The sequence below is a fragment of the Nycticebus coucang genome, chromosome 1 (assembly GCF_027406575.1).
Source record: "Nycticebus coucang isolate mNycCou1 chromosome 1, mNycCou1.pri, whole genome shotgun sequence".
NCBI classification, from domain to species: Eukaryota; Metazoa; Chordata; class Mammalia; order Primates; family Lorisidae; genus Nycticebus; species Nycticebus coucang.
The window spans coordinates 153574309-154151024 of record NC_069780.1 but is presented as its reverse complement, the minus strand read 5'-3'; the positions used below and the strand labels follow the sequence as shown (position 1 = coordinate 154151024).

At 38.5% G+C, this 576716-nt stretch overlaps 1 protein-coding gene and 1 pseudogene across 2 annotated transcripts; both read right to left on the bottom strand.

Moving 5' to 3' along the window:
* Window positions 1–94549: 94549 nt before the first annotated feature.
* ARL15 (ADP ribosylation factor like GTPase 15) lies at window positions 94550–572863 on the bottom strand. Of its 2 annotated transcripts, XM_053590638.1 has the most exons (6): window positions 572719–572849; window positions 542105–542161; window positions 396044–396188; window positions 381455–381514; window positions 324265–324473; window positions 94550–97265 (listed from the first exon to the last, which is right to left on the bottom strand). In XM_053590638.1, exons 1-6 carry the CDS (start codon window positions 572764–572766, stop codon window positions 97113–97115), a joined length of 672 nt encoding a protein of 223 aa, XP_053446613.1. In that variant the 5' UTR covers window positions 572767–572849; the 3' UTR covers window positions 94550–97112. The 2 variants fall into 2 exon arrangements, with proteins under 2 accessions (XP_053446613.1, XP_053446624.1); XM_053590649.1 differs by lacking the exon at window positions 542105–542161 and having other exon boundaries at window positions 572719–572863.
* On the bottom strand, window positions 353001–353458 carry LOC128585612 (40S ribosomal protein S18-like; annotated as a pseudogene).
* Window positions 572864–576716: the final 3853 nt, after the last annotated feature.

The window sequence follows — 576716 nt, the reverse complement described above, 5'->3', positions numbered from 1 at the left end:
AGTGGATTATCATACTTTAAATAGATCATCTAAGAGAGAACACAGGAATTCAATAGAGAAGTGATGGACATCCCTGAAAACAAGGAAGGAGAAGGAAACAAGGCAACCTGTTCAGCAGGGAAAGGCTGGGAGTCTGAAGTGGCTCCCTAAGGTAGGGTTAGGTCAGTGAGAAACCCCCAGGGGTCCACATTTTCTCAGCAGACTATCATCCTAGCCACAGGAGGGCCTCTTGACCCTTGGAGACTAATACAGGGAGCTGCCTGGAGACCACACGGAGTGCTGGGTCCCACAAACCTGTGAGTTCTAAGCAGCTGCAATGCAGTGCCATTTGAGAACACAGCTTCTACTGGACCGTATCCTGCTCTGCCAGCAAGACTGAGGTAAGAGCCATGAGCAGTGATCTCACCGATCCTCTCAGCTGAGGAGTGGCCATGCATTTCCACATACCCAAGGACAAACTCCACTACCCACAACCACCACCACTGCAGCTGCTATGGGGCCAAGGCACAAGTGAAGTCCATAACCCTGACCCCAGCTACCTGCCAATGGCTTCTCCCAGAGAGAGCAACCTTGCCCTCCCTCGTAGCACAGTGCAGTGAAGCTATTGCTGCTCCTACTTGAGTATTCTACCAGTAACCTGGAGATCATTCCACCCTTGGCTACCACAACCAGTGTCTGGATGTACCACGAGGGGGGCATGAAGCCAGATCCCTCCCTCCCCCCAGTACCCAAGCACATCTTCCAGGACCCTGAGAATCATTTAACGCTTTTCCCAGGTCTGAGGTTGGGCCTGCTCAATCTATTATAACCACAGCTGCCACCCACCAGTGTAGACTAGATCTCAGAAGGTTGTCCCATCACCCATGCCAGGCTTACTGCCTAGAGGCTCAAGAACCTGCTTATCTGCCCAACCCCCACTGCCATTCCTGGTACCCAAGCAAGCCACGTTCAAGCCCAAGAATCAGCCTGTTGGACCCTCTATCACTAGTGCCAGGGTACATTGCCCTGGGCCCAAGAATAGGCACAGCCAGGCCAGCACTGCCACCACTGGAGCCCCAGTACAGGCCCACCTCGCATCCCAGTCCTCAGCAAAACTTCACCACAGCCTCCGTTAACAAAGCACCTAAGCCACTGAGGAAATTATAGACACCGTTGATGATATTTACAGCCAAAGAAATCATATAGAGCCTACACTATTACACATACTCTTTGCTTGTATTGCACAAGCAAAGGCAATTTCATAAAATCCTGGAAAAAGAATTTAAAACATTGATACTAAAGGAGCCCAATGAGATGCAAGAGAATTTCTGAAAAACAATACAAAATGGGATATTAATGAGAAATGTATCAAAGAGATAGATATAGCAAAAAAGAAACAAATTCTGGAACCAAATAATTCATTGAATGAAAAAGAAAAAAATATATATATATATCCAAAAGCTACAGCAATAGACTAGATCAATCACAAAAAAGAATCTCAGAATTTGAAGACAAGTCTTTTGAATAACCGAAACAGAAAAAAATAAAGAAAACAGAATAAAAAAGAATTGGTAACCCTTTCATGATACCTAGGACACCATAAAGTGACCAAATATTTGAATTTTTTTGTTTGTTTTTGAGACAGAATCTCACTATGTCACCCTCGGTAGAGTGCCGTGATGTCACAGCTCACAGCAACCTCAAACTCTTGGGCTTAAGCAATACTCTTGCCTCAGCCTCCCAAGAAGCTGGGACTACAGGCACCAGTCATAATGCCTGACTTGTTTATTACAATTGTTTAGCTGGCCTGGGCCGGGTTGAACCCACCACCCTTGGTGTATGTGGCTGGCGCTGTAACTACTGTGCTACATGCACTGAGCCCAAATATTTGAATTTTTCTTTCTTTTTTTTTGTTAGAAATATGCCTAGGACTTTTTTTTTTTTTGCAGTTTTTGACTGGGGCCTGGTTTGAACCTGCCACCTCCAGTATATGGGGCCGGCGCCCTACTCCTTTGAGCCATAGTCACTGCCCAAATATTTGAATTTTTGAGGTCCCAGAAGGCAAGGAGAAAAATGAAAAGATTAGAAAGCCTATTTGAACCCACAGCCAATATCGTATTGAATGGAGTTAAATTGGAATCATTTCTACTTAGATCAGGAACGAGGCAAAGTTGCCCATTGTCTCCATTGCTCTTTAACATTGTAATGGAAGTTTTAGCCATTGCAATTAGGGAAGAAAAGGTGATCAAGGGTATCTACATAGGGTCAGAAGAGACCAAACTTTCACTCTTCGCAAATGATATGATTGTATATCTGGAAAACACCAGGGATTCTACTATAAAACTTTTAGAAGTGATCAAGAAATACAGCAATGTCTCAGGCTACAAAATCAACACCCATAAATCTGTAGCCTTTATATATACCAACAATAACCAAGCTGAAAAAACAATCAAGGACTCTATTCCTTTCACAGTAGTGCCAAAGAAGATGAAATATTTGGGAATGTACCTAACAAAGGATGTGAAAGATCTCTACAAAGAGAACTCTGAAACTTTAAGAAAAGAAATAGCTGAAGATGTTAACAAAGGGAAAAACATACCATGCTCATGGCTGGGAAGAATCAACATTATTAAAATGTCCATACTACCCAAAGCAATATATAATTTTAATGCAATTCCTATTAAAGCTCCATTGTCATATTTTAAAGATCTTGAAAAAAATCATACTTTGTTTTATATGGAATCAGAAAAAACCTCAAATAGCCAAGACATTATTCAGCCATAAAAACAAAGCAGGAGGAATCACACTACCAGACCTGAGACCGTACTATAAATCGATAGTGATCAAAACAGCATGGTACTGGCACAAAACAGAGAAGTAGATGTCTGGAACAGAATAGAGAACCAAGAGATGAATCCAGCTACTTACCGTTATTTGATCTTTGAAAAGCCAATTAAAAACATTCAGTGGGGAAAAGATTCCCTATTTAACAAATGGTGCTGGGTGAACTGGCTGGCAACCTGTAGAAGATTGAAACTGGACCCACACCTTTCACCATTAACTAAGATAGTCTCTCACTGGATAAAAGATTTAAACTTAAGACATGAAACTATAAAAATACTTGAAGAAAGGGCAGGGAAAACTCTTGAAGGAATTGGCCAGGGTGAATATTTTATGAGGAGGACTCCCCAGGCAATTGAAGCAGTATCAAAAATACACTACTGGGACCTGATCAAACTAAAAAGCTTCTGCACAGCCAAGGACATAGTAAGAAAAGCAAGCAGACAACCCTCAGAATGGGAGAAAATATTTGTAGGTTATACCTCCGATAAAGGTCTAATAACCAGAATCCACAGAGAACTCAAACATATTAGCAAGAAAAGAACACATGACCCCATCTCAGGGTGGGCCAGGGACTTGAAGAGAAACTTCTCCAAAGAAGACAGAATCTACACACATATGAAAGTGTAGATTAAGATATACAAAGAAGAGCACAATCTACAAACATATGAAAGAAAGCTCATCATCCTTAATCATCAGAGAAATGCAAATCAAAACTACTTTGAGATATCACCTAACCCCAGTAAGAGTAGCCCACATAACAAAATCCTAAAACCGGAGATGTTGGGGTGGATGTGGAGAAAAGAGCACACTTCTACACTGCTGGTGGGAATGCACACTAATACGTTCCTTCTGGAAGGATGTTTGGAGAATACTTAGAGACCTAAAAAATAGACCTGCCATTCGATCCTATAACTCCTTTACTAGGTTTATACCCAGAAGACCAAAAATCACAATATAACAAAGACATCTGTATCAGAATGTTTATTGCAGCCCAATTCATAATTGCTAAGTCATGGAAGAAACCCAAGTGCCCATCGACCCACGAATGGACTAGCAAATTGTGGTACATGTATACCATGGAATATTATGCAGCCTTAAAGAAAGATGGAGACTTTACCTCTTTCATGTTTACATGGATGGAGCTGGAACATATTCTTCTTAGCAAAGTATCTCAGGAATGGAAGAAAAAGTATCCAATGTACTCAGCTCTACTATGAAGCTAAATTATAGCTTTCACATGAAGGCTATAACCCAACTATAGCACAAGACTATGGGGAAAGGGCCAAGGAAGGGGAAGGGAGGGGGGAGGTGATGTGGAGGGAGGGTAATGGGTGGGGCCACACCTACGGTGCATCTTAGAATGGGTAGAGGCGAAACTTACCAAATGCAGAATACAAATGCCTACATACAGTAACTAAGAAAATGCCATGAAGGCTACGTTGAACAGTTTGATGAGAATATTTCAGATTGTATATGAAACCAGCACATTGTACCCCTTGATTGCACCAACGTACAGAGCTATGATTTAACAATAAAAATAAAAAAAAAACAAAGAAAGCCTATTTGACAAAATAATAGATGAAAACATCCCAAATCTTGCAAAAGATTTAGACATCCAGATACAGAAGGCTCAAGGATCCCCAAGTAGATACAATTCAAAAAGGTCTTTTTTAATGGCACACTGTAGTCAATCTGTGTAAAGTAAAAGACAAAGGGAAAATTCTAAAAACATCAATAGAAAAGGATCTAGTCACCTATAAAAGAACCTCCATCAGAATAACAGCAGAAAACTTACAGGCCAGTAGAGAATGGGATGGTATATTCAAAGTGCTGAAAGAAAAAGCTACTGGTACAGGATACTATAGGCTTGGTGGTTCATGCCTGTAATCCTAGCACTCTGGGAGGCCAAAGTGGGTGGATCTCTGGAGCTCAGGAATTTGAGACCACCCTGAGCAAGAGTGTGACCCCATCTCTACTAAAAACAGAAAAATTAGCTGGGTGTCCCAGCTACTCGAGAGGTTGAGGCAACATCACATGAATCCAGGAGTCTGAGGTTGCTGTAAGCTAGGTTGATGCCATGGCATTCTACCCCAGGCAAACTCTCAACAAATTAGGCATAGAAGGAACATACCTCAACATCACGAAGGCTATTTATGACATATACACAGTTACCAATGGATGAAGAAAAACTGAAAGTCTTTCCCTTAACAACTGAGAAAGACAAGGATGCCCACTTTCACTGCTCTTATTCAACACAGTACTGGATATCCTAGTCAAAGTGATCAGATCAAGAGAAAGAAATAAAAGGAAGTCAAAATGTCTTTATTTGCTAATGATCTGATATTTAATAAAACCTAAAGTCTACACCAAAACACTCTTAGATCTTACAAATTAGTAAAGTTACAGCATACCACCACTACTAAAATTTAGTAGTTTCTATACACCAATTATGAAGTGGCTCACAAAGAAATCAAGAGGGCAATCCAATTTACAATAGCCACAATAAAGTAAAATACCCAGTAATAATTTAGCCAAGGAGGTTAAAAACTTCTACAAGAAAAACTATAAAACACTTATGAAAGAAACTGAAGAAATAAATGGAAAGACATTACACACTCACAGAGTGGAAGAATAAATATAATTTAAATGACCATACTGCCCAAGGCAATATGAATCTACAGATTCAATCCAATCCCTAACAAATACCATTCAATTCCTATAAAATACCAATGTCAAAAAAATAAAATACCAATGTCATTTTCCACAGAAAAATCCTAAAATTTGTATGAAACCAAAAAAAAAAAAAAAATATATATATATATATATTTAAAAAAGCCAGTATACCCAAAGCAATTTTAGCAAAAAGAACAAAGCTAGAGAGGTATCATACTATCTGACTTCAAAAAAACATTACAAGGCTGTAGTAACTAAAACAGCATGGTCTTGGTATAAAAACCAACACATAGCCCAATGAAACAGAATAGAGAATCCAGAATAAATCCATGTATTTACAGCCAATTGATTTTCACAAAGTCAGATACATTGGGGAAAGGACACTTTCTTTAGCAAATAGTGCTGGAAAAAACTGGATTCCCTTATACAAAAGAATGAATCTGGACTTCTATCTCTCACTATATACAAAAATCAAATTGAAGGTGGCTTGAAGACTTAAATGAAGACTCCAAACTATAAAACTACTAGAAGAGAACAGAGAAAAACACTCCAGGACGTTGGTCTAAGCAAAGATTTTATGGCTATGATCTCAAAAGCAACTAAAATATAGACAAACAGATATAAATTCATGGAAGTAAAACTGAAATGTAATGGTACAATTTTTATTTGTGTGTTTATATTTTTTGAGATGAAGTCTCGCTCTGTTGCCCCAGGATAAAGTGCCATGGTGTCAACCTACCTCAAATTCCTGGGCTTAAGCCATCCATCCACCTGAGCCTCCCAAGTAGCAGGGACTACAGGCACTCAAAAATCACCAGTCATCAGGGAAATGCAAATCAAAACAATGAGGTATCATCTTATTTTAGTTACGTTTTAAAGAGGACAAAAAATACAGATGCTGTGAGGATCTCTTACATAATATTGGTATATAAAAGAATGTGAATTAGTACAGCCACTATGGAAAACAGTATGGAGATTTCTCAAAAAACTAAAAATAGGGTGGCACCCATACCTCTCTGGGTAGGGCACCAGTCACATACACCAAGGCAGGCAGGCCCTGCTAAACAACTGCAACAACAACAACAAAATAGCCAGGTGTTCTGGTGGTCGCCTGTAGTCCCACCTACTTGGGAGGCTGAGGCAAGAGAATTGCTTAAGCCCAAGAGTTAGAGGTTGCTGTGAGCTGTGACACCACAGCACTCTACTAAGGGTGACAAAATGAGATTCTGTCTAAAAGAAAAAACTAAAAATAGAACTATCATATGATCCAGCCATCATACTACAGGGTATTTATCCGAAGAAAAATAAATCAATGTATCCAACATATCTGTCCTCGCGTGTTAATTATGACAATATTCACAACAGCAAAGATATGGAATCAACCTAAGCATCATCAACACACAAATGGATAATGATAAATGTTTAAAAAGATAAAATGTTGGGCGGCGCCTGTGGCTCAGTCGGTAGGGCGCCGGCCCCATATACCAAGGGTGGCGGGTTCAAACCCGGCCCCGGCTGAACTGCAACCAAAAAAATAGCGGGGCGTTGTGGCGGGCGCCTGTAGTCCCAGCTACTCGGGAGGCTGAGGCAAGAGAATCGCTTAAGCCCAGGAGTTGGAGGTTGCTGTGAGCTGTGTGAGGCCACGGCACTCTACCGAGGGCCATAAAGTGAGACTCTGTCTCTACAAAATAAATAAATAAAAAGATAAAATGTTAAAATTCATAAAATATGAATATGCACAATGGACTACTATTTGTCCTTAAAAAAGAATGAAATCATATCATTTACAGCATCATGGATGGGACTGGATGCCATCATGTTAAGTGAAATAAGCCACACAGAAAGATAAATTTTGCATGTTCTCATATGTGTGGGCTAAAAAAGATTTCATAGAGGTAAAGAGTAGACTAACAGGTAAGAGAGGCTGGGAAAGAGACTAGTTTGAAGTACAAAGCACCGATAGAAGGTATAAGTTCTGATGTTTGTGAAAGAGTAGGGTGTCCATAGTTAGCACCTATGTATTGTATACTTCAGAGTAGCTAGAAGAGAGAACCTGAAGTGCTCCCAACACAGAGAAACAAAAAGTACTCAAGGTGATGGATACCCCACATACCCTGACTTGATCATTACACATTCTATTCATGCAACAAAATATCACGTGTTCCATATATATGTAAAATATTATGTATCAGTAAAAAATGATATGGACTTATAGTTTGCCAATCTAGCCCATATTCTTTATTCCATGAGGTATTATTCATCCTCATTTACAAATAAACAAATATCCAAAGGTCACTACTAAGTGACTCAGCATTTCCTGATACCACGTCTACTCCCGCCATGCTACAGCAGGTGCCCAGTGAAGAATAGGGCGGAAAGAGGATAGACTTGAGAGCCTTGACCACCTGCTAACCATATGTCTTTGTACAGGCTGCTTAATTTGGCTGTCCTGTTCTTACTTTCCTGTTTTGAAATAGAACATTATCCAACTGAGAGTACCATTGTGAGGAATTAATGAGACGTCAAGTGTAAAGTACCTACAATCATGCCTAGCACGTGGCAAATGCTCAATAAATGGCAGTAAATATTTAGGATCCAGAGTTTTTTGGAACCTGATTTAATTTCAAGTGATGGAAACTCATATTAATCTGGTTAAACCAAAGAAGGAATTGTATCAATTTGCATCATTAAGTCCATCTAGCTTTAGGAGGAGCTACAGCCAGGGACACAAGTAACCTTTCAAGACAGAGTTCTTCTTCATCTCCTGGCTTCATCCTCAGGCTGACTTTGTGGAGACAAAGACATCAAGCTTCAGGCTCGCATTCCACCAGCTTAGCAGCCCAGGTGGAAAAGCAAATCTCTCTTTCCAGACAGGGCCAACAAAAGCGGGAAGGCTCCCCTTGGCCCAGCTAAAATCCTATGTCGAATCGCTATGGCCAGGGGCCTGAAATTACAGTAACTGGTCAGGCAGACCTGAATCATGTGCCCTATTTGTGTGTGTAGGATAGATCAGCTTTCTCACTCCACCCTCCCACCAACCCCAAACCAACCTGTCTACAGACATTTACCCTCTTTCCAGGGTGTGATGATCTTTTTAAGCTAAATGGTGAGGCAAAGAAATTTGGCAATCCCATTCTGCATTTACTGATCACCTTCTCTGTGGGAGGTACTTGTCTATTTCTCTCTTTCCTCATTCTGTGTGTAAATGTACATGAACCCTCAGACACATGGGGAGCCAGCCAGATGCCAAGGCTAATGAGAATCTCATATAATCAATTGTTTATACATTTCATAACAACGGTAATCCCTTCCTCATGGCTTCAAGTAGTTGTTGAAGCCTGGAGGAGACAACCTTTGTAAGAAATGTGGATAAAATTATGTGTCATGGTAATTTTACTTATTGAATATTTTCTTGGTTGTAAGTTTAGCAAAGAGAACAAGAAAACACAAAGGAATGTTTCGGGAAGCCCCTGCAATGTTAGGCAGTTACTAATGGGAAGAGGCCAGTGGTGGGTTTGTATTTATGTGCAAATGGCCAACCCTGGAGAATGGAGGCCTGGTCCAGCTGAGGGTCAGCCCCCCTTGGGGAGCCAACATGGGTGTAAATCAGATGCCTGGCATTATTCATTCTTCAGGCCATTTTGTTGGATATTTGGATTTAATTTGTGGTTGTCTTTTCCTTTTCCAAAAGCAGAGTTTAGAACACAGGAAATCTAAGGCTCCAGGATATGCTGCTGAGTTGTGGCCTCCCATGGGCCTGTTTCCCATCTTTCAGTATTTTCATGGGTGATTCTCATTATATTCCAGTCATGTTACACATGTGTGTCTCTCTCGCCTCAGGAAGGGCCAGACGTACTTGCTTATTAGCACTAATGAAAACAGTTTCTTTGGAGATTTCCATGGTCAAAAAACTATAATAGAGAACTATAGTATACTGAGCAAGGGCACAGGTTTTGAATTCCAATCTGGCTTCGAATCTTACCTTCTTCTACATTTTCTTTTATTCCCAGATCCTACTAAGTAACCAGTTCATGTTTATTGGTTATACGTATATTCCCCAGTTAGACTCTGAGCTCCAGGAAGGCAGTCATCATTGTATAGTTTTATTTGTAGATATGTGCCAAGCTGGGAAGACAGGTATGTCAGAACCCAGGCCATGGAAGCCACTGGGCAAAGGAGGGGGTCCCAAAGAGATCATGACTTTAGAAGCCTGGGGAAAATCCCTGTGTTCTTAGGGCTTAAATCTACATCAAAAGGATTTCTAAATCCCCCAAAGGGGAGTTCACATTTGGCAGTGTCCACTTCAGAGACAGGGACAGCTCACTGGAAGACTCAATTATCTGGCCCCTATAAAAAATGGTTGCATCAGACATCCATGCCCTAGTCACCATTTAGAGAATTCAGCTGTTTCCTGTCACTCTGAGGAGTCTCTCCACACTTGACAAACCTCTGATCAGAATTGGCCCTCTTCTGTTTTGGGGGGGGGGGGTTGCTGTAAGTAACAAAAAACTGAAACTAGCTTAAATAAAGGGTATTATTTTCTCAAAAAAGGAACAGTCTGAAGTATGGAAGGCACAGAGTTGGTAAAATCAGAGGGTCAGCATCATCAGGGACCAGATTCTTTTCTTGACTCTGCCCTTCTGCCCTTAGTGTGTTGGCTTTGGTCCTCTAGTTCGTCTCTATGGTCAGAAGATGGTGGCAACAACATTGACCATAACATCCACAAACACAAAAATGTGAAGTCTATAGTGAGACCCTTCCTTTATAAACAAGAAAACTTTCCCAGGCCTCTTCCTACCCCTCTCAAAAACCTTCCCTTCATATCTTATTGGTCATAATTGTTTTCATATTCTAAGTCAATTATTGGCAAGGGGAGTGCAATCACCATGATTAATCGACTCGAAATTACCAAGACTAAAGTGCCTTTTGGATCTGAGGATGGGTCTGGCTTTCCTAAAGCACAGAGTTACATGGTTACATGTAAATATATCAGAATTCTATTAACAACCAAAAAAACCCACAAAACAAAACTCCGGGGAAATGGCTGTTGCATATTATTCATGTAACCAAAAGTATCTCCCACATCATGAACACTTCCTGTAAGGAAGAAGAATAGGTAGAGACTGGGGTGGTGAACCTGCAGCCTTCTGATTTCAAAATGGTTCTTTTTTAAGCACCAAAAGAGGCAAAGTTTCATCTTTCTCTGCTTATCCCTTTTAATGAAAGGATTTGTTATGTAAAAGTCAGCCAAAAAGCCACACACCAGAGAAGCCACAAGTTTCCTAAGGCAGCAGGTTCCCCACCCTTTGGCTCTTATTTGTCTCATTCCTTTAAAAATATTCTTGTTTATGAAAAATTTATATTTCTCTTTAGGTACAAATTCACAGCTCCAAGAAGGAAGAGGTGACCTATTCAACTTCAAGGTGATGATGACTCATCAGAGCTGCTTTCACGTGGTAAAGATGAGAGATGCCTGGCATGCCCAAGGGCTGTGTGGGGTGAACAGGAGAAACAGAAAAAAACCTTTCTTAGTAAAAGGTCTGGCAAATGCTCTTAAGGCTCTTGATGCGCCAGGCACTGTGCCAAGCAAGATACCAAGGAGATAGGGCATGGTCTCTGCCCCTAGGCATCCAGTCAGCCAGGATTCCTAGATCCAACCAATCCAGGAGTCCAAGACTATCCAGACAGTGTGGGTTTCTTGTTGCCGAATCTGTGAATACCGCTAGTCCGTCACCAGCGGAGAGACAGAGACAGAAGATAATCTCTCAGCTGGCCCCTTGGTTGGGTGCATCTTGCTTCAGACCCTAGGTCTGTGGTTCTTATCAGCAGACAAAGCCAGCAGCCTCTGCCCTGTTCTATAGCTGTATACTGGGTTCAAATCTCTACTCTCCAGCAAAGCACTGGCAGTATTTCTTTGGAATAAGATCTATAGAAGAGAGCCTTAAAGGCAGGCAAGAAATAGCCGGGAAAGAGGCTGAGGGGAGTGGGCAGGGTTGCAGGAGGGAAAGAACAACGCTGTATATGAGAAAGCGCAGGATTGGAGAGGGGCATACAATAAAAGGGCTTGCATTGATCTCCCTTGTAAGGCCATGGTAACACATAAAGAATTAGTTCAGACAGATTCAAGACCTCAAACCTTATAAGAAGCAAAGTGCTGACACCCTTTGAGCGCTTATTTAGTAAACATCTCAGGCTTTGTGGCTACATTAGATTAAGCATACAGGTAGAATTTTGTTATTGTCACTATGTTCAAGGTAATTTGAATAAACTGGAACTACTAAAGGGAAATATAAAGTGAATTTCTGGGAAACTGACTCCATCTATTATTAAAGTAATTTACTGCTACCCATATGGGTGCCGATATTTACCCATGCAATGATAATTAACAGCATTGTCCAAAGAAATTTACCTCTACAGATGTAAACAATGGAAATGTACTGATGCTTCTAGTCAATCACAAACCACTATTCAGGCTAGAGTGCAGAGGAATGATGACAGGTGATCCTTCTGCCTCTACCTTCTGAGTAGCTGGCACTGCAGACATGTACTACCACACCTGGCTAGTTTTAAAATTTTTTGTAGACTGGTCTTGAATTCCTGGCCTCAAATGGTCCTCCTGTCTTGGCCTCCCAAAGTGCTATTATTACAGATGTTAGCCACTGCATTTGGCCCCATATTCTTTTCTGATAAGGAAAATGAACAAAGATTCTATCATAAAAACCAGTTATCATAGATCACAGGAACTGCTACTGTCCTTCGTCCTTTCCAGTGTGCTGAAGCGCTTATGCAATCAGAATGAAGTTATCACCGACCATACAAATGTGCTTTAACTGGGGCTCTATGAAATGAGACTTCAAGCAAGAGAAAGTTCAAAGACTGAAGGTGCCCACTTCTGTGCCAACAAAATTTCACAGGCAAATTTAGAAATCAGAGGGTGAAAATTTGGAATGAAACACCTGACAACAATTTCATTTAAGGTGAAGACAAAATTAATAAAGCCCTTGATATATTCCAGCTTTCCCGGGTATACAACCTGAAAAACTACCAAGAATAGTAGAGAATCTCTTCTCGCAGATGATTTTGAAGCTTGATGATAACAATGATGGTTTTAGGGTCTCTGAATTTTCCAAGCTTCTGAACAAAGCAAGTCTGTCCAGATCCTCTAGGCCTAGGATGGTTAACATGAAAATTATATAACATGTGAGTATATTATAGCAATATGCTTCAAGAGTAGAAGGTTGGCTGTGAGGCAATGATACTAAGGTGCAGGAATGTAGGATGTGTGACATGAAAAACAGTCTGAGCTCCTCGTGCACTGCTGTGTCCTTACGTTCTAGGACTGGGCCTAGTACATAGTAGGTGCTTAATAAGTATCTGTTGAAGACTGAGTGAATGCTGAATGTTGACTAGTTGGCTGCCCAGCCACCCCTGCATCTGTCTCTCTCGCAATGCACTTCTCTCCAACCTTCCTTTCACCCAGGACCATGTGGTTACCTCACCTTTTCCATGTCCATCCTTCCTATTGACTTTTGTCTAGCTAATTTATGGGGTTGCTCAGCAAATGTTTTGACTCCAACTAGGGAAACAAGCTCTTAGTGCCATCATTGTCACCTAGCCCAGACTCTTAAAACAAGCTTGGTGTTGAAGAAAATGTCAACTAAAAGGGTTTGGTCTGCCCCTTTGGCAGATTAAACAGAGCTCACAAAACACCCAATACATCTGGATATTGAATCTGAACTTTCTCATTACCTTTCCAGAGAAACCCCTCCTGAGCCCCTCTCAGAGCCACTTCAACCTGCAGTGGCTCTAGACCTCTGTAGTGGGAAATGAAAAGACACTTCAAGCAGTAACTCTGTCCTAGAACTTCAAGACAAAAAAAAACAACAACAACAACAACAAAAAACAGACTCAATTTCCTTCCCTGAAATAAGAACGGGAAGGTTTACGATTAGTGGTATTCCATCCACAGTGTGTTCTTTTGCCTATTGTCTTCGCTGGGGTTCTCCAGAGAAACAGAACCAATGGAATGTATACATGTAAGAGGGATTTATTATGGAAATTGGTTTTCAACCTTTTTTATCTCACGGCACACTTGAACCTATGGTTAAACTTCCATGGAACACTTAAATTATGTTGATCAAAAAAACAGTAGAAAAAGAATATAATTACTGTGCTTTTAACTGCTTTCAAAAATAATTTAATTAATGATCTTTACAAATGCAGCTTACCTAAGATCCTCACACAGGACACTGGTTGAAAATTACGGGTTCACGAGATTATGGAGGCTGAGAAGTCCCTTGATATGCCATCTGTGAGCTGGAAAACCAGGGAAGCTGATGATGTAATTGGTCTGAGTCCAAAGGCTTAAGAACCAGGGAAGCTGGTGGTATAATTCAGTCTGAGTCCAAAGGCTGGAGAACCAGGGAAGCTGGTGGTATACTTCAGTCTGAGTCCAAAGGCTGGAGAACCAGGGAAGCTGGTGGTATACTTCAGTCTGAGTCCAAAGGCTGGAGAACCAGGGAAGCTGGTGGTATACTTCAGTCTGAGTCCAAAGGCTGGAGAACCAGGGAAGCTGGTGGCATACTTCAGTCTGAGTCCAAAGGCTAGAGAACCAGGGAAGCTGGTGGTATAATTCAGTCTGAGGCCAAAGGCTGAAGAACTAGGGAAGCTGGTGGTGTAACTCACAGTCTGAGGCCAAAGGACTAGAGACCCTACGGAGCCACTGGTGTAAGTCCCAGAGTCTAAAGACCCAGTAACCTGGAGTTCTGGCATCCGAGGGCAGACGAAGATGGATGCCCCACCTCCAGCAGCCAGAGAGGATTCACCTTTCCTCCATCTTTTTGTTCCAACCGGGCCCTCCATGGATTGGTGGTGCTGCCCACATTGAGCAAGAGCAGATCTTTTTTACTCAGTCCACGGATTCAAATGCCAATCTCTTCTAGAAAAATCCTCACAGAGATACCCAGAAATAACGCTTTATTGGCTATTTAGGTATCCCTTAATCCAGTCAGGCTGACACCTTAAGTTAACCATCAAATCTGTAGAAACAAGGTCTCTTTACATGAACAGTTGCCAGTATTTAAAGAACGGAGATGTCCCAGAGCAGCAGCAGCTGGAGGCAAGTCGTAACTGCAGCTGGGGCTGATTCACAAGCTCCCCCCACCCATGTGCTCTTCCCGTGATCCTCACTACTCCCTATTTTCTCCTACTTTGAGAGTCTTTAACAATGCTGTGATGAATTGGAGCAGCAGGCCTGCCTGACTTTTACTGTTCTGCCTGATTCTGGTAGGAGATTGGGATCTCTGAATTCAGTGACTAAGATCTTTTTAGCCGCTGACTTTGAGGTATTTTAACAAGTCACAGCTGAGCACTTGCATAAGGCATTCCCTCTATCAGTGATACTCAAAATTTAAAGTGCCTACGCATGCTCTGAGGATACTGTTAAGATGCAGATTCTAATCCAGTAGGTCTGGGCTGGGCTTGAGGCACCATAGTTCCATCGAGCTTCCAGGTGATGCTGGTGTGCAGACCACAGTTATAGCGAGGTCCCCTACTTTCCTACAAATTCTCTTTCCATAGACTAGTAGAAATTAGAACCAGGCAGGGAGTGTTTTTAAAATATACCAAACCCAGTGGGGCATAACCAGAGATTCTGACTATTTGGTTTGGGGTGGGTCCAGGCATTGATTTTTTTTAACATCTCAGATTATTCTAATGCTACCTCCAGGATTGAGAACAAGGGCTACACTAAACGGCATTAAGTGGCAATATCAAACTTCAGCTTCTACCCTGAATCCTTAGCTCTAATGTGAAGACATTAAATTTGGGGGGGCTTTCAAAGGAAAGATAGCAGTGGTTACTGGGAGGGTTAGTGTGTGCAGAACGGCCCCTCTGTACCTCAGTTGAACCCCATTGTCCCACTCCTCTAAACTTAATGCTGCCACCGCTCAGATTTCTAGGCCAGTTCTCTTTATGACCTCATTTGCTGCCCTAGGCTTTGAGCCTCCAGGAATCAAACCTGGTTTTATCTCTCATGCCCTTGCTTATTGGCCTGAATTTCCAGGCTCTGAAATGAAAACCTAACTCAGGTCTGGCGCACCTTCTCAGGTTTATTCCCTTCCCCTCCCTGTTGCTGTGAGGCTGCTTGTTCTGACCAAGTGAAATCAGCTGTGGAAAGCAAGTACCACTTCCCTGCTCTTGATTGGGACTCGCTGCACCTGCTCCCAGCCTGGGCCCGTCTGTTCCTGCTTCTCTGCTCTTGTTAACCCATTTGTCTTCAGTGTATTAAGAGGAAGGTACACACAGGACTATTCCTGCTGGCCATGTCCCTCCTATACGTACATAGACCTTTCTTCTTGATCTCCTTTTAACACTTGGCAACTATCTTTTAGTTTTAGACCATTCAGAAGGATATTTTGCTGAAAAACATGGTGAAAACCATTCACTCTATACCTGACATCATAGATAACTATTCACCTTACTTCCTCCAGGATAAATGGGGCTTTTCCCAGAAACTTCCAAGAATTTATGACCTTGAACCTGAAGATAGGTAGCTGAGGAATGGTATCTTAAGAGTCTGCAAGAAAAGGATACCCTACTCCCTGGACTACCTTGGGCTCAGAGCCCAGCCTTTAAACTTCCCTAATCCCTCAGGCCTTTAGAAGCTGAGAAGCAGCCAGAGGCTTCCTGGTTGTCCTCTTTGGAAATGGGTTGGGCTCTCCCCAGCCCCACCCTCAGAAAAACACAACCCACAACCGAAACGAACTGCTTCTTAGTGCCCAAAAAGAAACAGGCTCACGGCTTTCCAGGGCTCTCAGAACTACTGCTTCTTTTCCCAAATGGGGGAGGGGGGAAGGGCAAGATGATATGGCTCAGGCGCAGAGCTTGTTCTCATCAGCTAAAAGTTTTATAATATTTCTCTTCTCTTGTTTTGTCCAAAATCTTCCGTCTCCCAGCCAGGATGTTAGAATGCATAAGTCTATATATATGCTGAAGAAGGTTTAAAGAGAATGAATGAATAAAGTAAATACATGTGGTCAAATAGATGATCACAATTTACAAGCATGCCTCTGCAGAAAAACTGATAAATGTTTACTAAGCATCCCCACAAGCTACGATTGGACACAGGAGATAAACTGGTGAATAAGATGACATGGCCCTTGCTCTCTCCCAATTTACAGTTTAGGTACAACTCATTTGCACTCTTTAGTTTACCTAGAGCCTCTGAAGGCAGCATTGTGTGCAGTGAAGCTGACCAATGCACTTCGACTCACAGGTCAGTGTCAATCAAGGGAGAGCACCAGGCTGACAGTTTCATTGACTACAGGACTACCTTTGGGTTCCTTGATCTAGAGTGATGCCCGAATGGGTAGATAAGTGGGGGCAGGGCTTGTCCCGATACCCATTTCTATCCAATATAGTTAAAACAGCATTAGACTAGGAATTGTGAGATCTGTCCTCTAAGTCTAGCTTCAAACATTCCTGGTTAAGGCCGGGTGCGGTAGCTCCTGCCTGTAATCCTAGCACTCTTGGAGGCTGAGATGGGTGGATTGCTTGAGTTCAGGAGTTTGAGACCAGCCTGAGCAAGAGCAAGAACCCCATCTCTAAAAATAGACAAATGTTGTGGCAGCTGCCTGTAGTCCTAGCTACTTGGGAGTCGGAGGCAAGTGAATTCCTTGAGCCTAGGAGTTTGAGGTTGCTGTGAGCTGTGATGTCTCACAGCAACCTCAAGGTTTTTTTGATACAGAATCTCACTTTGTCACCTTGGTAGAGTGACAAAGAAAATTCCTGGTCACATGTCCTTGGGTGATCAGTTTTGGGGAAGTACCATAATATTAAATATAGACTCGCATTTTGGAGCAAGATGGTGGCCGAGTAACAGCTTCCTTACATCTGGGCACCGTGAGTCTGGGGAGATAGGACTCCAGGCATCTCTGGCTGGTGGGATCTGCCTATAATCATCCTTGTGAGGATACAGGGAGTCAGCGAGAGACTTCTGGACCCCAAGAGGAGGACTAAAACAGTGGAAAACTGGCAAGTGGTCGCGTGTGCTCAATGGGTCTAAACCCGCCAGCAACTGTAAGTACAGTAGCAGCGAGACTGCAAACTGGAAAGGCCTTACCTGTGAACTGTTTTGGTGTCTTTGGACTTGGCACTCAGTTGAACTGCCTTGGGGAGAGCCTGAGCAGGAGTGTAGAGAACTTTGGCCGTTGTCTAGGGCCCCAGTCTGAGCTGCTGAGCCAGACGGAGCTAATAGTGTTTGGCTGTGGGCCATAGGGAGCCATTGTGAGTGATCCGGCAAGCTCCGCCCTCAGGGTCGCAGAGCAAGAATAGGTCGGGTGCTGGTAACCCAGCGACTGAGTAGCCTAAGGGCAGGGTCTGAGCCGCCTTACAGCCCTAACCCTCAGGGGCAGAGTGAGACCGGTTTTGGCACACTGGGTAAGTGGATAGCCGCTTCAGCAGTGATTCCAGCGACAAGCACTTTCCTGGGAAAGCTTCTACTCAGCGAGTTTACAAGTTCAAAGTGCCTTTTAAGAGGGCTGAAGAGAGATTTAGGGTGTCTACCTGCTGGGGTTGGAGAAATCTGCAGCCTCCAGTCATATCAGCACTGTGATTAACACTCATACCCCAGAAGACCACGTGTTGCCCAGACAATATTCAACAACATATACATACTGCTTTGTTTTTGGTTTTTTTTTTCTGTTGTTTTGGATTGGTTGTTTTTCTGTTTATTTTGATGTTGTTTTGTTTTTTAATTTCAACCTTTTCCATACAGATTTTTTCTTTCTCAATTTTTCTAGTGTAATTATAATTTCCCATTGCTGCCTTTTTCATTAATTAGAACTTCATTTCTGCTAGTGTTTCTACTGCTATTATTTGGTTTTTCACCCAATTTTATCCCGTAAAGTTTTATGTTTGCTTGTTTTGGTTTGATTTATAGCATTTTTGTCTTTCCTCTCTACTTGGTGGAGGTGGGGTACTGTGTCTGATCAGGTTAGCAAAGAGCTGCTGACCTCAAGGGAACCACCCAACTGGGCACCCCCAGAAGGTGGGATTTTTTAAGATTGTGTTAAAGTACCCTACTGTACACCTATATTGCTCTGTCTCCCTTTTTCTGTGCCTCTCTTCTTTTTGTCAATATTCCTTTTCCCCACCCCCTCTCCTTTCTCTATTTTTTTTTCTTTTCGCTCATTCCTCCTTTCTTCCATCCCTTTCTTGCTCTTCAACATTCTCATCCTTCTGGTCCTGTACCAAAAGGACTCATCGAAACCTTAGTCCACAGGCACGAGAACTTAAAGAGCAAGAGGCAGTGAAAGGAAAATTAGGGGAAGGAAACAGATAAAAGAAATCACTCATGAGGAAGAATCAGCAGAAAACTCCAGGTAACATGAAGAACCAGTCCAGAACAACCCTGCCAAGGGACCATGAGGTAGCTACTTCAGAGGATTCCACCTATAAAGAAATGTTAGGAATGACAGAAAGGGAATTTAGAATACACATGTTGAAAACAATGAAAGAAATGATGGAAATAATGAAGAAAACTGCTAATAAAGTGGAAAATAACCAAAAGGAAATCCAAAAACAGAATCAAATAAGAGATGAATGATATGAAGAATATAGAAAGGATATAGCAGAGCTGAAGGAACTGAGACAGTCAATTAGGGAACTTAAAGATGCAATGGAAAGTATCAGCAACAGGTTAGACCATGCAGAAGAAAGAATTTCAGAGGTAGAAGACAAAGTTCTTGAGATAACTCAGATGGTTAAAGATTCAGAAAAGAAGAGAGAGAAAGCAGAACGTTCACTGTCAGAATTATGGGACTTTATGAAGCGTTCCAACATACGAGTTATAGGAATCCCAGAAGGGGAAGAAGAATGCCCCAGGGGAATGGAAGCCATACTAGAGAATATTATAAAAGAAAATTTCCCAAATATCACCAAAGATTCTGACACACTGCTTTCAGAGGGATATCGGACCCCAGGTCACCTCAACTCTAACCGAGCTTCTCCAAGACACATTGTGATGAACCTGTCCAAAGTCAAGACAAAAGAAAAGATTCTGCAAGCTGCCAGGAGTAAAGCGCCAGTTGATCTACAGGGGCAAATCCACCAAAGTGACCGCAGACTTCTCTAATGAAACTTTCCAAGCAAGAAGAAAATGCTCATCTACCTTTAATCTACTTAAACAGAACAATTTCCAGCCCAGAATTCTGTACCCTGCTAAGCTAAGCTTTAAAATTATGGAGAAATCAAATCATTTACGGATATACAAACATTGAGGAAATTCGCCACAACAAGACCAGCTCTACAGAAAATACTTCAACCTGTTCTACACACTGACCACCACAATGGATCAGCAGCAAAGTAAGAACTCAGATGTTAAAGGACAGAACCTAACCTCCACACTGATGCAAAAGACAAAACTAAGCAATGGAGTCTCACAAAATAAGATGAATAGAATACTACCACACTTATCAATTATCTCAATAAATGTTAATGGCTTGAATTCCCCACTGAAGAGACATAGATTGGTTGACTGGATTAAAAAACACAAGCCATCCATTTGCTGTCTACAGGAAACACACCTGGCTTCAAAAGACAAATTAAAACTCTGAGTCAAGGGTTGGAAGACAATTTTTCAGGCAAATGGAATTCAGAAGAAAAGAGGAGTTGCAATCTTATTTTCAGATTCATGTGGATTTAAAGCAACTAAAGTCAAAAAAGACAAAGATGGTCACTTTATATTGGTCAAGGGAAAACTACAACAAGAAGACATTTCAATTCTAAAAATCTATGCACCCAATTTAAATGCTCCCAGATTCTTGAAACAGACCTTACTCAGTCTGAGCGATATGATATCTGATAATACCATAATAACAGAGGACTTTAACACTCCTCTTACAGAGCTGGACAGATCCTCTAAACAGAAATTAAACAAAGGTATAAGAGATTTAAATGAGACCCTAGAACAACTGTGCTTGATAGACGCATATAGAACACTCCATTCCAAAGATAAAGAATATACATTCTTCTCATCACTCCTTGGAACATTCTCCAAAATTGATCATATCCTGGGACACAAAACAAATATCAACAGAATCAAAATTTTACCTTGTATCTTCTCAGACCATAAGGCACTAAAGGTGGAACTCAACTTTAACAAAAATGCTCGAACCCACCCAAAGGCATGGAAATTAAACAATCTTCTGTTGAATAACAGATGGGTGCAGGAAGAAATAAAACAGGAAATCATCAACTTCCTTGAGCATAACAACAATGAAGGCACAAGCTACCAAAACCTGTGGGATACTGCAAAAGCAGTTTTGAGAGGAAAATTTATCGCTTTAGATGCCTACATTTGAAAAACAGAAAGAGAGCGCATCAACAATCTCACAAGCCATCTTATGGAATTGGAAAAAGAAGAACAATCTAAGCCTAAACTCAGTAGAAGAAAAGAAATATCCAAAATCAAATCAGAGATCAATGAAATTGAAAACAAAAGAATCATTCAGAAAATTAATGAATCAAGGAGTTGGTTTTTTGAAAAAATAAATAAAACAGATAAACCATTGGCCAGACTAACGAGAAATAGAAAAGTAAAATCTCTAGTAACCTCAATCAGAAATGATAAAGGGGAAATAACAACTGATCCCACAGAGATACAAGAGATCATCTCTGAATACTACCAGAAACTCTATGCCTAGAAATTTGACAATGTGAAGGAAATGGATCAATATTTGGAATCACACCCTCTCCTAGACTTAGCCAGGAAGAAATGGAGCTCCTGAACAGACCAATTTCAAGCACTGAGATCAAAGAAACAATAAAAAATCTTCCAACCAAAAAATGCCCTGGTCCAGATGGCTTCACACCAGAATTCTATCAACCCTTCAAGGAAGAGCTTATTACTGTACTGCAGAAATTATTCCAGAAAATTGAGGAAGAAGGAATCTTCCCCAACACATTCTATGAAGCAAACATCACCCTGATACCAAAACCAGGAAAGGACCCAACCAAATAGGAGAATTTTAGACCAATCTCACTCATGAATATAGACGCAAAAATTCTCAACAAAATCCTAGCCAATAGATTACAGCTTATCATCAAAAAAGTCATTCATCATGATCAAGTAGGCTTCATCCCAGGGACGCAAGGCTGGTTTAACATACGCAAGTCCATAAACGTTATCCACCATATTAACAGAGGCAAAAATAAAGATCATATGATCCTCTCAATAGATGCAGAAAAAGCATTTGATAAAATCCGGCATCCTTTTCTAATTAGAACACTGAAGAGTACAGGCATAGGTGGCACATTTCTAAAACTGATTGAAGCTATCGATGAGAAAGCCACAGCTAATATCTTACTGAATGGACTAAAACTGAAAGCATTTCCTCTTAGAACTGGAACTAGACAAGGTTGTCCTCTGTCACCATTACTATTCAACATAGTGCTGGAAGTTCTAGTCAATACAATTAGGCAGGACAAGGAAATAAAGGGAATCCAAATGGGAGCAGAGGAGGTCAAACTCTCCCTCTTTGCTGACGACATGATCTTATACTTAGAGGACCCCAAAGACTCACTCACAAGACTCCTAGAAGTCATCAAAAAATACAGTAATGTTTCAGGATATAAAATCAATGTCCACAAGTCAGTAGCCTTTGTATACAACAATAATAGTCAAGATGAGAAGCTAATTAAGGACACACCTACCTTCACCATAGTTTCAAAGAAAATGATACCTAGGAATATACTTAACGAAGGAGGTGAAGGACCTAAATAAAGAAAATTATGAAATCCTCAGAAAGGAAATAGCAGAGGACATTAACAAATGGAAAAACATACCATGCTCATGGATGGGAAGATTCAACATTGTTAAAATGTCTATACTTCCCAAAGCAATCTACCTATTCGATGCCATTCCTATCAAAATACCAACATCGTACTTTCAAGATTTGGAAAAAATGATTCTGCGTTTTGTATGGAACGGGAAAAAACCCCGTATAGCTAAGGCAGTTCTTAGTAATAAAAATAAAGCTGGGAGCATCCGCATACCAGATTTTAGTCTGTACTACAAAGCCATAGTGCTCAAGACAGCATGGTACTGGCACAAAAATAGAGACATAGACATTTGGAATCGAATTGAAAACCAAGAAATGAAACTAACATCTTGCAACCACCTAATCTTCGATAAACCAAACAAGAACATACCTTGGGGGAAAGACTCCCTATTCAATAAATGGTATTGGGAGAACTGGATATCCTCATGTAAAAGACTGAAACTGGACCCACACCTTTCCCCACTCACAAAAATTGATTCAAGATGGATAAAGGACTTAAATTTAAGGCATGAAACAATAAAAATCCTCAAAGAAAACATAGGAAAAACACTGGAAGATATTGGCCTGGGGAAAGAATTCATGAAGAAGACTGCCATGGCAATTGCAACAACAAAAATAAACAAATGGGACTTCATTAAACTGAAAAGCTTCTGTACAGCTAAGGAGACAACAACCAAAGCAAAGGGACAACCTACACAATGGGAAAGGATATTTGCATATTTTCAATCAGACAAAAGCTTGATAACTAGGATCTATAGAGAACTCAAATTAATCCATATGAAAAAGGCCAACAATCCCATATATCACTGGGCAAGAGACATGAATAGAACCTTCTCTAAAGATGACAGACGAATGGCTAACAAACATGTGAAAAAATGTTCATCATCTCTATATATTAGAGAAATGCAAATCAAAACAACCCTGAGATATCATCTAACCCCAGTGAGAATGGCCCACATCACAAAATCTCAAAACTGCAGATGCTGGCATGGATGTGGAGAGAAGGGAACACTTTTACACTGCTGGTGGGACTGCAAACTAGTACAACCTTTTTGGAAGGAAGTATGGAGAAACCTCAAAGCACTCAAGCTAGACCTCCCATTTGATCCTGCAATCCCATTACTGGGCATCTACCCAGAAGGAAAAAAATCCTTTTATCATAAGGACACTTGTACTAGACTGTTTATTGCAGCTCAATTTACAATCGCCAAAATGTGGAAACAGCCTAAATGCCCACCAACCCAGGAATGGATTAACAAGCTGTGGTATATGTATACCATAGAATACTATTCAGCTATAGAAAAAGATGGAGACTTTACATCCTTCGTATTAACCTGGATGGAAGTGGAAGACATTATTCTTAGTAAAGCATCATAAGAACGGAGAAGCATGAATCCTATGTACTCAATTTTGATATGAGGACAATTAATGACAATTAAGGTTATGGGGAGGAGGAAAAGCAGAAAGAGGGACGGGGGGCTTTGGTGCGTGTTACACTTTATGGGGGCAAGACATGATTGCAAGAGGGACTTTGCCTAACAATTGCAATCAGTGTAACCTGGCTTATTGTACCCTCAATGAATCCCCAACAATAAAAACAAAAAAAAAGGAAAGAAAAAAATTATAGACTTGCTTCCCTATTTTAGTAGAGCACATCCTGACAAAGGGTAGGGGCAAAATTTTTTAAGTCTTGGCATCTTTCAAAATATCATCAATCTCTTTGTTCCCAAGAACAAAGAAGTCAATCATAGCATAAAAGATGGGCAGGAAGAATTCAAAATGGTGAAGCAAAGACTTAAATCTATCTCATTGTTGTAAATGTATAACTGGATACAAATGTCAACAATAATTCTTAACAACTCTTAAAACTTTAAAATGAAACATGGATATCATAACAAGGAGAGGGATCAGGAAATGACAAAGAAAAAAATCAAAGGAAACAAAAACTGGAAAGAGAATAATACAGTGAAAATAATGCAAAAGTTATGCCACCTTCACATTATAAGGAACTGCTTCACTTTCGCCTAGTTTTTTTTTTTTTTTTCTTGTTTGTTTTTATTTCGGAATATTTCAGGAGTACATACATTTTGGTTACATAATTTGCTTTTTTACAGTTTGAGTCAAAGTTATAAGTGTGCCCATCATCCAGATAGTGTGCATTATACCCTTTAGGTGTGAATTTATCCATCCCATCCTCCCCCACGCTGGCTTGATTTCTGTGGAGTTTTATTTGCATAGGTCCACTTACCTGTATGTGTTGATTTCCAGTTTAGTATTGAGTACATGTGGTGTTTGCTTTTTTTTTTATTTTTATTTTTTATTAAATCATAGCTGTGTACATTAATGCGATCATGGGGCACCATACACTGGTTTTATAGACCATTTGACACATTTTCATCACACTGGTTAACATAGCCTTCCTGGCATTTTCTTAGTTATTGTGTTAAGACATTTATATTCTACATTTACTAAGTTTCACATGTACCCTTGTAAGATGCACCACAGATGTAATCCCACCAATCACCCTCCCTCTGCCCACCTCCCCCCTCCCTCCCCTCCCTTTCCCCCTGCCCCCTATCACCTAGTTTTGAACATCATGTCTGGCACAATTTCATACCATTCTTATCCCATTTAGAGACTGTATGTGGCCTGCTTTTGCTTTCTGAAAGGTCTTAGGATATGCTCTTGATCCCTGTGTTATGAAATTTCACCCTGCTTGCTTTAGTGTAGGGTTTTGTTTTGTTTTTGTATTTATTATATAGCCCTCTAATCTGGAGACAGATGTCTTACAGTTCTGGGAACATTTCTTATGTCTTTGGATATTTCATCCCTATTTTCAACATTCTCCATTTCTGGAACTTTTATTAATTATACATTAAATTTCCTCAATTAATTTTCTTTACATTTTTTCCCCTCTAATCCATCTCCTCTTTTGAGGCTACTTTCTGAAAGTTTTCATTAACTTTATATTGACTTTTTAATTTCAGTTTTTAAAAATTTCCTTTTTTTTTTGAGACAGAGTCTCATTGTGTGTAGAGTGTTGTAACATCATAGCTCACAGCAACCTCAAACTTCTGGGCTCAAGAGAATCCTCTTGTCTCAGTTAGCCTCTCAAATAGCTAGGACTACAGGCATCTGCCATTATGCCCAGCTTTTTTTTTTGAGACAGAGTCTCACTTCGTTGCCCTCGGAAGAGTGCCGTCACATCACAGCTCACAGCAACCTCCAACTCCTGGGCTTAGGCGATTCTCTTGCTTCAGCCTCCCGAGTAGCTGGGACTACAAGCACCTGCCACAATGCCCTGCTATTTTTTTTGTTAATGTTTGGCCAGAGCTGGGTTTGAACCCACCATCCTCGGTATATGGGGCTGGCACCCTACTCACTGAGCCACATGCCCGCCCATTCATTTTATTTATTTATTTATTTATTTATTTATTTATTTATTTTGTAGCGCAAGGGTCTCCCTCTTGCTCAGACTGGTCTCAAACTCCTGAGATAGACACAATGTTTTCTTTTATCTCTGTGCAAATTAATCATAGTACTTAAAATTTATATGTTAGTTTTCTTCTGCTTCCTGGAGTTTTTGTTTCCTCTGAGTTCCTTCTTTGCCATTCCCCGTCCCCTGTCATATTTGTGTTTCATTTTAAGAGTTTACGAATTATTAAGAATTATTGTTGATATTTATATCCATATACAGATATATATCCATATACATATATTTACAACAACTATATAAATGCAACTCTTTGTTTTGCCATTTTCAATTCTCCCTGTTAGTTTTTTTATCTTAACTTTTTTTTTTTTTTTTGAGATAGAGTCTCACTATGTCACCCTTGTTAGAGTACCATGGCATCACAGCTCACAGCAACCTCAAATTCTGGTGCTTAAGCGATTCACTTGTCTCAGTCTCCCAAGTAGCTGGGACTACAGGTGCCCATCAAAATGCCCGGATTTTTTTTTGTTGCAGTTGTCATTGTTGTTTAGCTGGCCCAGACTGAGTTAGAACCCACCAACCTCTGTATATGTGGCTGGCACCATAACCACTGTGCTACGGACACCGAGCCTTTTTTATCTTAATTTTAATTTATCCTTTAGTCAGCCAGAGAACTTCCTTAAATAATTTTTTCAAGGTGTAATACATAGGAAGTATTTTCAAATCTTTTTCTAGATATGTATTTCTGTTACCCTAACAGATAAAAACAATGACTATAGTATTCCTGATTTATAAATCTTCCATCCAAAATTTCATATACACAGCACCTTTATTTTTTTGGCATTTATAATTGTGGAAACAAATTGAAATTGGATTTGATTGTGTTCATTTATAGTTATACAGTTATATTTTTCTAGCTAGATGCATGCAGATTTACTTATCCTTATAATTAAAGTTTTGCTAAAATATCTTTGAAATGATTTTTGGCTAAACCCAGGGGCCTTTTATATCTGTAAATTCAACATTTTTTTCCCTTCCTTTAGAAGTTTTCTTTTTCACAATTTGGATTATCACTTCTGTTTTTTTTTTTTTGAGAGTCTCACTCAGTCACCCTGGGGTTGAGTGTCATAGTGTTATTGCTCACAGCAACCTCAAACTCTTGGGCTCAAGTGATCATCTGGCCCCAGCCTCCCCATTAGCTGGGACTACAGGTGCCTGCCTTTTCAGAAGATAGAGAAAAGGAGTGGGAGGTCTAAATATATATATGGGGGAGTTATTGGATTTTAGAGATGGGTGGGTCTTGCTCTTGTTTAGGCTGGTCTTGAACTCATGAGCTCAAGTGATCTGCCTCCCTCGGCCTCCCAGAGTGCTAGAAGTACAGGCATGAGCCATCATACCTGGCCCTATCACTTCTGTTCTAACTACTGTAGTTTCTACACTTAATTTTAGCCAAAGGATTGAAAAGCAATTAGCTGATTACTTTCTTTTTCAAGAAATCTGTGGTTCTTACTTGACTCTCTCTATTCTTTGAATAATACTTGCTTTTTTTTTTTTTTTGAGACAGAATCTCACTTTGTCACCCTCTGTAGAGTGCTGTGATGTCACAGCTCACAGAAACCTCTGACTCTTGGGCTTAAGCCATTCTCTTTCCTCAGCCTCCCAAGTAGCTGGGACTACAGGTGCCTGCCACAATGCCCAGCTATTTTTTTGGTTGTGGTTGTCATTGTTGTTTGGCAGGCCCAGGCTGGATTCAAACCCACCAGCTCCTGTGTATGTGGTTGGCATCCTAGCCGCTGAGCTACAGGCGCCAAGCCTAAATAATACTTTCTTATCTACCATCTATCCCCTCATTATATATATTTATACCTCCTACCCCTTTTCTCTATCTTCTGAAAAAAATTTCTGGGCTTATACTCCAAATTTCTGGTTTTAATTCTACCCTATCAGTTCTGTTTTTTATGCCTCTGTGCAGATTTTAATTGTGCTATTAGAAGTATTGTTTCCTTGCAGTTCTATTTTATCCCTCCCAGCTCCTTTTCTTGTCAACATTTTCATTTTATGTTGTATAATGTGATTTGGTTGTTGTATCATCAGCTCCTTACTTCAGAAAGTTCCCATATATGGCTTTAAAAAAAATTTTTTATGGGTATATAATAGTTGTTTATCCTTATAGGGTACATGTGAAGTTTTGATATAAGCATACAATGTCAGTTATTCAGGGTAATTGGGGTATCCACCACCTCAGGCACTTATCATATCTTTCTACTGGGGGCATTCCAATTCTATTCTTTTATAGTACACCATAACTTTTTGTTGATTATAGTCAGTTTGTCATGCTATCAAATATTGTTCATTGTATCTAAATATCTAACTGTATTTTTGCACCCGTTAACTATCCCTGCTTTATCACTCTCCCCCTGCTACCTTTTCCAGCCTCTGGTAACCATCATTCTACTGTCTGTCTCCATGACATCAACTAGTTTTGATATTTAGCTCCCACATATGAGTAAGAATATGTAAGATGTGTCTTTCTGTGCTTGGCTCATTTTATTTAACATTATCTCCATTTCCATCCACGTTATTGAAACTGGCAGGATTTCATTCTTTTTTGTAGCTATGTAATATTCCATTATATATGCATATGCATATTGCCACAATTTCTTTATTCATTCATTCATCGATGGACACTTAGGTTGGTTCCATATGTTCATTACTGTGAAGAGTGCTGAAATAAGCATGCGAGTGCAGATATCTTTTTGATATACTGATTTCCTCTCCTTTGGATATATACCAAGCAGTATATGAGCTTGATGGGTCATACAGTAGTTCTATTTTTGATCTGTGGAGGAACCTCCATACTGTTCTCCAAAGTGGTTGCCTAATTTACATTCCCATCAACAGTGTATGAGGGTTCCCCTTTCTCCATATCCTCACCAGAATTTGTTACTGCTTTTTTGATAAAAATCATTTTAATTAGGATGAGACGATATCTCATTTTAGTTTTGCTTTGCTCTTCTATGTTCAATAATGATGTTGAGCATTTTTTCATGTACCTGTTGGCCATTTATATGTATTCTCTTGAGTAATGTCTATTCAGATCCTTTGCCCATTTTCTAATTAGACTGTTTTTTTTTCTATTGAGTTGTTAGAACTTCTTATATATCCTAGTTATTAATCTCTTGTCAGATGGGTAATATTTTCTCTCATTTTCTGGGTTACTTCTGATTGTTTCCTTTGCTGTGCAGAAGCCGTTTAACTCGGTGTGATCTCATTTGTCCAATTTTGCTATGCTCTAATGGTATTACTCAAGAAGTCCTTGCCCAGACCAATGTCCTAAAGCAATTCCCCCAAATTTTCCTTAGTAGTTTCATAGTTTCAGGTCTTATATTTAAGTTTTTAATCCTTTTTGATTTGATTTTTGATAGCAGCAGTGATGGCCAAGTGAGAGATAAGGGTCTGTGGATATCCAGTTCATTCTTCTGAATATGGACACCCAGTTTTCCAAGCACCATTTATTGAAGAGACTATCCTTTCTCCACTGTGTGTTCTTAGCATCTCTGTTGATAAGTTTGCTATAGATGTGTGGATTTATTTCTGAGCTCTTTATTCTGTTCCATTGGTTTATGTGCCAGTATACCATCCTGCTTTGGTTACTACACTTCTGGTGTATAATTTGAACTCAGGTAATATGATTCCTCCATTTTTGTTTCTTTTGCTCAGGATGGCTTTGCTATTCTAGGTCTTTTTTGGTTCCATATAAATTTTAGGATTATTTTTTCTATTTCTGTGAAGAATGTCATTGGTATTTTGATAGGGATTCCACTGAATCTATAGATTGCTTTAGGCATTATGGACATTTTAACAATACTGATTATTTTACTCCATGGGCACAAGATATCTTTCCATTTTACTTTGTGTCCTCTTCAATTCCTTCATCCGTGTTTTATCTCTCATTATAGTGATCTTTTACTTCTTTAAGTTTATTCTGAGGTAGTTTTATTTGTTGCTATAATAAATGGGATTACTTTCTTGGTTTCTTTTTCACATTGTTGGCATACAAAAATGTTACTTTTGTATGTTGATTTTATATCCTACTTATTCTGCTGAATTTATCAGTTCTGATAGTCTTTTTTGTGAAGTTTTGAGGTTTCTCTAGATATAAGATCATATCATTTGCAAACAAAGATAATTTAACTTCTTCCTTTCCAATTTGGATGCCCTTTATTTCCTTCTCTTGTCTAATAGCTCTAGTTAGCTTCCAGTACTATGCTGAATAACAGTCGTGAGAGTAGGCATCCTGGTCTGGTTCCATACCTTAGAGGAAAGGCTTCCGGTGTTTCCCCATTCAATATGATACTGGCTACTAGTCTACCGTATATGGCTTTTATCATGATGAGGTGAATTCCTCATACACTCAGGTTTTTATGAGTTTTTATCATGAAGCAATGTTGAATTTTATTGAATGCCTTTTCAACATAAATTGAAATGATCTTTTTTTTTTTTTTTGCTTTGTTCTACTGATATGATTTGTTGCATTGATTCATTTGAACCATCTTTGCAACCATGGGAAGAATCCCACTTGATCATGATGAATAAATCTTCCTAACATGTTTTAGGGAATCAAAAAGCAGCCTGGAGCCTGAATTAAATTCATGAAGCAGCTGGGCCACAAAGGCTGTGGTCCTTGGGCAATTCCTACAGTTATGCTGGCTCAGAGCCAGTGGACTTCAGATGCACATAATCCAGAGATAGCAGCAGTGGTGGCCAAGCCAGTGCTTGTATCACTAACTTGGACTTATGTATTGTTAAGGATGCAAAAAATTATATAAAAATTAATTCTCATGTTAAATCACTTCTATTTTATTATGTAGTTCCTCTAAGTCAGTGGTTCTCAAACTTCCTAATGCTGCAACCCTTTAATACAGTTCCTGTGGGTCATGACCCACAAGTTGAGAACCACTGCTCTAAGTCATTAGTTTTATAGATACCAAAATTATCATCTTCTGGGGAATGAGTGAGGTTGAAATCTAGAACTGATTCTGAGAGATACCAATTCAGCAGGTGATGCTGATACAGAAGGTGTCCAGAACTCAAGGAGGTCTATGGTCCAACGAGTGCAGGTTCCATCTCCTTAGGTCTAAGATATGGATGTCTACAGTACATAGCACAATTCCTCTTCACTTATAGGCATACATTACTTCCGCTCTGCTGGAAACAGGTGTCAATTCTTTCCCTACTTTCAAGGCCTTGATCTCTTGACATGCCAAACCAATTAAATACAGTTTAAAACTTTGGTTTTCTGCAAGCATGCTAGCAGAGCTTTTTGCCTCTACCTGTCTATGGTGCTTTCTGTGAGGAAGCTAAATAAGCAATGCTCTACCACTATCATTCTCTAGTAGAGCCCTACTTGAATAATCAGTGTTGAGACAAAGAAGGGCACTCATATCTATTAAAGGAACAGGGGGTTTCAACGCTAAGCATGATACCTACACTTTGTGTCTCTGAACAAAGTGGAAAGGGAAGATGGAGAATAGTGCACAAGTCCTTCTTCCCCTCTCAGTTGAGCTGCCTTCTGTTACAAGAGTAAGCACAACTGGTTGTGGGTATTTTGCTGAACTATTTTCCCCTTCAATTTTGACCCATCAGATACAATAAAAATTCTGCTGAGCTTCCAGCAGACTTCTGCTTGTTTGATAAGAAGAATCTGATTTTGTACATTTTCATGTTCGAGTTTTCACAAATACTTCCATTAAGTTGGAAGCTAAGAGTCAGCATCAGTGGCTACTAGATAGCACATTCATAGGAGTCAAAATTTATCATGAACAATCCAAAATAGAATGTAGAATGCTCTGGAAAGGGGGAAAAAGTTGAAGGTAGGAAAATGAACTTATTTTAACCTAGTTGTTCTTACAATTATGCTCCAATACACATGTGGTTTCAGATCATTCCTTTCACTTGTCTCTTTTCTTTTCATTTTGTATATTAAAATGGAGCTTTCCCTTATTTCTATTCCTCCCTTTCCAACCATACTGTCCTGGGTAGAAATTTCATGCTCTACTTTGTCTAGTCCTAGAATCTTGGAGTCTCTGGAGGGCCCTATGTTGTCCCGGGGAAGCTTACATTAACCTGCTTTAGCAGCAAGAGTCTTTCTCAGGTAGATGCAAATACTGCTGCTTTCTATTCATTTCCTTTCTACCCACACAATTTTCCAATTACCTCCTCTGGCTCCTCATACAGCTGTCATCACTTAGGTATATATTTTGTGCTGATGTTACTTATGTTACTGCGTCTATCCATTATATTTGTCCTTTTCCATAGTTATACTGGGCACTCCTTTGACCATAAGAACCCAGTCCTTTATTTCCTTTGTAACTTCTCCCACACATGGAGGCCCCTCAAACTGAGATGATTACATGTTTCCTTTGCACACACCCACACCCACCCAACTGTGACAGTTTTTTTTTCCTCTCTGTAGTTTCTTTCAGTTTCTTAATTATTTCTCATTTCCCTCCCCCATTAACTTCAATTTTATAGGATTTGGATAAAGACTTGGTACTGAAAGTTGGAAAACTTCTGTTCTTCTCCTCTTGTATGTACTACCCTCTAACTTTATATAAGTCATTCGACATCAGTGAGCTGTGGACTCTACTATATCTGTGCAAGGGGAAGAATTATAAATTTAAAGGCTTCCCATAGGGTTCCTGATTGCTACTGCTAGTAGTGAGCTTCAATTTCAAAGCTCCTTATCAGTGATTTTTTTGTTGATGTTTGTTTTTGTTCAACGTTCCCATGCCCTTGGATCATGTGAGTATATATTAACTGAGATGTTGTCCTACCTTGATAACAGGTGAGCACAGCTCTTTAAATAAGAAGCCTCTGATCTGACACAAGTCACAAGAAAACATTTTTTACAGGGTATTTAACAGCTCTAGAACCCAGCAATACTTCTTCTAAGCACAATAGTTCAAAGGGTAAAATTGGAAAGGTTCTCCCAAATGATACAGGCAAAGCCCTTCTGTATGGGAAGGAGGGCTACAACTCAGAGTTCAAGCTCCCACTTACATTTCCTGACCAGAACCAAACCTTTCCAAATTCTCAAATTGGTGATAGTACAGCACCCCCAGTGCAATCATACAATACCTTCTTCGGCTGCCATTTCATTCCAAAATAGTGTGTACTTAGCCTTTATCCTAGAGTTGCTAGGTGGTGTTAAATTCCTTCCAGTAATAACATTGGCTTTTCCAATGTCTGATTCCAAATGAATCATATATGGTCTTGTTTCTGAAACTGATATCCATTGATGTTAGGCCTGGGATTTATATAATAGCTAAGATATTTATGAACAGCATCCCAGAATAATCTTCTGTCAAGCCACAGTGTCCTCTCCAATGAAGTTTGAGAGCAATTCTAGGTCTCTATTGCTGGCCAGAGAATCATTCAGTTTCTAGACATTCAAATCTAAGTATTAATTCAGAGCCTGGTGCAAAGTAGGTGTACAATAAATATTTGAGGTATAAAGGCATACATAAGCCCTATGAGGAATCTTGATGAAAAATTATTATTTTCTAATTTTGATTTGAATTAGATATGGAAAGACTGGTTCTCTCCTCCACGTAGCAAGTGATAAAAATGGCAAATTCTCTCATTTTCAAGTGTGACTTGGGCTGGGATACAAAGATGGTTACAATTTTCCAAGCAGTCTTGTTAACTTGGTTCTCCCCTTACAGTTTCGTTTGGTGCCAGCTCCAATTGGCAGTTCCTAAAAGTTTCCAGCAATAGCATCTCCTGGTGGTGGTAATTACTATTGGCTGCCCTGGGAATGGCAGCTACTCCTATAAAATCTTCACTGTCTTTTATGTCCCTGAAGATGCTCCATGCAACTTTTTCAGCACCATTCCTACAGAGCAGTCCAGAGCTGGAGCACTGCTATTTGAGCAACTTCCATTACTGCCAAGTCCTCTGCTGATTTGCTGCTCAACGTGTGGCCCATGGATGAGAAGCATTGGAATCACTTGGGAGCTTGTTAGAAATGCAGATCTTGGACTGCACCACAGACCTACTGAAACAGAATCTGCATTTTAACAAGATCTCAGGTGTTTCCTACGCAAACTGGAGTTTAAGAAACATTTCCCCACTATAATTCTGATTCAATGGGTCTAGGGTGGAGCCCTAGAAAATTCTGCATTTTTGAACAAGGCTCCAATGATATTGATGCAGCTGGTCCAGGGACCACCCTGTAAGTAGCAAAGCTTTAGATACTTTAGGGAAGAGAATGTAAACTACCCACTCACCACCATCATTGCCATCACTGCTCTCAAAGGCAAGGCACAGATAGATAATTGGTGTTCCCTTAGGCTATGGACACTGTTCTTCAGTCTCAGCTATATACCAGAATCACCCGGGTGGTTTCTGGCAATACTAATACTTTGGCTCATCCCCTGAGGGTCTAGTTTGAATGCCTGGGAAGGGACCTAGGCACTGGAATTATTCAGCACTCCCTTAAGTGATTCTAATGCATGAAGAACTACCAGGCTAGAAGTACCAGGCTAGAATGAGCTCTTAATTAGAAATGGCACTCTCTGTCTCTTTTCTTCCACCAAATTCTCTTATCTCTCTGGAAGGTCCAATCTCTTGTGTCTGGAAGATTTTAGTTAAATTCTTAATTCTCTTTCAATTGCCAATCATCCTCCCCATGACCACAAGAACATTGTGTAAATCAAATTCTAGAAGATCCTTAGTAGTATTCTAAGAAAACTCTAATAGTGACTTGAAGGTGCACTTGTAAATGATTTCCTTTCATAAACTTTATCATGAAACTAATTCTGAAAAGTGCCATTCTTTAAAAAACTCCAAGAGGGAGCCCTGGTCCTTAAGAAACCTTGTCAAGATCTTATCACTTCACAAGTTGGGAGGACCCTCCTAGGAGAAAAATATAGTAGAACCTCTATAAGTTGACCACCTCTATAATAGCCTACCTCCTTAAGTTGACCTAACTTTCATTGACTGGACATGCATCACATATACATATCATTACAGTAGACCTAGTTCCCTATGTTGACCACTGCTGACCAGTTTATTACATTCCCTTCTGTAGTCAACTTACAGAGGTTCTCCTGTATTAAGATTTAACTTTCTGGGCGGCGCCTGTGGCTCAAGGAGTAGGGCGCCGGTCCCATATGCCGGAGGTGGCGGGTTCAAACCCAGCCCCGGCCAAAAACCACAAATAAAAAAAAAAAAAAAAAAGATTTAACTTTCTTATATTTTTCTGAGGGTCTTCATCAATCTTCATGCAGGTTATCAATTTTTTCCCCACATCACTTGCTATCTTTTATGTCTTGATGATCTTCTCAGTGAATTCCCTCAGGAGTTCCCTGGCTCCTCTCTTCATTCCGGAGCACAAGGCAGGTGTTAGATGCAGCGGTTCTCAACCTGTGGGTCGTGATCCACAGGAACTGTATTAAAGGGTTGCAGCATTAGGAAGGTTGAGAACCACTGAGTTAGAGGGTATGGATTAATTACTTCTCTTCTTTTCTGCTCCAAGCCCGGAAGCAAATGACACAAAGACTGGGGTTCTGAACTAGGGCCAAGAATGTCTGCTCTATTGCTGATGAAGCGAGACTAGAGAACACAACGAGGTGGAGGCCCCAGTAGGCTCCCAGGACTTCTCACGCAGCCCTGCTGACATTTCTCAACTTAATTGCAGGCCCTGCCTCTGCCAGGTCCAAGTCTAGTTGTAGGAAACTTCCAGAGATAGAGAAAGCCATCATGAGGAAGCTTGTATGAGGTTGAACTGCTCGTGTCCAATTCTCCATCCTAAACTCACCAGAGAAGTGGGATGAAAAGAGAGGAGGTCATTTTCCCAACACACACACAGGTGGCTGCAAAATATCCCACTGTAGTGCCAAGATTAGAACTCTGGAGTGAGACTCCCCCTCAAAGGGCCGCCATCTTGCACAGAGCTTATCATAAGGCAGATGGCTTGCCTGCAAATCCTGATTTGGTCCCTGGAGAAACAGTAATGAAACAACCAGCCAATCAGGCTCTCCCTGCTCAGAGGTCTTTTCAGACACAGACCCTCTGAGGTCGCCCGAGGGCACCATCTCTTGCCTGTCCCGGGTGACTGAGGTTTCACTAGACATGATGGACTTAGGGAGGGTTCTATTTCCAATAGAAATGTGGAGTATTTTAAAAGAAATATATTTCCCTGACACTTAGTCACACTCGGCCGGCGGCATTATGTGTGGGCCAAGGAGACCTCGAAGCTGCTGTAACTGAAAGAAACGTTGCTCAGTGCCAAGCAGTTTTCCAGTAAAATGGTTTAAAAAGGAAGAGGGGGGAGAATGGGGAGGGGAATACAATGATGACCAGGGGGACAGGCTTTCAAGAAGTCACTGTTAAAGACTACTGAGCCTAATTCCAGAGAAAGAAGGCATGTCAGAGGCGCCCTGCCTTACTGACTGGAAATGTGGCTGGGGTGAGGAGGGGTAGAGGGAGACTGGTGCCCATAGAGGGGGGGAAGGGAGGGCTTGGGGTTCACAGCAGATACATGGCTGACATTTAGCCAAGACCCAGCTAATTGCTCATGATTGTTTTCTCTTTTCACATTTACTCATCTAAGCTGGGGATGTCTCCCACGCACTGCAGATATAATTAGAGTTGGGTTTCTGTCTTTCTCAGACTGGGGCTTCTCTTTGGACAATCAGTAAAAGCATAGAAATCTTTGATTTTAAAAATATTCAGCTGATTTCCTAAAAGCATCGTCAAAGTCAATAGGTTTGTAATTTTCAAGAATGCATTTTCTAAAAATGAAAACTAAAAAGAAAGTGGAAAGTCAGTACCGTGAATGGTGCCGAAAAATGGAGGCTCAGTAACTAGTTGGTATAATTAATTACAGAAAGTATTGCTGGTTTCATTACCAAGTAGATCAGGAGCCCCCTTTAAGCTAAGGGGGCTTAATGCAGTTATAAGCTGGCAGGGAAGTGAGGGGAGTCAGACCTGCCTCATCCATGGCCATTAAACAAGCCCTGTGTGGGATTACGTGTTTGTTTTCTTTTCTTTTATCCCTCTGAGCATAAAAACTTAAATTGTAAGCAGGGAGTTTTCACAGAACAAAACTTTTGCATCATATGTTTAAAAGCTGTGGCAAAATCATCTTTCAGCAGAAGTTGTATACCCTTGGATGGGCCATGACCTAGTATGTGTTCTTCAGTAGAGGTATGGTTCTCAGGGAGATTTACCATATGGTGCATCCAGTCTGCTGACTCATTTTGGACTGGGCACGGGGACTAGGACCAGGGTACAGAACATGCAGATGGCCTTGAGGAAGGGTGCTCACTGCTGAGATGCCACACCTGCCCATCAACATAGTACAGGCCACTTGAACCTATTATACCGTCACCTCTAAAACCTTCTGGACACTCAGCAATTCACCTCATGGTTTAGTTGTCCAATACTTAATCTCCTTTTTCTTAAAGTATATTTTACAAACTTTGCATTAGTCTTTCTTGTATTTATAATAATTTTCCCAAATATGTTTGAGAGGAGATTGAAGGAATTTTGAACTATGTGGATCTCACAGACAAACTGAGTTGGCTTCATCTATGTACTCATGAAACTTAGAACCAGAAGGTTGAAAAGAGCCTAAATGTCAACAAACACAATACCCTGTTTGCAGATTCACTACAGATATGAAAAACCCATGCAGGCATGCAACTCATTCTTGAATAGGCCTGAAATTACTCGACTTCACTGAGAATCATTCAAAGCACTGCTGCAATATTTTAAAAAGTCTTTTGGTTAACTAGCAATACTCGAGAAAAATGGAATTTTCCATGAACAGAGAAAAAAATATTCAAGTTTATATCAGAGCAGAAATCAGCTTTTCTAGTCTATGAATAACATTTGAGCTTAAATCCAGTAAATGTACCATTCAAGTTCTAGTTTATAAACTTTGATAAATCTGAAACACACACACACACACACACACACACACATCTTACCACACATCCCACTGAATTGTCTTCAGGCTTAGGCTGGTATGTAATGTACATGTTTCCCTATTCCCATTTGTTTTTGCTTATATATGTAATGATATCCTTAGGTCTGTACCTAAGCTGTATCCACTGCTGGGGTTCTGGTGACCAGCTAGGGCAGAGTCCCTAAACCCATTAGCACAAGGACTGTGGGTACTTCTGAGTGGGTGAAGGGAAAGGGATCAGGAGGAACTTGCCTTAGTCAGAAAATCTTGGTTGTAGAAAGGCAGGAATGTTGGGCCACTACATTTATTTTATGGCCTGCCCTCACTGGAGCCTATCACAATTTGGGGAAAATCGGCTGATAGTAAACACCAAACGAGATTTATGTGCTGGGCACTTGTTGTTTTATCGCTGGGAAAGTCCCCTCATTTTAGTAGGACTGCAGTGGGGCTGCCAACCACAGTTTCTCATCCCCTGGCCACAATGATGGTCCAGTGACAGGCATCTGAGCAGCCACAATAGGCTCTTCCCTAAGATATTCCTAACCAGAGCTCTCTGAATTCTGTGGTTGTGAGGCACTGAGGCCATAGGCCCAGGGCTGTTAATAGTGTCCAAGCCTCATGGGGACAAGTTTAACGGAATAAAGTTAACACACAGAAATGCCAACGCCTGTAGCTCAAGCAGCTAAGGTGCCAGCCACATACACCAGAGCTGGTAGGTTCGAATGCAGCCCAGGCCTGCCAAACAACGAGAACTACAACCAACAAAAACCTACTTGCCTTGAACCGTTGTAAAACTTGTGCATTGGGTACATCTAGAACATATAATTTATTATACAAACCAGGACACTTCTGAGAATTAAAACAAGTGCTATTAAAATTTTATCAGGGGCGGTGCCTGTGGCTCAAGGAGTAGGGCGCCGGTCCCATATGCCAGAGGTGGCGGGTTCAAACCCAGCCCCGACCAAAAAAAAAAAAAAAAAAATTTTATCAGAATAGGCTCAGCACCCATAGCTCAGTGAGTAGGGCACCAGCCACATACACCGAGGCTGGCAGGTTCAAGCCCGGCCCGGGTCTGCTAAACGATAATGACAACTGTAACCAAAAAATAGCCGGGCATTGTGGTGGGCGCCTATAGTCCCAGCTACTTGGGAGGCTGAGGCGAGAGAATTGCTTAAGTCCAAGAGTTTGAGGTTGCTGTGAGCTGTGATGCCATGGCACTCTACTGAGGGCGACATAGTGAAACTCTGTCTCAAAAAAAAAAAAAAAATTATCAGAATAATAGGCATAAGCTGGAAATGTATAGCCACCTTAGTGAAGTATCTAAGCTGGTTTGTATTGTGGTTGTGCCCAACATAGCCGCAACAGAGACCACAATACCTGGTGGGGGCCCCAGCTGGAATGGGCCATTCATAAACACTCAAGAAAACCTTTGGTGGCATTTGTGCAAAGTTTGAGGTCCTCTGCTATTCTGCTGTTGTTAGCCTGACTCTATTTGTGCCTCTGGCCGACCAGACCCGGGGATACTCAGGTTTTAAACAGTAAAAAAGGAAACTCTGGCTAACTTTCATTTGGAACACAGACAGCCTGCTCAGCATACGGACCATGTCCTTCTCTGAGAAAGTGTCTCTCATGCCCAGGATGAGCCCCCAGCAGCCACATTTGCAGGAAGTGCATTGGCCATTTGTCCATAGTTGATTAGGCCACTGTAGGCCCTGATTCAGGTTGGACCAATCAGGTTCTTCCTCCCAATAATTAGAACTAATTAATAGCCAGTTAATCTTCATGTGGCTGGGAAGATAACATGTTGATCCAGGAGCCTCGGGGCAGCCAGCTCTGGAATGTGACCAGAGAACCAGAGAAAGCTGCTCTGCAGAGGGAGAGAAAAGGAGAAGCAGATGTTCTGAGAACAGCAGAAACAAGAGGCAGAGTTTGTTCCTGGGTTGCTGACAAGCCTCCTAGGCCTTAGTTCCTCAGGTTGGGCAGTGTTCCTGCTCTTGGACTCCATGACACACCCCTTATCCTTTTACCAGCCCCCATGCTTTGCTTAAGCTAGCTCAAAGTGATTTCTATTTCTTTCCTCCAACAGTATCTGAACTAATACCAGGAAATATCTTTTTGATGATTCTAGAGCTCATATATTCTCTAAACATTTGCCTCTCTGTATCTTACCTTCAAGTCCAAATATTGATTGCTCCTTCTCTAATTAAAATAGCGATACATTAAAGGAAAATACCAACAACAAAAAAAAAAAATGAGGAAACATAGTCCCTGTACTTTGAAGTCACATGGGATCCAGGATTCCACATGAACTTAATTAGGACGAGAGACAAACAGATAAACATTGAGGGGTGCCTCCTTCTCATACAATATTTCATAACATGGTAACAGCATGTAAAATCGAGATATCAGGAAGAATTTGACTACCTTGCTCACTCAATTTTTCCTAAGGTAGATAAGTGCTGAAACACAAAGATTCATAAAATTCTAGCTGAAACCTATACAGAGCCGATCCTAGGAAAAATTGGGAAATAAATGGAATTTGTTAATGTTTCCCCAACTCTGCTTTCTGAGTTTTTCTCCCATTCAGGTTCCAGATTTCCCTCTCCCTGTCTCCCAGAAGAAAACCTTCTGATAAATTATAGTACCATGAAGGTTTAGTGACAATTTGCTTCTCCTATTGGGTCTATTTGCATTTTTTAAAAGTCTAGAAAGGACAATTCGAAACTAAAGAAATGATTCTCTAATGTTAGCTTTTTTGCTACAACGCAAATTGGTATAGGAGCTATTTGGGGGGATGTCTAGTTGTTCTGAAAACTTTATATTTACATATAAAGCCAGCAGTGACCTTGATAAATAAGGTGAAGATAAAATAGAGTGACAAAATCAGAATACTTTTTTTTTTTTTAACCTTTTACTTTCTTTGTGGAGGCCCAAATTCCACATCAGGAGTTGGAAATGGAACAAGAATGACTGGAAGGCAAACCATCGGCCAGAGTGAACAAGAACCTTCAGTGCCTGTGTGCGTGTGTTTCAGAATTGCTAAAGGAGTGTTTGAGTTGAGACTGGGGGAAGCAGAAGAGACACCTTATAAAGGTATAAGCTCCTAGACTAGAAAACAATATTGGGCCAGGTGGCTCATACCTGTGATCCCAGCACTCCGGGAGGCCCAGGTGGGAGGACTGCCTGAACTCAGGAGTTCGAGACGAGCTTGAGCAAGAGTGAGACCCTATCTCTACAAATAGCCAGGTGTTGTGGGGGGCACCTATAGTCCCAGCTACTTGGGAGGCTGAGGCAAGATGATCACTTGTGCCCCAAGAGTTTGAGGATGCTGTGAGCTGTGACACCACAGCACTTTACCAAGGGCAACCAGAGCTAGTCAGGGAAAAGGAACCTGTCCCCCAATGGCCCTGCACGTCTCAACTCCTCTGCTATTCTATGAAAGAGATGGGCCTCTTTTGCAAAAGAGCAGAGCTCTTCAGCCTGGGTAGGCAACCAGCAAACTGCTGTCCCTCTTCCTCTGCTGGGCTGTCTAGCAGGAGTGACCAGCTACACTTAACAAGTAGGGAGGAGAGCCTGAGATATCTGCCTGCCTTTAACACAAGTGTGAGGATGGGCGCCCCGATCATTCCCAGGAGAACAACACTGACCAGAAGCAGTGAAAGCTTGCCCTGCATGGAAGGAAGTGCTAGAGATTCCAGAAAGGCCTATGGGGGTACAGGGTGATTGCACTGAATGCAACATTGACCTGTTGATACCAAGGACCCAGGGTAGCATCAGAACTTGGTAATGAAAAGTCCATGTTTTACTTTCACTCGGAGCTGGGGCAAGCCCTCCTGTTTCTTCCTTGCTCAGTGGGATTGATGTTACATTTTACAACATAATGGCAATGGGGGTTTTGTGTAAAAAGGATGTAAGAATATCAAAAGTGAAACCATGTCAATAAAGAAACATTTAATGCTTTAAAATGTACAATTTTAAAAGTTAAAAAAAAAATCTACAGGTGGGTGCCTATGGCCTGAAGTCTGTGCTCAATAATTCCCCACACTATGTAAAATTGTGCAGCTGCGATGGACAACAGCATAGAGGTTCCTCAAAATATTAAAAATAAAATTATCACATGATAATTTGGGGTATATATCCCACCTCTGGGTATATATCCCAAAGAATTGAAAGCAAGATCTCAAAGAGATGTTTGCATACCCATGTTCATTGAAGCATTATTCACAGCAGCTAAGAGGTAGAAGCTGCCTAAATCTGAATGAACAAAATGTGATACATACACCCAATAAATTATTTAGCCTTAAAAAGAGAGGGAACTTGTGTCACATATTCTAACACAGATGAAACCTAAGGACATTTTACAAAGTGAAATATACCATTCACAGAGAGACGAATACTACCTGACTCCATTTAGACGAGGTGTCTGAAATTCACAGAAATAGGAAGTAGAATGGTGGTTGTAGGGGCTGAGGGTTGCCGTTTTGCAAGGTAAGAAAATTCTAGACAGCCAATGTGCATAGGTGTGAATATAGTTGAACTATAGAAGTATGCATTTAAAAATAGCCAAGACGGTAATTTTATGTTATGCATATTTACCACAGTTAAAAAAACCCCAAACCCAGACACGCGACCTGTGAGGAGCAAGGAGAATTTCCTTTTTCAGCAGGGGAAGGGAGCCAGAGCAGTACCACCCGGAAGTAGTCTCCCCCCAAGCAGAGAGTGGAGAGGGTGAGCAGGTGCCTACCTGCTGTGGGAAAATTGACACATTTATCAAAATCAGGGCTGACTCTGGGTCGGTTTCTGTTTCAGGAGCAGCCCCCCAAAGGCGCCCCATTCTGGGACCTCTTCCTTCATTTGCTGGACCGTAAACAGAGATGGGAGGCTCCCTGTTCTGGGAAAAAGCTAATCAAATGCTCCAACTACTCCTCATCCACAACCCGAGAGAGGTACCAGGAAATACAGTTTTGGCTGAGAGGAGGATGGCCGTGAATAAGGCAGGCTGTCACGGGAACCCTCTCCCCTGCCTCCCGGCTCGTTCCAGGCCTCTCCCTGCCGGAGTAGGTATTAGTGGGCTGGAGTCAGATCCAGGCTCAGGGAACGCAGGCGTCCAGCCTTCCGCCTCTGCACTTTGTGAAAGAAACTGTCTTCTCCCCCTATTTTGTTATTTAGTGTTTGGGAAAAGGCCCAAAGTTAGTTAGCAGTTGAGAATCACCGCAAAGGTGGGTTGTGGCATTAAGAGAACAGTTAGGAAGCTTATAAATCCAAACCCCCACAAATAGTTTTCTGGGGTGTTCCCAAGTGTCACTCTTTGCTGGGATGGGAGGGAGGAATCAGCCTGTGGAGAGATACACTTCTCCCTCACTGGGAAGCCGTGTTGCTGGGACCCTGTTTTCAGTTTTTGTTAATGAACCATTTCAGAACAACTGAAGTCACTGGAGTCACTAATAATTACATAAATTTTCTTTTCTTTTTTCACTTGTTAAGTCTCCATCCACAAGGCCCCATTTTTAGCAACACTCTGAATCTTGCCAACTTCCTGGGGCTGATTTGGTCTTTACACTTCTAGGAATTTCCAAGGACGTGAGGAGTTTGGGCTGCCAAGATGGATGTGAATGTGTGTGACCCACAAGGAGCTTCTAATGTCTGAAGATTGGGAAGGTCAAGGGTCAATCTTTCCTAAGCTCCAAAGAGCAGAGTGGGCCCTCACAGGTCCTTTCCCCTGAGTTATTCTCTCACCTCTTGAAAACCAGATCCCCATTTCACCTCTACCACAAGGTGATTTGGTGCCAGTATTGTTTTTACTCACTCTGACCAGTCCCCAAGGCCACGTCAACACAACATCCAGAAAGGCCAGCATTTGGAACTCCAAACCCCCCCCTAGAGATGGCAACAGGACTCTGCGATGATGTGGTTTATGGAGTCTCATTTTTTAAAATCCAGCATACTTACAATGAATGATGCTGTGGAAAAATAATTGGATTTACCCCAACTGCTTTGCTATTTATTGTCTTGGATGGCACTAAGGTTATACCGGAACACAGCCATAAGGAGAAAAGGCTTTGGAACAACTAAAACACATTTTCTCCCCAGAGTGAATCTGTAGTTAACCCTTTGTACAATGTAAGCCGTATGACTCTTGCATAGTGTTTTCAAAATATCAAGACAAGATTAACAAACCAAAGTGATTTTATGCTCTGAATTGAGGCTACACTCATTGTTTTCTAGCACCTGCCATTTCTTCAATAAACAGGATCTCTGTTTATTTTTTATTTTTATTTTTTTTTGGTTTGCAGTTCAGCCGGGGCTGGGTTTTGAACCCTCCACCCTCGGTATATGGGGCCGGCACCCCACCGACTGAGCCACAGGTGCCACACAATTTTTTATTTTTATTTTCTTTTAAGACAAAGTCTTACTTTGTCACTGAGGCTAGAGTGCCATGGTGTTAGCCTCGCTCACAGCAACCTTAAACTCCTGCAGTCAAGCAAGCAATTCCCCTGCCTCTGCCTCCTGAATAGCTGGGACTACTGGTACCCATCACAACCCTGGCTAATTTACACCAGTGTCTCTGATAGCCAAATCCTAGTCTTGTTCTACTTCTGGTCTTTTAAGACTCGGGCCTTTTTTTCTCTCCCATGGGTAAGAGTCCATCATGCAGAGATGTGTATAGTTTTCCTTTTGACCTCAATTATGCAGAAAGCCAGCCCAAGGAGGCAGGCTAAGCCTTGTTTCACTGGGTGACTGTGTTCTAGGACCTCAATATTTTTTAGCTCCTAAACTGTCATCTCAAATCCCAGCTTGCAGGTAAAGCTAATCAAACTACTCAAGGATCAAGACAGCTGACTGCAGCAGGACAAAATCTGGCACCCATTTCACAGGCAAGATTCTGCAATTAGAACTTTTTTTTTTTTTTTTGTAGTTTTTGGCCAGGGCTGGGTTTGAACCCACCACCTCCAGCATATGGGGCTGGCGCCCTACTCCTCTGAGCCACAGTCGCCACCCCAGAACTTCTATTCCAGCTGACCATGGGTCGACACCTGGCAGAACTCTTTTAAGGCTCTCTTGAGAAGTTTGCAAAGCTCCCAAATCCCGTGGATCATGGCTCAGTCAATGATATAAGATGATGCGAAGATGTTCTTCCTGCCATGAATCCATCTGTCATAAAATAAGATGGGAAACTGGGCCAAGTATTTGCTCAGTTTTGCACAGTAATGTTTAAGGATGCAACAAGAAATCTGCTCTCAGATCTCTGGGAACATTCAAATCAAAGCCTGCAGAGATCAAAAGTCCTTGAAAAAGCCATCTGGGACCTGTTGTGTGTTGACAAGCTTGCTCTTGGAGCTCACACACACTTGCAAGATGACAAGCAGATACCACAGACTTCTGGGAAAATTCAGTACCATGCCATGGCCCGACAAAAAGCCACAGGGTTTTTAAGGTCACCACCAAGGAAATACCTGCACCCATCCCCCAAATGCACAATCGAGGCTTTCAGAGGAAATAGAGCTGACACATCCTTGATGACTGTCTAGTGATAATGTTGGTTAACAAAGGAAAAAATAAGCAACAATAATAAAAATAGCTACAATTTGTTAAATGATGGCATGTATGATTTTGCTGAGCTCTTAGTATGCACCAGGCAATGTATCTCCATCATAATTCTACGAAGCATGCATTAATATCTCTATCTTACAAATAGTAAAATTTATATTGAGAGAAGTAACTGAGACAAGTTCCAAGACATAAAGCTTTTAAGAGGTGTAGCAACTCCACTAAAGAAACGTCATTCTTTATCTTTGAAAGCCAGGCCCATTGCATGTTTCTCATGTTGTTTTCAGTAGTAGTGGGAAACTTCTGATCACCCATTACATCTCAGCTAAATGTTCCTCATCTGTGTGAAGACCATCCTGCCTTCTCTGAACATGTCATTTTCTCAATATCCTAAGACATTTTAGACAAAACTTCGGGAATGCATTCACCTTATTTTAGTTATTATTATTTGCATAATTTGTCTTCTTATTGAAGACTGGGAATTTCTTGGGGGCAAGATCTATGTCCCTGTGACCTGTGACCCTAGGACTGACATAGTGCTTGGCACATTTAACCCTCAACAAACTCTTGCTGAAAGGATGGACAGACAGAAGGCCCAGGTCCCTCAGTAGTATCAATTTTTCAACAGTGGCAGAAGTATTAAATTGAATCATATGAAAATGCCATTTTTGCCAAGTCAAGAAAAGTCAACCCTGGACACTTTCGTACATGTCAACCTAATAAAGCTACTTTAGTAGGTGTGACTATTCAGAAATGCGGTTGGTTTTCAAACAGATGTATTAAAATTCACACATCTAAATGAATGCTTTAATAACCTGTTGTCACACTTCATTGAAAATCTCATTTATTTTTATAGTTCTGAAATATTTAGTCCTATATATTCATTCAAAACCAGCTGGCCTTTAGAAGTCCTTTCATTACACAAGGCCTTTGTCACAAGATGTTTGGCATCTTGGAAGGACAGTATCCCGTTACACTTAAGAATGACTATCAAGGCCGGGCGTGGTGGCTCACGCCTGTAGTCCCAGCGCTGTGGGAGGCCGAGGCGGGTGTATTGCCTGAGCTCAGAGGTTCAAGACCTGTATGTAACAGCAGTGAGCCAGAGTAAGACCCCGTCTCTACTAACATCAAAACTAGCCAGACGTTGTGGTGGGCTTCTGTAATCCCCGCTACTGGGGAGGCAAGGGGACAAAGCATCGCCAGAGAAAGAACATCTAAAAAAAAAGAAGAAAATGAACCAAAAAAAAAAAAAAAGTACTTCAAATGAAGAATGAACAAGCAAGCTGAAATTAAAAAAAAAAAAAAGAATGACTTTCAAGCTGTTTTAACTCAGGTGAGTTACTTGAGTTCTCTATTCTTTCGTGATCTACAAGAGCAGGATCGTAATAGTGTCAGTCTCATAGAGTTGTCAGGGATTAAATGAGGTAATACACAAAGAATATCCTAGGAGTTCAATGGGAGTTACTGTTGTCATTAATGCTGAACAAATTGGGCTGTATGTTTGTTGGAAAAACAATGGATTGCATGAGTAGTGAGTAATAGAGACAAAATAAATGACTAAACTGATCACAACACAGACTGTATTTCCACCTACACATTTTCCTGATAGAATATGTAAACCAGAAAAGTTTCCTGTAGAGAAAAAAGAGCATTAATAGTGAATGAATTTTGCAGTTTTCCATGTCTCTATTCCGTGTCTTTCCTTGCCATTTATTTCTCTGTGTCGTGTCCCAGCACTTAGATTTCTGCTGGTGTCCTCTACAATTCGATGAACCCTATTGTACAAATCCAAGGCCAGCTGTGGTATTTGAAAATAATCAAACTGGCGTCATCAGTCCCTTTCTTCCTTTCTTTCTCCCCAAAGTCCCTTTCTTTCAAACAGTTTTGAAATTCCATTACTAAATTTCCTCTTGCCTTTTAAATATATTACACATTGTGTTATGTATTTGTGGTTGAGATAATCACATGGATCCATTTGTTTTAAATTAAATCAGTTTAAGCTACAGAACTCTCCAAGTGTCCTGGTAAAGGGCTGCTCTGCATACAATATGAGCAGAGCCTAGAGCCAAATAATTAGGAACTAATTTGTCAGAATATAACCTGCTTGCAACTTTTGAACACTATCTGTAAATTCCTACGTAGAGATAAAGTTGAGATTCCTAGAAGTTCAATACAGTCAGTAGCAAAGAGTATGTTAAAGTTAACGGGCCACTTCCAAATTATAACCAGATATAGAACCCTTTCTTTGTTTTCCATGTTGGGTACTATCTAACATTGTTCCTTAACCAACTGCATGTTTGGGGACAATTAAATAAAGAAATTAGGTCCAACATATCTTTGATTGCAAGTCATAAAATGAAGGAAAAGGAAACATAGGGCAGGCAAGTAATTATCAGGGGTGAAGTAGCAACATAGCCTGAAGCACCTTACCCCACTTTATTCAAATCTATGTGGGAAAATACCATATTTATACATACATATGTATTGACACATGTTATATCAATTGAAATAGCTTACCATAATGCAGAGAGTTGTTCAAAGCCAATATTTGAAGTTGAATTTTAAAACATATACTTCACATAGAATTTTGAGCTAAAGGATGGGTGGCAGGTATACAATTAGTATTATATTACCGAGTTAAAACAATATATGTTTTAAATATTCTATAAGTTAATTAAAAAAACAAATGAAAAGTAAATGTATTAACTCAAATGTGTGAAATGATTGCTGTTCATTTGGCTGAGCTCACCTGCCAAGGAAACAGGACATGTGAAGGGGGAAGTGCCGCCTATGCCAGTACCTTCACATGGTAGTTAGCACGCCCACTGCCCTTAATTCCATAAAAGTAAAAGAAATGCAAAATTATCCATGACACCACAAAGTTTTCTCTCGGACATTTTCAAGACTTTAAGTATTTTGTTTTATTCTGCAAAAGAAGTCCCGATGAAAGCCACAAGTAGTTTCTAAGAAGGATGTGAGTTTAAGAAAATATCTCTCTGTTCTCATGGGACTGGCTTCAGAGGGAAACACATTTGTTGGCCACATTTTGCTCTGTTTGGGGCCCTCAGCTTCATCTGAAGCTTTCCCTCTCTGTCCACACTCCCCATTATCATTTCCATCCACTGAAGTCAGCAAAAGCTCTGTAATGACAATAGATTCTAAGTCAGAGGGAGGAGAAAGAAATGTATAGTTTGTCTGGTAATAATTGCTTTAATAATGGTAAGGAGGAAAGGTGGGTGTTAGTGGTTCTGGGGTGAATCATTAGCTTGAGGTCTCTGAGCATTCAGCTAATAATTTCCTTGAACTTGGACTGCTCTGAATCAGGGCAGCCTGTGCCTATGTTTGGATCAGAACTGAAACCCTGAAGACAGACTGTAAATATTAAAAATCAAAACTTTTGCATAACAAAAGAAAATACCATTAAAGTAGTAAAAAGACAAATGTTAAACCGGTAAAAAAGAATTGCAACAGACAAAGGTGTTCAATATCCTTAATATATAAAAGTTTCTAAAAAAGAAAAAATTCAATCACATTATATATAAATAGGCTAGAGACAGGAATAGATAACTTGTAAACAAAGTTTTGGCCCTTTACCATGTGAAACTCACTCACAATGAAATAAGTGCAAATTAAAATGATGTGGAGTTACTATTTCTCAATAAACATAGGAGTACTAAAATGGCAAAAAAATAAATAAAAGTTGGACAAGGTAGACTTTATTGGTGGAACTGAGTACCATGATTCTCTTTTACAAATGCAAAATGGCCCAATGTCTATAAGAAAGGAATTTGGCAAATCTTGCAAAATTCCACAAATTTTTATTCTTTGATTCATCAATCTTACTTCTGGGAATTTATACCCTCAATATACAGGCAAAAAGTAGAAAAAGACATATTACTAGGGTAATTCAGTGCAATATGTTTTAATAACAATATGTAATAACATATATATGAATGTTGATTAATATAGTGTAGTATAAAATGGAAAGGCTCTTTCAAAAAAATTATGGAGGAGGAAACACTGCCTAACTCATTCTAGGAGACTAGGATTGTCTTGATACAAAAAACAGATGAAGACTTTACAAGAACACTACAGACCATTATCTCTAATTAATGTAAACACAAAAACCCTCAATAAATGCCAGCAAATCAAACTCAGCAACACATAAAAAGAATTATATACCATGACCAAGTGGGAGTTATTCTAGTACGGCTTAACATCTGAAAATTAATTAATGTAAATACATCATATCAATAGAATAAAAAACAAAAACCATATCATTATCTCAAAAGACACAGAAAAGCATTTGACAAAATCCTACACTCTTTTGAGTTAAAAAGATTCAACACACAAGAAATAGAAGGGAACTTCCTCAACCTGGTAAAGATTATCCATGAAAAAACCCCTATAGCATTATACTTAATAGCAAAAAGACTGAAAGGTTTCTCCTGAGATTAGGAACAAGACAGGATGTTGGTTCTTATCACTTATTCTCAAGATTATATTGGAGATTCTAATCAGAGACATTAGGAAAAAAAAAAAGAAGAAAGAAAAGACATAGAAGATGTCTAGATTAGAAAGAAAGAAGTAAAATTACCTGTACTCACAGAAAGCATACTCTTATACATGGAATAGCCTAAGAAATACAGTATATATTAAAAAAAAAAAACTATTAGAAGTAATAAATACATGAATATAAGACCAGTATACAAAAATGGAAGAATAAAACATTTTAAAGGAGGGAGGGAACAAAGTGGAGTGTACAGGCATAGAAGCTGGATTTATACGGTTACCTTGCAGTGTAGATTAAACTTTGCAGTTCTCAAAATTTAATTAAAAAGACAACCACCTGGATATATGTCATTATACATTCATTCAAATCCATAAAATGAATAACACCAAGAGTGAACCCTGTTGTGAACTATGGGTGATAATGATATGTCAATGTAGGTTCATCAGTTGTAACAAATCCCACTCAGGGGATATTGACCACAGGAGAGTCCATGCATGTGTAGGAATGGGAATGTGTGAGAAATCTCTATACCTTCCTATGAATTTTGCTGTGAACTTAAAACTGCTCTAAAAAATAAAATCTACTGAAAAAAGACAACACCTAAAAATTAAACATAAAACAAATGGCCCTAGTATGCACCAAACTGTTGGCATAACTATACAAAAAACACCTATTTCAATGACATTAATAGGCAATAATTTCAGTGTACATTCTGAATAGAATGTACTTAAGGAAAAAAATGCATTGAAAAAAATTTTTAATTATTAAACTTTTTAATAATTTAATATTGGTAATAGTATAGGTTTTGTGATTTTGAGACAGTTATGTGTATATTATGGAATCAAACAAAAGAGTAATTGGATTGTGTCATCAAGAACCAGGCCTTGCCAATGGGATAAAGGAGAAATAGTGATGGTTTGATAGGGGTAAGTCGTGGAGTTTTGAATTTGAAGTCTGAGTTATAAATTTATAATGTATTTATATTTATGAAATAAAATCATTTCTAATCTTTGTCCTTTGGAAAGGCCTAGAAGTAATGATTAGTGTAGTAATAATGAGCTCTCCCAGTGCTCAGGTTATGGTCCCTAAACATTATTTTCAACTTAAAAGGGCCAATTCTGGATCTGCAACAAGAATTATTAAAAGCAAGTCTTCAACATTTTGTTTTACCAAAAAGCAATAAACTTACCAAAGATTACTGGGGTTGCTGTAGATTAAATTGTATTCCCCCAAAATACATGTTCAAGTTCTAAAACTTGGCACCCGTGAATGTGACTTTACTTAAAAATAGGGCCTTTGGGGCAGCGCCTGTGGCTCAACGGAGTAGGGCGCCAGCCCCATATGCCAGAGGTGGTGGGTTCAAACCCAGCCCCAGCCAAAAACTGCAAAAAAAATAGGGCCTTTGAAGATTTCATCAAGTTAAAATGAAGTAATTCTGATTAAGGTTGCCCCAAGTCCAGTGACTATTGTCTGTATGAGAAGAGGGAATTTGGACACAGAGAGAGAAAGAGAGACCATGTGATGACATTGGAGTGATGAGCCCATAAAGTGAGGAACACCAAGGATTGCCTGCAACAGCTAGAAGCCAGGAGAGAGGCAGGAACAGATTTTCTCTCAGAGCCTCCACAAGAAACCAGCTCTACCAACATCTTGATCTCAGACTTTCAGCCTCCAGAACTGTGAGCCAATACATTTCTCTTGTTTTAAGCCACCCAGTTTGTGGTAATTTGCTACAGCATTCCTAAAGCTAATACAGGAATAATGTAAAAAAGATCATAAGCTGACTTGAAGAGGCTGTCACTGACTAAATATAGGACAATTTGTATATCAATAATAATAATAATAATATTTCCAATAAAGTAAAGCAAACATGTTTAAATCCACAAAAATCATATTGGAATTGAAAAAAATTTAAAAACCTAATTGGATAACTTTGAAGGATACTAGAAAACTAAGTATTTTGGTAAAATATGAGGGAAAGAAGGAAACATTTATTTTATCCTCCACTATAAACGCTATCACTGGTTAACCAAGACATAGGTGAGGAGAATTTTTTCTTTATTGAATTATTCCAGCTATTATGTTATAGAATATCACCGTTCTGAAGCCCCTAATGAATCAGTCAGTGGATCCAGGCCACAGTCATCAATGGTGGCTGTGGAAAGGAGAAACAACCATGTGTCTTCTAGTGGAAATATACAGCACTGTGATGTGCCATGGGGGTGGGGGTGGGGGTATCAAATCTAATCTGATCGAGTCTCTAGATCCAACCACCAATTTTCAGAAAACTCAAGGGACAAATGAAGTTATTAAAAAAAAAAATACTATGGGGATGCAATCAGCCAAAGGTACTACACAATCTTACAAGATAAATGATTTGATTTCTTCAATTAATTGTATAAAAACCACCAAAGCACAAAAGGGAGCCCCTTAATTAAAAGAGACTTCAGAGACACCAACCAATTGTAATGTATGGCACCTACCTTGAATCTCGATTCTAATTTAAATAAATAAATAAATAAAATGTAATTTTATGAGATACTTGGAGTAATTGACTGGATATAAAGGAATTGTTGGTAATTTTTCAGTTGTGATAATCTATTTTTTTAAAAAGAAAATCCTTGTCTTTTAGAGAAAGGTGTCAAATATTTACAGATCAAAAGATATGAAGTCTGGGATTTGCTCTAAAACAATTTATCGGGGTGGGAGGAAATGGTAGCATAGATAAAATTACATTGGTCAGGTCCTATTTTTATAATTGTTGAAGATTAATATATAGGTATTTATTAAACTTTTCTTTCTACTTTTAAATATTTTAAACATTTTCCACACTAAAAAGTTAGGGAGGAAAAACATTGACTGAAAAAGCTACAGCCTCTCATCACTAAAAACTTACAATTCAAAATGTCAGCAAGAATGGAGCTGAAAAGGCCCAGCAGAGAGAGAAACCCTAATTACTTGGTGTGGCTGTTAGCCCCCTATGTGCCAACTGTGAGAGTCCTGCCCTAACTCACAGGGCCGCGGTGGAGAGTGAGTAAAGGTTGAAAGGCTATCACAAACACAAAGTGCAAAGGGTTTCACAATAGTCGTTGGAAGGCAGTTCTTTTTATCTCTTTGCTGAGTTCAGGCTCAGGGCCACATCAGTCCTTTGGCCTCATGTATTTATTGCCATTGCCCTGGGCCTTTAGACACAAAGATAGATCCAGACCCCTGACTGCCAGTCCCTTGGTCTGATATTTAGACCACCCACCCACTTCCCATGGCAACTTCCATTTCAGGAAAATATTTATGGGAAGGCACCTGTTACCAGACTGGAAAAACAATCCAGCATTTGAACTGAAATTATTTTCTCCCATCCTAGTTTAAACCCACTACTCCATGTGTGGAGGGAATAATATGTTGAGGTTGCTTCCATGGGAGAGGAGCCACGAATCCTACAAAATAACGACATTTCATCACAGAGGCCTTTGCTCTGTAGCATAGACGCATTATTACCAGGAATAAACACCTATGGAGTTAGACATTGTGGCTGCCAAAGCAATAATTATGAATAACATGTTCATAGCACATGCAAATCAATGCACTCCTTATGACTGATATCATCTGCAGGTTTTCTGGCAGCAGTTTTAATTAAGAATAGTCTAATTAGCAATAATCACAATTAAATTTGGGATCCCTATGCCCTCTCCACAGGATTTCTCAGTCTACACAAGCCTGTAAAGTAGCTTCACATTAAGTATGATTATGACCATTTCACAGATAATGAAACAGGTTTGTAATCTGCTCAACATCCAGCAAGTTATTCAAGAATATTCAGACGGTTGTTCTTGATCTGCCAACCCACACGAGGATTTTATTCTCGTACAGCATTTATGATCTGAAATTTCAAAATTTATTGAAATGCAAACTTTTGAATAATAAATCTGTGCTAATTCTCCCCCAAATGGTAAAAGATTTGTTCCTACTTGGAGTCTCCAAGAAACAATTTCAAGTTTTCCTGTAGGACTCTGGTCTTCAGCTTATAAAATGTATCTTTTTGTTCCTGAGTTGTAGCTTGATGGTTGTATTCTGGTAAACACAGGTTCACATCAAATAATAAATGTTTTTTATTTTATTTTATTTATTTTTTCTGAGACAGAGTATAGCTTACAGCAACTTTAAATTCTTGGGTTCAAGCCATCCTCTTGCCAGAGTCTCCCAAGTAGCAGGGACTATAGGCATGTGCTACCTTGCATGCCTAGTTTTTGTTTCTGTTTTTTTTCTATTTTTAGTAGAGACGAGGTCTTGTTCTTGTTGGGTCTAGTCTGGAACTCCTGAGCTCAAGAGATCAACCCACTTGGGCCTCCCAGAGTGCTAGGATTACAGGCATGAGCCACCATACCCAGCTGTAAATGTTTCTTTAATCATATACAAAAATTTAACTAGATATGGATCACAGACCTAAATGTTAAAACCAACACTATAAACTTTCTATGAGAAAATACAGTAGAAAAATCCTTGTGAACTTGGGTTAGAAAAAGTTTTCTTAAATAAGTCACTAAAAACTTGGTCAGAGAAGAAAATATCGGTAAATAGGACTTAATCAGAATTTAACATTTCTGCTCTTTAGGAGATATTGTTAAGAATATGAAAAGATGGCTGGTCCAAGAGCAGTAGTGTTTACAACTAATTGATCACAACCAATTACAGATTCCTTTGTTCTTTCTACATTCCCACTGCTTCACTTGACTAGCCTAAAAAGAAAAATGAAAAGATGAGTCACAGACTGGGAAAAATATTTGTAAACCACTATTGCCAGAGGACATCTGGAATACATATTTATATATCTTTTGACTTAATAATGAATAAAACCAAACAAGCCTGTTAAAAAGAGGGCAGAAATCAGCTTGGTGCAGATAGCTCAGCGAGTAGGGCACCGGCTACATGCACCGAGGCTGGTGGGTTAGAACCTGGCCCTGACCTGCTAAACAATGACAACTGCAACCAAAAAATAGCCAGGTGTTGTGGCAGGCGCCTATAGTCCCAGCTACTCGGGAGGTTGAGGCAAAAGAATTGCTTAAGCCCAAGAATTTGAGGTTGCTGTGAGCTGTGACAGCACTGCACTCTACTGAGGGTGACATAATGAGACTCTGTCTCAAAAAAACAAAACAAAAAAAGAAAGTGGGCAAAAATCATAAACAGAAACTTTGCAAATGAAGATATACTAATGGCCAACAAACTCATGAAATAATGCTCAATGTCTCTAATTGTTTGGGAAATGCAAATCAAGACCACAATGACATATCACCTAACTCCAATGAAAATGGCTCTTATTTAAAAGTCCCAAAACAGATGCTGGTGTAGGTGCAGAGAGAAAGGAACTATTACATGCTGTTGGTGGAACTGCAAACTCCATGGAAAACTGTATGGCAATACCTCAAAGAACTCAAAGTAGACTTACAATTTGATTTGGCAATCCTACCAAATTTTATAAAAAGGTCATTTTTATAAAAAGGACACCTACACTCGAATATTTATAGCAGCACAATTCACAATTGCAAAAATATGGAAACAACCCAAGTGCCCACCAATACATAAATAGAGTAATCAAATGTGGTATACGCATACTATGGAGTATGACTTAGCCATAAAAATGGAATCTGGTATCTTTTGGGACAACCTGGATGGAACTAGAAACCATTCTTTTTTTTTTTTTTGTGGTTTTTGGCCAGGGCTAGGTTTGAACCCGCCACTTCCGGCACATGGGACTGGTGCCCTACTCCTTGAGCCACAGGCGCCGCCCTAGACCATTCTTTTAAGTGAAACATCATAAGAATAGAGAAACAAACATATGTACTCAATACCAAGTTGGAAGTGGGCCAGGTGTGGTGGCTCATGCCTGTAATCCTTGCACTCTGGGAGGCTGAAGTGGGTGGATCACCTGAGTTTGAGAGTTCAAAACCAGCCTGAGCAAAAGCAAGACCATGTGTCTTTTAAAAACAAACAAACAAACAAAAAAACTTGAAACTAATTGATCAACACTTAAGTGCACATATGGAAGTAAATCTTAATGAAAATCAAGCAGGGGGGAGGGAGGAGGAGGGATGGATAAATTCACAACTATTGAGTACAGTGCACACTATCTGGGTGAAGGGCACACTTACAACTTTGACCCAAACTGTACAAAAAATAAAGTATGTAAACAAAACTTGTATAACCCTAATATCCTGAAATTTTTTTAAAAATGAGAAAAACCTGATGTTTAAAAAAAATAGGTAAAATTTTTAAACAGTTCACTAAAAAGGTCATATCATGGCAAATGATACTTAACATTTGTCAGAGAGAAATGCACATTTAAACCTTATGGGACACCACTACACATGTATAGTGTAAAATTTTAATAAAATTTTAATAAATTTAAAATTTTTTTATTTTATTTTTAAAATAAAATTTTTATTTTATTTTTAAAATAAAATTTTTATTTTATTTTTAAAATAAAATTTTTATTTTATTTTTAAAATAAAATTTTTATTTTATTTTTAAAATAAAATTTTTATTTTATTTTTAAAATAAAATTTTTATTTTAAAAATAAAATTTTTATTTTCTTTTATTTTATTTTTAATAAAATTAAAAGATTGATAATCCCAAGTTCTCATGAAGATGGAGAGCACCTAGAAATTTTGTACTTTGTTGGTGGGAATGTAAAAATGATATAACTACTTTGGAAAAACAATTAAGCTATTTCTTATAAAACATACCCTTACCATATAATCCAGAAATCTTATACCAAAGTATTGATGAAGAGAAATGAACACATGTCCACATACAGGTACGTGTGTGAATCTTGACATGAGTCCTGTGCGTGGATGTTGATATTAGCCTTATTTATAATTATCCCAAACTGAAAATACCCAAATGCTCCTCAACTGGTGAATGGGTAAGCAAACTGTGGTGCATCCCTACAATGGAAACAAATCACTGATGCATACAAATATATAGATGAATATTATAATCTTTACATTAAGTGAAAGAAGCCAGAAACCAAGGGCTACATACGGTTTAGTTTCATTCAATGACATTGTAGAAAAGGCAAAACTATAGGGACAGAAATCAGATTAGTGGTTGCCCAAAGCTAGGGGTATGGGAAGGAGATTGACGGGAAAGAGGCATAGGAAGCCCTCCTCAGGTGAAGACAGTGTTCCAGATCTTGATTGTAGCTGTGTGCATTTAACAAACTCAGTAAATTGAACACTTTAAAAAGGAGCTCGTTAATGTACGCAAATTATGCTACAATAAACTTGAACCTCCGAAAAGTGTTTATTGAACACCAAGTGCACTGGTAATACTGAAAAGCCAGAAAATTAAAGAAACAATCCTTTGCTTTGAAGGATTTATAGTTTAGGTGGAAGAACAAAAATAATACTTAAAAAATAATGCCTATGTCCTATTTCCAATTTGTTCTGCATGCAAGGAACTTGGGAGTAGCCATGCCATCTCAACAAGCAAAAAGCTGAATGGACTGAAAAATCAACAACTCTTCTTGGGGAAAATGTGTGGACACAGGATAGACCACTTCCCCCAAGACTGGAGAGAGAGTGGAGGGAGCCACAGCTAAACAAAGCCTGGAACAAGTGCAAGGGTAGAAAAGCCTGAACTGAAATCAACAAACTGCTAGAGGCTTAGTGAGGACAAAGTCAAAAGCTCCAAGGAGACCTAGTCACGGAAGGGCTTCCACAGTATTGTGAGGTTTATCTCTAGGTTCTCACAGTAAATATCAGAGGATAATTCCCTTGTGATTCCAGCAGACGGAGGGGGCAAAAGAATCATTTTGAAATATGTCATAGCACTCTGTTCTCAGCAAGGCCTGTCTTCGGGAGAAACTATTTAAGTAGAACCTAATCTGCTGGGCTATAATGAGAGACAACTGGGGAAGGGAAATACCTAACACCAGCCCACTCTAGTCACGGTGTTCCAACTAAAGGGTATGGAAAATACTAAGAGACGCTTGTGAATTTCACAGTCCAAAGGCATGGGCTAAATAATACTGAGGTCAGGCGCAGTGTCTCATGCCTGTAATCCTAGTATCTTGGGAGGCCAGAGTAAGAGGATCACCTGAGGCCAGGAGTTTAAGACCAGCCTGGGCAACATAGCAAGACTGTCTATACAGATAACAAAAATAATAGCTGGGTGTGGTGATCCTGTAATCCCAGTTACTTAGGAGGCCAAGGCAGGAGGATCACTTGAACCCAGAAGTTTAAGGTTGCAGTGAACTCTGGTCATGCTACTACAATTCAGCATGGGTGATAGTTAAGTACCTATCTCTTAAAAAAATAATAATAATAAAAATATTTTTAAAAGACTGAGACCTAATCATATGCATCCCTACCCCCTGAATACCTTACCACTACATTACAATAGTTCCCTTCCTTCCTTTCTTCCCTCCCTCCCTCTCTCCCTCCCTCCCTTCCTTTTTTCTTTCTTTCTTTCTTTCTCTCTCTCTATCTCTCTCTCTCTCTCTCTCTCTCTCTCTCTTTCTTTCTCACTCTGTCCACTCTGGCTAGAATGCCATGGCTTCATCATAGGTCTCAGCAACCTCAAACTCCGGGCCTCAAGTGATCCTTTTGCCTTAGCCTCTTGAGTAGCTGGGACTACAGGCACACCATCACACCTGGCTAGTTTTTCTATTTTTAGTAGAGATGGGTCCTCGCTCTGGTCTTGAACTCCTGAGCTCAAGCAATCCACCCACCTCAGCCTCCCAGAGTGTTAGGATTATAGGCATGAGCCACTGCACCCAGCCTATAGCTGTTCTTTTTAACCAGTATATGATTTCCTGCTATCAAGAAAAAATTATAAGGCATATAAAGAGGCAAAACACAATTTGAAAAGACAGAGCAAACATCAGAAACAGACTGGTCAGGCATGTTGGAATTATCAGACCAGAAGTTTAAAACAACTATGAATAATATGTAAAGGGCTTTAGTGGATAAACCAGACAGTATGCAAGAACAGGCGAGCAATGTAAGTAGAGAGATGGAAATCCTAAGAGAGAACTGAAAAGAAATGCTAGAGATCAAAAACCTTACAGCAGGAATGAAGAATGTCTTTGATGAACTTATTAGTAGACTGGTCACAGCTGAGGAAGGAATCTCTGATCTTGAGAATATCTTAATAGTAACTTCCAAAAATGAAAAGCAAAGAGAAGGGCTGGGTATGGTGGCTCATGCCTGTAATCCTAGCACTCTAGGAGGCTGATGGAGGTGGATTGCTTGAGCTTTAGGAATTTGAGAGCAGCCTGAGCAAGAGTGAGAGTCTGTCACTTAAAACAAATAAACAAACAAACAAAAAAATAGCTGAGCATTGTGGCAGGTGCCTGCAGTCCCAGCTAAGGGGTCACTTGTGCCCAAAAGTTTGGAGGTTGCTGTGAGCTATGATGCCATGGCACAGTATGGAGGGCAACAAAGTGAGAGAAAGAAAAGAAGGGAAAGAAAGAAAGAAAGAAAGGAAGGCAGGAAGGAAGGAAAGGAAGGAAAGGAAGGAAAGAAAGGAAGGAAGGACAGGAAAGAGAAAAGACTATCCAAGGACCATAGGCCCATTAAAACAAGATGTATACAGGTAATAGGACTACCAGAAAGAGAAAGCAAGAGAAGGAATATTTGAAATAAGAATGACTAAGAATTCCTCCAAATTAATGTCAAATACCAAACAACAGATCCAGGAGTCTCAGAGAATACCAAACAGGATAAAAAGCAAAACAAAACAAAACAACAACAACAACAAAAAGCAAACCCAAAACAAAAAATAAAATTACATCTAGGTGTATTAGTTTCAACTATAGAAAATCAAAATAAAGAAAAAATCCTGAAAGAAGTAAGACAGGACAGGTGCCTGTAATCCTAGCACTCTGGGAGGCTGAGGCAGGCAGATTGCTTGAGCTCAGGAGTTTGAGACCAGACTGAGCCAAAATTAGACATCCTCTAAAAGATAGCCAGGTGTTGTGGCAGGTACCTGTAGTCCTAGCTACTGGGGAGGCTAAGGTGAGAAAATCACCTAAGCCCAAGAGTTTGAAGTTGCTGTAAGCTATGACAACGCAGCACTCTACTGAGGGCAACGAAGTAAGACTGTCTCAAAAATTAAATAAATAAATAAATTCAGAGGAAAGAAACCTTATGTATAAACCAACAAAGATACGAATTGTATGTGATTTCACCTCAGAAACCATGCATGCAAGAAGAAAATGAAGTGAAATATTTGAACTGTTGAGAGGGAAAAAAAAAAACTCCATCAACCTAGAATTCTGTACCCTCTAAAATTATTCTTCAAAAATGAAAGGAAAATGAATATTTCATAAAAATTAAGGAAATTGGGTGGCACCTGTGGCTCAAAGGAGTAGGGCGCTGGCCCCACATGCTGGAGGTGGTGGGTTCAAGCCCAGCCCCAGCCAAAAACTGCAAAAAAAAAAAAAAAGAAAAAGAAAAAAAATTAAGGAAATTTGTTACCAGTGAACGTGTCTTACAAGAAACATTAAAAGTTCTTTAGAGAGAAGGAAAGTGATACAGGTCAGAACATTGTCTGTATTCAACTACATGCTTATGTATATTTCTTACATACTACATATATATGCTTATGTATGCTTATATAGAAGTGAAACAAGGGATGCAAGGCTGGTTTAACATACGCAAGTCCATAAACGTTATCCACCATATTAACAGAGGCAAAAATAAAGATCACATGATCCTCTCAATAGATGCAGAAAAAGCATTTGATAAAATCCAGCATCCTTTTCTAATTAGAACACTGAAGAGTATAGGCATAGGTGGCACATTTCTAAAACTGATTGAAGCCATCTATGACAAACCCACAGCCAATATTTTACTGAATGGAATAAAACTGAAAGCTTTTCCTCTTAGAACTGGAACCAGACAAGGTTGTCCTCTGTCACCTTTACTATTCAACATAGTGCTGGAAGTTCTAGCCAATACAATTAGGCAAGACAAGGAAATAAAGGGAATCCAAATGGGAGCAGAGGAGGTCAAACTCTCCCTCTTTGCTGACGACATGATCTTATACTTAGAGAAACCCAAAGACTCAACCACAAGACTCCTAGAAGTCATCAAAAAATACAGTAATGTTTCAGGATATAAAATCAATGCACAAGTCAGTAGCCTTTGTATACACCAATAACAGTCAAGATGAGAAGCTAATTAAGGACACAACTCCCTTCACCATAGTTTCAAAGAAAATGAAATACCTAGGAATATACCTAACGAAGGAGGTGAAGGACCTCTATAAAGAAAACTATGAAATCCTCAGAAAGGAAATAGCAGAGGATATTAACAAATGGAAGAACATACCATGCTCATGGATGGGAAGAATCAACATTGTTAAAATGTCTATACTTCCCAAAGCAATCTATCTATTCAATGCCATTCCTATCAAAGTACCTACATCGTACTTTCAAGATTTGGAAAAAACGATTCTGCGTTTTGTATGGAACCGGAAAAAACCCCGTATAGCTAAGGCAGTTCTTAGTAACAAAAATAAAGCTTGGGGCATCAGCATACCAGATTTTAGTCTGTACTACAAAGCCATAGTGCTCAAGACAGCATGGTACTGGCACAAAAACAGAGACATAGACACTTGGAATCGAATTGAACACCAAGAAATGAAACTAACATCTTACAACCACCTAATCTTCGATAAACCAAACAAGAACTTACCTTGGGGGAAAGACTCCCTATTCAATAAATGGTGTTGGGAGAACTGGATGTCTACATGTAAAAGACTGAAACTGGACCCACACCTTTCCCCACTCACAAAAATTGATTCAAGATGGATAAAGGACTTAAATTTAAGGCATGAAACAATAAAAATCCTCAAAGAAAGCATAGGAAAAACACTGGAAGATATTGGCCTGGGGGAAGACTTCATGAAGAAGACTGCCACGGCAATTGCAACAACAACAAAAATAAACAAATGGGACTTCATTAAACTGAAAAGCTTCTGTACAGCTAAGGACACAATAACCAAAGCAAAGAGACAACCCACACAATGGGAAAGGATATTTGCATATTTTCAATCAGACAAAAGCTTGATAACCAGGATCTATAGAGAACTCAAATTAATCCACATGAAAAAAGCCAACAATCCCTTATATCAATGGGTAAGAGACATGAATAGAACTTTCTCTAAAGACGACAGACGAATGGCTAACAAACACATGAAAAAATGTTCATCATCTCTATATATTAGAGAAATGCAAATCAAAACATCCCTGAGATATCATCTAACCCCAGTGAGAATGGCCCACATCACAAAATCTCAAAACTGCAGATGCTGGCGTGGATGTGGAGAGAAGGGAACACTTTTACACTGCTGGTGGGACTGCAAACTAGTACAACCTTTCTGGAAGGAAGTATGGAGAAACCTCAAAGCACTCAAGCTAGACCTCCCATTTGATCCTGCAATCCCATTACTGGGCATCTACCTAGAAGGAAAAAAAATCCTTTTATCATAAGGACACTTGTACTAGACTGTTTATTGCAGCTGAATTTACAATCGCCAAAATGTGGAAACAGCCTAAATGCCCACCAACCCAGGAATGGATTAACAAGCTGTGGTATATGTATACCATGGAATACTATTCAGCCATTAAAAAAAATGGAGACTTTACATCCTTCGTATTAACCTGGATGGAAGTGGAAGACATTATTCTTAGTAAAGCATCACAAGAATGGAGAAGCATGAATCCTATGTACTCAATCTTGATATGAGGACTATTAATGACAATTAAGGTTATGGTGGGGGGAAGCAGAAAGAGGGATGGAGGGAGGGGGGTGGGGCCTTGTTGTGTGTCACACTTTATGGGGGCAAGATATGATTGCAAGAGGGACTTTACCTAACAATTGCAATCAGTGTAACTGGCTTATTGTACCCTCAATGAATCCCCAACAATAAAAAAAAAAAAAAGACCAAGAGTTGGAGGTTGCTGTGAGCTGTGATGGCACAGCACTCTACTGAGGGCAACAAAGTGAGACTCTACGAAAAAGAAAAAAAAAAAGAAGTGAAACAAATGACAGTGATGATATATGGAAAAGGCAGGAAATATTAGGATTATTTTGCTCTTATAAGGTATTTATACTACCTGTAAAGTGGAACCGTGTTATTCGAAAGTGGACTTGGATTAGTTGTATATTGGGAATTCTAGGGCAACCACTGAAAAAAATTTAAAAATGAGGGATAACTAGCATGCTAAGAAAGGGGGAAAATGAAATCACATAAAATGCTCAATTAAAACAACAAAAGGCAGAAAAAAGAGTGGAAAAACAAAAATAGGAAAAAAGAACAAGTACAGTAAATGGAAAGCAGTAACAAAGGTAACATGTGTTATTACCAGCTATTTTAATAATCACTTTGAATGTCAATAGTCTACATTTAAAAATCAAAAGACAGAGATTGTCAGAGAAAATTAAAAAATAAGACAATTATGTCATCTACAGTTATATATTGTCTATAAGAAATCCACTTTTAAAATAATGATACCAAGCTTAAAAATAAATGGATGGACACAAGATTGGAGAAGCAAGAATCTAATGTACTCAATTCTAATATGAAGGCAGTAGGTGATCTAATACAAGGTAGGAGGGTAGGGGAATGGGGGAGTGGGGAGAAGGGAGTAGGGGGGTCACAGTGTATGGCACACCTCTTGGGGGCGGAATACAATTATAGGAGGGACTTTAACAAATGCAATCGATGTAACCTAATTCTTTGTATGCTCAATGAATCCCAAACAATAAAAAAAAAAAATGAATGGAGAGGGCGCTATCTATGGCTCAGTCGGTAGGGCGCCGGCCCCATATACCGAGGGTGGCGGGTTCAAACCCAGCCCCGGCCAAACTGCAACCAAAAAATAGCCGGGCGTTGTGGCAGGCGCCTGTAGTCCCAGCTACTCGGGAGGCTGAGGCAAGAGAATCACTTAAGCCCAGGAGTTGGAGGTTGCTGTGAGCTGTGTGAGGCCATGGCACTCTACCGAGGGCCATAAAGTGAGACTCTGTCTCTACAAAAAAAAAAAAAAAAAAAAATGAATGGAGAGAAATATACCATGCTAACATTAATCAAAAGAAAGCAGGAATGGCTATACTAATTTCAGACAGAGCAGACTTCAAAGCAAGGGAAGTTATCAGGGATAAAGTAGGGGTCATAATAAAGGGATTAATTTTCTAAGAAGACATAATCCTTAAACTGTATATGACTAACAATGAAGGTCAAACTATATGAGCCCCAAACTGATAGCATTTCATGGAGAAATTGATGAATAAACTATTATGGTTGGGTATTTCAACACCCCTCTATCAGAAATGGATAGATCAAGCAGGCAGAAAATCAGTAAAGACATCCTTGAACTCAACAACACCATCAATCAGTTGGATCTACTTGACATCTACAGACTACTTTATCCAACAACAGCAGAATACATAATATTTTCAAGTTCTCCTGGAAAATCATCAAGATAGACCATATTTGGGGCCATAAAACACATGTTAACAAATTAAATAAAACTGAAAATCATACAATGTTGGCTCTCAGATCCCCATAAAGTAGAAATCAATAATAGAAAGATAACTAAAATATCCCCAAATCTGTGGAAATTAAACATACGTCTAAAAAACACACAGGTCAAAAAAGAAATCTCAAGAGAAAGTTTAAAATAGTTTAAACTTAATAAAAATGAAAACACAATTTATCAATATTTATGGAATAAGAGAAGTTTCTAGCATTGAATTCATATATTTAAAAAAAGAAAGATTTAAAATTAGAGCAAACTAAATCCAAAATAAACAGAAGGAAATAATAGAGTGAAAATCAATGAAAGTGAAAATGAGAACTCAATACAGACTATAAATAAGACCAAAGCTGATTCATTAAAAAGACTGATAAAATTTATAAGCCTTTAGCCATCTAGCCAGGTCAGCAAAGGAAGGAAGGAAGAAAGAAAGGAAGGGAGGAAGGAAATAAATTACTAACATTAGAAATAAGAGATCACTACAGAGTCTATGGACATTAAAAGGATAATAAAGGAATACTAAGAATAATCATATGTCCGCAAATTTAATACCTAGATGAAATGAACCAATTTCTTGGAAGACACAATTTTGCCAAAGCTCACAGAAGAACAAATATACAATGTGAATAGGATGTCTATTAAAAAAATTGAATCAATAATTTGATAACCTTCAAAACTGAAAGCATCAGGCCCAGATGGATTCATTGGTAAATTTATCAAACTTCTAAGGATAAACTTACACCAGTTCTTTATGATCTCTTTCAGAGAATAGAAACAGAGGAAATACATCCTAACTTATTCTATGAGGTCAAATTACCTTAATACCAAAACAGGATAAAGAAATTACTAGAAAAGAAAACTACAGAGCAGTATCTCTCCTGAAGATAGATGCACAAATTCTCAGTGAAATGCTAGCAAATCAAATCCCACTGTGCATAAAAAGAATTATACAGCTTGAGCAAGTAGTATTTGTCACACATATAAAAAGTTTGTTCAACATTTTAAAATGGAATAATACAATCCATCACAAAAATAGGCTAAAAAAGAAAAACCACATGCTCATAGCAATAGATGTAGAAAAAGCATTTGAGACCAGGTGCGGTGGCTCACGCCTGTAATCTTAGCACTCTGGGAGGCCAAAGTGGGTGGATTGCCTGAGCTCACAGGTTTGAGACCAGCCTGAGCCAGAATAAGACCTCGTCTCTAAAAATACCCAGGTATTGTGGTGGGCACCTGTTGTCCCAGCTACTTGGGAGGCTAAGGCAAAAGAATCACTTAAACCCAAGAGTTTGAGGTTGGCTATGAGCAGTGACACCATGACACTCTACCAAGGGCAAAAAAAATGAGACTCTCTCTCTCTCTCAAAAAAAAAAAACAACCATTCGATAAAATCCAATACCATTATGATTAAAATAAACTCTCAGTAAAATAGGAATAAAAGGTAACTTTCTCAACTTAATAAAGAACATCTATAAAAACTTACAGCTAGCACTATACTTAATGGTGAGAAACTAAAGATATGGAATGCCCCCTCTCACTACATCTTTTCAATATTGTACTGGACACACTAGCTAATGCAGTAAAACAAGAAAAGGAAATAAAATATATACAGTTTGAAAAGGAAGAAATAAACTTGTCTCTGTTCACAGATTACATGATAATCAATTTGGAAAAATCAACAAAACTATTCCTATAAATGACTATAGTAAGGTTGCAGGAAACAGGTTTAATATACAAAACTTAGTTGCTTTCCTATATACCAGCTATGAATAGTGGAATTTGAAGTTAAAAACACACAATATTATATTTATCTTTAGCTCACACAAAAATTAACTATTTAGATATATATCTAGCAAAATATGGATAAGACCTACATAAGGAAAACTACAAAGCTCTGGAAAATTAAATCATTGTCATGTGTGAGCATTCAATCATGTTCAATATTGTCAAGATATCTGTTCTTCTCAACTTGACCTATAGATACAATACAATACAGTCAAAATCCCAGCAAGTCATTTTGTGGATACTTACAAACTAATTCTAAAGTTTAGATGAAGAAGTAAAAGATTCAGGATAGCCAACACAACACTGAAGGAGAAAAATTAAGTTGGAGGGACTACCTGATTTCAACACTTAGTATAAAGCTACAGTCCTCAAGATAGTGTTGTATTGGTAAAAGATAGACAAATAGATCAGGACAGCCCAAAATAGATTCATATAAATATAGTAAACTGGTGTTTGACAAAATATCGAAGATGATACAATGGAGCAAAGGTAGTATTTTCAATAAATAGTGTTGGAACAACTGGAATATATATATACATACATAAAATCTAGTCATAGGCCTTCTCTTGTCACAAAAATTAACTTAAAATGGATTACAGACCTAAATGTAAGAAATAAAACTATAAAACTCCTAGAAGATAATGTGGGGAAAAGCCTAGATGATGTTGAGCATGGCAACAACTTTTTAGGTACAACACCAAAGACATGACTCATGAAAGAAATAATTGATAAGCTGGACAATATGAAAATTTTAAACTTCTCATCTCTAAAAGATACCATCAACAGAATAAGACAAGCTAGAGACGGAAGAAAATATTTACAAAAGATACATCTGGAAAAGGTTTGCCATCCAAAATATACAAAGAACTCTTCAAATTCAACAATAATTAGAAGGTGAACCAAAGACTTTGACAGACTTTGCACCAAAGAAGATATACAGCTAGTGAATAAACATGAAAACCTGCTCTTTGTCACATGCAATCAGGCAAAGCAACATAAAACAACAATGAGATACTGCAACATGTCTGTTAGAATGGCGAAATGTGTAACACTGACAATACCAAAAGCTGGTGGGCATGTGGAACAACAGAACTCTCATTACTGGTGGGAATACAAAACTGTATAGCCAGTTTGGAAGACAGTTCAGTGGTTTCCCACAAAACTAAACATACTCTTAACATATGATTTAGCAATTGTGTGCCTTGGTATCTACCCAAAGGGTTTAAAAACATATGTTCACAAAAAATAAAAAAATAAAAAACCAGTACACAGGGATGTTTATAGCAGCTTTATTCATAGTTGTCAAAACTTGTCAGCAACCAAGATGTCCTTCTGTAGGTGAATGGATAAATAGACTGTGGTACATCCAGACAATGGAATAGAATATTATTTAACACCAAAAAGAAATGAGCTATCAAGCTTTAAAAATATATGGAGGAAACCTAAATGTTTATCAGTATGTGAAAGGGGCCAATCTGAAAAGGCTACACACTGTATGATTCCAACTATATGACCTTCTGGAAAAGACAAACTACAGTGATAGCAAAAACAGGAGTGCTTACAAGGGTGTGGGGGCAGGGAAGATAAATAGAGCACAAAATATTTCTAGGGCAGTGCAACAACTCTGTAGGATACTATAATGATGGACACACCCATTATATATTTATCGAAACTTACAGAATGTGCAACCCTAAGCAAAACCTGGTGTAAACTGTGGGTGATGATGGTGTGTTAATGTGGGTTCATCAGTTGTAACAGCTGTACCACTCTGGAGGGGGATGTTGACAATGGAGAAGATTATTCATGTGTGGAGACGGGGGTATATGGGAAACCTTATTCTTGTGTCTTCCTCTCTGAATTTTGAGTGAATCTAAAAGGGCTCTAAAGAATTAAGTCTTAAAAAAAAAAAAAAAGCACACTGTAACCTGGCTTATTGTACCCTCAATGAATCCCCAACCAAAAAAAAAAGCATACTACCAAGTCACATAGGAGTAGTGATAAATAAGTGTCAGAGTAGTGTATTAGGGTATTCATCTGCTATAATAAATGACCACAAACTTGGTGGCTTAAAACTACAGAAATGTATTCTCTCACAGTTCTAGAGGACAGAAGTTCAATGTCAGATTCACTGGGCCAAAATCAAGGTATTGGTAGAGCCACGTTCCCTCAGGAGGCTCCAGGGAGTATCTGTTTTTTGTCTCTTTCATGTTTTGATAGCTCCTGGTATTCCTTTTGGTGGCCACATAACTCCAATCTCTGCTTCTGTCTTTGTATCATTTTCTCTTCTGTTTGTGTAATCTCTCTGCCTCTTTCCTATGAACATGCTTCATGGATTTAGGACCCACTTGGATAATCCAGGATAATTTCCCTATGGCAAAATCCTTAACCTACTCACGTGTGCAAAGATAGCTCTTCCTTGTATGGTAACATTTATAGGTTCTTAGGAGTAGGAATAGATATCTTTCAATGGCCATTATTTGGCCTACCACAAGTAAAGATGAGAGTACTGTGTGCTGGGATGCATAAGGAATGTTTTTTGAAAAAGTAAACACTGTTGAGGAAGGGACTGAATTTTGGTGGGAGTGGTATTGACAGGGATTTTAGGAGAGAAAAAGTAATACCTTTTCCTCCTCCATACCCCTATAACTAAAGACAGAATAACAAGAGAAAAGCATAACAAATGTATTTAACAAGGTTTTATGTGACACAGGAACCTTCGGAAATTAAGACCCAGAGAAAATTGTATTTTTTATGCTTAGGTTCAATGAAGAATGAACAGTTATATAGAAATGTGACTGGATAAAAAGTGAGTGTGATCTAACGTTAATAACCTAAGGAAAACATAGCAAGGCCTATTAGTTCAGATACTTCTTGGCCTCGCTGGGTAGCACTCCACCTGGCACCTGAGGGTCTCACAACTTACTTTTAGGAAAGATAGGTCAGACAATTCCTTTATGACCATCTCCCACACAGCAAGGTGATGGCAAGTTAGAGAGTGACCTTTCATTTCTGCTATTTTCTTAATATCCAGGTGCTATGTTTTGGGATTGTATGTTCTGAGGTCCAACACAATCCATTAGGTAATACCTTGATTCAGCTTGACTGGATGAACCTGGATGGAGTTCAAAGGTGGAAGGGGAAAGAAAGATAAATGTCAGTGAATTCTGGTTTTAACCCAAGTTCATTGTCAGTTCAATGTCAGTGAATCTGACATTGAACTTGGGTTAAAACCAGAATTTGGAAGGCCTGGATGAAGAGTTTGAGCCTGATAGACAAAGAATTGCCACTGAAGGACTGAAGCAGTGAAGTCATGTGTAGAAGAAATGCTTTAGGAAAATTAAACTGGCAATAATTTATAAGCTAAATTACAAGAGAAGAAAGCGAGAGTCAGAAACCAGTTCAGGAATCCATTGATCCTAGAGTTGTAAGGTGAGGAAATTTGGAATCAGAATGGTTGCTATGGGAGTGGAAATCAAGAAACGGGGTAAGGAATGGGGCCAACTCCATAGATGTGTGAACTCTGAAGGGCCCTGCTATTTAATTCTCTGTTATCTCTGTCCTGAAATTCTTTTTTTTTAAATTTATTTATTATTAAATCATAGCTGTGTACATTAATGCAATCATGGGGCACCATACACTGGTTTTATACACCATTTGACATATTTTCATCACACTGGTTAACATAGCCTTCCTGGCATTTACTTAGTTACTATGTTAAGACATTTATATTCTACATTTACTAAGTTTCACATGTACCCTTGTAAGATGCACCGTAGGTGTGATCTCCAATCACCCTCCCTCCTCCCAGCATCCCCCTCCCCTCCCTCTCCCCCATATTCTTAGGTTATAACTGGGTTAAAGCTTTCATATGAAAGCCATAAATTAGTTTCATAGTAGGGCTGAGTACATTGGATACTTTTTCTTCCATTCTTGAGATACTTTACTAAGAAGAATATGATCCAGCTCCATCGATGTAAACATGAAAGAGGTAAAGTCTCCATCTTTCTTTAAGGCTGCATAATGTTCCATGGTTTACGTATGCCACAATTTATTAATCCATTTGTGGATTGATGGGCACTTGGGTTTCTTCCATGACTTAGCAATTATGAATTGGGCTGCAATAAACATTCTGGTACAAATATCTTTGTTATAATGTGATTTTTGGTCTTCTGGGTATATACCTAGTAGAGGAATTATAGGATTGAATGGCAGGTCTATTTTTAGATCTCTAAGTGTTCTCCAAACCTCTTTCCAAAAGGAATGTATTAATTTGCATTCCCACTAGCAGTGTAGAAGTGTTCCATCTTCTCCACATCCACGCCAACATCTCTGGTCTTGGGATTTTGTGATGTGGGCTAATCTTAACTGGAGTTAGATGATATCTCAAAGTACTTTTGATTTGCATTTCTCTGATGATTAAGGATGATGAGCATTTTTTCATATGTCTGTAGGCCATGTGCCTGTCATCTTCAGAGAAGTTTCTCTTCAAGTCCCTTACCCACCCTGAGATGGGGTCACTTGTTCTTTTCTTGCTAATACGTTTGAGTTCTCTGTGGATTCTAGTTATTAAACCTTTGTCAGAGACATAACCTGCAAATATCTTCTCCCATTCTGAGGGCTGTCTTCTTGCTTTACTTATTATGTTCCTGGCTGTGTGGAAGTTTTTTAGTTCGATCAGGTCCCAGTAGTGTATTTTTGAAGCTGCTTCAATTGCCCAGGGGGTCCTCCTCATAAAATATTCGCCCAGACCAATTTCTTCAAGAGTTTTCCCTGCACTTTCTCCTAGTATTTTTATAGTTTCATGTCTTAAGCTTAAATCTTTAATCCAGTGAGAGTCTATCTTAGTTAATGGTAAAAGGTGAGGGTCCAGTTTCAGTCTTCTACAGGTCACCAGCCAGTTCACCCAGCACCATTGTTAAATAGGGAATCTTTTCCCCACTGAATGTTTTTAATTGGCTTGTCAAAGATAAAATAACGATAAGTAGCTGGGTTAATCTCTTGGCTCTCTATTCTGTTCCATACATCTACCTCTCTATTTTTGTGCCAGTACCATGCTGTTTTGATCACTATCAATTTATAGTATAGTCTGAGGTCTGGTAGCGTGATTCCTCCAGCTTTGTTTTTATTTCTGAGTAATGTCTTGGCTATTTGAGATTTTTTCTGATTCCATATAAAACAAAGGATTATTTTTTCATGATCTTTAAAGTATGACAGTGGAGCTTTCATAGGGATTGCATTAAAATTGTATATTGCTTTGGGTAGTATGGACATTTTAACAATGTTGATTCTTCCCAGCCATGAGCATGGTATATTTTTCCATTTGTTAACATTTTCAGTTATTTCTTTTCTTAGTTTCATAGTTCTCTTTATAGAGATCTTTCACGTCCTTTGTTAGATAGACTCCCAAATATTTCATCTTCTTTGGCACTACTATGAATGGAATAGAGTCCTTAACTGTTTTTTCAGCTTGACTATTGTTGGTATATATAAAGGCTACCAATTTATGAATGTTGATTTTGCAGCCTGAGACATTGCTGTATTCCTTGATCACTTCTAAGAGTTTTGTAGAGAATCCCTGGTGTTTTCCAGATATACAATCATATCATCTGCGAAGATTGAAAGTTTGATCTCTTCTGACCCTATATGGATACCCTTGATCGCCTTTTCTTTCCTAATTGCGATGGCTAAAACTTCCATTACAATGTTAAAGAGCAGTGGAGACAATGGGCAGCTTTGTCTGGTTCCTGATCTGAATGGAAATGATTTCAATTTAACTCCATTCAATACGATATTGGCTGCCGGTTTGCTGTAGATGGCCTCTATCAGTTTAAGAAATGTCCCTTCTATACCAATTTTCTTAAGTGATCTGATCAAGAAGGGATGCTGGATATTATCAAAAGCTTTTTTCTGCATCAATTGAGAGAATCATATGGTCTTTGTTTTTTAATTTGTTTATGTACTGAATTATACTTATAGATTTATGTATATTGAACCAGCCTTGAGATCCTGGGATAAAACTGACTTGTTCATGATGTATAATTTGTTTGATGTGTTGCTCGATTCTGTTTGTTAGGATCTTGTTGAATATTTTTGCATCTATATTCATTAGTGACATTGGTCTATAATTTTCTTTTCTTGATGGGTCTTTTCTTGGTTTGGGGATCAGGGTGATGTTTGCTTCATAGAATGTGTTGGGTAGTCTTCTTTCTTTTTCTATATTTTGGAACAGGTTGAGTAATATAGGTACTAGTTCTTTTTTAAAGGTTTGGTAGAATTCTGATGTGAAGCTATCTGGTCCTGGGCTTTTCATTTTAGGGAGATTTTGTCTGGTTGATGCTATTTCAGAACTTGATGTTGGCCTCTTCAACATTTCCACTTGATTCTGGCTAAATCTTGGAAGGTGACATACTTCCAAGTATTGGTCAATTTCCTTCAGATTTTCATATTTCTGAGAATAAAGTTTCTTGTAATACTTATTAAGGAGTCTGTTGTTATTTTGTCTTTGTCATTTCTGATTGATGAAATTAGAAATTTTACTCTTTTTTTCCTGGTTAGGTTAGCCAAAGGTTTATCTATTTTATTGACCTTTTAAAAAAAAACCAACTTTTTGATTTATTGAATTCTGCTCTAATATTGGTTATTTCTTTTGTTCTACTGGGTTTGGGGTTGGAATGTTCTTCCTTTTCCAGTTGCTTGAGATGTCCCATTAAGTTGTTAACGTCCTCTCTTTCCATTCTCTTGAGGAAGGCTTGCAGTGCTATAAATTTCCCTCTGAAGACTGCCTTTGCAGTATCCCAGAGGTTCTGATAATTCATTTCTTCATTGTCGTTTTGTTCCAAAAATTTGGCAATTCCCTTGTTAATCTCATCTATGACCCAGCTATCATTCAGCATAAGGTTATTTAACTTCCATGTTTTTGTATGAGTATGCATATTCCTGTTGTTACTGAGTTCAACGTTTATTCCATGGTGGTCCGAGAAGATGCAAGAAATAATTTCTATTCCTTTAAATTTACTGAGGTTAGACTTGTGACCTAAGATGTGATCAATTTTGGAGTATGTTCCGTGGACTGATGAGAAGTATGTGTATTCAGTTTTGTTGGGATGAAATGTTCTGTAGATGCCTGTTAAATCCAAATGTTGGATGGTTAGGTTTAAATCTAAAATTTCTTTGCTCAGCTTCTTCTTGGAGGATCTATCCAACACTGCCAAAGCAGTGTTAAAATCTCTGACTATTATGGAGCTAGAGGAAACCAAGTTGCTCATGTCTGTTAGAGTTTCTCTTATAGATTGAGGCTCATTTTGGCTGGGTGCATAAATATTTATAATTGAAATCTCATCATATTGAGTATTACCCTTAATAAATATGAAGTGACCATTCTTATTCTTCCTTACTTTCGTTGGTTTAAAGCCTATTGTTTCTGCAAATAGAATTGCAACACCTGCTTTTTTCTGATTTTCACTTACCTGAAATATGGATAACCATCCTTTCACCCTGAGTCTATATTTATCCTTTAAGGTGAGATGAGATTCTTGTATGCAGCAGATATCTGGCCTGAGTTTTTGTATCCAGTCAGCCAACCTGTGCCTGTTTAGAGGACAGTTTAAGCCATTCACATTGAGGGAGAATATTGATAAGCCTGGTAAAATTTTGGGTATCGAGTTTTTTGAAAGTCCAGAGGACATTTTTAATCCTTTTGCCACTGTGGAAGTTGGAGTTTGATCAAAAGTTTCTGAGTGAGTTTACTTTTGTGGTAGAGGAGTGGGCTGGTCATTATGGAGGATAGGTCTGAGAATATCCTGAAGAGCTGGTTTGGTTATGGCAAATTTCTTCCACATGTGAATGTCATTAAATTATTTAGTTTCTCCATCATAAATGAAACTCAGTTTAGCTGAATACAGGATCCTGGGTTGAAAGTTATTTTGTTTTAGGAGATTAAAAGTCGATGACCACCCTCTTCTGGCTTGAAAGGTTTCAGCAGAGAGATCTGCAGTCATTCTAATATTCTTCCCTTTGTAGGTAATGGATTTCTTACGTCTGGCTGCTTTCAGAATTTTCTCCTTCATATTAACTTTACTGAAGTTAATTATGATGTGCCTGGGGGATGTCTTATTCAGGTTGAGTCATGCTCGGGTTCTGAAACTGTCTGAATTTCAGAATCTCTTGGCTCATCTGGAAAATTCTCTTTCATAATTTCATGGAGAAGAGCCTCTGTGCCTTTCGAGGCCACTTCATCGCTTTCAGGGATTCCAATGAGGTGGATATTAGCCTTCTTCAAATTATCCCAGAGCTCTCTGAGAGAATGATCCATTTTTGCTCTCCCTTTCTCTTCCTCTTTGAGAGTTTTGGAGCATTCAAAAGCTTTGTCTTCAATGTCAGAAATCCTTTCTTCTGCTTGCTCCACTCTGTTACTGAGGGATTCTATTATATTTTTCAGATCTTTGAGGGCTGCAAATTCTTGCTTCAATATGTCAAAATCTTTAGTGGTTTTGTCTTTAAATTCATTGAATTTTTGAGTCAATTTTTGAATTGCTCCTCGAATTTCTAATTCTAACTTTTGTTCCATTCTATTAATTTCATTTGCAATCCAAATTCTGAATTCAATTTCTGTCATCTCGGCCATCTATTTATTAATGGGATCTTCAGTTACACCTGCCATATCTTTCCTTGGGGGGGGGGATGATCTATTCTGGTTATTCATGTTACCAGAGTTTTTCTGCTGATTCCACCCCATGATTATTTTACACGGTTTGACTAGAAGAGTGGATAAAGAAAAGTTGGGTTCGGGGCTCCAGGAATAGTGATTAACCAGCCCTTTGTCCAAAAGCTGGGACTGGTGTCTGTACCTTTTCCCCTGGAGCTTTGTCAAGGATCTGTACAGTGCTACGGCCTGAGAAACTGGGGACCTGCTTGGTGTGGTGGGGCTAAGTGGCTCTGTCTTGTTTTCAGCTGATCTTTGTCCGACCCTAGTGAATCAGTTACTCTGGGTTGAAGTCTCAGCTGTAGAGAAATACCACAATTAAGTCACCCCACCCCCCATAGGCAACAATTGGAAAAGGAAAATCAAACCTTCCTACAACCACACACCCAGGGTACCACTTGGATAATCCATGGGCAATTGGCATCCTAGCTCACAGCAACCTCCAACTCTTGGGCTCAGGAGATCCTCTTGCTTCAGTCTCCCAAGTAGCTGGGACTACAAGGGCTTGTCATAAAGCCCGGCTAATTTTTTAGAGGTGCGGTCTCACTTTTGCTTAGGCTAAACTCAAACTCCTGAATTCAAGCAATCCACCTGCCTCAGCCTCCCAGAGTGCTGAGATTACAGGCATGAGCCACAGCACTCAGCTAAATGAAATGTTCTCATATTTGCCTTTTAAAATGGCTTTGTACAATAGAAAAATGAATAGTACTATTTTAAATTTAAATTTTTCTTTACTTAGAATGATAGAAATAGCAAATAAAAAGCACTATGACTAGTTGAGAGAGAGCACGTGGGAGGACAAAGCTGTATATTTTAGTACCTTTAACAGGACTGCCTTTTGGACAAAAGGCACTGCATTTTCATTTTTATTTATTGTTTTTGAGACAGTCTCACTATTTCACCCTTGGTAGAGTGCCATGGTGTCACAGCTCATAGCAACCTCAAACTCTTGGGCTTAAGTGATTCTCTTGCCTCAGCCTCCCAAGTAGCTGGGACTACAGGCGCCCTCTACAACGCCAGCTATTTTGTTGTTATTGTCGTTGTCATTGTTGTTTAGCAGGCCCAGGCCAGGTTCAAACCCACCAGCCCCGGTGCCCGTGGCAGGTGCCCTAACCACTGAGCAAGCTATGGGTCAGGTACCATATTTTCAATTTGCCCTGGACTCTATAAATTACATAGCCAGCCCTGGGCAGAAGAGCCAACAGGACTTTATGACTTACTGTAAGAAGCAATTTAGCAGTCAGGCAGTATGTCCTATGCTTCCCAGACCATAGCAACATCACACCTGGCAACAGCATAACAGGAGCCTCAGTTGGGAGTGAATAAGCTCACTTTTACTGTTCATTCTTCTTCTTTTTTTTTTTTTTTTTAATTGTGGAAAAATACACATAAGATGAACTTTACCATCGTAACTGTTTTTATGTGTTCATCTCAGTTAAGTATATTCATATTATTGTTCACGAATATCTAAAAACTTTTCATCTTGCAGAACTGAAACTCTGTGCCCATTAAATCCCCTTCCCTCACCCCTGGCATCCCCCATTTTACTTTCTGTGTCTATGAGTCTGACTACACTAGATAATTATGTAAGTGGAATCATATAGCATTTGTCTTTTTGTGACTGGCTTATCTCATAATGTCATCAAGTTTCATCTACATAGCAGGTGATAGGATTTCTTCCTTTTTAAGGCTGAATAATATTCTACTGTGTGTTTATACTACATTTTGTTCATTTACCCATATGTCAGTGGACATTTGGGTTGCTTCCACCTAAGTAATTTTACTTTTAATTATAATCAAAATTTGCTTCAATTGCTTTTGATCTTCCATAAGGGATTGAAGGTGATTTATAGAAATACCAATTAAAAAGTGACAAGCAATGGACTCGGAACAAATGAAAAATGTGGGTAACAAAATAGTAAAGCTAAAAAAGGTTAGCAAAACACTAAGTACCCACGAAGTAGCTAGGTTGTCCTGGAACTACTAATTCTTAACCAAGACTTCCCTAACTTTTTCATGGCATGGCACATATAGAAAATGATAATATTTGCATGGCATATAGGGGTAAACTAATGAGCTGCTCTCCACTTACGGGTGCTGGCCCCAGGCTTCACCCTCATACATGAAGAACTGAAAGAACCAGAATCTCAGGTCCAAAGATGATCTACTCCCATGGTGCCATGGCTGTCATATGCTATATGGGAAGCTCTTCCAGTTTATCCCTTAGAGGGGCCTGCTTGGATACAAGTTGCATATTTTAATTGTCTAGAAATGACCCAAACTGTCATTTCTATCTCCTGCAAAGAACTGGTGGAAACACTCAGTCTTTAGAATTAGAAATATTGTGGTTGTTTCTATTTCTGTCACTTCCTAGTTATGTGACTGAGCAAGTTAATTAATCTGTCTGAGCCTCAGTTTTTTTGTCTACTAATAAGCCTAAAACTATCTGCCTTATAGGATTGCAGATAGTTAACTAGAGATAAATGCTTCTCAGCACCTAACATATGCCAGACACACAGTTGGCACCCCAAAATGCTCAGTATTAAGAGTAGTAAAAGTACCAAACTAGGTACTTTTCCACATACTAAGCCAGATCAATAGGAACTTTCAAAAAACTCCTATTACTTTCATTCATTCATTGATTCATTCATATAACAAATATTTATTGAGTGCTTATTTTGTGCTGAGTCCTATTAGGTGTGGGAGATATACCTGGTAAGCCAAGTGTAGTAGAGAGCTTCTAATCAGGATATTTGTGTTCTCGCCCAGGCTGCATGACAGTATCTATGTGACTTCCAGTATGAATCACTTCTATTTCTGGGGCCACATTGTACAAGTCAGCTCTTACAAGTAAAGCTGTAAAAAAATAGCCCTAATATCTCAGGGACTTAGAAAAATATTTATTTCTTGCTTATATTACATAAAGGATGGTTATTGACTATTATTCTGCTTCACTTCAAAATCTATACTGAAGGCCAGGTGCAGTGGCTCACGTCTGCAATCCTAGCATTCTGGGAGGCCAAGGCAGGTGGATTGCTTGAGCTTAGGAGTTCAAGACCAGCCTGGGCAAGAGTGAGACCCCATCTCCACTAAAAATAGAAAAACTTGCAGGTTGTGGTGGTGGGTGCCTATAGTCCCAGCTACTCAGGAGGCTGAGACAGGACAATTGCTTGAACCCAGAGTTTGAGGTTGCTGTGAGCTAGGCTGACTCTGCATCACTCTAGCCTGGGCAATAGAGTGAAACTGTATCAGAAAAGCAACCAAAAACCAAAACAAAACAAAAATTAAAAATTAAGAAATAATAAATTATAACACAATTTTAATCATCACTTTAGAAAAATATTACTTGTCAAAGAAAAACCAACTTTTAATAAGGTATAACATTATTTTTAACAATCCTCTATAACAATGTGCTTAGAAATACAAGTTTTCATTTATCATCCATCTTAGAAAAGGGCTGGGGGAAAATAACCCTCCTCAAACAAGGTAGCCACCAGCCTTCCCAAATTGTGTATTGCGGGCCTCATGTCAGCTTCCAGATATAACTTCTAATTGTCTAAGCTCCTGTGGGCTGACTGATAACTAGTCTCATGTACTTTGCTCTGAACTAGAAGGAAAAAAAGATTTCCACTTTGCTGTTACAAATGGCTATTAATATGGAGGGCTTGTGGCCAGTACCTGGAGGTTCAGTAACTTGCCTAATACCAAATAATGGAGCTTATTTTAAGCCAAAGTTACTGTGATGTCAAAGTCTTGACCCTACCCCTTCTCACTAAAAACAAAACCTCGAAAATTCTTTGATTACCTCTATCTGCCAGGAAATTGGAAGGCTAAAGAGCTCTTTCTCTTCTTTAGATTTCAGTTATCACTGTTTTCCTCCTTGGAAGAGGAGAATCACTGTACTCTGAACTGTCTCTATGCGGGATGGGAGAGGATGAAATATGTCTGCTGTAAGGGACATGGTGGCTTGTTTTGTGTGCTTAGGATGAAATTTGATTAAACAGGTAAAATATAACCATTTCATACCTACATATATAAATATGTACACACACACACAAACAATAAAACCCAGCATCCCCCTTTAAGAGAACAGCATTCCTTAAATTTCTCTTGAAGCTTCCCTTGACATTAGCTTTATTCTGACTTCTCAGGGGCTGGCTACATGCCAGGGGGTAGAAATAAGAGCCCCAGACCTCAGTCCTGAACCCTGAAGTGTGCTGAGGCTTCCATGGTCTCCTTGAGGTGGAAATGGACTGAGAACTCTACAGAAGAAAATAGCTTTTCCTTCTGGCTAATGGCTGAGAAGAGTCACCCTCTCACATCAAAGGTACCCGTGTTCTTCCACCTACAGTGGGGCTGTGACCATGTGTCTGCTAAACGTCACTAACTCAGCAGCCCAGCCAGCCACATCTGGAAAAGTTAAGTGAACTGCAGAGTTGACACGTGTCGTGGAATGTTTTCAGCAAAGCATAGCACAACAAGCTAACACAGCTCCTCTCCCTATTTGTATCAAACCTAGCAAGTTACATGGAAGTTAAAGCTTCAAGGTTTAGGTAAGTTATTGAGAAGGATTTCTATGTACTACAGCCAATAGCAGTTCCTTGAAAAGTAAGATGAGACTGGCCCAGAAGGGTTAATGAGATCTGTAAAAAGAGTTCCCAGGAAGGGGTCCATGAAGAACCAGTGTGTGCACCCTGAGAAGATGTGTATATTAATTCCCACAAGCCCCTTGAGGCATTATTTATTGTTTGTTTCTGTAGCTTTGACAGTCTTGAGTATGGTGCCACATGGAAGACACTGCAACTACAAATGTGTCTGGCTCTAATTCCGCATCTGATGTGACAGTCTGGTACATGGACAGCAGGAGCAGACAGATAATCACGTGATAGCTCTATTGCTTCTCTTCCTGCAGCTCCTCAGATAAGGAAAAGATTTTCTTTTATTGCAAAGCCTCTCTCAAATATCATCCTTACCATTTATCCATAGATGTTTGCTATTAGAATACTGACTTAAAAAAAAAAAATGTTTCCTCCAGGAAGCCCCCAAATTCTCAGCACTCTCTTCCTGAAAAGGCCCATAGGGAATTTGAGGAAAGAAAAGGAGGCCGGGCATGGTGGCTCACGCCTATAATCCTAGCACTCTGGGAGGCTGAGGTGGGTGGATTGCCCTGAGCTCATAGGTTCGAGACCAGCCTGAGCAAGAGGGAGACCTCGTCTCTAAAAATAGCCGCGTGCAGTGGTGGGCACATGTAGTCCCAGCTACTGTGGAGGCTGAGGCAAGAGAATCGCTTGAGCCCAAGAGTTTGAGTTTGCTGTGAGCTGTGGATATCATGGCACTCTACCAGAGCAACAAAGTGAGACTCTGTCCCAAAAAAATAAAGAAAAGAAAAGAAAGTAAGTGGCTGGGTGGCGCCTGTGGCTCAGTCGGTAGGGCGCTGGCCCCATGTACCGAGGGTGGCGGGTTCAAGCCCGGCCCCGGCCAAACTGCAACCAAAAAAATAGCTGGGCATTGTGGCGGGCGCCTGTAGTCCCAGCTGCTCGGGAGGTTGAGGCAAGAGAATCGCGTAAGCCCAGGAGTTGGAGGTTGCTGTGAGCTGTGTGAGGCCACGGCACCCTACCGAGGGCCGTAAAGTGAGACTCTGTCTCTACAAAAAAAAAAGAAAAAGAAAGTATGTGGCTGGGGAAAGGGTGGGAGCAAAGGCCAAAGAAATTGCTTTGCTGTTGCCTGCCCCCGGCTGCACAGTGCGTTTAGCTTAGGACAGGCCCCTTCAGATCCTTGCCCAGCCTCTGACGTCCCCACTCTCTTTCCTGCTGCTCTGTGTTTCTCGTCAGGAAAGAAGCATTTGAAAAGCCTTTGCCTTGGTCCTTTTCACCCTCCACTGGAAATTGCTGAGGCAGGGAACAATTTTTTGAGGTGAAAGCTCAACTTAGGGATTGGCTGTTAATTCAAAAAAGCCTGGCAAGGCAAGACCTTCCCTTTTTCACACATGGAATGAAGAAGATTCTTTTTTAGGTGAGCTCAATTTGATCAACTTTCTTTTTCTAGAGAACTGTGGGTAAACATAGCTACCTAATGAGAAGATGACTGAACAAAGGCTTAATGGGGCTCATGTGAGTGTTGAGGGGCAGAACTAGAATTCAAATCTAGGGCTGGGCATGGTGGCTCACACCTGTAATCGTAGCACTCTGAGAGGCTGAGGTAGTGGATTGCTTGAGGTCAGGGGTTTGAGACCAGTCTGAGCAAGAGCGAGAACCCATCTCTGTTAAAAATAGAAAAAACTAGCCGGGTGTGGTGATGTACACCTGTAGTCCCAGCTCCACGGGAGGCTGAGGCAAGAGGATCACTTGAGCCCAAGAGTTTGAGGTTGCTGTGAGCTATGATGCCCCAGCAGTCTACCTAGGGCAACAGAGTGACACTCTGTTTCGGGGAAAAAAAAAAAAAGAATTTGAATCTACATCTCCTGACCTCATTCACAAATAGTTTTGCATCATTCTGTGTGCCCAACAGGCTGCATGTGTTTCCCTAGGGCCACATTGTGGACATCTGAGCAGTTTCCCTTTACATGCCTTTGTTGAAGAGCGTGATTTTATTTGAAGAAAAGTTTTCCCAGTGAGAAAAGGGTGGTCTTGTCTATACCATACGATCTCCAATGTTAGGAAGATTCTACCAAGATAAGAGCTATAAGTTACTCTCAGGTAGGTCTGGGTGCACTAACATCCTTACTAGAGATGAGGGCTGGTCCTTTTTATCCAAAAGGATTTGGGTCATCGGCTCATACATAAGCTCCTGCCCCTCTGTGTGACTGAAGAAGTTCTGATTTGTCCTTTTGCTGTTTCTGATGGACACTGTTGAGATTTTAATATTTATTCTCTACAAGAATATCAGAGCCATTCTGAGTATGGGGTCTGGTGAGACAGCCTGGGCTCACAGCTGGGTCTACCACTTACTATGTAACCTTGGGCAGTGTACAAAGCAAAACGAAAAACCAAAATGTAATAATTAAAACAAATTCATGTCAGGCGGCGCCTGTGGCTCAGTCGGTAAGGCGCCGGCCCCATATACCAAGGGTGGCGGGTTCAAACCCGGCCCCGGCTGAACTGCAACCAAAAAATAGCCGGGCGTTGTGGTGGGCGCCTGTAGTCCCAGCTACTCGGGAGGCTGAGGCAAGAGAATCGCTTGAGCCCAGGAGTTGAAGGTTGCTGTGAGCTGTGTGAGGCCACGGCACTCTACCGAGGGCCATAAAGTGAGACTCTGTCTCTACAAAAAAAGACAAAAAAACAAATTCATGTCACATAGGGCTGAAGACTAAATGAGCTAATACAGGGTGTCCATAAAGTTTGTGTGAAATTTAAAATAGTAATATACTTAAAGCACCTCATAAATGCTCAATAAGTGTTTGCTATTATTATTGCTGTTGCTGTCATTGTTATTTGGGGGCCCATGCAGAGGTTCTAGGTAATGTCAGGCATGGTGTTCTGAGCAGAACAAACAGCTCAGACTCATAATTCACACGCTCTAAATTCTTGGCTTAGACCGGTAAGTTGCTGCTGTCTTAGGTAGTTGTGTTTCGGAGAGAACTGTACCCACACTAGCAGAGACCTTGTGGACTCAGTGGACAGGTAACTCACCTCTGGGAAGAAGGAAGCTGGCAAGCTACCCCAGACTGGTGGTGGAGCTACCAGTGGGAGCCAGAAGCACATTCTCGAACCATCAGGCAAGTACGGTCTTTGGATCTGTTGTAGTTGGCTCAGCTAAAACCCACACTTCCAATTTTCACACTATCTGTAAACGTTTAATTTGAATGGCTTTTCTATTTAATATCAAACAAGTGAGAAAAAAATCTCAGCAACTCATCGGTGCCGTGCCAGACTCTCATGGGGATATGGCAGCAACTGGAACTCTGCGGAACAGAGATCTCAGTAGGATTTCTCAAATGGCTAAAGGGAGAGCAATCCATCAGCCTACTGAAATCTCACATGCCATTTGGTTTAAATATTAAAGTTCCTTTGAGGTTAAGTATTAGAACCAGAAGGAAGGCAGGATTACAGTCTGTTAGCCTGGGCTCCACATGTACCAATTGCCATAAATATACCTCTTTTCAGCAAGAGGGGTCACTGCCAGCCCCAAATCTTCCCAATCAGAACTGGACTCTCACGTTCCCACCAGCCTGTGCTCGAGGCTGAGCAACTCTAGACAGAGAAGCAGAAATACAGTGTGAGGCACAGGTGGGGGGCACATGTCATTTTAAATTTTCTAGTTGCCACATTTTTAAAATATAAAAAGAAATGAGTGAAAAAAAATTTTTTTTTCCTTTTTAGGCAGAATCTCACTCTGTCACCCTGGGTAGAATATCCTGGCATCATAGCTCACAACAAGCTCAAACTCCTGGGCTCAAGCAATCCTCTTGCTTCAGCCTCCCGAGTAGCTGGGACTACAGGTGCTCGCTTCGATGCCTGGCTATTTTGTAGAGAAAGGATCTCACTCTTGCTCAGGCTGGTCTCAAACTCCTGAGCTCAGCCAGTTCATCAGCCTTAGCCTCCCAGAATGCTAGGATTACATGTATGAGCCACCACATCCAGCCTGAAATGAACTTTAGTAATATATGTCCAAAATGTCACCATTTCAGCATATTGTCAATATAAAAATAGTAAGATATTTTACATTATTTTTTGTGTTATATCTTTACAGTTTGGTGTGTATTTTATACTTCTAGCACCCCCAGCTGGGACTAGCTACCTTTCAAATGTTCCATAGCTACTGTGTTGGACAGGGCAGGTTTAGGTTAATTTCATACATTGTGCCTCAGCAGGGTAGTGGTGACAACACCCAGTAGAGTCTGAGGAAGGGTCTTAAAAGATTAAGAAGACTTGGGAGGACCCTGTGAAACAGAATCTGTCACCACAGTTCCTTTCGAAGTGCATTTGTTTGTAATAACTTTTATAAACATCATCGCTCTGTCCCCTTTGTTTCACAGTTCTGGGACCCAATTTATCTCTGACAGCCGAAAGTATTTTTTCAACTGCAAATCATGTTAATTGGGCAGTAGATAGATAGGAATGCAGAGTAAACCCTCTAATACCTTTCATGCTTTTGATGGCTTTTCCAGCCCCATACTGTAGGTACTGTATGGAAGCAGGAGGGCAGCAGCCCCCTCTTCCTGCTGAGGATGGCAAGTCCCTCCCTCTCGCCTCGCAAGGAGGTGGCGGGGTCACGAATGCATTCCAAAGTGAATGCATTTCAAAGTTGTGACCCCCTTTTTCTTCACTTTTATTTGCCACTCAGATAACTTGGATTATTTAGCCAGAGTAAATGCAAAAAGGTAAGTCATCGGGAGTCTTCTGAGATGACAAATGGTTGGGAGGTTTTGCAGTGCTTGGTGGCAGCTGGCATTCACTGCTTCTCGGGGGAGTCACTGTGCCAGTTGCTTTTCCTTCCATATCACTGCCAGCCTTTAAGCTCTTGTGTCACTGAGAGCCTAGCTAAGTCAAAGGGACGATGAGATGTCTATCTTCCTTTTTTAAAGTGGAAGAAAGGGGACTATGAGGAGGACGGAAGGCCAAGCTAGGGAATACCCACCTAATCTCAGGCAGACCAATCTTAGGAACAAATATCTATATAGGTTAAGATCTAGAAATTGATTTCCATAACACTATCCTGGAAGCTCTTCCTAAAACCCAAGGGTAGGTGTGATAGAGTTTGATACGCGAGTACCTGCTGGCTTAGAGCACACATTCTCACAGGAGTCTTGAACCGTTTTCTTTCAGGGCCCTCAGCACGGCCCTGTTCCTCTTCCCCAGCTCCAGATCCTTCTACCTTCAGAAAGCCCCTTGACAGGGCGACACAGCAGCTGGGCACTCAGAGCCCTAAGACTGCAGAGGACCTGTGGGCTTCATTTCCAGGGCAGGGCCTAGACCCAGCCTCGGGGGAAACACAGCTGTCAGGGGTTGAGTTTAATAGCACCTGGAGAAAACAAGCTTCCTCCTTCCTAATTCACCTTTTGTCTTCGTCCACCCTCTTCTGCCCTCTGCTGCCCACAAACACTAAAAAGTAGGCTAGGTCAGAATCACCTGGGAGCCTGTTAGAAGCGCTTTCCTGGGCTCCCACCAGCAGACCGCACTCTCAGAAGCCCTGCTGCCTGTCTGCTGGGGTCTTGCGTCCTCCATGCCAAAGGTGTGATGTCATAATTAGTGTGTTGTTTTTTTCTGTGTATTCAAAGGGTAGTTATCATGATTTCAGGGTTGTGTTCCATTTATGGAACTGTACTTGTGCATCTTTCTGCTCCCCAGTAGACAACAAAATCATCAACAGGCCTATGTTTTTTGATTTCCAAAGACCACCCCAGAGGGCAGCCAGCCTTTGTCCTGCATGAGCTGGGCGAGGGGCCTGCTCATTGCATCACCCCTGGTGGGAAGCATCAAAACAATGCTGTACCCTCATGGCCTCCCCCTAGGAGTTTCTTATGCTCTGTACTACGTGACCCTGCTATCCTGGTGTGCTGTCCCTTAATGGGACTAAGGAAGGGTGCCCTGTCTGGAGTTGGCATCTATAGGATGGCAGTGACTTATGAGTGACCAGCCCACAGGAGTGCCGCACAGAGTCTGCATGTGCCACAGTGAGAGGGCACTGGCTGCGTGGAGGGGGCAGAGTGAAGCACCAGCAGCGGCACTGTGAGGGAGAACACCAGTTGAGTGACCGTGTGACAGGTGACTTACCCTGCAATCACTACAGCTATATGACCGTGAGAGCTAACATTTGCTAAGCATGTGTGGCACATGAGGTGCTGCGTTTATCGGCAGCATTCCATTTAACCCAGACAATGACTTTATGCGTATGTAATTTGAGTTGTTAATATTCCCATTTTACAGATGAGGAAACTGAGCCTTGAAAAGTTTAACAATTTGCCCAAGGTCAACAAGTCGTAGGGTGAGACTCTGTCTCAAAAAAAAAAAAAAAAAAAGATGAGAGGTGTAGCAGGAAAATATTTGTAACGGGGAACAACTATAAAATGACTACGGGCAAACTGAGGAACGTGAAAACCAGCCTCCTGGCTTCTGTTACCTGCCGTCCTCCAGAGCCCCCTGGTGCTGAACAATGAAGACAGGACTGGCTTTCTACAGAGATGACTATGTGACTTTAGGGTGCCTGCCCAACACTCAGGTAATTTTTATCTATTTTTAATAGAAATGGGGTCTCGCTTTTTTTTTTCTTTTTGAGAGAGAGTCTCACGCTGTGCCATGGCATTATAGCTCATAGTAACAGCAAAATCTTGGGCTCAAGCGATTCTCTTGCCTCAGCCTCCTGAGTAGCTGGGACTGTGGGCCCCTGCCGCAATGCCTGGCTATGTTTTAGAGACAGGGTCTCGCTTTTGCTTAGGCTGGTCTCAAACCTGTGAGCTCAGTCAATCCCCCTGCCTTGGCCTTCCAGAGTTTTCGGATTATAGGTGTGAGCCATGCACCCGGCAATATATCTATTATCTTACTTAACACATTTGCTTGTCTGCCTGTTGCCTAAGACCATCCTAGACTTCCCTCTGCCAACCCACCCTCATCCCAGATTCCTTTTCCTAAACAACTACTTGGATTATGCTGCTCTTCTTTAAAACATTCCTGCTTTAAAACATGGCTCCCTGTTGCCTGTATTTCATCCCGGTTTCTTACCCTGGTATTCAAGGCCCTCCGCAATCTGACTTCAACCTACCTTCCTTGCCCTTGGTTTTCATTCTTTCCGTCTAGACAAGAGGTGAACACACATGATCTTTCCCTCCTTTGTGCCTCTCCTGTGTCCTTCCTTTCATGCTCACTTTCCACATTGGATCCACTCTGCAGAAAGGTATTAACATATGTTGCCTGTGCACCCTGTGTTCAATAATATGAAACGGAGAGGAGGGAGGGTTTGAGTCAAACAATTTAGTGCACAGAATTAAATACTGTTTACTTCTTCCACTTCCCAAGAAAATGATGGCCCAAGCTGGTTTTGTTTAAAGAGTAGCTAAAATGCAAGTTATCACAAAAGCAAATTAAAAAAATTTAATTTCTCATCATTAAATCAGGATAGATTAAAATAACTCAACAGCCCAAGTTCACAAGGTAATAGAGAAATAGGAACCAGCATCTAATCACTTGCAGGAATTATGAATTATTGAATGTTAGGAGGGCAATTTGAGAGTGTTTTAAAAACTGTAAAAGTATTTACAACTTTTTATCCTGTAATTCTACTTGTATTTATTCTGTGGATATCATCTTAGAAAAGTGCACAAATATGCTTGTACAAGACATTTAAACAATTCCAAATACTTAGCAGTCATCAAGCAGTTAAATAATGGGATTTGTAAGTGCTAGACAGGATTAAAAATCACGTTTTAGAAAAAAATTCAACAACATGGAAAAATACTATTAGTTAATAAAAAGTATGTTCCAAAATGATATGCATGATAAGACCCCAATTTTGTAAGAGTATATAGAAAAAAATTGAAATGATTTGCATCATAAAGTTAACATGAATTTTTTCTAGGGTTACAGTTGTTTTCTATTTTCTCCGTTGTATTTTCCATAATGAATGTGAATCATTTTTGTAATCATTGAACATTTTATAATCATTGATGATAAAGCTCACCTTTACGCAATCCCAGCCCCATGAAAGAAAATGTATGACTTGAAACCCTTGTGTTTAACCTGATGTTTTGGCCAGTCAGTAGTATTTGTGACATTTTCTTTATAGTGCTGTAGATTTTAAAAGGCAACAGAGGACAAAAGCATTTCTGTGACCTATGAGCTAATGATGACACAGAAAACACTGGAAAGAACTAGTGACGTCTGAAGAAATAAATATACTTAAATGGCAAATATTTACTCCTGAGCACTATTTATCAGATTCAATTTTTAATTGGTTTTACCTATCTGTAGTACATACATCTCAATGCCTTAGATGTAATATACATTCAATCAGTGTTTGTTGAATGAATAAATTGATGAGTGGGCAGTTGAGTGATAACAGACAGAGGTTTTGGAGGTCACTAGAGGGAGCTGTGTTTACCTGATCTGGAAAAGCTCCATGACCACGTGAGGTTTGGGTTAGCCTGTATGTAGTTTCATTTGTTGTTCAAACTTCACCATTTGTACCTTCCAACCTACGTCAGCTCTTGTGGAGATTTATATCTAAGAAGTCCAAGGGGAAAATTGCTTCAAAATACATTACAGAAATCATAATTGTCCCCATTTATTGAAAGTTTCCTTGTGCCAGGAAACTTTATATGCATAGTGTTACTCTATCTGCATGATAACCCTTTGAAGGAGGTGTATTTGCTCCACTACGGATGAGAAACTGGAACACAGACATCTAAATGATTTGTCCAGTGTCACATGACCAGCAAGGAGTAGAGTCAAGCCAATTTTGGTTGACTCTAAACACTGCAGGATTAGTCACGAGGCTATAGAATTTCTCCTTGGAATCGGGACACAAATTTTCAGTGGTGATTAACCTGCCAGACTGACACTCATTTTTAAATTTTCTCTTATTTTCTTTTTCTTGGTATTGCCTACACTTGGTCTTAGTAACAATATTTTCCCGGTACTGTTTTAATGTTAGCTATTCTCGTGAAGGTGTAGTGCTAACCCATGGTAGCTTGTATTTGCACCTCTGTATTAATAAAGTTACTGGCTTTTTGGATATCATCTTCCTTCATAAAGTGCCTGTTCAAGTACTTTTCTAATTTTTCCTTTAAGTTGAGATTTTTTTTTCTTACTGATTTATAGGAGTTCTGCAAATATTTTGGCAACAGGCTTGGTTTTGCATTGCAACTTACCTTCTATTCTGTGGTTTGTCTTTTAACTCTCTTCACTTTCTCTTTTCCTTCTTTCTCTCTTTTTAGTACTTGTTGGGAAAAACATCAATTACATCTCTCATGAACTTCCATAACCACCATTTGTCTTATCTCCCACAGCCAATCTTGTTTCATCTAACCCCAACACACTTCTGTTCCTTTTTCTACCTAATACATCATTTTGAAGAATATCTTGAGCATTTATAATATTTCATTCATAAATATTTCTGCATGTGCCACTGATAGATGAGGGCTTATTAAAAAAAATATAAAACCATAATTTTATCACACCTAAAAGATCTTAGTAATCAATTGTTCCTTGATTCAATTGTATTGAATATTTCTATGTGCCAGAAAATATTCAATAAGTGTTTAATTTTTTCCAATTGTCTCAAATTTTATTTTACATGTTAGTAGTTTGAAACAAAATTCAAGTAAGGCCCATAGTCTGCAACTATTTGATAGAGCTCTTAAGACTCTTTTGATTTGTAGATTGGGTGTGATGGCTCATACTCTGGAAGGCCAAGATGGGTGCATTGCTTGAGCTCAGGAGTTCAAGACCAGCCCAAGCAAGCAGGAGACCCCATCTCTACTAAAAATAGAAAAAAAAGCCGTGCGTGTTGGTGCACACATATAGTTTCAGCTACCTGGGAGGCTGAGGCAAGAGGATCGCTTGAGACCAAGAGTATGAGGTTGCTGCAAGCTATGATGATGCCAGGGCACTCTAGCCTGAGCAACAGGGTGAGACTCTGTCTCAAAAAAAAAAAAAGAAAGAAAGAAAGAAAAGAAAAGAAAGACTCTAGTAATTTATAGATTTCCTCCATTTTTTTCCTTCTTGCCATTTAAGAAACTAACTCATTTGTTAGTCAAATTTTCAATAATCTATATTTTGTGTGCAATTTAACATACTCCTATATTTCTGTATTTTGTGCAAATTGTTAGATTCAGACGGTTGATGAAACTCAAGTTTAATTTTTGGCACGAATACTCCCATAGATGGTATTGGTATTTTCTCTGGTAGTGTGTAACAATGTCCGGCTGCTTCCCTTATTGACATTGATGATTATTACCCTGGTTTGTTATTTCATTAGAGGCAGACAGCCAATTATAACCGCACATTTTAATTAATCTCTAGTATTTTTTGACTTCACTGGATCCTACAGTTTTACCTAAAACTTTGGTCAGGAGGCTGACCTGGAAGGATTGCTTGAGTTCAAAGCCAGCCTGGGTAACATAGGGAGACACAGTCTTTAAAAAATAAATGAATGAATAAAAATATGGGTGAATTGAAATTAACAAACTGAATGGAAACAGAGAGGCTTCTGCTTCACTTAATTTTCCTACTTGAATATCCAGACCAGTAAACTGGAAAGGGGTATGTCATGGTTCTTCAAGGGGCACATCGAGGGAATAAAAAGAGACTTTAGATGTTTAAAGAAATGTAAACTGTGTTGGCATAGATTTTGCAAAAGTGTTCTAATTCCAAAATGTGTTAACTCCTGCTAAAGGAATAACTTTGTCCAAGTGGCATCTTGGAATAACTGGGTTTAAAGAAGTCTCTCCAAGTTCTTAATTCTCAACGAAAGGAAAAGAAAGCAGCCTCATGAAACCCAGTTAACTACCTAACTAGGTTACCTTATTTTTTTTTTTTTTTACCCAGATAACCACTGCTACCTAACAGAGTAAAAAAAATCCAGCAAGTGGGCGGCGCCTGTGGCTCAAGGAGTAGGGCGCTGGTCCCATATGCTGGAGGTGGCGGGTTCTAACCCAGCCCCGGCCAAAAAAAAAAAAAAAAAAAAAAAAAATCCAGCAGGTTATATATTAGCTTAGAGATTCTTGTCTCTGTCTGGGTCTGTGAGTTGTGACATGTTTTTTTTTTTGCAGTTTTTGGCTGAGTTTGAACCCACCATCTTCAGCATATGGGGCCAGCGCCCTACTCCTCTGAGCCACAGGCGCTGCCCTGTGACATGTTTTTATGCAGCAGCCTTTTTCTTTTTGTTTTGAGACAGTCTCACTCAGTCGCCTGCCCTTAGTAGAGTGCTGTCGCATCATAGCTTGTAGCAACTTCAAACTCTTGGGCTCAAGAAATCCTCTCACCTCAGCCTCCTGAGTAGCTGGGACTATAGGCCCCCACCACAATACCGGGCTAGTTTTAGAGATGGGGTCTCGCTCTTGCTCAGGCTGTTCTCCAACTTCTGAGCTCAGGCAATCCACCTGCCTCGGCCTCCCACGGTGCTGGGATTAGGTGTGAGCCACCTCACCTGGCTATGCAGCAGGTAGAATAAAACACAGGAAACTGCAACTAAATGAGAATTTTCCTCTTGGAAACATTCAGCATTTCAAATATTGGTCATTTGTGTGATCAGGACAGAAGGATGACAAGGCTGTTCTAGAGGAGGTAAAGCCCTTTGAATAAAGGGAGAATGAACAGTTTGTAACTGAGTTTGGTTTTGCACTTTGGAAGCACTTCTGTGTGCCAGACACATGTTTTGTCATTGTAGCAGCAAAAGAGCAGAATACAAGGTACTAGCTTTACAGAGCTCTGTTTAGAAAGATGCTAGAAAAGAAAAAGGCGAAGCCTTTTCTATATATGTGGGTAGGTGGTTAATTTCTAGTTTCATTAATATTCTCAAAAGAAACTAAACAGCATTTAAAAACAATTCTAAATTAGAGGGGCTGAAAACTAGGGTTGGAACAAGAACAAATATTTAAAACTCTAGAGACTCAAATTGTAATTTTGGCATAGCAAAAGGCCCCCTCCCAAAGTTCTCTAAGGTCATAAAAATAATCCAGCTTAACTAGTGTTATAGGAATTAGAGTCCTATGAAGGCAGGACTAAAGATGTCCCGTTTACTACTATGTCCCCAACATCTCACACAATGTCTGGTACATGGTAGGTGTTCAACAAAAATGTGGTAGGAATGAAATCCTAAAATTAAAACCAAAATTCTAGTTGCGAAGTAAAACCGTTAAGCTGAATCTCGACAAGCTGTCATTTCAAAAATCCTGTTAGAGCTGCTTAATAAAAGTGTTGGGTTGATACATCCCATGTCTAGAAAGTTGTAAAACAACTGGACAAGGTCCAGAGCCAAACCTGACTTGCTCCAGATGACAGGGAGTGACAGCCAGACTTACTGTTTGCATTCCTGTCTCTGCCTTTCAGTGAGCAGTTTCCGTTCTAACAAAATCTTCTCCTTTTTAATTTACTCTGGTATTTATATGTCTAATGATTTAATATCATATCACACCAGTCTGGCCTTTGGGGTACCCTGGACTTGCATTTTTCCAATTTACCTTTACATATATCACACACAAACTGACCAGAAATCATTCCTCTCAACACGAGCCTCTCAGGTAAGAATCGTCATTTCCTCCCTCTCCAGAAACAGCCTTCTCCACATACTCCATTTAAAACCAGCTCCCCGACCCCTATGTCTTCTGTAAGCTTGTCCAGACACCGGGTACACCATCGGGCCAGGTCTTCCAGTCATTCCACTGCTTGCAAAGCAATCATTTATTTATAGGCGTTTGGTGTTTTGTCTGACATCTGTTTGATGCTGGGGCTCCAGCCTTTGTCTCAATGAATCACTTGTCAGTGAAAGTTGTGGCAGTGCAGGCTGGATTTCACACTTTGAGGAAGGGTTTGCCTGTGGTGGAAGTGATCTTAGGCTTTTTGAAAAGACCAGCTCTCTCTCCACCTCACCACATCCTACTAGGAAGCAGGACAATAAGGGGCTGGGGAACCTGGTGCTTATTCAAGGTTTATTTGGATCTGCCCCCAGGGCTTGAGCCCGGCTTTCCTCTCTGGAGACCACATTGCCAACTCATCTCCATAGCTGGAATGTTGCTGCTAGGAAGAACCTGGCTGAAATATTTGTGAGAAATATTTTGAAAGCAAATGAATAGGAGATTTGGGGGGGGGGAGGGCGAAGAGGGGAAGGGGGAATTCACCTATATTTGGTAGTGTGCAGATGATTTTTTTTTTTTTTTTTTGAGTGCAATTTGATGGCCATACCCATGTTGGTCTGTGTCTACCTAGAGCAGAGGGGATCAGGATCTGTACTGGGTTATAAACCTGGCTGAAGCGCCTTTCTTTATTCTGCAAGCAGGGTACTAGTGACTTTACAAGGTCAGTAAAGTTGCTTTGAGAGGCACAAGACCCACACTATTTTCTTGTAAAAAGTGATTATTCATAAGTGTATCCTGTGGAAACTCCTGCCTGTGATCTGAGGACTTGAGGAGCAGAGCAGGGAAGGGGAGAGGAGGGGCAGGTTAAGCCTAAGAAACTGTAGGTGGCAAGAAAATAGAGTATGGTTGGTGGAAGTAGAGAGGGAAGGCAAGATGGAGATAAAGAGAAAATCTGATAGAAAAATCACGGACTTTTTACTTCACTCTGTTTTGTAAGGAAAGGAAGATGCTAGACAAGGTGGATGTCTGGGAGATTCTTCTTTGTAACTTTTAAGCTCCTTGCCTTGGCTTCATAGAAAGTCACATTATAAAGAGGTTGTTGCAAACAGATGAAACCCCAGAAAGGTAAGCCAGCATTTCCAGATCAGACCAGACAGTGGGTGGAAGAAAAGTTTTTCATTTAAGGTTTTAATTCGAAGAGAATTGGAAAGGGGTGGGGAAATTGATATTCCATCTGAGGCTTCTGAGTCTTACATGGGATCTCTTCATGTTCCTCAATTAGTGAAAGGGAGGTGGGGTTAGGGTGCCAGAACTTGGGCTCATCCGTCACTTCATGCATCTGAGCTGGAAAACATTTAACCCTGAGATGCAAATCATTTAATCATGCTGACTCAGAGTTGACCAAAAGTTGTGAGCTCTTGAGAGCCAGGAATTCCCAACATGATGTGGTAATGCATTTCACAGTATAAACTTCAGATCTCCAGGACCCAGGCTGGGGAAAAGGGAAGGTAGGGACTCTGTATTCCAAAGTTTCTGCCTAACAAAGACAGACCTTCCACTCCAAACACATTGAAAATGAGGGATCCCAGGGGGCAACTCCTACTTCCAGCCCCACCACCCCATACATACCTTTTCCTTTCTGTTTGCACCATTAGGTCAGGAGGTTAATGAAAAGGCACTCTAAAGTTGTAATGAGGACAAAGCCAGGGATGAATATTAGATTTCCATTCAAGTCTGAATATGCAATTTGGACATTAAGAAAACCCCAGGTGCTTCAACATTTCACAGTTCTGTCCACATTTGTTTAGATGGGTCTGAGATTCTTAGGAAGTTGGTAACTGCTAATTGTCTACATTAGAAATGAGGCTAGGAAAGCAGGCTGGATCTAGCTTAGCAGTGGCTGAGTTGCAAGCCTCTGTGTGTCAAATACTGTCAGATAACATTGCAATTGGGACCAAAAATTATGGATCCTGGAATTACGTTGCTTTTTTTCCCTTTTTCCATCCATCTTTTTTCTTTTTCATTTTCTCTTTTGTACATGGAGTACTCTCAACCTTAAAGGTGGACCTGTACACGCATACTATTTCCTCTTGAGTCATTTAAAAATACCTACTTATTTCCTAAGAGCATCAATCCATTGAAGAAAAATGGATTTTTTTTCTTCCGGGCCACTCAAGTTGTTTTTATGGCAAATATTATAAAATGATGCTTTGAAGGATGACATGATAATATCTTGAATCTGTTCACACACTCTGAAGGAACAATGCCAAGGAAAGTAAATAGCTGCTGAAGACAAACCAATTGGAAAAGATGCTTTTCTTTTCTTCAGTGTTTTCACAATGGCTTCAAAAGAAATGCGAATTAATCATCTGTTTTCACCCAAGAGCAGCACAACTTATTTTGGAGACTTAAACAGGCAATACAATGAAAACAGAAATCTGAGACTCCCAAATGCTGAAGCTGAAAGGATTCAGTCTGGAAACATCAATTCTACTCAGTGTTTATTTTCATTGAAGATAGTGGAAATCATTTATCAATCATGGACAATACGAGTTCTTCTTGTCTGGCAATGTCCACATGATTCTGTTAACCTCTAAATGTAGATACAGTATTTTTTAATAGAAAGACAGGGCAATATGGCAGTTAATTAGCAACCAATACTGTAAACTATGGTAGATACAAAGTTTTATCATATAAATTAATTGCCATTATAAAAAGGCAACTGCTTTAGCTAAGAAGGTACAAAAACTGGTAACGCCCATAAATATAACAAGAAGCTAAGTGAAGAAATACATAGCAGACTGTTTTTCCTATATAATATTTGAATATGCAAACTAAGACACCTGTGGCACTTTATACAAAAGTAGGAAGATGCCACACATACCCGCCCACCCACCTACCCACCCCCACCCATCCAGCCTCCACCCCTCCCCCACGTGGATTTCCAAAACATGACAAATTCTAGGGTTACAGGACAGGATGGCGCACGGAAGCAGCAAGACGGCGAGCTCCGACCTGCTAGACAAAGAAGGAGCCTTCTTGACAGTTGTAAAGCATTAGGCGTCAGACAGAAACTTGTCAAAAACAGCTGTTGTTGGGTACTGATTGATAATGTTTTTATTCTGATGGCTGAGACGCTGCAGACAGTCATGGGTCTGAGGAGAAGCCCATCAGTGGTGCACACATGAACACACACACACAGGCAACGGGAAGTCATTTAACAGATGGCTTAGGAGCACTCAGCCGCAGTATCTTAAAATGACAACATTCTACAGTTAATGAATTTGCAGGGAAAGCAAGGCCTGATCATCATAGATTTTTTTCATAGAAGATGAGCACAACAGGCCAAAATAAAAACAGGAATTGTGTAACTGGTCACTGGAATTGTGCTGTTCATGGATTATACATTGTTAGACATATTCAAGGATGTTGTAGACAAAATTTATATGAATTACTGTGGATCTTTCCTGATCCATGACCTTAGAAAAAAGCTTAAAAGAGGTGTTCGATGTTTCAAAGGTAATGACTGCATTAAAATTCACTTAAAAGCTGTATCTGAAAGATGGTAAGGGTATGAAGTATCTCTTCTGGAGAATTACAAGTTATTATATCACCCTGCAATACAGTGTGAGTCTGTGGCATTTGGGTATTAGTCCATGCTACTTAAAAATTAAATTACAAACACGTTTTTATCACTCAGGGGGTAGGGAGCAGTTTTCTATTATTTGGCCACTTAGTATTTTAAGTGGTCAAAGTCCACAAAGTGTGACGAAGAATATTTCGTCTATGAACCTCAGAATCCATAGATTTTTCTTGTTTTAGAAAAGATCAAAGGCGATAAGCCTTAGTAAAACTGTACATTTAGCTCCAAGTAATTTTATCATTTAAATTAAATGAAAACAAAATTAGTTCCAAAGACTGAATCTGAGGCCTAAAATTATTTGTTGCGGCCCCAGTGCATTTTTTAAGGGCACATTTAAACCCCTGAAAATAGAGGTTTATAATAGAAATACTGATAGACCTTTAACTACTTGAGGAAGGCATTAACAGACTCCATTGAACTATATTAGCACTTGATGAACAAATATACACATGATTCTGTCTTTGATAGCTCTGTTAAATCCATGCTAGGTTAAACTCTTAACCAGTATAAACTAGGCCTCTTTTAACTTTTTAAACTTTTTATTACTATTTTAAAAATTATGTTTTCTAATTAAACACTTCCAATTTTTTAGAAAAACATACCTATATTACACTGCAGCTTGACTTTATACAGGCTAATCTTTCCATTAAAAAATATTTGAGGACTTGATCAAATGTAATCAGTGATGCATGTGTGGGTGCCTAAATTTCCTCTTACCCCTATCAAAAACTAAAACAATGTCTTGAGAGGGGAGTGGGACTTCAGATGTAGTCGAGGAAACATGCATCGTATCTTTCACCCTCCAAAGCCAGTTTTGCTATGGCAGGATATTCCTTTCTGATAAGGTGATTAAGTGAAGTTTTTGGTGCTCATTTTTCTCTCATAGTCTATAAAATCAATATATATAAAAGACAGACAAAACAAAATAAAACAAAAATAAGATAAAATAAAACCCCCAAGAGATCTTGAAAATGATATACCTATTATGTGGAGTCCCAGTCACACAATAATACTCCACTCCAAACCCAGGGAAGATTAGTCAAGGTCTTGTGAGTTTTTCTAAGTCCGTCATAAGGGACTTGATTTCCGTGAGCCATGAATTCCATCCGTTTTAGCACAGGGTATAGAAGAGACGCTTAGAACAACAGAAGGGAGAGACATGCGGTGAAGATAATTAGTGGTAAACAGAGAATAAATTCTCTCTCAGTAGTGTGTACTTGACGTTAATGCCGATGATAATTCACCTGATTTACAGAATATTCACTTTCATAGAGAGATGAGAGTCTGAAATAACTAGAGAAAAATAGATAATTAAGCCATAATAGTCTTAATAACAAAATAAAATTAAGATGAGAAACTAACATGATACGTTCAAGGCCTTTTGGGAGCCCATTTTCTTTGCCAGAATTCACATTCGTATAGCTTCGTGGTCTTTTTCTTCTAACAAATTTATCAGCCGAGAGAAGCTGTCTTTCAGTGCTTCCACATCATCCAGTGAGCAGGGATGCAGAATCCAGCGTTTTCCACGTGCAAGAGGTTCAAGTTCAAAATATTTTTTGATCTTAAGGGAGAAAAAAATAAGAAAACATTATTAATTATATTAGAACCTTTCTCATACCAATCTTTTGAATGACGAAGTAGGGGGATTTCAAGGAAATTTATATGCATTGTGATGCGTGGGGCTTTCTAAAATCCTGTCTACACCTGTTCTAAAGTGGTTATGTGTTGTGACCTAAGAGTGTTGTCTTTAGGGGTGAATGACCTGCTGATAAGCCACCTACATGCTTAACAGCATGGTAGGTTTGACGAAGTCAGAGAAAGAATTGTATGCATATGGCACTGGGCAAAATACACATCAAGAAACCAAAAACTATCATGGCTTAATACCAGGGTGGCGGGTTTAAACCTGGCTCTGGCCAAATTGCAATAAAAAAAAGTCAGGCATTGTGGCGGGCACCTGTGGTCCCAGCTACTAGGGAGGCTGAGGTATTTTCAGCATTAAGCACATAACACAATGAAACATCTAATTTAAATACTATTTTTCTTTCTTTCCCTTAAACATCTACATTTATTTCTGAGACGTGGGGATAGAAACTGAGTGTGTCTGTATCACATGCTGTGTACAAACTTACATACATTTACATATGTATATAAAGCCTCCCGATTTGTTCCTCAGTCCTCAATTTTCTAGGAGGGATAAATCAAGAGGTATGTAGGGTAGCACATTTGCTATCTTAAAAACCTGTTCAACTAATAACCAACCAGTCACAAGTCACTCTTATTGTATCAGTTAGGATATAATAGCTAGTATTACCAACACCTAGCTATGAACAAATACCAAATTACTATGACTTCCAGAAGTATTGATGAGCTTTTCTCAAAAGGTATGAAAAAGTAAAAAGTTACACACAAACTACATCATACAAGAAGAGAATGTTATGTTTATTGCCTGGCAAGATTTTTTTTTTTTTTTTTTTTTGTAGAGACAGAGTCTCACTTTATGGCCCTTGGTAGAGTGCCGTGGCCTCACACAGCTCACAGCAACCTCCAACTCCTGGGCTTAAGCGATTCTCTTGCCTCAGCCTCCCGAGTAGCTGGGACCACAGGCACCCGCCACAACGCCCGGCTATTTTTTGGTTTGCAGTTTGGCTGGGGCCGGGTTTGAACCCGTCACCCTCGGTATATGGGGCCGGCGCCCTACCGACTGAGCCACAGGCGCTGCCCGCCTGGCAAGATTTTACATAATGTAAAATAAAATATAGTTAGTAGCAACATCAAAAGAAGCATTGTTCAAAGACATATCTTGGTCAACCGACTTCATTAAATCTCACGTGTCCTGAAAAATTCCAGGGCTTCCCTTAGTCAACACTACTCAGAAAAAAAAAGTGTCTCAATTTTACATGCCATTCCCAAATGTGGGTTCATTTTGCCTGTATCACTGTAAGCACCAAACTATTGTTAGCAGCAAAGAGACATCATCAAAACTGGTAGTAAGATGTTTGTGTATTTTTTCGTATGAGCAAGAAGACATTAAAAAACATATATTTATGTACAAGAAATACTAAGTCCTGCTAATTTAGAAATCAGAAATATGCTAACATTTTATAGTTCAAGTGTGTTCCAAAAGTCCCTCTATAAATGTCAGCAAATTCATAATAAATACTAATTTTTTTAAAATCCCAGTGAGAGGCCAGCCTTTCAGGTTCATGCCTGAAATTCTAGCACTCTGGGAGGCCAAGAAGGGAAGATCCCTTGACTTCAGGAGTTCAAAGACCAGCCTGAGCAAGACCTGGACTCCATCTCTAATAAAAATAGAAAAACAAACAAACAAACAAACAAAAGAAAAACTGAACTTAGTCAGGCACTGTGGTGGGAGCCTATAGTCCTAGCTACCCAGAAGTTTAAGGTGCTGTGAGCTAGGCTGAGGCCATGGAACTCTAGCCTGGGCAACAGAGTGAGACTCTGTCTCAAAACAAATAACAAATAAACAAAAATCCCTGTGAGAATTGAAGGACCTTCATTAATTCTGATTCTGACCAGTAATGAAAATCTCACTTACAGATCAGAAAATGGGTACACACTTCAGAAAATGATCTTGCCCAAGGTAGTTTACAAATCACGTTGTTAAAAGGATCTTGCTTATTGAAAACACAAATTCCCTTCTTTTAATTTCTTTTCTTTAGGGCACAGAAAACGAGAGGGTCTGGAATGCTATGAAATGATGAACACCAGTGATCAACTCTGCCCCATGGAGGAAGGACCTGCCAGTCACAGGGGCCCTTTGGCCAGCAGGGGAGAGAAGAGGAGACGGGAGAGACAGGCAGAGAATTAGAGAAATGGGCTGCTCCAAAGAGCTAGAAATCAGAGATGTCAGTCTCCTTGCTTCTGTCACAAAGTGTGGCTTGAGATTACATCCCTGAGCACGAAAACTGGGACTGCCATGCTTACAACGAAATCTGCTTTTCGCTCAGTAACGCATCCCATCAAATAAAGCACGTCACATGCAAAATCTGGCACAGGAAAGAAGTTGTATCCTTGCCCTTCTTTATAAACCTCAATCCAAAAGGATAGTATTTTAAGTATCACTAATAACTGAGAATAGGATTGGTCACAAGAAATTTGATATTATTAAAATAAAGAAAAACACCAAGACAGTGAATGCATCTCACTAACAATACTTCTTCCAAGTGGTTCATTTAAAAATCACACAGAATTGACCCTGGTAGCATATTTACACCTAATTTGAGAACAGTGTTTGATTTAAATAATCACAAGATTGATTAACAATCTGTGATAGATTGCAGTACTGACCAGACACCAAACACTGAGGTTTAGCTACCCATTGGGTTGGTTTCTAGGCAACGGAAAATATAGTCTATCATGTAGGCACACTTGGGAGATGATAAAGATATCTGAGGGCAGATATGCTTCAGAAGTTGTTCCTGCTGAGCAGTGAACCTGAGAAGGAAATGGAAGCCGCAGTAACAGGGTGGTCACCAGATAAAGGAGCCTGGTGGTGTTAAGCTGACAAATATGGCTGGGTAACTTGAGATTTTCAGATCTGTAACCTAAATGGGTATCTAAACCCTGCCACAATCACCCCACTGGTATCTCGAAGATTCTATAGGACTCTATAACACCAATTTCAAAATAAGTTTTGCCATTTTGCTAATATTCAAGCACAGTGAGTGACGGCTTGCTACTGAACACAGCTTTTCATTACTGAGAGTTTCATGTTTCTAAAAAATGACCACTGCAGTGCAGAGAGAGGAAGATGAAGACCAGGTTCTCATTCTGATTTTTTTAGGACAAGTTTTCTTATATTAACCTGAACTTCAAAACTTTACTTCCCCTGCATTATTACAGTAACAATCACAATCACACTTGACCTGTCTGCTATTGCTTTTTTGTCCTTGTATACAATGATGTATAATTTTAAAGAATGGTGTTTTAAGTTGGGCCAATGTAAGTCAAACGCTGATACTGTTTTTAAGGTTATGTTTTACTGCTTATGATCCAAAGGTCTATTTTTTTCTGATGGACATAAATATTTTAAAGGTAATATTCTTATTAAGATAAAAATGTTTTAAATGACTTAAGGGAAAACGAACCCAAGTCTTTTGGCTACTTTATACAGGTTGCATAAATACCACGGTGAAATGGAAACTTTTAGAATAAGGAACTGAGGATTGTTCCACACTGGCTTTTGGAGACCACACTTTGGGGAATGACATCAGAATACAGCTGCCCGGCAACCTGTGGTCATTTGTCTATTTTCAGGATAGCCCCAGAGAGTGGGCATTTGTTAGTAGCCAAGTGTCCACCCTAGAGATAGGAAAACAAAGCTACCACCAGCAGCTAACCTATTTTAGCTCTGTCACCAGAGCCCTTCTCCGCTCCCACCACTGCCGGGCAGTGTGCAGCACTGCATTCCAGCGTTCACACATCGCGTTTACTGTAAAGCCCTAATACAACAGAGTTGAGGGCACCACCTCGTTGCTGCTGTTGCAGCCGTTAAACCTGTGAGACCTTACTTAGCACCGGAGACCATCACTGTGCAGGAGATGTCCTTTAATGTCTCCTTGCGTAGTGAAGTCATCCAACAGTCCTTCCCTTATTCCAGGATCTCTGATAGGATAATAATGGTAATAATGATGTTCATTGATTTCCCTGTCTTGCCCTCACTTTGGATATAAAATTTTTACTTTTAATTCTTGCCAACCTGGTGTGACTAAATTTCTAGCTGCCATAGTTTGTAATCTGCAACAATAAGGTCTTTCCTTTTTAAAACTTATAAACCTCATTTTATTTAAAATGATAAGCCGCTTGTTTTTCCCATATTTGTTACTAAACCATGAAAGTTGTGCGTACCCAGTGTGACCAGGCTTTCCTGTATGCACTCTAGGGAGCAGGGGAAGAGAACAGTCCAGAAAGGGTTTACTTGGTGTTTTGATGTAAAATAGAATTAGGTTCTAGGCTCAGATATTTATAAACAGAGCTTTGACCCACATGAATGTGTGGTGAAACATTAAGAGAGAGAGTCAGGGTGTGTGGCAGTTCTTTAGAGGGTGGGACTTGGATCACAGACTGTACCACCCCTAGTTCTCATGCACTTAATGCCACTATCATGGACCAGTCACTGCTAAAACTGAAAATGCCTGCCCCTTCCCATGTCGACACATCCCCTGGCGTTCCTGCCCATGCTACAGGCGGGTACCTCTTGCCCCTGTCCGGGGCCATTTGCTTATTTTCTTCTCCACATTCACCAGTGGGGATGGAAGCTGGATATCTGCTTTGCCCACATCCCCAGCTCCCGTCTATGCACAGCTGCTATGTTTCCTCTGTGAAAATCTAGCACATTCTAAGTGACCCCTCTTAGGGTTGGGGTGTGGGTGGTGGGCTTTGATGGGGTTGAGACCAGTCTAGGAGCTTTGGAAATTTTTGTCTTGAAAGTTGGCTTTCAAATGCCATAAAGGCTACGTTGAACAGTTTGATGAGAATATTTCAGATTGTATATGAAACCAGCACATTGTACCCCTTGATTGCACTAATGTACACAGCTATGATTTAACAATGAAAAAAAAAAAAAAAGAAAGTTGGCTTTCCACAACTTCATTCACTCAATCTCCACTTGAGTGAGGTTGTGGTGAGTGGGTGGGCAGCACGGTGTGCCCGAAGGAAGCCCCTGTGCAGACGTAGACATTCCAGTGTTGACGGTTCCATGGATGAGAGCAATACTGTAAACCAAAACCGAAACCGAAACAGCAGCAGCCCAGCAAGAGTGCTGTCCTCACCATGTGTGTTATAAGAGTACAGGTTTCTTCCCACCCCGGGTTTCTAGTGACTATAAAAGAGTGTTTAATACTGTACAGTTTATGAAGGCATTTTTTTACTTATTTATATAACACCTGGACTGTACTTTGGCTAGAAGCAAGAAAAACAATTGATTCAAATAAAGAGGCATATGATTATTAAGAATAATTTTTCAATCATGGAACTTAATTTGAATAAAAAGTATCTTCAGAGATGGCTATTAAAGAAAATTTTGGAAATACTGGTATATCCTTTTTCCATCTCTAGAAGAGTAATAAGGTCTCATGAAGGAGTCTAGGCTACACCTTCAGCTCCTACAAACAGCTAACGCAGGCTGGGTGGACATCTCAACCAAATACAGAAAGCCAGGACAGAGAACTGCTGAGAACTGTGGGATTTGACAACTAGAAGGGGAAGCTGGAAGGTGGCCCATGAGAACAGGAGGTGTTAACTTACCTCGGACCCTGAGGAGTCATTATTGCTTTCTTGCAAGTTTAAATGCACAAAGTGTCCATTGCATAGCTTGTATGTAGAAAAACATATGAAAAATGGTATTTCAGACAGGTTCATATTGGTTTTAAACTCTTTGGTAGAAATGTGGTCCAGGCTCCAATTAATAGCATGCCAAGAGCCTGAATGGGCTATGAAATTTTGTATGATCTTTTCTATAACTATTACAAAGACAGCGGGACTAAAAAAAGAAGTTCTATTCAAATTGGCATAAAGATAAAAAATAAAATAAAAAAGACAGCAGGACTTGCCTCATCTACATCCCAGATCCTTCCTTTAATACCATGGCACAGGCATATATTGTGTTAACATGTCATGTTGGTGGGAAACATTTATAGTAAAAAGCTTCTAAGTGGTACAGCAGGCCCCAGCAATAGTCGGTTGTGTGCATTGTCTTTCCACCTCTAGGTATGGGGATGTCAACGGAAACTGGCCATGGTGTGGAATGTTTACACCATAGAAGTCTGCCAGTATGATGAACTAGGATTTTTTTTCTTTCCAGAGTTTGCTGTTAAACACCCCCACACCACTGAGAGTATACATTTGGTATGTGTGTTTGCAAAGGAGCCCTCCAGCTTTGCTGCTTTAACCGCAGGAGCAGGCTTAGCTTGGTAACCTTCACCAAAGTCAGAGAAAACTTTGCCCAGGCCATGGCTCCAGAACAGGGTCTGGAGAGACAGTGGCAGGGCATGATTAGGGTTCTTCTGAGTGCATTCTTGATAGCTTGTTCAAAGTGAGGGTAGTCTAGAGAGCAGCACAAGCTGTTTACCCTTTTCATTGTACTGCTTGGAGAATTTTGAATTCCTTAAAAAGTATTAAATATGTCATTAAATGAAGAAATAAGTAATATAAATAAAACGAATTTGCCACAGCCCACAAGGTAGTGTAATACAGAATGGATACTAGTTACTTTTTACTGAGTACTAATAAGGACCAGAAGATGACAACTTGATCTTAACCAATATGACAGTATTACTTTGCAAGTGCATATTTATAATGGATGATTGATTTCAAGAGGACTATGTATAATATAAAAGTATACTTCTCGTAAGATGCTTCTTTCTTAAGGATACCAAAGTTCAGTACAGCCCACTGGCCCTTGGAATAACCAAAAACCAGATGGGTGACAACAGCCTGTGACTGAGCCTGGCCTTTGTTATAAGTCTTCTTCCCCCATCAGTGACTCCTGATGTTTATAAAATGTTATAGGTTGTGACAATAATGATATAGAAACTCAGCATTCCATTGCACAGGAGAACTTAACATGTCCCAGCACAGCCAAATAAAATGATCCCATTTGCTTTGGTGGTAGGACCTAAGATCTGAAAACAATTCTATGTTTGTTTAATCTGCCAACCTAGAAGTACAGAGAAACTTATATATTTGTTCTTCTTGGAATGACTGGAGGGCTTGTTTTATTCTCCTATTCAAAAAATCTTATCTGGCAACCCCTGTGAGAGGCACAGTTATGTCTGGCTCCTGTCTTCAGGGATTGAGGAAAGATGCCCAGGATTCCCGTATCTGTACCCTTCTCCACTCCAGTTACTCTATCTGCCCTCTGCAGCCTGAGATGACTCCTGCCTCCCAGTCAAGGTTTCCATCCATAGATGGAAAGGATCAGCCTATGCATAGTTTCTGAAGAGATGGGAATTCCTCTTATCACCTGGAAGGGAAGCCGTAATGATACAGAAGAAACTTTTAAAATTAGATGGGATCTTAGTCACAGTAGTCAATGTTGATTGTCTCCCCATCACTCAGGCACCATAAATTCTCTGTAAATAAAGTTTGACAGCGTGCTCATTCACTTATATATCATCTATGGCTGCTTTCATGTTATAATGGCAAAGTTGAGTAACTGCCATAGAGACAGTGTCCCACAAGCCTAGATAGTTACATAACTCTCAAAAAAAAAAAAAAATTGCCAACCCCTGCCCTAAAGCATTCTACAGTTTTCTGCTTTGTCCAGCAGGGAGGCACAAGAAGTGCCTAGGTGGGGTGTGGGGCATCAGGATTTCTGAGCCTTGGTTTGACCACATTGCTAGGCCTCCTTGTTCCTGCTTTGGGTCACATGTTAGTGGGACAGAGAATTTGGCATTTCCAAATTGGCCAGGCTCTCATTATAATTCCAGATACTTTGAAGTAAATTTCTAGCAGGCAGAAGAGTCATCTCTCAGTAAAGTTGTATTTTATTTCCTCTCTGGGTTTCTGATGGTAAAGTGGCTTCCTAAAGACCACAAGAACCAGACAGGGCACGGGACGTTTTCCTATCAACTCCCTAAATGTCATGCTCCATTAGGCACTTGGTCTGTGACCTGTCATTGTGAGGTTTTAGTGTCCTTAAGGGTGGCTTTTTGAGCACAGCAATACTAGTTATTGCTACTTTGCAGTTTTAAAAAACAATATATAATTTATTAAATTTACAGGGTTTAAAGCCTACTTTTTTCTGAAGCTTTTGTACTCAACTTAAAATTTTAGTATTCCATTTATATAGATTTAAAATTTTAATCATTGCATTTAGGATGTGATAATCAATTTTCCTTTTAAGCATGTAGCATGTCTAAAAAAAATGCTCAAGTAATTGAGAATTCTTAAAAATTTCCATTAAGTTTATAAGTTCAACAACTGTTAAGTTCTAGTACATTCTAAATTCTCATACCTTTCCAGATAAGACACGAAGTCTGATATTCTACCAGGTTAACCTATCTATCACATGCACTTAAATGAAAGCATTAACACTTGGGGTTTGAATATTTTATTACTTTTATATTTTATTGTTAAACTTTCCAGGATTAAAAAAATTTTTCATTAAGAAAACATTTTTTGGGTGGTGCCTGTAGCTTAGTGGGTAGGGCACCAACCATACACTGAGGCTGGCAGGTTCGAGCCCTGCCAGGGCCAGCTAAAACAATGATGACAACTACAACAACAACAAAAATAGCCAGGCATTGTGGTGGGCACCTGTAGTCTCAGCTATTTGGAAGGCTGAGGCAAGAGAATCGCTTGAGCCTGAGAGTTTGAAGTTGCTGTGAGCTGTGACGTCACAGCTCTCTACCCAGGACGACAGCTTGAGACTGTCTCAAAAAATAAAATAAAATAAAAAATAAATAAAATAAAACATTTTTCCATCCCAAATGAAAGGAGTATAATTCCATGCTTGTGGTTTTCATGTCATTGAATTTGGGATGGTGTTCAATCAAAAGTTTTGGAGATACTCATTGAGAAGTTAGGCCCTTTAAAAAAACAGTTGCTATAACAAGAAATTTAAGTCTTTGGCTTTCAAAAGGTGGTTTGCTCACTGTTAGTACCTATACTCACTGTCTGCTCACAGAAGTGGGGCAGCACCCTGGGGCAGCACCCATGGCTCAGTGGGTAGGGTGCCGGCCACATGCACTGAGGCTGGTGGGTTGGAACCCAGCCCAGGCCAGCTAAAACAACAATAACAACTGCAACAACAACCACCAAGAAAATAGCCGGCTGTTGTGGTGGGCACCTGTAGTCCCAGCTACTTCGAAGGCTGAGGCAAGAGAATCGCTTAAGTCCAAGTGTTTGAGGTTGCTGTGAGCTGTGACGCCATGGCACTCTATCCAGGGTGACAGCTTGAGACTCTGTCTCAAAAAAAAAAAAAAGAAGTGGACACTCTCTCCTAAGATTGTAGATACTTTTCTCCATTACTTGCTTGGAATTTATATTTCTTCAGCACATACCTTAATATCTTTCTTTCTGTCTCCACAGAAACATTTCATTTTCTTTTACTGTAATTTGCATACTGCAAAAGTCACAATTTTAAAGTATATTCATTTGTTTTTAGTATATTCACAAGGTTGTGCAACCATCATCACTATCTATTTAACTCTACAATATTTACATCATCCTAAAAGAAACTCCTTAACAGTGGTGGTCACTCCCCAGTTCCTCTTTCCTCTAGCCTTTGGCAACCTCTACTCTCTTTCTGTGTGGATTTGTCTATCCTGGACATCTCATATGGATGAAATTATATAATACGTGGGCTTTGGTGTGTGGCTTCTTTCTCTTAGTACAATATTTTCAAAGTTCATCCATATCGTACGTACTATGTAGCACTACCCAACTCCTTTTATGGCAGAGAAATATTCCGTTGTATGGATATATCCCATTTTGTTTTTCCATTCATCAGTTGATGAATATTGGGTTGGTCCCACTTTTTGGCTATTTTGAATAATGCTTCTGTGAACATTTCATGCACCAGTTTTTGTGTGAACATATTTTCATTTCTCTTGGGTATACACCTAAGAGTAGAATTTTTTGGTCACATGTTAACTGTATGCTGTCAAATGCCTGTTCTGCATTGAGATGACCATGTTTTTTGTCCTATATGGTCATCTCAGTGAAGAGATGGTATTATTTATTTATTTATTTTGGAGACAGTCTTATAATGTCACCCTCGGTAGAGTGCCCTGGTGTCATAGCTCATAGCAACCTCAAACTCTTGGCCTTAAGCAATTCTCTTGCCTCAGCCTCCCAAGTAGCTGCAACTAAGGGCTTTTTTTTTGTTGTTGCATTTGTCTTTGTTGTTTAGCAGGCCTGGGCCGGGCTCGAACCCACCAGCCTCGGTGTATGTAGTGGTGCCCTAATCACTGAGCTACAGTCTCTGAGCTGGGTTTTTTTTTTTTTTGAGACAGAATCTAATTTTGTCGCCCTTGGTAGTTTGCCATGGTGTCATAGCTCTCAGCAACCTCAAACTTTTGGGCTCAAGTGGCTGGGACTACAGGCACCCACCATAAATGCCTGGCAATTTTTAGAGAAAAGGTCTTGCTCTGGCTCAGGTTGATCTCAAACCCGTCAGCTCAGGCAATCCACCCACCTCAGCCTTCCAAATGCTAGGATTACAGGTGAGCCTCCGTACCTGCCTATTAACATGGTATATTATTGACTAATTTTTGAATGCTGAAACAACTTGTATCACTGGGATAAAGTATATTTGATTATCATATGTATATCCTTTTTTATACATTGTTGGATTCATCTGCTATTACAGTTGATTTTTGAACAAGGGGATTCGTCAAAAATCCATGTATAACTTTTAACTCCCCCCAAACCTAACTACTAATAGCCTACTGTTGACCACAAGCCTTACTGATAACATAGTCATTAAAAGATATTTTTATGTTATATATATTATATACTATATTCTTACAATAAGGTAAATTAGAGAAAACATTATTGAGATCATAAAGAAGAGAAAATATATTTATTATTCATCAAGTGGAAGTGGATCACCATAACATTCTTTACCCTCATCATTTTCACATTGAATAGAGTGAGAAGGAAAAGCAGAGAGGGCTTGGGTCCTACTGTCTCAGGGGTAGCAGAGGCATATAAGTGGACCCTTGTAGTTCAAATCCATCTTGTTCAAGGGATGTATTTGTTAAGAATTTCTGCATCTGGGCGGCACCTATAGCCCAGTGGGTAAGGTGCTGGCCATATACAGCCAGGCTGGTGGGTTCGAACAAGGCCTGGCCAACTTAACAACACTAACAACTGCAACAACAACAACAACAACAAAAAAAATAGCTGGGCGCTGTGGCGGGCACCTGTAGTCCCAGCTACTTGGGAGGCTAAGGCAAGAGAATTACTTAAGCCCAAGAGGTTGCTGTGAGCTGTAACACCACAGCACTCTACCAAGGGCAACACAGTGAGACTCTGTCATAAAAAAAAAAAGAATTTTAGCATCTATATTCATAATAAATACTGGTCTATCATTTTATTTTTTATAATGTGTTTGTTTTGATATCATAGTAATCCTGGCTTCATGGAATGAGGTGGGAAGTGTTCCTTCCTTTTCTATTTTTTGGAAAAGATTGAGAAGGATTGTATAAATTCTATTTTTTTTTTGTTTTGATTTAATTAAATCATAACTGTGTATAATGATTTATGGGGTTCAGTGTACTGATTTAATATACAATGTGAAATGCTTACATTGGACTGATTAACACATTTATCACAATTTACTCTTAATGGTTTTGAAATGTACCATTGCATCATAGACATTAGGTGAGGTCCCCCCGAATACCCTCCCTCCTCCTGCCTGCTCCCTCCTTTCCGCTCTCTCCTCTTCTCTTCTAGTTTCTGGACTATATTTTTGTTTTACCATTCATATGAATGTGTAAGTGATTATATATTGATTTCATAGTAATATTGAGTACATCGGATACTTTTTCTTCCATTCTTGAGATACTTTACTAAGAAGAATATGTTCTAGCTCCATCCAGGTAAACATAAAAGATGTGATGTCTCTATCTTTTTTTATGGCTGCATAGTATTCCATGGTGTACACATACCACAATTTATTAATCCATTCATGGGTAAATTCTTTAAATATCTGGCAGAATTCAGCAGTAAAGTGAGGATCCTAGGCTTTTCTTATGGGAAATATTTTGATTTCTAATTAAATATCTTTACTTGTTATGGTCTCTAGAATTCCTATTTCTCCTTGAGTCCATTTCAGAAATTTGTGTCCTGCTATATATGTCTTGTATATTTCATCTAATTTGTTGGCATACAATTTTTATAATATTCCCTTTTCATTTCTGTGAAGTTGGTGGTAATGTCTCCTCTTTTATTCCTCATTTTAGTAGTTTGAGTCATCCTTTTTCACTTTGTCAGTTGAGTAAAGATTTGTCAATTTTGTTGATCTTTTCAAAAAACTTGGTTTTACTGATTTTCCCTACTTTTTCCCTAATATTGTTTTCATTTGTTTAGAGTCTAATCTTTATTACATGCCTCCTTCTGCTTGCTTTGGGTTTAGTCTGTTCTTTTTTCTAGTTTCGTAAAGTTGAACAAACATCTAAATTTAGTGACATTTAATAGCCTTCTATTGGATCCTACATACACATACACACATACACATACAAAATTCTGTTTCAATATCTTCAGCTTTGTTGTTGATTTCAGTAGGGTAAGTATTTTTCTTATTTTTCTTTATATTTTTCTTATTTTTCAGGGCTATAGTCTTAGAAATGTAAAAATAAAATCTAGTCAGATTTTTACATAGCTCACATTTTGTTTCTATAGTCACAAGAGCTAATGACATATTCCAAGTTTTAACAAAGAAAATTTTAAACCATCTGTTTTCCATCAGAGAACAGGAGTAATAATTTTAAAAATCAGAGACAGAAGAGTCCTCCTTACTTCTTTCCTTCTTATATCTACTTAACCAATTCTGTATTTTGGGGTCTATTAATTGTAACACCCACTTATAGTACCAAATTATGAGTACCTAAAGAGGCCCTGTGGTTGAAGAAACAGAATGCTCAACTCAAAGTGGTCTAAAAAGATAAAGATTTATTTATACATATACTGAAATATCCTCTACTAGTGTGGATGCATTGGCTTCAGAGGGTCATCAGAGCTGAGGTTCAGTTTCTAGGTAATTTCTGTAGGATGTGAATGCTAAAGGAGATATCTCTGGATGCTGCTGGCGACTAAATACTACACAGAATGAAGCTAAGAAATAAAGTCTGAGGATAAAGCTGATATGTGAAGGAAGAAAGAGCCAAGAAAATTGCAGAAAAACAAGTGTGATCGAATCACAGACCCCTGAATCAAACTGTGCCAAGGGCCTGTAATCTACAAGCTTTTTAGTCCTATGAGCCATTATGTTCTCCTTAAAATAGGCATTATAATTACTATATACATATTTTTTGAGACAGAGGCTCACTCTGTTGTCCTAGGTAGAGTGCTGTGGCGTCAGAGCTCACAGCAACCTCAAACTCTTGACCTTAAGCTGTCTGCCTTCCTCAACCTCCTGAGGAGTTGGGAGGACAGGTGCCTACCATTACGCCCGGCTGGTTTTTCTATTTTTAGTAGAGACGGGAACTCACTCTTGCTTAGGCTGGTCTGGAACTCCTGAGCTCAAGCAATCCACCCACCTTGGCCTCCCAGAGTGCTAGGATTACAGGCACGAGCCACCCCACCTAGCCTATAATTATTGTACAAATTAATGGGTTAGGATATCAAGGCCCAAAGAAAATGTAGTTATCTCCACATGTCTGTAGTGAACCCCATTTTCAATTACAGTATAACACAGATTTCAATAATCATTCTCTAAAGTTTTCATGTGTATGAGTCCTCAGTTCCATGAGGGCACAGAAAATGAAAAAAAATTTTTTGTATTCTCTAAGATACTCAGTATAATGCTAGACACAAAGAGGATACTACATTTCATCCACGTTAAAATTTTAGTAAAACAAGGAAATTGAATATTGGAGAGAGAAGTTACTAATCTTTCCAACTAATCAGGCCAAGCATAAAGGAGGTGGAATTTCATGAACAGTTTCAAAACCATAGATCTAAATTGGTTCAAATTCTATTACACATATGCCTACGGGCAGCTGCAATGAATTGTTTTGCAAACAGAAAAGTAAACAACCTATCATGGAAAAGAGAACCACTCCAGAAATCTCAAGACCTACAAAGGACACTCATGTTTTGAGCTATTTCTTTAATCTGCGTCCAAACAAAGCATCTAATTCTTATCTCAGCAAATGGAAAGCACTGACACAGGCAAAAGAAGAAGCATCAATACACTTGTCTCTGCATGCAGGTGCAAGCATTAGACTTCTCAGTAACATCTATAACATAGTCATTAATTACGGAGGCAGCCAGGCTTATTCTCTTCTCTTCTTTCCTTTCTATCTAGAATCATTTCCATTCCACACCTTCAAAAGAGCATTTATTTTTGGTACCAAGTTATTTTAGGGTATTATGCTGAATTCTGTATCATCCATGTTTGGTATAATAGTGATCTACCTATATTTCAAGAAAGCAGTTATTGTAAGCAGAAAGAAATCTATCAATGAAGAAATTCTTCCTGGCAATGGAATATGGCTGTTTAAAGAGTCCTACCTATATGTACGAGGGCTAGTCAAGTATGTACCAGACAGGAAAGGAAGTTAATGAGTGAAAGCCCCAAACACATATCAGAGGCAACCAATTAGCTTGTCTGAAACACAGGCTTGTAAAGCTATAAGTAACTTATAAAATGGTCTGCTACACACAAATAAAATGTTGTTTAAATGACTTGCTTAACTAGATGCATTCACCATGAAATTGATTCTTTTGGTTTTTTTTTTTTTTTAAACTTAATACCCATTAACTATGCATATTGAAATGGCTAGATGGGTGGGAGGGTAGGTTTTATAAAGTGTAGGCTGAAGATATGAGTTCCATATTTTATGAGGTTAAAGAGTATTTGAAAAAGAAAAATAACACATCAATTGCCAACAATTGTGTTGCCTCAGTAAATGAAATGGTTTAACACAATTAGATTATTTCTCCTTTGCCTTGCTAAAAGCTTAAACTGGGAATGGTAGATGTGCTCCCAGGACATTCCAGTACTGAAAATTTATGCCTTGGAGTCACAGAAAGCACTGTTTTCTCATTACAGCCTTTGATTCTGCAAAATAGCATGAGAAGAAGAAGCCCCTGAGCCTGGTATTTGTCAAATCCAACATTTGCTTCAGAATGAACAACAAATTTCATCCCCCAAAGACTTACTTTCCAAAACAATTGAGGTAATTTGATGTTAGGTGACATATGAATGACAATTCCTGATCCTATTTCATATTTTGAATTTTCTTAAAAACTAATGTGTATTTTTGGCGGCGCCTGTGGCTCAGTCGGTAAGGCGCCGGCCCCATATGCCGAGGGTGGCGGGTTCAAACCCGGCCCTGGCCAAAACTGCAACCAAAAAATAGCCGGGGGTTGTGGCGGGCGCCTGTGGTCCCAGCTACTCGGGAGGCTGAGGCAGGAGAATCGCTTAAGCCCAGGAGTTGGAGGTTGCTGTGAGCTGTGTGAGGCCACGGCACTCTACCGAGGGCCATAAAGTGAGACTCTGTCTCTTTAAAAAAAACAAACAAACAAAAAAAAAAACTAATGTGTATTTTTAAATGAATTTTGGCCATGCCTCATATTCAGCTTTTTCTGTTGTATAAGCTCCATTTCACAAATATACTTCAATCAACTGCTACCTGATCAGACAACCAGAAGAACAAACATGCTTCAATTTTGTTGAGTCTAACTCTTCTCCTGCTTATCCAATACTAATACTGCTCAAGTACATCATTAAAAAAAATCACTATTAATTGGCCAACTCATGGGATTTTCTGACTCACCAAAATATTAGGGAGAAAATATAGTTACACTCAATAGTTAAAGATTCTTAAAGACACAAAAATATTTTGAAAACAGTTGGCTTTTGTAATGGAAGGTAAATCCCCTATCTCAATCTTCCAGCAACAGCAGGAGTAACAAATCAAAATATTAATATATGGAACCCGAATAAACATGTTTAATATTGGCCTTGTGGTACTATGGCAGCACTCTGTCCTAACAACGACAACATTTAGCTGTTGGAGTGGATTCAAATTCTTGGGCCATAAACAGGAGACAGAGAAATATGGCAAGCCATGCATTGCTCAGCCGCCAATGGAGGGTGCCAGTGGCCCTGTCCAGATGCTGAGATATTCAAGGGATGTTCCTGTCAGCAGTTTATCTTCTGGCTATAGCAAGAGCCACCATGGAAACCCTGGGAGGAAAAGAAAAACAGGGAGGAGGAGGAGGAGAAGTGTGAAGGGGTAGGGGTGAGGGCCAGAGGCAGAAAAAGCTGACAGCTGCCACAATGACATATCTGAGCAAGGGGAACAGGTAAGAAACTGTCATTATTAGTCATGGGGAGAATATTTCTTTCCCTGCGGCATACTAATTGCCAGGAGCCCAATATCTTGGCAACTGAGAAATATGAGCTTAGAAAGAGGCTTGCGGGCAGTCTAAAGAAAAGCTAAGTGGTAATCCGTCCTGAGGAATTTTAGCCAAAAAAACCCACATAGAACTAGTTGAACTCAGTCTAAAGCCTGTGAAAGACAAGTCTGGAGAACATTATAGTCAGACACAAAGAGAACACCAGAAATGAAGGTTCAAAAAGCCATTGACTGGATTTACCACAGTGTTGTTAGTGTGGCCTGGGGTCCTGGTTGTCATCCCCTGACAACTAGGGGAGGAGAGAGGCCAATGTGCCTCCCAGGGGACAGTCAATCATGTTTGGAGATTGTTTTAGTTGTCACAACGAGGTGGGGGCGAGGGAGCAGGGTGGGTGGTTGCTGGCATCTGGTGGGTAGAGGCCGGGAAGGAGCTGCCAAACATCCTGCAATGGCAGGGCAGCTTCCCCTCTGCCCCTGCAATGAACTCTGCATGCCAACAATGCCAAGGTGGAAGAAAATCCCCCCTGAGCAGATGATCTCTTAAGGTAAAAATCAAAGAACAAAAAAGCCCTGTTCATGATTTATCAAACATATCAGGTTCCCTGCCTGGTGTTAGGAGGAGATCTAGACTCAGGACTGGACAAGTGCACCAGGAGCTGTAAGGGAGCACCAAAGACCGATGGTCCTACTCTCTGTCTTTCCTTCTTGTTCAAGGTGAATAGTCAACAGGTCTGGGTGGGGCCAAGTCAGTACATCAAACTGGCCTGAAACAAGGGTACCAAGGAAAACCTACCTTTTGCTCAAGTCTACCCTGACTCAAGCAGGTGGGGAACCTGTAGCCTCAAGACCATGTCGGTCCTCCAGACTGCATCCAAACTCAAAAGGATTTGTTCTGTAAAATTTGGATTTAGTCAGAAGGCCACCTGTACCCCTAAGGCCATAAGTTTCCCACTCTTGGACAGTCACTGCTTTGGGCTCTGGGGATACAAGGGTGAACCTAACAAGTCCCAGCCCTTATGGAACTTACATGGGAGTGGAAGAGACTGACATACATCAAGTGAGTGAGTAAGTGAAATGAGGAAAAGAAGGTACTACAGCAATATTAACATCTGTCCCGTAACAGATCTAAGACAGAGACTGAAGGTATGAGTTGAGTAAAAATAAAGCACTCACAGACAGGGATGAATCTTCCATTAGTTTCGAAATGATACCACAGACAGTTACAGTAAGAGCTCTGTTGATAAACCTCCACTTGATCATCTAGGATCAACTAGCTTTTCGTTGTCCTGGGACGAGACAATGACTGAGGCTGCCTGCACAAGGAATGCTCGTGACCTGTAGATACAACACACCAAGCGAGGGTATCTACTTGGTGGATGTGCACCACTGGTGGACTGCTTCGTAATGTGTCTGCTCCTTTCTGCTTCATGACTCTCATTATGGCAATTAAATGTGACAACAGATAAAATGTGAACTTGAACACAGAATGTCTATATGTACGAATAACTGAAGGGAGTATGTCAAAGAACTCAGTAAACAGACTGCTGTTGAACTAGAGTCAGACAAGACAACTACAAAGAACTGAGAAGGAAAGGTGCAGAATGCTTTAAGGTTTGTACATTTTAGAAGCAAAAAATCATAGGTAATGATTTTGTTTGATGAAAAAACATAACAGGCAAGTCTGATTAGTTGTCAAAAATTCAGAGAAAAAGGCCTTGGTCCATGATTAAAAGATCAGTACCTTTTGTAACTTTTAAGTTAAAGTAAATTATTTTGGGTATACATGTATTTTTTTAAGGACTTCTTACTTTAACCAATTTTTGATTAATTATTCAACTACCTAGGTAGATCCAGGCCAGATAACTGGGCTTCTAACTGTACATGCACTGCTCTAAATTTCCAATCACACTTTTCACCAAGTCTGAATCAAAAGCCTTCTCAGAGGGGAAGTCATTAACACCCTCTTCAGTCTGAAGTTTAAAGTGTTATATAAAAACATGTCCACTGTTAGAATCAATACTAGCGTCTGTCACCTCAAATCCTTTTGTGAGGGAGAGTAGACTATAAATAAAATTAAAATACTCAAACCCATGTTCTCATACACACACCCACACTCCTGCAGTTCCTATAGAAATATTCACTCGTGAAAGCATATGATTATACCTGGATATGGTGTTACTAAATATAATACCTTTCAAAATAGTAAATATATTCTCTTGAGTGCATTTATAAAATTTTTATTTTTATTTTTTGTAAAATATTTATTAAATAAGACTTAGTCCCATATTCTAGACCCAGAAACAGAATTATAAAGTATACCCACCAAGAAAACTTCCTTGAGATTTTCTTAGCCATGGCCCTGGATTATTATCTTTCACACTTACAGTTCTTTTGGGAGCAGGCAATCTCAGTGCTTTGCAGAATAGGCCTGTTGGACCCTAAAATTATGTTTCTTTCTACCCTTATCACATTGGTTTTTTCATTTGTCAAGTGACAATTCTAGGGTAGTGCTTGAAAATAAAAATCATATAACACCAATGCCTGACAAATGATAGCTGGTTCCAACTATCTATTTTAAACTAGAAGGTAAACAATCAGCAACAGAATAATATAAAATGATGCATGTAAATGGCATTACCTCAGTGTGTCTACAGGTTTATTTTTAGTGACTAAATCATCTGATACCTTGTCCTCATCACATTTGGCATAAGGGGACTGAGATTTTAGAGTCCTTTAGGTAGGGTTTATAAATTTTAGGTACCTAGTCATGACACATCTCATCTGTCACACATAAAAAAGAAAAGATACGGTTCTAGAGAACTCAGGATTTAGAAATTCTTAACTATTTGACTCCAGCTTCTTATCCATACACACAATACATATAACCTGTACATACCTTAGCAAGTTAAATGCCACACACGGTTTTTATAAAACATATGGGAATGCTGAAATATCTCGTAGCTGCTGAAATACTTGAATTCTGACTTCTTATGTGAAGTCACAGACATCAAGTATATAGGAGCCTGGTTACAGGTTGAATTGCTTTCAAGCACCATTAGAAGGGGCAACTTGATTTGATAAACCTGTAAAGGTTGATAGGACCCCCAGGTTGAAGGCATGGATCAGTAACAAAAACACTGGGCTCTGGCCAGTTCTGAGATGACCACTGACTCTGTAGATCACCAACACATGGGATGGGATAGCTCCTATGTAACCCAGGAAAAAGGAGGAAACAGAAGAGAGAATGATGGGGTGGAAGTGAACTGAACTAGCTGTTCTCTCTCTCTCTCTCTCGCTCTTCTCACTCTCACAAAGTAGGTTATTAAGCCAAGGACTTATTTAAAGCACTGAAAGACATAATTTATTAAATAACACTTGCTACTCATGGAAGAATTGAAAACAGTTTCCTAAATGAGCAAATTACTCTATCCTTACAGGCAAGGCTCAGTTTAGAATGGCTTACATAACTATCTTAATGATTTTTTTTGAAATATTATAAAATAGGCAGTTATAGTTCAGGTTTAAGAAATTCATTTGTGCTGCATCACAGGTGTTTAAAAATACTCCTATGTCTGCACAAAGCATAAAAAGCTCTCTGGAAAATCATGAACCCCTTGTACACCCAATATTCTGCCCCCCCCCCATCCTTTCCATCTGTCAGCTGGGTTTCATTTTAAGAATTTCACACTGAATATAAAGTGCTATTTTGACCATGTGGCTCCAGAAATGTGAATTTATAGTCTATTCAGCTTGTACTCAAATGATTGACAGAGAGGGGATTAACCAACTGGATGCGCTGAAGCCACTGCCTCTTCCTTCAGGTTACTTTTAAGTCTCCAGGAGAGGACGGCCATCCTCATAATGTTTCACTGTGACTAGCAAGAACTATAGTCTCCTCGCAGGGGACTTATTTTTCACTTAACTGCTAAATGGCCACTATACCTTAGAATTCTTTTCCCTATATTCCTATACCTCTTACATTCCATCTATTTTCCCATCTGTAAAGTGGGATTATTGAAAGTTGCTTTCTTAGACGTCCCTTGCAATGATGTTCATTTGCTGACACACCTATGATATAATTATTAGTCTTCAAGTTTAAGAATAAAAATTGGCTGGGCATGGTAGCTCATGCTTAGGGGATTATTGAAGGCAGGAGTTCAAGACCAGCCTAAGCAATACGGTCAGATGCCAAATCTCTACCAAAAATAAAAAAAATTAGCTGCGCTTGGTGGCGTGTACCTGTAGTCCCAGCTACTCAGGAGACTGAGGCAGGAGGATTGCTTGAGCTCAAGAGTTTGAGGTTGGAGTGAACTAGGATGACGCTACTGCACTAAGTATGCAGTGTCTCTAAGTAAATAAAAATAAAAATTTTAGAGTGTGTGTGTGCATATACATGTGTATTCATTTGGTTTTCTTGGGTGGGAGCAGATTGAAAAGGTAACTGAAAATTCTTTAATATATCTTTAATGTTGGCACTAGTAATGCCCCAAAACTCAAACCTGGAAGAGACTCTTTGCACATAGTAAAGAAATCGTTTGAAAGTTCTGGGCATCTAGAACTAATGTTTCAAATACCATTGTGATTTAAGATTTTTACGTAAAGCAGTTCTAGTTTTTTAATAGTTATCTATCTTGTTTCAATTTTAGGCGTCTCACAACCTCAAGTATTACCATAGGCGTGAAAATGACATTATAACTAAATACAGGAGACTTCTTTATCTATAATTTGCCTTTTTGTGGTTTCATTTTCCCTAGTACAGTACAAAAAGATATTTTGAGAAAGCGAGAGAACGAGAGATCACATTCACGTAACTTTTAATACGGTATGTTGTTATAATTGTTGTATTATTAGTTATTGATGCTAATCTTACTATGTTTAATTTATACATGAAATTTTATTAAAACATAGTATATACAGCTGGTCTTCTGCATCTGTGGGTTCCTCATCCATATATTCAACCAACTAGGAGTTGAAAATATTTGAAAAAAAAAATTGGGTCTGTACTGAACATGTATAGACTTTTTTCTTGTCATTTCCCCCTAAACAATATAGAATAACTATTTACATAGCATTTGCCCTGTATTAGATATTCTAAGTCATCTAGAGATGATTTAAAGTATATGGCAGGCTATGTATAGGTTATATGCAAATCCTACAAGGCTTTATACTGGGCACTTGAGCATCCTTAGATTTGGGTATCTCAAGGAGGTTGTGGAACAGAGCCCACATGGATATGGAGAGATGACCATAAGGGATTGGTACTATCTGTAGTCTCAGGTAACCACTGGGGATCTTGGAAAGTATCCCCCATGAATAAACAGGAACTACTCACATTCATATTTTCTAATTTTTTTTTTTTTGTAATGTTACAAGCATGTTCTTCCGGGGATTCTATACACTAATTAAATACATACTAAGTAAAACTATAAATCAGATTACTTTCTTGTTTGACAAAATTCAATGAAAAGATATTCAAATATTGACTTTTGAGAAGGGTGTGTAGGATGTATTTAGATTTGACAGCATGATACTGGAGTCAGTCTCAAAATTAATGAGCATATCTCAACATGTATAGTATTACACACACACACAAATGTTGACATCAGAGGAAAAATGACATCATCAGAAAAACACATGTTTATCACATGCTGCAAGTTTAATCCTGTTCGGGAAATGTTCTGTTTGTAGGTGGGGTCTTCAGCTTCTAAGTTATTCTGGAGAATAATAACAATGTTTTCCCTCCCTTCCTTCAAGACAAAACAAATAAACAAGTACACTATAGAAAAACAATTATAATTAAGGGAAAATTTCTTCTACTTGCCAGCAAAAATAAATGTGGCTCTATTAAAAGAATCACCAGTATCATACATTTAAGTTTTAGGCTCATTACACGAGCAGTTGAGAGAGTAATGTGAGCATAGAGAAAGGTATGGAAGAACCCACATCAAACTAAAAACTGTGGGTGGGAACATTGGAAGCAAAAAGGGGGATAGAGATGATAAAACTTTTTCTTTCCATATCTCTGAATTACTCGGCTTGAAACAATAAGTGCCTATAGTTTTTGTATTTTAAAAACTAATGAAGTAAAAACAAACATATGAGCACATCAAATAGCAGAAAGGGAATTTAAGAAAATAAAAATACACTGTATGCAGAGACATATTCAGGAAGGTAAGGTGGATTACAGAGAAGCTCAGTAAATGTTAGTGTGAACGGGCAGCGCCTGTGGCTCAAAGGAGTAGGGCACCGGCCCCATATACCGGAGGTGGCGGGTTCAAACCCAGCCCTGGTCAAAACCTCCCCCCAAAAAGCTAGTATGAACTTGAAGGAAATAATAGATGACAAAATAAAAATCCTCCTCATGTGATAATATCTATTCATGAGACAAAAATATAGTAGCTTTTTACCATCATAGTTAGAGATTTTTATCTTACTTAAGAATTTTAAGGATTTAAATTTTAAGCCAATAATAATTTACTTAAATTGTAAGTCTGTGCACTTCTGGAGGGTGAGTGACCTAGGTAGGAAGGTCAAGAACAGCTCAGGATTCTCAGCCTTCACAAATGCGTATCTGACATCTGCTCACTAGGCTGCAAAGTTTATATACGGATTTTTCATGATCAGTGGTATTAGCACTTCAGGCCCTGGACAGAAAACAAACCTGCTACTTTCTGCTCTTTATCAGACCTGCTTCTGCAAGAAGTAATCTTTAGAGAATATTGTTTAAAGGCCCAGGCCATCCATCTTCCTCTATGGGATGTCTAGTGCTACCCTTGAACAAAGTTCAAGGATACCCTGCTGAAGGCTATAAAATCACTCTGCTCCATGGCATTTTAATATTAGTATCTCTACTTTATTTAATGTCACAAGAAAAAGCCACAGGAAATTCATAACTACATTTTCTGTAAAAATGTTGCCATTACTCATTAGATTACTCATTAGACTGCTCAATGTATCTCATAGAAAAAGTCTTGTTTTTTTTTTTTTTGAGACAGAGTCCCACTTTATCACCCTTAGTAGAGTGCTGTGGCCTTATCGCTCATAGCAACCTCAGTCTTGGGCTCAAGCGATCCTCTTGCCTCAGGATCTTTTTTCATTTTTAGTAGCGATGGGGTCTCACTCCTGCTCATGCTGGTCTGGAACTCCTGAGCTCAAGAAATCCACCCACCTTCGCCTCCCAGAGTGCTAGATTACAGGTGTGAGCCACCGTGCCTGGCAGAAAACATCTTTTAAGAATTGTGTTAGTATAGCTTTTATTTTCCCTGGGGAGGACCCATTGTCCCTCTTTTCCAATGAGACACCTGTCACAGATCATGACTCCCTTAGGTCTTTCATTTTAAAAATGCAGACACTTAATGGGAAAACCAACTGCAGTAGTTATTTGATCCATAGACTTGGGCATTAAAGATGCCTTTTTGTTGTCCTGATCTTCTATTTCAGGTTTTTATTAGCACTATTTTCACGTGAGCCACTATAACTTCTTTGCAGACAAAGGCAGTGGACTATATAGATGAATAAAAATAAAGTAATATCTCTGTCTGGAGTGCAGGCTGAGCTAGTACTAACAATAAAGAGGAGGATCTCAGGGAAAAAACAGTGATTAATAACAGGAGATGAAATCCAACAGTACGCAACGTCAGGCATCTATAATAAGATGGACTAGGATGAGACTGGGTTGTAATGCCTCCTGAGGTCCCCTGAAAACCAGTCCACATAAGCAGCCACTCCTCAAGAACACCACAAGTAGAATAAAGCCTGTGACCATTAAATCCTTTTTAATGTCTTCATACTTCTTCACTACAATCTTGTAGTGTCCCCTCCTCCAACAGGCTTCTCTGAATGCCCTGCCATGTAACATGGTGATACAGTCCAGGTTGACTGGTGGCTTCTTGTGTATTCCCCAAGAGGTCAAAGACTAGCAGAGTGTTGTGGAACACTGGCTATCTTGATGAAACCGGTCCATTCATTCTCTCAACAGCTATTCATTAGGGACCTACTATGTTCCAGACACTTTGTAGAAACTAAAGATAAAGCAGTGAACAAAATAGAATAATTCCAAACATGTGGCTACTTACATTTTAGGGGGGAGAGATGACAATAAATGTAATAAATCAGAAAAATATGATATGGTATGTTAGACAATTGGTATAAAGTACTACGAAGAAGCAGCAAGAAATTGCATGGGAAGTCTACCCATTCAAAACAGGGTGCTCATCTGTCACTACTCACAGATTACTGTCCCTCTAACTTCCTAGCCAAATTTGGTTTAGTCACTCCTTAAACCTGTCTTGCCTTTCCCCGTATATGAGCTCTTTAGTCAGGACATTTTCTCCTGGAAGGCCCTCTTCCTGTTTTTTGTGGGTGCTAGTTTAATATAAAAGTTGACTGAACTGAAGCCAAAGGACTGTTCAAGTCCCTACTTTACCATTTACTAACTGTTTCACTTTGGACAAGTTCCTTCACTGCTCCAGGACTTAGTTTCCTAACTTGGAAAATGGGTATTATAACAATTATGACGTGAATAATACATACCTCGCAGGGTTCATGGTAAGGCGCAAATGAATTAGAATATTAAAGTACTTAGAACAACACCTGGTGCTGTCCCATCACTACTAAAATTCTGTCTGTGCTTTATTTTTAAATTTAATTTAATGATATTTTTTGAGACAGAGTCTCAAGCTGTCGCCCTTGGTAAAGTGCCATGGCGTCACAGTTCACAGCAACCTCAAACTCTTAGGCTTAAGCGATTCTCTTGCCTCAGCCTCCCAAGTGGCTGGTACTACAGGCACCCACCACAGTGACCAGCTATTTTTTGGTTGCAGTTGTCATTATTGTTTAGCAGGCCTGGGCCGGCTCGAACCTGCCAGCCTCAGTGTATGTGGCCAGTGCTCTACCCAATGAGCTACAGGCGCTGAACCTCTGTCTGTGCTTTAGACCCAACTTGAATGCTACTTCTCAATCTCTAATCACAATCCTGAAGGAGAGATTTTCATTCTCTGAGATCCTATAGGCCCTTGGTTTTATCACTCCAATGAGAGTATAATACTTATAATACTACAAGGTAAACTATCTTGAAGTCCAATTATGTATGTGTGTGTGTGTGTGTGTGGAGAGACTGACACTGCTCCCCCCACATGAAGTCACAGCCCTTGAAGGTTTAGAATGAATATAAACTTACCTTCTTCCTCTAAAGTCCTTCTTTTTCCTTCTGTGAAATGTTTTAATCAATTTTTTATTTGTACAGACCATAAAGGGAACAGGATGAGGAAATGGGAGAGAAATTAGAGAGCACAACCACACACACACGATTAATAGTTCTATATAAGTTGACTAAATTTAAATCTACCAACTGTCTTGATCTCCTTCTCTAAGGAAAGCTTGCATAGTATGAAAAGAAGAGGAGACAGTGCCACCCCCCAAAGATTCACAATCTAAATTGCATAGATAGCCTCAAGAAAAAAATATCTCACTTAACAACCTGAGTTCTAACCCTACTTGAATCTATGCTTCAAAGTGCTTGCTGTTTCACCAAACACACCATGTATTGATTTTCACTCCTTGGGACTGCTACTTATCAAACTGAGTCATTCTGGAACCTCCCCTATTCCCTGTCATCTCCCTTCCCCTAAGAACCAATTGCTCCCTCAGTTATATATGAATATTCATTCATTCATTTTTCCATCTACCCTGCTGGAATACAAATTCTCTGGGATGAAGGCAGAGCTCACGGCCAGAGAGCTTTGCCCAGGTCGGCCCTCTCATTTATCTTGGGGAATCCCATATTCACAGCAGGGTCTAGAGGAGTCAGATGATTAGGGGTTGAATGAATGGAACTGAATGAGCTGCTAATGAGAACATCTAATGGGATTTCTGTCCCTTCTTCTTCCCTCCCTTGTCCTTGCCTTCTGAGCAGAGATGCTAGGTGTGGAGCAGATCAAACCAAACCACTGAAGGGCAGAGATCCACAAGGATTTCCTAAAACAGCATGGGTAGGATGATCTGTAGCTTTTATTTGTTCAGTTTGTTGGAGGTGTTATCACACACCAGGCACTGTGCCGTGGGACAGAAACACAAACAAGGCCTGGACACTGCCCGGAAGTACTGGACGAAAAAGACAAGAATTACAAAGAGGTGAACTGCAAGCATGAAATAGCCTTGCAAGACAGAGGAGGGGGTGAGGTTGACTGGTCTTAACAGTCATTAACCCATTCAAGAGTTTATCATATTTATAAATCACAGTACCGAAAGAACCTTTAAAGAAAATAGTATCAAAAGAAGCTTTAAAATTATAATGTTCAAGTCTAGCATTAAACAGTTTAAATGTCTACATTATTTTACATATTTTGTAGAGTATATGCTGTTTCTGAAAGCGTCTACTTTTATGACTCAGTCAATAAGAGATTCCAATACTAGCTGCTCACTATTTATTTTAGTTGTAAAAACGTGAAAAGGTGAAAGGAAGAAATTTACAATATGCATTCTTGTCACATTTACTCTTTTTCATCATGCTAATCCAAGAGAAGTCTCAGCCAGGGCAACATATATCTTAAATTTCATTGCACCAATTAGAAAAACTACTTTATTTCCAAGTTGGTTTTTGACTTGCCAGATAACTAAGTCAGCAGTTCTCAACTTGTGGGTCGCGCCCCACAGGAACTATATTAAAGGGCCGTGGCATTAGGAGGGTTGAGAACCACTGCTTTCAGTGGTTCACCTCTTGTCTCCCAATTTGGCTTCCATTCTAAAGTAGAAATTCTGAAACTTACTTATAAAATGCCCAGAACAGATTTAAGAGAATACTTTAAACCCAACTGAGCTGAACCGAGGTGAAGAATCAAAATGTAATATGGAAAGAGAAATAGAAAATTAGGTTCCAGAGCACAAAGTGTTAAATTTTTGAAGCAGGTTCTCACTATGACACAGATAAGTTATGCATCTTTTTTTTTTTTAAACAGATGCTTTCTCAAACTTTTATTGACTGTGTTTCAAAATATAGACATCTCACAGAAGCATACAGTAGAATGGTGGTCCCCAGAGACCACCATTCTGGTGGTGGACCTCTTAGGAGCAGGAGGGGATTTGGGAGATACTGGCCGAAGGATACAAAATTCCAGTTAGAAAGGAAGAATAAATCCAAGAGGTCTACTGTACAGTATGGTGGCTATAGTTAGTAACAATGTATTGTATTCTTGGGTCCCCTAAGAGTGTACATTTTGAGTATCCTCAATATAAAAAGTACGTGAAGTATAATGCATGTTAACTTGATTTAGCCATTCCACAATGTATATGTATTTCAAAATATTACGTTGTACATTATAGTTATGCATCTTTTAATGCATCAGCACTAAGCCTGCCCAGGAAATACATGGCTAGAATATTTTGACAGAAAAATAAGGGACAGGGAATCTCACATGAAACAAGGAAAAGGCTACATGACCAAGAAAAACTCAACAAAATCTTCCCCAATGACTGTTAACATTACAAAGAGGCACAAGGCATTACCTAGAGTAAATAAAAACCCAGCAGGTCATTTAGAAACTTTTAAACATCTCAACATTTGATGTTCTACCATTTCATTTTGCTCTGCATATCACAGACATGGCTTGCCTCTAACCCAGACCTCTGATATTCAGTGATCACCCCATGCATATTTATATGAAGGAAACCACTACAAAAGAAATGCACAAAGCTTCAGTTTACTCTGGATTTAATAGCCTAGGGGAAGACAACAGTTTTCATTTTCTTTTCTTTCTGGGGAACAAAAGCATCAGATAGGAAAATCTGTCCCTTTGGAAAAAGACCAGCCATTTGTTCTCTAGAAGGCCTCTGAAAGTAAGCAGATAAGGGAAAGTGGATATCTGGACTAGCCTGAGAAAAGCCTTTTAGGTCCAATTGTAGCTTATTTGAGAGCTGCAACTCATTAAGTGTGTCTCTGATATCACTTCAGATATGAAGATTAGTGGAACATACCAGTAGACTGAATCATCAAAAAATTCTCTTAGGTATTTGAACATAGACGATTTGATGAAGAATTACTCCACCGGCTCAAGCCTGGATGGGCTCCTCATACAGATAAGATATAAACACCTTTTAGACAAGGGCTTTATTCTTCAGAAATAGAAGCTCACATGGAGAACACTCTGATGACCCATCAACATTATCATCAGTGTTTACTAGGAGTCTATACACCCTCTGTGGCACAAGTCAAATACATGAAATCTAAAGTCTCTGCCTTCATTGAGCAGGCAAATGAAGAAAACCACCCCTCCTCCGCTCCCATTCTGGGGACTGCATATCAGAGAACAGACTCTCTTTTTAAAAAAACGCTACCACTTCATTTCCTTAAATCCTTATTGATCCAGAAAATAGTGCTCTTCAAGTCTCTGGCTTGGGAAGAGCAGCTACCATTAACCTTTTCTGAAACTCAAGAGAAGCTGCTGGGTATCTTCTTTGCATTGCCTCTAGACGGATTTAACACTGCTCTAATCCCTCATTTATCAAACTCCTTCACCAGAGGAGTGAAGGGAGCCTTTTGCTCCTTATTTATAAGTCTGCCAGAAGTGCACTGGCAATCAAAACTGAAGCTGAATTCCTCAAAATGCTTTTGGTAAACAGACAGCAGATAGTATTGTGCTTACACATATTGCATATTCTGAGCTATCCATCTTAACACGGAGACTCGAAAGAGGCTCTGAATTTCCCATTCTTAGAAATCACATGACATATGCAACAAGAACATATGGCCACGAGATAGCTGAGGCTTCAATTTGTACCACAGCCAAGAAAACTAGACACCCAAGTGTGTAACTACTAATGAATTAAGGAATAACGCAGAGAAGTTGCTAAGAGAAGGAAATTATACAAAATCAAGCTCGAAAAACCAGACATTTTAAAGGTATCTAGCAATTGGGTAATATCTAAAAATATTTACATAAATGTGATAATGAGAGCACAGTTTAGAATTGAGGAGCATAGAGAAGGACATTTCTTAAATTCAGCAGAATTTCAACAATTACCAAAAATAATAGGAAAGCTTTTAAAAAAACAAGCAGGGATCTGCACAAGAAGAAATACGAAGCTCTTAAAATCTGGCTGTATTGGGGCGGTGCCTGTGGCTCAGTGAGTAGGGCGCCGGCCCCATATGCCGAGGGTGGCGGGTTCAAACCCAGCCCCGGCCAAACTGCAACAAAAAAATAGCCGGGTGCTGTGGCGGGCACCTGTAGTCCCAGCTACTCGGGAGGCTGAGGCAAGAGAATCGCTTAAGCCCAGGAGCTGGAGGTTGCTGTGAGCCGTGTGAGGCCATGGCACTCTACCGAGGGCCATAAAGTGAGACTCTGTCTCTACAAAAAAAAAATAAATAAATAAAAAAATCTGGCTGTACACAGCCATACAGGTCACTGACATTTAGCTAATGAAATCAAGGAGTCTGAGTGACTGGAAGAACATTAAATATACAAAGCGGACGAGATACAGTCGAGGGTGGATGGTAAAATTTGGTAGGGTTGTCTGTAAAAAAAAAAAAATTACATTTCTTTCGAAAGTCCATTAAATTTTAAAAGTATCAACACAAATCTGTGGCCTAATTTATTACACAGTTAAATTAGTACAAGTAGATATACAATTGATTTTATGGCTTCTGGATTTCTATTGGTTTTTTTATTTCTTTTATTGGTTTTGTCCTCCACTGGGAAGGAAAACTTCAATGATTTAGCTCATAAGCACCAGGTGTGAGTGAACATTCCCTGGGCAACTGTACAGGACAAAACAGACTTCCCTACCCCCCAACAACACCTCCCTATCAAGGCTTTTGTCATAGATCATTGCCAATCTCTGTGAAAACAGGAACCATATTGCAAAGATCAGCAGTCATACAGTTTTCTTTAACAACTTCACGTCCCACATCGTAAGCCTAAGAGGTGTGTGCCAAAGGTGTTATCCAACATACTGAGTAGTAAATAGCAAAAGCCCTCCCCATTAGAGTCTCTCAACTTGAAGGAATTAGGGAAGCCATTGAAATGCATGTGGAATGGTTTGCAAAACCTGCAGTTTACACAGTACAATCTACATATGTCAGACTAGCTACACTTTGCAAAAATATCTGCACTCCTGGCAAGGGAACTCACATTCATGGATTGTGGAGCAGCATAAAGTTTACCTTTTTTACAGAGATAAAGAAAAGATCAACCTAGTGTTTGCCACAAACAATAAGATGAGTGGGAAGAAAGTAGTGTTTGAGGGAAACAAAATAGGATGGGAAGGTAAATAAGGAAGGTTCGAGCATGCCTGTGTGTGCACTTTGAGAACCAGCTAAGATTTCCAGATGTATGAGCTGTGACAGCGGCTGGCACCCATCAGGTATTTTTTTATGAAATGGATTCAAGTAGGGAGAAGGGAGGCAAAGGGAGCTAAAGTTTACCGAGCATCACTAAAGATCGGGCTCCGACACGTGTTGGGATCCTCTCATTGTTTCTCACTGAAGCCAGTAAAATTGGTGTTTGACTCATCTCCTTTGCTCTTCACACTGGCTCTGTGCTCCTTCAACTAGAAAGATCACTGTCGTGACATTTTCTAATCATGTAACCTTGAATGAGTCAGTTAATGTCTTCAGTTTCCTAATTTTTTAAATAGGGAAATAATAGCTGTCCTTACAGGTCCTGGGCACATATATGAGTGAGGTCTTTAACACAGGGATTGCCCAGAAAGGTGCTCAAAAACTGGCATTTTTATGAATGAAATTTATGAAGTTGAACCTGGGTCCTAATTCTACAGATAGTGCTTTTACCTACTTACAGATTTCTTAGCTTGGTTTTGGACTCTCTTTTTGCTTTTCTTAAAGGCGGACTCTTATGCCAAGGCCCCAAATAATCATTCCTTCCTGCAAGTACTTTCATAAATTTTATCCTAATTTTTTATTTTTAGTGAAGTAATCCAACTATAGAAACTTTTCTCTCCATACATACAAGGTTGGAGGGTAATTGTAGACATGATGAAATGATCTTACATGTTTTTTATTCTTGGCTTCAACTTGGTATGTATCTTGCTTGGCTGGCATTCAAAATTTATATTCTTGTCTTTTTGTGTAAAAAATGGCTCTCAACACAAAGTGAATGTTTCTACGAGTTTAAGCTCATTTGCATAGTCCCTGAGCAATTGCTGATATGGCAACCAGCATTGTGTTGCTCCCTGGGTGCTTCTGGAGTTAAAAAAAAAACAAAAACACCTGTCTACCTAATCATGATGTGCCTGGCCCAAACAAAACCTTTGTGATGACCCTTTTGCGTGTACATAGCTCTTTCTCTCTCTTTTCATGAGTGGTGGAATAAAGTGGGCCCCAAGGACCTGGTGGAAAGCAGAACAAGGTGGAAGGCATCAGGATCCTTGAATAACAACGGACAGGCTCTGGACTGAACGCTAATATACACCTTTAAAGAAGATAGACCTGAGTGAAAAGGTAAATCCATCAGTGCCTAAACACTTTCGGTTTTACTCAACTTGTAGAATAGCACTATGTGGTTTACTGGTTGGTCCTCCAGCCAACCTCTTGGTAATGAAGACATTTGAGTCATCTGATGTGCCATTTGAGTTGCTGGCCTGGCTGTTCCCAGTTTTCCACTCTCTCCTCTAAGTCTCAGATCCACATACAGCTCTGTTTAGATCTACTAACATTAACTGTCCCCTTGCCTGCATTTGGTAACAAGGATGCAAACAGTCAGGTCTAGTCTCTGTCCTAGGACTGTCCAAAAGCAGTCCTAGGAAGAATCCAAAAGTTCACCATAAAAGGGTTATTGCTCTGTGCTAGTTCATTCAGTCCTTGAATGTCTTTTTATCTTTTGACAATGACTATGCTAACTTTGAGGCATCATTCTGGAAGGCCCTCTAACTTTGTGTGTAGGTGATGCCTAGTGCAAGGGGATTATTTAAGATATTAAAGGTGCCTGTAGCTCAGTGGCTAGGGCGCCAGCCACATACACCAGAGCTGGTGGGTTCGAATCCAGCCCAGGTCTGCCAAACAATGACAACTACAACCAAAAAAAAAAAAAGTTGGGCATTGTGCAGGTGCCTGTAGTCCCAGCTACTTGGGAGGCTGAAGGAGGAGAATCGCTTAAGCACAAGAGTTTGAGGTTGCTGTGAGCTGTGACGCCAGGGCACTCTACCCAAGGCGACAGCCAAATAACAACAATAACAACAAAAGATATTAAAGGTACTAACCAATCAGAGTGGATGCTGCAGGGCTGCAGGCTCCTTCCCCACTAAGCCAGAATTGCTGCTGTGGTGGTGGCATTGTGGGGCCGCCCAGTAGATCCTGAGAGGAGGACCAGTGTAGTCAGTTAAAAAGAGGGGCATTCAAAAAGATGGGCCAGTGCTTCAATATTTTAATGTTGGCTGTGTACATGGTGAGGCACAGGGACAGAATATTGCCTTGCAGGTGGAAGAAATAAGACTTGTGAGCCCCAACTCCAAAGGAAAAGGATCTCTGCTAACAATGGCACTGTGTATATCCTGAACCACACAAGAGAAAAACACAAAAACTGCCTGTTCCTCTGAGCACTTTCACTTTCCTTTATGAACATTTTAAGAAGAGCAGCACTCAGTAAATGTCCTGTACTGACTGAGTGAAATTTATTGAATGCCCAGTGTATACACAGTATGTTTCAGGATACTTGTAGGACAAGTGACCTAATTTAAACGTGCAGTTATTCTGATGACTGTTGAAAAAGGCAGCCTTCTGCAGATGAGCATATAAACATAACTATACCCCAGTGAAGTCTGGGGAAGAGATAGGTAACTTTGAACTTAGGGTAAGCATGTTTTAGAACATGATTCCTCCCCTTCATCATTCAAGTTCTGGTCTTCATCAACTGCCATTGGCAAGGGTCAGCCAGAATGAAATGCCTGTAACTCAAAACAAACAAACAGCTACCTCCCATACCTGAAAAAAATCCTTAGTTCTCCCCAATTTGAAACACAAGTCCGTATTTGTGATCTGATTTTGAAGACTATAAAACTTTACATCTGCATAAAATATGACACAGCTGCTCCTGCCCCCTGCACACTCCCCAGCCCCTCATCTTGGTGAAAGTCTACTTGGTAAAATGATCTCCGAGTGCCAGTAATGAATTATACATCCTGAAAGTTGTCAAATGCACAAAGCTTTCCCAAGTAAGGATGATTTACTTAAAGACAACTCCTTCAATGGGAACCTAAACTGAGACATTCTTTCATTTCTGGCATATTTCTGAGCATGTCAAAATAAAAATCTTATAATATTTAAAAAAATTCACCACATTTTCTTTTTTTAACTAATTTTTTTTAAACATTGCGATTATTTTTCAGATCAGATAAGCACTGGAAAATCAAAAGACATAGAAACACTTATAACGAAAGCCTGTGATTTTCTTTGAAAACTACTAAATGAAAATTCTCAATTAGAAAGCAAAGCACTGGAGATAAATGAGACACAATTATGAGTTCTCTTCCTGGTGTTAGATTATGACTTTCAGGGAAAGGAGGTAATAAAAGTGTCGGGACAAAGGTATTTGTCTGACATCGTGTCAGATTTCCGAAGGCCCACGAGCACCTTGAGAAGTAACAGCTGAGAGGAGCAGGCTGAAAGCTTCAGCAGCATTTGGAAAGTTGCCATTCTGTCTCCTTAGTTTTCTTAAAAAGCATTCATTTGGTATTTGTCTTTTACTTTTATTAGCTTAAAATTTTTTTAGCAGATTGCCATACAAACGACATTATGAGAGATTTTCACAATTTTGTTGATTACTTTTCAATCCTTTCTTTAGTGTTACTTTAATTATTCTAAATAGCATTTTAAAACTGTTTATATAAATTAAAAATAAGATTCATTCCAAAGAAGTGATATGGAAAAGATATTCTTAAAGTCAGAATTTTCCAGCCTTACAAATCATCTATTTCAACCCTCTCAATCTACAGCAAGGAGACCCAGAATGAGTAAAGCCAAGGTCGGCTGAGAAGGTTCAGTGCATGAACTCCTGATGTTCAGTCTAATTTTCTCTACTAATGGTCAACTCCACATTGCTTCTTGTTTTCATTTCCACTCAGAGTCTGCTCACTATAACTCACCAGCCTCTTTTCAACTCTGGGCTGCAACCAAGTTGTCTTTGCCCCACCACACCTGGTGGGTGTCACAGAGACTCGTGGGTCTCCCCCAAACAGGATGTACTTTTTTATACTTTCACTCACTCTCTCCTTTCTATTGCTCTGCTCTTTCTTTCAATTCTTATCTAATTCAATGTAATTTGGGAGGCCCAAACACTTCATTTATAAGTGCTCATAAATTTACAGAATGGGAAGAAATTATACTCAAATTGGGAAACTGTTAAGTTAGACATGTTATAGACAAATTAGACATAATAAAAAATTCAAGTCTCTCAACAATGCTTGTAAGTATCTTTTAGCATTTTCATAGAAGTGTCCTCTACTGCCTTTAATTCAGTAAAACCTGTTTCCTCGCAAGCATGAGTTTTTAAGAATTTTATTTATTTATTTTTTTAAGAGACAGGGTCTTGGCCAGGCATGGTGGCTCACACCATAATCCAAGCGCTCTGAGAGGCCAAAAGTGCGTGGACTACTTGAACTCAGGAGTTCAAGACCAGCCTGAGCAAAAGTGAGACCTCGTCTCTACTAAAAATGAAAAATTGAGGCAAGAGGATCACTTGAGTCCAAGACTTTGAGATTGCTGTAAGCTATGATGCCACAGCACTCTACCAAGAGTGACAAAGTGAGACTCTGACTCAAAAGAAAAAGAGAGACAGGGTCTCAATCTGTTACCCAGGCTGGAGTGCCGTGGTGGGATCATAACTCACTATTACTTTGAATTCTTGGGCTTTTAAGTAATGTTCCTGGCTTGGCCTCCTGAGTAACTGGGACTACAGATGCATACCAATATGCCCAGCAATTTTTCTGTTTTTATTTTCTGTAGAGACACAGACAGGGTCTCACTATGTTACCCAGGATTGTCTTAACTCCTGGCCTCAAGTGATCCTCCCATCTTGGCCTCCTAAAGTGCTAGGTTTAAAGGCTCTAGCCACTGTATCCATTGTATCCACAGTGTTAAAAAATGTTTAATCTTTAACTTATTCGTCCTAAATTGTAGATACTTCATCTTTTTTCTTAAACCTTTTGTTTCTTTTGCTGCTTACTAACTTGGGACATCGTGAAAGCCACTTAACCTGTTACTTTGGTGGAAAAATGAAGATATTATATAAGCTGAAGGTTCTCTATCTAAAAACCTACAGTTTTATAATGCCATTTTTATAATATATTAAATGAGGTTTTGTAGCTAAGCCTAGCATTATTTGTAATGCTGGTTTCAAAACTTTGCTTTTAAGCAGAGAAACCCTTTTTCCCCTAAATGATATCTTACAAAGAATTTGAATATACATAGTAAATACAGGAGGGATTCTCTGACTGAAACAAAGGTTGGGGTCCACCAATCATATATTCTTACTAACCTCTATGTCCTTCATCTTTTTTGCTGCTAATTACAGACTGAAATAAAGAAAGATTTAAAAAATACTCGAAGAAGACACATCATCATAATCTGGTATCTTTTTGTATCAGGAAAACAGAAACCTCTCTAGCTGTTTCAAGCTAAGGAATTTAATACAGAAAACTGGTTACGTGGATGAGGGAAGTATTAAGAATCCCAACCAAGGTCATGAAGCAGTCCAAAGACTGCCAAGAGCAAGAAGCCACTAACACCCATAGGGTTAGATGCAGCAGTTCTCAATCTGTGGGTCGCGACCCACAGGAACTGTATTAAAGGGCCATGGCATTAGGAAGGTCGAGAACCACTGGGTTAGAGGAAGACAGAAAGAAGGTGGCTTTATTAGATTACAGAAGCAATCTGGTGGGACCATGACAGGGCCATCTGGTGGGACCTGGGGCCACGGCAGAGGCTGTCCAGTGGAGAGCTGGAACCATGGAAAATATGTGGTTACTGTGAGAAAAAGTCCCCTCACCCCCACCCAAAGCACAGAAAGGTAACACTCTCTCTCACTTCTCCCACACTTGTCCTTACCCTCCAACATCCTGTCTGTCCCTTCCTGGCCAGACAAATCAGAAGCATATTGGTTAAGGGAACCTGGACATTCAGTTTATAGAAGGGAAAGGAATAGACATGACAAGACTAGCTTCCTTCTCTTCTTGAAATTGTTCTATACCTATTAGAATAACAATTGAGATGAAACCAATGTCCAATGTTATAGAAAATCTGCCAAAATGGAGCACAGAAGATACTATTATGTGTAGACAAATGTAAATGTTTCCAAAGGACTTTGTTCCATGGGCCGGAACACTCAGCATAACCAGAACATAGCATACCTCGGGGTAATGATCTCACGTGATGAACTCTTTGGTCACACCTTCAGCCAACCCAGATCTTTAAAAGAAAAAAAAAAGCCCAATTGCCTTTTCCCTTACAATTTTATTTTTCTTACAGTAAAATGTAACAAAGTTCACCATTTTGATTATGTTTAGGTGTACAGTTCAATGGTATTCACATTGTGCAACCATCATTACCCTCCAGTGAATCTTAATCTCCTCCATTGCAGTGAGTGCACGAATACTCAATACAGCAAAGACTGAACTCTTGAAGTTTCTTTCCAAATCCTCCTCTCTTGGTAACTTCATTAGCCACATGTTTCTCCTGCAGTGCCTATCTATCCATTCCACTCCTTTCTAGCTCTGCCCAACCCATATCGTAGCCTTGTCAAGTCACAAATGTAGACAGGAGCTGCTTCTTTCTTTTCTTCCTTCAGTTAAAAATTCTTTTCTGTAAGTGGTCATTCATTTGGCTCTGTTAGGTAAGCACCTGCCCTTGGCTCCAATTTGCAACTTTATCTCTTTTCCATGAGGTTTCCCTAGCTCCCCATCAAAGTTCCTTCTCTAATCTCTGATACTTTCTACCTCAATTCAATGTAGCATTGCAAGTACCAATCACATATGTACTGTGTACATATCTTAGAATCATGTTCTACTCCCTGAAAAATGGCATGGGCAAGGAGCGTAGGGTCTTGGCAGCTGAGTTTGAGTGCTCAAAAATAAAAGTATGTAGGGTGGCACCTGTGGCTCAAGGAGTGGGGTGCTGACCACATATACCGGGGGTGGTGGGTTCAAACCCAGCCCTGGCCAAAACTGCAATAAATAAATAAATAAAAGTATGTAAAGCAGTTTAATATTTAAACTGCTTAAGAGAATACAGGATCAAACACAGTGAGATAAAAACTGAACACCACCAACAGTCAAAAATTGATGATTTGAACAAGGACTATGGCCGTGACAACCTGGGTTCTTTTAGGGTTTGCCTTTTAGTAACTACATGACCTTGGATTCTTCTCTTAACCACTGTAAGCTTCGATTTCTTCATCTGTAAAATGCTGACGATATACACATTGCCTCTCAAGCTACTATGTGAACTAGGTGAGAGGCTGCCTGTATCAGCTCAGTGCCTGGCATGGAGGAGGCACTGCCTAAGTGTCCCCTGATATTTCCGACCTCCACTCATTCTCAGCACAGAAATGGACTGATGGTAGCTGACGTTACTGGAGTCCTCATGCAGAAGGCAGGTCTTGAGATGGGCCTTTGATTACAGTTAAGACTTAAATAGAGGATTTTGAATGCCAGAAAAGATGGGTGTGAATTATGGTCTCTTAAGCAGTTTAGATATTAAATGAGGGCAGTATTTTTTAGGATCAGCACTTGAATTATTTTTAATTGCAAAGTAAATGTAGGCATTTTAGCAGAAAATCAATGTCACTGTTCTAGCCATTATCTTTCTACGAGGATCCTTCAGCAACTCAGAGCTTTCTTTTTCACTTCCAATTCTCCAATCTCATTATGAAGTGGGAATAAATAAAAGAATTGAAACTCGGCAGATCACTACAGGTCGAAGAGAGGTCTTGCCAAATATCCTTTATATGTGTGAGGTATAAATTGAGACCCCACTTTGAGGCCTTTTACAAACAAATAGAACCAGTTACTAAGTATTAGTTTTCCAAATTCTACAAATTACTGCTGATATCCATTCATATTCATTTCCCCTTCCCCCAAGTATATGGTATATTTATGGGCTAAACTTGAAACCTTGCTATTCCAGGAAGTGGCTGCTGGGTGATTGGTTCAAGAAGAATGTCATACAAAATACTCCACAGAGTTCACAGAAGACTCTGCTGTCTCTTCTCTCATTCCAGGTGTTTATACCACATAAAACTCACTGCTTTAATCAAAGTCCACTGCACATTCAGAACGAAATGATTTCTTACTGTAAAAATGGTATCATCAAAACACCCACGAGAGCTTGGATGTCTGTGTTAAGACTACTGAATTTGCCAGTTTGTATAGGGCCCGTGTGTTTATACTTTAGCAAAAGCACTGTAATTTTGTTTCTGAAATTTTGTTCTTTTCTTCTATAAGCAGAAATGCAGAGAACTGAAGATAATCTTTAAGGTTTTCATGAAGTTAAACGGAAACAATTCTCTTTGTTTCACTTATCAGGGCCATTTAACTCTTTGTTTAGACAAGCATTCCGGATAGGAAATACATTTAAAAAAATAGAATACATAAAAGCATACAGATTGGTTAGATAGAAGGGAAGATGGATAAAGAGAGAAAGTGAAGGTAAATATTATTTTTCCTTCAATGGGAGTATTTTAAAGCTAAATGCCTTCAAGAGTTATGTAAAGTATTAGTGACAGTAGTCATCTGAGAAACGTACAACCTGAATATGTATTTCTTTTACAGGTCAAACAGGAATCAGGGTGTTTGTGAGTATCTTATAATACTCTAAGATTATTAAATAGCATACTGAAAAAATTATAATACTATCATTTTCCTACTCTCATGATAATGAATATTTATTACCAATCCACTGAATCAGACATAGGTAACACTTTCAAACATCGCTTTTCTACTGTTGTGCAAGAATAATTCCTTTATTAAATTTAGTTCCAAAAAGAGAATTATCTTATCTGACAGCAAATATAAAAGCAAAGCCTTTCATGTATGGCACTGTATGGAAGTTGGCCCTGGGAGATGGGGTGGAAGGCCCAGTGGACTACCACAGACGGGTGGCTCACAACATTGGGAGCTCATCTGGCTTCTCAATCAATATCCTCCCTGCAAGGCAACAGTGTGTTAGAATGCAAACGGGAAAGGAAGGCCCAGCAGAACTTGTACTCTACTAGTGCGGAAAATGAAAGGGAGCACAGAACCAGAGTTTAGTGCAGGCACACAAGCTGCTCACTCGCAGAGCTCTCTTTCTTTACACTTTATTCTCAGGATGGACTAATCCATTTATTATGGTTCTTTTTATGTTAAACACTAATGAGGAGCCAAATAATTTACAGAGATTTTCAGATTTAGGCCCAATGATATCAAATACCTAGAAACTTGACATAAACAAAAATGGGCTACCAGCATTACTCAATTAAAATTTTAATAACAGGGCGGCGCCTGTGGATCAGTGAGCAGGGCGCCGGCCCCATATACCGAGGGTGGCAGGTTCAAACCCAGCCCCGGCCAAACTGCAACAAAAAAACAGCCGGGCGTTGTGGCGGGTGCCTGTAGTCCCAGCTACTTGGGAGGCTGAGGCAGGAGAATCGCCTAAGCCCAGGAGTTGGAGGTTGCTGTGAGCTGTGTGACGTCATGGCACTCTACCCAGGGCAATAAAGTGAAACTCTGTCTCTACAAAAAAAAAAAATAATAAATAATAATAATAATAATAATAAAATTTTAATAACATAGCTTGGTGCCCGTAGTTCAGTGGTTAGGATGCCGGTCACATACACCGGGGCTGAAGATTTGAACCCAACCCCGTATAAACAACGACAACTACGACAAAAAAATAGTCAGGTGTTGTGGCAGGTACCTGTAGTTCCAGTTACTTGGGAGGCTGAGACAAGAGAATCTCTTGAGCACAAGAGTTTGAGGTTGCTGTGAGCTATGATGTCACAGCGCTCTACTGAGGGCGACATAGTAAGACTCTGTCTCAAAAAAAAATTTTTTTTTAAAATAACATAATAAAAAAATATTTTGTTTGTTGGTTTGTTTGTTTTTGTGGTTTTTGGCCAGGGCTGGGTTTGAACCCACCACCTCTGGCATATGGGACCAGCGCCCTACCCTTTGAGCCACAGGTACCACCCCATAAAAAAATATTTTCATGATAAATCTATAAATCACATACCCACAGAAATTTCTTCTTCTTCTCTTATGTATACTCTGATTGGCTACCAAAGAGAAGTGGAGAAACAGACACACAGACACACTTTTTATTGCTGTGGCTTTTAAAACTTGAATGTTGGGCGGTGCCTGTGGCTCAGTCGGTAAGGCGCCGGCCCCATATACCGAGGGTGGTGGGTTCATACCTGGCCCCGGCTGAACTGCAACCAAAAAAAAAAAAAAAAAAATAGCCGGGCGTTGTGGCGGGCGCCTGTAGTCCCAGCTACTCGGGAGGCTGAGGCAACAGAATCGCTTAAGCCCAGGAGTTGGAGGTTGCTGTGAGCTGTATGATGCCATGGCACTCTACCCAGGGCCATAAAGTGAAACTCTGTCTCTACAAAAAAAAAAAAAAACAAAAAAAAAACAAACTTGAATGTTATCTAGAGACCTCCATCTTAACCAAGCCACCTATGGCTCCTTCTCCTGTTAATAGAAACCTCTCAGTAATTTTTGGTCATGTGAGAGGGCTATCAAGTGCTGCTTGAATTTGGTATTACCACATAGCCTGAGAATGAAAGGGGCACCTAAAAGAGATGACATTTACCATCCCTAGACAAACCTTTGTCCTCATTATTTAGCTCCCACCTATAAGTGAGAACATGTAGTATTTGTCTTTCTGTGTCTGAGCTGTTTCACTTTGTGGCCCCCATTCCATCCAGTCTATTGCTGCAAAAGACCTGATTTAATTCTTATTTATGGCAAATAGGTATATATTATAATGAAAAGTTTAGGAGGACAAAAATCTCCCAAATTTAACCATCCTCCAACTTGGGTTGCTGCTCCTACCCCAACAGGCCATGCACTGCATGACACGGGGGCACAATTCACACAAAACTTATAATCATTGCATTATAATGAAACAAATTTAGTTTAAGATTTAAGGAAAGATGAAATAATTTAATTTCATCAAGATAGATTGCATGTTTGATGTAGTCCCTCACAAAGCTCTAGGGAGCTTGCTTTTGTTTTTATATTACATTTTACCTTTGAGAATAGTCTCAGCATTAGGCAGGCTTGGCCTGCCCAAGTGGATCTTCCTCCTAAAGTAAGCTGCAGAAGTACACATCTTTGGCTCGGCGCCTGTGGCTCAGTGGTTCAGGCGCTGGCCACATGCGCTGGGGCTGGTGGGTTTGAATCCAGCCTGGGTCTGCTAAACAATAATGACAATAACAAAAAAATGGCTAGGGCACCTGTAGTGGTGGGCACCTGTAGTCCCAGTTATTGGGAGGCTGAGGCAAGAGAATTGCTTAAGCCCAGGAGTTTGAGGTTGAGGTGCACTCTACCGAGGGTGACATAGTGAGACTTTGTCTCAAAAAAAAGAACTAGACATCTTTATTAGTGCCAATCCCATCTTCCTCAACTTTGGTGACTTTATTTTCTTCCACTGCTTACCATAAGAATAATATTAAAAGCTATACATATTTTCTTACATAGTCCATTGCTATTTTCTCAACAGCATAAAAACCCAATGAAAACCAAACCAAACAAACATTTCATTTCTTCTTATTTAGCCCACAAGCCTCTCTTTTTGTCTCAACTTCCAGTGGGCAGGTTTTGCTTATGTGTGTTTGCTCTTTTCAATAGCTGCCTTTCACGTAAGCTTGTAAGCTAGAGTATTGGGATTGGATCTTGCGTATCATCTGTATTCCCCACCCACCTGGCTCAGTAGCTATTTAATTCAATACTACTTCTGGATGGGTCAAACTTACCCTAAATCACCTACTGGCCTTGTCTGCCACTCACATTTATGATTATTTTACATGCTTCGTGATTTCTGAAAATTAGTTCACACTTTGTTGGATCTCAAAATTGAGTTTTGTAAATTGGCATTTGTATTTACTTGATAAACTAAGAAGGCACAGCTTCGGTGACTGTGCATTGCTATGTGTTACCAAAAAAATCATAGCCATGAGCATTTTCAAAGAAATTTAAACCTTATAAGGAAGGGAACTTCCGCTGATTAAGAGAGAACCAGAATAAAGAATGCAGAAAACATATGCTTTTGGGGAGGGTGAGAGGAGGTAGCAGAAAACTAAACTTAAAATGCTTTGGGTACAAATTCCCCCAAGGGAGTATAATCCAAACGGAACTGAGCAACACCCACCAGCCCCTGGCCCTGCCAACATCTTCCCCTTCATGGAAGAGCTTTGCCAATGGTTTTTACCTCTGGCACAAAGACCGTTACAAAATGGACCTACTATTCCCAATTCTAGGCTTTCTAAATAACAAATAAGCAAGGAAGAAAAAAAAAAAAAAACCTTCATAAGCAGATCACCATCTGGGTTGAGGAATGAATTTACGCCAAAGAAGTGGTGCTACAGATTATAAACATTCTGGAAGTCTCGGTGCCTTGATCAAAAGTACTGGGTGAAAGCCAAATATGGAAACAGAAAGCAGGCTAAAGCCAATGTTTGTGGTCTTTATCATTCACTGCTATATTGGTTATAGGTAATGCTGGACACAGTGTCAATGTGAAGTTAGTGAAACCTCTGAGATCTGAGCAAGTGGCTGGCAGTGACCCTCAGGCCACAAAGCACCAGGACATGTGGAGGTTAAATGTGAGATCTTCAAAGGCAAAGAAGCTCAAGAAATTATGAAAAAATGTAGCAGAAGGGCTGAAGCAAAGGACAATCAAAGCCCTACTACAGCCCTTTCTCATCGTTTCCCTCATCTTCCCAATATTTGAGGAGATTTTTCTAAGCATGAACACATACAACCATAGTTATCACAAAGTCAACGCTTTCGTTTGTAACAACAAAAAAGAAATAAAAAAAGTCAATGCTTTTGTTTGTAACAACAAAAAAGAAATAAGAATAGGAATTCTAAGAATTTAGAATAGGACCAACTGTGGGACAAACTTTAGAGCCTTTCCTGAAAACAATAACCCTATATTCTTCATGTTCTTTAAGAATCTTCCAAAGCCAGGACACAGTGGTATGAGCAGAATTACCCCTAAGAAAGGAGATTAATCAAATCTAGAAGGAAAAAAGACTTAAGATATAGGGAAGGTACATTTTGAGCAGCCTTCCTTCATAGGTCTCAACTGTCAGTAGAAAGCTTTCTATTATCAGTAAAGATTTAGGGGAAAAAAAGTATCCAAACATTAGAATGAACACTTTAAAAGTTTATCTTCAATATCCATCAAGTTTAAGGATCTCTCATAATGAGAATCTGTGCTTTTTTTCTAAGTTGCTTCATTTAATTTTAGAATATGATGGCTGATATATTTTCACTTTTACATCTGCAGGTTATTTCCAAAATCTGGCTTAAATAGTAATGACATAAGGCTAAAATGTAGATTCTGAAGATTCCCAAGGTTATGTAAATGACTGCTGTGTGGGCAGAATCCTGTTAACTTTAACTCAAAATCAGTCAGGATTGGTAAAATACTTTCTTTTTCTTTTACTCTGATAATTGTCATGAAAAGGAAATCATTAAGATTTCATGTAGGGTTCTAGATAAATACTGAAGTTATTATAGCTATTTAAAGAGTGATAGATGTTTATAGAAATATTTCCTATAATCAGTACATGCACTTAGTTGATCTATAAAAATACTCTCTGGAGTGTTGTTTAACCTTTCATAAACTCTTTAATTATTTTGTTACAACAGAATATAACAAGATGAGCTGCTTTTATATTCCTGTTGTAATTGGAAGTGGACACATCTGCGGACTCTATAAAGACAAATGCAGAATTCCTGGATGCTGGGGACACTGCCATTTAGCTCAAGGCTTCCTTATTGTCATTTCATGAGAAATCTTAAGTATGTAACTGCACATCAACTTAAAAGCGTAATTTTTTATTGTTTAACCAAAATTCCAGGGAAGACAGCATATAAATTGAGAAAAAATAGAAACCTGGCTATACAGAACTCTCAGATAAACTTAACAGCTGCCCCAAGACAGAATATTTAAATAAATGTGCATTAAACTCTTACCACTAGACACATACATCTTTTCCCTATAGTTTGTAAGACCAGTTCCAATAGAAGGCGGCCTTGAAGGATGTTATTACCCATTCTCCATCTATTAATAGAATAATGCAATAGTCAAAAGACTTTTAAGAGATAAAAGCATCATTCTCTCTAAGGTTTTTGGACTCATGCCCAAATCACAGTCATATTTTCATATTTGTCAGCTCAAAGAGACTCTTTTATAATAGCGAATAAAATTAAGTGTTCACACTGAGCTTCAAAGCAAAATTCTTTCAGTGATGATGCATAAAGCACAGTGTACATCTTTCTTTAGGAAGGTTTATTGCTTCAAATTCAATATTCAAACTGTTAACATCACAGAGTGAAAACATCTGGGACAATGACTGCTATGATCTGATTTTAAAAATCAGGCTAATTAGGCAGAAAACAGTTTTCACATGGTGAATCCAGAGCCCTTTCCCAGAGGTGGCGTTTTTCAGAAAAGTCCTTACGAAAGACATGGAACTGAAGAGTGAACTGGATAAAAAGAGGAGAGTGGATCCCAATTAAGACTCCTTTATGGCTTGGTCGGGGCAGGGTAGTCTCACAGTAAAGAATTATACCACTTAAGAAAGTAATGTAAAAATACTATTTAAACAATACTAGTTTATTGGGTGGTACTTATTTCGTAGGGAACACACTCACATCCTAACACTTTTTCTTGGATTACTTTCCCAGTTACTGAAGGTGCTATTTTCTTTACACTCACCCCCATCCAGGAGCAATGTCTGCTGATAAGCAAATAGACACTTGTGAGGCAAAGAAGTAGTGATAAACTGTTGACTTAAGTAATTTTAAGTTGTTGACAAAAAAGAAGATACATACCAGCAGAATCCTATTTAGCTACTCTCCGACTAAAGAGTATAAAGAAAGCCTGTCCTCTGTCGAGGTGTCCAGCATCCATCATTCTTTAGTGTTAGCCATCAGTGGACTTTCACATTTCCCAACAGAAACATGCCTAGAAATATCCCAAACCTCAGTGCCTGGGGCAGTGCCCTGCTGATGGGAATCTCTCAAGGACTTGGTCAGAGAAAAATCCTTTGAAGTATGGTGAAATGACTTTTGCATTCCTGGGTAAACTTGGGGGTACAGATGGCCAAGGGATGGTGGACAGGAATTTATTCCTGTCTGATTTGTATGTTGATAGCCACATTGCTCCAAAGTAAACCACCACCACAAATCCTAATCTCAGAGATTTACTTGTAATCTCAGAGAAAGGCAAAGAAGGAAAAAGCAAGAAATCATTTATGAACAAATTAGTTTTCAGAGAGGGGTATATAGATAGACCTAGAAGTTCACTGTTTCTTTATATAAATATCTTCATGTGAGGCCTCTTTTCTTAGAGACAGCTGAAGCAAAAGCAACCATTCACTTCACACCCGCACGTGGTTAGCGTGTGTCTCTCCTCAACTTTATGAGGTAGCTGTGATTTTTGCCCAGGTCACAGTTTAACAATGCTCAGAGAGTGTTAAAGCAATTTGCTCAAGGTCACGTGGGTGAAAAGCGGGAAAGCTGCGTTTTAAACCCAGATCTGTCTGATTCTAAAACCTACATGCATAACTACAACACAGTTGTCTGGGGGGAACTCAAGATTACTGCACAGAGTTGGACCAACTTGCGTTTCAGCCCTAGCTTTGCCATTTGCTATCTGTATAATAGTGAGCAAACTTCTGCATCATTATCTGAAAAATTATACCTATCTTTCAGGGTTGTGGGAATTAGAAACAGTATTTTAAAAATATCTGATAGCTGCTATTGCTGTTGTTGTTACTGTCATTATCATTACAAGGAATGTGGAATTTGAAATTCATCTAAGGTTGACTGCCTGCTTTTCTCAATTTTATCCGTGCATTTTATCTGCCTATAACCTGAGGACAAGAGCCAGTTAAGCAGCCAGAGTTTCTCTGCAGGGGTTGGCTGGGGGGAAAGCTGAGACCAGAATTCTGGTCTCCCGTTCCCTTGCTCAGTACCATTTCTGCTACCTCTCATTTGTTTTACTTTAAAAAGGCTAAACTAATCCCAAACACTGCTAATCAAATCCAAACCAAATAAGGAAAGAAACTGTTCCTCCTTTGCAGGGAACCATAAAATAGGAATGCAGAAAACACATGCTTTTGGAAAATAATCAACAGAAAAACTCAATACTCTTTGGGTACAAATTCCCCCAAGGGAACACAGACCTGACAGAACTGAAGAAAACACCCACTGGTTGCAAACCCTGCCAAGAGTTCTCCCTCCCTGGAGGCTCAATGTCAATGGTTTTCACCTCTGGCATGGTGACCAATTACAAAATGGGCCTTTTACTCCTCACCACATATGTCCGAATTGACAAATTAAGTGTCTAAGAGATAAAAGGTTATCGGGGAAAGAGTACAAAATATCCATATATATATATATATATATACACACACACAGCCTGACATAGAGTTTAAAAACGTCTCATTTGGTTTTCAGCACATTTACACTGGTTTTCTTTTTCTAGCGTAACTTTTACGTCAGTAGTTTTATGTAAGTAGTTTATAATGCTTACTACTTGAGAAAAAAGCCCCAAATGGAGTGTAAAATAAGTACAGCCATGCATCACATGATAATATTGTGGTCATGATGGATCACATATATATTAATACCATATTTTACTGTACTTTTTTTTTTAATTTCAAATATGAGGGTACAAATTTTTAGGTTACATTGTTTTCAATTCTAAGGTAAAGTTAATTGTACTCTAAGTTTAGATACACAAATATTTGCCATTGTGCTACAAATGCCTACAGTATTCAGGACAGTAACATGTGCGCAGGTTTTTGGCCTAGGGGCCACTGGCCATAACATGTAGCCTAGGTGTGCAATAGGCTATACCCTCTAGGTTTGTATAATGCAACTATCAATGTCCACACAACTACTACATCACCTAATGGGCCATTTCTCAGAACAGATCCCTGGCATCAAATTATGTGTGACTGTATGAAAATAACAGTAACCTAACCGTGATGTATTAAGACCGGGTTGTATGCAGTCAGGGTTAGGATATGAAATAATAACCACCCCCCAAAAGGGGAGGTGGGTGGGTATGGGGCACTTTAAGAGACTTCTGAGCCCAAACAGTATACAACTGGTATAACCATTATTATCGCCACTCTGGGGTAAACAATTTCCATGGTCATTCATATCAAGGTCAGATCAGTGTTCATATTCATTCTTATGAGAATAGAAAAAACAGTGTTCATTATCAAAGACACATAATAATAAAATGCTACAATAATTTTCTCTTGATTCAGAGGCTTATTAAAATAATCTCAAAATAACATGAGATTCAAACTTTAGAAGATCCTACAAACATAAAAAAAAAGTTTATTTTGCTTTCATTTGTATGTCTCTTCTCATCTCTCTCTTATTCTCTTTTTTTGTGTGTGGGGGTTTACAAAAAGTGATTCATCCATATTTCTCCTTGGTTAACATTCTGTTAAAAAAAATCAAAAAAGTGCCTCAACGCCTGTAGCTCAAGCAGCTAAGGTGCCAGCCACATACACCTGAGCTGGCAGGTTCTAATCCAGCCCAGGCCCGCCAAACAACAATGACAACTACAACCGAAAAATAGCCGGGCGTTGTGGTGGGAGCCTGTAGTCCCAGCTACTTGGGAGGCTGAGGCAAGAGAATCGCTTAAGCCCAGGAGTTGCAGGTTGCTGTGAGCTGTGATGCCACAGCACTCTACCCTCAAGAGACAGCTTGAGGCTCTGTCTCAAAAAAAAAAAAAAATCAAGGACCGTAAACTAACAGTGTCTATAACACCAAGAATATTTAGTGAGCAACTGAACTATAGTACTACATATTACTTTAGGGGACCTTCCTACCACGTGTATAAGTATTCTTACTTTTTTACACAAAGAATTAAGAAATCAAATCACATTTCCAAAATAGCTAAGACACATTTTCCTACTGATAACTGTTTCATCTTAATTTTCACTGTTTTATATATAATAATCCATTGTCTAAGATGTTCAATCATCCCCTTTACCAGGTTAACATTAAAATACTTGGTGTTCATAATACTCATTTCTTGTCTGACCATGCAGTCTCAGTATAACAAGATTTCTTAGCATTATAAAATTATACTAAAATTCTTTAACATATCATAGATTTCCTCTAGATCAGTTACTACAACATTGACAAATATTCCATTTCATCTTCTTAGACTGACGCCCAAATGATACCTTGGTTTCATTTCTTAAAAATTATATTTCCCTCAACTGCCAAAGTTAAATATGTTTCAAGCATCATTAACTAGTTCAGTTTAGGAAGAGCTCTGAATGTACTCACTGTCATGGTGAATAAAATTTTAGGTCATTGTTTTATTTTTTTTTTAAGTACTTTCACTGTTCCTTTTACATAGGGAAATACTATTTTCTAATGATTTTTCATATGAAAATGTTACTCATCTTCTGTTTCTTCCCACAGTCTTATATTTCATGCTAATATGCACGTTGTAGTTTCCATTTATTAACATTATAGTTATTACTAATGCTATAAAAGTTCATCTCTTCATAATTTTTTTTTTGAGGCAGAGTCTCACTCTGTCACCCTGGGTAGAGTGCCGTGGCATCATAGCTCACAGCAACCTCAAACTCCTGGACTTAAGCAATCATCTTGTCTCAGCCTCCCGAGTAGCTGGGACTATGGGGCACCTGCACAATACCTGGCTAGTGTTTTTATTTTTATTAGAGACGGGTCTCACTCTTGCTTAGGCTGGTCTCCAACTCCTTAGCTCAGGCATTTCACCTGCATTGGCCTCTCAACGTGTTAGGATTACAAGCATGAGCTACCTCACCAGACCTCTTCATAAATTTTTGGACTGAGAAAAACACTGTCATAATTTTTCAGTTTTGCCAATCACTCACTATTCCAAGGGTCCTTCAATTTGAAGAATGTGTATTAATAATCATAAAAGACTAAAATTAAGCACTACATAATTGTAACAAATAAGAACAGAAATCTGTAATTCAGATATTACCCAGAAAAAAGAATGCTAATTTTTTCTTGAAAGTAAAACAGTCTCTAATTTTTTTAAACTAGACCAACAGTATTACTTAATTCTCATAGGAATGTAGCAGATCTGCGTTTTCTTAACTTGTTAAAAGAAAAAAAAAATAACCTTTTCTCTCTACCATTGAGCAATTTAATAAAATCAAACTTTGAAAGAGATTAAGAATAGGAATCAAAGTTCCATAGATAGCAAAGAAAAAGCCAATTACTCTGGTTGGAGTTACACATCTGTGAAGGATTTTTCCTCAATATGACATGGAATGAACAGGAATTGACTCATTACACATGTAGTCTAGTATAATGTTAAATGCCCATAGGTAAATTTCTACAGACACAGAACTCACACGTCATGCTTCTGCGTTTAACAAAGAACAATCATAGATTTTTAATGAAGGGAGAGAAGGAAACATACACACTTTACTTATGCTCATAACTTCTAGAACTTTTATGTTTAATATGAAAAATAGAAAAAGCATTTCTAAAGTGATGTCAATTCTTTTGAACTTCCAATAATTTCTATGTACATTTAACAGCAAATAGTTTAATGATCACATCATACAGCTGACTTAATTCTCAAAACGTCTTTGTAGTTTTATTGTTCTGTAAAAGCAAACTGTTTTATCGAAAATTGTACTAGGTCAAGCTTTTACAAGAAAAAAGTTTATTATATTGCTCATTAAAGCTTACCAATTAATTACCAAGTTTAGTCAATGAGGTTCCTTTGAACTGCCTGTGAGATAAATATTTTATTGCTTATTTTTATAATAATGAATAGATTCGAGAGATTTCTACTCTGCAAAATGTCAGTGGTTTATTTCGCAATGTTATTTATTTGTTAAACCAAAGCATTAGTCATTCTTTTCTTCCACTTCTCTCCTCCTCTCCTTTCCCTTTACTGCTGTATGAGATTTTTTGAAAAAAGAATATTTAAAATATGAAGAAACACAACTTTATGCATCATTCAGCCATGGCCAAATTCACAATAGAATGTGCCCACAATCCTTAAAAAAGGATTATGTATACAGAATTACATGGAAAACTTGCTGTTCTTAGAAAGGAACAGAATGGAACAGATAATAAATAAATTTTCACATCTGAGGTAGATTTTTCATTTTACAGGAGGTCGGATAAGTTCATGCAGAAAAACTCTACAAAATGAGCCTGTCATTAAAAATAAATGAAGCAAGGATTATTGGGTTTAAATCATTTTCTTAAGAGTCAAAAACGTTTTTCTAGGGCTTTAGCCAAATGCATGAAGATAAGTGATGCCCACCTCTGGTTTTGCCAAAGAACACGATTCTTTTCAGAAACTACAAATTCACTCAGGAAGTCACTCAGTGGCTCTGGCATAACGAATATCAACGTGGGTCACTGTTCCATAATAAGAACCTACAGGACATTTGCCAGTCTACTTTACATCTGAACTATTAGGAAATAGCAGGCAAGATGCGTGTTTCTTTCTTTCTTTCTTTCTTCTTCTTTTTTAGAGATAGAGTCTCACTTTGTGGCCCTTGGTAGAGCGCCCTGGCATCACAGCTCACAGCAACCTCCAGCTCTTGGGCTTAGGCAATTCTCTTGCCTCAGACTCCCAAGTAGCTGGGACTACAGACAAGATGCGCGATTCTGATGGGGGACTTCTTTGAGTTGTCAGTGGTTTCTCCCTCCCTTCCCTCCACCTAGTGAAGGGCCCATCTCTCCACAGGGTATTCACATCTGACTGTCTGCAACATCAGAAAAGAAGACAGAGGGCTAGGCAAGGGCTGAATCACTTACGGCTTAGATCCAGAGAGCTATTTATTCTAAGTGTGATGAGAAACCACTGCAGGGTTCTGAGACGGGAAGCGGTATAATCTTGTTTACATATTTAAAAGGTCTGTACAAAGATTACAGAGCAGCAAGAGTGGAAGCAGAGAGGCTAGGTGGGAAGCAGTTACAAGAATCCAGAATGGTCTTTGGGGCTAGAGTGGTAATACTCGGCAAGTTTAGGATGTATTTTGAAGATAAAGACAACTGGTCTTGTTCATGTGGGTGCTGAGAAAAACTGTTAGCAAGGAATTAGGAAAATGGGAGGAGGAGAAAGGTAAGAAAGGATCCTACCTTTACTGAGATGGAAACACTGGGAGAGGAGTTGGGTTTGATTTTGTGTGTGTGGGGGGTGACTTCAGAAATCTTTTGGCTTTAAATGTGAAATGCCATCAGACATACTAGTGGGGCAACTGGGGAAGTGTGCAAACAGCCTGGCACTCAGTGGAGAGCTTTGGCGAGTCAGGACATGTGTCTGAGAAGTAGCAGCCAGTGAAGAAAGTGTTTCAGGAAGGGGGGATCGATCTACTGTGGACTGTTCAGTAGTGAATCAGGAGAGAACTGGTTGGTGTGGCTTCAAGAGGAAAAATGGGAGGCAAGGACATGCAGTCAACAGAGAGATAATAGGTATTCTCTCCACGAGTTTTATGACAAATGTGTACTTGCCGAGTCAAGAAAGGAGCTGGCTAGAGTAGGGATGGAGGGGTGGATATGAAAGGAGTTTTAAAAAATTTAATGGGCCTTGTCAGTTAGAAGTATTACCAATTTATTGGGGGTCAGGAGTGGTGGCTCATGCCTGTAATCCCAGCACTTTGGGAGGCCCAGGTGGGAGAATTGGTTGAGACCAAGAGTTTGAGATAAGCCTGGGCAACAGAGTGAGACTTAGTCTCTACAGAAAAATTTAAAAATGGAATAGGCCATATAATCACATTTGTATCCTGATCGAATGAGCTACTAAAGTAGGTAAAAGGAAAAAGGATACAATTAGTGGATGTGGAAGGCTAGTAGATTTGGCCAAAGGAAGACAAGAGTTCTTTTTGTCTGGGTTTCTATTTTCTCAGTGAAATAGGGAGTAAGGTCATGCATGAGCAGACGTTGAAGGTTTGAGATAGGAGGAGAAACTATGAACTTGTCCATCCTAGAGAAGTGACCAGGGAAATGTGGGAAGATTGCCAGGAAATTCAGGGCCACATGAGCCTACGGTTATTCAGTTTAATGAGAAGCCAGGGAAGATTGTCATCAGTTTTTCCCCCATCATGTTAGTTATTCAGGTACAGGTGTGTAGTAAGTGAATTGCAAAGACAGGAAATGATTGTCAAAGATAGAACGTGAAAAATGAGGCTATTCAGGTGTTTCTGCCATTTGGAATGACAAGGTCTAGCAGGGAACTGCCTCAGAGTGGGTAACTTAGGCAGAGTGAAAGAAAGACTGTTGGAAGGAACTCAAGGAACCAAGAGTTTGGAAGCTGGATGAATTTTCTATCTGGGGGCTAGAGTTTCCAAGAATGACAGGCCAAGCAACGGGAAAAAGAAGAGTGAAACGACAGACTCTAAAGCTTCAATGAACAATGGACAGGAGGTTCTAGAAAATGTGTCCAGGAGAATAGCAGACAGAATTGTAGGATGGCTTATAGTTCAAAGAAAATGGGATTTTTAATTGGAAGAGAAATGGCTGGGAAGTGGCAGTAAGGAACAAGAAAGACACTAACCTTGACTATGGGCTCTGATAAAAATCATGAAAAAGGGACTGACATAACAAGTGAAGGACAGACAGTGAGCCAAGGAACACTCTAAGAGGCCGAGGTGGGAGGATCACTTGAGGTCGGGAGTTTGAGACCAGCCTGAGCAAGAGTGAGAAGGTCCCAGTCTCTACGAAAAATAGAAAAATTAGCCGGGTTATTATTGTGCCTGCCTGTAGCCTCAGCTACTCGGGAAGCTGAGGCAGGAGAATCTCTTGGGCCCAGGAGTATGAGGTTGCTGTGAGCAATGCTGAGACCATGGCACTCTTGCCTGGGGCAACAGAGACTATCTTAAAACAAACAAACAAACAAAAAAAACAACAAAAAAAATAAGAACCCAAGTCTATGTAGGGATCTTCCAGAGTCTCAGATATATATGGTAAACATCACCAGGCCTGACATAGAGTCAGACATGTAACAGGATACTTGGGTTTTAACTTTCAAAGTATTATCAATTCTACAGACAAACAGCCTAGATATGGGGCTTTAGGAAAAGTCCTCAAAGGAGTGGTTAAATCGCTTGAGCAAGAGACTTGGAATATCTCAGGAAAGGGATGAAATTTAAAAAATGATCTAATCATCTAGTGAGTAGCTCCCTACTGCACTCTCAGCTATTTTCTATCCTGGTACCTTAACCTGATCTTTTTCCTTGATTTCTTTTCTAATTGTTTGTCTTTTCTAGAATTATCATAAATTTTCTGATTCACTAGAAATTCATTAGCTAAGACACTATTTATTTTGCTCATCACTGTACGTGAGGCTAGCAAAATGTCTTGCAAATATAAAGTGCTCCAATAATACCAAATGAACAAAATAGAGGTGAGAAAAGCATGGCTAAAAGCTTCATTTAAGCTAACACTGTCCAGAGAAAGGCTGACGAAAGTGCAATACTTGCATGGATCCCTTCCTTGGGATGGAATCGATGTTTTGAAAGAAAGGGGTGAAAAACAAATGCTAAATATTGATTCCTGGAAAACAGATTTGTAAAGCTGCAATTTTTTTTTTTTTTTTTTTTTTGTAGAGACAGAGTCTCACTTTATGGCCCTCGGTAGAGTGCCGTGGCCTCACACAGCTCACAGCAACCTCCAACTCCTGGGCTTATGCGATTCTCTTGCCTCAGCCTCCTGAGTAGCTGGGACTACAGGCGCCCGCCACAACGCCCGGCTATTTTTGTTGTTGTTGCAGTTTGGCCGGGGCTGGGTTTGAACCCGCCACCCTTGGCATATGGGGCCGGCGCCCTACCCGCTGAGCCACAGGCGCCGCCTGGAAAGCTGCAATCTTGTGGGCACAGGGTTACACAGCACTTGACTTAAGAGTAAGTTTGGAATAGCCAAGAGTGATGTGGGTCCAGTCTCTCTTCTCCACTCAAGTCCTGTCTCATGTGACCTTATCCCTAAGACATCTCCGTCCTGCCCACAGACGTCTCCCACGTTCTCCACCTTCTGATCTAAGACCGTGACCATTTCCACTGCACTCCTAGCTGCCACCAACACAGACATATTTACTGTTTATTGCGTATGCACATGAGTTAAGAGGTACGCTGACATCAGATGGTTTATCTTTTAGATTATAAACTCTTAGGAGTAGGGTTTTGTAGTCTCCTTTATGTAATCGTTGGTTAACTCAAGTTTGTTTACGTGAGGGTTTAACCTCCAAATGGATTATTTAATTTTGCTTTACTTTACTGCCTTAAGCTACCCCTAACTCAGGCATTCTCAGCACACTGAGGAGTGTTAAATAGAGACAGAATAATAATAGGAAAAAAAATTCACATTTGAATAAAAATTTCCAACTTTACTATTGCAAACACCATATGTTAAAAAGAACAGCAGCGAAATTCCAAAGCACCTGAAAAATGAGTTGAAAAAACAAAAAGGTTTATATAATCTAAAATTCCCGACTGGAGAAATATGTAAATATATATTTAAACTTGAAATATATGGCCATTCCTATTAAATGTAAAGTCAAATAAATTTATGTTAAGTAAGAAGTAGTCTTCTCATTCCACTAACCATAAACACAGAAGTTTAGAGCTGGGAGAAGCCTTGCACGTCGGGCCCTGATTTTGTAGATGAAGGGTACCCAGCACCAGACAGCAAGACCAGCGGTCAGTATAAAGGTTTGGAGATAGACCTGTGGTTGTCTGCATTTGACCTTGATCTCCTATCCCTTAGCTGTGTGGCACTGGGAAACTTCACTTTTTCAAACCTCAGTTTTCTCACGTGTGAATGAGAAGAATGAAAAATAATATCACTATGGTTTGTGAACAAGACATTATAAAGATTAGAGTGATAATAAATGTGAAATGCCTAACACAGAACTTCTGGGCTAAAATGGTAGAATAAAACTAGATTATAGAATCTTTCACCTAAGCCCTAATGGAAGAAACTTAAAATCATTGTTATTTTTTTAAAGTCAAAAATCTTAACAGAAAACAACCAAGTTAAAGAGAACATATACCATTTATCATATCTTTAAAAGTGACATACAGGAGAAGATTTTAAGATAAAAAGAGCTTCTGTTGGAGATGAGTGAGTGAGGTAGACAAAATCCTGAAAACTTTCATTAATGGTCCACAATTTGGGAAAAATGGACTGAGGTGGCATTTTGGCAGCCTGGGAAAAACAAATTAGAAAGAAGAGTAAAAAACCTTTCCCTGCCATCACAGGATGTCCTCAGACACAGAAAAGCAAATCAGGGCTCAGCACTTTGGTTTTTCATGCCTGGGAGGAAAGGGGAAGAACAGAGATGTGAGTCATAATCAAGGAAAGCTAATTAATTACAGCCAAACTCTATTATAACCCTACGTGTAGGAGTCTAACAAATTCAATCACGTATGTGGGATATCATTATCATGAAGCTAATGAAATAAGGGCAAGGGCTGGGATGAAGGGGTGAGATAGCCAACTGCCAGTTGGGTTAAATCTGTGTGCTACCATAGGGTTCATTAGTCTACTGTCAGTGTTTCTTCCTTTAAGTAGTAAACAAAGGTTTAGCCAGAGAGAAGAATAAATAAGATCTGAATAAGTGTGTGTGTGTGCACACATGTTTGTGTTTTAAGGGTAGGGAAAGAATGAGAATAAGAGGGAAGAAGAGCCCTAGGTGAAGTTTCCTTCCCTATCTGTGGATTAATGATGCCATGGTCTAAACACACAGGTTTTCCCTTTCTCTGCTGGGGGTCAGAGTGTGGCAAAGGGAGAAAACACCTGGGGCTGACCTTCCTGATCAAAAACAAATAAATAAAAGACATGGTATCACCTCTGACTTGGAGCAATAATCCAAAGCTGGTGAGGACAACCCCCCCATCCTCATTCCTCCAAAGAGAAGCATCTGTAACCATGATGCAGGGCATTCAACACAACTATTGAGGACGAGCAAAGCCCAGACCACAAGCAATGGCTCAGCCCCAGCTCAACTAATGCTCCCTCTTCCCCAGCATGTGGGGCCTCCAGTTAACACTACAGACTGAATACAGCATTGGAACAAGGCACAAAGGTCTAATTAAAGAAGGTACCAAGGAGGACAAGGACAATTCACCAATGCTACAGAGAGCAGAGAAACTCTTGATTGAATTGTTCATACTCAATTTAAGTCTAATAAAGAGAAAAGACTGACAACTAGGCAGGACAACTGGAGTAAAGATGAAAATGAAAGAAAGGCAGAGGAGTGGGGAGGAAGCAGGAATCCACTTTAGAAGAAAACATGGCCCTCTCTGCTTCTCTCCTCCCCCTAATCTCCATGAGTACATTACAGAACTAAAGAAAATAAATAAGACATCTGTAATGAGATGAGTTAAAAAGAATGAGATAAAAAGATTTCAGAAGGAAACATTTAACAAAGCAATACTGCCACAGAACTAACAAACGAATTAGAAAGAAACAGAGCAGGCACAGTGAAAGAACTAATGACATACCAAGACCCACTATGGAAACTTGAGATAATGACTGTGAACAGGTAAAATGATGATACAGGATTAAGGCAATTCAGGAATGGAGGACAGACCAGGAACAAAGTGTCCAACATAGAGCTGAAATCTAAAAGCAGCCACCTTAACAAGTATTAGCAAACTTTACTCCACCTATTTTGTAGTGGTATAAATCTGGTATTTATGTTAACATTGGTTCTCTTAGAGAAAAGCATTAGGGATTTGATCTTACACATTACTCTTACTCAGTGAATAGAAAAGAGAAATCTGGCTCGGCACATCAGCTCACGCCTGTAATCCTACCACTCTGGGAGGATGAGGTGGGTGGATTGTTTAAGTTCAGGAGTTTGAGACCCTGTCTCTAAAAAAAAAGCTGGGTGTTGTGGTGGGCACTTGTAGTCCCAGCTAACTGGGAGGCTGAGGCAAGAAAATTACTTAAGCCCAAGAGTTTGAGGTTGTTGTGAGCTATGATACCATGGCTTTCTACACACTCTACCCAGGGTGACAAAGTGAAACTATCTCAAAAAAGAGAAGAGAGGCTTGGTGCCTGTGGCTCAAGCTGCTAAGGTGCCAACCACATACACCTGAGCTGGCAGGTTCAAATCCAGCCCGGGCCTGACAAACAACAATGAGGGCTGCAACCAAAAAATAGCCAGGCGTTGTAGCAGGCACCTGTAGTCCTAGCTACTTAGGAGGCAGAGGCAGGAGATCGCTTGAGCCCAGGAGTTGGAGTTTGCTGTGAGCTGTGATGCCAGAGAACGCTACCCAGAGTGACAGCTTGAGGCTCTGTCTCAAAAAAAAAAAAAAAAAAAAACAGAGAAGAGAAAATGGAAGCAATCTGGTAATGCAAAACCATTAGTTTTATGCTGTTGTAGCCTTTAATAAATTTCCAGACCAACTATAGTTATTAAAATAGTGAAATTACTACTTCCAAGTAATAATTATTACTTCCGAGTAGACATTAAGTTTTTATTAAGAGAACAACTAAGATAGTTCATTTGTTTTTATATGTTTTAATATTTATCAGTAGTCAAGGGTTGCATTTTTGCTAAAATACTATTCTAGAAGTGCATAGTAGGTAATATTCAGATTATGAAGTGAGCCATAATTATGCCCCTTCATTATTCCCTCACATGGATGAGAACTCACTTCATTGAGAAATACAGGGATAAAGGCTTTAATGAGACAGGCTGCTGGAACATAAATGTGCATGGCCTGGAGCTCAGGGATTATTGAGATGACACCACACACACTGCCATTGTGAAGAGAAATGGTGTTTTAAAGTTTTTCTTTAAGTTTAGAAGCATAAAAAAAAAGTTTAAAAGCATATCTGATTGCAAATGATATACGACAAAAATTTATAATCTTAAAAACAATCCAGCTAAATAAAAGCTACATAAAGTCTTCCACATGGAAGATAAACATAAATGGAATAAATAACCATCATGACCTACAAGACAACAATTTAAGAAGTTCCACTGGATACAGCATTTTAGAGGACTCTAACCTTCCAAGTAAAGTCAGTGTTCTCTACTTTACATTGGTCCCAGACTAGCTATGTAACCAGCACTCTATTTGTTCTGTAGGACAAGGCGTTTTGTTCACAAATACATTAAAATAGCAAAGAATAATCTATTGTGTAATTAAATATGAATAATGAAGAAAGCACTTATATAATAACCATCTGATTTTTATTTTCAAATGAAAAATAGGAAGTTGCCTAGTTAAAAAGATGCTGTGTTTGAAAATAGATCTTTTTATGGATTTATAACACAAAGGACCAACTTTGTAGTTCATTCTCAGATATGAAGAGGTGTAGTTTCATCACTTAAAATGACGATATGCAAGATGACAGGCGTATAATCAAACACACTTTACTCAAAATTTAGCATTAATGGGCTTGCTCATATTCCAAGGATGTGTCTCCTTGAACACTGGTTTGTTTCACAGTTCTCACTTTTTTAGAGGGCTTGACTTAGTCCCAAAATGCCATGGCATTCATACAAAAGTTAATGTCTTATATTTTGAAAAAGAACAAAAAGGAAATAAATCCTCTGACAGGAGAGTCTATCATATTAGCTCAAAACACTGAACTTTACCAACTTGATGAAAGATTTCCCTAAGTCAGAAATATTACAAGTAATTCTCTTTCCAGAAGACTGTTTCATATGTGAAGTGAGGGGGTAAATAATACCCTAAACCAAAAATTTAAGTTAGGATTAAAGGCTAACAAAGAAGGCAAGTGCCTTTGCTTAAAGAAGATTGAGGTGGTAACAGAGTGGCTTGCTTAGTTCATGTGCAGATACTAATATTTGTTGGCAAATGTTAAGTGAGGCAGAGAAAAGGCACTACATTAATGTGAAAAATAAAATCATAAACATGAGTGTTATAATTAGATGATTATGAGAAAGACCAAGTAATCAAAGCATATACTGCTCAATTGTTTCCAAGAATGTAGTTCTCAAGAGAGGGAGGAACCACTTCTGCTGAGGCAAATGGAGAGTTCCTTTGCTTTTTCTTTTTTTAAAGAGTTAGGGTCTCACTATTGATGCTGGACTCAAACTTCTAGGCTCAAATGATATCCTGCCTCAGCCTTTTGACTAACTGGAATTACAGGTGTATATTAGTGTACTCTGCTCAAATGGAGATTTCTAAGAATAGAATGATGACGATCTTGTGATGGTCATCGGCTGTGGTAGTAGCTGGGGTCTCAGTTTCTGTTAACAGTAGGAGAGAAGAATGGCCTGAGAGTAGGGATTGGAGCAATTTTCTATTTTGGTGGCTAAGCTCACACGACTACCTACAATTCTTTGCCATTTGATTACCACCAAAACAGATTACTTCTCCATTTTGGGGGGAGCATTAAACAAGATTTCAACCCATGTTCTATCTTTAACCATTCCAGCTGGGCATGGTGGCTCACGCCTGTAATCCTAGCACTTTGGGAGGCTGAGGAGGTTGGACTGCTTGAGCTCAGGAGCTCCAGACCAGCCTGAGCAAAGCAAGCTTTCAATTTTTCTACTAAATATAAAAAAACTAGCCAGGAATTGTGGTGGGAGCCTGTAGTCCCAGATACTTGGGAGACTGAGGCAGAAGGATCCCTTAAGCCTAAGAGTTTGAGGTTGCTGTAAGCTATAATGATGCCACAGCACTCTACTCGGGGTGACAAAGTGACTTTGTCTCAGGAAAAAAAAGTCTACCACTGTATTTATACATTGGATAAAGAGATCTTCCATCTCAATCTCCTGAATGCCTTTTTTTTTTTTTTCTTAAGCGAAGTTCATGTAAACTAGTAGGTCATAGTGAATCCTAAAATGTATTCCCACAGTGATATACTTGGAACATTTTCCTGCTGGTCTTTATTAAACATAATGTTCTAAGCATTCTGAGTGTGCTGAGGTATTTCTTGAACAATAAACCAAACTAAGGAGTGAAAGTGTGGCAATTAAAATCCCAGAGACGGAGGGGACACTGAGAGTAGGAAATAACAGCATCTGTTCCTGACAATGATTGGACTGCTTATCTAGCTTGGGAGGTCAGCAAACATGGCCTGAGGGCCAAATCTGGCTTACTGCCTGTTTTCGTATGGCCCACAGGAGCCAAGAAAGTTGTTACATTTTTAAATGGTTGGAAATAAGAAAGGCAAAATAATATTAGTATTTTGTGACCTGAAAAGATTAGATGAAATCCAAATTTCATTGTTCACAATTAAAGTTTCATTGGAACACATGCACATTCATACATATTACCTATGGCTCTTGGGTACAACAGAGTTGAGCAGTTGGGACTTTGAGTATGGCCTGCAAAGCCTACAACGTTTATAATCTAACCATTTACAGAAAAAGTTTGTGAGCTAGATCAGAGCTTTAAATACTCCCTGTGGTTGAGGCAAGAGAATTGCTTGAGCCCAAGAGTTTGAGGTTGCGGTAAGCTATAATGCCATGGCACTCTACCGAGGGTGACAAAGTGAGACTGTCTCAATTGAAAAAAAAAAAAATGCTCTCTGTGATGAAGAATTTGGTTTGTTGTGTATCTGTTTTCTAATCCATCATGGGTTTTAGTTATACTTTTATAGACTACAAAATCATGTATTTGGATATTATAGTGATATCAAATTGCTATAAATTTCTTAAATATTTACTCTCTATTTCTATATGTATCTACTTGGATGTTGGAACAGACATTTTTGTGGAATGGCACCAGTCGCAGACCATATTTTGTAAAACACTGATGAAGATAACACAGGACGCCTTCAAAGAACTTTCTGGAAAACCTCACTCTTTCCCTCTATACTTTTGATATGATGACCCCTAAACATTTCAGTAAATAAATTATTAGTAAACATACAAATATAAACTGGATAAATTATAGTTTTTCCATGATATTTTTTCTTTGAATACTGTACTTATAAAATTATAGCCATTGTTTCTCCTTTACAACTGCCACATTATATAATATTTTACTATTCTCTTAGGCTTTGGATAAAAGAAAAAGGATTTCTTTTGCATTTTGTGCTTTTGGGAATAACTCAAATTTCATAAACAAAACTATTAGTACAAATGTTTTTTGGACAATCTGTGCTGTGATTTTGTAAATTGTGTGTGAAAGGAGAGTGAAAGAATCTGAGATCTTGCACAGATCAGTTTCTTATATTTAAATTTTTAAAAGGTTGAACGGATTTCATCTTATGATTGCTTTATAATAGCAAAGTCCCTTGTTATGTCAAAGGCCACAAAAGTAATTTTTAGTTTAGGTACAAAGCGTGCTTTGGTTCCATTTTATATGACACTCTCTGGTTTTACTGTTGCATTTAAAAAAATGAATGTGCAAAAAATAATTTCCATGAAACTTTTTTCTTTGGGTCAAAGTTGATTTACTTTCAAATTTCAATCTTTATCTCTCTAAGGAAATGCTTATTTAATTCTACTGCAATTCTCACTTAAGAAATGAAATAATTTTTAAATGTTTTTAAACTTTAAGAAAGATGAAGCTTCATTATTATGCCAACGACTTTTTTTATTATTAGGTGTCACATTCAAATAAGAAACAGCACTGTGATTTCACTGAGTTCGTAGAAAGGAAAGTCTATAAAAAGGAACTCAAGGTATGTTTAAGTATGTGAAAAGAACAAATAATCCCTAAACCTGTTTTATTAGATGATAAATAGGAAAATGTTTTCATTTATTGTTAAAGAAGAATGTTGTTGCAAGCAAAGGATGAAAATTTCAAAGCTGAGGGAATATAAAAGTGCTATAGATTAAACTTCTGAAAATGTATGCTTTGCTACAACTCCAGTCATAAAACAGTCAAAATAGTAAGATACACTCATTCAGAACAATGACATACTGTTTATAAATATTTATATGTATGCTGAACTAGACCATTACTGAGAGCTGCAGCTGCGGTATAAAAAGAAAATTGGGACTCGATTAGAGGCCTCATTTTGCCAATTACTGGGCTCCACAATCCTGTGGATGTTATTTAACCTCTCTAAGCCTCAGTCTCTTATCTGTGAAATAAACAAGATTCTACCTACCTCAGAGGAATGAGGGAAGATAGTACAAGTGCCTTGGAAATTATAAAACACCATGCAAATATAAATTATAAAACAAATATAAATTATAAAACACTGCTCATTATTACTGAGTAGGGAGCTCAGATAGTCTTAATACATATTGTATGTACTTACTAATTTTCTGTAAATAAACGAACACTCTATATAGCAAAATAGATTGTTTGTATATATCCTTTTCTAATGTCACCATTTCTTGAAGCAGAGAATATAATGAGATAAACTTTCACCAGACAATTTATCATACAAAATTTAACTAACTGTCAACGTGATCAGGGCTATTGATGGTGAAGGTGCTGTGGGTGTGATGCAGGAGGATCTTTTAAGCATGGAGAAGTGGGAGGATGCGGGGTGAGGATGGGCATGAAGCAGTGGCAGTGGGAATTACTTTTTTTTTATGCTGACACCTGAAGAGGCATTAGCCAAGGAAATAAAACAGCAAAGTGACTATTCCACATATTACGTTTGTCATTTGAAAGAGATAATCATCATTAATATGTATATATTGAAAATTCTCTGATCCAATATAATATGCCTATTTGTGGATTCAAAATCCATAAGCAGCAGTTATTATGTAAGAACCTTATGCTTTAATGCGTTATCTATGATCCCTTGAAAATATTAGGTTTTCCATCTCACAGTTAAGACGGAAGTTGTGAGATGGTACTGGATTTTTGTTAACCTTTCGCACATGCACATTAAGCATATGGGATAAGAACAGCATTCCAATTTCAAAATCTAAGATCACTGGGCGGCGCCTGTGGCTCAGTGAGTAGGGCACCGGCCCAATATACCGAGGGTGGCGGGTTCAAACCCGGCCCCGGCCAAACTGCAACAAAAAAATAGCCGGGTGTTGTGGTGGACGCCTGTAGTCCCAGCTGCTCGGGAGGCTGAGGCAAGAGAATCGCGTAAGCCCAAGAGCTGGAGGTTGCTGTGAGCTGTGTGACGCCAGGGCACTCTACTGAGGACAGTAAAGTGAGACTCTGTCTCTACAAAAAAAAAAAAAATCTAAGATCACTTATTTTCAGACATGTAGCAAAATATGTACTGGTTCAAAGATGTTTGTGTTTTATGCAAAATATTTCTCATCCTCTACTATTTTTTCTTTTAATCCCCAAAGACAGAAGAGTTTTCTTTCGTTCAAGTGGTAGAATCAATCATCTGATGTTTGGGAACACATTGATAGTGTCCTTTGGTCTGGATAATACATTTAAAGAATGATGGTATGAAATTTGGGCAAGGAAGGCCCAGTTGCTTCAGTAAGGTTGCTCTATACATCTTCTCCATCCCTTATCTAGAGATACATACCTTTCTCACGGGATCCAAGCCCCCACTTGTACATAGATTTCTCATTATTTGGAGGTAATGAAGCTAATTAATACAACACAGGGAGAAGAATATGGTAATTACTTTCTAACAGTATTTCCATGGTCTATAGCAGTGGTTCTCAACCTTCCTAATACCGTGATGTATTTTCATTGTTACAAAGGGGGTCGCGATCCAAAGGTTGAGAACCACTGGTCTATAGCCTAACTCTGGATCACCTGTTCACTCTTTACACATCATGTCCCGCCTCCCCCACTTTCTAACCATTGCCTGTCTGTCCAGAACAACTTTCCTATCACACCAAATACTTGGTAGCCTAAAAATTGAGTAGAAACCATATTCTAAGGATCCATGTAAAGAGATTACATTATTGAGAACCTATACTGTGCTTGGCCTTCAGGTTTCATTTAATACTCAAAACAGTTGGGAAAATTAACAGGTATTATTATCAAAAGTTTGCCCCCAACATACTACTTACTAGGACCACATTGGTTCCTCGCATAGGAAAGAATATACATTATTTCCTTTCATAAACATTGTTGGCCATGAGCAGTGGCTCGCACCTGTAATCCTAGCACTCTGGGAGGCTGAGGCATGTGGATTGTTTGAGTTCAGGAGTTTGACACCAAACTGAGCAAGAGAGAGATCCCATCTCTACGAAAATAGAAAAAAAATTAGCCAATCCTTGTGGTGGGCACCTGTAGTCCCAGCTACTCAGCAGGCTGAGGCAGGAGGAACGCCTGAGTCTAGGATTTTGAGGTTGCTGTCAGCTATGACACCATGGCACTTGACCCAGTGTGACAGAGTAAGACTCTGCACAAAATAAATAAATAAAAATAAAAAACATTGTTTACAAAGTGGAAACTTTTATAGAAAGAGCATCAATCTAATTTCTGACCTCTACTCCAATGTTTCCACATTGTACCTGCTTTGGAGTAACACAGGTGCCATATTTCATCACTATCTTCTGGAATCTGCCTAAGAAATAGTTCTTTGGCTCGAAGTATCTATACGTCTTCTAGCATTGAAATGCATACTTCTTGCTTTTGATTATTATAAAAACAATGGAAGGTCTACTTTAGTTCTTAGAGGACTCTCCATATATCCTTTCACAAAGGCTATACTAGTTTGCAATCCCACTATTTGATCCTGCAATCCCTTTCCTAGGGGCATCTAGTAAGATTTTGGGTACAGTGTATCTATCCAAAGGAAATGAAGACATTTTATCACGAGGAAATCTGCACTCAAATGTTTATAGCAACCCAATTCACATTCACAAAGATGTAGAAACAATACAAGTGCTTTTCAACACATGAATGGATTAATAAACAGTGGCGTATGTATACTGTAACAAAGATGATCCTTTGTTACAACCTGGATGGATTTGGAGAATACTCTCCTAAGTAAGTATCACAACAATGGAAAAACAAGCATCACATGTTCTCAATACTAAGTTGAAATTGAGTAACAACATGTACACATAAGAGAAAAACTCAATTAAATTCAAAAAGAGGGGAGAGGGAAAGGGATTTTGGTATGTTTCCACCCAATGGGTACAATGTCCAGCTAAATGGCCCACTTCCTGGGTAAAGGTCACAACTATGACTCACTTTGCCTTACAAATGCAAGCAATGAAACCTCATATTAACCTGCAATCAAGTTGTACTCACCTATTTATTGCTCAGAAATATTTATTGAGCACATCTTATGTGCCACACTGGGCCAGGCCATCATCCTGAATGGAGACCTTATAGAACCTGCTACTTCATCTAAGGATCGTAAGACAGAGAGAGATGGCAAAGATGAAAAATTGCCTATCCTTCTATTTACTCCTGATATCCCAAGGATTTCCTTCCTTTGACAACAATTAGGCTATTTTTGAAAAGAACAAAATTTTCTATTTAATCATTTTTCTGCCAAGCTAATATAGTGAGAGTAACCATTTCCTCTTGACAGAGTTTCATAATATGTAAATACTTTGCAAAGCATCCCTATGAGCTTACGACAATACAATATTAGGATTATAACTGCAATTAAAAATTCTAGAGCTGGAAAACATTTTACAGTTTATGAAAGAATGTTTTGATAAATAAAATACATATAACTTGTATTTTAAAGCAGAATAAGAAAGTGACATCGGTAAAAATGATAGACTCCTCCCAAAGAAGCACTGAAAATAACAAGCAAAAAACCATGAGAATCAATTTTCTCAGAACTCTGGAATAAAGGCAAAGGTTTATAGCAACCAAAGGCTGAATCAAGAGAAAGGAAATTGAGGCTGAGACAAGAAGATCTCTTGAACCCAGGAGTTTGAGAATGAGGTATGATGACATCATGGGACTCAACTCCAGGGCAAGAGTAAAACCCTGACCTAAAAAAAAAAAATTATATATATTTTATCTATAATAAAAATTATAAATATTTATAAATAAAATGCAACTTTAAAATGATAGGAAAGCACTAAAGCACTTTTTATTTTTTATTTATTTTTTTTTATTTTTTAAAATTTTTTTGAGACAGAGCCTCAAGCTGTCGCCCTGGGTAGAGTGCCATGGCATCACAGCTCATAGCAACCTCCAATCCTGGGCTCAAGTGATTCTCCTGCCTCAGCCTCCCAAGTAGCTGGGACAACAGGTGCCCTCCACAATGCCCAGCTATTTTTTGGTTGTAGTTGTCATTGTTGTTTGGCAGGCCCGGGCTGGATGTAAACCTGCCAGCTCTGATATATGTGGCTGACGCCTTAGCCGCTTGAGCTATAGGTGCTGAGCCGATAGCACTTTTTAAGTCCTGGCTCAACTACCCTCCCTGGCTCAGCAGCAGTCTTGAAGATGGCAGCCTGTATTTCCAGTGTGGGAATTGGTCCCTGGTTCTGAAGAAACCATAGCAGACCCTATTTGTAAAGAATTGTGTTTGTAAACCTATCTGGAAGCTATTTGAAAAAGTGAAGCAAGATGCTTATCTTTGTTTCACCAAACTCAGAATGCCTTCAAGTGGAACCCTTTACAAGGCAAACAACCTGCAGTTGCCTGGAATAAAAGGCATATGGGTGCCAAAAACCTGGATGAAAAAAGCGAGAAGAGAGTTTTGTTTTGTTTTGCTTTTTGAGAAATTAGAGCATTCAAAAGTGTCTATATATACTGGGGGATTTAGAAAGTCATACACATACCCACAGATGGATGTATGTTCAAAAATGACCTGAAAAATATTCTTCCCCTCCATCCTGCCTTTCTCTCACTTGCTTCTGACTCCTGGTATTCAAGAAAATCTCATTCAAAATACTAGCTGAACAGAAGGTAAAGGAAAAGAGATTTGAGACACCACATATGACAAAGAATACAGACCTTATGATAATGGGTTAGAAAAATTACTAAAACAGCTATAGCCTATAGCAAACAACAAAAACAAACTCTAAGGAGAAGAAAGACTAATTTCTCAGAGTTGTCATATTAGAATATTCAAAGTTTCTAATTTTCAACAAAAAATGTTAAAGCATGGGGAAAAGAAAAATGAAGTACAGTTTATTCACAGATGAAATTAACAGAAACCTTCTAAGAATCATAGGCAATAGGCTTATTAAACAAAGAAATCAGCTGTTTTATTTTATTTTATTTTTTTTGAGACAGAGTCTCACTTTGCTGCTCTTGGTAGAGTACCATGGCCTCATAGCTCACAGCAAACTCTCAAACTCTTCGGCTCAAGTGATCTCCTTGCCTCAGCCTCCCAAGTAGCTGGGAATGCAAGGGTCTCGTCCTGGCTCAGACTGGTGTTGAACTCATGAGCTCAGGTGATCCACCTGCCTCAACCTCCCAGAGTGCTAGGATTACAGGTGTGAGCCACCATGCCTGGCCTAAATCAGCTGTCTTAAATATGTTCATAGATCTGAAGGAAATCATAGACAAAAGCACTGAAGAACACTAGGAAAATGACGTGTGAACAAATAAGAGAATATCAATAAAGATAAATTATAAAAAGGAAACAAATAGAAATTCTAAAGCTGACAAGTACACTAATTGGTTTAAAACCCCCATCTCATTAGAAGTTTCAATAGCAGATTTGAACAAGAATTAAAAAGAGCTAGTGAACACGAAAATGGGTCAAGGCTGGATATGGTGGCACATACTGATAGTCCCAGCTACCTGGGAGGTTAAGGTAGAAAGATTGCTTCAGGCCAAGAGTTTAAGATTGTAGTGTGCTATGAGTGTGCCTGTGAATAATCACTGTGCTACACCCTGGGCAACACAGTGAGAGTCTGTCTCTAAAAAGTAAAATGTTTAAAAAAAGAAACAAGATAGCCGGGAGTGGTGGCTCACGCCTGCAATCCCAGCACTGTGGGAGGCTGAGGAGGGAGAATCACTTGAGCTCAGGAGTTCAAGACTCGCCTGAGCGACAGTGAGACCCCAACTTGTGAAAAAAATGGAAAAACCCAGCCGGGTACCGCGGCGAGCACCTGTAATCCCAGCGGCTTCCTGAGGCTGAGGCAATGGGGTGCCTGCAGCCCGAGTCTGAGGTTGTGGTGAGCTACCACGCCCACTGCACTCTGCTCAGGGGCATAGGGTGGGACCCTGTCTCAACAACAACAACAACAAAAAAAAAAAAAAAAAAAAAACAAGATAAATCAACTGAAATTATCCAGTCTGAGGAGCAGAAAGAAAAATAGGATAAAGGAAAATGAACAGAGCCTAAAACACCACACCAGTACACGAATATACACATAAATGAGAATTCCAGAAGAGAAGGGAAAGGAAAAGAAAGAATATTTGAAGAAATAATGGCTAAAACTGCCCAAATGTAATAAACGACATGAATATACATAGAGAGAAGCTCAATGAACTCCAAGAAGGATTGATACAAAGAGATCTACACCAAGACACATAATAAAATTATTGGAAGCCAAAGAATTTGAAATAAAGAGTTCTGAAAACAGCAAGAGAGAAGTGACTCATCACATACAAGAAATCCTCAATAAGATTAACAGAAAATTTCTCATCAGAAACTAAGGAGACTAAAAAGGAGTGGGACATTTTTAAAGTGCTGAAAGAAAAAAATACCAACCAAGAATTTTACATCTAGCAAAACTATATTTCAAAAATGAAAAAGAAATTAAGACATTCCCAGAAAAACAAATGCTGAGGAGGTTTGTTGCTGGTAGATCTGCTCTCCCAGAAAGCTAAAGAGTTTTTAAGCTGAAATGAAAGAACATAATAACTCAAAGATATAACAAAGAAATAAAGAACACTATTAAAGTAATCACAGAGATAAATATAAAAGCAGGTATCATTTTATTTTAGGTTTGTAACTTTTCATTTCCTATGTGACTTAAAAGACAAATTAAAATTAAAACAATAATTTTAAGCCCATGTCAAGGGGCACATAATGTGTAAATGTAATTTATGAAAACAACAATATAAAGGGAGGACCACAGTATATAGGAGCTGAGTTTTTATTTGATATAAGTAGATATCAAATTTAAGTTGATTGTTACAAAGTTAGGACATTAATTGTAATCCCAATGATAACCACTAAGAACATACTAAAAACATAAGGAAATAGGATAATCAAAACAGTACATTACGCTAAAAAATTAACACAAAATAAGGTGGTACAGGAAGATCAGGGAAAAAAAGTGTAAGATAAACAAAAAACAAATAACAAAAAGGTTAAAGTCCTTCTTGTCAGTAATTACTTTAAATGTAAATGGATCAAATTCTTCAATATAAAGCAGAGACTGTTAGAATAAAAAAATAAAAAAACCACAACCCAACTATACACTGTTTATCAGAAGCTCTCTAAGTCTAGAGACACACATTAGTAAAATTAAAATAATAATAAAGGATACCATATGCAAATAGTAATCAAAAGACAGCTGAGGTGGCTGTAGTAATATCAGCCAAACAGACCTAAGTCAAAAAGTTTTACGAGAGATAAAAAAAGGATATATGTATTGATGAAAGAGTCAATAAAGAGACATAAAAGTTATAAACATATATGCACCAAAAATCAGAGCTCCAAAATACATGAAGCAAGCATTGACAATCCTGAAGGAAGAAACAGTGCTACAATAATAGTCAGAGACTTCAACATCCCACTTTCAATATTGGAAAGAAACATGTAGAGAGAAAACCAAGAAGGAAATAAAGGACTTGAATAACAACCGGTTAGACATATACAGAGCACTGCAGCCAATAAAAGCATGCACCTTCTTCTCCAGTGCACATGGTACACTCTCTAAAATCAATCATATTAGGCCACAAAACAGGTCTCAACAAATTTAAAGTACGGGAAAAATCATTAGACTTAAGTTTTTTGGATTTTTTTTTTTTTTTAATGTAGGGTTTATTGTTACAGTTTGGCCGGGGCCAGGTTTAAACCGGCCACCTTCAGTATATGGGGCAGGCACCCTACCCACTGATCCACGGGCACCACACCGGATTTTTTTTTTTTTTGAGACAGAGATCTCACCCTCATTAGAGTGACATAGCGTCACAACTCACAGTAACCTAACTCTTGGGCTTAAGTGATTCTCTTGCCTCAGCCTCCTAAGTAGCTGTTACAGGCACCCACCATAACACCTGGCTATTTTTTGTCGTTGTTGTTGTTGTTGCAGTTGTCATTGCTGTTTAGCTGGCCTGGGCCGGGTTTGAACCTGCCAGCCTTGGTGTATGTGGCTGGCCCCCTACCCACTGAGCTATGGATGCCACCCTAGACAAGTTTTTAAGAAAATACTTTTATTTTCAAATAAATGGATAAGCTAATAAATTTATAATATTTGTAACACAAATTGCATAGTTAAGACAAATGACTGCCAAGATATATATATAATCTATGAAACTTTATGGGGGGAGGGAGAGTACAACTCCCCCAAAGACAGTCCCTAACTATGTGCTATGCAAAGGGGACACAATAGAGAATAAAACAAATATGGAATCCCTGTTTTCATACAGGTCACATTTTGATGAGGTAAATAATCAATACATACATTAAGAAATGAAGAGCCTAGTTCAGGTTCTAATACATTTTATCCAGAAAGATTTGATAGGGTAAATGTGAGAAAGAGTAACTTGGAGAGCTGTTCTTGATCTCCAAGAATCTGCTACCTTTTTTCTTCTGGAGCTAGTCCTGGAGATGTGGTCCTGTCTTAGGACCTTTACACTTGTTATTTCTACTACCAAAAACTTTCGGTATTTGCTTTACACTCATTTTGTCACTGCTCATTTGTCACTCTCTCAGTGAGGCCTTCTATGCTCATCCTCAACGAAAATTGCATTCTTCTACCTTCCCAACCCCTACTCCTCTGGCAATTCCTGTTTTATTCCCCTTATGTTTTCCCCAATTTCTACTTAGCACTTATCACCATCAAACATGGAACACATTTTATTTTCTTATCTTGTTTACTGTTTTTTTTTTTTTTTTTTCCCTTTACTGTGCTGAATGTTCCAAGAGGACAGGGCCTTGGCTTGTCCTAATCACTGTTCCATCTCCCATGCCTAGAGCAGTATCTGACACATAGTAAATGCTTCGTAAATATTTATTGACAGAATGAATTAATTAAGATGTTGAGCAGACAAATGGATATATGAGTCTAGAGTTCAAGCAATATGGCTTGAAGTGAAGATATGTTTAAAAGTCAAAGAAGATTAAAGGGGTATTATTTTCTCCAACTTAAAGATGTGGAAATTGATTCAGAAAGGGCAAATGAGTATGTACACTGTATACACCATCTTCTCATTATCTTACAAGCCAGAACAAACCTAGCTGGTAGAAGAGATAAACATTTTCTTGGTGTATATTCTAAAGGGAATTTAACATCTGGACATTTAAAAACAAGAACACTGAAAAATGTAATAAAATAATGTATCTTTAACATCGATTTTCTTATTGTGACTCCTGATGACAGCTCAGGTCAATATAAAAATAAATGTACTTCAGTGAAAGAATGTTACAGTCCAAACCAATGAGGCTGAGACACAAAGATTTCTTGAGCCCTAACTTACTCTAAGGGTAGAATTTAGACTACCTAATGAAGAGGAGATAGCTTATTATCCCTGCCCGTCTTCAACAGGAACAACTGTCAAGGTTAACATCTCTTATGGCTATTTTACTTTGCTGACTGAAGAAAGAGCAAGATGTTTGCATGCCATGTGTCCAAGTTGCAAGGCTGAACCCTTATCCTAAAGATCAACATGTCTGACTTGTTTTCTTGCCAAGGTAAGAGACCACTCTACCTCTTCATGGAGTGAGGGTTAAGTGACTCAACCAATGTTAGTCACAAGGCTAATGGCAGAGACACCAGTTTCCAATGTCCCCAGCTCAGTGTTTTCTACTACTTTCAATCCTCTCTGCCTTTTATACTCAAATAATAAAAGATGTCAGGTCACATTTCTGAAACACTGTGGGTAGGATCCTGAGGCTACCTGTCTTTTTAACCTTTCTCAAAGCAGGAAAAAGAAGAGGCTTCTTCTTGATAGGCGCCCCTTGTATGTATCTTGTCCTTGTACCACATAATCCAAATGTGTAACGATCCAGCTGCCTGTTACTCTTTCTCTATGTCCAGTCAATGGGTAGGACATACAAAGAACAAACAGGAAATAGAAAAACTGCTTTTATATAAAACAATGTTTTAAGTAGGCTTACATTTTTTTTTCAATTGCTGTTTGAACTAGGAAAAAACCTTAACAATAGACCTATAAACTTTAAAACCATTATTTCTACAAAAATTAAGGATATGGTCTTAAAAACATTAAAAATCCTTTCCATTTGTTTTATATTCTAAAATGGTATTTACTAGTTGTTTGTGACACACAAAAACTTAAAAAAGAAAAAAAATTATACCTAATCCCATCATCCAAATTCTTTTTAAAAATGGGGAGAATACATGCACTGGTTTAGAAAATTTCAACAGTAGGAAAAAGCATGAAAAACAGGTAAAAGTTTCATGATCCCAGTCATATTCTGCAAATTAATTATTCTTAATTATATTATTATGTGTATCCTTTCAGACAAAAAAAAATCATCTGTGTTTTAAGAGCCTATTTTGGTGTATATTAATTTAATGTATAGAAAAACAACTCATACTGTCCAGACTTCTACAACATTTTTTTTTTTTTTTGACTATTGTATCTTGAAGGTCTTTACAGAGCAGCACATATTTTTTTCCAGGGAATATATGGTATTCTATTGTACAGAAGTAATGGAATTAATTTAACCAGTTCTCTGCTAATGGACATTAACATTATTCCCAGTTTTACTATTATCAGCAATACTCTGTACATATAGCTTGGTCTACTTTTTTACCTTTAAGGAAAACTACCAGTATTAAGAGCAGAGGGCCAAAAAGAATATGCATTTGAAATTTGGACAGGTATTACCAAATTGCCTTGTAAAATGCTTGTATGATTTATACTCTAGCCAACAGTTGGAGATCATAATATCCATAATACTTTTAATCAAAAGGAACATAAAATTAAAAGCTATGATGTAAACATAACCTATACTTGTCTATTCTATTCCATGTATTCTGTCTTTGGGTCATTATGACTTACATAAGTAATTACTATTAACTACAACAAATATAGTATCTGGAACTCCATGTTACCAAACAACACTGACTTACTGAGAAAACAATTCATACTCATTGCTATAGAACCTTCTATAAGAATGATCCTGGGAGTTGGAAGATAGCCCAGTATCTATAATTGGAAACATACAAGACTGTGTTGCGTGTGTCAGTTCTGAATAGTAAGTTTCATTTTTAAATCTATTTGAATCGGCTTATAAAAATCTCAAAACCAAAACATTTGTTCATTGCCTCCATGCAAGCATTAATCAGAAATATATATTAAATGTATTTTCTATTTTCCTCAAAAGTAATGAGAAATGATTCATAGAAGTATTCAAGTTAAATGATGTGAAAAGATTTCATCACTTTACTTTGGCTCATTTAAATTGGATCAAAGGCCTAAAGGATATACAAAAGTTTAAGGAGAATTTTAAATTATGTAGTTGATTATCCTATGGATACCAGGAGAAAGGAAACAGCCAAAGGTAGGGGTTAAAGAGAGTTATCAAAATAAGTTTTTTATAAAAGTGAGGCCTGTAAAATTATATCTCAGATTCTTTCTTTACAAGTTGTGTGACTTCAGACAAATCACTTAACTCTGTATGCCTTAATGAGATAATAAAAATAAAACATTTAGTCTAGTGCCTGGTCCTTAGAAAGTACTACATGCATATGGACCATATGGACTGCTATTAATCTATAGCCACTATTACCTGGATATAAAGAATAGGTTTGAAAAATTAGAAAGGAATATTTCCTAGGATATAGACCAAAAAAAGGTAATAAAGGATGGAAAGAATTTGGAAGTAAAAATTTACTACCTAATTTTAGCACATTTATTCCCTTTCTCAAGTGAACAAATGAACATGTTATCTCCAAAGCAGCCGATCATAGTGTAAGCTTGTCAGATTTCCACATCGTGGTTTTGATTTTCCAAGACTTCTGCAGGCTTTGGCATGGTACAAAGACATCTTGAAACCCTTATTCTAGAACTGAAGAATTGGAATTAGTTTGCTTTGGGTGAATAATAGTGTTTCCCCATAGGAGCCAACACAGAAACTCTTCTGACATGAGAGGCAAGGTTTAGCTTTATTTCTTTATCCCATTTTATAAATTTCACAGAAAAGAAATTCATGTAAAAGGAAAATTCAAGAATACGAAATTAGCTCTAAAACATAATTGAATATTTTACTTCAATTGTAAATTTTTACTTCAATGGTAATAACTGATTACCATGAAAATTCTGGAAATAGATAGTTCTTCCTAAAAATAAATTTGCCTTATTTTTCATGTTTTAACTATGAAGAGTCCCTAGATTTATCATATTAATACAAAAATTAAAAAATTAAAAGGGGAAGAAACAACAATAAAAAAAGATTCCCTGGATTTGATCTTGTAATTTCTCTTCTTACCTGAAGACTGATGAGAGATGGTAACTACATTGGCTGCTTACTGCTTACTACAGCTGAGGCAAACTGTGGAAGGCTGGCACAAGTCTGCTTTTGCCCACTGAGCTCTTCCCTCCTGTTGGACAGGAGTTGAAACTTACTTTGATCCCCTCCCCCCCAATTTTTTTGAGACAGTGTCTCACTTTGTCACCCTTGGTAGAGTGCTGTGGTGTCATAGTTCACAGCAACCTCAAACTCTTGGGCTCAAGTTATCCTCTTGCCTCAGCCCCCTGAGTAGCTAGGACTATAGGCACCCACCGCAATGCCCGGCTACTTCTCACTCTGGTTTGGGATGGTCTTGCGCCTGTGAGCTGCGGCAATCCACCTGTCTTGGCCGCAGAGTGCTAGGATTACAGGCACTACACCTGGCCACTTCGATAATAATAGAATATTCATTTCACAAAAAGATCTCCACTAAAACCAATTAGTGTAATATTCCACTCTAAAGTCATTTTACTTCTGTTTTTCCTTTTTAAAAAATTCAGTATTTCTGGGTGGCACCTGTGGCTCAAAGGAGTGGGGTGCCAGCCCCATATCCCAGAGGTGGTGCGTTCAAACCCAGCCTGGGCCAAAAACTGCAAAAAATAAAAATTCAGTATTTCGCCCCTTGAGAAAAACACCTGAAAGTATTTTTAGACTGATCTTAAACACTTAATTACTTAAACCAGAATTGATAGGATCTTTGAGCTAGTGGGGACTTTCATAGTCCTTTAATCTTATTTCCTCCTAATATAGAAATCTTTTCTATTATACAACATCCTTGATGATTAAACATTGAATTCTGACCTAACACTCTAGTGATGTAGAAGCTGCCACCAAGGGTACCATGTTATAGTAAAGAAGCACTGGATGAAATGTTGGGATAGGCGTGGTGATATTCCACCCTGCGCCTTGAGATAAGCCACTTATCCTATTTTGGACTTTGATCTTCTTATCTGTAAAAACTGGGAGTTGTTATTTTTTGATCATTAAGATGTTTTTGAGGCCTGCCAGTTTGTAAAACATTTCTTGAGAAAATCCTTGCCAATAGTAATTTGAAACTAGTAGTTGAAAAACTACAGGTCCCATGAGAGGAAAAACACAAGTAATTCAAGAGAGTGGGAGAGGGGAAAGGGCTCAGTAATTCCCACCTAAACCGTATAACATAGGGGTATACAGCACACCTCCTAGGTGAAGGACTCAAATACAAGTTGGATTTTTCCTAACAAACCCAAACAATATAACTGAATTTTATGTACCTTTATAGTAATCAGACAAAAAAAAAAAAAAAAAAAAAAGAAAAGAAAAGAAAAGAAAATCCTTGCCATACATTTTTAATTGTTCAAAATCTTCTTTAACTTCTGCCTGTATCTATTATTCTTCATGCTGGAGCAGTTCAAATAAGTAGACTTTCAAATAGTAATTCCTTAAAATTGAAAGCTAGGTATCATATCTGCTGGAAGTATTCTTTCCTCCAGGCCTATAAGATTCCTTAGAATATATTTCTTGTTTGTATATTATTAGTGTATCCTTTTGTGATTTAGCAACTGATATAATGGTTTAAAGGAAAAACTTATTCATGGTATTTTTGTGGAAGAAGGTAAGTGAAAAGTTTAAGTTTTGTAATTCATAGTATAAGTGTTTTTAAAGGCTTTATTTTTGGAAGAGGTTAAGTAAAGAACATTATTTTAGCAGTCTGTAACTGATTGACAACAGTTGACATTTAATTAATTACTACGTTTATGAGCCAAGGTTCTGATGTCTTTGTAGGATTTCAAAATGTTGAGATGGGGGACATTGTGTTGAAATGTAGTAAAAGCCTCAGAGACCACAGAAGGGAGTTGGGCTGTTGGGCTTGAATTAAATGGGCCATGCACTGTGCATTTTGGTGTTCTATTTCTGCTTTTTGGTTTTCATGTATCCTTCTTCACTGTTGGTCTGTCTGCTATTACTTCACACTGCTGCCAATGGACCTGACTATAGCAACTCATCTTTCTTTTTCCAATTCCCTGCTTCTGATGGATTGTGGGTTTGGCAACCAGATAACCAAACATTTCAGAGACTTGTCTAAAATTAGAGTAAATGGACTAAAGTATCATTTTTTTCATCTATCCAATTGGATAAAAATATAAAAAACTGATTGTTATTGTGGGTGTGGGGAACATAGACAAACTCATATTCTGCTAGAGACAGTGTATAAACTGGTATTAGTCCTTGGGATAGCTATTTGGCAACCTACTTTAAAAGCCCTAAAACAATGCATCCCCTCAAACTGACAAATCTCATATGTAGGATTCTGTCTGCAAAAAACCAATAGACAATACAGAAAGATATACAAATAAAGCTTTACTTATAATAATGAAAAATTGGAAAGATCAAATACATTTTACCAATAGGGCACTAGTTTGATAAGCTGTATTGTAGACATATCACAATGTCGAACAAAGGATACTGCAGATCTATAATTACTAGGACTTGAAATATACTGTACTGGAATAAAAATCAGTTTGTATATTATGACTGCCTTTAAAAATCATATTTGAATGCAAAAATCTATAATATTACAGATAAATATTAGCAATCTTTAGTGCATTATAATTTTTAAGTTTAAAATCTTTTTTTATTCGTATTTCCTGACTTTTCCAGAAACATTAATGGCTTAATTTAAAGCTGGCTTATACTTTCATGTACTCATGATGAATTCATCACACAAATTCTCTTCTTGCTCCAAAATTTCACTAGAATGACAATGAAGACATATAAACATATTAAATGATAAAGGTCAAGCTAAGTGGGGGGAGTTAAAAGCAGATGAGAGATTTCAGCAATGAAAATGGAGAAAAAAGTGTTTGGTTTGAGGATTTTAAGGCTATGGTAGACTCGATAAAGTTTAGTAACTAGATAGGAGACAAAGGAATCAGAACTAAAATAGAATTTTGGGTTTGATGGGATGGTGGTACTGTTCACTAAATCTTGGAAAATAAAAGGAGCAGGTAGAACCACAATAGGTAAAAATCTAGTTAGTTTTTTACATTTAACTCTGGGAGACTGGTGAGATGTCTACAGGGCCTGGATACACAGATCTGCCATTCAGTAGACGTAGCCGGGAATCCTGTGCATGTACGTGGCAGCTGAAACCAGAGGACACGTGGTCATGGTAAGGGACTTTTCCAGCGATGAGAAGCTATGGGACCCTGGGGAACATCAACATGCAGGAAGTAGTGGAGGAAGAGCAATTCACAGCGGCTGCCCACCGAAAAACAAACAGTAGAACAGGGTGGCGAAGCAGCTAGAAAGAGGGAAATGGAGAAAAGCAGACTGAGCAATGACAAAAAAGCTATGAAAATTTAAAGAAAGAAAAAAAGATAAGAACTGGCAAGTGTCCACTGTATTTGGTACCAAAAAAGTGATCCTGTAAAAAGCAGTTACTGGGCAGTGGCTGGGACAGGGGTGGAGGGGCACGTAAAAGCCTGACTGTGGGTTGAGAGGTGAGACCTGAGTGGCTTCTTGGGGAAATTAAGTTGATGTTAGAAATTTCGTTTTGTTTCTTTATTACAGGAGAGAGTTAAACATGCTGAAGAGAAATTATATGCAGCATGATGTAAACTGATACTCTACAAAACTGGTTGTTTGAATAAATTAACAAAGCTTTCAAATAATCACACAATATCTTTCAACAAAACAGCAGAAAAACCTGACCTATCTGATCTTTTGCTCTTCATTTTTCTTCTATTTTATAATTATCTAAGACCCGACATATGAAAACACAGAAATTTAAAATATCAAGGTAAATTTGAACATTTGGGGGAGGATGAAGGCAAAATAAATAAATAAACAAACAAACCCCAAAAGACAGAAACATCTTCATTGAAATTGGGTCTACTATGGCACCATAAAAATGGAACAATGTAATTTTACAGCCAAATCAATATATACTTATTTTCTTAATTTTAATAAGAAAGTAGCCAGAAACTAATACCTCCCTCCACTGACCACTTCTTTAAGTTGACCTAATTTTCCTAGACAAGACATACACCACATACATGTGTCAGTACACTCTACCTAGTTCTTTATGTTGACCACCTCCACATGTTGACCAATTGTTCACCAACAGTCCCTTGGGTGGTTAACCTACAGAGGTTCTATTGTATTTACTGTATACTGCTGGGTTCCTACTCAACAACAGCATCCTAATGTTCTACTGACCTGAAGGACTGGGCAGTTTTCAGAGGAATTTATATTATAGTGATTTTAAACATGCTTCCTTTTTTGTTACCTGAGTGCATTTTACATCTCTTAAAATACTCGTGTATGTCCTGGTGTCTTTAGTAACTATACGTTTACATAACAAGCATGCTTTGTCCGCTACAGCATATTTTTTAAAAACTGAAATACTTGCAAGAGCACTATTAGGTATTCAACAATTTGAATTCCCTAGATGGGGAGAAGGGGCCAAATAGTATCATACTTTTTTTTTTTTTTTTGGTAACTCTTCATGGCAGAACTTCAACTACTTTCCTCTTAATGTGGTGTTCTGTGCAGTTAGTTTTTCTTTCCGTGTCTATCTTAGAAAGATGGATTTTCAGAAATTAAAAACATGTGACAACAATGATTTTAGCACATTTTGCCACGAGCAAAATGCAGCGTGAATGAAGAAAAAGATTAATTAACTTAAGTACATACTCTGGTGAATCAGATAGAATTGTCAAACAGATAACAGCAGGCCTGTTCCTATTTCTAGTCATCTCTTGTATGCTTAATATTTTTTAAAAAGTTTGTTTCTGTTTTAAATATGATAATTTCAACAAACCCCACTATGAAACATGCAATGAGATATGATCTTCTGAATTGTGTGAGTTGACAATTTTCCTCAAGCGCCTGGAATAGTCTGGAATAAGAAAATTACAAGAACTTTTCTTTGTTTCAATAGTAAAAATGTAAATGGTTAAAAAATTTTTTATTGCTAAAATCGTTTGTATGTATTAAAGAAGCTGTGATAGTAATGTGGGCTCGGACATTTAAAATGTCATAAATTAAGATGAACTTTGCATTTATTACACAAAAGTATATTTAAATGAAAATGTAGATTAATGTTCCAAAACCTGGTATGTCTTTGGAATATCTTAAAGGCTGCATACTGGGAAAAAAATGGAGAATCTTATAAGAGTGAAGTCCAATGTGCGGTGTGTGTCCATGTATGCATTTAGTTTAAGATTTCACAGACTATAGGGGAAGCTTGGGGGGAAACTCCCCTCACAGGATATCAAATGTCACTATGAAAACATTTGAACCAAATTCCTATTTTTTAGTAAGGAAAAAATTAAAGATAGTCAGTGGAAATAGAAAATAAAAGAATTGTAAAATATAATTCAATGTATTTTAACTATAATAGCTATTGGGTTGTTTTAATAATTATTTTTTGAATGGTATATTGGACTCCTGTTTGTTATGCCAATTTTAGGTGGGTACAAAAAAAATCTATACAATACAACTCAGTCCCTCACATACATTAGAAAACAAAGTCACTTTTACGTAGAATAACAGCTTGAACAAAGTTCCAGATTTTTTTTATAGCTTCTGTTCTCTTCCATTTCTCCACCCCAAACTTTGGCTGTGTGTGTGTGTGTGTGTGTGTGTGTGTGTACTCCATATTCATTTGCTAACATTTGGTCTTCAACCCTGGAATCCATTCTTAATGACACAGTTGCTCTGTTTCACCTTCTTGCCCTGAACTACTCATCAAATGTTATTAACAGTTAAAGAGACAACTCAACGCAACAGATGATTTTGTGTAGATAGGCTGGAGGATAAGTTGACTTTTGTTAATTGGGCCCTGAAAGTTTTCCATCCCACCTTGGGCAGTTTACTGTATAGCTTGCCAAACTTTAAATTTATTATAACTAGTTTCACACAGATGCCAGACAAAACAGGCAGGGGATTAATTGGAATGATCACAAATGCATTCCTTCTGAATAAATTAAAACATATTGGCCAGTGCCAAAAGATATTTAAAATAGAAAACCTGAAACTAATCAATCAAAACAAGTTTACTTCTCTTTGATGTTATAGTTGGGAGACATTTCACTTTATAAATAATAGAAAAATACCTAGGGAGAAAAAGAGAGAGAAAAAGTCGATAGAATTAAAGAGAAATTTTAGTACTGTCAAAGAGAAATAAGTAAGGAGATAGTATCTTCTGTGGCTGGTATTTAAAAAAAATTATTTTATATGTAATAGTGATAAGAGTTAAAAGTCTTAAAGAAAAAAGTGAAGACTCAAACTATTGGCTCAGTTTTTAAATTATAACATTGAACAAATCAAAGTCAAAGTGTAAAAGCCCAGAACAATACTGGGAGATGAGGGCTGTGGTCAGATGTTAGACAGACTATCCAAACAGCTGGAAAAGATGTTGATTCTCCTTGGGAAATTTGTAATGTATTTGACTCATGTTTTCATGGAGCTGTGGACTGTCCTAGGGGGTTTGAAAGAGAGAAAAGTTGCCAAGAACTTTATCTGGAAAATGATAGTATTTTACCAGTTTTCCAATTAGACAACAAAAGAATTTAAAGAATAATAACAAAAAATACTCAGAATCAACAAATGCTATCTCTGCATCAGTAACATTCAGGTTATATGTTCAGAAGTTATTGAGTAAATTATCCTAATTCATTTACATACAACCATTTCTTAAAAATACATCCCTGCACAAACACAACATGAAGTGATAAAAAAAAGAGGAGGGCTTTTCATTACTTGAGTTGGACGATATGTTAGATTTCATTTTCCTTACACACACATTTTCTAAACAACATGTTCAATAACAAGTTTCCTTATGCACGCCTTGGCATACCTACAGCTAGTATCCGATCAGAGAGGCCAGAAAGGGAAGATTTGGTAACTGAATTCTTGCTGATGTGATGCAATTTTTAGTTCTAAACAGACCTAGCATAGGCTTTGCTCAATTTCTTAAAGACTTTTAATTGTTTGCTTCTCAGCAATTATAATATCCATTTCCCTAAATCAACCTCAAAGATGGATTGTGAACTTTCTGTTAGACATAATGAAATAATTATGGATGAAATACCAGGACGTTTGGGATTGGCTTCAAAATAATCTAGCATGGGATAGTGAAGTACATAGGAATATAGATTAAATAATTGTTGACTGTTGAACTTAGGATAGATATATGGGTTTCATTATCCTATTCTCTTAACTTTGATAAACACTTGGAATTTTCTATAATAAATTTGTAAAAAGTTGAAAGAAGAAAGTGGAAAAACAAACAAATAAAAAACAAGCCCTTGGCTCATAAATGTAAATAATTAGACAAAGAAGGCTTTCTCCACACTTTAAAGTTTCCCAGTGATTAATCACTTGACCACATGGAGAGGAATTTTTTTCCTAAAAAAAAAATATATAATTATCTTATTTTGGATGAAATTTTCAATACCATGATTACTTATTGTGATTATTTTGATTTGTTTCCTAGAAGCATAGTTCATTATAGTGGAAAGTACATTGAACTTAGAAAAAGACAACGTGGGTTTTAAAGTCTCAGTTGTGCTACTTGTTAGCCACATTTTCTTGAAGAAGTCATTTAATGTTATGAGATTCACTAGATGATACTTCTGTGGGATCTTTTTTGTGACAAATAATTCAACTGTGTCAATTTCGTAAGTCCAACCTAGTGTAAGACATTATAATTTCTTTCTTCTAGAGACTTTAAAGCCAGAGATTAATGTCACTTGTTATACAGGTTTACTAATATCACAGGTTAGGGGATTTTCTGTAGAACAGAAAATAGGAACCTATTTCAACAGGGAAGTCACAAATGAGAACTCGTCCCATCCTCCAATACCAGTATCGTATTGGGATTTCAATGTCAAGGGCATATATAGAAACAAAATTTACATGAAGGTATATGTCTTTCCTTCTGAGATGTTATGTACCAAGGCTGATTTCAAGTTCCATGCTACTAGATTTTCCTTGGTATTTTCATGTTTGTAATGGCCTCAAGATATCTGAAGGAAAATTTCTAGAAAAGTTAATTATTTTTCGCTGTATCATACCCAGCTTATTTATGTAACTGTGATGTTACTTGAAGAAATGGCTACGGAAAAAGCATAAGTGCACTAGATAACTATTATTTATTGGTGTTACTTTCCCAGTGACACAATCTAGATAACTATTATTTATTGGTGATGAAAATGACAGTGATGTCTAAGGGATTTCAATTTACAAGCATAGTTGAATATAAGAAATTTAAGCGTAAAGGTCCAAAAGATAAATAGAAAATGAAAATTTATAGCAAACATAAACTTGCTTTAAAATTTTTTAATATCAAAAAATACATGCAGATTATGGGGCGGTGCCTGTGGCTCAGTGAGTAGGGTGCCGGCCCCATATCCTGAGGGTGGCAGGTTCAAACCCAGCCCCGGCCAAACTGCAACAAAAAAATACCTGGACATTGTGGTGGGCACCTGTCCCAGCTACTCGGGAGGCTGAGGCAAGAGAATCGCCTAAGCGTAGGAGTTGGAGGTTGCTGTGAACTGTGTGACACCACAGCACTCTACCGAGGGCAATAAAGTGAGACTCTGTCTCTACAAAAAAAAAAAAAAAAAAAAAATGAAGATTTAACTGATGTTAAACGATGTTTTAATCTGTATGAGGAAGCATTTTTAAAGGCACTGTAAGTTGAAGTTATTCATAATATGCAGAAATAAAGCTAAAATAGTTCAAGTGATTTCTGCTTTTTGTATTTGTGGGAAAATAATAGTCTTTAAATTTTTAAGTTGAACTTGAAATTTTATTAAATTGAACTTCAAACTGATTAAGTCATGGTTACTGTCCCAGTGACACAATCTAATAGCTCACTTTGAAACGAACTATACAATTTTTAAGGTTAAGTAGCAAACACTTCCACTCTTCCAAAAAGGACCCCTTTAGGGAATTATTAATGGAAAAGAACAGAATTTAAAAGATATAGCTGGTAATTAAAGTTCAAAATGCAACTCACTGTCCAAGTTTTAATAATAGCAAACAACATATTCTGATAACTACAAAACTGTAATTGTTAAAAACAATCATAGCTTTAGTACTAATAAAGCTATGCAAAAGAACCAATTTTAAGTATAAATCTTCTCATTGTTAACTTCCTATACTCTTCAATTTTTTAAAATTAAAATCACGCATTGTCAGGCACAGTGTCTTATGGCTGTAATCCTAGCACTCTGGGAGGCTTAAGCAGGTTGATTGCTTGAGCTTAGGCATTTAAGACCAGTCTGAGCAAGAGTGAGACTCCCATCTCTACTACAAATAGAAAAAACTAACCCCATCTCTACTAAAAATAGAAAGAAACTAGCCAGGCATGGTGGTGGGCACCTATAGTCACAGCTTATTGGAATGCTGAGACAAGAGGATCACTTGAGCCCAAGAGTTTGAGCTTGCTGTGAGCTATGATGATGCCACGGTACTCTGAGGGTGACAGAGTTAAGACTCTATCTCAAGGAAAAAAAGAAAAAAAGCCAGGCGTGGTGGCTCATGCCTATAGTTACAGAATTTGGGAAGCCGAGGTGGGTGGATTGCCTAAGCTCACAGGTTCAAGACCAGCCTGAGGCAAAGTGAGACCTGGTCTCTAAAAATAGCTGGGTGCCTACAGCCCAACTACTTAGGAGGCTGAGGTAAGAGAATCACTTGAGCCCAGGAGTTTGAGGTTGCTGTAAGCTAGGACGCCACGGCAGTCTGCCAAGGGTGACAAAGTGAGACTGTCTTAATAACAACAAAAACAAAACAAAACAAAAAACTTCATGCATTCTTCTTTATGCTGAGCTAGGGCTAAAATCGAGAGCATCATTTTTAAATAAAAAACACAAATATATAGGAGGAAAAAGAATGAATTATATCTTCGCTTCTTAAAAAGTCCATTATTTTCCAAAATTAATGAAATTAGGTAAGTTTGGAAACCAGAACCATCAGATGATTATATAACTATTTTAGTTTAGATATCGAATTTAACAATTCACATTCTAACGTAATAGTTTATTTTAGCCATTTCCCCAATGCTCATAACACTGATAGAAAGGATAGCTTAAGCTCTAAGTAGCTGGTCACTTATTCCATTAACATGATGAAATTGTTATAAGGCATTCTTTCAGATCAACTGGTAAAATCACGAATACCCACACTGTAATTTAGCTCTGTCCAAATACACCACATATACATCCAAATATATAAAATGCACTTGGAATGACAGAGCACATAAATCATTTTGTTTAGTCCCTTCCTTCCTTCCTTCACATCAAGGCCACGCTCATAGCAGTATCAGTAACACTATCAGTAGCCTTAGCTTCCTTGATCACTTTCCTCCTCCAACACACTTCTTCCTCCAGCTTCCACACTCTCCTTTGGCTGCTCTTTCTTAGTCTTATTTGCCAGTTCTTCCTTTTCTCTCTCACCCCTGTGTTGTGGTGCCCAAGGCCTCAGAACTCTCCTCCTCTCCATCTCCCTGCCCCCTTAGCTCCAGCTCTACTGGCATCTCCACTTAGATGTCCAACAGGCAGAGCCAACTTAACATAGCCCTATCCGGGCGATGCCTGTGGCTCAGTGAGTATGGCACCAGCCCCATATGCCGAGGGTGGCGGGTTCAAACCCAGCCCTGGCCAAACTGCAACAAAAAAATAGCCGGGCGTTGTGGCAGGCGCCTGTAGTCCCAGCTGCTCGGGAGGCTGAGGCAAGAGAATCGCGTAAGCCCAAGAGTTAGAGGTTGCTGTGAGCCATGTGACGTCATGGCACTCTACCAGAGGGCGGTACAGTGAGACTCTGTCTCTACAAAAAAAACAAAAAACAAAACACAAAACAAAAAACAACAACAACAACAACATAGCCCTATCCGTGTCTTTCCTAGAGTTCCTAGTGACCTCATTTTCTAGCTGCTTAGGCCCTCCCAAATCTCAAAGTCATCTTGATTCTTCTTTCTCTCGAACCACACATGTAATCCACAAGGAACTTCTGCTGGCTTTTCTATCTTCAAAGTACCTTGACTGCTACCCCTCTAGTCTATACCACTGAGACTACTTCCAGTCTGGATCATTACAGTAGCCTCCTGATGGTCTTCCTGCTTCCAGCCATGGCCCCTGCAGTTTCTAGCAGCCAGCGAGCCAGGTATCCTCTTAGCCCCTGTGTCAGCTCCTGTCATTCCTCTACTCACAACCCCCGGAGGCCCCCAGGTCAGTGAGAGTAGAAGCTAAAGCCCTCACATGTACCATCGGGCCTGCTCCTCCCCTTTACTGCCCAGACTTGTTTAACACTCCTACCAACCCCCACCATCCACTCTTTCTAGGCACAATGGTCTTTTTGTTCTTTAAATGTTCTGGGCATGACTATTCCTAATAGTCTGGAAAATGTCCTCTCATCTTCTTTAAGGCTTTGCCCAAATGCCCCTTCTTGACTGAGGTCTGTTCTGATGATCACCCTAATTCAAACTATATCCCCCTGAACTACTGATACCCTGCCCTCCCTATCACCTTTCCTTCAATGTTCTCCGTCTGACTTATTAATTCATCACCATCTGACCTGCTATATGTGCTACTCATTTGTTTATGAACTCTCTCTCCCAACAAGAATACCTGAGGGCAAGGGGGTATGTGCACTGTTCCTGGAAGTGCTTATCACATAGCAGCTGCTCAATAAATATTTGTTGAATATGAATGAATGGATAAACACTACTATTTTTTGGCAGCAGAGAAAATGGTAGAAGCAGTCAGGGCCTTATGTATAAATAACACTGAGTAGTTACAATGCCCTGGTCTCCCCTCACCAGCCCTTGGCCTGTGCAACATGCCTCTGCTCCACCAGAAACCTCCCCAGTGAGAGAGGACCAGAGCACAGAGATCTTGGGGGAAGCTGGAAGTCAGGAGAACAGTTAGCATGCCTTTGAACCAGTAGTTCAAAGGGTCTTGTACTCTGTTTGGGAAACTGATTGAACATAAGTAAGACTGCATACAAGCCAGGCTCTATTATCCCAGAGAAAAAAATCCCATGGTAACTTTTCAACTGATCTGTAAATTGGGTACTGCCTACACTTTAGCAAGGTGTTGTTATGTACCCACTTCTTGGCAAGTTGCCTTAGACTCTAGCATGCTGTCTAGATTTGTCTAGCCGAGAGAAGAGTGAGCACAGTTAGCGGCTTGGTGGCTAAGTGGTTGTAAGTGCCTGGCGATGTCAATTAAGTCTCCTTTCCCTGTGACTTAATCTGAGAGAAGAAAAATGACATCTTACAAGGTTACTAGGTGATTTTATTTCCCCTCAGTAATCTTTCCTAAGATGTAATATATAAAACATACTCTGCCCCTTTGAGGAATGTCTCCCATATGTTAGTAGACATTAATTATTTTTAAAACAAACTAAAGGTTCTCTGTGCTCAATGTTTTCTGTTTGGAAATAATGTGCCTGTGAGCAGAGACCAAAAACATAGATATTGGAGATAATGGCAGAATTCTATATTAGGTACTTCTAGCCTATCCTCTTGTCCGACTTGTCCTAGCCAAATAAATTAGCAATGCAATATCTTTGGTGTATTTCAATCATTCAACAAATATTTAAGTAAATAAACATGGCAGGCATCATTCTAACACTTAGCAAAATAAATAATGAAAAGTTATGCCCTTATAGAACTTAAATGTCCAATTTATTTATGGATTTAATGACTTAGTCTCTGCCTTGGTGCACACAGAATTTGAGGCAATTATAATTCTAGAATTAATTAAAGTCTGGCTGAATCCTGAGAGTCCTTGATCACTAGGAATGTGTCTGAGATCTAGAAGAAAAAGATGCCTTCTGGCTTCTTAGCTGATCTGAAAGCTTCCTCTATTTTACTGTCTGTGTTATGGCCATGGGCCATAAATGGGTGAAGGGCAACAGTGAGGAAAGTCATGTGGTTGTGGGTGCTTCAGAGACATCAAAAACGATGGCGCTGTGAAAGAGGCATCAGGGAGTCTTGGAGTGTTGGCTGGGCGGAGGGCAGTGGTTAAGTGGGTCTGATTACCAAGGAACCAACATCCTCTACTGTAGCCTGAAAATGTAATCATTTATCTTACTCCTACAACCTCATTCTTCCCTCATTACCATACTAAGTATATCTCCTCCTTTAACCTTTCTCCCATATCAATTCATAAGAACAAGAAAGAGGTGGGTAGAAATGTTGCCTAAGAGATTCCCCAGCAGCTTGTAATTAGCACAGTCACTAAGAACACCCCCCTCAGCCAGCTGGGACTCTATTCGTGTCAAGCCATTGCTGAAAGGAGCAAAGTTTCACTAATCTGACCATTGCATTCAAAGACAGCTTGCCTACAAAGCACTCATAAATGTCTGCCCTTGTTATTGTACACATCTAAGGAGTTCTCTAGGATCTTGGCCTTTAGGGCACCCTAAGCCCTTGGTTAGTGTTTGGCATAGATGTGATGCAGGGCCATAAGACGCAGCATGCTGAGGCCTGTAAAATGCTCAGTATCTAATTTTGTTCCCTTTCCTTGCAATACTTAGTGACATTATTGAGCATCAGAAAGATACTAAGAGCATTTAGGCTCATGGAGTGTGGCAATGCTAAGGGTTCTATTCGTAAAGAATCTGGAAACTGAAAGAATGAAAGAGTAAGTACTATCTGATTCTTCTGGGGAGGGAACAAAGCCAGCTGAGATACAACCATTCACGGGCCTGCAGGTGGGTGGGTGAGTGGGACATGCTGGCTTGGCCTGCCTAAGGCTGCTGATAGGTCTAGAAACATCAGTACAGCTGTTTGGCCAGAATCCCTGGCTCTTCAAAAGTCATCTGGCCACATAGCTATAATAATAAAAATGGCAAAAAGGAAATGAAGAGGCTGTACCTTTCCATTAAGGAAAGCTACCCACCAGGACACACTCATCACTCCATCACTGAAGATTCACATCCTAGTTTATAGCCTGTGTGCCATGGATGTTCTGTTTAACAGAAGGGAAGAAATTGATTTCCCGATTCCTTAGTTTATAGGTCTATTAATAAATATTATTTATATACTTCTCATGTTCCAGGTACTGAGAGGTATACAGGCAGCTAAAACACAACAGGACATGTGCTGAGGGTCTAGTGGGGCAGGGTGGGGTGGCAGGGCAGACAGACAAGCACATGAGCATCAAAGTCATTGAGTAAGTGACGTGTCAAAGGTATGTCGGGGCTAGTCTAGAATCAAAAGGAGAGACATGTTGGTAGAGAGAATAACATTTGCAATTGTTCCAAGAGCAGAGTGATGACATGATCTATTCAGTAAACTATAACATTTCACTGAATTGTCACATGCTGTGTTGAGGCTGGAAATAAGCAAGGAGGGGCTGGTCACAGAGGGCCTTCTATGTTATATCAAAGAATTTGAACTTTTATAACAAAGGATATGGGGAGCCACTTAACTTTTAAGCAGGGGACTGATATGACCAGATTTCCAGTACAGAGAAAAATGACCTTGGCAAATGTGGATGGGGTAAGGCTGGCACGCAGGCCCAAAGAACAGACTTGATGACTACCCCAAGTGACTACTCTATAGATGGACCCAGAAAATTGGAAGAGAAATACACATAAGAGCTAATTTATTATTTATTTATTTATTTATTTTTGAGACAGAGTCTTACTTGTTGCCCTCAGTAGAGTGCCATGGCATCATTCTCACAGCAACAGCAAGCTCTTGGGCTCAAGCCATTCTCTAGTCTCAGCCTCCGGAATAGCTGGGACTACAGGCGCCTGCCACAATGCCCTGCTATTTTTAGAGATGGGGTCTTGCTCTTGCTCAGGCTGGTCTTGAACCTGTGAGTCAGCAATCCACCTGCCTTGGCCTCCTAGAGTCCTAGGATTACAGGAGTGAACCAACGCGCTGGGCCCTAAGCTAATTTTAGAATGTTGAGCTTGAGGTAGGATGGTGGCTCAGAAATGTTGATTTCTAGGAGGAAAGTTCTGTAAGTAGGTGAAGGGAGGCAGACATGGGAGACAGCCCAGATGGATGGACCTGAGCCCTAAAGAAGACTGGAACCCTTGGCTTGTCACCTGTAGCTCAGCAGCTAGGGCGCCAGCCACATACAGCAGGGCTGGAGGGTTCAAATGCAGCCCGGGCCTGCTAAACAATGACAACGACGACGACGACAGCAACAGCAAAATCGCTGGTGTTGTGGTGGGCGCCTGTAGTCCTAGCTGCTTGGGAGGCTGAGGCAGGAGAATCACTTAGGCCCAAGAGTTTGAGGTTGCTGTGAGCTGTCATGCCATAGCACTCTACTGAGGGCGACATAATGAGATTCTGTCTTTAAAAAAAAAAAAAAGACATCCACATTCCAGGGATGATGTAGTTGAATAGTAACTAAATTAGTGGATTTATTTCTGCTGGAGTATTTACATCCAGTAGTGATTTGATTTGTCTCAGGGCTACTGTAAATATTTCATTTCTTCTGATTTCTATAATAGATACAAATTAATTATCAAGAAATTAACAAAAAGGTTTTGGTACATTTTTATCACCAAATTACAATGTGAATGTTGTGAAATTTGACACATAGGACAGAAAATTCTCTAATAGTTTTTATTTTATTTTTTTTTAATTTAGCACTGCAGTCTTTTGCCTAGTGATTTCTTCCTTTCTTGGGGAACTAAAAGGCTATAATAACTTCACTTCTAAGGTTAACTCCTTTTTAACCTATAAGTTTTCCCATCAAATCTGTGTCATGAATACCTGGTCAGAGTTTTTATGCAATATAATCAATATAACCTCAGAATCTAAGTCCATGCAATTTTGCCAAAACAAACTAACCCAAATGATTGACCCCACTGATAGAAGATATCATATTTTGAAAGATACCAGCACAAAATATAAGTATTTCAAACAAAGCTCCTTGATGACAAAAAGAGCAGAAAACTGTTATCAAATCTCTGGAAACAAGGTCTGAAAACAATGAATTCAAGTAAGGAGAGTCTGGTTCTCCCTGCTTAATGCTTACCCTGGTGCCCTGTATGACCTTGGGCAACCCTCTCCCCATTACTACTTTTCTTCCTCTCCATCACCATGTGGAATTTTATAAAGTATTTTATGTTCTTTAGATGAAAGATACAAAGTACACCACTTAAGTGGAAAGTCTGAGGCTTTTCACTTAGAAAGGGAGGAAAGACTCACCAGCACACATAACCATTCTGGAGACAAAAACTTTATCTCCTGGCTTTAGTCTCCAGCTAACACTTAAATCAACAAAGGCCGAGGTCACATGTTCCCAAACATATCTGTAGCCTGAGAAAATATACAATACTCAAAAGTTACTGCCAATTTAGAAATGCTTGCAAATAAATTATATTTTTAATAATCAGTTGGTATTCACATATATTTGAAATGGTAGCATCTGTACATATGAGATGTAACTCCTCAATGAGAACGAGAGAGTCCTACATTAACTTTTTTTTTTTTTTTTTTTGAGACACAGTCTCATTTTTGTCACCCTTGATAGAGTGCCATGGTGTCATAGCTCACAACAACCTCAAACTCTTGAGCTCAAATGATTCTCTTGCCTCAGCCTCCTGAGTAGCTGGGACTACAGCTGCCTGCCACAACGCCTGGCTATTTTTAGAGATGAGGTCTTGCTATTACTCAGGCTGGTCTCAAACTTGTGAACTCGTGAACTTAGGTGATACACCCACCTTGGTCTTGGCCGCTCAGAGTGCTAAGATTACAGACAGGCATGAGCCAGCACACCCAGTCTCCTACATTAACTCTTAATGTCCACCCACGTTTCTGAAGATAGAGCGTTGAAACGTCTTCCATTTTTTTTTAATTTAATTTTAAAAATTTAATTTTTTATCTCTTTTAGAAACTGCTGTCAGCTTCAGCAAAACTTTAGTTTTACTATCTACTTCCTAATTTATCCACTTACCATTGTAATTAAAAGAAAAATCACAGCCAAGAAAAATAAACTTTAACATTCTCAGAAATTTTCATTCAAGAAAATATTTTCTACAGAGAGAAAAGAACAAAGTACCTCAAGATGCAACTTATGTAGAAAGTCACGTAAAATAGTGGAAGGAGAAAGAGATATAACCATTGAGGTTAAGTCTCTATAATTCTCCATAAGTGAATAAGAAAAGTGTGTTTATAAAATATATGGAAAATCTCCTTTGCAGATAAATGGTTTCATAAAATATAACTTGGTTCAATTTGTAGGGTAGAATATTAACTTCCAGAACCACACAGGCATGGCTGCATTTAGAGATTTTGCCTTCTTGTCAAAGGTTAATTGTAATTCTCACTTTACTGTGGGTGTCAGGTCCCTCCTTGAGCACAAATAGTTATTCTGAATCCATTCTTTCAGAATAGCACATCTACAGGTAGGCAAATCTGCTCGGTCAACAGGAGAAGCAAACAGATTATTACCATGTATAAATTAAAAGGTCTACTATGTATTGATCATTTCCTACGTACCAGATTTATATATATATTATTTAGATTTTCAATAAGCCTGACAATGCAGCACCTCTTTTAATCTCTATTTTTAGCAGAGGTGCCAGGAGCAGTCACAGAGCCCAGGAGAAGTCTGGCTGGCCTGATTCCAAAAGCCCGGCCTTTAATGTACCAACATGGCTGCCTACTAAGTGATTCGCATACAAAGCTGGGGTATTTTCCCCAACAGGGGATGCTAAACTAATTTGTTCAGTTCCTGCCTGGCAGCTGTGCATCAGCATTACAATTTAAACTCTTGATTCCAGTTTCTTTCTTCAATTCCTGATTCAAATGTAGTTTATCCCTTTGGGTGCTATTGATTTCACCGGTTAATAAGCACACACTTCCTAAATTATCATTCTTGTTGCATTTACTTGTCTTCTCCAACCCATTTTGCAAAAGTACCACTGCAACTTAAACACATGTTATCATATCTCTATCTTCTATTTCCCCATTTCCTAGTGCTAGTTCGAAAAGAAATCTGTAGTCATTCTTTTTTTTTTTGCAGTTTCTGGCCAGGGCTGGGTTTGAACCAGCCACCTTTGGCATATAGGGCCAGTGCCCTACTCCTTTGAGCCACAGGCGCCACCCCTTGTAGTCACTCTTTTAATTAGGTCCAAACGGTGCCAGCATCATGGTAAGCACTTATTTTATCCCTTATGACAAAGCTATTAAGTTGGCATTGGGTCTCCATCTCACAGATGAGGAAAGAGTTCACACAGTTAATAAATGGTGAAGGTAGGATTCAAGAGAAGTTTCTTGACCACTTCAGTAAGCCCTGATGTTACATCCCAGTTTTCAGCACTACACTATGCCTATCTAGACACAAACAATTTTTCTCATTTGAAGAAATTAATGGCTAAATGAAAGGAGCTGGATAGATATAAGAAATTATCAGAATTCATTATTTGCTTACCTCCAACTGTTTTCACTTCACTTTAGTTTTACTTTTAATCTCACAACAGAGCTGAGAATGTAGAATTGTGAGTTATTCAAAAAGTCTCCAGATTTAAGAAGAAAGCAGTAAAAATTTGCTAAAATTTAGCAAAAATTTGCTAAAATACAACTGAATCTCCTTTCTTAAAGAAATACTCATCTCAAACATTTATGAAATAGAAAACCTCAAACCAAAGTACCCCCATGAACACACCAAAAGGCATCTTTAAAACTGCCTTTAGCCGGAAGAAATTACTGAAGGAATTGGACTACTTAAGAGAGGAGTCTAGATTCAAATGCACCTCATTTCCTTCAGAGTGGACTCTGGTTGAGACACAGTGGCAGAGAATTTTGTAGATCAAGAAACTGGAGATGCTATCGTTGGATCTGAGGGAAAAAAATACCAGAATTTCCTCATAATTTTTTTTAAAATTTTAAATGTGAAAACGAGAAATAATTATGAGTAATTAGTTAACATGTATAAGAATAGTATTAATTATTGCTTTAGGGCTTGGTGCCTGTAGCTCAAGCAGCTAAGGCGCCAGCCACATATACCAGAGCTGGCAGGTTCACATCCAGCCTGGGCCTGCCAAACAACAATGACAACTACAACCAAAAAACAGCCAGGCATTGTGGCGGGCGCCTGTATTCCCAGCTACTTGGGAAGCTGAGGCAAGAGAATCACTTGAGTCCAGGAGTTGGAGGTTTCTATGGGCTATGATGCAACAGCACTCTACCCAGGGTGACAGCTTGAGGCTCTGTCTAAAAAAAAAAAAAAAAAAATCATTGCTTTAGGACAGTCATCCTTAGGTTTTATTAAATATTTTTTAACCCAGTGCAATGCTGCATACAGAGTAAGCCAGAAGGCACCCTGAAGGTCAGTCATTGAATAAGAATGTGGAGGAGCAGGAATTCTGGTGCCTAAATCTTTCTGGGGCACATATCTGAACTCAGATAACATAGTCTGCAAGTAGCTGATACCCTGTGAGCATTAGTATGTATATTTCAGGACAAATTGGATGAAAATAATCATTCTCTACTCAGGAATCTTAGTTTGAAAACTTGAAGAACCTTAATTAATTTGCAGTATCTGTAAGAACTCTAGGATGAAATCATGGAGCCTTTTCAAGGCCAGGCAATGAGCTTGGAGTACTCTTGTAGCAAAGGAGAAACTACTTGAGGCCTAAGAACAGCATAAGGTTTCAAGAGGGGGATCGTGGAACCAGGGGAACATAGTCTGGGTGGACCTCGAGCGTTGTAGTAGGAGGAGATATAGTGAGGATAAGGAGAGTGTAAATGGAACAGCAGGGAGACAACTGTGAGAGGGTGGACTCTCCAAATCACTGGGTTCCTTTGGAGACAGCAGAAATGAAATGGAAGCTCTACCCTGAACACCCCCAGATTTTCCCCATTGCTTGATGTCCCCAGGTTTCTTTTTTTTTTTGCAGTTTTTGGCCGGGGCTGGGTTTGAACCCACCACCTCCAGCATATGGGGCCAGCACCCTACTCCTTTGAGCCACAGGTGCTGCCCTGTCCCCAGGTTTCTAATCATTTTTTTATTTCCTTGGAGCCAAACAGTCAGTGGGTAAAGGTGTTGTAATGAGCTAGGGCTAATTATTTTACACACAGAGTACATTAGGGCTACTGCTGAGGGATGTCTGAAGTACATGAGAGGGAGTAGGCTGAAGAACAGAATCCTCTGAAAAGATGCCCTCATGTTTTTTAGCATTGCTGGGAAATTTCAAGCTATTATAAATGAAGGATTTAATTAAATAATTTCTAATTTATTTCTGATGATATAAAATGCAACTGTCTAATTCTATAGTTTTTTTTCTTACATAAACTGCCAATTATGGAATCATTTGATTCTTATTCTTTTCAGGGTCGTATATAATATCATGTAAATTATAAATTGTGGCTAGAATAGTTTCTTAAGATAGAGACTTCCAAAATCATCTGGTAATTCAGTAATTAGTATTTATGTAATTTTAAGGTGCTAACTGGAGAAACTTGTAAACCTACTTTGAATTATCAGGGTGTCTTATTGTACATAGTATATTTAAAGGAAAATTTGTTTTTAGAAAGATCATTGAGTTTTGTGCCTTAGAGAAATGCAGAGAACTCAACTTTCGACTCATGCTCCAAATTTACGTCACAGTTGTACAAAGAATTATGAAATTTTCAGTTTGGGAACTCTGAATACCACAGCAGGTGAGGGACAGCTGCTCACATCACACTATCTCAGCAATTTCACTTTCAGGATTCCTTTCTCTTAGAAGCAAGCTAGAAGAGGTGTGCTCTGGTTCATTCCTGTCTCCCTAACAACTGCTCCGTTTTAACAATTTGCAATTTATTTTGGACCAGGGCAACTGTAATTGTAAATTGGTCTACTTTCTTTAATCTGGGACTAACAGTAAATCATTTTTAACAGCCTTTAATTCCCCTTTTTTAATGAGATATCTGCATTCAGCAATGACTCAACCATGTACTGCCGTAGGCTAGGGTGGATGAATCACAGAAAGTAGACCGAAGAAACCCATTAGGTAATCTCCAGGAGCTCTTGGCCAAACTCAGGATGATTCCCAACAGAAAAACTTCTAGGACCAGATCAGCATACTATTTATTTTCCTCCAAGGATAGAATTGCTAACCCTTCCACCATGGATTGTGCTATGATTTGGAGAGCCCACACTCCCACTGTTGTTTCCGGGCTGTTTCATTTACACTCTCCTTATCCTCACTACATGCCCTCGTACTACAAAGTCCAGGGTCCACATGGACTGTGTTCACAAACTTTTCTGTCTCTTTGCAAGCACTCACATAGTTAGAGAGTGACCTCCCAGGATATCAAGGGAAATTGAACTAGATATCAAAGAACTTCTTATACTTCTTAACCCTTGCCATAAAACCTAGAAAAGGACTCATATCATGGACTCATTCTCAAAAGCTGCTGTCCTTTATACGCCTTCCAGTTCTTTGTTCAGTTTAATTCTCTTCTTGTTGCTTTCCTCTGAACTCTCTCCAGCTATTCCACATCTGGAATTGAGCTGCTCAAAACTGAACAAACTATTCTTGGTGTGGTCTCACTTGCTGCAGATAAACTTCAGGTCTCATTTTTCCTTCATCTCTCTAACTTTGTTGCTTTTTCCTTTTTCTTTTTCCTTCTCTTCTCTTTCACATGCTGTAAACTCTATTTTGGACGTTATGTTCTGGTGAGTTATTCAATTCAATTCAGTGGGCTCAGGAATAATATTAACGACAAAAGTCTCTCTTGAGGCCCCCAAATCCTATTTAGTTGATAAAGTGATACCTTTTAGAAGATTTCCATTTCTCACTTTTCATCAATCAACATCATCAACAACAACTACCTCAAGCCAGGCACGTGGGATCACACCTATAATCCTAGCACTCTGGGAGGTAGAGGCAGGTGGATTGCCTGAGCTCAGGAGTTCGAGACCAGTCCAAGCAAGAGTGAAACCCTGTCTATTTTAAAAATAGAAAAACTAGCCAGGCATCATGGCAGGCACCTATAGTCCCAGCTACTTGGGAGGCTGAGGCAAGAGGATCACTTGAGCCCAAGAGTTTGAGGTGCTGTGAGCTATGAGCTATGGCACTCTACCCAGGGTGACAAAGTGAGGCTCTGTCTCAACAACAACAAAAAGGAAAAAAACAAAAACAAAAACCAATAACTCTCCATCTTTTTAAGGTCAATGTCTTTCTTCTTTCTCTCTTCCTCTCTCTCTTTCTTCTTCTTCTTTTTTTTTTTTAGAGACAACAGTCTTGCTCTGGTGCCCAGGCTAAAGTGTACTGGCATTATCATAGCTCACAGGAACCTCAAACTCCTGGGCTCAAAGTGATTCTTCTGCGTCAGCCCCTCAAGAAGCTGAGACTAAGGATGCCTGCCACCACAACCAGCTAATTTTTCTATTTGTCTGTAGAGATAAGGTCTGTGTTGCTCAGACTGGTCTCAAACTCCCAACCTCAAGTGATCCTCCCATCTCAACCTCCCAAAGTGCTAGGACTTCGGGCATGAGACACCATGCTCAGCCAATGAATTACTTTCTTTGCAATTATGTCACACAGCTACTATTGATTAATTGGCCATTTCCTATTTCCATTTCACTTCCAGACAAATGCACTATTTTACTTAGCTTTTGGCTTTGACTATTTTCCTCTGTGTTAATTTATAATTTTTTCCTCTTTGCTAAGGCTAGATTATTCTATTTTCAATTTACCGAGAAACTCTTATTATTTATACTTTCAGCCTAACCTCCTCAAACACTTATTTTTTCACTTTGACAAGTGATTCTTGTGATCTTTGCAAGATTCAGAATTGGAAGGGACTGAACTTAGAGCTAGGCCACTTCCTTGGACCTTTAATTATGACTGCATGTCCTGCCAATTTCCCCCTCACATATACGAAGTCTAGCTTCATTTATAGCAGAACCTATTAAAGAAGTCTCTTTTTAGTAGCATGGGGATCTTGGAACTAGGGGAGCAGTGAGGAGAAGGAGAATCTGGATTACTTTGGAGACAGGGCAGAAATGGGATGGAAGACAGCCACTAATCTATGTAAAATGCTTCCCATCTGACTTATTATAGGAATGGAACAGCTATACACAGTATAGCCAGACTGTAGCCTATCATTTACACAGAGTGAGTGATGTGCAAATATCTCACTCTGCCAAGTGTTTCCCCAACTCTGCATGAACAAATCTTCTCCATCACTCCCCCTCCTGGTACAGCAAATCCTCCCCACATCTTCACTCCTACATCCACCATCTCCCCCATCTCAAACTAGGCTGGGCTCAGATTACATATTTGTTTCCTATTTTTAAAAATCGCAATAAGTTATGTATAATATAAAATTGACCATCATAACCATTTTTAAGTGTATTGTTCAGTGGCATAAAATACATTCACAAGATTGTATAACCATCACCCATCTCCATAACTCTTTTTATCTTGTAAGACAAACTCTTACCTATTCAATAATAACTCCTCAGGGAGTCATTTATGTCTCTGCTAATCCCACTTTCTGTTTCTATGATTTTGACTACTCTAAGTTCCTCATATAAGTGGAATCACATAGCATTTGTCTTTTTGTATCTGGCTGATTTCACTCAGCATAATGCCCTCAAGGCTCATCCTTGTAACATTTGCCAGAATTTCCTTTTAAAGGCTTAATAATATTCCATTGTATGTACATATAACATTTTGCTTATCTATTCATCAGTTGATAGATACTTGGGTTGCTTCTCTGTTTTGGCCCTGGTGAACAATGCTGCTCTGAACATGGGTGTTACAAATAGATAATTCTTTTTTATGGTATTTTCAAATATATACAAAAGTGGAGTGACTGATAAAACTGTCCCCATATACTCAACGAGATCAACCTTTAACATCCCCAAATCCAAAGCTCCCAAGATTTGAATTTCTTTTCTTTAAAGATTCAAAAACAGTTTTCAGTCCCTGATATCCCCTTTGTAGGAATCTCCCAGGTTGCCTTGGGGATTATCCCAATGTGACTAGTTTTTGGATCTGATGACCCCTTACACCCTGTAACCACAAAACTAAGAGTACTCGTGTCCTCCTCCAATTTGCCAATTTACTATTCCTCTAGAAGTCCTAAATAACACAACAAAAGAGCAGAGCACCTACCTTGTTTTAGCTCCAACTCTAAAACATGTAGTTTACTTTGAATGTTTTTGCCTATGTTCTCTAATTCTTTTTTTTAAGTCTCCATTTTTTTTTTTTATTTATCATTTATTTCTTTTTTGAGACAAAGTTTCACTCTGTTACCTTAGGTAGAGTGCTGTGCTATCACAGCTCACAGCAAGCTCACAATCTTCGGCTCAAGCGATTCTCTTGCCTCAGCCTCTCAAGGAGCTGGGAATACAGGTGCCCGCCACAACACCTGGCTAGTTTTAGAGATGAGGTCTCGCTCTGGCTCTGACTAGTCTGGAACCTGTGAGCTCAGGAAATCCACCCTCCTAGGCCTCCCAGAGTGTTGGGATTACAGGCATGAGTCACCGCGCCTGGCCGCAAAGTTCTGTAATTCTTACAAATGATCATAAGGTCAACTTTCGAATAGCTTGAGTCAAGATTTTAGAACAAACAGGTAAGATAATACAAGACAAAGTAAAAGCCAGCAAAAATAAACCAAAAAGGTAATTGATAATTATTTTGGGAGAGATCATTTATTTTTCCATTTTGATAATCTTCTGTTTTGTTTTTCATTAGCATTTCTAATGGAGCTAAGCACTTGGATCAAACGTCCTCAAATTTTAACATGCTCTATAATCAGCATTAAAATGTAGATGTACATATACCACAATTTATTAATCCATTCGTGGATCGATGGGCACTTGGGCTTTTTCCATGACTTAGCAATTATGAATAGGGCTGCAATAAACATTCTGGTACAAATGTCTTTGTTATGATGTGATCTTTGGTCTTCTGGTATATGTATACCATGGAATATTATGCAGCCTTAAAGAAAGATGGAGACTTTATCCCTTTCATGTTTACATGGATGGAGCTAGAACATACTCTTCTTAGTAAAGTATCTCAAGAATGGAAGAAAAAGTATCCAATGTACTCAGCCCTACTATGAAACTAATTTACGGCTTTCACACGAACGCTATAACCCAGTTACAACCTAAGAATAGGGGGAAGGCTGAAAGGGAGGGGAGGGAGGGAGGAGGTAGGCAGAGGGGGGGAGATTGGTGGAATTATACCTGCGGTGCATCTTACAAGGGTATATGTGAAACTTAGTAAATGTGGAATGTAAATGTCTTAGCACAATAACTAAGAAAATGCCAGGAAGGCTATGTTAACCAGTGTGCTGAAAAGGTGTCAAACGGTCTATGAAACCAGAGCATGGTGCCCCATGATTGCATTAATGTACACAGCTATGATTTAATAAAATAAATAAATAAATAGATAAATAAAATGTAGATGTGTCAAGTCCCACTCCAGGAATCTGATTACACAAGTCTGGGATAAAGCCTAAGAATCTGCATTTTATGCAGCACTCCAGATGCAGGTGGTCTGACTATGCTTTGGGAAACACTGAAGAATTAGATCAGGAACACAGAGTCCTTATAAGAATTCTGAAGAGGGAGCTTTTTTTTTTTTTTACTTAAGATAATGAGGGGACAGTTTTACACAGACAGAACCTGAACTCTGTAATAGTATTCACTGAGTCATCTGGTCACTGAAAAAAAATGTTTGGGGCATCTACTATGTAGCAGGTTCTGTTTCAGGTACAGGAGCTAGAGAGGTCAGCAAGCCTGACAGAGTCTTACCCACAGGGAGCCCAGAGTCTATAAGAGCAAGATTTCAGGAGCAAACAGAAGGACCCTCATAAACAAAAAGGGGATGGCATTAAAGAATGTCCAGTTCAATGCTGGGCACTGTGGAGAACACAAAAGAAGTAAGCATACAGTGCCTTCTGCAATGACTTACTTCAACAATTATATGCTTTCCAGAGACTCGTGCCAGTGCCTAAACACACTGTAATGAGGAGACAAGACTGAGACATGAGCACTGATAAAGAATAAATAATTTTAATCTTAATTGTGGGCTAAAGATTATAAAAGCAAATATACATGAATTTAGTGTTCAAGTTAGTATAATTTAGAAGGGTTTCCTGGAAAAGGTAAGATCTTGGAGGACTAATGCTAACAAAGCATTTTAGAGGGGAACCAGTCCTGCAGTCATTTTCAAATACACAAGTGCTACCTTGCCACTCAAGGTTATGGTCCTTGGATCAAAAGCATTGGTATTACCTGGCAATACTATTGTGTAACAAATGTAACATTTTGGGCTCTGTCCAGCTCTCCTGAGGCAGAATACATTTTAACAGGATCACCAGTTGATTCGCATACACATTGAAACTTGGCAAGCACTATTCTATAGAGGTCCTAATCGAGATGGGTTACACACAGCAAAAACAGGGCTTGGGGCTACAGTTATTAATGTGAGTCAAGAACACGGAGATGCTAAACTTTGTCCATAAGAATAGAAGACCTTTCTGAATGTGAGGGGAAAAAAAATTAGGAAAGGTTGGGCTTATAGCTTAGGCATCTCTCATAGTGAGGGGAATGTACATAGTAAGAAAATGGAAAGAAGCAGCAGGTTAGAAAGATTCTCGAAAGGTTAGGATGGTACAGAGGTTAGGGAAAGAGTTTGACCGGCTAAGACTTTAATGTTAGAGAGACAACAGATAGGAACTAGTCATCAGAGGCATCTAAAAGGAAGTCAGCAATTGTGCCAAAGGCAGTGGAAAGCCTTCCATGCATTTTGGCAGTGAGATGTAATTTCGAGATATGGTCTACGATACAAATTAAAAAGGTCATCCTTTTCCCAGGAGGTAGGTTAACAATAAAGTATATACCAGAGATTATGTATAAATGTAGAAATAAACACTAAACTGCATCTAGAACTATGTGGCTAGGCTGATAAACTTCTAATTCAGTCCATCTGGTGTGAACTTCCTATACCTGTCCTCCCTTCATTTTATTTATTTATTTAATTTTTTGAGACATAGTCTCACTTGGTCACCCTATGTTGAGGCTGTGGTGTCATAGCTCACAGCAACTTCAAACTCTTGGGCTCAAGCGATCCTCTTGCCTCAGCCTCCTGAGTAGCTAGGACAACAGGCGCCCGCCACAGTACCTGGCTAGTGTTTCTATTTTAGTAGAGACGGGGTCTGGCTCTTACTCAGGCTGGTCTCCAACTCCTGAGCTCAAGTAATGCTCCCACCTCAGCCTCCCAGTGTGCTAGGATTACAGGCGTGAGCCATTGTGCCCAGTCCTTCCCTTCATTTAGATGTAGCCTCTTTTCCAGCTAATTTGTGGGAAAGGTATGTTTACAAACACATACTATCTTCCTTCCAGAGCCAATGCTTCTAAGCTTTTAACAGGGTTCCCACTCCCAGGCTTTCTATATTTGTCTTCTGAGAACCACACATTCTAGATCCTTTTGCGGATCTTATCTTTAAAGAGAAGGAAAGATTATAGATTAAAGATATATTAGCCACAAAGTCTATAAAGAAGAAAGGAAGCTCAAGTCAAGTTTCCTTCCATTTAGAAGAGATCTTTGGGTCTTTTCAGAAATCAGTTAACTTCTCTGAATGTAAGTTTTTTTCATCTATAAAAACTAGAGACTCTTTTCCCTCCCTTGCTTTCCCTCTCCTCCTTTACCTTTGTAAGAAAATAAAATATTGAGACATAATACTCACCACTTAAGGTCCTGAAAGAATTAAATGAATTAAATTATAAGTTGCTTTATTATATTGTTCGATTGCATAATAGCTACTCAATAAATGTTAGTTTCCAAAGCGTTAGGAATACACATCAACAGGAATTAAGAGAAGAAAAAGAAGAATGAGTTAACCATTTAATAATTATTGGTGGCAATTTACACTTAGTGCTCATTCAAGACCTTATGTTGTATGCTTAAAATGAGGATACTCTCCAAAAGAGAGTTTTACAGCATACTGTGTTCATGTGGATTTTAATGGTAGACTGTAACAGGAACAAGAAGTAAAAGTCAGTTGAAAAAATTAAGCCTATACGGATAAAGAGGAGAGAGAACCTCACGGCAGTCCAGAGGTGCTGCTTGATAGCTAAGTTCCCTAGAATCCCAGGATCACTACCAAGCATAAGGGTTGGCACTTCAATGCTTGGGGGTAGTGGTGAATTTCTGAATCAAGTGAGATATTTGCAGGCACCAGGAACTGAACACAAGGTGACTTGTCTCTCTGAGTTTTAGGTTGCTTGTCTGCAAGGCTGATGGACTAGATAATCTTCATATGGCCCTTGCAGCTGTAACAGGATTTGGGGAGGGGAATCGATAATTAAAGAGTCCAGAGTAGGCAGTCAGTCAGATCTGGGCTGAAATTCTGATTCTACCACACAAAAAATAAACCACCTAATATCCCAATGTGTCATTTTTCTCCTTTGTAAAACGAAGAAAATAAAATATACATTGCACAGCTACTGAAGGATAAAAGATAACGCTTCAAAATTACCAATACATAATAGATAATGGAAATTTCTCCTATCATTCTATGACTGTGTGTTAAATGTACCCATTGCCAAATTTACTTATCCTGTAGCTGACTAAATGATGATTCTTCAGATTTCAAAAACGTTCTTTGATTACAAAAAAGATTCATCCGAGGCTCCTCTTACAATGTGAGTCACTATTCACCCTGAGCATCAGACAGACTTCTACATTTATTTAATATAGCTACCAACCATCGAATATAAAGTCTGACTCCATCCTCAATGATCCTTTACTCGGAGGTGAGCACATGTGTGTGCACATGCGTGAGTATCCTCATCCATTTGTAAAGCTTGATGCTAAGTGAGGTCTATAAAATTGCACAAAGTTTAATTCTCTGCTCTTGAGAAAGTGACAATAACTTGTCTTTGGAAGACAAGTACACAATGCCAAAAGATCGAAAGCACTATTTTGAGAAAGAAAAGTGGGGGCAACTCTCTCCACACAATAGTGTGAAGTAGTTAATGTTTATAAAGGATTTTGATATGCTTATGCAAAAGACACTTTGAATGTAAATATCTTTAAGGGCACCCCATTTTGTAAGACTAGATTAAAAACAGGACAATAATTATTGTAGCATGTTGGGAGGCCAGAAAAGGTTTTAAAAGGAAGCATAGGTACAGATAGACTGCTAAAAAGAAGATACATAAATCCCATTGCAGTTGTCATGTAAAAGAATTCTCCCAGGCAGATTTTCTGTGAGGATGATAAGCCAGGTGAAATATGGAAACACAAATTTTTTTAGCTCAGGGAAAGCCAAGTTCCTCAGTATAAAGGAGTCTTAAATAAGTTTTAAAAAATATCAAATCAATTTAAAGTGCTAACAGCATTACCAGGACGTAAATTCTTAAACAATTAGCTTCATTCCCAACAGGATCAAACACAAGAACTCAGCCAAGACAGTTTAGTCCTTAAGCTTAGTGTGTTCAAAGAGAATTTTGATTTGAGCAGAGTGTGATCTCCAGATGCAACACAACCCATTTACACACAGCTCCATGGGAAAGCATTTTCTGGAAACAGATGCACCTTGTTTAAAACCAAAGTTTTGTTTCTGAAAAAATTGGGTACAAATGGAATTTTTAAAAATTGAATCACATTGCAAATGCCCCAGGGAGGTTCATATCACAGGGAACCGTGTCATGAATGTTTTTCAAGTGAAGAATTATTTTATGAATTGAAAAAAGCACCTCTAATTTATTTGCTGCATTGTTGGTTTTTTTTTTTTTTTTTAGTTTTGTTTTACAGTTATGCACTTGCTTTTTGTGGCTTATTTTGAATGCTTTTAAAGAAAAAAACCACTTCTTTTCTCTCTGAATTTCTTTTTCTTTCTTTCTTTCTCTTTTTTTTTTTTAGAGAGTCTCAAGCTGTTGCCCTGGGTAGAGTGCCGTAGCGTCACAGCTCACAGCAATCTCAAACTCTTGGGCTTAAGCAATTCACTTGCCTCAGCCTCCCAAGCAGCTGGGACTACAGGCACCCACCACAACACCTGGCTATTTTTTGTTGCAGTTGTCATTGTTGTTTAGCAGACACGGGCTGGGTTCAAACCTGCCAGCCTCTGTGTATGTGGCCAGTGCCCTACCCACTGAGCTACAGATGCTGCCTCTCTCTGAATTTTTGATTTTAAACTATTTCCTTTTTCTAATATATACCCTGGAATTAGGCTAGGCATGGTGGCTTATGTTTGCAATCCTAGAACTCTGGGAGGCTAAGGTGGGAGGACAGCTTGAGCTCATGAATTTGAGACCAGCCTGAGCAAAAGTGAGATCCCATCTCTACTACAAATAGTGGCCGGGTCCTCCAGCTACTCTGGAGACTAAGGCCATAGCATTCAAGCCTGGGACAACAGAGTGAGACTCTGTCTCAAAAAAAATACACACACACACACACACACACACCCCTGCACGTGCCTTCGAATTAATTCCTCTTACTCCCTACTCCAACCCTGTGGGTATAACTCCATGTTTGAAACAAAACTCAATGGGATAATTGAATTGAATTTACTGGCAAGTATTTTACAGTCAAATTTTAGGAACTCATTTGTTCTTGGTAGCGAATATGGATCCTATTAGATCCAAGCAGAAAGAAAGGGAGCTGGGACATAGTGTCCCTATTCGCTGTTGGACAAGCTGATAATTTCAATCAGCTTGAATTGAAGTGATGGCTTTGTAGCTTACCAGAAGGGGATGAACAGGGCAGAGTTAGAAGATATGCTTCTGTGCAGAAAATCTGCTGCACACAGAAGTCTGCTTCTCCAATAGACTGAGTAATGTTTTAGAATTGAGCAGAGGGTCCCAAACTTTCTTGATTCATGAGTCCCTTAGTCTCTCAGTAATTGTTTCAGGGTGCCTCTAGGCCAAAAGAAACATCTAACATTTCATTTAATAAGTAGTTAGGTTCCAACAACTACTAAGTAGCTGTCCTAATAATTTAGTAGCAGCTAAATAAATAATACTCATAAATTTTTAAAAAAGTATATCTTTAATTTCATTTTTGACCACAATTACTTACTAAAGGATTTGTATACCTAGTGGGCACTACATAACTTCTCAAATTTTGGAATCTGACTGGACACAGCCACGTTCCATGCCTGTTCCACATAAATTGCCACGTAGTATTAGCTTTTCATCACATTAACCTACAAAACCCCAACTTTAGAGATATGACATCATCAAAAGGAATGTAGCCCCACCTAATGTTGAAACTGTGAACCACTTCAAGCTAGTTGTTCATTGGGTGTCTAGCAGGTATCAAATACTGATGTGCTTTCCTCTAAAATTTAAAATATCCTGTATGAGTTGACTGTGGCACCCTGGGGTGCCCTGGCACACAGTTTGGGAACTAAAAGTTGAACATCACAAAATAGATTTTTCCATTTTCCTGAATAATTGAATAATGTTGTAAGATTTCAAAACCTGCTTGTTATACACACATACACACGCAAAGAGTTGAAATCTATACTTGCTTCTATGTACGTTATCCCCAATTAAAAGTATTGCTATTCCAGGTAGATCATAATTTAGAGATATTTTTATGGCAATACCTACTTGATTGAATGCATTTAAAAACTATACCATTATAGGTCAGGTGCAATGGCTCACACCCATAATCCTAGCATTCTGGGGAGCTGAGGTGGGAGGATCCCTTGAGCTCAGGAGTTTGAGACCAGCCTGAGCAAGAGGGAGACCCTGTCTTTACTAAAAGTAGAAAAATTAGTTGGGTGTCATGGGTGGGTGCCTGTAGTTCCAGCTACTCAGGAGGCGGAGACGGGAGGATCACTTGAACCCAAGAGTCTGATTTAAGGTTGCTGCGAGCGAGGGTGATGCCATGGCACTCTAGCCTGGGCAAGAGGGTGAGACTCTGTATTCAAAAAAGTAAATACATAAATAAAAACTGTACCATTAAGTTTCGGTTTTACTCCCATGAATTTATATCTGGCATGTGATTTAATTTAGGTTAGACTAGGGAAAAAAATGTTACTTTCTCAAGTAAAGTTTTGTGTGGTGAGATGACTTAATATTTAGTGTCAGCAAGGTCATTTGGGTGCCTATCCACCATGAATGTGTAAGATATTGCACATTCAGGTATAAGGGCTGAAAAGTATTGGTGTGTTGCAAAAAATGGTTATAAAATGTGGCAATTGCTTTGTGAAAGAGTAATAGCACTAATTCAGCACGATGTTAGACAGAAATCTTCCATTTCAGCTGATTAGCACTTTTCTCTAGTAAGCACAGTGGAGGTTGTTAATGATAGAATAATTCCGTTCCCAGTGTTCATCGTTGGAACCAAATGTTGATCCCTTTTCTTCCTTTGCACATAGCCTATTTATTTCTATTTGCTGTTGAGGATAAACCATTGATAGAGTCACATAGTGCTAGTTTTACCATCATCTCACAATTTCCTCTTCTATCTTTGAAGTCTAACTGAAGGCTTACTTTAACCCTCACTCTGCTTATTTCAACTTTCTGCATGTTCACTTCACGTTGCTTTTGCCCCGAGGTTCTCTTCCCTCCACAGAGGTTTATCTGTCTGTGTCCTTCCTTTCCTTCAGTTACTCTACAAAAGCCTCCCACACAATTCTAGGTAACAGCAATTTAACAGAATGCCTTCGGGTGGAATAATCAGCCATCATGATTAGTTAGAGTCAGGTCCTGGCTGAATCCAGGATTAGCGATGGGTGTCTCCTCAGGACCGAGGCAGTCTGCAGTGCCAGGAGAGCAGAATTGGAGAGCAAACTCCATTCAGTTTTGTTAATTGTGGCATTTTTTAATCAGCAAAGCACAGAACCTTATTACCAACATGAATAAAAATAACTCAATTCCAATGATAGTGGGTCTACTGTCAAGATACTTGTGGTTCACTGCAGCAAAGGAGGTCATAGTTACTAGCCCAATCCAGTGTGGGTGAATGAAATAAACTGAGAAACTAAAATAAGCACATTGATAAGGACATCACAATGTAATTACTGAAAAAAGCAGCTTTGGGGCCCTTACTCTTTTCTTCCACAGACTTGTATTTTTGTTACTTTTTAACATTTTGTCATATAGTATTCCATCTCAGGAATATTTTAGCTCATACAATGACATTTAAGAAAAAAAGAGCAAAAAACCTAGAAGCCTTTTCCAGTGCCAAACTCATTTAGAAAGTTTAGCTTCTGACTAATGCAGTGATGCAATGTAACAATACCAAATTCTTTCATAATATTTAGGAATAAGTGATTACTTGTGGAAACTGTAATGTTTCCTAACAAACCAAGTGTTTCAGGGACAGACCACCCAAATGTATTATTATATAAAGATGTCAGTTACATAATTACATGAGAAAACAACACATTTTACTTTTTTGTTTTTTAACAACAATTATCCTCTCTGGGGAAGATGGGCTGAATTAGCTGCTTAGCAAAGTGCCTCCTAGGGGCTCCAATTATCTTAGACACATTTAAACTGGAACCTTGATAGTGTACATTTAACATGAAGAAAATGAAAATGTCTTTTCTTCCCTCCAACCCCCCACTCCTGCCACATCTGAAGTGACTTTGCTGAGACCACCAACAATGAAGATGCATTTATAAACTCAACTCAAATTTAAAAGTAGACTATATATCATTGCCTTGCTGTCATTTTTTTAGATTTATTTGAAAGGTCTTATACCGATAATATTAACATTAGCCTATTAAATAAAAACATACATGCACATACAAAAAAAAAAAATCAAACACCTTTTTTCTTTTTTTTTTTGTAGAGACAAGAGTCTCACTTTATTGTCCTTGGTAGAGTGCTGTAGCATCATAGCTCACAGCAACCTCCAGCTCCTGGGCTTAGGCAATTCTCTTGCCTCAGTCTCCCCAGCAGCTGGGACCACAGGCGCCTGCCACAACACCCGGCTATTTTTCTTAATGGGCACGGAACTATTCTTTAAAAGTAACTACAAATAGTTTAAAAATGTGAATGTTCAGATGCATTTGATTCAAATGGTTATAAGCATCTGCTTACAATAAATGGGTTTTTAAATGGCATAGTGCTTATGTATAAAATAAAAACATTTGCTTTAAACATCTAATGTCTCACTACTTATATTTTCTAATATTTTCTTAGACATGAGTGTCTGACATTAAGTGTTCAATGTCAGAAAAAGTTGTGTTAGTAATGGCCAACTTAGCAAAATAGCTACGTATTACCCATCCTTGAGAGTAGTGTATTATAGTTTATCAGTGAAGATGGCGAAAGTATAGGACGTTTTCATCAAAATGTTCAGTGCTTCTCAATGGGGATGCTGATGGCATTGGAGACATGATAATTCTCCCTTTCACAGGGGTGCCCTAGTCCTGGCGTCTCTGGCTCCTGCCCACAAAATGCTAGTAATGCTCTCCAGTCTTTGTGATAATCAAAACATTTCCATGTGTTCTCAAAAGTCCTTTAGGTAGGAACAGCATTCTCTCTAGTTGGAAACCACTTGACCAAAGAGTCTCTAGCTAAAAGCAGAAACCAAAACACAATAATGGTGAAGTTTGCTAAAGCTTTATTATGTGGTTTAAAAGGGGGGTGGGTGGTGTTCCTGAATAATTGTATATAATTTTGTTTTGTTTCCTCATCTTTCAGTTTATTAGTAGAAGCTTTATCTCCTGGAAGGTCACACATTCTCATAGGCTTCTTCACAGAAGGATCTTCAGGTAGACATGCCTTTCTGAGAGTTCAAGAAAACATCCAGAGGGATGAGCAAAGAACCCAGTTTTCACATATTTTTGATTGACCCCAGCCCTGCCTTCCAGCAGGAGATGGTGGCTGGTGGGCTGGGACTGCTTTACAAGAGGAGCTTCGGAAGTACCACAACAGAGCTGACCCGGGTGTAGTCAGCCCCCACAGCAGAACTCCCCCTTCAGCTTGACGATAGGCAGCTCATATTTAAGTCTATACTGGCACATGTTTTTCTTTTGCCACTTAAAAGTAGGTTTCTGAGGCTAGTTAAGTGAAAGTCCCCTAGTTGGAAACTTCTTTCCCCAAAATAGCTAAAAATAGAATAATGATAAGGCTAATATCTGACACCTCTGGGCAAAAAGAAGCCAAGAGAAGATGGACACCAGAGACTTGCCAGGATTGTAAATGACATCTTGCCTGTCCTTATGGGAAAGATGTGGGGTGGGCACAGGCTTGACTTATGCAAAACATGATCTTCCCATTTTTGCATATGGGAAGAAAGAAGTTCAGAGATGTTGAGTAACTTGCATATATTCTGTGCAGTTTAACAAACCTTTATTCTTTTGCAATGTACAGCAAGATCACTTTCCAACAGAAGTACTACCACAATGTGGTGCACAATAAATACCTCATTCATCAATTTATGATGAAATGCAATTATTATTATTATTGTTATTATTATTATTTTGAGACAGAGTCTTAAGCTATCACCCTGGGTCGAGTGCCGTGGCGTCACAGCTTACAGTAACCTCAAACTCTTGAGCTTAAGCGATTCTCTTGCCTCAGCCTCCCAAGTAGCTGGGACTACAGGCGCCCACCACAATGCCCAGCTATCTTTTGGTTGTGGTTGTTGTCTGGCAGGCCTGGGTCAGATTCAAACCTGCTAGCTCTGGTGTATGTGGCTAGCACCTTAGCTGCTTGGAGCTACAGGAGCCACCTGAAATGCAATTATTTTGCTAAGCCTTGGAAACCAACTCAACAAAGTTCTGCCTTTTTCATTACAAATCCAGTTCACTAACAAAAAATAAATCTGATTTATAAAAACCCTACAATTTTTTTTTCTCCAAATAGTCTCAGGTATCTCCTTCCTTTATGTCCTAAGCTCCTTTATCTGAGCTCCTCAGTTCTGGCCTACTCAGCCTTCATATTTTGATATGTACTCATGGTCAACAATCATCTTTGTTTATGGCTCTGGCCTCAGCATTCAAAATCTCCACTCAGGGTGGCACCTGTGGCTCAGTGGGTTGGGCGCTGGCCCCATATACTGAGGGTGGCGGGTTCAAACCTGGCTCCAGTCAAACTGCAACAAAAGAAAATAGCCGGGCATTGTGGCGGGTGCCTGTAGTCCCAGTACTCGGGAGGCAGAGGCAAGAGAATACCTAAGTCCAGGAGCTGGAGGTTGCTGTGAGCTGTGATGCTACAGTACTCTATCGAGGGCAACATAGTAAGATTCTATCTCAAAAAAAAAAAAAAAATCTCCATTCAGTGCAAGGACCTTGCCTGTCCTCTTAAAAGTCTCCTTTCCTGTTTTCTCAAAACCAAATGGAAGGTGCCTTCTACTTCCTGATGACTAGCATATCTTCCCACACTACTTTTTTCTCCCTCTCTAAATCCTCATCACCTGAGAATGTTCAATAAAGATCCAAATAGCCACAGGTTATATAATCTCAGCATGGCGGCATGTGAGAAATGAGAGGCACCTTAGAGGCCATCTGATCAACATGATTAAAAGTCATCTCCAGGAAGCTCTTTGGATTCTTCTGTAGTCATCTAGAGGCAGGCGGAAGGAGGTTGAAGGGGATGGGGGAAGCAGTTAAGACTGACAGTCTTCACCTCTGATGTACCCATAAGAATTCTACTTTAATCTGTTTTTCTAATTATGCTAAGTAAAATTTTATTTTAAACGAAAAAAAGAGCATAATGGTGTGGAAATCTCCATTTAGAAAGAACAATGTAAAATCACTAATCTATTTCAAATCATGCTGAGTCCTTTAAAGAAAGCCTGAAGTGAATTTTGTAAAAATTTCTGATCAGCCAAGGATCTTTAAAATGCCTAGTCCCTTAGCAATCTTAATCCCTCACCTTAAATGTGGGCCTGGACCACCTGGAAAAAAGAAAATGTGAGTTACTGATGGATGTGCTGGAAGAGGAACAGAGACACTGATGTCAACTCCTGGTGTTCCCATTAACTAGCTGCTAAGCCACTTCACTGCTCTATGCCTCAGTTTCCTTGTCTGTAGAGGAACTTGGCCCTCCTCAGGCATTTTCTGGTTCCAAAATTCTAGGTTTTATGAAAAAGACTTCATAAGATTTTTGTGAGGAGGCACTGAGCCCATTTTCTTCCTGCTTTTCCTATTTCTTAAAAAAGTTACTTTCTTTTCAAGTGAAGGAAAAGTGTCCAGGATCTGGGGCAGGGGGGAGAAAGAAAACAACCAAAAAACCAAAAAAACACAAGCTTTCATCCAATCTGACACCAGGACTAATGGAATGTTTACAGACAGACTGGCTGGCCTCACCCTTTACTTGATCTCTCCTTTTATCTTTCTAATCCTCTTTTCAGTTTGTCACCCCTCAAATCTCTCTCTCCTTCTTAGCTGTGCTACAATTATGTCTAACATACCTTTAAGTGGCTACTGTACACAAGGCACTGTGGAATAGCACTCAGATTCTATAAAGATGAGCAGGACACAGTGTTAAAAGAGTACTTGTGTTTTAGGAAGACAACTCTGGCAGAAATATAAAGGGCCAGTTAGAGATGCGGAAGAATGGAAGTGGGATTTATATGAGAGATGAGGGCATAGAAAGTCTTCAGTGTAAATAAACTAAACTTGAGAACTAGGAGGTGAGAGAGAAGTTGCTTGATATTATTAATTTATTGATTCAACTACTGAGCTGTATTGCAGGCACTATACTAGATGCAGCAATTACAAAATGAAAAGTCCTGGTCCCTGCTCATGCTCTGAAAGGAGGGGTGGACAGAAGGAATAAGGTTGGTGACAAGGAGAACCGGGACAGCTCTGAGCAGGAGAGGGTCATGTCAGAAAGAGCAGACATAGGTGGAAGGAGCAAGGGTAACTAATCTCCAACTAGAATAATAAATTTATTTAACATGACGATGTTAGAAGGCTACAGGGGCTTAAGGAGTAGTGGTGTATTCATGTAAAGTACAGTCAGATCTGGCATCAAAAAAAAAAAAAAAAACATCAGTGACATCAACACGGAGATGTTGTCAAGAAGGGAACCATGAAATAGAAAAAATATCCCATGGAGAAAGAACAGAGAATGAAGAGAGGAAAAAAACTCTGCTCATGTCTACATTTCAGGGGTAGAGAGGAAGAGATATGGCTTAGTGCTCATATCTCAGTGGTTAGGGCACTGGCTACATACACCAAAGCTGGTGGGTTCGAACCCAGCCCCGGTCAGCTAAACAACAATGACAACTGCAACAAAAAAATAGCCGGGTGTTGTGGCGGGCGCCTATAGTCCTAGCTACTTGGGAGGCTGAGGCAAGAGAATCGCTTAAGCCCAGGAGCTGGAGGTTGCTGTGAGCTGTGATGCCACAGCACCTCTACAAAGGGTGACAAAGTGAGACTCTGTCCCCCGACCCCCCCAAAAAAAAGACAGTGAAAAAAGATGTAGGAAAAGAAGGTGTGTGCAATGCCAAAATGAGCTAAGGAAAAAGAGAACTTTGAAAGAAAAGAGGGTTCAAAATAAATGGGAGCAGAGAAGGGCAGGGTAGAGTAGGGAGAGAAAAGTCCTAAGACCTTTGAGAGAAGTTTCACTCATGTCTACACCGAGTCCATTAGGATCGTCCTTAGAGAGAAGACCGGCATAAAAGAGGAGCTACGGGGCAGATGAGGGATTGTAAACGCAAAGAATACTCCTCCTTTCCTTTCCTTTGGGTTTCTTGTTTGCTTTTGGAGAAGGCTTGAGCAAGGCTTTAGGCCAAGGAAAAGAAATGAATCTGCTACAAATTCTTTCACTGTTCCCCAACAAAAAACAAAGACATCAACTCCAAGACAGCGTTTTTCAAGCTTCTGAAAAACTTTCTTCTGGCTGCTAGCTACATGTGGTAATGGTGGTAATCTACACAAATGAAATGCACATTGAGCTTGCCTGTAACCATGCCTGGATGGATTCTCACCACACCTGGGGGGTATCTGGGATGGTGAGAGAGACTGTACAGAAAGAGGCAGCCAGCCAACCTCCAGAAGAGTTGAGACTGGGAGAAAAGAGTTGAGACTGGAGAGGCTGATGTGGCTACTGATTAGAAAGACTTGCAATAAATCTTAAGACACCTTGAGGAGGAAAAATAAGCATGGAGGTTTCAAATGCATGCCCCAAATCCAAGTCTCAAGGGATAGATGACTGAGCTGCCTCTCACAACACAAGCAACTCGAGGTAATAGGCTACAATTTGCAGAGATGTGGAAGTTTCTTTATTTTGAAATGAATGCTGTTTCTCCCAAGTAATTCTGCAAAGGCCAGCTAGAATTGACAGCAGCAGTAAGTAGAAGAGAGTTGATAAAATTTCCAAAATCTGCAACACATGTTAAGGCATAACTGTGTGAGTCTATATAAACATATATATAAACTCTATACACAAATTTATTTTACATACAGATTCATTTTCCATATATTAGTTTATTTATTCCTCCTAGTTCTATGAAGCAAGTCTGATGACCATTTTTATTTTACACAGAGAGTGAAAGAGTCCCAGAGTACCCACGGGTTGTCCTTAGTGTGGCAAATCTACAGCCTCAAGGCCACGTGTGACCCTCCAGATGCCCAAGTGCAGCCCCTTGCTTGAATCCAAACTACACACTTAACTAATCCCTTTAATAAAAGGGATGCAGCAGAGAAAGATGTAGCTTTTCTTTTCTCCTTGGTGCCTAGAACAGAACAACCTTGAAATCAGAAGTCTGCAGGTTCCCTACCCACCAAACCCTACTTGGGAGAGACCTAGTTGGGTCTCATTGATAGATAATGTGTTCCCTCTCATTTGCTCTAAAGCAAAAAGAGATAATTCATTTACCATTTTAAAAATGTATCAATCTGCTGGGCACGGTGGCTCACACCTGGAATCCCAGCACTGTGGGAGGATGAGGCAGGAGGATTGCTTGAGCTCAGGAATTCAAGGCTTATCTGAGCGAGAGTGAGCTCCCCACTCATGAAAAAACTGGAAAAACCCAACAAGGTGCTGCTGTGAGCAGCTGTAATCCTAGTGGCTTTGGAGGCTGAGACAGGAGGACGCCCACAGCCCGAGGCTGAGGTTGCAATGAGCTACGACGCCATTGCACTCTGTTCAGGGCATAGGGTAGAACTCTGTCTCGACAAAACAAAGTAACACCAACAAAAAAATGTATCAATCTTTTAGGATCATGGAAAAATAATTAAAAAAAAAAAATCAACCCCTTAGAAAAAAGCCTCTTAAAAAGACTGCCCATATTTCTATGTACCAAGATTGTGGATGGCAAATCCTTCGGGTAAAGTTTAATGAACGACTCAGCCTGTCTCTAGAAACCTACAATACTGTACATCTTCCAAACCCCATTCTCTTTCCTCCCATATAGGAAACAACTTCTGTCCCCAATTCTTAAGAAATAAATAAACACACACATACTTATCAAAACATCCCTGTCTTAATTTGTATAAACCCATTTAAATTTCTCCATATAAACCCTTTGTTAAAAACGGTTTTGTGCTGACATATTAGATTTCATAGTAATTAAACCTATACCCAAGACGGGCTTCATGAGTATGAGACCCACTACAAAGTGGCCTGGAACTCCACTTTCAAAAGCGGCCCAAGCTCAAAAGGACTCCGAGCTTAGTTTATTGCTGCCATAATCTTTAATTTTATTTTTGAACTTGTGTTTTTGAAGTGAAATCCGATGGAACAATGGCGCATGTGCATGAGAAGAGAAGATACATTCAAGTAAAAAGATTTATATTTTAGTACATTTAGTGGCATTTTTAAACTGTTGTTTGAACAATGGGATTTTAACTTTGCACTAGGCCCTAAAATGATGTAACCATCCCTGCCTATAACGCTGTCCCCACCAAAATGGGTTTTGTGTGTTTGGGTACTGGACTTTGTTAACCTCTTTTATTATTCAATTCCTTGTATTACACACCTTCATAGATTATTTATACCTTTGAGGGAGAGCCAATCTCTTTCCCATCTCTTAATCATAATCTCCCTATACCCATGTGCCAAGGTCATTATGAAAGTTTTGAGATACACACAAAAACTCAAGAACTATAAAATCTATGCTGACAGAAACAAATGAAGCCCATCCACAACACAATGAGCTGAACAAGTTGAAACTTGCGCAGGTGAAACAGAAAGGACATTGTGGACTGTGTTTCTTGAAAGTGAAATAATATACCATGACATAGTCTGCCTCAAAACTTTGATAGTGATCCACGTCCCGTGTTAAGTACATGGAAGGCACTTGATAAATATTTATAAAATTAGTGCATCACTCAAATTAGAGCATGCTTAACTATTCCATGATGACCATAACAGGATCTTTTCTAAATTACAAAATCTATCGGGTTCCTAGAACACCATAAAATACCAACCTCTTCTTTTGACAGGAGGCCATAAAAATAATGGCCTCTTCCTTATTTAAGAAAAAACATTTTAAACTTTTTTCATTTTCAGTTTTTTAATAAAACTGATAAATAGCATGGTAGTAGGTTTGCTTTTAAGGGCATTTTTTTCTTTTTAACTTTAAACCTGAGCATCAAAGCATTTTGTTTCAGCATCTTGGATTCCAAAACATGGCAAACTGACTTTTCCTAAGGGTTGAACGCTACTTCATCCAACGCTCAATTTGTGTCAACAATGGCTGAGAGAACATCCGAATGCTTATCTCTCAGAGGGAGCAAATGTAACTACCAGCCTCTGGCGATAACTGAGGTCAATTTTCCCTCTCAGATTCCCAGGACCTTTATACCTAGTACTCTTATACTCTTTATAAGGATAGGATTTGTATCTTATGATTTGGTTCATTACAGATGACCATATCCAAGACAAATGTTACACTATTCATATGCCACAGTCTCTGCGGCTGGAGTCACTGGACACTAAAAAGTCACTTACACAAAAAATAAGGGTTGAAATGGTTAATTATCTCATAAGACACCAGGTTCAAGTTTTCTTTTTCCCACTTTGGCAAGCATAGAGATAAAGAACTCAGAAATGTGTCCTTGGCTACCACAAGGGGAGGGAGATCCAGGACGCACATGGAATAAAGCAAAAGCCAATTTAATAATGATGTCCTTTATCCAAAGATGAAGGGAGACATCAGTTGTCCTCTAAATATTAATACAGGGACCCCAAACTAAAAGGCAGTGGTTGAAGGGCAAAGGAAGTAAGCTAGAAAGTAATAGCATGGGTATTTGGTATTCAGAACAGTGCAGAATTGACTAAGACAAATTTGAGATTGGGCAGGTGTTATAAGGGTAATGAAAGTCTCAGTGGCAACTTTTTCATTAGCTTAAAAGAAGAAGTTGTTGATGTTTAACATTAGTTGTAATAATCTAAGAAGGACCAAATGTACACTGTGTTGAGATATTTTAGGCAGAGTAATCAAGACATGGAGAGCATACTTTATTCACACTGTGACTAAACCTAGCATACTGCCAAAAAATAGGATTTGGAACAAATTTTGGAATGAAAACTACTCATCTGTTTTGCAAAAAGAAATCAGAAGCACATCAGCGTAATCAGTAATTTTAAACTTGCCTATTAAGTCAGGACACTGATCGCTAACAGATGCATATATTTGCAAATTTCTTCAACAAAGTTGACAAGCTCTTCATCACAGGTCTCTTCTTCCTGCCCTGGAATATGTTTCTGAATTTCTAACTACACTCGTTGCTAAGGATTCTGAGTATCTTCGTCAATTTCTATCGACTAGTCAGATATTGCATTGTAAGAAAGACCAAAGATAGGCTTGATGGCCAATAATTTTATAAGCTCAATGCAAATTGAGCAAAAAGGATTGGCACTACATAGTTAATGGAAAATTCCCTGCTTTTGGAATGACAGGCTGGAGACTAAATGTGTAAACACTCTGGGTCTGTACCTGAAACACTCAGGCAGAAGGCATGGATTTTAAAACAAATTCTGAATGGGCAAATAAGCTCCTGGAGGAATTCAGAATGTAGTTCATCAACTACCTGATTTTGAAGTTACAAATATAATGTACCGAGTACCATGGGGGGTTGGAGGGATGTGTTATTCACAACTGAAGACTCATTTAAAGGTGACAGTGATAACAGAATAATGAAATAACATATAAATAACTATGAATGAAGCTGTATCTCTGTGTCATAGTCTAGCAAGGACCACACACAACCTGGGAATACCATGGCCACATACCACAACCCCTACATCCATCAATTGGCTACATGTATTAGCCAGACACTTCTCACAAATGTGGATTTTTATACGTAAGAGTTCTGAAAAGAGCTCATATATTAAACATCCACAATTGTGCTGAAGGTCTTTCATGAGAATTTTGAAAATTCCCTTCAAAAATTGAACTGTTTTCCCCAAACAATGCCTGAGCCATGGAAACAGGTTTAAGTTGCCAAATAATTCACCTGTGATGTCTGTATTCTAAAAAAGCTGGGATGTCATCTATAACATATACATTGCCTTTGGCCTGGAACTAAACTTGAGAAATTAGGAAACATCTTTCTTGTGCCCAGTCTCTTTAAAAACAACAAGCAAACAAATCCACTAAAATACAGCTAATGGCCAGGCGCAGTGGCTCAGGGCTGTAATCCTAGCACTCTGAGAAGTTGAGGTTGGTGGATTGCTTGAGCTCAGGAGGCCAAGACCAGTATGAGTAACACTGAGACCCAGTCTCTAATAAAAGTAGGAAAACAAACAAACAAAGAAAACAAAAAACAACTAGTGGGATATGGTGGCGCCTGATGTCACTTGAGCCCAAGGAGTTTGAGGTTGCTGTGGGCTATGATGCCAGAGTACTCTATGCAGGATAACAGGGTAATACTGCGGTGTCTCAACAAAACAAAACAAAACAGAAGCAATAAAGCAATAAAACCTCACAAAATATAGCTAATGAGGGCATTTCATGAAAAGAAAAAGACAAAAACAAATACAATAGAAATGAAAGCAAGGGTATCAGTCAAGGACTTTAAATACAGGAGGCTTACAGACTTCTGGAACTAAAAAAGAAAGAATATCAAAATGAATCTGTTAATAATGTAACAGGAGCGTGAATAAAAATTTCTCCAACCTTTCTGCTAGTCTCTCATTAGCCCTACCTCAAAATCTTAATAAAGCCTTACTTTTGCTCTTTCATGGAAAATCTTCTTTGGTAACTGACTTCCTTGCCATTGTTTTGGCACTTAGGTAATAGGAAGATAGAATTTTGCCTACTGCACAGCAAAAAAAAAATCCCCAGTACTTTACATTTGTTAATTCATTTCACACTCACAGAGGTAAAAACCAATAAGGTAAGTTATATTGTTATTACCGTGTTATCAGGCGAGGAAACTGAAGGAACAGTGAGGTTAAATAGTTTGCTCAGTGGTCTGAGCAGCTCATCGTTCACCCACCATGCATCACGGCCTCTCTGTCCAAAGAGTCGTTTGCACTTACTGGTGGTTGATTTTGAAGAGATTAGTAGTACTTTATTTAGAGGGCATTTGATAAATGCTGGTGGAGGGTTAAAATTCTATATGTAGAGATGTGCACACCTATGTGGTTGTGTGAGGAGGTTTCAATGAGTTCATATACAGAGAAAAAGAAATTCACATTTTATTAAGGGGCTACTATGTGCTGGTCAGTGTACAGTGTTTTCTGCTAACTTAATCTTCAAAACAATCCTGCAAAACAAGTGTTCTAATTTTTAATTCTAACGTGTGTGTGTTTGCTAAACACATATAGGAACTGAGGCTCAGCAAGGCTGAGGCAGCTATTAAATTAATGTTATACAGGTAATGGATGGCAGAAGATAAGACACCCCACTCCAATCATGCTTTCTGGTATCCATTATTGTTTGTCCTTTCGTTCTCTGCTTTAGAGACTCAAAGACCCAGAGAGAGCTAAATGGTTCATAAGACCCAGTAATACCCCAGATTGCTTTCTGCTCATCATTTCCCATGGTGGAGCACATGATGGACAGTCCTCACAGGCAGTATTTTGTCTGACTACTTTTAAGACTACTTCATTGATTTAGTTTACATCTCCCAAGTAATGCCAAACCCCTTTAAATTTGGAGGTTACCTAATCCAGAGGCCAGGTTCTATCAATGGTTTTAGTGTACATGCTTTTTTTCTTTCTTTTGGACGGGGCTGGGTTTGAACCCACCACCTGCGGTATATGGGGCCAGAGCCCTACTACTTTGAGCCACAGGCACCACCCCATGCTTTTTTCTAGAAGCATGGCCACAGTTGTTTCTGGGCTAAAACTGAGGTGACATTTCACAGATATGCCTTGGATGTAAATCTTTAAATAGTTTTGCATTTAAAAGTATCTGATGCCCAGGTGTGGTGGCTCATGCCTGTAATCCTAGCACTCTGGGAGGCCAAGGCGGGTAGATTACCTGAGCTCAGGGATTCAAGCCCAGCCTGAGCCACAGAGAGAAAAAAGAACCAGGCATTGTGGTGGTCTCCTGTAGTCCCAGCTACATGGGAGGCTGAGGCAAGAGAATCACTTAAGCCCAAGAGTTTGAGGTTGCTGTGAGCTGTGGTGCCAGGGTACTCTACCGAGGGCGACAAAATGACTCTGCCCCAAAATAAAAAATAAATAAATAAAATAAAAATATCTAAAAGGCATTTCAGAAATATTGAAATAAACTAAAAACAATGATTTCAAACATTTGACCATGATTCACTGTAAGAAATATTTTGATATTGAGACCAAGTACACATGGTTATATGTGTGTGAATAAATATACATAACCCAACTTTTTTTTTTTTTTTTTAATTACAGTTTTTTGGCCGGGGCCAGGGGCTGATGCCCTACTCCTTGAGCCACAGGCACCTCCCTATAATGTCTTCTTTTACAACACATTTTTATATTTTCTATTCAATTTAGTTTCCTTTTTTCCCCCTAAACACAATCCCCACAAAGTCTTTACATGGAGTCCCTAATCACATTGCAACCAACAGCTTGAAAAACAGAGACAGAGAACATACTGTACCAGTTTCAATTAATATTTTGTCAGAATGGAATTTAAAAGGCTAGCTCAGGCAAAATGAATAATATTTATTGATTTCCTTTCATTTATCTGGTCTAAATGTACTTAAAATCACACTGTCATCGTTGTCCATGAGGTAGAGACTAGATAGGTTCTCTTTTCAACACAGGTACTCTTTTATATCTTTTGAATTTTGTAGCAGGTGAGTATACCGCCCACTTGAAAGTTAAACAAAATGAAATTTTTAGCCTTCTGAAAATCAGATTTCTAATTGGGGCTGTTTTGCTTTGATTGATTTCATTTTGTGCTGAGTATTTTAAAATTGATTTCTTCAAAACAGTTTTTCTCAGGAAGAGAAGCTAAAGGTCTGTAGTTTCTGGGGCACAATTCTCCCCTTTAAAAATACTGATTCACTTTGGGCTCTTTTTCAATCTTACACACTTTTGTAATTCTCTTAGTGTTTTCAAAATGGATAGCCGATGGTAAGTTTTGATAAACTTGGTCAACTCCTTTACTATCTTAAAATACAAGTAGTAGGCTTCTAGACTTCCATACGGTCCTCCTATTCAAGTAGTCTTCCCACAGACTTTCTCCCAGCTACATCTTGGATTTTCATCCCCTCTAAAATGACAAATGATTCTAGCCTCTGATAAACTATTTTTATCCTTAAATTTCAAAAGTAAAATAAAGTTAATTTTTTTGTACGTTATTACCATTTTTTAAAAATGTGGGGTAACTGTTTCTCATTTTACATGCTTTTTAAGTTACTTAAACAAATACACATTTGGTCTATTGACCAATAGAAAGGGAAACTCACAAACTATATTAGCATAGCAGCAGAATACTGCTGTTAGTAGATTGCTGCCACTTGTCAACCTTTCTTCTAAGTGAGAAGAGACACTAAGAAAAAGGCTTCAAGGGAGATGGAAGGAAAACCTGGCCTATTGAATCACAAAGTCTAGAAAGTCCACTAAGAATTTAGATATAAAATAACCCAAACAACCAATGCCCAATGAAAACAGACAACCAATGACCAAGAGAAAAAGGCAATACTGCCTAGAAGTGCAGAGAGGCCAATGAAAAACTTCCAACCAATTTCAAATGGAGAGGGTATTTATACCCCTGCAGGCCTTTGTGTCTCTCAACACTAAGAAATATAAACTTGAGCCAAACGAAGGTACATAAACCTGACTCTTTCATTACTTACGAATTTCTTTCAAATTAAAATGAGCTCATAAAGTTGGGGGTGGATGTTCTCGCCTGCCTTCACCATTTGAAAGAGAAAGTGAAGATTATATAGAAACTCTGTTACTCTCAGGAGAGAGAGGGTTAAATCCTGCAGGAGACTTAGACCTTCAATACACTAGTGAGTCATGGAAAAATGCAGGGACTGGCTCCTGCTTTAATTCTGCTGTCTCCAAAAGCAGCTATATTTGATTGTCCTGCAGCTGATATAGCATTATGTGTCAGAGAAGCTACATAACTTCTATAACTCAGAAACAGTTTTATTTATTTATTTTTTTAATGTTGGGGAGAAACCTGCTGAAATGCCAAAAGACCTCTGGGCACATGTACAAAGTTTTAAAATACATCAAGTAAGAGTGAGGAGAGATGAATAATCCCCTAAGATAAGAATGGTGAGAAAAGGTATCTAGGGGAAAAAAGGTAGTCCTAATAAGTATCAGGTGGACAATGAAATGTGTATATGGACTGCATTTTAAACTCCATCCAACTAGGGGCTAATACATTGCTACTATAAACTGGATTATTAAAATGGGGCTGATTGCTCAAACCTTTATACCCAAAGCACTGGACTATGTCATCCAAATTTTTAAAAATACAAACATTTTTCATAACAAAAGTTCCCTCAGACTTTTGACCTATTTCTGGCATTACCCAAAGCTAGGACTTGCAGGATTTGGGAAGTAGCCTCTGATCAGTGACCAGGATTTTCTCTTTACACCGTCTTGTTTACTCAGTTCTTCACCAAAGCCAGGGATTGGTCCCTTTAGCTACTGCAGCATTTCTACCAGATGCGACAAGTCACAGGGTGTATTTTGACTGCTACTCTGTCATGTGAACAAGAGAAACACTGAACCCTTTTTCTAGTCCTTGGCCTTCATGTTTATTTTCCACATTTCCCTCAAATGTTTGTAAACTGCTCCAGAGAATTCTTCTTTTAATATCTTAGTGTTCCCTAGATTAAAATGTTAAAGCTTACGTTAATAAAATAAAATCTGTCACTGATTGGAAATAATGTTGCGTCTCCACTATGTATTTCGGCATTGTCATATCGGTATTGTGGCTGACTGGAGGTCCAGGAAACAATTTATTGCGGCGCCTGTGGCTCAGTGAGTAGGGTGCCAGCCCCATATGCCGAGGGTGGCGGGTTCAAACCCAGCCCTGGCCAAACTGCAACCAAAAAATAGCCGGGTGTTGTGGCAGGTGCCTGTAGTCCCAGCTGCTTGGGAGGCTGAGGCAAGAGAATCGCGTAAGCCCAAGAGTTAAGAGGTTGCTGTGAGCCGTGTGACACCACGGCACTCTACCCGAGGGCGGTACAGTGAGACTCTGTCTCTACAAAAAAAAAAAAAAAAAAAAAACTTAATTAAAAAAAAAAAAAAAGAATCAAATGCTAGAAATTGTTTCTATGTAAGTTATTTCAATGTTCTGAAAATGATCTGATCATATTCATTAGCATATTCTTGCAGTAGCATTCTTGTTTCATTATAAATAAAACTGTCAGAATTGGTGAAATGTAAAGAAAAAGGTACTTTATATTATATAAATACACATAAATGTATCTTCATTCCCACTAACCTTTTACAGTCTAATGAAAATTCTCTTTCATTTGTATTCACTATCATTGTTAAGTTGCTATAAAGTAGCTTTCAACTTTTTAACCACTTGGGAGAAGACAGCAGTAACATGACCAGGTAACTTAGGCAACTTTGTTGCCCTCATTTTCCTTTACCAATCAACCTGAAATTACCAGTCTTAGGCTTTCCATAAGAAATGTAAATGTAAATTTTCTACTATTTGCTTTATTCATTCAAATTTACATTTGTAGAGTTTAAAAAAATATTGTTCCACCATTACTAATTTGTTAGATATGAAAGGTCTGACATCCTAAAGAAAGTAATACTTAAGGCTTTGTATTACATTTGCTGGATAACTGTTTTGGGTCAAGAGATTGCTCTGAGCTCTCTGGCTGCTGCAGCCAACACTGCTTACAACTCAATGGGCTGTGGATCTTGTGTACAAACCACTTCTTCTTCAGCCCAAGAAATGGAATTCAGCAAGCATGGGGTTAACTTTTGCTTGCAACTTGTATATTAAGACAATGGAAAGACTAGTAAATCTTGCAACTTGTAAATTAAGACTTGATGGAAAATGGGTCACAAATTGAGGCTCGATGTTGGCCTTCTTTGGCAATAGAGCCAATCCTCAGGAATCCATGGAAATGGCAGACAGAGAGAATAGGGAAAGTCTCAAAACTCATTTTAGCAATGTGCCAACAGTTTTAGTCATCTGAACACCTAACAAAGAGAAGAATTTAAGTTTCTTCTTTAATTCTCAGCCCACCCTGGAGGTGAGGCAGAGAGAAAAAGAAGGAAGGGGAGGAGTGGGAAGATTCTTTACTCTCCCTTTACTGAGGAAAAAAACAAAACAAAAAAGACAAGGAGGAGGAGATTAAGACAAACCAAAGAGAGGGAGAATGATGACTGTTTTGAAGTGATCTGCATCCTTTTAGAAGACCCAGAATAAAAGGAAAAGTCCTCCAGAAAAGCACAAAAACACTGCCTTACCTCATTTCTTCCAGAAGGACAGATTCCCCAGGACTAAATATTTGCCTGAAGAGGAGACTTCTTGTTAAACAATCTATGCATAGTAATAATAATCACCTTATATTTAACCATTACTTTGAGTGTCTAAGTAATGAGAAGTTCTAAAGTAAAATAAGAAGACTCTTTTCAACAAATGAATTACAATTATTTTTGTTTTTTCTATTTTTTAAAATAGAACTGTGATAATAGAAAGATTAAGCAACGAATTTAAGACTTCAAAAGCACCATTCTAAAATAATTTTTCAGGAGAGGCAATATTCCAACTGATACTGTCACTGTTAAACATTTTTAGATTCCATTAAAAAATATTCTTCCATTGGCAATATCTACAGAGTCAATTAAAAAGACATACAAGAGGGTGCATGCCATGGCTCAGTGAGTAGGGTGCTGGCCCCATATACTGGGGGTGACAGGTTCAAACCTGGCCCCAGCCCGACTGTAACAAAAAAATAGCTGGGCGTTGTGGTAGGCACCTGTAGTCCCAGCTACTTGGGAGGCTGAGACAAAAGAATTGTCTAAGCCCAAGAGCTGGAGGTTGCTGTGAGCTGTGATGCCAGAGCACTCTACCGAGGGTGACAAAGTAAGACTCTGTTTCAAAAAAAAAAAAAAAAAAAAGACATACAAGAAAATCAACCTCTGTACCTGGTAAATATTGCTTTGTATTTGACCTAATCTGGAAAGCACCCAACATCATTCAATGTATTCACCAGACTTATTGCTGAATAACTAGGATAAATAACTAAAATAACTAGGATAAATAAAAAATAATAACTTGCTAGGCAAAGCTGAAGACTGCCTAACACCAAGGACATCGAAAGAAGGAATTCTCTGGGCAGCGCCTGTGGCTCAAAGAGTAGGTGGCAGGTTCAAACCCAGCCCCAGCCAAAAACTGCAAAAAAAAAAAAAAAAAAAAGAAGGAATTCTCTCATATATTTTGTTGATTCCAATGACAACTCCATAAAAATCAGTTACATAATAAAGAAATTAGTTCTAATAAAGTCTGTGGTTTATATTAAGAAGTCCTAGAGAAATGATAAAGGGCCGAATAACAAGAGAAATGCCTGGCCTATGCTGAGGGTTGAAAATGCCCTCTGTGAGCAGATTTAACCATATGGTCTTTCTTCCAAAATGAAGTGTACTCTTGATATGTAGTAGATGTTGTTAAGATATTCAATCTGCAATAATAAATGCTGATTTTAGTACTCCAGAGTTTTCTAATATGGCTTTATAAATTTTAAAAATGTAAATAAGTTTCACCAAATTTCACCATTATTACTTCAAGGAAGCTGGACTTCCATTTTCTCTCTGATCTATTTCTGTAATGTGTACATATCTTAAAATGTGCACATTTCCTTTGTTGACAGAAAATAATTTTTTTTCAATAAACAACAGAAAAAAAGGTGTGAGTATTTGAAAAAATTATTCTTCATGGGTGGAAGAAATTTGATAGTGATTACATGGGCATTTGGCATGAGAAATCCCAAAAGCTCCATTTTCAACTTTTTTTCTAAGAAATCATTTAACCTAAGACAGCCCAAGACACAGGACTTAAAAAACTTGCCTCGTTAGAAAATTCAGGAACGGAAGCTTGAATGTAGTCCTTCTATTAAAGGCAGTTGAGGAAATGCTGGTAAACTGCTTTTAATATGGTCTTTAAAAAATAGTGTCTTTTTAGATAAAACAGATATTATAAATTTAAGGTAGCATTTCAGGACAGTTATTAACAAAATATTGTTAGGTAGTTAGGATGTCTGGCTATTCCAGGGACAAAGGCTTAACTACCTAACATTATCATTTTGTATAAAAATAATGACGTTTTAAATACATTTTAAATATTTTGAGTATGTTCCTAAAATGGCATACATATGTTATACAATCCTTTCATATTCTTGTCATACTTCAGTTCAAATAATAGCTCTGGAAGACATTAATCTATGAGCCAGAATATACTGTCCCATCCCTTTAGATAAGCGAATATCAAAAGCTTTTGAAAATAAAGATCTTACAACTTGCTGTTACCCCTCATCATAGTAACTTTATTGTTTTGTGGGTTCTATGCTTCTAAGCCTCCAGCTAAGTCTCTCCTGCTTTGATTTCAGTTCTCTGGCTCTTTTTTGGTCACTATCCTCATGCCACTAAAGACAGGACAGTAATTAAGTCTTGCCTTGAATGACTAAGGATTTGCATTAATACTCACTGGCTGCCTTATGCCCAGGCTCTAAAAGTTGAACATCCCCTCTCCCCTGCCCACAAACTAACATTCTTTGCTTGTTCTTATTTTCTTTCATTCAATTTTAAGACATCTCTATTAATTCTAAAAACTGATTATAGAAATCTAATTTCATTTTACAAGTTACAAATACGTATGCCATCAATATAACTTGAAAGTTTCATCTAATGTAAGCTGAGTATCCCTAATTGGAAAATCTTAAATCTAAAATGTTACAAAATTTAAAACTTTTCTTCCTTTTTGTTTTTTTTTTTCTTTGAGACAGAGTCTCACTTTGTTACCCCAGACTAGAGGGCCCTGGCCTCAGCCTAGCTCACAGCATCTTGGGTTCAAGGAATCCTCCTTGCTTTAGCCTCCTGAATAGCTGAGACTAAGGTGCCAGCCACAATGCCAGGTTAATTTTTTTCTGTTTTGTAGAGAGAATGTCTCACTCTTGCTCAGGCTGGTCTTGGATTCCTGAGCTTAAGCAATCCTCCTGCCTCAGCCTCCCAAAGTGTTAGGATTACAGCCACGAGCCACTGTGCCTGGCCCAAATCTAAAACTTCCTATGTGCTGACATGATGCTCAAAGATCATGCTCAAAAGATATGTTCATTGGAGCACTGCAGATGTCCAATTCTCAGATTAGGGATGCTCAATCAGTAAGTGAATGAGCGCAGGAAACTTCACCCCAGAACAGGGACCCCTGGTATAATAAATAGTCTGAATTAAAGACCCTGTGGAGATTAACAGACACTGGAAGAGATCTTTCCCCTATCTACATAGTGACTCAAGGGAACCACAAAAAGAACAATTGTTTTTCCTTCTTCTCCCTTTTATCTTATTATCTATTGTTGAAAAGAAGACCAAAAATGCAAATGCACCAGTTACAGACCCTTTGACAAGATAATGTCTCTTAGCCACCTTCAAATTCCAAAGAGAACTATTATAAATTAATCTCTGTTCCATCATCCATACATCCTTCTTAGTAATCATTTATTGCCCCTCAACAGAATTCCTCTTATCCCCCTCCATAACCTGTTTTGCCAGGATCCCAGCCTCCATTTTTTCTGTAATCCCAAGATGGTATAATAAATATACCGTGTGTGTGTGTATATGTGTATATATATACCTCAAGCATATATATATATATGCTTCTGGACCCTTTGCAGGTGGGAGATTACTCTGTGGTTCTCCCCTGTGTGAACAGTAATGAATTTATATGCCTTTCCTCTTATTAATCTACCTTTGTGAGTTAATTTTTCAGTGAACCTTCCAAGGGCAAAGGGGAAGTTTTTCCTTTACCCCTACATAAATATAATTCAAATATTCCAAAATCGGAAACACTTCTGGTGTCTAAGCATTTCAGATAAGGGATACTCAAGTGTACATGGTATTCAGTTTATATATCTCCCTAAAATCTGCACGAGTTAGTAACTTATTAAGCTAAGCATCATGTAGGCTTTTATATTGTAAATCTTCATAGAATGATTATAGATAATAATTTCTATAGAATCACAGAACTTCAGAGCTGGGAGATTTTTAATAATATTACCATAATCATTTTGCCATTGACATGATAAAAATTTCAGATGGTCAAAACACATTTAGTTGTCCCTCAATTCTGACACTTCTGTGTATTAGAAAACAGCTCAGTGTGTGTGTGTGCACGCGCGCGCATACGTGTGTATGCATGTGTGTTATGGCAACGTTATTCACCTATTAACCTATCTATTGCCAGTTTATTTCATAGACTCAATTACTGAACCTTCAGAGAGTAGACAGACAGTTTTCTTTCCTTTACAGTATGTAACATATATTTTGTTTTCTTTGAGCCTCTTACAAGTATTTATCATTCCCTGTCAAGAAATCATGAGATAGACAGTAAGCAGACCACAAATGAAGGGTCGTCACTGGGTGCCTATGACTGTGGAGCAGGTCAAGTGTAGGACTGACCCCCTTGCAGCTTTAGGAGGGTGCCACCTGTGTACTTCTAGGGCCTCACATTCACAAGGGTCCAATTCTTGGTTTAACAGTCTATTCTCACTGTCTTAATTTTTAAACAGGGAGCCCCCCATTTTCAAGTTGTTCTAGGACCACATATTATGTTTACTTCCAGCCACCTTGCCTTTAACACCCACTCCTACCCCACAACAATCTCTAGAAGAGCTGTAAACACAGTGTAACTGGTGCTCCATGTTCTTGCTCAGACCTATTTCACTTACCGCTGTTTGCTGAGAAGCTTAGCACAGCATACCACAGACCTCGCTCAAATGCAATCTCATTCTCCCCCCTTGTTATTTTCTATGTTAACCTCCTCATGCTACCCCTTACATATAGAACATGTTACCCTGCCTTTCTAGGGAGTCGAATGCCTTTTAATATCTTCAAAGATATCTTCCAAAATACATTCTATCATGTTTTGAAACTACCCTTACAATTTGATGAAGGGGTGCAAGGTGAGAATTAGAGTAAGGGCCCCCAAACTCTGTAAAGAAACAAGCTTAGCTACAATGATAATAATCAGCCACTGTCCCCTTGTTTGCTTAATAGTCACTGTTCCGTGTTTCCTTCCAGCTGGTATAGAGTCTTAACCTTTCCCACACAGTTGGTTTTGTAAAGATTCTTAACTTTTTTCTGTAGATAACATCACCTTTTGGAACCCTAAAGGTAGTTTCTAAGATATCTTCCAGGCCCTGCATTGCAGTGGATTGGCTGACCCACCCAGACCAGCTGCCCATACCAAGAAACTGACTGAGTTGGAATCATAACCCCAGAAACTGGAGGAAAACAACATGATTTCCATATTCCTATAATTATTCCCCAAACTTAGTAAACTGGCAATCCTAATCCCTTACTTGTCAAAGTATCCTTAAAAACCCTGTCTCCCTAATTCCGAGAGAAGCAGATTTGAGAAATTTCCCCATCTCTGGGCTTGGCACCATGTAAAATGAACTCTTTCCCTGCTGTAAACCTGCTGTCTCTGGGTGCTGGCTTTCTCTTGGGCAGCAGGGCAGATGAACCTGGCCAGGTGGCAACAGTTTTGTATGTACTGCCACCTATTTCCCCCTCTCCTGTTTAAAATTATTTATTTATTCATTTATTTATAAGCACTGAGTTTCAGGAGTTTTTTAAATCTTTTTTTCTTTTTAAATAAACATATGGTTCAAATAATTTACTTAATTTTTTGAGATGGGGCCTCACTGTGTGACCCAGGTGGTCTTGAACTCTGGCTTGAGTGATCCTCCCACCATAGCCTCCTGAGTAGCTGTAATTATTGGTATGAGTCACTGTATCCATATAACAATTTTTTTACATTGAAGAGGTTGATTTTATGGTTGGAAGGACCGACCCCTTCAATGACTGAAGGCTAAGGAAAAGCAAAGACAATAACAAAGAAAGTGAACTCGCCAGAGGTTTAATCCTGGTGTAGCCTCTGCACTTGCCTCAAGTTCTGGAACTTGATTTGACTTGCTTTTCCTGCCTTTGCTCTGAGTTGCATTTGGCTCTCTTGGAACTGAAACATGGTAACAATGATAAGGACAGTAAAGCGTATGGACTTTTCCTCAATACAGTTGATCTTAGAATCATACTCTTGAGCACAAGAGCGAGCTTAGGGCAATGGTTATGGGGCTGGTGGGTTCAAACCCGGCCTGGGCCAGCTACACAACAATGACAACTGCAACAAAAGAATAGTCAGGCATTATGGCGGGCGCCTGTAGTCTGAGCTACTTGAGAGGCTGAGGCAAGAGAACCCCTTAAGCCCAAGAGTTGGAGGTTGCTGTGAGCTGTGACGCCACGGCACTCTACCCAGGGTGACATAGTGAGACTCTGTCTCAAGAAAAAAAGAGTGAGTTTAGGCTTGATGTATTTTTCCAAAATGGTGTGTGTTTACTCATGTGCAAACATGCATATCCCTGGCCAGTCTTTTTTTATTAACTTCAAATGAACTGACATGAAGTGGAGTGAGGTCTGAGTGTGCTTTGGCATCGTCAGCTTGGCACGCGTCCCCTAGGCTCTCCTGGTGCTGAGGGCCTGGCACAGAGCTGTCTCACCTCCCAGAGAAAATACACACCCGCACAGCACCTCAGAACTACAGGATTCTCTTGGCTATTATAACTTCACTACCAGCTGTATTGTCTTCAACCCAGGTCATTCCCACATTCCCACACCACCCAGAAGGAGCATGTTCTGTCAGACTTTAAGGAGGAATCAGTGCCTTTGTAAAAAAAAAAAAAAAAAACCTCCCAAAGGGAAGGCTGGAAAAATGAGCCAGAAGCAGTAACTGGGGTCTTTTGAAAACTAGTTTTTAAAAGGCCTCCTTTTCCTTCCCATTCCATCTGTTCTCTAACCCTTCCATTAACCCCCAGAGCCTCTTGTTCTTGCTCCCTTCCCCAGAACTTAAGCAACAGACAAAAGACACTTTTCCTTACAAGTCAAGAAAATTGGAATGGACCAGAGGATGGCTAAGGCAAACCTGGAGAGGAAAATTAATAAACGACCACAGGACCTACACAGATAGATACCATACACAATCGTAATTCATGGAGTAAATCTAAAATGAGAAAAAGCAGCACATATTTTTTAAATGGGGAGAATTTAGAATTACTGAAATCTCCACATAATCATTAGGATTACTGCCTATTGAAGAAGCACATTTCACATGTTCATCTTTTTTGTCTATTTAATATCTGCATTCAAACTCCAATGTACCAACTTCACCTGTTGCATAAGCACCAAAAATACTAAGGCTTTGCAAAACAATGAGCTCAAATGCATATATTTATTTTTTCTGCGAATTTAACTTTAAGGTTTAGTAGACTGATTTATAATTTGTCACCTTTTGTCTTTTTCAGCAGTATGTCATTAAGTCTTTAATTTGGCATTTCCTGTAGTCTGCAGTAGGATATATGCTATTTTAAATCCAAGGATTGCAGACATAGACGGTGGGTAAAAATCTGTGAACCATAAGTAAATTCTTATAAGGAACATACAAAAAAGATTGTTCTTCAGTCAGACTTAAGCCATTACTTTTTTCTAAAGAAGAAAAGGCACAAGTTAAGAAAAAGGCACCGTCAAAGACCTTCTGCCCAAATGTGCATCTCCATGAAGTTTCCTGCTGAGTGCATATGAATGCACCGTGATCTGGGAAAAGGATCCAAATAGGATTTCAAACATCCAAAAATTTTAACTCAAACATTTAGGTATTTCACCATGCTGCTATTCATTCATTCACTGATTTTTTTTTGTCTTAGTTTAAAGAGATGCTAAACAAAAGGAGGCAAGCTCTACATGTATTTACATTCCAAAACTAAGCTCCCCTTCCCATCCCCCAAGTCTGTCATCCCTTCACAGCTAAACAAACCGTAAAGTCTAGCCCTAAGTTGGGCAAGAGAAGCAACAAACATGGTAAGAAAGTTCCTCCTTTTTCTTTAACAAAACAACACTAAACACTCAGAGAGAGCAAGCTATTATAGCTCCCAGGGTTATTTTTTTCTTATGATTTGCACAATTTCAGATATTATATGTAGGTTAACATAAGGAACAAGATTACATTCTTTACTAATTCGGTGCTTTATTCTTAAATAGTTTGTGGTCAAGGAAATGCTATGGCATCTTCACTAATAAATTAATGAAAAATTATGTATATTAACTTGTTTATAAAACTGATAAGTTTATTATAAAATATAAAACACTTTCTAAAACTCCCTGAACAAAATAAACATTTTTATTTTTTAAGTTACAATGCCGTTAACCCAGCTGAGAAGTATGTAAACTTGTCATCTCACCATGAAACTTTTTCCAAATTGTTTCTTTTATGACTTCATCCATACATTTCAAAGGTAAGTAAAACTAAGTATTATGTAAATAAGCTCACAGTTGGTTGGAGATAAGGTTAAAGTAATTTATTTCCCCAGATTCCTTATTTTTAAGAGACTTTGCATTATTATTTTAAGGAAGCTTTACCTTAGCAAATGACCCAAGACTCTCATAGCTACTTAAAATAGTGCCTGGTCAATCTACAGAGGACTATATCTATAAATCTATTATTTGTGGGAGGGGTTTCTATAGATTAATATCACATTGAACAACAGTTGAGTAAACTAGGGCCATAAAGTCACAAAATTACCTGTATCTCTGAATGTATTTACAAATTTTCCCATCTCAAATTTAGATCTCCTATATAGACATAATTCCAAAAATATAATAAACTGTATGCTAAATTTAAAAAAGAAATGTGATTATAATAATATGATATTCTAAAGCTCATGCCAACCAATATAGTCTTTACAAACACATATACTTGATTCTGTCAAAAATCTAGAACAAAAAGTAGTATTTCTAATTGGGTTGGTATAAATGGAAGAATTAATTATAAATTTAAGCACCATCTATCTCCATTTAAAAGAAAAAGCAGACTTATACTTTCACTGTTTTTCACAAAATACCTACAAAAGCTTTCGACTCTTTCATCTACAGCACACTTTGCAATTATTCTCTTTTTCTCACATCTGAAAAGCAAATTAGCAGTTCTCAAATGTGATGCTACAACACCAGTCAAAAATGTGAGCTCTGAGTTTTGTTAAAAAAGTCTGACAAAAACTAAATATATCTATAGATGTAAAAGAAATATAACCAACCCCCCTAAAGTAAACACAAGAATGTTAAAGATACTTGTAAATGGAAAAATCATCCATCTAAAATACTAAAATAAGACTTTAAAAATCACTGGCGATCTTCCTCTCCCCAAATATCAGTAAAGCCTGCATGGGGAATCTGGATTTGCACTGGGGTTATGAGGTAACTGTCCCTCTCCCCATAGAAGCATTATCAGAGGTCTATTAGGACATTCACCACCACTCAAAAGTGATCCCACTCAGCCAAGGTGGTGTCAGAGGAGGGCCAGTAGGGAGCCCGAACTCCCACCCATGCCAAGAAATAATGAGGTGCGTCTACCTAGCAGATATCAAAGAAGATGTAGTAGATAATCAGGACATCCAACCCTATCCAATAAGTAAAGAGGTAAGGCAGCACCAAAGGATATCTACTAACATCTTAAAAAGCTCCACCTGGACTTTCATAAAATAGCCAAAATATCTTAAAATCTAATGGAAAATGACCAAGAAAATCTCAACTTGAATGACAAAAGACATTCAAGAGGTGCCAACACCAACATGACATAGATGTCAGAATTATCTCACAGGATTTAAAATCAGGCATCATTAAAATGCTTTAATGAGCAAGTATAAAGATGCAAGAAACAAAAGAAAAAATAAGTACCAGGTAAGAAGAAGAACCAAACATAAATTTTAGAACAGAACAATACAATAACTGAGCAACACAAAAACTCATCAGTGGGTACATAGCATAATGGGGAGAACAGAGGAAACAATCAGTACCTCAGTCAGTACACTTTGATTTCTTTAACAGAACAACAGGGATTCCCCAACTGAACAACAAACAGAAAATAGGCTGAAAGCAATGAATGTGCCTTGGTACCCTGTGGGACAATAACTAAAAAGCTTATGTAAGTCCTTGGAGTTTCAGAGGAAAAAAACAAAGAGGGGAGAGCCAAATTTGGCAAAAGACATTAACCTACAGATTGAGGAAGATTAGAGAACCCCAAGCAGCTGATCAACCCAAGGAAATCCATGTCAAGACACAACGGAACCAAACTTTGGAAATATAAAAACAAAGAAAAAGCCTGAAAGTAGTAACAGAGAATCACACCTTACTGTTACCAAAAGTTAGCCACTTATCTCCAGAAGCTGCATCAGAAAAAGAGGGACAAGTGGTTTGAGGAGAAGAAAAGAGAAATTTATTACTTTCCCATCAAAGGAGAAAAATAGCAGACAATAGTCTCAAAATCCAAATTCCTGCTGCTGAGCAGAAGCCCAGAGATTTTAAAGGTTCTGATCCCATAATTCCATCTTGGGCCAAGACAATCTCCTGACCTCTGCCTGGATTCATCTCCCATCTCTGGCTGAAACAGTCTTTTGACCTCCACCCAGATTAATCCCATCTTCTGCTATGATGATCTTATGACCTCTGCCCAGACATTCCCTTTCTTTATCTCCTATGGCATGAAAAACAAGAGACATTTCCTTATTCCTTCTGACCACTGGCCTGAGGCAGGGATGCAGGTGTCAGTTCCTAAAGCGGAGACAGAAAATATTTTTGCTATTTTTTTCAGGCCATTCCCTCTGCAACATTACCTAAAGAAGAAAAATAATTCTCATGACAGTAGATTTCTCATCAGAAACCATGGAGGCCAGAGGAAAAGGACATAAGATTCAAGAGCTAAAAAAGAACAAATATGTCAACCCAGAATCTTAGTGGAAACATCCTTCAGAAATGAAGGGGAAATCAAGATATTCACGAGGAAGGAAAACTGGGAATTTGTTACTAGCAGACCTACCCTAAAAGAATGGCTAACGAAAGTTCTCAAAGCAGAACAGAAATGATAAAAGAAGGAATACTGGAACACTTGGAATAAAGAAAAATGGAAAGCACAAAAATATGAGTAAATACTGTTGGGACTCAGAATGGGATGTTTGGCGGCTGAGTGCTTTGAATAAAGGAGAATTAAAGTCTTTACGACTTCTTTTTGCTCACTGCCTACTCTATCCTTCACAAAGAGGTAGGAAGGGCCTTTCTCTAAAATTCTAAAGTATCTCAAGGAACTTCCTCCAGAAGGAGTGTATTTGTTTTAAAGCCCCTTCTCTATAATCTACTCAAACAGGAAAGATTAAGTCACAGGAAAAGAGACTAAAGGTCAATACCACCTGTTCTGAGAACAGTTACCAGAGAGACTGTCTGCAAAACAAAACCAACTTTGTCATGAGTTCTCTCCCTTCAACCTCCCATACTCCTCACCAATTCCCTCCAGAAAACCCAAGCCCCTCATAATACATTTGTATACCTTTTCTCCTTTGTCTACTGTCAAGTTGATTCCAAAAACTCAAATTGTCAAAACTTCAGAGAATGGAAGGAAAGTTCCTTTTGTTCCTACTTCTTTGATAATTGAAGAAAAACTCTTAGCACTGTCTAATGTGGTTCTCAATGTTATCAAATAGGAGCTAAAAAGAAGAACAAATTGAAATATTTAGAACTGAAAAATAAAATAATAAAATTTAAAACTTAATGGATAAGCTCAATAGCAGAATGAAGAGGTCAAAGAACTTGAAGAATAGTCAATAAGAATGACCTAATCTGGGGCGGCGCCTGTGGCTCAAAGGAGTAGGGTGCCGGCCCCATATGTCAGAGGTGGCAGGTTCAAACCCGGCTCTGGCCAAAAAAAAAGAATGACCTAATCTGAACAATAGAAAGAAGTAAGACTGAAAAAATAGAGAAAATATTTAAGACAATTACTAAAAATGAGGGGTAAATGGATGTTCGGGGAGGTAAAAGTTTTTACATTTCATTCAAACTAGTAAAACACTGTTATCAAGACTATGATAGAAAAAAAGACTATGACAGATTATGGATGTACAGTGTAGTCCTAGAACAACACTAGAATAATTAAACAGATATATTTTAAAACATTACAGTAGGCTGGGTGTGGTGACTCATGTCTGTAATTCTAGCACTCTGGAAGGCTGAGGTGTGTGGATTGCTTGAGCTCAGGAGTTTGAGTACAGCCTAATAAGACTGAGACCCTGTCTCTTAAAAAAAAAAAATAGCTGGGTGTTGTGGCAGGCACCTGCAGTCTCAGCTACTTGGGAGGCTGAGGCAAAAGGATTGTTGGAACCCAAGAGTCTGATGTTACTGTTGATCTATGATGACACGACACTCTACCCAGGGCAACAAATTGAGACTCTGTCTCAAAAAATATATGTACTTTAAATTAAAACATTACAGATAAATAAAAATGGAATTATAATAAAAAAATTAAAAAAATGGAATTATAAACAATGTTCAAGTAACCGGCAGAAAGGTAGGAAAAACAAAACGAAACAGTGAAAAGTAAAGAGTGAGTTAAAATAAAAAAGTGAAATGGCTCCACACTGGTAGCACAGCAGTTATGGTCCCAGCCACAAGCACCAAGGGTGGCGGGTTCTAACCCAGCCCAGGCCAGCTGAACAACAAGGATAACTGCAATCCAAAAATAGCTGGGCCTTGTGGTGGATGCCTGCAGTCCCAGCTACTTGGGAGGCTGAGGCAAGAGAATCATTTGAGCCCTGGAGCTTGAGGTTGCTGTGAGTTGTGACACCACCACAGGGCAACATAGTGAGACTCTGTCTCCAAAAAAAAAAAAAAAAAAAAGTGTCCTGTAGTCCCAGCTACTCGGGAGGCTGAGGCAAGAGAATCGCTTAAGCCCAGGAGTTGGAGGTTGCTGTGAGCTGTGTGATGCCACAGCACTCTACCGAGGGCCATAAAAGTGAGACTCTGGGGCGGCGCCTGTGGCTCAGTCGATAGGGCGCCGGCCCCATATACCGAGGGTGACGGGTTCAAGCCCGGCCCCGGCCGAACTGCAACCAAAAAATAGCCGGGCGTTGTGGCGGGCGCCTATAGTCCCAGCTACTCGGGAGGCTGAGGCAAGAGAATCGCTTAAGCCCAGGAGTTGGAGATTGCTATGAGCTGTGTGAGGCCACGGCACTCTACCCAGGGCCATAAAGTGAGACTCTGTCTCTACAAAAAAAAAAAAAAGTAAAAAAAAAAAAGTGAAATGGCTAACTTAAGTCCTAACCTTTTAATGATGGTAAACACAACGTGACTCTAAAGGGATAGCACTGTAACTTGACTATGGTGGTAATTACACAATTCCAAACGTGAAAAAAAATGACATAGAACTATATATGCACAACATACTGTTGGGGCTCAGAAACCAACACAGCGAAATCCGGCATTTTGACATGTGTCACTAAAGAAGAATCCTCAAAGTCTCTCTGACCACCCGTATCTCTCAATCCTGTGTCTCCCACAGCACAGGAAAAAGTTGTTTTCTGACATTCCCTTATTCTCCTAAAGTCTGAACCTACCAAAGAAGAATCCAATTACCTCTGAGCCTTACCCTGAGTTTTCATTAACAGAACTCATAATACAGGAAGAAAATACCGAATGAAGTCTTTCAACATATCTGGACAGACTTTTGTCATAAACCACTGTCTGCTCTGTAGGCCCAGCAGACTTTATTCCAGGTGATTGTATGTTCTTCATGACTACAGAATTCCCCTAAAAATCATTTACTACCTCCTTAAATCACATACACTTCCCCCTTTCCCTTTCCTGTGAGAAGAAAGGTATGTAACCATTGATCCCGCACTGTATAATGGAATAACCACTCTATGGTTCTCCCCAGTGTATGTCAATATATTTGTATGCCTTTCCTCCTAGTAATACATATTTTTCCCTTCACCCCTACAATACCAATGCCAACTTTCTGGATTTGATTTTATACTATACAGTTTTATAAAATGAATCATGAGGAAAACTGGGTGAAGGGTACACAGGATCTTTCTGAACTATCTTTGTAACTTTCTACGACTAATTTCAAAATAAAAATTAATGGCAAAAATGTAATAAAAATAATGAAGCTATTTGAAGGTAATGGTGGTAGTTTTGTAGATTTATTAAGAGAAACAAATGTGTGATTAACATGCACTGTAAAAGTTAGGTTCATCCGGTATTTAATATTCTGTGTTGCATAAAAATTAGTAAAATGTGTTTATTTAATTTGTTTTTTGAGATATAGCCTCCTTACTCTTGTTTTCCCAGGCTAGATTGCTGTGGTATCAGCCTATCTCACATCAACCTCAAATTCCTGGGTTCAGGAGATTGTCCTGCCTTAACTTCCCAGGTAGCTGGGACTATAGGTGCCTGACATAGCACTTGGCTAATTTTTCTTCTTCTTCTTCTTTTTTTTTTTTTTTTTTTTGAGACAGAGTTTCACTATGTCACCCTCGGTAGAGTGCCATGGCGTCACAGCTCACAGCAACCTCAAACTCTTGGGCTTAAGCGATTGTCTTGCCTCAGCCTCCTAAGTAGCTGGGACTACAGGCGCCCACCACACCTGGCTTTTTGTTGTTGTTGTTGTTGCTGTAGTTGTCATTGTTGTTTAGCAAGTCAGTCCCGGGGTATGTGGCCGGTGCCCTAACCACTGAGCTATGGGCTCTGAGCCAATTTTTCTATTTTTAGTAGAGATGAAGTCTCACTCTTGCTCAGACTGGTTGTGAACTCCTGAGCTCAAGCAATCCTCCTGCCTTAGCCTCCAAGAGTGCTAGGATTATAGGTTTGAGCCCTGTACCCAGCCAAGTGTTTAAAATTAATATCTAACATAACTTTGTCATTTTAGGGTCAATATGACATTAACTTAATTCATATAATAATTATGTCCCTAAGAATAAAATAATGTATGAATATAATAAGGATTCCTGAGCAAGCCCATGAGTTACTTTCCAAATACTCAAGAAGAATGTATTTATGTTCATGACATATAACCCTATTTTCCCATATCTAAACAACATATGGTTACTCACATTTAACTAGAACAGCTAACAATAACAACCCATTGCTAAAAAATCTGGATAAAGATTCATAGTGTCAAGAAAAAGTAATATATATCTACACAAACATAAACATATGTACATGGATAGTTAACATAAATACCCACAAAGTAAAGTATAACAAAAAATCCAAAGCCTCTGAAAAAGACCATTGAAGGGAGAAAAGGGTATTTTAAATGCATTTACTAAATAAGTTAATGTTGAACAAATATTTCATGAAGGGTTCAACATAAAGTTATATAAAAATACTAAAGGTAGGTTATATATGTATAACTATAGTATTTGTGTGTTTATATTTTCTATTTGCATATATAGTGGCCATAAAGTTCATGCACAATTTAATTTTAGAGTGGATGTGAACTTTACGGCCACCCTGTATATTTAAAACACATTTTTTTTCCTTTTTCTTTTTTACTTAAAACCAATAAAGATAAAGGAGACGAAGGGCTAAATCCCAGGCTGATATGATAGCTACAGAAAAATACGAGAGCACTTTCCTGCTACTAAATGGAAATAATCCTTAGATGAAACAATCCTTTCTTTGTGAAGCAAATGGAAAGTGAGGATAACAAATGAAAACTGAAATTTGCCCTCACCTGAGTTTTCTTCTATCTACTAGCTGAATATACACATATGATACAATCATGGACAGACAAAAGAAAAAGAAAAAAGCAAACAACAGTCATGTATTGAAAGCATTCTCCATGCCAAAAACAGCAAACCTAATATCACGGCTTATGAAGGAGATTCTGTAAGGAAACAGAATTTAATTCAATTTCTTAAATTTAACTGGAACCTTGAACGTAGGATGTTAGATTGATACAGAACCTGAGGCAAATTTCTAATATATCATGATCACGTTTTCATAAACTGGGATTTAAAAGTTGAAAAGTGCTATCACCAAAAGGCATGTGGTTCTTTCCGAACAAAAGCAATGCAAAATGATAACTGCTCTTTTTCTTCCTTCATTTTAGTGGGAAAGATGCCATACTACTGTCAAGTCTTTTGTTTGTTTTGGTAATTACAAAATCTGATCACATCAGTGACACAACTATTTTCTACAGAAACTGACAAGGAAAGGATTTCAAAAATGTAAAGTATAAGGCTATCATCTCATATGTAATAGTAATTAATTTCTGGAAATATTTTACTTGCCATAAAAACCAGGATAGTGCAAAACTTTTTGGCAGTTTTTTATGAAATATTTACAGAACTTTTCAAACTGTACATCTTATGATTTCTTTTTTTTTTGTAGAGACAGAGTCTCACTGTACCGCCCTCAGTAGAGTGCCGTGGCGTCACACAGCTCACAGCAACCTCCAACTCCTGGGCTTACGCGATTCTCCTGCCTCAGCCTCCCGAGGAGCTGTGACTACAGGCGCGCGCCACAACGCCCAGCTATTTTTCTGTTGCAGTTTGGCCGGGGCTGGGTCCGAACCCGCCACCCTCGGCGCATGGGGCTGGCGCCCTACTCACTGAGCCACAGGCGCCGCCCTATCTTATGATTTCTTAACATCCCTCTTTGGCAGAAATATTAGAAACATCATCTTCCCATATTTCAGCTTCTACCAAGAGGCAGAGGGACTTGATAATTAAAAAAAACAAACCAAGAAAACGCAAATAAATTTTTAGTGTCCAGATATGTTGACAGACTTCATTTCAGAGAAACAAGTAATTTTATATGTTGAATCGTTTCCTTATAGCTTTTATTAGTAACTGAGTAAATGCTAGATTTTTAAACTTACTAACTTGTTTGAACTGCAGCACATAGTTAAGTGCTTGATAAGTAGTCACTGAGGGAAAAAATAAAAAACATATTCAGTGTATACTAAAAATCAAAGTTCATCTTACTATCACATAACAGAATTAGAGCTTTCAATTTATAATTCTGAGTCTGAACATTCATGAGGTCAAAAGGAAATTTTCTAGAGGTTGTAAGGAGTGAACTTCTAATTAGCTTTCAGAAGCCAAATAGGACCACAGGAGACAGGTAGAACTGACGCCTACCACCACTGTAAGCGCTGCTGCAGTCATTAGGCCATCATTTTTGGAACAGCACATATTCCTAAGGAACAAAAAATAGAGATATTGATGAATGAACCACATTAGGGGAAAGGATTGGGCGTTTGAGGGTTGTGACAATTGTGAACAGAGCTGGCAAAGGCTACCATAAAGAATCTTCTACTGTTTTGGGCAGCGCCTGTGGCTCAAAGGGGTAGGGCGCAGGCCCCATATGCCAGAGGTGGTGGGTTCAAACTCAGCCTTGGCCAAAAACTACAAAAAAAAAAAAAAAATCTTCTACTGTTTCTACTGACAGGTGCGTGTTACAACTTGATGGAAGGATCTCTTCTACAGCTATGGAGGGCATAGAAAGGCAGTCTCAAGCTTAAGATTTTCTTGCTGGAATTATAAGGTGAACTCCCTTGTGACTAAAGTGTATTTTATTATTCTTCTGTATTCATTTCTAAAGGGTGGATTTGTGATGTTTTTAAAAATTCACTTGAGATACCCTCAATGAATCCCCAACAATAAAAAAAAAAAAAAAGGAAAAAAATTCACTTGAGTGCCTTTGGTTTATAAACACTCTATAAACTGTGAACAGCCAAAACTAGAAAAACAAGTATTTACAGACGGTACAATCCTGAGGAAAATCAACATGATCAGGTATCTTGCTACAAAAAAGAAAAAAGGGGGAAGAAAAAAGCAATAAAGCTGGGATTCTAGAAAGTTTTTGAAAGAAACTGCATCACATCTTGTCTTAACCAGTCACAAGTCAATTGTGAATGGTGAGATTCCTCCCTATATTAATTACTTAAACTTCCTTAATGAAATTCAGGTGTAATCCCTGAGGCTCTGCAGTCTAGCAAAGTTAACTGAACTACAGAATATGGTATTTGCCAAGGGGGAATTAATTATGTTAAGAGACGTCTACTACAAATAGCAACAAGTCCAAATTCACCATTTACTGAATGGCAGAAAAGTTCAATGATAAACATGAATTTTAAATTATAAAATTGTGAAGCACTACTGACCTCAAAATCAGGATCTATCATTTAGTTGAATATTTTGGTTTTGTTACATTTTCAATTTTATTATTTTGATCTATGCTTGTACCAACTGCCACATCCAACCTGGCCATTGGCAGAAGGGGACACTTCTCTTCTATCCTTCCCTCCTCAGTCTTTTAAATAACAATAAAGAACTACATATTAGCCCCTTAAGTCAAACAATAAGAACAAACTCATCCCCTGTGTTTTGGGATGAACATTCTAAGAAGAGTCATTTTAACAATGTATATTAAGGGGGGCAACTGTGGCTCAGTGGGTAGGGTGCTGGCCCCATGGCCGGTTTGAACCCGGCCCTGGCCAAACTGCAACAAAAAAATAGCCAGGCATTGTGGTAGGTACCTGTAGTCCCAGCTACTCGGGAGGCTGAGGCAAGAGAATCACCTAAGCCCAGGAGTTGGAGATTGCTGTGAGCTGTGTGATGCCACAGCACTCTATCGAGGGTGATAAAGTGAGACTCTGTCTCTACAAAAAAAAAAATAATTTTATATATATATATATGTTAAAGTGTACTTATACCACTATCAACCAGTTAGTAATATCTAGTATTTCTGTTTTTGGCAAGCAAGGATAATTTATATAAATGATGAATCATTCCAAGTTCCGTAACTGCCTTCAGTCAAACATTAAGGCTGGATGCAATGGCTTATGCCTGTAATATCAGCACTTTGGGAGTTCAAAGAGGGAACTGTCACTTAAGAATAGGCGTTTGGGAGCAGCCTGGTCAACATAGTAAGACCTTATCTCTTCAAAAAATAAGAATACATAGCTGTGTATGGTGGCTCATGCTGTAGTCCTAGCTATGAGGGAAGCTGAGGCAGGAGGATAGCTTGAGCCCAAGCATTGGAGTGAACTATGGTAGTGTCACTGCACTTCAGCTGGGTGACAGAGGAAGACTGTCTCTTTGAAAAGAAAAATTTGCAATCTACCTCAGAGACATATGTATTACACTGTCACAGTCCTTTCCTAATACCAAGTTCCATACAAAATTCACCTCTTCAATTCACTATGATGAAGGTGGACCAGGTTGAGGGCCCTCTTGTTATAGATTAACAAAATAAATACAAATTGAATGCATTAACATTTTTTCATTTCTAGTAAAATGTTAGTTTGTTCTTGAGATTTTCACCAACGTGTTGAACAGATCTTTAATATTCAATACTACCTAATACTCAATCCATTGAAGGCAAGGGGCATGATTGAATATTTCTCTTTGGATACGCTGAGAACAATCAGGAATGTTAAGAATTTATGGTGGGCTAGATGTGGTGGCTCATGCCTGTAATCACAGGACTTTGGAAGGCCAAGGCCGGAGGACATCCCTGGGCAAGAAATTGAGATTCTATCTCTCAAAAAAAATTTTTTTGAGAGATAGAAAATTATTATTTTTTAAGAAAAATACATATATTTTGAGACAGAGCCTCATTCAGTAACCAGGGGTAGAGTGCCATGGCATTATTGTGGCTTGCAGCAACGTCAAACTCTTAGGCTTAAGAGATCCTCTTGCCTCAGCCTCTGAAGTAGCTGGGACTAAAGGCTCCTGCCACAACACCCGGCTAGTTTTTCTGTGTTTATTATTTATTTATTTATTTTTATTTATTTATTTATTTATTTGAGACAGAGTCTCAAGCTGTCACCATGGGTAGAGTGATGTGGCCTCATAGCTCATAGCAACCTCCAACTCTCAGGCTCAAGCAAATTCTCTTACTTCAGTTTTTCTATTTTTAGTAGAGATGGGGTCTCGCTTTTGCTCAGGCTGATCTCGAACTTGTGAGCTCAAGCAATCCACTCACCTCAGCTTCCCAGAGTGCTAGGAGTTTTTCTATGTTTAGTAGAGACGGGGATCTCACTGTTGCAGGCTGAGCTCAGATGATCCACTTGCCTTGGCCTCCCAGACTGCTAGGATTACAGGTGTGAGCAATCACACCTGGCCAAAACCAAAAGTTAAAATTTAGGTGGGCATGGTGGTGCATGCCACTAGTTCCAGATACTTAAGAGGCTAAAAAGGGAGGATCCCCTGAGCCCAGGAGTTGGAGGTGACAGTGAATTATGATCATGTCACTGCACTCCAACCTGGTAAACAGAATGAGACCCTATCTCTAAAAGAAATAAAATAAAATGAGCAACAACAACAAAGAACTTACGGGTTATGGAGTAAGATGCACCAAATCGTTTTAGACTGTAGGCTGTAGGGTCAGACTGCCTGGGTTCAAATCTCAGCCCCCTTACTTGCCATATAACCTTGGGCAACTTCCCTAAGAAATTTTCTCAAATGTAAGTGGGGATGATAAAAATAATAATTACTTCATCAGGTTGTCAGGAGAAAACGAGACAATGTTAAGAGCCTGGCACAATGTCTGGAAGATAGTTAATTTGTAAAAATAGTTATTGCCACCACCACCGTCACTATACCTAGAGATATACGTGAAAGAGAAGTGATAATCTAGCTCTTACAGAGACTAGCTTCAATTTCATTTTAGAAGTTCTAAAAACTCCCACCCTCCAGAAATACCCCAGACATACTAAGTATATATAACATACATAATAAACAGACATATAAATCACACCGTCAGTGACTAGATATGGGGAATGGGGAATGCAGATTCACAAAAATTCTGAAAGCAAATGGGGGTGAAGTATAAAAGCACTCCTATGCGGCTGGGAAAGCCAAAGCAGGGGTGATGTATAAGGCACAGAAGGACTTCAACACAGCGCAGTTGAAGACTGAGTTGTGGACTGATACAGAGACTCGACACATTATTACATATTATGACTATCATTTTCTTAAGAGAAGGAACATCAATAAAAACACTAAAACGACATAAACTCAGAATAAAGAACAGTTTTTTAAATTGTATGTCTTTGGGCTTTTTATATTTTGGAAACAAAAAAGCAAAGAGATGTGATAGGAGTAACCAATGGGTGTGAAAAAGCTACCTGAGCTGAGAGCTGAAGTCAGACACACAGAGATCTCAAGATAGATTATTCCAGGAAGGATTTTCAGCAAGTCCAAAGGTCCTGAGTCAGCAGTGAGTTTAGCTTGTGTAAAGAACAAACAAGTGGGAGTAAGATTATATAAAATCTTACCTTTGAAGGGCTGGGCCCAATGGCTCACGCCCATAATCCTAGCACTCTGGGAGGCTGAGGCAGGTGGATCACCTGAGCTCAGGAGTTTGAGACCAGCCTGCAAGTGTGAGACCCTGTCTCTACCGAACATAGAAAAACTAGCTGGTCATTTTGGCAGATGCCTATAGTCTCAGCTACTCAGGAGGCTGAGACAAGATGACTGCTTGAGCCAAGAGTTTGAGGTTGCTGTGAGCTATGACACCATAGCACTCAACCCCAGGGCAACTGAGTGAGACTCTGTCTAACAAGAGAAAAAAAATTCTTAAGTTTGAATCTGACACTTGGGATGATAGGAAGTCTTGAGATGGGTTTAAGCAGGAATATGACATGATATCAAGACAAGATTTAGAAGAATAATCTCCTACCTGAGAAAAAGGGTAAAGAGCACCCAAAAAAGGAAATTTAGTTCTGATATTTGAACCACGGTAAGCTTGAAAGTACCATTCTAAGTAATGGAAAAACTAGGAAGTAATGATGGGTTAAAAGGATCAAGATGATTCAGGTTAACATGTTAAAGTGAAAGAGGATGACACCAATGAGAAACTGCCTGAGAACCACTGTAAATGCAAATGGTGCCCCTTCAGAGACAGATGAAATCGGTAGGTTTGTTAGCTACCCCACACAGGTGGCACCTACACACTGAAACAGGTAGTACAGAATCAGTCCTAAGAATTTAAGATTGAGGTAAGAAAACATGACCAATCTTATTCTAACAAAGCTTTAAGCTTTGTTATTGAAGCACACATAATGAGAAAAAGGTTTTGTGCTATACAAAGAATTTTCATATGAGTGAGTCACTTACTAAAACAGACATTTAAGACTATCTAGACAAATATTAATGTCTGTGAGCTGCTCTTATGCACCACTTGGGAAAGATAACCTGGTGCTCAGGTGATTAGAGTAATGCCATCTAGTTCCTGGAACTACCAGCTCAAATGTCATCCTGGCAACATTCTATTTCACGATGGGAAGATGAAACATTCAAGTTTTATCTTGTGTAGGGACAGTGTAGATAGAACACATGGCCCTTGTGAGAAAGGATTGACCTTCCATTCTAGATTACACTTGCCACGCTCTAGAGGCTGTCTCTGAGGGGAGAACCTTGTGTTCTCCTGCTTTGCTGAGTTATTTTACAGAAAGTTTATTCAGAAAGGCATCATTTAAAAATCTGAATGTGCCCTATTCTGCCATAAAACGAATTCTTCCATTCATGGAAGGACTGATTAACATCTTCTTGCCATCTTTGTTGTCTAGGACATAACAGTCTTTCCCTGTGTACTCTGAAAATTCAAGAACTAAATGCATTTTCCCCATTGCACAGACCATGCACACTCCCAACACACACACACACACACACACACAATTTATGACACTGATGACAGTTTTCCTTGGGCTAGTTATATGGAAGGGGAAAAGAAGATTTTCAAAAAATTTGTGAAACAACTAATTCCTAAGGAAAACATATGCATCATAATGCCCATCATTGATCATGTATGATTACACAGGTTTGGTATTATTGAAGTAGGGAGATCTTTCTACTTGTTAATAGAAAAGATGTTTTCCATATCATATCAACTATAGGAATAGACAATAAAGCTCTAGAATCTCCCACTCTTTCCCTGTCAAGGTTGGGAATGAAGCATGTGAGGGTCTTAACCTTAGAAGGGGGAAAATTTAATAGACTCTTTTCTGCCTATAAAATTTTTCTTAAGTCTAATGAAACATTTGTTTATTCATTATTTCTTTTGGTACACCTATATTGAGAGTATACTAAGTAACAGGTATGGTGACAATTAAAAACAAAACACAGTGGCTCACACTTGTAATCCTAGTAGTCTGGAGTTTGAGGTTGTTGTGAGCTAAGCTGATGCCATAGCACTCCAGCCTGGGTAAAAGAATGAGACTCTGTCTTAAAATAAACAAACAAATAAAAACAAAACCTAATAGGCAACATAAAAAAATTTCTCACAATGCAAATAAGACCAAGGGATGATAAAAGAGGTTAAGTTTGAGAATTATGGTTTCACAAAAATAAAACTTAAGGGATAGGGATGTTTGATACTATTTTATTCATATATAACAAGCTACTCAAATTCCTAATTCTCACAAAAATTAGAATCAAACACAAAGTGGTTCCCAACAGTTCCTGATGGTCAAAACTTTTATCTCTTCCTTATTAAATTACACTTAATTCCTCGGTTGACTGGCCAGACTGAACTGAAAATTTTGCCCACGTTTTACTTCATAGCTAGATTTGAATTTTGGCAGGAATGCTTGAATACATGTACATACATGTGTTTTATATGCATGTAGAACTTGGAATGTATAGCTGGGTAAAGACTGCACCACATAATACTTAGAAAATACTGCTTAAACCATTGAAAGTAATTTCGATTATGCTTAATCTCTCCTCTGTGCCCCGAGCAACACAATTCAGTCCTGGTAGTACAGAATCTGGCCTGTAGGCTTCTCCTGTGATTCCCTGAGTTCAAACCCTGCCTATGCCAAGGAGAAGTGTGCTCGCCCCCCAAATGGAGAATGTCCTGCTGTGCTTGGAGCAGCCAGGCAAGCAACTGCAGTGAGGGCCTCTGGGCAGGGAGCTCACAGTCTGAGCACCCGTTGGTCCACAGCAGACCTTTAAGGGGAAGGGTGTGAGCATCACTCTCTCTTTGGTGTGTGAGGTTTGCCAGCAGAGGGGAAGCAGCTGCTCCTGAGAGCCCTGGCTCAATCGCCCTTTGGGGCAACTACGCTGACTTACATAGGAACTGCAACTTAGCAGCAGTGGGCAGAGGGTGGGAGAAGAGTCAGAACAGAGGGCAACTAGCACTTGGTCCCCTTTGTCCCTTTCCCTGGAAAGCCACCCACCCAGAATGTCTAGAGCTCTGGGATCACACAGTTTCACCAGGATCAGATCCCTGAGACCACTGCAGTTTGTGCGGGAGTTGAGAAATGTTTGCATAGGGATCACCGAGACAAAAACTGATGGGCAAAGCCTCCTGGCAAGGACAAACATATACCACGGGTGGAGAGCCCACATGGTGCCTGCTGCCTTGCCTTAGATCTGTGGTGAGGGGGAGACAGCTCAAGGAGGCCGGCAGCCTGATGCTTTGTTCTTAAGACGCTCCCAGTTAACAGCAGCTTTCAGGCCTGTGAAGGCAGAGAATCTCTCCAGCAGCTTAGGAGCCTCCAGTCTGCCAGGGATGTGAGAGAAGAAATAAAACCCCTACGTACCCTTTCACCCTCCAAGTTCCTTGGAGGTTGATTTCTGCTGAAATCTTGCTCCTTTCTGTCCTGCTCTGCAACTTCTTCTCATGGAATTTCCAGTAGTTTCTGAGACTTTTTCCTCAGAATTATATGTGAACTATGTTTTTTTTTCAATCTAATACTTTTCCTTTTTCTGAGATGATATGGCAACCAATATTGTTAATCAGTCACCTTGCTACCCCACCGGGAATCAAATTACATGTTTAAAAGTGACTATATTATTCATAACATTTTCAAAATTTCAAGTACAATTTAGATAATAAATCGTCTCATAGTCCTATTTTTGGTACTAGTAATAATGTTGGAATACTATACTTTTTATTATGAAAAATGTAGAAGATACAGTTAGTCCAATTTCTATTGCCACATTTCTAGATATTCCAATATGAACTGAAGTAAAACACCTTATTTTCTTCACCGTTGTCCCAGATATGATGAGAACTGAGGGTACACCCAAGAGTAGGATTCAGTTTCCTTCATTTCTATACTTTGTATGAACAGAATGAGAAGCACCTGTTAAAGTTCTCAGATGATTAATGTGGCAGATGGGTAAAAGGGCTGGGATGAGGTCTATTTTTAGGCTAATAAAAACCTAATTATTTCAGAATCAATTATATTTATTACTAATTTTTAAATAGTCCAGAAATGCAATGGTGTTTTGCCATTACAAATTTGAGTTCCAAAATTGAATGGATTTAGTGTTTCATTTCCTATACTAGATTGTATATCAAAAATGATTTGATGTGGGGTTTTTAAAGATAGGTAATTAAGTAATTAGCACCTCTCGATTAATTCAAAGACAAGAAGTTCAAAGGGATAATTTTTAAATGGCAATAGTTTACGTAAAGGATTCATCATATATAAGAAAAAATATATTTCTTGCTTTGCATCTTTTTAAAAATTAAAACTGAGAAACAATATGGTGGGAAATATAAATGTCTTATAAACATCTGTTTTCATCTACCAGAAACCTACTTTTAGGTTACTGAAATTCTTGTTATCTTAAATGACACTGAGGCTACTATGCCATTAAAAAAAAAAAAAAAAAAAAACACCTCATAGTATTTAAAACTTTTATACTTGAAACAAAACACTACTTTTTCAACTATAAATAAAGTTTGCAGACCAGGCATGTTGGCTCATGCCTTTAATGCTAGCTCTATAGGAGACTGAGACAGGAGGATCCCTTAAGCCCAGGAGTTTGAGGTTGCAGTGAGCTATGATGATCCCACAGCATTTTAGTCCAGGAAAAGAGAGAAACGTTGTCTCAAAAAAATAAAAAATAACGTTTCTCCAAGTACTAAATGCAAATTTATCAAACTCTTTAAAAACCTAATAAACAAGGCTGGGCGCAATGGCTCCTGCCTGTAATCTGAGCATTCTTAGAGGCTGAGGCGGGTAGACTCAGCTCAGGAGTTTGAGACCAGCCAGAGCAAAAGCAAGACACTGTCTCTCAAAACAATAGCTGGGCATTGCGGCAATGCTCGGAGACCCAGATTCAGGAGGCTGAGGTAAGAGGATCACTTGAAACCAAGAGCTGAGATTGCTGTGAGCTGTGATGCACAGCACTCTACCTAAGGTGAGACTCTGTCTTCAAAATAAAAAAACCTGATAAACATTTAAAGGACATAAGTTTCAAAGAAATATTTTGTCCTCATGCTTTGTACTTTTTTTCTATTTAGCATACATTGAACATAGAAATATCTCCTAAGATAAAGTTTACGGTTATCTATGAAGACAGATGAATAATAAAAGAAAGAAAGTAAATACTTAAATGAATGACATGTTAGAAAGTAATAACTCACTTTTTATTATTACAGATTGTTAATTTCTCTCTGGACACAAAAACTAATCCCTGAAAGCAAAAACAACAACAACAACAAAAAACACTACAGCTAGAAATGGTCTTTGCCTAATGTCTCCACCCTAATTATTGTAGTGTTTTACTTGTTCAGTAAAAATGATGGATACACTAGAAGATAGTTCAGAGTTTAGTGTGCTTGAACCAATCATCTTGGTAACTATTGAGAACTTCAAGATGATTATGGCATTTAATAGTAAGATGTTGGAGTGCACTTGAAAATTGATGACAGCCACTTAAAATTTTTCATTTGTATTTACCTCCATTTCATTAGAAGTCTTACAGTGTTTTGTTTTGTTTTTTCCTTGTTTGGGATTCATTGAGGGTACAAAGAATTAGGTTACACTGACGCATTTGTTAGGTAAAGTCCCTCTGATAACAGTGTCCTGAGTTGTTACAGTCTTAAAAATATATCTGCAACTGACGGAAATATCATAGTTTGCTAACAAGCTAAAACAAACCTATCATTTATTCCCAATGCAGCAATACGAGCATTTTAATTTGAGGCTTTCCAAAGTTTGTTAATATTGTCTTCCTTTAAGGTATTAAATTATCCACCCTAAAACCTCAAACTACTACATATGTTAGAAAAAATTTTGTGGCTCAGTGCCTGTAGTTCAGCGGCTAGGGCTCCAGCCTTATACACTGGAGCTGGTGGCTTTGAATCCAGCCCGGACCTGCCAGACAACATGACAACTACAAAACAAAAAAGCTGAGCACTGTGGCGGGCGCCTGTAGTTCCAGCTACATGGGAGGCTGAGGCAAGAGAATCACTTAAGCCCAAGAGTTTGAGGTTGCTGTGAGCTGTGATGCCACAGCACTCTACCCAGGGCAACATAGTGAGACTCTGTCTCAAAATAATAATAATAATAATTTTGTATTTAATAATTGATTTTAACTGTTAAATCAATAGCTAGAATTGCAAATTAACTATACTTCAGTAGCCAAAAGAATATATATTATCTAAGTAATTAACTTAATACCCAACAACTTATGGCTGATTATAGCAATGGATTTTTTGAAAACAAAAAATATTCAATTTATTTATAGGTTACTCTTTTTTTTCTAGAATATTAGAGGGCATACGTCTTTGGGTTACATTTGCTTTTGTATAGCAAATGATATTTTAATGAGAGCATATATGAGGCTCTCATGTGAATGTAATAAAAAGAGTTTTTGCTTATTTATACCTTGCTTAGAGTTATCAGGAAAATTACATTTTATCCAAACACTAGGCACTGCAATATGGCATAATGAAGACATAAGACTCCCTTGGTCTAATCTGATTCTCTGCAGAGCAGATGTAGTTAGTACTTAGCAGTCTAGACTAAATATAAGGAGATTTATTTTAAAGTGCATTGACCAATACTCTTGTGATAGTCTGAAGATGAACTTAAGTGTACTTGATTATAATGATATATTGTTAAATATATGGTAAATCTCTAACAGAAGTATTACAAAAACAGGAAAATTCCACCAAGAACCCATCAAAACTGAATTGTAAACCCTGTGTAAGTCACTGAAAAAATCGAAACATATTATATGCAACAGAATTATTTTATAGAACAGTAAACCAAAACTGAAATCATATATACACATATATATGTATCTTCCCTTTTATATATATATATCTTCATATACGTGTGTGTATATATATATGTATCTTCCCTTTTTTTTCCATCTCACTCATGAATTTCCATGTACTATTACATGACAACCCAATATTCATAACTATCACTTTCGCTTAAAAAAAAAAGACTGGTCTTATTTGTAAAATAAAATCATATAAAATCATATACATAGAGGTACAATGAAGGACAATCAAAAAGTAGAACATCTGGTGCCTTTGGAGAAGTCATCATCGCCATGCATTCATGCCCCATATCTAAATTATAAATTCATTTGGGAAAAAAAAAATCAATGACTTTCATTATATCGAGACAAAATTAAGAGGGCTGATCTTTGCCTTTTACAATTCCTTTGAAGTTAGATACTCCAAACTCTTTCTCCATGCCTGGTAGATTTAAAGCATACTCTAAGATACAATAAACTTCTCTGTGACCATGATAAAGCTCTAAGATTGCCGGAGATTATAGGTTTCTGGAATTCCAGTAATTATGATGGCAGGGATAAGGTGCCACTGGTCCATTCTCCCACACAGACATATATCTACTTACGTGCTCATCCAATTCTACCCATGGCCCCAGGCATCCATCTACCCAAACAATCACACCCAACATTTACTGTATCTTTGAGTATACAGAGTTGGGGATAGAAATGAAGACTTAGTATTTAGGAGTTCACACGGGAATAAAAGACTGGAAAATTAGTAGATGAAAATAAAGACTGAGAGGAGGAAAAAAAATTAAAATCACAGAAGAGAAGAACAAAAAATATAAAGGAAGTTATATATTTTGTAAGGCAAGATAGACATCCTTACACCTGCTATATTTATATTGCTCACTTCTCTGTGATATAAAGTTTCTATGGTACATATAATAATCTGAAATGATGTGTAAAAAAATGGGTATGAATGCCTAAGGAGAACTGAAAACTCTTTTTTCTTTTTTTTTTTTTTCGAGACAGAGTCTTACTCTGTTGCCCAGGCTATAGCACTATGGCATCAGCCTAGCTCACAGCTATCTCACACTCCTACGTTCAAATGATCCTCTTGACTCAGCCTCCTAGTAACTAGGACTATAGTTGCCTATTACAGTGCCTGGCCAATTTTTCTATTTTTAGTAGAGAAAGTGTCTCACTCTTGCTCGGGCTGGTCTCTAACTCCAGAGCTCAAGGGATCCTCTCACCTTGGCCCAGAGTGGTAGGATTATAGGCATGAGCCACCATACCTGGCCTGAAAATTCTTTTAAAGGCAGATAAATTACTAAATACAGCTAAAAATGAACAGAAATTTATTTTGAAAATATATTTACCTTCTAACTTTTGCATTTCAATATTTACAAGGCTGCTGTTCATTGGAATGGAAATCATAAAAGAGCATAAACTATGTGCACACAAAATTTTAAGATTATATGGCTGAAATTGCAACCCATTTAGGCTCAGCGCCCGTAGCTCAGTGGTTAGGATGCCAGCTACATACACCGGGAGTGGCAGGTTCGAACCTGGCCAAGCCTGCTAAACAACGACAACTGCAACAACAAGAAAAAAAAAATAGCCAGGCTTTGTGGCAGGCGCCTATGGTCCTGGCTACTTGGGAGGCTGAGGCAAGAGAATCATGTAAGCCCAAGAGTTTGAGGTTGCTGTGAGCTGTGATGCCACAGCACTCTACCGAGGGCAATATACTGAGACTGTCTCAAAAAAAGAAAAAGAAATTGCAACCCATTTATTCCAATTTCAAACAAGAAATAGATTAAGGCTCAGTGCCCGTAGCACAGTGGTTATGGTGCCAGCCGCATATACCGAGTGTGGCATGTTTGAACCCAGCCCAGGCCAACTAAATAACTGCAACAAAAAAAATAGACAGGTGTTGTGGTGGGCACCAGTAGTCCCAGCTACTTGGGAGTCTGGGGTAAGAGAATCGCTTAAGCCCAAGAGTTTGAGGTTGATGTGAGCTGTGATGCCATGGCACTCTACTGAGGGTGACACAGTGAGACTCTGTCTCAAAAAAAAAAAAAAAAAAAAGGAATGTAGATTAATTAGAGTAGACATTTGATAAGCAACAGTTTTGGCCCTTGCTGCATTTATTCTCCTATGATTCATGGAAGAACTTTGACAAAATGCTAATTTTTGTTCTACAATATTTCTTATCTTAAATTTCGTCGTGCATTAAAATCCTATTTGGACTTATCTGGCACCAGTGGCACATTCTTCCTAGATAATGGCATTATGCAGATATTAATCACGTTTTTAAAGTGGGCAAGGACATACCAGCAATATACTTTGTCCCTCTCTTCATGAAAGGAAGTTCATGCTTAAACTGATGAATTGTAACACATTTAAAGTTTCACTGGGATGAGAAAACCAAATATCAGGTCTAACAACATAGGTGCAGCAATGGAATCTTGAAAATATAACTATAAAAAATTACAACCATAATATTCATAAAGTACTTATAATTTTTGTCAGAAAGTCACCTTTCTCTTAGTTTTATGATGAAATAATTGTAGTTAAAATTTTGATTATGTTCATTGTTCCCACAAAGCATGAACGAGGCATGAGAAACAGTAATGTAATAAGACGGATCATAGCTGAACTGGCAGCTATATTTGCAATGGTTTTTAATTCTTTAGCGCCAGTTTACCACTGTGTCCATCAGAGTTTCAGGGTTATAAGGAAGTTCATCAACTGCCTTAAACTACCCGTGAGGCATGTAAAGTATCTTCTAGAAACTTTTGAGTGCCATTGATATCATTTTTTTAAAAGAGGAGAGTCTTACCTAAATAATGCAGGGAAATTTCTCTATAATGGTGTTTATAAATTTTTTATAGTACAGTTTTTATAGTGCATGTATAAAATGCACTGGAATGAGTCCCCAAAATAATGTTCAGCTCCCAGCATGTAGAAAGATAACAGTAAGGATCTGTGTTTGTTTTTACTTTGTGACTTCTACTGTCTGAGCCAAATTGTTCTTAGGACTTTATTTTATTCAGATTACTGCAACATCCCTGCCAGCAAGTATGGAGCAGACTTGGTCACTCCTTTGCTAAAGTCAGCCAAGAGAATATTCTATTAGAGAAAGTAACATACGCCTCAAAGGTTTGGAAGCCAAGGGAAAAAATGAGACACATACAAGGCAATAATACATAAAATAATTAATGCAGCCTCTTAGAAAAACCGTCTTCACTCTATCAAATTGTGTATTATCTGGCAATATAAATTAAAAATCTATTTATAGAATAGTCAGGCTAAATCTTTTATTGTTAAAACAGAACTAGTAAGAGTTCTGCATTCAAAAAAATGCAAAATCGCAGGAAACACTTTTTTTTTTTTTTTTTACAAAGGCCATTTAGTATGCTTTGTTAAAGATTACTTTCTTGTCAATGGTTCTTTTGTCTTAAAACTTCTATACATCTGCACAGCGACTAGGTCACCTTGAATTTCAAGTACAGCATTGCCTATAAATTTAATTTAACGTCATATTATCCCTAATTGCCATAAACAGGAGGCAGGTGTGACCCTTATGGACAAGCTAGAGGGACTGAGGACAGGATGTGTTAATAGACTTGCTCAAGACTCCAGGGTCTGACCTGACTACAGGTTCCATATGAGCCACAGACATGACCTGGCTATTAAAATATTATTGCAATCATATACATTTTTAAAAAGGAGTACTTCAAAATCTAGAGAAGTTCCATTCATTGAATAGTGCATTGTTCAGCCTATCTCTGCAGGACGTATTTCAGCTCTGGATGGCATATTTTTTAACAGTTCATAGTTGGAATAGAAAGCATCAATAGCAGGTAACCAGCAAAGCAAGCAATCGGAAATTTATGTCCCAGGAACTGTGAATCAAGGAACTCTGAATGATTTGCTGAGAAAAGAAAAGGCAGAGCAAGGACTTGAGGGCTGTGGATATATATATATGTATGCTATATATATACATATATATATGATATATATATGTATATATGTAAGTATGCTTCATACTATATATATATATATATATATATATATATATATATATATATATATATATTAGAAAGAACCCCATTCTTTTATGGGGGGGCAGCTTTAATTGCATTTAGAAACAAATTATAAAAAGCCCTTCCCTTTAATTTCCAACTAGAACAAATCATCCTATGGGGGATTTTTACCAGGCAATCCTTTTATCTTAAAACACAAAAATCAAGGAACGTAAAATCCATGTGGACGGAAACAAAGGAAGCCCTTCCAGCAACACTGATAAGCCAAGCAAGTTGAAACTTGCACAGGTGAACCAGAAAGGCGCTGTCAACTGTGCTTCTTGGAAATGAAATAATGGACCATAACACAGTCTATCTCAATACTTCTGTAGCAACCCACGTTATCATGAAAATGTTTTAGGTCATGTAATGGCCTAATCATTTGTCAGTTTCATTATTAAAATAAATTGGGAAGGCAGTTGAAAATACATGGAAGATCTCCTTTAAATCTAATATTGTGTAATTAAAGGGCATGGAGTTTGGCAGAAAAGGAGCCAAAATCAGAACTCAGATCTATGCAGATTAGTTCTTTGCTTTTCCTTTATTATCTGAACTTTTGTGATTCCTGATTTGCAGGTCTTTCTACTCGTAGAGACCCACCTTACAGACTACCTAGGGTTCTCTTTCTAATAAAGTTGATTCTATTACATTGCTTAAAAATGTTTGATAATTCCTAAGTCCTCATAGGAAAAAACCCAATCTGTCTAAAAGTGACATATTTGAGTCTACATGCCTTGCTAACACTGTTGTCTGATTCCCTTAGAGTACCTCGGGGGCACTGGGGAGAGTAACACAGCTAGCAGCTGGGACTCCAGGCTCTTCTCTCTACTTCAGAAAGGCAGCTTTTCAGAGTAAGACACAGTGGTTCATGCTGTAATGCCACCACTTTGGGAGGCTGAGATGGAAAGATTGCTTGAGACCAGGAGTTTGAGGCCAGCCTGGGCAACACAATGAGACAATGCGACCCTATAAAAAGGCAGCTTTGCTTTTATTTCTTTTCCACATAGAATTCTTTTTTTTTTTTTTTTGTAGAGACAGAGTCTCACTTTACTGCCCTCGGTAGAGTGCTGTGGCCTCACACAGCTCACAGCAACCTCCAACTCCTGGGCTTAAGCGATTCTCTTGCCTCAGCCTCCCGAGTAGCTGGGACTACAGGCGCCCACCACAACGCCCGGCTATTTTTTGGTTGCAGTTCGGCCGGGGCCGGGTTTGAACCCGCCACCCTCGGTATATGGGGCCGGCGCCTTACCGACTGAGCCACAGGCGCCGCCCTCCACATAGAATTCTATATAAGAGGTGTTTTTTTTTTTTTTTTTTTTTTTAAGGTTTAGCTTTAGAAAACTACTGCTGCAGATACACAGGAGCATCATGGGCTCTCTAACAGCACTACACATAGTATTACTTCCATGCCTTCTACCTTTATACATCATTCTCACCTTCCCCCAGGCCTTCTCGGCCAATGACTATTCATCTTTCCAAGCTCTAAAGCAATTTTCTCTGTGAAAGCTTCTTCCTCCCATTCTATGCATGCCCCTCTTGCAGCACTTTCTATCTTTTAAGATGGTTAATTAGACAAGCTTGTTCTTCTCATATACAATTAGGCTCCCAGGGCTAGGAACCTGGGATAACCATAAAATAGACCTTATGTACCTTTCTCTCTCCCACATTTAGCACTGTGTTTTAGACATAGTAGCTCATCAAAGGTTTGAATGAATATTGGCATTAATTTTTAATCTGTAAGTGCTAACAGTCTAGGATTCTGATCAAGACTGAAGAGAATTACACAATAGTAACCATACTGTTCCCATATTTTTAGTAACATATTTCACAACTCTTGAATTGAAAATATAAATTGTGATCAATGAAAAATTTCCTTTAGGAACTGATCTCTATGGACATAATGATAGAAGTTGTAGATATAAAGAGTTTTCCAATTAGATTGGCCTCTCTGACTATCTTTTTCCAGTTCTAGTAGCCAGATTTTTATTTTTTTCTTAAAACTACTTCCACCACAGGGGAAAGGAATATTTACAACCATGGGCTGGGTATTATTAGGCAGTTTGCATATATTAATATAATACTGAAAATAAGGTTATTTCTACTTTATAAACAATGATCATGAAGCTTGGAAATATTAAAATAATTCATGTCGGTTACGGTGGCTCATGCCTATAATCCCAGCACTCTGGAAGGCCAAGGTGGGTAGACTGCCTGGGCTCCTGAGTTCAAGACCAGCCTGAGCAAGAGACCCCTGTCTCTCTAAAAAAACCAAAAAATAAAAAAGCCAGGCACTATGGTGGCTGCCTATAGTCCCAGCTACTTGGGAGGATGGGGCAAGAGGATCACTTGAGCCCAAGAATTTGAGGTTGCTGTGAGCTATGATGCCACAGCACTCTACCCAGGGCAACAGAGTGAGGCTCTGTCTAAAGAAAAAAAATTCAGTCTATCAATAATGGCCATTTCTATATTGTCACTCCTACTGAATCCTGACTACTGGTTTACTGACTCATTTACTCATTCATTCCATTTATTGATATGTTCATGAAATCTATTAAGCATATGAGATGCGTCTTTAACATACAAAAGTTTCCTGTGAGTACCTGACTTGAATAGACTGCAAACATGTTCCAGTTAGAAGCTCCTTTGATTTTGAATTTAGAAACAGATCATTTAAATCAAGACATATTTTGAATTTGAAAGAGGTAAAGATGCAATTTTTAGAGAAAATAATTTTGTATCCCTATATGATACATTATATTTATGAATTATAATGTGCTTAAAATAGGTTTTCTACTCAAATTTTCTTCAGTTATTTTTAAATAAGCTTTTTTATGTGTTCAAATATTGGTCTATATCTTATTAAAATGATGAGCATTAAATTGTTTAAATCTCTGCAAATATTAGCTGGTATCACATAAAAAAATTTGACAATTTCAAATTTCTATTCCTTTTCATTTGACATAATTTCATTTCAACTAGTTTCAACAAGTTTAAAGTAATTTTAAATTTAAGATTTGCCTTTTAGGTTTTTTTTTTTTTTTTTAAATACACCACTCTGGCCAAGATTTCAGTAAGCCAAATTTCAGACTAAGACTACATTTCAATTCAGAACAATGCACTAAACCCAGTTGTAACACAATTTGTTAGCTCAAGGATTGGGCTATATTATATGTTACATCATATTCCTGGAAAGGGTCCTACTGGAAAATAGTCAAAGCCTGGTTCACTACACCCTTCCTGTACTGATTAGGAGATTCTTACCCACGACAGTATTATGAAGTAGCACCTTGGACATAAAACCCAAAGTATATCTTTGATAATTGGATCACCAATGGTTATAACTATCCTGGCTCAACAAAGCTGATTTCTTAAAAGGCTAGCCTTGAAAAACCCTGGGGCTTGGAACCATACCTTCTTTATAACCTTCATCTAAATTGGTCAGACTAAACTCCAGTTCTCCTAAAGATTCTATTTCTGTCTCTTGATCATATATTGTAGGGCTTAAACTGTAATTTGATGAACAACATTTCAGATACAGATTGTTTAAACTACAACAATGTGTCAAATAAAGATTGTTGGTTGGCTAGGCATGGTAGCTCACACGTGTAATCCCAGCACTTTGGGAGGCTGAGGTGAGTGGACTGCCTGAACTCATGAGTTGGAGACCGGTCTGAGCAAGAGCAAGACCCTGTCTCTAAAAAATAGCGGGGCGTTGTGGCGGGCACAGATAGTCCCAACTACTCAGGAGGCTGATGCAAAAGGATCATTTGAGCCCAAGAGTTTGAGGTTGCTGTGAGCTATGACACCATGGCACTCAACACTAGGGCAAGTAAGTGAGACTCTGTCTCAAAAAGCAATACTTTAAGAAAGCAATATTTTACTTCAGGGTACATAAATTAGGAACCAAGAAGAAAACAACTACCTTAACTTGGTTTATTATTTCACTTTTGCTGTTGAGTCTCTAGGTCACCGAAGTCTCTGTCTCAAAAAGCAATACTTTAAGAAAGCAATATTTTACTTCAGGGTACATAAATTAGGAACCAAGAAGAAAACAACTACCTTAACTTGGTTTATTATTTCACTTTTGCTGTTGAGTCTCTAGGTCACCGAAGTAGTGTGGGAGCTGGGTAGAGCCTGCCACAGTTATAGGTTTAGAAAAATCTCAGCATATGCCTCTCAGTCAATAAAAGGCAATGAGTTCTAGTCACCATTTTTCTGTTTAACTTCTCATTGGACTACAAAGAAACAACTCACCTGAAGGAAATGCTAAAAGTAAAGTTAAAAAGAAAGAGTCATCTTTAACTTCTATAGTTTTCTGTATCATATCATTCATTGTTCTCATAAGAAGTGAGAATAGAGTTAAAAAGAAAAGAATGACTAAATTCAATATCCTTATTGGGTAACTAACATGTACTAAGTCCCAGAAGGAGAAAAAGGAAAGAAAAGTAGCTCTTGCCCAAAAGGAGCATACAATTGGATTAAAAAAGGAATAAAAGTGTTTGAAAAATCAAAACCAATACAAAATATATAACAGTGTGCATAAAAAAACAGAAAAGACACAGACCTTTTGTGATTAGTTGCCAGATTAATGACAGAAGCAACGGAGTTCTAAGGATTTGAAGAAGGAAATGATTGTGTTAGAACAGTGGGCAAAAAAATGCTATTGGAGAGATGGGGCTGACTGTACTGATTTTTTTTTAAAGTGACTAAATTCAGATAAGTGGATGAGGGCAAGAGGCGAGCCACATGGTGGGAAATGTAGGGCTTATTTGGGAACAGCAAGTAAGCCAGCTTGGCTGCATGAAAGTGTTGTTAAGAGAAGAGTGGATATTAGGATAGCACAGCAGGTTGCGGCCTGACTTTGCATTGAGTGTTCACTGCCCTGTTCTTTATTACGGACTTTACTTTTACACTGTCTTGTTTTCATCTCTCAGTAACCTAGGAGAACTAGGAATTTGAGATAGGAGGCACAGTGAGGTGAAGAGGCTCACCAGTTAGTGAAGAAGCCAAAATTAAACCTCAGACTGTCTTGTTCTAGCTGGATCATGGAAATTTCTTCCATAAGGGAGTGATATGAAAGATTTAGTATTTCTAAGAAGTGTAATCTACCCAGCTGGGGGAGTTGATAATAGCCTCCACAGACGATCTCGGCTATAAATAAGATGTAGATATGATGGAAATGGAATTCAGATTATGGAGGTCAAAAATGATGAAGGGAATTGAAGGGAAAGCGGAAAACCAGCAAATGGAAATCCAAAAATTGACACACAAAGTTAATAAAAGTAAAGACAAAGTCCCCAAGGATCTAGGCAAAATTGGAAAGGATATAATAGGGCTTAAAGAACTGATGGAGTCACTCAGTGAGTTTCAAAATGTAGTAGAAAGTTTCAACAATAGATTAAATCACAGAGAAGAAAGAATCTCAGAGCTTAAAGACAAGGCTCTTGAGCTAACCCGATCTTTTAGAGAAGCAGAGAAGACAAGAATAAAAGCAGAGCAATCTCCTAGAGTGTTCCACAACTACACAAAGTATACAGATATAAGAATTATAGGTAACTCCAAAGGAGAAGAAAATCCAAAGAACCTTACTTGATGATATTATAGCTGAAAATTTCCTAAGCATTGTCAAAGATTCAGATATATACCTACTAGATGGATATTGAGCCACAGGTTGATTCAATTCAACAGTGCATCTCCTAGACACCTTGTAATTAACCTGGTTAAAGTCAAAATAAAAGAGAATATTCTGCAAGCAGCCAGGCATAAACAGCAGATGACCTACATCAAGACAACATCTGACTTCTCAGTGGAAACTTAACGAGCCAGAAGAAAGTGAGCTTTCATCTTCGATCATCTCAAACAAAACAACTTCCAGCCTAGAATTCTGTATCCTACAAAACTAAGTTTCATATTTGATGAGGAAATCAAATCTTTTACTGACAAGCAAACACTGACAAAATTTGCCACTATAAGATCAGCTCTGCAGGAAGCACTCATATCTGTATTATACACAGATCAGTGCAATGGACCACCAGCAAAATAAAGATACATGGAAACTAAAGGACAAAGCCTAGTTTTCACAATAGCTGAGTGATAAAATAAGACAACACACCTCCGCACAATAAGACAAACAGAACTCCACCCTACTTATCAGTAGTTCTCTCAATAAATGTGAATGGCTTCAATTCCCGAATGAAGAAACATAGCCTGGCTGACAGGATAAAAGTGAAAATACAAGTCTAGTATATTCTGTCTTTACGAAATACATCTAATCCCTAAGGACAAATTGAGTCTCAGGATGAAGGGCTGGAAAACAATATTGCATGCAAATGGAAACCAAAAGAAAGCAGAAGTTGCAATCCTTTTTGCAGATCAATTGACTTCAAAGCAACAAAGTAAAGAAAGACAATAATGGGCACTATATGCTGATGGAGGGAACAATACAACAAGAAGACATTTCAATCCTAAATATTTAATCACCCAACATAAATGCTCCCAGATTCATAAAATGAACCCTACTTGGTCTGAACAATAAAATAACTAACAACACTGTAATAGCTAGAGACTTCAACACCCCACTGACAGAATTGGACAGATCCTCCAAGCACAAACTAAAGAAAAATACAGGGCCGGGCATGTTGGCTCACACCTGTAATCCTAGCACTCTGGGAGGTCAAGGTGGGTGGACTGCCTGAGCTCAGGATCCTAATACCAGCCTGAGCAAGAGCAAGACCCCATCTCTAAAAATAGCTGGGCGTTGTGGCGGGTGCCTATAATCCCAGCTACTTGGGAGTCTGAGTCCCCATCCTTTGTTAAGTATATTTCAACTATGAAACACTGAGAAAAGAAATAGAAAAGGATGTTAACAGATAGAATAACATACCATGCTCATAGCTGGGAAGAATCAACATTTTAAAATGTCTTTACTACCCAAGTCAATCTACTAATTTAATGCAATACCCATTAAAATATCAATGGCATACATTGAAGATCTGGGAAAAAAAAAAAAAAAGTTCTACATTTCATATGGAACCGGAAAAAAATTCAAATAGCCAATGCAATTTTATAAAATAAGAACACATCTGGAGGCAACACATTATCAGACTTCAGGTTATACTACAAGTCTGTAGTGATCAAAACAGCATGGTACTGGCATAAAAACAGAGACACAGATTTATGGAACAGAACAGAGAACCTAGAGATGGAAAGCACCCTCATACAGCCATCTGATCTTTGCTAAAGCAAACAAAAGTATACACGGGGAAAAGAATCCCTGTTTAAGAAATGGTTCTGGGAAACTGGTTTAATCACATGTAGAAGGCTGAAACTAGACCTGCACCTCTTGCCACTTACAAAATTAATACGTGATGGATAAAAGATTTAAATTTAAGGCATAAAACTATAAAAACTCTAGAAAAAACTGTGGAAGAAAAACTGTAATGATATTGGCTTTGGGAAGAATTTAGGAAGAAGATCCCAAAGGCAGTCACAAGAACAACAAAAATAAATAAACGTGACTTGATCAATGTAAAAAATTTCTGCACAGCCAAAACGCAAAAAGACAACCTTCAAAATGGGAGAAGATATTTGTAAGCTATGAATCTAATAAAGGGCTAATTACCAGAATCTACAGGGAACTCAAGTAAATCGACAAGAAAAAAAGCAAATAACCCCATTAAAAGTTGTGCAAGAGACATGAACATACTTTTCTCATGAGGACAGATAAATGGCCAACAAACTCATTTAAAAAATGCTCATCATCCTAATTATTAGAGAAATTCAAATCAAAACTACTCTGAGATACCACCTAAGTCCTGTGAGAATGGCCTCCAACACAAGGTCCCAAAGCCACAGATGCTGGCATGGGTGCAGAGAGAAGGGAACATTCATGCACTGCTGGTAGGACTGGAAACTAGTATGGGAAGACCTATGGAGATTCCTCAAAGAACTAAAAGTTGACCTCCCACTTGATACTGCAATCTCATTACCAGGTATCTACCCAAAAGAAAAAAAGTCATTTTACCACAAGGACATTTGCACTTGAATGTCTATACCAGCTCAATTCACAATTGCAAAGATATGGAAACAACCCAAGGGCCCTTTAATACATGATTGGATTAATAAAATGTGGTATATGTTTACCATGAAATACTATTCAGCCATAAAAAGATGGAGATTTTGCATCTTTTGCAACAACCTGAATGGATTTGGAGAACATTCTCCTAAGCAGTGTACCACAAGAATGGAAAACAAGCACCACATGTGCTCAGTACTAAACTGCAACTAGCAGATTTATAACTACAGGCTCACATAAGAGAAAAACTCAATTAAGTTCAAATAGAGTGGAGTGGGGGAAGGGTTTAGTAAGCTCCCCACTAATGGGTATAATCACCCTACCAGAACAATGTATGGGTATATGGCACACTTCCTGGATAATGGACACAGATACAACTTGGACTTTAACCTTACAAATGCAAACTATGTAACCTAATTGAACATACCCACATATTAATCTGAACTTTTTAAAAATCTAGTTAGCTGGTATTGAGGGATTGTTCCACTGAAAGGTTTATAGTTCCTCAGTCGGTAAGGCGCCGGCCCCATATACCAAGGGTGACGGGTTCAAACCCGGCCCCGGCCAAACTGCAACCAAAAAATAGCCGGGCGTTGTGGCAGGTGCCTGTAGTCCCAGCTACTCGGGAGGCTGAGGCAAGAGAATCGCTTAAGCCCAGGAGTTGGAGGTTGCTGTGAGCTGTGTGAGGCCACGGCACTCTACCGAGGGCCATAGAGTGAGACTCTGTCTCTACAAAAAAAAAAAAAAAAAAAAAAAAGAAAGGTTTATAGTTCACATAACTGTAAAAGAGAGCGGAGTGAGACCAATACGAGTATACCAAAGCTAATTAATCAGTATCTTGGCCATATTACTTGCTGTGTCTTAGCCTCACCTCATTCTCTTTTGCTGAATGTCTAGTATCTTCTACCAGCATGGTGGATGCAGGGTAGGGCTGAGAGAGAAGGGAGCAAGTGGCTTAGCCACCATAGAGGAGAGGACCTCTACTCTAACATCTTCCTATAAACTTTCAGCAAAGGATTATAACTGACCAGGAGGTAGAATACTGAGAGTAATAGCAGAGTAGAATATAAAAAAAAAAATTGCAGAAGACGTAGCACACCAAGAAGATACGAGATCCCATTCTCAGAAGATACCAACAATGAGCTGCTGGAAAGGCAACAGTTATTCACTACAACCAGAAAACACTGCAGGCAAAGTAAGTCATTGGCACAAAATAAGTTCTTCCATGACTACAGACCATGGGAATAGCATGGATCATGCATTTAATTACATTATCCTAAGTCGTTATCACATAATAGAGTTTGCATTTTTATAGGCAGATATGTTATATAAGCATTGCTTACTGTTCTAATGCTAACATGATTTCCAAATTTATCCTACCTTTTTCTCTACTGGTTCACATGTCTTCTTTATTACTCTGGGAAAAATGATTTCAATTTTGTCTTGTCTCCCATACATTTTTATAGCATATTATTTTCCTACTCAACTAGTTACATTATAATTTATATTTCATCATATTTATATTCTTTCTCCCAGGATTCTCCAAAGATATCAGCAATATATTATCAGGGTGACTGTGCAATAGAGGAAAGAACAGAGCTTTTCAGGATTATTGGACTCTGTTTCTGAACTGACATTAATTAGAAGAGACACAAACATTATTATGGCCCAACAGAGCAGAGGCTAATGCAGGCCTGGTGATCAATGGAGTTTTAGCTTATGTCAGTTCCACACTGGGTACAGAAGGACCCTGAATCCATCATGTGGTTACTTCCCCAGTTCCAAAATGCATCATTGGAAAAGAACTGTTCAGCAACTCGAAGAATCTCCACATTAGTGAGAATACAGAATTTTTCTTATATTCTTTGAATCTTTTCTACCTTCCATTCTGGCTGGTGAAACTTATACATCTCATCTGTTCAGAATTAGTCCTTTGATTTTAAAGGTTAACTGCCTATAATGTCAACACGCGCTTCTAAAAGATACAGATGTGTGGAGGCAAATATTATAATGTCCCTTAATTATATAGAATACACACACACACACGTCTTAAATAATATCCTCATGGTTTGGGGGTGTCAAGAAAGTGAATGTTCCAATTTTTTCTTAAACTTACAATTGGAATCTAATCCAATTAAATTAATGGCAGATAAAACCGTCAATGAAACAAAGTTTAAGCCTGCATTTTGTTCTTCTGAACAATCTCCTTCCAGAAAGAATGAACAGTCAGGTTGAAGCCACTGTTTACTGGTATAGACAGACCCCTTACCGGTGCATTCAGATAGTATTATACGATCTTTCCTCTTTCTCTACAACCCCCTGGCCACGTGCAGGGAATTTTCTTCTTTTGTTGGTTAACACTCTTCCTCATCTGGATTGCCTTCAACTATGTGACAACAAAGAACTCAAGCACCAAAATAGCAGCAGCTACATATCCTCTGTATGACAGTGTAATTTCTTCTGCCTTAAGGCTGTGTCTAGCACTGAAATCATAGTCTGTTTACTTCGATCTGGTGCTACATTACACTGGGAGGGAATTTAACTCTTACTTATAAATACAGGGGACTTATCTCTCAGCTCTGTTTAGCTTAGAATCAGAGATGAAATTGTGCAGTTCCTCCTGTCGAGCCAATCAAGCCATTGAGCAAAATCTTACCTTCCAGCTTTATTAGACACAAATACTGTGCAGTCTCTTAAAATGCTCAGCAATACAATTATTAGAACAAACACAGAAACATTTTGGTGGTTAATGAAGATAGGAAATCAGTCTTCAAAGTTTCCCACTTGACTTGAATGTTTGGTTTTCTCTTCAGAGGCTTCTGCTGGGGAGTCATAGTCCTTCTGAATTAAATAGTTTTGCAAAAGAACATTTGGCCATGGACATTATGTGTGTATGTTCAAAACTGTGTTGATTACCCAAACATTCTAAGTGACTCTAATCCTTTGTAAACAAGTATTCTATAACTTCTCAATCAGAAAAAGTCAGTCTTTTTTCTTTTTTACAAACTCTTGTGTCGAGGGCTGACTTTCAATAGATCTCAGCGAGGGAGCTGCTCTGCTACTACGAAACCCCGACCCAGAAGCAGGTCGTCTATGAATGGTTTAGCACCAGGTTCCCCACGAATGTGTGTTGCGAGACGGGTGAGGGGGGAAAGTCAGTCATTTTTGAAGTCACTCTTTCTCTCTTACCCACAATCCCTGATAAATCTTTACATGTATTAAATTCTGTACTACTTCTGAAACTTCTCTTTAGCTATTCTCTCCTTCCCATTCCCAACTCTATTTTTAGGTCCTTATAATCTCTTGCCTGAACTTATAGTAAGTTGACTAATTCAATCCTCTGCTTCTGGTTTCTTTCTCCATGATAACTTTACAAATTATGAATATAATATCATGATTCAGTTTAAGTTATTTCTAGAAATTCCACTCCACAAAGACTGGACTCAGTATTGGGGGTATGGGAAACCACCACTCCTTGAGCATCTCCTGTGTGGGGCCTGTGTAAAGTCTCCAGCACTTACTGGATCTCTAGCTAACCCTGTTTTCATTAAATTCTCACAAAAGAAAAATAGGTGAGATAGGTAGTCTCATTTTAAACATGAAGAAACTTAAGGCCCTAAGAGATTATATACATTTCTTGGCGGCGCCTGTGGCTCAGTGAGTAGGGCACCGGCCCCATATGCCGAGGGTGGTGGGTTCAAACCCGGCCCCGGCCAAACTGCAACCAAAAAATAGCCGGGCGTTGTGGTGGGCGCCTGTAGTCCCAGCTACTCGGGAGGCTGAGGCAAGAGAATCGCTTAAGCCCAGGAGTTGGAGGTTGCTGTGAGCTGTGTAAGGCCACAGCACTCTACCGAGGGCCATAAAGTGAAACTCTGTCTCTGCAAAAAAAAAAAAAAGAGATTATATACATTTCTCAACATCATAAGACTAGTACATAGCAAGGCTGGAATTTGAAGTGAAGTCTGAATTCTTTTTTTTTTTTGAGACAGAGCCTCAAGCTGTAACCCTGGGTAGAGTGCGTTGGCGTCATAGCTTACAGCAACCTCCAACTCCTGGGCTTAAGGGATTCTCTTGCTTCAGCCTTGCAAGTAGCTGGGACTACAGGCGCCTACCACGTTGGCCTGGCTGAAGTCTGAATTCTTAATCCCCTCTTACGCCTATGGTATGAAGCTCAAAGTTTTTTCCTGCCTTGTTGCTTTGTTGTAATATTTTAACATACTAGGTGGTCATAAAGTTGCACACTATTTTAAATTTTGCACACGAACTTTATGGCCATCCTGTATTATTTAATATATACAAAAGAATACCTAAACCACAAATTAATTACAGAGCCTAAAAATAATAAGCAACTCAATTTTAAAAGTTGAGCGAAAGATCTGAAAAGTCACCTTACCAAACAGGCAAGGTGCTTTTGCTTACCAAATAAGCATAATAAATTATGCTCAACATCACTTGACATTAGGGAATTGGGAATTAAAGCAACAAGGAATCTCCACTTAACAAAACAGCTAAAATCCTAAGTACTAAAAACACCGATTTCTGGTGAAGCTACAAAGCAAAAGCAATTCTCACACACTGATGGTGAGAAAGCAAAATGGTATAACTATTCTGGAAGACAATTTGGCATTTTCACAAAAAACTACATATAGTCTTAACACATAACCTACCATTCATGTACTAAGTCTTTACTCAACTAATTTGAAAACTTAGGTTTACATGAAAGCCTATATGCAAATGTTTATAGCAATTTTATGGATTATTACAAAAAACTAGAAGCAACCAAGATGTCCTTCGATAAGAGGATTAAAGAAACTGCAGGTATAGCCATACAAAGGAATATTATTCAGTGCTAAAAAGAAATGAGCAATAAAACCAGGGAAAGACCTGATGAATCCTAAATTCATATTGCTAGGTAAAAGAAGCCAGTCTGGAAAAGCTATCTACTGTATGTTTCCAATTATAGGATACTCTGGGAAAAGCAAAAATGTAGAGGCAGTAAAGATGAGTGGTTGCCAAGGCTTCAGGGAAAAGTCAAGCAAGTGAAAACCTGGGTAATTTTTTTATATAGGTGAAACTATTTTGTATGATCCTATAAAGGTACATAGAATAAGCATTTGTCAAACCCATGGAACTTTACAGCACAAAGAATAAATCTTAATGTGTGCAAATTAAAAAAAAAAGAAGAAGAAGAACCAGAAGACAGGGGATTCTAGGACAGGATATAGAAAGCAATGAAAGGATTTATGAAATAGTTTCACTGAACTGTACTGAGGTATAAGTTCCTGATTTAAGTAATTAGAAATAGGTAGGGTTTGTAAAACTAAAGGGAAATGTACATAAAAATTTTTCCCACCAGGGTAAGGATTAATAATTTTGAAACCATTATACATGTATATTGAAATTAAATGATTGAGTAAATGGATGGTGGAAAGTCTGAGCCAGGTTTCTCATTGTTTTAGTGCAAGGTGACAGATATGTAAGGGTAAAAGGCTAGAATGATCCATATGGGAATAAATTAGAGCTAAGAGCATCAGTATGAACTCATACTTAGCTTAATATGAATACAGAGGATTGCATATAAAAATATTTTACACACACACAGGTGTGTGTATTTCCTTTCTCTGTACTAAGAAAGGACCTAGAATACCCCAGGGGCAAGGAGAGTACCAAGTGCCTAGATCTTGGTTTCTAATTCCATTCGCCATTGAAAAGAACCAGGACTGCTTCTAGGACTGGGGTGGGGAATACATATGAGGGTAGATCCTTTTATAGTGCCAGAGAGTTAAACGTGCCTAAAACAAAAAACCCAGAAAATACCTAAACCTCACAATGAAGGGGGGATTGTCAAAGGAACCAACTAAAAGAACCCATTATGGTGAAAACTACAATAATTTGAGGAACAACATAAAGCAGGATTGGATTACAATCCCAAGTATAAAATAAATATCCATGAGCCTCTCTACTGATGTACATAACTGAATAAAAGAGGGAAAAAAGACAAATCCACTATGCAGTAGAATCCCAAATAATTTACGCAGATACTTTAGGAAGAGTGTAACTAGTACGGCTATGCCTACTGACTTTCTTCCCAAGTATGAAAAGGGAAAAAAAAGAGTGACTGGAGGATGGAGAAACCTGACAAACACCACCTCAGCCAGGTAATCAAAGTTAAATCAACAGTGAGAAGTCACGTTGCTAGCAGATTCACTTGACATGATGAGGTGTGGCACTACACTTCCCGGATCTGCCTTCCAAGTCTAATCATGAGAGAACCAGACATATGCTGACCAGTACCTCTTAAAACTGTCAAGGTCATCAAACCAAAGAAAGTCTGAGAAGCTGTCACATATGAGAAGAGCCTAAGAAGACATGAAAACTAAATGTAATGTGGTATCCTTTATGGGAGCCTGGAACAGAGGAAGGCGTCAGGTAAAAACTAACCAATCGGTACAGTATGGACTTTAACATAAATATTGGTCACTAATTGTAATAAATGTACCCCTATTATTAACAGGGGAAATCATTTTAAAACAAAACATTATTTAAATAATAAATAGCTATGAATGTACCACCCCGTCAAGAACAAGAACGTTATCTGTCATTTACATCCATCCCCTGAGTGTCAATCCTCTTTCTTTTCTCTGCTATCTACTTTCCCCTCCTCCCTTTAAAAAATAAAATCACTATTCTGAATATTATGTTTATTATTTTTCCTTGTTTTCGCAAAATCTTATCAGGCATGTATGCATGAATACCTTAAAAGATTTTGCTGATTTTTGAGCTTTATAAAAGTGGCACTGTACCATACACCATCTTCTAAGACTCGCTCCAGGAGATAATTTATAAGAAAGAAAGTTTACTGTGGTACTGTTCATAACAGTAAAATCTGGAAACAAACCAAATGTCCCAGAACAGATACGTGAATTGTGGTATGTTTACCAAGGAAATATTACACAGAAGTGAAAAATACGAACTACATTCAATAATATGGACAAACTTTTTTCTTTTTCTTTTCTTTTTTGGCTTTGGAATGAACACTGAGTGGATGAATTTTAAAGACAAAATACTGGATGAAAAAAGGTAAAGGTTTTAATCTGATGCAAAAGGCTTTCTGACAAATGGCCGCAATGCCTTATCTATCTCACTTCTGTATTCCAGTCATACCAAACCTCTCACTGCTACCTAAACATTGCATACACTTGGATACCCACTGCCTTTTTCTTTCTTTCTCTCTTTCTTTTCTTTTCTTTTCTTTTTTTTTTTTTGAGACAAAGTCTCACTCTGTTGCCCTTGGTAGAGTGCTAAGGAATGATAGCTCACAGCAACCTCAAACTCTTGTAATCCACCCACCTCGGCCTCCCAGAGTGCTAGGATTATAAGCGTGAGCAACTGTGCCCGGCCTCACTTGCTTTTCTTTAAAAAAAAAAAAAAAAAAGATATTTTGATATATAACTCATATACCACACAATTTATGCATTTAAAGTATATAGTTCAATGGCTTTTAGTATATTCAGAGTTGTGTAACCATCGCTATAATCAATTTCAGGATGTTTTTATCACATCAAAAAGAAACCTCACACTCACTAGCAATCAACCTCCATTTCCTGCCAACTTCCCTAGCTCTAGAGGAAATCAGCAATTTAATTTCTGTCCCTAAGGATTTTCTGATTCTGGACATTTCATGTATGTCATTATATGATAAATATATATCATTATTTGATAAGTAATACCTTTGTAAATGGCTTCCCATGTTTCCAAGGTTCACCCATGTTGTAGCATGTATCTGTAATTTATTTTTATTGCTAATATTCCAGTTTATGAATATGTCTATTTCCCTTTATATATTTGGTTTCTTCTGTCATTAGTGGCTTCTTTTCTGCCCTCTGTCAAATTCCTATTTAATTTTCAATGACCAGATTGGAAATTACTTCCGCAATTCCCATTAGCCCTCTGTCGAAGCACTATTATACATTTCACACTCCTAGCGAACTTGGCCTCCCTAGGAGCAGGGACAAGCTTTGTTCATTTTTTTAGTTCCTAGCAGCTAGCAGAATATGACCAACACTATTTACTCAACAAACGTTTATGACATCAGTAAACAAGTAGGTTCTTCTTACATTTCAGATTTGTATTTATTACACAAAAGGAGCATGCAACAGTGTAGGAAGAGTATACAATAATGTAGTACTATTATTGTCCCAAATTTGAATTCACATTTGAGTTTTGCTTTTGATAATTGAGTGATCTTGGTCAAGCTGCCTAATCACTATAGTTCCCATATAAAACATGGGGAGAATAATTTCAACTCATATGATTCTTGAATTTAATAAGTTGTGTTTGACAATGAATCCCCAACAATAAAAAAAAAATAAGTTGTGTTTGAAAGACTTTAACGCAATAGTCATAGCCATTATTATCACCAATAAGAAAAACCATAAACAGAAGAGTGAGGGAAGGGGTAGGGCCATTAAAGAAGTCTGATTCAAATCCTTCATTTTACAAATAAAGAAGCTGACACCTGGTGATGATAGGGGAGAAGCCAGAGTCCACTTGTCCTCTTGAGTAGGGAGTGTGGTGTAATGAGAAGATTATGTACTTCTTAGTACAACACAGCTGATTCTGAATCCTAGCTCTACCTGGTAGTGCCTAAACATCCTTAGTAAGTCCCTAATTTTTCCAAACACCAATTTCTGCCTGAGTATCTGGGGAACAATAAATACCTAGCTCATGGAACAGTTTGGAGAAGTAAAGGAGAAGCTATGTTCATACTTACAGTAGGCCTTCAATGATGACAGTAACAGTGATGAAGACGCACACATATACATACGCACAAACACACACTGAATACGGAAATGACCAGAAAGAAAAAACTGTCAGAAAGAGAAGTTTTATAAGGAAGAAATGTATAGGTTAAGAAAAAAACAGAAATCATCTTAGAAGATTAAATTTTAGGAGAAATAATTTATAATTAGTCTAAAGTAGGAAGAGTATCTTATAATTATCAGTAAAATAAGGTGAGATCTTGAAGAATACGTGTTTACAAAATTATTTATTATTCCTTTTGCCTTCCATCTGAATGGGTTTGTCTTTAAACTTTCTAGTAGTTTCTGCCTGAAACAGAAATATTCCTGAAGCAGATCCAAAGGAAACAAATTTCTCCCTGAAGCATCTAAAAGACCATCAACCTAGTTTTCTTTCAAAAATGAAAACCATAAAATTGGCATATTTAAAGGTGATAAAACAAGTGTTAACCTAGAACTATGCCACTGTTTAAAAAGAACATTCTATTCCCATTATGCTCTTTTCCTTAAAATGTACTCAGTTATTTACTACACAGGGGCTCAGCTCTCATTATAAGTATAGTAGTAACATACTCAAACATTGTAATGACCTCACAGACAGAAGTTGTATGTCACCACTTAATGCATAGTTCTGGTTCTAAATCTCTGCATTCTGATGATATATGAAGACACCGAGAAACTGAAGCTAATTTATTGGTTCCCTTTTTTCTATTCAAGACTGATTTTTAAAAAGCACTGCTCCCCCCCACTACTTCATTTTTTCCACAGAGATTTTAGCTTGGCTGTTTTACATGAATTATGTATTAAATAAACATTTATTGAACTTTACTTGATACCAGGCATGTAGCTAATGGGGCTCAAGTAAATGGAGACCTTTCTCTTTAGCAGCTTATGTTCTCATGGGGTAAGATAAGTAGCAAATAAACAAATGAACATGTATCATGACATGTGAGAAGAAAATAAGTGCTATTAAGAAAAAACATAGTAAAGGAGCTAGACAGTAATTCGGAGCAGAGGCATCAGGAAAGATATCTTCAATGGGTGACAATTTAGAAAATTACTGAAGGAAGTGAGGGAGTAAGCCTTTGGGCTATCTGAGCAGCCGGAAAGGCAGGTGCAAAGGCTCTGAGGTGAGATCACCCTCCTTTGCTGGGTTCAAGGAGTAGGAGAAGATGGTGTGGCTGGAGCTGAGGGAGCCTCAGAGAAAGAGCTGGAAGATGAAGTCTGGAAAATGGTAGAATCCAGATCAGACAGAGCTTTTGCTCTCATCTGTGGGGAGCCACAGGAGAGTTTTGACCAGAGGAGTGATATCATTCAAACTACATTTTAAAAGGCTCCCTCGAGTTACTCCAACAGAATAGAGCATAGAGGAGCCAGAGGGAGTCGGGGAACTTGAGAGACCACTGCTGTTGCTAGCAAGAGGTGATGCTTGTAGCACTGGGGCTGGTGAGAACATGTCTGGGCTCTAAGTACATTTGGAAGGAATAATTTTAACATACTCTTCTTGTATTTGTTACAATTTATCCCTTTCTTAAACCCCAGTCCAAAAGCTACCTTCTCAAAGAAAGACTCTAAATAAACTTAGGGTCTTCAAGCTACTCATACAATACATTAATCAATACCCGTAGTTGTTTTCCTTGTATAGACTATAGGTCATTGTTGTCTCAGCCTAATGAAAACACAGTGAATTAAATCACCCAAGTGACATAATATGGCTGCTTCCTAAGAAATAACAATGGGCTTAAAAGGCTCACAGATCTAGACAATTTAGAGGCACTAACTCTTATCTGATCAGGCTCCCCCCCCCCCCCATGCTTTGACACTGAAAAGGCACTCTCTTCTGGCACCATCTTCATTGTTAAGTGAGACAACCTTGGGAATACTGTGAGATCACCCAAACTCATCTTGTAGGTCCTCGGGGGTTCTTCAAATTGTGTGTTCAACATAGTGCAGAGGCTGCAAGTTTTGAGAGCTTAACCATTTGTATACAAATAATGGCACCTGTTCATTTCATCGCTGTTGAGAAGACCATAATATACTGGTATAATAGCACTAATGCAGAAACACAGGCAAAAAAAATTTCATATTGTTTTCTAACATGTAAAATATGAGAAAGAATATAGAAAGGTCTTCAAAAATAGACACTACAGTTTGGATGATTATTCCTACAGAGTGATAATTGAAATCAGGATGGGAAAACAGTGATTAAAAGATACTTCACTTGATAGTAATATAGCACCTACTTTTGAGAATTACTGTTGCACCTCAATTTTTGCCCACCTCCCTACACTGACCACCTCCTTAAGTTGACCATAGACCAGACATGCACCACATGTACATATCAACATGGCAGAGCTAGCTCCTTATACTGACCACCTCTATATGTTGGGCAGTTTGTTGCAGTCCCTTGGGTGGCCAACCTACAGAGGTTCTACTGTATTCTCATTGTGTAATTTCTTAAAGGTCACCGTTAGTTATTTGGCTCCTTCAGCACCACTGAATTGGATGGTATTTCATAACGTGAAGAAAAAAAAAGGTTTTATGGAGAATTAATGCTTGTTTTTCATATTCTACTTCTAACCAGATGTTGGAAGTAATTTAAAAATTTCTTTCCAAATTGTGATTTTTAATTCATGAAAGGAACACTGGCTGTGCTCACTATATTTGGACCTTTCACAATAAGGGCTGTGAATTTTCTTAACGGCAAATACCCTCACTGGGTTCTATACCATACAAAATTCTGATAAGAAAGCTAACGGTTAATAAGAGAGACAAACAGAGACAAGAAGCTGGGATCATGAATTAAAAAAAAAAAAAAATGGGAATGCTAAACAATAAAACAAGGATCTTTACCAGGGAGCTCACCAAAAGAAACATCAAGAAAAAAATAGAATGGCCATTGCAGGGTATGAATTTTAGCAGAGGCTAACAGTGGAGAAAGCCAGGACTTGCATAATGATAGTTCTATGAAGTCCCTGAAGTTGCTTGTTTTCTTCTTTTATGTTTTAATTCCCACTTGTACAATCTATTTTCCTTAGCTCTCACAATAATGCCTCCAAAGTAAAATCATTTTATATAACTTCAAAAAGAAATTCTCCATACATGAGGCATAGGATGTTGGGAAGAGAGAGAAAAACACCCTAAACCATCAGTCACAACAGAAAATAAGCAGGAGGCAGCACATGGCGAGGATGCAGGGTGTCCTGTGAGTATAACTAGCTCACGCCTTAAAGGTCCAGGGGATGGAGACAAGGGGTCTGTGGCTTCACAGACATTATCTAGGAAATGGGAAGATTCAGCAGCTGGTTTTCTCCATACTGCTAAACTGTTCTGGGAAACTTAAATAGACTTGGGGAAATCAATGAACTTCTTTATCCCCACCCTTCTCCGTGTTCACCAGATCCACACACATTCTGTGATTCCTATTGTTCGGCTTACTGAGAGACGCAAAACAGCTTACCTGAGACAGTAAGACAGAGGTGAACTCAAAGCCGGGAAGGAGGTACAGCCTTCTCACACAGAACAATGGTGAAGTAGGACGGCACAGAACCTGAACTCAACTGCTTTCACTCCTCTGACTCTATCATGGAGGCGCATTCCGATGCATGACAAACTCCTAAAGTGATAACGTGCACTCATTTCTTGTTATTATGTTTCACTTGAAACTGTCTAAATGAGTTAGTGTAACTCATTATTTTTTCACCCAAAGGGTTTGCCTGCTACTTCTTGTTTTTATCTCAATTAATTTTGTGCATGCCGGACTAACACAAATTACCACTTCCATGTCTTACACTTTTGATTTAAAAATAAAGCTAATTTGGGAGGTGTTTAAAGCTTTATTAATATTTATACAGTCATTAGCAGTGGCTATGATGTTAGTAAGCTTCTTTGTAAAATTAGAAATTCTCCTTCCAATGGTTTCTCTGGCTATAGCATTTCCTCTCTGACCACACCATTTTTAACATTCTTCTTAGGGCACAAAACAGCATTTCACACCAAGTCATAGAAGAGTTGGTTTTGGTTTTCCCACCATTTGTCCAGCCCATTCTCTTCAATCATTCAGACTTACATAATACATGTTTCTCTCTGACTTTCTTCAGAAATTCAGAAGCAGCGCTTTCTCCCACAAAAATGCCTGGGTGCTGTGTAACAACTAAGCACTATTTACTATTTGTTTCCCCTTCTCCAAACTGACCTTGGCCTGGGAAGCAAAAACAAAAAAAAGTGCCACAAGCATTCTAATGTGATACAGAAACACAAATGAAGGGATCATCTCTCAAAAGGGCACGATCTATTTCAAATAATGTGGCCTCTGGCCTCCCTCACCACGCCTCCCGCCACTCCCTCAATCCTAAAAAAAAAAAAAAAAAGTTTTTAGCACAGTAGGGCAACTAACAAAATAGATGTGACTATCAGGTGGAAATAATAGGTCCTGAGGCTGGTCAGATGCAGTGGCCCATACCAGTAATCCCAGCACTTTGGGAGGCCAAGACGGGAGGATCACTTGAGGTCAGGAATTTGATCTCAGCCTGGATAACGTGGCAAGACACCATTTTTATAAAACAAAAAAATTTAGCCAGGCATGATGGCATGTTCCCATAGTCCCCTTGGATTGTGCTTAGAGCTATATGGATTAACAAAAAGACAGCATGGCAGATTTTTTTTGAAAGCATGAAACTACAAAGCCAGTCTTCATGAATTCTTTTTTTTTTGTTTTTTTTTGGTTTTTGGCCAGGGCTAGGTTTGAACCCGCCACCTCCGGCATATGGGACAGGCACCCTACTCCTTGAGCCACAGGCGCCGCCGGGTCTTCATGTATTCTTATCCCAAGTCTTCCGTGTCTTGTATATGTGAACTCAGGTGTGTGATTTGACTACTCTATGACTTAAATTCCTCATTTGGAAAGAGGGGATAATATCTGTACTGCTCTTACTGAGGTTTTATGAATACTAAAAAGTTAACAGAAGAAAACATTTAGTGCCTGGCACATATCAAATATAGTTGACCCTTGAATAACGTGGGTTTCAAGTGTATGGGTCCACTTATATGCAAATGAAATACAGTATTCACCAGATACAAAACCTGAGTACTGACTGTGTGTGGGTCCTGTAGGGCCAAATGCTCAGATTTAGATATGGAAGGTGATCCTGGAACCAATCCCCTGACTACACTGAGGGACAACTGTATGTGCTGATTGGAAAAGCTCACACAAATTAAATCAAACACTGAACTGAATAGCAATTAAATAAAATGTACATTAAAAGAGTAGTACCTATAAGGCATTTCTACCTATAATCATGGAAATAAACAAATGTAACAAGTGAAATGCAAAAATGTGTGTAACAGTTTAAATAATTTTTTCACCTGCCATAAAAAAAGGGAAAATCAAGGATAACGAGAACTGCGGGCGGCGCCTGTGGCTCAGTCGGTAAGGCGCGGGCCCCATATACCGAGGGCGGCGGGTTCGAACCCGGCCCCGGCTGAACTGCAACCAAAAAATAGCTGGGCGTTCTGGTGGGCACCTGTAGTCCCAGCTACTCAGGAGGCTGAGGCAAGAGAATCACTTAAGCCCAGGAGTTGGAGGTTGCTGTGAGCTGTGTGATGCCACGGCACTCTACCGAGGGCCATAAAGTGAGACTCTGTCTCTACAAAAAAATTAAGAAAAAAAAAAAGGATAACGAGAACTGCTTAATCTTGAAGGAAAACATTCTTATTATGTTTACTTATAATTTATTTGCTATTAATGCACATTAATAACCTGGCATTTTTTACATATTGTTTAGAACTGTGTTAGTAGCCACTTAGCTATATTTGGCTATTGAACCCTTAAATGCTTCTAGTCTAAATTAAGATGTATTATAAGCATAAAACACACATTATGTTTTAAAGATCTACAATGAGAAAAATAATGCAAAAATCATATTACTAATTTAACAACTTGGATGTTACCTCACAAACTCAAACAATGTAACCTAATCATTTGTACCCACATATTTATCTGAAACGAAAAAAAATTTTGATATTACATATAAAAATTATAATTGGAAATCTTGAGTTACATGACATGCAGTATTAAAAATAATTTCACTTATTATTTTTATTTATTTTAAAGTGGTTATTAGAAAATTCAAATTGCATATACAGGTCACATTTGCGGCCTGCATCATACCTTAGATCAATAAGGAACTTAAGCTACACTATTATTACTACTACTTCTAACCATCAGTTTTGAGTTCTTACCCTGTTGGGTGTTTTAATTACATTATTTCTACCATCACAATACCTAATAGTCTAATAGGCTATATTTTCTTTGTTTTTATAAAATGAGGAGATGGTTTCAGAGTACATATTACCCCAGTCACAAAGCTAGTTGTGTGCAAGGCAATAGATTCCTAAGCCTGGATGCTGTCAGTAACACAGAAAATAAAGCATAATCGCCCACACAGAAAGTGATTTTATACGTAGGGTTAAGCACTGGGTGATGAAGACGAGTCTACTGAGGTTGTAACAAACTCCTCCTAAATATTTGTTAGATTCACTAAAAACTATACCCAAAAAAGGATATAGTAAATTATGTATAGATGAAAATTTGGCCATGTTTGCTCAATCACTACTTGCCAGTGGGATGATTGATTCAATATCTAACAGGAAACTGGCACTCCTTTCACTGTTGGGATAGCATTTGCTAAACATCAAAATATTTTTCTCACTCCTCTAAGCAAATAGTGTTTCATGGGTGTTATTATTACTGAGATTGACAATATATGCTGCTATTTACACTGCATTTAGGAGGGAAGAGATAATTTCTGAAAATTTTCTTCAGTATCTGTATTATGGTGATAAAAAACAAAGGCATAGAAACTTACGCTTGTATAAATTCTGTTTAAAAACTACTTATCTTGTGAATTAAACTACTTGTACTAACAGATTATCTGATTAGAGATTTCACAGAAATAGATACATATGCCAGGCTTGCAGACATGAGAGCGTGCGTCTGCAAGCTGTTTATATACTCATGTTTTTCTTCATTCATTCAATTACATCCAAAGGGAATTTTAGAATAAAAAAAATGTGTAGGAAGTACCTATTTAAAATAAGCTTATTGATGCTGTAAGGAAGGTCTACTTACTGTCTATCAAACGCTTGTGCTACATCACTTGACCAGAGAAAATGCAAGAGCTCTTTGACTCAATAGCCAGAGAAAATGAACAATTCCATTTTTTTTCCTTTGAGTATTCATCATGGTCTTTATAATCTCCAATAAACAGCACACTGCCTGACACATAGTAGGTAATCAAAAACTGTCAGGTGAATGAATGAACATTTATAAAATCACATCATGGGCTACCTGGGGTTGTGTCAAACCTCCCGGTACGAATGAAGTCTTACATATTTTAGTTTATATATATATATATATATATATGTACACACACACACACACACACAATTACTACCAAAACTTACTCTTCACCTCTAAGCTCTTACAGCATGTCGCACGTACCACCTGCTGTTATAATTATTTGTTTGAATATCTTTCTCTTCCACTAAATTGCACTTCAAAGACAGAAACCATGTCTTGACAATTCACTCTCTGATCTTATCTTCAATAAAAAGCTGGAAGATAAAAAAACAATGGTTTAGAGAACTTGTCTACAGTCACATAATTTAAAAGTGGTAGAGCCAAGATCTGAACTGAGTATGTCTCATTCCAAACTATCTTCTTTTCATTTTACCCTACTATAGAGAAAATGCAAGTGAAGATACAGTGTAGGAAGAGTATGAACTTAGGCAAAACAAAAAGTTTTAGGTGCTAAGGAAAGTAAGACACAACCAGTAGGTTCTATTGTATTGACTCTGAGAAACAGAAAACTCAAGAAATCGATATGGACAACTGAATGGACCTCAGAAATAAATAGTCTGTAGAAAGTCAATATATCCAAATTTATGGGGGAAAAAATTAACCATTCTCGATGAACTTCATGAGGAGAAGGACTGTATCTTTTATCTGTTTCTGTATCTCTAATTTATAAGTTGCTGAAGAATGAATGACCATATGACATGGTCCCAGTGGGAGGAATCCCAGTTCTATAGAGTGATTTCAACAAAGCCTATAGCAAGGCAGCAAATTGTCATGGGACACCACAGTAAATTTATATTTATAATTTCCCAGGATCATGCCATCTCAATATAATAATGCCATAAACAGGTTCTTTGTAAGTGTAATATGTTAATATTGGTATTATTAAAGACCAAATGGCAGAGTAATTAGGAAAACAGGTTCTGGGGTTCAGTTCTGCCATTTCCTAGCTATGTGACTTTAGGCAACTTAATGATGCTCACATCTCATGGGCTGTTAGTAAATTAAATGAGAGCTGTGCAAATTAGTTAGAATAGTACCTAGCACAATATACATGCTTAATAAATGTTTGCTATCCTTACCATTGTTGTTATCCTTGTTATTTTCAAAATGATATATTAACATAAATTTTTAAAAGAATCATGGGGTTTCCTTAAAATAACATGGCATCCTGAAATTACTGAAGGTAAAAAAAAATTAAACTTTTCTATATTTGGATGAATCTAGTAATTTGGGACATTTTCATTAATTCAGAATTTATGAGATAAAGTCAAACAATGGCAGTGGTAATAACGATAACAGTACTAATTCTCACCCTAAAACATAATTATATGTGGTATTGTTTGAATTTTTGTCCACTTCAAAATTTACATTAAAACTTAACCCCAGAAGCAACAATATTAAGAGGTGATGGAGTTATGGGGGTTCATGTGTTATCATGGAAGTGGGTTAGTTATCAAGATAGTGGGTTATATCATAAGAGTGGGGGAGTTATCACGAGAGTGGATCTGTTATAAAAGCCATTTTGGTTCTTGGTTCAGCACCCTCACGATGTGATGCTCTGTATCACCTCACGACTATGGAAAGCGTCCTCCCTGCAGCAAGAAGGCCCTCACCAGATGTGACCCCTTGACCTTGGACTTCCCAGCCTCTAGAATTATAAAAAATTTCCTTTATTTATAAATTATGCAGTCTCAGATATTTAGTTATTGCAACAGAAAATGGACTGAGACAGCATGATTATGTGTACCTGTTTAAAATCATATCTTTAGATATATCAATAAATAAATGTTTTTAGTAAGAAAAACAGGTAGCATGTAGAAGATGGGACTTAAACATCTCAAATTTGCAAAGAACTGCAAATAGTTCTCAAAAGATTTCAAATTGGCAAGTAATTACAAGCAAGGTAAATAACAGTTACAGTTCAGCGTGCGTCAGACTTTTTAAAATGTAGACATTCTTCTTCTTTTTTTCCCCCCTCGACAAAGCCAGACCAAACCTGCAGCATTCAAGTGGGAAACCTGGAATTCCTAAGGCTTCTGTACTTTTTTGGCGCACTGTTATTCAGAATCTCCTACTGACTTGTGTCAGAGAAAGTGGCAGCTAATTAGAAAATAAGAGCTACGCGCTGGCACTAATAATAACCCCATCCCACAAACCTGACACTGCATCACTCTTGCTGTCAGGACATTTGCACTGATACGGAGCCAGTTTTTGTCCTACCATAATAGGTTTCAGGATATATCTTTTAAAATAATACTGTGGTCAGGACAGGTTGGTTACTATTAGTCACAATCACTAACAGTTTCCTATCATCAGTTTCTTATCATCAGACCTACCATCTGTCTCTCCTGTTCTCTCCACATCTGAACTTGGTTGAACAGATTTTGAACTGGCCAAGGTCACTGCACAGCTAGCCTCCACAGATGGGGACAGTGTGAAAAACCTAATTGCAGCTGTGGATAAACAGCAACAAGGACACACATGGTTGGCAACATCCTTGTCTAGACTTGATGGTGGCTCAGTGTCACCATATATAAAAAACAAGGACATAGTTTCAAGGTAACTGTCTCTGAGGGATAAGTATAATCATTATAGAAATGCTATCATCATGTGCTCTAAATTTCTCTAAGGTATTTAAATATGAATTTAAAAAATGGCAACAAAAAAGTAATATTTATCATACATATGTCCTCTAAAATTTTTCCAAATTTAGAGTTTTTCTTCCAAAAAAAAAAAATGCCTCTTTCAACAAAAAGCTAGGATTTGACAATCAGCACAGTGCCATACTGATGTGAAAGTCACAAACATGACCTGCACGTAGCATGGAAGATACTGAATTAGTGAAAAAAGTGAAATGTTCTCTTTCCACATATTTATTTCATCTGTATCAAGAGTCCTTTTCCCCACTTTTTTTCTAAAACAAATTACTTTGTCAGAAACTTTATTTTGTTGTTTTTTTCAACAATATTTAATTGGGTACATATACCTTCCATTCTGTACCTCTGAGACACTCATCAAAATGGAATCATGTTAAATTGGTATCTTAGATTTCCCTCTTGAGGTACACATGGCCCCCAGGAATTTGTGTTGTGGATATCTTTTCTAGACACTCAACATGTCTGGTTACTTTTTAAGAAGTTGTTACATTTAAAATAAGTTATCAAGTCAGTGATATTTCAAAGGATTGTTGATAAAAAAGAACATTTAACTGTAACCATACTGAACAGACAGTTGATTATAGAAAGACATGTCAGTGCACATATGGCAGCCGGATAAATTATGCACATCTGGATTACTTTTGGCAAGAAACATAGCTAAGTGTCTAAAGCCAAGTTTAGCAATCTGTCACTAACAATATGTACATTTATTTTAAAATGTCAAGGGCTCAAAGTCATATTTTCTATTTCTTCATAAACTTTCCAGCTCTTCATAAGACAGCAAACAGGTGACAAAACACATTGCCCAAACTGCCAAAGGCTGTATAAATAAGGGGTAATTTTGAACTTCTCACCACATATACAAGATTCAAAGTCTGAAACAAACTCATATGTTGTGGGATGTAGTGACATACAGATCTCAAGAAAGAGTGTTAACATTTTACTTTAGAAGTTGGTTGCAAAATGCTTTCATATAAAAATATGGCTGGCCCCTACGTGGAGCAGTAAACAATGTAACACTCTGGGTAAAGCAAATGGAAGTAAGTCTGATGGTGTCTACTTATAGAAGGGAAAGAGCAGTATCTCTGTGATCATGTCAGATTAAGTTTCCTTTTTTCTATTGCTAATTACAGACATCATTTAACCTCCAAAGAAATGTTTTCCTACTTCTAGTCCCCTTGATTAAAAAGGAAAGCCAAGAGACACGAAGGTGGCGCAAACTAGCAGTAACAAGAAACTTCACAAGTGGATGTGTATCAGCCAGGTGGGAAAGTAGCAGTAACTGTAAGCACAAAACTCATCTGGACTATTATGCTGTTTGCTAGTTTTTCTAACATTCCAGGCTTCTTAACAACTTCAGTAGGAATGCCAAGATATATTGTGGTGACTGGGTGCGGCGCCATCATTCCAGGTGTTGCCTTCCAGTCTCATTTGTGCCGGCAGAAGAAAAAACTAGAGTGGAACAATTTTATTCAGACTGATTATCTGAATATTTTTCCAACTCTGTGTCAGCCTCATCTCCTAGCTCAGTAATTTGGCAATTTTACTGTTGATTAACATCTTTACTATATACTAGATCTAGATTATAACATTTTCAAATGGTATGGAAAAAAAAAATCCTACACCCCTAAATTTGGTATTCAAACACAAGGTCCACTGCTTACAAACTGAGCCTCATCTATAGAATGAGAATGACTGTGAGGCACCTACTTCACCACAAGGCTGTGAAAACTAAGTGCCTAACACTTAGGGAATTTCTACAATGTTGGCTGTGATCATTATTATTTCTCTTTTCCTCCTTAAAGTGACAGACTGGGACCAACGAAGTTCATAAACCACAGATTGTCAATAAAATGCTGTAAACCCAAGGGAAAGTTTATAAACAGCTGAGAAGGGGAGTGAGGAATAAAGAAGATAAGGATCCAAATAGGAAGACATGAGATTCTATTAACTCTGTATTTGTATCTGCTCTCCTGTTTTGTAAAGTTTGATGCATAAGGCTACTGAATTCTTTCCCTGACTGTGGATAAAATACAATTTGCTATGTTGTTAAGAAAAGGAACGTGTTTTCAGAGTGGTTGCTTTCTATCATTTATCGATTCAAAGATATTTTAATTGTATTAGAGAGAAGTACTACTTCCTTCATAATACCACTCTTCCCTATTTGATTATATGTGGTACAATCAAATTTAATTTTTAAATTATGCCTGGTACAAAAATTTTCAAATAAAAGGTATGTATAAGACTGTAAAAACAATTTGAAATTGAATGAGTCCATTTGCCAGTATTTTACTTTCCAAGGCCTCCATGGCAGTGATCTTCACATACTATTCATGTTCTTTAATCTCTTACTCCCTATGCCCTGAGGGGTTTCATATCTCCATGGTATAGAAAAACTTTAGAAATATAAATTAAGTGGATCCAGTATTATGGAAGTGCTAAGTACCAGATTACAAGACCTAGTAAGAGGAAGAGAAACACTTGCAGAAAAACCCAAAGCAGATCTAACAGATTCATAGCACTGAATACAGGAAGAAGAAACACAAGAAAGCCCTAGGCTACCATACTACTATTACTTTAAATGAGTTAAAGTCTCTTCACCTAAAGAAGAGAATTTATAATTTTGTTGGTCGAGTTAAGGTTCATGGTCTTTGCCAAGTTAGGTAGAATAGTGCAAGGGACCTTTCCAACTCTAGGATTCTGTAATTGTCACTAGACAGACAAGGTAGACTTGAGAAAACTGATGTGCTTTCCCCCAGGCAGACATGAAGCTTCTATAGATTCAATTATATGAGGTTTCAGCTAAGATTATTTTTCTTTCTTCCCCAACCAGGCAACAAATCTGGGAGATATTATTCCATAATGGTCATTTAAGATTTGATTCACAAGACAACCAAAATGAAAAAAACAAACAGAATTTAGAACAAAACAAGTCTTTGTATTAATAACATATATGCACGTTGTTGTTGTTGTTGCAGATATAAATTATCTTTGAGAAGGTGATTCCTAACAATGGATTTACATCACTGGGAAAATAGAATCTTGTAAAAATCATTTTCCTAAGGCCAAAACATTACATTTTTAGCAGACACTTTTTGTTACAAAAGTAGTATAAGTTCTCAGAGATGCTGGCGGTCTATATGCAACAGTTAAAAGATGAAACTAAATGAGCAAAATTCATACTGTTAAGTAGGTCTGATGTAGAGTGGTCTTTGGTTAAATCTCCCAGGCTATGTATAAAACACCCATGGATGCGGACATCACTATAATTCCTAAAAAAACTTCCTGGGCTCATCAAAAGGCCAGCCCCTGGACCAATTCAGGTGCCACATAATCCATCTTAAGCAGATCCTTCCTCTCAGTAGCTGTTGAAGGAATGGCAAATCCTTACTAGTTTCCCATAGGGTAACATACACACATTCTATGCTGTCAGGAATATTTCAAGTAACCCCCCCAAAATTTAGTTATGCTTCATCATCGTAAGTAAAAACTTAACAAGGAGCACTTAAGAATACTGATAAACTTTTCTCATGACTGTTAACATACTGTCATTCATTTGAGTTCTTCAAACTCCGACCTTTTGGATGGAATACAAAAAGATGAAGGATGATGTTTTCTCAAACTGTGATGCTTAAAGATGTTTGCTAATCAAAGAAAGAAAACGAATGAATCATGAAAACACAAAAAACATGGCTCCAGAGAAGTAACTTAAAAAGCATCTTACCATGTCCAAGTGTGAATTCATTAAACTTTTCAGAGATTAATCATTGAAGAGACTAGAGAGGAAGCTATGGAAATATCCCCCAGAAAAACGAACTCAGACACTGAGACATAAATTTAAAGAATTCAAATAGAAGCAATACCCCTTTGAAACAAGTGTTGAAAAGATCTGAAAGAATTAGTATCCTATGACAGCCATTATATACGGAAAACTGATGCTCACTAGTCTAAGGGGGAAAATGTTCAACCAATTATGCTAAATGTTCCTGTGGGGTTCTAATTACTTAATTAACATGCATAAATCATGTCTGGAGTTTGTTAAAAAAACAAACAAACAAACAAACCAAATGATAAAACAGCCAGCCTTGATAATGAGTAAATCACTTTAGCCTCTTTATCGAATATTTTATTTGACATTATAAACTCTAATCCAGGTGCGCTGTCTGCTACTTGGCAACGATGTGAGGTTTTTACCACAGGGAAAGGGTAGACAGATAGGGAAGCTCCAACATTTTTTTAAAGTACATTTCAAGAAATATTTCACAATGTATTTGTGAACCCTCTGGTGGATTCTGTTACCCAAGAAACCATTCCCTTCAAAAGTTGTAAGTATTGGGCAGCGCCTGCGGCTCAGTGAGTAGGGCACCAGCCCCATATACCAAGGGTGGTGGGTTCAAGCCTGGCACTGGCCAAACTGCAACAAAAAATAGCCGGGCATTGTGGTGGGTGCCTGTGGTCCCAGCTACTCGGGAAGCTGAGGCAAGACAATTGCCTAAGCCCAAGACCTGGAGGTTGCTGTCAGCTGTGACCCCACGGCACTACCGAGGGTAGGGTGACAAAGTGAGACTCTGTCTCTTAAAAAAAAAAAAAGGTTGTAAGTAATAAAGCATTATGGGAAAAATGTGATTGAAAATGTCTTTCTTGAGTTATGCTAACTTGATTATAATAAATCTAAGTAAATTCCAAACTGTTTATTTCAAACAATAGCATTTCCAGCATTTAAAGGAACTGCCCTCATAAGAACTTTTAATTTAACTTTATTAATAGTTGCCTATTATTTATAGTACTCTCTTATGGTCAATAAAAACAAAGCAAACACAGTGAGTTATTCCCAAGGCCCGATTGCTGAGTTTTTCTCATTACTGAACAGAATTTACTCCTAATCATCAGTGTGCTCAAAATACTCAGAACAGCTTTTGCTTAGCATATATATCATGCTTACCCCACAGCCTGATTAAAATAACAGCAAAGTGAAGAACGCATGACAAGTCAGGAAGCAGAAATGACTGCACTCACTATGTGGAGTTCACTAACACCAATGAGTAAAGAGACATGAACGGCCATACACATAACCTTCAACTATAACTGAATGATGCCTACTGGAAGCTCAGGAACTCTCACTTTTATCTTAAACCCCTATTTCCAGGTATAAAAGAAGTACTAGTACTTTATAAGCTAGTTTTTAAAGTATTGGTCCATATTAAATATTTAACCCTCACTCCATCCCTACTTTATAAGATGACACAAGACACTAATAGCTAAAATGACTAGTCTCATTAAGACTGAACAATGAGAATAAACAATTAGAATAAACATCACTTCCAACTACCAAAACACGTTAACAAATGCAAAATATTAAATCATAAATAAAAATGATCAGGGGCGGTGCCTGTGGCTCAAAGGAGTAGGGCGCCGGCCCCATATGCCAGAGGTGGTTGGTTCAAACCCAGCCCCAGCCAAAAACCGTCAAAAAAATAAAAAAATAAATAAATAAAATAAAAATGATCCCATATCCAGGTAGGGTGGCTCATGCCTGTAATCCTAGCACTCTGGGAGGCTGAGGCAGGTGGATTGCTTGAGCTCAGGAGTTTGAGACCAGCTTGACCATCTCTATTAAAAAAAAAAAAAAAAAAAAAAAAAACCAGGCCGTTGTGGTGGGTGTAGTCCCAGCTACTCAGGAGGCTGAGCCAAGAGATTCTCTTGAGCCCAGTAGTTTGAGATTGCTATATACGACGATGCCATGACACTCTACCCAGGGAGAGAAAGTAAGACCTCTGTCACCATTAAAAAAAAAAAAAAAAAATCCTATCAAAGCTAACTCACTATCCTAATAAAGCTTGATAGCATAGAAATCAGTTTAATATAATTTTTAAATTTTATTATACTTAAATGCTATTGTAAATATCAGGCTTGTTTGGTTATGTATCTCTCTTTTTTTTTTTTTTTGGCCGGGGCTGGGTTTGAACCCACCACCTCCGGCATATGGGACCGGCGCCCTACTCCTTGAGCCACAGGCGCCGCCTAGGTTATATATCTCTTAACTTAAAGTTTTAAAGAGGGAAATGATTTTAAAGTGAATTATTATCTCTAATACCTTATTTAATTAAAAACAACTTAGTAGTGTATGCATTTCATTAAAATATTAGATTTGTTTTTTAAAAAATAAGTGACATAGATGAATAGAAAATATTTTAAAAATGTATAGCTTTAAGATAAAATTTATATAAACATAAAATGATCCGAATAAAGTCAGATGCTAGAAAATCTGTGCATGTATTAATGCCTATATTATAGCAATATCTTAAGTTCCTGAAAAGAAGTTGGCTTTTTGTCATCGCATCCCTTTGCTATGATTTCACTGAATAATTATGCATTGAAATTCATTACTGAAAGCATCCATTGTTGAACTGAACCAAAACCATCCAACTCAATAACCACAGAATAAAGAATTAAAAGAAAATTGGATATAACCATGGACCTTAAAAGAGAACCAAGGAACAAGAAAACAGGTCCCAATATTAAGTGCTAATACAAAATTCCAGTACCTGAATATTGTTCTTTTCATTTGCAAAACTATATAATGTTAATATTTTCTGAAACTCATTTTGCATAATCTGCCTTTTTAAGTAGAGGGGAAAAGAATTCTTTTTTTTGTTTTTTTGAGATAGGGTCTTGCTCTGTTGCCTGGACTAGAGTGCAGAGGGATCATCATAAGCCACTGCAACCTCAAACTCCTAGGCTCAAACAATTCTCCTGCCTCCTGAGAAGCTGGGACTATAGGCAAGCCACCACACCAGGCTAATTTTAGGGGGGCAGATGTTGGGAGGGGGGGAAACGGGGTCTAGCCTTGTTGCTCAGGCTGGTCTCAAAACTCTTGGGCTCAAGTGATTTACTTGCTTCAGCTTCCCCAAGTGCTAGACAGAGTCTCAAGCTGTTGCCCTGGGTAGAGTGCCGTAGCATCACAGCTCACAGCAACCTCCAACTCCTGGGTTCAAGCGATTCTCCTGCCTCTGTCTCCCAAGTAGCTGGGACTACAGGTATCTGCCACAACGCCTGGCTATTTTTTTGGGTTGCAACCGTCATTGTTGTTTGGTGGGCCAGGCTGGTGTATGTAGCTGGCGCCTTAGCTGCTTGAGCCACAGGCGCTAAGCCATTTAGTTTGAAGTTTTCAAACTAAACAAAAAGCAGTTACAAGTATTCAGTCTATTAGTTTGAAACAACTCCTTTTGTGGGTACTCTACTAACACGCCAGGGAGTAATCCATAGGATGGAATGACAGCACAAGCATATTCAGCTTGAAAAGGAAGAACTAAACAGCTCTTGACAGCCATTCCATATGATGCAAACACTGATGAAAGCCTATGTATCTTCATATTTTAGGGTGAAAATATCTAAGAAAAACATAAAAGAGTATGTAAGCATATGTGCAATGTCTAGAAGTTAAGATTTCACACAATAAATACTTTTCAGTAATGATATTCGACAATTGAGCTTAATTTATCAAGGAGGAAATAACCATGCTGTCTTTCTACTGTCAAGAGAGCAAACCAAAGAATTGTATTTCATGAGCAGTGCCTTCCAATTAAAAAAGAAAAAGGAAGGAAAAGCTTTGTATTCTGTTATGTAGCAGATACATAGTGCCACTGTGGCTATTTAAACAACTGAGGCTCATGAAACTAGAGTGAACTCCTAATGCAACTGGAACCTACTCAATGGTACACTTTAATTTTTAAATGCTTTTCTTGAATATTCTATCTTGTGGGGACTGAGTATTCATTCGACCAACTTACTGCATGAGTGGTTGTGCAAGAATTAAGCACGTTTTGGTTGGACACTTAATGAAATGAATCTGAATATATTTAAATGTGATTCTGTTGCTTCAGTTCAAAAGATTTTGAGAAAATATCTTTAATGATAGCTAAAATTGAAAGAAAAATTCCATTTTCTCCTTTCATAGATTATTTTAGCAACATATTATATTAATATTGCATGTCTTTATTTATGATAGGTATATAGTAATCATTGGTTCTCAGAGCTGTCAAACTCTCAGCTCAAAAACTTCCTACAGTAAGCCAATGATTATAAAGCATAATTATAATCATGTAGAACTATGAGTTCTGCACAATATCTAATAATTTTTGAGCACTATTTAATCAGGGAGTTTTTCTGCTTCAAAGAGTGACAATACTTCAGAAAAGTTTTCTCACTCTCATCAATTGTTCAGTATTCAACAAAGATTTATTGAATCTTTGCATTACAAGTAAATGGGGGTAGGGAGAGGGCTTTAGGAATTAATCATACAGACAATAAGATGCTTGAGTGAGGGCAGGGCACGGTGGCTCACGTGTGTAATCCTAGTACTCTGGGAGGCCAAGGCAGATGGATTGCTTGAGCTCAGGAGTTTGAGACCAGCCAGAGTAAGACCCAATCTCTATTAAAAAAAGAAAAAATAGCTGGGCTATTGTGGTAGGCACCTATAGTCCCAGCTACTCAGGAGGCTGAGGCAAGAGAATCGCTTAAGCACAAGAGTTTTAGGTTGCTGTGAGCTATAACATCACAGCACTCTACTGAGGGTAATAAAGTGATACTGTCTCAAAAAAAAAAAAAAAAATGCCTGAGTGATCTATGTGAGGGTAGTAATCCCCCAGTGTTTATCCGATGGCCAGGGTACTATAGGAACCAAGTCTTCAGGAGGAGTCTCACACCAGAGGAAACCATGAAATCTTCCAGAAGGACCACTGAAAATTGGCAGCCTGGGAAGGAAGGGTAGAGGGTAGGGGCATTGCAGGCCCTTAGAACGTTCTTGTACCATTATCCTTAGTCTGTGGTCCTGGCACTCTGAACCTGTGTGACCAAACCCACAAGGGAGCTAAAAGGCCTTTCAGGACACTGTATGCTTTAGAATGGGAACAGATTCTCAATCCACAGATGGCTGCCGATAGAGTGGCTGGGTGGGGTAAGGCTATTCTTGGACTCATCTAATCTTAGAGATCTGGAGATTCCCAGAGGGGTAGAGGAGTAGGATAGTTTGGGGGCCACTGCAGTGGTGTTGACTTTCTTCAAAAAAGATACAGAGGCTGTAACCTAAAAGGGGCTATCTCAATTTATTCATTATTTTAAGGGAAAAAGTGCAATAGGAAAAACAATCATCCTGTCTACTCTTCCACCTCAACACTGCCCCTTCCTGCCTCCCTGGGAGAGGCTGTAAAACTGCCGTTGTTTTTGTACAAGCCCTGCATGCACAAAGTTGTTGGGAGCCTTCACGTTGCCATTTCCCCTTCCAGAGCTAAGTCTGTCCGTAGTATTAGTGCATTGTAAGCTGAGGGGGTAGGGTTTGGGTACTCTCTGGAGGACTAAGTGCTAATGCTCAGTAATTCTGCAAACATATGAAGACAACATTGCCTACCTGCCAAGGGTGTGGCACCATGTTCTGGCAAAAAGGACCACCACTGATTTCATTCATCTAAGCAAATTCTTAGGGTGTAATGGGAGTTGAAAACATCATCTTGGAAGCTATGATATGAAAATGATTGGGCGGGAGAGGTCATATTTCTGAATCCTTAGTGAGGCTATTTTATGGTTGGGATATTATTGCTTTGGCTAAGACCAAAGTGTATGTATACAAATATTTCCATAAAAACAACCATGAAATTTGGGAACGCACTTCGCTGAAATTATAGAACAAATATATTTTGGACACTAATACTTTGGGCTGAATTCATTTGCTTTATATGAGCTGAAATGACACTGTTACCAAGTCTTTTCTCTATAGAGTAGAGAAACAACAACAATAAAATAAACTGCTTTGACCTTGTGACCTTCAGAGTACTTAGCAAACTACTGGGGATCAAAACACATTTCAGAACTACCTTTGGTCTTATTTGACAATATTTAGCATGTCCTATAATTCTATTTACTTTATCTATTATTCCTTTATTTTACTCCTGATGACCTCATTTCCTTCTCCTTTGCTATAGTTTAGAGGAATCCTATTCAAAATGGGATCCTAGGGCAAGATGTGATAAGTACAGAAACTTAGAATAATGTTTTTAGAGATTTTTGTAGCAATAGGACATGGCTGTGACTTCCAGTATGTGTTCGCGTGGTGGTCTCATCTCACTGAATATATAGACTAAAATATCAGTTCATGAAAGGCTAGCATGAAAACTGGGTCCTTCACCACAAATAGTTTGCTTATCCTTGGTTTGAAACATTTGGCAATTGTGTTTTAAAACCCACTTCATCTATTCATATATAAATTATTGCAGAATTGATTAAGCAAACACTTTCTAACTTGCACCCTCAGATACCAAATAAAGATGTTCTTGACGTTCAGAACACTCTGGTTGCTTCTATTGTTTTTGGCAGGTTTTCACTAGGAGGATGGTGCCAGTGGTAGTATAACCATGGATTTGAAGAAAAGAAAAAGGGCTGATGGATCTTGGGATAGGCAGACTACAAATAACTATACTTTCCAAGTGTCCTGAAGCTTCGGGTACCAAACTTAAGCTTTATCATCCAGACCCTTCAGCTAATCTGGGTCAGACCTAATGAATATTTGGACAGGTTATCCCTTTGGAAGCTATAGGCTTTTTTCAAAATCCCCTCTAATTGCTCCGTTCTAAAATTCTATGAATGCAAACAGCCTCACCCTACTCATAGGAGCTTTAGGGAGCTATTCCATGTCCTAAGAGAAGCCTTCAAGACATTTAGGCAATTAAAGGGCTATTACACAAAAATAAAAAATGTGTATGTATTTTATAGTAGTTTAAATGGACGTTTATCAGATGAGAACTTCCTCAGGCCTTCAGCTGAAGAGATTTCTTGAAGCCGTGATTGTTAACTCTGACTGCAGTGTATTTTAAGACCTTACCAGATAGGATGGGGATGGAGATGGGGGCAGAAGAGGGGAGACAAAGAGAATATTAACCGGCTCAGTGCCTATAGCTCAGTGACTAGGGCGCCAGAGCCCTAGCATACACCGGAGCTGGCAGGTTCGAATCCAGCCTGGGCCTGGCAAACAATGATGACAACTACAACAAAAAAAATAGCCGGATGTTATGGTGGGTGCCTACAGTCCCAGCTACTTGGGAGGCTGTGGCAAGAGACTCGCTTAAGCCCAAGAGTTCGAGGTTGCTGTGAGCTATGACACGATGGCACTCTACCCAGGGCGACAGCTTGAGACTTTGTGTCAAAAAAGAATATTAACCCTTCCTCTACTTATTATTAGTTAATCCTAACAAATACTCTATGAGATATGCATACTAATTAGTCATAAAATACACACTGGTCTACTAAGCTAGGAACAGAAGAAGCCAAAATGGGTTAAATAAAAATAAGCCAAGTAGCCTGGTGATAAATATAATGAATCGGGCTTTCATTTTTCTGGGCTTTGGGTTTGCTTTTCACAAAAACTGTAATCAAGTTCCTATTTAGTTGACTTAATGATTTGAAAAGAGTAGGATAAAGCATGAAACCAAAGAGGGGGATAAAGTATTCAGATGTGCAAAGTTAACATACAATTTGTAGCCAAATAACTTTCATGGTTTTAATGATTTTTTTTAAAAAATTATGTTCAAGATTGGATTAATAAATTACTTCCATTTTATTACTGGGTAAGCAGAACTCAGCCATATTGGGACTGCATCTCCTCGTAGCTAAACTAAGTCATGATTTTACGCTACTTTAGCAATCTGTAGTCCCCGATCTCCTTAGTAGCAAAAGCCAAAAGCATGTTATGGTTGGAATCTTTGAATTCCCCTCTTTCAGGAAGTAGCACCTCTGGTTTGGACAGCTGCAAGGAATGGCAGAGGTACTAGGCCACAACTGCATTTACCACAAATATTCCAGTCTGCAAACTAAGCATGTGACTCATTTGCGTTGGCATTTACCACTTTCACAAAGGCCACAATGGAAGAAGCCACAAACGGTGCTGCCACATCTACAGAAAACATAAATAAAATTAAATGGCTCAGAATATTGATAAGCATGATATGTTTTAGATATCAGCTAATTGCATAGCTAAAGAAATATAATGCATTCTGGGCACCATCCATCAGAATTTTTCCTATTAAGAGAGAAAGACACAATGTCAGCTGACACAGCTATTTCCAGAAAGTACCTGGGAAGGTGATAAAGAAGGAATACAGGTGATAGAGCAAAACACAAAATAGCAAGAGAAGAAAACAACTAATTCTATAATTGGGGAACTGTTAGCAAAACGGTGTGTATAAATTAAGGTAAAAGGATGTGAAGGAAATAGTGTTGATTGAAGTGGTCACATGGGATTGTCAAAACAGGAATAGGTACCTATGATGAAAATGATAGAAAATGTGAAATAAAGAAGTAAAAGAGAACCTGCAGGACTGAATTAAACAAACTAGAACAAAGGTAAGTATACACATAGTACTTCAAAACAAAATTACCAAAAAAGAAAAAATAATAATAAGCTATTTGGCCATGGAAAACAAGGCTCTTCCCATCTTTGCCCTATTGTCTCGTGTGAAAATGATTTTCTCAGCTTATTCAGAGATAAAGTAACCCCAAAGAAACCATTGAGGAAACAACCAATCCTGATGCAAAAAGGCATGAGAGTTTTAATCTATTCATGTCAGGAAGCTTCCTGAGGGCATGACTGGCTATTTACATGGGAGCCGGCAGAGTCATTTTCATATTTTAGGTGCTCTAGGGATGTTTGTTGAATTAAATTCTTGAACAGCCCGCTTTTCTAGTCAGTCCTGAGAATCAAATAGTTTATTAAGGAAAATAAAAAGTCCAAATATTTTGGAAGCTAATTTTGTAGCTGCAAATTCAGAATGGAACTAACAAACTGGGCTACAGCAAAATATTTGCTGGGAACAGAGTAGAACCTAAAGGTGATTTCAGACAAAGTGCAGGAAATGTCACTGAAGAGCAGCATTCCATATGAAGAGCGTGACTCCAGACAATTGTCTTGAAATTAGTTACTCAGAAACAAGTCATTTGGTAGAGCAAAGTAATGCTATTTAGAGTGCTCTACATAGGTAAGCAAGTAGCCACTTTCCTAGTTTCAGCTCCAATATCCCCTCCAGGAAGCTGGCTCAGCCCACTGTAGTCCATAACGGTTTTTGCCAAATAAACTCAAAGCCCCATTAATATGTAGAAAATAATTACAATCTACCCTTGTGGCATCTATTAACGTTTCTTTAATCATGTTTCGTCTCTCCAATTAGACTGTAAGTTAATTATGGGGGAAAAAATTTCAGACATTTCTTTTGTAGCCATCACATTTAACACTATACAAGGGTGATTAAATATTAGATAATAAATTTAGGTAATTTACCACATTAATAGGTCATTATTAAGTAGAAAAAATCATATAATCCTCCGTACAATTATGGAAAAAGCATTTGATACATTTCCTCATTCATTCATAATAAAATTTTCCTCATAATAGAAAAGGTTTTCTTTTACCAAATTTTTTCATCAGTTACCAGATTAAAAGTATTTATCTATAAATTAGTAAATATCCTGCAGGATATTTGAAGGAAATATCATACTTGAAGGAAAAATGTTCAAAGCCCTCTTTTCACAAGCCGAAGAGGGACGGAAACACTGCTGTCACCAAAACTATTCAAAATCATCCTGGAGATACTAGTCAACATACAAAGATAAGAAAAAATAATAGAAGTAAAACATGACAAGAAACTTTCATGGGCTGGTAAAATTAAGACATGCTGAAAAATCATAGAATATACAAACAAATCATAAGGATTAAAAGTCTAGCAAGTTTTCTGGCTACAAAAACATACAAATGTAAATTTCTTGTATTTTTATAGTAAGAATCAGCTAGAAAATGTCACATTATGCACAAAGATTGGCGAAATTTAAAAAGCTAGATAATACCATATACTAACAAGGATACAGACAAATGGGAATTCTTATTTGCTCCGAAAAACTTCTTGGTAGTACCTAATAAGGTTGTATATACATGTACCCTATACCTCTTTTCATCCTTAGGTACATACAACTGAGAAATGGTACACAAAGGAAATAACCCAGATGTCCATCAACAGTAGAATGAATAAATAAATCATGATATATTCAACATGATGGAACATATACTTGTAGGAATGAAGATAGATGACCCACAGCCTCAGAGACGAACATAGATGCATCTGAAAAAGATAATCATGAACGGAATAAAAAAATCACAGAAGAATATATTTAGTATAATCCACAATTTACGAAGAGTGAAAGACAGATCAGCTATTACATATATTATTTGGAGATGTATACATAGATGGCAGAAGCATAAAAAGCAAGAAAACGGAATATAAAATTCAAGACTGGTTACTTCTGGGTGAGGTTGTAGGGGATGTAGGCAGGATTAATAAGGCGGTGGTGGTGTTCTATTTCTTCATGTGAATAGGGCAGAAACTGCCATTTATTTTAATACTACTCTTTCAATTACATGTTACACTTTTGATACTTTTTTCACAAAAAAGAAGGGACAGAAACAAAGAGGAAAGGAAGAAAAAAAGAGGAGTAAGTATAAAATCCTTGAAATGCCAAGGAACAAAAGTAAGTCTGCCATGGTACCTTCTTCTGAATGAAATACCTACGCTCCTGCAACACCACTGTAGCAAGATATGAGCCACACAAACGCAGGACGTTATAACATGACAGCCCACTCAGGGCTGAGATTACACCCCTTTCACGAAAATGAATGTCATTTGTTGTAATGCAGATGTTTTATGGCTAAAAGGCATGTAACTGAAAACACTGGTATTTTCTTATTTAAAAAACAAGAGTTTCACTAGTTTAAGTTTCCTCTAAAATTTTTAAGTACTAGGTTGAAAACCAGAAGAATCTACTTTTACATTTTTTTGGTTAATTGCAATAAACCAAGAGCATGTATCAGACCATGGGGGACATTTTTTCTTCCACACTTTAGAAAGCTGAAAGGTACTACTTATATGTATGGACATCAACCCCAAATAGATTGAAATCCAAACCATGTTACTCAGGGGCAAAAAAGGCAATTAAAATACCAACACTCCTGAGATCAGTCAAACAGACTTTTGGCAAATGCTAATATAAATGTTTTCATAATCTATGTTTTTTTAAGGTCACTATTCAAATTTCATAGTTACACATATCACCATTTTCAGAGACTTAATTTTTCAGGCTTTGAAAGGCTGGAGTCTGCTACTCAAACATGAGGTCAGTAGAGAAGTTTTAAGCTTGGAAATCCCCCATAATGTTATAGCGCTATACTCATATCTGCACATGCAGTGAGGGAAAGTGGAGAAGATGAGGAAAACAGATCCAGAGACTGTCTGCAAAGCATCTGTTCCAGCAACCCAGTTGTGGGCCTTCTCCTGAACCAGTGAAACTCCATCTGGTATGGAAAGCTAACTGTTCCCCAGGTGGTGTGCCCACCTGTCAACTGACAGTTGCGCTTGTGCCACTGAGAATAAGGGCAGACACATTTTGGCACAGGCCTTTGGTGCATTTCTTTGACTTAATGGCTGAGATTTGAGATGAAGAGATGAGGAAACACAGGAAAAAAAAAAAATGCAATGGGCCCTGCTGGTCCCAGGCATCAGCTAGGGAATCTAGGTCATGCCTAGAACAGGCGTCTGATGGGGAATGCCACAGAGGGTGGAGAGTGGCAGGGAAAGTTGCCAGCCTCTTCCTTTCTGGGCTTGCCAGCCCTTGGCAAGGATTCTGGAAAACGAGACATCCCAAGTCAGATGCATTTCCGCACATTCCTCTCCCTCCCCCTCCCCCTGCCTCTAGCTACTTACATGTGGCTAATGGACAGAAGGCAGAAGCTTAAGAAAACAAAACAAAAAAATAAAACTAGGATATCTAATCTATGTTTATCACCGAATGTTTAGGTTTAAAATACACTTAAAAAAAGTCTCTTTGTAAAGCTCGATGCTATGTATTTATTCCAAATGATGTCCAAATTTGGGGGGGTTTGTTTGAGGACAGAGCCTTGCTCTGTCATCCAGCCTAGAGTGCTCACTGCAACCTCCAACTCCTGGGATCAACCAATCCTCCTGCGCCAGTCTCCCTAGTAGCTGGGACTATGGGTCTGTGCCATCATGTCTAGCTAATTTTCCTATTTTTTGTAAAGATAGGGGTCTCTTTCAACCCAGGCTGGTTTTGAACTCCTGGGCTCAAGCAGTCCTCCTGTCCAAAGTAGTAGGAAATCAGCATGAACTACTGCGTTCAGCCTGGTGTCCAAAATCTCTTTTGTAATTCTTTTGGCATTAGGCTTTAGAATCCTTGATATATTATGGTCAATACCTTCAGTGATGATGATGTTTGGTTCCAAAGAGTAAGTTTTATTTATCAGAACTATAGAAGCAGGTGCTTTAATACATACTAAATAAAAGAATGAATGGATATATGAAAAACACACATCCACAGTTCTTAGATAAATTCCTAATTGAATGGGCAGCCAAGCATGTTGGTGGGTGGCCAATATAATATTTTTATTAAAAAAAAAAAAAACCCACAAAAACCCCACAGAAGTTTTCTTATATGACTCTTATGCCAAAACCCAGACCATTTCAATGGAGGAAAGGAGACATTGCTGAAATAGCCAGACAGCCTTTCAAGGTGATCTTGGATGTAGAGATTATCAACCTTTTAATCATTACATCATTCCTTAAAGGGTTTACATCCATGTGCTCCACGTTTTCTCTGTCCACTAGCCCTAAGGTTATCAAGGCACTAGGCTTCAGTAGGCTGCCCTTTCCCCTACTGGGCTGGATTCCAGAGATATCTCTGACTGGTTCTCAGACATAACCCCAGTCCAAAAGTTCTTCAGGCCTATCTTTATTTTGTCAAATCCTACAACAAAATGAATTTTCAAACCCAGGTATACATGTATTTTTTTTTGTTTTACAAAATAGGCCCAAATTTTATCATTTCCACTTATAATAGTTTTTTCCTGCAAAGGTAATACATCATCAATTTTAAAAGTCTCAGTGCTTAAAAGAAGACAGCATTCATACACTTCTGGGTCATCTCTTTTAAAAGTCTTATTCCTTCATAGTTACTTCCCATACACATACACACATATTACAGGCACATTTACATGCAGACATATAAAGGAAATATTCATAAAGGATGAGTGATGGACAAACACAAAGCCATGCTTTGATGTTAAAGATATAGCTCTTCACTGTGGAGAAGGACATGTAATTGAATTCTTGGTAATCACTGAGAATAGTGTCTATTGTTGAATATAGAGTGCTCACAGAAGGCTTGTCTAGGGAGTTTGCTCTGTTCTAAGGTGAATTCTCCATAGCTCAACTCAAACATGAAAGACATCCTGGCAACGAGTCAAATGCCCAGGCTAGAGTGTTCTGTGGAACTGATAGAGTCACTCACAGACCAAACAAGGCACCCTACACTTGGCCTGACATGAACTGAGAAACGTGGGCAGCATTTGGCCTCAGGGTGAGGATGTGACAGAGCCCGTTCATGCTCCCTGCACATACTTTGGTGCACACCTGGCACCTCTCTATTCGATTATTATCTTTCCCTAGTAAAGAGTGAGCATTTTAGTAGATGTTCTGATCCTCAGAATGCAGAGGCAGAACGTATGGGTGAATTCTACTCACTAAAGACTGATTTGGGTTATCGAACTTCCTTTCAAAAGGAAAATGTGCAAAAATGATTTTAGCTTACTCTTGTCTTTCGTAAGTACCAATATTACAAAATACTTAAATGACTATGCTATTGGTAGGCGGGAAGTTTAGCATGAAGCCTGATGAATATCAAGAGTCTGCTATAAAACACATTATCTCAAACATAATTTATATGGATACACACATGCTATTTTTAAAATCCACATTCTTAAGTGCAGATGTGTTTTCAGTGTGGTCTCAGAGGGAAGGTTCCTATACAGGGTTTAGTCTGTGAAACAATTAGAGAAACAGATGAAAAGCATTTCAGACGATTCCCCCAGGGACGCAATGGTTCTCAAGACTCAAAGCTTGTATGCCCTACTGGGCTAGTAGATACATTTTTGACATTTACCACCTGCTTAGCAAATGTCATACCAGTGAATCTTGATAGTCACCAAATTTCTGACTTTCTAGACTAGATCATGTCTTGTTTCATAAGGTTTTTATTTAGATCTCCTTAAGAATGGCATTTTCCCAATATACTAAACGTAGTTCCAATCTTAAAAAGAAAATAAAAAACCTTTTTACTATTTACATCTTATCAGAAATACATGGATTATGTTTTAATATGATATTAGAGATTTTTTTGTTCAGAAATAAAATACAAAAATTCTCAACTAAGTTCCAATATGGCACAAAAATAAAGAGCAATGAAATAGAGACAATACAAAGATTAGATAATAGCAACAAAAAAAGCAGTAGGGTATATCATTCACATAGGTACTTCAAATATCTATTACCATTTTCTCTTAAATATCCTAATATTTAAAGTATTTTTAGAAATGCTTCATTAATGATAATTCATTACTATCATCTAAATTGTTCATTCCATCCCTCTTTAAAAGTGAATTACCATCACTTTGCTCTAAAGCAAACGGTTTTGAAAACTATCCATTGGAATGATGCACAACGAGAGGAACTTGGTCTCTAATGCTCTGTGCCATATCCAAGGGCACAGTGCACTGCTTGGCCTATCATAAGCACTGCATAAATCTGCTTATTTGGCAAATATTTACTAAGCATTTACTGTGTTTAAGGAGCTGCTCTAGGCACCTATGAATACACATACATCAAGACAGAGCCTTGTACAATTAACATTTGCTGACTTGATAAAAGGTGGATCAGCTTCCTTCTCAAAAAGAACATTAAGTGTTTCTGAAACAGACATAGTACAACTATATAACTGAAAACAGACAATAGTGGTATGAAATCAACACTCAAAATCCTTCTGAGAGCTAAGATATATTTTCTAATGTCTCTAGCCTTCATTGGGCCCACAACATTCTAAAGAATAAGGAGAAGAATTAAGGAATCCATTGTCATTTTGAGGTCAGATGAGTTGTTCTAAAATCCCAGGCGCAGGTGGCTCATGACTGTAATCCCAGCACTCCAAGAAGCCAAGGTGGGAGGATCACTTGAGGTCAGGGGGTTGAGACCAGCCTAAGCAAAAGCAAGACTCTGTCCCTACTAAAAGCAGAGAAATTAGATGGGTGTGGCTACATGTGCCTGTGGTCTCAGCTTCTTGGGAGGCTGAGACAGGAGGATGGCTTGAGCCCAGAAGTTCAAGGTTACACTGAGTTATGATCATGCCACTGTACTCTAAGTGACACAGTGAGTTCTGCCTCAAAAAATAAATAAAATAAATCTAATTTTTAAAATAAGTAAAATAAAATCCCAATCTTTCCTCCATCATATGTTATTTGGGTGGTAGAGGGAACGTATTTAATTAAAGGTACTAAAAAAGGGGAACTATTATCTAATGCAAAGATTGCCTTTTTAACTCTTATGCTGGTTATTTGTTTCTCATTCAAGCACTGGAAGGTTTACATTTAGAAAATTTATAGTTCTCTTTAGAATGGCTAACAATTACCAAAATATGACGTTGTTTTATATGCCTTTTTTTTAAACTGTTTACTCTGCCCTCAAAGACCTTTAGTACTTTCCCTCTCCCTTCTCATTTCTCTTAAATTGATGAATGAACAAACACATAAATAAATGGAGTCTGAGAGCTGCAAGAGGCTGGTTACAGCCAGGAAAGCTTAGGAAGGAAGATGGGTGTCTACAGAAATGGCCTTAGGTATTATTAGTTCTCTAATACAGTCTTGTGTTATTTCTAAAAACAAAATGGAAAGGACAGTAAGTTAAGCCCAAATCAGAAGGCTTTCTCCTACAATTACTAGAATACAATAGCCACTGTGTTTCACAAATATATAAAAAACACACTTGGCTTAGTTTCTTCAATATATTACTTTAATTTCAATTGAGCTCATTTGTAAAAAAAAAAAAAAGAAAAGTCCATCTGCAAATTGGCAGCCGGGGCTTGTCCACGTAGTGCACACACACACACACACACACACACACACACACACACACACACAAAAATCCAAAGAGCAAAAAACTATTGAGACTAAAAAGTAAAAAAGAAAAATTAAATTATATTTTAAAAATAAAATACAATGTTTTTGTCATTTTTGAAAAAAATTCCGTGACAAGAAAATGTTGTGATGGAGTGAAAAAAGTATATGATTTGAAGTCCAAAGACTTGGGTTTAGGTCACTACTTTGATCTTGCATAATTTTTTACTTCACTTACGTGACCCTGTGGTCTTTCATTTATAAAATAGGTAATTCTGGGCAGTGCCTGTGGCTCAGTGGGTAGGGCGCTGGCCCCATATACTGAGGGTGGTGGGTTCAAAACCAGCCCCAGTCAAACTGCAACAAAAAAATAGCCGGTCCCAGTAGTCCCAGCTACTCGGGAGGCTGAAGCAAGAGAATCACATAAGCCCAGGAGTCGAAGGTTGCTGTGAGCAGTGTGAGGCCACGGCACTCTACTGAGGGTTGTTGAGACAATTAACCTGATATAATGTATGTGAAACATACTTTCCACTGTACACATGACAGTTCATATTAATTCCAGACCCTCTTCTGTGCTCCCATAGTACCTTTAAATACTTCCATGGCGGTTACCTTAATGTACTGTAAGTAACTATTATGCGTAGGTACCTCAAGAGAAGGAACCATCTTACTTGTTTCTGTACCACCTAGTACAATGCTTGGCACACACAGTTAAGTGTACAAAACATATTGGTTTAGAGAATGAACACAAGTTGTTCTTAATAAATAAATAAATAGTTTAAAACATTGAAGTATGCTTCAAATTCTGAACCAAGGTATTTTTCATCTTTGGAAAAGTCTCTTTGACCAATCCTTGCATATGTAGACATATCTACAAATCAGACGGTTTCTATAGACAAATATTTACATACTGGTCACTATCTGAGGCTTAAATTTGGTCTATTTAAACATAATGAACACAATTCTCTTTAATGCAGACAAAACACCTGAATCAGGACTGTAGGGTAGCCAGTCCACCTTCTGGGCATTCTTATTGCACGAAAAAAGACTTAAGCTTGCATATCATTTATAGCCCCAAACCAAGAATTACCCATGAAGCTTCAGGTAACTAATGTCTATCACAACCAACCAATAACAATGCCATTTGTTTGGACGTCCTTTTTTATCTCAAACACAAGGTTTTACATATTATCTGTCTGCCTACCTATCTACCAACATTCCTACCTACCTACCCATCCTAACTAAAATTGAGAAGCTGGCACTATCAAATGTTCTTTAATTCCACAGGGAGATAGCTTTTATTGGCTAGTCTTATAAATATGAAAGTCAAATAAAAGGATTGTGACCAATAACTGTAAAATTTCTTTTATGGCATATAAACTCCCAATAGGTTCCTACATTAACATTTAAGCTGGACGACATGCTATAGGAACTTGGTTATTTTTTGGTAAGCTATCTATTCTCTTTAACCCAAAAAGCATAAACAACAACAAACCTTACTGAAGTCTGAGGTGGAGGAAAGACAGACTTTAAACCCTAACTTGGGTTTACCAATTAACATTCTGATTGTACTCTATAGGGAGGACAGACACAAGCACGTGCGTACATTCACACACATACACCCTTCAGTGCTGGTGTGCAGGGACAAATTTAAGAGCCACTTCCAGTTATGAGGATATGAATTCACAAACACATTCATCTAGCATTTCCAAATGGAAAGCACGGGCACCTCATTAAGGGTCGAACACAGGGCACAAAAAAAGTGCAACGACCTTGCTCAGTTTGGCTCGTCTTTCACATCCAAGCTCCTTGTAAAACAGGCCAACCATGACAGGATGTTTAAAACTTGCAGCATTAAAAACGAATCTAGGGTCACATAATTATTTCATAAATATATGTAAGACCAAGGAAAGTTTGATGCTGCATGGTTTCCTGTAAATACAACAGTGAGTTAAAACCAACTTTGGAATTAATAGCTTTTGGAAATCTGAAAGCTTTCTAATACCAGGATTTTCAACTCTGCAATTTAACGACAACCCTGCTGTTGGCCTTTCCTGACCTGTTGTGAAGTAAATCAGGCAAACTAATGTGCCCTAACAAGTCTTTTTCACACTGTTGGATCCCCCTGCCTTTCCTCTGCAGACATTGCCTTTCTCGCACTCTGTCTCACCATCCTCCGTCAAAGCACACAAAATGGCCACTGTAACCCTGCTTCACTGCTCATTAGATCACAGGGTAGTCAAGTGGAACTGCCCAGGGTTCCCAAAGGAGAGCTATACTTCAAAAATCTGTCCATGTCAAATGAAGAAAAAAACCCCTGAGCGTGGGGTCACCCAGATCAATGATCAAAAGAAACTGAGAATGAGGGGGAAAAAAGCACACCCTCGTTTTTGTTAAAAACACACACAGGTCTGATTTATTATAAGGAATACAGAGATATGATGAAGTTCCTCCTCTTGCGCTGTTTTCATTTTTTAACTCAGTAAATTGTTTTAATCACGTCCTGTTAGTTGTTAAACTTCAGACTTTTGGAAAGTCCACAATTAATCCTTAAAATTTCTCAAAAAGAAAACCCACTCCAGGAAATCCGTTTTTAAGGAGGACTCCTAAATGTTTCCGAAAACACTTGACAAGCAATAAAAGTAATAAAAAGTAATCCACTTTTAATGCTTAGGAAGATTCTATTTAAATCTCAAAGAAAGAATTGGTGCGATATGCACTCTAAAATAATCCAAGTAACCTCTTGGGCCTTCAAAGAGAAGAAAGTCTGTCAATCACATCATGAGAACGCACAAGTGATATGCTCTAAAAGGCAGATTTCTGGTTTTGGCAAGGCCACAGATAATCTTATAGGTACCTTGTTCAATCATCTCCTCCATCGTTAAGCTTCTCAAAATTCAAGATTCTATACTCTTTTGTACCTTTTAAAAAAGATAATACTACTAATTTAACAGTACTGCAAACCTGACACATTAGAAATTAAGCCAGAATGACAGAACTAGAAGATCTTAAAGAATAAATCAAATTTCACAAGTGAAAATCATCAAAAGATCTGATTTATTGGCTTCTTTACAACTAAAGAGAAAATAACATTTCATTGGCTAATGATGAAAAAAGTTTTGACAAGAATATTGTATATATGAAGGTAAAATAAATAACATCAATCAATTGCTTATACTTTAACCTATCACAATTTATAAGGGTATGGTAAAGTCTTCATTGCTTTGCGCTTCTTTAAATTTTCTTTTTATGTTTGAAATTCATTCTTCAAACATATTGTGCCTAAATTCAATTTCTTTTTTCTGTTTCACTTTTGTATGTTTAACAAGCACTCATGTGGCTCTTACTCTGTACCTGGTACTGTCATAAATGCCTTATGGAACATTAACCCATTTAATCCTGATAACAACCCTGTTACCATGAGGTTGTTGTAATAAAGGGGAAGAAAATGGTGAGCAACAGTTAATACTGAAAATAACTGTATTCTAAAAATAATTCCAGTTGAGCACTCTCCCTGTGCTAAGTTCTCCTCTAATCCTGACCATTCACCAGGAGGTAGCTTCTAGGATTTGTCCCATTTTACAAATTAGGAAACAGATTTAAGTGTTGGCCCTGTATTATTCAGATGGCCAAATGTAAGAAAGATATAAATCCAGAAGGTATGACTTCAAAGTCTTCTTGTTTGTCACCTCCAAACCCAAAGTATGAAATTATCCATTGAGTTAAAACTTGTGTATATCCTACAACCTAGTAACTCCAGCGAAGATGTACAAAGATATTCCTCAACAGCTTTGTTTAGAATCATGAAAATCTAGAGACAACCTAAAAGTTTATCAAATAAGGAAATGAACAAATAAAATTATGTCAAAATCATGTTCTGGAACATAATATATCAGTGAAAATAAATGAACTAGATTTACATGTATCATAGAATCTCAACAATATAAAGAAAAAAAGCACAACATAAAAAATATCAGGTACCACTTATGTAAATTTTTAATCACATAAACCGTTATTATATATTATTTAGAGACAAATGTATATGTAGTAAAAGTATAAAAATGTGTGTTGGGCAAGATATATACCAATTTCAACATATTACATTCTTCTAAAAAAGGAATAACATTGTGAAAAGAACAGAGGCAGGAAAAGGAAGAAATATAAATGCAACTTTAATGATTTCTTTAAAGAAAAAGATCTAAAATAAACATGTTAACATCTGGTAAATCCAGGTAAGGGGCAGCTGGGTTTGTCTATTATATTATTTTCTGTACTAATCTGTACATTTGAAATTTTTCAAAAAGAAAACAAATAATAAACAAAGAATGACTACTTAAATGTATAAGGGCTGTCTGGAAAGTATCCAGCCATACAGTATGAAAAATAGTATTAATAGTGGCTGGATACTTTCTGGACAGCCCTCATATAATCACAAGCGAATCTTTCCTCTAAAATTTGAGGGCACGGTTCCTCTAAGTCCCCATCCTTCATTTGACTCAATGAACTGCTTAAAAATCACACCATTTTAATAAGTTGGAGATTAAATTGTTAAATTTTCTTGAAATTATTATAATGCCTTACTGCCAGTATCTTAGGAGTATCATCTTTAAAAAAATTCCATTAATTAATATATAGTCCATATTTCATTATGTTGCTAAGCAAAATTCATTAAGGTGGTGTTTCTAACATTTTCACATTCGAAGTTTGGTAATAAAGTAGTCTGGCTAAAGACTGATGTGTTTCCAACATTTTCACAGTCGAAATTTGGTAATAAAGTAGTCTGGCTAAAGACTGATAGATGTAAATTAGAGCTGAACAGACCACATGAGTAGAAAAGTGAAAGACTTCTTGCTTCTTTGTACCTTCTTTAAACTGTTTGACTTTTTTGTTAAACATTCAGATTATTAAAATAAGAGTAAATGGTGTTTAAAGATTATGTAATCTTATACAGAGATCCAAATAAAAATAATAGAAACACATTTTCTATGGGATGTTACTCATATAATCTTAATTGACAGAATGGATCAAGTAATTTTAACTACAATTCTTTATAAACATACATATTTGTGAACAAAGTGAGTTAGAGAAAAGTAGTTATTCTAAAAATAATTCCAGTGAAAGTAAACCCAGGAATCATAGGCTTCTCTCTTGCTTTAACATCTTAAAAACACCACACTAAATGTGTACAACATTAAATAGTACACATTTTTCAGTTCATCCTTATTATGGTTAACAATCATATGACAAACTTTTGATTAACTAGGATCTAAACAAGAACAAGTAATACAAGAATCAGAACTTTGAATTCCAGTAATAAAAGAATTAGAATTTTGTATTCCAGTTTAACAGATAAAACTACAAAATCACTTTAAATCAGTGGTTCTCAACCTTCCTAATGCCGCAATGTATTTTCATTGTTACAAAGGGGTGTGACCCACAGGTTGAGAACCACTGCATTAAATGTTTTACCAAAAAGCAATGTCTAAGACCTTGGAGTTAGTACTATATTCTTTCTGTATCCACACTGCTAGAACTAAAAACTACAATGAAACTACAATATTCAGAATCATTAAAGAGAGATGATTTCCTTAGAGCAGAAAACTGTGCTAACACAGTTTAAAAGACTTAATGACATGAAAAGAAAACAGAGTTTCTGGTAAAGTATAGAAGAGATAGCTATGGCACTCAAAAGTTTCTGTTAACAATAACTGGCCATTGATCAAGCAACTTTATGTTTTACCTTAAAGTCTGTTTTCTCTTTTTCACTTAAAAAAATAACCTTAATTTGCTTGTTAATATATAAGCCATTGAAAAGCCAATGATACCCAGGAAGATATCAAAATTTAAGCTTAAGAAAAGCATCAAAGTTAATTTAAAGAATAGAAAATTGGTATGCTATTGTCCCAAACATGCAGAAACACATATTGCTACATTTATATCTATTCACACATTTAAATAATTCAAATATTTAGACTTGCCTCTCTAATAAATTTGATGAGTACCACTTTAAATGAAATTGTATTAGAACAGAATGAAATATAAATCTTACATATAATTTTAAAAGGTGTTCTTTCTTAAGAATTTGTGTGTTGCCTAATGTGCACAATGTGAGGGTGTTCAGCAGGCCCCCTGGGTGAAGGGTCCCAACTACAACTTGAACTTTATCTTACAACTGAAAACAATGGAACCTAAAAATTTGTGCCCTCATATTAATCTGAAATAAAATAAAAAACAAAGATATGTAGATAGTTAAAAAACAAAAAAGAATTTGTGTGTTTTTATGTTTTGGAAAATCAGGGCATGTGTCTGGGTACAATAATTTGCTTTCCCATAACAACAATAACAGTAATAACAATGCTGTTAGTATATATAAATCGTACCTTTATCTCAAGATCATTTTTGGCCTATTTTTCAGGATCCCTCTAATGATTATTCAATCTTCCCTTCAACGAAATATGCTAAAGCATGATGAGAGAATCTTCCTTTTATACAGCACAGTTAACAACTGTAATTCTTCAACCAGCTGTTCTCTAAGGCTTTCCCTGCCAAGCTCTTATTTTCATTTCAGTATTTCTTTGTTCTCCCTGTCTAAACTGTACACAAGTTACCCAGATTTTCCACTTTAGCCCCTTTGTGAAGCCCTTATTTTGGCTTCACAAACAATTACTCACAACCACAGTCTAAAAATAAATAATACATTACAAATTCTACATGTTAAAATTATATTATTCTATGCAATCTCAAAATTATTTTACAATTCATACATAGAACCATTTTCTCATAAGGCTCAGCTGGTTTCTCATTTATAAAAATGATTCCAGTTACTTTATGGAGCCACCTGCTATCTAAACATTCTTTAATTAGCATTCTTTTAAACCCCAATAATCTTACTTCAGGTATGGCATGAACAAGTTCAATCTATATACATTGTGCTTGGGACAACTCAATCCAGACACCTAAACATGTTAAATTATAAGCCTAAATAAAACAAAATGAAACCCTACTTGACTCTTCTCCTTTGTGATTCATTACAAATGTTTTTGATGAAAAATTTGTGTGTGTACAAATTTAGATTTTAGAATTTCTAAAATCTAATGGCAATTCCCATTATCGGATACTGTGATTTCAAACACAGCCAAAATCCTAACAGGCCCAGTCAGGTGAAAATTATGTGGTACCTTAAAATAAAAAGCTGTTTTCCTTCACTAGACCTTTGTAGAACACTTTATTTTTGGTACTGAAAGTCTGCATCATATCTTCATTTGAAAATACCAGATAACCCTGTTCTCAAGATATAAATATGCAAAGTACTTATGTGAATATTTAAATAGTAGAATCATGGTTCAAGTATAAAATTCTACATAAAGAGATATTACGAGGGAAAAAAAAAGATGTAGATACCAGTAAACAAAAGAGAAAGGAGATTCTATAAGCAAATTACTCAAGTGTGGATTAGATCCTTTCCAGCAGAGTCCACGTGCACAAGTGTAGCCACTTGTAAGTTTCGCCCAGTCTATCATATGTACCATTGCACATATTGAGTCTACTGTTTTTATGAAAGGCACTGCAATTCATAGGTAAAGAAAAAAATAATGGCAAGGAGAAAATGCCTGATTTTAAGTAGCAGAGTATTCTATTCATCTCAAAAGATGAAAGCAGGTATCTTTCATTACATGTTTTTATTCTTAGAGGAAGAAGGGCAAAAATATGTGATTGTTCTATTTGTCTAACACAGCAGAGCTTCAAAATCACTGCCAGAAATGGACTGTTTTTCTTACCTGCTTTTTTCATGCTTTAAGCTAAGGATGTCTGCCTCATTGTAAACCTTGCTGGTTCCCCCAGTCTGGCTTTGCTGTGATTACTGGTCAAAACCTTTAATTACAGTGTATAGTTTGTGCAGCTGCCTGGAAATTGGTCTCAGGGTCAGTGGCTCTTCCCTTTCCCCTCTTTCCATTCTTTTGAAGCAATATTGCTGAACTGAAGGCATTGTTCCAGCTTTCTGGTGTGCGCTGTCTGGGGCACATTATGAACAGCTTTGCAATCACTCTAGCAATTGGTTCTTCAACAGCCTTTAGGTTGTCAATTGTAATTCATTGGCTCCAGCCACCTTTTCTCTTTTCATTCTCTTAAGGTCTTTTATTACTTAATTTGCAATAATATTAGGGAATGTCTTCTTCAGACATGTCACTAATGCCTTACTGATTATGAGGCTAGGAGTACATTTGACTTTCACACATTTGCCTATTAAAATGTTTTAATATTTGTTTTCATCTCTGTGACTTGTGATGCCAATCTTTGCAGTATCTTACAAAGAATTTTGCTTACACCTGAAGTCTTCTCTCTAAAGATTAATTTAAAGAATCTTCTTTAAAATATTCTCATTGGGGTTAACTTATATAGCTAAGGTTTTTCATAACTTCCCAAAGATATAATTTATCATTTTTATAATAAAAATTAAGCTTTCATATTTTCTTCTCATAATTATGCTCTATTCTATTTTAATCTATAAAAATTACAATTTTGAGCTTTATACAATTCAGAAATAGTTAACTAAGAGATAAAGGGTTTTGACTAGAAATCAATGCTATGACTTCAGAACCTTTTTAGGAGACCGACATTTCCTCCTCCTCAGACATCTTTTTATAGATAACAGAAGAGAAGATTCAAACTATTCAAAATGAGTTCTGATGCTTCTGCATTATAGAATCAATACAAAGTTTGTCTTTTATTTTAAGGAGAAAGGACAAACAAATATCTCTTGACCTGTTAAGGAAAAAAAACCTTTAGTGTACTATGTCTCAGATTCTTAGTTCTGGATAAAATCCAGCAGATTAACCCCTCTCATTAGTCTCAGGTCTCCTAGAGCAACCAAGGGTATTTTTAAGCAGACACTATGTAATAATAATAATGATAATAATTATCATAATGATGATAACTAACGCTTATTGTGCTTTTTATCTTCAAAGCACCTTGCTGACATTAACTTTGTGTCTATTTTCAAATTAATTTAACTCAACAAATGTTATATTAACTTTGTAAGTTACGGAATGTATAGTGGCTGACTACTTTTCTTTTGCAAATAAGAAATAAATAAAAGCAACTAAGGTTCAAGAAAATAGTACCTTTAACTTTTACCTAAAATTAGCCATTGTGTTTGCTGATTGAGGAGCAATGAAATACTAATTTTTATAAAATATAAAATTTGAAATACATATATTAAGTGTGAAGTTTATCATTATAACCACTCAAATATATATTGCTTCAAAAAGGACCAAAGGAGACAAATAATATTGTTTAGACAGAATAAGTTTCTAACGTCATTTGTTAGCATTCACTCTATTATAAAATATTTAAGTATGTGAATAAAAGTATTAAATGAAAGGATTTTTAAAATCCTTTTAAGTTTCACAAATACATGATTTTATTAACTGAAAGGCTACATTTGTTTTTATCAAGTTGAGTTCATTACTTTAAAACCATCTCAATTATGTTGAGAGCTTCATTACATACAATTCTCTGAGTGAAAAATATAAACAGTAATAGATAGTTTCCAATTCTACCAAATGAAATGAAATATAAGTTAAAATACAGGCAATTAAGAAAAGAACATTATTCAGTCAAGATGTTCTGCCACTCTCTATGTGGGATTTTGGGAAAGAAATTGCAACCTGATACGGTGTTAAACAAGGTCCTCAAGGGACAAACATATGTTCATAAAATTAAACATTCATAAATATGATGATTAACAGATTAAAGTTTTTTAAAACTACATATTTACATGGTTAGAGTAGTGAAGATTCATTGAAGATGTGGTTCCTGTGCAATAGTCAAAAATCAAGTCTGGTGTAGAAGAAAAGATAGAAACTCAAGGACAGAAACAGATTGAGTTGGAGTGAGCAAACAACAGAGCAGTAAGGAACTCTGGACAGAGTTGATGGCATGAAGTCAGTAAGAAAACATGTGTAGTAAAATGTGAAGGTAGTCACTCTTTCAAACATCTAATGCTGTCCTTCTAGTGCTATGAATTGGTTCCAGGATCTCCTGGGGATACTAAAATGCAAGGATACCCAAGCTCCTGATACACAATTGTATAGGGTTTGCATATAAACTATCCATATCCTCCTATATACTTTAAATCATTTCTAGATTACTTTTAATACCAATTACAAAGTAAATTCTATGTAAAAGTTGTTCTGGGAATAATGACAGGAAAAAGTCTGTATATGTTCAGCACATATGAAATTTTTTTCCAAATATATTCGATCTATAGTTTGTTGACTCCAGGAAGGTAGAACCCACAGATACAGACAGTTGAATGTACACTGAACACAGAGAAATAAGAAGCCATAATTCATGTACTTCAAGGAACTTACAGTCTTAAGGGATAGACAGAAAAGTTAATAGGCAAAGTTCTATTATTATGACTTGGACAGAGTGCCATGGAAAATCAGAACGGGGAACATAATTCAGACATGGGTGTTCAAAAAGACCTTTTTTTTTTGTAGAGACAGAGTCTCACTTTACCACCCACGGTAGAGTGCCATGACGTCACAGGACGTCAACCTTTAGCTCTTGGGCTTACGTGATTCTCTTGCCCCAGCCTCCTGAGCAGTCAGGACTACAGGCAACCGCCACAGTGCCCGGCTATTTTTTGGTTGCAGTTTGGCCGGGGCTGGGTTTGAACCCGCCACCCTCAGTATATGGGGCCGGTGCCCTACTCACTGAGCCACAGGTGCCGCCCTCAAAAAGGCTTCTTGATGTGGTTTTCTTATAGGAATAGAAATAGTGAGTGATAGATAAACATTAATGAGAAAAAAAGGGAATTCAGTTGTAAATCACATTAACATACAAGATCTGTGGACCTTTATTTGTTACAAGAATTAGAGTTTTTGAGGTATGGGAGGACAAGATGGCGGCTGAGTAACAGCTTCCCTGCAACTGGGCACTGTGAGTCTGGGGAGATAAGACTCCAGGCATCTCTGGCTAGTGGGATCTGCCTATAATCATCCCTTTGAGGATACAGGGAGACAGCAAGAGACTTCTGGACCCCAAGAGGAAGACAAAAACAGTAAAAAACTGGCAACTGGTCACGTGTGTTCGATTGGTCTAATCCCGCGGGCAGCTATAAGTACAGCAACAGCGAGACTGCAAACCAGAAAGGCCTTATCTGTGAACTGTTTTGGTGCTTTTGTACTTGGCACTCAATTGAGCTGCCTTGGGGATAGCTTGAGCAGGAGTGCTGAGAACTTTGAGCATTCTCTAGGGCCCCAAACTGAGCAGCTGAGCCAGACGGAGCTAATAGGGTTTGGCTATGGGCTGCAGGGAGCCATTGTGAGAGAACTGCCCCGGCAAGCTCTGCCCTCAGGGTTGCAGAGCAAGGATCGGGCAGGAGCTGGTAACTTAGTGACTAAGCAGCCTAAAGGCACCGACTGAGATGCCTTACAGCCTTAAGCCTCAGGCACAGAGTGAGACCGGTTTTGGCACACTGGGTAAGTGGATAGCCACTACAGCAGTGATCCCAGCGACGAGCACTTTCCTGGGAAAGCTTTTGCTTAGCCAAGTTTAGAAGTTTAAAGTGCCTTTTAAGAGGGTTGCAGAGAGATTTAGGGTATCCACCCTGTGGGGATTGAGAAATCAATGGAGGCCTCCAGTCATATCAGCATTGTCATTAACATCTCATACCCCAGAAGACCACCTGTTGCCCAGACAATATTAAACAAGATATATATACTGCTTTGTTTTTGGTTCTTTTTTTTTTTTTGGTTGTTGTTCTTTAGGATTTTGTTTATTTTGTTGCTGTTTTGTTATTTAATTTCAACCTTTTCCGGACAGATTTTTCTTTCTTTCTTTTCCTTCTCCATTTTTCTAGTTTAAATATAATTTCCCACTGCTACCTTTTTCAATAATTAGAACTTCATTTTTGCCAGTGTTTCTATCCCTATGATTTGGTTTTTCACCCAATTTTATCCCGTAAAGTTTTCTGTTTGCTTGTTTTGGTTAGATTTATACAATTTTTGTCTTTCCTCTCTACTTGGTGGAGGTGGGGTACTGGGTCCGAACAGGTTAGCAAAGAGCTGCTGACCTCAAGGGAACCACCAAATCAGACACCACCAGAGGTTGGGGTTTTTAAGACTGTGTCAAAGTACCATACTGTACATCTATATTGCTCTGTCTCCCTCTTTCTATGCCTTTCTTCTTTTTGTCGATAATCCCTTTTACCCACCCCCTCTCCTTTCTCTATTTTCCTTTCTTTCTTTATTTCTTTTTCTTTCTTCTATCCATTCTTGCTCTTCAAACTTCTCATCCTTCTGGTCCTGTACCAAAAGGAATCATCGAAACCTTAGTTCATAGGCATGGGAACTTAAAGAGCAAGAAGTGAAAGGAAAATTAGGGCAAGGAAACAGATAAAAGAAATCACTCATGAGGAAGAATCAAAATAAAACTCCTGGCAATATGAAGAACCAGTCCAGAGCAACCCATCCAAGGGACCATGAGGTAGCTACTGAACAGGATTCTACCTACAAAGAAATGTAAGGAAGGACACAAAGGGAATTTAGAATACACATGATGGAAACAAGGAAGGTAACTGCTAATAAAGTGGAAAATAACCAAAAGGAAATCCAAAAACAGAATCAATAAGAGACGAACGATACGAAGAATATAGAAAGGATATAGCAGAGCCGAAGAAACTGAAGCAGTCAATTAGGGAACTTAAAGATGCAATGGAAAGTATCAGTAACAGGTTAGACAGTGCAGAAGAAAGAACTTCGGAGGTAGAGGACAAAGTTCTTGAGATAACTCAGATAGGTAAAGAGGGAGAAAAGAAGAGAGAGAAAGCACAACATTCACTGTCAGAATGATGGGACTTCATGAAACGTTCCAACATACCAGTTATAGGAATCCCAGAAGAGGAAAAAGAATGCCCCAGAGCAATGGAAGCCATACTAGAGAATATTACAAATGAACATTTCCCAAATATCACCAAAGATTCTGATACACTGCTTTCAGAGGGATATCGAACCCCAGGTGGCCTCAACATTAACGGAGCTTCTCCAAGACACATTGTGATGAACCTGTCCAAAGTCAAGAAAAAGAAAAGATTCTGCAAACTATCAGGAGTAAGCGCCAGTTGACCTACAGGGGGCAAATACATCAGAGTGACCGCAGACTTCTCTAATGAAGCTTTCCAAGCAAGAAGACAATGGTCATCTACCTTTAATCTACTTAAACAGAACAATTTCCAGACCAGAATTCTGTACCCTGCTAAGCTAAGCTTTAAAATTGACGGAGAAATGAAAATATTTACGGATATACAAACATTGAGGAAATTTGCCACAACAAGACCAGCTCTACAGGAAATACTTCAACCTGTTCTGCACACTGACTACCACAATGGATCAGCAGCAAAGTAAGAACTCAGAAATTAAAGGACAGAACCTAACCTCCACACTGATGCAAAAGACAAAATTAAGCAATGGACTCTCACAAAATAAGATGAATAGAATACTACCACACTTATCAGTTATCTCAATAAATGTTAATGGCTGGAATTCCCCACTGAAGAGACATAGATTGGCTGACTGGATTAAAAAACACAAGCCATCCATCTGCTGTCTGCAAGAAACACACCTGGCTTCAAAAGACAAATTAAAGCTCCGAGTCAAGGGTTGGGAGACAATTTTTCAGGCAAATGGAATTCAGAAGAAAAAAGGAGTTGCAATCTTATTTTCAGATACATGTGGATTTAAAGCAACTAAAGTCAAAAAAGACAAAGATGGTCACTTTATATTGGTCAAGGGAAAAATACAACAAGATGATGTTTCGATTCTAAATATTTATGCACCCAATTGAAATGCTCCCAGATTCTTGGAACAGACCTTACTCAGTCTGAGCAATACGATATCCGATAATACCATCATAACAGGGGACTTTAAGACTCCTCTTACAGAGCTGGACAGATCCGCTAAACAGAAATTAAACAAAGATATCAGAGATTTAAATGAGACCCTAGAACAACTGTGCTTGACAGACGCATATAGAACACGCTATCCCAAAGATAAAGATATACATTCTACTTGTCACCCCATGGAACATTCTCCAAAATTGATCATATCCTGGGACACAAAACAAATATCAACAGAATCAAAAGAATTGAAATTTTACCTTGTATCTTTTCAGACCATAAGGCACAAAAGGTGGAACTACGTCTAACAAAAACATTCGACCCCACACAAAGGCATGGAAATTAAACAACCTTCTGTTGAATAACAGATGGGTGAAGGAAGAAATAAAACAGGAAATCATTAACTTCCTTGAGCATAACAACAATGAAGACACAAGCTACCAAAACCTGTGGGATACTGCAAAAGCAGTTTTGAGAGGAAAATTCATCGCTTTAGATGCCTACATTCGAAAAACAGAAAGAGAACGCATCAACACACTCACAAGCCATCTTATGGAATTGGAAAAAGAAGAACAATCTAAGCCTAAACCCAGTATAAGAAAAATATCCAACGTCAAATCAGAGAACAATGAAATTGAAAACAAAAGAATCATTCACAAAATTAATGAAACAAGGAGTTGATTTTTTGGAAAAATAAATAAAATAAACCATTGACCAGACTATGAGAAATAGAAAAGCAAAATCTCTAGTAACTTCAATCAGAAATGATAAAGGGGAAATAACAACTGATGCCACAGAGATACAAGAGATCATCTCTGAATACTACCAGAAACTCTATGCCCAGAAATTTGACAATGTGAAGGAAATGGATCAATATTTGGAATCACACCCTCTCCCTAGACTTAGCCAGGAAGAAATAGAGCTCCTGAACAGACCAATTTCAAGCACTGAGATTAAAGAAACAATAAAAAAGCTTCCAACAAAAAAATGCCCTGGTCCAGATGGCATCACACCAGAATTCTATCAAACCTTCAAAGAAGAGCTTATTCCTGTACTGCAGAAATTATTCCAAAAAATCAAGGAAGGAGTCTTCCCCAACACATCTATGGAGCAAACATCACCCTGATACCAAAACCAGGAAAAGACCCAACCAAAAAAGGAGAATTTCAGACCAATTTTACTCATGAATATAGATGCAAAAATTCTCAACAAAATACTAGCTAATACATTACAGCTTATCATCAAAAAAGTAATACATAATGATCAAGTAGGTTTCATCCCAGGGATGCAAGGCTGGTTTAACATATGTAAGTGCATAAACAATATCCACCAAACAGAAGCAAAAATAAAGATCATATGATCTTCTCAATAGATGCAGATAAAGCATTCGATAAAATCCAGCATCCTTTTCTAATTAGAACACTGAAGAATATAGACGTAGGTGGCACATTTCTAAAACTGATTGAAGCTATCTATGACAAACCCACAGCCAATATTTTACTGAATGGAGTAAAACTGAAAGCTTTTCCTCTTAGAACTGGAACCAGACAAGGTTGTCCTCTGTCACCTTTACTATTCAACATAGTGCTGGAAGTTCTAGCCAATACAATTAGGCAAGACAAGGAAATAAAGGGAATCCAAATGGGAGCAGAGGAGGTCAAACTCTCCCTCTTTGCTGACGACAGGATCTTATACTTAGAGAATCCCAAAGACTCACAAGACTCCTAGAAGTCATCAAAAAATACAGTAATGTTTCAGGATATAAAATGCATGTCCACAAGTCAGTAGCCTTTGTATATGCCAATGACAGTCAAGATGAGAAGCTAATTAAGGACACAACTCCCTTCACCATAGTTTCAAAGAAAATGTCCTAGCAATATACCTAACGAAGGAAGTGAAGTACCTCTATAAAGAAAATTGTGAAATCCTCAGAAAGGAAATAGCAGAGGATACTAGCAAATGGAAGAACATACCATGCTCATGGATTGGAAGAATCAACATCGTTAAAATGTCTATACTTCCCAAAGCAATCTACCTATTCAATGCCATTCCTATTAAAATACCAACATTGCTGAGCCGTAATCTCCCTTTCTTAAAGTCAACTGGAATATATTACCTAAGCTAATCACAAGAGTGTAGCCCACCATGTTCACAGTCCCACAGGATGTGCACACCAGAGGGCAAAAATTTGAGAGACACATTAGACTTCTGCCCACCACAGTCTGAGAATAATAATGGTATTATTTCAGATTTTTTATATTTCTGTTAAAGATTATTTTATGACTAATGATATGATCCGTTTTGGAATTTTTTAAATTTAAAAAACAAAATACCAATCATCGTACTTTCAAGATTTGGAAAAAATGATTCTATCGCTTCTCGGCCTTTTGGCTAAGATCAAGTGTGGAAAAAATGATTCTGCGTTTTGTATGGAACCAGAAAAAAGCCCCGTATAGTTAAGGCAGTTCTTAGTAATAAAAATAAGGCCAGGGGCATCACCATACCAGATTTTTTGCTGTACTACAAAGCCTTAGTGGTCAAGACAGCATGGTACTGGCACAAAAACAGAGACATAGACACTTGGAACCAAACAGAAAACCAGGAAATGAAACTAACATCTTACAACCGCCTAATCTTTGATAAACCAAACAAGAATATACCTTGGGGGAAAGATGCCCTATTCAATAAATAGTGTTGGGAGAACTGGATATCCACATGTAAAAGACTGAAACTGGACCCACACCTTTCCCCACTCACAAAAATTGATTCCAGATGGATAAAGGACTTAAATTTAAGGCATGAAACAATAAAAATCCTCCAAGAAAGCATAGGAAAAACACTGGAAGATATTGGCCTGGGGAAAGACTTCATGAAGAAGACTGCCATGGCATTTGCAACAACAACAAAAATAAACAAATGGGACTTCATTAAACTGAAAAGCTTCTGTACAGCCAAGGAGACAACAGCCAAAGCAAAGAGACAACCTACACAATGGGAAAGGATATTTGCATATTTTGAATCAGACAAAAGCTTGATAACTAGGATCTATAGAGAACTCAAATTAATCCACATGAAAAAAGCCAACAATCCCATATATCATTGGGCAAGAGACATGAATAGAACCTTCTCTAAAGAAGACAGACAAATGGCTAATAAACATATGAAAAAATGTTCATCATCCCTATCCATCAGAGAAATGCAAATCGAAACCACCCTGAGATACCATCTAACTCCAGCGAGAAGGGCCCACATCACAACATCTCAAAACTGCAGATGCTGGCGTGGATGTGGAGAGAAGGGAACACTTTTACACTGCTGGTGGGACTGCAAACTAGTACAACCTTTCTGGAAGGAAGTATGGAGAAACCTCAAAGCACTCAAGCTAGACCTCCCATTTGATCCTGCAATCCCATTACTGGGCATCTACCCAGAAGGGAAAAAATCCTTTTATCATAAGGACATTTGTATTAGACTGTTTACTGCAGCTCAATTTACAATCGCCAAAAATGTGGAAACAGCCTAAATGCCCACCAACCCAGGAATGGATTAACAAGCTGTGGTATAAGTATACTATGGAATACTATTCAGCTATTAAAAAAAAAATGGAGACTTTACATCCTTTGCTCTAACCTGGATGGAAGTGGAAGACATTATTCTTAGTAAAGCATCACAAGAATGGAGAAGCATGAATCCTATGTACTCAATTTTGATATGAGGACAATTAATGACAATTAAGGTCATGGTGGAGGTGGGGGAAGGGGAGAGCAGAGAGAGAAAGGAGGGAGGGGTGGGGAAAAGAAGAGGAGAGAGAGGGAAGGAGGGGGGAGTGGGGCCTTGGTGTGTGTCACACCTTCTGGGGGCAAGACACAATTGCAAGAGGGACTTTACCTAAAAAATGTAATCAGTGTAACCTGGCTTATTGTACCCTCAATGAATTCCCAATAATAAAAAATAAATAAATATAAAAAGAAAGAATTAGCATTTTTTTAAACATAGGTATAATGAAAAATTGATAGGAAGTTTGTTCTTTCTGGTCTGTGTTGAGAAATATAGAGAAAAGGTTTTGAGATGTGAACTATCAGGAAGCTCTAAGAAGCACTGCAGAGGCAGAAGTGGGAGACTAGGACAATGAAAATGTCTTGATAAGAAAAGTGATAAATGAAAGAGGTTCCAAAATTTTCTAGTTTTACATAAATTGAAGATATGCATGTGACTGAATAAAGGAAGACACTAGAAAGGAATGGGATTTTATAAAAGAACATAATTCTTTTTTGGACAGGTATTTTCATACTTTGAAATGTATTACTTTGTTACCGTATGTAAGTAATTTTCTTGATAAAATGAACCATTCTTCTGTAATGTACTTCTTAATGGAAATCTTAGTAGTTTTGGGTAGACATGGCACATTTTCATCATATCGCCCCATTTGTAAAGAAAACACAGGTATACAGGGGGAAGTGGTGAGATCATGGTGGCTACATGTAGAACCAAGGCAATCAAGTATAGAAATTAACTTTCTTGAAAAGTACATATAAAAAGAAAAAAATAATAGATATGCAATAAATGAAGTATTCTGTCTGTTTTGGTACTCTGAGCTAAAAGGTGTTGTTTGCACACTTATAATAATGTCATTTTTGTAACTAATGAAATGATTACTAATTCAGCTTTTCTTATAGGTTAGTAAACATTTGCAGAAGATAATGAAATCATTCAGTGGAAAATGGACTTCCAAACGCTGTCATTATTTCCCCCAGATTTAATCCTAAAAGTGTGGAGTACATCTGTAAGGAATGAACATAAAATTTGTATTTCTCATACCATTTTAAAATAAACATACATCCCACCAGGGAGTTTTCAAACTGCTCACATCATAGGTACGTATACTGCTCCATGTGAAGTCAAATTAGTATTCTAAAATATTGCCAAAAAGTAAGTCAAGATACTTGGAGCCCTCTAAAGATTTGAAATCTATGACACTTTCAAATGATTCTTTTACAAACACACGCACCTCTCTCTCTATACATAGAATGTATGAAATTAAACTAAATATTTCAAATGATTTAAATACTGCTTTTCATTTTTCAATCAAACATTTGTCATGTTAAATCAGACAAGATATTCACTACTTCATAGAACCACCCAAAAACTTGACCTGTTATCAGGCAATATAAATATAAAATTAAAAAATTTAAAGTAGATTATTTAGAGACACATATTGTCAGAAAATTTCAATCTGTCAAAACCCTTTCTGATCTTCTGAAAAGGAAGATACAAATAATCATCAATACAGAAGAAGTGATTATAAGCAAATGTGATACTAAATACCATAAAAATATACTAGTACCCTGGTCTGGAAGATACCTACATACTTACAGTTAAGAACTAAACAAACTATTCATGACAGAATATTGAATGTATTGTTCAAAAAATCTAAATATTTATAACAAAAATTAAAACATCATTTAAAATAGCTAGTAATGTTTATAATATAAAAATACTTGCAAATACTCTTCTTACCTTTCTATTCTATTCTTTTCACATTTACATTTTATTCATTTCAAAACAGCAAGTTTTATGCATATCACAACAAACTAAATCACAACTGCATGAAAATTGAGAGATCACAAATTTTAACTTTAATATTGACCCCCTAATTTAGAAGTTATTTTTCCTGGGCTACAACTAATGAGCCACGAACCCAAAAGAGTCTCTTGATCTTATAATTCTTCTTCAAAAATGTGTTTCACAGTTTTCATAATTCTCAATTAACATTTAGTTGAATAGAAAATCTTCAGTGAATAGTTAACACTGTATTTTGATCTACTATTTCTGACAAAGTTAAATACTTTTAGATTAAGAACATAGATAAATATCAAGAGACTGCTCAAAATGTGGGCTATTTCTTTCATGTTAAGAAAATGTGTCATTTTATGAGACACAGTAATGCCCAATAAAACAAAAATAAGATTTTAAAAGCCAGAAGGTAAAACAATCACAATCAGCAACAGTGTAGAGGGAAAACAGATTACATTTATTGGCTATTATATCAACTTAACGTCTCATAAAATCTTCCTGATCTATTAAATAACTTCAGAACTGAAGTATGCTCTCCTATGGGAGTTGTAAAACAAATTAGATACAATTACAATTCAATACAAATAAAAAACCAACCTATTTACCCCTAAGATTTCTCTTATTTTATAGCTTTATTATTTTAATTACACCAGTATTTCCCTATTCAATAAAGTGGGCCACTTGACATAAATATAGATTTTTCTAGCATGTTTTCTATAGAGAAAAATAGTTGATATGTGTAAATTCTGGAAAACTGTGGTAACTACACCTCCCCAAAGTGAATACAACAAACATCTGTTGCAAGAATTGCTTGGCTTTCAGATAGTATGTAAAGGGTGTTCTTTTTCCCAGTGTTTCGTTACTTTTTTTAACGCTTATTTGTTAAAAAAATATGTTTCCTCTATCAATTCTCAAGACATAAAATCTCAAAATTCTGGTTAAGTTAAACACAGGTCATTACCAGGTACATTAGAAAGGAAAAATATGCTATGTACAAGACTCCACTTGCTTCTGAAAAGGCTAGAAAATAATTGGGCATGTTGCCCTCTGTGGGTTACACAGTAATTTAAAACACTGTCTTCATTTCTGAATTCTGTTCCTCACAAACACAGCAACACTCATACTACGGGATTAAATATATAACTTCCTAACGATTTTTACCCTCTGTTAGAATCCCATTGATAATTCAGCTTTCTCCTTTGGATTTCACAGGTTTCTACCCACTTCTAAAGTCAACGATATCCTGATATCCTCATCGAACAATAAGTGAGTTCATAAAGTTTTATTCTGGTAACAGAATAAATAATTGCACATTTTCTGCATTAAAGACAAATTTTCAATAACAATCTCATTGTCTTTCCTTAACAGCTTCAAAGCTCAGTGCTTCTTGGTAAGCTTGGATGCAATGCATCTTCCTTGATTCTGAAAGAACAGAATTTTGCCTAAAATTCCCAGTATTTTGCAAAATAACATCTTTTTAACTTTGGCAATTCCATAAACAAACAAATTAGCAGATGCAAATGAATAAAAATGCTTAATGGCAATACAGCACAGAGCTTGCAATATGTTTACAAAAGGAAGAATAAAAAAAAAAACACTTCTAAATATATTTCAAGTTACATGTGACTTCGCTCATTTTTCGGTCTTCTACTTCCTCTTCTACACATGCCTGTTCCCAACCATTTTACTCTTAATAAAATGTTTACTCTTAATAAAATGTTTAAGATTCAGTTTCATAGTTCCATTTTTATGCTAACAATAAGGTATTAATTCTTAAAACATTCCTGAGAGTATTTAACCAAAGCATTATAATACATTATACAGAGAAACCTCTTTGTCATCAAGAAATGGGAAAAGTCTAGGACGATTCTCTTTTTGAAGGTGGGGGGCCAAATCCACAGTAAGTACGAGCAATCCATTAAGCTTCCACAAACTTTAAGACCTATAATGGACACTATTATGCAAATTCCATTATAGGCAAAAATTTTGAGAAAAGTTAATTTAAAAAGGATACAAATAAAAAAAGAAGTCAAAGACATATATCCACTAAGTTTAGAATCATTTTTGAACTATATGTAAGACTACTGTACATTTACAGTCATCTGTTTTACTAAAAACTGCATCACAAAAAGGTTGAGAAAAGTTATTTACCTAGGAGACAGAGCCAGCCAGCACACACAAAGAATACCCAGAAGCAATTAATTGCTAAAAGCTTCTTTTATTCAATGTGACAGTCTTTAATTCCTATGGAAGGTTACCATGAGTCATATATTAGGTTTAAAAAAATACGTTAGTTTCAATTATATGATGTCTAAGGAAAACAGTTTCTTAAATTTAAAAGTAAAAGAAAAGAAAATCTTTTTTCAGATATTGTATATAATTTCAATAAAGTGATTTGAAATTGCAATGGTACTTTATCATATTATATTAATATGTATTAACTTATATATACACATTAAATTATCTATGTGTATCCTATAACACACACATATCTGTATATTACCACATTTCCACAATGAATATCAGAACAATGCATTTTCAGCAGAAGACCTTATAATCATGAACGAATTTAGTATCCGTAACTACTCATCATTATATACTATTAAATCCATTCTACAGACAGAAAAACTGACACTGAAAAGTTAAAAGTTTTAGTTAAGGTCTTAAGAACAACCAAGAAGGCATCACAATTACAATGCTAACCATCTGAACATGAATGACTTTCTAAATAGATCTTCTTGTTCTTTTTTACTTCAATTATGTAATATTATCTATAAGGCATTTTCCAAAATCTGTAAAGGAAAAAGGTACTAAATACCTAATGCTGAATGAAGATAATTAGAGGCAGACATGAGTTCTCTTAAATAATCTTTCTACCATTTTTCTAAATTTTAAATAAAAACTCTCTATATGGTTACTTTTTCACTTAGTACTTCAAACATCAAAATAAATTATCCAAATTAATCCTACTCACTTAATATAATAAATTGCATTATTCTTATTTTACAGGTGAGAAGCCAAGCACAGGAACAAAGCTATTTGCCATGGGTCACATGCTAAGTGTGAGGGAGGCCTGGAGTTAGAACATTTTATGTTCTTGGCTCGTCTACATTTGGGATTAAAGAACAATATTGCTCCTATTAATCATCTTATTCCAAAGTTGCTTGAGGAAGCACACAGTTTTCTGAAGGAGAGGGAAAATATATCCAGAAAGTTACAAGTATAAAGGAATACATCATGAGCTTTGATTTCACTTTACTTAAGTTGTAATTCACCATAATTTAAGTTTTAAAAACTATTTACATATCTTATTACTTTAGTACCATGAGTCAGAAGCTCTGCTGGATGAGACACTAATTATTTGCCTAGAATTAGTCTCATATTTTTATAGGAGAGATATAAGCTAAGAAATGAAATTAAGTGAGGAAGATAAACCATAGGTCCACATTAAAACATATTTGGTGGCATGGAACTTGCAAAATAAGATACTAATTTTTAGCCTAGGTGATAACAGAATAGAACCCATTGCTCCTAGTCGATAGTAAGCATTTCAGAGGGACAGGAACATGGCATTGAGGGCCAGTAATACACAATATTATAATAAATATACTAATGCATTCCTTGAAAGGCTGAAGGAGAATGACTTACGTCAGGTCAAAAAAATGTTAAATAACCAGGACTTTAGCCCTTCAAAATAAATGAAAAAAAAAAAAAAAAAAAAAAAAAAAGCTAGAAACATCCTTTAACTTCTGCAAATCAGCAAAAAAACCAATCAGTGCTACCCAAGAAGGATTAGGTATGTAAACAAGTGCTATCAGATTGATACAGATTTTCTGCTAAGAAAATGAAGGTTTCATGTTGAAAATAGCATAACCAGGGTGGCGCCTGTGGCTCAGCAGGTAGGGCGCCGGTCCCATATGCCGGAGGTGGCGGGTTCAAACCCAGCCCCGGCCAAATTAAAAAAAAAAAAAAAAAAAGAAAATAGCATAACCAGTATATCCCTAATTACATGTATCTTTCTACATTCCAATATGGCAGCAAAAGTTCAACAAACAAGGTAGGCAAAGAGTGTTACATTAATGAGACATACCTCTTGTACAGAGCGGGCAGCTGGCTTGTCTTGATGATTGGCCAATATTAAAAAGGGTAAAGTGCATAACTGTGGGTGCTGAAGGGCTGAGTGCAGTTCATTTCTAGAAGTTTCTAAATCATCTTCTGAAGAGGCGCTGTCTAATACAAATATTACCCCTTGAGATCCTTGGTAATAGCGGCTCCAGTATTTCCGGATATTATCAGCCCCTGTCAAAAAAAAAAAAAAATTTTTCCTTTTAAAAATAGCTTTTAGTAAATAAAGAATGTTCTCAACAGTAATTCCTACTGGAAACCAATATATCTTTTGAACACTAGGTGCTAAACTCTGTGGCATGGAAATAGAACAGGAATTTAGAAAAAACACAGATCATAGTGAATTGGAACAAAGGTGACATTGGCCAATAGGTAGACATGGTCTTGAAAGAGAACACAAAAGTTTAAGAGTCATTTTTCAAGACTTTCACATCAAAATGTGTGAGAGAGAACCAGCATAAATATATCATAAAACTTAAAAGAATATTTTTAGATTCTGCTTATTAGTCCTAAAAGAACTATACCCTCCCTGAGTCTGAATTTAAAATTTAACTCAGAGAGTAGGATGACCAAGAAGTCAACCAAAGCTTCTTTCTGTATGATTAACATTAGTTTGGTATTATTATTATTATTTTTTTTTTAGTTTGGTAATATTTTTTATTAGAACTGCTTGCTGATCATAACAGCTTTGTTTAATTTCATCTAGAGTTATGAATAATTCTACGTGTCAAAGTGTTAAATTTTGTGAACTAAAATGACCTTTGTTATATTTGTAAAACTCTATCTGGGTTCATATCCCATGGAGAAAAATAAAAGGCAATGAGCACACACTTATGGACTCAATGATGTGAGATGTTTACAAAACCATATAGAGATTCTCATTGGCCAGGCATATCTTATTCCTCTTTGTACTTCCAATATCTAGCACAATATATAACTCAAAGTTCAATACAGGAACAAGGAAAATGATGGAATGAGGAAATGAAATTATATACTAATTAAGCTTTACAAGTTTGAAACCAGAACAAACTTTAGAGATTATCCAATCCAACTCTCCGAAGAAACTGAGGCAGAGAGAGGGAAAATGAGTGAACTCTAGTCACATGTCCAATAAATCACAAAATTAAGATCTGCGTCTGAGTTAGTAGACAACCAAGGAAGCCACGGATCTTTCCCATTATATCATGATAACTAGTTTTATTTCTTTGATTCATAAATAGAATGGGCAATTTGTGTGTAGAGGACAGGGGTATTATCGGTAATATAACAAAAATTAGATTTCAAGGAATCTCAACAATTTAGTGCACATGATCAGGTCCTAACCAGTCAATAACTGTATTTCAGTCTCTCACTGAACATCTAGCTCCTACGTTCAATACGGTGGTGAGAGCAAGGGATGGAAACAGCGGAGACTGGAGTTGGTGTGTAGTGGCTGCAAGAGCCACCTGTGTGCATCTCTTCCCAACTCTGTATTCAGTGACATCATGCTGGTAGCTTAAAAATCAGCCAAGGTGGGAGTACTTTCACCATTGAAATCAGCAAATACTACATATCAGGACTTTCCTTTCCCAGAAAACCAACTCACCACCGAGAAAGTTATATTTTCTAGGAGAAATATAATGGAAAAGAAAACTCAAAGATTATAATACAACATAACAAAGTACTGTCAGAGGTACTCATTAGGTGCTCCGGGAGCAAGACATAAGGCATATCATCCAAAGTCGGGTAAATCTCTTAAAAGAATAACATACTAATCAAACAGCCACCACGGAGGAAGGATTTCCTATGTTCTGGGTTCGGTGCTAAGTGTTTTACAAAGAATAGCTCATACAATTCTTAATATAATCCAAGAAAGGTAGTGTAATTGACTCAGGCTTTAAAGCTAATTTTCAGATCCTAAAATCTAAAATATTCACCATTTTAGTATACTAAAAGGTATGTAACAGGATCAAAGACATTTGATGTTGAGTAATATTCAATATGTAAAGATACGGGATATGAGCAGGAGGGATGCATATTAGACAGGGTCCGACCAAGAAAACAAAACAAAATTAAAAAAGAAGAAATTTAAGAAATTATTTAACATAGGCAATTGGTTGTGTAAATGATGGTGGAACTAAGAAAACAGGGATACTGAGATTAGCAATGTCTTATGTTAGGTTCCCTAGAAGCAGAGCCCAAGGTGGCATTTGTTGTGCACCTGATGATAGATGGAATACTGTCAGGAGAAACCAGGACTGAAATAAGCAAGCTAGAAGGGAGGAAGGCGCTAAGAAAAGATAATGCTTCAGAAATCTTAGCCCCAGCTTGATGCCATGAGGAACTCTAGAGTGTGGACTGAACCACAGAAATTATCCAGTCCAGAGGCAAGGGGGCTACGCTATTGCACCCCTGTATAGTCACTGGCTATGAGCCACCCCTGGAGAACAGGAGGGGACTGGGGCCTGATTTCATAATCTCTCAAACATGTTTGGTTGGGGCAATTACTGTCAGCCAAGGGCAGTCCTCTGGAGAAGGGTACAGGTGTGAGTCATTAGCAGCCAATACCCACAGCAGCTGGGAGATGGATGCACTGGCCCAGTAAAGGAGATCTGGGTAGGATACCAACAGCATCTGCTACAAGCTACATCCAGACACTATCCATATGCTGGAGAACCATCCATGAGCTTGAGGGACAAAAGAGGACGCAGTGTTACCAGGGGTAAATGTTTAAAACAATAAAAATATTGTGTGCATATTTATCTGTACACCCACTTGTTATACATTTTACTAATATAAAGGATGGATAGTACACAATTTTCACATAATGAAAATATACAAGTATACAGCATGGTTTATTATAAATTCCATACAGCCAATTAATGATCACAGAATGCTTTCATTGATTTTGCTTCCATAGTCAACCAACAGTTGCAACTGACCAACTAGTGGTTTTGACACAAATGGTGGTTACTGTGTTTTATATGTATTAATTTACACATGACCGTCTGATGAGATAAGAACTTTCATCATTTTCTCCTACAAAAAAAGATTATGTAATTTTCCCAAAGTTACACAATAAAAATACATTTAGGTCTAGTGCAGCAGTTCTCAACCCACAGGAACTGTATTAAAGGGCCGTGGCATTAGGAAGGCTGAGAACCACTGGTCTACTGTGATTGAAATGGAGGTATCATTGATCAGAGGGGCAATAAGGCTAAATAAAGAACTCTATTATTACATAAGCTAGGAAGAAAAACATGGAACCCTATTGGAACAGCAGATACCTAACTGCCTATATATTAATGGAATATATCAACAATTTACAACCAATTAAGTCAATGAATATTTATTAAGTGCCTATTCCATACAAGTCTCTGAGCTAGAAATTAAAGAGATATTTAGAAAGCCATTATTCCTCTTAGTCCAAACTCTCAAATCCTGTGAAATAATAATAATTACAATGAGGCCTGCAACTGTTATCAGAGGGAACAAACACGCTCACACATTAGACAGCATCCAGAGAGTCGAGCAGAAAGAGAAGAATTTGGTGCATGTTTTAATGGAATTTGTCTATAAGAAACACATGGGACTAGTAATCCAAGTCAGGCAGTCATAAACTGTATTTTCATTTGCCAAATTTAGGACTACATAAAGTACCTGAAAATACTGAGATAAAACAATGCATCCAGTGACAATATTATTGGGTGAAACAAACCCAAGGAGAAATATCATAACTTTTGAATCTGGCCCTTGGGCAGCACCTGTGGCGCAAAGGGGTAAGGCGCTGGCCCCATATGCCAAAGGTGGCGGGTTCAAACCCAGCCCCGGCCAAAAAAACTGCAAAGAAAAAAACATAAAATAAAAAAAATATTGAATATGCCCCTTATATGACATAGCATATGAATAATATAAATAGTGAAAAGACCGTTGTCTTTAATCTCCGGCTACAATCTTCCTCCCAATCTTAAAATTTCTGACTTTCATCATAAACACTAAACTTGGGATCCTAAATTTCCCTTTAGCCTCCTGCACATGGCCGTGGCAGCACCATCCTAATGCAGACTGAGAAGGAAACCAGCAATGAGAGGGCAGTTTAGACCAGGTTAGTGAACACTAGTTTGGTTTAGACTACAGTTGTTTCGACCAAGTTAGTGGTCTTTAGTCACCGGGTTGAAATGAGAAATGGCTGTGTCATCAACCCAGCTGCCAAGTGCTTTGAGGAGTATCATAATCAGGAAGATTAGGGACACCTGTTGTTGCCTACTGCCCACAAACCAAATCCAAAAGCAGTAACAAACAAGGAAGTGACATCTACCACCAGTTGGAGGCCACTTTTACTCTAAGGACAGATATCCCCTGCTCTATATCTCTTAAATTACATTGTTATGTAAAATGATAAAACTTGGTCTATAATTTGCACCTTCAGATTACAAGATAGCATAGGGGCTAGGTGGAGGGAGTTACCAAATGTCCTTATTACCCAAGGTCTTCTACTGCCTTACCAAAAGCTTCAAGAAACCCTTGGGAATTCAGTAGCTCACTCTAAGAGCCAAGGAGGTCTAGTTCAAGGTACCAAGTAAGAGTAAAGGGAACGACAGGAGAATAACAAGGCCTTATTGTGTAAGTTCATTTCTGTGACATACTATAGATGTTCACAACATTCTTGCATTGTTTATTATTTCACTCATCTAACAAATATTAACTGAGGATTGGGCACCATTCTAGGTTCTGGGGACACAACAGTAAATGCAACAGAAAAAAAAATGTCCTCAGTCTTTATACTCTCACAGCAAAGCTGTGAGTTACAGATGTTAACAATGTCAGGTACTCGACCAGGTGCAGTGGCTCACACCGGTAATCCTACCACCTGGGAGGTTGAGACAGGAGGATTGCTTGAGCCCAGGAGTTTGAGTTTGAGGTTGCTCTGAGCTAGTCTAATGCCCTGGCCTCCAGCCTGGGCAACAGAGTGAGACTGTCTCAACAAAACAAAACAAAAATCAATGTCAGGTACTCATTTTCTCAGGTTCTCCTGTAGCAGCATGGGCATAAGATTCAGTTCTGGTCAAGTGGGAACTAAGAAAGGTATGCAGAGAGCTTCTAGAAAACATTCTGCTCCTCAATAAAAAGAGATGCCCCAAGAGAGCCACTTTTTTACTTTTGGATTTCCTTGGATGAAAAGGTGATGCTTTGAACAGCACTGGCCTTCTAGCAGTCTCGAAAGAGATATACCCACACCTATACGATGATGTCAGAATAGGAAAACAGAGTCTGGGTCCATGAGGACACCACAAAACAGCAGAACTAAACACCTATCTTATAAGGACTCCTCATTATGTAAGCACAGCAAATACCCATTATTTGAGCAAATTTTTTTTTTTTTTGGAGACAGAGTTTCACTACGTGGCCCTGGGTAGAGTACAGTGCTGTCACAGCTCACAGCAACCTCAAATCCTTGGTCTTAAGTGATTCTCTTGCCTCAGCCTCTCAAGTAGTTGGGACTACAGGTGCCCACCACAACATCCAGTTATTTTTTGTTGCAGTTGTCATTGTTGTTTAGGTGGCCCAGGCCAGGTTCAAACCCACAAGCCTTGGTGTATGTGGGGCACCGTAACCACTGTGCTATGGGAGCTGAGCCTATTTGAGCAAATTTTAGGAGAATTTGCCACCAAAAAATGGTAAGTTGCTTCATGTTAAATTAAAATGCTATGAATAAGTTCCTTAGAAAAATCATTCTTTGAGAGATGGACCCAGAGTTTAAAAATACGGATATTCAAGGGACAACAATAAAAACAGTTACTCAAAGTTATCCCTATAGAAAATCAGATCTCAGGCAGCGCCTGTGGCTCAGTCGGTAGGGCGCCGGCCCCATATACCGAGGGTGGCGGGTTCAAACCCGGCCTCGGCTGAACTGCAACCAAAAAATAGCTGGGCGTTGTGGCGGGCGCCTGTAGTCCCAGCTACTCGGGAGGCTGAGGCAAGAGAATCGCTTAAGCCCAGGAGTTGGAGGTTGCTGTGAGCTGTGTGAGGCCATGGCACTCTACTGAGGGCCATAGAGTGAGACTCTGTCTCTACAAAAAAGAAAATCAGATCTCTAGACCAGTCCAATTGAAGTTTCTGCAATGATGAAATGTTCTACATCTAGTGCTGCCCAGTATAGTTGCCATTAGCCATACATGGCTATTAAGCACTTGAAATGTAGCTAGGGCAACCGAGAAAATGTTTATTGGATTTATTTCAATTTAATGTTAAAGTTCCACACTGGACAATGCTGCTCTATAGGTATTTCCATAACTGACAGCTGACATGAAAGAATATTAGAAACCAATAAAACTGGATCATTTACAGAAATCGAATCCTATCTCTGAAAGGAAGAACACAGAACCTTGCTGGTATAGGAAGGGATGTAGTCACCTTTATCCAAAAATGATTTCCCGGAGACCAACTGAAAAAGGTCTAAGCAACCACCCTATGGGAGCAGAGTGAGTCAGGATGAGATGTTCAGCTTGTCTCCTCTCTCTGTCCTCTTAGCATAGTCTGAAGATATTAAAAGGGAGTAAGAATAATTGCCCTTTAGAAAACTCAGTGGAATTGGCCCATATACAGAGCCTACTTTTTTTTGTTTGTTTGAGACAGAGTCTCACTATGTTGCCCTTGGTAGAGTGCTGTCGTGTCACAGATCACAGCAACCTCCAACTCCTGGGCTTAAGCGATTCTCTTGCCTCAGCCTCCCAAGTAGCTGGGACTACAGGCGCCCACCACAACGCCCAGCTATTTTTTGTTATTGTTGTTGTCATCATTGTTGTTCAGCAGGCCCTGGCTGGGTTCGACCCCACCAGCCTTGATGCATGTGGACAGCGCCCTAACCATTGAACTATGGGCACCGAGCTGAGCCAATTTTAAAGAACTGGAATGGGAAATGAGTCTTCAAATCTTAGTGAAGGGTGCAGCCTTAGAACAAGTTCACTGTAACGATTATAATACATAATACTTTAAACAGCGGTTCTCAACCTGTGGGTCGCGACTCACAGGAACTGTATTAAAGGGCTGCGGCATTAGGAAGGTTGAGAACCACTGCTTTAAGAGAAAGGGAAATGGAGAGGAGAAAGGAGAAGAAAGTAATAATTTTAAGCTTCCCCCCTCCTTTCTATGGGACCTCACTTCTTTGTGAATGGTGGTTCTTTTCATTTTTTTTCATCTTCTAAACACTCAATTTGTTTAAAGAAACTGTAATACTAAGAATTCAGGAAGGACTACAGTGTACATAACCGAAACTCAAACTTCATCATGGACTTCCCTACCCCCACACACATAAAAGCCAAAATACAAGAAAGTAAATCAATCCCTCCCTAGATGGAGGGTAAAAACAGGTCCAAGTATAAAAATGTAAAGCTCTCTAAAGGGAGTTGTATAGTTCTATTTTGACTTTCAAACAGTCAAAAACACCTTAGATAAGGAAAGAATTGTTAGAAAAATGGGAACTGATAAGTCCTTATGAAAAATAAAAGTTTGTTCCGTGTGGCTGAAGGAAAACCTCTACTACACAGTGGATAACTGTTGAGCTGGAGAAAACCAAAGTCCCCAGACTCAAGGAAGATCTGCTGTGAAAATCCACATAGGAAACAAGAGACGACTGACACACAGTCATCACCGACTCCTACTGCACCTGCGCACCGCATCACACGCTTAACCTTGTAGACTCCACACATATCATCTCATTCAAACCTTTAAGCGTCATCATCCTGATTTAAAAGGATGAAGAAATTAGCATGAAACCATCCTCACAAAAAGATGAAAAGGTGCAAGGCAAGACCTAGAAAACTCTGTGAAAGAACAGCTTAGCTAAAATAATAATGATCCCCCTCCTCTCATTTGTTTGATAATAATCACTATTCCCTCATTTGCTTCTTTATCTTGGCGTCACACATAGTTGTCAGTTATAAAGATCCTTAACTTTTTGTGCAGAACATTACCTGTTCAGAACCTAGGGGTAGTTTTAGAGATATCTTACAGGTCCTTCATTCCAGTGACTGACTCACCCAGACAAAGAAATTGACTTAACTGGTCCCAGACCCTCCACTGAAGAAACTCTGGGCTGACAGACAGACAGTGGCCCATACCAAAGGACTGATGGTTCCACCCCAATACCACCCAACGAGCAGACCCTGATTGCCTCACCTTCTGCCCGCCAAAATGACTTTACAAACTCCATCGCTTCTCGGTCTTTTGGCAAAGATCAAGTGTAAAAACCATCTCCCCCATTCTCAGGGAGGCAGACTGGAGAAATTACTCCTGTCAGCTGGGCGTGGTGGCTAATGCCTATAATCCTACCACTCTGGCAGGCCAAGGCAGGTGGATTGCCTGAGCTCAGGAGTTCCAGACCAGCCTGAGCAAGAGGCAGACCCTGTCTCTAAAACTAGCCAGGCGCTGTGGCGGGCGCCTATAGTCCCAGCCACTTGGGAGGCTGAGGCAAAAGGATTGCTCAAGCCCAAGAGTTTGAGGTTGCTGTGAACTATGAATGCCACGACACTCTACCCAGGGTGACAAAGTGAGACTGTCTCAAAACAAAAGAAATTCCTCCTGTCTTCTCACTTAGTACAGAATGAACTTTTTCTGCTGTAAACCCTATTGTCTTTGGTACTGGCTTCTTCTTGGGCAGCAGGCAGATGAACCTGGTTGGGCAATAACAAGAGAATAAGCATTGGCTCGGCACCCATAGCACAGTGGTTACTGCGCCAGCCACATACACCAAGGATGGCAGGTTGAAACCGGCCCAGGCCAGCTAAACAACGATGACAACTGCAACAAAAAATATCCAGGCCTTGTGGCAGGCACCTGTAGTCCCAGCTGCTTGGGAGGCTGAGGTAAGAGAATCACTTAAGCCCAAGAATCTGAGGTTGCTGTGAGCTGTGACACCACAGCACTCTACTGACAGCAACATAGTGAGACTCTTTCTCACACACACAAAAAGAGAATAAGCATTTTTCTCTAAGTCCAGCTAGTAACTGGCACATCTAGGATTCAACCTTTGGACTGATTCTGAAGACCATGTATTCTTTTCAACTAAATGATGCTGCTTCCCAGAGAATGTGAGAGCTCTAGTGAAATTAGAATGGATGGAATACTCCCCACATGAACAAGCATGCATGTTTTAAGATTGCTATTGGGTAGAAGGAAAAGTAAAGGTATCCAGCAAAAGTAGGTAGGGGTGCTTGCAGGAAACACAGTTAAGACAGTTTGGGGGGACAGTGAAGAGAATGAGATGAAATACAAAATGTGAATGACAAGTACATGGCTAGTGTGAGGACAATATGGATGGCTTTCTAGGTCAGGCTAAGTATCTGGGCTGCATTCAGCAGTTAATAGAGAATTATTAGAGAGCCCCGAGGAATACTATCTGGGGTGTCTGGTCTTGCTTAAAAGTCCTGTCTACTACTCCTTGCCTGTTAATGCTTATGGAGGACAATATCACTTACCCATACCTGAGCTTCCTCCAGGTCCAAATGCCAACCCTTCAGAATTCACAGACTTTAAAAATAAGCAAGCATATACCCAACACACTCCTGGACACATGGCTAACTGCATAGCCTGAAAAAGATTAGCTTAATAAGGTATTTCTATATTTATTAACAATCTATCATTAAAAAATGTTGTAAGGAAGGGGGAAAAAAAGAAAATTCTTCTCTCTCCCAAAAGCTGAAAGATAGTCAGCAAAGGATCCATGCAAATAGCTTCTGTCTTCTACCGATTCCCTGAGGGCAAAGTTTGAGAAGTAACTATAGGAATCACAGTGGCAGACTAGGACAGGAGACAGGAATCAACACAAAAGGAGGGTGACTAAGCCAGAGACCACAGTGGGAAACCACTTTAATCCTGCCCGAACTCTGGGATTCAGTGCAGAAAAGACTCTAGGGGTGAAGAGTCAAGTCTTATTTACCTATCTCCCCTCTGACCCTCATCAGGGGTTGGCTGAGGGCTGCTGAAGAGGGGCAAGCCCTAATTTCCCAGCATTCCAGCCTGCACAAGGTACCCAGGCAAGGCCTATTGCAGCCAGAGGAAGCCCCTAGACAAAAAACCCAAAATACAGGCTGCTAGAAGGCAGTCTGATCCCAAGGAAGTGGGTTACGTGGGATACAAACAGGCCCTCCCTCAGCTACCCCAAAAATAGCATTTACGCTTCAATTCAGGCCAGTTGACTGGCTGAGACAGCATAAAGCATGGAAAATACAATCGTTATTATGTGGAAGTAAACACCAAGACTTGGTTTATGTAACATCCATATCCTTGGCAGAAAACAGCCAATAAGTCTGCTAACATTAAGCAGCAGTTCTCAAAATGTAGTCTTTGAGACCCTTTCCAGGAGGCCCAGGAGACAAAACTATGCTCATAATTATACCAACACACTATTTGCTATTTTCACTTATGGTACAAAACCGATGGAAAGTAAAACTGCTGATGACTTAGCACTCAGAGAGGTATTGGCAATCAACTAGAAGTAACTATATTCTTGAAATGCTTGCAAAGGAAACAAAAAAAAGGCCTGTTTCATCTAATAAGGGACATTCTTAAAATTTAAAATTATTAGTTTTATTACATGGGCTCTGCCCTACACTTAAAAAATACTCTATGTGACTATATGGGAAATACACAAAAAGCATTTTTCCTATATACCAAAGTAGCCAGTTGTTCTCAGGATAAGTACTTGTGTAATCAGTTTGAGTCGTATGCTATACTATCTCCCCACCCCAGGAAACTCCATTTTTACTTGAAATTTCAACTGACAACTGTGATTATTCAGATTTCAGTATGTGATGGATATTTTCCCAAAAACAGATATTAATCCTGCCATTTCAAAGAAAACAAATAGTATTTGTTGTCAATGACAAACATTTTTCAAGCAAAAGCTAGAATTCTGGAAAACTTACCTTTACCCTGTAACTTTGACAGCTTGTCAATGATGAGAATGGTGGTAATATTAACAGAAAACAGGTACTTATAAGATAATGTGTTAACATTTGGAAGATCTATTTCTCAGTGGATGAATATTTTACAAATGACCATTGCAATGTTATGAAATCACGTATAGATTTTAAAAAATATATACAAAAATACAATACAGATCAATGCATGTTAATTGACTCAGTATGAAAAGTTCATTGATATGGTTTTCAGACTCTGCATTGGAACTAATGTTTAAGTAACTACCACTTGTTAAAGAATTTTGGTATGGGAGGCGGAGCAAGATGGCAGCCGAGTAACAGCTTCCTTGCATCTGGGCACCGTGAGTCTGGGGAGATAGGACTCCAGGCATCTCTGGCTGGTGGGAACTGCCTATCATCCCTCCTATGAAGATACAGGGAGTCAGCGAGAGACTTCTGGACCACAAGAGGAGGACTAAAACAGTGGAAAACCGGCAAGTGGTTCGCGTGTGTTCAATCCATCTAAACCCGCCCACAACTGTAAGTTCAGTAGCAGCGAGACTGCAAACCAGAAAGGCCTTACCTGTGAACTCTTTTGATGTCCTTGGACTTGGCACTGAGTTGAACTGCCTTGGGGAAGGACTGAGCGGGAGTGCGGAGAACTTTGGCCGTTGTCTAGGGCCCCAGTCTGAGCCGCTGAGCCAGACGGAGCTAATAGTGTTTGGCAGTGGGTCACATGGATCCATTGTCAGTGATCTGCCCCGGCAAGCTCCGCCCTCAGGGTCGCAGAGCTAGAAACAGGTGGGAGCTGGTAACGCAGCAACCAAGTAGCCTAAGGGTGGGGTTTGAGCCACCTTGCAGCCCTAACCCTTAGGGGCAGAGTGAGACCGGTTTTGGCACACTGGGTAAGTGGATAGCCACTTCAGCAGCGATTCCAGCGAGAAAGCTGGGAAAGCTTCTGCTCAGCAAGTTTACAAGTTCAAAGTGCCTTTTAAGTAGGCTGAAGAGAGATTTAGGGTGTCTACCTGCTGGGGTTTGAGAAATCAGCAGCCTCCAGTCGTATCAGAACTGTGACTAACATCTCATACCCCAGAAGACCACGTGTTGCCCAGACAATATTCAATAAAATATACAAACTGCTTTGTTTTTGGTTGTGTATTTTTTTCTTTTTTTTTTGTTTGGTTTTTTTTTTTCTTTGTTTATTTTGACGTTGCTGATGTTCTTTTGTTTTTTTAATTTCAATCTTTTCCACACAGATCCCTTTTTCTTTCTCAATTTTCCTAGTTTAATTATAATTTCCCATTGCTGCCTTTTTTAATAACTTCAACTTCATTTTTGCTAGTGTTTCTACCGATATAATTTGGTTTTTCACCCAATTTTATCCCTGTAAAGTTTTCTGTTTGCTTCTTTTGCTTTGATTTATAGCATTTTTGTCTTTCCTCTCTACTTGGTGGAGGTGGGGTACTGTGTCTGATCAGGTTAGCAAAGAGCTGCTGACCTCAAGGGAAACACGCAACTGGGCACCCCCAGAATGTGGGGTTTTTTAAGGTTGTGTCAAAGTACCCTACTGTACACCTATATTGCCCTGTCTACCTCTTTCTGTGCCTCTCTTCTTTTTGTCAATATTCCTTATACCCACCCCCTCTCCTTTCTCCATTTTTCTTTTTTTCTTATCACTCGGTCCTCCTTTCTTTCATCCCCCTTTTTTGCTCTTCAACCTTCTCACCCTTCTGGTCCTGTAACCCTTAGTCCACAGGCACGAGAACTTAAAGAGCAAGAGGAAGTGAAAGGAAAATTAGGGCAAGGAAACAGATAAAAGAAATCACTCATGAGGAAGAATCAGCAGAAAACTCCAGGCAACATGAAGAACCAGTCTAGAACAACCCCACCAAGGGACCATGAGGTAGCTACTGCAGATGATTCCACCAGTATAGAAATGTTAGGAATGACAGAAAGGGAATTTAGAATACACATGTTGAAAACAATGAAAGAAATGATGGAAACAATGAAGGAAATTGCTAATAAAGTGGAAAATAACCAAAAGGAAATCCAAAAACAGAATCAAATAAGAGATGAACGATATGAAGAATATAAAAAGGATATAGCAGTCCTGAAGGAACTGAAACAGTCAATTAGGGAACTTAAAGATACAATGGAAAGTATCAGCAACAGGTTAGACCATGCAGAAGAAAGAATTTCAGAGGTAGAAGACAAAGTTCTTGAGATAACTCAGACAGTAAAAGAGGCAGAAAAGAAGAGAGAGAAAGCAGAACGTTCACTGTCAGAATTATGGGACTTTATGAAGCGTTCCAACATACGAGTTATAGGAATCCCAGAAGGGGAAGAAGAATGCCCCAAGAGGAATGGAAGCCATACTAGAGAATATTATAAAAGAAAATTTCCCAAACATCACCAAAGAGTCTGACACACTGCTTTCAGAGGGATATCGGACCCCGGGTCGCCTCAACTCTAACCGAGCTTCTCCAAGACACATTGTGATGAACCTGTCCAAAGTCAAGACAAAAGAAAAGATTCTGCAAGCTGCCAGGAGTAAGCGCCAGTTGACCTACAGGGGCAAATCCATCAGAGTGACCGCAGACTTCTCTAATGAAACTTTCCAAGCAAGAAGACAATGGTCATCTACCTTTAATCTACTTAAACAGAACAATTTCCAGCCCAGAATTCTGTACCCTGCTAAGCTAAGCTTCAAAATTGACGGAGAAATCAAATCATTTACGGATATACAAACATTGAGGAAATTTGCCACAACAAGACCAGCTCTACAGGAAATACTTCAACCTGTTCTGCACACTGACCACCACAATGGATCAGCAGCAAAGTAAGAATTCAGAAATCAAAGGACAGAACCTAACCTCCACACTGATGCAAAAGATAAAACTAAGCAATGGACTGTCACCAAATAAGACGAATAGAATACTACCACACTTATCAATTATCTCAATAAATGTTAATGGCTTGAATTCCCCACTGAAGAGACATAGATTGGCTGACTGGATTAAAAAACACAAGCCATCCATTTGCTGTCTGCAAGAAACACACCTGGCTTCAAAAGACAAATTAAAGCTCCGAGTCAAGGGTTGGAAGACAATTTTTCAGGCAAATGGAATTCAGAAGAAAAGAGGAGTTGCAATCTTATTTTCAGATACATGTGGATTTAAAGCAACTAAAGTCAAAAAAGACAAAGATGGTCACTTTATATTGGTCAAGGGAAAACTACAACAAGAAGACATTTCAATTCTAAATATTTATGCACCCAATTTAAATGCTCCCAGATTCTTGAAGCAGACCTTACTCAGTCTGAGCAATATGATATCTGATAATACCATCATAACAGGGGACTTTAACACTCCTCTTACAGAGCTGGACAGATCCTCTAAACAGAAATTAAACAAAGATGTAAGAGATTTAAATGAGACCCTAGAACAACTATGCCTGATAGACGCATACAGAACACTCCACCCCAAAGATAAAGAATATACATTCTTCTCATCACCCCATGGAACATTCTCCAAAATTGATCATATCCTGGGACACAAAACAAATATCAACAGAATCAAAAGAATTGAAACTTCACCTTGTATCTTCTCAGACCATAAGGCACTAAAGGTGGAACTCAACTCTAACAAAAATGCTCGACCCCACCCAAAGGCATGGAAATTAAACAATCTTCTGTTGAATAACAGATGGGTGCAGGAAGAAATAAAACAGGAAATCATTAACTTCCTTGAGCATAACAACAATGAAGACACAAGCTACCAAAACCTGTGGGATACTGCAAAAGCAGTTTTGAGAGGAAAATTCATCGCTTTAGATGCCTACATTCGAAAAACAGAAAGAGAGCACATCAACAATCTCACAAGAGATCTTATGGAATTGGAAAAAGAAGAACAATCTAAGCCTAAACTCAGTAGAAGAAAAGAAATATCCAAAATCAAATCACAGATCAATGAAATTGAAAACAAAAGAATCATTCAGAAAATTAATGAAACTAGGAGTTGGTTTTTTGAAAAAATAAATAAAATAGATAAACCATTGGCCAGACTAACTAGAAATAGAAAAGTAAAATCTCTAATAACCTCAATCAGAAATGATAAAGGGGAAATAACAACTGATCCCACAGAGATACAAGAGATCATCTCTGAATACTACCAGAAACTCTATGCCCAGAAATTTGACAATGTGAAGGAAATGGATCAATATTTGGAATCACACCCTCTCCCTAGACTTAGCCAGGAAGAAATAGACCTCCTGAACAGACCAATTTCAAGCACTGAGATCAAAGAAACAATAAAAAAGCTTCCAACTAAAAAATGCCCTGGTCCAGATGGCTTCACTCCAGAATTCTATCAAAATTTCAAGGAAGAGCTTATTCCTGTACTGCAGAAATTATTCCAAAAAACTGAGGAAGAAGGAATCTTCTCCAACACATTCTATGAAGCAAACATCACCCTGATACCAAAACCAGGAAAAGATCCAAACAAAAAGGAGAATTTCAGACCAATCTCACTCATGAATATAGATGGAAAAATTCTCAACAAAATCCTAGCCAATAGATTACAGCTTATCATCAACAAAGTCATTCATCATGATCAAGTAGGCTTCATCCCAGGGATGCAAGGCTGGTTTAACATACGCAAGTCCATAAACGTTATCCACCATATTAACAGAGGCAAAAATAAAGATCACATGATCCTCTCAATAGATGCAGAAAAAGCATTTGATAAAATCCAGCATCCTTTTCTAATTAGAACACTGAAGAGTATAGGCATAGGTGGCACATTTCTAAAACTGATTGAAGCTATCTATGACAAACCCACAGCCAATATTTTACTGAATGGAGTAAAACTGAAAGCTTTTCCTCTTAGAACTGGAACCAGACAAGCTTGTCCTCTGTCACCTTTACTATTCAACATAGTGCTGGAAGTTCTAGCCAATACAATTACGCAAGACAAGGAAATAAAGGGAATCCAAATGGGAGCAGAGGAGGTCAAACTCTCCCTCTTTGCTGATGACATGATCTTATACTTAGAGAAACCCAAAGACTCAACCACAAGACTCCTAGAAGTCATCAAAAAATACAGTAATGTTTCAGGATATAAAATCAATGTCCACAAGCCAGTAGCCTTTGTGTACACCAATAACAGTCAAGATGAGAAGCTAATTAAGGACACAACTCTCTTCACCATAGTTTCAAAGAAAATGAAATACCTAGGAATATACCTAACGAAGGAGGTGAAGGACCTCTGTAAAGAAAACTATGAAATCCTCAGAAAGGAAATAGCAGAGGATATTAACAAATGGAAGAACATACCATGCTCATGGATGGGAAGAATCAACATTGTTAAAATGTCTATACTTCCCAAAGCTATCTACCTATTCAATGCCATTCCTATCAAAGTACCTACATCGTACTTTCAAGATTTGGAAAAAATGATTCTGCGTTTTGTATGGAACCGGAAAAAACCCCGTATAGCTAAGGCAGTTCTTAGTAACAAAAATAAAGCTGGGGGCATCAGCATACCAGATTTTAGTCTGTACTACAAAGCCATAGTGGTCAAGACAGCATGGTACTGGCACAAAAACAGAGACATAGACACTTGGAATCGAATTGAACACCAAGAAATGAAACTAACATCTTACAACCACCTAATCTTTGATAAACCAAACAAGAACTTACCTTGGGGGAAAGACTCCCTATTCAATAAATGGTGTTGGGAGAACTGGATGTCTACATGTAAAAGACTGAAACTGGACCCACACCTTTCCCCACTCACAAAAATTGATTCAAGATGGATAAAGGACTTAAATTTAAGGCATGAAACAATAAAAATCCTCAAAGAAAGCATAGGAAAAACACTGGAAGATATTGGCCTGGGGGAAGGCTTCATGAAGAAGACTGCCATGGCAATTGCAACAACGACAAAAATAAACAAATGGGACTTCATTAAACTGAAAAGCTTCTGTACAGCTAAGGACACAATAACCAAAGCAAAGAGACAACCTACACAATGGGAAAGGATATTTGCATATTTTCAATCAGACAAAAGCTTGATAACCAGGAGCTATAGAGAACTCAAATTAATCCACATGAAAAAAGCCAACAATCCCTTATATCAATGGGCAAGAGACATGAATAGAACTTTCTCTAAAGACGACAGACGAATGGCTAACAAACACATGAAAAAATGTTCATCATCTCTATATATTAGAGAAATGCAAATCAAAACAACCCTGAGATATCATCTAACCCCAGTGAGAATGGCCCACATCACAAAATCTCAAAACTGCAGATGCTGGCGTGGATGTGGAGAGAAGGGAACACTTTTACACTGCTGGTAGGACTGCAAACTAGTACAACCTTTCTGGAAGGAAGTATGGAGAAACCTCAAAGCACTCAACCTAGACCTCCCAATCGATCCTGCAATCCCATTACTGGGCATCTACTCAGAAGGAAAAAAATCCTTTTATCATAAGGACACTTGTACTAGACTGTTTATTGCAGCTCAATTTACCATTGCCAAAATGTGGAAACAGCCTAAATGCCCACCAACCCAGGAATGGATTAACAAGCTGTGGTATATGTATACCATGGAATACTATTCAGCCATTAAAAAAAATGGAGACTTTACGTCCTTCGTATTAACCTGGATGGAAGTGGAAGACATTATTCTTAGTAAAGCATCACAAAAATGGAGAAGCATGAATCCTATGTACTCAATCTTGATATGAGGACAATTAATGACAATTAAGTTTATGGGGGGGGGAAGCAGAAAGAGGGATGGAGGGAGGAGGGTGGGGCCTTAGTGTGTGTCACACTTTATGGGGGCAAGACATGATTGCAAGAGGGACTTTACCTAACAATTGCAATCAGTGTAACTGGCTTATTGTACCCTCAATGAATCCCCAACAATAAAAAAAAAAGAAAAAAAGAAAAAGAATTTTGGTATAGTATCAAAGGAGAACATCTGTAGTTAACTAAAAAGGCTATTAAAATATGCCTCCCTTTTTAACTGCACACCTATGAGATCAGATTTTTTTTTTAATTGTTGGGGATTCATTGAGGGTACAATAAACCAGGTTATACTGATTGCAATTGTTAGGCAAAGTCCCTTTTGCAATCCTGTCTTGCCCCCACAAGGTGTGGCACACACCAAGGCCCCACCCCCGCCTCCTTCCCTCTCTCCGCTCTTCGTTTCTCCACCTCTCCCTCCTTGATTTTATTCATATATTTCAGCATAAACAACATATAGCAACAGATTAACTGCAAAAGCAGATGTGAGAATCCAGCCCTCTTCTCAAGACAGATTAAATAGATTTGCCAATCCTCTCAGTTTTTTGCTTTCAAAATGTTAATTTTCATAAAAACATGTTATTTATGTTAACAAACATATGGGTTTAATATTGTTACTTTTAGAGAAGTTTATAAGTATTTTTAAATATATCAGCTTTAATTTTTAAAAGAGCAAATATAAATACATGTAAGCCACATAAATAAAAGGCCTCTGAGGGCCTCAATAGTTTTTAAAAGAGTAAAGGGGCCTGAGACCCCAGAGAGGTTTTAGAGCTGTCAGTACACATGGTCTTTAACATGTAGAAGAGATATTTAAGATTTACTAAGATTTAGCCATCAACTTAAGAGTTACTTTACAGCAGGAATAAAAATCTTCAACTATCTTTACTCTCACTCTGTCTCATGTCTAAAGATAGGAGAGCTGGAGTCAGGAGAGGAATCCCAAAATTTAGAGGCCCATACAGAAATTCTATTAATTTCCTTTGTCTCCTTATGTTGGAACTCTAATACAGCAGTCACAAATTTTAATGCCTAGAGAGATTACTGTAAACACATGCAGCCCAGGAACCTGAACTTTAAATAGCATGCTCCCCCAGGAGATTCTGACCCAGGTGGCCCTCAGCCTACCTTTCATAAAACCATGTTCTAAACACTATACAAGCTGATTCACCAATGCCCTCCTCTCACTTTATCCTCCCTCAACACATATTCTGGATGTCTGTGTTACTCAAAACACAATTTTATCACTACCTTCACTGGCTAATCCTAGTATACTTGAAGACTATGCCTGCATTCTGACATCTGCCCCAAATCCACGTTCTCACTCTGATTCACATCCTCCTCACCTGACACCTGGATCACCAGGATAGCCTAATTGATCTTTGCACAGATCAAATTAAATTATTTTTATTTATCACTATAGTTGGAATTTGCTCTGAACAACTCTTTAAGAGGTGATTAGGTCACGAGGGTCTGTGCCTGTGTGCATTCTCTCTCACGCTCCATCACCGTGCGACACCTTCTGCCATGTTATAATGTGGCAAGACTATCCTCAGCAGATGAAGTCTCTCCATCTTGGAATTATAAACCAAATAAACCTCTATTGTTTGTAAATTACCCAGTCTGTAGGAGCAGCACAAAATGAACTAAGACACCTATCCAAAAAACTAGCATGAATTATATTACCATTCTGCTCAAAAAATATTAAATGCCTATAAATTGCAGTTCCCAAAGTACTTGATTTAGCAATTATAGTTCTCCGTAATCTGGGTCCACTTTGCCATTTCTGCCACATTTCTCTACTGATCTCCTTGTATACTCCACAAACGTAACTTCTTGCTCTCCTGGACTAGATTCAAGTTTTTCAGCCCAGTGCATTTGGCTTGGTTAACTCTTCTGCCTGACTTCGATCATATCAATTCTCCCCTTAGCTCTTGGACATTCAAACCACTACATGCCCATCAAGGGCCACAGTGACTGTCACCTACTATACACCAACCCTTACCTGATCTTCCAGCTAGAAATATTTTCTCAGAAACTTTTAGTCTGTTTCCCTTGATCGTCCTCATAATATTTTCTACCCTGTGGCACTGTCATCTAAATGTACGTTTCATCTTCCTGATTAGACCAAAACAGCCATATGAGAGTTTTGTGCATTTATATGTCTGGCTCATCTCCATACTGTGAACATATATAACATAAAGTGTTACAAATAATGGAAACTCGATAAATATCTTTCAACAAATTAATCTCTTGGCTAGAGGCAGTGGCTAACGCCTATAATCCTAGCACTCTGGGAGGCCCAGGTGGGCAGATCGCCTGAGCCAGATCAAGACCTCCCTGTCTAAAAATAGCTGGGCATTGTGGTGGGCACCTGTAGTTCCAGCTACTTGGGAGGCTGAGGCAAGAGAATTGCTTGAGCCCATGAGTTTGAGGTTGCTGTGAACTATGACACCACAGCCACAGCATTCTACTGAGGGTGACAAAGTGAGATTCTGTGTAGAAACAAACCAAAAAACCCTAATCTTTTATAAAATATTTATTCTGATGCCTCAAATGTACAATGTATTAATGGTATTTACCCAGAAAATCATTCCATGATATAAAAATAACCTATCTTTTTGGTCGATAGTAGCTTGTGTACAGTTATTAGCATATGATTCTAATTCTGCAAGAGATCTTTCACGTGACACCAGATATTAAGAATTTCTTAAACACATACAATAAAGCTTCATTCTATTCATCGCTTCAACTTTCTCAGAGTCCTGTTTTAATATCTGGAAACGTGTTTTAGTATATTGAAACAATATGAAACACATGTTAATGTGTTAATGTTAACGTGCCTCAGCTTCCCAAGCAGCTGGGACTACAGTTGCCTGCCACAATGCCTGGCTATTTTTAGACAGGGAGGTCTTGATCTGGCTCAGGCTGGTCTTGAACTTGGGAGCTCAGGCGATCTGCCCACCTGGGCCTCCCAGAGTGGTAGGATTATAGGTGTTAGCTACCGCCTCTAGCAGTATACTTGAAAATGTGCTCTTTGAGGTCTTTTCTGATTCTAGCCTACTTGTGATCCTTTAACACGGTCCTAATGCCCAACAGAATTAGTAGCCAAAAGAAACGAAAAGGACAGAAAGAAAAGCTGTGGGAATAGTTCTGGGAAAATGTTCCCCTCTGTACTCCTGCAAAAGCAAAGGGGTTGACTGGCTAGAAGACCCACAAACCCCAAGGTGATCACAGTTTGCATAGTTTCAAATGTTTACTATGCAGCAAATTCCTGAGATACTGGCATGACACAAAAAGCAAAGTACTTTGTGGTATTCTGGAAAATTTGGTGGCCAGACTAGAAAAGCTGGTATGGGAACAATTTTGTTAAAACTGCTATTGACCAAAGCAACAAATTGGGAAGAGCCAAAATGGGGATTTTCTGGTTCAAGTAAAATATATTTGTTACATACCCAGGGTGGAATAAGATCTTTTAATACTGTGGAAATGTTATTGCATTCTAACAAAGCTTGACATTTTTGTCCTACCAGGATTTATTTTTTATCAGAAACTTTAACTTACCAACTCTGTGACAACACTGACAAATGTATGAGATTCTAGATTAAGACAAACGCATAGCCCATAGAAGAAGTGTAAAGGATCTGATGTTTCATTCTTTACAAAGTCTTAGAGTCACAGGCTGTACGCCTTGATGCTCAGAAGTAGAATAAATTTGCAATTTTCCTTCTGTGATTAAACAATATCAAAACAAGTCACTGCTATGTAACTGACTCATGTAATAAAACCTTATTTGATTCCATCCATATTTACTTCTTCATCTTTTTAACACTCTCTTTCATTCTTGATAGAACTGCTTATCACAGCTCCCAAAGCAAGAGGTCAGTTTTCTGCATGAACCTTCCCTGTTTTCTGGTTGTTGTCACTCTGTTGATTAAGAAGGCTAGCCAGGATTACATCAAGGCTTCAGTAAGTATAACATAGTGAATGGCAAAGGAACAATCTAGACTTTAGAAAGGTAACACCAATGTCTAATTTAATAACGTATGCAAGCTAAAATATATAATTTGAATTATGTGGTTAGTTAGACAAATCAATGTGCTTTATTTACAAGTGATAAATAAATACAAGCAGCTCTAAGTTTAGAAATCAGGTATGTTCCAAAATTTTCCAGCGGTTCCAATTTTTTTCAGTATTCAACACACAATTTTCCATGAAAACAAGACAATGCATTGGCGTTGGATTCAGCCTTGAGAGAATGATGGCAGCATGAACTATGAAGTCAGACTCACTGGGTCCAAAGCAGGACTCTGCTACATATCATCTGAGTGACCCTGGATAATCAGCTCCATTATTCCAAACCTCAGTATTCCTCTCAATACAAAGGAAAAAATACAATAATATTTTGGTACCTCGTTGTAAGGATGACATGAGATAACTTTTTGGCATAGTTTTAGAATATGCTAAATGTTCTTATGGTCTTTTTGTAGTTATTGTTGCTATTAGTTGGCCACCATTTAATTCTATGACTTACTAAGTTACTGAACAAACGTGAGTTTTAAGGTCTGGAAGGAAAAGTCTATCAGTCACTGAATAAAACAGGCAAAGAAGAATAGCCTCTCTGAAATTCCCAAGATAACCAATGTTATAAAAATCAACGAAATTTGTATTTGGGATGGACCCTTTCATCTTTTCTAGTAACTTTCTTCCACATCCTGTATCACCCTCAACATCTAGAACTTTCTACTATCTAATTACTTCTTCTTTCATTGCCATCCAGATTTCTTTCCCTGTCCAACACCAAAAAAGAAGTTTATCATGTTCGTGTTCTTTCAGTATAACAAGGTAACATGCAGATGACACTCTCTTACGACATATGTTAATCACGATCACAAACTGATCTGTGTGTGCACGTCAATGTGCATACTTTTCAGAGTAGCTGTATCTACAAGGCTGATGTTATATGGTATTCATACAAAGCTATTATTATGCTTCACATCATTTCCCCCTCTTATGTTACAAAGGCATAGATGACCAAAACTCAGGGCCATTGTTTTAATGGCTCATATGGCTCAGGCTGCCATACGTAGGCAAGAGCTTTTTTTTTTCTTTTCCTGCTAAGGACTACTTAGAAATATTTAATGTAGGCTCGGCGCCTGTAGCTCAAGCAGCTAAGGTACCAGCCACATACACCAGAGCTGGCGGGTTCAAATCTAGACCAGGCCTGCCAAACAACAACAACTACAATCAAAAAATAGCCAGGTATTGTGCCAGGCACCTGTAGTCCCAGCTACTTGGGAGGATGAGGCAAGAGAATTGCTTAAGCCCAGGAGTTGGAGGTTGCTGTGAGCTGTGACACCACGGCACTCCACTCAGGGAGACAGCTTGAGACTCTGTCTCAAAAAAAGAAAGAAAGAAAGAAAGAAAAATATTTAACGTAATTGAATCATGAATAGGTGAAAAGCAAACACGAACCTAAATTATAATCTAGTATCTTCTCAGGAATTCTTATAACTGTTTATAACTCACTTTCTCATACCTTTTGCCTAAGCATTCCAGTTTCAGCTGTCTCCATTGCTCTACTAATTAACTTTGGTAAAGCGTCCCAGGATCCCCCATGTTTGTCCTGTTTACCACTGTCTCCAGGTATTACATAGTATATGGCACAGGGCATTCAGTGAGTATTTGTTGATTAAGCAAACGGATAAATGAATGAAAAAAAAAATGGGACTATTTGCCCATGGATTTGAATATAAGCAGTCTCTTTTTTACATAGTTACTTTTCCTCACTCCCTCACTTCCTCTTGTATTTATCTGAAATACTGTTTCTTCTCTTTATATGTCTTTGAAAAGCAGCGCAGCTCCTTTGTGTCTGTCCTCAGAAGTAAGCTTTCTCCTTGTGCTTTGAAACTGCCATGATAAAGAGGATGCTAGGGATATGATCACTCTGTTTCAGATAATCCTAAATGAATGATTTCTGTAACTGAAGCTGGATAAATGAAAATTAAAATACTATCTTAAAGCCATCAGACTTCCTTTATTACACAATTGCTACATATTAAAAATAAGATTAGCTCACTATATCACTTATACCACTCAACAGATTTCTTCACACTTAATCATATCACTAAATCAGTAATTGCCAACCTTCTGGCTCATGCTATGGGATGTATGTTATTACCTCAAGAAGTCGAACTCTTGAAATTAGTTTTAATTAACTTTAAAATATAAGTGTGGATGTGTCATGCAGCATTTGGAAACAGTGTCATAACATAAAAAGATAAGGAATCAGTATACTAGCCAGAGAGAAGACAAATGAGTTTGAGACACTGCCTGAGGTCAAGCACTTCACTTCCAAATACAGTTTCCCATGAAGAATACACGCAGAAGAAAAGAGAGACAATGCAATTTAAATGATGCCAAGCCTACTGTCTAAATTTTATTTAGATTGGGATAGTTAAAGAATATATTTGCCTGAGGACAGAGAACAGACTACATGAGAAGAAACATTAGGTATCCAGAAGGGTTCTACAATGATGAATTTTCTTAAAAGTCTGATGTTAGATTATAACTTATTTTCACAGATATCATTCCTCTCATGCCTTTCTTATTCTAGACAGGTGAAAACAACTATGGGGTAGACGTCTATAAAATTACATTAATCTGCTTAAGTTTGCCATCAAACTTGAGTGACAGACCATCAATGTCTGTTTTTTTAATTGTTTTTAAAACATTTATCATAGACATTAAAACATATCAAGACTTGTTATTATTTTTGAATAGTTTCCCTTTTTGTACAAATGACTAAACATAAAAAAAAATTAGCACAGGACAAACACATTACCCATACTATCCCCATTCTTTGGTTTCTACCCTTTAAGATTTTATCCTTTCTTTAATTAGAAAAACGGTTATAAACCTCAAAAATCAGATTTTATTCAATATACACACATACATTATGAATATCGTCTTAGCACAAATCAACCTAAGGTCATGTGTTCTTAATCGATGTTTAAGAAAACTTTCTATACAAAGGAGACAGCATCAAGAGAATAACCTGTATTTTGTCTTTTCACAAAAGCCAAAGATCATGCCTTTCCTTAATATCTGCCACAAAGACTTATGGGTGCTCAATAAATTATTTTTGGATTTACTTGAAGAAAGTTCTGTCAGAAAGAGCATGAGGTCATCCTCAGGTAAATTACCAAAGCCCCACCGAAACACTGCATGGTGAAGGCTACTCATGTATGATAGGTAGACTCTAAGATGAATTCCAAGAATCTCTGCCTATTGGTATTGACACCTTTGTGTAATCTCCCTTGAGTGTGAGCTGGCCAAGAGCCATGCTTGTAACCAACAGAAAGTGGCAAGGTGACTGGATGTCCATCTTGCTGTTAGATTCTCTCTATTGCCTTCTTAGTTTTCAAGGTTTTATAAGCAAACTGCCATGCTGAAGAGGCATATGACAAGGAATTGAGGGCATTCTCTGGCCACCAGCTTGCCTAGGAACTGAGTTCCTCAGTCTAACATCACCACTTCTTCCACAAAGAACTGAATCTGTCAATACAAGAGAACTTAGATGGAGATCCTTTTAGGGATGAATAATATTCCATTGTATAGGTACACCACATTCTGTTTATCCATTCATCTGCCGGACATGTGGGTTGTTTCCACATTTTGGTTACTGTGAATAGAGTTGCTACCGAATATTGGTGAATCCCTATTTTCAGGTCTTTCGGGTATATTACCTAGGCATGAAACTGCAGGATCATATGGTAATTTTATATTTAACTTATTGAGAAAACATGTTTTAAGGCTCCAAGTTTGCGGTAAATTGTTACATAGTAATAAGATAACGTACAGTTTAAAATAAATTTGCAGCTAGGTAGAAACATCCACAGTAGATTAATGAATTAAAGAGAAAAAAAACTTATAAATTTACCATTGGCCTTATTGGCAACCCATTATTGCTATAGTCAATAGCATTTACTGTATTCTCAAAATGCTTCAAGGCAATATTTAAAAAAAAAGTTGCTGTGAGGGTTTACTGAGTGCCATGGTTTGTGCTGCACTGTACTTCACAGATAAGAAAATGAAAGGGACATGGTCTCAGCCCTCAGAGTGCACAGATCCCCAGTTAAGAATGACCTCTGCTGATATTCCCCAGAATTTTGTTCATCAAGTTATTTCTTATCCCTTTAAACATCCTCTTGGGAAGGTCTCTACTCGCATTGTGTCAGCTACCTCTAACGGCATGAAAACACTCAGTTCAAATGTTCTCATTTAATTTTCTCCTGAACATCAATACTATTATTTCTTACTGTTTATCATATATTCCCTTTTATCACAAGTATTCTAAACTTAAGATGTCCATAAATAAACTCCTTCTTGCTATGCACTCTTTTCCAACCTAGCCTCCTGAATTCCCTGTTGGAGTTAACAGCCAAGATTGAAATCATGAATCTTAAGAGCCATTCTTAACCTTTAACCCTTATTCCTATTAGTCAATAATCAAGATTGCCCAGTGCACTTTGCAAGCTCTTGGACACTTTGAAACTCCACTGCCATGATCTGAATGTATCCCCCACAAAAGCATGCGTTGGAAACTTAATCCCCAAGGTAACAGCACTGGAAGATGGGGGCTAACAGGAGGTGTTTAGGTGAGAAGGGCTCCATCCTCATGAATGGATTAATGATGACTACAAAAGGGCTTGAGATTGTGAGTCTGAGCTCTTGACTCTTTCACTCTTCCACCTTCTGCCATAGGATGATGCAGTAAGAAAGTCCTCTTCACATTCCAGCACCAAGCTTTTGGACTTCTCACTCTCCACAATCATGAGACAATACATTCCTATTCTGTATGAATTACCCGGTCTTGGGTATTCTGCTATAGCAACACAAATGGACTAAGACACCAACTGGCATATTTCCCTGGATATTTTTCTTCTCTTCCAATCACAGCTTCCCTAGAAAATGTCTAAGTACATCCAACTCTAAACCCAAACATTAGCTCCCTGTGAAGCCTTAACTTTATTTTTACAAAATGGCTTTCTCCATCCTTTGTGATCCTAGAGCAAATTGAATATATCTTTGATTTAAAGAAGTAGACTTGTAACAACGCATGCTTTTACACATCCAGGTCTTCACGACTGCCTCTGGCTGACAGCTTTCTGTACTTAACGTTTTGAGACCAGTTCTTCTAGGTATTTTATTTAGGGAACTACTATAGGAACCAGCACATAATCTTCACACAATTCATGTGTGTTGAATTTAAAATAACTATGTTATTATTCACTTAATCAATACACAAGTATGTGAGTGGCTTCTATATATCAGATGTTAACACGGGGCATCAGGAACACAGCGGCAAACCAAATAAACCTGATTCCTTCCAGACTCATGAGCTCATAGTCTGGTAGGTCACTGAGTTGATGATATCTTTATGACACTATGTTATTTAGGCTTCAACCTACCTGAGCCATACAAATATTTCCCAACAAAGCATATTTACTTTTCTGATACTTAAAGTATTAATAAAAAGTGGAAAATTGAATTTCTTGTCAATAAATTTTATTAGCATCATTCTCACTGAATTAAAAATAAAAAAACTTGACCCCTCTTTACACCTCTCAACATACATGATTGTTTTCACAATATAGCTAAACATTTACAGCAGGGGTGTCCTAGTGGATATCACAAAAATATGCACAGGGTTCTTTTTTGCTAATCAGCTTTTGTTAGTGCTTGTATGTTTAATGTCTGGCCCAAGATAACTCTTATTCTTCCAATGTACACCAGAATAAAAGGTTGGACACCTCTGATTTATAGGCTGCCTCAACTATCTGGGGTATAGTTTGGGGGAAAAAAAAAAAATGAGAAGCCCCGAGGCAGCCAATAGAAGTGCGCCCAAATTAGCATCCTGAAGCTCATAAACTTAACACTCTAAAAGGCCTTCAGGCCCACACAGAAATCTTGCCTAGAAAAAACTGTGATCACACTTAGTTTCTTGGCTCTTGCTCACACCATATTAGAAGTAGTAAATTCCTATGTGGGCAACGGAAAAGGCAGAGTATCTACTAGACACTACCAGGCTTGGGACAACAACAAGAAGAGGTAGCTACCATAGAGACTAAATCAAGAGATTAAAAACATAAAACAGAGAGAAGAAGAAATCAATAAGTATGGAAGAAAATAAGGCAAAGAACAAAAATCATAAGCATAGCAGTTCAGATTTAATGCACCATGGACTAGCTCATCTCTAACAGTACTGCAGGGTTTCTGATGTTCATCAAATAAATGATAGATTATATTCCTGGTATCTTTATTATGGGGAATTTTGAACATATAATTCTAAAAGTATGATGAATCTCATTAACTAGTTTCAACAACCATCAATCCTAGCCAATGTAGCCTAATGCAGCCTCACCCCACTTTCTCCTTCACATTATTTTAAAGCAAAGCTCACATATTACATAATTCCAATGGTAAATATTTTGGTATATATTTCTAAAAGATAAGGATTCTTTTAAAAAAATAACCAAAGTACCATTAATACATCTGAAAGAAATTAAAATCAAATTGTAAGGTTTTTAACCCATTTTCAGGATTAAAATTTCTTAAAATACTATACCAAAATTATTTTTATATTCTTTATTTTCTTTAGGGGGGTACATCAACTTTTTTTTATTTGAGACAGAGTCTCACTTTGTCACCCTTATTAGAGTGCCGTAGCATCATAACTCACAGCAACCTAAAACTCTTGGGCTTAAGAGATTCTCTTGCCTCAGCCTCCCGAATAACTGGAACTACAGGCATCTGCCACAATGCCCAGCTACTTTTTTAGAGATGGGGTCTCCCTCTTGCTCAGGCTGGTCTCAAACTCGTGAGCTCAGGCAATCCACCACCTCGGCCTCCCACATGCTAGGATTATAGGTGTGTGAGCCACCATGCCCAGCTCCATAAACTATTTATTAATAGACAAGGCCTACAGATTTATTTCTTTTCGGACACACCTATGGTACAGCCATGGTAGCCAGTTGTCTTGGTGTGGTGGCCTGGTAACGAAGGCCCCAGAAGTGGTGCAGCCCTCTATGGACCTGAATCTTCCTCAGCCACTCCAAGTCTTCTGCAGGCTTGTTGTCCAGAACATTGGTCAGGACCCGGCTATGTTTTCCATCCTTTACATCCTTCTGTCTATTCAAAAACCAGTCTGGAATCTTGTACTGGTGTGGATTCTGTATAATGGTGATCACACATTCCATCTCATCCTCTATGAGTTCTCCTGCACTCATCATGAGGTCGATGTCTGCTTTCCTCAACAGTACATGAGCATATCTTTGACTCACCCACTTAACAGCAGTGATGGAAAAGGCTATTTCCTGCCACCCATCAATGTTAGTGTTGAATGCTCAGAAAATGTGCTGGAACTCCTCAGGGATCACTAGAGACATGGTGGCAGCACAACCAGAGGCACATAAGCCTCCCGTGGAAGGGCTATATTCCTAACATGATTGGTTAAGTGTCAGGAAAGATAAAGTGCTCTGAGAAGCATCTACCTTGCTAATGCAACAGCCAGTGAAGATACAACATCGTTAAATTATGATACTTGGGCATTTCAACTCGATTCTTTAAACAAAGAAATTCTTTGTATAGAAAAATCACTCATTAAGGTAATTTCCTTTAGTCTATAATAACTCTGGCAGACTTGAAGTATAATAACTTGAATTATTATTTTAAAGCCATATACCAATGCCCTGAATTATCAGAAATTACATATTAAGTTATTTGGAGCCATGCATAGGTAATCTTGAGAAAATTCCCTGTCAAAACACAGCTTCATTAGTACTGAGATGCAATTATTCTTCAAAAAAAAAAAATCATACAATCAAAGTCAAGTAGGATAAAACAAATATAAGGATACACACAAGAAAGATAGAATTTGTCTTAAGTGATTAAAACCTGGATGGGAAATTAAAGAACTTGAGTCATAGGTAGACTGTCATCTCTCCTTTCATAAAACCCAAGATTTTGAAGGAAGCATAAATAAGTGGGACGCTCAGTACTCGAACTGAGAACTAGAAACACAGAGAGTACATCTAAGGAAGAGTCTGTGAACGTGTAGAAGGGAGAGGGTGGTTTCCTGGGCAGAAAGCTCAACACAGCTTTAAACTGAATTTGAGAGTGAACTAAGTCTAGAGAATATCTGAAACCACAAATATCTTCTTTCTAAATTGGACGTGCCTTGGAAGGGTTACAGCTGTGCTGGGATCCCTGAAGTCCTTGGGGTTTCAAGTGGGGCCTGGAGCACCCTCCCTTCATCTCTTGTCATCACTTACTATTGATCCTAATATACCATAAAAAATTACCATTGCCATCATTTCTGAAAATGTGAAAAACCTTCAGAAGTATTGGTCCAAAGAGCTTGGCCAGCCATTCAAGGCTCCTGATAGTCTGACCCAATTGACATAACCTTGAATCTTTCCACACCATATATGAAGCCTTTTCACCAGCCAAAACGAACTGCTCATATGTTCCCCTTATACCCATTAGGCTTACCAACTGCTGCTGCCTCTGTTATGACTCTTCCCCATTCTATATTTTCAAGTATGATCCATTCTCAAGCCCTGCATTAAAAGTTACTTGCACTGTAAAACTACTCCTTTTAAGGCATTTGTATATATTTTTTCCCACTAAAGAGCCAAAGTCGTTTATCTATAGGTTTCAATGCCTTGTATAACTTTCTGTTTGTACTACTGTTACTTATGTACAATGTTTTTAGTTTACCAAATAGAGTTGACCACTTTGATACCTAAACTCAACACCTGACCTTAGCTAAAAGGCCAAGAAGAAATTGACAGCTAAATTCAAGTAAATATACTCCAGCAAACATTTTCTGAGTAACTTCTGTGTGCCAAGTAATATACTGGGTAGAGAAGATATAAAAATTAATGTGGCGGGCGGCGCCTGTGGCTCAGTGAGCAGGGCGCCGGCCCCATATACCGAGGGTGGCAGGTTCAAACCCGGCCCCGGCCAAACTGCAACAACAACAACAAAATAACCGGGTGTTGTGGCGGGCGCCTGTAGTCCCAGCTACTCTGGAGGCTGAGGCAGGAGAATCGCCTAGGCCCAGGAGTTGGAGGTTGCTGTGAGCTGTGTGAGCCCACGGCACTCTACCGAGGGCGATAAAGTGAAATTCTGTCTCTACAAAAAAAAAAAAAAAAAAAAATTAATGTGGCTACTTTATAATTGGAATTATTGAGCATTGTTCTTAAAGTTCTAGCCAATGCGCTATGGCAGGATATTAATGTAGGACTATGGGAAAGGAAGAAAATAGTCACGATTTGCAGAAAATAACTGTATGCCTACAAACGCAACAGAGTTGACTGGAAAACATAGAACTAATAATAGCATGGTCTCATAAGGTGGTCAGAAACAAAGCTGAAATGTTTTCAAATCCTTTATAATATTGCATTTGAAAACAACATTCATGTGATAACAGCAGCATATGCTAATATGGAAAAATATCCCAAAATGTGTATGAATAAGACACACGAACACACATGTACATGCAAGCACAAACAGAGCCTCAAGCTGTCACCCTGGCTAGAGTGCCATAGCATCACAGCTCACAGCAACCTCCAACTCCTGGGCTTAAGTGATTCTCCTGCCTCTGAGGCACCTGCCACAACACCTGGGTATTTTTTTTTTGGGGGGGTGGGGTGGGTGGGTTTTGCAGCCATCATTGTTGTTTGGTAGGCCTGTGCTGGATTCGAACCTGCCAGCTCAGGTGTATGTGGCTGGCGCCTTAACCGCTTGAGCCACAGGCGCCGAGCCTAAAAACAGCTATATTTTTAAGAGCAAACTGATTAACAGACATGAACAATTACAAAGGAGATACAAACATAAAAAATTTTAATTTGTTATTAAAGAAATACAATTTCAAATTATATGGTAGCATTTTTCACTTCTCCAGTTGTCTAAAAAAAAAAAAAAAAATCTAGGGACAATATCTGCCTATCTCCAATCTTCCGTAACTTGCAATAACCTGCAAAAATAGGAAAGACTGAAGAACAAATATAATAGGAATGTAAATCTTCTATAAAACAGTTTAGTACCATGTATCAAGAGCCTTAAAATATTTGGGTCTTGAATTTTCCTTTTTAACTATCTAACCTATGGAAATATTCAGAAACTCAATAAAAACATATGCTCTTAGAAGAAAAATCAAATCAATGCTAAGTGACAGATATAGAACACAGTGATATAGAGGATCTGGGCAGTATCTACCAACGACATAAAAACTGGGAGTTATTTTATCACTAATTATTAGAAACCGCTGAGCTGATATGGAGCCTTTGAAGGGAACAACACCCTTGATGCAGAAGATTTAGCACCACTATCTCCGTTCCATCTGGGCTATAACACATGTACTTTTAGTTTTTGTTGGTGAAATGGACTGATGATTTTCCCTTTCTTCACTGGACAACTGTGCCAACTGCCAGGCTGCCACCTGCCCTTATTGCTGCCTAAATGGCTGCCTTCTTTCCATCAACTCCCAACTTCTTCCAGTCAAGTTTGATTGTCCTGCCCCCAACCTACCCCAATTTCTCCCAAGAAGCGTGACTCAGTTATTTGCGTATCTTGAGAAACTGCTGCAGATTAGCTCTTTTTTGCCAGCTCTCCCTGGAACTCTTGGCCTTGTGTGGAGGGAGGGGGACAATGGGAATTCATTGGAAGCTGTGGGAAGACTTGGAAGTTACATGCTGTATATTCAATGTCCAGCAATCTGATAAACTGACGATTCTTAAGATTTTTTTCCTGGTGATGAAGGGACTTTTTATTTTCTTTTTGAATAACGGAAATGTAAGCTTTTCCTAATTCCTAACAGCCATTTTTGAAGCAAAGAAGCCTGGCAACATTGGCACATTCCACCTGGCAAGGGCTCTTAAGTACGTGAAGGTCTCTTAGAACTGGGATTAAGAAACCTTGCTCTCCCCAACTCTGAGCCCAGGACTATCAAGGACCTACAGACTCCATCTCTTCCACAAGCCTCAGGCCAACCCCGGGCTGCTGCTGGCCCTTACAGAGGCTGTCCTTAACCCTCCTCTCCCAGCCCCTGATAGGTCTGCGGACTTGGCCTGGCCATTTGCAAAAGACTATACAAAGAGGAGAATGTCAAGACTTTTGGTTGAAAAGGAACTGAAAAATGTCTTTTGAGAAGAGGAACCTCTAGGAGGAGCCTAGTAGGAATGCATATGAAGCAGTTAGTCTGAAACTGCCAGGAAGCTTTGAAGCTGGCTTCCCTGCACCTGTTTCTCCTTTTCCTACCCTTACAGGCCTGCCCTCCCCGGCTAACTCCCATCCCCTCCACCCTTATAAGGTGGGGATTGCCCTGGGCTTTGCCTCCACTTTGGGCTTTTGGCCTTGGGTGCATCTCCTCCCTCCCTTCCATGTGCCTTTCTTTGCCTCTGCAGTCTCATTTCTCATAATTTTGCAATGTAAAGTTGCTTTATTACCCACTGTTGCCCCTAAATAGCAGAAAGAAGACAAGAAGTGACCTAGAGAACCTCAGATTCTCTGCTGGGGATTGATGTAGCCTCTGATTTTAGCCACAGCCAGCTTTTGCTCAACAGCGTATGATTGGGATTTTGCAAAAATATTGTTTGGATGAATCTCAAAGTGAGGTTGGTGGGAGGAACGAGTGGTGAAACTCCTACTCTTTAGGTGCCCAAGCATTTACCATCGTCTCTGAAGAGGTTATACAGAGGAGCAGTCTTTCTCCAGTTCCTCCCCCTGCCCCCAGTACTGCCCACTCTCACTTAAGTGTATATTATTAACAGGTTGGGCTAAAGAAATCAGCTACTATGCGGGTTGATTTTTTTTTTTTTTAATATTTTTCCTTAATTTGCCTTCTCCCCTTAATCTAAAAGCTGTTTCATGCAACTGGAATTTTTTATCCTACTCTTCCCCTTCCCTTATATATTGAGGCTATGTGGTAGGAGAAAAGTACACAACCCTCCACTCCCCTTTCCCATGCATTAAAATTTCTTACTTACCCTTTTCCCCCTCCCATTTTTCCCACTCCTATCCACCTTTTCTGGCAAAAAGGAGCCTTTTGCTCTCTGTGCCTGTAAAAGCATACTGCACAGGGGAAACTGTCCCCATCCAGACCGAGCTCCACTCTTGGCTTCTCTTGTCCTCTTTTGCTCTTTTCCTGGTGCTCTTTTTTTTTTTTTTCTCTTTGTGGGGTGTGGATAATAAAACAGCTGCAGGCTTTGGGGGACCTTTAACTATTTTCTTTCGCTTATAAGAACACTAAACACTCAATTCCAGAGAACCCCAAATCCCACTTCCCACTGAACACTACTAAGGAGCATGTTTTCTGCTTCATTCCTTTTCTCTTTTTCTTTCTCTCTTGTTAATGCTTTTAAAAATAAATGTGTTTTTAATATAAAGTTTTTAAAGTGCATAAAAAAATTGTTGAGCTATATTAAAGAGTCAAAATTCCCTACAAATCAGATTGGATGGACAGTTCTGATAGATAGACTAAGAAAAATGAATCAGGAGGGTAAGTCAGCAACAGGATCCCAAGAGAGAGAGACAAAGTGGCAAATATTGGCAGTGCCAAAAACATATATCGTCCAATGTTGGTAGCAGGCATGTTGTCATTAACAGTCAGGCCATCAGAGCCAGATGCCCTTAGGCGTGTGCCTGTTCAGTACCCTATTTAGTTAATTTTATAGCAAAGAGGGTAAGAAAACAATGACAACTCAATGTCTCTGAATTTAATTGTGACTATAAAAGAAGAAATGGTTGGTATGTTATCTTAGGGACCATAATACCAAAAATAACCATTTACCCTGGACTTAGAAAGGATTTCACATAATAATTGGAGAAGAAAAAGAGCAAAAGAAAAACCGGCCCACAAACTGTCATTCCTCTAAAGAGGAATGTAATTAACGGAGGATGAAGCTATCAAACAGGGAGAGACTAAAGGCTAACAGGCATTTATGCTTGCAAAAATGCTAAGGACAGGCTTGGCACTGGTAACACAGTGGTTACAGTGCCAGCCACATACACCAAAGCTAGCAGATTCGAACCCAGACTGGGCCAGCTAAACAACAATGACAACTGCAATAAAAAAACAGCTGGGCATTGTGACAGGTACCTGCAGTGCCAGCTACTTGGGAGCCTGAAGCAAGAGGATTGCTTAAGCCCAAGAGTTTGAGGTTGCTGTGAACTGTGGTGCCCCAGCACTCTACTGCGGGAGACATAGTGAGACTCTGTCTCACAAAAAAAAAAAAAAAAAAAAAAAAAATGCTAAGGATAGACAAGAAAAAAAAAAAATACTAGAGAGGGCATAAACAGAATGATTTTCTATCTGGACAGAAGTAAGTGGAAGGTAAATCTGCAGTTAAAAGACAGTGCTCAAGAGTCTCTAAATTAACTCAAAATTCTAGATCCACACAGATTATATACCAAGAGAGAGAGACAAAGACAGCAGAAAAACTTACATACCAAGACAGCAGAAAAACTCAGAAGTCATCACAAAAACACTCTAAGCAATGAGACATAACCATAGAGAATAGAAAAGCTACCAGAAGATTGGAGATAGACAAATATTGCCCCAGATTTAAAAACTGGGGTCATTATGAAGCCATGGGTTCACTCTGAACAAATCATTCTAAATAATTCTCAGCTCTTTGCGGGGATGTCTTGCTATGTTGGTATATTTCGGGAATATCATAAGATAATTTCAGGATGATATCTAACAAGCCTCTTGTATCCCTGGGCAAGAAAGCAAGAAATCAGGTGGCAGTGGTTAGGTAGCATTTTTGCTGATTTAACTGCCACACCCCAGAATTCATGGATCTGTGCCAACATGAAAGGAGTTAGGTCTTCTATGATTTGCAACCAACCTTGGTTCTCACAACACTTCACATAGAATTCTATTATAGCAATTATCACACTACATTACAGTTGTATAATTACATGTCTATTATTGCCTATAGCCTACGAGTCCCCTGAAGGAATTATTACATTTTAGTCATCTTGTTATCCCTAGCAGGGACCATGAGACTAGGACAGAGTAGACAATTTGATACATGTTTATAAATTTTAATTAAATAAAAACATGGAGGATATCATTTTAATATTTTCAAATGGCCCTGAGATGAAAGCAATTGCTAATATATTGGATGACAAAACCAAAAAAGCCAAAAAGTCTTTGACAAGCTAGAACAATGAGCCAGTGCTTGCATAATAAAATGTAATAGAGATATAAGTAATGTCTGGGATCAAAAAAAAAAAAAATCAAGTGAAGAAAAGAATGGGAAAGATCTGACTGGAAACAGCTGGATGTTTTAACAGCAAACCCAACATGAGCCAACAGGGTACTATGGCTCATTTTGTTGGCATTAGGAGAAATAGAGCTCCTAAGAGAAGAGAGCTGAGTATTGCTGGTTAGACCACATCTAGAGCTTCATGCTTCCAGATGCACATTTTACAAGGGACCACCACAATTTAAAAGTTGTCCATAAGAAGGAAACCAGTATGGTTATAGACCTAGAGACGACATTATGAAAAACAGTTAAAGAAATGAAAAACATTTAGATTGAAAAATGTTCTTTCAGAGTATATGACAGCAGAATTTATGTTTCTGAATTACTGTCTGGGGAAGATTATGTGTTAGTGTGCCTCCACAAGGCAGACTGCGACCATTTTACCAAAGCAGCAGAAGTTGGATTTTAGTAAATGATAAATAATTTTAATAATTAAAACTGTTCAAATGTGGCATATATACACGCTTTCAGAGCCAATGACTTCCATCCCCCTTCATTTAGGGACTGTTCAGCCCAGCCACATGCCAGGGATTGGAAAATAGCAAATCCTTATTTGGTATAACAGGTTTGAGCAAGAAATACCTGATTTAACATTATTTCAGATTATTTTATGAGATGAAACTGCTGGAAGGTAGAATGCCATTAACAGGCCTCACTCAAATAAATTGTAAGACTAATTTCTGAAAGAGACTGTATTACACTTTTCTAAGAAGGATGGGTTGGAACACTGAAGCCAGGGCACCCACAACCCACTCTGGAATCCAGAGCAATAGTAGAGGATCTGTAAGATAGTGCCATGTCTTGGATGGGCAGAACTCTCCCAGATGGCAGTAGGCAAGAGATTTCAGGGACATCACCCTATTATGCTGGTACACTGTAAAAGCAGATAAAAATACACAAGCAATCAAGAAGAATGAACTTTAAAATTTTATGACCATTCTCTCCCTCTTTTGCATACCAACTGCCAAGCTCAGTGACTTAATACAATTTTTCAGCAAAAACACCTGGCTACCTGATTAATGTACAATATTTATTTAACATGCAATCTGTCTAACCATCCTTCAAATACCTTGAATCGTCAGTTACATCACAAGAGATATATATCTGCATGTTTAAGATGAATTCGAATTACAAAAATCCAACAGTGAATTAAAATGTGACTTACATACAGTGAAATATAAGCAAGTGAATTTTTTAATGCCTCTTGACTAAATGTAAAAATATCATCTGTTTTTGTGACAAATAAGTCTGTGCCATTAATCATATGCTTCCAGCTGCAACAACTCACATTCAAATTAAAACCATGAAATAGCATCACAGTGTCAAGATTCACACAAACTGATCTTTTAACAGATTGTGAGGAAAAAAAAAACATACATTAAAAGAAGAATCTGGAGAAAATGTTACACAATAAAAACATCTGAAAGAGCTTAAGCACACAAGAAGATAGAATTCTGGTTTTTGAACTGTATAGGAATTAAATGTTAAACAAAACTCACAGCCTGCTCTTAAACAACGAACACATCATAAAAAATATTTCTTTTTATAGCCACAGGGCTGAAAGTTTTGCTGTTTATATCTATCCCAGCATACAAACCCATAGTACTGCCAGGACTGTCCCCTCTGACTTTACTGGGAAGCTAGACAGGAGAGCCTGCCTGGGTTTCTTTTAGTTTAGTTCAGTTTTGTGTCCAAAACTGGCCCAAGAATCATCTCTTCTTCAGTCACTACGCTCCTGCCTGCCAGTTGCACTGCTCCAAACTTTTCCCTTTGAGCTACAGATATTAAAATATTTGTTGTTTTAAAGTTTGATTTAGAAATGCAGTAGATAACTTTTTTTGCTTCAGGCTCCCCTAGGTCAGCAAGCCACAGCAATGTTCAAACAGTGCAACAGCAGCCACTGCACATTAAAAACAAGGATGGTGCCAGGAACCAGCAAAGTGATATATCCTAGGTTCGCCATGTCAGGCATTTTCCAGTCCCAGAGAAGGTTTCATATGGTCAGCACATGGGCCAAATGATGCACATGGCTGTCTTGTACTTGCCCCTTGTGTCCTCCTCTGGTGACCTGCCCCATGAACTCCCTGGACGAGACTGCCAGGGATGCTATGCAAGGCAGACATGTTACTCTGAGACTCTTTCCTGCCTCAAGGCTCTCATTATATTGCTATGGTGCTTTATACTTCTGGGTTATCATCTGACAAGCAAAAAGTTTTCCTCACTCCACAATGATTCTTCTTTAAGACGGTGCCCTAGCCCACCTGAGAAAAGGTAAATAAGAAAAACAAGAGATAAAACATTGGAAATCCAGAGTATAAAATGTTAACAGCCAAACTCTTGATGTGTTAATATTCCAGCTTCTCTATTAAGAAACCAAGGCAAGACTAGGATAGTCAGCATGATACAAGACATAAAGCTAAAAGGATAATGAACAGGAGATTTATCTCAAAATATCCCAGGCTCTTACCTACTACATTTCATTATCTCATACCTACCATTTTCTCTCTTTTTCTTGTTCAGAGACATTTTGCTCCAGATGATGAATAGAAGGGGAGGTAAGGTCCTAATTTCACAATAGCCTACAGAATCTTTCCAAGAAATTTAATGAGATTTAAATACAATTTAAAGTTGTATATAATAGTTCTGTATGGTGTGTTTCACGGATTTTAAAACCCAGTAAAATAGGTTTTAAGCAAAAAAAAGCTTTTTAAAGGAAAGTGAGATGAGGAAATAATATAAACAGAATATCGCCATGATTAATACTTATAAAAGAGAATCTGAGAATCAATCTGGTCTCAAAAATAGTCTGGAAAATATAAATATGTACTTAAATCAAATAATTTAAAAAGTATTGGGACTGCACCATTTAAAGGAAATTTGAAGTCAAACCTTTTACAAAAGTGACAACTCTTTCATAATGCTACACGATATTTATTAAGCCTACTAATGTAAAAAAATAAGGTTTTCTTAAAGAAGAGTATAACTATCCATCTTTTGAAACAGGAGGATCTCAATAATATTTTAAATGACAGATCACTAGGTTCAACTCATTTTTCCATCAACGCAGTGTCCCTGCACAATTATAGCAAGGTGTTATAACCATAACCTAAACTATCAGCACCACATTAGCAGAGAATTTTTTTTAGTAATACACTGCATGTAAAAAATAAACTGAAATAAACTATCTGGGTTCCTTAAATCTGGTTAGTACTCAACATTTGCTACAAAAAGAAGTACAAACAGAATTTCCTTTCATCTACCAAGAGATAACCCATAATATAACTTTGTTTTTAAGTGGCTTTTATCAAATCACGCCTTAAAGTAATGGGGGGAAAAGGTGACTGTTAGTCTCTGATCAATGCTTTGGTGGATAAAACCCAAGTCACTCCTTCTTGATGCAAAAATTTTTTCAGTACCTCGAGACTCAAATTGAGCAGATCAATTTTGAGAAGGGCAGAAGATAGCTGGCACAAAGAACTCCAAAGTAATTATAATCTTTTTCAGATTAGAATAAAAGAATCAAGGTAAAGTGACATTTATAGTTCTTTGATATTGTTTATTCCCCTTTTTTTCCTCCACTGACTCCAGAAACTTCAAGGAGACAGAAGGCATGAGCTGGGAAGGTTCATGCAAGAAAGCTGTGTCCAGGAAAGACAAAAACTGTCCCCTTGATTCCTGTCAGGAGGTCAAAAAGACGGTTAATACTTAAAACAAACAAACAAAATCAGCATGAAGGGGCGGTGCCTGTGGCTCAGTGAGTAGGGTGCCAGCCCATATACAGAGTGTGGCGGGTTCGAACCCGACCCCAGCCAAACTGCAACAACAAAAAAATAGCCAGGTGTTGTGATGGGCGCCTGTAGTCCCAGCTACTTGGGAGGATGGGGGAAAAAAAAAATTAACATGAAGAGGAAGTTCCAAGGCTCAAAACACCAAATATTAAGCTACATAGGATAGGACTGAAAGAAACTTTCAAAAAGAGAAAGGGGAAAGGTAGCCTTGTTTTGATTTTAATCATGAGCCACAGCAAAGACTGATGATAGTTATATTCAGAAAACTAAAGTCTTCAAGTCATTAATTTTGAGTCTTACAAATCTACATCAAGAGTTAAACTAAACTTCGTGATACTACCACACAAAACAAACTCAGAAAAGGAAATCAAGCCAGATGGAACCAGAAGAAGACAGATCTGTATTCACTAATTTTAGAGAGAGAAGTCATCTCCATTTCACCTCTGAGGTTGCAGATGCTGCAGCTCCTCATCATCCTCCCTCAGATTAAGACAACTATACCGTCAAAGGCTTTCAGGGTTTCACAACCTTAGCCTCTTATTTTTTCCAGATATAAGTGGAATTAAAAATGATTAGGATTTTATGTATCTTTCCTACATTTCTAAATTTAAGAGACTTAATTATTTTGGATCCTAACACATCACCATTTATACAGATTTTTATCCACTCAAGTAGAGATAACTTGGCCCTAAACCTTGCTAAATGTTTGCAAAATAGACAACTGCATATAAAAATGTAACAGTAACAAAAAAAGCCCACATTTAAAAAATATCAGTGTATCTGACTATGATCTATCTTAAAGCCTATACTACTTGGACAACTAAGTGTTCAAGAAGTTACCTTCTGCACTTTTAACTTCCTAAATCATAGTAAGTCCATCCTAATTTACTGAGATTCAATCTAATGAATAAGAGGAAAATTAACTGATATCCAAATCTATTTTTGAGGACTTTGGAAGAAGAAAGAAAGTGAAAGAACGGTTAGTGCTCTGCCCCTGGTCCCTAAAATGTGGCTTAATGACGTGGTGATCCCATTACCAGCTCTGATTATACCAGCAATTATAATTTCGAAACTAAGGGTTTTTTCCTTTTCACACCCCAATTTACAATCTACTAACACCTTGAAAAAAAGGCTGTGGTAGTGGTGGCTCCCACTCTATGGAGATCGCTGATGACAAAGTAGAGAGGGAAAACATTTATTTTCTACTTTCTTATAATAAAATATTATTACACATAAACATGCCTAAACCAGGCATTTTGCTAAGACTTAGAAAAATGAAATAACTTTTTTTTGAAAAAAAGGAAATATACAAATTAAAAATGTATTACTTTTTATGCCAAAGCAAGGTCTGATTGGAAAACTCTAATCAGAATTACAATCTGGAGAGCATAAGATTTATAAACCATCAGCCCGTAAAGATGACTTGAAGCTGCAAAGATTCTTGATCAAAAAAGGTATTTCACACACACACATACACACAAAAAAATGGATTTTAAAAATAATTATTCTAATGTTTTAGAAGCAGATGCTTTCTAATATATTTTTTCACTTTAATGTCAGTATTGTTTTCCCCCCAATCTACTTTAAGACCTGCATTTTGCCAAATCACCAACACGATTTTCATAAATATAACTGCAAAGGTTGGAAAGAGAATACTGTATCACTATGGTTTTTAGTATCACTATGGAATGAACCGCAACTGGGTTATTCTGAAGAATCTCTTGCTCCTTATATAATGAATCTGTCATACATATTTTCTTTGATTAATTGAGCACCTCTGTGCATAGACAGATTAATCTGTCTTTTATTAGCACTGAAATTTAAAAAATCTACATAGTAAATTGATGGACTTGATAACATCTTGATCTGAGAGTTTTAAGTCATTACATATTTAATCTTAACAATTCAGCTATATATGGTTATCTAGACATTCACTTTTTCTTTCTGAGCCTTCTCCCAGTCATCTTTATCAATTTTTAAGCCATGCATTTTACCTTTGCCTGTCTACAATAAGTTTTCACTAAAAAGTAATCCAAGAAAAGCGTCAAAAGCCCCTATTCAAATTATACTTGCAGCCATTTTTAATGAGATAATTAAAAGCACATCTTTTCATTTTAAAGGGTATAGAATAATTTTAGTGTGGCATAATATAGAATGAACTGTACATATTTAATGTGCATAATTTGACAAGTTCTGACATATGTACGCATAGCGAAATCATCACCACAATAAAGACAATAAGTGTATCTATTACCTCAAAAGTTTCCTCAGGACTCTCTTAGTCTCTCCCTTTCACCTCAACCCACGTTTCCTTTTCCCCACACCCAGAAACCCAGAAATCTATCATTAAGTATTAGTTTGCATTTTCTAGGATTTTATATAAATAAAATGAAAATCTATCCCAGTATAAGCATACTATTTTATTTTGTCTGGCTTCTTTTACTCGGCACAATTATTCTGAGATTCATCCATGTTGTTGCACATATCAACAGTTCATTCATTTTTATTGCTGAATAGTATTCCATCATGTGGATGTAACAGTTTGTTTATTCATTCACCAACTGATATGATTTGGGTTGTTTCCAGTTTTGTGGTATTACAAATAAAGTTGCTATGAACATCTGTAAATAGGATTTTGTATAAGACTAAATTTTGATTTTTCCTAGAGTGGAATAACTTTATTGTAAGATTGGAGTGCTTTATCTTTTTCAAAGACTGCAAACCCATTTTCCGAAGTGGTTGTACAATTTTACACTTCTACTGGCAGTGTACGAGTTCAGGTTTTTTATCCTTACCAACACTTGATAAAATCAGTGTTTTTAATTTTAGACATTCTAATAGATGTATAGTGATTTTAATTTGTATTTCCCTAATTGCTAATAATGCTGAGCATCTTTGCATGTGCTCATATACCATAACTTCTTTAATAAAGTATTCAAATCTTTCCCCATTTTTTAATAACAATAACAATGTTTAAGATAAAGACTAGAAACAAAAACCTCATAAAGAAAGAACGAACATAAATACATTCAGAAAAGGAATCAGGGGGCAGAGCCTGTGGCTCAAAGGGGTAGGGTGCTGGCCCCATATGCTGGGTTCATATCCAGCCCAGGCCAAAAAAAAAAAAAAAAGAAAAGAAAAGGAATCAGGGGCGGCACCTGTGGCTCAGTGAGTAGGGCGCCGGTCCCATATGCCGAGGGTGGCGGGTTCAAACCCAGCCCCAGCCAAACTGCAACAAAAAATAGCCGGGCGTTGTGGCGGGCGCCTGTAGTCCCAGCTGCTTGGGAGGCTGAGGCAAGAGAATCACGTAAGCCCAAGAGTTAGAGGTTGCTGTGAGCCGTGTGACGCCACGGCACTTTACCCGAGGGCAGTACAGTGAGACTCTGTCTCTACAAAAAAAAAAAAAAAAGGAATCAGACAGTTGCTACATCGAAATATTAAGCAATAATAATAATGCAAAGAAAGTAACATTCACATTGTCAAATAAGAGTATGTCTATTAAAGAATGCTTTGAGATTCAGTATGAAGTCATCAGTTGACTTCTTATTTTTTTAAGTCTCAAAAATAGACAACTAATATTTATAAATAAAAGTAAAAAATAATTTCAAAAAACAGGTCATGCCAAATCTTACAGACAATAGAAAAAGAAGAAATACTTCAAAATCATTCTACTTGATCTGGGTACACCTGATATTAAAATTGGAGAAAATATATTATTATATGGGGATATTACAAACATATATCACTTATAAATGAGAATGCAATATCCCAAACAACATATTAACAAGTTGAATTAAAAATTAATGTTTAAGTAATGTACTTTGGTCAAAATTAAATCCAATTTATGTGAGAATTAGTCACTATTTTCTTTTCTTTTTTTCTTTTCCTTTACCTCACCCCCTCCCTTCTTCTTTATCTGGTCTCCCCTTTCCCATGCCCCACCATTTTCGTTCCCCATTTTTAATTGTGTTTATTTTTCTTATTATTGAATTCTGAGTGTTCTTTATATATTCTTGATACAAGTCTTTTATTGTGATTTGCAAATGAGGCTTTCCCAAGTAGCTGGGACTACAGGCGCCCACTATTACACCTGGCTAAAGGTTACAGTATTTTTATATCTTGTCTGCTGTATCATTATTTTTGTCTATTTCTAATTTTACCAAATTTTAATCAGAAAACATACATGGTCACTTATGTTAAAATTGTGTGAATATTTCAAAGGAGCATATATTTTCTATTTGAATATAAAAATAAATAATTATTAAGTCAAGTTTGTTAATTGGCTATTTACATCCTTTATATATTTTTATTTGATCTGTTGTCTTTTTTAATTTCCATCTTCACATTTGCTTTTTTATTATTATTAAATCATAGCTGTGTACATTAGTGCAATCAAGAGGTACAGTGTGCTGATTTCATATACAATCTGAAATATTTTCATCAAACTGTTTAACATAGCCTTCATGGCATTTTCTTAGTTATTGTATGAAGACATTTGTATTCTGTATTTAGTAAGTTTTGCCTGTACCCATTCTAAGATGTACCATAGGTGTGGCCCCACCAATTACCCTCCCGCCACCCCAACCTCCCCTCTCCCCTGATCTGTTGTCTTCTAATGAAAAGCTAAATTCCTCTACTAATTAGGGAATCTACTGAATTTTTTTTTTTTTTTTTTTAGAGACAAAGTCTCACTTTGTTGCCCTTGGTAGAATGCTGTGGCGTCACAGCTCACAGCAACCTCCAGCTCTTGGGCTTAGGTGATTCTCTTGCCTCAGCCTCCTGAGTAGCTGGGACCACAGGCACCTGCCACAACACCTGGCTATTTTTTGTTGCAGTTTGGCCAGGGCCGGGTTTGAACTCACCACCCTTGGTATATGGGGCCGGCGCCCTACTCACTGAGCACAGGCGCCGCCCAGATCTACTGAATTTTTTATACTTTTTAGTTTCAGCTTTGTATAGTTTAAGGATTATGTAGTTAAGGCCAGATGCGGTGGCTTATGCCTGTAATCCTAGCACTCTGGGAGACTGAGACAGGTGGATTGCCTGAGTTTAGGAGTTTAAGATAAGCCTGAGCAAGAATGAGGTCCCATCTCTATTTTTTTTTTTTTTAAAAAAAGCTGGGCTTTGTGGTGTGTGCCTATAGTCCCACCTACTTGGGAGGCTGAGGCAAAAGGATCGCATGAGCCCAAGAGTTTGAGGTTGCAGTGAGTATAACGCCACAGTATTCTACCAAGAGTGATAAAGTGAAACTATCTCAAAAAACAAAACAAACAAAAAAAAGATTATGTAGTTAAATATTTGAAGGTTCATGCTTAGATATCTTAGTATATCAATATGAAATCTTTCTGTATTCTACTTAATGAAGTTGGCTTTGAGTTCCAATTCACCTGATATTAATATTACTTTAAGTACTCTGTTTTCAATGACTTTTTCTAATATATCCTTTCCATCTCTTTATTTTTACCTTACAGCAGTGGTTCTCAACCTTTCTAATGCCACAACCCTTTAATACAGGTCCCTGTGGGTCAAGACCCACAGGTTGAGAACTATTGCCTTATAGTATCTTTTTGTTGAAGTGTCTCTTGTTGCCAAAATAGCTGGATGTTATTTTTATGCCATCCATTTTATAATAAAAAGTGAACATTATATTTACATTTATTGTGATTATTAATACATACTTACACACACATATACATATATGTTTTCATTTACCTTAACTTTATGTTGATTGTTTTGTTTTCTTTCTGTCACTTCTTTCTTAAATTTTGCTGAATTTACGAAATATTGCTTGCTTTTTCTCCTCAGAGTGTATTTCTTTTCTCCAAAAGTTATCTTCTTTAAATAAATTTTCTCATGGAAAAAAATTCATGCAATACAGGTAATGCAAAATTTGTATTTGATCCCAGTGAAATCTCCCTCCATTCCCTAAGATAATGTATTAAATGAGCTGAATATGTAAACTTTAAGTTCTTAAAAGTGCATATGTATATATATATCATCCTATTTTTACTGTCATGTTTACCCTTGCCTTTGAGACGCATATTTTAAAATTTTCAATTTTTCTTTTTCTAAATTACAACCTGTATTCTAAATAAGAACATAATATACTTTTCATACTTTTTTACCCAACCCTGCCATCTTTCATGGTAAAATCAGAAATAACACTATGCTGAGAGTGTGTGTGTGTGAATATGTATGTGTGAAAGAGATTATAATTAATGGTTTCTTTTTCTTCACAATATGTCTGGGTTGGTTCTTTTCTTAATTATACTTGATATTCAGAGAGCTCATTAAATCTGAATATTCTCTTTTTCATATTTGAGGCTTTTAAAACATTTTTTTGGTAATTTGTCTCCTCTCATTTCTTTTTTCTCTCCTTTTAGAGATTTAGAGGGATGCTGGAACTTTTGTAACCATTTACTCTGTCCCTTAAATTTTGTCCCTTACTTCTCAAGTACTCTTTGTACATGACACTAAGAGTATGGGTACTCTTTTGCATGGTACTCTTTTTGCATGTTCCCTAACTCAATGTTTAGTTTCCCTAATTTACATCTGAGTTGTATTAATGGACATTTCATTTTTAATTTTAAAGTTAAATCTTAAATTCCTAAGCTCTATGCTTGATTCCATTTCATGAACACAAAACCTTTTTCTATCTCTGAGTGTCTTCTGATAACTCTATTACATCTAGGTCCTTAAATATTTTCTCTTCTGAGTTTTCATTGGGTATCTTTCTTTCATGGTGTTGATTTTCTTCATATGGTATGTCATATGCTCATCTTTTGTTTGGGAACCTCCGCTGTCAGCTCTTTTGTTTACCATTGGCTGTTCCCAGTGATTAACGGGGACAGACAAGTGGCTTCTCTCCTATGTGTGTGGGCTTTCTAACCCACCTGGCAGTCAGTACACGACTGAGGCACTGCCCTACCTCTCTGGGTCTAGCACCCACACTCAAGGATTTAGTTTGTGGGTAAACACAGCTGCTATCCACGATTTAACACAAGGAGAAAAGAAAAATAAAGGCACAGCTCCAAATGTAGAGCTCCAGTTAATAACTCTGATGAGCTCTAACAATCCTGGTGAATTCCTCTTCTATTTCATGTTTGCATTGTCTGCATCTCATGCTTGGTCTTGCTTCCCTTCCTTTGTTATAGATTTAAATCTATTTTTGTTGTGAGTTTCTTATTGTTTGTTTTCTGATAATTTTTGTCATATCATGGAATTTTGAGGAGGGAAAACAGACACGTATAAAAAATCAACTTTCAATCATTTAAGTTGCTTAAATTTAAAGGCTTCACATTCTTGTATTAAAAATGATAATTAACTTTACATAATAAATTCTTTGCACTATTACCTCTCTCAACGATGCCATAAATATCGGTGAATTTCAAGATAAAAATGATCAAGCATTTTCGATACAGTCTTAACTTTGGACCTCCAAAAATTAAAAGCAACAAATTTGTCATGCCTTAGAACAATTCTACCCAGATCTGTTTTATGCAGCCTCAGATGTCAGAAAATCGACCTGATCTGGTAAGTGATAAGCAGCTACAGACAGATTATCTCTTCAACAGTTGTCACACTGCTATCACAATTATACAAATTTAGTGAACTTTAATTTTTTCTGAGAACTGCTAAAATCATTATGCCCAACACAACTTTCCCACCCAAACATCTCAATAAATGGGCTCAGAGGATCCTGTGTGTGTGTGTGTATGTGTGCATCTCCACACAAATGCATGGCAGGGAAGGGACCGTATCCCTCAGGACCTGGCACATAGTTGGTATTCATTAAACATTCACTGAAATGAATTATCCAACAATAGCAAAATAACATTTTGCTTCTGAAAGGTCTAGCCTTACTCTAGCATCTTGGGTCATAATTTGGCAAACTTCTCTCCAGCCTGAGAGCGCTTATATAGGTATTTTTATACATGTTTTTAACAGTAGTTTTCAAGTACAGTGAACCCTTAAGACAACAGGTGTGTTGTTCAATGCTTTATAGCTCTCCAATCTTGTCTGACCCATAAACCAAACCCATCTCCATGACTTTTGTCCCAACTATCCCTTTTCCTAGACTCTCCTTCCTCTGCGACATCTCTTGTCCTTTTTATATGATCCTTATTGCATCTTATACTATATCCTGTCACCGTATTTATCACACTAGACTTTCAGGCTTCTCAAAGTAAACAGCACAATGATGAGGAACTTTCATTTAGTATTACTTGGTATTTATATGTACATATATACTCTGCCTCACACTACATACAAAGAAAACCTTTCAGATTTATCCAAATGTCTCCTCTCCAAAAAAATAAAAATTGTTGCGGAAGTCAGGATCAAAGAAAAAGAAAGCAAACAACACTATACAATCCTGTATAGTGGTTAAAGTAGGCTCTACGATTTGTAGGGGCCAAAGCAAGGTAGATAACTAAGAGTTTAGTATCTACTAAAGATACTAAGACAAAAATCAACTAATTATGTTGTACTTAAACAGGAGTATGGTTATCGGCTTCTTCGGCTGCTGGAAAAAAAAGCAGGCTTGGAAAAGGGAAGGGCCTTGCCCAGTGTCCGATGGCTTGTTTTGTTAAGAGAAAAATCCTGATCTCCTGACTTCCAGTTGCTGCAATACCACGCTGAAACCAAATACACAATGAAAATTAGTTGCTATTACGGCAACCCCTGGGAGAAACAGAAATACTTATTCCCTTGTGAGGGATAGTAAGTTAAACTAAAAACCCAACACAAATGTTCTCTGAGAAAGTTTGGTAGAGCTGGAATATATGAAGTGACCTGATTACCCCTGAAGAGGAAACAGTGCTATAGCAGTAACCTTCAAAGAGACATGCGATCCCCACTACTGGGGGGTAGAAAGGCCAGATAACTAGTTTCTAGAATATTATATATGTATATATAGTCTTAGAAGAAGTGGACTGTTAACTGCTATACTCGTCTATGACTGAGAAGACAGATTTTAAAAAATTTCCTAGGGCATTTTTCCAGAAGAAAACAAAAATTAAGGTCAGGTCTACATCAGCCAGTAACAGACTTCTGGGCCCCTCGATTCATTTATTTGGCTCTACTGGCTGTTTGGCTCAGTTTTCCCTTAGCAAGTGTAAAAAACGCTTGAACACCACCACCCTGGGATCCTGTTCAACCAATTGAGATAGCTGTGGCCTTTTAACTCACATCCAAGTGACTTGGCTTCATACCAATATCATTTCCCCTAGTAGACCATGAGCCTAAGTGAGAAAGTACACAGCGCAGGGAGCCAGGAGTTAACTGCTGTTCCCATTCCAGAAGGACCAGTTAACTGCTGTTCCCATTTTTCCTAGATAAGGAAACAATACTATATCAAGAAGTTGTGATCATTCAATATTACATATCACACTACATCCATGACTTTAAAAAGAGAATTAGTCAAAATACCACCATCTATTCTTGAATTATCTCTCTGAGAAGCTTGAGACAATGTTACTTTTCTCTTCCAGCCCAATCCCTTGGGAAATAAATAGAGGTGATTTATTAAAACTTAACATTTTACAGATAAGAAAATAACAAGTTCAAATGCAGAGAGTGGCAGAGGGTCTTGAGGCTATACTATCCTTGCTAAACTACATTTCCTCCTTAGGTTGTACACCATACACAGAACATGCACATTTACTTGTGTGTAGGCACCTGTGATTTACTTATAGCATAGTCATAAGGTATTTTGTGGACATGGCCTAAATTGAGCCCTCCTGCCCTGACATTTTCCTTTGCCCAGGACACATTTTCTTTCCACTTCTCCCATACACACACGTCTGTAAATGTCTAAAACAGTTTTCAAATGGAAAGCTGTGCTCTCCTACACCAGCAAAACATGTCTACAACTCCACCTGTCCCTCAAAGCAATGCAGCCATAATAACCTTTGCAAATCTCTCTGCCTATACCGTTTTTTTTTTTTTTCTAATATACTACCTAGTTATTGGTTTATATTGTCTTGATTCCTCTGTCTGTACAATGTACCATGAATCTCAGAGCCAGTGATTAGGTTAAATGCATCAGTATTTTACTGGATTTTTTTTTTAAATCCATGGAAGGGAAAATGCATTATATGCATAGGACTTAAGAACACATAAGAAAAAGAGCTTCTCTGCCCTCCAAAGTAAGAGTTGATAAAAGGAGATACTGAAGGAAGAAAGCTCCATCGTAATGACAGACATCAAGTGGCCTAGGTACAAAAGACAGAAATTTAAAGGAAACAGGCAGCAGTGCCCCCTGGGTTGCCTATCAAGAAGTCTGCCCCGTACTTTTTCTGGAGAAATTACGAAATGCAAATAGCCTGGACAGATTAACAGCATCCAAAGATAACTAGCAGGATACAAACAGCACCTTTCACTATAAGAAGGCGTATTCCTTCAGGCAAACAAAGAAACAGGACAGAGTCAACATCTGTTTCATATAACAGCTTGGCTGCTGAAAGAAGTAACCTTTTAAAAAAAAAATGGCTTAGCTGACAATCCACAAAAAATCATTCAATCACTATTGCATGGACTGAAGTAAACGTGTAAATGAACACAACTTGCACTTTCCGCACTGCGCTCACTGCCTTCTAAAAAAGACATGTCTTTTCTTTAGAGGAAAAAAAGTAAAATAAAGTACAAACAAAAATCTCTGTGAACTTTTTCCCTTTTGATTGACAACTAGCAGCAATGAATACTGAATCGCAAAAGATAGCTAACCGCTTTCCAGCTTGTCTTTGCCTTTCCCAACATCAGTTGTAAAGATATGGCTGCCAAAGAGTATCCTGGATGCGGATGGCGGCCAGAACAGGGGATGGGGAGACAAGTCAGACATAACTCGTGAGAATATTAGAGGAAGAAAACAAGTCATCTGAAAAAAACGATCATGGTTCTAGAATTAGGTCAGGGAATATTACGATGTCTAGATCCTCATCAATAAATGGTAACAAACCAAACATGTTAAGAAATAAAATGTTTGCATCTGGATTCTATCAACTCACATATAAAATTTCAAATCAAGAGCACCCATCAGTACATAAAAATTAGTTGATAGATTTAAGAACTAGAAATTTCTAGAATAAAAAATTATGAGAGCTGTGGTGTCACTACAGTGCAGAAAACTAACTGCTTTCAGGTCAGCTACATGGCTGAGGCTTCATTTGCCTTAATAATGTGACTATAAGTACGTGAGTCAAATAAATAATGAAAGCAGGTCAGAGGCAGTGATAGAGGAGAGTTCTCAGGTGAAACCTGAAAATAGAAGGAAAGGTGATAAGGTGGAAAGGGACAAAAATCATTTAATAAACTCATGTAAAATGCCGAAACGATGCTAGGCAACTACAGACTCCAGTGAAGTCCCTCCCCAGTGGCTTCTCAGTTTAAACAGGTATAGCATGATAAAGGAAATCACCTTGCTTAAGAGGGGGAAAAGACCACGAAGAGAAAAAACAGTCAATATGTGACTTGGGTTGTATTTGGACCTTTGGAAAAAGGCTTTATTGAAAGATGTCCTTTGTGGGGAGGAAAGTGAGAGCATAATTATTATAAAAGTAAATCTTGCCTAATGTTAGCTGTGGGCCAAGCAAACTTAGTACTTAACTGCATTAATTAATTTAGTGCTCATAGGATTGTATGATGCAGGGACTACAATTACCACATTTTACAGATAGGGAAATAAAGATACAGGAAGGTGGACATGTTATCATACAGAATGTCTGGACTTTGATGGGCGGTGCCTATGGTTCAAGGAGTAGGGCGCCAGCCCCATATGCCAGAGGTGGCAGGTTCAAACCCAGCCCTGGCCAAAAACTGCAAAAAAAAGAAAGAATGTCTGGGTTTTGAAATAAGTCACTAGGAGGAAGGAAAATTCTTTGAAAGTATAATACATATGTCCAACAAGGATCCTTGGTAGGTGTCTTATATAACATCCAGAAAAATTAAAATAATCAAGAGCAGGACAATCACAGTAATTAAAACTAAAAGAGAAGGGATTTGGATTAGCTTTACCAAAAACCTACTGAATGAAAAGAATATGTAGGGGGAAAAAAGATCTCTGAGCAAATACTATGGGAATGTCCTTTATAGGAATCAAAACTAACACTCGCCTTGCTGAATGGTATTAGAAAATTCCTTTGGGAAAATGGAATAGACTAGCCTAAAAATTTGTTCTAGGCCTATAGGAAATAACAGTTGAACTTAATTAAGGAGAAAGAGAACTGCACAAGAGACTTCACTGGTGTCTCTTTCTTGGTTTATGCAGAAACAGTGCTTGCCTTGACATTGCAACTACGACTTCCTAGAACTGAGCCTGGCACATAATATGTGCTCAGTAAATATTTGCTAAATCAATGATTAGCAAAAACAAAAGAATATGAAAATGAAATGTTTGTAGACAGTTATAGACAGTTTGGAAAGTAAAGGTAAGACTTTGATTCAGAAGGCAATCATACAGAAATCAAAGGAGGGAAGCATGGCTACAGCACCAAGAGTCAGAGTCACGATTGAACAAGAGCTTGATCTGAAGGATCCCTACATGAGAAGTGAGAGAGAGAACATGAATGATCAAAGCAATTGCAGTAACAGGAGATTCATTCTCATAAAAGGTTTTGTGCATAGAGCAAGGTGTTCAGGTTTTGTCATTATGATGTTTTATCAATACATTGTTGATGAAAAAAGAATACTAACATATGAAGACTGTAGATCGTGCAGACAATAGTAACAAAGCAGCAGGAGACACCAGCTCTTCTTCTGAGCTGGGTACTGGGTTAAATGTGTGTGTGGAGAGTACACCGATGAAGCCCAAGTGCTCATCCAAACAACCTTGGTCAAGTCATTCAATCTCTCTGCGTCTTGGTGTCTTATGATCTGTGAGAGAACAATAACATCTCTTCTCTAGGCATAAAGTTGCAAAGATTAAATGAGAGCATGTGAGGGGAAAGACAAGGGAATAAAGGAAAGAAAAGAAGAAAACTTAGAGTTCCAATTTCACATAAATATAAAAGCTCAATCACTACAGCCTGTGGGGGGTGACAAGGCAATCCTAAAATAGCAAAACAGAACTAGCCCATCCTACCATCAGTGCTGCGATACACCTTATAATTTTACACTTACATTTTTCCCCTTAATTATTTATTTTCAAAAACTTCATTAATTTCCTATGTTTCTTTTCATGAAGGTCTCCACCACTCAATCATAGGTTCTTGAAGACAGGGTCTGTGTCTTAGTGTTTTCTCTCAGCCCCTAGGATCATGCTACACACACAATTAATTGTGATAGAATAATTGAGTGAATAGTAGAAAAACGAAAAGAATTTTTAAGAATTTTTAAGTGGAAGATATGGAGTTACTTTGATAAAACAGAAAATTGATAAAAGCAAAGAATTACCATTTATATATGTTGTATACATTTAACACACATGTAATATACACATAAAAACGTGTGTGCAAACATAGCTTGATATTAAGATCCTCAAAAAATGACTCTCCTTAAATTTGACCACATTACATATTATTAGTTCATCTCATAGCATTTCTTTCTACTAGAAAATGAGCATAAGTTCATGCCTTTTCCTATTTTGAAAAAGTGATAAATTTAACTTAAGGTTGGGAAGGGTATGAAAGAGAACCTTGGAACTATCTGAAATGGGTAGAGGAAGAATGTTAGCAGGAAGGAAAAGGAGTCACACCATTCTCCTGAAGTAAGCCCAAGAAAAGAACTACCTTGAAATTCCTTATTAAGATTTCATCACTGCCTTGGTTTTCAATCTCTGCCTATCTTTACCACATATCTTCTTGAGTTTCTTTCTTGAATCTAGAATTTTCCCTCATATTGACAAGGAGATTGAACACTGACTAATCTGTCTTGTGAGCAGCCCTTCACTGGTGAATAAAGGTTTCATACCTTCACACACTGATCCTTAAACACTCAACTCTTTCCTTCCAAACTTAGAAAGTCTTGGTGAAAATAGGGCGGCGCCTGTGGCTCAGTCTGTAAGGCGCCGGCCCCATATAACGAGGGTGGCGGGTTCAAACCCAGCCCCGGCCAAAAACTGCAACCAAAAAATAGCTGGGCGTTGTGGCGGGCGCCTGTAGTCCCAGCTACTCGGGAGGCTGAGGCAAGAGAATCGCTTAAGCCCAGGAGTTGGAGGGTGCTGTGAGCTGTGTGACGCCACGGCACTCTACCGAGGGCCATAAAGTGAGACTCTGTCTCTACAAAAAAAAAAAAAAAGAAAGTCTTGGTGAAGCAACTCCCTCTCAGACAATTTGATTTCACTAGGTCATAATTCTCCCTAAATCCCTACACCTGACACTGAGATGACCCTCGCAGCATCCAGGATACACCCTAAATCCTAGGAAAGTTACACTTTCTTTCTATGTGGCAGCACCTAAAGTGTTCTTGGTTGAGGCATAACCTAGTACCTCGTATTTTAAAATATTCAAATAAATGAACAAAAGAACCACCAAGAAATCAACTCCCTATACTGCTTGCCTCTGAGTATAGGACGCAGGACACAAAATCAGATTCTATTCAGAAAGTCCCCTCCTTTAAGACAGTCTCCAGATTCAATTCAGAAAGCTCCCTCTTTAAGACGGCCTCTCAGATGAAAACAAAGCTATTAAATGTAGTGTTTGGCAGGGGTCTGGGGATGGGAGTGGCTAAAGTATCTATGCTTATGTTAGAAATTTGCACCTTAGTATTAAAGCATGCCACAACCCCACATTATCAGTCTAGAACTAATATATCTGCTCTACTCTCTGAGACTCTTTTACCTATATCTCCTGACCTTATTTCAGAATAGATATAAACAAAAACATTACCACAAACCCTATGGTATCTTCTCCATTGTAATTTCCATTTTAGCAATTGTCAGGACAGAGTTCTTTCTGCAAAACAAGCCATGCTTGGGAATAGACCTATTCCCACCTTATGTACCCCTAGTCCTCTAGCTTGACCTTTCATTCTACTGAATTTCAGGGACACACAGCCAAGACTATAAATTCCTTAAAGTGTTCACTTTTTAAAAATAGTCCAGATACATTGTTTATTTCTTCTAATTAAATTTCATATATAATAAATGCCTTATCAATTAATCACTAATTTCTTACACCTGGAGAGTGTTCAAAAAAAAAGTTTTATGTCCATCATACTGACTTAATGATAAAATACTAAGTACCAACCATATTTAAAACCAATAGAATTCATGAAAATTCTTGAACCACATATATATTGTTGTCTAAGCTGGAATGGAGTAGCCAAGTCATAGCTCGCTGTAACCTTCCACTCCTAGGCTCAAGCAATCCTCCCATTTCAGCCTCCCAGGTAGCTGAGATTACAGGTATACACCACTATACCCAGCTCATTGTTTAACTTTAAGACAGAAGTCTCACTATGTTGCCTAGGCTGGACTAAAAGTCTTGCCCTCAAAGATACTTTTGTCTCAGTCTCCCAAAGTGAGATTACAGGCATGAGCTACCATGTCCACCCTCAAAACGCAGGTTTTGATTCCATGGACTTTTAGAACATAGTCTCTTACTTAAAAATATCCATAAATAATACTGTCACCAAAGAACAAAACGGTCACAGAAACCACAAAGTGATAGTAAAATATTCAACCTAATAGAACTCTCTTTCAAAAATTGTGCATAGAAAAGTTATTATATCACAAGAATATTCAAGTTTTGTGATTTGAGGAATCAAAAAGACAAAGCCAAATGTCTTAAAGAAAGATTAGAATTTATCAATCATGGTTACTTTTAAATATTAATGCTATAAAAGCAAAAAGCAGCTACTATATACAAAATAGACCAACAGAAGCAAACCTGTTATACACAGTGCTCTAAAAACAGACACCTAAAAAGATCAGCCAATACTTCATTAGGTAAAAATAAGGTACCAAACACATTGAAAATGGCATGAGGTTGTGGTTTCAATTTCATCAAACTAAAGATCATTCCAACTATGACATGTTTTAAAAGAAAATAAAAAAACCAAAACAGGGTAAGGTTAATATCACAAACTAATTAAAGAGATGGAATAGACCTCTCTTCTAAGTCATTAAACTGATAATTATACTGAACTCCAAAGCACTTATCATTTTCCTGTGCCATTAGAGAATTTAGTGGGTTCTCCGAATTGACTGATTTCTTTGTTAATCTATTTACATGGGTTAAGACCCTGACTGACATAAAACACAACCAAAAAACGCCAGACAGAGTATAATGAAAGACTGAGTGATGTATGGTTTGGGGTACAGCCTATCCAATAAATGTCCTTGGCCAGCAAAGAACCCATCGGCAAAGATTTATTATCGGAACAAATACTTTCTAAAAAGATCTAATACAATAAAACCTGCAGTATAAATACAAACTACTCTAAAATACAGTTCATGGCTCAGCAACTGTAGCTTGGAGGCTAGGGTACCAGCCACATACACTGGAGCTGGCGGGTTCAAACCCAGTTTGAACCTGGCCCGGGCCTGCCAAACAACAGTGACAACTACAATAACAACAACAAAAAATAGCCAGGCATTGTGGCAGGTGCCTGCAGTCCCAGCTACCTGGGAGGCTGAGGCAAGAGAATCGCTTAAACCTAAGAGTTTGAGGTTGCTGTGAGCTGTGAGCTGTGATGCCACATAGTGAGACCCTGTCTCAAAATAAATAAATAAATAAATAAATAAATAAGCACTAGGCTCGGCACCTGTAGCTCAGTGAGTAGGGCACCAGCCACATACAGCAAGGCCTGTGGGTTTGAGCCCAGCCTGGGCCTGCTAAACAATGACAGATGTGACCAAAAACAAAAAAAAATAGCCGGGTGTTGTGGTGGGTGCCTGTAGTCCCAGCTACTTGGGAGGCTAAGGCAAGAGAATCGTTTAAGCACAGGAGTTGAGGTTGCTGTGAACTATGATGCCACAGCACTCTATGAGGGCAACATAGTGACACTATCTCAAAAGAAAAAAAAAATAATAAAACATAATTCTTTGCCTTGTATAATAGTCTTTCGATAGTTACACTAAAATTATCTTCATCTGTTTCACTTATAAATAATTTTTTTAATAAAACCAATAAGAACAGTATACAAATTGCCACTAGTAGTACAGTTCTTTGATTTGTACAAAATTAAAAAGGTTTGTTGCTTAGAACTCTTTAACAACTTTTACAACATATTAAAGAGAAGGAAATATTTCTAAGAAATCACTACCAAAATAAAAGGTAAAAAATGAATCACTTACTAGAATAAGTTAACTTTTCACATATTAACATATCTAATTTTAAAAAGTTAAGGACAGACACAGAAATGACTTTAAATGTTATACCTCCAAGCTCTTTTACATTCAAGATGGCATTCTGGAATGGCACTGCTTTTATACTAAAACCTAAAATTAGAAAACAAAAACATAAGAATTAGCAACTTAACTTTTAAATTAAAATAAGATGCTCAAATTCTCTTCTTTAGACAGATTAAGATTTACTTTCATGTCTCATATTTATACTAGAAACACACAATTTCAAAAATAAACTGATAATCCAAAGTTGTCTTCCACAATTTCTCAAAATATAGTTGTGTATTACAGCAAAATGTAACACTGTCCCCTTACTTCAAATCACTGCCTTATTCAATATATGATGCTACTCTCCAATTTCTCTCAATTGTAAAGAAGACATTTTGAAAGAGAAATTTCAAAGAAAATACTAAACTATAGGGAGGGCCCTTTGCATCTAATTCCTAAAGTTAATGTCTTACAATTTTTTTCTTACATAACTCTGTAACATTAAAAATTAAGATACTTAAATTCTAACCATTTTATATTAGAACTATATAGTATTTAACATTATTTTCTTTAAAAGATTTGGTTGATATACCATTCATAAGTTTTTCTTAAAAGTATAATCATAATTACCTATTTATGCACAGGTGATCATTTTGCAATGCATGTGATAAAATATTTCTCTTGTAGGGCGGCGCCTGTGGCTCAGTCGGTAAGGCGCCGGCCCCATATACCGAGGGTGGCGGGTTCAAACCCGGCCCCGGCCAAACTGCAACCAAAAAATAGCTGGGCGTTGTGGCGGGAGCCTGTAGTCCCAGCTACTCGGGAGGCTGAGGCAAGAGAATCGCTTAAGCCCAGGAGTTGGAGGTTGCTGTGAGCTGTGTAAGGCCACGGCACTCTACCGAGGGCCATAAAGTGAGACTCTGTCTCTACAAAAAAAAAAAAAATAAAATATTTCTCTTGTAAAAATATATTCAGAGTATAGAGTTCTATGATTAACCACGTATTTAGGACTTAACTATTACCGTTTAAAACAATAAACCTAGTAGCAACATATGTGTGTGTGCATACACCCACACCCATATACACACACTGCATCTTTCTGAAAGGATCCACAAGAAACTGCAACTAGTAATAACCCTCAGAAAAACTAGGGATCTGGGAGTTCTTAAATAGGAGGGAGATTCTTTTCTATTATTTGAATGTTTTGCATGTACTTATTTCTCCTTTGATTAAAAGCCCCACTAATTTTTAAAAGTTAATTTATCAGTAGTTTGAGTACACATTCATTCTATTTAAGGTGTCAAGCATTATCTAATATATACAACTACAAGGTGAATAAAACAAGTCCCTTTTTCAAGAAATTAACAACAGAGTAAAGATGGCCAACACACACATACTTTTCTTTTGAGATGAGTTAAAATAGGTGCCTGGGAAAGTAAAAAGACATATAGAGTACGATGTGGACAAGAACAATTACTTTACATGGTTTTGGTTTGCTTCATAAAGAAGGAAATCAATATGCACCTTGTTAGTCCAGCCTATCTTTTGTACTCCACTGCTGCATGTTTCCTCAGTACTTTAATTATCTACATATTACCTTCTGTCTAACGCAGCATACATCAGGTAATGGTTGAAGAATCGACTTTGGAGTTGGGACTAGTTCTAACATTTATTAACTCTGTGAATATGGGCAACCTGCTGGCCTTGGCCTTCTCGTCTGTAAAATAGAGATAATATCTACTTCACAGGGCTTGTTAAAAGGATAATATACGTACTGTGTTTATCATAGTGCTCAGTTCACAACAAGCACACAATATGTGATTGTTGGCATTATGTTTTAACTGATGCTTTTCTTGTGGATAATTTAATCAGTATTTTCTGCCTGGCTAAATATATTACAAACTTGTAAGATAAAAAATTCTGGGTGCTGGGCATGAGGTGGGATCTTACCTAATGTGCACATTGTGAGGGTGTATAACACGCTCCCTGGGTGAGGGGCTCTTCTACAAATGGAACTTTACCCTGGAAGTGAGAACAATGTAACCTAAATACTGTACCCCATTATTAATTTGAATAAAGTTTTAAATTCTGGGTGCTCATTTATTCATCTAAATGCTTAGTTGGAGCTGTTGAAATTACAACTGAATGATAAGTACATTTTTGTAGTGATAGTGGTGTCAACAGTTGAAATCTGCTGCACAGGAAGTACAGGAAATGTCCATTGGGCCCTCTAAGAATCTTCCCAAACATACCCTTCCTTTATAGATTTAATGTAGATTAATACAGTCAGCATAGCATTATGGTTAATGGTGCATGAAGTCATTGAATCTTTGTAAAACAGCAGGAGGAAAGAGGCAGCAGTCCCATGTGTCTGAGACAGTGGTGTGCTCCTGGACCTGCACGAAAGCCTCTCCAGGTGTCTGGCCTCTGGGAAATTAAGGAAAGTCAGTGCCAATCATAATACTCTTGCTGGCACCAAAGTTTGCCTGCAGGAGACTTGGATGCTTGAATGTATCTACCTACCAAACATGGGTGTTATATGGATTAAAAGGCAATAATTGTGAAATCCAAAAAACGAAACACCCTCTGCAAATACTAAGCTATCTATTGGTGGTTATGTTTGGGACAACTCAAGTATGGATTTTCTATAGAAGTAGGACAGGCACAGGCCCAAATTTTGAAAAGGAAACAGAAAATACCAAGTATGTAACCTGGCTTATTGTACCCTCAATGAATCCCCAACAATAAAAAAAAAAAAAAAAAAAAAAAGAAAGAAAATACCAAGTAATGTTTAATCTGCTTTGATTCTTTAAAAGCTGACACTATGCAGGCACTCAAAGAGAGTAATATCCTTCCAGAAATGCTGCACCTATATGTGAAATACAACTTTTGAACTTTATTAACCCAATAGGAAGATCATATCACTGTTACTGTCTTTAAATCCTTGCAGTCTTCATAATAAGTTGATTGCAAAAATGTCCTCAAATGTTCACAATTAAGCAAAGTAATGTAGCAATGCTATTTGTAAGCATATAAATGTTTCTGTAGAATACTCATGTTTTCTCTCCCAATAGAATATGTGTGGCTAAATTTATACTGCAAAGGTATATGCAGTATGTATGAGGTCAACTCAGTTTGTGAGCTCATCCTAGAAAAAGTGCTACATACCTCATTGCTGAGTATCACTATGATCACCTGATGGCCAAGGGAAGCACTTTGAAGATAACCCTAGTGACATATAGCAATGACGTATGTAGCTCTTTTTCTAGGACAAGTTCAAGAACTTAATTGTCTGACCTTGTACAGCTGTCCATACTGCTGTATTTTTTTACAGTATACCTGTAGTAATTCATGTTCAGAGGATAAAGTCTAGATAATTGAAAAAATAAGAAAATGTAGTACTCATGGCAGAAAAACAATTTTTTCCTATTTATTCCAAATGTTTGCAAGGATTAAATGAAACTAAAAATCTAAAGCCACATTCTCAGTTCACTTGAAAGGCAACCAAGAAGAATTATAATATTTTATGCTTTAAATTAGTTGAATGAAGCCAAAAGGAGAATATAATATTTAGCAGGGACATAAAACTTCAAACCATCACAATACCTTTCTCAAAAGGTTGCTTTGAGGAATAAAAGTTACCAGGAAACTTGGGCTCTGGAGCAAGAATGTCTGAGTTCAAATTCCTACTCTTCCACTTAACTGAGCAAGTTATTTTGTTAGCCTTCTCTGGTGTCCTTGAATTAAGCTGATTTTTCTTCCAGCACTCAGTACTTCTCCTCCATGATTTTCATAATTGGTTTATTTTTTATGTCAGTCCCCTAGCTAGACCGCAAGGATCCACAATGGAGAAAACATGAATAGTATATTCTGTATGTCAGTGCTTGGCACATAAAAGGATCTCAAGATTGTTTAAAGATCTGTGCTATGGACTTACATCTATTTTCATTCTTAAAACAGTTCTAAAGTTAATGTTGGTACTACTGTCCCAAGAAGAAAGTGTGTGTGTGTGGGGTGGGGGGAGGTGTTAAATAGCTTGCTGAAGGTACTAAGTGGTATATTCAAAACTTGAACAAACCTAGATCTCATCACCAGAGCCCTACATTACATGGCTCCATAAACCAACAAGCTGATAGATTCATACAATTTTATATGCAAGGCAAATAGACAAATTTACTAGGCAAATACACCTGTGCCTAGTAAACCCACTAATTTACTTTCTCTTCCTGTTTAGAAATAATCCAAAAACCAGGAACCCAAGTAAGTATTCTCGGGTCTATATAACATTTCTTATTAATAGAATAGAAATGATACTGTAAGTTTAGAAAATACTAGACATTATTAATAAAATCAGGAACTTGGGGTGGGGAGGGAAGGGAAAATGTTCAACTTGGCAATCCACCGCCAAGACACTACGACTGCTCTCTTGCTTCTTCAAACAGTATGTGTCCTCTGATGCGCTCCATGGGGAGCAGGTGCTGATGTGAGAAAGCACTGTTTGTCCTAGGAGTTCCAGCCACAGCTCTTAGACTCATCAGCCATGAATTCTGTTTTGTTTTGTTTTTTACTTGGCCTTGAATTCCTTATCTGCAAAATGAGTGAACTAGATTAGCTCTTCAAGATTTCCTCTAAAATTAGGATTCCATTATTTATATTAAACGAGAAGAAGGAAATAACAGTAACCACCGAGTCCATTATCAATGGCCTCTATTTGGCTAACGGCCTCATGGATAGGTCTCCCCAGGCTCCATTCAAATAATTTGATGGCTAAAGACTAAGTTCCACAGTCATTTTTTCCTGGCCTACCTAAGCTACGTTAGCAAGACTGAAACCTCCCCTAAGATTTAACCCCACAAATTTTAATACATATATGACTTAGTTACTCTTTGGGGAAATAATTGTTTGCATAGCCTTTCAGTCTTTGTTTTGCAATCCTTAAATCCAACAAAACCTGTAATACAGGGGAGATGGATGGATTTGAAATTTCTCATGCGGGAAAAGCATTCCTGGAATCGTAACAAAATTAGTTTTGGGAGGAAGGTTAGTCTATTTTTATTCATTATGTGGAACACATGAGTATTTTACTTGGACCTACAAAATGAACCCTCTTTACCCCTTTCCCAAGTCTGCATGCATGCACACAGATACTGGATGTGTGCTTCTGAAATTCCTCGTCACTCTAAGAATTGCTGAAGGGAAAGACATTCGACAGATCTGGTGGCCTTAACATGGACCAAGGGCATGATTTATGCCACATATTTTTGTGATGTTTGGACAACAGTCTAGTGAAATTCTTCTAAATATGATTTCAACATCACAAAAGGAAATTTAATCTAACTAGCATTTATAAACACAGTCCTTTAACACATACCAAAAATTTGCCTAATTTCTTCACTTAACAGTTATTTTCAGCTGGTGTGCTGTGGCACACTGGTATGCCTTGAGAGGATCTTAGGTGTGCCGCAAAAAAATTTTTAAAGATAATTAAATTATTTTCGAAAGAAGTTCAAAGCATAGTAAGTATATACTTTTTTTTACTCTTTTCTTGGATCAACATAATTTAAGTGTACGAACAGAAGTTTAACTACAGGTACAAGTGTGTTTTTCACACTTTTTTAAAATCTCACACCACAACTAATACTAAAGATACTTATAAACCTCATTCAGATTTTCATGGACTTTTTTGTTTGTCTTTCGAAATGTCTGTATCTTTTTCTATTTTAATGAAATGATATACTACTTGGCATTTTTTCAAACATAGTAATATATACCCCAGGAGATATTTTCAATCCTTTTCCATTCAAAGTGTTCAGTTTTTCTAGGTTGTTCTCCATACTGCATCAATATATTATCCTAAGGCCTTTAGATTCCATTCCTCTGATTTAAAAAGAAAAAAAGGGGAGAAATACTTGTGTAATCTGGAGTTTAAGAACTCCTCTTATCAACAAATTCCTCGTGCATATATAGTCAAGGAATTCACTCTGGACAGAGTTCACTTTCGTTTCTATGTTAAGGTACAAGTTACCCAATTTTTCTCTCCCCACCAACAGGTTCTGCTCTCAGGAGGATTTCTTGGCCGTTTGAATTTTGACAATTTAAGAACCTTTATAAAATTATGTCAGAGGTAAAAGATTGCTGAAGTTAACAATCCAATAAACTTTGGATTCCCTTTCTTTTTGAAGAAAAGACAGACATTATTGGATGGACATAACCTTCCTATGATATGTTTTTATTTTAGATACCAACTCCCAAGGTAAATTCTCTTTTCAATTGTCCAAAACTCTTCCAACAAATACTTCATTTTTAAATTGGCTTTATAATGTCAAAACATTATAAAATAGAGAAATAATATAAAAGAATAAAACATCACTCATAATTCAGCCACAACAAAGCACATCACTAACTTTTGCACGTTCTTTTCCAATTTTTATTCAAATGCATGGTTTAATTTCAAAAATATATGTAAATTTTTAATTATTCTTCAATAGAAGACTGATATATATATAAATAAATAGAAGATTGTGTATATTTTCCAATCTATAATGATTTCAATCAAAGTACTATAATTAAAAAATTCCTTTATTATGGGATGCTTAAAATCATCTTAAAGTTTTAGTTACTATACAAAATATTGCAAAGAATTACTCTGTTCATATAGTTTGAACTACCTGCTTAAAATAAATTGCTAGGTCTGAATATTTTAATAACTTTTGATTGATATAAATAATTGCTTTCTATGAAAAGGGACAATAACAATCAATGTTACCAGTAATGTATGTGCATACCACTGCTACTAGTCTTAGCATTATCATAAAGAAACAAACTTTGGTAAACACAGGTTTGAAATTAACATTTTCTTATCTATTCTCTAACAAAGTTAAACCTTTTCCATTTAGTCTTTTTATGAATTATCTCTTTGTGAATGTGACATATAGGTAAATTATGCTATTTGTAAATGTAATTGAATTCTAAGTGGGGCAGCCATAAACTTATCTGTAATATCTGATGCAAATATTTCTTAACCATATTTTCATATTTATCTTGTTAATAGTAACTTTCCAATGATTCTAAAGTTTCATACAGTTAAGTCCCTTGATCTTCTCCTTTGTGAATCATTCTCTGCAGGCCTCTTCAGCTATGCTTCCATCTTCCACACTGAACGTCTGCATACACGTGTGGCTTCTGACTTCCTTGTTTCTTCGCCTAATTACCTTTTCTTACTCTCAGGCTTTGTTATTTATTTTAGTAACTATTTAGTAAATATTTTACCTTCTACCTCCTTTGCTCTTTAATTATATACACACAGAGACACAATGCTGCTATGAACAACAGAAAGAACCCTGCACCTGGGGAGTAAGTTTGAAGATGCCAGGAACAGATATCTTGAACTCTAGTACTGAAGTTTCTGTGGTTCCCCTGATAACTAAAGTCAGCCTTCATAGCTCCTTTCCGCTGCCTGTGTTTACCTCTCCTCTGCCGTCACTAACTTGTTTCTCTAACATCCTGTCCTCCTCCTTTTGCTACAACAAATGCATAGACCCCAACTAACAAGCATCTAACTCCCCCCACATCCTTACTTCCTGCCTCCACTATGCCCTACCTTTATGATCACAGAGCCCTTCCGCTGAATTATACAGACCCTCACTATATAACTAAGAAAGGTTAAGAAAAATCTTCATGCTCCAATATTTTCTTGCACATTTTTTCTTCCTTTCAGTAGCAAACAGAGCTTTTCCTTCTCTTATCAGTGTCTCTGATCATAAGCTTTGCTTCCTTATAATGCATATAGACCACTTCACCATAGCCACCTCTTAGTAACATCCCACCTAAAGTTAGGACATCTACTTATTTATGGATCGCCCCATCCCCATCTACCAATTTTCAAGGAGTTTGTTCATATGTGGAAGTGAATTCAACACTTAGCTAACAGCTGTTCACCATACCCTATTTGCTTCTTTTCTTATAAACCTTGTTCAAACCAATGGCCAGAGCATTCTCTAAATTTCTCAGTTTTCAGATCTCTAAAACTGTCAGCTCTAATTCACATCAACCATCTCCAATTTACTGTATAAAGCTGTAAAAAAGCTTTACAGAGAAAATGGAATTTTCTCCATTGTCATGTCATTAGCAAATAAGTTTTACTTATTTTTTTCCAAAATGGAAGCTTTTGGTTTCTTTTTCTTGCCTGATGAACTGGCTACAATCTCTACTAAAAGGCTAAATAGAAGTGGTCAGAAAGACATCCATGTCTTGTTCCTGATCTGATCAGAAAACAATTCACTCTTTCTAAATTAAGTATGACAACATTTTAGGGTTCTGAGAGAGACCCTTTAATAGTTGGGGGAATTACTTTCTACTCCTACTTTGATAATTTTCATCAGAAACTGATATTGGATTTTTTTCCTACATTTCTTTTTTTTTTTTCTTTTTTGGCCGGGGCCACCTCCGGCATATGGGACCGGCGCTCTACTACTTGAGCCACAAGCGCCGCCCTTTCCTACATTTCTTAAGATAATTTTTTTTTTTTTCAGTTTATTGATATTGTGAATTAAGCTTAATAACTTTTGAGTGTGAAACTAATGCTACACCCCTGGGATAAATACTATTTGGTTGTGATATACATGTATTGTCCTATTAATATAATATTGCTGGATTTGATTTGCTATATTTACATTTATAATTTTATAACTGTGTCCATGAAGGATATTGGCATGTAGTTTTCCTGTAACGTCTTTTGTCTGGTTTTCGTGTCAGGTTAATGCTGGTCTTACAAAGGAGTTGAGGAGTTTTTTTTCCTATTCAATTTTCTGAAAGAGATTGTGCAGAATTGGTAGTAAGCCAAACAGACTACAAGTTTTCTTTCTTTTAACTCTAATTTCAATTTCTTTAATAGACATAGGTCTATCTTCTTGAGTGAGATCTGATGGTCTATTTTTCAAAGAGATTGTTTTTTTCATCTAAGGTATCAAATTTATTGACAAAGTGGGTTATAACATTCCCTTATTACACTATTACCATTTATAAAATCTACACTGATGTTTCTTTTTTTTCTTTTTTTGTGGTTTTTGGCCGGGGCTGGGTTTGAACCGGCCACCTCCAGCATATGGGACCGGCGCCCTACTCCTTGAGCCACAGGGGCCGCCCAAAATCTACACTGATGTTAACTCTCTTGTTCCTGATATTAGTAATTAGTCTGATTTTTCCTGATCAGTTTGGCTAGAGTTTTATCAATTTTATTGACCTTCCCATTGGTCAATAGAATTTGGTCTCATGAATTTTCTCTACGGTTTTTCTATTTTGTTGATTTCTGCTTTGGTTTTTATTATTTGTTCCTTTCTGCTTACTTTAGGTTTAATCCAGTCTTCTTTCTCTTTCACATCTCTAGGGGGAACCTGGGGTCACTGATTTGAGCTTCTTCTCTCATCAGCCATTTAGTGCTATAAATTCTAAACGAAAGTCCTGATTTAGAAGCATACTACAAATCCTGATATACTCTATTCTCTTTTAGTGCAAAATGCTTTATCATTTCTCTTTTGATTCTTTCATGATCTTGGATTATGTAAAAGTAATTTAGTTTCCAAATATTTGGAAATTTTTTTCAAAGACCTTCTTGCTATTGATTTCTAACTCAACTCCATTGTGGTCTGAGAATATATTTAGTAGGACTTGAGTCCATTTATATTTATTGAGACTTGTACTGTATACTAGATTATGGTCTAATTTGGTAAATGATCCCTGTGTACCTGAAAAGAATATCTTCTGTTGGGTGGAGTATTCTATTAATCTCAATCAGAGCAAGTTACCTGATAGTGTTGATTTTAGATTTTCTTCTAATGTGATAAATTACTGAGAGAGGTTCAAATCTCTGATTATCATTGTGAGTTTGTCTATTTGTTTTGCTATTCTGTCACTCATTCAGGAGCTATATCTTGAAGCTCTTTTATTAGTTACCTATATGTTTACCATTATTTCCTCTTCATTAAAGTTAACTATGAAATGAACTTCCTTGTCCTCAGCATTATTCTCGGCTATGAAATCTATGTTGTCTGATTTTAATATAGCAGCTCAAATTTTCTTCTGACTAGTATTAGCATAATGTATCTTTTTCCATCCTTTTCTTTTAACCTACTGTGTCTTTAAAATTTGTTTCTTAAAGTCAGCCTTTGGTTGGTTCTTGCTTTTTTAAACTAATCATATCAACCTTGGTCTTTTAACTGAGGAATCCTCGATTACTTACATTTGAGTGTATCACCTTGCTACTTCTTTCCTATTTTTTCCATCTATTCTTGTTTTCCTTTTCTTCTTTTATTTTTGCCTTCTTTTGGATTATTTTTGACAATTCTATCTTATTTGTTGCCTTATTAGCTACAACTTCTTGGTTTTTTTTTTGGAGATGGAGTCTCACTTTATTGCCCTCGGTAGAGTGCCGTGGCATCACAGCTCACAGCAACCTCCAGCTCCTGGGCTTAGGCAATTCTCTTTCCTCAGCCTCCCAGGCAGCTGGGACTACAGGCACCCACCACCATGCCCAGCTATTTTTGTTGTTGTTGCAATTTGGCCGGGCTGGGTTTGAACCCGCCACCCTTGGTTATGGGGCTGGCACCCAACTCACTGAGCCACAGGCAACACCCTATAGTACATCTTTAATCACTCTACCTTCAAATGTTATTATACTACTTCACATGTAGCATAAGAACCTTACAATAAGGGCCGATGTAGTGGCTCACACCTGTAATTATAGTACTCTGGGGGGCCAAGGTGGGTAGATTGCTTGAGCTCAGGAATTTGTGACCAGCCTGAAAAAAGGGATACCCCATCTCTAAAAACAGCCAGGTGTTGTGGCAGACCCCTATAGTCCCAGCTACTCAGGAGGCTGAGGCAAGGGGATCACATGAACCCAAGAGTTTGAGGTTGCTATCAGCTATGATGCCAACACTCTACTGAGGGGGATAAAGTGACACTCTGTCTCAAAAACAAACAAACAAACAAACAAAAACACCTTACAATCCTTACAATAGTGTACTTCCTTTTTTCCTCCATGACCTTTAAGCCATGTGACTTTTATACGTTATAAATCCCATGACTATTATTTTATTTAACCATTACCTTTTAAAGATATTTAAATAAAAGGAACTAAATTTCGGGCGGTGCCTGTGGCCCAAAGGAGTGGGGTGCAGGCCCCATATGCCAGAGCTGGTGGGTACAAACCCAGCCCCAGTCAGACACTGCAAAAAAAACTAAATTTCACACACTTAACCACATACTTTCCATTTCTGGTACCACTCATTTTTCTACATAGATCCAAATTTCAATTAATATCTAATATCATGTTTCTACTACCTAAAAGAGTTCCTTTAACATTTTTTTATACTGTTTGTCTCATAGCAATAAATTCTTATAATTTTTTATATCTGAAAAGATTTTTACTTTCTTTTTAAAAGATATTGATGCAGGACAGGTGGCACCATGATCTGCTACCTTAGCCCTGGCGGTATTGATGTTGCCATGGCAGGAGGAACCAACTTGCTGGAAGTTGGGCGTGGGGGAGACACTGGGCCTTATTGTCTCTTTTCCGTGCACTTCTGGCTGGTCAATTTCATGGATGGCGCCTTGCTGACTCCTCATGTGAGTTTCCAGGGCCTGAGACTTCTGGCACCTTGTTGCTGATTGGGCAACTGGCTATAACTGATGAAGATCCAAGCCTTAAAAGTCAACATTGAGTTCCCACAAAACAACCTCCCTGGGACTATATAACCCCCTGAGCAGAGAAGTCTGAGGACAAACCTGGAAAAGGGAGCAGGAGAGCATGTTCCCCTCCTGGGTTTTCTCTGCCAGGACCTTTGGTTTTTGTAAATTTTTGTATTTGTTTCTGTGAATAAATCCTGTCTTACCACTGATCTGTGATCCTTAGAATCATTCTTGGAATGGCTGAGACCAAGAACCTGAAACTCCAGTATCATATTTGGTGAGCTAGCCAGGAGAGAAGATGAAGTTCCAGTATCAGTATTTTTGCTAGATATTAGTTGACAATTTTCTTCCTTTAAGTTTTTTAAAGATGATTCTCCACTGCCTTCTCACTTGCATTATATTCAGTGAAAAATGCAATGACATCTCAAATTTTTTTTTTGAGATAGAGTATCATTTTGTTTGTATAACTCCATAGCAGATTACTCAAAAGACATCCACAATTTTACAAAGAACTACTGAAGGACATACTCTCATCAGAAATCTTAAACCTTGGATACCGCTAACCTACATTTGAAGACTCACAGTAGCATCCTACCTCTGTCACTAGCTGTATAAAAACAGCCATGTCAACATATCTTTGATTCTCAAGCGATTTAAAAACACAACATGGAAAAAGATTCTTACCTGTCCCATAGGTTGTTACAAAGCCCCACAGAAGATACTTTATGTAGAAACATGATATAGATTCCATTGACTGTCATTTGTTTATTCATTCAACAGACATCTGTATCTATGCCCAAACCTTGTGCCAGGCTCTAGGAATACAATGCCAAATAAGACACTCTAGCCAGAGAGCTTAAACCCAGGATGGGGAGGTGCATATGTAAAGCGGTGTTACAAGCAAGAAATGACAGAAATAGGATGACACCAAGTGGGGAGTGGAGAGGGAGCCCAGTGCTCAGGGGTAAAAGGAGACTTGTATGCCAAGAGGCTATGCATGAGCTCGGCTCTTCTCCCCACCCCTTATTCTTTTCCTCATCTTAAAACCAAGCTATGTCTCTCTTTCTTTACAGCACACAGTCTCTCTCAATTCTAAAATCTGAAAAGTTCTTAAAACCTGTATTTTATTTTCTACATATTTGGTGGTAACCTGACCTGAACTGACATAAGCTTTTTTGATCATCAGTATTTCTCCTATTTCTCAGCCTAGTTAACAATTTCTTCATCTACCCATCATCTAAGCCAGGAATTGTGCCAGCCATGGCCTTTTTTCCTTCTATCTCACCCTCCAAAACCCAAATGCACCAAGCCCTGTCAATTCTAGCCCTCAAATATGTATCCTCGCTATTTCCTCCTCTCTATTCTTCCAGGTGCTGCGTTAGCCAAGGCCTTCATAGTCTCAGCTGCACATTACAATAACCTTCTAACTCTGTCACTAACAATGCTTCGCACAATTCAGCCTCCATATCAGGGCCAGTTTGATCCTTCTCAAAAGATCATCTGATCATGTAGTTTCCTTGATTAAAATACTCTGATGTCTCTGTACTTTCTATAGGAAAAGCTAAAATTCCTGAGCATGTGATAAAAGGCTGGCCACTATTCAGCCACCACACACCTCTTAAGACTCATCTCCCAGCATGCTATTCAACATACACTGCAGCCATGCAGAAATGTAGTTCTCAGGAAGTGATAATCTGTTTCCTAATCCCTGTACCTTCACACAAGCTTTCCCTGTGCCCTGAAATCCTCTTTCTTCTCCACTCCCACTCTCTTGTTTATGTTTATCCAGAGGCTTATTTATCAACATTAGATCTAATGGAGAAAACCTCACTGTGCATCCTTCTCTTCCCCTACTCCAGGAAACACTGATCATGTCCCTTTCTCTGTATATTTTTGGACATGAACTTAATGTCTATGAGGCCAGTAGACTGAGACGCCTGGAATGCTGGGATCATTGCTTATCCCCAGTGTCTAATACTTGATCTAGCACAAGTAGGTGCTCAAAAAGTGCAGGTGAAAAAACAATCTTTTCAACTTTCCTAGACAATGTCTTGCCCTATTCCTTCCTCAGCAGCTCCCCCAGCCCCACCCAGCAGCTCTGTTTTTCATCTACTACAACTGTTCTTCTAAGATTTTCTCTAATTTATATTCTTCTTTCCTGCTATCATTATCAAAAAGAAAAGAGCACTTGGGGAGTAACAAGAGCCTTCTGCCAGTGTTTCTCGCCCTTGGCACTAATAACATGTTAGACTGGATAACTCTTTATTGTGAGGGACCTCCCTATGGATTATAGGAGGTTTAGTAGCATTGCTGGCCTCCACCCCCTAGAGGCCATAGCACCCTACCTAAAAACATCCTCAGATATTGCCAAGTGTCCCAGGGAGCTGGGGAGGGGGGAGTCGGCAAGAAATCTCCCCTGACTGAGAACCACTGCCTTAAACTGACTTTTCTTGACTACCTTGACTACCTCAGAGAAAGCTGATCAATGGTTTCCTATACTGACTAACTACCAGATGAAAAATGATGAAAAGAAGAAGATTCAGATATATTAGTTTACTGTTTAGGGAGTGTATGACCAACAAATGCAGGCTGGAATGATACTTCGGGGGATGACAGCACTCAGTAGGCCTGAGAAGAATCCATTTTGTCACAGCACCGGAGTTCCAGGTTGCAGGATTAGTTGTATAAATATTTTCCTGAGCTTCATTTATTCAGTGCTACTGAAATGACCAGAAAGATACGTTTATGCAGCACTTTAATGCTATTAAATCCTCCTCCAATGTTTTTTCAAAAGAGATGAGAGTATATAAAATTAAAATAAACTGAGTAAAGTATTAAGCCACAAACAAAGGAAAGAGGAAGAGACAAATCATACAAATAGCACAGGAAACTAGAATGTCTCAGGACAAGGAAGAGAAAGGGCTAGAACCCTAGCATGGTACCCACCTGTGGTTGACACAACATCCTCAGAGCTTTCACTGCAGAGCTTTGACAACAGACTTGTCTTACCAGAACCTGTGAGGCCTATGCAAACCAGGTCATATTCTGGGCGTGCGGGTGGTGGTCCCTTGCAGCAAAGTGCTCTAAAACACTGCCAAGAGAAGGGGAGAAATGTGGTTCTTTTAAATAAGATTGTGGAAACAAACCTTAGAAACATTTACTATAACTAAAAAGTATTAAGACTAAGCATCAGATAAACTGTAAGAAGGAAAATAAATGGTGAATTTAGAATGAAAAAAACCACCCTAACCAAGCGATCAAAGTTATCCTTAGTCATGAGACATATGTCCACCTCATGGCAGGTGTGCAACAAGAGGCATGACCTCATTACACAGCATTGTCCCTAACTGCACAACTTCAATCTAAGCATGAGGAAGCCAGATAACATCAATCTGAGGACATCCTATAAGACAACCAGCCTGTTCACCTCTAAAATAATAATGTCTTCAAAGGTTAAAGAAGACTCAAAAGACATTATAGTGAAATGCAATCCATCTTGGATTGAATTCTAGATCAAGAAGAAAAAAAAAATGCTATCAACAACAATAGATGAGGACTGAACACAGATTAGAGAAGGTTAAATTTCCTGAAGGTAATACTTGTACTATGGTTATGTAAAGAACATCATTGTTCTGGTAAAACATTCTAAATATTTAGAATGCCTCTAAGTATTTAGAGAAGAAGGATCTTGATGTCTGCGATTAACTGGCTCAGAAAATTTCTAAATCTCTACAATCTCCTTCCTGGTGAGGAGAGTAATGAAGCCAACGTGATAAAATGATAATGACTGGTCATGCTGGGTGAACAGAATCCTTGTTCACATCTTACAACTCTTTCATATCATTTGGTATCATTTTAAAAATCATTAAATAGAGTCCCTGTATATTTCACTACCTTCCTGGCGAACCCGTTTCAGGTCAAATGACCTTAGAATACTATGAACTTTTGTGCGTGTTGCTAGTGTACCACACAACCCTGTTTGCTCTGCAAGAATTAAAGACAAGGAGATTTGGGAGACAGATTGTTATTCCTGTAGATCTTGATTTTTCTACTTATCCCATATCCACTTATTAGGGGCCAAGTATATTTCCAGCTTACAAAGCCTGAAAAATGACTCATGAGTGAAAGAAAAAAGAAGAGAGAGAAAAGCAGAACCATTCACTTCTGGGTCATCTGGAGATGATAAGAGAAGAGACCTGTAAGAAGCCTGTGTTGATTCTTCTCAGATAAAATGTGAGTCCTAATTGGCTGTCATATTCTCATAAATTAGGCTTGATTATTTCTCTTCCTCATTTCTCACATCTAGTCCACAAATCTGGTCCTCCTCCAAAGCAGCTCTAGAATCTGCTGCTCTCCAGGTCATCGTCACCTGGGCAGCATCAATATTCTCCCACTGGTTCCGCACATTTAAACTTACACTCCCTATTCTCTACACAACAGCCACTGTGATTGTTTATAAAAAGAACATCTGATCAGATCTACTTAAGCCACTTCAGTGACCTCTCCCCGCCTTTGGGCCCAGGTCTTACATGGTGTACGCCACACCCCATGATCTGCTCCAGCCAATCCCTCCAGCCATGCCAATCCTCTCTCACCTTGAGGCACTTACTGTACTGTTCCCTCTTATCCCAGCTCTTGGCTTAGCCAACTCATCAGTTTTTAGGTCTCAGCTTAATCATACCCATTCCCGAGTGGTCTGCACTGGTCCTAAGACTGTACTACAATTCATGCCAAGTTCTGCAGCATTTTTGTGAATTCATCACAAAGACAATTAGAGTTTCTTATTCATCACCATGCTGTGAGAACTATGTCACCTTTACCCCAAACCCAGTGCCCAGCAGAGGACACAGCACAGATTCTACCTTCAGTAAATAATTGTTGAATGAAAAATGAATGACATTTAAATTCCACTTAAGAAAAAAGTTGCTAGGACACTTGATCTTTGGTTTCTGAGACCCCATGCATCAAGAAAAGTGTTATAATAAGAGAAACCTTTGACTTGTTTACTTCACTTCAATGGCAGAAGTTAGACTAGCTCTTAAAAGAGTGATACTGATGTACAAGATCAACTTTCTCAGTAGATTAGGACAAAAAGCATCTCGAAAATTCATTTTTCCTCAGATTTTGTTTTGTTTCATTTTAAGAAGTTCTGCCTACTTTTGGTAAACAATTCTATGCCCCATGTTCTTCAAGGATTTATCCAACTCTAATCTTGTAACCCCTAGGTCCCTTCAAGCCAGAGGAGTCCTACTTGTTTCAGCTGGCCTTCATACTCTTCCATTCCTTTATCTGGGTGCTCTTCCTTGGCCTCACTTTAGCTCCAGCATGCATTCTCCTACAAGATTAATGACCGCAACTACCAACATTCTAGATGTCAACATACCACATCCTAGATTTGTTTCAAGGTTAGCTGATATTGACTTTCTATAAACTTTTTATAAAGCCTATCTCCCACACTCATGAAGGGAGTTTTTTTTCAGAGATTTATATATGCATATATGTATGTATGTATTCCCTCGAAGATGGCCACTACTAGCAGCTGTTCACACTCAGGAGAGGTCTTCCATGCTCAGGTATGGCAGGCATACTAGGCTGCTTTGGTCTTCACTGAGCAGGAAAAAAGGGAGAGGACCTATTCCTGTTTCTGGAGACACCCCCAGTCTCACTCAGCTCTTCTGCCAGAATTCCACGGGACTATGATTTGGAATAGGACTGACCCAACTACTCTGGCCCAAATAATCATAAATCTTAAATACAAAATGATAGCGTATGTGACTAATTGTTATATCATCTTGTTTAAACTACTTGTATACTAATATCACTCAACATATTTTGGCCAAAAGTTCTACAACTCATCTTCATGTTCTTTTTTAAAATCTAGAGTATAAAAACTTTATAGCCATATCCATTAATATCTATATCACCTGTTAATTTATTCTGGGTCACCTGATACTTCTGGCATAAAATATAATTTAGCAATGACATTCTATTCTACTTCCTTATTCTTCTCTGTTTATGCTCTTGCCCGTGATGCCATCTTTACTGCCATGGTTCCAATTACATAGATGGTAAAGACATCCAACATGACATCTCCCCCCAGCACCTCCCAAATCTTTTTCCTCTATAGTTCCAATTGTTCTGTAAGAACCTAAATAAAATTGAATACAAACCTTCCCCTAAAACCAGAGGCTATGGAAATAAGATACAAAATATTTTGGGACACAGAAACTAGACTGATAGTTATTAAAGGAAGAATCTTTGAAATAAATCACAGATTCTTAGAAAGAAATATGTATTCGGAAACAATAAGTGAATAAATAAATCCATCCTATAGCTAACAGGAATAGTTTCAGATTTTGAGCCAACAAAACTTTTAGGAGTATGCTACTTCAAATAGGGAAGGAATGTTCCTGTTTTTTGAGTCAGTTCCTAAAAACTACACAGAAATTTTTTTTTTTTTTTTTAACGTAACAAAGCTTTGGATCTTATAGTCAATTTACTTAAAAATACTCATTTCGGCCTCTAGACTATACTGTACCAAAGTTCATTGTGTTTGTCTCCTACAGCAGCTCTTGCATTGTTAACAGTAAGCCCTTTTCACTGTTGTACAATGCAAAACACAATGCTGTCGGCAGTCCTGACAGCAAGCGGCAAACTCAGGCTTCATTCCCAGGCCAGACACTAAGGCATTGTATAACTCTGTTCAAGCCTCATAAACCTATCCATGCTTCCCCATGATTAACCAGTAACGTTTTAACACTATCTGCCACTTCCTTTCTTCAGGAGGTTATTACGAGGCCTGGGTTCAACGCATTATGCTACTAAGAAAGGCACCATACGGGTAAGTAACTGTTTATCAAGCTGCTCTTTTTCCCAAGTATCCTCGATGATCACTAGCTTCCTTGGGCAAGAGCCTGGCAGCCCAACACACAGCCCAGACTGGAGTACTGCCCCTTCTATCAGCCCACAGCAGCCTCTACATTCTCTATCCCATCTCAGTTCAACTAAAGACATACAGCCCTTGGCCCTCAGTTGCAGCAGGTAATAAAGAACAGAACCAGGCTGAATTATAACTATATCCTCTAGGAGGTTAACCAAGGGCATGGGCCCTGTTGCTTAGATGGCTTCAGTTCACAGGTCTTTTCACAGTTATGATTTGCTCCTTTTTTAAACACCCAGTGTATCTACCATATTATGTCAGGACATAAGATGTTCCCCCTAGCACACACCCACAAGCTTCTACCAGTGTTAACATGGGAGGAAACGGTGTGCCAAGGACTGGAAAGAGGGCAAAGATCAGAATCCCCAGTAATAACTGTGTCATGAACTTTGGACAAATCATATAATCACATTATCTATATCTGAAATATGAATTTGCTAAAAGGCAGAAGCACAAAACCTTAGGCATATTTACTTGAAAAGGAAAATGACCACATATATTACAAATAAAACTAAGCAAAAGATAAAATTGTGAGACTAAAATGAGGACTTGCATTTCAGACTTGTGGCCTAGCACCAAGATAGCGAGATCATCTTAAAATTTCCTCATTTCTGTTAGAGACAATACCAGATGTTTGGTAGTCTGACAAGCCAAAGCTGCAAAGCACCAGTATTTAACTATATACCCCATTTCCCCTTTAATGACGCCAGCCACGCTCCAAATCACTCACTAGACCCTCAGTCTGAACACTTAATGTTTTTGTGCCACCCTGGTCCTGTGCTCTCGGAATGAAAGGTCCCCTTTCTTTTTTACTAGGTAAACTCCTACTCAAAGTTCTGCTTTGAGTCTCCAATTGCCTTGGAGAGAATGAATCCTTTCTTCAACTCCTTGGTCCCTATACACACACTTCTAGAACTGCAGTGAATACTATGACACATGTATTTTTTTTTTCTAATTGTGAGATTCATTAGCTGATAGAAATATTCAAACAGATCCAAAGACGCATCCATTCTTGGTCCTAGTATTAGTTCAAAAAGCTTAATTTTACAACTACCAAGGGGTGGTCAGGCATTAAAACAGAGCAGCAAAGTTGTCCTATGAAAACATATTCCTAGATAGGAGTCTAGCTCAAAATCCTCCCACTCTGGCACTGGCCCCTGCATTGCCATTATTTCCTACCATCCTGTGTCGCTAAATTCCCAGCTTTTGGGGACATGGCATTTATTTCAATTGATGCTCTGTTTTTCATCATGAATACATGATTTTATTCTGAGCATGATTTCAGTTTGATTGAAGCTTTGTACAGTTGCTGGAAACTTTTCTTCAGTCAGCTTTGGGATTTCCCCACATCCAGACAGTCACTGCCCAAGCCCCACATTACTTCCTCCTTATTTCAATAAGGGTCTCATCAGACAGATCTCCTATGGCAGATAACCAGGTTGCATTCTATGTAGCCCAAGGCTGGGGCCTAGCATAGCAATCAATTAATACTTGTTGAATTAATAAAATATCTATCTGTTGGTACCTAAAAGCAAGAGAAAAATCGCCCATAACTTTAACTGGATATAATTTTCACGTAGTTTGGCTTCTAAACCAAAGAGTTTGGAATGGGATACATTCTTACCAACTCTCACAATGAAAAAATGAAGTTTTTAAAAGCAAGTCATCAGTGGCGCCCGTAGCTCAGTGGGTAGGGTGCCAGCCACATATACCAAGGCAGGGGGGTTGGAACCTGGCCCAGGCTATGACAACTGCAACAAAAAAATAGCCAAGCGTTGTGGCGGGTGCCCGTAGTCCCAGCCACTTGAAAGGCTGAGGAAGAGAATCACTTAAGCCCAAGAGTTAGAGGTGGTCGCTGTGAGCTGTAATGCCATGGCACTCCACCCAGGGTGACACAGTGAGACTCTGTCTCAAAAAACAAAAACAAAAAGGCAAGTCAATTTCTAGAAGTGTTTTCTAATACTAAACACGTTCAATGAATAAAACATTTAAAAGTGCTTAAATATCTTAAATAACCTGATTTAGAACATTTTCTATTTATTTTCCAAGTCTATAATAGTCAGATATGTATCTGTCTTTTGAAAATGTAGCCCAATTAAAAATGCAACACAATTTAAAATGTGTGACAGTATTTGTCAGAGCTGCTTGAGCTCTGCAGGGCACATGAGGAAGGGTAAGTGTCCTAATAACTTAAAAATAAAACCAAATGCAGCTCATAGTATTAAGCACCAGATATAAGTGATTTACATGTATTAATCCAAGGATTCCCTAGAAAAATAATATATGATTCCCATTTTAAGATGAGGAAACTGAGGTTGTAAGAAGTTAAGCAATTTGCTTATGTGGAACAGGATTAAAATCCTCATAGTCTGGCCCCAGAGCTGTTTTTTGAGCCATTGGAATGGTAAGCTTTTAACATGTGAGGGTGTGTCATGCAGAAGAGACTTTTAGATCCATTCTTTGTAGAGAGTGACACAGAGATAAGAAAATGTACCAGAGAGCAATTAAGTGACAGAGCTGGGGGTTTAGCCAGGGATCTCAGCTCCAGAGCCCTGGCTCTTGTCCTCGTTGGCTCTGGCAAAGCCATGTTTGGAGTCAGGGATGAGAGCATCAGAAATGGGGTGTTTCTGTTTTGTGGAGGTAAAAGCATGCTTTAAGTTTGCCTGTACTGTTGAAGAGAAACACATCTGGCAAGGGAAGACAAAACTGCTTCTTAAAAAAAAAAAAACAAAAAACTGCTTCTTTATTTCTACGGTCCAGTTTATGGCTAACGTAGCTTTCGTTCCAGGTAAAGGGGACCTGCAATTTTCTCCCAAGTCAGAGGAGTTGGGGGAGAAACAGTATTCTTAAGGTTTTTGCCCTGCTGAATTAGGGAGAAGGGAAGAAGAGGGGCTTGGCTCGGCTGGCTTCCCTTTCTCACTGTTTGCTTCTTTCATGTAACCCTTTTTTATCTTCCGGAAAGGACAAAGCTTATCTATTAAGAGAAGCCCATGCTGCTGCAGACATTATAAGCATTGCAATAAGGAAGAAAAAACAAAAATCTTTATTAGAATAGTCCTCAAGTTTTCCCCCTTAAGATATATGTATATGTAAATTCAACTTCAATAAGCAAATATTAAATAAAGTGTTTTGGGGAGAGTGTGACAGAAAATATATGAATAAACTGGGTTGGATGGAAAGGCACCTTGAGGAGACCTATAATGAACATGCAGTCTCTTAGCTAATCCTGTCTATTTGAAAGAAGAAAAATGAATGTCCTGATGTCATGGAATAACTAGTGGTTCTTGCAAACAAGAATGTAAGTTCAAAATGGCACCTATAGCGACAGCAATGATAAAGAAGGCAACAGAGTGCCGCGAAGATGGCCTTGGCTACCAGACATATCCCAGTAGAAGACTCTTCCCCATATTGCAAGAGCAATCTACTTTTCGAGGTGGAAAATCCTTTCACCCTCTAAGACCCCAGTGGGAAAAACAATAAATTGTTTTCACAGAAGATGGGTCAAATCTTTCAGCCACGTGGGCTGCTCAGCGCACAGAGATGAAGGCTTTGGCCCAGAACTGTCCAATACATCACACTGCCTCAGGACACTAAGTCTGTCTTTGCCTTACCCTTTGTATTTCTCAATCTATATTCCTTTTTGGGGTGAAATACTCCATTATTTCTGCTTTGTTCTGGGCTGTCTCCTGTCTCTGTCCCTATTAACTCGTGGCAACAAAAGAAACAAACAGAAGCAGGGGATTTCATGCTTAGCAGCTATAGACATTGGCCTCATGGCTTTGCAGAGGGGCAGACATGTGAGACTTTGAAAGGAAAAGAGTGCCACTGTGCTGAACCAGACCCAGGGCCCACGTGGCTCCCAGGCTGTGCATCATTCATCCCTGATCAGTGGCCTTCACAAGTACTGGTTTACAGATCTCAAGATGAACCAAAAGTAAGGTTTTAAAAGTTAGGCATGTATCTGATAATCAGACTTAAGGAGACTCATTCAAGATTCACATATAGACCTAGGCAGTCAAAATTTCAGGTCTTCTCACATTAGAAATTAATCAAAGAATTGGGATTTTTTTAAACTAAAACTCAAAAAGGAAGCTAAGTAAAAATTAAATTACTTGTTTTCGTAATCTTTTATCTTTTCATTTTTAAGTATAATTCTGCAGTCGTGATGGCAAGATGAAAAATCAAATTTTAAATATCAATTTTTATAACAGAATTATTCAATAAGACAGCAATAAAATCTCCAATCATAACTGCCTATAACAAGATCCAAGCTGTCATTCATAAACTTCTCAAAATCGGAGTTTCACCTAGATCAGTTTCACACCATATGCTATTTTTTTTCTTAAAGAGAAAAGAAATACCAATTTGGATGAAAGTGAATGAGAAACCAATACATTCTGTATCCACCTTCTTTTTGGGGTCATTATCTGAATTGAGCATTTCTAAACAGAAAGAAAATACACAAAAGCTTTTAATTTTCCTTATCAAGGGCATTTTTCTATATTTTTTTATTCTTAGGAAGAGTCAAGGCATGGAATCATATTTAAAAAGAGGTAGGCTCAATAAGTGACCCTCAAAATGATTTAAGTATCACCAAAAACAATGCCCAGGAAAGATCTCAACAAAGCAGATTCTTTCTGCTTTTGGAACCGGAGATGGGGAGGCTTGTAATAAAAGAAAAAAAAAAAAAAGAAAGAAAATAAACCCCAAATTTTTTTTTTCTTTTGTGTCCCTAACAGTGGAAATCATATTCTATTCCTCCGCTTAATCTTTAGGTTCCATCAAGAGTCTCACTTTGTCACCCTCAGTAGAACGCTGTGGCGTCATAGCTCATGGCAACCTCAAACTCCTGGGCTCAAGCGATCCTCTTGCCTCAGCCGCCTGTGTAGCTGGGGCTATAGGTACCTGCCAAAACACCCGGCTATTTTTTAGAGATAGGGTGATCAGGCTGGTCTCGAACTCTTTAGCTCAAGCAATCTGCCAGCACTGGCCTCCCAGAGTGCTAGGATTACAGGTGTGAACCACACACCCAGCCAGTACCACATATTCTATGGGTCAATTTCTATAAATCTGTCCAAGTCCACCTCTGTTCCCTGTTTCTCTGCAGCCCCAGTCCCTTGAATAACTACATCTACCTGTCCTCCTAATGGGTGTCATTAGCTCAGGTTTTACCCAACTCCAGTTTGGTCTCCAAAATGTTAACAATCATTCTAAAATACATCAAGTTATTCCCATGATTTAAAAATCTCTCCATGGCCACCCATAGCTGTCAGGATAAAGTACAAACTCCTTATCTAAGCAGAAAAGGATCTTTATGATCTGGCTTTTGCCATTTATCTGGTATCCAATGGTTTTTACGGAGATTATGTGACATATCTATAAATCACCTAAAACACGATTTAACAGAATCTAATTAATGATAATTATTTTATCATCATGCACATGGACTTCATGGCAAACATCATATGGACCTCCGTGCAGCTCTTTCTTGCTCTATGTCAGCAAATGGGACAACCCTCTACCTCACATCTTTCTCTGGCTGGCTCCCACTCATCCTTCAAGATTTAGCTCAATGATTAGTTCTTTCAGGAAAACTTCTGTGCCCCTCCATCTGATTTAGATGACCTTCTCTACACCTTTCCTATTCCACTGTCATAAAACTTATCAAGTTGATTTATCGTCCATCTTGCCCCACTGGACTTGGAGCAGTCGAACACAGACACTACTTCTAGTTCAACTTTAGAACCTGAGTGTCTGACATAGCATCCCCCACGTGGTAGGTAGGATGTGCTCCCTAGCGATTACGCATATGGCTCTGATTAAGTACATAGTCAGGGAAGTCTGAAATCAAGCCCTGGAGCATTCAGGACAACTTACTTCACCAACAGCTATTACCTAATCTAGAAAATAGGATCATCTCATAAGATTGTTGGGAGTGGTAAATGAGCTATTGTATACCAAATACCACAGGGCTTGATAATCAGCAGGTATTATTATCAACATGAGCATTATGACAGGATTTTTTCACTTAGAATAATGTTTTCCTAAAGAAAATTTATTTTTATGACCACCATTTAGGATTCTTCTAGCCGTGGATAATTAAAGATAATTCAGGGTTTCCGTTTAGTTTTGTTGTCCATTTGGTCAAAGACCTGATACTAGGTCACTGTGAAAGTTTTCAGACAGATTGTATTTTGGTCCATTATTTCATTTCCCAGAATATTAACACCGTCCTTTCTAATTCACCTGTGCAAGTTCCAATTTGCTCAGCTTACTGGTGTTGCTGGGAGGGTTTCATCTGTTTCTGTCCATGCAGATTTTATATTTTTTGATTTTTGTGTATCTCAAAATTTTCATAATGACCCACATATGATACACCAAATACAAATGATGACTAACAACACAGAAGCAGTCCTTTTGGTTTGCTATAATAAGATCAATTAAAAGGTAAGATGATGTATAGTAGAAAAACCATTGGATTTTTTTCCTTCTCCTGAAAAGAAAAAACCCTAAAAACAGCTTTTAAGCATTATTAGTCTATGTAAAGAGATAAATCGATTCTCTTTGAATATGAATCTCTATACAGACCTAGACAAAAGCATAACAGGGTAGAAGCGTCTATAATCCCTGTGCATCCTCACATCACATTGCTTTAACTGCTGACAAAGACAAATGTTTACTATGGTCTAGCACAGAGGAGCCAATACAGTGAGCTAGATGCTATCTCACCTCACACATCAACACACGTGCCAGACAGATTCTGATTGCAAAGTCTGTTATTGGTGATGAGAGAGGCAGAGAGGGCACAGCTGGATATTTCAGATCTACAGCTGAGCTGGCAGCAGTGGGAGTTCAAGCCATCTTCTCACTTTAAAAGCTGGAATGAATCTGAGAGAGTTATTTAAAGGTGTGTTTTATTAAAGAGGCACTTTCCAACTACTGTCAAACTTCATGAGCAAAAGCTGAACACAAAGATTAAGGCAGATCTACACGGGGTCATCTATGAAATATCAACTGATTTCTCTTAGTACCCAGCAATTGCTTCTCAAAAGTGAAATACCAAAACAATCTATTCCCCTCACAAGATTAAAAGCAGCATGTGCACTTAATTTATATTATAAATGCTTTTAGTATCTGCTTTATTTTATTCCCTGAAATTAGTACAGGTACAAATGCCGTAAATTATGTTTCTTGAACTGATAGCCCAAATTATATAGATTGTACAAGTTCCATACAGCAAATTAATAAAGGTAGTAGAGAGAGTCCATGGGCCAGACGGAGGGTATTACTGGAATAAAGTCGAAATATCATTCTTTTGGGAGGGAGTCAAATAAAGCACCCATTCTATCAAACAAATTATCAAACTTCAGGAAAATATGATACTTGAACATTCCAAGTGTTTTTTAAAGAGAGGTGTCCTCCTTGGACTTTTGTACCAAACAGGGTTCTGGTTGCAAATAAGAGAAAAGTGATTCATTGGAAGGATAGTGATAATTCATAGAATTCATGAGAAGGCTAAAACACAGCAAGAACCAAGGCAGTCTAAGATAACACCACAGCAGCCATAATTAGTTTGAGCACAGCCATTTATGCTTACTGTGTGCCATCCTGTGCCGAGCTCCACTGCAGCCCTGAGAATGACACTGGAGTAGCTACCCGGACAAGCCTCACCTGGTCTCATGCTTGGGCCCGGGCTCCCAGGTGGTTGAGGAAAAGATAGCTGTCTCCTACTTTCAGCAATGAGAGGAAGGAGCCCTGATTCCAAGCTCTTGTGGGATTCTCCCCAAAGTAGAATATTCATTTATAGGAAAGCCAAAAATAGTATCAAATATACACTTGGTCCTCTAGCTCAACTGACAGCACACCTTATATATAAACTGAAAGACATAAAATATAATATTGGTTCATCTTGCAATTCCATAAACCCATTCTGACAGAAGATGCCAGAGGTTTGGGAATGGCCAAGAGTCAAGATGAATCAAGGCAGAGGCAGGATGAGGGGGGCGCCTGTGGCTCAAGGAGTAGGGCGCTGGTCCCATATGCCGGAGGTAGCAGGTTCAAACCCAGCCCTGGCCAAAAAAAAACAGAGGCAGGATGAGAGCTGGTAGAAAATCTGCCCTGCATTTTCCTAAGCAAACATGCTTTGGCCTCTCAATGTCCCACTTGTGCACTATTATTTAATATTTAGCTTTGTTCAACACCGTACATGTGTTCCCTTTTCCGTTTCCACACCTCTACTGAGAAATTACCACATAGAAGATAACGCAGGCTGTCTGTGTATGCAGAAAAGGCAAATGCCTGGCAGTTCTTAAGTTCATACTAGCATATTTTTGCTCCCACTGCTGCCAGCTCAGTTCCTATTATTTAATTCTGAATATCCTATAGGAAGAAAATAGGACAGAACATACTTGGAGCCATGTGTAGAACCTAGCTTTTGTTAATTAAAAACAAAAACTCAGTGGGGTAGTCTGGGTTATTATTTGTCACTAGAAACATAGATGTAAACTCTTGGAAGATGTGTGACTGGGCATTCTTTCTTTTTCTTTCTTTTTTTTTAAATAAAACCACTCTGGTTTTCAGTATGTTTGTCTAAGTAAGGTATAATCCTTCAAGTCTCCCTTTTTCAATTTGCAATACACAGCGTAATTGTGAAGCAACTGTTAAAACAACAACAAAAAAAATCCTACTTATCTGGAATATGTAAAAAAGAGAAATAGAGAGCAATCACATTTATGGTTAGCAATAAATAAATAAATAATGGCCCTTGGCTAACAAACTCAGCTTTCCCAAAAGAATAAAACCTGAAGGCTCACAATAAACCATGACATTAAAGAAAAAATAGGGGAACAGGAGAGGAAGAAAAAGATTAGACGAAAGCATGTGTTGTTTTTTGATTTTTTTTTTTTTATAAAAGAAACTATGCCACATTTGTTTAGTGAATCTGTGGAAATAATTTATGATATTCTATACAAGGAATTATGATTCCATCCTGAACAGACTCCGTAGTTCCCCAAGCAAGAAAGGGCATACTTCTGACTCTTGGGCTTTAGTGTTAAAATTGATTTTATAATTACAACAATATTGGATACAAAGGTCCTCAAGGGAATTGTTTATGCACAAATTAGAGGCAGTGTTTGCCAGAGATAAAATATTCATCACTAAAAGAGTACATAAAATGTATTTGACAGGATCAGAGTTCACTTGAACCACGCGATAGGACTAAGACATCATAAAAAAAAAAAATAAGAATTCTCTACTAAATAAAAATCTTAAACAAAGGATTTCAGTCTTAACAAATTCTGCCACTGACATGTAATCTAGGGGCAGTGGAGTAGGGTAGAGAATAATAAATTACCCTGAGATTTTAACCACCAGGACTTCCTAAGTAAATACAGAATAAAGACCACAGTTCTTCCCTTCAATCCTATTACTTTTAAATTTCTTACAAATTGCAACTGCTCTATACCTTAAATGCAGATATCAGGATAACCATATTTTTGTGGAGTCTTTAGAGTTTTCTATATATAAATTCATCCCTATGCAAAGTCGACACACAAAAATCAGTTCCATGTCTATACTAACAATGAACAATCTGAAGAGGAAATTATGAAAACAATTCCAATTCCATTTATGATCGCATGTAACAGAACAAAGTACTTAGGAATTAAATTAACCAAGAAGGTGAAAGTCTTTCTTTCCTTTTTTTTTCCCCTTAAAACCAGAGTCTTGCTCTGTCATCTTGGCTAGAGTACAGTGGCATGATCATGACTCACTGGCAACCTCAAACGCTTGGCTCAAGAAATCCTCCTGCCTCAGCCCCCCAAGTAGCTGGGCCTGCAAGCACATGCCATCATACCTAGCTTATTTTTCTATCCTTTATAGAGACAGGTTCTCCTTCTTGCCCAGGCTGGTCTCAAATGATCCTCCTGCCTCAGCCTCCCAGAGTGCTAGGATTATAGATATGAACCGCCATGCCTAGCTGGAGGATAAAGTCTTGTACAATAGAAATTACAAAACATTGCCAAAAGAAATTAAAGCAGATATAAACAAAAGGAAACACATCCCATGTTCATGGACAATATTAAACTGTCAATACTACCCCAGTAGTCAACAGATTCAATGGAATCCCTATTAAAATCTCAATAATGTTTTGCATGAAAACAGAAAAATTCATTGTAAAATTCATGGAATTTCAAGGGACCAGAGATAGACAAAACAATCTTGAAAATGAAGAACAAAGCCGGAGTACTCACATATCTAGATTTTAAAAAATAAGCTACAGTAATCAAAATAGCATAAAGACAGGCATATAGACCAATAGAACAGAATAGAAAGCCCAGACATACGCCCTTGCTATATATACAGTCAAATGATTTAGGGCAAGCATGCCAAGACCATTCACTGGGGAAAGGACAGTCACATCAATAAACAGTGAAAACTGGATGTCCACATACAAAAGAATAAACTTGAGCCTTTATTTAACACCATATTCAAAAGTTAACTCAAAATGGATCAAAGACATAAAGGTAAGACCTAAAACTATAAAACTTAGAAGAAAACATGGGGCAAAAGCTTCATGACATTAGATTTGGCAGTAATTTCTTGGATATGACACCCAAGACACACATGACAAAAAAATAAATGTATTGGACTTTATGAAAATTAAAACATTTGGTGCATCAAAAGAAAAGTTTTAAAAGGCAGCCCCCAGAATGGTAAAAAATACTTGCAATTCATCTATGTGATAAGAAGTTCAAATCCATAATATATAGATAACTCCTAAAACTCAACTACAATAAATTTCAATTCAAAAATGCACAAAGGACTTGAATAGACATTTTTCCAAAGAAGATATAAAAAAGGCTATAAGCACATAAAAAGATGCTCAATATTACTAGTCATCAGGGAAATGCAAATCAATACTAAAATGAAATCCCATCTATACATATTATGATGGCCACTGCCTCACTCTGTTCCTGCTACTATAATAAAATACCCAAGACTGATTCATTTACGAAGAACGGAAATTTATTTTTTTCACAGTCCTGAAGGCTGGGAAGTCCAAGATCAAAGCATCAGCATTCAGTATCTGATGAGGGCTTTCTTGCTACATCTTCCTATGAAAGAAAGACAAAAGAGTCTCACTAGTTCCCTGGAGCTCTCAAGATTTAATCACCTCTTAAAGGCCCCACCTCCTAATATGATCACATTGGGAGGGGAAGGGAAGGAAGGAGGGAAGGAGGAGGAGAATCAGAACCCTTGTGCACTGTTGGTAGGAATATAAAATAGTACAGCCATTATGAAAAACCATATGGCAGTTCCTTAAAAAAGTTAAAAATTACTCTATGATTTAGTAACAACACTTCTAGGTATATATCCAAAAGAACTGAAAACAAGATTTCAAAGAGATATTTGTTTTTTTGTTTTTTTTTTTTTTTTTTTTTTTTTTTGCAGTGGTCTTGTCATCATCGGCCTCAAAGAGATATTTGTAAACCCACATTCACAGCAGCATTATTTGCAACAGCTAAAGCATGGAAGTAATCCATATGTCCAACAATGGATGAATGAATAAACAAAATGTGGTATATACACATAATGGAATATTATTTAGCCTTAAAAGAAAGGACGCTCTGACATATGTTATAATACCAATCCACCCTGAGGACATAATACTAAGTGAAATAAGCCAGTCACAAAAGGACAAATACTGTTTAATTCCACTTACATGAGATAGAATAGTCAAAGTTACAGGGATATAAAGTAGAATGGTGTTCACCAGGGGCTAGGGTATGGAGAGTTATTGTTTAATGAGTACACGGTTTCAGTTTTACAAGGTAACAATTATGGAGATAGATGGTGGTGATGGTTGTACACTATAAATTGAATATCAATGAACTGTACGTTTAAAAATGGTTAAGATGGTAAATTTTATGTTATAAAATAAACAATATACAATAAAATGTTATAACATTAATGAAAATAAAAAAGAAGATTCAAAAAATAAAAAACCTTGTAACTCATCCCAAACCTATTCCTCTTGAAACTTTCTTCCACTCGGTTAACAGCAACTGCATTTTTCAGGTGTTCAGGCCAAAAACTCTAGAATGATCCTTAGCACCTCTATTTCTCTCAAACCACACTTCCAATCAATCAGGAAATTCTGTCAGCAATAACTTCAAATACATCCAGAATCCAACTATTTCTCACCGTCTCTACCCTTAATACCCTGGGTTAAGCCACCACCATCAATAGGCTCGGTGCTTTCACTCTAACATCACTACAGAACATTTGCAACACAGTAGCTAGATTGATCCTAATAAAATATATATCACTTTTTTTTTCCATTCAAAATGCTCCAAAGGCTCCCCATCTCACTCAGAATAAAAATCAAAGCCCTTATAATGGACAAGGTCCTACAAAAATCTGCCACTATCTCCTTTCTCCCCAGTCCCTAATTATTTCCACGACGACTACTATGAAAGACTTAAGTCTTTACACACACATCACCTTTACGATGACCACTTTATTAAAAATTACAACCTCCCCTCATCACAACATTGTCTATCCCTTTTACATCTTTGTGTTTTTCTTTTTTTTTGAGACAGATTCTCACTTTGTCACCCTCAGTAGTGTGCTATGGCATTATAGCTCACAGCAACCTCAAACTCCTGAGCTCTAGAGATTATCTTGCCTCAGCCTCCTGACTCGCTGAGACTTTAGGCACCCACCACAACACCTGGCTATTTTTAGAGATGGGGTCTGGCTCTTGCTCAGGCTGGTCTCAAACCTGTGAGCTCAGGGCAATCCACCAGCCTCAACCTCCCACATGCTAGGATTACAGGCATGAGCCACCACACCTGGCCACATCTTTGTGTTTTTCCACAGCACTTATTTTCTTATTTCATCAATATTTTACTTACTCATTTGTTTATTTTCTGTATCGCCTCACTAGAATATAAGTTCCACAAGGGAAGGAATTTTTCAATTGTTTTTACTGGTGCATCCCTAGCTACGAAGTACTAGAAAATGGCCTGGCACAAAGTACATACCCAATAAATATTTTTAAACTTATAAAAGTGAATTAATTAAAGGGTTTTCATAGATCCTTCTCAATGATATTGAACTGTTTACTATCAACAGATGGAGTTTGACAGAATAATACAATACTTAAATTTCTTGAATAGAAGGAACATATATTCTTTTTATTTCATATCCTACTGGATTTGGCATATCTTATACTTTTATGTGACTCATACCACATTTTGAATTCCTCTAGAATTACACCACTGAAGTCACACTAAAAACTGAGATGGAGAGGCCTACGCAGAGCTCTCAAGTTTTCTAGCCTTTACAAGTCAAACCAGTGAGTGTGGTGGAAGAAAAATCAGAAACCACAGTGTGATGGAAGTCAAGAAAAGTTAAGCGTTCAAGAGAAAGAAGATAACCAAGTAAGATGAATACTTCTGAGTAGTTAGAAAGTTCAAAACACATAGGTAAGCATTGTATCTGGGAACATGGAAGATGTTAGTGATCATCAAAAGCACAATCTTAATGGCCTGGTAGACACAGAAAAGCAGGGTATTTATTGAGGTCCAATGACACTCTTCATTTGACACGTTTCATCGAGAACATTCCTTCCATTCCTATGGCTTCAACTATATTGATGATTTCTAAACTCCATGTCTCTGGAGAACCAAACTACTTTTTAAACTTCCTGTTAGACATATATATCTAGATAGCTAGATACTAGGTACTTTCAAATAACAAAAATCCAAACTCATTACAGTCTTGCCATGCATAATAAACACTTGTTTTTTCTGCCTATATTTTCTATTTTAATAAATGGCATCATTTAATCCATCATCCAAAGCATTAGAAATCTCTTAATACCCTTAATTATTTCTCTCACACTGTCCATATTTCATTGAAGTTTCCTATTTGTGTTGATATTACCTTGCAAGAATACATATACCCTAATCTAATCCTATGGTTTTACAATAAAACTCATCATTTTTGCCAAAACTGTAACCACTTCAACATAAATATTCTATCTAGCACATCATAGGTACTCTATAAGTATTTGTTGATACACCAAAGTAGCTCATATAGCTCTACTATAAATTGTTCAAATTTATGTTTGTAAAATTGATTTTTTTTTTTTTTTGTAGAGGCAGAGTTTCACTTTATGGCCCTCGGTAGAGTGCCATGGGATCACACAGCTCACAGCAACCAACTCCTGGGCTTAAGCGATTCTCTTGCCTCAGCCTCCCAAGTAGCTGGGACTACAGGCGCCCGCCACAACGCCCGGCTATTTTTTGGTTGCAGTTCAGCCGGGGCCGGGTTTGAACCCGCCACCCTCGGTATATGGGGCCGGCGCCTTACCAACTGAGCCACAGGCGCCGCCCTAAAATTGATTTTTTAACCTTAATAACTACTCATGGTTGACTTTTTTAAAAAAACAAACTGAATAATTGGGGGCTCTAATATCAGAATAACAGCCATAAAGATTCCAAATTAGAAAGTTTCGTTGGATTTGGGTTTTCCTAGGGATAAGATGGTAATGAATACTACAAATCCAACTGACTTTTACTCTCTATAATCCCTTCTTCTCCACTTAACCTTCTTTGACAACATGTTTCTCCTTTATATCTTATTCTACATTGTCTAAAAACTATAAATTCAAAGAAAGAGGCTAAGCATTTCTAAAGCAGACAAAATACACGACATAAATTATTAGTTTCTCCTTGTCAGAAATGAGAGCCCATCATGAACAAGAAGAGAAAGATCATTATTAAGAGAATATAGGCAAGGATAGGAGATGATGCAAGCCTAAAACTCAGGGCTCTTCATCTCTCCTTCATTTATATGAGACCCAGTAAGTAATGTAGTGTTAACACCGATAACCTCCATCAGGCCTCACTAGGAAAGGACAGAAAGACCTCAGAAGTATTTTCGCCCCAAAACATTTTTGAATCACTTTAGAGAAAGTTATGAAACTCATAGTTGTCATACTTGACTTGCATCCAGAAACAATCCAAATGAAGCATGTAGTCTAAATGGTTGATAGTTTTCAGCTGGATGCACTTTCCAGGCACCTAACACGAAAAGTCTAATCTTACCCTAATAAAAATCTTTAACTGCTAACAAAAAATATATACTTTTATGGGAAAGTGAGAAGTGGGAGGTAACACACAGTAGAAATGATAGAATGACTTTGCAAAGTTTTATACTTTTACACACTTTTATATAAAAACTGTCTGAAAAGTCAAAACTGGAAAGAACCTACCTCAGCACACCTGATACACTAGACACACAAAAATGAATCATCACGGATGTAACTCATACCACAGGAAGAGTTTTATCTTTAGATTTACCAACTTGCCTAACGGACCTCCAGTCACACTATGTGGAATCCCAAAGGGCTGACCTGCATAGTGAAGCATCCAACAAAAGGTAGAGTGTCCTAGTCTTTCTCTACTAGTAGATGGAAATGACAGAGAAACATCTCGAGACACTCAAGATGTTTATTTACTCAGAAAGTAAATCTATGTTATTTTTGTCCATGAGGCAATATCATTCTTGTTTCTCAAGGCCCAGGGTCCCTAACTACTTCTCCCCAATTCAGGCTCACACTATACTCTGACTCTCGCAGTCCACAGTTCAGTCACTAATGTGCTACATACTACATTACATTAGCACCAAAATATGTACTGAATGTCTCCCCAGTTTCACTTATGGTTTAGCTTTAAATCATTCTTTATTTAACTTTGTGTCATCAGACCCAGCACATTTATGTTTATGAAATGAATAACTCAACAGACAAAATTAATCATGACTGGTCTCAAACAAATTGAGATCAGTGAAAAATAGCCCAGAATTAAGAATAGATTAATAAACTGTGAAAGTTTTAGACTCATTTTTTGAGGTAGTTCTGTATTTGTCTACCTATATTCTACTCGTTAATTCACTTGAGTGTTTCAGAAAGACATGAAAGACATATCAAAAATATCTTGTGACAATAACAAAAATGCATAAGAAATTCATTTTTTAATATATTTTTTAAAAGAATTAAAATTTAGGAAACAAATGCATGCTTGCATTGCTTCTCAGCCTTTTAGCTAAGATCAAGTGTAGAAATGCATGCTTGCATATTGACTGCTCTTTGAGAATGAAAATGAAGAACATTAATTGCCCACTATATTTGATTTATGTAAAAATAAACAAAGATAAATCTGCCAGGAAGCTTTTGGAACCTTGAGTCTTGAAAACTCCGAGCAATCTGTGCTTAATACATACCTGGGCAACAGTGGGTAAGATAGGATCATTGTCAAAAAAAGGAAATCCTATATTCTGACAATGAAATTATGAAACACACTGAATCCCACCTTTACTTTGTTCCTCCTTTATTCTTTAGCATTCCTGCAAAAAGCTAATATGAGAATTCTGAAATATTACGAAACACAGTGAGGATTCAACATTTAAATAGCTATAAAAACAACTCAAGGCCCTACTGTCAATTCCCAGTTTAGAGAAGGAAGTAATTTGCTATTTCCACTAACCTGAAAGTTGGTCCAACCTCTGATATTTCAAGAGGCCTCCTTTCTGTTGTCTCTAGTCCATTTGTAAGGATATACAAGGACAAATATTTAATTTGATTTTCTCTTTTTTTGATGTCCAAAATAGTAATTGTAATGAATAATCAGAATTATTTAAAGAAAAAAATGGAAAAGTCCCCCATACTCTAGTTTCCTAGAGATGATCGGTGCTCAATTCTTCAACAGTTCTATGCATATACTAGTGTATATACCTACTTCTTTCTGTTTTCTTCATGCAAAAATGAGATCATAATTAGGCAGGGAACTGACAGGGAGTGCTTTGGATATTACTTTGGTCATTGTTGCAGCACTGTCTGACTCAGGAAGTCTCAAAAAAAAGTTTCTAATTACCCTGATCAAAACAGAATGAAGAAGGACAAGTTCCAACTGGTTAGAAGCAAGATGGCGGAGGAACACCACGCCTTCCACAAATATTCCTCCCTTTGTTTAGCCCACTGCTTAAATAGAAAAAAACAGGAGGCCTATTCTCTTCTGCAGAGTGTTAGTCTCTATTCTGTAAAGTAGACTTTCTATATTTTTTGGATAAATCTCACTTTCACTTTATGCTGCTGGCTTACTCCTTATTCTTTCTTGCACAAAGCCAAGGGCTCACTTGGACCTCAAGTACTCCCAAATTGGGAGGCGCTTCCCCGTGTCAACTGTATGCATTGTTATGCAACTAGCCCATTATTTTTCTGATTTTTTATAGACATTCCTTCTGTGTCACAACAGAGTTTACCTGATTCTTTTTAATGTCAGCATGGAATGTTACTGTATGACCACCCCAAATGTATTTATCAGTCTCCAATTGGGGGTTAATACATGGTTAATTTTAAATTATATAGAATTTAGATTTTTAGCCCTAGAAAAGACCTTAAAGACAATTTATTATGGAATCCAACATTCTCACTATAGAAGCACATATTGAGGCCCAAACATACTGAAGCATATTCATCAAAAAAATGATGGGGATGTGGGCTACAGCTTCTTCCACTATTTAGAAGCTGACAGCTCAAACTCTAGCTCCAGATTTCTGGTCTTGCTTCTTACTCCATCACTTACTAGCTGAGCCACCTCTTGACAGACAAATCATGTAAGTTCTGAGCCTATTTTCTCACACCAATAATAGGACTTATAATACAGTAATTATCAGAATTAATTCGGTTGTAATGAAAATGCTTAGAATAGTGCCTTGGAAATAAAGCAACAAGTAAGCATTAATTATCGTTAAACCATGCTACTTCAAAAACTGACTTTATATAAAGTTATTACAATTTCTGTTCTTTGTGCAGGTAAAATAGAGAACACAAACTTATGGTTGTTATTAAAGATTTTGGTATTTATACACTGTGATTAAATGGCCACAGTGGGATATATTGAATTATGATGTATTTAAGTATATTCAATTGAAACAGGATCTTTTTTTTTTTTTTTTGTAGAGACAGAGTCTCACTGTACCGCCCTCGGGTAGAGTGCCATGACGTCACACGGCTCACAGCAACCTCTAACTCTTGGGCTTATGTGATTCTCTTGCCGCTTAGCCTCCCAAGCAGCTGGGACTACAGGCGCCCGCCACAACGCCCAGCTATTTTTTTTGTTGTTGTTGTTGCAGTTTGGCTGGGGCTGGGTTTGAACCCGCCACCCTTGGCATATGGGGCCGGCACCCTACTCACTGAGCCACAGGTGCCGCTCCTTGAAACAGGATCTTAACAGAAATGTAAACAAACATTTACACTAGAGTTATTTGTTACCTATACTACATATAAACCTTCTTCAAGGAGAAGACAAAAAGAAAATAAAAACCATCAGCCCTGTATTTTCATTTTACAATAAATGATTAAAACTTTAAACTCCAAAGAACACATCAGTCAATACATATTGATTCTTGAGCAGTAAAAACACCTGTTCCAGGTGGTGGACTACTATTTATGGGAAACAGATACGTACACTTCAACTCATCATGACTTGTTAGATTTATAATTTCTTTAATATTGGTGGTATTTGTTTTCCGCTTTTATATTTTTTACTTAAACACACTAGGCTGAAGTGTAGTAGCAGAGTCCAAATTGTTGGAACATCTTTCAGCAATAAGAACAAAAACGTTATCAGGCAATTTACTGTAAAAAAAGCAGCAGAAACTTGCCTGGGTGTTGTCCAGGTAATGAGAAACATCTCATGAAGGCCAAGGAAAGAACTTTAAATGACTACTTTTTTGACACTCCTTTAGGTAAATGTCTTAAGGCCACTGTCACAGAAAAGTACCTGTGTGGGAGGGGCCCCCCTACATCATGATCACACTAGCTCTGAACATAATTAAAACTAATCCTTTTACCTGCCTAAGTCTACGACAGAACCTAAAAAAGGTCTGCGTGTTTTGCGCCAAGATTCAATCAGTACTACAACATGGGGCAGGGGTGGGTGGATGCAAGTCCAAACAACAGCAACTCATTCACTTATTTAAAACATTCAGCTATTTTAAAAGGTTTAAAAAAAAAAAAGCACATAATGGTGTAGCAAAATGACAAGTCCTCATCAGAGGTACTGCATCCAAATTTGCCCACCTCAAGCTTTGAGAGGCAGCCAAGATAGTAAAACTCCAGAGAAGGAAAAACTCATGCCATGACTTGTGTTAAGAAACAGGTGGTAGAAATAAGTGTTTACAAACCAAATGAGGGTACTCAGAACCATGCAAAGAAGGGCATAAAAAAATTCTCTTTCAAAAACTAGTTGATACAATTATAAACCAAGCAGGAATGGGAAACGTTGGGGCCACAAATAGCATTCTGGATCTTTGAGCACTGCCTTTTGACTGAATTAAAATTTTACAGAATAAAAAGATTTCTTCTGTGAAGTTTGGATTTGGTCAAGGAGCCACCCTTGGAGACCTGGATGGCTAGATGTGGCCTTGGGGTCACATTTCCTTAACTCAGAGAAAATACAATAAATACCTTGACTTAGGTGCCACACAAAATCCAGTTTTCCCTGTCAATATGCACTCTAGCTATTAATGACAAACTTTTTATGCAGTTTTAGTCCTCTCTCCACACTCTTATCACAGAAGGCCAAAATAACAATTTAATGAATTTAACAGAATTATACTTCTTTGATAGTGATTTTTCTTACAGAGTCGCTTTATTTAAACATTACTGATTATAACAAAAATCCCGTCTTTTCAACTAATTGGTTTCACTTTCACCACCTTTTTTGCAGCTTGGTTGGATGATTATGGTATACACCCTAAACCTACACCCTTTGTCTCTACTTCAATGCCTCAGAATTCAGTAGGTTAGGCAAAAAATGTTGAGTGAATCTCATTATCGCAACAGCTTTCACTGGTCTCACCCTCAGTGCAAATCCATGACTTCCCAGAGAGAAGACTGGAGCACTATTGCTCCAAGTTGTTAGTCTTGAATATGTAAGAATCACCTTGAGTTTCTTGTCACAGATATGCGCCTCTTTCCATCCTTCCCAATTCATTCATCTTACACTTCACCAACTACCTCCTACCTACCACATCACCATGTAAGGAGCAAGCTTTTGTGCTTTCATAGGCAAAGATGGTTTGCTTGGTCAAACTTCACTCAGGCTTCTAAGCCTTCTCCTAGGCTCAGCTGTATACTCCTTTGTATAACCCAGTGTTAGCAAAGAGCCCTGCTAAGTTAGGTTAGCACGAACCCTCCCATATATGATAATGGTTAGTATCCCATTGGGTTCCTCATCCTTTAGCATCCCCCAGGTGATATTTCATTATCCTATCCTGTTGCCAGCAAGAATCCTATTAGGTCATCTCAGCCAGAACTCCCCTTATCCTTACTGTTTCTTCTTACTAATTTTCCATCCACTAATCCCCACTCTGCTTCTTGGCTATAAATTTCCATATGCCCATCCTGGATTTGAAATTGAAATCAGTCTCTCTCCTCTCCTGCAAGACCCCACTGTAGTGGTCCCTACACCTATGGTGATAATCCTGAATAGTCTTTTTTTTTTTTTTTGAGACAGAGTCCCACTTTGTCAACCAGGGTAATGTACTGTGGTATTATAGCTCACAGCTCAAACTCTTGGGTTCAAGAATCTTCTTGCCTCAGCCTCCCGAGTAGCTGGGACTTCAGCCAACTGCCACAAGGCTAAGCTAATTTTTCTCTCTCTTTTCTTTTTTTTTCTTTTTTTTTTTTTTTTAGTAGAGACAAGGTCTTGCTCTTGCTCTTGCTCATGCTGGTCTCAAGTTCTGGAGCTCAAGCAATTCACCCACTTTGGCCTCGTAGAGTACAAAGCATTACAGGCATCAGCCACCACACCTGGCCCTCTAAATAGTGCTTTTTACCAGGTATCACTGAATAATTTTTCTTTACAGATAACCCAACATAACAATAGACCATCTCCATGACCTCTTAACTTTAGTAATTGGGATTCTTTAAAAACCTTCAAACCAGGCTCGGCGCCCATAGCACAGTGGTTATAGTGCCAGCCACATACACTGAGGCTGGTGGGTTCGAACCCAGCCCAGGCCAGCTAAACAACGACAACCGCAACAAAAAATAGCTGGGCATTGTGGGCTCCTGTAGTCCCAGCTACTTGGGAGGCTGAGGCAAGAGAATCGCTTAAGCCCAAGAGTTGGAGGTTGCTGTGAGCTGTGATGTTATAGCACTCTACCAAAGGTGATATAGTGAGACTCTGTCTCAAATTAAAAAAAAAAAAAAAAAAAAAAAGAAAGAAAAAAGAAAACTTCAGAATTTTTTATATATATATATAATAAAAATTAGGTGATCAAGCTTGGTAACTGGCAAGAAATTCAAAGCAAGAAAAAAAATTCCCTCATAGCCCAAAATATGGTCCCCAGCTAGAATATATAAGTACATTGAAATTTGATATTTCAAAATTTATATGAATGAACTGTCTCTTTAGCTCAAGTTTTATGACTCCTGTCCCCCTACAGTGTTTTATTGTTTAACTTATTTTTTAGGCAAATACAATTAAAAGGCATCCACCTGTGCTGGTAGTAGAAGCAAAGCAGAAAAACTGTATTTATTTGTATGATACACGTTGAGGTAGGCAGAATTATGGCTCTCCTCAAAATATCTATGTCCTGATGCCTAGAGCCTGTGCCTATGTTATGTTATATGACCAGAGGGAAATTCAGGTTACTAATCGGCTAACCTTAAAAAGATTATCCTGAATCAATCCAAGTGGCCCAGTGTAATCACAACATTCCTGAAGAGAATCAGAGAGATGGCATATAAGAAAGACTAGTCATTGCTAGCTTTGAAAAGGGGCCAACAGCCAAGGAATTCAGGCAGCCTCTAGAAGCTGGAAAGGGCAAGAAGATGGATTCTCCCCTGGAGCCTATAAAAAGGAATGCAGCCTGGCTGAGATCTTAATTTCACCCCGGTGAAACCCATCTCAAATTTCTGACCTCTAGAACTGTAACATAATAAATTTATGATGCTTTCAGTCACTTTAGTGTATAATAATATGTTGTATCAGTAATAGAGAACTAATACAAGTGGGATGCTGACAGATGAATAGCTCTTTTAAATTATATAAAAGGTCATCTTATATATAATTACCCTTAAAGTATTTGGAAGGGAGGGCACTATTTTTGTTTTCTTCATTCTTATTTTTAAGGTTTTCTAGAGCCAAATTAACACCTGAAATATCACCTTTCAAGAATCAACAGAAAAAATGTCTTAGCATAGTTCTGATATGTCAGAATATATCCAAAACATAAGCAACATAAGCAATGTACCAGAAGTCCTACAGAAGCAGCAATTTTCCTTTATTTGCGTAAGGATAAAGAAAGTTAATGTGAAAATTTCCCCTTTTCTGCCATAATTTACGCCACGGACATTCAGCTTCTGTGGGGACACTTTGCACAAACATCTTTAAAATAGTCCTAGGTTGTTTTCTCCTTGACACCCTTGACACCTGGCCTTGTCTTACTCTCCAGAATTCACAGCCAAGTCGCACTCCACTCCACTCCTATGTTCCTTGACCCCCCACCTTTCTCTTTCTCACTGTCAAACACACATACAACACTTAATGGCATAAACCTCAGAGGTCACAGATTAGTTTTAAAATCAACCAACAGAAAATATAATTATCCCTAATCAACCGGATATAAAAAGTTATAGTATATTTCAAAACCAAATAGAGTAGCATTTAACTTGTGGTAACTTTCATTATTTTCAACTATATAGAAGCAGACAACCAAGAATATTGATATTTTTTTTAAACAATATGCTTCCTAGCATTACAATTCTCCATTTGGCTTATCTTCCTAAAGTTAAACAAAAACAGTAATATCTTGCTCCTCTTTCCTAACATAATACATGTATGAAAGCATGAGCAAATATCCAATGATTAACCAAGTCAATTTAGCAAAATGACTATTAAAATACTTTTAATAATTAACACCCTTTTCCCCCCAACAAAATTATATTTTTGGTTGTCTCCATGTGAAACACATAAGCCTATTTCTCCTTAGTAACACTGATTTTAAGACTCCTGAAAATAATTTTAACCATGACAATATTTTCACATATACATGAAACCATCAACTATTGCCATTTGATACAGAAATGAATGCCCCCCAAGGACTGGTTTGTGGACAAACCGTTGGTCAATTCACTATAGTGAATTGAGAAAAAACAACAAGGGTTGGTTGGTGGGTGGATGGGTGAGTGAATTTGTGTCATAAAGCTACTTTTATTCAATTTAAAAGGACTTATTTATTCAAAGATTATAATGTTCCTATAGCTGGAGGTAGAAGGGTGTTAAAATTATGAAATGAAGTCAGTGATAGTCCATGAGAATTGTTTTTTCAATGTTCTTATTGGCAAAATAAAGTCCGCCATTTGCTGCCTCCCCCCAAGGTTTTTTGTTTGTTTTTAATACTCCATAAAATCCAAATACTCTGGAAGCTACTTCCTAAACAACTTTGGAAAGTTGAGTGGTAAAGTATACATCATTAAATTATACACAAATTTCATTTTAAGAGAGAAATCAACATCTATGTTTGTAAAATGTTAACCAAACAACAAAATGTCTTGTTGTGATAATTATATTAGTAACAGTTGAGAGTGAAAAGGAAACAAAACTAAAGACTGAACTTTTCCATTCATAACCATGAATACTTACGATGAAAAACAAATCACACATGATGTTTATCTATGCCAGACTTCACTCTTATTCTCTGTAATTCCCATAGGAGACTTGTAGGAATTTGTCCTGCCCATGTTTTCAGGCATTAGGCCTTTTACTTTTCTTTCTCTCTCAACACTTCTTCTGAGAACCTAGTCTTAAACTGTCATAAGTAAGACTTCTGGCAGAAGTACATTGCTTTGAATTATGCATTTGTACCTGTTACCTAAATATGAATTTCCATTATCCTCTTGCCAATAAAATTAACTCCAGACTGTGGCCTTTTTAAAATCCAGACAAATTATCCAATGCCAGTCTTCTTTCTAGAAATTAAGTGTCTGAATTAAGGATCACAAAGTATGTACTACAGCAGGAGTATGCCAAAAAAAGAAGGATTAAGGGAAAGGTTAGCAAAATGACTATTAAAATCCTTTTAATAATTAACACCCTTTTCCCTCCACTTGCTTCCTAGACCACTGAAGGCCAAGCTTTCTCCAGGAGGGTTGAAAGCTCCTTCTTTTGTGTATCTCACCACACAGACAGAGAAGACTTAAAGGTACAATTACTGAGACCTCCCCCAACAAAGGAGCAAAATAACCCTGGGATGAAACTCACAGTAGACAAATCTCACTCTTGCACACAGAACTCTGAATTAGATTTTAAAATGTGGCATATAAACCTAAGTAGACAGACAAGAATTGCCGGGCATTTATATAAAGCTATTAATATGCAAGACAGAAGCCTAATAAAAAACTTAAGTTTATACACACACACAAATATCAATAGTTGCACACCAAAGCACACCATTAAGTTTCAGAAGACTGGTGTTGCCAAACACAATTAAAGACAAACAAAATCATCACCACCACAAAAAGCAAGTCAGATACAAAGGGTACAAAATCAAAATAACATTGTTCCTCTGCATAGTAGCACTGAAAGCCATTAGAAACAAATGGTACACTGTCTTCAAAATTGTGAGGGAAAATCATTTCCAATCTAGAGTGTCATAACCATGATCAGTGATGAATCTGAGAAACCAGGTCTCAAAAAATTGACCTCCACTGCACCCTGGAGTAAGGTAAGAAAGAGAAAGCCCTGGAAGCCAGCAAGGATCTTAGAAGAGAAGAAAGGGGCCCCACCGCATGACAATTCAGGGGACTCCCAAGGATGATAGCCATGCAGCAGGTCTGGACAGCAACCACTAGAGTAGATCAGAAGCTTTGGGAGAAATGTGATCAAGAAGATGGACTATGTAGAATTTGATGGCAAACCCACCTGAAATTATTAAGAGTAAATTTACACAACTTGGGAAAGCCTGGAGGATGAGTTAAGGGTGAGGATACAGCAAACTAAGTAAACGACAATATGACAATGACTAACTAGGGAAAGTCGGGTTGAACAAAGAAAAATCATAATATACTAGATGACAGCTATGAATTGCATTTATCAAGCCATAATAACATAAATGCATGGAATTACCCAAAATTTTAACATTAATTATGTAGGGAGCAGGGGGTAGTAAGGGGTGAATGAGGAAGGAAAAGAGCTAAATCCTTATCTTCTAGAGCAGAAGCCAATAGATAATGCCCACAACTGAAAAATCAAGCAGTAGCCGTGTAAACGCATTAACTAAAATGAGAGTCATAAATACTAAATTTAGTAAAAGGCTAAATATAGAAGGTGAAAGAAAATAGAGAAAGCAAGAGAAAGAGGGAGAAGTTAGAAAAGGAATTGGAAGGGGAGGGAAGGAAGTCATCTTTTTTCATAATATGTTCTATAAAATTATTTGATTTTTTAAAAAATATGTTCATATATAGCCTTAATAAAATTAAAAATAAAAAAGACAAGAGATACAGAATGAAATCCAATATTCACTCCTATATTCTTTACAATATTATTAGAAAACTATGTATGCCTGTATTGTATAGCACAGGTAATACAATTCTTTTTAAAGCATTATTTTGAGGTCTTCTTTAGTTGAAAGCACATTTAATGAAAAATCATTCACCTCAGGTCATTTGTCAGCACCAGAAATGCTATATAAATAGGCTAATTTGTGAACAGTTAATTTGCAAAGGCAACATTCACCCAGAGTGTTTGAAACTGGCAGCCTTTCTTATTTTATTATCTTTTATTTATTCATAACCTACTTCCTTCCTCAAAAAAGGTTAAGACAGGGCGGCACCTGTGGCTCAAAGGAGTAGGATGCTGGCCCCATACGCCGGAGGTGGTGGGTTCAAACCCAGCCCTAGCCAAAAACTGCAAAAAGAAAAAAAAAAAAAAAAGGTTAAGACAGCTATCTTTTTTTGATATCACAACTTTCTCTTCAAAATAAAAGATATACAGTAAGTCAGAGGCATAGAGAGGGTTAATCAAGACATACTTTGAGAATAAAGAGACTATTCTCTTCAAAAAGACACCTGTTGTTACAGGAAGACAAGCCCAATGGGGAGAAAGAACACCTAAACAAAGGGCTTTATTACAGCCCCTGGAGCAAATCCCATAGAAGAATTCTAAATGGCCGTGCCAACTGGCTTGGTCATTCCCTTTTTATATCCAGTCAAAAAAGTTCCAAACCACAGGTACCTTTCTCATTGGTCAGTTTGAATCAAGTGGGAGTAGCTGTTCCAGCCCCCACAGAACTACCGGATTTCACAGAAGTGGAAATTTTCACGTCCCAGGAAGTTTACAAATTCCTAAGAGCTAAGTCACCATGGAGAGAATCCTGCAGGTATATCCTTGGGACATCCTTGAGAAGACCTCTGTTACCCTGATATCTGTTCCCAGATATCCTGTCTCATTGTTTCTTGTCGCAGTTTGGCCGGGGCTGGATTTGAACCCACCACACTCGGTATATGGGGCCGGTGCCCTACTCACTGAGCCACAGGCACCGCCCTTTCACTGTTTCTTCAAAAAGGAAAAAAAGGCTCTTTCCCTAAGCGGCCTGAGGTGATCTGTGAAAATGGTTCGCTATTCACTTGACCCAGAAAACCCCACAAAGTCATGCAAGTCAAGAGGCTCAAATCTTCATGTTCACTTTAAGAACACACATGAAACTGCCCAGGCCATCAAGGGTATGCATATACGAAAAGCCACCAAGTACCTGAAGGATGTCACCTTAAAGGAACAATGTGTACCATTCTGACGTTATAATGGTGGAGTTGGTAGGTGTGCCCAGGCCAAACAGTGGGGCTGGACACAGGGTCGGTGGCCCAAAAAGAGTGCTGAATTTTTGCTGCATATGCTTAAAAATGCAGAGAGTAATGCTGAACTTAAGGGTTTAGATGTAGATTCTCTGGTCATTGAGCATATAGAAGTGAACAAAGCACCCAAGATGCGTCGCCAAACTTACAGAGCTCCTGGTCACATTAACCCATACATGAGCTCCCCTGCCACATTGAGATGATCCTTACCGAAAAGGAACAGATTGTTCCCAAACCAGAAGAAGACGTAGCACAAAAGAAAAAGATATCCCAGAAGAAACTGAAGAAACAAAAACTTATGGCACAGGAAGAGATGCAACATAAAATAAATGCAAATAACAGTAAAAAAAATTAAAAAATTAAAAAAAAAAAGGAAAAAAGAATGAGTGGTAGAAATATGATAACTACTTCTTTGTGACCTAATATTTGGCTTGAATACAATACCAAATTTATAAAATGTCTCCCATCAAAGCTGAAAAGGCAAAGAAGCCATACAACCATAATTCACAAAAAAAATTGAAGACACAAGCTATCAAAAAAAATTGAATTGAAGACACAAGCTACCAAAAGCTGTGAGATACTGCAAAAGCAGTTCTGAGAGGAAAATTTATCACTTTAGATGCCTACATTCGAAAAACAGAAAGAGAGCACATCAACAAACTCACAAGCCATCTTATGGAATTGGAAAAAGAAGAACAATCCAAGCCTAAACCCAACAGAAGAAAAGAAATATCCAAAATTAAATCAGAGATCTATTAAATTGAAAAAAAAAAAAAGAATCATTCAGAAAATTAATGAAACAAGGACTTGGTTTTTTGAAAAAACAAAATAGATAAACCTTTGGCCAGACTAACTAGAAATAGAAAAGTAAGATCTCTAGTAACCTCAATCAGAAATGATAAAGGGGAAATAACAACTGATGCCACAGAGATACAACAGATCATCTCTGAATACTACCAGAAACTCTATGCCCAGAAATTTGACAATGTGAAGGAAATGGATCAATATTTGAAATCACACCCTCTCCCTAGACTTAGCCAGGAAGAAATAGAGCTCCTGAACAGGCGAATCCCAAGCACTGAGATTAAAGAAACAATAAAAAAAAAATCCTCCAACAAAAAGAAAAATACCCTAATCTGGATGGCTTCACACCAGAATTCTATCAAACCTTCAAGGAAGAGCTTATTCCCATACTGCAGAAATTATTTCCAAAAAATTGAGGAGGAAGGAATCTTCCCCAACATGTTCTATGAAGCAAACATCACTCTGATACCAAAACCAGGAAAAGACCCAACCTAAAAAGGAGAATTTCAGACCAGTTTCACTAATGAATATAGATGTAAAAATTCTCAACAAAATCCTAGCCAATAGATTACAGCTTATCATCAAAAAAATCAAACATCATGATCAAGTAGGTTTCATCCCAGGGATACAAGGCTGGTTTAACATACGCAAGTCCATAAACATTATCTACCGTATCAACAGAAGCAAAAACATAGACCATATGATCCTCTCAATAGATGCAGAAAAAGCATTCGATAAAATCCAGTATCTTTGCTAATTAGAACCCTGACGAGTATAGGCATAGGTGGCACATTTCTTAAACTGATCAAAAGTATCTGTGACAAACCCACAGCTAATATTTTACTGAATGGAGTAAAACTGAAAGCTTTTCCTCTTAGAATTGGAACCAGACAAGGTTGTCCTCTGTCACCATTACTATTCAACATAGTGCTGGAATTTCTACCAATACAATTAGGCAAGACAAGGAAATAAAGGGCAACCAAATGGGAGCAGAGGAGGTCAAACTCTCCCTCTCTACTGACGATATGATCTTATACTGAGAGAGCCCCAAAGACTCAATCATGAGACTCCTGGAAGTCATCAAAAAATACGGTAATGTCTCAGGATATAAAATCAATGTCCACAAGTCAGTAGCCTTTGTATACACCAATAACAGCTGAGATTAGAGGCTAATTAAGGACACAACTCCCTTCACCATAACCTCAAAGAAAATGAAATACCTAGGAATATACCTAACAAAAGAGGTAAAGGACCTCTATAAATAAAATTATGTAACCCTAAGAAAGGAAATAGCAGAGTACATTAACAAATGGAAGAACATACCATGCTCATGGTTGGGAAGAATCAACATCGTTAAAATGTCTATTACTTCCCAAAGCAATCTACCTAGTCAATGCCATCCGTATTAAAATACCAACATAGTACTTTTAAGACTTGGGAAAAATGATTCCACATTTTGTATGGAACCAGAAAAAAACCCCGTACAGATAAGGCAGTTCTTAGCAATAAAAACAAAGCCGGGGCATCAACATAACAGATTTTAGGCTGTACTACAAAGCCATAGGGGTCAAGATAGCATGGTACTGGCACAAAAATAGAGACATAGACATTTGGAATTGAATAGAAAACCAGGAAATGAAACTAACATCTTAACAAAAACCTAATCTTCCATAAACCAAACAAAAACATACCTTAGGGGAAAGACTCCCTATTCAATAAATGGTGCTGGGAGAACTGGATATCCACACGTAAAAGACTGAAACTGAACCCACACCTTTCTCCACTCACAAAAATTGATTCAAGATGGATTCATGCCTCAAATTTAAAATAAAAAATCCTCAAAGAAAGAATAGGAAAAACACTGGAAGATATTGGCCTGGGGAAAGACTTCATGAAGAAGACTACCATGGCAATAGCAACAACAAAAACAAACAAATGGGACTTAATTAAACTGAAAAGCTTCTGTATAGCTAAGGAGACAACAACCAAAGAAAACAGACAACCTACTCAATGGAAAGGATATTTGCATATTTTGAATCAGACAAAAGCTTGATAACTAGGATCTATAGAGAACTCAAATTAATCCACACGAAAAAAGCCAACAATCCCATATATCAATGAGCAAGAGATATAAATAGAGCCTTTTCTAAAGAAGACAAATAAATGGCTAACAAACATATGAAAAAATGATCATTCCTTATTATCAGAGAAATGCAAATCAAAACCATCCTGAGATACCATCTAACTCCAGCGAGAAGGGCCCACATCACAACATCTCAAAACTGCAGATGCTGGCGTGGATGTGGAGAGAAGGGAACACTTTTACACTGCTGGTGGGACTGCAAACTAGTACAACCTTTCTGGAAGGAAGTATGGAGAAACCTCAAAGCACTCAAGCTAGACCTCCCATTTCATCCTGCAATCCCATTACTGGGCATCTACCCAGAAGGGAAAAAATCCTTTTATCATAAGGACATTTGTACTAGACTGTTTACTGCAGCTCAATTTACAATCGCCAAAATGTGGAAACAGCCTAAATGCCCACCAACCCAAGAATGGATTGGAATACTGTTTAGTCATTTAAAAAAATGCAGACTTTACAGCTTTTATATTAACCTGGATGGAAGTGGAACACATTATTCTTAGTAAAGCATCACAAGAATGGAGAAACAGGAATCCTATGTACTCAATTTTGATATGAGGGCAATTAATGACAATTAATGACATGGTGGGGGTGGGGTAACGGGAGAGCAGAGAGAGAAAAAAGAAGAAGGGGTGGGGGAAAGGAAGAACAGAGAGAGGGAAGAAGTAGGGGGTGGGGTGTCTTGGTGTGTGCCACACCTTTTGGGGGCAAGACACAATTGTAAGAGGGACTTTATCTAACAAATGCAATCAGTGTAACCTGGTTTCTTGTACCCTCAATGAATCCCCCCCAAATAAATAAATAAATAAATAAATGAAACTGAAACACAAAGAGGTGAGGCAAATGGTCCTGATCACCCAGCTGTGAGTGGCAGAGGAAATGTGGGTCTTGAGAGGCTGAGTCCCAGGCCTTCCTTCCTTGTCCTACACTGTAGGATTATTAAGCTCTGTGGAGGGAGGGGGAAAAATGCTTTTTCTTTACTTAGTAGTTCTCACTAAAAAGCAAGACATTTTGCAATGTGTTTTAGTTTAAAATACATGGAAAGATTCTGTGATACAGGCATCATTATCATAAAATCCTCCAGTCAAATTAAAATTTTGTCTTTTGTGAACTAGAATTTCTAAAGCAAAGCATGAATATTTTGATAAGAATAATGATATTGTTCATTTTCACTGACATTGATTCTCATTTTCCAACTAATTTACTCCTAATATTTCCTCAGAAATTTATACTTCCAAATAGTGGTTTGAAGGAACTCAACATGTTATTTCAACAAAATTATGAACATATTATAAAATATATTCTATTTGATTATCAAGCTAAAGCATTGCAAATGGCCATCAGGGAACCCAAATTTACCCATCAGATTCCATGTCCAAAATATTCCTCTTATACTGAAGGATATGGGGACATGACAACCCTCTGAGGCATCTGGACCGTAAAAATTAAACAGCCATTCTAACTAAAGCACTTTGATTTTCCAAAGAAAGTGTTGATGTTGTTGTTTGAATCAACTAATCCTCAAGTGGGTTCCAGCTATCATGAAGAATGATTATAAGTATAAACATCTTAGAATTGGAAGAGACCTTAAATATCATAATAGTTCAATCTCTTTTCCTTGAGATGCAGAACCATGGCACTGAGTTATTAACTAAGTTGACAAACAACTCACGGATCTTTCAGAGTCTTTTAGAACCCACTCTAGCATTCTTTCTGCAGTGATACAGATGTTCCACAATTCACAAAGTCAGTACAATTACCACTATACTTTTAGCAATCAAAATGAAAATAAATGGGGATGTTATATCCTATGTACTCAAAAATGATACTAGGATTCCCTTTATTGTTCAAAAGATACTGTCCAATTATAGTTATTAGTAAACCACATGTATCTCCAATTTATCTTCCCATATTAGGTTAGTGATTTGTTTGGTATGTACAAAGTATTACAAACTGTCACAGAGTAGGTGCTATTGCTAGCTTTTCTCCTGGTCTGACCAGGTCACAAAGGACAACAATTTAGGGAGGGAAAGGATTGGGGAAGGAGGGAACACAATATAAGCAGTTAGAAAGTTATGGGCGGCACCTGTGGCTCAGTCGGTAAGGCGCCGGCCCCATATACCGAGGGTGGCGGGTTCAAACCCGGCCCCGGCCAAACTGCAACCAAAAAATAGCCGGGCGTTGTGGCCGGCACCTGTAGTCCCAGCTACTCGGGAGGCTGAGGCAAGAGAATCGCTTAAGCCCAGGAGTTGGAGGTTGCTGTGAGCTGTGTGAGGCCACGGCACTCTACCGAGGGCCATAAAGTGAGACTCTGTCTCTACAAAAAAAAAAAAAAAAAAAAAAAAAAGAAAGTTGTTATATCAGATAAGGTTTTAAGATCCATCAACAGACTCTATTCACTGATTGAAATCCTTGGCAATTTTCCTTATCTGTGTTCCAGAAAGTAACTACTTGGATGGGTGAAAGACTGAACTATCAAAGAGCTGATGTTAGTTTGAAATGAAATACTTATGTCCTCATCTTACTTTTAAAAAGAAAAGGATAAAGATAATTATAAAGTTCAGGAAGAAAATACAGGAGTAGACAAAGTCCAAAATGAAGGCATACTTACCTGGAACAGACCTAGTTAACCAGACAAGAATGATTTGAGTCATTTGTTTGGGGATCTTGGTTATTGGTTGATTCTATTAGGAATGTACGTGGCTGCAAGTAACAGGAAATTCATTTTATGGTGCTTTAAACCTGGCATCACCAAACTTAAACAGCCAGAGAGTAACTATGTTAGGCTTGTGGGCCATATAGTCTTCTTGCAATTACTCAACTCCATCATAGTATGAAGGCAGTCACAGTTGAACCATGGCTGTATTCCAATAACACTTTGCTTACAAAAATAGGCAATCAGCTCAAGGGTCATTATTTGCCAATCACTGTTTTAATCAAAATGCCAACCCCTGGTTTAAACAAATAGAATTTCTTTAAAAAGAAACTGGCCTTTCCCCCGAGGTAGTAAGAGGGCCACAGAAGCTCCAGAGGTCACATCTGTGCTCAAGAAGGGAAAAAAACAAAGAGAAGGTAGAAAAGGAAAACTGAGTCAGCCACATCTGTCCCTTTTTGTAAAACACAAAAGCTTTCCCCAAAGCACCTCAAGAAGACATTACCCACCTGACCCCCAATAATATCACTAGTCAGAACTAAAACATACAGCCACACTTAACTATAAGAGAAGCTAAGAAAATGGGGAACACAAGGCAAGAGTGTAAGTGGCTTAGACAAATCATGAGTCATTCGTTGCCTGCAGCTAGACATACTGCTGCTTCAAAACTAAGATTCTTTTAGCAAGGAGGGATAAATGACTATTGAGTATACAATTAACAGTATTTGTCCTGATAGACTATCCTATATTTTCTCGGTTGTTATAATTTACTCAAAGAAAATAAATAATATGTGATTTCTTAGCTTTGAACTAATGAGTTACACAGAGATTGAGAAAGTTTATGCATGTTTAATGGGGGAAAAATAACCAAATAAGAGTGAATCTACCTCTAGTTCCCTAAAAGTAGTGTAGCAGAGGGAGAATGGGAGTGAGAAATCTGAATGGTAGTCCTGGCACCCCAGCTTTGTAATTTTAGCCAAAATGAAAGCCATGTATTGAGAGTAAGATGGAGTCTGCCAGGCTAGGGTCTATATGACACAACTGATCTGGTCAGTTTGGGTCCTGCCTGACCTTCACCCCATCTCTCATTCTTACTATTTTGAAAATTTAGCTCCCACCCTAAAGATGTCCATCTTGAGTAGTTTAGGAAGATTGATTTAGGAAACTGACTTTTGAATCAAAAATGTAATAGGGCACTGAGTTGGTTAATGTGATCTTTGTTTTAGGAGAATTGATTTAGGAAATTAACTTCTGAATTGGAAATGTTGTGATAGATTCTCACTGAGCTGTGCTGATTATTTATTTAAAGTAAGCTTTAAGTATAAAACTCTGATTTGGGGGCAGCGCTTGTGGCTCAAAGGAGTAGGGTGCCGGCCTCATATGCTGGAGGTGGTGGGTTCAAACCCAGCCCCAGCCAAAATTGAAAAAAAAAAAAACACACACACATACACACACACACAAAAACTGTGATTTTGGAAATGGAAGAACAAAACAGTCTTGGAGGGCTCTTCTCACTGTTCTCCAGAATTGCTGGCCCTCTCACAAAGTTTGGTGGACCTATCCCCATGTCTGCATGTTGTCTGACAGTGACAGGATGCTGGACTCTCTTCATCCAGTAACATTTCTGGTGACCATGAAGGGACCCCTATAGTGCTCCAGTAAGTGTGCCAGGGAAGCCTAGTGGCCCACCTGCAGAGGGGCCTACAAGGAGATTTCACCTGGGACTCTTCAGGCTCTGCTGTCAAGTACCCGCCATCATCATCACTCAGTAAGGTCCACCTAATTTATTCTGGTTGTGTGCAGAGAACTTTAGTTCTCATCAGTTCTGATTTTACTCTTGAGAAATCTGGTATTTCTGTAACTAGTCTGTGTTATGGGAGCTCAGGCCTCAATCCCAAATGATAGCCCACTGGGGTGTATTCTGTCTGATTGGTCTCAGTATGGGTACCCGCCTATAACTAAAAAGGCAATGAATTTTTACTATAACACAGCTTGACCAATGTACCTATCATCTACCTGGAGAAAAACTGTTAAATTGTTTAAAATAACAGGTCTGCTTAAAATACTTGGGTTTGTTTTTTCATGGTAGAATTTATGAGTTTAAAAACAGTAATTAAAACCATGTAGAGTATAAAAATGGTTAACAGAAAAATAACTTAAAATGATAATACCTAGGTAAATTGTTAAGATAAAGGAATTAATTAAAAGATTAATAGTCTGAATAAAAATATATGTTTAAAAGCTGGCAAATATAATAAAATTCTGCTTCTGTCTGCATGTCTATTTATGTGTCTGTATATGTCATGTGCCTATATTTCTCTATCAAAATATGCAAAGAGCTGTAATTAATTGGCTTTAAAAAAAAGAAAAAAGTGCTTAAATCAAATATTTTATCAGAAAACAGAAAAAACTCAAATGCCTTTTTGTTCAAGTGACTTTGGCATTCTACAATAAATAAAACTAGTTTTAGAACTGTTTAATTAAAGTTCAGATGTTCAAAGATTATAGAACTGCCACCTCTGTAATATTTCTAAATTTGCTGGATTTGACTATGAATGTATGTTCTTGATTTTGAGCCTCTAAATTCTGAGGTCAGATAGGTAGCTATGGTAAGGCGTACAGGTATGTTCTTGGTCCCTAGGTTAGCAGCTACAGGGCACAACCTAGACCACATGGCCCCTTCTCTGCTGCAACTCTGTCAACTGGCTATTCTGAGAGAAACTGGGCCCTCCACTCTTCCTGTTTTCTCTCTTGAACTCTGCACCTGGTAAATTAATTAAGGACACAGATTTAAGTCCTGTCCTTTGTAGCCATCTTTAATACCACGTGGCTATCAGAGACTTAGGAGAACCAGGAAACACATCATGGATGGTGCCTATGTTTGGTTTCAGAACACTTTTCAGTAACTTAAAACCTTAAAGTCATGTTATGTTTCATAAAATCTCTGAGTCATTTATGAAATATAATACTGTAGTCATTTCGATTGGGAAGTTGAGTTTTTTCTCTGGAGAAGTAAGATTATTAACTTTTAAAATCTTCTAATGATCAGTTTGGCTAAGTGAAGGATTAACTATGGTAAACTGTAATCCTATTTTATGAAAAGTGGTGTTTGGGGGTAAGAAAGATTAAACATAAAGGAAAATAGCATTGTGTAAGAAAGCATGCTGGATGGTAAACTTTTGTCCTGAAACAGAATAACTGGTTATTTAAGAAAAATGAAAGAAAAGACAAAACAGAAAGTTTAGCATGTTTGTAAATTGTCTGTGCAAATTAAATAGAACTCCTAAGAGGAAATTTGGGAAGGAATTTGCATGTGATCCAATTGGCTATGTTTATAAAATTTGATTACCTATTTACCTTTAATTTTAAAAAAAATTACACTACAGGAAGTTTTTTAAAATACCTTTTCAATAACTGGTCTAAAAGAAGCAATCTCTGTGTTGTCTGTACTAAGATTTTGGCTAACTAATGAGGCTGAACTTTAAAAGGACTAAGGTTTTCACCCATGTAACTTTGTATACTGTCTTTAGAATGTTTGACTTATGATCCTATTTGAAAAATGTTTTAAGCCTTTAATATTTGATAAACCTTCCAAAACCAAAACTCTAAATTTGGTCTTTCTAAGCCTCAAATTATCTATTTTAACTATTATGCCCACTATTAGGTTTATTTGATTTGTTAAAACTATATAGAAAACATTGTCAGATATAAAATGCTATTTAATTTTCTGTGGATGTTTGTATACATCTTAATATATGTTATCAACAATAATTTTTGATTCATCTCAGAAAATGTTTTTTGTAACTGGCTAAGTCCAAAGTTTGTCCTTCAAAGAAAATAACAGAAAGGTTGACAGGTTCTCTTAATCTCTGATAACTTTAGAGATTTTATAAAATCAGACTAAAAACAAACTTCAAGGATTTTAATTAGAAAACTACAACAGAACAGAAATTAATTACATGAAACTGAACTAATTTTTTTTATGCCTTTTCTTTGAAACATTGCTGATTCTTTGAGTTCTATTTTCTGAAGTCAAGAAAACTCTCTTCATCTTTTGAGTTATTTATAGCTTTCAGCAATATATGTACTTATAAGCAAAATTTGAAACATTTCATTTCTAACAATATAGTTATTTGCATAAGTAATCTGTTTTCTTAGGCTGGGCATGGAGGCTTATACCTATAATCCTAGCACTCTGGGAGGCCGAAGCAGGTAGATAGCCAGAGCTCAGAAGTTCAAGATGACCCTGAGCAAGAATTAAGACCCCATCTCTAAAAATAGCCAGGCATTGTGGCAGGCACCTGTAGTCCCAACTACTTGGGAGGTAGAGGCAAGAGAATCACTTGAGCCCAGGAATTTGAGGTTGCTGTGAGCTATGATGTCACAACACTCTACAAAGAGTGACAAAGTGATACTCTGGCTGTGAAAAAAAAATTTTTTTGCTCTGTTTTCATTTTATTTTTAGACAGAGCTTCAAGTTGTCACCCTGGGTAGAGTACCGTGGCATCACAGCTCACAGCAACCTCCAACTCCTGGGCTCAAGCAATTCTCTTGCCTCAGCCTCCCAAGCAGCTGGGACTACAGACACCTGCCACAATGCCCAGCTATTTTTTGTTGTTGTTGTTGTTATAGTTGTCATTGTTGTTTGGCAGCCCCAGGCTAAATTCGAACCTGCCAGCTCTGCTGTTATGTGGCTGGTGCCTTAGCCGCTTGAGCGACAGGCGTTGAGCCCTGTTCTGTTCTCCTCTATAGGACACAACAGAATGATATAGTTTAAGAAATGTCTAGATTACATTCAGGAATTAAGGTTGACTTCCTAAGGCTAATAAAAAGCCTGTTTTGGGGGGGCGGAGACAAGATGGCTGATGGAAGCCAACTTTCCACAGAGGCTCCTGTCCAGAAGGAGAGTTAAAGGACAGAAATTTAGCAAGTAACCTGGCAGATTAGAACTGCGCCAAGAGAGAAGGTTGAAGAACGCACATCAACCCTGCTAAGGCGAGCTGCAACCCCAAGGATACAAACAAAAGGTACAAAATCCGTCTTCAAGTGGACAGGAGTCTCCTCCCCCATGAGAACGGCTCGGAGTACCCCATAAATAAACGAGCAGAGTTCAAAAGTCCTCCCATTATATCCCACGGGACAGACCCTCTAAAAACTGGACCTACTTCCCCTACTAGGGTGTCATGGTGATCTCCTGCCAGGCATAAAACTGAATAAAACTATATAGATTCTCTACCTGCAATTCTGAACTCCCAGCATTCCCCTCCACTCTCACTCTGAGGTCTGGAAGCCTGTCCCCCAGGAGTCTATAGATTCTGGGTATATTCTTGAGAGGTGTGGACAGGGCATGGACTGCTGCTGTTCAGGGCCGATTCTGTGGCACAGGAGTGAGCAGTTGGTGGAGAAGGAACCACACAGGAGCAGTGGTGCCCCAAGGCGCAGGGCAGTAGCCCTTTTTGGCAACAATAGGGCTCCCCGGGGATATTCCGGAGTCACACCCCCTGTCTCTCTGGCCAACCAGAGGAGGCTGGACATCTTTCAGATGGCAACCACCAGAGGAACAGATCTAGGAACAGAAACCCAGGCCCCGTGAGTGAAGGGTTTGCCTGAGGCAGTACTGGCCTGGGTGTAGCATAGGGATTAGAAAACACACACACAGTGCCGGCAGATTACCAGGGCAGGGCTGACGCAGAGGACTGCTTTACTGAGCCTAAAGACACACCCGGCCCTCAGGGGATCATCAGCCTAGACAAAGGAGGGAAGGCAGAAGCTGGAACTGACAGGTAATCGTGCTGGAACTGATAGGTAACCGTGCTGCGAATACAAACTCCAGCTGAGACTGGGCAGTAGCACACACAGGGCATGAGGCACAGGTTCTGTGAACTCAAAACAGCTTCTCTTCTGCAGGGGAATTTAGCCAGGACAGAAACAAATTCCGCAAAGTTGTTCCGTTCTGTCAGTAACATCAATCAGGGGTGGGGCTGGAACTGAGTGAACAGCTGAGTAAACAGCCCCAGCCTCCATTAAGCACCGAGGTTGTCAGCCCTCACCTCCCCCTGCTGGATAGTGCCAGAGAGCAGAGGCTAGGCTGAGGAGACATAGATCCCCTTGTGACTCAGGCAGGTGCAAACCCCTGGAGTACCTGCACCTTGGAGGCAACTGGGTCACAGCCCTGCAGGGTTATCAGTGACTGGGTGTGACAGAGATGCAAGGTGGGGAAGGAGGCATCAACCTTCCCAGACTAATCTATTTGCTAGGTGGGTCCTCCTGTCCTCACGGAGCACCAGAGCAACTCATATTTGAATTGTCAGCAGACCCCTGTGATCTACTTGCCAGAGACCTTTTAAACTCTCCCACCTGAGACAGGTGCTGACTGAGACAATTGATTTGGACCTCTTGAACGGAGCCAATCGCCCGAGGACTACCCAAGTGGTACCCTGGGTGTGTGGTTGTAGGAAGGTTTGATTTTCCTTTTCTAATTGTTGCCTGTGGAGAGTGGGTGACTTAATTGCTGGTATTTCTCCACAGCTGAGACTTCAGCCCGGAGTAACTGATACACTAGAGTCGGACAGAGACCAGCTGAAAACAAGACAGAGTCACTTAGCCCCACCACACCAAGCAGGTCCCCAGTTTCTCAGGCCATAGCACTGTACGGGTTCTTGGCAAAGCTCCAGGGTAAAAGGTACAGACACCAGACCCAGCTTTTGCACAAAGAGCTGGTAAATCACTACTCCTGGAGCTCCGACCCAACTTTTCTTTATCCACTCATTTAGTCAAACAGTGCAAAATAATCATGGAGTGGAATCAGCGGAAAAACTGGTAACATTAATAACCAGAGTAAATAACTCCACCCCCCCAAGGAAAGATAACTGAAGATCCCATTCATAAACAGATGGGCAAGATGTCAGTAATCAAATTCAGAATTTGAATTGCAAACAAGATTAATACAATAGACGAAAACTTGGAATTAGAAATTCAAGGAGCAATTCAAAAGTTGTCTCAATACATGGCTGGAGCTGGAAAATATTCTTCTTAGCAAGGTATCCAAAGAATGGAAGAAAAAGTACCCAATGTACTCAGCCCTAATATGAAACTAATTTATAGCTTTCATATGAAGGCTATAACCCAATCTCAGTATAAGAATATGGGGAAGGAGGCAAGGGAGGGGAAGGGAGGGGGAAGTAGAATGGAGGGACGGTGATTGGTGGGTCCACACCTCGGGTACATCTTGGAAGGGTGCAGGTGAAGTTTACTAAGTGTAGAGTATAAAGGTTTGAACACAATAATTAAGAAAATTCCATGAAGGCTATGTTAACAAGTTCGGTGAAAATATTCCAGACTGTATAAGGAACCAGCACATTGCACCTCATGATTGCATTACTGTACACAGCTATGATTTAATTAAAAAATTTTCTTTTAATAAAAACAAAAAGTTGTCTCAAGAATTCAACGAATTTAAAGACAAAATCACCAAAGATTTTGACACATTGAAGCAAGAATTCACAGCCCTCAAAGATCTGAAAAATACAGTAGAATCCCTCAGTAATAGAGTGGAGCAAGCTGAAGAAAGGATTTCTGACATTGAAGACAAAGCTTTTGAACGCTCTCATACTCTCAAAAACGAAGAGAAATGGAGAGCAAAAACAGGTCATTCTCTCAGAGAGCTCTGGGATAATTTGAAGAAGGCTAATATCCACCTCATTGGAATCCCTGAAAGCAATGAAGTAGCTTCGCAAAGCACAGAGGCTCTTCTCCATGAAATTATGAAAGAGAATTATCCAGACATGCCAAGAGATTCTGAAATTCAGATAGCAGACAGTTTCAGAACCCCAGCACGACTCAACCTGAATAACACATCCCCCAAGCACATCATAGTTAACTTCACTAACTAAAGTTAATATGAACGAGAAAATTCTGAATGCAGCCAGATGTAAGAAAACCATAACCTACATGGGAAGAATATTAGAATGACTGCAGATCTCGCTGCTGAAACCTTTCAAGCCAGAAGAGGGTGGTCATCGACTTTTAATCTCCTAAAGCAAAATAACTTTCAACCCAGAATCCTGTATCCAACTAAATTGAGTTTCATTTATGATGGAGAAATTAAATACTTTAATGACATTCACATGTTGAAGAAATTTGCCATAACCAAACCAGATCCTCAGGATATTCTCAGACCTATCCTCCATAATGACCAGCCCAATCCTCTACCACAAAAGTAAACTCAGTCAGAAACTTTTGATCAAACTCCAACTTCCACAGTGGTGAAAGGATTAAAAATGTCCACTGGAATTTTGAAAAATTCAACACCCAAAATTTTACCAGACTTATCAATATTCTCCATTAATGTCAACAGCTTAAACTGTCCTCTAAAGAGGCAAAGTTGGCTGACTGGATACAAAAGTCAGGCCAGATATTTGCTGCATACAAGAGTCACATCTTACCTTAAAAGATAAATATAGACTCAGGGTGAAAGGATGATCGACCATATTTCAGGCAAATGGAAATCAGAAAAAGGCAGGTGTTGCAATTCTATTTGCAGATACAATAGGCTTTAAACCAACAAAAGTCAGGAAGGATAAGAATAGTCACTACATATTTGTTAAGGATAATACTCGATATGAGATTTTAATCATTAATATCTATGCACCCAACCAGAATGCACCTCAATTTATAAGAGAAACTCTAACAGACAGGAGCAACTTGATTTCCTCCGGCTCCATAATAATCGGAGATATTAACACACCTTTCGCAGTATTGGATCAATCCTCCAATAAGAAGCTAAGCAAAGAAATTTTAGATTTAAATCTAACCATCCAACATCTGGATTAAACAGACATCTACAGAACATTTCATCCCAACAAAACTGAATACACATACTTCTCATCAGCCCACGGAATGAACGTCAAAAATCGATCACGACTTAGGTCACAAGTCTAACCTCAGTAAATTTAAAGGAATAGAAATTATTCCTTGCATCTTCTCGGCCAACCATGGAATAAAAGTTGAACTCAGCAACAAAAGGAATCTGCAAACTCATACAAAAACATGGAAGTTAATTAACCTTATGCTAAATGATAGCTGGGTCATACATAAGATTAAGAAAAAAATTGCCAAATTTTTGGAATAAAACAACAATGAAGATACGAATTATGAGAACCTCTGGGATACTGCAAAGGCAGTCCTAAGAGGGAAATTTATAGCACTGCAAGCCTTCCTCAAGAGAACATTAAGAGAGGAAGTTAACAACTTAATGGGACATCTCAAGCAACTGGAAAAGGAAAAACATTCCAACCCCAAACCCAGTAGAAGAAATAACCAAAATTAGAGCAGAATAAATGAAATTGAAAATAAAAGAATTATACAACACATCAATAAATCAAAAAGTTGGGTTTTTGGAAGGTTTTAGTGGAGGGAGGGTAATGGGTGGGGCCACATGTACGGTGCATCTTAGAATGGGTACAGGCGAAACTTACTAAATGCAGAATACAAATGCCTACATACAGTAACTAAGAAAATTCCATGAAGGCTATGTTGAACAGTTTGATGAGAATATTTCAGATTGTATATGAAACCCGCACATTGTACCCCTTGACTGCAGTAATGTACACAGCTATGATTTAACAACAACAAAAAAAAAGTTGGTTTTTTTATAAGGTCAATAAAATAGATAAACCAGGCAAAAAAGATTAAAATCTCTAATTTCATCAATCAGAAAAGACAAAAATAACAGACTCCTCAGAAATTCAAAATATCCTTAATGAATATTACAAGAAACTTGATTCTCAGAAATACAAAAATCTGAAGGAAACTGACCAATACTTGGAAGCACATCAGCTTCCAAGACTTAGCCAGAATCAAGTTGAACATGCCAATATCAAGTTCTGAAATAGCATCAACCATACGAAATCTCCCTAAAAAGAAAAGCCCAGGACCAGATGGCTTCACGACAGAATTCTACCAAACCTTTAAAGAGGAACTAGTACCTATATTACTCAACCTGTTTCAAAACGTAGAAAAAGATGAAAGACTACCCAACACGTTCTATGAAGCAAACATCACCCTGATCCCCAAACCAAGAAAAGACCCAACAAAAAAAGAAAATTATAGACCAATATCACTAATGAATATAGATGCAAAAATATTCAACAAGATCCTAACAAACAGAATTCAGCAACACATCAAACAAATTATACATCATGACCAAGTCGGTTTTAACCCAGGGTCTCAAGGCTGGTTTAATACATGTAAATCCATAAGTATAATTCAGCATGTAAACAAATTAAAAACCAAAGTCCATATGATTCTCTCAATTGATGCAGAAAAAGCTCTTGATAATATCCAGCATCCCTTCATGATCAGATCACTTAAGAAAATTGGTATAGAAGGGACATTTCTTAAACTGATAGAGGCCATCTACAGCAAACCCACAGCCAATATCGTATTGAATGGAGTTAAATTGAAATCATTTCCACTCAGATCAAGAACCAGACAAGGCTGCCCATGGTCTCCATTGCTCTTTAACATTATAATAGAAGCTTTAGCCATTACAATTAGGGAAGAAAAGGCGATCAAGGGTATTCACATAGGGTCAGAAGAGATCAAACTTTCGCTCTTCACAGATGATATGATTGTGTATCTGGAAAACACCAGAGATTCTACTACAAAACTCTTGTAGTGATCAAGGAATACAACAGCGTCTCAGGCTGCAAAATCAACATTCATAAACTAGTAGCCTTTATATATACCAACAATAGTCAAGATGAAAAAACAGTTAAGGACTCTATTCCATTCATAGTAGTGCCAAAGAAGATGAAATATTTGGGAGTATAGCTAACAAAGGACGTGAAAGATCTCTCTACAAAGAGAACAATGAAACTTTAAGAAAAGAAATAGCTGAAAATGTAAACAAATGGAAAAATATACCATTCTCATGGCTGGGAAGAATCAACATTGTTAAAATGTCCATACTACCCAAAGCAATATACAATTTTAATGCAATCTCTATCAAAGCTCCACTGTCGGGCGGCGCCTGTGGCTCAGTCGGTAAGGCGCCGGCCCCATATACCGAGGGTGGCGGGTTCAAACCCGACCCCGGCCAAAATGCAACCAAAAAATAGCCGGGCGTTGTGGCGGGCGCCTGTAGTCCCAGCTACTTGGGAGGCTGAGGCAAGAGAATCGCTTAAACCCAGGAGTTGGAGGTTGCTGTGAGCTGTGTGAGGCCACGGCACTCTACCGAGGGCCATAAAAGTGAGACTCTGTCTCTACAAAAAAAAAAAAAAAAAAAAAAAAGAAAAAGCTCCACTGTCATACTTTAAAGATGTTGGAAAAAATAATACTTCATTTTATATGGAATCAGAAAAAACCTTGAATAGCCAAGACATTACTCAGAAATAAAAATAAAGCAGGAGGAATCACGCTACCAGACCTCAGACTATACAATAAACCGATAGTGATCAAAACAGCACGGTACTGACACAAAAACAGAGAGGTAGATGTATGGAACAGAATAGAGAACCAAGAGATGAACCCAGCTACTTATCGTTATTTGATCTTTGACAAGTCAATTAAAAACATTCAGTGGGGAAAAGATTCCCTATTTAACAAATGGTGCTGAGTGAACTGGCTGGCGACCTGTAGAAGACTGAAACTGGACCCACATCTTTCACTGTTAACTAAGATAGACTCTCACTGGATTAAAGATTTAAACTTAAGACATGAAACTATAAAAATACTAGAACTGCAGAGAAAAGTCTTGAAGAAATCGGTCTGGGTGAATATTTCATGAGGCAGATCCACCCCCCAACTCCACCCCCCCCCCCCCAGCAATTGAAGCAGCTTCAAAAATACACTACTGGGACCTGATCAAACTAAAAACCTTCTGCACAGCCAGGAACACACTAAGTAAAGCAAGCAGACAGGCCTCAGAATGGGAGAAGATATTTGCAGGTTAAATCTTCGACAAAGGTTTAATAACCAGAATCCGCAGAGGACTCAAATGTATAAGCAAGAAAAGAACAAGTGATCCCATCGCAGGCTGGGAAAGGGACTTGAAGAGAAACTTCTCTGAAGAAGACTGGAGCATGGCCTACAGACATATGAAAAAATGCTCATTATCCTTAATCACAGAAATGCAAATCAAAACTACTTTGAAATATCATTTAACTCCAGTAAGATTAGCCCATATCACAAAATCCCAAGACCAGAGATGTTGGCATGGATGTGGAGAAAAGGGAACACTTCTACAGTGCTGGTGGGAATGCAAATTAATACATTCCTTTTGGAAAGATGTCTGGAGAACACTTAGAGATCTAAAAATAGACCTGCCATTCAATCCTGTAATTCCTCTACTAGGTATATACCCAGAAGACAAAAAAATCACATTATAACAAAGATACTTGTACCAGAATGTTTATTGCAGCCCAATTCATAATTGCTAAGTCATAGAAAAAGCCCAAGTGCCTATCAATTCACAAATGGATTAATAAATAGTGGTATATGTACACCATGGAATATTATGCAGCCTTAAAGAAAGATGGAGACTTTACCTCTTTCATGTTTACATGGATGGAGCTCGAACATATTCTTCTTAGTAAAGTATCTCAAGAATGGAAGAAAAATTAGTTTTATAGTAGGGCTGAGTACACTGGATACTTTTTCTTTCATATGAAAGCCATAACTCAGTTATAACCTAAGAACCTGGGGAAGGGAGAGAGGCAGGGGAGGGGAAGGGAGAGGATGGGTGGAGGGAGGGTGATTGGTGGCATCACACCTACAGTGCATCTTACAAGGGTACATGTGAAACTTACTAAATGGGGCAGCACCTGTGGCTCAGTGGGTAGGGCGCCAGCCCCTTATACCAAGGGTGTTGGGTTCAAACCAGCCACAGCCAAACTGCAACAAAAAATAGCCGGGCATGTGGCGGGCGCCTGTATTCCCAGTTACTCGGGAGGCTGAGGCAAGAGAATCACCTAAGCCCAAGGATTTGGAGGTTACTGTGAGCTGTGACACCATAAGTGAGACTCTGTCTCAAAAAAAAAAAAAAAAAAAAAAAAGAAACTTACTATATGTAGAATATAAATGTCTTAATACAATAACTAAGAAAATGCCAGGAAGGCTATGTTAACCAGTGTGATGAAAATATGTCAAATGGTATATAAAACCAGTGTATGCCCCATGATTGCATTAACATACACAGCTATGATCTAATAATAAAAAAATAAATAAAATAAAAAGCCTGTTGGGAAAACTGGCCAGATACCTTATCTAAAGCATTTCTTTATCTAGGGTAAATAAAGAATGTCGCTCACTTTCTGACAGGTCCAGGAACTCCAAGTTACTTTAGGACCTCCAGAAAAAAAGGAATTTATGCAATGCATATAAGTATCTTATGGCACAGATGAAACCTGGGCTTGACTTGAGAGGCTTTCAAGTCTAACCTGAGATTCCTTGTAAAGGATTCCAGCAAAGCCAATTTTTTTTAAAAAAGCCTAGATGGCTAATAATTATTTTACTACACTTTATGCAAAAAATCAGACCAAATATACTGAAAGTAGAGTTTATTTTGACAAGTAAATTGATCCTGCTATGATTTGTCTTTAATAAGAAATTATAGAGAGAAAAATATGGTTCAAAAATAAGAAACTATGGCCCACCTATATTAGATACCAGCTTTGCAATGACAGCTCATAAAATGACACATAGCCGTTTAACCAAACTAATCTGTTAACAGGACTAAGAGGCCAAAGGACATAGAATTATATACAGTAGTCAGATTTGCTCCAATTCATTTTTTCTTTCTGCTTCTCAGTCCTGAGATAACATATGAGTTTTAATATGTAAAATCTTTTACTCTCAAAGTGGACACTAAAAAAACAAAGTTATAAATATTTACTCCAAAGTACTTGTCTCTGGTATATTTTAGCATGACTGCCCCAGAAGTGTCAGTGCAAAAGCTTGCTGAGAATACTTAACCCAATCTACAGATTACACGCCAAAAGAAGTATGATTAGAGATTTGTCTCTGACTCTAAAACTAATGGGAACAAAACTGCAAAAACTTTAAGGTTCAACAAAGAGGCTCAACTTGCTATCCAGATACTCATAGATAATCAGGAGTGCTGGATTTCCTGTGGGCTACACTGAAAGAAATCTGTGCAGTATTAAACACCATCTGCTGTGTCTATATAGATACCTCAGGAGAAATTAAAACCTGAATAAAAACTTCCAAGTAGTGTGGCTACACCCAACTGATTTTTAGATATATTCACTTGGATTGCCCAGAACTTCAGATCAGTTCTATAGGGACTCTTAAAGCTAAATATTATCTTAAGAATTGTGCTAAGGCTGTAAATAAAAATACTAATGTTCTCATTGTGCAAACCTTAGCCTTGAAACCCAGAACTTATAGATATAGATATTTATAGGTGACCGCTAAATGGTTTCATTCTCTTACCCGGGGCATAACCCTGACTTCATCCATGTCAGTGTAAAGAAGCCAAATTGGACCTCTGTGTACTCCTTTACCCAGGAGTAGTTTCTGAAATATCCTGCAGGTCCTACATTCCACCCAGACCAAGAAACTTACTCAACTGGACCTGGACCCTCTACCCACGATGCCCTTCTGACGTTTACAAGGTTGCCAGCAGATGACCCTTGATCTCTGTCGTGGCATGCCTGCCACCTTCTGGGCTACACTATGCCATACTCTGAATTACTTAAAAAGAGGCCCCTTACTCTGCTTTGTAAGACCTACATACATTCCAGCCAGTGATCAGATTCCCCTGAAGACTTCAAAAGAAAAACCTGACGAATCACTCAAGGGCAAGTGGACTGGCCTGGGGACATCCTGCTAATTGTCCCTACAGTACTCAAACTGTCTAGAGTACATCATTCCCACATCTAGCCTTATCTCCCCAAGAAAAAGCAACGAACCCAACCTGGACCAGTAGACTGAATAACTGCGAAGACAAGGGTTAAAAGCCTCAGTTGTTAAGACGGAAAGTACATTCTTCTCAGACATCTTTGTTATTGTATTTACTGTGCCCCTATTTGACTTCTGTTAACTGTGCTGCATGTTGTTCCCAGTATAATTTTAAACCTATCTTTTGCCGAAATAAGTTCGATCCCCGGACAAATACAGTAAATTGTAGTTATTATTTCCATTTCATAGATATGAAATGTAGTAATAAAAGTGGGGAATGAAAGCACATGCATTGAGAATAAGATGGAGTCTGCCAGGCTAGGGCCAATGTGCCACAGTTGGTCTGGTCAGTTTAGGTCCTGCCTGACCTTCACCCCATCTCCCGTTCTTATTTTGTAAATTTAGCTCCCACCCTAAAGATTCCCATCTTGAATACTTTAGGAAGATTGATTTAGGAAACTGACTTTTGAATCAGAAATGTTTTAACAGTTCACTGAATTATGCTGATTTTAATTTAAAATAAGGGTTAAGGTGGTCTTTGCTTTAGGATAATTGATTTAGAAAATTAACTTGAATTGGTAATGTTGTAATAGACTGCCATTGAGTTGTGCTCATTATTATTTAAAGTAACCTTTATGTATAAAACTGTAATTTTGGAAATGGAAGAACAGAAGGGTCTTGGAGAGGCTACTCTCACTATGTCCAGAATCAAAGGCCTTCTCACAAAGTTTGGTGGACCTATCCCCCTGTCTGCATACTGGCTGACAGTGATAGGCAGCCAGACCCTCTTTGATAACAAAAACACTTAAACTACCCATGCCTCTGTTTCTCCAACTTGAAAAATAAGGGTGTTAAATTAGATGCTTTCTAATGTCCCCTGAAGTGCTAACATTCTATGACTCCTTTAAATATGTTGTCTCATCAAGCAAATATAGCATAAAGTATACAGTCAAATTTTCATTCTAAAAATAGTAAATCCCAAAGTACAAATGTGAAGGATTCCCAGAGTAAAGCCTTAAACTAAAGAAGAAAAAGGATTTTACTCAAATAACTTTTCACACATTGCTAAAAGACTGGCATTCCATTCAATCCTTCCAATTTCCAAGAAAACACACGTGTAAGAAGGGTAGTTAACTTTTTTAAAACACTATAAATGTGTCTTGTAAAAATTATACTGTTTCTTACAACAAACTGAAAATAGTTCTCAAGTCCAAAATGGTAACTGTTCTGCTAGAGGAGGAACTTGGGTTGTGGAACCTCCCTCCCACCCCCATCACCACAACCCCAAATAAGCATCACAAAACATAAAGTGGTAGTAATTCGATTTACTTTTGAGATGCTCCCTTAAATGATCACCCTTTCAACAGTGCGTTGGAATTAATCAAAACACAGTTAAGATCATTGATGTTCCTCGTGAAATGTGCTTTTCAAAAGGAATTCAAATAAACAACTCTTATAGCAGTTTGAGCAAAACAGGAAGAAAGAAGGAAGGAGGAGGGATAAGAAGTTTTGAAGGAAAATTCTATTTAGCAAAAATGTTCCCATATTTTTCTGAGAAGTTTCTAGTTTTACGTGCATATAAGAGATAATCAAATTATTTTCAATTGGTCGTAATTCATCTTTAGATAATCACCGCAAACCAAGTGAAAGCTCTAACAAGCACAAAAATCAATGCAGAAAATTTTTTAAATTTAGTACATTTAAAAGTTGAAAATAAACAAAACTGAATTGCTTTATTATGGAAAGAATGTAATTTGTTGAGATTTAATGTAGTTGAACACCAATCTTTTTTTCTTTTTACAACTGATAAAACACACTTATCACTAAATTTGAACACATACGCGAGAGAAGTTCTAAAAAGAGGCCAAAATACTAGTCTCAGAGTAATCAGATGATTATTGTATGGCCAGAGTAAAAAAGGAAGGGAGGGCGGAAAAAGGGAGGAAGGAAAGAAGAGGGAAGGAAGGGAAGCTGAGATTCAGAGGCCACTACAGGTTAGCAGGAATCCCTCAGTTCTCACACTTTAATAGTGAATGCTTTATTCAGTGACTGATAGCACTTTGCTACTGCCACAAGAGTAGATAAGAGATATCCTTTGAGTACGAATTCTGCAAGGATTCTGCCCTGTAATAGAACAGGCAGTTCTCAATCCTAACATACCAAAGGGGTTAGCAGGGGTTTCCCCAAATGCCTGTTCTCAGACAGATGAAAGAACTTCCTCTGAAAAATGCTGGAGCTTTTCACCTCTGCAAAGACCGTTTCCCTATATTGTCTGCCATGGCCATCTCAGTGTTTTAATCAACCTCCAGCCTCCTCACCATTTGTCATTTACACCAATGTACAATAGGAAAATACATTTCCAGACATGTGCCTCAGCATGAAATGCACTCACACTACTCAAACCGCTTTGGATGAAAACGTGCTAACACATCACTTGGCCCATTTATGCCAAAATACACACACCAAGTTTAACCTGAAATGTCCTAAACACTTCGTGTGGTCATTTCCATCCTTCTAGCTTCATAACATCAATGATTGAGAACTTAAGAGGGTTTGGGTCATATTTATTTATTTATTTTAAACCCTCATGTCTCTCACTTTCCTGCAGGAACCTGTGACTCTTGCATAGCATAGTAGCTGTGACCCCACATTAGAAGGAGGTATGATCAAAGGCAGCCGGGCCAGACTTGGGAAAACATTTCCACTGAGAATGGACATACTGCCTGTCAAAAGGTTATTCCCACCGCGTTGGGGCAGCAGATCACGTTACTCTGGAGTAACAACATGAAAGGGCAAAATCTGGCCATAGTCACCCACATACGTGTTTTTCTTTCCAACAAGGGCAAATGGAAGACACCAGCCTGAACAGAACATCCTTCTTATCACTTGAGGGGTGTGGGGGTGGGGAGGCGGCCTTTCCCTAATCAATACAGCCCCTAAGCTGCAGCCAGTGTTTAATTCCTTTTATATTTTTCTTTTCATTCAGAAACAGCTCACATTCAGCAAGACTTTTCTGTCTTAAACTTTTTTTTTTTTTTTTTTAAATCCAAGCAATCACAAGCTATATTCTGTGGAAGACAAAATAACTTTGGAGGCGTAAATCTTAATGTCAATGACAGGAAGGCTTTGGTGAACCATTACCATAAATCTGACAAACGCTAATTTGATGGGTGGCTGTATCTGTCTGCTGCACGGCCAGTCTAGACAGTCTATTGAGAAATCCTAAAACACAACTGTTTGTTCCCTGTAACACCATCTGGATATGGCAATAAGCGCCGACCCAGCGCCATTCACACATGGATCAAAGCACATGCTAATGCTATCATGAAGTCATACACATAAAAAATTCAATCTGAGAACTCGAAGCAATTTTCCTAAGTCTTCAGTGAAGAAACCCCAGACTTAGTGCGACTCAAGCTAAGTGCAGGAAGGGGGGAGAGGGGGGAAAAAAGGAACCGAATATTTAATGAGCTTGGGCTTCCAGAGGAATGTTAGGCCACCCATTGTATTGGAAAAGGCTCATGTCACACTTCAGTCATGGTACCCGTCAGGGTGCCCTTTTACAAAAATTGATCTGAGGACCTTTGTAATTACCTGTTTCAGCCGGGGTGGGGGTGCGGGGGTGCGGGGGTAAAGGAGTGAGAGGGTGGATTCATGACAAAAAATAAAAGAAGGGATCCAAGGTGTAAATCTAACATTATATTATATTGGTCTGAGCTGGTAGAAATTTTCAATATTGCACACAATATTAAAAACCTTTCTCATTAAACTACACTGTGGCATTAGATCAAAGAATCAAGGGCCTCCTATTGAACTCCTTTAAATATTACAAACATAAGAGCAAGTCTGGCTGTGCATAAAATAGAAACAAAGCCAATTTTTTTTTTTTTTTTTTTTTTTTGTCCACCCTCATCTTATAGCCGGCTGGAGAGAAACACTGCTTGAGAAATCTATACTTCAAGTCCAATAGAAGAATCTTGACTTCTCCTAAATATTTAACAAGGCATAAATTAATAATAGTCCCTATGAATTAGGTTTGACAGGAATTTTTCAGTAAATCTGTTACTCCTTCAAAACTTTCAGCTACTCGTTCAGAACATATCACTCAACAATACCATTTAAACTCCAAACCATAGAGGCGCTGTTTCTTTCTCCCTGCCCTGTGATCCAAACTTCCCCAAAAGATAGGAAGTTCTTCCTACAGAAGGTATTTCATTCCACTGTGTACTTCTGTAAGAAACTTTGATTCATGTGCTTCTTGAATCACATGGGTTGTGATTGCTGGGTTATACTATCTATCAGTATCTAGTAGAAGAACATAACTGAAAATATCTTATGAATTTTTTATTATTACTACACTTATCTCCATTTGCTGGGAGACACTAAATACATTAGGTCCCAAATTTTCACATACCTAGCATAAGCTATGCACAAATTCCTACCAGTATATTTTATTTTACAGCACTTACAATAGTTGTCTCTACATTATGTGTATAGGTAGGTGTGTGTCCACACATACACACAACTAATTTAATCTCTAAAAGGTAAATGTATTAAACATGGCACAGTGGATGATTTCAAAAGATAACAGCAAAACCTAACAGGAATTATATGCTAAGACTAGGTGCTTCAGCTATCATAGGTTGTAGCTTCTGGTGCAAATTCCAAGTTTGCATCATCACTAAGACTATTCTAGCTCATAGCCCCCTATAAGCTAAGCATAAAATAACTGAAACAGATCCCTTCTACTCAACAGCACCCAGATGTTTTATCTCTTTGTAGTCTACCATCTAATGCCTTTAAAGGTAATAGAGAATAAAAAATATTAACATTACATTTCATCTTTAAAACTCAAACCCAGATCAAGTCTGTAATAGGTCATTTTACAATTCTAGACATACATTCAGTAATGAAAGAGAAATGTAAGATAAACAATTAAGCCATAGTTTTAAAATTCTGTTCATTTTGAAATGAAGACTTCTCTTAAGAAATTTCATAAAACATGCTTATCTTCTCAAACGGAATATTAGTAATAAGGCCTTTGTTTCTTTTTAAAAAAGAAAAAAATATCAATTTTATCTTCCCATCCTATAAAATCTTCCCTAAAAATATCTTAAAATAGGTTCAGGAAATATACCAAATGCCAATTAACTATGCAACTTTTCTTTTCAAATGATGACCATAGGCTATTAGTTATTAATGACAGTTAATCATTACAACATAATCAAAAAGAGCAGTCTATTTTTCTATACTGCACGTTTTCCAAGGGACCCACAAAAAAACTAATATAAGAAAATAACGTACCCTTCCCCAAAGGAATAGCTTTATTCCCTTGACTTCCAAATAAATAAAAATTGTAAAGATATTAGCTCTCTTGGTCTATATCAATATAGGTTAGCAGAATTAAAAAGTATTCCATTTGCAAGGCATACATGTAGACCTTCTGGAATAAAAAGAAATAAATATGTTCATGCAAACATACATCTCAGATGAACCACCACAACAATCAGATGTTACCCTAAGTAGAATTCAGAGAAAAAAAATGCTGATACAAAATAATTGAGAAATATGAGGCTTCCTGTTAACCATTTTACATATTTATATAGACTTTTTACAAATATAATTATAAATCTATATGCCATTCTCCACGTCACTGTCTAAATTACAACTGATACCCATGTTGTCTACCAGTAATGGCTTTCTTTCAGCCTGTGTCTATAATTCTGTAAGTTTAAAAGGAAAAAAAAAAAATCACCCAAATATAGCTTAATGTAGCTAATTAAGCATCTTCAAAATTAGACTGAGAATGAAATGTTAAGCAGTATTTGCAATGATTAAAAATTGCTCTAGTAGAACAGTACTGCCATCTACTGGTAGGTGTTTCACAATGCCTGGGGAGTGTTTCCAAGAGCAACCTCCTATTTATTTGTATCTGAGCAAATACATATGCACAGAGATACTGTGTAAGAAACCAGAAAGAAATAAAATTCAGATTGCCCACAGTTTTACCACTAACTTTTAAGAAGGTATTGTCACTTCCCCTTTTCCTTTCAATGCTTAGAGAACATGTTTTTTTTTTTTTTAATTTTTGTATTATAAAAATATAGTGACCCACACACTGGATATTTCCTAGTAATTAACATCCAGACCAGAAGAAGGCTGAGCCTGCATCTATGAAATGCTCATGCTCCTAAAGACAATTCCTTTCAATGCCACAAAATATTGTATCTCTTATCCCTTACGCAGAATTAGAATATATCTTCTAACAAAAGCTATTCACAAACCTGCATAAGCCAGACTGGATATATTCATTTCTATGTCAATCATAAAAATATCCACTTACCACCCAGCAATCACTTCATTTGGGGTCACTGTAGTTCCAAGCCTGGTTTTGGTTCCTGTTGCAGCCTTATAAACTCCTCAAGGAGGGAGCAAGATGGAGAAGTCACAGTGCACACTGACATCCTAGATTTGGCTGAACTTGATAAAAATCCACAAGTAACACAAAAGACTGCAATGGCATCACCAGTGAAAAGAGCCTTTGCTCACCTTTTACAATGCTCAAGAAGATGCCTAACAGATGTTTTATATGAGTTCTATCAAAGTTTTTAGTAGTTTAAATGTAGATGTCAAACAGGGAAATATACAATATAAATATTCTTTAAAGCAAGTTGGATCCAAATAGGGGAGTAACTGAAGAAGACAGCAAGTCTTCCATCCATGTACATGGATGCTGCATTCCATTAATGACTTAAAATGCATATAATTATGAGCTACAGATTTTAACCTTCTAGCGAAAAAGTGTGGCTTTTTTTTTTTAAAGACAGTAATCTGCAAACAGATTACAGACAGAAAACATGTAAATGACAGATTTTAAAAAGGATTTAGTCTCCACTAACGTAGTCCTTTTAGGCCACATAATTGAAGAACTCCAAAGAACCACAAAATAAACCGACAACCCAGACATAAAGAGATCCACTTATTAATTAAAAGGAGCTCTCTTTCGCTATTAAAATAAGGTTGGCCATGCATACTTTATTGCTGTCACAATCTCACATGAGGCAGTATTCAAAACACATAAAAGTTGAATAGTTCTCTATGTAGGGAATGGAGTTAAGTCATGTCTGCTTGCACAAAACTGTTTTGCAAAGCAGCCATATATAGAGGATCAGAGTGGAAGAAAAAAAAAGATTTAAATGCATCAAATCTCAAATTCAATGCTCTTCTTTGGTAAAGACAGTGAGGTGTGCTGTAGACAACATGAGTTGAACCAGGAAAGGCCTAAAACTTTCCCTTTTTTAAAACCAGAACAAGAAATCAAGACAATCACCATGAAAGAAAGAGGCAGGGAACTAATTAAATAAATTACATACTAATTAAATACAAGTTATTTGGGGACGTTTTTGTAAGACTGGGTTTTGTTTTTAAACACAAAAAGTCTGTATCATACTGGTTTATCTGTAATAGAGAGAGAGAAAGAGGGAGATAAAAGAAAGGGGGAAAAGAAATAGAACAGTAACTACCAATATTTCATAATGTGGTTTTTAAGAATTTCCAAAATTCACATTAGAAATATTGTAGCCAAAAAGTTCTTTAAAAGCTATGAGCAGCCAAATAGCAAAATCAAGAACGAAACAGAAAAGGGTAAAATTTATCCTTCCACATTTAACATTCATTTAAGAATTGGATAATCTATTGGTGTCATGGAAAAATAAACACCTTTCTTTGCAGTGACTTGCTAAATGTAACAGCATACTAGAATTATTTATGGTCTTGAAGTATAGAAAGAAGAAATGCCTATAACAGATTATAAGAAATATACTATCACCTTATTTTATGGGGTACTAATAATCATGTAACTATTCCAACTGTACGGTAACTGCCATATAATTACAATGCCTACTTATTTATGTCTCACAGATTACACAGTACTAAAGAACATTACCTGTTACCATATGTAGGCATTTTTGGTTGGCAGATGTGGAAAATACTTTACCATAAAGGTCAAAATTGGCTTAGAAATTGACCCAGCATAGGAACATGATTTCTTTATCTCCACCTCCCTCCTCCACCTCCATTTTGTTTGCTTTTGCTGCAAATGAAAGAAGGAAAAATAGAAGCTTCTAAACGAGATATATAGCTTTCTAGAGTCAGTGGTTTATCTAAGTGGAATCTGCTACTGAACTTTATTCAGCTAGTTTCTCCCCAGAGCACATCCTCACTGAACTTTCTTTTTGACATGTTTCATTACTTTCAAAAATTCTGGCATAAAATTCAGATATTATTGGTCTTACATTAGAAATGTTCTTCTTGCTTGATTTTTTAATAAAATAACCAGCACCTTCAGACCCATCCCACATTTCATGGTATTAAAAGACCTTAAAGAACTGGTTTTGACGCTGTGTGCTAGTTCCACTTTCCTACAAGTTTGTTTACTAGTGAAATTAAGCAGTCAATCAAACGTAATTGCTCTCCAAAATTAGCCATGGGCCCTCAAGCAAAAGATAAGAGACAATGCAATTATATAATTTATTACTTCTTCGTTTGGTTGGGGGAACTAATGATGACCAATCTTACAATCTGCCTGAAACACCCTTTATGCCCTGGCTGGTAAGATTTGCAGCACTGACTCAAGTTCTGGCACTAAGATTGATAAGTTCTGAGAGTGAAATCAGTAGACATGTGTCTTTCATATTCTTTTCTTTAATTCTGAATAAAATTCCAGCATTTAGGGCAGTAAAAAGCACTACCCCACCAAAAAAAAATCTGACATTTTCTTTCTGCCGAAAGTCTAATTTCTCTTTCCCCAAATTGCTTCACCATATGGAAGGAAAGAATCTCCACCTTTTATCTTCAATCTGTATCACAGTTTGGGGATATATGAGAATTTTGTGTTCACTTTTACTTTTCTTCTTTAGTTAAGGACTAATTAACAACTTTCTTACACTGTTAAGATCCAAAATAGGCACCTCAAGAATTGTGGTACATTTCACACAGGTCAGAAGACAAGTATTTGTGGAAATGAAATGATTTTATGATGACTTTGCTTTAATGGGGATTTTACACAAGGGCTTTCCTGGGAAGATGTCCAGGAAAACTGCATCCAAAACCCAGAATGAAGGGAAAATTCACCTTGATGTAACATAGTTGAAGAGGGATTTGCTGATTTGTCATTTTAAATGAAACACAAACTTCAATTCCAGCCCAGTTATGAGAGCATTCCTTTGTCCTCTTAAGAGATTTTTCCTTTCTTTTTGGTTCCTTTCCTTGCTTCCAAATCTTACAACTAAGAAACCATCAAGAAGCTGAAGTGTGTATATACACACACACGTACACACACCCCCATGTTAAACAAGGGTAAGAATTCAGCTGGTTCAAGAGAAAACATAGCGAAAAGAGTCCCACTCTCAAGCATAAACTTCACACGAAGAACTAGATATGAACAAATCACATTTAATAAGAATAAATCAAGTCACTGTCAAACTTACAATGGGACCAAAAAAGAAGTCCTGGGGGCCCAGAGAAGTAATTTTTATGTTACTTGGCCAGAAACACACACGCACTTGTGTACACACACTAACGTACACACGGCTTTTCATTTGGAAGTTTGAAACAATTCTGAACAGTGAAAAGGCAAGAGAAATTTAAGCAACCTAGGAAATATTCCTCCTGTGCCAAATAAGTATAAACAAAATAAATTCTAAAAGCAAATTTTGAATACTAGAGGATAGGAAGTGAAAATGAGCCCAGCTGGAGCAAAAGATCAATCCTAAAATAAGAAAGCAAGCTCCTCCTGAATCGCAATGAACCTTACATTTCTAAGAAGCCCAATTATTTGAGCTGTCCTTTGAACAAAAATTTAAACTTAAAAAGACAGCATAATTAAGTTGGCCCCTTGGGATATCAAAAATGTGATACTGATCACTTTCACCTAAAAGATGTAGGAAGATGACATACAACTATTATGTGCCCATAATAATTAAAAATAAATATATATATATTTTGTAAAAAAAGAAATAAAAGATTTAGGAATAGAGTGTGACAACAAGTGGCACTGTGCTTTAAAAAGAATCCCCTAAAACTGTTAAAGCTGATATTCTGTTTAGTAAATGGTTTGGCTAGGACTCACCGCACAAAAAACAAAACCACAATCAAAAAAACCCACCAAAAATACTTGAGCTGCCTATTAGGACATCATGGTGCTTGTTCCATAAAAGTCATCATGGTGTTCTGGGAGCGACTTGTCTAGGTTAACACTGACACTGCTGGTCAGCAATAAATCCAGGCTATGCTCGTCACACAAGCACGTAAAATCATCACCTTAAATGGTATTAAAGTATTTGTACTGTTGGAAAGTAGGGAATGGGGTGAGGGGAGGAACAAGAATATGGATTCTTTTTTTCCTATTCCACTCTCTGCTTCTTTCTTAACCTCCCAAAGAGGAAGAGCACTTGGAAACTTTACCCACCCAGTCATAGTGGAATAAAACTGGAGGGCACTAGTGAAAAATGGGAAAACCCTTCCTTCCCCATGTCTTTATCCCAAGCCTTGACCTAGGAATAATGCCATGTTATCAAAAGGCAGTGACTGTTTCAGGATAAAACATCTTCCAACCTGCTTTCAAGAGAATAGTGAACCATCTTCCCATCATGGTCAAAAACTACCTATTTTCTTATTAAATTTTAATCATTTTAAAATTTTACATTCAAAATGGTTTATTCAAAAGGGCTACCCAGGAGATGTCTATATTAAGATTTGTTAACATCTAGAGATTAAAGAATTAAAATTCCCGGGCAGCACCTGTGGCTCAGTCGGTAAGGCGCCGGCCCCATATACCGAGAGTGGCGGGTTCAAACCCAGCCCCGGCCAAACTGCAACAAAAAAATAGCCGGGTGTTGTGGTGGGCGCCTGTAGTCCCAGCTACTAGGGAGGCTGAGGCAGGAGAATCGCTTAAGCCCAGGAGTTGGAGGTTGCTGTGAGCTGTGTGATGCCATGGCACTCTACCAAGGGCCATAAAGTGAGACTCTGTCTCTACAAAAAAAAAAAAAAAAAAAAAAAAAAGAATTAAAATTCCCAACTAAAGAATATTTTCAATATTATTAAATATTACCTTTCCTGTAGCACTTTAGAGTTCACATAGTAGGCCACTGTTTTGAAGCTAAATTTTAATGTTATCCCAAAGCTTCTTAAACAGGTCACTTTAAAGACACAAAAGTCTATAGGTTGATGATAATTAATATGAACTATTTGGTCCATTAAGCAGAGTCATCATTTAGACAGATTAGAGCTTTAAACAGATAACCTTGTTAACAACATTATTTAAATATGAACATAATAGACCCGGCATGGTGGGTCATGCTTGTAATCCTAGCACTATGGGATTATAGTGCCAGCCAAAGTTAGAGGATTGTTGGAGGCCAGGACTTTGAGATCAGCCTGAGAAAGAGATCAGTCTGAGAAAGATAGTGAAACCCCGCCTCTACAATTAAAATAATAATAATAATAATAATAATAGGAAATTAGCCAGGTGTGGTAGTAGGTACCCATAGTCACAGCTACTCAGGGGGCTGAGGCAGAAGGATCACCTAAGCCTAGGAATTTGAGGTTGCAATGAAGAGCAGTTTCAATGAATTTAAAGGTTCTCAAGTCAAAGCTTCAAAGAAAACAGATCCAAAAAGCATATGCCTGAGAACTTACTATGTACTAATTAAATGCCATAAAAATACTTGGAACACAGTCATTTCAAAAAATGCACATTCTAATGAGGCAGTAGATCAAAGCAACAAACTTAACAAGGCAAAATGGACCAAGTTCTAATACTGAGAACAAACAGCACTACAAGAGCACTGGTGATGGAACTGCTGCTTTAAGACGACCAGGGCATCTCAGGAGGAGGTTTTCAGAGCATTTGCCTTGATTGTTGGTTGAATTCTGCGCAAAGAGTGCAATAAATACAAGCAGGAGAACAAATTCAGGGCAGGGTCCAAAAACAGATCTGGCTAGAGCTTAAATCATATGAGGATAAAGTATGCCGTGGCTGTGCAACAGAGACGGAATGACATTCAGCGGCAGGGAGTTAGGAGGAGCGTAAGGCGATCGAGAAGAAGCCAGAGTTAACTGTTGAAGCCAGAAGAGATGCAGGCTGAACTCCAAGAGTGACAGTGGGACCTTCACAATGGAAAGAACATGCCATCTGACTGGATGGCTATGTGAAGAACAGGGGGCTGCGACAAGAATGGCGAGGAAGATGCCAGTTGTATCACAATTGAGACAAGGCATAGGAAATGGAGTTGAAGGAGGAAAAAAGAAAGGGAGATTAATTTTGGAGAATGCAAGTTTAAGGGGCCAGGAAAGACATGTAAATACAGCGAATGGGTGGAATGAGAGATTAATTAATTGACTGATTGATTTCACATCTGCCACTATCCAAAAAGATTTCAAATGGCTCAACAATGAATACAGACAATTATATGGAAAAATATAAATAACTATAAATCAGCATCTGGACTCAACATTCAGAGATTGGATTGTGAAACTCGAGAGGGACTGAAATTGAAAACTTGGACACTGTCAGTGTAAAAATGATAGTTGTCACCACCCCTTGAGAGTGGGAGTGGTAGGAAGGGGAGAATTTTTCATTATTTTACTTTATAACAAGCATTTATTGTTTGAATTTTGATCAATAGCATATATTACTTTCTATGAGTTTTAAAGCAATATTTTTTTAAAGAAAAAAAAAATGATGGAAGCCAGAGGAACAGATAATTATCACAGGTTTACTCCTCAAATATGCATACTTAATAATTATAAGCACTAGCTTGGACCCTGAGAAAAACAAACACAAAAGTGATTCCAACCTTGGTCCTAAGTGAATCAAACTTGTTTCAAAATCCTCTTCTCCCACTGACTAATAAGTTATGGAGGTGAGTTCTTAAATTCTTTCAACTTTTTTCCCACTAAAAATGAGACTTTAAAAATATCTTGGGGTGATTATAAGAGGGACTTTACCTAACAAATGCAATCCATATAACCTGGTTTCTTATACCCTCAATGAATCCCCAACAATAAAAAAATTAAAAAGTAAAAATAATAAAAATATCTTGGGGTTGTTGTAAAGATTAAAAAAGTTAATGTAGCTAAAACACACAGTAGGTACTCCATTAAGATTCTCTGATTTTTTTTTTTTAATCATTCTCAAAAGTTAAGAGTCAGGTGGAAAAAGAGACTGAAAGGAGTTGATCAAAGAGACTGCAGGTAAAAGAAGATAGCATTCTATCATAGAGACCAAGGGAGAAAAGCAAAGTGCCTTTATTCATCCATTTGATATCAATTTAGAACATTTAAGACATGCTGGGGTGGATAACTGTATCGAAAGTGATGGATATACTGAGTAGATTCTTTGGCAACTAGGAAAGGGGTCCTTGCTGACTTGAGAGAATAATTCCAGTGGTACAGAGCGAGTGCCACTGGCCAGAGGACTAAGAAATGGGTGGGTGGTAAAGAGGGAAAGGAGGAGGAAAAGACAGGTCTCCAGGAAATTTGTAACAGGGGAATGAGAGGCTCTTGAGAGATAAAAGTTTCAGGAAAGTGAAATGGCTCATAGCACTAAGGGAGGAAAGCCCATATAAAAGGAAAGAGTGAAGTCGCAGAAAAAGGACAGAGCTGATCCTGTGAGGCCCTAAAGCTGACAAATGAACACCCAAAGTGGAGAGGCCAACCTTGGGCAGAAGAACACACCACTGCAGCAGGAAGAAGTGCGAGAAATGGGTAAGAAAGATGGATAAAGTTTGGTTATTATAAAGGAGAACTAAAGAAACTCAATTGCATCCACAAACATTCTCATTGAAAAAGAAAGCAAGATTACTAGAGAAGCAAGGAAGGCAGAAGGAAATGGGATCCCAGACAGAAGCAGGCCCTAAAACCAAAAGGGCTTCCTCAGGGGCACTGCGCATCCAGCAGAGACAGGTGGCACGCATCAACACTAAGCACTCAGCCCAGAAATGTGATTCCTCCAGTGATTTTCTGTGGCCTGGTAAGCAGACATGGAGATGGAAGAGGCAGACAGAATAGCTGGTGAAGCAGAAGCTTAAAGAGAAAGGGGTTCTAGTGATGCCAGTGGGCAAACAGCTGGCAAACAGTGGACAAACAGTGGGGAGGTCAAGGGAGTGAGGAGGAAAATGGGACTGAAAGACGGAGGAAGAGGCAGCAGAACATAGCTAGTCATTGGCTTCACGATGAAGAACTGCAGGCTTAGAAAGAACAGGAGGCTGTGACCAGAGAAGGGAGCTTAGAGTCTGAATCCGTGGATCGGGCCAATCCCAGGGCATGCAAAGAGCTGAAATAGGCTCAGTAAGAGAAATGGAGAAACCCTTGGAATTGAGAGTCCAGGTGTTCTCACCCTGTCAGGGAACCAGAAGCTGATGTTATAATGGAGAAGTACCACCGAAGCAAAAAAGAAGAGCCTTGATACAAGTCTGACAGGGGAGAAAATGTGGGAAAGAAAAAAGAAGTTTAAGACTGGATATTTTCAAAGACCGTTAAAAGTAATGTTTCATTAGAAATAATACCTCGCTTTTAGTCTTTTTAGACAAGGTCTTATATTTTTAAAACAATAATAAATAAAACCTTTCTAATATAAACATAATCCACATCAGGAAAACCCATTCCACCATTAAGCCTTCAACTAAAGCAAAATACTAAGAAACTAAACTTTTTCCTCTTGACCTCAACCTATTTCAAACAACATGGCAAAATTACTTGCAATAAAGAAGGAGAGAACATTGATTCTGTCAGAACTTAAGCCAGGTTGTCTGAGCTCATCTTCTCCCTTAGCCACGATAGAAGAAAAAGGCCTGATGACAAGATTGCTCAGCAGCTTGCTAGAGCAAAGGTGTGCTGCAGCGTGACCTCCCATGCATGCAAGGTAGCGTGACTAACACAAGACCCGATCTTCATTGCGTTTACATAGCTCTTTTGTAACTATCATCTCTTTTAATCCTCATAGGCACTTTGGGAGGCTGGATTACTGTGAGCATCTTTTTATAAATTAAAAAAAAAAAAAAAGAAAGACTTATGGGGCTACTTCTAGACACAAAGTTGCTGAGTCTGCCGATAGCTAAGGCCTCAGTGGGGAATTTTGGCCTCACTCCAAAATTCAGCACTTTCTACTAAATCACCTAACCTGAAGTCACTGCAAGGGCATGATGGACACGGGAGTGCTCAGTGGAACAAAGAAAGACCTCTCTACACAGATGGCCTCAACTCTCATGCCACATACACTGGGGCTAGGCAGAAGGTGGAATTATATAAATCCCAGGTGCTAGTTGTCATTCCCTCCTTAGAAAGTGAGACCACAAAGAAGCCTACATGCTCCTGGGTCACTTTCAAGGTCCCACATGGCAGCTAAAATGCCAGGCAAGGCAGGTACCATCAGCAAGTATTCCTTCAAGATACTTAAGTTGTCATTTAAGACCTCAACTAAAGGTTACATGTTACATACCAAACAACTGTCAGGGTGCTCACAATTAGTGACGCAAGAAGAAAGCCCGGAGTCAACATGAAGATCTAAAAGGACATAATCTCCATTTCAGAAACAAAACAGTATGTAGTCTTGGGTAAAATGTTCTGCACAATGCCACCTTTTCTGAGAAGGGACCTGGACTAGCAGAAGCAGGAGAAAAGAGGTTAAGGGAAGAAAAGGAAAACCACAACATCTCCTCCAATCAGGAGAGACACAAAACAGATTGGGACCCATATGTCCATAGGACCCATATGTCCATTGCCTTTCTTCCCCTTTCCATCTTATATAGGGATCAGAGATTATATGAGGCAGGCTGGAAGTAGAATAGGTTTGGAGCCAGGTGCCCTTAGAAATTAGCTCTCTGATTAATTTTCTCCTTCTGATATCTTTTATGTAAGGTGCCCAAAGCATTCTATGGCAGGCCACATTTTATCACAGAACACAACGATCTGAAAACATTCCCTGAGATACACATTGCTATAAAAGTGTTGAACCAGAATTCTAACTTAAACACTAAATTCTGCATAAAGCACAGGGCAAAAAAGATTCATTGTTCAGGATTAGCTCAAACAGGTTAATTTATTCATAACCAGGTAAATCTCATCTTTTGTGAATAGTAAGAAGATAGGGTAGGCACCAGGTTTAGACTATATATTCAAAACTGTATGAGCACACTGGTGTCTCTGATACCATTTCAAGGATTCTGCAGACTGCACATTAATGAGTGAAGTGTATGACTTATGAATAGAAAATATTACCAGGGATTGTAGTTCACCTATTAAACAGCACTTCCTAATAGTATTTTTTGGTTTCATCTTAATTTTCTGAAAAATAAATGTCACTTTTCCATCTCTTCCTCTGTCCCCTTACAGGACTCATCCCCCTTCTGTCTGTGACATTTGGATTTCACCTGCATGCTGCCGTCCTGGTTTCTCTCCAGCCTGCATGCTCCCACATATCTGCAACGTCTCCCTCCTATAAGCACCCACTGGTATGAGTATTACCTTACTTTTAAAACCACACTGTTTGAGGAAATTAACCCACTTAAATTTCCCTTTCAAATTCACATTGTGATAATAGCCGGGCGTTGTGGCGGGCGCCTGTAGTCCCAGCTACTCGGGAGGCTGAGGCAAGAGAATCGCCTAAACCCAAGGATTTGGAGGTTGCTGTGAGCTGTGTGACGCCATGGCACTCTACCGAGGGCGATAAGGTGAGACTCTGTCTCTACAAAAAAAAAAAAAAAACAAATTCACATTGTGAATTATTAGAAATTAATTAAGCATCCTACTCATGCCCAGTGGACTCTTACTAAACTATAATTAGTCTCAACAGGAAGTGATAATTCCAACCATGGATTCAATTAATAAAAGCAACTGGTGAAAGAAAATATCTAGTCAGAATGTTATTACATACAGAGATATTTTGAGAAAAGCATTAAAGAAATACGGGAAGGGTTAGACAAGGGTTGGAGAACTAATAAAGGTCATCGACAGATGACTCAATTGCAGGAAGCTGGGCGCCCAGGCATGAGATGGGTGCAGGCCTGGGAGAGGGTGCTGTTCAGCTGCTGCTGGCGCCACAGAACCTGGAAAAGGAAGGAAGCTGGAAGCAGAGCTCTAAGGAGAAGGCCCTGCCTAGTTCACTGGTGCTAAAGCCTCTTAGGGGGCATAAGAAGGCTAGCTCCCAGGAGGAGGGGAAAGGGTGGACATAAACCCACTCCTAGCCTAGGGAGAAGGGCCATTGCTGAGATGACTCCAACTGGAAAAAAGCAAAAAAAAAAAAAAAAAAAGAGCAACTCTCTCCTCCCTCCTCCAGCCTGGCAGTCTCCCTCAAGCGAGTGTTAGCAGAATCTAACAGGGAGCACCTGGCAAAAGAGAAACAAAAGTCCAAGCAGAGAGTAGGTCTGGAGTTGAAAGATTACAGCTGAACAACAGACAGAGCAAGAGTGCATGACTGACACCCGGACACGAGCTCCTCATTTGCAAGGACACTGCACCCCAAGACAACAACATCAGAGAAAGTAAATGAATAATTGTGACAGACAGGCCATTCTCACTTCTCCCATTACTACTTCAAGTTTTTAATCAGGTTTTACAACAAAAATTGACAGATATCTGAAACAGACTCTTCCACAAGTAAGTTGCTTATTTGTTCCTCCTTCTCTTCCAGCTCATATCAACACCAATGCAACCTTCACTTTAATGAATTTCTAGAATCAGAAAGGAAACTTCGCTGGTGTCACTGATGCTATTTCAAGGATTCTGAGAACTCTTCAGTTAAGAAGTCTATGTTCCTTATTCTCCAATCTCCTTTAAATGAGCTGTGCATTTTAGAAAGGAGATGTCACAATACTACTTTAAAAGTACCAGTCTGGGGGTTATGGCTCATACCTATAATTCCAATAATTTGTGAGAACAAGGCAGGAGGATCACTCGAGGCCAGGAGTTAGAGACCAGCCTGGGCAACAAAAATTTTTTTTTCCATTAGCCAGGCATGGTGGCACGTGCCTGCAGTCCCAGGTACTCAAGAAACTGAAACAGGAGGATCACTTAAGCCCAGTACATAATTCAAAGTTATAATGAGCTATGATAGTGCCACTACATTCCAGCCTGGGCAACCCTCTCTCTTAAAAAAATAAATAAAAAATCACCAAACATACCATCTGTACAAATGACACATTTCCCATTGGGAGAAGAATGTTAGAGAGTTTGAGAAGGACTTGTAAGGGCTTATTCCCACCCATTTTTTTTTTTTTTTTTTTTTTGTAGGGGGAGCCATCTGTGACACTCTTGAAACAAAGGGCCATCTTGCCATTTTGGTTGTCAGTGGTTGGTACACAGATTTTCTTACCCCTTACTGCTCCATTGAGTCACCTCAACTTGTTGAACATCCTCTGAGCTATGGGCAACATTTCAACCATGGTGACACATCCTTTGGCCTATACCACTCCAACTGTGGCCATCCTAGAAAAGGATCCTGGGGCAGTAGCAACAGCATGTCCTATCGGTAAGAATCTCAAGTCATCATACAATCTCAAAGTTTGTCTTTCTTTTTAAATGTTTCTTCTGTACCAGCTACAACATGCACTGTGGGATGACACTATCCAAAGTAGTGACTGGATTCGTCTGCCCCCTGGTGGGGGAAGGGTGAAGGACGACTGTGGGAAATCCTGTAAGTATTATCAGAGTCTGAGACAATTAAGAAAGCTATAGAAGAAAGCTCACAAAATAGAATCTACACTACTGGAAAATTATGAAGATCTGGAATAAAATTTTACTAAGAGACAGTTTAAGAGAATGGCATCAAGACTTAATCACTTGAGATTCACTGACCTGGGCCCTTTCTGCTGAATTATGAACAACTGGTGTGGCTAGGTGTCTGTCTGTGTGTAACTATTGTTGTCCTAGTTTCTTCTAATTAAATTATAATCTTCGAGGTGGGGCCTAGGCACTGGTGCTTTTTTTTAAGCTCCCAGGTGATTCCCATGTGCACACCAGACAGATTGGTGCTTCTGAACCCTGGGCAATGTTCCTTTTTTTCTTTTTATTTTATTTTATTTTATTTTTTTGAGACAGAATCTCACTTAGTCACCTTTAGTAGAGTGCTGGGCATCTTAGCTCACAGCAACCCCAAACTCATGGTCTGAAGAGATTCTCTTGCCTCAACCTCCCAAGTAGCTGGGACTACAGGCACCTGCCACAAGGCCCGGCTATTTTTTTTCTCTCTCTCTCCTCTAAAGGGCAGAGGAGACAGAGGAAAGGGGATGCCTGGCTATTTTTTTTTTCTTTTTTTTTTTATTGTTGGGGATTCATTGAGGGTACAATAAGCCAATGCCTGGCTATTTTTTAGAGACAAGATCTCAGTCTGGTGCAGGGTCTCAAACCTGTGAGCTCCAGCAATCCACCCTCTTTGGCCTCCGAGAGTGCTAAGATTACAGGCGTGAGCCACCGTGCCCAGCCTCTGGGCAATGTTTCTAAGGATGTGTCCAAGGACCATCTGTATCAGAGTCAGGCCCATCACAGACTTGATTTCAATTACATAGGCACTACATCCTGCTTTTTCCAAAGCTTCCTGGATAATTCCTAAGTATACGGCCTTAAAGAGACCATGTACAGAAAGGGTTGTGGTTTGGCAACTCCTGTGATGGAGATAAAGGTGCCTCGAGACAAGGTGACCAGGAAACTATAAGAAAAGCTTCTCCTGGCGGCACCTGTGGCTCAGTGAGTAGGGCGCCGGCCCCATATGCCGAGGGTAGCGGGTTCAAACCCAGCCCCGGCCAAACTGCAACAAAAAAAAATAGCCGGGCGTTGTGGCGGGCGCCTGTAGTCCCAGCTACTTGGGAGGCTGAGGCAAGAGAATCGCGTAAGCCCAAGAGTTAGAGGTTGCTGTGAGCCGTGTGACGCCACGGCACTCTACCCGAGGGCGGTACAGTGAGACTCTGTCTCTACAAAAAAAAAAAAAAAAAAAAGAAAAGAAAAGCTTCTCCTGGTCCAGGGCCATGGCAAGAACGGTCTAACTGAAGGAACAGGTTTCAGGACAGGAAAGACCCCATCAGGACTGCAGCCTTCTCTAACCCACCCTTCCCTTTCACCTCTCACACTTTATACCTCTATTCCTACTATTCCTCTCCCTGACTCCACATAGAACAGACAGCTGGAAAGTACTTCTTGGGGAACAGAGGCAGCTAATATTCGCTTTCTCCCTAGGAAGTAACTATTTGGAAAACAGACACTGCTTGGGGCATCATGGGTTGACCAAAGTCAATCTATTTTTTATCATCTGATCTGCCTCCCCCCCACCCTCCCCCAAAACATGCAAAGCAGAATAAACATCCAGGCACCTTAGTAAAGAAAAAAAAAAAAAAAAACCCTGGAAAAGAACTCCTTGGGTGTAGAATGAGGGTTGAGCTGCAAGTATACAACTTGTAAAGCCAGAAAACTGGGCTGAATTGCTTAACAAAGACCCAAGTGGCTGTATGGTCCTCATAAATCATTTACACTGACAAAAGTTCTAGGACCTTGTCCTAGATTTGCTCCTTTGAAATATCCTAATGATATTTGGGTCAAGATTTAGAAACACCAAGACTTGGATAAGCCCTGTTTAATAAATGCATGTCACACATTTTCTAAAGGGAATCTCACTTACAAGAGCAGAATAAATACAAATGGTTTGCACTTCCTAACTCCTGACCATCCTGTATGGATTACTGGATTAATTCAAAATTGAAACTTCACATTCTCACCATTTGCTGAGAGGGTTATCTATCGTGCACCATGCTACGAATTTGCCAACATTGTTTCATTCCCACAGTAACCCTGAGGGAGGTGCATTTTACTGGTAAAGAACTGAGTTTCATGTAGGTTATGCAACCTGCTCCCAAGCAGACAGCTGTCAGGTGGTCCAAGGAGGAGAAGGAAACACATCCCGTCTATCCCCAGTGGCCATTCCTCCGTACCACAGGGGGTCTTCCTCTGGGATGAGGTCTCAAAAGGCCCCGGCTGCCTCGTGTCCGCACCCTCCACCTTACCTCACCATTCTCCCCTTCTAGGCCAAGTTATCCAGTGCAGCTTTAAACTTGGGTTCATAAATCAAACATCCTCAGGGCAGGCAGAAAACCTAAGCCTGTGAGGCAGCAGGAATAGGAGTAAAGGATAATAGGAACGAGGCCTGTGGCATGTAGGAACCTGAGCCTCCTGAAGGCACCCAAAACTCCGTGTTTTAAAAGTAACACTATACTAACCAATAAACATTTACAGGACAGTGCTTCTTTTAAGGATTATGGAAAATAAAAGGAAAAGTGGCCCAAAAGGGCACGAAGAAGCAAGGAGGGACTGCCCAAAGTGGCATTTCACAACCACCAAATGGGCACACACCCAAGTGTCTCAAATATGTCTCCTCAAATGCAATGTGACGAAGTAAAAAAAAAAAGACCACCTTTTGACAAACCAGCTCCCTTTCTTGAGTTTCTCAAGGAAACAATCACTTCTCCAACCAGTTAAACTTGGAAAAGGGGCCCTCTGGGCCCTCCCCTCCCTGTTCTGGTATCACCGGGTCCTCCCTGTCATCCTGTCCCCTCCCTCTGTTCACCCTCATGTAGGCCCTCACTCCACAGGGCCCCTGCCGTGCTCTTATGTAGCCAGCATTTTCCCTTGGACTCCAACATAATAATCAGTCCAATGTGTACAGTCTTTGCAGTTTTAATGTGCTCTTGCTACATTTTCATATTTTAGTTTAATTTTGAGTGATGGTAGGCAGGGAAAATACTATTTCTAATTTACAGGAGATGAAAGAAATATTCAGAGGATTTAAGTGATTTAGCCATCGCCACTAAAGATCTTACTAACGGTGTTTTTATCTAGATCAGCAGCCCATCTCTCACTCTCTGTTCTTTCCTTCCTAAAATCCTCAAAATAAAGGCCAACCTGCTTAACAAGACTGACAGAGCCCACGAAGTTCTCTGAGTAGCGCCTCCCTGCCTTGGGCAGCTCGGGCTGCCATAACAAAATACCATAGACTAGGCAGCTTAGACAACAGAAACGTACTGTCTCACAGTTCTGGAGGCTGGGAAGTCCAAGATCAATGTCTGACAGAGTTTGGTTTCTGGTGAGGGCTCTATTTCTGGCTTGCAGATGGCCACTTTGTCCTTACATGGCCCTTTCTCGGTGCATGTGTGTGATGAGCAAGTGAGCAAGCTCTCTGGTGTCTCTTGTATAGAGACGCTAGTAGTATCAGATGAGGGTCCCAGCCTTATGACCTGACTTAACTTAATTACCTCCTTATAGGCCATATCTCCAATATAGTCACATTGGGGGTTGGGGCCTCAACATAGAAATTTGGGATGGGGGGGCAAAATTCACTCCATGCTCCCTCTCCCATCTCAAGTGATGACCCGGCCTCTCGGCAGCCTACACCCAGCTGTGCTGACTTGCTCACTGTGCTCTTACCTTCCTGCCTTTGCACAACTTATTCCCTCTCCAAAACCCTGTCCTGTTTACCTTTTGCTTGACTAACTCCTTACTCTAAGTCTCAGACCACATAGCCTTAGTTCCTCCAGAAAGTCCTGCTGCCTGACCTGCAACCCCTTCCCCTCTGGGATTTTTGGCCCCCACCAAGTATTCCATGACCCTGACTACATTTGCCTCTGTCCCTTACTAGACTCTTGGCTCTGTGAAGGCAGGTACTGTCTTGTTTCACTGTTGTAACCCAAAGTATATGACAAAGTATTCTATCAATAAACATCACTGTCAAATACTATTTTCAGAAAGGAAAGCAGAAAAATAGGAAGGAAGGGAGAGACCAGAGTAAGCAATGGTTCCTTACTGTCCACAGAAAAGTTTCCAGTCTTAGCCTGACATTAGAAGCCACCCTCCCCTAGGCCTCAAGACCCAAATGTTCATACCTGACAGCGTCACAGAAGAAAGAAGGCCCCTATGCTGCCTTTGAGGGTAAAAACAGAAGAACCAATGAGCAGAAGTAAAGGACAGACGGGGTGGAGTGGGAAGAAGGGGAGGGTTTAACACGTGTGCCTGCTTACCAGGAAAACCACCAAAACGCTTCTCAGAACTTGTGTTCAAGTTCCTCTCAGGTCTGCTCTACCTACAAGCCACTCTTTCCTGCTCTGATTTGCCTCTATCTCTGCAAGAACGAGCAACTGCACTCTACTCTCAATCCCCTTGGTTTACCTGACATTTCACATCCTCCCCACCCCCTTGTTTGCAATGGCTTCACATCACCCAGTCCTAGGCTTTTACTAGCCCAGTCATTCCAAGGTGTGTTCTAGCGACCCCTGAGGATTCTCAGGACCCTTCAGGAGATCTGTAAGTCCAAAACTATTTTCATAATAGTAAGACATTATTATTACCTCTTGATTGTGTTTGCATTTGCACTGATAGTGAGCAAATAAAATTGTGGGTCCCTTAGCACGAATCTCAGCAGTGGCACCAAACTCTACTAGTAGTCATTTTTCATTGCACTGCCATGTGCTGATTAAAAGAAAAATATCCGTTTCACTTAAGAATGGTCTTGATGAAGCAGTAAAGATTGTTGGTTTTATTAATCCTGACATTCTTTTGTAGTATTCTGTGTGATGAAATGGGAAGTTATATATAAAAGACATTCTGCTAGATATGAGGGCTGTCTTAAAAAGTACTTGCAAGCTAAACTAATGTTTTTCATGTAACACCATTTTTACTGTAAAAAAGGACTTATAGACGAACTACTGTTATTCAAACTTGGGTATTTCAGAAACATTTTCTCAAAAATAAATGAGGCAAGTCAATTAAAAAAAAAAAACTATTCGTTGCCAGTAATAAAATCCAAACTTTCAAAAGAAAAGTAAATTCCTTCAAAAATATCTGCCACCATTAATTTAACATATTCCCAAAACTGATATTGTATCAACATTTGAAAGATTTACATTACTTGATGAACCAATATTTTCCAAGACCATTGAATATTACAAAAGCATGCATGGGTAAAAGATTCTTTCACAGTCCAAGATAAAGCAATGGATTTTAGCATTTCTGCGTAGAATAATTCACTGATAGGATTTCAAATTCCATCCTTAAGAAACTACCACTTGATCATTTAGGTGTATAATCACAGAAGAATACTCAAAATTGTCAGAAAAGGATATTATATTAAAGTACTCCACTTTACCAACTTCATAACTATAAAAGGTTGAGTTTTGTTAACACACTTCAACCAAAACAACTATTACAGCATATTGTATGTAGAAGCATATGAGACTCTAAATGCCCTCTATTAAACCACGCAGTAAAAAGATCTGCCAAAATGTGAAGTAATGCCACTTGTCTCATTACATTTTTGTTGTTGTTGTTTGGAAATATAGTTATTCTTCCTTTTAAAAATGTTATTCATATTAACATGTAATGAGTTTATGACTTAGGGGAGCCCTGAGACAAGGTCTTGCTCTGTTGTCCAAGGTAGAGTACAATGGGATCATAGCTCACTGCAATCTCAAACTCTCAGGCACAAGCAATCCCCACCCCCCCACCTCAGCCTCCCAAAGTGCTGATTAAAGGTGTGAGCCACTACACCTGAACCTATTATTGCTATTTTAAAGAAATTAGTAAATATTTTCAAATTGTCTCTATTTTAATTGCTAATATGTGAAGTATTAATAACTATAATCCACATAAACAAAAGACATTTGGGGGTCTTAATCATTCTTCATAATTTAAAAGGATCCTAACACCAAGAAGTTTGATATTGCCTGGTGTTTCAAAGCCACATCAGATACATCAGATCTGAGCTTGCCCATGAAACTTTCCTACAGGGCTCCCTTCTGTGCCCTGCTGGAACATTCACTGTCAAGGCCACATGTGTAATACTCATAAGCACTTTATATTAATGAGTTATATTTTCATATGATAGCCTCCTGGTGTCGCTGTTTAAGAATTTTGGGGAATTCGCTGATAGCTGTTAACACATGAAACTAAAAACAAAATTATAGACTTAAACGTCTGTGCCCATCAAAAAAAAAGAGTAAAATGCACCCTCTAGTGGACTTGTAAGCTCATAGCACAAAGGAAAAAAATTGACTCGGGTTGTCAGAATCAAGTCCTCATCCCAGAAAATTAGGATTATAAAATAATACTCTGAGCACAGGAAAATTATTAACTTTAATTTTTTGATGAAATTTTTTAAAAATAACTAAGAAAATGTGAAACCAAATCCAGTTTGAGTATAGTTCATAAATAAATACAAAAGTGAACCTGAGGTCACAAAAATAACCTTTCAAATTCTTTTCAGTTGATCACACATCAGCTATCCAAAATAATCTGTTTAAATGATTTTTTTTTAAGGCAGAGTCTCAGTTGATTTTTTTTAAGGCAGAGTCTCAGGTTGAATTCCCTGGTGTCAAAGTTCACAGCAACCTCAAACTCTTGGGCTCAAGCAATCCTCTTGCATCAGCCTCCCGGGTAGCTGGGACTATAGGCCCTGCCACACACCCGCTATTTCTAGAGACACAGTCTCACTCTTGCTCAAGTTAGTCACCAACTCTTGAACTCAAGCAATCCACCGGCCTAACCCAGAGTGCTAGGATAATAGACCTGAGCCACCGCTCCCGCCCCCCCAACTTATGTCTTACTTGTTAACTTTAGATATTTAGAAACATTAGCACTGATGGATAAAGTTGGGATTATGAGTTCAATTTCCAGATACCAAAACACCCTCAATTCACAACTTGGGCATTCCAATGACCTTTATAAAATCTAAACAGGGACCTTTGAAGGATGAGAACCAATATTTGTGGTATACTTTTGTTTAACTTTGTATGTTGTTAAAACAATTTAATTCTATGCATCTTTATGTAGGATAACATAAGAAAAAGGTGTGAAAATATGTTCAACCTTATACTTATCAGTTAAAATGTCTGAAATACATGAAAATATTCATAAGAAATATATGCATATATGAAAGATTCTTGAAATATATTGTTAAGCTAAAAGATACAGTTACCAAATAATGAAGCATGTGATCTAATTTGCATTTTTTAAGATGTCCATATGAGTGCCCATGTTTGTGAGCACATATACCTACAAGTTAATTCTACAGGAATCTATTAACATTTTTATTTCTGGAAAGAAATATGCAAAGTAATAGGAGTGCATTTTACTACTCTTCTATGTAAGTGTCATGAGCATTTTTATGAGGCCACCCAAGGCTATAGTACGGTGGCACGATCACACCTCACTGCAGCCTCAAACTCCCAGGTTCAAGCAATCCTCCTACCTCAGTCTCCCAAGTAGTTACAATTAGAAACCAGTAACAATTAGAAATTTCATGTAGTTACTTGGGTTTTAAATCATGAGTGATATTTGGAGATGTTATTTGTTAACAACTTTATCAACAGAACACAATATCTGATTCCTTCAATAATAACTTAAGCTGAAGTGATATATAAAATTCTCTCTGCCAGCAAAAACTCAGGCAGAAATAGTTAACTTCTTTCTCACTGATATTATATGAGCAGAGAATAACTATGCTCCTTTTCTAACTCTTAAATTTGATGAAGTACAATGGTGGCATTTTCTAGCTTTGAATTTTTTTTTTTTTTGCAGTTTTGGCTGGGGCTGGGTTTGAACCTGCCACCTCCAGCACATGAGGCCAGCGCCCCACTTCTTTGAGCCACAGGCACCACCCCACTAGCTTTGAATTTTTAACAGTTATCCTCAGCCATGGTTGCATGATGAGTACAGTACTTTAAGTGAGTAATTGATTTCAATTAATCTCAACTGGAAGTGGTGGGCTATATTAAAATAAAAAATCAGTAGTATCACCAAACTTCAACTGCTAAGGAGCACTCTTCCAACTATAATTTGAGCATCAGGAGCATAAAGACATAAACGATGTGTTTCCTTCAGCTGTCATTCTTATCTGAACACACACTATCTTTAAGTCAACAACTTAACCAGATGGAGCAGACTGGCCAAGAATAAATTTCTGTTGTCAACACCTCTATGAAGTTCTACTTGTCCTTTATAATGTACCAGTATTTCACTCCCTCTCTAATCACATACTGCTCTCTGGACATATTCATTCCTTTAAACAAACCCCTTCTTCAAGTAACTAGAACTCCCTGATCTTTTATCCTATTTTTTAAACCTACCCCAATTATTACTTATGTATGCTTGGAAAATTTGTTTCATTTTATTAAAATTCTCTGCCTGTGCTCAAAGAAATACAATTCTCTATCAGTCAACTAACTTGCCTCAAACACTCAAATACATATAGAAGATGTTTTTCTCTACCATCACATTAAAAATTAAAAATAAAATACAATAGGCCTCTTAGCATTCTGGGAGACCAGGGTGGGTAGACTGCTTGAACTTAGGAGTTTGAGACCAACCTGAGCAAGACCAAGACCCCATCTTTACTAAACATGGAAAAATTGGCTAGTTGTTGTAGTGGGTGCCTGCGGTTCCAGCTACTAAGAAGGCTGAGGCAAGAGGATCGCTGGAACCCAGGAATTTTAGGTTGCTATGACACCATAGCAATCTACTACATTGGGCAACAGAGTGAGACTCCATCTAAAAAAAACATTATTTTTCTGAGCGTAGGCAAAGCAAGTTTTTAAAACTAGAGGTCAGAGTGAGCAATACATTAATCCTGTTTTAATTCAGTTTTTAATGCTACCCAAATATATTCACGTTATATGGGAAACTGCTCATTCGTAAGGCTTCCCTAGTGCGTATTCCTGCTGCCCCAGCATACTATGATATACCATAGGTCCTTAAACCACGGCCCATGGGCCACACGCGGCAGTCTGATTGTATTCGTTCCCGTTTTGTTTTTTTATATCAAAATAAGATATGTGCAGTATGCATAGGAATTTGTTCACAGTTTTTTTTTTTTTTTAACTGTAGTCTGGCCCTCCAACAGTCTGAGGGACAATGAACTGGCTCCCTGTTCAAAAAGTTTGAGGACCCCTGAAAAACCTTGGTTCTCCAAAATGACAGAGATAAAGGAAAATAACCTTTTGCTGTACATTTTTCAATTGTCACAATATGACACATTCTTACTACTTTTGATATTATCTATCAACCTCACAATTCGAGATGAAAGGACATCTTTGTAGGATTTTTGACAGGCTGGTATGCCTTTTTAAAAACATGAAAATAGCTTCTGCCCACTTTCTGAGTTTTTTGTGCTCCAGGAATCCTGAATTTCTCTCAAATAGCATTGAATATGCTAACTTTTATATGCCTAGATCTGGAGATGTGTATTTCTCTGCTTACAATGCCTTTTTCTACTTCTTCTTCAAATCCTCCTCTGCTGATATCGCCCCCTCCTCACCCTAAAGGAGTTTTGGGGAAACTTCTCTGATCTCTACAATCTGGATTACTTGGCCTTCTTTTGCTTCTAGGCACAGAATTTAACATATTATATTTGCAAAAATTTATTCATTTACCTGCCTCTCTGCAGGCAGACAGATAATCATGCTTAGAGAAAAAAAATCACACAACCAGAACTAAAGGTTTCACTTTCAGTTCACAATCAGTAGTCTCAGCTGGGCTCTCAACATTGTCTAGAAATCCAAAAGTCTGGTTATGTTTCTCTAGAAAGGTCATGGGGTTTTCTCCTACACTGACAACCATTTAATAGTTTTTTTTTTCTCCTCCATTTTTATATACCTCTATAGTCCTCTCACCTGAGAAAATAAACCATATCAAAACCTAGTCCTTCGACACCACCCACAGCACCCACCTCTCCCTCTTGCTCCAGCTGGTATCACAAGGGAGTCAGCAAGGGACTTCTGGACCCCAAGAGGAGGACATAAACAGTGGAAAACTGGCAAGTGGTTGCATGTGTTTAATCAACCTAATCCCACAGGCAGCCGTAAGTACATGCAGCAGTGAGACTACAAACCGGAAGGGCCTTACCTGTGAACTGTTTCAGTGTTTTTGGACTTGGCACTCAGTTGAACTGCCTTGGGGAGAGCTTGAGCAGGAGTGCGGAGAACTTTGGGCATCGTCTAGGGCCCCAGACTGAACCGCTGAGCCGGATGGAGCTAATAGTGTTTGGCTGTGGGCCACAGGGAGCCATTGTGAGAGAACTGCCCTGGCAAGCTACGCCCTCAGCGTCACAGAACAAGGATCAGGCGGGAGCTAGTAACCTAGTGACTGAGCAGCCTAAAGGCAGGCACTGAGCTTCCTTACAGCCTTAACACTCAGGGGCACAGAGAGACCGGTTTTGGCACACTGGAGCCTTGGGTTGTTGCCCTGGGTAGAGTGCCATGGCCTCACAGCTCATAGCAACCTCAACTCCTGGGCTCGGCACCACCCAGACATCCATAAGAGCTGCGCCACGACCCCCGACCCCTGTCAGGCCCCCGCATGCCCTGACAAGGAACTGCGGGAGCCGCGCAACCCTGAGTCCTTCCTCCTATACCCTCCCCACCTCCACACCAGCCCGCTCTCTACCAGGGACTCTGGTAGCCGCGTGCCCACTGGAGCCCTCCCTGCCTCTGCACAGAGCCCTTCTCCTGGAAAGAGACTGCTGGAGCCTAGGCTCTCTGTGCCAAAGTCACTGGGTGCCGGGCACTCCCAGAACCGTGCGCCCACCTCCCGCCCTGTTGCTGGATCTGGGTGTGTCACACTCTGGAGCTGCTTCCACAACCAGAACTCCCTGGCTGGGGCAGCCCCAGAAGAACTACCACAACCATAACTCCCTGCCTGGGGCAGCCCCAGAGGAACTACACAGGGTCACTCCCTACAAAGATTCAGCTGGGGTCTAATATTGGAGCGACACCTCCCCAACTCTGAGGACGGTCAGAGGCAACAGTGATAAAAAATCATGAGGTGAAAATCAACAGAAAAACTCTGGCAATATGAATATTCGGAGTAGATCAACTCCCCCAAGGATCAATGGGGCAGACACAGTTCAAGATCCCATGCACAAACAAATAGCTGAGACGTCAGAAATCAAATTCAGAATCTGGATAGCAAATAAGATCGAATTAGAATTCCAAGCAGTAACCCAAAAGATATCTCAAGAATTCAATGAATTCAAAAACAAAACAACCAAAGACTTTGACACATTGAGACAAGAAGTTGCAGCTCTCAAAGATCTGAGAAACACAGTAGAATCCCTCAGTAACAGAATGGAGCAAGCAGAAGAAAGGATTTCTGACATTGAAGACAAAGCTTTCGAATGCTCCCAAACTCTCAAAGAGGAAGAGAAATGGAGGGGGAAAAACAGATCATTCTCTCAGAAGGATCTGGGATAATCTGAAGAAAACCAATATTCGTCTTATACAAATCTCTGAAAGCGACGAAGTGGCTTCACAAGGCACGGAGTCCCATGAGATTCTGAAGGAGAACTTTCCAGACATGCCAAGAGATTCTGAAATTCAGATAGCAGACAGCTTCAGAACTCCAGCATGACTCAACCCAATTAAGACATCCCCCAGACACATCATAATCAATTTCACTAAAGTTAATATGAAGGAGAAAATTCGGAAAGCTGCCAGATGAAAGAAAACCATCACCTACAAGGGCAAGAATATTAAAATAATGGTAGATCTCTCTGCTGAAACCTTTCAAGCTAGAAGAGGATGGTCATTGACTTTTAATCTCCTCAAACAAAATAACTTTCAACCCAGGATCCTGTACCCAGCTAAACTGAGTTTCATTTATGATGGCAAAATTAAATACTTCAATGACATTCACATGTTGAAGAAATTTGCCATAACTAAACCAGCTCTCCAGGATATTATCAGATCTATCCTCCATAAAGACCAGAGTAGTCCTCCACCACTAAAGTAAACCTGCACAGAAATTATTGCTCAAATTCCAACTTCCACAGTCGCAAAAGGATTAAAAATGTCCACCAGACTCTCAAAAGGCTTATCAATATTCTCAATTAATGTGAATGGTTTAAATTGTCCTCTAAAGAGGCACAGGTTGGCTGACTGGATACAAAAACTCAAGCCAGATATCTGCTGAATACAAGAATCGCGTCTTACATTAAAAGACAAATATAGGGTGGCGTCTGTGGCTCAGTGAGCAGGGCGCTGGCCCCATATACGGAGGGTGGCGGGTTCAAACCCAGCCCCAGCCAAACTGCAACAACAAAAAAAAAATAGCCAGGCGTTGTGGCGGGCGCCTGTAGTCCCAGCTACTCGGGAGGCTGAGGCAGGAGAATCGCCTAAGCCCAGGAGTTGGAGGTTGCTGTGAGCTGTGTGACGCCACGGCACTCTCCCGAGGGCCATAAAATGAAACTCTGTCTCTACGAAAAAAAAAAAAAAAAAAAGACAAATATAGACTCAAGGTGAAGGGATGGTCATCTATACTCCAAGCAAATGGAAAGCAGTAAAAAGCAGGCTTTGCAATCCTATTCGCAGACGCAATAGGCTTTAAACCAACTGAAATAAGGATGGACACTTCATATTTGTTAAAGGTAATACTCAATATGATGCGATTTCAATTATTAATATTTATGCACCCAACCAGAACACACCTAAATTTATAAGAGAAACTCTTAACAGACATGAGCAACTTGATTTCCTCCAGTTCCATAGTAGTTGGAGATTTTAACACCCCTTTAGCAGTGCTGGATAGATCCTCCAAAAAAAAAAAAAAAAGTTAACAAAGAAATTTTAGATTTAAACTTAACCACACAACACCTGGACATCACAGACATCTACAGAACGTTTCATCCCAACAAAACTGAATACACATTCTTCTCATCAGCCCATGGAACATGCTCCAAAATCGACCACATCCTAGGCCACAAATCTATCCTCAGCAAATTTAAAAAAAATAGAAATTATTCCTTGCATCTCTCAGACCATCATGGAATAAAAGTTGAACTCAATAACAACAGGAACCTGCATACCCATACATAAACATGGAAGCTAAACAACCTTATGCTGAAGGATAGACGGATTATAGAGATTAAGAAGGAAATCTCCAAATTTTTGGAACAAAACAACAATCAAGACATGAATTACCAGAACCTCTGGGATACTGCAAAGGCAGTCCTAAGAGGGAAATTTATAGCACTGCAAGCCCTCCTCAAGAAAACGGAAATGGAAGAAGTTAATAACTTAATGGGACATCTCAAGCAACTGGAGAAGGAAGAACACTCCAGCCCCAAACCCAGCAGAAGAAAAGAAATAAACAAAATCATAGAAGAATTAAATGAAATTGAAAACAAAAGAATTATACAACAGATCAATAAATCCAAAAGTTGTTTTTTTTGAAATGATCAATAAAAAGGGTAAACCTTTGGCCAACCTAACCAGGAAAAAAAGAGTAAAATCTCTAATTCCATCAATCAGAAACGGTAACGATGAAATAACAACAGACCACTCAGAAATTCAAAAAATCCATAACGAATACCACAAGAAACTCTACTCTCAGAAATATGAAAATCTGAAAGAAATCGATCAATACCTGGAAGTATGCCACCTACCAAGACTTAGCCAGAATCAAGTGGAAATGTTGAACAGGACTATATCAAGTTCTGAAATAGCATCAACTATACAAAATCTCCCTAAAATGAAAAGCCCAGGACCAGACGGCTTTACGTCAGAATTCTACCAAACATTTAAAGAAGAACTAGTACATATATTACTAAACCTCTTCCAAAATGTAGAAAAAGAAGGAATATTACCCAACACATTCTACGAAGCAAACATCACCTTGATCCCCAAACCAGGGAAAGACTCAACAAGAAAATTATAGACCAATATCACTAATGAGTATTGATGCTAAAATACTCAATAAGATTCTAACAAACAGAATCCAACAACACATCAAAAAAATTATACACCACGACCAAGTGAAATTTATCCCAGGGTCTCAAGGCTATTTAAATATACGTAAATCTATAAATGTAATTCAGCACATAAACAAAAAGTAAAGACCATATGATTCTTTCAATTGATGCAGAAAAAGCTTTTGATAATATCCAGCATCCCTTCATGATCAGAACACTTAAGAAAATTGGTATAGAAGGGACATTTCTTAAACTAATAGAGGCCATCTACAGCAAACCCACAGCCAATATCGTATTGAATGGAGTTAAATTGAAATCTTTTCCACTTAGATCAGGAACCAGGCAAGGTTGCCCATTGTCTCCATTGCTCTTTAACATTGTAATGGAAGTTCTAGCCATTGCAATTAGGGAAGAAAAGGCGATCAAGGGTATCCACATAGGGTCAGAAGAGATCAAACTTTCACTCTTCGCAGATGATATGATCGTGTATCTGGAAAACACTAGGGATTCTACTACAAAACTTTTAGAAGTGATCAAGGAATATAGCAATGTCTCAGGCTACAAAATCAACACCGATAAATCTGTAGCCTTTATATATACCAACAATAACCAAGCCGAACAAACAGTCAAGGACTCTATTCCTTTCACAGTAGTGCCAAAGAAGATGAAATATTTGGGAGTATAGCTAACAAAGGATGTGAAAGATCTCTACAAAGAGAACTATGAAACTTTAAGAAAAGAAATAGCTGAAGATGTTAACAGATGGAAAAACATACCATGTTCATGGCTGGGAAGAATCAACATTGTTAAAATGTCTATATTACCCAAAGCGATATATAATTTTAATGCAATTCCTATTAAAGCTCCATTGTCATATTTTAAAGATCTTGAAAAAAATGATACTTCATTTTATATGGAACCAGAAAAAACCTCAAATAGCCAAGACATTATTCAGCAATAAAAACACAGCAAGAAGAATCATGCTACCAGACCTGAGACTGTACTATAAATCGATAGTGATCAAAACAGAATGGTACTGGCACAAAAGCAGAGAAGTAGATGTCTGGACCAGAATAGAGAACCAAGAGATGAATCCAGCTACTTACCGTTATTTGATCTTTGACAAGCCAATTAAGAACATTTAGTGGGGAAAAGATTCCCTATTTAACAAATGGTGCTGGGTGAACTGGCTGGCAACCTGTGGAAGATTGAAACTGGACCCACACCTTTCACCATTAACTAAGATAGACTCTCACTGGATAAAAGATTTAAACTTAAGACATGAAACTATAAAAATACTTGAAGAAAGTGCAGGGAAAACTCTTGCAGGAATCGGCCTGGGTGAATATTTTATGAGGAGGACTCCCCAGGCAATTGAAGCAGTATCAAAAATACACTACTGGGACCTGATCAAACTAAAAAGCTTCTGCACAGCCAAGAACATAGTAAGTAAAGCAAGCAGATAGCCCTCAGAATGGGAGAAAATATTTGCAGGTTATACCTCCAATAAAGGTCTAATAACCAGAATCCACAGAGAACTCAAACGTATTAGCAAGAAAAGAACACGTGATCCCATCTCACGGTGGGCAAGGGACTTGAAGAGAAACTTCTCTAAAGAAGACAGACGCACGATCTACAAACACATGAAAAAAAGCTCATCATCCTTAATCATCAGAGAAATGCAAATCAAAACTACTTTGAGATATCACCTAATCCCAGTAAGAGGAGCCCACATAACAAAATCCAAAAACCAGAGATGTTGGCGTGGATTTGGAGAAAAGGGCACACTTCTACACTGCTGGTGGGAATGCACACTAATATGTTCCTTCTGGAAGGATGTTTGGAGAATACTTGGAGACCTAAAGATAGACCTGCCATTCAATCCTATAATTCCTTTACTAGGTTTATACCCAGAAGACCAAAAATCACAATATAACAAAGACATCTGTACCAGAATGTTTATTGCAGCCCAATTCATAATTGCTAAGTCATGGAAGAAGCCCAAGTGCCCATCGACCCACGAATGGACTAGCAAATTGTGGTACATGTATACCATGGAATATTATGCAGCCTTAAAGAAAGATGGAGACTTTACCTCTTTCATGTTTACATGGATGGAGCTGGAACATATTCTTCTTAGCAAAGTATCTCAGGAATGGAAGAAAAAGTATCCAATGTCCTCAGCCCTACTATGAAGCTAAATTACAGCTTTTACATGAAGGCTATAACCTAACTAGAGCACAAGACTATGAGGAAAGGGCCAAGGAAGGGGAAGAGAGGGGGGAGGTTGGATGGAAGGAGGGTAATGGGTGGGGCCACACCTACGGTGCATCTTAGAATGGGTACAGGCAAAACCTACTAAATGCAGAATACAAATGTCTACATACAATAACTAAGAAAATGCCATGAAGGCTACATTGAACAGTTTGATGAGAATATTTCAGATTATATATGAAACCAGCACATTGTACCCCTTGATTACACTAATGTACACAGCTATGATTTAATAAAAAAAAAACAAAAAAAATGAAAATACAACATATGTAATCATAACAAAATAAGAATAAAATCCTACAAATAAGATAGCAAAATAAGAATAAATGCTCTCTACATAAAAAATGACCAGAGAGATCAAAAAAGAAGTGAAAATAGTACGGGGTTATGGATGTGTGTGAGACAACACATAATTTATCAGAATGAAAATTAAAGATGGGATCATCACGAAGACCTGATGGTTGGCACAAACCAATTTTCTCAAGAGTAAAATTTTTGAGAAGCAAATAGAGAAAATTTTGACACCCCTTGATACAAAGTAGAAGGTATCTACTTAAAGCTTTTTTTCTAGCCACAGATCAATAGCATTCAGGAATCTCAATTCCAGGAATGGCGTAAAAAATGCAGGGCCTTTTAGGCAGTTTTCTTAAGGTACACTATTCTGACAGGCACTTCTCCAATCCCAGAGAAGTGAGATCCAAAATTCTTACAAGCAGCTGCTAGCATGTGTTTAGAGCAGGCAAGTTACATTAGACGTTACCATACAGAAAGCTTTCAGGAATTTCTTGAATGGAAAAGTGTCCCACCAGAGCAGGTTGAACCTTGGTATCTTTTTTACTAATAGAATTCATCTGGACATGTGGCCACTCAATTAGAGAATACAGCATCCAGCCTACCTTGCAGCCCAGCGTGCCCCTAGGTCACCACTGGGATGCAGTGGAAGTGAAGTGCACAACTTCCACGTTACTCACTTCTTTCTTTTTTTTTTTTTATCGTTGGGGATTCATTGAGGGTACAATAAGCCAGTTACACTGATTGCAATTGTTAGGTAAAGTCCCTCTTGCAATCATGTCTTGCCCCCATAAAGTGTGACACCCACCAAGGCCCCACCCACCTCCCTCCTTCCCTCTGTTTCCCCCCCATAACCATAATTGTCATTAATTGTCCTCATATCAAAATTGAGTACATAGGATTCATGCTTCTCCATTCTTGTGATGCTTTACTAAGAATAACGTCTTCCACTTCCATCCAGGTTAATACGAAGGATGTAAAGTCTCCATCTTTTTTAATAGCAGAATAGTATTCCATGGTATACATATACCACAGCTTGTTAATCCATTCCTGGGTTGGTGGGCATTTAGGCTGTTTCCACATTTTGGCGATTGTAAATTGAGCTGCAATAAACAGTCTAGTACAAGTGTCCTTATGATAAAAGGATTTTTTTCCTTGTGGGTAGATGCCCAGTAATGGGATTGCAGGATCGAATGGGAGGTCTAGCTTGAGTGCTTTGAGGTTTCTCCATACTTCCTTCCAGAAAGGTTGTACCAGTTTGCAGTCCCACCAGCTCACTTCTGAAGGAATTTTTTGCTCTCCCTCTTCCACTGTTTTTACTTCCCTATTGGTAGAGAAATGTTCTACAACATTAGAACATGATTCAATTGTCATCATTAAAACAATGCATTAACAGCACATGATTAGAGAGGTAGATCAATAAACAGAAAAAGGAGGACACATAAATTATACACATGTATAAGGGGACTGATAAGCAGGAGTATTTCATGTAAATTAGTATTAATGTCAATTTAGAATACTAAGACAGAAAATTATTAACAAAGGCCAGGTGTGGGGGCTCACGCCTTGCAATCCCAGCACCTTGGGAAGCTAAAGCTCCCGGAAGATCACTTGAAGCCAGGAATTCAGAGCTACAGTGAGCTATGATGCATCAATGCACCCCAGCCTAGGAGACAATGTGAGACTCTGCCTCTAGAAAAAAAGAAAAAAAGGAAGAAAAGAAAAAGATTATGAATAAAGAAGTCTCTTTGTATACAAAACCTTAAATGAAAATGTTTAAAAAATTAAAATTCATCAAAATTCAGTTTGAAACCTGGCACACCAAATGTAAACTGTATAGCAGTTCTCAACCTGTGGGTTGCAACCCCTTTGTAACAATGAAAATACATCCTACATATCAGATATTTACATTACAATTCATAACAGTAGCAAAATCACAGTTTTGAAGTAGCAATGAAAATAATTTTATGGTTGGGGGTCACCACAACATGAGGAACTGTATGGAAGGGTAGGGGCATTAGAAGGTGGAGAACTACTGCTGTATTAAGATTGTTGCCATCTGAAAAGACTATGTTAGCTATTAGGAAAAATGGAGCTGATCCTTTCTGGAATTTATCTCGTATTTACCACGTCTTCAAAAATAATTTTTAACTCAAAACTGCCACTGTTCCATATATTGGAACATGTCAAAAATAGCTGATGTAGCATCTCAAATAGTGGGAACAGATGGATGCCTCAGCAAATGGGGCTGGGTGGCTGACTAACCCTACAGGAAGAAAAGCAAAGCTGCATCCTAGCTTCCCGGCTTTCTCTACAACAAACTCCCATTAGACTCAATTTTTAAACGTAAAAAATAAAGACAGGAGCACATCAGAGGACATTGAAAATGATTTTAAAATCCTTATATTCTTAGGGGTGGGGAAGAGTGTTCAAAGGATGAAAAGAAAACATCAGACCATTCTTTCCATATCACTAACACCCCCACATCCTTCCTGCCTTTATGGTCACCCCACCCCTTAGTTTAACAAAGTTGAAAAACAAAATGGAAATGGAGTAAGAGGGAGAGGCCTGGTCATTCAGCTTTTAATGGCAAAAGTTATTTTCCTAAGCCAAGATTTTGGGATAGGTGACTCTTTGTGCACCAGAAGTATCACACGTGACTCCAGCATTTCCAGCTCCAAATTCTGAGTCTGAAATATTCATTATCCCAAACCTGGTCCTAATACACCCAACAACAACAAAAATAGCAATAACGAAGAAGCCTCAGGAAGCTGACAGTGTTTTCTTCCTGAGGAGCCTACAATACAAACCTATGAACTTGACTCTCAAAGGTTGCCCCCTTCTTCCCATATTCCCAGGCCAAAGAATATTTCTTAGGAACACAGAGCACTAGAGTAAAAGTGGTTATCTCTAAAGCCACCTTAAGTTCATGTTCTTTAGCAGCTCTGACTCAAGAATCTGTCCTTGACATTAAGCCAACTTCATAGGTCAACTGTCACTTCAAAGAAAAAGAAAAACCTTGAGTAAAGGTTAAATGAAAAGCGTTTTCCAAATCACTCTCAAAGGAAACAGATCAGGTTTCCGTAATAAATGTGATCAATGCACTTCATGGAGCTAAGACGATATTCTTAGAAATAGTAATGCTTGACCCAGAGTGCTATAATTGTCAAAGGTTTAGGGACTGATGTTTATGACTGCAGGTGACAGAGGATAAATTTAACTTTTTTTCTTTTTTTTATTATTAAATCATAGCTGTGTACATTAATGCAATCATGGGGCACCATACACTGGTTTAAATGCCAATGTTATAGTTATCGAATTTAATCCTTGGCAACAATGCTGAGGTAAAATACTGTGGGGCTAAAATGGTACAGTGAGTGAGTATCAGAAAAACCCAGATCACGCCTTCTGATTCCAAGATCAGAGGTGTTTTGCTCTGTTCTATAGCACTATCCATGGTGGAAATGACATTTAGGTCAAGTTGTAACATCTAGAAAAGACACTAAAACTAGTTATACAACTATTACTATATAAGAAATTGAATTATCTTGGGGCAGTAGCAAGGGAAAAGGCTCTTAGAATGCCATTTTCTCTGAGAAGCAACTAATCCTATTATCCGAGACAATGAATCTAAAAAATAGCATGGGCAGTATAATTCAAATATCCCTTCTAAAATTAAATATTGGTGTGTATCAGTTGAAATCTCTTTTCTACCCCAAATCTTAGTGTAGCTAAGGTGATATACTTCAGATTTATGTAAGAATCACCTAGAAGAAATGTGCACTAAGTCCTTGGTTTCTCTGGGTTGGCATAGGGAATCTGCGTCCCTGTGAGACTGCCAGGGGTTCCCCAAGACATGTTCTCCTCCTCTGCCTCGTAAGAGAACTGGGTGCACAGACCTATGGGGGAAATGCTGCTCTCCAGGCTCACTTGTAGATAAGTGTGACCATTTGTCTATGTTCTGAAATATGAGAGGAAACAAAAAGAGGGTGAAATTCTAGAATGTTTCCTTCAAGGAAGGGGGCATGTTATTCTTGTTCTTCCTTCCTGGTATCTGAAAAGTGGATGTAAAGGCTTGAGCCATGTTGGACAATCATGTTTAAGCCCCGTTGCAAAGCAATAAGAAAGGAGGCTAGGTCTTAAAAGATCAGGGCCACCACACTCCCCCTAACCTGCAAATTCACTTCCCTCAAACAAGTCAAATAACTTTATAATCTGCTTTGCTGTTCACTGAAGAGTAGAACCTAATTCTAAGGGATAACAGCATCCATGATTTCTTACTGTTTTGCAACATTGAAGCATTTCAGTGATCTCAAAAGATGTCATTAAATTCTATAACTGTTTATTTATTTTTAATTAAAAAATATTTTCCACAACCACATGACTGAGCACATACATATGTAGAGTAGAGATACTTGCAAAATTAAAAGGCATCAAAAATCCCACTCTGGGCTGCACCATGAACAAGAACCTATGTATAGTCTGTCTACAACACTTAACATTGTATCACAAGCATTTGTTTATGAGTTTGCCAACACCATCTTCCTGCCAACTAGACTAGGAAGTTCATGGTCAAATCCTTAATGCCCAGTATAGTGCTAGGGGGAAGAGAAACAAAAAATGTTTATGGACTGAGTGAACAAGTCAAAGAGTGGCCTAAACAATGAGGGCCCGTCTCACGATTTGAAATCCTCTCAAAGTATGGATTGAGTACCCCAAATCTGAAAATCCAGAACCTGAAATGCTCCAAAATCCTAATTTTTCTCAGCATTGACATGATGCTTAAAAAAAAAAAAAAAAAAAGAAAAAAAATGCTCCTTGGAGCATTTTGGATTTCAGATTTTTAGATTAGGGATGCTCAACCAGCTAAAATAGCTACAAAAATCCAAAATGTGAAAAACTAGTGCCAAGCATTTCAGACACCGAATACTCAATGTGTACTAGTTATACATAGTACTAAATGCGTACTGATAATAAACATACATCCATATTGATAGTCCCAAACTTCTGAATAATTAGTGATGCTTAACACTGTAATATTTAAAGTCCCAATTCTTAATTATTCTATTAAAAGGAAACCTACAGAATAATCAGTACCAGAATACTCTGGCAATCTAAATATAATTCAATAATTCATCCAATGGTTGTATTAGTAAAAAATATTACCCTACATATTATTATTATTTAGAGTCATAAAGAAATAAACCACTCTTCATAAAAATACTTTCTAGGACAGCACCTGTGGCTCAATGGAGTAGGGCAGCTGGCCCCATATGCCGGAGGTGGCGGGTTCAAACCCAGCCCTGGCCAAAAACTACAAAAAAAAAAAAAAAAAAACTTTCTAAAATATACTATATTTACCTTGTCTTTTATTTGTTCATATATAGAATGAAGATAATTATACTTACTGCACAGGTTGGGCCCCACCCCCAAGATCACATGATTTTTAATGTGCTTCTCAAATCCTACCATTCTCAATAAATGGCAGGATAATGTTATAATTATACAATTTGGTGCCTTAAGTAGGTACATTAAATATAATTCAACTTTTTGTTATGACTAAAATTCATTAGTGTGGTTCATTTTAAAGTAACTATATGTGTTAAATCCGATTCTTTGAAACAGTAGAGATGTATGTAGACACATATAGCAAGCACCTAATATTTTAAAAAGTGAGCACATCTTGAAATGGAGGAAAAAACATTAAATTTTCTCCTCTTTCAAGATTTTAGGATGTTCCAGAATAAATGCCTTAACTTCTGGGGGTTCTGTCACCACTAAATGAGTTTGAAGAGCAACTAGGGCAATAATTTGGGTTATTTCTTTTATGAGAAATCTTAATACCTATGTCATATAGGACTTGACAGCAGTAAAGGAATAGCCCTAGGTATAGCCTCAGACATGTACCAGTCAGAAATGAGGCTGAATGACGCAGCTAAGTAAGGACTTTACAAAGACTGGGTAAATACCCACAAACTGGGTCTCCTCCCCTGCCCAGATTAAGATGGCCCAGTGATGCCTCCTGAGGAGCCCGTGTACCCATCCTCTTCTCCTACATCACTCTTACCCTGTACATAAACATACAGGTGCACCCACAGATGGCTTTTGCTGCCTAGAATAGAATAACAGGATCATCTTTTGTTTCCGCTCTGCCTGTCTTTATGTTTAGGTCTTCAACATTGTACCTAGCATAGGCTAGACTCTTCAATTAGACCAGTCCTTATCATATTCCTTTTTATAAACTTTTTACACCTGAAACCAAATTATCTGATATCTTCAAGTATTTATTTGCTGTTAGTTGGATAAACCACCATGTCCTAAAACTACTGGAAGATAATTTTCTTCTCTTAACACTTCTCATTTTGTCAGTTCTGCTATCAATCTCTGAAGAAAAATGCTAACCAGTTATGAAGATGAGAAAGGATTTGAACTCAGGCATGATGAGAAAGTACTGATCTGGGGAATATTTAAGAGGACTTAGTAACAGACTGAGTATTGGTATAAAATATAGGAAGGAGTTAAAGATAGCTCATAGGGCTACTTGCTTCATGATTAGTTAGTACATTCCTTAAAGAATATAAAAAAAGAAAACCAAAAGCACTTACTTAAAAAAAAAATTCCACTTATATAATTTCTTGCCTTGGAAAAACAGCAGAGAGTTCAAGCCACTGTATTCGCTTGACAGCACCCAAACACATATCTGAGGAGCTTTGTCCTGGCTCCTCAAAGTTTTCTTCAGAACTAATCTCTGGGTTGTGCCCATGCAGGACTCCCCAGGGCTTGTTAATGTCCAGCGAGGGTCGAGCCTGTTTCTCAGGCCTTTGGACACAGTTTCCACGTGTCCTAGTACCTACCAGGCCCTGAGCAGGACCAGGCCTACATGGTATCTGAGACATGGTACTTGGATATCTTAGCCAGGTGGCAGTTCCACAAGGCTGGAGAAATATTAGACAGACCGAGTATTAATCCTTGTCCAATTTGGTGAGAGTTATCATGAAGCTACTGCCAATAAATTCTACTGTCCAAGTTCTTTGCTTAGGGTTGGGGTAGGATAAATGCTAAAGAAGTTCAAGTATAGTGACCCAGTCCCATGTCATACCCTGAGATGTGGTCTCAGCATGACTGTGAACACCTGAGCACAGTGGGACAAACGCAGTGTCTGTTTGGGCTCAGGGCCCACCTCGGGAGGACTTTTTATGACAGGTAGGCCACCTTCCCTCCATCTGTTCTGCCAGCTATGGCACATGCCCCTTTCTCAGTGTAAAACAGCCAAACCCTGATCTGCAGATGTGTGTGGCTGTGCCAAGCTCCTAGAGGTTTTGCAGTACAGGGGTAGGGTTGTCAGGGGCTCCCAGATTCTCCCTTTCTTCTCCATTTTCCCAGATCCTTCTTGGGCCAGGCTTAGAATTGAATTTACTGTAGTTATCCATCATTTAAGTCTACCTGTACTTTTTTAACCAACTGGTTTGCTGAGTTTCATTCCATAATTAAATGTTTATAGAAATCCAAATTTAGATAATAACTGGAGGATTTTATTGTTATTGATTTGTCACCAAAGGCTTCTTTTACTTTAAAAACTAATTTGTTATTTGAGTCCTTTAATCAATCAAGCCATGAATCAAGATTTGGCCCTGCTGCTACATCAGGAGAACTAGATCTGAGTTCTAACACCTGCATTAATTAATGACTCCTAGTCCCGAGCAAATTACACAGCCTTACAAAGATTTAGCTTCCTCATCTATAAAATAAGACTTCATAGGTACAAATAATATTTGCCAGGGAAATAACAGAATCCTTTCAATTCTAAAATTCTCTATAATAGTACTAAGTTCCTACTATATATTAGAAATGTGGAATAGAGGAGGATCCAAAAGTGTATTCTTCAGACACACACAGTCTAACGTGAGTAATACCATATTATTAAGTTCTAAAATGTATCTTAAATCCAAATGGTTGAAAGGGATAAATGGTAAAATAATAACAAGAGCAATAAGTATTTGAGGAATACATATGAAAATATTTTTCACAAAACTGCATAGGTAAGGCTTTCTATACCTCTCCTTCTAGCAAAGTGCCTTGTTAATCATGAAGAACCCTTGCCCCCACTCAGTCCATATGGTTTGGGTGAGGATGAACCCACATCCAGCTCCAGAGAGGGGCTTCAATGCAGGCCTGGGCAATCATAGACTCACACACCCTCCGGGCCACAGAGAAGGTTCATGGAAGAACACATAACAGAAGCTAGGACAATCAGAAGAAATGAAACTAGAACAAAACTTGTGCTGGAATGACTGGGAACAGACCTTTTTTTAGAACAGCTGCTCAGAGGCCAGAAGGTAAACACGGAGCTTTTGGCCACCATCTCGCCACCAGGAAGGGAGGCCCTGCCTGAAGACGGAGTCAGCACAGAGCAAAGCAGAGCTAAAAAGGGGATAACCAAGTCAGCTGAAGGATGTCTCTTACGCCCCTGAATGCAAAACTGACTGAAGGCACACGACCCCTTTTTTTCTTAGACAAGTTTGCAGTTTGGGGCTGCAACCAAGGGTTATACCTAACACACACTCTCAGAGTATTCTAAATGAAATTAAGATCACAACCCTTACCAGAGGAAAAAATCTCTTTGTTCATGACTTTTCAAAATAGATAATATAAATCGAGCCTTAGAGCCAAATCTCTGGGTGTACATAACAACTTAGAAATGCAATTATCCCTTACATTATCAGAAACATCTTCCTGCTGACACGATTGCAAAAACTGTTTCAATCACTTAATTATTTGAATATTATACTAAGTATTAACAATCATAAAATATTATTCCCTTCTCAGGAATAGGTTCATAAAGATTAAAAAACAGGTGGTAAGCCATTGAAGACAATATGACAAATAATTTCTATAAAACTAGAATTAGTGTCATGAAGTTGTCCTGGTCTTCTGAGAAAATATACACCGAAGAATTCCTGAAAATAAGGTGCTAAACTCTGATTATAGCCTGTTGCGAATATGTGTAATCCAGGAAAACTCAAAAGCCTGTTATCTGTATAAATATAACATATTCAAGATGACAAGCTGAAATTATCCACCCTTTACATTCTCCTCAGAAGCAGAGACTGTTGTAAATAAATCCTTGCTAATCTAGGTACCAAGTGAAATCCATAAAAATACTAAAGAAGTTGTAGTATAAAGAAAAAAAATACATGTTGTTACTGATATTAAAGTGTTAAGTTTTCTTATAACACTAACAATTCAAATGCTTACACAGTCTAGAGAACAGAATAATGCCACACATAGGCAAACGACGATTAATGACCATGGGATGAACCCGAAGGTTCAAGTCCCATCTAAAGGGGGCAGCAGTCACTCATGAAAAGGTCTTCCCAATTCAATTTTTCAAAGAAGCCAGAAAAGTGAAATTTTACACAAAACATGTTAACATCAAAAACACGTGCCCTGCTGGCCTCTAATACATCTTTCTTACCCTGAATTTTCTTCACATTTGTTGTGAATGTTTAAGATCAACAGATCTCACACAAAATTTCATAAGTGACTTCTGGCCCTTTGTTAAAGAGTGAGAGATCTGGGTCTAATCTCTAAAGCAGCCCAAAGTAAGGGCCGATGAGTATGGGCTGGAATTTGAGCCAATGATCAAAGAGCAGGTATCCTAGCAGTTAGGACAAAATCTCTTACTCTTAAATCTTGGAAAATCATCTTCCCTTTCTGGGGCTCAATTTCCATAAAATGACAAAACTAGATTAAATGATACAAATGTTCCCTTCAGAGATACAATTTTATCATAGAATTCTCTAAAATAGTATTTATATAAGGGGAAACTCCATGTCTTACCCACATCTAGTTATGCAAAAAAGAGCTTACAAAAGAGAAACACCCTCCTACTGGGAAATAAGATGAGTCTGCATAAACGTAACCAACAAACTAATGACCTTCATGAATGGACCTATGTCATGAGTAGTTTCATGGATTTTTATGAAAGTTTTTCATGTCAAATATCATTAGAGAAAGACACACCCAAACTTAACCTTACAATCACCAAGAAAGGGTCATGCAAAGTGATGCCCAAATGCCAGAGTCCAGAAACCAAAAAATGAGGCAAATAAATCCAGTATGTCAAATAAAGATGGTTTACTAGGGGGATTTGGGGACAGACATGTGGTCGTGGGCAGCTGCAAGACAGATCTCTATACTGCAACCCCCCAGGCTTACCTCCGGGGGGGTTAAGTATGCATGCTCTGGAAGAAGTAGGCAGGTAGCTGAGCATCCGCATCAGGGTTTGTTTTGGAGGAAATGAGAAACACAGTGAATAGGTTTTCCTACGTCAAAGGTAATATATCAACTAGACATTTTGGAGGCATTCCTGGACTCAGAGTTAGTCAAACAGATTAGCATTTGACAATAAAGTCACTCACGTCACCACAATCTGCGAGGAAGTACGGAACAGAGCTACTGAACGAAATTAATGTGCTTTATGCCACTCCCTAAAACATGGGAAGGGATTTTCACATTACACCCAAAAGTTTGTGGGGGGGGGGAAAGAATGTTGAGATCACAAAATCAAACACAATAAAGGTCAAGCTAAGAAATAATCTAGATGGGCAGCAATTCCATACCTTCCTGTTATAAATATAGATTAATGGGCTTTCAATCAGAAACGCTATTGGATGAAAAGGCTATCCTACCAGCCTGTGGAAATTCAGTTTATAGTGGACACTATCTGCCCCCATCCAGCGCTATCCTTCCCCATCATTTCCCTCATTAATGATTTCCCTAATTTTACTCATCACTTAAACAACAAAAATCCAGTCATAAATCTATCATCAGGAGGTTAATTATAGATGGTCCCCGGGTTACAAACAAAATAGGTTCCATAGGTTTGTACTTAAGTTGAATTTGTATGTCGGAACAGGTACATTTACCTATAACTGATAATAGCCTCCATTCTCTAATTATGAGTCACTCATCAGTCAGATGTTTGTAACTCAGGGACTAACTACAATAGTGAGTTGTACATAAGTCAAATGCTTATGTACAATAGTACATGAGTTGTACATAAGTCAAATGATTAGGTGTATAACTCAGAGAATGCCTGTATCAGCATTTATTAAACCTTATAGCACTATTGGTGTTTTCAGGACTTTTAAACTTGAAATTTTTTTAATTAAAATATAATTTTAATAAATGTTAGCATCAACATTAATTTTCAATATACACCATTTCGGACATGAATAAAGAAAACACTCTAAGAATGACACTCTAAGTAAATTTTCTTTGTGGAATCAGATCCAGTTCAGAAATAGAGGAATATTCTTCTGTCTAGGTATAATTAATGTTTGCAGTTGCCTTTCTTAACTTCCCTCCCACCATCTTTCTAAATATTTCGCTTTCAGATAATGTCTCATCCCTTTATTCAGTCTCTCTCAAATAAGTTCTGAAAGAAATCTTTAAGAATGTCGTATAGATGAGTGAGCTCCAACACAGTGGACTAGAGACATCCTCACCAGCTGCTCTCAATAAGATGGGGCAAGAAGATTCCAGCCACCTCTTACTAGATTGTTGTGCCCAGAAACATCATTGCAAGGACACAGTGAGATAGCAAAGGACTCCAGGAGCCAGGGAAGTCAGGAGTGAGGAAAACCTACACTGAAAGCATGTGTGAGGGAGTTCAGCAACCCAGGGACAAAGCCTACATACAGAATCCCTGACAGATCAAGCCGGCAAGAGAGTCTCTCCACCACCCGCATGGCACCCTGGTGGCAGACTAGGAACCAGTCTGAACTCTGGAAGGGTCTGTCCAAACAGGCAAGGGGAATGGGAAGAAACCAGCAATAGCTGAGATCCCATTGGTCTCCAGGATGCACACAGAAACTCGTCCTTTACCGAAGGGCTGGAGACAGGGAAGGCATCCTACAGCTTTTTGAACTTGGGAGCTCACTGGAGCTGTGTTGGGTGGGTCTGAGCCAACAGGGAACTTGAACAGCGCCTGGCAGGTGGGCAGGTTTGGACCCAGAAGACAGCAGCCAGGGCACTACCACTGTGAGAGAGCAGCAAGGGAGGAAACAGCCTCCAGAGTCCCAGCACATGACTGGCTTTGACTCTGCAGGCTGGGCCCAGACAGACACCTTGGGCTAACTTCCTTGGAGACACGGGGTGAGCTGGACAGGATATGGCAGCTGCACAGACCCCTTTATAGCCTTAGGGAACTGTTTCGGAGGGGGTGGTGTGAGGTATATCTCTTGTAAAGTCTAGTGTAAGCTTCAGGCCCCCAACTCTACAGAGACACAATGTTGGCACAGAAATCCTGCCCAGATTAAAATCAAATAAACAAGGAAAACAAGACGAGGACTCCATAATAATTACCTAATAACTTCCTGCCCCAACCACAGACAGAAGCAGCATGCTTGTTTCCTAACCCTGGAGAGCCACCTGGTGTCCAGGAAATATATTGCAGTATACATATATCGTTCTAAATTATTTTTTCCCTTCTTTTACTATCAAGGTTCTATCTTTGTTATGGGTTTTCTTTCCTTTTTCTTCTGTTTCCCTTCTCTTTTCTCTATTCTTTCATTTTATGACAATATTTTTTTACTTTTCTCATAAATCTCTCAAATGACAATCAATCCCCTCCCCACCCCCCACTCTGGTTTTTTGGTCTGTTTTGTTCTGTATTTTATTTCTGGGATAGAACCTTGTTGTGAGGCATGGGGTAAGGTGCCATAGCACTTGCATGGCTCATAGAGGACTCAAACCCCTGGGCCACGGGGTCCCTCTAGCTTTGGCCTCCTGAAGAACCATATTGGCAGGTCCCCACTGCAACACATGGCTGATTTTTTTTCCATATTTGGTGGAAGCGGAGTCTTACTCTTACTCAGGCTAGTAAGGAGCTCCTGACTGTATGGGACCCACCCACCCTGACTCTCCATAGTCATTGGACTATGGGTGTTGGTCACCACATGGCCCAACACTGGCTATTATTTCTCTTTCTTTCTTCTCTTTTTTTTCCACTTATTAAAAATTTTTTTTTCTGTCTTTTCTCCCTTCTATTTTCTCTCCTCTTCCTTTTGTCCCTGTAAAAGGCCACTCCAACATCCAAGTACAGAGACAAGAAAAATTAAGGAGAAGGAAGAAGTGAAAGGAGAAAGTAGAAAAAGGAAGTAGACAAGAAAACACACACAAGGTGGAACTAACAAAAGAAAACATGGCAACATGAAACACCAGAACACAGCGATGCCTGTGGCTCGGTGGATAGGGCGCTGGCCCCATATACCAAGGGTGGTGGGTTCGAACCACCTACGACCAGCTAAAATAGCAATGAGAATTGCAACAAAAAATAGCCAGGCATTGTGGCAGGTGCCTGTAGTCCCAGCTACTCAGGAGGCTGAAGCAAGAGAATCACTTAAACCCAAGAGCTGGAGGTTGCTGGGAGCTGTTGCCGCCACTCTACCCAGGGCAACATAGTGAGACTCTGTCTAAAAAAAAAAAGAACAGATCAACCCACCTCCAAAGGGATCATGAGGCAGCTACCACAGAGGATCCCACCTATAGAGATATTATGGAAATGACAGAAAACGAATTTAGAGTATGAATGGCAAAAACAATGAAGAGAATTGAAGGGAAAGTGGAAAACCACCAAAAGGAAATCAAAAAATTGATCCAAGAAGTGAATGAAAGACATGATGAAATTAGGATATATCGGAGATTAAGGAATTGAAGGAGTTATTCAGGGAACTTAAAGATGCAGTAGAAAGTGTCAATAACAAAAAAAGAAGCCCTCAAAAAAAAAAAAAGTGTCAATAACAGATTAAACCATAGAAAAGAAAAGAATCTCAGATCAAGAAGATAAGGCTCTTGAGCTAATTCAAGCATTTAAAGAGGCAGAAAAGAGTAAAAGCAAAGCAATTTTACATAGAGAATTATGGGACATCATGAAGCACACAAACATATAAATTATAGGTATCCCTGAAGGAGAAGAGTGTCCCTTCTTCTAGGAGAAGTATTGAAGCCCTACTTATGGATATAACTAAAAATTTCCCAAGCAAAGATTTTTTTTTTTTTTGTAGAGACAGAGTCTCACTATACTGCCCTCGGGTAGAGTGCCGTGGCATCACACGGCTCACAGCAACCTCTAACTCTTGGGCTTACGTGATTCTCTTGCGTCAGCCTCCCAAGCAGCTGGGACTACAGGCGCCCGCCACAACGCCCGGCTATTTTTTTTTGTTGTTGTAGTTTGGCCGGGGCTGGGTTTGAACCCGCCACCCTCGGCATATGGGGCCGGCGCCCTACTCACTGAGCCACAGGTGCCGCCCCCCAAGCAAAGATTTTGACACACTCCTTTTAGATGGATATTGAACCCTGGTTCATCTCAATACAAACAGAGCATCTCCTAGACACACTATAATGAACCTGGCCAAGGTCAAAATAAAAAGAGAAAATTCTGAAAGCAGCCAGGAGAAAGTACCAATTGACCTACAAGAACAGATCCAGCAGGGGGACAGTGGACTTCGCAGCTAAAACTTCATAAGCCAGAAGAGATTAGGCTTTAACTTTCAATGTACTCAAAACAACTTCCAGCCTAGAATCCTGTATCCTGCCAAACTAAGTTTCATATTTAATGGAGAAATCAAATTGTTTAATGACAAGCAATCACTGAGGAAACTTGCCACTACAAGACCAGCCCTGCAGGAAGTACTCAGACTTACACTACACACAGAGACCATCATGACAGCCCACCAGCCAAGTAAACGCACAAGGAAATGAAAGATTAAAGCTTAGCTTCCACATGGTCCAAGATATTAAAACTAGGCATCTGACCCCCACAAAACAAGACAAAACTCTACCAAATTTATCAATTCTCTCAATAAATGTGAATGGCTGGAATTCCCTACTGAAGACCCACAGGCTGGCTGACTGGATAAAAAAGCACAAACCATCTATACGTTGTCTTCAGAAAATACATCTAATCTCTAAGGACAAAACAAGCCTCAGGCTGAAGGGTTGAAAAACAATATTTCAGGCAGATGGAAATAAGAAGAAAGCAGAGGTTGCAATTTAATTTGTAGATACAAGTAGATTTAAAGCAACAAAAGTAAAGACAAAGATAGACATTATATACTGGTCAAGGAAACAATACAACAATATCAATTCTAAATATATATGTACCCAACTTAAATGGTCCCAGATTTATAAAACAATATGATATCTAAAAAACACCATAATAGCTGGAGACTTCAACATCCCTTTAGGAGAATTGGAGGGATCCTCCAAACAGAAACTAAACAAAGTAACAAAGGGCATAAACACGACCCTAGAACAATTAGACTTAATAGACATACCAAGAACATACCACCCCAAAACTATTGAACATATGTTCTTTTCACTAGCTGTGGATCATACCCTAAATTTGCCATATCCTAGGTTACAAATCAAACCCCAACAAAATCAAAAGAATTGAAACTATACCTTGTATCTTTTCAAACCATAAGGGAATAAAGGTAGAAATCAACTCCCACAAAAACCTTCACCCCCACGGGCGGCACCTGTGGCTCAGTGAGTAGGGCGCCAGCCCCATATGCCGAGGGTGGCGGGTTCGGACCCAGCCCCGGCCAAACTGCAACAGAAAAATAGCCAGGCGTTGTGGCACGCGCCTGTAGTCCCAGCTGCTCAGGAGGCTGAGGCAAGAGAATCGCGTAAGCCCAAGAGTTAGAGGTTGCTGTGAGCTGTGTGACGCCACGGCACCCTACCCGAGGGTGGTACAGTGAGACTCTGTCTCTACAAAAAAAAAAAAAAAAAAAACCTTCACCCCCAAAGTCATGAAAAATAAACAACCTTTTGTTGAATGACAGTTGGGTCAGGAGGAGAAAAAGAAGTAAATCATTAGATTCTTTAAATGTAATAACAATGAAGCCACAGCTATCAAAACCTGTAGGATACTGCAAAAGCAATCCTGAGGGAAAATTATTGCAGATGCCCACATATAAAAAACAGAAAGAGCATAAATAACCTCATGAATTCTTCAAGGAATTGGAAAGTAAAGAGCAATCAAATTCCAAATCAAGTGGAAGAAAAGAAATAACCAAAATAAAATTAGAAATAAATGAAAGTGAAAACAAAGAATCAGTCAAACAATTAATAAAAAGTTGGTTCTTTGAAAAAATAAAATTGATAAACCTTTAGCCAGATTACCTAGAAACAGAAAAGCAAGATCTCTAATAACCTCAATCAGAAACGAACAAAAAAAGAGGATATAATAGATACCGAGAGATATAAAAGATCATCTCTGATTACTACAAAAAAACTCTTATGTCCAGAAATGTAACAATGGGGACAAATGGACCATTACCTGGAATCACAAAACCTCCCTAAACTTAACCAGGAAAAAATATCTCTTGAATAGACTAGTATCAAGCCCCAAAACTGAAGCAACAATATAATAGCTCCCCCTCCTGAAAAAAAGCCATGGACCAGACAGCATCACACCAGAATTCTACCAAACCTTCAAAGAAGAGCTTATACCTATACTTCAGAACATATTCCAAAATACTGAAAAGGAAGGAACCCTCCCCAATACATCTATGGAGCAAACATCACCCTGATATCAAAACCAAGAAAGAACCCAACAAAGGAAAGCTACAGACCAATTTCACTAATGATTATCGAAACAAAACATACTCAATAAATTCCTCGCAAATAAAATACAGCTACATATGGGGAAAATTATACATTATGATCAAGTAGGCTTTATCCAAGGGATGCAAATCCATAATGTAATTCATCACATAAATAGAAGCAAAATCAAAGACCATATGATTCTCTCAATAGTTGCAGAAAAAGCATTCAACAAAATTCAACACCCTTTTCGGACAAGTAAATAAGCATAAATGTGACATTTCTTAAGCTGATAGAAGCTGTCTATGACAAACCCACAGCCAATATCACCCTGAATAGATTAAAAGTGAAAGCATTTCCACTTAGAACTAGAACCAGACAAGGATTTCCACTATCACCACCACTATTTAACATAGTGCTTGAAGTTCTAGCCAATACAATCAGGCAAGAGAAGGATATTACAGACATTCAAATTGGGAAAGAGAAGCTGAAACTTCTACTCTTTGCTGATGATATGGTCTTATACTTAGAAAACCCAGGCTGGGTACAGTGGCTCATGCCTATAATCCCAGCACTTTGGGAGGCTGAGGTGGGCAGACTGCCTGAGCTCACAAATTCAAGACCAGCCAAGCTAGAGCAAGACCCCATCTCTTAAAAAAAAAAAAACATAGCCAGGCTTTGTGGTGGGCGCCTGTAGTCCCAGCTACTCCGGAAGCTGAGGCAAGAGAATCGCTTGAACCCAAGAATGAGAGGTTGCTGTGAGCTGTGACGCCATAGCACCCTACCAGGAACAAAGTGAGACTGTTAAAAAAAAAAAAAAAAAAAAAAAACCCAGACACTCAACCACAAGACTGACTCCTGGAAGTCATCAAGAAATACAGTAAGATTGCGGGGTATAAAATCAATATTCACAAATCAGTAGCCTTTGTATACACCAACAACAACCAACCTGAGAAGCAAATCAAGGACACAATACCCTTCACAGCTTCAAAGCTTCAAAGGAAATGAAATACCTGGGAATATATCTAACAAAGAAAGTGAAAGATCTCTACAGACAGAATTATGAAACCTTGAGACAAAAAACAGCAGAAGACATTAACAAATGGAAGAATATACCATGCTCTTGGCTGGGAAGCATCAACATTGTTAAAATGTCTATACTACCCAAAACAATCTTTACCCAAAGATTTAATGCAATTGCCATTAAGATACCAACATCATACTTTGAAGAACTCTAAAAAATAGTTCTTCATTTTGTATGAAACCAGAAAAATACCCTGTATAGCAAAACAAATCTGGAGGCATCACTTTATCAGATTTCAGGTTATACTACAAGTCTACAGTGATCACAGGGTATTGGCATGGAAATAGAGACCTATGGAACAGAATAGAAATCTGAGAGAGAAAACCAGCCTCAATATCGCCATCTGATCTTTGATAAACCAAACACGAGCATACACTGGGGAAAAGAATCCCTATTCAACAGACGATGCTGGGACAGCTGAATAAACACATGTGAAAGTCTCAAACTGGAACCACATCTCTCGCTTACAAAAATTGACTCCTGATGGACAAAATATTCAAATCTAAGACACGAAACTAAAAATCCTAAAAGAAAGTGTGAGAAAAACTCTTGATGAATCAGCTTGGGGAAAGATTTTATGTTGTGGAAGCTACGGCCTCCTTTCTTTTTTTTTTTTTTGGATTTTGGCCGGGGCTAGGTTTGAACCCGCCACCTCTGGCATATGGGATCGGAGCCCTACTCCTTGAGCCACAGGCGCCGCCCAGGGGAAAGATTTTATCTAGACAACTCCATTGGCAATTGCGACAACAAAAATAAATAAATGGGACTTAATTAAGCTAAAAAGCTTCTGCATAGCTAAGAACATAATTAATGCAGACAGACAACCTTCACAATGAGAAAAGATATTTGCATATTATAAATCAGACAAAGGCTTGATAACCAGAATTACAGAGAGCTCAAATTAATCAACAACAACAAAAAAAGCAAACAATCCCAATTATAACTGAGCAAAAGATATGAACAGAACATTCTCTGAAGACAAATGACCAACAAACATATGAAAAATGTTCATTGTCCCTAATCAGAGAAATGCAAATCAAAACCATCTTGAGATATCACCTTACCTCAGTGAAAATAGTCCATATCACAAAATCCTATAGCTGCAGATGCTGGCAGGGGTGTGGGTAAAAGGGAACACTTTTGTACTTTGGGGGGGATTGCAAACTAATACAGCCTCTTTGGAAAGAAGTATGGAGACTCCTCAAAGAACTCAAAGTAGACCTTCCATTTGATCCCGCAATCCATTACTAGGTATTTACCCAAAAGAAAAAAAATCATTTCACTGTAAGGACATATACACTAAAATGTCTACCACAGTTCAATTCACAATTGCTAAGATATGGAATCAACCCAAGTGCCTATCAACACCTGAATGGATTAATAAGCTGTGGTATATGTATACCATGCAATACTATTCATCTGTAAAAAAATGGAGATTTAATATCCTTTGTACTAACCTGGATGAATATGAAGAACATTCTACTTAGTAAAGTATCGCAAGAATGGAAAAGCAAGTATCCAATGTACTCTAGTATGAAGCCGGTAGGCAAATAAATACACACACACACACGAGAAAAACACAATTAAACTCAAGTGGGGGGGGGACAGGAGGAAGAGGTAAGGGGATTGATGTGCTCTCAACTAACAGGCACAGTGTACGGGTATATGGCACACTTCGCTTGGGTGAAGAACACACACAACTTGGACTCTACCTAACAAATATAAACAATGTAATCTAATCGTTTGTACCCTTATATCAATCTGAAATTTTAAGAAAGAATGTTGGGGCAGTGCCTGTGGCTCAGTGAATAGGGCACTGGCCCCATATACAGAGGGTGGTGGGTTCAAACCCAGCCCCGGCCAAAATGCAACAAAAAAATAGCCAGGCGTTGTGGCAGGCACCTGTAGTCCCAGCTACTCGGGAGGCTGAGGCAAGAGAATCACCTAAGCCCAGGAGTTAGAGGTTGCTGTGAGCTGTGACACCATGGCACTCTACGGAGGGTGATAAAGTGAGACTCTGTCTCTAAAAAAAAAGAATGTTGTATGTTATTCAAAAGAAATTACTAATTCAGGATTACCTAATTAGCAGCCACTCTAAATCTTAGCAGAAATTATGCAAAAGAAGTTTCTAGAATAGTATGTGTCAAAGAAATAGGCATGCCTTGCTTGCCTTAATGAACTAGGCAGAAATCAAACTAAATTAAAACACTTTAAAACTTCTTTTCTGGATATTAAATGAGCAAAGAGACTTTTTAAATTAACATAATTCTAAAATCTTTCCCAAAAGAAAATCTGATTAATTAACAAAAAAAACAAAACAGAAGCCTGGTGATCTTACTAACTGTAGTGCTGCAAACTGGCTAGGCTGGAACCTCGGGCAAGTTCTAAAAAAGTCTGCTAGCCACTGAGTACTCCAGCTCTGAAATAAGGGTCTGGACTTCTGAAGTCCATCAGGAGGCCTCTTCTGACAATACTGTATCCAAATCACATGAGATTTAAAATAGGTCACATGGATTAGCAAGACTGTTCCCCTGTGTCACTTCTTCATTGTTACATCCACCTAGATGGAAGTGTAATTGATAGATTTTTGGGGTTATTGTTAAGGAGATATTTTTATTATAAACCAGTATTACAACTAAATTTAGTTCAACATTCTCTTTTGGTGAATTAATTATTTTTATATTGGTCTCTTACTCAAGGAATATGAGTGTTTTAAGTTTGATAAAACTTAATCAGTTCTTAAGGTAATTTAAATGTTAGAAAAGCTAAAATCCTCACATAAAGAGTAATATATTATTATTTTTTATTAAATCATACCTGTGTACATTAATGCAATCATGTATTAACATGATTTAATATTAATTGAAATATTTTCAAACTGGTTAACATAGCCTTCCTGGCATTTTCTTAGTTATTGTGTTAAGACATTTATATGCTACATTTAGTAAGTTTCACATGTACCCTTGTAAGATGCACCGTTTTGAACTCGAATCCCTTAAATTATAACAATGTCCCAGAAACAGTAGGTGTGTCCTGGAAAGTTTAGGGATTCTTTGATAGACCATTTCCTAAACCAAGCCCTCTTATTTTTAAACTCATTCGAATTTAACATGTTTTTATAAGATCTCCACTCACTGGAAACTAACAGTGATTATTGCCTTCGCTTAATCCTCCCATTCTTTTTCCCTATCACATTAAAATATTTCCCTTAAGATAAACTTCACAAACTTCCTTTCATAAATCTGAATCCGTTTTTCTTCTGGTCACAATCCCTCCAATGAGCTCATCTGCTTCTTACATTTAACCACAGCCTAAAAAAAGACACTCCCAATCTCTTTCTCTATATCCTGGACCTCACTCCAAGCTTCGGACTCTCAACATAAACTATCTGTTGCATAAATCCACATGGGCAACTCATGGATGCCTCAAGCTCAACATGACCAAAACTAACCTACCCCTAACATGTTCTTCCTCCCAAATTCTACATCTCAGTTCTAGCACTTCCTCCCTACCACCATCCCAGTCACCAAGCCAGAACAGGGAAATCTACCTTACCACTATTTCATCCCTGATGTAACATACAGCATAAACAGACAAGGCTTTCTCTTTTTAAACGCACTTTGAAAGTTCTCCCTTCCTTCTATCCTTGCTACCATCACCAAGTTCAGGGAACATTTCTTTGACATGTATTCACATGTTATCATCAAGCTTAGGCATTCATCACCTCCTGCTCAGAAGGCAAAAACTACTTTTTTACGTATAAAACACAGATATATACACAGCACATAAACACATATACAGCATCTCTGTGGTATTAAAATTAAAGAATGTCTAAAAAGATGTGGGGATATAAATGATGAAAAGGTTGAGAAATGCTGCATTTGTTAGATTTATAGCTCCTTATCAGCCCTCAAAGACCACATAAAAGCACCTGGAGAAAACTGTAAGTTAAGTAATTCAAATGAAATTCGTTTGTGTTTTCATTATTTGCAGATACTTCTTTTACATCTTAAATAGTAAAGGTAGGATGCCACTGGATAGGCATTAAAGTGAAAAGAGTTTCTTATTAAACGTGACCTAGAAATTTAAAAATTAAAGTGTTTTTTTAAAAAGGAAATTACATTTAAAAACAAATTATAAAATATGTGTGAGAAAGTAGCTAGGGCTAAATTAAGATTGAATAGTTATTTATATCTGTTTCCTGTTTAGCCCTTTGACAAAGTTCAGCCCTCTATTTTATAGTCAGCTTTGGATAAGGCTTCCCAGAATAACCCTGATGTGGGGTCTGCTGCTAGGGAGGACCCCAGAACTACATCCTGCAATTCACACCCTATGAACGCATAGTCTGCTAAACTCAACAACTTCAAAACAAAAAAACAAAACGTCATGTCACTGTCCCATTTCCTCAGCAAAGCCCTGTTTTGAAAATCCAAAACACAAAGAGGAAAGAAAAAAAAATTAAACATGTTTAGATACAAAGACACATCCACATCATGAGATAACATTAATTAATTGACCTTTCTTATTTTTAAAATTAAGCCATAAGTTCCTCTTCACAAAATGAAAAACAGGCTGGATGAATCTATGAGAGAAAAAAACATCACATTATTAATTTTTTTATGTGTATATAACATTTTTACTCAACATGAACATATTAATTCATGGACTAATGTTTGTCAAGTTGGGCATTCATGAAAACTTTGAATTATAGACAAAACAAAAAGATTAAATGAAGTAATACAAAAACCTAATGAAAGCAGAAAAACTTCCATGAATGGGAAGTGAGAACAGGTAGAGTTAAAGAAGTTGGATCATTATAATGTGGAAGACAAAATTCTTGGCTTTGAAAATGGGCTCCTGAAACACTGGGGCACATCTGGTAAAAAGGATAAGATCAACAAAGGGAAGAGAGCAACAATGGTGAGGAAAGTGGGTATGCCATCAAAACTGGGAGGTCTATAGTAACCTACCATGGACTAAATTGTGCCCCCCCCCACTAAAATTCATGTTGACTCCCCAGTGTGATGGTATTTGGAGATCGGGCATTTTGGAAATAATTAGCTTTAGAGCAGTGGTTCTCAACCTGTGGGTCGCAACCCCTTTGTTCCATTTGTAACAACGCAGCAATTCGGAAGGTTGAGAATCACTGGTTTAGAGAGTTCATGAAGGTGAGGTCTGCATGATAGGATTAGTGCCCTTATTAGAAGGGGAGACACACCAGCACTCACTCTCCTCCATCCGAAGACAAAAGAGAAGGCAGCCACCCATACAAACAAGCAAGAGCCCTCCTCCAACCCAACCATGCTGGTACCTGGATCTGGAACTTTCAGGCTCCAGAACTACAAGAAATAAATTGTTGTTGTTTAAGCTACCCAGTCTATACTATTTTGTTAGGCCAGACTGAGCAGACTAATATGTAATGTTGTTAAGAAAAGATCATTTACAACTTGTCTCCAAAATGCTAACCCCAATGGCCTGAATATTTTCACCCCTTATCTTGCAGGGATGTCTCTTACTCTCTTCAACCTCTCTTATCACGGGCCAGTCTTTCCTCATCTCCTTCATGGCCCCCTCTTCCACAGTCACCTCCCCAAACACTACTGCTCCCAGGGTCTCAGCTTTTCTCATCTATGCACTCCCTTTAGCAAGTTTATCCACAGGCTACATTTAACCACATTTTAAGCTGATACTTCTAAATCTCTTGCTATAGCCCTAAGGGCTCCCTGAGGTCTCACTTTTCATCATTTTAATCCCTTAAGTATTACTTGACTCTGTCCATTGTCCCTGCAATCTGTCCCAAGACAGTCTCCCTATTGAATACCAAGACTGAAGTACTTCTCAGCTTCCAAACTGAGCCCCACCCTAAATCCATCTCCCACACTGCAGCCAGAATCACCCAGATAAAATGCAAGGTGATTAACTAGTTTCATACCCCTCCTCAGACCCTTCACTAGATCCCCAATGCCTCCCCAGTAATAACAACATGAGCTACATATTCTAGTGCCTATTGCCAGGAGCTAGTCACAATACTTGACCTAAATGAAAACTGACAGTAATTCTATGAGGTAGATATTATTATTATCACCTCCACCATACAAATGAAGGAAATGAAGCATAAAGAAGTAACTTCCCCGAGTTACTTAATAATGTGGGAAATAAACTGAGAATTGAACCTAGAATTGAACTCTCATTCTGGAGTTGATGCTCTTAGCCAAGATACTTCCCTCCTCAGGGAGGACTGCTGTATACAATCCTCCTGGCCTGGCCCCTCCTTGGGGGCTCTCTCTGGCCATTTCCTACTATGCAGGTCATCCTGAGTACTACCAAAAACTGCCTGTAGTTCCCTCCACACCACAGACTGTGTGCCTTTGCTTACGTTGTTCCTTTCAGAGGAATGAACTTCCCAAGTCATCAGGCTAACGTTGAACACATGTTCATACTTCAGCTTCATCAGCAGCATCTCCAGGGAGCCTTCCCTGAGCCTCAGGTATCAGCGCCCGCCACCATCTCTCACCCTGTGTCTGCCTCCATCTTGGCAATCACTGCATTATCTCGAAATTATTTGCATCTGTTGTCCACAGAAACCATTTCTCATTCACTCTGGAGTCTGACACAGTTCCTGATTATGCACAACATACTGAAAAGATATTAGACATGAACTCAAATGACAACCACAGTAGTAAGTAGATAGTTCTTACAATATTAAAAATTGTCTTAGAAAAATCCCTTGAGTCTCTCCTTTTCAGCACTCCCTATTTTGTCAATCTAGTCACTCAACATTTCCTAATAAACATAAACACCTCATTTCCAAGTTTTATTTGCTCACTTGAAAAATCGCACAGATGCTGTCCTATCTAGTAATCAGCAATTCCCCATAATCCATTGGTAACAAATTAATAAAGAAATATAAGAGGACATACCCAGCTGCTTTGGGACAATCAACTTTACTGACTTTTGCCTGCCAAAAACGAACATGAAAACCTAATGTACTCTAGTAAACTTCCCAGACTCTTAGCCCTGAGAGAGCCCAGAGAGATCATCCTATCATTGCACAGTCAAGAAACCACAGCCAAGGGGGGCGCCTGTGGCTGAAAGGAGTAGGGCGCCGACCCCATATGCCGGAGGCGGTGGGTTCAAACCCAGCCCCGGCCAAAAACTGCAAAAAAAAAAAAAAAGTAAGAAATCACAGCCATGAATTTGAACCTGAGTCCAAATAACTCAACATCACAGAGTCCAAAAATCTTCCCCCAAAACCTAGTCCAGATTCTAGCTGTACAATTACTTCTCTGGACATTCTGAATTACTAAAAATGAAATGGTTTAACTAAGCCTCTCCTGGGTCAAAAAAAAAAACAAAAAAAAAACAAAAAAAAATTAGGCAACATGAGAGATAAGCCAAATTAAAAAAAAAATTGAATAATATTTTGAGAGGTATTTCTATCCTAAAAGAGACAAAAATACGGGCCTTACGTTCATGAGAAACATTGGAAACCTTGAGTAGGAGTAAATAGAAGGTACTCAAGAAACTTAATGCAGTGGGACTGATTACCAAACAGTTTAAATCCACCATTTAAGAAGAAAAATAAACATGTGTGTTATTTATATCCTAAATATCAACGTCATACCCATTTTTGGATATGTAAGATGAGATTAATGAACCTGCTTTAAGATAAATACTAAGATGTTTCATTTCAAAAATGTTGAAGCAATCCTTTTAGAAACTTTAAAAGCCACCAATCCTTCGTTTAAATCAACTTCTATAATTACTCATTTCTTTCCATCCTTAAAGATTCTTACTCCATTTTCTCTAGTCTTAATTGTTACCAAATTCCTATTAGCCCTAATGAATTTTATTTTAATTTTATTATTTTACTTTATTTTGAAACAGTCTCACTTGGTCTCCCTCAGAGTGCTATGGCATCTTAGTTCACAGCAACCTCAAACTTTGGGGTTCAAACAATTCTCTTGCCTCAGCCTCCCAGGTAGTTGGGACTATAGGCACCTACCACAGCACCCGGCTATTTTTTTTTTTTTTTTAGAGACAAGGTCTCACTCTTGCTCAGGCTGGTCTCGAACTGTGAGCTCAGGTAGTCCACCCGCCTCAGCCTCCTAAGTGCTGGGATTACAGGCATGAGCCACCGTGCCCAGCTGGCCCTACTGAATTTTAAACGTGGAAGATAAACTTACCAAGTGCCGTACATCCTAGTGCACACATAAAATATTTCATAGATCTCTTCTAACCGTCGAAAGCACCTCTATGAGGATACATTATTTTATCCATTCTACAGATGAGAAAACTAAGATTTAGATTAACTAAATTGCCCTAGTCACAGACCTGGTAAATGGCTGGGACAAGAAAACCTATGTTCTTCTGTTAGAGAATGATCTCCCCTTCAACGATTTTGCTGAACTGTATCTATCACATTATGTAAATGTTAGATTTAAACTCGCAAATATTAGGTTTAAAAAATTAAGTTGTTAATGTTCAAAATTTCTCCCTAGAAAAAGTTTAACAACAACAACAAAAAAACGAGCACACAATTTTTTATTGCTTAGATAAATGGTTTCTCAGCCTCCTACCCATCTATCTTGGTAGTGGTGCTGACTAGGGTAATCTTTCAAACACTTTAGATCACTTTCTACCTAAAAATCTTCAGTAGTTCTTGCTGTGATGGGCCCCTCCCTGAGCCCTCCCTCTGACACCTCCCCACTCCTCCATATCCCTCTCACTTCCCTCACTACTCTTCTATTTTCTCAGTGAAGAAGTTCATGAGGTCGTTTCTAAACTAAGGGAAGAATATGGTTATGGCTGAGAGAAAAAGAAAAAAAAATCTTTAGCAGCTATGGGGGAAAGAAGGACATCCTCAGTTTCTAAGGGGTCTACAGGTCTCCTACAGTGCAACAGAGGAGCCAGAAAAGCTTGTCTAAGTCATCAGCCCATATCAAAGCCAGACAACAGGGGGTAGTGGTTTCTGTGCAGCAGCATTTGGCAGTCTGCGCTAGAACAGCGCTAGAGTGGCTGGGACTGGATCTCAGGGTGCTGAGGAGAACCCCTTCAGTGACCAGTCACTGGGATTCACGCTGGGCAGGGAGATGAAAGCTGCAGGTGTGGGTGGGGCTGATACAGACAGACAACAGGGAAGAGACCAGACTTTCAAAATCAGCATGAGGATAAAAATCAAATTAAAAGAAGCAGATAATCTGATTTTACAGTCTCTTAAGTGAAAAGAACAAAGTCCAATAAATTCTGAGGAAGAGATACAAAGCTGGCTAAGAAAAAGGCCTGAGATGCGGGGGGTCTTGATGAGAGAGGTGAGGGAGAAAGAGGGAGAAGGGCAGAGACATGGACAGGAGGGAAGGGGCTGAGAAGAACTGGCGGGGGTGGCAGGGAACCATGGAAGACGAAGCAGAGTCCAGAGGGACTGGGGGGCGGTCTAGAGAAAGAACCACGTCAGGTGTGGAATGAGCTGCAAATCCTTCTCTACCAGCAAACTTCTCCCAGGGCACACCAGCTCTGGCAAAATCTAGATTCACAAATGGGCACAGTAAGGTCAGTGGGGCCACTATTTTAGTCAAACATAGTTCACTCTCTGAAACAAAACAAGTTATAAAAAAACAGGGTTCACCTCCTAACAGTGACAAAGTTAATTTAGCTTTACTCAATTACTCAGTTACTTAGTAAACTAACTTCAAGTATGTTTTCAACCAAATGCTATTTTAAGGTAAATCACTTTTTTCCCTAATTATTAAGCATAGCTTGAGAAAGCTAAAGAAAAGATAATACTGCCCAGAAGCTTAAAAAGTGATTCACTTAAAGCCCCGCCTCCAAATGTAGGCGAAAGGGAAGGAGAAGAGAAGCAAACAATGATGTAAGGTTTTAATTAGCACTTCACACTTTTTATGATAGAGTACATCCTGCAAAAATTTAAGGGGACCAAAAAAAACTTTTAAGCATGCCCTGAACTAAAGCAAAGAAAGAAACATCTGCATTTGGCTTTCGACAAACATCTAGGTATTTTCATTTAATTATCCCACTTTTTTTTTTTTCAGACTGAGTCTCATTTTGTTGCTCTCGGTAGAGTGCCATTTTGTCCCACTCTTGTTAAGGATGCTTTTCCACATGAAGAGTCAAATTAAGGAAAGCCAAGACATTTTTTAAATAATTGAATATTAACACTGTGTGTCAATACCAAAAAAGTCTATAATGTGATAATTCCACTATAGCACCCAGAAGTGGCAGAAACAGAGACCTCCAATAAACTTCAGTTAGAATACTTATGGCATCTTATTTGCACCCTTACTAGGTTTCTAAAGTTTTTTTTTTTAATTATTAAATCATAGCTGTGTACATTATTGCGATCATGGGGCACCATACACTGGTTTTATAGACCGTTTGACACATTTTCATCACACTGGTTAACATAGCCTTCCTGGCATTTTCTTAGTTATTGTGTTAAGACATTTATATTCTACATTTACTAAGTTTCACATGTACCCTTAAAAGATGCACCGCAGGTGCAATCCCATCTATCACCCTCCCTCTGCCCATCCTCCATCCTCCCTCCCCTCCCTCTCCCTCTTCCCCCATTCTTAGGTTTCTAAAGTTTTTTAAGTTTCATACTATAGCTGTGGCTCATAAAGAGATGTTATCAGAACCACCACCTAAGTCTTCCTTAAGACTTCAGAACTACCGATTCAGAATCTCTAGGGATAAGACTCCAATAAGAAGATTTTAAGTTCCGCAGTGTCTCCCACGCACTCCTATTTAAGGACACCTGTAGCATAATAGGTAAGCCCAGAGTGTCCTCAGTTAAGAATTCAAGCAACTGTTAGGGCGGTGGCTCACAGCCTTGTGTATGCATTAAAATCACTTGTGGAATATTTAAAAACTCCAATACTAAGCCACACCACAAACCAATTAATACATAAGAATCTCTGCAGATGAGACCTAGACATCAGCCTTTTGAGATCCACATAATTCCTGTTGTCAAGGTTAACCAGCACTGAATCAGAGACCATTCCTACACTTTACGTAAATGTGCGGTAAAGACTTGTATGCGAAGAGCTGGCCCACACAACTATTTGATGAATCAACAAAAAGCAGTCGTTTATAATTTTCTGAATTTCTCCCTAGTGGAATAAACAATATTCCACACTCAGCAAAATGTGTGAGAAGTGCTGAGAAGCTACAGACCTTGGAATAACCGATGAACTGTCTATGAATCATGAGGGCAGACATAAGAAACTAAATTAAGCAGGTGACAGTGTGTTAAATTCCTGAATGCACTGAATATTTAGTAAAAGGGTTCCAACACCACTGCGAGTGAAAGATAGTTAAGGAAAAATTTCCATTTAGTTATTTTGACTACCCAATCCACATCTTCAAACCCTTTCAGTTGCAAGAGAACATCCAGAAAGTTCTTAAGTCTAGGGTTTTAGATACTTAGTTTGCTTTTTTTAAAAGGAATTCACCTGCTGCTTAGTTTACCTATACTTTTGCTCCTGAACTTCCTGAAGTTTCAAAAAAACAAGTCTTTATAAAACACTATGCATTTCTATGCATTTAACAAAGAACAAGCCTTCTCCCACCCTTTTAACCACCAACAGGTTTTGTATCACAGAATGATAATCAGTCAGGAGTGGATCATGAAGCTGGGTCGCTCCACTGGTACAATGCCCAACCAGTCAACACGTTAGCACATGTAATCAACACCAGCTGAGGCAGCAGGCAGATAGTAGGTTAGGAAGGTTGAAGACTGACAAAAACAAAGCACCCCAAGTGAAAATCTATGTTTATTGAATTCAAACACAAATGGGTTTCTGCCAAGCCACAAGAAAACTGGAAATGTAAAGTTACAGTTAATTATATAATTAAAGGGATCAAACCTTTAAACAGAAGACAAGATATAAGTACATATATAAGGTTAAAAAAATAGTGAGACTAAACTAAACTTTCAAATTCTGGCAATCTTTTAAGGTCAATAAAAAGTTTAAGAAGTGGAAGCAGTGGGAGATGGGAGCTGGGAGGTGATGAGATACCGCCAGAAAAGTGTACAAATTTTCTTTCAAAAACAAAAACTTCTCCTAGACATTAAAATAGGAATCATTAAACTCTGTTTCCATGGAACACTGATGCTCTGTGCCTTGAACAGAGCTGTTTCAGCACCCAGAATTAGAGAAAGAATATCCTTTTCCAACTAATGCAGAATAAATAACAAGACTTTTCTCAATTTCACGATGTGCTCGTATATTTTAACCTTGAGTACTTGTTGTACAGCTTGTCTACACAGCCTCTTTTACATAAGGAATCTGACTTATGACAAGAGTATAAATTAGCTATTGGAAGCTTAACATTTTGGGGTGTCACAGAAATAGTACCTTAATGGTGATAGAGATCCTAGAATTAATGAATTTGGGGACCAACCAAGGCAATATCTTCTTTTATGACCAATCTTCATACATAAATCATAAAGAACTTGACAGGAGTAAAGGAATCTATCTCTTCTTTTAGTGGAATGGTTCTAAATCACAAAGATCCTCATGATGGTTTTATGAAAACGGTTTTTGCAAATCCCCAGCACAGGGCCTGGAGCCTGGCAATAGTAGACACCGAGTGAAATAGTTTGGCCTGAAGGTGGAGACACAGACATTATATGTCCCTACTAAGTCACTTGACTTTCCTAGTCCAAAAAGATCAGTGTGGTGGAGGTAAATGTTATCACAAAATCGTTTATACAAAGCTTTAATAGAAACTTATTTGCAAATCATATTAGTATAGGTTTCTTTTTGTATTAGAGTACTTTGTACTTTTCTTTCTGTTTTCTTTCTGACACTAGCAACTCTTAAGTTGCTTTCCCATCTTCCACAGCTCCAGGCTAGCCTTTTAAAAAACCTCACCCAGGCTCGGCGCTCGTAGCTCAAGCGGCTAAGGCACCAGCCACATACCCCAGAGCTGGCATGGGGTTCGAATCCAGCCCGGGCCTGACAAACAATGACAACTACAACCAAAAAATAGCCAAGTGTTGTGGCAGGCGCCTGTAGTCCCAGCTACTTGGGAGACTGAGGCAAAAGAACCGCTTAAGTCCAGGAGTGGAGGTTGCTATGAGCTGTGATGCCATAGCACTCTACACAGGGTAACAGCTTGAGGCTCTGTCTCAAAATAAATAAATAAATAAATAAAATCCTCACCCAGCTGTACTATGATCTGCATGTTTTTCTATCATGCCTGTTTAAAAACAAGGTCTGGAAACATGAGACAGAATAAAGATCTGTCATGGTCATGTTTACATGACCATCTGTCAATTATGGGCATGACCTTGTAACCCTTGTAACCCTGCCTTCCACTACTCTAATCCTTCAGATCTAGGAATTTATGTTTCCAGGAAAGACTAGTTACTGAAATGGACATATATACAATTACTTAAGGTAATGCTCCAAACTCTATTTCCAAATCATTTTTTCCCCTTATTCTTGCATTTACTATTTTAATGACTGGAAATGAAACTTTAAAAGAAATATGCCAGAAAAAAAGGACAAACGTAGAGAGTTTAAAACATACCAAACAACCCTACAAACATAAGAAAAATTTTCAATTCACTAGTAGTAAAAAAGTTTAAATTAACAATCACTATTAACTCAAAAGATACATGAACTCAGTAAGATAAACTGTTGTACCTTTGATAATAAAGATTTTGATTCACTTTAAATTATAATATCTAGAGTTGAGGTAAGGAGATCCACAAGAGCAGTCACTCATATTCAGCTGGTGGAAATGTAAACTACAGGTTGAGCATTCCTACCCTGAAAATCTGAAATCCAAAATGTTCCAAAATCCTACACTTTTTGAATGCTAACGTGATACCACATGTGGAAAATTCCATATTTGACTTCACATGAGGTTACAGTCAAAACAGTCAAAACTTTATTTCATGCACAAAATTATTTAAAATATTGTATAAAATTACCTTCAGTCTATGTGGATAAGGTGTATATGAAACTTAAATTTCAGGCTTAGACTTGGGTCCTATCTCCAAGATATTTCATTATGTATATGCAAATATTCCAAAATCTGAGAAAATCCAAAAATCTGAAATACTTCTGGTACAAGCATTTTGAATAAGGGATGATTAACTTATAGTATGTTTCTAGAATACTGGCAATATATGTTGGGGGAAACTTAAAATGGTCCACACCTATGACTCCACAATTGCATACCTAGAAACTTAGTTTAAGGAAATAATTAAAGATGTTAATATCAGGAATACATTATTGTCTATCCTGGCCATACCCCCCTTCAGGAAAGTCCTCCCCCAACCCTTGATAAACAGACATGTAACCCAAACTCCAGGCTAAGAGAGCAAACCAGAGGCAACACCACCCCACCCATAGACAGGCTGACACCTGACTTCTGCCCTGAGCTGCAAAGACAAATTGGGCCCAAATTCCCTCTATTAGCAATTCCTATTTGAAAACTAAATCATGCTTGGCTCTGGATCTAAGGACATGTGAGTCAGGGTCAGTGACCTTGGGGAACATAGAGCCAAGGTCAACAAAAAAACATAAGCACATAAGTTATTTGATTCATTTTTCTCCTAATCCTATATGACTTTCAACATTAAAAACAAATCCAAAAGTGTTTGTTAAGAAATAACCTAAGTATCTGGTTGCTTGTCAGAGAAGAGGATACTGGTTTCCTGTTGGGAAAAACCATCTGCATCCTTTCTAAGCCCACACAAAGAAAGTGCCTCCAGCAAAATAGGGAAAGGTGCTTGTTTTCAGACCACAATTGTTGGTTTCTTTTCCCTTGTTGGTTTTTTTTTCAGAACCATATATAAACACAGGAGTATTGACTTACATTATTTACTGCCATAATAATAACACCTTGTATTTGCAAAACATACTTAAGTGGAGGTATGGGAACTGTTTTGGTAGACACTAGCTAAGCCGAACTGGCCACAGGCTGCTGGTGCTCAAAGTACTTTAGAAATCAACCCATCCTCATATTACAGACAGATACTTACTGGAGGACAGACATCAAGTTTTTATTTTATTCATGTATTGTTTCTATCTAGCCCCATTTTTTTTTTTTTTTTTAAAAGGATTTGAGGCAGTTTGTAATTAAAGAGAAAACTGAAGTGCTGGAAAAAGAACAGTTACTAATCTTTAAAGAGCTACACTCTAAGAAAGTCCATCTTCGCTTGGAAGGAAGTCCAAGGATCACAATCTGATCTTAAATTCCCACACTGTCGGTAGACTAGCTCCGGAATATACAGATTCCTCTGTCTGGAGCCAAAGTCCCCAAGGCAACTCAAGGTCCTCTGGAACGATGGAAAGACACCCAGGTCAAAAGTTGGAGTGAAGGGAGAGGGATATGGGATTGAAAACTCAGATTGTCCCTAAGAATCAGTGTTTAAACCACAGCTGTCAAGAAACAAGAGGACCACAGGCCCAAAAATCACCCATCCAGAGCCCCTCCAGGCCCCTCCCCTCCAAGTGGAGGAGGAAAGAGAAGGGCAGTTAGTGGAATGGAAAAAACGTGATGCCATAGGTGGTTGTCTCAGGCTCTGTAGGGCAAACACACATTTGGAAATATTAATAATATAGACTAGTCCAAAGGAAAGAGGCAAAGCTGTATTCGGTCCAGGCAGCTGCTTCAACCCTCATTTTCCAGTGGAAACTCTCTCAATCCAGCCAGGCTATGCTCTTGGTTCTCTGTTCAGGGCAGAGTGCTCTATAAGTGATTAGACAGATGCTCACACAAATAGGGCCTAATAAAGTGCACCTAGGATCACTCAGAGGACCCAATATTCATTCATCAGTCCTCTAAACAAGGAACAGAACAGCCTGGTGTGATGCGTGGACACTCCATCTAAACAGGAAGAACCCACTCACCCACATACACACACACACATAAACTTAACTTGGGGGTTGTTTGCTATCAAACAGATCTGTTACCCATTTCTGATTATTCATGCCAGAGGCAAACTGAAAAACCACCTTTTTCAGTCACTTCTTTCCAGGATAGAGAATGATTTTGCAAGAACTCAATATTACCGAACTCAAACACAATCTCCTCCTTTCCAATACCAAAGTTAGTTGATAATGTACACAGCTATGATTTAATAATAAAAATAAATAAATAAATTAGTTGAAATTCCCTGTAATGATTGCAAGCAAAAGAAATAATCCAGTTGAACTATGGAAATTAACCAGGCAGGATTTTTGATAAGGTAGCTCACCATGCTCAAATCTATCAAGCAAACTCAGAAAAGCCTTCTAGAATAATCAGTAGATTCCTGAAGGGTCAGGATACTGTCTTACCCCTAAAGCCTATTACTTTGTCATGTAGTAGATATTCAGTAGATATTCGTCAAACTGAATTGGACATACATTGGGTATGAAAATATTGGTACTAAATATGTAAAAAAAAAAACTCAGGACCTCAGAAGTCTGGCTTTTTTTTTTTTTGGCCGGGGCTGGGTTTGAACCAGCCACCTCCGGCATATGGGACTGGCGCCCTACCCCTTGAGCCACAGGCGCCGCCCAGAAGTCTGGCTTTTAATATTATTACTTGTAATCATATAATATGCACTAAAACATCCTTTAATATGTAGTCTAGTACTCTTCTTTTATATAGCAGAAATCTGAGGCTCAGACAGATAAGTGAATTATTCCATGGTTACCTGTTACATGGATTATAGAGCCAGATCTCACACACACTCCTATGACCATCATCTTTATTGGCGGGGGAAGGGGGGCAAGACTCATTTGCTTTTATCATGTAGGAAGGAATAAGCAAAATTTCCAATAAAATTTTGGTAAATTGGGTTCCCATCAAATTTAGTTTTCACCTTAATGTGTTCCAGAGGATAATGTGCTAAGTTTAAATTAATAGTTTAATTACTCAGCTAATGGGCTAACATTATCTAGCATAATGCATGTTTCTGATACAAGACCTTTCCTGAAAATCATTACATCAAAAGAAAAACATGGATTTTGAAATACTCATGTGGAACTTAAGGGCCATTTCTCTTCAGAATCTGATATCTCAATCTCTTTCACTTAAATCTATTTTCCCAACAAACCTTTCTGTATATAAAAATATACATCTCCTATACACAATCCTAAATCTAAATGAATATTCCTGCCTTTCTTCAATATTACTTTTTTGCCCAAGATCCAAGCCACCAAGTTTTTGATTTAAATGATGCTTTACAGTTGACACTAGACGTATAAGAAGCAGAATTGGGTGATTTTAGCAAGAATTTCGTTCAGTCTCATCATTTTTCGTAAGAGAAGGCCATGATTATAAAGTATTTTTCCCCAGGGTCATTCAATTAAACGATAAGTCCTGAATCACAACCTGCCTTTGAAATCCACAAATCTATCAGCCTCTGTGGAATAGATTTTGAGACCCTCAAAAGAACATATTACTGAAAAATTGCCTCTTACCTAAAAAAAATGATCAATCTCCAGTTACTTATTTGCATCCCCTTATTAATAACTGTATTCCTATTTCTAGAGGTTGCCAGTTTTGTTCTTTCTTTACATTATAGTAAACAGTTATTTTCTCCTACCTCTAATAAAATGGTAAAGTGTATTGATCGTTCCTTTTTGCCAAGCAGTGCTGAGAGCCTCTTGTCCTCTTTATGTGAGCTCATTAAAATAAACTTTTCAGTTTCCACACCTTGAATACTTCTATCTAATTCCTAAATTAGCTTGTTTTTCCCCAACCAAAAAAAAAAAAATTCTGTTTGCATTCCTTTCACATTAAAAGTTGACATAGGAAATTAGATGATGAAAGTCAGTGAAATGAATAGGCACTTTAATTCCTTTTGCCAGGCACTGGCAACAAAAAGTAGTATTGGGGAACATAATGGGCACAAAGGGAGTCATTGGCAGTAAAACTTCTGGCTTATCTCCTCGTCCAGGATGAATTCATTTGGAGGGGGTAGGAAAGCAGGATAACAATATAGCAAATTTTCCACTTTGTGGCCTACCATTGGTGGGAAAATGCTAAGGCAGAGATTACAGGGCCTGCAACACAGTACAGTATTTGGGCTCTTTGAAAAACATTAATCATAGGCTCAACTGTGCATGTTATAAAAACTAGAAATGCAAAGAAAGGAATTCTAATTACATTAGTGGTTTTGTGATAACCCAGCTATAAATAATAATTTATATTTTGAACCTGTACAGATAAAGCTGAAGTAGGATGGCAGTTCAAAATAGCCCAGTTAACCCATGACTGTCATTGTTAATAAAAAAAGGATCAGACAGAATTAAGACACAATGAAGCAAATTCTGTTTAAAGATTTTCTAACCTCGGGCAGCACCTGTGGCTCAGTTGGTAGGGTGCCGGTCCCATATACCGAGGGTGGCGGGTTCAAACCCGGCCCCGGCTGAACTGCAACCAAAAAATAGCTGGGCGTTGTGGCAGGCGCCTGTGGTCCCAGCTACTTGGGAGGCTGAGGCAAGAGAATCACTTAAGCCCAGGAGTTGGAGGTTGCTGTGAGCTGTGTGATGCCATGGCACTCTACCGAGGGCCATAAGGTGAGACTCTGTCTCTACAAAAAAAAAAAAAAAAAAAAAGATTTTCTAACCTCACAGTACAGAAAGAAAAGCTAAAGGAATCACATAATTTTTAAAGATACACACAGAAGGGAAAAAGTAATGTTTTAATCATGAAGCATAAAATAATAAGAAAGATGAATGTGTGCGTGCTCCCTAGCCCACTGTCTAACCCTATTTGGCTCCATGGAGAAAGGACCTCATCATCTTTTACCTAAAGCCTCCTAACTGAGGCTCTGGGGTCTTACCTGCAAAGCTGCTCAACATATCCTTTCTCCATTTAGGAAACCACTTCCTTCCCCCAAAACCTCATATGACTCTTGGATAAGAAATCCCAGAATCTGGAAAAAATCAATTCTCCATTTGTATTTATCAGCTTAAGAGGGCTTCTGTTACTTCAATAGAAGTTTGATTACTTAATATTTAGATTGGGTTCATATATGGGCTGAAAAGAACATTGCCTTCCTGACCATTAAGTAAACAAAACATGAAAATTTCAAATGTCAGAATTTAGAAACATAAAGAATGAAACTCAATTAACTCAAAGAATGAAATTCCCCTAGAACAACAAAATTGTGACAGCCTCAAGACATCAGGAAAGTGACAGTTTTATCTCAGAAAGTTAGAATAGAACAAACTTAGAGGAAAGCCATGTGAGATACTAAAAAAGCAGCAGCAGCAGCAATAGAAGACAAACCCCCAAAGCAAACATCTTGTCATTGCATTGCAAAGAAGCGCGTGCGCGCACTCGCATGGATGAGAAACAGAAAATAACTAGCTCCGTTTTCAGGCCAGCAAAGAGTAACCTGCCTTATGGTCACAAGGATGAATTTAAAGAAAAAAAAAAAAAAAAACTCCCAAATAATTATATCCTGTCACTGACAAAATTAGCATTAGAATAAATATTTCAAAAGACAGGCAGTCATCTTATAGTAGCTCTGTAATATTGTAATTAACTTGTACTATTTTGATTCTAATCACTTTGGCCACAAAAGAAATTATACACCATCTCAAACAATCCATTCAAAACCGTGGTTGCAAGGATATCAAGTGGTTTTTATAGACTAATAGTCACCTCCCAATATTCATTCATTTATTCATTCATTCGCACCCCATTGTTGTATCCCAGAGATACAGTTGTCTCCTTAAGTATTCAGAGCCCCTTCTCCTCCCACCTTAGAGTGACAGGTCTATTTATAGCCATACCAAGTGCTCTGCAAACCAAGGGAAATGTGCAGCAGGGGAAGGAAAAAAGAGGAGACAAACTACTTTCTGGAGCTAATCGTGAATACTGTGGTTGATATTGAGGCTGATCAAAGTTTTACAAAGGTTAGGAATATATCAAAGATTCCTAACTTTCCTTATTTATTAAGGTCGACCTTTCTTGACCTTTTATTTTGTTTATATTTACTTTGTATTAAAAAAATTAAATAAGTTCCTGTGTGTCCTGTAGCAAAAAGAATACTTCAGTTCTTCTATATTTACTTTGGTTAATGCTTCTTAAGTTCTTGTTTGGGATACATCACATGCTACTGTAAAATCTCAATTTCTCACTTTTCCTCTCTTTCAAATATAGGGAATTAATGTTTCCAGTTACTCTAATTAGTAACCCATGCATTCTTTCTATCATTGTTACTCGAAGATTTTAGGCAGAATTATCTGCCTATTTATTAAAAGGTATATTCCTGGGCCACAATACATACTTACAAAATCACCTCCTGCAGATGGAGCTTTGTGTTTTAAAACAGTGACCAAAATTTTTGTTCCAGTACCTTCTGAATTAATTTTTAAACTCCTTTACATATTTTCAAGTTAACATCTAGGTTAAAAAGTTGGATATGAACATAATGTCTTAACTTCTTGTAAATATCCACATTTATAAATAAACCTGTTAATCCCGCTGACGTGCATTAAAAACTCTCTAAACATCAGAGATTTAAAAAATATTACTCATTTTTTAAAAAAGAATAAGATCTTCAGTCTAATACCCTTTTATTATTTTCCTTCTTGAATTCACATAACTCTTCCATATCCCCAGATTTTAATATTGATACATTTTTATTAATCACTCTGACATGCATTCCTATAAATGAAATGTATACATGATTGACATCTTAAATTTCCTACCACCATAATTTTAAATATGTTTTAATTTTTTTTTTTTTGTCACCCCCATAGAGTGACATAGCATCACAGCTCACAGCAACCTCCAGCTCTTGGGCTTAGGCGATTCCCCTGCCTTAGCCTCCCCAGTAGCTGGGACCACAGGCACCCTCCACAACGCCCAGCTATTTTTTTTTGCAGGTTGGCCATGGCAGGGCTTGAACCCACCACCCTCAGTATATGGGTCCAGCTTCCCATTCACTGTGCCACAGGTGCTGCCCTATTTTAAAATTTCTTATAGATTTAGTTTCTAAATTATTAGTCCACAATTGATCAAAACTAATATATAACAAAAGTTAATAAATTTACTGTAATATGAAAAGACTTTTCAGTAATACATCTCTTAAAGAGATGAATGGGTTTTTAATATATAAATTTTTACTTATTGCTAGAATGAGAAATAATTCAGCATCAGTTCTATTCCTATTTTTTGTATGTAGATAAGAATTTTATATGTAGATATAAGCCCTGAGAAACTTGTTCTTATAAGTAGATGAAAATAGAAATTTTGCTTCTGTAATGTCATTCAATTCTTGACTTTTAGTTATATAACAAAAATCACATCACCACTTGTCAATATTTTTAAAGATCAGTGGACAACTTGAGTATATTCAATTTTATTGAAAGGAAAGAACTGAAAATGGTTTGTTATCTGGTTACATTAGAGTCATTCACTATCTCAACATCAATAGTGTTGAGTTTTTCCTTTGGTTTGTGCCTTGGAGGGTTTTATATTCAAGGCCAATGCACCAAGATTTAGGATGAGAGATTATAAGTTCCTCTCTCTCCTAAGTACATGTAGGGCAATTCTGAAAGGTCAGGTGATAGCACTGAGACTACTTACAGTTGAACACCAATTTCCTTACGATCTTAGCACAGCCCACCTGCCTCTCAGAATATCTGTGTATCTCCAGGAACATGTATATACAAGTTTCAACACACTGACTGGAGCTCTGTGCATTCAATCATCCATTCATTCCACAAATATTTATCAAACATGTGCAACAATCCAGACACTTATCCACTCACTGGAGATACAACAGGAACTCCCTGCCCACATGGACCTTCCAAGTGCGAACACACAATCTCTTAGGTCTGCATGTGGTGCTACAGCCAGACCTTCCTGACCCTGTGACCTGAGCAAGGCACTCTGCTCTGTACTCTCCACTACCCTCATAGAACTGTATACCCACTGTGATGGCTTAATTTTCTTGAACTTAACAGAATTAAGGAATACATAGAAACCTGGTAAAGCATTATTTTGGGTGTTTTGTGAAGGTGTTTCCTGAGATCAGTGTGTGAGTCTAAGGTGGATTAGGTGGGGAAGAAGTGCCCTTAATGTGGGCAGCCACCATATGATCTTCTGCAGACCCAGAAAGAACAAAAACAGAAAAGAAATGAATGTGTATCAATCTTCAGGATCTGGGATACACTTATCTCCTGCCTTGAGCAACAGGACTCTAGGCTTTCCAGCCTTTGGACTCTAAGACTCATATCAGTGGCCCCTCAGCTTCTCAAGTCTTCAGCCTCAGGCTAAAAGTTACACCATGAGCTTCCGGTTCTGAGGCCTTCGGACTTGGACTATGCCATGCCATAGGCTTACCAGGGTCTCCAGCTTGCAGGCAGCCCATTTTAGGACTTGTCAGCCTCCATAATCGCAAGAGCCAATTCCCCTAATAAATCCCCTCTCACATACCTACACAATCATCCCTCAGTATCTATGGGGGATTGGTTCCAGACCACTTACAGATATCATTGACTCGTAAGTCCCCAATATACAATGGCACAATATTTGCATATAAGTGATAGACGTTCTGTATATTATAAGCCATCTCTAAATTACTTATAATACCTAATAAAATCTAAATGCTATGTAAATAGTTGTCATACTCTATTGTTTAGGGAATAATAAGGAAAAAAGTCTGCATATGTTCAGTACAGACACAAATTTTTTTTTTTTTTAATAGTCTCACTGTCCCACTGGGTAGAATACAGTGGCATCATAATTCACAGCAACCTCAAACCCTTGGGCTCAAGTGTTCCTCTTGCCTCAGTTTTGCTATTTTTAGTAGAGACAGAGTCCCGTTCTTGCTCAGGCTGGTCTCAAACCACTGAACTCAAGCAATCCACCTGCCTTGACCTCCCAGAGTGTCAGTATAACACGCATGAGCCAGCATGCCTGGCCTCATTTTTGAATATTTTTGGTCCATGATTGGTTGACTCCATGAATACAGAACCCATCAATTGTGTACACATCCTGTTAGTTCTGCTTCTTGGAGAATCCCGATTAACACACACACTTAGTCACCAATTTTTAAGCACCTACTGCATGCCAGAACCTTAGCTAAAGCCAAAGGAAGACAGAGAATACAGACTGATGCTTCACACTGTGCAACAAACATAAAGCCTCTCATTAAGATTCACCTTGTGTAATACATTGAGTCACTATTTAAATAAATTTGAGTTCTATAAAACAAAGACTAACATCACCAGGGTCAACTGACTTCTCTATATACATAATATTAATCTACTGGCTGAGCTTGAAATCTGAAACATAATTTTATTCCCAAATTATGGATGTAAATAAACCACATCCTGGCTACTGATTTTTAACCACTGACAAAGAAACAACTAGTCCTGATGACCAAACAATAAATGTTTGTCAAGAAAACAAAGTCAACCACCCATGAAAAGCAACAGTGTAAAAATGCACATTTCCTAGGGTGGAAACTTAGATCAATCAGATCAACTCTGGGTGAAAATTAAAGTCCACCATGTCATTTAAGTTGGAAAATTAAAAGTGTTTTAAGTTCCTAAGTTAAATGACTCTAAATGTTTCTTATCAAGGAAAAAAACCTCTGCACCTAACCCCACACAAACAATTTATAACTACCAGAAGACGTTTTACAAAGGCCCTTTGTAAAGGATGATCCTCATGTAGCTAGTCAATTTCCCACCCTCTTTTTTTTGTTGTTGTGGCTTTTTAAAATTATGACTAGAGTATATACAGTCAGGAGATAACACAATTATTTCAAAAGTTAATGTAGAATATATAATAAGTTTCTTCTCCACTAGTGGTAATAAATAGTATACATGCAGTGATAGCTACTTCACATCATTAACCCTTGAACGTGAAGGCAGCTGACAGGGGGAGAAGGGCTCTCACAGTGACACAAAACAAAGCAGGCAAGACCACACCAAAGCAGAACCCCTAACTCTGCTTTCAAAAGCCCAACAGCCTGACAAAGAGAACTACCCAGACTTAAAACTATAATCAAAGGAGGGAAAAATACTCTCTAAGGTTCCATCTAGATCAAAACACTATGATTCTAAAAACATGCCAAACCAGCTAAGGCGCCAGCCATATACACCTGAGCTGGCGGGTTTGAATCCAACCTGGCCCACCAAACAACAATGATGGCTGCAACCAAAAAATAGCCAGGCATTGTGGCAGGCGCCTATAGTCCCAGCTGCTTGGGAGGCAGAGGCAGGAGAATCGCTTGGGCCCAGGAGTTAGAGGTTGCTGTGAGCTGTGATGCCACGACACTCTACCCAGGGTGACAGGTTGAGGCTCTGTCTCAAAAAAAAAAAAAAAAAAAAAGTCCAGCAAGCCATACTAAACTTATCTGACCTCTAAATGTGTTACAAAGATATAATGAAAAAGTATTTAGATTGTGTAGCGAATAAATAAAGGATATTATAGTCCATGAACACTGGGGATGGCCAGAAACTGCCGGACTCTGAAATTTAGGTTAATTATGAATTTTTTAAAAAATCACCAATGATGGGAAAAACTAGTATCATGTGCCCTGATGAAATGCACTAAGAAGGGTACAATATCACCTACATAATATTCCTTCACAAATGTTTAATCTCAGTCTTATCATAAAGAAACAATTAGACAGTAAAGTACTATCTCAAGAATGGAAAAGAAAGTATCCAATGCACTCAATACTAACACAAAATCAATATATAAACAACTACATGCCCACACCAAAAAAAAAAAAAAAACGCATGTATAGTCTAGAAAGGGTAGAGGAGAGGACAGAGAGGGGAAAGGGGAGGGAGGGCAACTGGCAGGATCTCATCCAATGTGCACAATGTGAGGGTCTTCAGCACACCCCCTGGGTGAAGGGCTCAACTACAACTTGAACTTTACCTTAGAATTGAAAACAATTTAATCTAAACATTTGTACCCTCATGTTAATCGGAAATTTAAAAAGATAAACAATTAGACAAATATAAACTGAAAGAAATTCTGCAAAGTAACTGGCTTCTTCAAAAATGACAAAGAATAAAAGACAAAAAAAGGCTGAAAAACTATTCTAGATTAATTTCAATAAATTCATATTGAACATTTAATATATGGAAAGTGGTATAGTGTGTGCCTAAGGGTTTGGAACTAAGAATATAGGAAATCAAATTCTAGCTCTAAATCCTATGTCCACCATGTGGACAAGACATTTACCTATGCTAAGACCCAATGTCCTCTCTGTAAAATAAAGATAATCATACCTTCTTCAAAAACTCATAGAGTTCATAGCACTAACGTTTTAGGAGAAAGACCTAGCAGAGGTGCCACGTTATAAGACCAAACAGATTTCACACATTTCCCCTAATTCTTTAAACTTGCTTTATATTTTGATCTACAAGACAAAATTGACTTCTTTCAAGACAATATTCATGGAATAAATGGCATTTTAAAGGTAAACATCTAGGAGTGGAATTGTTGGGTCGTGTAGTAGCAATGTGGTTGGAACAGAAGACCAGTATCCTATATGAAGTATCTCAAGAACATAAAAACACCACATGTAGTGGCGCCTGGAACTCCGTAAGAACTGCGCATGATCAGCAGTCGACACCCGGACCTCCATTAAGTGCTGCGCTCGGCAACGGTACTTCTGTAAGAGCTGAGCACAATCAGCTATAGGGTACCGACCTCCGTAAGAGCTGCGCACAATCAGTGATCAGCGCCCAGACCACTGTAAGAGCTGTGCCACAATCAGCCATCTGCTCCTGCCCAGATCCTGGTAAGAGCTGCGCCTGATGGGCCTCCGCAAGCCCTGACCAGGAACTCCGGGAGCCGCAACCTGTGTCCTCCCTCCAGTACCCTCCCTGCCTAGACACCGGCCTGCTTGTCTGGCCAGTAACTCTGGTAGCCACATGCCCTTTGGAGCACTCCTGCCTCTGTGCAGAGCCCTTCTCCTGGCCAGAGACTGCTTGAGCCTTGGGCTCTCTGAGCCAAAGTCACTGGGCGCAAGGCACTCCCAGAACCCTGTGCACCAGCCCCCGCCCTGTTGCTGGATCCAGGTGTGTCACCCTCCGGAGCTGCTCCCACAACCAGAACTCCCTGGCTGGGGCAGCCCCAAAGGCACCACACAGGGTCACTGCCTACAAAGATCCAGCAACAATAGACTGATCCCACTGGGGTCTAATCTTGGAGAGGCACCTCCCCAACTCTGAGGGCAGCTAGAGGCAATGATGAAAAAACAATCATGAGGCGAAATCAACAGATAAACTCTGGCAATATGAATAACCAGAGTAGTTCAACTCCCCCCTGGATCAATGGGGCAGACAAAGCAAAAGATCCCATGCACAAATAGCTGAGATGTCAGAAATCGAATTCAGAATCTGGAAAGCAAATAAGATCGAACTAGAATTCCAAGCAGTAGCCCAAAATATATCTCAAGAATTCAATGAATTCAAAGACCAAATGACCAAAGATTTTGACACATTGAGACAAGAAGCTGCAGCCCTCAAAGATCTGAAAAACACAGTCGAATCCCTCAATAACAGAATGGAGCAAGCAGAAGAAAGGATTTCTGACATTGAAAGGATTTCTGACATTGAAGACAAAGCTTTCAAACACTCCCAAACTCTCAAAGAGGAAGAGAAATGGAGGGCAAAAACAAATCACTCTCTCAGAGAGCTCTGGGATAATTCAAAGAAAAGCAATATTCATCTTATAGGGATCCCTGAAAGCAACAAAGTGGCTTCGCAAGGCACAGAGTCTCTTCTCCATGAGATTATGAAAGAGAACTTTCCAGACATGCCAAGAAATGCTGAAATTCAGATAGCAGACAGTTTCAGAACTCCAGCACAACTCAACCTGAATAAGACATCCCCGAGACACATCATAATCAATTTCACTAAAGTTAATATGAAGGAGAAAATTCTGAAAGCAGCCAGACAAAAGAAAACCATCAAGAATATTAGAATAACTGCAGATCTCTATGCTGAAACCTTTCAAGCTAGAAGAGGATGGTCATCGACTTTTAATCTCCTAAAACAAAATAACTTTCAACCCAGGATCCTGTACCCAGGTAAACTGAGTTTCATTTATGACAGCGAAATTAAATACTTTCACAACATTCACATGTTGAAGAAATTTGCCATAACGAAACCAGCTCTCAAAGATATTCTCACACCTATCCTCCATAAAGACCAGTATAATCCTCCACCACAAAAGTAAACCCACCCATAAAATTGATCAAATTCCAACTTCCACAGTCACAAAAGGATTAAAAATGTCCACCGGACTCTTGAAAGGCTTATCAATATTCTCAATTAATGTGAATGGTTTAAATTGTCCTCTAAAGAGGTATAGGTTGGCTGACTGGATACAAAAACTCAAGCCAGATATCTGCTGCATACAAGAATCGCATCTTACATTAAAAGACAAATATAGACTCAAGGTGAAGGGATGGTCATCTATACTACAGGAAAATGGAAAGCAGAAGAAAGCAAGCATTGCAATCCTATTCGCAGACGCAATAGGCTTTAAACCTATTGTTTAAACTTTTTAAACAGGGGGCCAATTCACTGTCCCTCAGACTGTTGGAGGGCCAGACTATAGTTTTAATAAAAAAACTGTGAACAAATTCCTATTCACACTGCACATATCTTATTTTGAAGTAAAAAACAAAATGGGAACAAATTCAATTCACACTGCTTCATGTGGCCCGCGGGCCACAGTTTGAGGACGCCTGCTTTAAACCAACCAAAATAAGGAAGGATAAGGATGGACACTTCATATTTGTTAAAGGCAATACTCAATATGATGATATTTCAATTATTAATATTTATGCACCCAACCAGAATGCACCTCAGTTTATAAGAGAAACTCTAACAGACATGAGCAACTCGATTTCCTCCACTTCCATAGTAGTTGGAGATTTTAACACCCCTCTAGCAGTGCTGGATAGATCCTCCAAAAAGAAGCTAAGCAAAGAAATTTTAGATTTAAACTTAATCATTCAACACCTGAACTTAACAGACATCTATAGAACATTTCATCCCAACAAAACTGAATACACATTCTTCTCATCAGCCTACGGGACATATTCCAAAACTGACCACATCCTAGGCCACAAATCCAACCTCGGCAAATTTAAAAAAATAGAAATTATTCTTTGCATCTTCTCAGACCATCGTGGAATAAAAGTTGAACTCAATAACAACAGGAACCGGCATACCCATATAAAACCAAGGAAGCTAAATAACCTTATACTGAAAGATAGATGGGTTACAGACAAGATTAAGAAGGAAATCACCAAATTTTTGGAACAAAACAACAATCAAGACATGAATACCAGAACCTCTAGGATACTGCAAAGGCAGTCCTAAGAGGGAAATTTATAGCACTACAAGCCTTCCTCAAGAAAACGGAAAGAGAGGAAATTAATAACTTAATGGGACATCTCAAGCAACTGGAGAAAGAAGAACATTCCAACCTCAAACCCAGCAGAAGAAAAGAAATAACCAAAATCAGAGCAGAATTAAATGGAATTGAAAAGAAAAGAATTATACAACAGATCAATAAATCCAAAAGTTGGTTTTTTGAAAAGATCAATAAAATAGATAAACCTTTGGCCAACCTAACCAGGGAAAAAAGAGTAAAATCTCTAATCTCATCAATCAGAAATGACAAAGACAAAATAATAAAAGACCCCTCAGAAATTCAAAAAATCCTTAATGACTACCACAATAAACTCTACTGTCAGAAATACGAAAACTAAAGGAATCAACCAATACTTGGAAATACGCGATCTACCAAGACTTAGCCAGAACGAAGTGGAAATGTTGAATAGACCTATATCAAGTTCTGAAATAGCATCAGCTATACAAAATCTCCCTAAAAAAAGAAAAACAAGCCCAGGAACAGATGGCTTTACGTCAGAATTCTACCAAACCTTTAAAGAACTAGTACCTATATCACTAAACCTCTTCCAAAATATAGAAAAAGAAGGAATACTACCCAACACATTCTACGAAGCTAACATCACCTTAATCCCTAAACCAGGAAAGACCCAACAAGAAAAGAAAATTATAGACCAATATCACTAATGAATATTGATGCAAAAATACTCAATAAGACCCTAACAAACAGAATCCAACAACACATCAAAAAAATTATATACCATGACCAAGAGGGATTTATCCCAGGATCTCAAGGCTGGTTCAATATACGTAAATCTATAAATGTAATTCAGCACATAAACTAAAAAATAAAGACCAGATGATTCTCTCAATTGATGCAGAATAAGCTTTTGATAATATCCAGCATCCCTTCATGATCAGAACCCTTAAGAAAATAGGTATAGAAGGGACATTTCTTTTTTTTCTTCTTTTTTTATTGTTGGGGATTCATTGAGGGTACAATAAGCCAGGTTACACTGATTGCAATTGTTAGGTAAAGTCCCTCTTGCAATCATGTCTTGCCCCCATAAAGTGTGACACACACCAAGGCCCCACCCCCCTCTCTCCATCCCTCTTTCTGCTTCCCACCCCCCATAACCTTAATTGTCATTAATTGTCCTCATATCAAAATTGAGTACATAGGATTCATGCTTCTCCATTCTTGTGATGCTTTACTAAGAATAATGTCTTCCACTTCCATCCAGGTTAATACGAAGGATGTAAAGTCTCCATTTTTTTTAATGGCTGAATAGTATTCCATGGTATACATATACCACAGCTTGTTAATCCATTCCTGCAAGGGACATTTCTTAAACTAATAGACGCTATCTACAGCAAACCCACAGCCAATATCATATTGAATGGAGTTAAATTGAAATCATTTCCACTTAGATCAGGAACCAGGCAAGGTTGCCCATTGTCTCCATTGCTCTTTAACATTGAAGTTTTAGCTATTGCAATTAGGGAAGAAAAGGCGATCAAGGGTATCCACATAGGGTCAGAAGAGATCAAACTTTCACTCTTCGCAGATGATATGATCATATATCTGGAAAACACTAGGGATTCTACTACAAAACTTTTAGAAGTAATCAAGGAATACAGCAATGTCTCAGGCTACAAAATCAACACCCATAAATCTGTAGCCTTTATATATACCAACAGTAACCAAGCCGAAAAAACAGCCAAGGACTCTATTCCTTTCACAGTAGTGCCAAAGAAGATGAAATATTTAGGAGTATAGCTAACAAAGGATGTGAAAGATCTCTATAAAGAGAACTATGACACTTTAAGAAAAGAAATAGCTGAAGATGTTAACAAAGGGAAAAACATACCATGCTCATGGCTGGGAAGAATCAACATTGTTAAAATGTCCATACTACCCAAAGCAATATATAATTTTAATGCAATTCGTATTAAAGCTCCACTGTCATACTTTAAAGATCTTGAAAAAATAATACTTCGTTTTATATGGAATCAGAAAAAACCTCGAATAGCCAAAACATTACTCAGCAATAAAAACAAAGCTGGAGGAATCACACTACCAGACCTGAGACTGTACTATAAATTAATAGTGATCAAAACAGCATGGTACTAGCACAAAAACAGAGAAATAGATGTCTGGAATAGAATAGAGAACCAAGAGATTAGCCACTTACCGTTATTTGATCTTTGACAAACCAATTAAAAATATTCAGTGGGGAAAAGATTCCCTATTTAACAAATGGTGCTGGGTGAACTGGCTGGCGATCTGTAAAAGACTGAAACTGGACCCACACCTTTCACCATTAACTAAGATAGACTCTCACTGGATAAAAGATTTAAACTTAAGACATGAAACTATAAAAATACTTGAAGAAAGTGCAGGGAAAACTCTTGAAGGAATCGGCCTGGGTGAATCCTTTATGAGGAGGACTCTCCAGGCAACTGAAGCAGTATCAAAAATATATTACTGGGACCTGATCAAACTAAAAAGCTTCTGCACAGCCAAGAACATAGTAAGGAAAGCAAGCAGACAGCCCTCAGAATGGGAGAAAATATTTGCAGGTTATACCTCCGATAAAGGTTTAATAACCAGAATCCACAGAGAACACAAACGTATTAGTAAGAAAAGAACAAGTGATCCCATCTCAGGGTGGGCAAAGGACTTAAAGAGAAACTTCCCTAAAGAAGACAGACACTCGATCTACAAACACATGAAAAAAAGCTCATCATCCTTAATCATCAGAGAAATGCAAATCAAAACTATTTTGAGATATCACCTAACCCCAGTAAGAGGAGCCCACATAACAAAATCCAAAAACCAGAGATGTTGGCATGGATGTAGAGAAAAGGGCACACTTCTACACTGCTGTTGGGAATGTACACTAATACGTTCCTTTTGGAAGGATGTTCGGAGAATACTTAGAGATCTAAAAATAGACCTGCCATTCGATTCTATAATTCCCTTACTAGGTATATACCCGGAAGACCAAAAATCACAATATAACAAAGACATCTGTACCAGAATGTTTATTGCAACCCAATGCATAATCGCTAAGTCATGGAAGAAGCCCAAGTGCCCATCAACCCATGAATGGACTAGCAAATTGTGGTACATGTATACTATGGAATATTATGCAGCCTTAAAGAAAGATGGAGACTTTACCTCTTTCATGCTTACATGGATGGATCTGGAACATATTCTTCTTAGCAAAGTATCTCAGGAATGGAAGAAAAATGGATGGAGCTGGAACATATTCTTCTTAGCAAAGTATCTCAGGAATGGAAGAAAAAGTATCCAATGTACTCAGCCCTACTATGAAGCTAATTTATAGCTTTCACATGAAGGCTATAAACCAACTATAGCACAAGACTATGGGGAAAGGGCCAAGGGAGGGGGGAGGTTAGGGTGGAGGGAAGGTAATAGCTGGCGCCACACCTACGGTGCATCTTAGAATGGGTACAGGCGAAACTTACTAAATGCTGAATACAAATGTCTAAGAAAATGCCATGAAGGCTACGTTGAACAGTTTGATGAGATTATTTCAGAATGTATATGAAACCAGCACACTGTACCCCTTAATTGCACTAATGTACACAGCTATGATTTAACAATAAAAATAAATAAACAAATAAATAAATAAATAACTCTTAGATAGTTAAATGAATAGGTCTATAAAGGTCTTGGACAGTGCTGGGCACTTAGTAAGTGCTCACTAAATGTAAGTGGAGATACTGGTAATGGTATAGAGCCACCGACTGCTGGAGGAGAAATAGAGAAAGACTAACATTGCCACGACCAACACTGAGCTTATAGTGAGATGCAAATTAGGAAAAAGAGGCCAGGCAATTCTAAGACTTGATACATGCCTTTTGGCTGGTGAAAGGCAGCTGTTAGGTCTTTCTAAGCAAAGACTTGATGTCAGAACCCAGGTAAAGGAAGAGAGGAAAGGGAGTTAACAAAGGAGAAGTCAAACTTAGGTACCCCGAGGCAGGAAGAGCTGGGCACCAACACCAGCTCCAGGTATGGCAGCTAGACAGGGGTAGTGCCAGTCACAGAGAAAGGGAACACAGGGCATGAGGAGGTTTATGGGTAAAAAAAAGAGCAGGTTTCGGGTGGCGCCTGTGGCTCAAGGAGTAGGGCGCCGGTCCCATATGCTGGAGGTGGCGGGTTCAAACCCAGCCCCGGCCAAAAAAAAAACAAACAAACAAAAAAAAAAAGAGCAGGTTTCATCTGGGTCAGACTCAGCAGGAAGGACCACCCCAGGGTAATTGTGCTAGAGTCACAAAGAACCGCAGTAGTAAAGTCTTGATCTTGATAGAAAAAATACAGTCTGCATTCCACAAACAAAACAAACAGCTAAACCAAACAGATTTTATCTTGCTCTTGCCTAGGCTCCAATTTCAAAAGGTGATTTTTAAAATATGACAGTCCCATCAATCTTATGTATTTCATAGGTAACTATCTTAGAATTTAACAGATACTAAGGGCTGGGTGGCTCATGCCTGTAATCCTAACAGGCTAGGAGGCTGAGGATCACTTAAGCTCACGAGTTATAGACCAGCCTAGGCATAGACTGAGACCCTGTATCTACTAAAAATAGAAAAAGTAGCTAGGCACAGGTGGCACGTACCTATAGTCCCAGCTACTCAGAAGGCTGAGGCAAGAGAATTGCTTGAGCCCAGGAGTTTGAGGTTGCTGTGAGCTATGAAATACCAACACACTCTAGCCAGAGTGACAAAGCAAGACTCTGTCTCTAAATAAATGTACAGATAGATACTGAAATGGATATTTGAGGTTCTCAACAAGTTCCTTAAACCTAAAAGTTTAAATTCTCCTGCCAGGAAAATTATCAACATTAGCCATATACTTTCATCCTACTTGAAAACACTGTTTATTAAAAGTAAGAAAAAAATGTAATTATAAACTCTCATTTTTCTAGGTCATAAAGCATATACCCCTCCCCCCAAAAAATAAAGTATATAACGCCTCATATACACCTCCCTCCAAAAAAAACTCTATGCACCATCCTTAAGGTATATTGCACTGTCTGATGCCTCATATCAATCTGCCTTGGCTCATTTCCTTGTGAAAAAGGTTAACTGTCCTCCAGTGTCCATTCTCTACTCCCCTTTAGGAATGCCCTTAGAACCCCACATCCACCCAAGAGTCTAAGATCCTCATTAGAGTCCACACTTCCAAGCCTCTTTCATAGTGATATACAACCATGTGACTTAGTCCTGGCTATTGAGATGGGAAGGGAAATGATGCCTACAACTTCCAGGTCATGGCCAAACTCTATGGTGCATAGAGTTTTTTTTGGAGGGAGGTGTATATGAGGCGTTATATACTTTATTTTTTGGGGGGAGGGGTATATGCTTTATGACCTAGAAAAATGAGAGTTTATAATTACATTTTTTTCTTACTTTTAATAAACAGTGTTTTCAAGTAGGATGAAAGTATATGGCTAATGTTGATAATTTTCCTGGCAGGAGAATTTAAACTTTTAGGTTTAAGGAACTTGTTGGCCTTTGGACCAACAAGGAACAAAAGGAACTACTTGGCCTTTGCTTTCTCTATTCCACAGAACGAACAAAGATATTGGAGTGGTGAGCCATCCACTGCATGCACATCAGAGAACAACTGAGGCCAACTAAGGAAGAAAAACAAGATAAAAAGAGCCTAAGCCCCTAACATACTCTAGAACAGGCGTCCTCAAACTTTTTAAACAGGGGGCCAGTTCACTGTCCCTCAGACCGTTGGAGGGCTAGACTATAGTTTAAACAAACAAAAAAAAATTTTAAACAAATTCCTGTGCACGCTGCACATATCTTATTTTGAAGTAAAAAAACAAAACGGGAACAAATACAATCACACTACCTCATGTGGCCCGCAGGGCACAGTTTGAGGACCCCACTCTAGAAGGTCAGCACTAGACTCCAAACTGATTGCCAGTGTGGAGAATTTTATATGAGAAAGAAATATATCCTATTTAAGTCATTATCTTGGTCTTTATTAAAACAGCCAAACCAACATCTTAATTCATTTTTGCCCCAACCATTAAAGTCCATGATTATGCGGAATTTGTTTAATGAAGGTGTGCCTCACTTTGTCTTAAGAGTTTTTCATTTCTTTACCAGGACTACAGATATCTCAGCATCCCACACTTATTGTCTACAATAAATGTTTACTAGCATGCCCCTTGAAGATTCCAGTACAAACAAGTATGGTTACCACCATCCTCTCCAAATGGTCTTATAGTAAACCTGCTCTTTAATTTGTTGCTACAGCCTCAATATTTGCAGAGCTCATGTGAAGGACTTCAAGTCTATCTGGAAAATTTTTACCCTTGGTGTTACACATAATGATGACATTCTAAATCCAGCATCGGGACTAGCCTACACTGATTTTTCCCCCCTGCTAGGAGAGGATAAATTGTACTGAGTCCTCTATACTTTCCTCTTTGGGGTTTGTGGTAGGCACAATAATGCCCCACCAGCGCTACCATCCCAGCCCCTGGAACCTGTGAATATGTTCCTTTACATGGAAAATGGAACTTTGCAGATGTGATTAAGGATCTTGAGACAGGGAGATTATTCTGGAATATCCAGGAAGCCCCAACTTAATCAAAAGTACTTATAAAGGGGAGAAAGGAGTGTCAGAGTGATAGAGGAGACGAGAAGAAAGAAGAGTTGGAGGTGCGCCATTGCCAGAAGAGGCCATGAGCCAAGGAATACACACAGCCTTTAGAAGTTCAAAAAGGTGAGGAATACGTTCTTCCCCAGATCTCTATAAAGAACATGGCTCTGCCAACACTAATTTTTAACCCAGTGAAACCTACTCCACGGTTCTGACCAGCAGAATTATAAGAGAATTTGTGTTGTTTTAAGCCACAAAGTTTGTGGTAATTTGTTACAGCAGCCAGAAGAAACTACTAATAATACCGTGTCTTTACGTGTAGCACTATATATCATAATAACCAGATGAAGTTTTGGGTAGGATCAGTCTAGAACTAAAGAACTAAATAGAAATAAGTAGCTTTAATTATAGACATTAATAGTATTACTAATGCTACCGATAATGCACAATTGTTGTGCCATTTTATTGTAATCACAAAGGTAGCACTCCCCAACCTCTCCCCTCCCAAGAAAGTCACAGGAGTTAAATATGTAGTAGGTACAAGAAAATCTTTTTTTTTTTTTTATTTTTCTTTTAGAGACAGAGTCTCACTTTATGGCCCTCGGTAGAGTGCAGTGGTGTCATACAGCTCACAGCAACCTCCAACTCCTGGGCTTAAGCGATTCTCCTGCCTCTGCCTCCCTAGTAGCTGGGACTACAGGTACCCGCCACAAGCCCAGCTATTTTTTGGTTGCAGTTCAGCCGGGGCTGGGTTTGAACCCGCCACCCTCGGTATATGGGGCCAGCGCCTTACCGACTGAGCGCCACAGGCGCCGCCCGGTACAAGAAAATCTTATAACCAGATGATCTCTACCCACTACTGAGTGCATCTGCATCTCAAGATGAAATTGAATGCCATTTCTACTAACCGTTAGTGTTTTGAAGGATGAATGCTTTCTCTGCTAGCAAGATAGCATTCAATAATTTTTTCAAAGGCAAAAGAAGAATTTAAAGAGTTTTTGAAGCTCTTGTAACTACTCAAAATCTACAACCTTGCATAACATTTTCCTGGTATTATTTAGTTCAAATCTTGTTCATCACTTGATTGAATTTTAGTTCATGCAGCAACTGAGTACAGAAAAGCAAACAATCACCCCTGTGGCTACAGTGTACTTCAAACAGCAGCATTCCTAGAGAAGCACGAGATTAACTGATTCATTCATCTGGGCCTCCCTACTTTCAATGTTGGTCAAAGGGGCTCACAATCAACAGGAAGGTCATTAGAAGTAAAATTATCACCCCACCCTCATCCTGTTTCTGGTCAGCACCAGTTACTTGTCCATTGTGCTTCGGGCTCCAGGATGGTTACAGTTCCCAACTCAGAAGTCTAGAGGCAAATGCAGGTCCTCTGGAGAGCACTTACCCTGAGGCTCACACTCCACAGGGAAGTCCTAGGCGATGCCCCTATGTGCCTCTCTGGCCCAGAGTTCATCCATCTCTGACTGAGGAGGTTCATTTCCAGATCACATTCTTACGCATGGTCTCTATTTTCATTGCCAGGATTCCACACAATCATAGAACCACAATTGTACTATAAGCTCTTGGCCTAAATTTACTTCCCTTACATCCTCCTGACCAGAACCTAATGAATGTTATTTAATACCCAAAATGGTCTAGATCCACCTAACAGGACTCCTTTTGTTTCAGAAACTAAATTTCTTCTTTGTAATACATCCCTGTTATTACACTGGGGAAAATAACACTATCTCCTGTGCTACACTCATGGGAAGTAGAAGAGTTACCACCTTGGAGTAGAAACTTGGTTCTAAAGACTTTTTTCCTGCTTTACTGTCTCAATTTGTTCTAGGCTTTAGTAGCCATGATAACTCTACATTACTGATAATAAGTCTTTCTACTTGTACCTTCAGTTCAGTAAATAGAAGTAGGATTTATTTTCCTCATCTTCCTAAGTTAAGACCCTCTAAACAAGCATCATTGCCTTTTGGTGTCTAGAGAAAGGTCTACCTACTCCAAACCTTAGAGGAAAAGGTAGACAGCACACATGGATATCCTATGTTGCCTCTGAGTCATGATCTTTATTAAACTCTTTAATGGGTAAGGTTCAAATGAATTCATTTATATACAACACACTTGCTTTTATACCTTGGAAGTTTTCAGTGTGTCTCTCCTATATATGTTCCATTTTGGTCTTGCTCACTTCACACTACAGAGTCCTAATAGGTCAAATAAATGACTTTTTGCTCCTTAATTTTTAAGCACTTAACCTGCTGCTGTTTGCTATTTGACAGTAATTTTAAAAGCACCTAGACACAAACAAACAAACAAACAAACAAAAAAACACCCTATTAGATCAACAATCTAACATTGTTTCTCATCCCATAAACCCATAATTCAAATTTTCTCCTTTTGTTTTATTTGAACTTAGCATTTATTTTCGATGGGAACCAACTAAAGAGTTTTTCTGGTTTATGTTCTATCTATAATTCACAAGATATCCTTCCCCCACACCATGTTAGTCTGCCAATTAAACAAAAAAACCAAAGACTAGGTAGCTTACACAATAGAAACTTATTTTCTCATAGTTCTGGAGGCTGAAGCCTCCAGATTAGGGGGCTAGCATGGTCAGGTCCTGGTGAGGATGCTCTTTCTGGTTTGCAGACAGTTACCTTCTCCTTATATCCTCACATGGCTGACAAAGAGATAGGAAATTAAGTCCTCTGATGTTTCTCCTGATAACAGCACTAATCACATCATGAGGGCCCCATCCTCATGATCTCATTTTTTTTAATTTTTTTAATTTTTTAATTTTTTTTTTTTTAATTTCAGCTTGCTTGTTCATTCTTCGTTTGAAGTACTTTTGCTGTTGCTGTTCATTTTCTTCTTTTTTTAATGTTCTTCCTTTGGCGATTCTCTTTCCCGTTGCCTCCCCAGTGGCTGGAATTACAGACGCCCACCACAACGTTCGGCTGTTTTTGATGTTAGTAGAGACAGGGTCTTACTCTGGCTGCTCATACTGGTCTCGAACCTCTGAGCTCAGGCAATCCACCCGTCTTGGCCTCCCACAGTGCTGGGACTATAGGCACGAGCCACCACGCCCGGCCCTCATGATCTCATTAAAACCTAATTATCTCCCAAAGATGCTATCTCCAGATACCATCACATGTGAGATCAGGCATCGTTACATGAACTATTAAGACCATCACACTCCCCTTTTAGGGACAATTTTTATCTGCTTTAGAATGAGTCTACAGCCAAACTTTCTTCATGAAATAAGCAGAGACTGAATACCTGCAAGGTCTCAGGCCAGGCTAAGTGGTATGTATTTTCAGATGAATGCACACAATTCCTGACATCAGTAGTCCTATAATCCTGAAGTTCAAGACGTAAATACTCTTATTGTCTTGGCTCCCTGCAGCAGCCATGGAGATATGCCACTCAGATCTACCTTCTAAAGAAGCACAGCTGACTGAAACCTCTATGGAATTCCCGTAAAGGCTGTGTTTCTGCTGCGCTGCCATCCAGGCCTGAGCACAGGCGCGGAGAGGTACTGAGTTAGGACCTTTCAGAAATAGGCAACTTTGCTCAGGGAAGCCCCACCTGCCCAACCAGGGCTTCCTTACAACTACACCACAGCCTAAAATTCTTCCTCCTCAGCCGTCCTTTCTCACCACTCTGCCTTCATAGATGTCACACTCACAGCATGATGTAAAGGCTACCTCTCTACCTTCTGTTGTTTCTTCACCTTTTACCCCTTCAGACACTCCAGTTCACCTCTTGCATGCCAAACCCCAACTTTCCATTTGTTTCTCAGAGGATCCAGAAAAACATGCAAAGTATCTTCACAGAAAAGAATCAAATAACTTTAGCTCCCAAGTAACCTATTCATCTAACTGGGGACAAATATTTACCTGAGACAGGCAGCTACAACAAAAGGTGATAGCAGAAATAAAGAAAACTTCTTTTTTTCTTACATCTAAACTAAAGCAAAAGAGAAAATTATGTTCATCTTAATTTTATATAATTGAACAGTTATTGAGCATTTGCTGTGTGCCAGATGTTGCGTAAGGTATTGTGAAAGACACAAAAATGGGGTCCCTGGCCTCAAGAACTTACACATTCCGCTCCTTTCTGACGCAGATAAACAAAATTACTTCATATAAATCTTTTCTAAAAATTTTCTGATCAATATGAATGATAGGTGTCAGAAGGGTTTTAGGAAGGGACAGGGAAATAGGGCCCAGAGGACAGTCAAGTGTGGGGGTCGTCGGGCACGGCCATCAGGCCAGGAAAATCCCCAGCAGGAAGTTTCATAATCGACGCAGAATGTCTATGTGACTATGAAGTCATTAGCTGTCACTGGGTGGGACATTCAAGGAAGAAAGACAGAAAGATACACACTCCCTACCAAGGGCACTGGGGGAGAAAGCATGCAGGCGGGAATAAAGGGCCAATGGACAGAGGCCAGCCAACAAAGACGTAAAAACCAATTGATGTAAGATGCTTGCTTCAAAGGCCCCAAACATTATTCACTGGCAAGGTTTAGGGGGGCAGATACGGCTTAAAAACCCCTAGACAGGGGTGGCGCCTGTGGCTCAGTCAGTAAGGCGCCGGCCCCATATACTGAGGGTGGCGGGTTCAAACCCAGCCCCGACCAAACTGCAACCAAAAAATAGCCGGGCGTTGTGGCGGGCACCTGTAGTCCCAGCTGCTCGGGAGGCTGAGGCAAGAGAATCGCTTAAGCCCAGGAGTTGGAAGTTGCTGTGAGCTGTGTGAGGCCACGGCACTCTACCGAGGGCCATAAAGTGAGACTCTGTCTATACAAAAAAAAAAAAAAAACCCTAGACAACACAGTAATCACAGCAACTCATTCAGGACACCCTCTGCTGTGTCCGAGGCTTTTCTTTCTCCTCAATAAAATCTTTCACTTTCCCTTACTCGCAAGTCCCTGAATTCATTTCCAGGAGGAAAATTCTGGTATCACTAGGGTACATACAATTAGGTTACATTGTTTGCATTTGTAAGGTAAAGTCTGAGTTGAGTCCTTCACCCAGGAAGTGTGCTATATACCCCTACATTGTACTCATTAGGTGGGAATTTACAGTCCCCCCCTTCTTAAATTTGTCTTTTTCTCTTGTGTGGGCCTTTAGTTGTTGATCCACTAGTTTCAACATAGTATTGAGTACATGGGATGCTTGCTTTTCCATTCTTGAGACACTTTACTTAAGAGAATGTTCCCCACAGTCATCCAGATACATACAAAAGATGCAAAGTCTCCATCTTTTTTTATGGGTGAGTAGTAAATAAATGGGACTTGATCAAGTTAAAAAGCTTCTGCACAGTTAAGGAAACAATCAACAAAGCAAACGCACAACATTCACAATGGGAGAAGGTATGGTTAGCATATGACAAAACTGACAAAGGGCTAAAACCAGAATCTACAAAGAACAGAGGCAAAAAAAAAAAAAAAAAATAAATAAGAACAAACAACCCCATTAACTACAGGGCAAGAGACATGAACCAAATCTTTTTCCCAAGTGGACAAACGAATGGCCAACACACACACATGAAAAAAAGCTCATCGTCCCCAATTATCAGAGAAATGCAAATCACAACCACTTTGAGGTATTACCTAACCCCAGTGAGAATGTAAAACTGACATTTTGGGTCAGATAATTCTAAAGTGGCTAACTAGCACATGGTTAGATGTTTAGCAATACACTGGGTCAACCCACCAGATGCCAGTAGTATTCCAACACTACCACCAGTTGTGACAACCAAAAGTTTTCCAAACATTGCCATGTAACTCCTAAAGGACAAAGTCATCCCCTATTGAGAACTACTGCCCTGGAGGTTAAGTACAACCTGAATTTTTGCCTTCCTTTATAGTTTATTTGCCTATAAATGTATACAAGTAACCATGAAACAGGGTTTCAAAGTTCAGTCACAGCTAAACTGAGAAACTTGTATACATTTATAGGTATATGTATATATACCTATAAATGTATACAAGTAACCCTGAAATGTGTTTCTCAGTTTAGCTGTGACTGAACTTTGTAGAAATGAAATCATACTCTATGTATTTTCCTGTGACTTGTTTCTTTCATCAATAATATGAATGAGGTGGGGTATTGTTACAAACTGTAATTCATACAATTTTTTAGTGTATGTATTCTTGCTTCTGCATTAGAATTAAAATTCTATAATTCATTTAACCCAGTCTATTCTTGATGGATATTTCTACTTTTTCTAATATTTCACTTTTATGAATACTTCTGCTGGGAACATTCCCTATAGAGGTCTTCTTGTAATTACATAACAATTTCCCGGTGGTATAGGTAGCTAGGAGTGGAACTGCTCAGTCATAGGATATGTTCTTGTTCAACTTTATTATTTTCCAAAGTGGCTATGTAAATCTGTAGTCCCACCAGCAATGGAAGACAACTACCATCACTCTACATGCTTTCCAACACTTGGTTCTTCACTTATTTTTTCTTAACAGTTGGTACCACAAAAATATACATTGCTTACCGTGTAAATGCCAATTCTACAAACAGCAAATGAGATCTGGATACATTCAGACATTCTCTATAAGATTAAAATAAGAAGAGATTACAACTAAATGTTTGTACCAAAGAACTGGCTTCATTCCTCTTGCTCTGGTTTCCCTCTTTAAAGAAAATGTGATATATTCTGGGATCTGTTTTATGAGCAAAGGGGTTGAAATTTTTCCTGCTATCTGCTTTTTCTAGGCTAGCTCAAATAAGACAGGGATAATATAATATGGGCATACCACTTTATCACAGGACTATGAAGCAGATACTTCATCCTCTAATACAATAGTATCATTTAAAGGAATGTAATTTAGTGTAATGGCTTAATTTCATTTCTTTTAAATCTTGCTCCAGTATCCAATTTTAATGATAAATTCTTTGCTATAGTTTTACAAGTACTTATTTTTTTAGTTCAGTTCTTATCATAGATGTCTATAATCATTATTTACAATGGATAGAAAAGAAACCTTTGTAAAAGGCTCATAATAAATGCTTAAAGTTTTGATTAGACTAAGTTTACAGAAAGAAAACTAAGAGCCTCAGTTTCAGAATGTCAATGGCAACACACGATTTAGAATTCACTTCTCACTCCCAAATCAAATTCAGATTCCTGAAACACATACCAAACATGAGTACTGGTTTCTTTTCCTTTAACTGGAGAAATATTTTTAGCACATTAAATTGGTATGTAGTCAAAATAACCCTAACTCTCTATAGTTTAACATTGTTATTATGGTTTATCGTTGACAAGTAAAAGCTTCACCATAAGATTTATAATGGTACAAATCTCAGCAATCACAGTTTTATCTGTTGTGCCAAGGAAATAGAGCTTTAGGATCCCTGGGTTTCCATGGTAGCAAAAAAGCTTCCAAAGTTGCATCATGAAGACCAACAAGTCCCATCAGACTCATTCCAAAGGTTCCTTCCTCTTCAGATAATATCCACAAGAAATTGAATTCTATATTATTAAAGGAAATAGGTAAGGAAAATATTTGAAAGCCAAAGGCTACATGCATGCACATTCAAAATAAAAATTATAACAATGGGGGGGGGGAAATGTCAACTCAAAGGATTTGTTAGGTGAAGTTTTACATTCAATCTAAACTTTCAAAAAATGCCCAACATTCAATGGTAGTATTATTCAAAACAAATAATTGATGATTTCATATTAGGGATCATATCTATAATTCAGGTAATTATTATCTGTTATTATTATGGCAACATGATTGGCTTTGAGTGAAATACACCACTGAAAACACCCCCAGGCAATGCCAATGGCATCCTCAGAGCTGAAGGCTGAGAATGTTCATTACCTTGCCCAACACCCTTCTTTCTATCCACTGTTAGAAGTTGGTTAGATGAACCTTTGCATCATAGTGAATTGTTTGATAATTCTCTAAGTTGGAAAAGTGTTTTTCCTCAAGTAAAAACATCTTATTTTATGCCACCTGGAATAAAAGACTATTTCCCAGCCTTCCTTGGAGCTAGGTGTTGTCCTGTAACTAAGTTCTCTGAAATGAGATGTAAATGAAAGATGCGTAAAGGGAATGGACTCTAAGAAGGGGCCCCTTTTGCTCTTCTCCCTTTCCTACCTCCTTTCCCATCCGCCACTGAGATTTAAGGTAGTTCCAGTGAGAATCTTGAGGGCACAAGGGGAAGGGTGGACACGCGAAGTGGAGCACACCGGTGAGTGGCCAAGAGATGTGGATGACAACAGAGCTGCCATTCCCTCTCCTGACTCTGTGCAGGAAACAGAAATAAACCTCCAACTACTTTAAAGACTGTTGTGTGTCTCTCTCACTCTAACTGGTACAAAGCAGTGTTTGTTTTTAAAAAGTATGTATCTGCAATGCCGTAAGAAAGGGCTCTAGGGTTTGTCACAATAGAATAACTCTTTTTAAGAGTTTTACCCCTTAAAGAGGGAGAAATTTATTCTTTAGCTACTAAAAACCTATACTTTCCACTCCCTCCTTCTCACATTCCCAATGTACAAGTATTGTTATTGAGATCGACAAAATTATTACCCTTAAAACCCCCTACTTACTTTGTATAACTGTTTTATTTTTTCCCAACTAGGCTTGTTACCTCATTCTCTCTCTCTCTAACCTCTAATCCTTACAAATACTGCCTTATCCTTGAACATCCGACCTCAGACCAAGTGACACGTCTATTGCCCAAACTCAAACTCATTTTAACAATAATGTTCCGCGATGACCTTATCCCCCTAATTAGTGGAAGTCAGATATAAAGAGATATTTCAAAGCATAACCAAAATGCTTTTGATCATATTATAGAAACTGGTAATAAATTTAAAATAATTACATTATACGTTATTTACCTACATAGGCTCCATTTGGAAGAACCAATTTTAACTGTAAACCCATGGGACATAAGGCATAGTTTGAAATGAAGTAGCTAATTATTCCCAATAAAAGAATCTCTTCTCTAGATTAAACCCTGACCCAGTAGCCTCTATATCAGCCTTCACAAATACAGTTGCTTTTAGAAGAAAATTTCAAAAATAATCTCATCTTTGCTGCCCCATCAGAAGAGAGTACAAAAAAGGTGTCAAAAGCAAGTCACAGCTTGGTTAATATGTTATGATATCTCTACAGGGGGAAAAAAGAAAAAGAACACACAATTTGAAATTAATGGTGATTACTTACAGTTTATTGTTGTTTTTCCTAAGAAATTTCAAAGGTAAGCATGAAAATAAAGGAGAAAAAAAAATCTTCAACAAGATGGCACAAAATGTTATTTACTATACAGTCCAAAAAAGTTGATTTCAAGATGTAATTTCAGCTTCATCAAAGAAAAAACTTTTTTGTAAAAGAGCTTTTCTTTTAATACTTAATATAATTGACAATTCCAATTTTGATGTCCTATACAACCCCTCACCCTGATAGAAAACAAGATGATAGTTTCCTTATTTTCTGCTCTAGAATTTTGTTTGTGATGCAAGTAAGACAGTTAAGATAGTCAAATAAGAAAGGGGGTAGGAGAGCAGTAAAACCCCTTTGAAATGAGACCCTAGTTTTAGATTACCTATTTCCAAATGAAGTTAACTAAAATCCAGCATTTTCTCTCAACAGCACCTCTGAACAAATGTGCTGGAGGCAAAGGATGCAGGAGTTGGGGGATATGGAGGGCTAAGACCCATTTCAAGGTCCATGGGCTCCAAAGTGTTGCGTGGGTGGTTCTCTGCATAAAGGTTTCATCTATTATTATGCTTCAGTCACTCCTCCAGACTGGAAATAAATGCTCGGGAATGCCACCTCTTTCAGAGCTGGCATCTCCTTCTGTTAGTATTGTCACTGAAAACATTAGCAGTGCATTATTTAGCAACTCACTTAGTATGCCTAAAAGTAATTTTCCCCTAATGTGAAAAAGGTAACATTTTACAAAAACTCGATACAAAATAAAATGAGGTTTTACTTAACAAAATGCAGAGTATTTTGTTCCTCAACATCTATTTTTTTTTTTTTGTAGAGACAGAGTCTCACTTTATGGCCCTGGGTAGAGTGCCGTGGCCTCACACAGCTCACAGCAACCTCCAGCTCCTGGGCGTAAGTGATGCTCTTGCCTCAGCCTCCGGAGTAGCTGGGACTACAGGCGCCCGCCACAGCACCCGGCTATTTTTTGGTTGCAGTGTGGCCGGGGCTGGGTTTGAACCCACCACCCTCGGCATATGGGGCCAGCGCCCTACTCACTGAGCCACAGGCGCCGCCCGCTCAACATCTATTTTATAGCTTCTTTACAATAGGAAAAGTAATAGTAATAATCAACCTGAAAAGAAACATTTGCATCTGTAGCAAAGCTAATAAAATAGGACTGTCAACATGTTCTAAAATGTTCTTAGTTGTAACAGTGCCACCAGCACTTCCAGAGCCTCTATACTTACCAAGAAATCTACAACTGCCCACGCACGGAATACGTAAAAATTCAATCAAATAACAAAAAGGAATCACTGCCCTCGTTAAAAAATAACAATAATCACTAGCACATGATCTGTAAAATTGAATCACAAAGATTTAAAAAGCCATCTAGCTGCAAAAACCTCAGATATTAGAGATAACATCTAGTAAAAATAACCAAATGAAAGGATAAATCATAATTTACAGATTTCATTCCAGCAAAATCTTAGCCTATCTTCTACAAAGCATTACCAAAAATTACATGTAATATGCAAACTAAAACAGATTTTGGCTCAAATCCTGAATGGAAGAAGAGTTCTCTTTCTGAATATTCTGATATAAAAGTATGGAGAGAGAAAAATAACCTTCTAATTTACCACAGTAAAATTAACAAATACCACTATTTTGGAGAATTTATTCCTTCACTTTTTATTAGGCATGGGTGATTAAAAAATGCAATGCAAAGGGGGCCGAGCACAGTGGCTCACGCCTGTAATACTAGCAATTGGGAGGCCAAGGCAGGTGGATTGCCTGAGCTCACGGGTTCGAGACCAGCCAGAGCCAGAGCCAGACTTCATCAGCCAGGCGTTGTGGCAGGTGCCTGTAGTCCCAGCTACTCAGGAGGCTGAGGCAAGAGAATCACTTGAGCCCAAGAGTTTGAGGTTGCTGTGAGCTATGATGTCACAGCACTCTACCGACAGCGTCAAAGTGAGACTGTCTCAAAAAAAAAAAAATAATGCAATGCAAAGAAAGAAGGGGATGGGGGGGAAACACTAGCAGAGTATCTTTAATGTGGCAGGCACTTTTAGGTTAACAATGAGTAAACAAAGATAAACCCTGGCATCAATGATCTCCTAGCTCAGGAGAGAACGGTACTTTAATAAACCAAAGCCAGACAAGTGCAAATGTGTTCAGCACAATAAGATAAACAAAAACAGGTTTTAGGGAGACATGAACCCATTATTACAGAAGTTTCAGGAAAGATTTTCTAGAAAGGCACCTCCTGAATCAAGTCTTAAAAGATCAGGAGTTAGCCAGGTGTGAGGGTGTACAGATGAAAAAAGGGAATTCCAGAAAAAAGTGACAACATGAGTGAGAGCAAGAAACATCCCACAGTGTGCAAGCTTCTGAGGACTGCTGGAGCATGCACCCTCCTACTCTGCAAATAATCACTTTTCAGTCTGAGATCAGCTATGGATAACTATTAACTTGCTATTTACATACCACCTAAAGAACGTTCATATTAATATTCAAAGTATCCTCATTTTAAGATTTAGCTCTGGCTCGGCACCCGTGGCACAGTAGTTATGGCGCCAGCCATGTACACCAAGGGTTGCGGGTTCAAGCTGGCCCTGGCTAGCTAAACAACAATGACAACTTGCAACAGCAAAAAATAGCCGGGCGTTGTAGTGGGCGCCTGTAGTCCCAGATACTTGGGAGGCTGAGGTAAGAGAATCACTTAAGCCCAAGAGTTTGAGGCTGCTGTGAGCTCTGATGCCACAGTGGCACTCTACCGAGGGTGACATACTGAGACTCTGTCTCAAAAAAAAAAAAAAAAAAATTATCTCTAACTCACTACCAAAGAAATTTCCATTTTTTGAGGACTAAGCTTCAGTACATTATAAAGTCTATTTTGCCTCTCCACTCTTTCAGATGCAAAAAGTCACAAGCAACATGGCACAGCTGGCTAAATTACTAGCAGGCGGTCTACCCTTATGCTGGCTAGAACTGAGGTGTGGCCAAGAGATAAGCTAGGCTAGTAATACTCACTCTTCAAAATTTGAGTTTAAAACTCCTGAGAAACCAAGGCAGTTAGCAGTGCAAAGTGATGCTGACACAATGCAAAAAAACAAAACTATAAAATAACTTCATGACTATGAAGAATCATAGCAATCTAAATTTACAACGAAGCCAGAAGTATGAGTTAAAAAAACAAAAAACTACATGGAAAAGAGATATACAAACCAGAGGAGAATAATAACTCTGCTAATAATCCCAAGAGAAGCATACCCAGAGATACAGATGTGTGAAGAATGGCTAAGTGTAGTTACATAGAAATCTGTTTCTAAACGAAAAAAGTAGTTGCCTCAGCTTCCTTTTTCCCTAGGTATGCCAATATGATCACATTCTGGTCAATGAAATATAATCAGAAAGTCTTAATAATCTTCCAGGAGGGAAGCACACTCTTCTTCTGCCCTTTCTCCATCTGCTAGCTGGAATGCAGAAGTGATGGCAGGAGCTCTAGCATCAATTTTGGGCCATGAGTTTAAAGCCTACACCAAGTAGACAGAAACATCTTGGGATGCTAATAACTTCTGGACCTGTCTGAGAAAAAAAAAAATAAATAAAACTATCAAAGTCACTATTTTCCAACCAATTTTAGTCCTAACTGAAAAAGTGGTTGAGAGAATTAAACAAGACAGCAGCATCTTACTTAACCTAAGCCAATTAAACAGAAATGTTCTGTATTCCACTTCACAGTAGTGTCATTACCACCAATTTAGAGATGGGGAAACAGACATCACCTAGACAGAACCATGATTTGAACCCAAGTCTTTTGGACCCCAGGGCTAAGCTCTTAATCGTTAAAAACAAGGGCATGCAAATAAAGCCAAACAAACAGAGTAAAGCAGGTTTACTGGTTTTATGGTTCAAATATTCTGACTATGAGGGGCCAATAAAAAAAAAAAAATCCATGTCGATGCACTATCACTTACCACAAGTAAGGCATGTCTTATATGTTAGGGCAAGTACCAAACATGTAAGACACATATAAGGCCCCAACCCCCCCCCCACCTCCCTGCAACACAAATACCTCCAACAGGGTCTACAGACAATAAAGACTGAATATAGGCACCAATTTACCATGCATGGCAGAGACCTGTCAAATTCTGATTTGTAAGAAGTGAAAGATTTAAGAGCAAACTCAGTCTGGGAGGCCTGAAGCGTATTTTTTAAGGTGGTTAAGAGGCCTTTTTCATGATGAATTTTCCATATATCATAACTGGAAGAGCTCAGCCTTAGTATTTGCCTTAGTATGGTAAGTGTAGGATGAAGCAGCAATCCTTTTGAAAGGCTCAGGGATTTTAGATGACCAATTTGAAGGCAATGAAGAACTTAGTTAATTCTCTTCATTAATTAAACACACACATATTTGCATTGAGCACATACATACTTCATACCCAGCAGTGTCTGTGTGCTGGAGACTAAACTGAACAAAGTCCCTGCTCTCATGGAGTCTACACTCAGTGAGGGTGACACACAAAAAGGACAAATCAGCTTACATGGTAACAAGTTCTATGAAGAAAAATAATAGAATGTGGGGAGAAGGTAGATTGGAGGCACTGGTATTTTTGAGAACAGATGTGGTCATTCTAACAATACTACAGACAATAAAAAAAGGATGCCAGAAAAGCTTTCAACAGCTTTGCTTCCAAAATCCCTGGCATAGGCAAACACAGTATTCTACCACAAAAAGTCACAGCATTAGACATTCAACGTGACAGTCCACAAATACTGGCTGAGAAGCACCTCGGGGTGGCATTGAGAGCACAGACAGGGATGTCAGCCTTTCTCAAATCAAATCCTAGCCATACAAGTTACTGTCTGTGGGACACTGGCCAGTAATTATAGAACATGATCCAACAACCATTTAGAGAGTCAAAAAACTTTGTATTTGCTGATTAATTAGACAATCTGGGCTTTTCCTTTTGTTTTACGGACTGTGGAGAAGGAAGAAAGGTGAGCTTTAAGGTTAGACAGACCTGGATTTGAACTACTCAGAAATTAACTTTAGAAAACTTATTCACCCTGAACTTCAATAATTGGTCCTCACATGGACAAGAGTACAGTCATCCCTCTGTACCTGCAGGAAATTTATTCCAGGACCTTCCACAGACAACAAAACAAAAACCGCTCAAGGCCCAAACATAAAATAATAAAGTATTTGCATATAACCTACGCATATCCTCTTCTATACTTTTAGATCATCCTAGGTTACCTGTAATACCTAAAACAGCGTAAATGCTAAGTAAATAGTTGTTACACTGTATTATTTTTTAATTTGTACTGTTTTTTACTGCCATATTGCCCTCTACCTATTACCAGGAAGGTGGATCACTCCAAATTCCTCTCCTCACTCTCAGGCCAGAAGATGGAATCAGAAAAGGGTGAGCTATAGTCCCTCATAAGACTACACCTTTCAGTAGTTTACACTTCTGGGGACATAGTTCCTATTCAAGCATTCTGTTAAGATGATGAACAATATCTAGTAACTATACACAATTAAGTTTAAAAGGATAGTCTTGATTATTTTACAAGTCACAGGAGAAGAAAACCCATGACATTTATTAAGGTTCTACTATGTACTGAGTGTTTTTACACTCTCATCTCACTCAACCCACACAATTAGAGCAATGTGGGTATTTCCAGGCTTATTTTTCAAATGAAAAATAAGGAGTTACTTGCCCCAAGGCTAGTAACGGCAGAACTTAGATTTCTACCTAGGGCTAATTTTAAACCAGTGCTTCTCAGTCTCTGCAATGAGGCAGTTAGATATTCAAAACATGTTTTAAAATGAAAATGGAATTTTTATTAGAGACCAAAATGAAGAAAAATACATATTCAAATGTACTTATATTAAATTCTAACACAGTGGAAACCACCCACATCTTAACTTGTGCTGCTAGAGTTGGGGCGGAAGGGGAAATCAAGCCTCAGAAGAAAACCTATGTTTTGCTTTCTGACTAAAGATTAACTCGAGATTGCACAGGGAGCGACTCTACAATCTGTAACATTTGCAGCTATGATTCTATTGGAATCCTGTTTTTCTTTAATGTTACACCAAAGAAAGAATAAAATGCCTACCCAAATGAACCGGAAAAATGTACCTTCAACGCTCAGCCATATGTCTAAACTCAGGTTTTATATTCATCAAACTGCTTAACTGTCCTCACTGATAATAATATAACTACCGTAAATAAGTATCATCAATTTGTAGAAAAAAGTACATATCACTTTTTTAATAGTTTTGCATAAAATTAGCTGCCTAAATAAAAATATTTGAATTTCTTTTATATGATTATCCGAATGTATTGGTTTTCCTCTACAGTTCCTGAATCATAACTCCCACAACCATTATTACAGTCTTTTGTTATAATGTTGGGGTGCTTGAGGCCTCAGGAAACAAACTCCCACTCTTTCTTTCTCCTGTCCTTTCACCTACCCCAGGCAGGACTCTAATCTGACTTTGATCATCAGATCGTCATTTCAGAGAGGGTCCCACCTCATACCCTGGAGGAAGGAATACTGCACAGGGCAGCCAAAAAGAATCTGGACAAACCTCGCTGGATTTAATAAATCTTTTTTGTCCTTTTACATTTCAACACGTTTGTCCATACTTCTATCACGGACAACAAATGAGGTTTAAAACAAAGGCCCAAAGGACAGTGATGGAGGGACCTTCTGTAGAGATGACACTTGGAAATAGACAAGAAGGTGAACAAGAATTCATCTATCCACATGCCAGGAGGGTGGTGTACCCCAACTCCATGAGGACAGATGCTCCTGCATTAGGGACCCTTGCAGACCTCCTATAAATCTCTTTATCTGGTCCTTTATTACAAAGGATATTTTAAAGGATCCAAATAAACTGGTAAATGTGTTTCCCTGAGCTCTGTGAACCACTCTAGCAAGTTAACAGAAACCAAAAAGGAGGACATGGGAACCCTAATATAAAGCCAGGTGATCAGAAGTTACAGAGGCTGGTGGGAAGGAGGAGGTAGTCCTGGGGACCGACCCCTCGACATTTCGAGTAGATAGTGTCGGGACTAACTTGGAGGACACCAAGCTGGTGGCTGCTGCAGAACAGCTGGCTTGCTGTTGAGAGAAATCCCCCCACATTTAGTCACCCTATTGATGACTGCTGTGGTGAGAGCACAGGAAAAAAATGGGTTGAGGTTTTCCCAAACACTACCCTATACCATGTTTTTTAAATAACTCATGGTAAAGTGAAGAAGGGTTATTTGATACACTAAGAGCCACTGAGAAGAGTAAAGAAGTTGAAAGGAACCCTGCATCTACTTTAACCTTTTCACTCACAGGCAGGAACCCACTGTCCCTACCATGAGGAGAGTCAGCTTCTGCTTTGTCATTTCCTACTCCAACCAGATGAATGCAACTTGAGAGTTCCTTCTCACCTTGATCCAGGATCTGCCTTCCTACAGTTTTGACCCTCTCACTGTAGGTATGCTTTCTGGAGATTCACAGAAGACTTTATGCCCTTTAAATAACTAACTGCTGATTATACTCCTCCTTTAACAGTACTTTCCAAGTACAGAAACCTAAACTCCAATGCCACTGAAAGACATGATGCAATACAGCCTTTCCTTGAGGAGGGGAATCCTATTTTACCAGCTCAGTGGTTGGCAAAATACAATCTACGAGCAAGTCCAGCCCACTGCCTGTTTTTGCCAACAAAGTTTTGTTGCAACACAGCCACACCCATCTGTTTACCTATTAACTATGGCTGCTTTCAAACCAGCATGGCACAACTGAGTAGTTGAGGCAAAAACTATATGACACTAAAAAATCTAAAATACATTCTAGGTGATCCTTTTCAGAAAAAAGTTGTCCTTTCTGTTCTATGTTCTAGCCCATCATCTGAGTGAGGTCTTCCATAAGCAAAGAAGCATATTACATTCAATGTTATAGGCTATAACCTTGGTACCCAAATGAGTTATCCCTGTAATACTAAATATTTAAGGTGCCTAAACACCTGGCAAACATTAAGCTCTCAGTAAGTATTTGTTGAGGAAGAAAAGTCAAAAAGGAAGAGAACGAGATTGGGAGTATAGAAGGGTAAGGCTTTTCTCTTCCCAACGCTATTCTAAGACTCATCTTTCATAGAACATTTTAAAACCTAGGTGCTTGGAAAACTGGATATCAATATGCAGAAAAAAGAAACCAAAACCCCTATCTCTTGCCACATGCAAAAATCAAATCAAAATGAGTTAAACATTTAAATCTCAGACCTGAAACTATAAAGCTGCTAAAAGTAAACATTGGGGAAACACTCTAGGATATTAGTCTGGGCAAAGATTTCTTGAGTAATACCCCAAAAGCACAGGTAACCAAAGCAAAAACAGACAAATGGGATCATATCAAGCTAAAAAGTTTCTGAACAAAGAAATCAAAGTGAAGAGACAACCCACAGAATGGGAGAAAATACTTGTACACTACCCATCTGACAAAGGAGTAATAACTAGATTATATAAGGAGCTCAAACAATTTCACAGGGAAAAAAAACAATCCAGTTAAACAGGGGCTAAACATTTCTCCAAAGAAGACATACAAATGGACAATAGGTATATATATGAAACGGTGTTGAACATTTTTAGTCAGAGAATGCAAATTAAAACTGAATGGTGATGAGAATGTGGAGAAAGGGAAACCCCCATACATTGTTGGTGGGAAATAAATTAGCACGGCCACTATGGAGAACAATAGAGGTTCTTCAAAAAACTAAAAATAGAACTACCATATGATCCAGCAATCCCACTCCTAGGTATATATCCAACAGAAAGGAAATCAGTATACTACAAAGATATCTGCATGCCCATATTTATTTCAGCACTACATACAATAGTCAAGACTAGAAATCGATCTAAGTGTCTATCAACAAATGAAGAGATAAAAAAATGTGGTCCATATACACAATGAAATATCATTCAGCCATAAATAAATGAAATCCTGTCAGTTGCACTAGCAAGGATGAAACTAGAGAAATTATGTTAAGTGAAATAAGACCCCACCCCTAAAAATAGTTTGGCATTGTGGTGGGTGCCTGTACTCCCAGCTACTCGGGAGGCTAAGGTAAGAGGATCACTTGAGCCCATGAGTTTGAGGTTGCTGTGAGCTATGACATCACAGCACTCTACTGAGAGCAACAAAGTGAAACTGTCTCAAAAAAAAAAAATCCAAAGGAAACTCAGAAGTGATCAAATGACCCTCTAAATCAGGTGTCCTCAAACTTTTTAAACAGGGGGCCAATTCACTGTCCCTCAGACCACTGGAAGGCCGGACTGTAGTTTAAAAAAAAAAAAAAATCTATAAACAAATTCCTGTGCACACTGCACATATCTTATTTTGAAGTAAAAAAACAAAACAGGAACAAATACAATCACACCGCTTCATGTGGCCCGCGGGCCGCAGTTTGAGAACGCCTGCTCCAAATGATCCAATCTTGGGTGGCGCCTATGGTTCACTGGGTAGGGTGCTGGCCCCATATACCAAGAGTACGGGGTTCAAACCCGGCCCCGGCCAAACTGCAACAAAAAATAGCTGGACGTTGTGGCAGACACCTGTAGTCCCAGCTGCTCAGAAAGCTGAGGCAAGAGAATCGTCTAAGCCCAGGAGTTGGAGGTTGCTGTGAGCTATGTGATGCCACAGCACTCTACCGAGGGTGATAAAGTAAGACTCTGTCTCTACAGAAAAATAAATAAATAAATAAATAATCCAATCTTTAAAATACTCTTCTTGAAAACCCCACAAATCAAGAGAAAAATTATGCTACATTAAGAAAACATTAAAAAAAAAAAAAGAGGGCGGCGCCTGTGGCTCAGTGGGTAGGGCGCTGGCCCCATATGCCGAGGGTGGCGGGTTCAAACCCGGCCCCAGCCAAACTGCAACAAAAAATAGCCAGGCGTTGTGGCGGGCGCCTGTAGTCCCAGCTGCTTGGGAGGCTGAGGCAGAAGAATCGCTTAAGCCCAGGAGTTGGAGGTTGCTGTGAGCTGTGTGAGGCCATGGCACTCTACGGAGGGCCATAAAGTGAGACTCTGTCTCTACAAAAAAAAAAAAAAAAAAAAAAAGAAACATTACTAGGGCGGCGCCTGTGGCTCAAAGGGATAGGGCGCCAGTCCCATATGCTGGAGGTGGTGGGTTCAAACACAGCCTCAGCCAAAAACCGCAAAAGAAAAAAAAAGAAAGAAAGAAAACATTACTAGTGAACATCAGAGAATATATATTATATTTCTATATGAAATGAAACAGAAATCCAAGAATCACAAGAGGTTTTCTACATCAAAGCATAGCGACTTGAAAAAAGAACCAGCCACATTCAGGAAACATTCAAAATGACCAAGAACAGCAACATTACCCAATAAATCAGCCCGTGCTCCTTCTCCAAAACTCTGCCTCTCAGGAAGCTTTCATAAAGGAAGAAGGGACAGAAGAGCTGGCCAATAAATCACATGCTGAAGGGGAAAGTTCTCAAAAGCAGAAACCTGCATTTCAAACTGTTTGATTCTAATAGAAGAGGAGCTGAGAGTTCCAAAAAGATACATAATTCTAGAGGAGGACCTCAGGAAACTTTCCTACTCAGTTTAAACCGAGTCAGCTAATTTGGCCAAACTTATATAACAGCTGTAAGGACAACTGGCCTGAGCAGAGATGTGGGCCGCCATACCCCATGCCAGGACCTTTCACCCCATAAATCAAATATAGCTGCCACTTAAAATACAAATGAGCAGCTGCAACATCTTTGACCCAGATATTCTGTACTATGTTTATTAGGCAGAGGCAGGAAAATTTTTGAAAGGTTGATATTAGGAAAAAAAAAAAAAAATAGAATTAGAGTGGACTCTTGGTACAATAATATCATAGGTCCATGTTTTATATGCAAAGTCTCAATTCAATCATAACAAACGTTTTTATAGCACTTACAGTATTAGACTCTTCTAAATGCTTTATTTATATACTCACTTCTCTGAGGTAGTTTCAATTACTTACACCCATTTTGCATATGAGGAAACACAGGCATTAAGCTGAACAGCAGGCAAGTGCCAAGAGCTAGAATGCAAATGCAGGCAGTCTAAATTCAAAGTCAGTGCCTTAACCATTACTCTGCACAGCCCCCTATTCCAACTATCTGTGCCAGGGTCTGGGGACACCAAGAGGCCTTGAAACCAGCTCTGCACCATGATACAATGTGCTTTATCCTATAACAGAGGCAGGAACAAAGGGCTGAGGCAGGGCCATAGCTCATTAGGCACCTAGGTACCACTTCACAATGGGGACCTCGGCAAGCTAAGCAGGGACTGGATTTCAGCCCCACATGCTCCCTTGGCCATGTTCCTACCTCTGTACAGTGTCTAATAGGCATAACTGTCTAAGGCAGCTCCAGAGCAGCCCCAAAAGGAACTTCAAGTCAGTTGGGTAGTGAAAGACTAGAAGATAAGACTTAAGTAAGAGTGGGAAGGAAAAGTAAACTCTTCAACTACAAATTGTTTTTTTCTGAAATACTATGCTCCCTGACCATTTTAATTAAAGTCAGGATCATACCGGCCATCTCAGCTTTATTAACACTGTGTCCGGTTACCATACCACTATTCCAGAAACAGCACCTGAAGACTATCTGACAGGCTGCCATAACAAAAGAGCTCTAAGCAGGCTGCCCACAACAAAACAACCTGCCTCCAACACACTGCCTGCGTCCAGCTTTCAGTTTAGTTGAAAGATCTCAGCCTGGGCCATCTTTATCATCAATTCCTGGACTTAGTACTTCAAACTGCCAATTCTCCCCCCTGGGAGACTGATGCCAGCAGGGACTCAGACCCACAGAGCCCTCCAAAGAGATCCATCCGCATGACAGATCCAGACAGCAACAGGTTCCTTGCAAGGGTCCAGTCTGCCCACTCACCTGAACCAGAACACCTCTGGAAATGCTGACCATCTAAGCAGAAAAGAACAAGCTAAGTCTTAAGAATCTAGTAATTGAGCTATGGGTTTATTTCTCTGAATGAGGAGACCTTCCATAGCATAACTAGCCTGGCCTTAACCGTCTTCTAACCCCCTAACCAGGGAACTGCTAGATGAAATTCTTTTGGGAAAATATCTTTCATATTAAGATTATCCTTATAATTCACTGATGTGAATTCCAGGGATCACTGTTCATTTACTGTTTTCTATGATCTCTAGGCAACATTTAATGAAATAAGCTACTTCCTCCTTCTGGAAACAGTCTATCCTCAGCCAGCTTGACACATCACTCTCCAAGTTTCAGGCTCGCTTTTAGGTTCCTTTTCTTTCAGTGGTCCCATAAAGACTGCATGCCTACCATGTACCAGCAACAACTTTGAGTTTCCTCAAGGTTCTTCCTTTCTCACCTGGCACAACCCAACCCTCATGCACGACCATGGCTTTCGGTGCCGTTTAAGTGGTTAAGAATGTATTCTTAGACATTTGCTAGACATTTCTTCAAATTCTGGTTCCATCATGTCTTGGGCATGAGGCTCAATTTCTCGAAGGCTCCATTTTCTAATCTCTAAAATTATAATAGTATCCAGATACACAGATAGATACAGAAATAAATTAGATGTGTGTACATGTTGTGTATACATGATACCCGAGTAGCAATGGTTACGTCTAAGCACCCAAATCTTAGTTTCTAAATAAACTAAGTTTTCCAATAAAAGGAACCAAGACTCCATGAAGAACTGGTTGATTCCAGGGCCATTACAGAGAAAATACAAGATGAACCCAGAGCATATTCTAATGCTAGATAATAAAGAAGTATTCAAAAAATTAAAAAGAGGGGAAGAAGGGAGGCAAGGCAGGCAGGCAGGCAAGCTATTTAAAGGGCAGAGGAGCCAAGCTGGAAGAATTTCTAATGGCCACAGTTGGAATAACTTGAGCAACAAAATTTAAAAAACAATGATGGTATTGGGTTATAAGCCTAAGAATAAATATCCTTAAGTCCATGGTGATATAAATAACTGAATAAATAAATATGGGAGAAGGGACGACTATCTCTTAGAGAAAGGCTCTAATTAAGTAATACAGAAAGAAAACAGAAAATCATTGGATTTATTTTTCCAGCTCTCCAACAACTTGAACGTATAGCTTGGAAGTAAGAATAATGTAACCTAAAAATTTGTACCTCAAATTAATTTGAAATTAAGAAAAACGGAAAAAAAGGAAAATAGAAAATCACTATTAGAACCCCACAGTAGTAATTGCTGCAGGCAAAATCCATCAATGGGTGCTGAAATTTGTTTGTAAAAGTTTGAGACTAAACAACTTGTTTCTACTTAAAGTATCACTCCTAAATATTTAGTAATTATAAAGAGAAAAAGAATAAGTTTATAGTCATGAATGTTGGTAGGTAGCACTTGGCCGATTATCCAGGTGGTCAAGATTGACATCACCGGTGATACACATCAGCATCGTGCACTCTTTGATCTGATGTACTGGGACGGCACACATTACCTGTGTTATTCTTGCCAAAAACGCATGACCCCGATCCAATCATGAAAACACATCAGACAAATACAAATGAAAGGACAGTCCAGAAAACAACTGACCAGTTCTCTTCAAAAGGGGCAAGGACAAAGGCAAGGAAACACTGAGGAAATGTTGCACATTAAAGAGATTGAGGAGACACAACTAAATGTAATACAGGATCTTGGATTAGATCCTGAAACAGAATAAGAATATTAAGGGGGGAAATTGGTGAAATCTACATAAATTTTGTCATTTGGTTAACAGTATTGTACCAAGGTTAATTTTTCAGTTTTTATAATTTTTCTATGGTCATGCATGATGTAACATAAGGGGAAACTGGGTGAAGTGTACTATGGGAGAACCCTGTATTATTTTTGCAACTCATCTAAAATTATTCTGAAATCAGTTTAAAACAATAAAAAATAAAAAATAAAAGGTATAATCCTTAAACTCCTAAAAAAATAAAAAATAAATAAAATTATAATAGTAAATGAATAATGTAATATAGTGTGGCACATAGCAAGCAACAATAAACACATTATTTTTCATTATCTCCAACTTCACCTCTGAGTTTCTATCCACTTGAAATTTCAACGTGGATTCTGCATAAGCAGCTCAAACTTGGTCCCTGGGAAATGAAACTGCTCCCTTTCCTTCCCATCCTCCTATTCCTGCAAGTGTTATCTATTACAGTGCATGACCCCATTAGCCACCTCAGTGCCTGTGGTGATTCTAAAAACATGCCCATTAATCCTTCAACATTCCTCTCACAAAGAGATGTCTGTCTCCTGTCCTTGAATCTGAGCATGTTTTGTGATTGTCTTAAACAGAACACAGTAGAAGTAATGCTGTATCAGTGCTGAGGATAAGGTACAAAAGAACAAGCAGTTTCTGCCAGATTCTCCTGGTACATTTGCTCTGCAAGCCTTTGGCTTCAATATAAATCCAACTGTCCTGACCTATCACGTAAGATGGCCACATGAAGAGAGGCGCCCCCAGAGACCACACTTGTCCAGTACCCAACAGGTGCAATGTTCCTGGCCCAGATACCAGACATGCGTAAAGATAACCCAGCCACCTGTTGGTCATAATTTCTTAAGCGATCTGGAGCAAGCACTGCCCAGCTGAACCCAGTCAACCCCCTAGGCTCCATGAGTAAAATAAACTGTTACGGCGTTCAACCACTGTTTTGAGGTGGCTTGTTACTCAGTAATATGTAACCAGAACAAAAACCTCAAAACAAAAACCTGAGAAGGTTTCCATGATGTGACCCCTGCTGGGCTCCATGACTTCACATCTAGCTTCTACTCCAAACCTTGCTCCACCTGCTCAGACCTCTTGGAAATTCCTCAGGGTCATAGGTTTACTCCTCCCCAAGTCTCTGAATAGCCATTCCCTCTGCCTGGCCCTGGCACTGTTTGTAACTGGGCCAACTCTACTCAACTTCAATGTTGCAGATTAAAAATTACTCCTCTGGAAGTGCTCTTTGGCCCTCAAGTCTAGGTTAAGTTCCCCTTTCATGAGTTCCCTTAGTAACCTTTATTTCCCTCTAGCTAGGCTATGCTACTCCAAAATTTAACTGTTTATTTATCATCACAGGAGTATAAGCACTTTGAGGGCAGACTGATGTCTTACTCCACTTGTACATCCCTAGTGCCCAGGTCAGGTCAGCATCAAAACATAAAAGGCTTATAGCAAAGTTCTGGTAATTGGTGAATAAATGATAAATTGTGTAAAAGCATATAAAGAGAACTATATAATCATTTAAATCAGAATTAATTAGAAAGAATGGAAAGAAAGATAGCTATTCCAGGAAGAATATAAGATGATTACAAAACTTTTTGAAATAAAAGATATTTGAGATTCTCCTATTCTTTTTATAGATAAAGAAACTGAAGTTGACATCAATGACATCGACTGGTTTGCCCAAGCTTCCACATTTAGTAGCAAAGCCAGGAATAGACTGAGGTCAATTAATTCCCATGGTACCTCTTTAGCATGTTAGAAATTTCAAATAAATGATACAAATGAATAACATAACAATTTCAGAATAGGCCAAATGATTTCTCCAAATTGAAAAAAAATCTGCCTTATAATCCTTTCCTTTAAATTTTGGATTAATAAAATATGAGGGTATATACAATTGGTTATACTGTTATATTGTTTGTGTTTATAAGGTAAAGTTCAAGTTATAGTTGAGTCCTTCACCCATATATCCCTACATTATACTCATTAGGTGGCAATACACTGACCCCTCAACCCCCTTTTTATAATCCTCTTTTACTATATTTTTTTCATGCCTGGACATCTGGAAGTAGCTCTAGGCAACTTCAAATTTCTTTGGAGTACACACTCACCAGAATGCCTAAATAAAATGACTGATAATACGCAGTACTGGTGAGAATATGAAGTAACTAGAAGTCTCTTATGCTAGTGGTTGGGAGTCCAACAGGTACAATCATTTTGGAAAAACGTTTGGCAGTATGTAGTAAACCTAAATATATATACACCCCATGACTCTGAAATTCTCCTTCTGAGCACTTATTCCCACTAAACCACTTATAAGAATGTATGTGGCAGGTTTATTCGAAATATCCCAAAACTGAAAGAATCTAAATCCCTAAAAGGATTGGATGAATTAGTCTAAATCACTAAAAGGATGGATGAATTAGTAATGGTATAGTCATACAATAAAATATTAAACTGCAGTGAAAAAGAACTACTGATTCATGCAACAAAAATAGATGAAACTCACAGGCAGGCTGAATTAAAAAAATACAAATCACACAAAAGTATATATATTATTCTATTTATATGAAGTTCAAACTCAGGCAAAACTAATCTATGATGGTTCTGCCTGGGCAGGAACACAGGGAGACTTCTGGAGTATTAGAAGGTTTTACCTCTCCATCTGAGGATAGTTACAAGGTACAGATACATATAAATTCATTTAGTTGTACCTTTAAAACTTGTGCAGTTTACTGTAACTTATACCTCGGTTTTTTCTAAAAAATATATTTTTTTAATAAATTAGAAAATGATGGGTAGCTTTATATAACATCTTACGTTCATGAAGTGCAGTACATTATTTCATTCAACCCTCAAAACACCGTAAGTTTCTTTATAAATAAAATTTAGATTAAATAGTCATAATTTGTACCTTAGGAAAAAAATCTCTGAATCAAAGCAAGAAGAAAAGAATAAATACTGAAGTGATAATAAGCATTAACTGTAACATACCTCATGGGACTTGGAAAAAACATTTTAAATATGGGTAAACTGTGGAACAGACCAACTTTTTGACATCCCACTCTCAAACTGTACAGGAAATAATGTGTTCCTACATAATGTTTAAATTATTTCACAAAAGTTTTATATTGCCAGCTTGGGAGGAAAAAAAATCTCCAAGGTATCACTAATAAGAAAAAAAAAGAAAAGAAAGAAAGAAAAATCAAGGACATACAGAGGGACAGAGACACACTTTATCTGCTGCAATTGCCCCCTCTGTGGATACCATCAAACTGAGTCATACAGACTCTTATACCGATCAGTATGGAAATTATGTGATTTTCTTTAAAAAAAGCACTTTCTAAACTATTATTTATATTAGTGCTGATTATCACAGAAACTTTAATGATATCGGAATTTTAGAAATGAGAAAATTGTGGTTAAGAGTAATTTGTCTTAGGCAGGCTTCCCAGTATTTGAGGTTTTAGAAATAAGTACATTCTAAATACAAGCTTGAGAACTGATACAGAGTGTCATCTTTTTATTCTGAAAGGTAATTACATATTAAGAGAAAAAGAGAAAGAGTGGGAGGGTAAGAGGGAGAAAAACACTACCACTCACTACCATTTCACAATACAGAGGCTATTCCAATATCCACCCAAAAAGCTGGAAAAATACAATCTCTTTTTAAATGTATGATTACTTTGTAATACTCTTGATTTTTCCATTTTGCCATAGACTTTAAGAAACACTTTCTAATCACACAAATAACAATTGAAATACCTAAGATAGGCCTTCAAACTGAGTTCTTTTTCTTCTCCATTACAGTAAAAATATACACAAATAAAGATAACAGACATGTCACCAATCCTTCTTAAAAAAAAAAAAGAGAGAGAGAGAGAGACAATGGTGATTATTCAGTTCTTCCTTACACTCAGTTTCCTCAACCATAAAACAGGAATAACAACTCCCACAACTCTGAGAAGGTTGTTGAAAGGACTAACCAAAAGTTAATGCCAATTAAGCACTTCCCTCATAATCCAGCACAGAGTATATTCTCAATATTAATTTGCATTATCACCAATTTTATCATTATATAACTTTGACTTAACAAAAAGTGGTTGATTGTGTCCAGGCACTAAGAGTGCCAAAATAGTGTCCAAAGTGTTTAAATAGAATGTACACTGCAGCATTTATAACAGCCATAATTATAGCAAATGTAAAATACTCAAGGAAAAGATGGTTAAACAAGTGTGCTTTACTATAGTGCAGAAAATTCACATTATAGAAGGAAAATTATTAGAATTTAAATATTCATAAATATGAAAAGCAAATTCTCAAACAGTATCTTCATTATGATGCCAGGCTGATTTTCTATGTGAATGAGGGAATCTAAAGACTATAGGACAGTATACTAAAATGTTAACTAGTTATCACTGGTAGCCAGATCACAGATGTATTTTTTTTCCATTGTGCTTTCCAAATTCTGTTACTAAGCTTTTCATTAACAAATATGTTACCAAAATTATCTCAGTCCTTATATAGGCAAAAACAATACATATATACACACATTCAGTACATGTGCTTATATGATTAGAAGATGACTTGTAAAGTACAAAACAAACTGATGAATTACATATTAAGCAGCTTATATGATTCATGTGCAGGGCTAAGGACAAGTACACACACACAAACCCATGTCTCAAAACCAAATGCCTACTAAACAAGCAAAAATGGTAACATCCAACCCAAGAATATCAAACAAATATTATAGCTACTGATCTACATGCAGCAACATTTATTGATCTCAAAAACAATAGGGAAAACAAGTTTCAAAAGATAAGGGCTGTATGTCACAACTTCTATACAATTTTGACATAAAAACAATACTATACATAGGTTTTTTTGTTTGTTTGTTTGTTTTTAGAGACAGAGTTTCACTCCGTTGCCCTCCATTGAATGCTGTGGGGTCAGCTCACAGCAACCTTCAGCTCTTGGGCTTAGGTGATTCTCTTGCCTCAGCCTCCCAGTAGCTGGGACTACAGGCGCTCACCAAAATGCCCGGCTATTGTTTTGTTGCAGTTTGGCCGAGGCCGGGTTTGAGAACCCACCACCCTCGGTATATGGGGCTGGCGCCCTACTCACTGAGCCACAGGCGCCACCCAATACTATACATAGTTTATAACATACATGTATATACAGGGTGGACATAAAGAAAGTTCATGTGCAAGTTAATTGTAATTTAATTTTAAATTGCACACGAACTTTATGTCCACCCTGTATAACAGAAATGCAAAAACACACATGAAAATGTTACTCTCTAACTTCAGAATAGCTGTCACCACTGAGAACAGTGGCATATGAGCAGCAGGAGGCTTTAACTCTAGCCTTAAAGTTTCATTATTTTTAAAAAAGCACCAAAATTTTGAAGTTAAAATGGCAAAATGTTAAGAGCTATCCAATCAGGAAGACAAGTACATAGAAGTTTGTTATATTTTTTGTACTTTATGATATTTATAACAATTCATAATTAAAAATAAAATTCTGAAAGAACTATATTTCATTTTAGTTCCTGACTCATCATCTATGCTGACTAGGAACAGGTATGGTCCTTCTGTGCTTCAGTAGTCCTGGATGCTTCCAAACTATCATCCCCTTTCCCAAAAGCAAGAGGCCAGAAAAGCAGCCATCCTTGTAAAGAACGAACCCATGTCTCCCTCTTGGAAGACATGGACACAATTGCTAGGAGAAAAGTTCTCAACTTTGGGAGAAGCAATCCAGAGATCAGAACAATTCCCAGAAAATCTAGGAGCAAAGGAACTTGAAAAATGAGATTGCTCAAAAGTCACAATATAACAATATGTTACCCATAATGCAGTGTTCAGACCTTTTCCAAAAAGCTGTCCTCTCCAGTCTACCTAAGAAACAAATCCTTTGTAAAGTTAATATAACAAAGACATCTGTACCAGAATGTTTATTGTAGCCCAATTCATAATCGCTAAGTCATGGAAGAAGCCCAAGTGTCCATCGACCCATGAATGGACTAGCAAATTGTGGTACATGTATACCATGGAATATTATGCAGCCTTAAAGAAAGATGGACCTCTTTCATGTTTACATGGACGGAGCTGGAACATATTCTTCTTAGCAAAGTATCTCAGGAATGGAAGAAAAAGTATCCTATGTACTCAGCTCTACTATGAAGCTAAATTATAGCTTTCACATGAAGGCTATAACCCAACTATAGCACAAGACTATGGGGAAAGGGCCAAGGAAGGGGAAGGGAGGAGGAAGGTTTTGGTGGAGGGAGGGTAATGGGTGGGGCCACATCTACCCTGCATCTTAGAATGGGTACAGGCGAAACTTACTAAATGCAGAATACAAATGTCTACATATAGTAACTAAGAAAATGCCATGAAGGCTACACTGAACAATTTGATGAGAATATTTCAGATTATATACGAAACCTGCACATTGTACCCCTTGATTGCACTAATGTACACAGCTATGATTTAACAATAAAAAAAGAATTAGACAATCAAAAAAAAAAAAGAAAAAAGAAAAATGAGATTGCCCTGCAAATCCACTTTTCGAATGGTATAGTTACTATTAAAATCATGTAGGTGTGTTTGACATGAGCCAAAGAACAGAATGCCAATGTTTATGCAAAGATGAAGGACAGATTGGGTAAACAATGAAAGCAAAAATTCAGCGAGCAAGCTCTTACTTCAAGGCTCAGTTTCACTGGTGGGAGCTGGACTGTCAGTGAGCTAGTTCCCAGAGAGCTTCTCTCAGGACACTAGGTGACAATAGCAATTGACTGGTTCATGGAGCCCTTCTCACTCAGCCTCAACAATTACTAATTATATTAAGTAAACAGCACCAAAAAATGCTTACAAGCATGGGCTTGGAATCAGACAGGAACATGCCCTGGCCCTGACCCTCCATTGGTTATGTGATTCTGGCCAGTACTCAACCTTTCAAAACCTCAAGTTTCCTTTTTTCTAAGTTGCTAAGTCTGTTGTAAATCAGCAGTATCTGGTTATAACAGGACTCTAGGAAGGATTAAATTTGGTTATGAAGGAAAACACTCTGACTGTGCTTTGGACACAGTCCCCCATTTTCCAGGCACCAGACTAGATTTTGGTGATAAAGTGGTGATTAAGATGCTCAGTGAACCAGCACTGACTCAGGTTATAGATTTAGATGCCAGTCATGTCTTCACTTTAGCACTAGATGTCTGGACTGGCCATATAAATTGTGGTGCAAAGTGAGTGTGGCCTCATGAAATGAAAATGCAAAGCACCATGTTCAAAAATAAAGATGTTCAAGATAGTGGTCAAAGAGCATTAAACCAAGCATTGGGGCTCTCCTGAGCCCTGAGGTTGCAGGTCTGGGAAGCCAGCCTTGCTAAAAGCAAATGTGACCAGGCACTTTGTAGACACTCAGAAATGAGGGTCAACCAGAACTGGGCTTCCTAGACTCATTCAAACATCTGAGGCATTTGGGGAGATGCCAGGGAAGAGCCATAGCATAACTAAAGGACGCTGCAGGCTCCAAAAATAAAAGCCCCTAAATACAACGTCTGAAAAGTCTCAGGGGAAACTCCCGTTTCTTGTTACCCATAATGCAGTGTTCAGACCTTTTCCAAAAAGCTGTCCTCTCCAGTCTACCTCAGAAACAAGTCCTTTGTAAAGTTAATGCCATGAGGAGACTCTGCCCACCTGAAATCCACACCAACAGGCTGCTGTGGCCTCGTGAATCCTGGGGACAGCTTCATTTCTCAGACAGAACTTGGTAAAGGAGCACAGCAGACTTAAAACAAATAGATCCTGGATCTCAGAAACCTCTTCAAAAGAAACTGGAACTTGGGGCAGGCTGAAATGTGTCCTTTAAAGTACACCCGGGGGCTGAGTAAGGAGGTTGCCTAGAAATCCACCTATGGTCACTTGATGGAATATTACACCCTGAAGATCACCTCAATGACCAGAATAAGGGCATCACAGAGCAGGAGGCTCAGCATATAACATAGTTCTCTTTCTAGTCAGCCTTCTCTGTAATGGTCACCGGACAGAGCCAAGTCCTCGAGGACAAGGAGGCATCAGCCAGCCTGTTCACATGCCCTGCTTTAACATGGCTGTTGTCAAAGAGCACTTTTCTGTACCGTTTATTTAAAAAGCAGCATAGTAAAAATTTCAAGTGCATTCTAACAGCTTTAACAAGCTGCCTGAGCCTCTAACCAGCAAAACTATTTCCAGGTGGGGCCCAATCCCAGCTCAACTACTTACGTACTAGCCTTGGGAACTTGGAGAAATTACACCACCTGCCTGCATCTCAGTTTAACTTAATGCGTTTACCTTACATGCTTCTTGGCATGTGGGTAGTGCTGGGGTGGGGGGAAACGGAAGGAGTTAAGTCTGTGAGTTATAACTTGGAGGATATAAAGCAGTTAACATTTATTGAGCACTTACTGGCACACACCATTAGGGAAGAACTTTTCTACAAAAGTGTTAGGCATCGGGGGTGCGTGTGGCTCAAAGGAGTGGGCGATGGCCCCATATACCAGAGGTGGAGGGTTCAAACCCAGCCCCGGCCAAAAAAAAAAAAAAAGTGCTAGGCATCCTTCAGAATGCAGACTCCTAGAGGGCACAAATCAAGGTCTGTATGTGTCCTCTCCCAGAGCTCACACAGTAAGACCATAGTAACAGAAGCTTGAGAGTCAGGCCTAACACTTTTGTAGGAAACTTCTTCCCTAATGGTGTGTATTTTCTGCAAACTTTTGGTTATATGAACACCACAGATGGTAGATCTTTTTTATTGTGCTCACATGATCTTTATTTTGCAAATTATTAAGGAATAAATGTGACTGTCTAATTCAACCGACCTTAAGACAAAGTAGTGTTTCACCTATGGTACTACTTTATAGTTAGCCATAACAAATGCAATTTGTAATGTTCATAGTGATTCAGGATTAGAAACAGCACAATTTTATCAATAAAAAAGTTCCATTCACAGAAAATGGACAGCATCTGAAATCACAAACACACCTTTACTCATCTTTTCAAATAAGTTTCTCCCTTTTAGCACGTAATGAGTTTGTTTTTGGTTGGTTGGATGGTTGTTTATCCTGCGAATGTTGCCAGATTTGTGATGATCCATCAAATTCTTTTTTTTTTTTTTTTTTTGAGACAGAGTCTCATTATGTCGCCCTGGGTAGAGTGCCATGGTGTCACAGCTCACAGCAACCTCAAACTCTTGGGCTTAAGCGATTCTTTTGCCTCAGCCTCCCAAGTAGCTGGGACTACAGGCACCCACCACAATGACCAGGTATTTTGTTGTTGTTGCAGTTGTCATTGTTGTTTTAGCTGGTCTGGGCCGGTTTGAATCCGCCAGTCTGGGGGCATGTGGCCAGTGCCGTAACCACTGTGTTATGGGCACCAAACCAATCCATCCAATTCTCTTACCAGATTTTCCCACTAACACAAAAAAATTTTTTGATGGCAAAAGCAAGCTTTGTACTGTTTATAAATTGCTTTCCCTCCGCTATCTCAATTAATCATCATAGGCGTTATATGTAGTACAGATTATAGCCAGTTGTACTGTTTTGATAGCACAAGAGAAAAAAAAAAAAAAACGAGAAATCCAGATTAGCACATACAAGTCAGGATAGAATTTTAAAATAAAAAGAATCTAGAAGTTTATCTTGTCCAACCTCCCAGGAACACTTGGTAGATGTTTTTCTTTCATTAAACTTGACTATTTTATCCTACCTTAATCAAAAAACTCTGCATATTATCTTACTGGCTCTAAAGGAAAGTGCTGGTACTGCCTGTTGGGAGAGCAGCTACATGTTTATTCACAAACCTGTCAGGTATGGCCTTTAGGCCCCATCATGAAAAGGGGGGAAAGGTGTGTGCCCGCTTCTGAAGAATCACTTAATTAGAAAACAGATTGTGTGGTTAAACTGCCACCCTGGCTAAACAAAGTATATCTCGATAATCTTCAAGTTAAGAGAGTAAAAGATACATTCTGCATTCCCCACAACAAAACACCTAATCCAAACAGATTTTATCTTGTCTCAGGTTAGAAACTAGTGAGAAAAAGAACTGTCCTTTCCATTTCATATTCATTCATTTCCACAGATAAAATATTAGGCGCTAATAACAAATGTCAGGAACCATGTCAGGCACCACACCAAGTGATACATATAATTATTTACGATTAGCAAATTACCATTATCTCTCTAAACTGGAATAAAAACACTGTTTTATTCTAAGTATTGTTTTATAGTAAGTAAAGCAAGCAGACAGCCCTCAGAATGGGAGAAAATATTTGCAGGTTATACCTCCGATAAAGGTTTAATAACCAGAATCCACAGAGAACGCAAACGTATTAGCAAGAAAAGAACAAATGATCCCATCTCAGGGTGGGCAAAGGACCTGAAGAGAAACTTCTCTAAAGAAGACAGACACACGATCTACAGACACATGAAAAAAAGCTCTTCATCCTTAATCAGAGAAATGCAAATCAAAACTATTTTTTGAGATATCACCTAACCCCAGTAAGAGGAGCCCACATAACAAAATCCCAAAACCAGAGATGTTGGCATGGATGCGGAGATGTTGGCATGGAGCACTTCTACACTGCTGAAGGGAACACACACTAATACGTTTCTTTTAGAAGGATATTTGGAGAATACTTAGAGATCTAAAAATAGACCTGCCATTCGATCCTATAATTCCTTTACTAGGTATATACCCAGAAGACCAGAAATCACAATATAACAAAGACATCTGTACCAGAATGTTCATTGCAGCCCAATTCATAATTGCTAAGTCATGGAAAAAGCCCAAGTGCCCATCGACCCACGAATGGACTAGCAAATTGTGGTACATGTATACCATGGAATATTATGCAGCCTTAAAGAAAGATGGAGACTTTACCTCTTTCATGTTTACATGAATGGAGCTGGAACATATTCTTCTTAGCAAAGTATCTCAAGAATGGAAGAAAAAATATCCAATGTACTCAGCCCTACTACGAAGCTAATTTATAGCTTTCATATGAAGGCTATAACCCAACTATAGCACAAGACTATGGGGAAAGGGCCAAGGAAGGGGAAGGGAGGGGGGGAGGCTTTGATGAAGGGAGGGTAATGGGTGGGGCCACACCTAAGGTGCATCTTAGAATGGGTACAGGTGAAACCTACTAAATGCAGAATACAAATGCCTACATACAATAACTAAGAAAATGCCATGAAGGCTACATTGAACAGTTTGATAAGAATATTTCAGATTGTATATGAAACCAGCACATTGTACCCCTTGACTGCACAAATGTACACAGCTATGATTTAATAAAAAATAAAAAAACACTGTTTTAAATATTAAAGTAGTATCCCTATCCCCTTACTTTAGCAATCACTTCTAATTGAGAACCTTTCTTTTCAAATTAAGAAATCAACACCAATCTCTAAGATCAGAGAATTTCTTCATCTGTTTTAATATCTCAATCCTATTTATAGGATTAATCCTATTTTAAAACTTAGCTCTTACACCTTTCCTTCCTTCCTCTTCCTTTCCACTCTCTTGCAAAAAAAAAAAAAAAGGAAAGAAAGACAGAAAAAGAAAAAAAAGGTTAACTAATGACATCTAGCCCAAAGAACAATGAACAATATATACACACACTGCTCTCTCTCTCAGGTTCCAACAACAACAAGAAAGTCAAATACTGATTTTAAAAGTGACACATGCTATATTATTGCTATTGAGTGCGTGGAAAAGGTACTATCCTAGTCCACTTGGCAAAATCAGGAATTAAACTTAGGATGAAAGGAGAATTTTTTTTTTCCTAGAAAATAAGTAAAGAACTTGGGGATTGATTTATTTAAAAGAACCCAGTTGCAGTCAAAGAAATTCATTTTTATTTTTCAGAAATAGGGCCCTTAATAACTAAACACAATACAAAATGTATGAATAAGCAAACAACTCAACCTAAAAAGCAGGCGGAAAGGAATGATATGTGACACATCATTTTCCCTGCAAATTGACAAGCAGTAAACACAAAAAGGCCAGCTCAGGAGAGCTGATATTGTTTTAAAGTTGGTTTTTTGTTTCAGTCCAATTTAATACTGAAGGATTTTCTTACATTTTTTCACAGGCACACACAACAAAAATCAAACCGTTTCCTTTAAGATTTTTTAGTTACTTCCAAAGAGTAACTAATGATTTTCATGGAACTATCTTACTGCACTTGTGAATTTTAAATGCATAAAGTGAAAATAATTATTCTTTTACACAAAAGCAAAACAAGGGTGTGTGGGAGCATGACAGGTAAAACCAAAGGCAAAGTCAGATTTAAGGCTCAGTGATTTTGACACAAACCTTTTAGTAAATGGGCAAAGAAATTAATCTGCTTTTAGGGTAATCTTGAGCCCACAAGCATTCATCTACTCGCCCTCAGATCATGTCTATCTAATAGTAAACCTGCATAACTAAGCAGAGTTATCATATTGTTTCACTAAATACCTTGGTGGGTTTGCCACCTCAATAACAGCTTTGTGATGCAATTTATAAATTTAAAACACACCTAGTAAATAAATTAATAAAAGGATCATAATGACGTGATTTCCTTTTAAGGTATTATTTAGGTTAGTATACAAAATTAGCTTTCAGTAGTACAGGTAATGTCACCCTTTCCTATTTGGTAATTATCCTCCACAAACTTTGGCTTTAATTTGGGCAAACTGCAAGAACAAAATAATAGTACTGTATTTTATAAGACAAATTACAAATAAATTATTTAACTCATATATTCATTTAGATACATTTGACAACTTTAACATACAAGGCACCTGCATTTTAAAGAAAATTCACAATCAAGATAATCCCCTACCCAGCCACAGTAGTGATTGAATAACACTCCTTTATCACAAAGATAGAAGTTACTACTATCAACAAACAGCAAAACAGAACTTGAACTCAGTTTTTGACTCAGCTCCATTCACAAGGTCATCACCATTCCCCACATGATCATGAAGCTATGAAGCTTTAGGAGAAACATTTTCTTCGTGTAAATTAAAATAAGCCCAAATACAGATAACATTACAAAACCAGTCTTTGCCCAGCGTTTCTTGATCATAAAAGCATTCATAGACTTTCTCGGCACAGCGTTAAGTGTAATTCCTAGAAGGCACTGGCATATCTCTGCCAGGCCAATCTGCAGCTGAAAACAAGTGCATGTGTCCAACAAGATGACAGGAGGGTCAGTGTTCCCAACCATTTCCTTCAACTCTGCATGGCAATAGCGGTTCTGCTTAACATGGTAAATGTAATAATTGCATGGGATCGAACACAGCCCATGAAAATGAGGATCCCCTGAACCACAAACAAGCAGCTAAGAGGAAATATAATTTCTGGAACAAAACACGGTGCTTGCATAATTTCACAAACACAAGTCAATTTTACAATGATGTTTAGTCCCAACACTGTGCTGACACTTTTCCCACCTAAACTTCTCAGCACAAGCCTGGCCTAAAAGCACAGTTGAGATCCAGTCCCTGCACAGGGCAACAGCGGCATACACCCAGGTCCAGAACGGTGGGGCAATACCTGTCCCTACTCAGTCCTGTTCTGGCCGGGTCGCGATGTAGTTTAGTCCCTTCTACTTTATGGTAATGTGCTTTTAAAACCCGGCCGCGACCGAGGTCAGAGCTTTAGAAATCTAATAACAACAAAATGAGCAGAGCTGCCGGGCACTTAGTGAGCCATTCTAGTTATGGCTCTTTAATAGCACCTGGAATTCAGCTAAAGGGAGAGGGGGAAACTCCTGCGTCCCCGGAAAGAAAGTCCTCAGCCGGGAGCGCAGAGGGAAGCAAGGAAACCGACCGCGGGCAGGGGACGCCCCGCAGCGGCGGCCCCGTCTCTCACACAGCCCGAGCGCTACTCTCGCCCTGCAGACCGGCTGGACCCGGGCCGCACCTTTACCTGTCAATTCCAGCACCCAACAGCCTCAGCTGTGCCTCCCTTTCCCCGGCACAGCTTCAGGAGAAAGAACCCCAAAGACATCCCATCCCAAAGAAAGAAAGCAAAAAGGCTGTTCCTCAAGGCAGGGGGCCATCGGGCACACCGAGATCCAAGAGGCAACAACCACCCTTGCCCCACACACCTACCAGATAATCCATGTACAGAAACGCCTCAGTTATCCGGAGATCAGACATCCGGCAGCCTAAAGCATCCGGAACGGCTCCGAACCCGGAAAAAAAAGCAGCTTCTCTGGCTGCGAACCAGCAACCCCTGAAAAAGCCAGCAACAGCGAAAGTAGCCGAGAGCAGCCGAGCAGCCGAAGATTACACAAGGGGCGCGGCGATTGGCCGGGCGGGCGGGCAGAAGGAAAGGAGAGCGTTCATTGGCTGCGATGCCTATAAAAGGCAGGCCCCTGAGGGTGGCTGGAGAGAAGCGCGGGAGCTGTAAGGATTCTCTTTTGGCTATGCTGGGAGGAGGATCGCAGGGGCGAGGACGAGAGCGGCGGGGCGCGGGCGGAAGAGAGAGTCAAGGGAGCAGAAAATCAACTGATGCTGCCGCCGCCCGAGCTATGCGTGCTTCCCCACCTTCTGAGCTGGATAAATCGGAACCGAACTCAGTGCTCTGAGGCGGGAGAGCCGTGGTGTCCCCGCCCACCGCCCAGAGGGGAACCAGCTCTGTAACGTGAGAGGCGTGGTAGTCACTGACACTCAACGTGTTTCCCCGGGGCGCTTTTCTAAAGACTCCCTCCGCTAGACTGTACAAGTGGAACAAGAAGTGTGCAAAGTGCTCTGAATAGGGAAAACTCGCGATTTGAGGGACTGAAAGATCCGCCTCACCTTCATTATTTGAAACTACTAAAGCAGACAGTCCAGCCTGAAGTTCTGACGGTGCACACCAGGCCCCCGCCCCGGCGTAGGTAGCCGCTAACAGAACGCCAGAGGGCCTCTGGTAAAAAAAAAAAAGGGTTCAGGACTCGGCTATAAGTTTACTTCCCCAGACATTCGGAAAGGAGAAGTTAGTTATTTGCATACTTTGAGCACTGAGCACGAATCTGACGAGCAATATAATTTCTTTGAAAAGGCTCAAGTAATACGATATTTGTGACCCGATGTCATTTTAAGAGGTAAAAACATTTATAGGCGGATGCACTTAAGACTTGTGCATTTCTGTGTAATGTCAATATCGCATTAAAGTGAGGAGAGAAGGGAAGCCTGAATTGAACATTCAAAGCTTTTTTTTTTTTTTTTTTTAAGATTCAGGCTATGAGCAATCACTTGATGTCAGATGACCAGGCGCAGTTATCGTCTTAGGCTCAGGTGATTCTCCTCATCCCAGAGTTTAGAAAGCATGGAAAATAAGGGGACTTGCTCTCGCCTGTGTAGTAATTAGGGCTTGCCTCTCATAAAGCTTCTAGAGTGAAACTTCATCACCTGAAATCTTTCTGAAGATTTCAGAAACTGCATAAACGTTTCAGTGGTTGGGTTTTTCCCTTTTCGGTATCCCCAAGAAGCAAATGTCCATGCAATCACTTTACCTGGGACTGCCAAAACAATTCTGTTAGATAACCATGTAACAGATGCATACTGTGCAAATAACCCGTAAGGACTTGGACCCTCCTTGGAGGGAGGCTCCAGCTTGGTGAGCCAGTGATTTTGGACATGCTATCTAATATCTGAACCTGTTTCCCCAGCTGCAAAACAAGAATCCCTACTACCAGAAGGTTCTTGAAGTAAGTAAAGGACTGTATGATCCAATCTACAGGATGTGTTTGCAAATAAATTATACTTCTAAGAAAATTTCAATTGAGTTTTTGACTACGCAGCGGCCAACAAGTCTCAATCACATCAAGCCATTAGATCTAATTTTGATTTTTCTTGACATTCTGTTACTTTAGCACACATAGGTTTAAAAGAGATTTTGACCTAGATTTTAGGAGTGATGGATTTTTCATAAACCTATGGCACAATTGGATGAAACTAATTATGAAAATTGAAGGCCTCTCAATTAGCAGAAACAATTAAAGGAGTAGAGGAGTCTTGGGAAGGGGATTGCTTTGTTTTGTTCTTTCTGTGAATGAGCATATTGCAAATAAGATAAAGGGCTTGAGTTAGCAAAGAGACACCTTCTGATCCATTGTCCTAATGACAAATGATAAATGTTGTCCTAATGATAAAGTCTGCCAAGTCAGACTTTTGGGAAGCCTATTGGTTTCTATGCAGGGTAAGCTAATCACTCAGAAGCAGTTGGCTTCTGTGTTCCCCTTAAAAGCTAAGCCTAGAGAAAGCCAGTTCTGAACAGAAGATCATTAGGCTAAATATGGCTCTTACTGCTTCTAGGAATTAGTATATAGGCCCAAAGCAGGGAGATGAAAACTTGTTCAAGGAAAAGTTCCAAAGGCTACATCATAGTACTCTGTGTATTCCTCACACATTGATTACAACTGGCATCAAGGAAAACCTTGTTCAGTGTAATGTATTTAAAAAACAATATATCCTTGTAAAAAACCTACAACTTTAGAACCATATGGAGCATTTTTCCAATTAGGTTTTAGTCTTCTGGGATCTCAATGTATACACCCATGTCAGAGGAAAGAGTCTGGCTTCTGGCTTAATTGTGTTGACATGAACAGATAATACACAACCACATGAAGCTGCAATTATAGGTGATAGAGTTGGAGACGAGAAGTAATCACCTCGGTGTATGCTACTTAAAAGACAGTGTAGTGACATTAGAAAGCATTTATTTAGTTAACCCTACTATATGCCAAGTAATGGGCTGCCATCTTGAATTAGTCATGATCTCATTAACCTAGTTCTGCCCTTGCTATCAGTAAAAAGAACAACTCTCTTCCAGATGTATATGGGAAGTGTAAACTCATGAGGCAATTGCATTACTGCATAGATTTTAAGGAAAGAGGCCATCAGTGTCACTTGTCAAAAGCAAGAAGAAATTCTTTTGACAGTCCATACTCTATAACTCCATAAAGACTTCTGGCTAGCCAGATTTGGAAGAAAAAATTTTTGTTAATAGGTCACTTGGTAGGAAACAAAAAAAAGTGCATTTTTGCAACTTGGTCATATTACTACTCTTTTGCCACCATATTACTACTCTTTTATTATTTTTGTTCATTTGTGTAATACATAATTAGGGGAGAATACTATCTTTACTAGTTTTATATAATACATATCCCTGTGTAAATGTTAATAGCTACATAAAACCTTTGTGTAAATGTACTGTTAACTAATCCTCTTTTATATGCTTTTGTAAATATTGCAGTGAATTTTTGTTTCTAAAACTATCCATATCTCATTATCATAAGAGTAATTCCTAGAAATAGAATTACTGGTACAAAGAGTATGAACTCTTTTAATGAATTTTTTTTTTTCTTGAAGTTTTTGGCCGGGGCTGGGTTTGAATCCTCCATCTCCGGCATACAGGCCGGTGCCCTACCGCTTTGAGCCACAGGCGCTGCCCATTATTGATCATTTTTATATTAACCTCTGGTCTTTGGAGGTTAATATAAAAGGATTTGGAGTTGGGGGTAGAAGGAAAAGAGTGACTCCAAGTCATTATCTTGCCTCATCTTTGCCTTGTTTGGGTATATTACTCCTTGTTAACTGACAGAGGGTATCTTTCATGAGAACGCTTAAATCATGGACACTACTTTTTCAGAAAAAGTATTGTCCAGAAACTGAATTCTATGGAGGTCATCAAGGCACTTGGCTCCCCTTTTCCAATAATTCCAGTGCCTTTAAAATTCTCTTCTGAGCCCTCTCCCCTTTTTCCCCCAGTGGTTGCCTTGACATCACCTCCAGTTTACCCCAGTTCTCCTTGCTTCCTAATCCTAAACAAAGCATCACTATGTCCCAGAAGATGAAACTCACCAGAACAGGGTGACCCCACATGAAGCTGCTAACAGAACTTCATTTATACATGTAAGAGGTTAGAATGAGGTTAAAGGTTAGAATGAAAGTAGAATTTTCTGCTCTTATCATGGTGGCTTGTAACTCAAATTAGAAAGAACCCTAGCTATAAAAACTGACTCTGAAGTTTTAAATTTAAAACATCTCCCCTGTCAGTTTAAACCTATTTCCTCCCCTGCATGTAGATGTTAAAGTCTCATAAAGATCAATGGCCTGGCTGT

Excerpts from the sequence above, each read along its gene's own strand:
- ARL15 (XM_053590638.1), bottom strand. The coding sequence starts at position 572,766 with ATGTCTGATCTCCGGATAACTGAGGCGTTTCTGTACATGGATTATCTG. Across the intron at positions 542,162-572,718 it reads TTCTGTACATGGATTATCTG|AGAATGTCTGAATGTATCCA; the intron begins GTAGGTGTGTGG and ends TTAATCTTATAG. Across the intron at positions 396,189-542,104 it reads GTAGAATTGGCATTTACACG|TGTTTTAGAGCACTTTGCTG; the intron begins GTAAGCAATGTA and ends TTCTCTTGGCAG.